Consider the following 441,010-nt stretch of genomic DNA (forward strand, 5'->3'; position numbering starts at 1 on the left):
GCAAAGCAAAGTCGAAAGCAGTGGGGGCGGCCGTGGCGAGGGGGAGAGTGTGTGTGTGTGTGGGGGGGGGGGGGGTAGTTAGAGTGACACACCAAGAATACGTTTAGGAAATAATTCACCCTGGCCAGCATCTGCTCCACTTCCCCATCACAGCAGGGCTGAGTCAGTAACTACCAGTGGGGACACTTCCTGGTTGGTTTGCGACACTGCGGGCTCCGGGGGAAACACAGAAGTACAAGTAAGAGCGGTGCAGAGGGGCAGGGGCAGGGGCAGGCTGTAGAGAGCAAAGCAGGGCTGCAGCAAGGGGAGGCCCGTCCTGACCCCATTGCTGCACCATGGCTCTGGCGGAGACCATCCGACTGTGGAACGAGGGAGTGTGCGCGGCTGACCGGAAGGACTGGGCAGCCGCGCAGGGTGCTTTCACCACAGTGCAGAACCCCCCTTCCAAACTCTGCTTTAACATTGGCTGCATCCACCTGACCCTGGGGAATTTGACTGAGGCAGAGGAGGTAAGAACCCCCCCTCCCTACCCACACACACACACACACACACACACACACTCCTCCTGTCACAGGCCCCTTCCACAGGCTGGTCTGACTGGTGCACCACAAAGCCCAGACGGCAGCTACCGCGCCCCTGACACGCCGAGGGACTGAGGCGGGTGGCTGGCCCCTGGGACGACTTGCAGACAAGCAGGTGCAGCCCCTGGCTTGTGCTGTCGCCTGACGGGCAGCAGGGCCCTCGGCACGACCCCGAGGGGCTGGCGGCAAACTGGCCAGACCGTGTGCAGCGCGGGCGGGGGGGTGCAGGAGAGGGGGCATTCAGTGCCCATTCAGCTACTGCTGGCCTGAGAGTGCATGGGCCTGGTTAGGAAGAGAGGGAGCCGACAATGCCTCCATTTGCCCAGTTCATGCCTTCCGCTCGGCTCAAATTCAGCTGACACATGGGACCCAGCAAGAGCCGGGCAGAAAATGGTTTTCTTGATTCAGAGCAGGGACTTGCTCCCAGCTGTCCAGGCCCCAGCGAGTGCCTTGGGCACCAGGCTATTGGCTGCCCTAGAGCAATGGGGGGTCGGGGAGAGAAATTCCAACGTGGGCCTAGGCGGCCTTTCCAGTTTCCCACTCAGCTCTAGTCTCCACTTGGGGCATCAGAAACACTGGTCAGGGGAAACCCAGCAGGCATGTAACGGAGGGGCAGGCAGGATGTGTGGGGGGGTTCCCCTTGTCTCCCCTCTCTCCATGTTCCCCTTTCTTCTTCACGCTGCCCTCGTGGCTCCCCTCAGCACTGGGAGGGTCTCCCCTCAGCACGTTCCACTGCTCTGCATGGGCACAGGCTCCACCCTGACCTCCCCGTCAGTGTCCAGGTCTCCTCCTGCCTCTCTCGGCCAGTCTGCCTGTGCCAGGTCTGAACCACCTTCTGCTCTCTGCAGGCGTTTTCCAGGAGCATTCACTGCGACAAGCACTTGGCCGTGGCCTATTTCCAGCGGGGGACCGTGTATTACAGGAGAGAAAAGTGAGTGTTTGGCAATCTCCGGTGGGAGGGGGGGGGGGGGTGTCGTGCTGCTTCTAGACAGAGCCATTTCTGGTTCCCGGCTGGCTGAGAGCAGCCATTTGGCAAGGCCGTCCTGTTGTGCTGCCAAAGCTGAGTAACTAGAGCTAGGACTCACCTCCCAAGAGAAGCAGGTTCTCTTAGAGGCGGAGGCCTAGTGGGTGGCGAGTGGGGATGGGAACCTGGGGAATACCCCAGTGCCTTTAAAGACACCCCCAAAAACAAAGACGATGAGCTGGCTAAAGCCTGCAGGGCAGGGCCTGTCTGGCACATTGTACAGCCGCCTAGCGCAGCGACGATGCTGCTCACCCTGGTTGTGGGTTTGGAAAGAGCCTGGATGGAAGGGAGAGGGGGACAGACTTCCAAGCTGGCAAGCAGGCTGGCAAACCGCCATGGACACAGTCACACCAAAAATATCTGACAGCTGAGTCCCTCGAGGCAGAGAACCACTCCAGCTGGCCCCAGGAGTTGGGTAATGGTAAACGGCCATCAGTACTCCACGGGCTGGCGGGGGTCGTCTCCCAGCAACTCAGGCTAGAGCCGGGCTCTGAGGGCGTGAAAGATGGCAGGCAGCCCAGAGCCGTGCCCTGAGAGTTTGCACCTTTCTTTGCTCTACAGCTACAAACTGGCCATTGAGGACTTCAAAGAGGCACTGGCCCAGCTGCGAGGGAACCAGCTGATAGACTACAAGATCCTGGGGCTGCAGTTCCGGCTGTTTGCTTGTGAGGTGAGGGCGTGCAGGGGCTGAGAGTCCCTGAGACAAGCAAGGGCAGCTGGGAAGCGCAGGAGGGGAGGGAATGGGGTTGGAAGCTAACCCAGCATCACTCAGCCAGTGGGTGCCACACACAAGGGGTCACCAGGGGACACAAAGCACAGTGGTAGTGAAAGCAGCAGAATCCCAGGACTCTAGGTACCCATCCCCCATGGGTGGTTGGCAGGTCAAAAAGGGGTTGAGAGAGCCCCTCGCGATAGCCAGTGAGGGCTGGCTGTGGGCACTCAGATCTGGGGAGAGAAGCGGAAGAGCTCTCTGCGGCCTGGTCTTTTCTCTCTCTCAGTCCGGGACGGGTCCCACCACCACCATGAGCCTCCCCCGAGACATCAGCCTCTGTACCCAGATTAGTAGGGGCCTACCAAAATCATGGCTGGGAAACATTCATCATGGGCCATGAAATCTGATCTCCCTCGTGAAATCTGGCTCTGTAGGGGGGACCCCAGAGCTGGGCAGTTGGAGAGCAGCAGCTGCTGATCAATAGCCACAGCCATCCAATCCACAGGACAGTTCGGGATGACCACCCCAGCCCCAAGCTTTGGCCCACAGTGGTTACCCCAACTGTCCTATGGATGGGATGGTCCCCCACATGGACACTAGCCTGAAGGTGGCCTAGGGCGAGCAACAGGGGTCAAGCCCCCCCCCCCCACTCGCGGAAGTGGGGCGATGCAGCCAACAGCCTGCTCTGCTCCATCTCCATCTTGCAGCCATGTGGGTCACTTCACCACGGCGGCAGGAAGCAGAGCCCCCCGCCTGCTCCCCCAGAAGCCCTGTGTCGCTTGAGGGAGCGGGCAGAGGCTGGGGCGCGCTGCTTCCTGCTCCACAGAAGAGCGGAGCAACCTGGCGGGGAGGTGGTGGTGGAGCAGAGCCGGCTGCTGGTTGCGTTGCTCCGTTTCCTTCGGCCCACACTGCTGTGGTGAGCGCTGGAGGCCCGACCCCCGCTGCTGCCCTGCACTAGGCGCCCTGCTTTGCCGTCTCTTGGGGGAGGGGGCTTTGGGACAAAAGGGGCGGAGCAGAGGTGGGAAGAGATGGGGCGGAGCAGGGGCGGTTCTTTGGGGAAGGGGTGGAGTGAGGGTGGGATGGTGTGGAACAGGGTTCGGAAGAGGTGGGGCAGGGGTGGCCCTTGGGTGGAGGGTGTTGCCACAGGCCCCGTGTCTGGGCCATGGAGGTAGGGATGAGGAGCCGTTGCCCAGCTCGGAAGGCAGCAGCACCGAAGTCGGAGTGGCAATACCATGACCCCTACAATAGCCTTGCGGCCCTTCCCCCTCCCCCGCTGACCCCGTTTGGGGTTGAGGTCCTCCATGGTTACAATACCAGGAAATTTCAGATTTAAACAACTGAAACGGAGACACTGATGCTATTTAAAATCCTATGACCGGGAAACTGACCGAAATTAGACCGTAAATTTGGTAGGGCCCTACTGGTGATCATTGGCAATTAGGCGGCAGCAGGAAGACGCAGACCCTGAAGGAAAGGGGTCTTCTCTAGCCTGCCCTTGCGGGGCAGGTTCTGCCTCCCAGAATTGGAGACAGCCAAGAGATGGCTGCAGAGTCAGGGAGCGGGGGCTGATTCCTGAAGGCTGCTCTCTAGGCCCAGTAATTTTAGAGACGTAAAACTAGCCTCTTTATATCCAAATCCCCCTGCAAAGGGAGAAGAGTCGGCCCCGCCAGGGACAAGTCACGTGAGCCCCTGTAAAGCACACGATCAAATGTTAGGAAGGTTCCTAGCAGAGAGCAGAACTCTTAAATAGCAAAGCGAGTCCTCTCCTCCTTTCATCAACTTTCCCATCCCCCCTCAGTCACACATCACCTCCAGAGGGAGCTTTCGGGACCCTCCTGGGGCCAGAGGACAAGCCGACTGCTCAGCGGTGTCCTCAGGAAGCAGGTTTCGGATGCAGCAGCGGGGCCCATCCCAGGGCTCTGGCGCAGGCCGGTGGGTTGCTGTAGGAGTGGCTCTGTGGAGATCCCCCATCCTCTGCTCCCTGTCCGCCTCGCAGGTGCTGTACAACATAGCCCTGCTCTATGCCAAGCTGGAGGACTGGAGAAAAGCCGAAGAGCACCTGACGCTGGCGATAAGCATGAAGACCGAGCCCCGGCACAGCAAGATTGACAGGGCGATGGAAGCCATCTTGGTAAAGAATATCATGAGGGACTGCTCGGGGGGTTGTTCCTACCAGAGCTCACTGGGGAAAGGCAGGGAGCTGTAGGGACGAGAGACACTCGGATTTCCAGGAGGGTCTGGGGAGGGGCTGAGTCATGGGGTAGGGGGCAGTTGGATTGAATGGGGTTTGTGTGTGGGGGGGTAGTTGGAGTGAGTGGACAGGAGGGGACGGCGACGACCTGGTGTTGACACAGGCGATGGGCCGAGTTTACAGGCAGGGAGCTAACCAGAAAAGCAGGCCATGCTGGAGCAAGCCGCATGCTCCTGAAAGCACTGGGATTTGTGTGCGCCGCAGAAGCAGAAACTCTTTGAGCCAGTCGTGATCCCCCCCGGGAAGCTGTTCAGGCCCAATGAAAAGCAAGTGGCTCAGCTGGAGAAGAAGGATTACCTGGGAAAAGCTACGGTAGGGAATTCAGCCCGTCGGGAGGAATTAATGTGCTGTTCGGCTGTGGGGCAGAGGAGCCCACTCGCGGGCGTCTGGCCAGGGATCCCCCCTTTGCTCTTACTGCGGGGTCTTGGCAGCAGGGAGGAGAGCAGGGGGTCGAAGACAGTCTCTGCCCTGACCCGCTCAGCCACAGGAAGGGGGAGGGAAGTCAGTGGAAATCCAGTTTAAAATGTGGAAGCTGCGTGAGCAGAACAATGGAACAGGCCGGTGGGTGACCAGGTTTTCAGGCCCCCTTCAGCGCGTGGGAGCCAAACAGCAGCACTGAGCTAGCGTGTGGGAACTGGGAAGGGAATGGCCAACTCCCTCGCCACTATCTGAGCCAGAAAATAAAACAGCCGCCATGGAGGGGCAAAGCCCATCCACCAACCCCCGGCCTGCCAGCAACACACACAAGCACATCTGATTTCGAAGGCCGGGATTGTCAAGAGAGCCCAAAGGGAGTTAAAGTACCCAAGTCCCACTGAAAGGAACTGGGATCCTCACTCTCCCCAGCTGCTTTGAGAAGCTTAGGCTAAAAATATAGCTGAGATTCCAGGCATCAGTGTCCCTTTGAGTGGTCCTGAGAGCTCTCCCCCAGGAGAGGCCCACAGGGCAGGTGAAAATGTTTAGGCTGAAGACCTGCTGCCCTGGACCAGGGGCCGGGGGTTTGAACCACTAGGAACAGTGGCCTCTCCTGGTGGTGGACTCAGGAGTACATGGGAGCCAGAGCAATCGGCGGGGATTTTCCAAAGCCAGAGGCAAGGCCGGGGGAGGGTAGATTACGGCGAGCTGGAAGCCAAAGCGTGGGCGTGAGGGACCCCGAGGGGGAGCGGGAGCTGAGGAGAGCCAGGAAGAACCAAGTCCCGGCCGTCACGGCCTTCCCCTCTTTGCAGGTGGTGGCGTCGGTGGTCGACAAGGACAGCTTTTCCGGGTTTGCTGCGCTGCAGCCGCAGGTGAGGCCGCGTGGGCTGGGCATGTCGTCACCCGCGTAGCACTAGACAGCGAGCGCTGCCACGGGGAGAACATGGGCGCGGGTCTGCATTGCAATCCGAGATGCCACCGCAGCTCCACCGCACCGCGTTAGCTCGAGCGGCAGGGCTGGGAAGGTGCAGGAGCCCGGGTCGCAGCCTGGCTGAGCTGCTCCCGGGGCTGCGTTCCCATCGTCATGCGACTAGCTCGAGCAGCATGTCCTCCCGTGCGGCAGGCTCACCTGATTGGTGCAGCCACACGCCAGGAAGATCCAGGCCTCCCCTGGATGTCTTCTGTCAGTCTGAATCACCTCGTCTACAACTGCTGGGAGACAGGAAACCACCCAAGAAGGGTGATGGGACTTGGAGCGCCTGGCGGGGTTCGTTCTGCAGAGAGCAGGGTTCCTCAGGGTTGTTTTTGTTTTTTTACAGACGAGTAGCCCTCCGCCCAGGCCAAAGACCCCAGAAATCCTCAGGTGCGTTTAAGTCTAGGGGTCACCAATCTGGGGCTGGTGGGTTTCACCGCGACGTCATGGACTCGGGCCCGGACTTGCCGCTGAACGGCCAGGCGGGTTCCGCTTCCTGCCTGCTCTGCCATGGGCTGTCGGAGCGTGCGACGAAGGCACGAGAAAACGGCAGGGATAACAGTAATTCACGGAGCCAGCCTGGCGTTGCCGCGAGCAGGCTACGGCTACAGTCGTGCAGCTGCGTGAATTGATCCGTCTTGCACCATCACCCCCCAAGAACAGAGACACCGAGGCAACAGGGACCTGGAATGACAGGGCGAGAGCGGCGTTTGTGCTGCGAAGGGCTCTAGGGCACGGACAGGGAAGGAGACAGCTGCTCCTGGGCTGGAGGAGAGGGGAGAGGACCACCAGGGGCAGCTGGCGAAGGCTGTAGCAGCAGGGGTGAGGAGGAGGAGAATGTGCAATTAGGGGCAGCAGTAGAGCGCGGCCGGGGTGGGGCAAGGGAGGGCTGGTGAGCTGTGCTAGGCACGGCAGAGCGATTAGTTCTACCTATTCCAATGGAATAACCAGCTGCAACTGGGAGGGGCGGGGGGGGGAGGGTAAATCTCCCTTGTGGAGCCAGTGTCTTCCTAGGCCACAGAATGAAGCCCTAGTGCCGCCGGGTGCTACTAGAGCCCCTCTGTCGATTGACACCCCCCGCAAGGGTGAAAGCCGGCAGGAGAGAAGCGGGGTTCTCATCCCAGCTCCGCCACTGACTGCTCCTGCTCACCTTGAAGTCAACTCTCCGCCTCCTCGTAGCCCACTGTGAAAGGGGGATGATGCTTCCCAAATTCCTGGGGGCGCGGGAGACCCCCGTGTAAGCCAGGTGCTGCCCTGGGCCCATGGGGCCTGCCCCAGGCTCACAGGCCGGCCACGTCACACGCGCCCTCGTGCTGCGCGGGTTGCTGGATTTCTTCCTGTTCAGGGGCTGGTGGGGTTCACCGCGACATCATCCCTCGCAGGAGTCGGTGAAGGACTCACACCTGTAAGGCCAGACAGGTTCCGCTTCCTGCCTGCTCAGCTCCGGGGAGGCTGTCTGCGGGAGCGATGCAAGGAGGGAGATGGCGGGTAATGGGTGGCATCAGGCAGTAGCCCCATTGCAACAGCACAAAGGTCTTGTTCCGTTTGCCTGACCTAGCAACTTCCACCCTAGCCCAGGGGCCTTGGTTCTGCCTTCCAAGGGGCTCAGCCTATATCCCCCGGCGTGCCATGGACACCCACTTGCTCTTTATCGCGCTCCCCCAGGCCTCACCATGCTACCCCAGCCCTGCGTTCCCCCAGAGCCCTGCTCTCCTAACCCGAGCTGTGCCCTGCCGGCCGGCTGTGTACAAGCACGGGAAGCTGACCGCCTCAGGGTCCAGAATTACTCTTCCCTGGCCCTTCCCCAGCTCAGCCTCCCTCCTCTCTCCTTAGCCGCAACCCTTGTATTCCCACCTCAGCAAACCCCTCAGGTGAAAGGCCCCATAAAGCCGCCAAACGTAAGAGGCTGAAGAAATGACGAGGGGCTTAGCAGGGGAACGGGAGCCTGGCTGTACTCAGAGAAAGGGCTTGTGTGTGTATGTGGGGGTGGGTCCCTATTTATTCTCTCACTCTTGACACCAGTTCCTAGATCAAATGCTCCAGTTCACTACTGGCCTCCCAGTTCCCAGGGTCCAGCATTCCTGCTGCCTCTCACCTCAGCACCTGACCAGACGGGGCCGTCAGCTCTTCCTTCATGTAGGGGAGGCTGGGTGGGAGCCAGAAGTGCTGGGCTCTCTCCCAGCCCTGCCACTGACCTTGAGCAAGTCACTTTGCCTTAGTTTCCCCAGCTGTAAAATGGAGCCATTAGGTAAAGATACTCACCCCTTGCCGGCTTTGTGACGTGCCTGGAGTCGTATGGATGAAGCGTGCTGTGTACCTATGGGGATGGTGCACCCCCAATGCGATGAGAAGGGGGGCACTGGGCTAAACTCCAGCCCTCCGTGGTCTCGCTGCAGCAGGAGCAGGGTGAAGGGAGCAGATCGGGGCGTAAGGCGACGTTCTTCTGCCACCGCGACTGGGACAGCCTCAGCCCTGCGGGAGGGGAGGAGCAGCCCAGGAGAACAAGAGATCTGAGCCAGCTAAGGCAGGCAGCAGCACTCACTCTGCCGCTACCTCCCCTTGCAGGGCCCTGGAAGGGGACCCCCACCGCGTGCTCTACGAGTTCACGCCTGAGACCAAAGAGGAGCTGCAGGTCCTGCCGGGAAACATCGTCTTCGTGCTGAAGAAGGGGAAGGACAACTGGGCCACCGTGATATTCAACGGGAAGGTACTCGCAGCCCCTTCCACACCCGGCTTTGCCAGGCCTGAGCTGGCGCTCCTCTGGGCCTGCTCCGGCTCCATCGAAGGCAGGGCCAAGCCCCACTGCCTGGGTGGGTTTGCTGGGGTCCTTGTCGATGCTTTTCTCCTGTTGCCGGACCCACGTGCTTTGGGGGTCTCCCTGCACCTTGGTGCCCGGGCTGCAAAGTGATGCAAGCCCAGCCATGCTTCTGGGCTGGGTAGGGTCTTTTCCTACTCCGGGTTCCTTCCCAGCATCCTTCAATTCCCACTAGCCGGCATCTGAGTGCAGCCTGCCTCCCTCGTCCACCCCACCCACAGCATTTCCACCCAGGTCCTCCCGCTTGTGCCTTTCCTCTCACTGCCTGCTCCCTCGCCTGCATGGCTACAGCCACGCTGGGCCCTCGACCAGCCCCTCGCACACCACCCCCAGGAGGGCCGGTTCACCAGATGGGGCATTGCCATGGTAACACAGCCAGTGAGGGGCAAAGGCAGGAAGGGGATGCCGGGCTCTTGGCTCCCAGGCCTGTCTGTATCCCCCTCCTGCACTCTCTCCTCACCCCAAGGCCATCCAGACCCCGCCTTGCCCTTTCTCCAGGGACTGCTCCGGTGCCGGATGCTCCTAGCACCCCCCAACCCAAAATGCAAGAGTCCGGAGGCTCATCTCGGACTCGAAAGCCAAGTCTCAGGCACCAGCTGAGCGAGGCCGCCAAGAGCAGGCTGGCTGCGATCTGGTCAGATGACAGGCTGCCGGGTCTTAGACCCTCCTCCTGGTACAGTAGCTTCAGCCCGGGGCTACTCGGATGCTCCTCTGAACTGCAAGAGGCCACAAGGGTTTCAGGAAACAATCCTCCACTCTGCCAGGCACCAGGTGCAGGGGAGACCCCCCCCTCCCCACCCGACTGATGGGCCTGGCCGAGTTGCTCCTGCCCAGCCTGTGATTTGCCCAGGTGTTAACAGGGCTCCTCCTAACCGCTCGCCTTTGTCTTTGGGCCTCCCCTCTGCGCAGAAAGGGATCGTGCCCTGCAACTACCTGGAGGCCATGGAGCTTCAGAACCAGACGCTGGCCCGGGTAAGGCAGCGGGGGGGGGGGGGGGGGTCTCACACCAGGGCTGCTGGGAGTGGGGCAGACAAGTGTTTCCTCATCCCCCCCCCCCCACTCTCCGTCCGAGAGATGTAACAGCTACTGCAAGGCATTTCCCACGCTGCTCAGACTGCCCCCTGCAGGGCACCGCCCAGCAGTGCAGCGCTACCACGGCATGGCGTGGAGCTAAGCGAGGGCTACCCACATCCCACGCCGTGGCCAGTGAGCCCCACCCGCCCAGGATCCCAAATCAGCCGCTCTGCCCGGTGCGCTGAAAGGGAATCGCACAGGCAGGGCGGCAGGGCCCCAGCTCTTCAGTGCTGCCCCCTGCTGATAACACTAACTGCAATCACACCCCACACAGGAGGAACCCCCTCCAGAGTCGGACATCCCCGCCCCACCCACTTCCACTGCTCCGGAAAAACCCAGGCCTCCGGCATCAGGTCAGTGGCTGTCTCGCTCGAGGATTGTGGAGACGGGAGCACCTGGTGGAAAAAGGCCTTCGGCATTAGTATCTCCCCCCCCCAGCTGTTGTGCCCCCTTGCTCCTGCAGCCCCCAGCCGCCCCCACACAACTGTTTATACCGGGGGAATTTATCCCCAGCCAGCTGTAGCTCTTGCTTGTTTCCTGGGCGCTACTGGAACAGTAGAGGGAGGCTGGAGCAAGGGACATGATCTTCATCATAGCACTGGCAATGGAATCAAACAGTCAAATGGCTCCGTGGCACGTTGGGGCCTGTGTGCTCCTAAATCCCATGGGCACTTGAGACCACCCCATCCTTAGTTCTGTCGTTAATCCCATTCTTACGTCCAGCATCACTGGAATTTTCCCCTGCTCGCGCTCTAGTAGCACAACCCTCGGGGATTAGAAAGCTTATCGTGTGCAGGACACACAACACCTGAGCTTACCTCTAAGCGAAGGAGCTTACCGCTGCTCGCAGGAGCCTGCCTGTGGGCAGCCAGCCCCTGGTGAAGCCTTGACAATGCAGTCACAAAGCCCACCAGTTTAACTTTGTCAGACCCTGTGCGGGAAGAGTTCTCTGTGGTCCATGGAGAAGGAAACAAACGCACAGAGAGAGCAGGTCCAAAGATGCCAAGGCCCTGAGCGATGGGGACTTTGCAGTGACTTGCCTGAGGTCACGCCACAAGGCAGGGGAGCAGAAGCCAGGGGGTGTGGCTCTGTGACAGCTCCCAGACCATCCATTAACAGAGACCACAGACCCCAAGCCCTGAACACAGAATGTCACTAGTTTGACAGGCAGGTTTTTACACTCCGATCGCCAGGTTATCGGTCTACACAGACACGCGCCCCATGGGGAGTCTAACTGCCCCGCCGCTCCAAAACCCCAGCCCTCTGCCCCTGGGGCGGACTTGGCTCGCATTAGGGCTGGAACTTGGAGTCTCGTCAGCCCCCTCAGTCTCTAGGAGAGACCATTAAAAACAGAACCATGAGCAGGTCTGACATTTCATCCAGTGTTACAAACACACCAGGGGCCAAGCTCTCTTCGGGGTGCACCAACCAGCGGTTACACAGCTCACTCAGCCACATCTTGCTCATTATTTTAAGTCGTCCCTTCATGTGGGCTTCCGTTGTTTTAAAAATTAAGCCTCTGTGCCCTCCGGTTGCAAAAATAACCTTTGCCGTGGCAAAGCTGTCTGCCTGAGTCAGAGAAATTAGGCTGCTTCCGTTCCTCTCAGTGGGGAATTAACACTGAAACACTTCAATCGCGTCACTCCTTTTAGCAACAACCAACTAATGTCATTGTTTAACGTACTGAGGGATGAGTGGTGAAAGGGCTGCCGTGAATCCCAGGATACATTTGCGTGCAGGGTGACAGTAGTTACCTGGTTGGTGTCATTCAGCTACTTTTCCCTTCGCTCTCCCATTCAGTTCCTGGGCCTGGTACTTCTGAAAAACAGCAGCAAGATGTTCCAAAGGTAATGGGTGTGTCTGTGTGCTTGTGGGTTTGAGGAGAGGAACCACTGCATGGTGAATACAGCCCTGCCGATCGGACACAAGCATGTACCGTGTCTGATGTTTGCACTCATTCAAGTGCCACAACCACCTTTTTGAGCTTGTCACCGACTAGACCAATAGTCCCCTATAGGAGCTATAGGCAGGCTACAGGGAGCTGGCCAGCAGGAACTGAGTCTGTTAGTGCCTCTGAGCTCACTCTTTGACTCTGTGCAGTGCTGGTAAGTTCATGATTGGGGCAGCCTTTTGGGAGAGATCCTTTATCCTCTCCCCGCCCCGCCAGAGCAACACACATGTATCTGCAAGAGCAAGCCCTGAGCCACCAGTGGGAGTTGCTGTCAGAGTGATCGAGTGGCTTGGCTTCCCTCCCAATTGCCAGAGCATTAGCCAATTGGCCTTTGTTGTGATGGTGAATTTTGGGACTTTCCTACTGCGAAAGCGACTCCGAGCTCCAGCTGGCAGATTACTGGAGTCCGACTGGACCCAGCGGCTTAGTGACGAACATTTCATTTCTCATGCCAATCCCCTGACGTAGGCAGGCCTCAGTGCTCCTCTTTTAACGAGTCCTAACTAGCCGGATTTCCGTGGAAAGGTCTTTGCAGCATTCAGTTCCACTTTCCCCTTGCAGGACGCGGGCTCAGGCTCCCCGAACGCCTACGTTCTCAAGGTGCACTACAAGTACACAGTCGCAATGCCCGTCTGGCTTGGCATCACCTACAGTGAACTCCTGGAGATGGTGTGCGAGAAACTGGAGCTCTCACCAGAGCACACCAACCTGAGGTGAGTGAGCGACCGCCCGGTCTCAGCAGCAGCCGCATCTCCAGGGGGATTTTAGTCTCATGCAAATCCCCCTCCCCCGGCACAGGTACCGGCCTGCCGACAGCGAGGCGCTGGTGACGCTGAGCAAGGACAGCATGAAGACAATATGGAGCCACGCCAAGGACCATTGCTTGACGCTGTGGTGCGACGTGACCGAGGTCAGTAACCGCTGGTTGTAGCCCTCGCTGACTGTGCACAGCTCTTCTGGCACCAGCCTGCCTAGCTTGGGCCCACCTGGCTGCTGCCGGCGGGAGAGAAATCTGGCGATGGAGATTGGAAAGCCAATGAGGGACAGGGAGAGAGTGAACATGGTGAACCCAGAGCCGTGGGCCCAACTCCAAGGTGCTACGTTGATGCTGCATAAGACTCCCCTCGGTCTTCAGAGTGTGGTACCCTCTGGCCCAAACACACAGCCTGGGTGAGCGAGTTCCCCTGGCATGGACGCGCTCGGAACGGCTCACCAGGGCATCCCGAGGGGTGTGCGAGTGGGGAGAAGGGGGCTGCGCGTGACCCTTTCTCCCATCGACCTCCCACAAGGAAGACGCCCTTCGACCTAAGGTGCATCGACTCCAGCAGCGCTGTTCTCACAGCTGGAGTTGCGCATCCCAAGTCGACTCTCTCCCCAGTGCAGACAAGGGGCCCACGTGACGCCTCCCCCAGGCGCTCCGCCCGCTTTGCAAAGCCGCCGTGTGCACGCTCCATGCTGCCCGCTCCGGGCAAAGTAGCGCAGGAGCTTCGTTGGCCCCCGCAGTGCTGTTTGCCCGCAGCTGTGCTGCACCCCAAAGGCAACGCTCCACCGCCCTAGGGAACGTTACCCCAGTGACAGTGCTGAGGTGAAATGGGGCCTGGAGTTAGCAGAAGAGGGCGAGGGGCCCTGTAATGGCCACGAGCAGTCAGGCCCCCGCCGTCCGAAGGGAAACGGGCCCCACTGCCTGCAGGGTGGTGGGGGAGCTCCGGGGCTGGTGCCCCGCGCTGGGGGCGTGTGAAGTTGAGGCTCACAGCATGCCGCTGTACCACGCAGGCCCCTCCAAACGCTGTGGTTTAGAGCAGGAGCTGGCCTGTCGCCACACACCCACCTACGGTTGGGTCTGACCACTGAGCGGCCTTGAAACTGATCCCCCACATTGTGTTCCTGAGGCAGCTTTCCGCAGCGACCCCTTTGGGCACCACAGAGCCGGCCTGCGCCAACGTGCTAAGCACACTCACTTGGATCAGAGCTGCCTGCACGCAGTCGCGCCCCCCCCCCCCCCCGCAAACAGATTGGGGGCACGTGAGGAACGGCTGTCAGCAAGGACAGTTGCATTGGCCAAGAACTACAAAACGGGTCTGTCTGGATAGAGGAAGGCACCTGCCCCTAGGAATCCCCTCCAGGGGACTTGCCGTGTGGCTGCATTGCAACCTCCCGCAGCGCAATTCAGCCAGCAGCTTTTCTTACAGAGATGCACATTAAAAAAAACCCAACTGGCATTTTCAGCAGGCTGTTTCCTACCTTAGGGAGACCAGGGTTTACTGAGCACGGGAGACAGCCGAACTGTGGAGGGCACCCAGAAGACACCCTCTCCACAGCTGGAAGCAAACCAAGTGGTAGCACGCTACAGTTATGAAGCCACCCAGCCTGAGGACCTGGCGTTCCAGGCCGGAGATGTGATACTCATCTTATCCAAAGGTAGGTTTATGCCACCGTGACCTTGACAGGGGCTCCCAGTTCTGGTGGCCCACTGGCCTGATCTCAGCGGTGCCAGGGAGCTCAGCGGGTGTCATGAATAGCCAGTTTCTCTAAAAATCATGGCACACCCCGTGGGGGTTAATTCCACCAGCTGCCACCTCATGGTAGCTTGTCACCTTTCTGCTGGGCACGGACAAGCCAACCGAGAACTTCTCTGGCCTCTTCCCCAACCGGTTGGGTCTTGCCCTGCGTTTTGTGCTTAGTCAGCTCAGCCACATATCAAATCGAGACCAGTTGACCTCTCCTGCTTCCAGCCCCCCGGCCGAGGGACAGATTTCCCTTCTGGCCGGCCTGCAGGGAGTAATCACGTTGCTGCAAAAGCCACCGCTGCATGTGACACTTCACCCTCGCTGGCCCTTACAATAATACACGCACCTTTACCTGGCATTGCTCAGGTCATTGAGGGGCTCAGAGCAGGGTGCTGGCAGGTGTCCGCAGGCGCAGAGGTAAATGCCGATATCCACAGACCGTTTTCACAGAGGTGGATACAATCTTGTGTCACTAGCACCCTGCAAATTTGTGGCCTCCGCTTTAGAGCCGTGGATCGTTTTTTGCAATCGTACCAGTAACTCCAGCCATTTATTGACACAGTGGCAGACTTTTTTTTACCATAGCCAAGGCCCACACGCTGACCCTGCAGTTCTCAGCCCACTTCCCAGCTTCCTTAACAGTATTCGATGGCACCAGGCTCCCTTTCCAATCCACCTCCGAGCAGCCCTGTCCCATGGCCAGGAAACAGCCACACAAGCTTTGGATTCCAAGCTCAGCTGGCGTCAGTCAGACCCTGGAGCACTCTCATGCTTGAGCCTGCTAGTCACTTGCTCAGAATTTGCTTTTTGAAATCAAGGACGGGCCACTGCTACCATACCACCCCCCCAACTCTCCCAGGTAGCGGCACTTAGACCACTTACAGACAGACACAGAACGAGCTTCCTCTACAGCTTTAGCTGAGCGCCTGCTGCTTTTAGCTCAAGCTCTAGAGACCCGCACTAAGCGCCAGCGGTCCCAGGCTCTGTTCTGCCTGGCGGTGTTACGCTACCACCCACCAGCACAGGCACAAAGCCCTCCCATTGTTCCCCAAGCCCTCTCTCCCCTAATCAAATTCCGTGCGCGCTGCCCCAAGTCTCTGGCACAGATTGTTATCAGGGAGAATGGTGTCTGCCCCTCGTCTTCCCAACACCAACCCACGGCGTTTCCAGTCCAGCTTTACAGCGTGTGAGGCTACAGAACGGGCCTCGAGGAGCGACGCTTTGGCCTTGACTCTTTCAGTCTGTACGCGAGGCTGGTGTGCGCCAGTGCAGTTAGGAACAGGGCCGACACCAGGCACAAATCAGGCCAAGTCCTCTGCCCGGGGCTGCTGCAGCCCCTCCCTTGCTCTCAAGAGCGCAGCTTCAAAGCGGGAGGATTTGGCAGAGACTGAGCATGGCTGGCATTGGGGGTTTAGCAAATCTCTCAGTACGTGAGGCCTGTAGCTGCATCTTCGCTCGGACGCTCGCTCTCGGCAGAATGAGCTTGGTGGCTGTTAACAAAGGGTCTCGTCTTCCTCCTTGTCCCACCTAGGTTCTTTTGCTTTGCTTTTGTATGTCCATCCACACTGCACAGGGAACACGCTCTCCAGCACCCCGGGCTCCTCTTGCTTCTCTCTACTGAGTCCTTGCCTGGAAAAAGCTCCTCTTCCTTCCCTTCATTTCTCAGAAATTCACACACGCCGCTTCATTGGACTGGCACCCCAGCTGCTCTCCTCATTGTGACGCTCGCTGGTTTTTGTTCATCGCAGTTGCTTTGGTTTGTCTTCTCCAATGTAATGGGTGACAGGCAGCTCCCAGGGCACCTGGCTCTGGCCACACCATGTTGGGGTTTGCCCCTTAAAATTCATTCCATTGTCTTTTATACAAAGGCTTTTGTACCTTTGAGGAGCTTTCCTTCATTGTTCTCGCCTCGTTCTGGGCACAAGGTTACACGGAAGATCAGATTTTGCTCCGAAAGGGAGTCAGAGCCTTCGCTATTGCTATTGATTTTACCCAGAAGACATTCAGGGTTTCATATAAACTAGTGGGTCTAGTGTAAGCCCCCAAAATCAAACGCTATGGGCAGCCCCTGTTGGTATCTGGTACTCCTCGTTCTGTGAGGATAAGGAAAGTGGACGGAAGTGTGTGTTCCCATTGGCCTCCCACCATGTCGTCAGTGACAGCTCGGCTTAACTTAAGCCGAATCCAGCTCAGCATTTTGCATATCTGGGTGACGGATCTTAAGCTGACTGAGGACCAGGCCTGAATGTCTTCCCAGTACAATGAACAGCACTAGTGCCTCTCACCATAGTATCTAAGGTAATATCTCTGCATCCACCTACTTCTGGTATCTCCCTTCCACATTTCCAGTCAGCCCTTGGCTCTCACGAATTAATTTTTTTCCTTTAAGCGAACAGTGCGAGATTGCTTTCTTTCCCCTCTGCCAAGGGCCTGCCTGCTTCGTTTATTCCTTCTGTATACTTTTGTTTCCTGTTGTGTTTCACTCGTGCTTTCCCATCTTCGTACTAAGGATGTTAAGAACTAGTCTACATACAGGCCGCACAGGGGGAGGAAAGGGGATACTTCAAAGCAGCAGTGCCACATGAAGCCCAGTAAGGGCTCTTTGCAGCGCTGCCGCTTTGAAACGCTGCCACAGCATTTCAAAGGGGCAGCACCGTGTGGAGCCCAGGTTCAGCTGGGGACTCCCTAGCTGATCCCAGGCTGCATGCGGCATTTCCCCGGAACCTGGAGTCAGCTGGAGAATCCGCAGCTGATCCCAGGTCCCATGGAAATGCCGCACGGAGCCACAGATCAGCTGGGGACTCCTGAGCTGACCCCGGCTCCATGTGTCATTTCAAAGTGGCAGCACAGCATGAGGCTCAGGGTCAGCAGGGGACTGAGTTTCCCACTGAGCCCAGGCTCCATGCGGGCACTTCTGCTTTGAAATGAGCAAAAGCTCCTGCTGGGGACTCTTGTACATTTCAAAGCTGGCATCCCTGCATGCAGTCCGGAGCCAGCGGGAAGTCCCGCTGACTCCAGGCTCCGTGCGGGCGCTTCCGCTTTGAAATACGCAAGAGCCCTCGGGCTCTTGTGCATTCCTCTGTGTGTGGAGCCCGGAGTCAGCGGGACTTCTCGCTGGCTCAGGCTGCACATGGAGTTCCAACTTTGAAATGTACAAGAGCTCCCGCTCAGACTCTTGTACGTTTCAAAGGAGGATTGCGGAGGTGCCTATCGACTAGTGAGCAGTTGATGGAAATTCCATTAACCACTCAACTAGTAAATTAACTGATATTTAACATCCTTACTGTGTACCCATCTTCCCCGGTTCTTGCCAGCTCCGGAGCTGTCCATCCTGGCTCCTTCAGCTCCTTATTTAGCCACCTTTTCACCAACATCTACCTACCTATCTGGGGGGGCCTCACTTGTGAACTCAGGCACAGATCCGTTTGTAGGGTGTGAAGCCCATGTTGGTCTTAAACTTATTCCGTGTGAAAAACCTGCTCCCTGTATTTTCTCTTCTAGTGAATGAAGAGTGGTTGGAAGGCCAGTGCCAGGGGAAGATTGGCATTTTCCCCATAGCTTTTGTTGAAGAAAGTGTGGCTAAAGACCCTGAAATCTAATTCCAGAGAAGCCTAAAGATCCCAGGACGTGCAACAGCTGCATTTAAGAGGTGTCTCGTTAGCCACTGCAAATAGGCATGTTATCCTCGCGTGTCACCTGTTGCTGTGCCCCAGCTCTTAAAGATGTACCAGTCAGCACCTGGTTTATGAACTGTCTTCCAAGGAGACCACCAGCCAGCCAGCCAGCCATGCCTGAACAGCCGTGCTCCTAGACCATTGAGAAGCAGCAGCTGTCCCCTCATCTATTCCTCCTAAGTCAAGAATGGGGAAAACTGCTTCTCAAGGGCAGCGCTGGTGTATTTATAGCACTGTCAGCAAGAACGGAAAAGGGGCTGGTGGCTGAGAGCTACGGATCAGACCAGGATAATTCTGCCACATCATTATAGTCACCTGACACAGCATTGCCAGCAAACCCAGCATTCAGACATCATGGATTATCCTCCCCGCCCGACTCAAACACCATGGCTGTGTCTAGACTGGCAAGTTTTTCCGCGAAATCATCTGCTTTTGCGGAAAAACTTGCCAGCTGTCTACACTGGCCGCTTGAATTTCCGCAAAAGCACCGACGATCTCATGTAAGATTGTCAGTGCTTTTGTGGAAATACTATGCTGCTCCCATTCAGGCAAAAGTCTTTTTCCGAAAAACTTTTGCGCAAAAGGGCCACTGTAGACAGCAGAGATTTGTTTTCCGCAAAAAAGCCCTGATCGCGAAAATGGCGATCGGGGCTTTTTTGTGGAAAAGCGCGTCTAGATTGGCCACGGATGCTTTTCTGCAAAAAGTGCTTTTGCGGAAAAGCGTCCTGCCAAGCTATACGCGCTTTTCCGAAAATGCTTTTAACGGAAAACTTTTCCGTTAAAAGCATTTCCGGAAAATCATGCCAGTGTAGATGTAGCTCATAGCTTTTAAATTCCACCTAGACTCAGTCTTTTGGGATCATGTTTTCAAGCTCTTTGCAGCAACCATAAGGGCTCGAAGCCTTTTTAAAAAAGAAAGCCCAGAGATGAGGCTTTAAGGAAAAACAGCACAGAATTTAGCAACACTGCTACCCTGCCTGTGTGCAGCCAACACAACCCCGCCTTTCCCCCTCCAACATGCATGTATTGTAGTACTCCATCATCCAATAAAATGGCTCCTCTTTCACCGTGCTTCACCTTCACTGACCAGCAGCTGGGATTGCTCACTCCCTTAAGAGGGACCCTTTTCCCTTGTCGCTCTCTGCACGGATATGTATGCGATTGGGTGTCCTGCACTTGAGGTGGTGACGGGTGACAGGGGACACCGCTGTCCCCACACCCCTAGCAGTGTAAATATTGATACTTGTTTTCAAGTTGATTGTTTTCGAAAGACGTCTGAGAACAGAAGCATGGCAGCTCTCACATCAGTACAGTGCTGGCTTGCCGGCACAGCCCCACTAACGTGCCCCAAAACCGATAGAGGTGTCAGACTCAGACATGGCAATTCCGCTGCCAAAGCTCATTTAAGAACTGGCCCCAGATTAGAATTATTGCAAGAACAAGGTTCTAAAAATGGTAGCGAGACCTAGGCTGCTGGGACTTGAACGGAGACAACACATCCCTCATGCCACCCTGGTACGTATCTGGAACAATGGCTTGTGGGGAAAGGATCTGCCTATTGGAATCAATCCCAAACGTTATTGATTCACATCCCACCTTCAAATGAAACTAAGGGTTGAAGTACCACGTGCACACTTCTCCTTTTGTGCACATTTATTTTAGACCCTATTAGGCTCACCTGGAGTACTTACAAACCCAGTAAAGGAAGCGTTGAATTAAGGTGAGATCTGGAATTTGGCTGGGGGAGTCTGGGTGCTATGTTAGAGGCCAGGAGGGTTAGAATTGGTCAGGATTTTGGTTTTTTCACACACACACACACACACACACACACGCACGCACGCACGCACGCACGCACGCACGCACGCACGCACGCACGCTCCAATCCCTATTCCACTGAATATCTAACATTATTTCTACAACAGCTCCAAAAGGAGAGACATCCAACCTAAAATTCAAACCAGAGACCTGAACCTGGGTCTCCCCCATCCCAGGTGAACGCTCTGCCCTGCCCACCAAGTTACTGGCGGTTTTGGGGTGGGCTCTCACTCTGTTTCACACACACTCCGGAAGAGCTCAGTTCCATCATGATGCAGAATGGGGATGTTCTGAAATAGTACAACGTCTCACGGGGCAGAACACCATTTCCTTCCCAGCTCCAATGGCGTTAGATGGAGGATACAGGTTCTGGCTGAGTGTACGAGGGCTCTGGTGGTGAGAACACATCCAAGAGCAGAGAGGCAGAGGGGGGAGGGAGACGTAGCTGAATATCCGGGACTATACCGGAACACTAAAAAGCTTCAGCCAGTTTACTCTTGTTCTAAGGCTTCGGGTTCCCAGTTCCCCATTAATTCTCTCTGAGCCAAGGAGCTGCCAGCCCCACTGCACTTCTGACCTCACATAAGTCTGCTCCTACCTGGACCCTGAACTCACATCATCTTCTTCATTAACGCTTCCTGGGTCATAAGGGATTTTCCAGCTCACCAATCTCCCCACCTGGCTCCTGTAATTGTCTTCTACTGGGAGCCACTTAACAGCTGGGTTTTATGTTAAGGTGACAACTACTTGATTAACACCTGACCCCATCCCCCAGCCAGTTGCAGGTCCTCGGATTCCTGTTTCCTTAAAGGGCCATGTTCCTGAACGGGTCAGCTGGGCTCCCTTAAAAGGAAAAGACCACCCGTTAAAGTGTGCTACTTCCACCAAAGCACCGTCTGGGAACCCCTGCTCTAAATCTTTCCATCAGCTCCCCACGATTGAGTTAATTCACTCTCAGGGTTCTTGCAGTTTGACACAAGCAGCCTTCCAATGGAAAGCTTTGCCAGCACCTCCCGTACAGGACTTTCAGTTCCATGTTCACAGCCACTGGGCTGTGTTTGCCTTTTGGGTCATCCGTGCTGCGTCCGTCAATCTCTCTGGCTCACTTAATTTTCAATCCCATGTGAATCTTATGTTGCTTAGCATCAGCCTTGCTCCCTTTTCTACAAGCAGAGAATCTAAATAACTTCCAATCAGTGACACAGGAAAGAAATGCTACTCAGGCCTAGATGGAGAGAACATGGTTTAATTAAAGGCAAAGCTGATTTCAGCAGCTGCAGGTCTTGCACAGACAGACGAAAAACACAAAAAAGCTTACAACACAAACCAGTTTCTGTTGGGGATCCCCGACCCCTACGCAACTCCGACAGTGGAGGGAGGGGTGGAGAATCCCGGCCCAAGATTCAGAAAACATTCCAAACACCAGATTCTCATGCAGAAATGGGACTCGGTGGCTGGGACTCTGGCACTGCTGGGCGTGAGATGGTGAACCTGGTTAGCTTGTCTAGGGTGCAAGAGTCAGTGACAGTTCAAGCACTGGAATGTTGCAGCTGCTTGGGGGCACAGCTCAAAACACACAAACTGGGAGGGCCGGAGAGAAGCACAGAAGGTTGCGGTTCAGATTCACCACCCCGAGGATGGGAGCTTCACTCTTTAACCTTTCAAAGGAAATAGCTTAGAATTGCAACAGAGAACAGTCACGTTGCTAGTGCATGGGGGAGCCAGTCATACCCGCGGAAGGGCATTAAGCTCTAATCTTCCCTTTTTGTATTAACTGAGGCTACCCAGACTCCAGTGTCACTGAGGCTCCTTCCTATGCGTGCTTTGCTCTGCAGCTGTTTCCCAGCTCAGCGATTCTGAATCCTCACACACCGCGCCCTTTTGGCTAGCATTACAAATGGGCATTTCGCTTGTTTCCATAACTTCCCTGGGAAACGAACAGAACGCCGGTGTCCTTTTTGTCTAGGAGACTCCCAGTCTTCCTTTCCCCCTAATAAATAGCAAATAAAATGCTGCATTTCCCTTTCTGCGCCTTTTCAGAAGCGAATGGCGCTATGTCTCCTTTTCTGGGGGGGTTACACATCTCTCTGAGGCCTGGAATTTCACTCTGGAAGTGGAGGTTCGGAGCTCAGCTGCGTGAGGGTCTGTGGAGCGGACGTATACCTATGGGGCAGTGCACGCACCACACTGCCCAGCTGACTGTTGTCTTTACCCCATCGTGCTGGACCCATCACTTGTTTGTGAGATGCTGCACATTGGGAACAAAACTACTAGCATCCAGCAATGAGGGGAAGATGGGGTAGAAAGAAAAAAAAAAAACCCTACTGAAAGCTTCTACCTTCAAAGAGGAGCCAGGCTGTGAATGCACCCACTAGCCTGCCCTTTGTGAGGCTGGTCACTATGCTACAGTAAAATGTACAGGAATCAGAAACATTAATTTAAAACCCCGTAGCAGTTACTTGCTTGCCCAGCAAAGCACTGCAATGCCCACTCCGTCCCCAATTGCAGCTTGAACACCTACAGAAAGGGTATTTCACGCCGGAGACTAATCCACACAAGGGCTGGCCAGAGCCTTTGAGGGAAAGATGAAGTGGTGTCAAGTGCCAGACTCTCCTTCACGAAACTCCTTCACTAGCCCAGGAGATAGACCCTACCCTGCCACCACCAACCTCTGACCGGAGCAGTGGCTGGGGCTTTCTTTGCTACACACCGACTACAAGCACGTTGTGTATGGAAGAATTCAGTGTGATCTTACTACTGAGATAGTAATAATAATAAGGATGTTTAGGAATAATTTCAACTACATTCTCAGTCAGCAAAGCAATCATTAATGGATTCCTATTTTCTCTCTCCAAAGAGAGGAAAAGGATTGAGAAGTTCTCATTGGCTTCTCCCATCTGCCCTTCATTCTCAGTTTTTACTTCCCATGTGGCGGGGACATGCGCGATGGAGAAGGTGAGAGGCGGTGATATCAGGTTACTGAGTGAGACAACAGCAGTTCCTCTCTCCCTCCAGAGGGCCTGGGGGATGGGAGAGTTCCTGATGTTTCTTGTTGCACTGCAGACACTTCGTGCACACTCAGCGGGTTGGTGGAGCACTTACGCCCTCCTGACAGCAAGGAACAGAAGAGAGGGCTGCCACCTGCACAGGACTGTGTGGGCGAGTCCTGCAGACCCAGCATGCCATGGTTTATGGAGCCTTTCTTTGCAAGGGTTACCACCTCATTCTCAGTGTGGTGGATTCATGGGGCCTTGTCCGCGTTGTTGCTTCTGCTTCTGCTGCATTAACAGTTGCTCCAGGGCTGACGGTCCAGGATGCATCATGGAACTGGACCAGATGGACTAAAACAATCAAAAAAGAACGGTCAGCATCAGTGCCTGCTCGAAAGGGGCCCCTTCTCATCTGCATTCCTACCCTTTCCTCCTGCCTCTCCCCCTCAGTATTTGTACCATGCTCTTCACAGGGATGAATGCTTTTGCAAGTGGCCGGATCACAGATTAGGTACTAAAAAGACCCTTCCTCTTAACTTTTCTCCTTTCTTCTTTGATGCCCATAGAACAAGTGACCATGAACACAAACTCCCATTGACTCAGCCCAGACTAATCAGTAAGGGAAATGCAGCACACACTTCTTTTAAGACACAAATATGGTAAATCAGACCTAACATTGGGGTTTCTTCTAGTTCAGCCAGTCTATTCCTCTTCCATTATATTTCAAAGTGAGGGAAAGGATTTCTACGGTGTGAGCCAACTGAAAAAGTACACAGTGATGTCTTCCAGCACTGGACATGCAAATCTTCCGCTCATAGGACTAAGGCCTGGTCCATGTTAAAAAGTTAGGTCAACCCATCTACATTGCTCCAGGGTGGGAAAAATCCACATCCTCTGAACACCACAGTTAAGCAAACCTAACCTCAGTGTAGACAGTGCTAGGCTAATGGAACAATTCTTCCATCATCCTAGCTGCTGCATCTCAGGGAGATGCAATACCTATTCCAACAGGAGAACCCTCCTATCAGCACAGGTAGCATCTATACTGAAGCGCTATGGAAGTCTAGCTGCAGCTGCACCATTTCGTGAGTAAGCAAGTACCACATTAACAGTGCAGTGCTTGAAATGCTTGACACACACCTTGTAATGAATTTCATCACCTCGCTCTGCCCCCGCATTTAGGAAACAGGAGAATTACACACAACACTCAAACCTATTTTCTCCTCTGCAGTGCTTGGTCCTGCCGTGAGGGAAGGGGACTGAACTCAATGACCTCTCGAGGTCCCTTGCAGTTCTAGGATTCCAAGTTCAATGTACCTTCAGGCTTTCCATGAGCACAGCAGAGGAATCCTCCATCAAGGGGCCATGGGCTGCCCAGGTGCCGCTAGGAGTGCTGGTCTGGTGCCAGCTGCTCTCGGAGGAGGAGGATGTTGCTGGAAGATAGTCCAGCCCAAATCCTCCCATTGCTAAAGCAAACAGAGGCTGGTTAAAAGTATGTCACCAAAAGGCATTGCAAAGCATCCGACTCTCTTGCAGCATGTTTGCCCCAGGACTGGAACCTTGCCCTCACCTGGTTTATCTGTTTTCCAACGGTCTGCAATCCTCCTGTCCCTGTTGTCTGGAGTTCCAATAGGTCCAAAGTTGGAGAATGGAACAGAATTGTGGTTATGAGTTGGAGGAGAGCTTGGCAAACTGCTTGGGTTGGAGGAGTGAGGAGACTGGCTGGCTGGTGTTGAATGATCTGTGGAACAATATCAAAACAAGAGAGTTGAAGTTAGCACATCTGAGAACGTCAAACTGCTGCAACGTCTGCAGTCACAAGGCTCTTCTCTGAGTCATGGTCAGCTTATTTCCTATTATTATATTCACTTCAGGATTTTGAAATCGGACCATTTTAATGTGAGTGCGCCACATCACTGTAATTGAATGCTTTTAGCGTAATAGCTAACGGAACAAAACATCTGAGTGCTTACTTGAGAACACTGGAACTCTCCTAGCAAGATCTGTGTTCGGGCATTTCTAGTCAGCGGAACTGAGGTCTCCAAATTTATTTCAAATCTGTTTTGGTTGCAGTTTTCAGTGTTGAGCTCCTGTTCCCACTCTGAAATGTGCCTATTTTGTAATTTGACCCAAGCCATTGTTCTACACAAAAATGATTTTCTTTATCCATTGTCTCAATCACTTTGCAAACAGTCTGGCATTAAATGATGAAGCATCAAATTCAGAATGTCTGACTTTTACAGAAATCTGCAGTGGTCTGAAAAATTCAGACTTGTACTGAATACCAAGCAAAAGTTGTTGAGGACTTACGGAGTATTAGCAGATCTACCTGGTACAGGAGAGAATGTTGTCTAAGCACAGAGGAGAGCCATAGGTGTCCCGTATAATAGGCAGGGGAAGGCATAGCCTTCCCAAACTATCAGGAAGGTGCATTTCCCCCCTCCCCCCATGCTGGCCAGAGCACACTGTCCCGCCTCCCTGTGGTGGGGGTGGGAAGGCAGCTTGGCTCCAATGGGGAGCAGGGGTGAGGGCTTGCCTCCCCCAACACTACCTTCAGTGACTGCCCATGAGGACAGCCCTTTAACACAGAGTAGCAAGAGATCAGCATGTTGAAAGGAGTGCTCCTCAATGTATAGGTGAGGTGACAAAGCAGAATGCAGGGCCAGACATTTTAGTGAAAGAGACCATTCTGCAATTGCATATTTTTAAAGTGAGAAAAACCTTCTACCCTCACCACTCATCTAGCACACTCCACTCTGTTCCACCGCACAAGCTAACCTCTTCTGCAACGGCTGCCGTTTGGAAGAGAGAGAATTTGCATCTTTTGACTAGCTGCCATCTTCTGAAAACAGTATTTTTGCTTCCCTTGCCTATGCCTCTTGATTTACGTCCCCTTTCTACTATAACTGGATTAATATTTTACGGTCTTTAAAAAGTGACCGGTATTTGTTGCCTCTTTGTGATGTATTAACGCAGCACACCACTAGGGATGTAAAAATCCTGTTTAATGGGTTAACTGGTTAAACGTAACATAAAATGGGCTACAATTTCTCACTCCGCTCAGTTGCTCAGGGTGTCTCTCTCATGATGTCAGAACCCTGTAATTCTGTGGCACATCAAAAACACCGTTCATAAGACACCATGTTTCTGAAGTCAGCAAGCAGGAAAAGACTTGGAAAAAGACTTTCAGACCTTTATATATCATGAAGAAGGAAACTGGGGTTTTTTTTGGTTTGCAGGTCACATGTAGCAAATAATACATCTCAACAGCTACAGAAATCACTTCTGAAGTACAGTGGAGGAAAGAATCCATATCAAGATTATTACCTGAGCTTGCTGGAAGGGATGGAGACCAGGGTGTCCCTTCAAAGAGAGAATATAGTGATGTCTCCTGATGGGCCATTGAAGGAGTGACTTCTGCTTTTGTGCTGGTATTAAGGTTTTTCCCATATACCTCATTGAACATGCTGCTATTTGGATATCTTTCCTGCAATATTAAATAGAGAGTTTAATCCGAGTACCAGACTTATGTGAAACTTTAAGGCTGCGGAAAGAATTTGTGTTGTGGGTAAAAACGCTTCATGAATTCTGTTTTTATTCCTCCCTCCCACAACCCCTTTATAATCATTTTACTTACATAAATACCTATCACTTCCTGAATCATGTTTCCAGCTGTACCACAAAATCCTAACAAGATCTGTAACTGGACAATGGACTGTGCTCACAGGCCTTATCTGGGAAACATGCCAGCAACAGAGGATGAAAATTGGGACAGACACACACTCGAAGAGCAAGACTCCCGTTAAAGTCAACAGGAGTTTTGACTGTTAAGTCTGTAGAATGGGGTGATAAAGGAGGAACAAACAAATGAGACAAGGGGGCTAGACAGAATATCTAATAGATCAGAATGGAAAAGCCAGAAAAATTCTACTTCTAAGGAATAACTTTACAGCTGGGAATTCCTTTGCAGCTTATATACATTTTTGCAACTAGTGGAACCACCCTGATTCTATCACATGACCAGAGCTGATGGAAGTTTCCAATACCGAAGAGTTAAGAGTTCTTGGTGTTTACATACCTGATTTAGGGAGAAGCCAGTGAGGGACAGGAAAGAAGATGACTGAGACATCAGCTCTGATGGTTTTTCCAGTAGGGACTTCTTCAGAGATCAAAAAGGGAAAAAAAGTGTCATTAGAGGGTTATTGTAGCGAATGAGAGAAGGCACATTACTAAGCACAAGTTGTTTTCTTCTCAAACTTGGCAGTGTTGCCGGTGTAATCTCAACCAAACACGTTTTATAATTTGTCTTGCTGAATTAAGGCCATTGGTTTATCAAGTCTGGTATCCTGCTTTTGACCTCTGTCGGTAACGGATACTGCAGAGGAAGGCAATCTCTGCACCATTAGCTGGGTTCTTATTGGTATAGGTCGCACCTCTAAAATCCGGCACTCTGATCCGGCAACATCCGAATCACGGTTGCTCCTGGACCAAAGGGCCCAAGAGCCTAATGGCAGGAGGGCCAGCAGCCTAGCCAGGGCTGGGGGCAGCGGGGCTGGAGGAGCCCCACAGTAGTGCTGGGGCCAGCACTGGGGCTGCAGAACCCCAGCAGCCTGCGACAGTGTGGGGTTGGAGAACCTTGGCTGCTCACAGCAGCGTGAAGATGGGAGCTGGAGAGCCCCATCCACCCACGACAGCCTGGGGCTGGGGGCCAGAGAGGCCCAGCAGCATGCGGCAGTGCAGGGCCGGGGAATCTTAGCCACCTGTGCACTGCAGAGTTGAAGAAGCCTGGTCACTCTCAGCAGTGCTGAGCCAGGGGCTGGAGAATCCCAGCTGTCCACGGCAGCACAGAGCTGGGGAAATCTGGCCGTCTGCAGCAGCGTGAGGCCAGCGCCAGGGCCCAGAGAACCCCGGCTGCTCATGGCAACCCAGGGGGCATGGCAGCAGCAGAATGACAGACAGCCTGGCTGGGGAGGGAGTAGAGGGGGCCAGAGGCAGGAGGCCAGCTGGCTCAGACAGGTGGCAGGGGTCACCTCCCCTGGTCTGGCAAATTGTCTTGTTTGGGACCAGTCAGGTCCCAATGTCCCTGGTGCTGGACCAGGGACATCCAACCTGGAATGTGATACACTAGTGAAGCAAGAATGGGAGAGTTTTTTGCAGATTAATTCAAATAATCAGGTTGCCTCCTGACATGATATTTTATTATCTTTATTTGCAGCTATGCCAAATATATTAGTTCTAACACTGTTATTACACTCTTAAACATATACAACTCTCCTTCCTGAAACACCAAGCGTGGCTATGTGGGGTGTGCTTTTTTAAAATTGTTTTTAAAATACATAAGAACTTAAGAACGGCCGTACTGGGTCAGATCAAAGGTCCATCTAGCCCAGTATCCTGTCTGCCGACAGTGGCCAGCACCAGGTGCCCCAGAGGGGGTGGACCGAAGACAATGATCAAGTGATTTGTCTCCTGTCATCCTTCTCCAGCCTCTGACAGACAGAGGCCAGGGACACCATTTCTATCCCCTGGCTAAGCCTTTTATGGACCTAATCTCTACGAAATTATCTAGCTTCTCTTTAAACTCTGTTATAGTCCTAGCCTTCACAGCCTCCTCTGGCAAGGAGTTCCACAGCTTCACTACACGCTGTGTGAAGAAGAACTTTCTTTTATTATTTGAAACCTGCTACCCATGCCTTTAAGGTCAAGTGTCCTCATCATATGGGGGTAAGGAGGCAGAACTGACCAATTATGATGAAGGCACGGGTTCCCAAAACTTTATACGTGTGGTACCATTTAGAGAGCACTCCCCCCCTATACGCCAATTATCTGGACCAATCCCCCTCCCACATGTAATCACCTAACACCCCTCTGGGAACTACAGGGATTACTTGTGTTATTTTCTGTATTTTACTCTACATATTTAATCTTATTACAAAGCAGTTAAGCAGCTAGAAACAAGGAGAGCCAGTACAATTCCAGCAATCACCCTCCACAGATGGCAGCCAGCAGAGGACCTCGTCAGCTTTACCTTTATACCCTTCCACTGAGTCCCCACTAGTTTCTTAGTCTTCTGCTCTGCTAGCACTGCGCGGTTAGCAATAATGCACCTCAAAACCAGCACAAGACTTTTTTGCAAGATGTGCCCATTTGGAACAGTGGGTAAATGTGAATCTGTTTTCAGGAAGCTGGATTTCGCCACATAATATAAAAAAATGATGTGCTGATGGGCAGCGAGTGTCAGAGTTCAGCATACATAAGTCACAAATGCATTGTGTGACGCAAAATTAAAATTAAAACTGCAGCATCGCTAATACCTGTTAACATCCTACCATTTCAATATGGTAGTGCACCATATTTTTGGTTATACTTAAAATAAAATCCTTTGGATTACACTGAAACTTGCTTTGTAGTCCTTCCCCAGAATTTAGGCCTCTATGCCTGATTCTGTCAGTTTACTAGGAATTCCCCTCCCAGTTTCTTAGGGCATGCCTACACAGCAGTGTTATTTTGGAATAACTGACGTTATTTAAAAATAACAAAATGCGTGTCTACACAGCAGCCGTTACAGTAATTACGCGTTTAACACGTGCCCGCTTAACACGTTTTTGCGACAGCACGATTTTTTTTTTTTTTAAGGGAACATTTTTTGAATAACACGACCGTCCCCGAAATAACACGGTTTCCCCAGCTGGCCTGTCACTGGCGGCTGCACAGGGCTTTCCCTGCCTCCCTGCAAAGCGGTGGAGGGTTCGCCGCTTGCCACACCATTCCCTGCCAACCCCCCCCCCCCCCCCCCCCACCGGACGCAATATGGGTCGCGGCAGACCTGTCACAGGGGAATACTCCCAGCCCAATCCCCCTTCTCTCTCCTCCCCTCCCTTCCCCAGAGCCAAACACCTCCCCTCCCTGCTGTAACACAGTGCCCTTTCTCCCCCAACCTTACGTCCCGGTCCCCAGGCAGCTGCCTGTGCTCAGTGGCCGACTGCTAGCAAGTGCAGGCTGGAGCCACGAGTGCACGTGCACTTGAAATGCAACCCCCACCTTTTCCATTATTTTCAATGGGAAAATTGACCCCGCATAACACATTTTTGCTTAGCACGATCATTTTCTGACATATATCTATCGTGTTAAATGAGGAATTACTGAATTTTGAAATAACGTTGATCTGGAGGACTTTACTCTGACTCCTGTAACCCTCATTTCACGGGGAGTAAGGGAAGAGTGTTCTGTAGACAGCGCCAAAAGCCGAATTAAGCTATTTCAACTTCAGCTATGCAATTGACATAACTCAAGTTGCATATCTTAATTCGCCTTTTGCCCTGCTGTGTAGACATGCCCCCAGTGAGCAGATGCTGCCTTACTGTGTTTTGCCAGGGTGAAAACTTGATGCTTGGAAAACGTTTAAAAATTCAGAAAAAGGCCAAACCATTCAACCAGCACAAGAACAAAGTTGGCAGCTCTCCACCTCTCAGAAAAGATTTGTTTGAATAGTAGGAAGGGAGAGACTGGTTTTTTAAAAGGGACTTGTAAAAAAGGGAGGGACTTGTTTTTTATTTGTGCTGCTGGCTGTTCAGAATTGTGAAGACTTTGTGTCTCATTTATTATATGTTGTGTACGAATCAGAGGACCCCAATGTACTTAGTAGTTCCTCTTCATTTTATAAATCTAAGTATTGCTAAGACTTCATTTTCATTATAAGATATTCTACAGGGCATTTGACTAGTCAATTGTTACTTTAGACTATAATCGCCATAATTAAAGTATGAAATGCTGCTTTTTAATTGATATTCTGTTACTAATTCACAACATTCAGCAGTTTTCAATGGTTCTCCCGGTCAATGTCAATTAACGCGGCACTCAAATGCTATTAAAACGTAACATGCAAGATTGCCCACACTGCCAAGCCTTATTATCATCTACACGATTGAAAGTTAACTATCTACTTCCAAATCTTTTCAAAAAGATAGTTTCTTCCTTCTGTGATCCTTTTGCAGTTTACGGGATTAATTTTCTCATATTAAATAACATATAGAAGCGATGAAAAAATGATTTTACATATGGATAAAATAGAACCTCATGAATAACCAAGCCCATTCCAATGTAAAAGGCATGGTTTTATAGATGCTGCATCAATGTTTTGCTTGTGGACTTAACACTTTTCAACAAAGCAATTCTTTTGAATTCTGAATAAGCCAAGAGCCCAAGAACTGGATCAATAGCTATTCTATTCTTTAGCCCAGGATAACTGGAGAAGAAATTTATAATGTGCCATCAGCTTGTTTAAACTCCCATGCAGAGACTAACTCAGTAAGGAAAACAAAATTTCACACATCTTACAACTCCACAGAAAAAAGATGCCAGAATTAGAGTGAGAAGCAGCAGAATTAAGTCAAATACATACAAAGAGGCTTCGTCCAGGAAGAGAGGCGAGAGGCCCCAGCAGAGCTGGGTAAAGATCAGGAGGATTAGAGAAAATCAGCTCTTCCTCCTCCTCCAAGGCAGCCAGACTCTTTAACAGGTCCGGAGGAAGCAGAGGGGAGCTCTTGGAGTCCTAGTGACAGAAAGGAGCACAGTCAGGTGCAGCAAAGGAAGGGAAAAGAAAAAAGCAAGAGTAGGAGTGAGAAGGGAAGCCACAGAAAGCGGAGAGAGACCATAACAAGCATAAATAAGGCAAGACAGAATAGTGTCTGGGTGAGGAATATTATAAAGCAGTCAAAAAGGCAGCATGCAAAAGCAGCACAAGACCATAAAAGAACAACACACGTAAGGAGAGAAACAAGGAAGAAAGGATGGAAAGAGAATGCTAATCTGATAACAAAACTAGTATCTTGTCCTTGTGCATATTTAGCAGAATGATGCAGCTTTCCATCAAGTTGAAGTTTTCAAAGACCGATAACTAACTTGGAGAATATGCACCTTGTAACATTAGCAGCCTACAGACTAATTCCACATTTTGTAAGGCAAGGAAATCTGAAGTCTGGTTTTCTGACAAGAAAAATCACCATTTTTCCCCTATAATCAGCCTGCGGGGTTTTGTTTATTTAATTGTAAGCAAATCACTTTTCTGATTTTTTTTTTTAAATGGCAAAATTCAGTTTTCATTCGAAAAACATTTCCACCTCTAATGGCCCTTAACTCTTATGGTCCACAAGTGAATGCACCACTGGGCAAAAGGAGGTTTCCCTACCTGGGAAAGGGGGAGTGGACAAAATTTGCCATCTCACTTTCTGTGTGTGTAATCACTAAATCAGCCACAGGTGGGTTGTGTGGCACAGTTTCTGCTCATGCATCAAGAAGCCAAATCAAAAATTGCAGCATGGATGAGATCCATGGATGGGGGTGAGGAGATCAGGACTCTGGCCCAGTTCTATCTAAAAACATAACCTGACACTACGGCACAAGGCCATTTCTGGTCACTAACTTTTCTCCCTCAAGGAACTGAACTGACCCCTTAATCCTCAGTACAACTCACACAAGCATGCCTGACTCTCAGGTTAAAAATGGAAGCCATCTTTCTGCCTCAGTTTCCTTCTAACCCATATTGAAAAAGCATTTGCACTCCACACTTCTCTTCAGGAGGGCTACGAGACCAAAAATCAACCACAATATTTGTAACAGCAACATGAGGCACCACTGGATGAGCAGACACAAAGGAGGAGTTTGGCAAAAGACCAGGCAAGCAGCTCACCCTGTTTGGTGTAGTTTAAAAGGAAACTGAGGCAGGAGACTTTTTTTTTTTTTTTTTTTAATTCTCAGCTTAGGTTGGATGTGTTGGAGAGTCAAGGCAAATAAGATATCAAACACAGGTTAGCAGCTTGTTTAGAAGGCAGTAATTACATTGCAATTGTTTGAATAGGTTTGCTCTCTGCTCCTAGACAAAGGATCTCAACATGGTCAATCACTAACCAGGTTTCTTCCGGGAGGGCAGGGAGCCTGTCCCAAAAATCAGAAAATGGCATGAAATTTCAATTTTCTATCAAGCAGCAATTCTGGATTCAGTGCAGAGGTAAATATCACTTCTACAGTGAGTGCAACTGACAGCACCCTGAACCAACCGTTTCTCCAAGACTATGTTCCCATATAAATTAGACCAAGTTGGTGGCAGATCCAGTACTGGTGGCTAGAGTCAAGTGAACCAAACTCCAGAAGGCAGTACAATATCCCAATACCCCTATTGGGGGGGGTGGACAAAAAACAGGCCAGAAATTAGAGTTTCCCATTTAGGGACATCAGAATCTTGCTGATGATAATCACCACTTAAGAGAATAGTATGTTTACCTCAAAAGCCATCCTGGGCACAGTGTCCTGCTCTGGGCGGAAGACTCCTTGCGGTCGTTTCCCCCTGCGATCCATGTTCGCCTGTTGTGCCATCACTACTCTATCAGCCATGCCATAGGAGGAGTCCCAGTAAAATTCTGGCATCTTGACTTCTGAGGGGTTATGGTTATATGGCTCCATGGGGAAAGGCTTCATTTTTTTCTCCAGCGGCTGCTGCTGCATTACAGGAGGCTGTAATGACTGTTCAAACAGTTTTAGGGGGTCCTGGGCCTGAAGATAATAGGGCTGCTTCACAGGCATCATCTTTCCCAGTGGGCCTTGCACTTGAGGAGGATTCCAGAGCTGCTTTGATGAGTCTGCCTGTGGATACTAAGAGAGAGAGGCACACTTTCACCACAAGGCCTATACAATGGGCGACTGACTAGAACAGTTAGTTTGGTTAACCTTTATGTTAGACTTTCATTCCTGGTGCGCACACCAACCGGCTGATTACAGACTCTATTCTAAATCCCAAAGCATGTTTCTCTCAGTTTTCATTCACCAAAGTTCAGAACCGCAGTGAGCATTCACTTCATCCTTCCTACTCAAGCTCTGAGGCAACACCTGAGAAAGATCAACCTTTCAGTTTGCAGACTTCACAGACATCCAACCCAGGTAACTGGGGGAATCTCTCTCAGTTACAGGTACCAGAGAGAGTAGTATTCAAAAGGAGATCTCAGGTGCTGAAGGTATAACTGATGGACGGCAAAGAACCACATGTTGTGATGTATTTAACTAAGAAGGATATGAGGGAATAGTTATGAGGAAAGATCCAGAGCCACCCTCCTTATTCAGACAGGAAACCATCCCGCTAGCTAGAAAAACCTAAAGCAAAAACATCTAGTCAGTAAGATGACCCTGTAGCCATCTGCACACATGCAGAATACATCATCTGTCACAGGAAACACTTCAGACCTCAATAGCTAGTTTAAATTAGAGAGCCATCATTGCACCAAGTCATACACTCCTGTATACTTTGGCCATGCTACACTGGCCAAAATTTTCAAAAACAGGAACTTATAGTCCATAGCCCTAAATCCATATTTAGATGCCAAAAGGCAGGAATTTCCAAAGGCTCTAAGTGACTATGGCGCACAAGTCCTATTGACATCAGTGGGATTTATGCCCTTCCATGGATGTTTGAAGAATTCTTTAGTTCTTATGTTTTAGGTTTACCTGTTGGAATCCAGAGTGGTGGGGTGGGCTCTTCCCCAAGCCCTGCACAGCTTTTGTAGGGGACTGTTGTTGCTGGGCCAGAGCTTGGACCTGTAACTGGCTTGCTGACTGTGCTGTTGCCTGAGCTTGTAAGGATGAAAGGGGTTGCTGGGAAGGTGGTGCTGTCTGAGGTCCCTGGTTCATTGGCCCTGGTCCAGAGGGCCGCTGCTGGCTGTAAGGAATGTGGGACTGTTTCCCACCTTGCACTTGGTTTCCTGCAGAGGAGTGAGCCGTAGGCTGAAGAAAGGTTCCCGGAACAGAAACCCCACCTGGGAAGGTGTACCCCGAGCTCATGGAGAAAGCCACAGGAGGAGGTATAACGTATGCTGGAGGTGGAAACCCTAGAAAACAAACACGTTAGCCATTATGGAGTTGTACACTTTAAGCAATGTAGGATATGCATGATGGTTCCATTTTCTGTGTTTCAGCCATGAAGACTGTAAACAAGAGCTGTAATTCCACACTGATGAGACTTCGTACTTCCTCCCAACTGATATCTGCACATTTTCAAAAATCAAGGGAAGGGGTTTGATAATTTTATAGGGAAAGTCTATTTCTGAATTGTTAGTTACCCTTCTAGTTACTAGTTATGGTCAAGTGGAGACACTCCTGAAATTTCTCTACTCAAAATTACTCTACTTTAAGTTTTCTCCATTTTTCTTTCCTTTGCCACCCTGAAATTTTTGATCTGCTCTTCTCAGGGAACTCCCCCATCCCACATTCTGTCCAACACTGAATCACTGCAATGCTGGTGGAAGGAATGGCAGCATTTCAAGCTGCACCCCATGCCCAGGTATTCTCCAGTCACTGACTTAATTTATCCAAACAGCTGAGTGGGAACAGAACCAAGTCATTTTCTCAGCAAGACTAAGGCTATGTTTACACACCAGTTTACTGTGACGTGATTCATGTTACTCGGGAGGGTGAATAAACCACCCGCCTGATGCTGGCATAAGCACTCATGTGCACACTAGGGATGTGAACGACTAGTCGACTATCCGCCTCCCTTGCTGCCTCTATCAGAAAAAGGAAGAGGAGAGGGAGGGGGAGAAGAAGAGGTGGGCGCCTTCAAAGCAGCAGTGCCACATGGAGCCCGGCGTCAACTGGGGACTTCCCAGCTGCCCCCAGGATCCATGCAGCGCTGCCACTTTGAAACACCACAGGGGGCACGGGGCTAGTGGCAGACTGCTGAGTTCCCCGTTGACCCGGTGTTTCCCGCAGCGCTTTTGCCTTTCCCCAATGCAAGTTGCATCTATTCGATTAGCCAATTAATCCAAATTTAACATCCCTACCGCACAGCAATATGCTGGTGGGAGAGCTTCTCCCACTGGCAGCTTCTGCAGCTTTCAGGAGGTGGCTTTATTATGCTGGGTGACGAACTCTTTCCTGTCAGAATAGCGTCTTCACTACCCACACTGCAGCTGCACTTTTGTAGGGGGGCACAGCTGCACCAATGCATGTAGACAAGGCCTAACTTCTTGCAGTTCACACTGTTGCAAGTTGGGGAGGAAGGCCAGGGACTAGAGCACTCTTCCTAACACAGATTTTCAGTTGAGTTTAGTGTAAGAACTGAGGGCTCTCTTTCTCCATCATCACTTTTGTTCAATTGATACTTGGAACAGCCACTTGGGGAAGGTGGCTCTGCAACTGCTCCATGACATGGAGAAATTAAACTTGACAGGGCACTGAAAGTGGCAAGATCTTGCTGTTTATGGTAGAAAACCAAAGCCCTGTGAGACAGCAGCAGCAAATCATTAAATATATTTAGACAACCGATCTTAATACAAACACTAACACCGCACTTTCTTCATTGGAAACTTAGCTGTAAAGCAGATAAATATAAAAGATGAGCAATGTGGTGAGAGGATTGTATACAAAGGCTAGGTGGATCAAGTAGTATCTTTTATTGGACCAGCTTCTACTGGTGAAAGACGGGATTTCAAGCTTACACAGGTCTGGGAAAGGCACCCAAGCTGTCACATTTAAACATAAGGTGAGTGGGTAAGCATTATTAAAATAAGGAGTTGACCTGCTATAAGTGACCACTCACGATGAAGTAGACAGTCAATATTTCTGTAGTCACAGGACAAAGAAGGGTTACTGGGTTACAATAAATCCACTGTTTGTATTGAGTCCATGATTTTTAGTATCTAACCAAGTTACGAATTTAAGTGCTCAGATTTATCTTTTGAATACTTCACTCCTAAGGGAAGCAGCTTGCTTAAACCCTGTTATACAGAAAAACCTGTGTTATGCGGAACTTAAGCATCCGGAAAACTGTAGAAACCGGCAAATTCCTGATGCCGGGAAAAGCAAAACAAACAAAAATGGAAACTGGAGCTTTAAGTGCTGGGCCACTCCTCAGAGGAGCTGGGGGAGGGGTGAACGACAGCCAGAAGCAAGCATCTCAGCTCCCCCCACAGCTCCTGGCACCCCCGGCAGGCCAGCCCCACCATCTCCACCTCCAGGCTTCCAACCCCTTTCACCAGGCCGCATCACGCACCGCCCTCCCCCACCCAGCAGGCCACATCCCAGCCCCTGCATGGCTCCCGTGCACCTCCCTCCCCCCTGTAGGTGCCGCACGGCTCCCGCACCCCTCCCTCAGATAACCAGAATTTTTAGGTTACCAGCAAGTCCTAATTCCCGGGCGTGCCAGATAACACAGGTTTTACTGTACTCAGTTTGACATAGAGTAAATAAATACAGACTCACAATACAGAGTACAGGATTAAGTGCTGGTCCAGATCAGAATCAGCTGATTTACCTGGTCGACTGGGAAGAGGAGGGAAGGCTCCTGGGTGATGAATGGGGATGAACTGGGAATTGTTTGCCTGGGTTGGGGTCTGAGTTACAGGTGTTTTCCTGGCTTCAGACACCGGAGTTTTTCTCATCTCAGTCTGAGATTTCACCTATAGCACAAGAAATCACACAAAAATAATTAGAGAATGTGATAGCCACCCACATCATCTCAGCTCTGAAATGGAGGGCTAAACAGAGAGTTAGAGTCACTCTGTCCAAATAGTCAGAAGGGAAAAATGAGCCAAGTAGTTAGGGCTTGAGGACCTGGGAGAGCTACAAGCTTCCTGTATAACCTTCTACAAGTCACTCAGCTGGCCTGGGTCTCAGTTACCAATCTGAGAAACAGGGATAGTGCTACTTCCCTCCTTCACAATGTACAAGAACAGATGCAATCTGGAACAGAAGCAGCAGATGTCTTTCAGTGTACTGCTCTAGCCTAAATGATGCAGGATATATTCAAGGCTCTATATTCTATGCAGCAAATGTGACCCAAATTATTTAAAAGGTCCCCCAAGCCTCCCCAGCTGAACACCAGTTCTCTTCCACTCACTACTCTGCCCCATCCAGCACAGTGCCTGATATTCAATTTTATGCTGCCCCCAGATTTTCCTGTAGTCAAAGGTTTTGTACCACAAAATGAAAATATTTATTGGGGGGAAACAATTACATAGCAGACTCAAAGAATTATGCAAGAAACTAAGAGACTGCAAAACAGGGTCTTGAGTGTAGGTGATGTGCATTAAAATGCACACTACAGTGTCAAGTCTCTCATTACCTCTATGCCTGTACTGTGTAGCCCTGGAAACCACGTAATTTTGTATTGCGTGAAAACGAGGAAAAGAGCCATTCATAAATCATAAGGCTCTATCACAAGGACCTACAGGACTCAAATCTCTACAAAAATTAGCTTTGCGTAAGTGTTACCAGGTAAGCTGCCTTTAATTGAGAGTGTGAACGCGAATCACAAGATAAGTATTGAATTAAATGAGAGTGGTATATTATGGGGAAAAGCAAAGTGAGATACCACAAAAGTATATTTTTTGAATATTAGGGAAATTTAATTTAGGACTGTCAAGCGATTAAAAAAAATTAATCTCAATTGTGCTGTAAAACAGTGGAATGCCGTTTATTTAATTATTTTGGGGTATTTATATGCCAGCTATAGAAAACATCTTGTGACGCCAGTTACAAAAGTGCCATGCAAATGCCTAGTCTCTCTTTCAGGTGACCTTGTAAACAAGAAGTAGGCAGCATTATCTCCTGCAAATGTAAACAAACCTGCTTGAGTGATTGGCTGAACAAGAAGTAGGACTAAGCGGACTTGGGGGCTCTATAAAGTTTTATATTGTTTTGTTTGAGTGCAGTTCTGTAACAAAGTCTACAACTGTAAGTTCAACTTTCACAATAAAGAGTTTGTACTACAGTACTTGTATAAGGTGAACTGCAAAATGCTATTTCCTTTATCACTTTTACAGTGTAAATGTTTGTAATAAAAATAAAATGAGCACTCTACACTTTGTATTCTGTAACTGAAATCAATATATTTGAAAGTGTATAAAAACATCCAAAATATTTAATAAATTATGATTTAACAGTGCAATTACAACTAAATTAAATTATTTTTTAAATTAATCGCTTGAGTTTAACTATGATTAATCCACAGATCTAAAAGGAGGTTGAGCTGAACCATAACTAACTAAACAACTGCAGATGTACCATGGCATTCATTGAACTTAAATGCTAATGAGAAAAGGTCTAATTGAGTGCCTAAAGATAGGGATTCCAATTTTATTGATGGTGGAAGTACCCATAAGATATACAGGAAATCAGTCTGTCACAGGAGAATTTAAAAACCATCACTGAATATGTATAAACTTAAGACCCAGCCTGAGATCAGTGGGACACACTGGGTGTCTTGACTTGACAACCACATGCAAATCACTTCGCCTATTCCAGGGCTTCCCACAAGAAATGATGCAAACACTGCTAGCTGTCTGGTATCAGCTCTCTCTCATCTGCAGTATTACAGCCTTTGTGATCTTGTTTGTTTAGCAAATATATTTCATAATTTTACTACTCAAAAAACAGTTTTATTTCTCATGTGCTCATTAGTTCCTCATTCTTCAGGCAACTCTATCACTGTGCCTGATTTAGAAGCAGACCTCTTTCAAATTATTGTGTAATATCAATATGAAAATAAGTACTTCCTCGGCAATCAGGCAATAGGAATGTTTGAAAGACCCCGAAGTATTTTCCATTAAATGAAAATTAAAATATTGATGTTTTACAATAGTTCCGAAGGGGACCGATCGAGAAGAGGTCTTCTGTCCCAAATGTCATTAGTTTTTAAATGTCTTGCCATTTTACAGTCTTAGTTTGCTGAAGTGGTTGCTTCTACTAGTTTCCATTTCCTATATAGCAAATTGATATTTTATACCAAAAAAAAAAATCTTAAAAAAATTTCACATTTAAAACTCTCCCTTTATCAACCTTACTGTGAGGATGCCATTAGCTCCCAACCACAGAGTTGATAAACAACGTATCTGCAGCCAGTACCACCTTCTAATATATTGAATTTCCACAAGAAAGATGGATTGTTTTCACAAGACTCTATTCTGTAGGGTTTGAAGTCAACTTTACTTTTAAGTCACAAGGTGACTTTGAAAATTCCACCTTGAGGTGCCTAAATATGGACTTAGGTGCTTAATTTTATATTTCTATATTTGAAAGCTTTAGCCTGTGTTTAGGTAAAAAGTTAAAATAGTTTTGATAAAAAAATTACTTCTAACATTAACTATCAAAGATGGTCACTCCAAGAAAAGTTGAGTACAATTTTAGACCCAGATACTGTTAAACTTTAAGCATGTGTATGAATGTTAACTACAAAGAGTCCCACTGAAATAAAAATTCTCTCTCAAAGCAGATTAGAAGCACATGTTTTTAACTTTGCGAGAAACCTTTATAACACTATCACCTAACAATATCCCTTTAGAATACAGTAAACATGCTACTGGTACATGAATTTACTGGCCAACCCTGTCATTTCTTCAGCATACGTTTATACAATATTTGTACATACCCCAAAATGTCTTAGCAACATTAAGCCTGAGGCAAAGATATTATAATTCCACAAACCACTTAGTGATTTAAATTAACACAGTAAGTACTTTCATCAACTGAATCAGCAGCTCTGATTTAGACATGAATGGGGAACCTCAGGATGCCTACAAAAAATTCAGCTTTACATCAGAGACCATTATACCAAGTGTCTTCTTTCCTACACAAGTCTCCCTTACACCTCTTACTACTGCCCTACAGAATTTATTGCTCCCCATAGGAGCATGGTCTAGTGCTCAGAGCAGGATACAAGGAGAATCAGCCTATTCCAGATCGTTATAATCGGTGTTCCATTGGGCAAGCATTACCCTTATCTGTGAAATGTGGAAAATTGCCTTTAAGAAAGTTATATAATTATACGCTATAACATCTGAAGTGTTACTTATCCTAAACAAATTGGTCCATGTCCTGTAACTTGGCTTCATTGCCCTTATGCTGTTCTAGCTTGCAAAGGAGATAGAAGGCTGCCTGAACAAAGCAGATGGAGTTCCCACAACGTATGGCGTAGCTGGTTCCATATACCCCTGTTGCCAGAGCAGCTGTCTGCAGCCAGTAATTTGGTTAACATTCAATTCACCAGTGTTCCAGCTGCTCTGGGAAGCATGATGTTCTTTCATAGTTTCTCTTAAGTGACCAACAGCATAGTAAATACAGCCACTCATTAACAGGAATGAAATAACATTAGACTCTAGCCACAGACCATGACCACATTCAGAGCCAACATAAGTAGAAGTTATACCCTTTTTCAGCTCTCTTGGTGAGAGTTACCAACTAGCTTCTCTTCTACTTCCAGTTGGAAATGTAGGCCAAATTCAGAAGCGACTAAGGTGGCATACAGTAGATTTGATTTAATATTAGGATTGCTAGCAACTTCTAGTCAATGCATCCCAGCAAAATGCTGCCAATTCTATTTTCATTAACATCAGTGTTAACAGGATTTAAATATAGGCAATGGTACACGAATATCTTATTGTTTGCACACTCCCACAGTTCTTATTTTAAGGAAAGGCCCTACCATGGGCAGACTTGCAAGGCTGAAGGCAGGAAAGGAAGTGATGGAACAGGCCTTCTTTGCTTGTAGCTCCCCAAACCTACCTACCACCACTGCTCAGTCCATCCCAGCACTTCCTTCAGGGGCTGAAGCCCAGCAAACCTTTCTGCATAGAGACACTGCACAGGGGCTATGGGCAGGGCAGCAACAGGAGGGGAGCTGCATCCCAGATGTCAACCAGTTTCATCAAGGAAAGCCCGAGTAAACAGATGGGCTTTGCAGAATGACCTCAAATCAAACTCAAGCTGTCAGACCAACAAAGGAAGGGAATTTGACAAGTCTTTCCCTGCCACTGAGAAATTGCGCCTCCACAGCTCCTTTCGGAATCTGAGCTCTCTCAGTGCATGATCCTTGTCACAATTTCAACTCTAAGGGGAGTGCTGAGGAGACAGGCAGTCTACACACTCCTTAATGGCTTGGGTCCTGACTAAAATCAACACTTGAATTGAAACAAATGAAACTAATTTTTGGAATACAGATGTGCAACTACACTGCATTAGATTATTTATACATGTTCAAGACAACCCTAAGAAAAAGCATGAGCAGGAGACCATTTGCTCAAAGGCACACACTGATTCCTCCCAAAGAAAATAAATGGCATCACTGCAGAGTAAGGGGATCAATCACTGCAAAAAAGATAGATACTAAAGCACAGTCAGCTGATGGAGCTGAAGATCAGGAAAACATTGACCAATACAACCAGAACAGCATTTGCTATGCCCAACTTTTAAAGTAAGACTAACAGACCTGTAAACTCTGAAGACTTTAAAGAGCATCAAGTATACTTCAGCCCATCCTTCTCATTGCCAAATCGCAAACGCATGCAGGTAACACACTCGCTTCTTCTAGATTACTGAAGTGATTTTTCCTATATCCTTGGGACATCTCAAAATGTAATGGTTTTCTATAAATCAGTGGTTCTAAAACTGATATGAGGAGTTCAGGGTTGAGTTCACTAATGACTCTTTACCAAATGTGCTCAGTTACAAGAAAAGAGACAAGTTATTAACACAGCCTTACAACAACCTGATATCTCAAAGTCAAGCTTTGTTAGTTGGCTCATGACTCCTGGCAGCTGTGGTGAGTTATCAATGGCTCTTGGCCCTCACGAATTTTGCCATTTGCAATGGTGCCAGGAACGCATCCACTGTGAATAGCAAGCCTTCCCTGTACGGAAAATAGCAACCAGGTCACCTTCCTTCACCTCCCTCCCCCCAAGAGTAAACTTGTAAGGAAATGCCAGGAATCACTTTTATATCTGGCCCTTAAATTAGGCATGTTGCGTTTTTAATTATTAACTATTTGCATAGCAGTAGCACCTAGGACCTCAACAGGACTCCTTTGAGCTAGATGCTGCACATACAAAAAGACAGTCCCTGCTCTAAAAGAGCTAACCATCCAAGGCCAGGTACAGACTATGGGGCAATGTTGAACTAAGGTACGCAACTCCAACTGTGTGAATAGCATAACTGGAGTCCACATACCTTAGATCAATTTGCTGTGGCATCTTCACTGCAGGGGGAATTGATGAGAGAAACTCTGCCGACTCCCCTTAGACGTCTCTATCAGGTGGAGTAACAGAGTTGACAAGAGTGCGATCAGTGGTCGATGCAGCAGGTGTTTACTTGAACCACTAAATCGAACCCTGTGGATTGATCCCCACAGCCCCGATCTCCTAGTAAGCGTAGACAAGGCCTTAGAACAGAGCAAGAGACAGATGCCATACTCTGAATGTCTCACCTGCACTGCCACATTCTGTTTTCCTGCCTCCTGCATCTTCTCCAAGCCGCATTTCTTGATTTCATTCTTTCTCTTGTTGTTGTCTTTCTTTCCATCATTTTTAGTGGCTGCTATTCCTTTGTTATAGTCCCTCCTTTCCCTACCCACATCTTTAGGTGGATAGATTCTCCCTTGCTCTCGGTTCACCTCTCGTGGTTTAATGTTCTCTTTGAATGTGACCATTGGTTTCTCCCCAGTGTCACAATTGCTAAGATTTTTGCCAGTGGACAGAACTGATTTGAGTCCTGGGCTCCCATCTGTAGACAGTGGCTCTGCAATAGATGTTTCCTGTAGAATGAGACTCTCTTTGGCTTCACTAGGGTCCTCTAGTAACAACTCTGGGATTTCTGTCAAAAACAACAGTTTTCCTACTTCATTTTCACACTGAATCAGCCTAAAAGAAAGAAAAAAGGTACTGAATAGCATGTAGCAGTCATTTTAACCACACAAACCATCTTCACAGGCCATAACAATGGCATGACATACACAACAAGCAGGAAGTCTGCACACTAACCCACAAGCCTCAGTACTAACTCTATGTAACAAATTACAATGCACCTTCCAGGCAAATGGCACACTTCAATATGCACACTCACCCACCACTGCCCAGTCATTAATATGTCACAAACTGTTTTCAGTGTTGCTGTTTAATTGTACTGTAGTAGTACTCAGAGGCTCTAGGGTACTCGATGCTTTACCAACATGTAGGAAGATAAAATCCTTCCCCCAAACAGGTAAACCTAAGAAACCGTGAGCTCCTCCCCTAATTACACGAACACCCACCATCGGCACCACGCCTTCATGCGCTTTTCTTTGATACTACCATAGTACAAAATATTACTTACCTATATCATTTTCTACAATACACTAACACAATATATCAACATTTGCACTCAAACGGTTGGCCTGTGGCACCTGTCACTGCTACTAAGCTTTACAGCAAGAACACCACTCAAAACCGGAGTGAGAGACAGCACCAACAGCTGCGCAGATACCTTGGCTGGTTGTCAGCAATCCATTTTCCAGTGAAGATCAGTCGCTGCTGTCGTATCCGTCGCTGCTGCCCTTCTTTGTCTCCTGTAATCCCCTGGTGGCCTTTGGAGAAATCCAAGTTCCTAATGTTGATGTAAACAAAGAGTGAAAAATAAAATTAGTCTCAGATGCCTCTTGTATGATAAAGGCTAATAGAGGCTTTCTAAAAGGACGATGAATTGTACAGAAAGTCTATTGCAGGTTTCATTTCCAGCATGATTTAATAACCTAGTTCAGTGGTCCCCAACACGGCATTTATGTGCGCCCGCCTAGTGACCAGGGGCGGCCCGAGCCATTCTTGCGACCCGGGTGCGGCACGTACACGGCCAGTGCCTGGCAGCTCCAAAAGGTTGGGGACCACTGACCTAGTTACAGGTCAATACTTTAATTGCATTTTCATGTGATTAAAGTAATATAAATAAGGCCTACATTAAGCAAGTAAGTTAATGAAACCAAGTCCTTTACGGCATGGCAAAAAGGGTGCATATTAGAAAAAACCCTGTTTCTCCTTTATCAGCCATCTCCTCCTTGCTCTTGCACTCTGATCCTATGGAATTTATTCAGATGTCAACTACAGAACTACTTTGCTACAGGACCAAACTGAAGAACAGCTTAGGCTCAGAGGGAGAAAATCCCCCACAACAACTTCAAAAGTAGCAAAGGAAGCACAAGGGCCAAGTAATTTTTCATAAATATATTCCTTTCCAAACTCTGAGTTTTCTGTTAAGATCACCAGTTTTCAAAGCTGGGTTGAGGGCTATTTAAGAAAAGCAAAATTTGAAAATTAAAACCACAAAAAAGAACCACACAGATCTTACAAATGTTAATAAGTTTAGATACAAACATGTTCCAAAAAATGAAACGTTCCATTCCTCAGAAATTTTATTCCTGTACTGGTCATTGTCTAATTTTATGATGATCAGGAGACAAACAGGAGTCCTGCACTCAGACCACTTTTTACTTATTAAAACTGTCTGTAAGGAGAGCTGCATTCATCTATACTTGCTCTGAAAATAGGGTTAATGAAGAATGTCATTATCTTCCTACCATACTTCAGTACTTCACGACCTGTAAAAATAAAGCATCCTTTAGATGCCACCCACCTGAATGAAGGTCTCAGAGCCAAGAATCCCTGCAATTCAAACTCCTCTGGAAGTGGGGTAACTGGTGAACAATCAGACAAGAAAGAATATTTTTAAACAAGATCTGGAATACGCTGTACCAGTAAGGTTATGGCTATCCAGTCGCCACATACAATACAGCTCACACTACTAGATAAATACTGCACTGCCCATGCTGTGGGATCTATAGGGAGTGAACGACAGATCAAATGAGAAATATGCTCAAGCATAGGAAAGAGCAGTTTGTAAAATATTCACATTCTAAATTCACTTAATTCTAGAAGTTGTTTTATTCCACTTTCATATCCATCCATGATACCCCAACACCAATGGTGCCAGAGATACTTCCTCCTCCCCCCACACGGCCTCATCGCCCTTTCACAGAACACAGTCTAGCAGCATTCTTACCATTAGTGCTGGAAAGATCTTCCTCATGGGGCTGGAAGCTGTTTAGCAGAGAAATCAGCCATGGCCAAATGCTACAAATCAAAAGAAAATAGTTTCCGCTTGTCATGGTATGTCTGAATTGGAATTCTACTTATTGCACCAATTAAATTAGGAGACCTATTACAAAGTTGAGGTCCAATTCAGCCCAACTGCTTTCAAGAGTGGATAACATTATCAAGGTTTTTGGCACCCTTCCCTTACTTCAACTGTCAGGAGTCCTTATTCTCCTTACAAAGAAATTCTTGTAGCAATGAAATTATAATCTCTCAATGTTGTCAAGGGTCAGAGAGCATTTTCCTTGCACCTCAAAATTCTTTCAAAAGGCAGTTAAAGATAACCCATTTTCCTATCACCAAACTCAGGAAGTATGACAAGTGCATTTACCAGCTGGAGAGAAAAAACATAGGTGTCACTTGATTTTCAAATATTATACTAGGGATAGGAGTTCACAGCATTTGTTTGTAGTTCATACTTCAAGTTCAAAGCTGACTGTTCTCAAGAGATCATATCTGAAAATTAGTTCAGAGACAAAATGCTTCTGTAAAATGCTTCTCTTTTGACTATCCAGTCTTTAGGTGCTTATAGACTATTTGCTTTTCCTGTTACAGTCCAGCTCAGCTTTCCCCTTGATATTTTTATACCCACTGCCTCTTCTTGTTTCCCCCCCCCCTCCCGTTTTTTTCCTTCTCTCCTCCCGCCCGCCCACCCCTATTTATTTTAGTTCTGGACATCCAACACTCTGGTCATCTGAAGTGGGCTCATGATACCATCTCTACATGTTTTGTTAGCCTTTAAAGTCCTACCAAACTATTTGTAGTTTAAGTTTATCCTGTAAGATATGGTTAGTGTAGGGAAGACTCATTACTTAAAACCTTAACAGAATACTGTAATTCTCCAAGTAGATACTGGAACGCTAGGAAATCCTAAATTCAGATGGCATTTAAGATAAACATTAAAGTACCTTCACTCATGCCCTGCTAAAGTTAGTGCTATCTATGCAATGACTGTAAATACTTTGCATAGACCTTACTGTTTCAGTTTCAAGTCTGAGGACTACTCTTTGGGGCAAATATAAGGTCAGGGAATTGTTTGAGAATGAAATAAAGTACTCATTTTACAACAGATGTTTGTAGATAGCCATGTTTAATTACTGTCAAAAGGAAAACAAAAGTATAGTGAGACACAGCTGCAAGTGAAATGGAAGGGCTGGACTGAGTCAGCACTTAGCAGTATGATTTTATTCTCTAAGGCTCTAACTATTTTTGCATTTTTTTTTACATAAATGAAAGCAGAAGTTTGCCAGTAACCTTTCAAATGTGAACCCGTGTGTGTAAACAGTTAATTGCCACCAACAGGCTTACATCAACCACTGATAACCACTTTGCTACTTAGGAGCTGGTGGGCAGCCCAGCTCAGTCCTAGCTTGTGCCGGGTCCCGGAAGCTACCCCCTGCTGCGGTTCTGCAAGGAAAGTATTATTGCAGAGCCACAGGGGGGTAGCTCCTAGGACCCAGCACAAGTCAGGACTGCTGGCCAGCCCTCTAAAAAAAAAGTACTGGCAGAACTGCAAAGGGTGGGGAATGGCATAGTTGGTAGCATTAAATCAATAAGCTTTCGCTTATTGGCTAATCATTTAACCAACTACACTATTACATCCCCTAGTTTGTGACCTGGGGCAAGGGATTGAGGTGTAGGAGGGGGTGCAGGATCTGGGAAGGGGAATGGGTGTAGGAGCGGGGAGTGCATAGAGTTTGGGTTACATGGGGTAGAGGTGTAAGAGGCAGTGCAGAGGGTGGGGGTGCGGGGGAGAAAGGTTGGGGTGCCAGAGGCAGGCTCTTGTCAAGAGGAACTTATCTCCACAGCTGGCCAGAAGTCAAGCAGGTTCCTTAGCCAGCATGCTGCCTTCCATGCCTCACTCATGCTCAAGAGCAGCTGCAGAGGCCACGTGCGCTGCTCTGAATCCTGCGAGCTTGGGCAAGGAGGGGAGGGATACTTCACATGCTGCCTGTCTTGCAAACAGGTAGCTCCTATTGGCCAGAAACTGGTCAATGGGAGCTGCAAGATTGTGCTGGGGGTGGGGGCCTCTCCCCCTTCCTCCTGGGCTTGCAGCATTCACAGAAGCACATTGCCCGGCAGTCAGCTTTTCTGAGGACTATACGCACAAGAGTAAAGCAACACCATGGGATGCTCTGTGGTGATTCATAAGCTTCAGTTTTGTACTGTAGGAGAGACTTGGATTCTAGAACCATCCGCGCCTCGATAGAGGACTTTAGGAAAATCATTTTATAGCCATCTGCCTCAGTAAATCTAACTGGGGGAATACAAAAAGCCAATACAGATTACTGGATGAGGTTGTTTGGCTTATGTTATGCAGGAGTCAGCCCAGATATTTGCAATGGTCCCTTCTGGCCTTTAAAAAAGCATCTATGAATACATAAAAACAGTTACATATTTGCCAATATTGTATTTAGTCTAACAACCTCACTTTTCTTTATAAAAATTAGCAGAGCCCCGCCACAAGGCTGTGGTGCAGCGGGCTGAGGGGCAGGAGAGATAGGAGGATGCGGTGGCAAGGTGAGGCAGGTGAGCGGGCAGCACAGGGTACAGGTATGGGGGAGTGCGGGGCACAGGAAGATCTGGGGGGCACCAGTGTGGGGGGCCGAGGGAGGGACAGGCAGAGAGCAGCAAGCAGGGCAATTACTGCCAGCACCACAGCTCTCCGCATCTCCTGCTTCTTTTTGTCCCCGGGCCCGGGCCCAATGTGCCGCTCGGAGAAGTCATCATGGACCATGCAACGCTGCCCCTTGCCACGCTCTGCTGTACCTGCTGCCCCACCTGCTGGACAGGCTGCCCCTGGGGTGCAAGAGCAATGTGGGGCCCCGGCCTATGAGCCGCCCGCCCTTGTGGGCACAGGTCTGCACGGTGCCACTGCCAGCTCCCCGCTGCACCTGCCAGCCACTTGCTGGGCAGGTACTGAGCCACCGGCCAATGGCAACCTGAGGGGAGGAGCCCCAGCCATGCTCATCACTTCTCACTCATCCTGGCATTTTCCAGAAACTTCGCAAGTCTTCTCAAATGTTTTCTGTGACAAGACAGTATGACGGACACCTCCCCTTTCATAATAGTAATGTATATAGCTATAGATTCTGTATTTTAAAAACTCAGTGTCTGTAAGTGAACAAGTAAGGAATCCAAGACTATTTCTTTACTATCATTAAATCCTTCATTTGTCACTACCATCTTACACAACTGAAAGTTAAAAGCAAAAAGAAAGAAAGAAAAACTGTATCAAAAGACTCACTACTGTCTTTCATCAACTACAGGCTCCTGGAAGACACTGGGTCTAAGTTTCAGCCAGTCCATCGAGACCTTTACAGCAGGAAGCGGGTATGTACCCCAAGACTCCTCTTGGAAGTCATTCTGCAGTGGACACTTGCACAGGACTCCAAGAAAGGAAACTGAAAGGACAACAGAGGTATTCACTTTTAAAACTGAGCAACCACCTAATTAAGAAGTAGTAGGGGGCAGCGCCCCTTGCTCACTAGGCTTGCCAACTCCCCTCTCGGTCAGGGAGGGCCTGGTGCTGAGGCTGGCCCCAGCTCTGCCCCCCCTTCCCACCCCACTGCCAGGGAGGGTAAGAGGCCACCCCAGCCCTTCCCCTCTACCCAGGGGAGGGCATAGCCCCAAGCCCACCCCACTCGGCTCTTGGGCCCTCCCCAGCCACCAGGAGGGACCAGACTGAGGTTCTTCCCCTGCCACCGGGGAGGGTCTGAGGCCACCCTAGCCCGGCTCTTCCCCTCCGTCCTAGGTTGCTTGGGGGGGGGGGGGGGGGGGGGCAGGGGGCTCTGGCCCCAAAGCCACCCTGGCTTTCAGGGACCCCCTCCTCTGGATTCTTGACCCCCCGCATCAGGCCAGGCCAGCCCCGGCCCTATCCTCTCTCCCCGCCCTGCCAGGCTTGGCTCATTCCCCCGGCTGCCAGGAGGGTTGGGTCGGGCAGAGCCGAAGCTGCAGCAGGCCCGGTTGGAGGCTACATGGCACTTGGAGCACTAGAAAGGAAGCTGCACGCTCCGGGAGCCATGTGACTCACAGCTTCCCCCCCCCCCTCACCTCCCCACCCGAGCACAGTGGAGAGCGGAGAGGGGAGGCTGTGTGGTTGTGGCTCCCACGTAACATAGGGGTGGAGGGAGGCCACATGGCTTGGGGCAGAGGGAGGGGCTGTGGAACAGAGTGATGCATGACGTCACGCAGGAAACTTTTTTTTGAGAGACAGAGAGAGAGAGAGAGACAGAGAGAGAGAGAGACAGAGAGACAGAGAGAGAGAGAGACAGAGAGAGATATTACACCATAAATCACTACTTAAATCACCTCAGTGATTTTAAAGATTCCACTGGCAGACCATAACCTCTTATTTTCATTGTCCTACTTCTTACCACAAAGTTCAACCATTAGCTTTCTGAGGTTTTCACCTCCTAAAAAGGCTGACAACTGAAGCAAGGTGGTAAACAAGTAGAAAAGTGACTGGGGGAACAATCCCATTTTAAATGTACACTATGTGGATACCAAGAAGAGAACAGAAGAATTATTTGGAGTCTTAGTACTTACTGAAGAGGGCAAGTAGCTGTGTCCAGCAGAGCTGCTCATCTTGGCTGTAACTATGCTGTTCAGTTTCATTGCTAAAATCTCGCAGATGATGCAGTTGAAACAGGTTGATCACAGTAATATGAACTAACTGCTGAGAGTTGAAGGCTTTTTGGAATAACAACCTCTGTAACAAAGAAATATATAGAAATGCATGTTCTATAACCTGGAACGAATGCACGTGAAAGGATTAGCTGACTGACTGACCTTTCAGACTTGTGATTACTACTGTACTGCATTAGCAATGGTTCAGCCGCTGGGGAGAAGGCACTCATCCTAAACATTTTTCAAGTGCTATTGGCTTATCCTTAATAGTGAATTACTCCTTCAATGCAAACAGACTTACGATGGCACAGGAAGGGGATAAGTTAAGTCTGACAGTCTTTGCTAGACCTTTACACCTGTACCTGTAAGATGGAATGTATTCTGAGGTACCCCATGTAATGTAATGTCCAACAGACCAATTCATTAAATTGTGTGACTATGCAAACCAGCTAATCTTCTACCCTTTTTAAAAATTAAACAGCAGCAAATGTAGTGTCACGATTAAGATTTTACAGATAACTTCAGAAACTCCGCTGTTTGCATTGGCTGCGAACGGCAATCTGCAGCCAAAAAGAGCTGCAATCGTCCAAAACCTGCAGAGGCGCAGGTAAATATAGTGGCAGCAGCCCACCAGGGACTAGCCCTGGCTGGCTGCCTTTTTTTATTGCCCACCCCTACCTAAAAGCATACACAATCCTAGATGCTACAACTGGAGTCAGATGCATGAGAAGGCAAGTTTTGTTGGATATTCCTAACTCTATAATTATTGATATAAGGAGAGCTTTAAAAGTTTAGACACATGACCAACTGTATAAACCATGCAGTACCATACAGCTGAAAATATTTCTGAAAACATAGCCCATTGTAATTCATCAGTTTCATGACATTAAGAAGGCTGTGCTGTTAAATGTTCATTTTTCTTCAGTCTTCACTAAAAAGGTTAATCGTAACCACATATTCAACACAATTACTAAAGCAAGGGAAAAGGAATCCAAGCTGAAAACAGGGAAATAACAAGTTAAGTTAAATATATTCAGCAGGTCTTGCTGAAATTCATCCAAGGGTACTGAAGAAACTAGCTGAAGCAATCTCAAAGATACTTGCTAATGATTCTGAACGCTCACGGAGGATGGGTGAGATCCCAGAGTACAGGCGACCCCCGCACTTACGACCTAATTGGTTCCTGGAGAACCATCATAAGTCGAGCCGTCGTAAGTCGAACCCATCCCCCCCCCTCCCCCCCCCCGAGGCACAATGATAAAAATGGGAGTTCTGTTCTTGGCTCACTTTGCCTCCTGGGAGTTGTAGTCTGTGGTGCGAGCTGCTCCCAGAGTTGGCTGGGGGCTATGCCGGCCAGAGCAAGGCGGTCGTAAATGTGGGGCGGCTGTAAGTCGAGGGTCACCTGTACTTAAGGGCAAACATAGTACCATCTTTAAAAAAGGAAACAAGGAGGGCCTGGGAAATTATAGCCTAGTCAACCTAACTGGCCCAGTAGACACATCATGTCTACTGCTTTCCCCTCCATCTTAATTTTAGAAAGGATTCTGACAATCCCAGAGGACACTCCCATAAGCAAAGTAAAAAGTAGCCTACGTACCAATTACTGGGTGCACAATTTGTTGAAAGACCCCACTCAAAGAGCAGTTATCAATGGATCAAATGTCAAAGTGGAAGAATGCATCTAATGAGCTTCCACAGTGATCAGTCAGGGGCTATTTAAATTTTCATTAAGGACTTGGATAAAAGATTGGAAAGTATTCTCATAAAAACGAGTCCAAAGTACTTCCCTTAGGAAGAAAAAAATCAAATGCACAACTACAACATGGAGAATTAACTGGCTAGCAATCCTGAAAAGGATCTCAGGGTTAGAGTGGATCATAAATTGAATGTGAGTTAACAATGTAATGCAGCTGTGAAAAAGTCTAATATAATTCTGGGCTGCATTATCAGGAATATATCTGTGACAGGAGGAGGAAATTGTCCCGCTCTGCTCAGTCGGAGTACTGGCAAATTATAGGTGTCACGCTTTAGGAAAGAGAACGACAAACTGGAGAGAGAATCCAGAGGAGAGGAACAAAAAAATGATGAAAGGCTCAGAAAACCTGACCTATGAGGAAATGTTTAAAAACCTGGGCTTGTTTAGCTTTCAGAAAAACAGACTGAAGGGAGATAACAGTTTTCAAATATGTTAAGGGCAGTTATAAGAGGACAGTGATGAACTGTTCTCCAAGTGCAGTGAAAGTAGGTTAAGAAATAATGGGCTTAATCTGCAGCAAAGGAGATTTAGGTTAAATATAAGCCTAGGTTTAATTGGGTAGTTCAGTTGACTATTTGCATTCCCCTCTCCCCACCCCACCCCACCCCTCGCTGCCCCTGTATCAGCAAAGAGGTGGGGGCGGGGCGGGAGGGAGAGAAGCAGGAGCCGGTTCTCCGGTTCCTCTATCAGAGACAGCCAATGTGGGGGAGAAGGGGCCAAGGAGGCTACTCTGGCATCAGCCCTCATCCACGGCCAGCCCAGCTCTTAGTATATTTAAACTGCAGAGCTGCCGCAGGGTTAAGTTCCGGACCCAGCACAAGCGAGAACTGAGCACCTTCCCTTATCGACTAATCATGTAGTCGATAAAAATTCTATCAACTACACAATTAGCCAATTACCCACCTCTTAACATCCTTATTGTGGAGTCTGTATCACTGGAGATTTTTAAGAACAAGTTGGACAAACATCTGCCAGGGATGGCCTAGGTTTGCTTGGTAGTAGCTCACTGTATGTGCCAGACTTGAGAGGTATCTATGATTTAACAATGGGAGGGCCCTATGGCTATTGCCTTATTAGCCTAATGGCTAATCCAGCTCTGGCTCCACTCCATGCACAGAATTGAAGATTTTCAAAACACTGCTTTCAAGTGTAAACTTTGCCAATGGGAGGGGCAGGCAGCTTGAGCAGAGGTAAAACAGTCTTAAGTACTAATAAATAGTAAATGTAGGAAACCAAAGGAGGAAGCTATTGGTTCAAAGTTTACTGAAGAATTTTAAAAACAAGACTATTCTCAGATGAAACAGGAGCAGATGGGAGAGAGAGCTTTTCATCCAGTGATCATGCAGTTCAAAAAGGGGGGGGGGGGGGGGAAATCAAAAGCGTCACTCCAAGCTCAGAATACAATCTATGTTATAAACATTTAATTAAGTTTAATTAACCTTTGTTTCCACAACAAAAGAACGTATTTGAGTAAGAAATGTTAAACTGCAGGGGGGGAGGGGAAATCATGCTGTCTTATGTAGGTGAACAGGGCTGACCATCATCAAGTTCCCCACCAAATCTTTTTAACCTCCTGACCACCTCATGCTTAACATGTTCTAGTTCAATAAAATATAAAATAAAAAAAATATAAAATATAAAATATAAAATATAAAATATAAAATATAAAATAAAATAAAATAAAATAAAATAAAATAAAATAAAAAAGCACACACACTTACCCTTTGGTCAAAAGTACTTTGTCAGTTTTCTTAAGGGAACATGTTTAACATGTTTTCCCTACATATTACTTCAGTGAATGACTAGATTCTTATATAGATGTTAGATTTCTGAAGTGAAAAGTTAGGATTTTTTGTGGTACTAACCTTGAACTGTTCCTCCAGCCTCTCCCGAAGAGGGCTCAGTTTTTCCAAGCCCTTACTCAGATACACATGGCCATGGAACTTAATAAACGCCTTGATGAAGTCAGACACCCCCCATCGAGTCTTCACCTCATCCCGACTGCAGTTTGAGAGGAAAAAATTGGCTTCAGTCTTTGTACATAGACATAGTTGCATAGATTAAGAATCCTCCTGACAGAAACAATGCTAACAGCTGCACTACCTTCTCAAGAAAGGACAGGGCACGAAAGCACAGGTAATTTCCACTACTGGCTGCTCTACACATCTTTAGGGTCTTACTGCGCACATGCCTCCAATAATGCTTCCACCCATCTCAGACCTAGGTACTTCCTATTCAATACATACATATGTTGTGTGTGGCTGGAATGGGAGTCAGTGATCTACTCCTGTGTTTACATTTGGTACTATGAATGCTTATCTGTGGTAAGTATACACAAAGACAAACTAAATAAGAATGGCCAAATGGGGTCAGACCAAAGGATAATGTGATCCAGTATTCTATCTCTTGACAGTGGCCAATGTCAGGTGCCCTAGAGAGAATGAACAGAATTGGTAATCATGTCCCTGTTGCCCATTCACAGCTTCTGCCATCCTTACCATTCCTGGCTAATAGATACTGATGGACCTATCCTCCATGAATTTATTTTGCTCTTTTTGGAACCCCATTATAGTCTTGACCTTCACAACATCCTTTGGCAAGGATATCCACATGACTGTATATTGTGTGAAGAAATACTTCCTTTTTGTTTGTTTTAAAAACTTGCAGCTACTTATTAATTTTATTTGGTGTCCTCAAGTTCTTGTGTGATGGGGAGGAATAAACAAACTTTTTTTTATACACTTTCTCCATACCAGCCACGATTTTATACACCTTTATCATAGCTCCCCTTAGTTGTCTTTTCCAAGCTGACAAGTCCCAACCTTATTAAGCTCTTTTCATATGGCAGCTGTTCCATGCCCCTAATAATTTGTTACCCTTTTCTGAACCTTTTCCAATGCCAACATATATTTTTGAGATGATGCAATCACATCTGCATGTAGCATTCAAGATAAGTGTGTACCATGAACAAATCTCCAAAGAACAGATCAACCTTACCTTTCCAGTGCTTTAGAAAGTGCTTTTTGTAGATTAGTGGAGGCAGCTGGGAAAGGGAACTTCACAGCAATGCTTCTGCAGTAGTAGAAAATCGTGGTCAGGTGGTCTCCTTTAGAGGAAGCTAAAATAGCCAACTGATTGTAAGGCTGACCTACGGGAAAAGATGATGACAGTTTCTCATTAAGTAAAATGAGCTTTTCGTCAAATGCAACCACCAAATCTTTTCTCTCTATTTGGTCAAGGAAAGAATCTCTATTTCAATTTAAACTCAGCTACAAGGACAGCAAGCTTCCATTTAAAGCCTATTATATACTTTATGCAGATCAAATTAATTTGATGAACCAATTAGCCAGCCCCATCTCAGCGCTGCTATAATTCACAAGCTACAGAACTCATGGTATCAAATAATTTTTTTTCACAAATCCATTAAATTTAAAAACAGATGCAAATGACTTAACAAAATACTTTGTCTAAGCAGGAAGGTATAGTCAAGACCAGGCAAAGTTTTGCCTCTAACATACTGATCAAAATCTATTAGAAGTTACCAATGCAGTACAATTTAAAATACATAGGACAAAAAGTAGCTCCAAAGATTTAAAAGCCAGTTAGAGAACTACTATAGTAACTGAGTCCAAGTGGGTATGGCTAATAAAAGCGGTTTACATTTTCACTGTATACCAATCTGCAACAAATGGGAATTTGTATTCTATTTACTGTAACTGAATTAGTTCTATTCATTACTAAATTGCTACACCTGCATAAAAGAGATTAAGAGAAAAATAAGAGTCACAAAGCTGAACTACAGAACCACCTCAAACTTGTAGGAGAGATTTGGAGATTCACGGCGAATTACTGAATTTTAATTATTAGTAAGTAAACAATTAAAGAAAGCAAAGAGTGTATCACAATGTTTGTTCATTTGACAAATGCAGTATAGGTTTAACAATACTTCATACAAAAGGCATAAATGTAGCATAGCAAATTCTATAACGTAACAGTCTTAGTACTATGCCACCTCACTATAATATTCTGCTACTAAACCTCTGAGAAAGGAAAACAGATTGTGTGTAAAGTATGATGCATGCAGACCAATAAAAAGTGAATTATCAAAGTTCTACTGGAACTTGTTGCTGGTATTATTTTTAACTAGTCAAGATCTTAAACTATTTCTCCATTTTCTGTGGAGAAAAGAGTTAATGCCTTAAACACTGATTTGGGATAGTTTATACTCAGCAGAGATTAGAGGCATCTCTGACTCACCATTGGAGGGAACAAGCTGAGCTGCATGTCTGTAGTAGGACTCTGCCTGGCTGGTCTGATTCCTGTAGCGAGCTAAAAAAGGAAGGAAAGGCAAGTTTAGACAGCAGTTTGTCTTGCTGCTCAGAGGGCTAAAACTCTCCTCAACTTTTCAAAGTATTTGGTCCTGCAGATTATAAGTACATGCAGCTTCCTTGAGGATACCCATAAATGTCTTGCAAATACTTTTAAACACACAGAAGTACATATTACTGACTTCCCAAAGCAGAGCATACTTTTAGTTCCTCCTCCCTTTCCCACTCCTCACTCAATTCCAAGTTACAGATCACCAGCTCTTATTCAATACCCTTAAATACACTATATCAGACACATTACACAAAAGGTTGTGAATATTCCTTCACACTAGGTTTATTCAGTACCTAGACCTAATGCTAGGTTACTTTAGAGTACTTGCAGGTTACCTTTTAAAACAGAGGTGGGAATTAGGGGCCCATGGGCTGGACATGGTTTGCCAGGGTTAGTTTATTGTATGCCTCGTTTTCAAATAATCCTTTCTGCAAAAAGTTTAGTCTAGTGTGGATCATATAATCAAAGTTTGTAAAGCACTACAATAAAACTAGAAATGGAATGAACCTGTTCAACTTAAGCGTACCTGGATGCAAAATAAAACAGCCAGGTGTATGAAAGTTAGACTTCTTGCCGTGTTCTTTGTAGCAAAGACTGCTTAACACAGGGGCTTTCGAACATGAATGCTGGTTAAACATTCCATCTTATTGTAACACAAATTCTTGCAATAGCTCTTGCAATTTAATAAGTTTCTACTTTTCACTCTCCATCTCTACTGCAAATAGATCTCTAGATGAAAACACAAGGCTAAGCATACTATAAGACAGCTACTCTTCATAAGATCACTGCCTTCATGAATCAAAGTCTTACAAGGACTCTAAGGGTAGGTCTACACAGCAGTGTTATTTCGGAATAACTAACGTTATTCCAAAATAACATAGTCCGCGTCTACACTACAAACACTTATGTCAAAATAAAGTTGAACTGGAGGACTTCTTACTCAGACTCCTGTAACCCTCATTTTACGAGGAGTAAGGCAAGTCACAGCAAGAGTGCTCTCAGACTTCCTGCTGTGTAAACAGCGCCAAAAGCCGAATTAAGCTATTCTGACTTAAGCTACACAATTGACATAGCTGAAGTTGCATACATAGCTTATTTTGGCTTTTGCCCTGTTGTGTGGATGTGCCATTACATCCAAGCATTACATTTCAGACCTTTCAACCTGTTCAAGATGCATGCAGTAGTTCAAGGCAGAATACTTGGTCTAGAGGCAGTGCAGGTGATTTAGATTCCATTCCAAGGATACGCTGTACAGATCATCTCATATTTCTTTGCTCATAACACTCACCAATGTCTCCAAGGTGGACAAGGCAGTGCTGGCAGATGTATGAGCAGGAGCTAGACTGTGGCTTCACAATAGCGCTGGTGTGCATCTGTTTATTGCTGATAATTCCCAGCTGGGAGGACTTCACACGGCAGGGCAAGTCTACATTAAACACTGTGCACAGCTCCTGTAATAACTAGAAGAAAAGCCCTACATGAATAATAAAAGTCAAACAATAATAAACATACCAGTGTAGCAGTGTACATCAGTACAAATGTAATACCACAGAGTTGCATACTCCACCTTGCAGAACACCTCCATAAATAAGGCAGAAGGAGGTAAAGTTGGGCACTGATGCAGATCAGTTGTGGTAATTATTTAATATTTTCTGAGAACAGTAGTTATTAGTAAGGTTTTCCCTTCAAATTCCTGACTTCAACAACTCAATTGGGTAAAGAATTCACAGGAAAACAAAAGTTATTATAGTACCACTTTCTTAAATGGGCATCCACCCTACTCTTAAAGTTATACAGCAAGGTCCAGTGGATGTACTGTACCTAATGCTTCAAAGTTGCCAGTCAGATATATTAGAACTTGAGCAAAAACATACTATAGCGTCCTAGTTTAATGGGTTTTAAGACAAGACGCTGTCAATTTTCTATAGCATAGCACAATGCATTGACATCTGTGGATGAATACTGAGTCCCCTTTAGGCTGGTCCAAAGAATTCAAGAAACAGGCTTTAAGATGAAACCTATAAGAAATTTTATGTTGAGAGCAAAAAGTAAGGTAACAAAAATGTATAGTCTCCGTAGGCTCACATTCCCTTAAAATACTGTTAATGAAATTCATAGGGAAGAAAATCCAAGATCACTAAGCAAAAACTTGAATGGGAGGAGGGCACTCTCTTTATGGGAAAGAAGCTCTCACGTACAAATGCCAGAAACAAAGAGAATACACAATTAAAACCTGAGAAGTTGAGGAGGGAAAAGATTTTTAATCTGATTGCACAGAGCTGAATGTTAACTACAACATTTTCAACACCCCTACCTCTTCAGATAAAAGCTGAGTGTGTGCACCCACTCCCATTTTGTAGATGTTCATGACATCCTCTGGCATTGTGTCTGACTTGATGGAATGTCAAACCAGAAACTATTGGCAAGAGACTCAAGTTCCAAAGCAGAGATGGTGTTTACTGACTCAAACTCATCACTGACCTGAGGAAGTGCTGAGGAATGGCTGAGCTTTGCTTTCCTGGTTAATGCTTTTGAAGTTTTGCCTATAAGCTTCTGGCAGAAACTCTTTAACTAAGAGCATTTTGCTCCACCGTAACAAAAATACCTATGTACAGCCTTATTACTAAGAACTGCACAGAGATGCAAAAACATTTTGTAGCCCTGTAAACTTCCTTTCCCAACATTTTTCTTTTCAAAAGGAGAGTAAAATGGCTTTTAGCTTCATTAGTTGAAGACAGCGGAATCCAAAAGACAGGCAGGTGAGACAGTTAATTCTTATTTATGTATTTGTCTTGGTAACCACTTGGAAAGTACCTGGCTTAGGCTACAATATCTTAGCAAGGCTCAAGAGTTTCTCAGAAGAAAAACGCCTTATTCTTAATAGGCAAATACTGAACAAGAAGCTTTCTCCAAGACAGAAAACTCAAACTTTCAACTTAAAATGTGATATCATGACTATAGAATGATCCAGAACTAGTGTTGAGATGAATAAAAAACAATAATCCAGAAATGGACATTGCACTGCTGGGACAGGGTAAGAGCATTTCTTCCATTTGTCCTTTTAACAATAATTCAGACAAAGCCTTTGAAGGCACACACAAAAATCCTCTTCTGCTGTGTCTTTGTATATCAGAATTGCCAAGTAACAAAGATGGACTACTTATGTTAGCTAGTTGTCTGTGATGACCAAAGACATAACATTGCCCTCTAAACGTTTTCCAGCTGGAGACATGAAGGGTCACACAGATAATGGCCAACCTATCAAAGATGGATAAGCAGAATGTTTCCATTCCCAGATAAATCTGCACAGGAAGCCCAAATGGGAATTGTAGCTGGTACAGCTCACGGGAACAGGAAGCTCTTATCCGAAAAGTTCTTGGATGTAATGGTCCTCAACAACTTTGTGCCTTTAAATCAAAGGTGTCACACTCCTAACCATCTTCAGAGTTAGTGTATAGATGAGGAAGTTATGAAAAGCCTTGAAGGTTAAGCAATGAAATGTGAAACCAAAGTCTGCCTCAACTGTCCAGACTATACAGGAAACAGTAGAACAGAAAATACATATGGCATCAAGTATTTAAGATGAATGTGCTGCTTGAAGAGTCAAACCCCTCAAAGCTGCTTCTCAAGAATGCTTCAATTGCTCTTCTGGTATTGAGGATTTTTTCCTTTTCAACTAGGAACAAAATTGTGTGTAGCAGGGTACTTTTCCAAGCTCTGCACATAAAACTCAACCTCTGCCTACTTGAACCTTTAGTCATTTGGTAAATGTAGAGTACTTGCTTCATGCACAATATTGTTACATTTTTAAAGTACTTTTTGCTCAGGCATGTTAAGAAAAGTCTTATTGTCAGAAAAAAAACAAAGATAAGAGAACCCCTTAAAAACAGAACATCTCTAACTGATTAAGAGGAAAGAAAGCTGAGGTGATCATCCAATAAATGGTATTACAGGTATTCATTCGTTCTCAAATTAAGGAATTGAAGATGCAGCCATATCACCCTATCTCTGCAAAACTTGGTAAAAGATGAGGCACTGCAGGTTCCTCACTCTCCGATAAAATAATTTTTACCAGGAAAGTGATCTTCCCATATAAAGAGACCCTGAAGTTCACAGGTTAACTAGTTAAAAAGGAACTTTCATCAGCCCTTATTACTATCACACAAAGTGATTTTGGATCAGGGAAGGGAGATTTCATTAAAATCAAACACTATACAAGAGAACTGGAAAATGGCCACTGCTGAACCTACTATTTTAAAGAAAGAATGCTGCGGAAATTCTGGGAATTGCAGATCCAAGACCCTCACTTTAGAATCTGGTCAATTCGTTAAAAGAATAAGGAAGTTCTAAAACATCTAGACCGGGGTAGGGAACCAAAGGCCCAGGGGCCGGATGCGGCTCCCAGCTTGCCTAGATCTGGCCCCCGAGACTCAGGGCTCCCCCACCATGGGGCTGGAGCACACAAATTTATTAGCCTAGGCCTTCCTAGGGTCTGGTGTGTGAGGGAAGTGTCTCTCTCCTCAGTCGGGGGGCCATGTCAGTGAGCGCTTCCTCCCTCCCCCCGACTTGTTGGCAGCCTCGGATTAACTTTTCTGTGGGCCAGTGGTCCCCAGCCAAAAAAAAAAAAAAAAAGTTGCCAACCCTGTTCTAGACGGAATAAAGAAAGCAGTATTCCAGATTAGGGATGCTAAATTTTGAGTAATTGACTAATCGAATAGTCGATGCAATTTGCATCGTGGAGCTCAGGATCAGCTGGGGACTCCCCCACTGACTCCAGGCTCCTTGTGGCACTGCTGCTTTGAAACACTGCGTGCAGGCCGAGGACACCCCAGCTAGCCCCGGGCTGCACAAGGTATTTCAAAGTGGCAGTGCTGCGTGTAGCCCTGGGTCTGTCCCCCCTAACCCCTTTCCACTCTCCCGCCCTTGCTGTATTTCTCATAGAGGCAGCAAGCAGTGTGTGTGTGTGTGTGTGTGTGTGTGTGTGTGTGTGTGTGTGGCGGGGGGAGGGGGGGGGCGCAACTAGTTGACTCAACTATCTGATAAGCATTTGCTTATTGGATAGTCGACTAGCTATTCACATCCCTATTCCAGATTATGACAAGAACAGGCAGGATTCAGCAAGCAAGATCAAGTATAGATCAAATACTAGCCCCACATAGCATAATACTGCTGATCGGATAGTAGTCAATGTTTTCTGTGAATTTTATAGATTTCCAAAAAGCCTTTGATACAGTGACAACAGTTTTTATGAAAGATGTTCTGCCACTGTGGAATCCCTAAGAAATTTATGAATATCCTTCAGCGCGTCTATGAAAATATGACCTGCCAAACAATACATAAAAGCAAACTGATTAAGCCATTAAACGTTCCTTCAGACATCAGACAAGAATGTCTTGTCTTTTTATTGGGAGTGGACTGGGTAATGAGAAACCATAGAACAATGAAGGGTCATACAATGGACTTTCATACAAGAGTTAGGGCACCTTGACTTTGCAGATGACATCAGCTTGTTGTCTCATATCCATAGAGATCTGTACACCAACACAAATGATCTCCAAGCTTATGCACAAATAGTAGGGTTGACAAATACCAAGAAAATTAAAACTATGAGAATTAACACAACAAACACCAATAACACTTTCACAGGCTGACATGTCATATCTTGGCAGCACTGTAAGTAAAACAGGTGGAACAAAGTAAGGAGAACACTGAAACACACAGAAAAAGAACTAGAAACTATCAAAATGGCATGGAAAGAAGCTAAACTGCAGCTGGAGACTGGCATAGATGGAAGGCTCTGGTGAAAACCCTATGTTCTGCAAAGAATGGAAAGAAAAATGAAAATATCTAGGGTTGGTATTATCAGGAGGAGTGTAATGGAGTGCTCTTATTAATCATATTTTTAGAGCTGTCAAAGCTCTATCACAGCATCATTTCAATTTCATTCTTTTAAACAGAATGACCTTCCATGCAAAGTCAGCAGTTTTATAATTTTTTAAAACAACCCTATAAGGCATCAGCTGATCACCAAAGAAACATCTCCCCCCAGCTCTTCAACTACTGTTCCTTCGAAAGTCAAAAGATTGCTGAGGGATAATTAAGGACTAACAACAATAGTAGCTGTGTTTATTAAGATTACACACAAAAAAAACTGTTAGAGGAACATTAAGGTTACAAACTCAAGCACTCTGTGCAGTGAAGGAGACTGTACAGGAACTAGAAGGCCTGTAGTGGATTGCAGGGAAGGCTCTGGAGAACTGGATTCAATCCCTTCTTCTGCCAAAATTCCCATATGATCTTTTAAACAACACTTTTCAAAAGGTGATCAATTAATTGTGTCTCTTATTTTAAAGGTGCTTGACTTGAGACTCTTGGTTTGATTTGCAGAAGTATTGAGCATGCTCAGCTGCAATTCAAATCAATAGGAGATGTGTCTGAACATATGAAGTTATCTTTAATGCTAAATACTCTTAGTCAGGTTCTAGAAGTCTCAAATTGGACAGCCATTTAGTGGATACTTTTGATTTTACTGTGTGTGTTAATTCTCCATCTCTAAAATAGGAATGATGGCCCCTCATCTCACAGGAGTGAAGCTGAAAATAAATTAATTGTGAAGCTCTCAGATATTAGTGATGAGCACCACAGAAAAAACAAAGAAGAAATCAATGACTCTGTCCACAGAGCAGGGTTTGAAGAGTGAGCAGTAAAAAAAGGCCTGGAGCCACACACTGAACAAGGAGACAACAAAACATTAAATAGCTGCTCATGAATTATAATTGTATATGTTTTTAAAAAGCATACAAAAAACTTCCATCATAGGGCATCACATTGACATGCACATGGGTCATCAACAGGACTGGCACCTTTAGCTCCACCACACAGACCTCTGTCATTGGAACAGAGTAATTAGTACTAGTAGCAGATTATCTTTTATTCGGACCAGCACTAGAGGAAGATAGGACATTTGACAGTGGATTTCAGAGATATCTGCTGACAGCAGGGGAATGGTGAAACTCAGGGATTTTGGATTCCATTGCAGGCTCTGGGGAAGAAGGGAGGGGTGTCTCTAAAAGGTAGACTGTTCTGCCCCTTCCCCTTAAAGCTTCTCATCTCTATCCTATCCCAGTCCTAGTCCTGTCTCTGCCCCACCATTGGCTCCCCACCACTGTCATTCTCCTCACCCCGTCAGTCCCACTCTTCACTTGAAGCTTTTAATCCCAGTCCCTTTGCCCAGTAAGTCATTGCCTCCCCTCTTTAATCTCCTTCCTTTCCCAGTCTTCTTGGCCAGCCATTCCCAGTTCTTTTTCCAAACTCACTGGTTTCTCCCCCTACCTTCTACTTTCCCATTTAGGTTTCACAATCCTGCTAGCTCCTAGTCCCATTCACCTTCCCTGGGCTTCTCTTACAATCTCAGAATCCTCCCCTCCCCTGGCTCCTTTTGCTCAACCAGCTCCACTTGTTCCTGATGCCTCAATTCCTTCTCAGACCTGTATCCTCTCCTCCTCTTCCCCATCCCACTAAAGATTCCCTATCCTAGTCTCCATGCTTTTGGCAGCCTCCACCCCAGTCTCTGTTCCTAGGGTCCTTGTTCCATTCTACTCCCCTAGCCCTTCCCAGAACAGCCTCAGTCTACCTGCCCCTTCTGTAATTCAATCAAATTTCCTCCCACAAGCTGTACAGGGGCCATAAGAGAGAGCATTGAGCGTAGTAGAAAAAGAGGTTCCCTACTATTTGTTCCAGTGCCCAGTTCTATCCTGACCTGGGAGTGGCTGGGAGCAGTCACTACAGAGGAAGTCCTTTTGAGCACCCACAGCCCTGAATTGAAGCATGCTCAGTTTACACTGTGGAGATGGTACATGCACAATTTAGTTAATAATATGAGCAGTGAAAGGTTCAAGCATGCCTAGTGTACATAAAATCTTTGGAGCATTTAACTGTTAAACTCTAGCAAGTGCAAACTACAATTTATCAAAGGCTCATAACTTGACCAAATTTGGCCAGATTTTCAGGGATGTGGCAAAAGGCGCATCCCTGAAACAAAGGCTATCCCTTTCCAAATCTCTCAAGTCCCTGCTCCAATGTGTAAGGACACTAATGCTTTCCAAGGAAAAGGCTCAAGTTTTTTTTCCAACCTTGAAAAATCAGCATTTTTTATGGTCTTGATCAGAAACAGCTGAATGGTATGGACTGAAAATAAAAAAATAAAAAAGGCAGTCTCCCAGCATAGAAAATTTCAGCCCAAACAGTTTGGCAAAAGTATAAGCAATTGAATATGAGATCTTGTAAAACAGAAGCATTAAGGAACCTTGGTCTACCAGCCTCACCTATAATCAATATTTTGCCTTTTTTAGATTCAGTCTGTTGCAGGAATCTGGAATTAATACCTTATGCTCTTCCTTCTCCAGGTACAACATTAAACAAGTGGTCAAGTGCAAGCACAAGCAACTGCTGGAGACAGCATACAAGACTTCGCAAATAAACCATGCAAGCTAAGCTGCTTGCATTCACTATCAGAACAAAAAGTGTAAAAACATTGTGAGTTTGTACAGAGACTAGTGTTTCAAAACTCACCTGTGTGTAGAAACCACTAGCTGCCTCTAGGAATAGAGAAAGGTTTGCCTGAACTTCACTTCGATTCGGGTTTGCTCGGTTTTTTGCCTGCCCCTGAAGTGTCGTGATCTGATTCTTAAAAGCATGATTCCAGCTGAGAATAAAACACAATTCTGTCAGCTACAGCAGTGACTCACTGGACAGACACTGAGCTCCTTAAGAATGGGAAATGTTTGTTATAATTGTAAGACACCTGGTGCTAACTCCAAATCTCTCCACGTATTCTAGTGTCTTAATTGTGCCCTTTTCAAATGGAACAGAATTTGCAATGGAAATCTCAAGTCAAACATGGAAGAACTGCAACCCGGAAGATCTCTCCCCCATTTCTGTTTCAGAGTCTGTCCCTAAATTAGTATAAATGTACAGCTGGAGCTCCATTACCAGCTTTCCAAATGCTCAGAATGGCAGTGTTAGGGAATACTTCTTCCTCTTATGATCTGCCTTTAAGAACAGCCACACTGAGTCAGACCAAAGATCCACCTAGCCCAGCATTCTATCTTAAGACCGTGGCCAGTGTCAGGTGCCCTTTCCTTGATGGTATCAGGAAGTCAAATCCCTCTCTTTCCTCCTTTCTTCAACATCAATTGAAGGGGCTCAACACCACTTTTCACCCTACAGGAGGATCTTCATCAGTGATGACTGCAGCACCCTCTTCTCTGCTAGAAGAAGAATGCTGATCACAAGGATGGCTCCCAGCTTGTTTTACTACCACAGAGTACTCTACTCCTGTGCTTCAGAAAAAGAAGAGTGCCAAGTTGAAAGGCAGGATGGCACTTCCTTGTATGCGAGTTAGAGCTGACATTATCGGATAAGCAAGTGTGGTTTTGAGTCTCTTGTTCTGAGAGCTCTCTCCACTCGTATGGCTCAAGAATAGTGATAGAAATGTAGCCGTGTTAGTCTGGTGTAGCTGAAACAAAAAACAGGACTATGTAGCACTTTAAAGACTAAGATGGCTCTCAAGTGAGGCTAGATCTCATCCCCTGACCTCAATGGGAATTACACTATAATTAGGGCTGAGTATCCAAAATCCTTTCTTTTTTATGACAAAGACTTATGTGACAGAGCAGCTCCTCTTGGACATAGGGGAAAACAGATTATTTACTGGTTTGATTAAAAAAAGTAGGTCCACAGATTAGAATTCTTTAACAAGATTTTGGGACCACTGCAGGGATTTCACTAGGAATCAGATACTGGAAAGTTTCTATGTAACAAGTGACACCTCTTGTCCACATTAAATCAGTTTCATAAACAGTGTATGCCACTGCATGTATGCTGCACATACCTAAACAATACTATATACAAGTCCTTTTTTGTGACTACAAATCCACTAGCGATTTTCTGATACCCATAAGAACGTTTGGGGAAAAAACTGCTGTGAAAAAACTGTAAACATCCTTTCGCTCTCCATTCTCGTACATTCTCCCAAGTTCTTTAAATTAAGTGTAAGATTATTCAAAAAATGTTTATTCAAACTTCCCCTTATAAAATGGGCTCCACTTTTTATAAGTGGTACCCACTCTTCCATAAATCTTGTAAGGATCCTGCTTTAGTACACAAATACAGGGTGAACTGATTAGAATACTTACAGGTCCTGTTCCACTTTCTTGTCTAAAGCATACTCCAGATCAGTTACTAGCATTTTCTGGTATAAGTCCTGCAGAGCTTGTCTGGATGTCCAGACTTCAGCTGGACCCAGCTTTGAATCTGGACATGAGGGAAAAAAAACAATAACCCACAAATGGATACACAGAACCACATCATTTCAACTGATTTTTTCCCCTACCTGCCCTGGGAAAGAAAACACTGTGTCATGCTGCCTCTCTTCAATTACAGCTTCATTAAAACAAAACAAAACCACAACTAGAAACACCAATCAATACCAGGAAGACATTTGCAAGCTTTGCAACAAAGGGCCAAAATGTCAAACTGCTAGAAACCAAAAGATTTCACATGAATTTCAAATGCAGACTATCAGCAACAACAGCATGCTATCTTGTAAAAGCTGGAAGATAGATGCTCCAGTGCTGCATTTTAGGATTTCATAGACTGTATTTGGAGTATCCATAATTTAACGTTTGCCTCAGCAATGCCAGCATCTTTGGAGACAGATCTTTTTGCAATTCATTTTAAATAAGTATCAGATCAGTCATTACCCAAGGCACATGAGTTAGGTAAGTCCTGCTCTCCCCCTCCCAGTTGGAAGACTGGACTCATCCTATGTCACCTGTTGGGAAAGGAAAGAACTTGTCTCTCCGTAAGTGTTTTAAGACACTGCATAAAAGTTTTAACTACAGGATGAACCTCTCTAGTCTGGCACTCTCTGGTCTGACAATATCTGTGGCCCGGCATGATGTGCTAGTCTAATGTCCACCAGTCTAGGCTCTCAGTGCTCTGAGCTGTTATTTCTCTCTATTTTACCCTTAAATGTCTTAAGAGTCCAGTAAGTAGTAGAAATATTGGTAATGTTGCTAGCAAACTGGCCTCCCATGGGTCAGCAAATTATCTGGTTTGTCACTGATCAAGTTCCAAGGGTGCTGGACTAGAGAGGTTCGACCTGAATTTACATTATGAGTGTCTAAGCTCCTTCCATCTATTCACTAGATCATCTTTAGAAGTAACAATTTGAACTCAGGATTTCAATTACATCTCAATGTCCAAAGTTACAACGAAATTTTATAGCCTGCTTCTTTTATGTGCATCTTCTCACTCCTATTAGAAGTCTGGCAAGTATATTGGGTCACTAAAGCACAAACAAAAACAGGACTCAAAATGCAATTTTATTAACTGCACTAGCGGTAAAATAAAAGACATTACCTGTCATGTCAGTCTTCAGGACTTCTGCCTGCCTGCAAGAGGAAGAAAGGACAAGACATTAGACATTAACAAGTACTGACTAAGATAATCAAGTTACAGAAAACAAGTGCGGGGATTTGTTGCCCCCCTTTTTTTTTTAAATTAAAAATATAATTACTTGAGTGTAGGGTAAGGACAAGATTTAGGTCTCATGGGCTTGTCTACACAGGTAAGCTATACCAATAAGCTGCTAAGATGTGAATTTACACCACGGCTGGGTCTACACTGGGCCTTTTCCGCTTTTCCAGAATAAGCTGCGAGCTGTCTACACTGGCCCTTGAATTTCTGGAAAAGCAACGACGCTCTACTGTACAAAATCAGACGCTATTCCAGAAAAGCTACGCTGCTCCCGCTCGGGCATAAGTCCTTATTCCGGAACACTGTTCCGGAAAAGGGCCAGTGTAGACAGCCCAGTAGTCTTTTCTGGAAAAAAGCCCCGATCGCGAAAATGACGATCGGAGCTCTTTTCCGGAAAGGCGCGTCTACATTGGCCACAGATGCTTTTCCGGAAAAGCATCTGTGGCCAATGTAGACGCTCTTTTCCGGAAATACTTATAACGAAAACTATTCTGTTTTAAGCATTTCCGGAAATTCATACCAGTGTAGACACAGCCCACTAGAACTTATGATGTAAACACTTATGCTGTTTAACTTAAACCCTTTCAAAGGAACATATAAGAATGGCTTCACTTTAGTTTAACTAATAAAAGCCAATCTTGTACCTGAATAAAGGTGCCCACGTGGGGAGTTACATTGGTATAAATGAATGTTACTTACCTAAATCATAGTTCGAGACAGACTACATAGTCACACTCATGGGATGTGCTGGCCAATGAAGTTTACACTGTCAAACCTCATAACAGTGCCTCTTAGGGCATGTCTTCACTATAGAAGGGATTGACGGGCAGCGATCAATCCACTGAGGGCTGATTTATTGTGTCTATACTAAGCGCAATAAATTGACCAACAAGTGCTTTCCCACTGACTCCATTACTCCACCACAATGAGACAAGTCAGGCGGTCTACACTGCATGTTATTTTTGGCAGAAAATATGCAAATGGAGCACTCATTTGCATATCTCGTGCTCTCATTTGCATGTCCTGTTCTGATCCTTTTTGTGGTAGAGGTTTTTGCAATAAAAAGCTCTGTGTAGATGGGGCCATTTGTCGGGAAAAAAAACCCTTTTGCGCAAGAGCCTGTAAACCTCATTTTTTGAGGAATAAGGGCCCTTGCACAAAAGGGGTTTTTCTGACAAGTGGTGTAAGATTTTTGCTTTTTATTGCAAAAACCTCTTCTGCAAAAAGGATTGGAAGAGGCTATGCAAAAGAGAATGCAAGGTATGCAAGTGAGTGCTCCATTTGGATATCTTCTGTTGGGGAAAAAAAAAAAAAAAACCCACACAGTGTTGTCGTAGCCTAAGAAGAATTGATGGGAGAGCATAAGCTGTTGACTTACCACAGTCATGGTGAGCAGATCTAAGCATGTTGCCTTCAGCTACATTATTCATGTAGCTGAAGTTGTGTAACTTAGGTCAATGGCCCACAGTAGTATCGACAAGGCCTTTGAGTACTCATGCATCCCTCATCCTTTGACTGTGCATGCCTGAACTTTCTATGAACAAGCCTGTAAAATGGGACATGGTGCCCGTTACTGCAGTTCCTTCTAGGGAGTCCTCACAGAATCTTGCCTGAGGAGTAAGGAAAAGGAAACGACGGACAGGGAGCATGCAGTAACCATCCTGAACTCACCTACAGGTAAGTATCCTTCATTTCGTCAAGTGTCCTCAGCATATCCCCATTTGGCAAACAACGCCCCATAAATGAAAGGTGGAACTCCAAGTCCTAATTCAAGTCCTGCTCTCCCAAACTGAGACTCTGATCTAGTTATTAGATCAAAGGAGTATTGTTTTGTAAAAGTATATATAGAAATCCAAGTAATAACCTTACAGATTTCTACAATTAGAACATATTGGAACCGGGTCTATTTCTAAATATTATCTGACCTAACTACATCACTCAAGGCTGTGAAAAATTTCACACTGTCTGATATAGTTAAGTCAACCTAGTCTCCACTGAGAACCCAGCGAGGTTGATAGAAGAATTCTTCCACTGACCTAGCTACTGCCTCAAGGGGGTAGATTTACTACAGTGACGGAGACATCCCTTTGGTCACTATGGTAAAGTATCTGTGCCACAAGAGTGCAGACATAGCCTACATACCATGTGTTATGGATGCAGACATTGCTTTGGCAGCATGACTTAATCCCAAAAGAGAGCTAAATGGACATTAACTTAAAGCTCTCTTCTATGCACGGTGTAACCCATCTAGAGAATGTCTGTAAAGAGACAGTGACCTTTACAGTTGTCTATGTGTCAGAGACACAGACTGGCAACCTGAAAAGGTAGCTTAGTTTCCCATAGTCCATATAATATTGGAAGGGCAATGTTCTGATTGAGAACTCAGGATGTCAAACAAGCTGGGCTATTTCTTCCCTGTGACAGATAAGAGCATCAGTCTCACTGCCATTCAGTCCACAATTTCACAGAAAACATCTTCAGAAGAGGAAGCAACCCCTTGCACTTGATATTCCATATGCTGCTTGTCTGACAGCATCAGGAACTATAGTAGAGGAAATGGTCCATAAAAGAAGGGGAAGTCAACAGATCAAGACTCTCAGAAGAGAATTCTTTCCTGATCTTTAGTGGGAGGTACACCTAAGCCAATGAGAACACAAAAAAGAATTTGATAACACTTAAAGGTCACCAAGAGCCAAACAGTAACTATCATCCATGCCAGTAAACAAATTCATGTTCCACATCATATCTGAGAGAGTGTAATGATATATAGACTCCATATTTACCACTGCATTCCTTCTTATAATAATGGAAGCCAGGAGGTGCACTGATCTGTTTAACACATACAATTCTTCCTCTTCTTACAAGTCTATAGTAGAAATTATTGAAGACACTACGGGTTTGTCTACACTTCAATAAAAAACCTGCACCTGGGTCAAGCACAGCTCACTCAGGCTCTCAGGGTGCAGGCTCCTGGACCATCAAACTGCAGCACAGATATTGTGGCTTGAGCTGGAGCGTAATCTTTGAGACTCCATGAGGGGCAAAAGTCTGAGACACCAAACTCCAGGCTGAGAACAAATATCTATACTGCAATTGTATAGCTTCACTGACAGAGCCTCACAGCCCAAGTCAGCTGACACAGGCCAATTACAGGTTTTATTGCTGCGTAAATGTACCCTACAAGACCTGGCATGTGTAAAACGGAGTGTTAGAGGGGGAAGAGACATACATGGGGGATATCAGAGAACTTTTTGGACCTCTTCTTTAGCTAGGAGGGCATTCAAGGAGAACTAGTTCATTTTATCCCACCCAGGAGAAGAAAAAGCTTGTCTCTAGATTCCAGAAACATGCAATTGCAGAGCTATATAGTGTATCTGCACTATATCTGCAGAGTGAACAGCAGATGAAGAAACTATTTCCTGCTCTGCAACAACTTTTGCATCCAATATGGTCTTCAGAACTGAGAGATGACTCTTAGGCAGGCATACAACTTGAACCAGAATATCAGTCTTCGATTTAGGATCTGCTGTTCTCCTGTCTGGATGCAATGGAACTGAGGAGGCTCTCAATTTCAATTTTTCCCTGCTAACAGAAGCCTTATCTTGCATATCTTGGAACTGAAGTAGAAAGATGTGAAAGTTTTGCTTTCATCTCACAGGCTGAAAGAGACCGAGTCCAAGTGCCTGTAAATGCCAAAGATCTGGGGAACCAACAGTACTGAGGTGATGGATCCTGATCCTTGAAACCTTCTAAGTAAGCATTCTTCTTAATGCCAGAGGCATAAGGAGTAGCTCACAGGACGATCTCTTTTCATCCTGAATACATATCCCTTGGATGTGTCCAGTCCAGGAGACGCTGCAACCAGAGATTCATGAAGTAATAAAACTTACAGCCTGTTGTGGCATTCCTTGTATGCTCTCAGCGTAAGTGTGTTATGATGCTACACCCTGAAGGAGAGTGACCCTCGCCAAGGTGCTCTGTGTGGGCATTCAAAACAAGAAAGACTTCACGGTAAGAAGTACATCTTTCAGAAGCAAATCTGAACTGTCTGACCTGCCATGGAGCCAGTTGTCAGAACTGGAATGATCTACTATACAGCATAAGAATAAAAACCAACTAACCAACCTTTTTATTACAGCGACACTAAAAACTACACTGAAGTAAATCATTAAATTCTTTAGGAGAAATCTCCTGATCTGCTAGAGGTGAACTTGTCCATATCTATCTGCTGATGTGGCTGGAAAGAACTCAGGCAGTAAGCAGAAGGCACCACATCCATATTTCATAGCCTTGCCCTCAGATTGTTCAGGAACACAGAGAGGAGAGGTAGGAAGGATGCATGAGTACTCTAACAAACACTGCTAGGACGAGGTTAGGTTCCACTGTCTTAGCTGACCAGGTCAAAGCATTCCATGAGTGGGAATATACAGAAGACGCTCAAAAAAGAATAATAATCAATGTACCTTTACCACAATAATTAGTAAATCTTTCATGTATAGACAAACCCTTAAAGAGTAAGAACAGTTTGAGTTTCAATATGTAGGAAAAATATTTCTGAATCACTAATGTCCCAGCTCAAAACCTTCATTATGTGTCTGTATGGAAGATGTATCCATATAGACATGTGAGAGGCTGTTTCACACTGGAAATTAAATGCAATTTTAAAAAGGTATCTTATAGGCAAAACATAACACTAGATATATTGACTCTCACTTCAGTTTAATACCCAAAAAAAATAACATTCTTATTGTTAATTGTTAAGATCAGTTTTCACTGAAGATCAGTTTTCATCAAATCAATAACCAATGTCAACTCTTTGACCTTAGAATAATATTAAATGATCTATAATTAAACAAAAACATCTATTAATAAAAACATGATCACCAGGAACAGCATATTTCAATCAGCTTGCTCTGCCTATCTTGAAACACTTCTAGCTCAGAGACACCAAAATGAAAGCTGCACCAACAGTGAAGAAACGAGTGGCAATTGCATTGTGGAAACTTGCAATATCAGACTGATACCAGACATCAGGAAAAAAATATGGAGCTTGAAAATCCACTGTAGGGGAAGTTCTATGTGCAGGGCGATTACAACAGTGACTCTTGGCAATGTGTAGGTCATAATGGATTTGCAGCATTGTGGGATCCCAAACCATAGTGCAGCAATAGATGACAAGCCTATCCCCATTTTGGCATCAGATCATTTTGCCACAGAGTACAACAGAAAAGGTTACTTTTCGATGGTATTTCCACAGTCTTAGATGACCAGGTCAAAGCATTCCATGAGTTGGAATATACAGAAGACGCTCTAAAAAGAATCATAATCAATGTACCTTTACCACAATAATTAGTAAACCTTCCATGTATAGACAAACCCTTAAAGGAAGGGTTCCTACGTAGGAAAAATATTTCTGAATCACTAATGTCCCAGATCAAAACTTTCATTATGTGTCTATATGGAAGAAAAAGTTTCATATAAGAAGTTTGGGTGTATCACTGGATATGCTTGGCCAACATCAATGTTGGCTGGTCAAGAAGGTGCATGACACGCATATCTTTAAGAACCTAGGACAGTTCAGAAAGCTAGAAACAAGGACATTTCCCCCCTCAACTGGAAGATTACCATTGGTAATGCTGATGTGCCAACAGGGATCCTGGGGAGCCCAGTCTATCCCCTTCATCCCTCACTTAAGTGATACATGCATCATCTCAACAGCACTAAGGAAAGATTCAACCACTGGCTCAACAGATGCACAATGATAGCTGGATGTGTTTTGGTAGACTGAAGGGACACTGGCATTGCTTACTCATAAAACTGGATCACAGTAAGAACAATTCCCACTATTCTAACTGCCTGTTGTGTTCTGCACAACATCTGTGAAGCACATGGGGAAAAGATGCCTGCTGAATTTGAACAGCCAAACACAAGAGTTATTGGAAGAGCGCAATGCAGAGCTATATAACTCAGGGAGGCTTTGAAAGAGTACTTAACCAGTGATTTGCAGATTTACACTGTAGTGTACTGTGACTTACCTGGTCCTTTCATCTTGCGGCCTCTTAAGAGTTGTGTGGTGCTTTGTGTACAGATATATACACTGCCAATGCACCTATTAATGTTGTGGCGCTTGCTGTCCTTTTGTGATTATTATACTGTCACTGATCTAATGTGTCACTGTACAGTGTAATGAGTGGGTGTTTTCTGAATTGCTAGGAACTCTGCAGCATATATTATGAACTATTTAAGATTAATTCTTTTCCACACAGAATTTTATTCAGTAACAAAACCAGTGCAAAAAAAAAAAAAAAAATCAAAAGCCTGTACAATTTAAAAGCAAATACATTAAAATGTTAATACATTAGTGTTTTTCTTTCAGTTCTGTTCTGTTAATCTCCATTTTAGCTTTCCATGCACCGAACCATGCCTGTCACAGGTCAGAGTATATGAAGCGGTGGTTGTCTTCTCCAGCATGGAATGGCAGGGTACGGGATGCAAGTCCATGATGCCATGTGAAATGGCCCAGGACTACAAAGGGAGGGAAGCCTTGGCTGGTGGAACTTGTGGGTCTGCAAGAGTCTGCAGCATCTGTTTGTTGCTGAAGAAGCCATGCTGTGGCCTTATGCATTTCCCTCTTTTCCTGCTGGAGCTCCTGGCGCCTTTTCCCAGATGTCTGCAATGTTCATCCTTCTGGCCCTTTGCTCACAGTCTGATGCAATGTTGGCTTGCAAGAACTCATGAAACAGGTCCTCACAAGTCGTTGTCTTTTTCCAGCTCTTGAGTTCTACTGGCATGGAGGAGGAAATGCCTCAACATCCTCAATGGAGCAGCTGCAGATAAAACACAGAGGTACTGTTGTCAATATAGCCACAATGAAAAGTAAAAGTTAAGATTCAGAATTCCCTTCCCTTGCTCCTCTAAAGTTTTATGTGCTTGCATATGGTACCACTCTCAACATTAATCATGGTGAATATAGCCTGTCTGGGTAGAGGGGAAAAACAGCTAGGTTGCATGAAACTGAGTACAGGCAATAGCACTGAATACTGGCACCACATAGCTGATCTCTCACTCTTGAATGCAACAAAAACAGACAGCCAACTGCTGATGGAGTCCCAAAGCTCCCTGGGACCATATGATGCTAGCCTGTGTATTACAATGGTGGCTGGCATGAGAAAGTGTCCTACTGTGGAGGAAGAAATAAGGCAACCATCTCTAGAAATCTTTGGGAGAGGATTGCAGAGTACAACCATGAAAATTTCACTGAGATCTCTGAAGAAGATTCCAGGGACATCCCTGTGTGTAAAAACAAATGGTTTCGTGTGGCCTCCTTGCTTAACTCTACAGAGGAATAAAATGCAGATAACTCTACGTCTCTTTGTTGTGCCTTTATCTCTTCTAATAAAAATAAATAAAAAGCAGCTGTGTCCTGTTAAGCTGATAATACCATCAATACCAATATTTCTACCATTGTGATAGAAAATACAGTTGCACGCTTACCTGAGGTTCCTTTCCCTGCATCAGGATTGCCCATGCTTGACTGAGGTTGCACTGCAGACCTGGTAAACAGGAACTGGTCACATATCCCCATCCTCCTCCTTGCTGTTCAGGCCAGGGGCCTGTGATTGAGGCTCTTTGGAGGAGTGCAAAGTGCTTTGTCAGATGATAGTGGAGTCTTCAAGTATGGCATGCAGCTCTTTATAAAAGCGGCAGGTCTGTTTCTCGGCACTAGATTGGCTGATGGCCTCTCTGATCATCTGGTATGCCTGATGCAGTACTTTCATTTTCACGAGGCAATGCTGGCCCGTGTCTGTTGTACCCTTTCTCCTGCATCCCCTCCCCCGCCCCCCCCATGAAATCTGGTCATATATGTCCACTTTTCTATAGCTGTCCTTGCACCGGCCTCTTCTCCTGTTCCAGGTCATCTAATATCTCTTGTCTATTACAAGCCACAGTGTATCTTGAATGGCTGGTTGGCATGATCGGTGGCACATAACAATGGAGAGATGCGAGGCAAGCCAGACAACCAGGAAAAGGCTTTTAAATTCATCAGACTTTAAAAGGGAGAGGGAAGGGGACATCTGACCTTTGGGATTCCCGGGCAGTGGAACGGACAACTGCGACCAAAGCAGTCAGGCACTATGAGACAGTTTACTGAAGGAAAGTTAGGGTTGAGTGTCTACACTCGCGCTGTGTCAACTTCAGTACATTGACCATGACTCAAGTACCATTGGGGGGGAGGTTACTGCACTGCTATAATGGAGTGCTTACTTCGTTTGGAGGCCAATTAAGTATAGGTACATGCACAAGGAAGATGACATCAGGCAGCTTACATCACTTTAAATTTGCAGGTGTGGACCAGGCATAACTAGATTTCAAATTATATACCTGTTCCTACATTTCCTAGACTTCTAAGGAATTAAACTATGGGTAATATTAACAGCAATTCAGAATTTCTCTCTCATCTCCAAGTCAAAATACCTGTTGCAAATATAGGTGTCTGATTTATGGATGACGACAGTCTATCCCTTTTGGGGATGTCACATGTCCAAGGTACAATCCAGACCAATGAGCAGCTGTGTCACTCCTGCCCTCAGACCTTGGATGTTTTGCTGTGGTAGCCACCAGTCTGCACTGCTCACTAACAGCCTCCGGAATTCAAGTTGCTCCCAGCTACAACTGTGTGTGCGTGCATATGCACGCACACTGCAGCCATCCTGACACACTTTGGCTCTTACCAGCCTTGGGCATATTGCAAGGTGACCCCAACACACCCCCAGTCCCAGATGTACCCCCAGAAATGCATGTCTTGTCTAGCAGAGGACTGGGCAGTACAACAAAATTATATAAAGCCCATCATTGTATAAGATAAAACAAAGTAAGTTTACTGAATATAAACAGATTTTTAACTAAGGACAATTTAGGATACAGAAAAGTCAGAAATGATTACAAGAAAAGTAACGATAAGATGCTACTGGTGCCTAAGGCCTTGTCTACGCCGGCAAGTTGTGTCACCAAAAATATTTTTTCGAAGAAAACCCCAGAAAACATTCACAATGCAATGCGACAAAAGTCACAATAAGTGTCCAGTTTTGGCGATAAAACACTTCCGCCTCTGCGATGGACTTCTGTCTCTTCCCCTCCCCCTACTGTTGACAATCATGTGTGTACTACACGAGGTTTTTATTGAGTTTATTGATCTCCAGCATATTTCCCCACAATGCCCCATTAGTTACTCTGGCCAGTGCTTCGAACTCCATTGCTCTGCAGCCAGGTAAACAGATTCACCCCTCCCACCTGTAAACTTTAAAATCCATTTCCTGCTGTCTAGCTCATTGTGTATGGTCCTCATGGCATCTTCCTCAGGGAAGATGTTCTTCTGCTTAAAGCACTCCAAGCTTTTGGATCTTATCAGTGTATAGAGTGAAGAATCGGTGCAAAACATAGATCAGTGACCCATAAGAACTAGGATACATCTGGTAACATTTCTTGAGCCCTTTGTACAAAGCAGCATGATCAAGACACCATACAATGCAGAGTCAAGATAAAAGAACTCCGACAGGTGTACCAGTTGGTGAAGAAGGCAAATAGCCAATCTGGTGCTGCATCCAAAACACGCAATTTTTATGAAGAACTGGACATAATCCTGAGTGGGAGTCCCACGTCCACACACAATGAGTCTGTGGATACGTCCCATAGCAAAGAGTCAGAAACAGGAGGCAGAAATTATTGATGAAGAGGTGGAAGTGGACAAGAAGGTGGGGCTCAATTTGGTTATAACTTGTATGCCAGGCAGCAAGGAATTGTCCTCAAGTCCCGAGGTTTATGAGGGCCTCTCAGCAACTGCCTGTGGAGCATAGGCAAGAGAAGAGATGCAGTGGCATAAAGCAAGGCAAGAGGCACAGGGTAAGTTCTTGCACAGGTGGAAGGGAGGAGGAAGGCAGCATGGGCAGTGGCGATGTAGGGCAGTAAATTGCTCTAGTGCGGCCGGGGGTGGGGGACAGGGGCACTGGTTTGGTAGATTGCTGTGTATTGTAGAGGAATGAGGATGGGCAGGCGGTGGCATGGGAAGTTGCTGTTGCAGCTGGGAGGTGAGGAAGGTGGCAGCAGCGCAGGATGACTAGAGGCTGTATTTCTGAGAGCTGGCTAAGCCCTGTCTGGGTCTGCGTTATGTCCAGAGCATCGATCTACACAGATACATTAATAGAATCTTGCTTGGAGATGGTGTCAAAGCTTTGCCTGATGTACTTATTAATTTTCTCATGGAGATTCCATGGCAGGGCTGCCCATTGCCGTGGTATGACAGTCTCCCAAACCATTCCACAAACTGTGCAGCCGGACCCAAGGTGGCACAGAGTTTGCTGCATAAGGAAGGAGAGCCCAGGTTTGCCTATGAACCTTCAGCTAGAATGTGTCAGCCACACTAATGGCAGTCTGTGGACAAGGGTAGGATTATCACAAATTGTTTCCATGTGCCGGTGTACAGGCACAGACTACGTTCTTGGAGCCCCATGCCCAACTCTCCTTCCCCTTTTTTCCCCACCAACCTTTAAAATCAGAGTTTCTGAAGATATCTGTGAAAAGAGAAGTGGCCAATTTGGTTCAGACACGCACGTTGTTAGTGAAATATTACAATCTTTATCAGGAACAGCAAAGTCAGTCACTCTATTGTTAATGTTTACTTCTCCCAGACCAGACCTTGAGAATGGTTACTCTTCCAGACCAGTCAAGTTTCCCCACAGACAGACTCCCTCAATTAAGGAAAAACCTCAGAGGGCAAGGGAGGAACCGGTGAAGGATGTGTTGCACCATTCAATGCTTCAAACAGAGAAAAGGGAGCAAAGAAGAGCTAGGGAGTTGCAAGTTGTCAGAACAGAAGACACTGAGTTCACGCTAAAGCTCATGGAAGACCAAAATGAGATGGTGAAGTATTTTATCAAGATGTGCAGCAAACAGAACCAAAGGCCTCCCAGTCAATACATGCAGAATTCATTTCACAGCAATCCTCCCTCTATGTCCCCACACTATTTTTCCCCAGCACACTCCACCCCCTGTCAAAGCAGCTGGAAAACCCCACAATGGTGTCACAATAACCCTTACCATTGAACAACCTGACAAAGACATCAATAAAGACAAATGCAATGCAGGCTTTCATGAGTTTATTTTGTGAGACAACCCACACCAACCACTCTGGCCCCTGTGAAAGTCTGTAATATCCCTGGATTTCCACTGGACTACCTTGCTCAGGATAAGCAGTGTGATCAGGCAGGGAAGCAACCTCAATACACAGAAATGTCAGTGCCCCTCAATGTCAAAGTGGTTCCTCAAAGCTTCCCTGATACTGATGGTCACCCTTTGGGTTCCCTTGACAGCACAAGTGTCAGGCTGTTCAAATTGTGCACCCTGGCTCTGTGCCTCAGTGCCTCAACCCATGGCAAACATTTCACCCTTACTCTCTCACAAATTAAAGGTCCAGCCTGCCATAGAAACACCTCCATCTCCCTTTCAACCTGCCAAAGGCACATTCAACAACCATGGACCATTGGATTAGCCTGTTATTGAACGGTTCCATACTGCTGTCCAGGTGCTCTGTGCAAGGCTTAATGAGCCAGGGCTGTGCAGGTTAAGCCAGGCCACCTAGAATTACTATGGGCATTTCCAAATCCCGCACTGTAATTTTCTGGTCTAGAAATCAAGTCGCAGTCTGCTGCTTTCCAAAGATGAATGCATCATGCACCTTTCCAGATCATCCCACATTTGTGTCTCTGAAATGCCCATGGTGAGCCACAAGTGCCAGAAACACCATGGAGAAGTACCCCTTCCGACTGATGTGAGGCAGCACTATAATGGGAATGCGTGTGCCATTGAGTGCCTTGCCACAATTCAGAGAGTCCACTTCAGCAAAGCCAGCTGCTATGTCATCCGCATTTCCTGGAGTTAAGAGTCCTACACAGCAAAAGGCCATTTATTGCCCTGCACACTTGCATAAGTGCTACCCCGACAGTAGACCTCCCCACTCCAAACTGATCTTCAACTTAACAGTAGCACTCTGGAGTTCTGAACTTCCACAAAGCAATCACCCCACCCATCACCCACTGAACTAACCTACTAGGATTAAAACTGAATTACTATGCAAAAGGGAAATAAGGTGAAATAATGCTTCCCATCTCCAAACTATCCAGGGTGAGAGAAAAAACTACTGAAAAAGCATTCCAAAACTGAAGAATGAGATTTTAATAATTGTTGCCAGGGAAACTTGAATCACCTACAATAATTACTTGTTCCATTTTTCAGTTCTCCCAGCCTCTGCACCTGACACCAATCTCAGAACTCAGGACATATCCATATCCAAGGCAGGAAAAGGAAGACCAAGGACAAAACATTTGAGGACTCTTGACAGCTTCCCAAAAGAAGTATAAACAGAGCAGCGGAGAAAAGTTCTCCTGTCAGAGAGAGGCAATAAAGAGTTTGTGCAGAAGACAGACCATCTTGAGTGATAACAAAGGTCTTCTAGAAATAACAGTACCTTTCGCAAGGCTCCAAAAACAGGCCTTCCCTTACCCCAGAACCCTGAAAACAGCAAGTTCTAGAATTCACCATCACCCCCACAAGCAGCAAAGGTTTCTTCCCATACTATTCCAAGGAAAAGACGGCAAACACAAATCTCATACACACAGGTCTTTGAACAGTGCAGCATTGATATACATATACTCAGCGCTTTGTCACGTACAAGTCAGTACAAAAGCACTGCAACGTTGGCTATAGTTTGTACTGTGATGGCTCATGGCCGCAATGTGTGATAAAATTATATTTGAACATTTCATTTCCTAGCCTCAAATGGCATTGCTGACAACTTGCTACAGTTTGCATTAGAGATGTTAAATTTTGATTAATCAACTATTTAATTAGTCTATAAGGGCGCCTCTGCCTTTGAAATGTAGCCCATAGGCTCTTGCTACATTCCAAAGGCGGAAACACTGTGGGGAGCACAGGGCCAGCAGGGGACTCAAGCAGTCCCTTGCTGGCCCCATGCTCCCTGCTTTTAAAATGTACAAGAGCCCTGAAAGCTCTTGTACATTTCAAAAGCAAAGCAAGTGGGGAGCAAGGGGGTAGCGGGGGACTGCTAGTCCCCTGCTGGCACTTCAGCTTTTGAAATGTAGCAAGAGCTCTGCTCTTGCTACATTTCAGAGGCAGAAGTGCCGCCAGTTCCCCACTGTGCTCCTGCCTCCTCCCCCCCAGAGACAGTGCTGATAGAGGCAGCAAAGGCAGAAGTATGAAGTGACTAGTCGATTTGCTAGTCGACTAGTCGCTTACATCGCTAGTTTGCGGAGACAGGTTCTGAATGACACAGCATTCTAATTAGGGACTAAAATCATTATTGTTTATAAACAAAACCAGAGTAAGTTTCAAATGGTGTTAAGTTCATGAACATTTCCAGACCACATTGGTGAATCTGACAGTTATCAACTAAGCCCTGAAGCACCCTGGAAAACCACCCCATTCTTTCTATGAATTCTGAGTCCTGGCCAAGGAGAGAGGGAAACAAAGATTAGGCACATGGACGACATCAGTGTCCTGCCAATACACTTCAGGAACCCAAGCTGTGCAAATCTACCAATAACCCGCTGCATGCTGCCAAGATTAATGACTCATGCCATCAGCACCGTCTCAAAACAATGTATGGCTCCATGACAACAATCCCAACTGTTGATCCAACACCAAATTGCTGCTGATTGGTAGCTAACTAATCATAGGTGTCAAGCTTCAGCTGGTGAGGGCCACCCCTGTACCCAGGAGCATCCAGACTGGTGTACTGTCACTACAGTTCTGCGTGTATCTCTAGGAAAGTGCTCTTTGTCATCCCAAAGTTCTGGATATCCCAGGTAAATATCGTGATCCCTTACAAATCAATGCTGGTTTTTGGAAACCAGAAATGGTATTCAGTGGAATGAAGTTGTTCCAAGAAAGCTTTATACCAGGGCTACTCAACTTTGGAAGCTCTGGGGGCCACAATGATACTCACAGCACATGCCGAGGGCTGCAATTTAAGTGTGGCTGCATATATATACAAATATATATTAAATAGTTTCTCACACACCGACAGGCATGAATACAAAGCACTTTCCATAATGCTCTGGTGCCCCCAGCACCTCCTCTCTTGGGGACTAGAAACACAGACCCTGTACCAGTCTGTTCCAGCCAGCCCATCCACTTGTGTCTTTCATTGCTCACCCTGCATGGGAGATGCCTCGTCGTTGTGGAGCATGCGCCCAGTGGAGGCCATGTTCAAAGGATCCCACCCATGAGCCGCAAACAAACAGGTCACGGGCCACATGTTGAGTAGCCCTGCTTTATACATAACTAGCCCTACCCATCCACCGTGATGGTAGACGTACACATGGCCTCCTCCCTTCCTGCTGAGCCCAGGGGCAGAGAGGCTAGGGCCGGCTCAGGCCACAAGGCCTTCTCCCTCCACGCTGATCCTGAGGCTTGGGCTGGCTCAGGCCACAGAGCCCCATCCCTCCACGCTGCTCTTGGGGCTGGGAGGTGTTGGGGCTGTGCATCTTCTTCCCTCCCCACTGCTTTGGGGATGCTGGGGCACACATGCTCTTCCCTCCTCCTCCCCTCAGCAGAGGAGGCAGGGCTGTAGGTGGGGTTGCGGGCCTGCCACCCCCTAGAAACTTCTCAAATGTTCTCTGACAGACATGATGGGCACCTCTCCTTTCATAATAGTATAGATTAACTGTTTGATCTCATTCTCCTTGGCATGCTCTACTGAAAACAACAACTCGTCAGTCTTGCAGCTGGCTGCCAAAGCCACCTGGATGCATGATTCCAAACACATGCACAGCACAATGAATGCCTGGACTGTGGGGCACAGCTGTGTTCCTACCATGCTGGCTGACAACAGTAAGAAAGTGGTGATAACTGGCAAGACAGACAATTCATGGGATGTGTTCAGAGGAATCTCAACCATTTGCTGCTATGACCTCTACATCTCAAATTTCCAGTGGGTATCCCACAATGTGCTGTGACAACATCCCCAGAATGCACAGAACACAACAAAGCACTGTGGGATACCTGCCCAGAACCTGACGTGCTCATTCTGACAAGTTGGTGTCTTGCGTATGCTTCAGAGGGTAATAGGCAAAAGTCAATTGCATGGGGACAATTAGTTTGGAATAGTTATTCTGCAAAAGCACACACAAATGTACTCTGCAAAATACCACCACGTAGACAAGACTTTAGCTCAGAAATCCTTCTAATAGCTTTCCCCATTGTTGTTCCCTAGTTGCCTATGCTTTTCTTTTACTTTTGTTTTTGCAATATTGTTAAAAAGCCCAACGCTCCTGGGGTTTACCACCATTGTCATCGAAGTCCACTCAGAGTTGGTCTAATTAAAACAGGTAAATGTAAGCTATACAAGAAGCTTTATCTTCCTAAAACTTCCAACATTACTACCACCACCACAGCCACAAAGTAACTTTTTTTTTAAAGTTAAAATACGGAGGACTGGGAGTGCAAGACGACAATTTGAGACGAGTGTGAGTGATTAAATATATACATATTCTAACACATTATTCATCTTTGAAAGGAGGACATTGTTAAGTGCCTAAAGATAATGCAAGAAAGTAGGATCTTCTCTCTCTATTAAAAGTTATAATGAAACATAATAGTTACTAAACTGGAATAGGGTACGTATCTGCCAGAAATCAGAGGCTGAACTAGACAGACCAATTGTTCCTTCTGTCAACAAATTCTGTTTTTCTATCTTTCCCAAATAACTGCAAGGAGTAGAATCCCAGTCAGCTTCGCTATTTACACCTCAGAATTAAAAATACATTCCCAAGAATGGAGAGCAGAGACACCACACTATTAGAATAAAGCCACAACTTAATTAAAACCTAATTTGAAAAATTATAAAGCACCACAATTGTACTGGTGCAGTAAATGACCAGCTAAAGTACCACATTTCTGGAATGGAGAAGGGAGATCTGACCTGAACATATCTTTGCTCTTGTGGGCTCTAGAGTGTGGAGATCACATTTCTTTAACGTCTCATGTCTGTACGCATGAACAATTACACCTTCACTCCCCTAAAGATGTTTAATATGACAACTGCTGGTCACACATTTATTCCATTATATGGACTCTTTGTTTCCTGTATTAGATTCCCTCAATTTGCTGTTGGCAGTTTTTAGGATGTTGACTTTTATTAAACTCTTGTGCAAAACTAATATCCAGAGTTTTCATCAGGGGATGTTTTATAAACAAATGTATTTGAATGTCAAAGATCAAATTATTGTATCGAGATGCCCCTATAACTGGAAGGGACCTTGAGATGTCAACTAGTTCAATCCCCTGCACTGACAGCAGGATTAAGCGCCATCTAGATCATCCCTCACAGATGTTTATCTATTCTGCTCTTAAATATCTCCAATGACAGAGATTCCACAACCTCTCGAAGCAATTTATTCTAGTGCTTAAGCCACCCTTAAAGTTAGGAAGTTTTTCCTAATATCTAACCTAAACCTCCCATGCTGCAATTTAAGAACATTGCTTCTTATCCAATCATCAGAGGTTAAGGAGAATAATTTTTCTCCCTCCTCCTCATAACGTCCTTTTAGGTACTTGAAAGATGTTATGTCCCTTCTCAGTCTTCTCTTTTCCAAATTAAACAAATCCAGTTCTTTCAATCTTCCCTCATAGCTCATGTTTTCTAGACCTTTAATCATTATTGTTGCTTTTCTGGACCTTCTCCAATTTCTCCACATCTTTCTTGAAATGTGGTGCCTAGAACTGGACACAATACTCCAATTGAGGTTTAATCAGCTCAGAGCAGGGCAGAAAAAATTACTTCACATCTTGCCAACAACACTCCTGTTAATGAATCCAATAACGTGTTTGCTTTTTCTGGCAACAGTGTCACACTGCTGACTCATATTTAACTTGTGGTCCACTATGACCCCTACACTCATTTCTGCAGTTCTCCTTCCTACACAGTCGCTTCCCAATTTGTATGTATTCCAGTCCTGGGGGTTAGTCCTAAACCTTGGCGCCTCCTGCCCTCTCCCCGCCCCCACACACCCATTCATGGGGCTGGAGCTTAGGGGAGTGTCTTTTTCCCCTGCTTCTCAGTTGGGGCCACATCTGTGAAGGGGTTTTTCCCTCCTTGCTCGGGGGCCTGGTCAGTGAAGATTTTTTGCTTCTCAGGTGTGTGCCTCCCCCCACCCTCAACCGATTCTTCTGTGGGTCATTGGCCCCAAACCCAAAAAAGTTCCCTATCCCTTCTGTAAAAACAGATTATGTTGTCAGCTTGACAGTTCTGAAGCAAAGTCCTCTAAGTTCATTTAGACTTCTTCCAAAAGTATTTCTTCCTTTCTACTCTGCAAATTGCTGTTGCTGACAGTTTCTAGACTTGTGCATCTGGGGAATGGTGGCAGGGCATCCTGAGTGGAAGGCCTAAATATCTGAAATTTGCTTCCCCCACTAGTTGAAAACATCCTAAGTTTAGTGACCTTCATGAAGCAGTGGCACTCATCAATTTAGTTCATCTTTTGCCTAAATAGGTATTAGAGTGTGATTAAGATTTTGCAACGGGTTGGGGAGTTTGACATAATTAGGTATTAATGTATGGGTGAATGTTATAAATTGAACAAGTACAATATAAAATATTCTCATGTGACATGCTTTCCCAAACAGTTTTCAAAAGCTTAACAAGTAGTTTTGAATATATAAATTTGGAAGCGTTACATTTTCAGAATTAACAATTGCTCAAATACTTCATTTAAAAGAAATCACTTAGTCCCATTAACTCTTGCATAGAACATTTGAGTGAGAATGCAAGAAGGTTTTAGTTAAATTTCAGCTATTTGTTCAACAAGAGAACTAAAGCACCCCACCATCAGGTCAATGCTTGCACCTAATGTTTCTAGCCATTTACATTGTAAAGATAAATAAATGAAAAATATTGGAAAGTTTTGCTAGAAAAGTATCTTTGGCTCCAACTTCAACTCCTGGCCTGAGTTCTATTTTTGGAACCTTCATTCTTGCATGTGCCCGCTCTGATTTTCAACTCAGGTCCACTCACAAGACAGACTGGAAGAAACCAGCAATTTTACAACCATTACTGCATTCAAGACTCCATACAACCCCCCCCCCCTTTAACAATACCACTCATATCAAGAACTCCCTTATCTGATCACCTATTTCCAATCATCATCATGCTTCTTTAGAAATGTAGTGAAGAGACACTTTGTCACAAGACTTGGCAATACAAGATGACCTCCAAGAAAAGTAAACCTATATGCCTGCTACCATTTATTCTATGGGAAGAGGAACATAAGCCCATCCCTTTCCCTCTCTACCCAAATGTATTGGGGTTCACTGGATTCTGCGCGCAGAACAGCGATGGTCTCTAGACTATTAAGGATGAATAAGGTAAGCACACTGAGCCATTTCTAGCAGGAAACAGATCTCAAATAACCAAATAACCATTATAGGATATCCTCAGCATCCCTTGTCAGTAACATAGTGCACACATAGTCAAACTGCACATATTAGCTGGCAGACAGTCCACTGGGAACAGGTGACTGACATTCAATTCAACCCTGGGAAAATCCATTATTCATCTCATTGAATTGTTCTAGCAACTTAAAGAAAAATTTTTGCAACACAAGACAAATTAGTCAAAAGTCTTCTCCAATTTATCAGTCTGTGTATAACCTAGTTCCAAACAGTTTGGGAACAAGAAGAATTTTGCAGTCTTGTTCCAATGAAAAACTGTTTTTGACAAGTCACAAATCAGTTTCACCATCATTATGATAAAGACAGTGGATTTTTGTAGCTGTTATATATTCTACGACAATTTTTCAAAGCTCCTTTGAAAGCAACCAAGGAAGACACTAAAGTGTCCTAAATAAAAGCTATGCTATGGCTATGACAGAGAATGGGGAGAACAATGACATCAGTAATTTTTCATCTCCAAAGTCCACACACAGAGAAACACACAGTCTGGGTTGTGACTTCGATATTAACAAGTTATTACAGCAATATTAGGTTTAAAACTTTTTCAACACCAACATTAGACTCATTACTTTAGAGTAGTTACTGAATTAGCAATTTTCACAGCTACCTCTGGCTTATTGCAGTGTATGACATAAGAATGCAGTTCACCAATTGCTAGGGGGCTGCCCACTCCCCTCCTTCCATCCCTACCCCCACTTTCCTTCCTAACCCCCACCCCACCCCACACTGCCTATCCCTACCCCCACCTTTCCTCAATATTCTTATACCCCATCTGTCCCTAAACCCTCCCCCTGCACCTCCACATTGTCCATCCCCCTGCTTCCATTCCAATATCCCCCTCAACCTCACCATCCCCCCCTTACCTTACCACCCATCCCCACTACACCCTATCCCCCTTCCTCCCTCCCTATGCACCCTGCCCCCTCCCACAAACAGGCAACCTAACCAGCAAAGAAACAGCACCAGGCCTGTATGCAGAAATTTCAGGGGAGGGGAAAGGCTGTTCCAGGTGCCTTGACAGCTTCCTGGAGAGAAGGGGCAGCAAAGGTGGCATTGCTGGGGTGCTGTGAAACAGAAAAAGGGGGTGTCTATGGGCTGAAGTAATGGAAAGGAGGCAGAGAAGGAGGCTGGAGGGAGGGGCACAAAAAGGAGGTACCAGATTGAGAAAGGGGGCATTGGAGTCCATGAGGGGGCAGGAGAGGGGCTGAGGCCATGGAGGATGGAAAGAGGGCCATGCAATGAAGAGGATCTCAGGGTGCCACTATGCAGAGCCAGGCGTGCCTCCCCGACCCCCCCCCCGACCCCCCTCACCCCTTAGCTACCTTGTCCCCACTTGGCTGTGTTGGCAGCAACTGCAAATGCTGCCGGGCCTCCCCTTTGTGATGCCTCAGGGGTTACCGGACGCAGCGGCGGGTTCCACTAGGGCAGCTCATTGCTGGCGTGGACTCAGGCTGTGGTGGAGCATGGGGCACCGTGTGACCAGGGACACAGGGCGCGGAGCCTGCCTCCATTCACACTGTTACCATTCTGCAGGACCTAAACAGCAAAGAGTAGCTGTCACTAGCATAAAAATTATCCTCCAGTCTCCTAGCTAAATTTTATTTCTAATGAATGGCTGTCAGAGGTCTTCTGAAGACTATGAATCTGGCTTATAATAGGGATGTGACAGTTTAAATTTAATCAGTTAACCAATGAACTTGTGCTCTGTTAACCTTCACGGTTATACACAAGACCCCTCCCCCCACCACCAGCTGAAAGCTCCCTGCACATACCAGCTCCCACAGAACTGCCTCCTCCCCACATGTAAATGTGTAGCCCCTGAAATTTTTAGGGGTTACACATTTAGCCACCCCCAAAAAAAGTTAACATTCCTAGTTTATAACTGCCAACAAACATGTAAAACAGACAAACTGGATACATTTCAAGTGTCTTCCAAAGTATTGTGTGTCTACTGAACGCTACTCCTCTAGTACAGTGTTCCAACCTTTTTTTTTTTTAATAAAGTACCCCTTAAAAAAAAAAGTAACCCCAGTACCTACAGTTTTCAGACAATTTTTTTTTCCCTACCACTGCAACACATTTGTTTAAACAATGTAATCGTAGCTGGGCGGGCAATGATATTTTTGGGTGTAAAAAGTACAAAAATAATAAAAAGTGCTGAAAAAATAAAAATAAAAATTCAGTTCTCTCCAAATTTCAGTTGTGCTGATGTACCTCCCAGATGTCTCTCAAGTACCCCTAAGGGTACTCGTACCATTGGCTGAGAAACACTGCTCTAGTAAAGCAGACTGTATCTCCATAAGTTGATATAAGTTGCCTGTGTCAGAGAATGTAAAACTCACCTTTTCGTTAGCCAGTACGCACTCCAAAAAACCCATTTGTCCTGGCCAAGTAAGAAACTCTCCCCAGCAAATACCATCATCTTCTGTAAACCAAGTGTTCATTTTAAAAGAGACACAGAAAAAGATTCCAGCCTCAATTTGCTCTTACAGGGTTAAACTGGTGCAGTGTTGTTCTCCTCAAACTGCAGAAGACCACTTCTGGTTTTTTTTATTGCTCACAGATTCCACAAGCTGCTGTCAAGTGTAAGTGGAGTAGTCTTGCCAGTTTTCAGATGTGTGTGGATCAGGGATGTAAAAACCCAGTTAATCAGTTAAACATTAGGTTGACCTAACATTTAACAAGATAACCAACTAAGTGGAATCCAGGCTGGAGCAGCTCCCAGACCATAGAGCTCTTGTCCCCAACCCCGCACTGGGACTGGGGCTGCTGCTGGTTCCCAGTTTCCAGCCCCTGACAGAACAGCCCTTGCCTGTGAGATGCCAAGCCCGTCATAGACAGGAGCTGCTCCACACGAGAGCAATCCCAGCGTACAGCGGAGGAGGGAGTTGCTCCAGTCCCCGCTGGTTATCCGTTAATTGAAAAAGGTAAGCATTTCCCATTTAGGGTGATGCTCACCAGTTAACCTTTTTCGCATCCCTAATGTGGACAGTAATGAAACAAGAGCCTTCATAACAATTGTAGAAGCAGGCATTACAACTATCCATTGTCAAGAGGGACTTGACACTGGAAGTTCAGGGAACTGAAGAATAGCAAAAACAACTTCTTTGCAACAGAAAAGTGAAGAGACAGGTAATTAACAGATTCAGTACTCAAAACCCCAGGTGAGGTGAATAATAGTGGAGGATACCCCAGCTTGCCTATATGAGGAATTTGAACAATACAGCAATTGTGAAGCAACTAGCTTCACCACAGCTGTTCTGAAATATCTCCCTATGTGCTCCCCTTTGCCCCCGCCACCTCCCTCTCCAAAGGGCTGCTGCCAGCAGCACAGGATGCCCCACACATGAGGGTGGCCAACCCCCATTCCCAGCTTGCCCCGCCCCCCAACGAAGGGAAGCTAGTTCCCGACCCCACAGGGCTAGAGCTGCCCCTCCACCTGCACAGGCCATGGGAGTGGAGCTGGTACCAGTTTCCGGTTCACATCCCTAGTCAAAAGACAGATGTAGTTTACCAACATTTCAGAATTTTTACAAAATGTAAAAAATATTCAAAATTTATATATAAAAAAAGAAAACCCTTGAATTCTCATTGACCAGCACCCAAATAAATTTAAGACATTCCAACAACCACGAAGTCTAAACCAAAATCTCTTAACAGTTCATCTGTGTATTTAACAGGGGACAAGTGACATTTTAGCAGCTACCACCAACCTAGGACACGCATTACTCCATACTTCAATGTATACTGGTCTAGCATATTCAATTCTTACATTAAAACAACAACAACAAAAAAGACCTAATTTTGATAAACACCAAGTCACTGTGTGAAAATAAAATGTATGAATCATAATTTGATTGTAGACAACCAAGCAACTATACATTCAACTGAATGTTCAATTATATATAAATTTGATTTTCTATAATTTTGCCTTTGCAGATAAATTTCAATACAAGGCTTAAAATGTCTCATTGCTACAAGCTCCATCATAGAACTTTTTAGCTTTCACAGGTCTCTAATAAAAGTATTCTCTCCATAAAAGAAAGACTTCAGTTAACAGTGGTGATTAAATCCATCATAAAATTTCAAAACATATACAAAAGTACCTGTTTTGATCTCAAAGAATACCCCTAATTCTGGTTATTTCACAGTAACTCAATATGCTCCAAATGGGTAATCCCCACATTTGGTTTTTGTCTTCAGTGCCCTAACCAACAAGCCTGAATACATGGTGAATGCTGTCAAAACAGTTAGTAGTTACCTCAAAACCCATTGGGTGTGTCTAGACTGGCAAGATTTTGCACAAAAGCGGCTGCTTTTGCGCAAAAACTTGCCAGCTGTCTACACTGGCCGCTTGAATTTGCGCAAGAGCACTGACTTTGTAATGTACAAAATCAGTGCTTCTTGCGCAAATACTTTCACGCTCCTGTTCGGGAAAAAGCCCTTTTGGCCAGTGTAGACAGAGAAGAACTGTTTTGCTCAAAAAAGCCCCAATGGCTAAAATGGTGATCGGGGCTTTCTTGCGCAAAATCGCGTCTAGACTGGCCACGGATGCTTTGGCACAGATACTTTGCGCAAATCTGGACGCGCTTTTGTGGAAATACTTTTAACGGAAAAACTTTTCCGTTACAAGTATTTCTGCAAAAATCATGCCAGTCTAGATGCAGCCATCAAGTAATTGCAGTCATGTCAGGAATAGTATCTATAATAATGCCACGGCACACCTGATGGCAGAGCTATGTGACTTTGTCCTCTCCAAATCGGAAATGGTTGTGGGTGATAATTTATACCTTCTAGTCAGTGGCACTGCTATAGGTACCCGCATGGCCCCACAATATGCCAACATTTTTAGGGCCGACCTAGCACTCATCCTCTACTTAGGCTATATTAAATAACATCATCATATCACAAGGAGACCACCCTTGAAGAATTCCACCAGAATTTCAACAATTTCCACTCCACTATGAACCTCAGCCTGGAACAATCCATACAAGAGATCCACTTCCTGAATTCTACAGTACAAATAAAAGATGGTCACAAACACCACTCGATACTGGAAACTTTAATCAAGCATTCTTAAAACTTAAATAGCCATCTCAAAAAGTGAAGAAACAGATTGACAGAGCCAGACAAGTACCCAGAAGTCACCTGCTTCAGGACAGGCCCGACAAGGTAACCAGCGGCCTTCTGTTGTTTATCACCTATAGCCCCCAGCTGAAACCCCTCCAGCACATTACTAACCATCTACAACCAATCCTGGAAAACAATCCCTCATGCTCACAGACTTTGAGAAACAGGCCAGTCCTTGCCTACAGACAGCCCCTGAGCCAGAATCAAATACTCACCAGCAGCCACACAATTCACCACAGAAACACTTAACCAGGAACCTATCTCTGCAACAAAACCATTGCCAACTCTGTCCACGTATCTAAAGAAGCAACACCATCACAGGACCTAACCACATAAGCCACAACACCAGGGGCTCATGCACCTGAACATCCACTAATGTGACATATGCCATCAACTGCCAGCAAAGCCCCTCTGCCATCTATATTGGCCAAACCTGACAGTCACTATACCAAAGGATAAATGGACACAAATCAGATATCAGGAATGGTAACACACAAACCTGTCAGGGAACACTTTAACCTCCCTGGACATTCAGTAATGGATTTGTAAGCAGCCATCCTTATACAAAATAATTTCAAAAACAGGTTACAAAGGGAAATAGATGAACTGGAATTCATTTGCAAATTCAACACTATCAACTTGGATTCAATAAGGATCTCAACTGGTTAATGCATTATTAAGGCAATTTCCCCTCTCTGGATATTCACATCTCCACACCGAATGCTCTGAATGACCCACTTCCATCCTGACTTGATTAGCTTCATTAACACAAGCAAGTTCTTTCTATATGCTCCTGCTTCTGTAACTTACACTCCAATTCATCTGATGAAGTGGGTTTTGCCTACGAAAGCTTATGCCCTAATAAATCTGCTAGTTTCTGAAGTGCCACGAGACGCCTCGTCATCTTCGAGGAATTACACAGTAAGATTTGAAAATGTCATTCACAACAGATTCAAATTTTTGAGACTGGACTAAGAATACTTTGGCACCAGCTAAATTCATCTCTTGTAATTCTTGTCATTTGCAACCTCAATGCTTTTCATTCCTGTGATGCCATAAACTGTCTCTCACTGTAAAATCTATTACACCAAATTGAATAAATCTGATGTGTATCAACTTTTGCTCAATCACAGATCTATCACCCCCAAGAACAGTAATAAATTTAGTTTCCTGTATGCGTATGAGACATTTTACCTTTGCAATTACCTATATTAATACCTTTCACATATGATTCCAAAAATGGTTTATCCAAGATTAAAGCTGCTTTTGGCATACAAGTTGTAGACAACTACAAAATCTCTAAAACTGAAATGTCGAGGGCATATGTAATCAAAGTGGCACATGACCTTATGTTTTAGGGATGTAAGCGACTAGTCACTTCCCCCCCGCCCCCTTTATCACAAAGAGGCAGCAAGGGTGGGAGGGGGGAGAGAGGAGAGACAAGAGGGAGCTGGCTTAAAAGCCGGTTCCTCCCAGCTCCGTGAGAGGGGACAGGGGCACAGCGGCGGCCAACTTTGAAATGTACAAGAGCCCCCACTAGAATGCCAACTTTGACCCCAGGCTCCATGCAGCACTTCCGCTTTGAAATGTGCAAGAGACTTTGCTGGGGCTCTTGTATATTTCAAAGCAGAAGGGCTCGCATGGAGCCTTGGGGGCAGCGGGACTCCCTGCTGTCTCTGGGCTCCACAGAGTATTTCAAAAGTGGAACGCAGAAAGCCTTATCAACTAATTGAACAGTTGATGGAAACCCCATCAACTATTCGATTAGTTAATTAATCAAAATTAAACTTCCCTATTATGTTGTATGGTTATGTTTTAGGAACTCACACCTTAAACACACTCATCCATACTATACCTTTTTTGTACTTGTGGAAAAAAGAAACAAAAAGCATCTCAGCATTAGCTGTGATCAGCATTAGCTGTGATCAGTGTCACACACACAGGTTAGTATACAGTTTTTAATATATATTTAGAACAGTAATAGAATGATTGACTTGTAAATTAAAACAGCTGCTAATTATTGTCTCAATACAAAGCTTACTCTGGATAGGCTGGCTGGTTAGATTAATACTTGCCTCTCAGGACAAAAATAACCCATTTGAATTGACTGCAGCCTATATATTATACACTTATTCTCCATCTAAAAACCGTAATGGCATCAAGCAGCATCTATCACTAAATTATGGGAATTCTAGGAGTTGCTATATAGCCTACCTTAGCTTGGCTGGGGAAATTAAACTTACTAGGAGACTTCTACATTAAGTACCTCCGAGCTACTTGACTGCTGCTAGATGTCAGGGGGGAGAGGGGAAGACAAGCAATAATGACCTTGTAGAATCTGCTCCCAAATAGCATTAATAATACTATTCATCCAAACTGTGCATCAGAACTAAAGCCCAAATTGAGGCTGTAGTGCAGTAAAAGAGAGCCCCAAGTAGCAACCTTGTCAGGGATGGATACTCACCGAAGTATCCTGTAGAAACTTGCGGGTCACTAGATATTTAATAAAATCATGTTACCACATGTACATTGTTTGAACTGCCATTAAACTGAGATGGACTTACCCCGATTTTATCTACGAGTCGCAAAAAGTCTGGAGAACTTACGGATAGATCTGTTCCTGTGCAGATAACATCAGACTTCCCAAAAGTCTTAAGTGCTGAGGGTACGTCTACACTTCATTCCTCTCTTTCGAGAGAGGAATGCAAATGCAGCTGAACGAAATTGCAAATGAAGCGCAGATCTGAATTTCCCATGCTTCATTTGCATAATCGCATCCGGGCGCTATTTCGAAATACCCTATTTCGAAAAAAGAAACGCTGTCTAGATACGGTTATTTCGAAAGAAAACCCTTCTTGCAATTTCACTCAGCTGCATTTGCATTCCTCTCTCGAAAGAGGAATGTGGTGTACACATACCCTGAGTCTTGAATACAAGGCTTGGGGGATTGAGGGGGAATGTGCAGAATAATGGTTTGAATGAGATGGAAGTTTAAACAGTGATCTGGGGCAAAGATGCATTACCTACCTTTATTAAAACACAGTAAAAGGAAGGTTCAGCCATCGGACTCGTATCTCACTAACTCTCCAGTCTGATGTTACAGAAATGAGGAATACGGTCTCTTATCTGTGACTACTGCAAACAGTCTATCCAAGCTTCAAGGAAATAAATTAAGGAACTTTGTGAAAACAAGGTTTTGCTCACAAGAGGCATGGTTCACATTAGGGATGTTAAATTTAGATTAACTCATTGAATAGTCGATCGGATTTCCATCAAATATTCGATTAGTTGATAAAGGCGCCTCCATCTTTGAACTGGAGCAAGAGCCCTGCCGGGATCTTGCCACAGTTCAAAAGCGAAAGCCCTGAAGGGAGCACGGGTCCAGCGGGGGATTGGCCTCACTCCCTGCAGCAGGTGAGTCTTTTAAATGTACAAGAGCCCCACCAGGACTTTCAGTCCTCGCTTGTGCTGTTACCTGCAGAGATGGTGCTGGGGGTAGCCAGCTTTTAAGCCAGCTCCCCCCCAGCACCGGCTCCTGCTCCCCCACCTCTTCCTGCCTCTCTCTGATAGAGGCAGCAAGGGGGGGGGGGCGACTCATCGCATCACTAGTTACTTACATCCCTAGTTCACATATCAGAGGAAATACATGGAACAGATGAAGAGCCACTTAGTCTACTTTTTGAATTGTGCACAATGAGAGTCTTCCATTTCATTGAGCAGGAATGTCTTATTGGTTTCCTACTTTTGAACCTCAGTAAAGCTCTTGATCCACTGCTCCCAGCAATCAACCAAGATGTCAACTTGAGATTCCATTGGACAACCTCATCCCAACCAAGACAGCCTATCTAGTAGACTGAGAGCCCAGACTAGTTGATTTAACTATAGTTTCAGACTGTCAGAATATCAAAATTGCCATGCCCAGGTCAAGGCTAATAGCTGCATCTTAGTTACATCCTTATCCAATTTCTGATGCTGTTCTGGATTCAAGGCTGAAGGAAACTCTTGCCTCTAGTCCAGAGGGGAGTATCAGCAGCTGATCTGGATACTACCTGCTTCTGAAGCATATTAGGAGATATTTGGCAGTCATTGGTGGCAAAGAAATCTAGCTGGTTTGCAGAAAACATGAAACTATTCATGCTGTTGCCAACTCTCAAAGATTCTGTCAAAACATTGTCTAAAATTTCCCCAGCTGACAAAGAGCCATTACAGTGGTGGGCAACCTACAGCCTATCAGGGTTTTACAAGTGGCCCACGAGACTTTTTCTTTACTGTTGCCCATGCACAAGGCTGCCAGATTTTGCTGGTTTCCATCTGTGTAGTTTCCCCCCCCCCCAATAGTATTACTAAAGTAACACACATGAAAAGCAAAAGCATATGAAGTGAGGTGTGTGCTGATTGCACACAACAATGACTAAGAGTTGTGCACTCCCTCTGCATCCAAGCAGCACACTTCACAAATTCCAGGTGGGCAAGTGCAGTTAGCAAACCTACCCTATCCCAGGAGACCACCTTGGTTATGACAACCTTGAAATGGAAAATGCTGCCTTTTCCTAGCTAAATCAAGCCCCATTCCTCAGCAGTTATTGTAATTTATCTGTGAGATGTTCTCCATCAGGATTAGGATTACTTGATAACTACCAATCATTACCTACCACGTAGTCTTAGCATAATTTTTCTGCCCCAAAAGGTTGAATTGCTTGGTATTTATTCTTAGATGCAAGTCTAGAAGCTTCAGCCTAGCAAGATCTCTCATTGGCCACTACCACTGAGATCACTTCTAGGATTAGGCGAGAGTAAAAATAGTTACAGGCCTCCTCAGGAATTTGGTACTGACTGTCCAGTTACAAAAGGAATTAAACCTGGAGTTAGCAGAAGGCCCCTTGCAGGCTCTAAGTACCGCTGTTCATAGGGGTGATAAAACTGCTTGCCCGCAAAATACACCTAAGGACTTGGTACTATGCCCCAAGAGATCCAGAATGCCTTCACGCCATAAGGAAGCTAGGCAACCAATATATATGCTCAACAGGAAAGACTAGATGAGATGTGGCATTTTTAGTTCACCTGTCACATTAAACTCATTCTCTTATATTATTCACTTCCTCAGACTGATATATTAGGTGTGGGGGCCCAAAGCTGGTTGCAGGTCCAGGAACAGGCAGAGAGAGCTGTTGGCTCAAATAAATAACTCTTATTCCTATCCAATAGACATAGGAAACAAAGTCAGACAAGACATGGACTGCAACCAGAGAAACTCTCCTCTGCACAACAGTGAAGGTGAGGTATTAGTAATATGGAACCGAATGCTAGACAGGGAGGGACCGGTCAAGAGGAGATTAACACAGCAGATGCAGGCAAGAAATGGAGCTATTAGTGAGTCCATGAAGACAGACACACAATGTGAATTATAAAAAAGTAGCTAAAAAAAGTAGTCAAACTTTTAATAAAGACGCTATAGTTTCATTATGGGATTACATCAGTCATATGAACCCTCGTTACTGTTGAATACTATTGAGTAATTCTGGTGCTGACTAGTCAAGAGCTATAATTCAATCATCTTTCCTTCTATGTTAATGTAGGACACAGCTATATTCTACCAGAGTAAAGCGACATTTTGCTAAAATTTATAGTTTATGAAATGCATCCGTGTTAGTTCTAGCCTCAAAATGCTAAGAGTTTAACAATTAAACTAACTCAAGTCAGCTATGAAAAATATATTTTCTTCACAGAAAACTTGAGAAATGAGCTGACAGTTTGATTCTTCTGTAAAATAAAAATTAAGCTTTTTACAAGAAGTAAAAGTTAGTTCCAGTTTATATTAAGATTTCTATTCCATTCTATGTATAGCTGAGTGTGACCTGGCATGTCAGCTTTATTCTTTCACAGATTCCATAACAAGTGTTCTCCATTTATAAATATTTGCGGGTTTAGTTTTCTGTATTTTGTAAAAAATAAATAAATATTTAGCAACAGCCTTGCAAACTCACCTGGAATCCTGAAAGATAAGCCAGACTCTTTCCTTCTCGCATATCACCAGCGAGTAATAAAGTTTACCTTCCATGACACCTCAAGAACCACAGTGAAGGCTGAGGTCATGTGGGTAAGTTCACAGGCCTAGCTGTTGGGAAAAAATATATTATCCTGTTCTCATAAAGACAGAAGTTACATGGGGCAAGTAATCACAATAAAGCCAAACGGACTACTCATAGCATGTCAAGTTAAACACATGCTTAAGTCTTTAGGACTCAAGGCCAATAGACTCATAGGACTGGACAGAAAGACATCATCTAGTCCAGTCCTCTGTACTCATGGGAGGACTAAGTATTCTCTAAACCATACCTGACAGGTAACTGTGTAACTTGCTCTTAAATATCTCCAATGATGGAGATTCTATAACCTCCCCAGGCAAATTTATTACAGTGCTTAACTACCCTAACAGGAAGTCTTTCCTAATGTCAAGCCTAAACCACTCTGGCTGCAATTTAAGTCTACTGCTTCTTGTCCAATCCTCAGAAATTAACAAGAACAATTTGTCTCCCTCCTCCTTGTATAAACCTTTTATGTATTTGAAAACTTATGTTCCGTCTTCTCTTCTCCAGATTAAAACCCCCATTTTTTTTTTCAAATCTTCCCACATAAGTCAAGTTTCTAGACTCGTAAGCATGTTTGTTGCTCTGGACTTAATTTGTCTGTATCTTTCCTGAAGCGTGGCATCCAGAACTGGACATCATAATGATTGAGGCTGAAACAGCAAGGATAGAACAGAACAACTACTTTTCATGTCTTGTTTACAGCACTCTGGCTAATGAACCTCAAAACAAAGTTTGCTTTTTTACAAGTGTCACACTGTTGACTCATTTAGCTTTTGATCCACTATGATCCCCCAGATCTCTTTCTGCAGTGCTCCTTTCTAGGCAATTATTTCCCCATTGTGGATGTGTGCAACTGATTGTTCCTTCTTATGTGGAATACTTTACATTTGACCTTTCTGAATTATCATATTTTCTGCAGACCATTTCCACCGTTTGCCATACCACTCTCAGTTTGGTATCACCTGCAAGCTTCATAAGTGTACTCTCTGTGCCATTATTTAAATCACAGATGAAGATATTAAATAGAACTGGACCCAGAACCCTGTGGGAACCTGCTTGATACCAATGGTTCTCAGTCAAGCTGGAAAGGGTTAACTACTGTCTGGGAACAGTTTTCTAACCAGATATGCATACACTTATATTAGCTCCATCTAAACTATACAAGTTGAACCTCTTTAGTCCAGGACTCTCTTGTCTGGCAATATCCCTGGTCTGGCATGGTTGTGATCCTGAAGGTACTCTAGGGTCGGAGCACTCATGGGGGGGGGTGGAACTGGTACAGTAGGACCAGGGATGTTCCCAGACAAAAAAGCCCAGCAGGCGACTGGGACAGAGTCCCAGGCTGGAGATCAGTTGCCAGGGTAGAAGCTCAGCCACCAGGAGCCCAGCAGGAGTATCTGGGGCCAGAGGAGCCTGGCAGCTGGGATCAGAGCTGGGCAGTAGAGGGGTTAGAACTGACCTCCCCAATCCGGCAAACTCCCTGGTTCGGGACTGGTCAGGTTCCAAGGGTGCTGGAAAAGGGAGGGCTAGTTTGTTTATGAGTAGGTCATGCAAGCCAATACAAAAAGACTTACTGAAGTCAAGATACTATTTCTACTGCTCCTACCTTTACATCACCTCCTATCTACAAGGCTTGTTATCCTGTTATTTTATGAACTGGACAGTCTTGATACTGAGTCAGTGAGACAGACCTGAAGCCTCACCCAATTTCTGGTGGTTGGGTTTTAGATTTTTTGTTTAAGAGGAACATCAGAAAAGACCAACATTAACATACAGTATCATAATCTTTTAAAAAGGAATAGACCAAAGAGTTTTCAGGTAGGAGGAAAAGGCAGTGTACTCCAGAAGTTGCTCTTTGTGGCTTCTAATTAGGGATGTTAAATATCAGTTAATTGAATAGCTGCTGTACCCAGCATGAGCTGGGCTGCCTGCCCACCTGGCTCCTAATACACTTTAAATGCAGAGCTGCAGCAGGGGTAGGTTCTGGACCCGGCACAAGCCAGCCTGCTAAAAAAATGTACTGGCAAGGGGGGTGGAGGGGGGAAATGCATGTGGTCTATAGCACTAACCAATAAGCAAAAGCTTATTGGTTAAATCGACTAAACTTCTAATTAGGAATTTCATTGTTAGTGGTGTATTCCTTTTAGGTATCTCTCCGAGCTCTACCAAGAGAAAGCAGGACAAACAAGAGATACCCAAACAAATCTGCTCCTGTCAGATTAATACCTAGCTTGGTGATAAAAGTACATGAGAATTCCCAAGTAAACAATCAGAGAGAGACTAATCAAAATTGCTTCAATTTATAAGACACATCTTAGACACCATTTTCATAAGATAGGGAGATCATGCAGATGGGTATTCTTGGAAAACCATAAATATGATCTTTGAGAGATGTCTCATATGCCTGAATGAAACCTTAATTACAATCTTTTACTTTCCTGTCTCTCTCACCAGACTTTATGCAAATCCTTGCATTCCTATTTTAATACTTCTTATTCCTCCCAGGCGACAAACTAAAATGTTTCTGTTACAGCATATACAACGACACTGAATCCTGTGATAACAGAAATCCACAAAAATCAGCTATATATAGGTAATTATCTGGTGATGCTGCTTAACAGATGACCAGTAGCGATTTTCTTTTTTAATTTGGGGTTTCACCCTTTTTATGACATTTGAAGGTAAATGAAGGGGATTCTCCTTCCCCCACCTCTGGCTTGGGCTTGGTTTGTTTGTTTTTTTTAAACCCTGTGGAAATATCAGGCTGTTCAAGTTTGACCTTCCCTGGTTTTGCTAGAAACATTTATAGGTGTCTCAGATGTTTGTCACCTCTTACATTCTGATGGAAGATTCAGTATAATTTAAACAAAAAAGTTCTCAAGAGTGGACTCACTAAAGCTAGATGTGTTAAATGGTTGCATGCACGGGGGGGGGGGGAAGCTTGGGGCATTCTGGCTAAAATTCCCCTCTCTTTTTATTACTTCATCTTTCAGTCTCCCTTGATTCCTGCAAAGTCATCTGACTAGTTCTTCAATCATTAGTCTCTCAAGATAGACAATACATGAATTCCTAACTTTTTGCAAAAGCCCTTCAAAGCTTTATTTATACAACAAAGGAGTACTCTTCCCCCCCCCATACATACTTCCTATTGGCAAGACCTCTGTACAAATCACCATCCTGTTAACCTATCCTTATGCACAACAACCTTAAATTAAATTACTCCATCAGTGAATTCCAATTGAGAGTTGTTCTACTGCAGGAAGAAGGAGGATGGCCTTCTTAAGGCACAAAACTAGGAGAATGGAGAGTAAGAACCCAAGTTCTATTTTCAGCTCCAGTGCTGTATGACCTTGGGCAACAGTTATCTCAAATGACCCCTCTACACCCCAATTTATTCCAGATGGAAGTTATAAAATTGTAAATAGCTCTATAGACATATGTAGCACTTTCCATCTGTGGGGGGGGGGGGGAAAAAAAAAAAAAAAAAAAAAAAAAACACACACAGCTGTCTCCCCCTCCCCCCCACCAAAATATATAGGTCAAAAAAGACAAAGAAGAGTTCTGGAGAAAAAATGTGAAACTACTACTGGTTGGACATCTCTTGTCCAACACCCTCAGGACCTGACCGGTCCCAGACAAGGGAATCTGCTGGACAACGGGTGGTCCCCTGACAACAGCCGCTCTGCCTGCTGCCCTTCCCTGCTGCCAGCTCCTTCAGCCCGGCTGGGCTGATTACGGGTCAGCCCCAGCCCTCGGTCTACTGCTGGACAGCCGGGCAGCTCCAACCCCACTGCTGAACAGAACACGATGCCTGATTGAACTGCTGTAGCCCCAACCCTGCTGCCAAGCGGCACATGGCCATGCTGATTCTGCCAGACTGCCACGGCTGGCTTCTCCTCTCGGGCTGCTGTGGCTGCAGTCCCAACCCCGCTGCAGGGTGATAAGCAGCCCCAATCACTTTGCCACTGCTGCCACTCAGGCTGCTGCAGCCTCACCACCTCCCAGACTGACATGGCTCAATCAGGCTTCTCCACTTGAGCTGCTGTGGTCCCGACCCTGCTGTCGGACGGCAGACAGTCCCTATCGCGCTCTGCCCAGGGTGCTGCAGCCCTGCTGCTAGCAGACTTGCAGGTCTGCACTGGGCTCCCAGCTGCTGGCTCTCCTGATCCGGGAACATCCAGGAACATCCATGGTCATGCTGGACCAAAGATGTTGCCAGACAAGAGAATCCCAGATTTGGGAGGTGCAACCTGTAATGACAAAAACTATTTAAAGAAGTGGTTTTAAAGAAGGGTGTAAGTTTTTGCCAATCAAAGACAAGAATATTTTCAAAAGTGTTTTATTTATCATTTGTATTGCATTAATATTCACATGCCTCAATCGCATTGTGCTAGCCAATGTGCAAAGACTAAGCAAAAAGAGATCAAGTGAATGTCTTTAATATCTGCTAGATTGCTGGGCAGTGATGGATCCAGTGTGGGTTGATTTATTGCGTCTAGTATAGACACGATACATCAATCACCGAGCACTCTCCCATCAACTCTGGTACTCCACCAAAATGAGAAGAGTATGCAGAAACAATGGGAGAGCTTCAGCTGTTGACTTACCACAGTAAAGTCAACTTCAGCTATGTATCTGACGAAGTGGGTCTCTGCCCACGAAAGCTTATGCTCCAACACTTCAGTTAGTCTATAAGGTGCCACAGGACTCCTCGCCGCTTTTGCAGATTCAGACTAACACGGCTACCCCTCTGATACTCAACTTCAGCTAGGTTATTCATATAGCTGAAGTTGCATAACTTAGGTTGGTGGCCCGATAGTATAGGCAAAACCAAAGAGAGCAGTAACACTAAAGATTTGAAAGGTACCAGGCACACAGATATAGGGGACTATGGAAGATCTTGCAGATGAGGATCTTGAACTTAATGTGGTAAAATACAGAACACAGGGGAGCTGACAGCTACTTCAGGTCCCAGAGCAAGGCAGGGGGTGGTTGCAGGACATTGACATTCCTTGTCAGGACCATCCCCAGCCTTCAGCACTGCCTGGAGCAAGCCCCCCGCCTTTGGAGCCCCAAGCAATTGAAAGTGCCTGGGGCTCCTGCCGCAGGGTTCTGGGGCAGTTGTCCCCATTGATCTTGATATATATCACTCATTCACTCACACATCCCTACCTTTGTCAGCAGGCTTGGCAGAAAGCCAATGAAAAGATTTCACAAAGTTTGTTTTGTTTCCAATGAGGAAAAGAGGAATTGCTCAGAACAGAGAGAAAGGAAGATAACTTCAGGTCTGTCAAATTGGTGGTACTAGAGGGTGGCAGAAGTGTCCAGAAGCAGAAAGGCCAGTCAGACAAGACTTCAGTTATAAAAGCAAAAAAATGGCAAGTATATGGATAGGGATCTATCCACTGGAATCAATAGAAAAGACTCATTTGGGAGCTTTTAACAAGGAAAATGTGACAGCAGGGGGGTGGAGCAGGAGAAAAAAAAATCAAATGCAACACATTATTACAGGCCTGGGAGACATGAAGAATAGTGATGTTGTCCATGAAGAGAAGGGCGATGGAGAAAAGAAAAGTTGTTTTCAAAAGAACAAGGCTGAAATAGCATGGCAACATCCAAGAGGATTGAGAGGCAGCCAGGAATACAAGAATGGAGAGAGAAAAAGAATTTTGGGATTGCCATTATGGGGGGGGGGGGGGAGGAGGAGTTAGCTGAAGCTACGGAAGTGTTTACGATCGCTCAACAGAAGGAATTTTAGAATTGCAAAATTATATTAACTGCATCTTTCAGAGCCTCTTGCTTCAGACCCTGACTCTTCAAAAAAAAAAATCTCTCTCTCTCTTTAGTTTATATACTAGTACTAGGCTTATCATCTAGGCTTTTTTGCTGACACTGCTATGAATTGTTTTAAATCATTCACATAACTTATCACTCACTGCTCATCTAAACTACAGGAGGGCTGGGATTTTAAATGCAAAGAATTAAGTTTGCTTAAAGCTTATGTCCCAATATGCTCCATTGCAAACTATTGTATTGTGCATTTCCATACTTTTGGGATTCCACAATTCTATGAAAAACCCGTTAACTATTTCCTCTTCTAACCCCCAAATTGCTTGGTTTTAACGCTACAAGTCACCAGAAAAAGCTTTGTAGACTACTGGTCCAATGACCACAATGTGAGAACCACTGCTATATTGCCTTCCATAGCAAAAGTTTCAAAGGGTAGCCATGTTAATCTGTAATAGAAAAATCTTAAAAAACAATGAAAAGTCCTGCAGCATTTTTGTTAGTCTCTAAGGTGCTGCAGGACTACTTGTTGTCTTAAGTTTTTTCATAGCAAAGAAACTGCAAGCAATTTACAAACTACATATACAGATTTTGCTTTATGAGTAACATCCACTTAACACTGCACAGTATAACTCAGAGTTTGCCCTGTATTGATTTGAAGCTGCAGAAGAACGCAGACAGGAAGAATGCAATAGCCCAAGTTAGAATGAAGCCATGAAACCATTAGCATACTTGAACTTACATAACTCCTATGTGGTATTTAACAATGCAACTAAATATTTGGGATTTCTCATCTGAACAATGACTCTCTCCCCATCTACAGCTAATCCCACTCTGCCATGCAATCTTCCCCAATTTGCTTATCCAACTTTTGGCCCAACCATCTATTCCACATGTTTCCTTTTCTACCCAGGACTATTTTCCCTCACCTTTCCCACACATATGGCTCTCCTCCTTCTTCCTTGACTATATCCTTCCACTGTTCCCTACTGGGTACTCAAACCACCTCCCGAGACTTCGGAGGTTATCCCTACCTCAGGGATGGGGAACCTGAACCCCCTGGCTTGCCTGAATCTAGCCCCCCAGGCTCAGGACTCCCCCCCCCCAACACTGGGGGAGCCCTGCACTGGTGCTCCAGCCCTCCCCCCCACTATCCCACCGTGGGGCTGGAGCACGCTAAATCTACTTGCCTGGGGGTCAGCAGCCTCCGACCCAAGCAAGGTTCCCCACCCCCGCCCCAGCTTCTCCACCTATTCCTCGTCTGCTCCCCAGTCTCCTGTCCCCTGCACGTACCTCCTCCCCGCGCACCCCCCTTCCCCTGCATCGCTGCTCGCCTCTGGCCGACGCTCCCCAACACCTTCCCCCTGTCCGAGGTGCACAGCCAGCCCCGCCCCCGCCACTCACCTTCGGCCCCCGGCCCCCCTTACAGCCCGGGCCGAGCGGCCGGCGCTGACCCTCACCTCACCCTCGCCCCCTCACCGGAGATACTGCGCGCACAGCAGGCTCATCCTCCGCCGCTCGCTGCGTCCCCGGCGCCCCCTCTGCGGGTCTCACAGCCGGGGCCGCTCCGCCGCCCTGGAGCCGCCGCCGCCTCCGGCCGCCGCCATCTTCCCGTGCTGGGCCCAGGCTCCTCCTGCCCGCCGGGTGTCCCCGCGCTGGGTCGCCGGCCCGGGAGTGGGCGTAGAGAGGGAGCCGATCTCGCGAGACCCGCTCCGGCCCCGCGCGGCCCTCGCTGTCTGCCTCAAGCCACCGGGCTCGAGGAGCAGCCGCCGCCGCCTCCGCGCGCCGGGGCAGGCAGCAGCCTCCGGGCTTCACAGCCAATGCAGTCCTCCTCCCCCACACTTCCGGGCCCGGGCACGCCTCCCCCCGCCACACTTCCTGCCGGGTGCGACCGCCAAAGCCTTCCCCGCCACCCCGTGGACTGGGCTGCTGCTATAGCAACCGGGGGGGGGGGTTGCTGTGCGATCCCCATAGCAACCGCCGCGCGTGCCGCTCTTCCGGATTGGAATGCAGCCAACGAAAGTAGCTCCGCCCCGTTCCATGCGCCTCCGAACGCCGCCCGCTCCCGCGTGGCCCCGCTACTCCTCTGCCAACCCCCCCCCCCCCGTGCTCTGTCTGCTGCCATATGCGGGCCGGCTGGCCAGTCGCTCGGGGGAGCCACAGAAACCCTCCCCCGTGCTTCGTGCCCACCTGCTGGCGCCAGTCTCCCCTCCCCCGCCTGGGCAGAGCGCAGCCCGGCCCGCCCCCGCAGAAAGCTGCGCTGCCAGGCGTGGTCCCAGCCCGCAGGTCCCAGCTGAGTGCCGTTGTCATAGCAACGTGCCCTGTGCTCCCGCCTGCATCCCGGGGAAGTCCGAGGATGCTCCTGGTGGAGGGGAGCGAGCCAGGCGAGCTCCAGGCGCGTCATTGTCCCTGACGTCAGGAGGCAATGTTGCTGTGTCACAGCTCGAATCGCGTAGGACTCCAGGAGGCGCCGGTCGCCCCCAGCCGTGACGGAGGAAACGAGGAGCGGTTTCCAGCACTTGGGAGGGAGATGCTCGAGGCCTCATTCAAAAGGCCTTCATCACAAGAGCGAGAGAACTTAAAAAAGACATTGATGTAAGCGGGACTCGCTCCAGCTAACGAGCAAGGGTGCCTGTCACGCCAGTAATGTGAAAAATAATAACTAAGGCCCTACTGCAGTCCCTGCTTCTCTGTATGGGGGAGTGATCTAAGTGGTTTAGAGAGCACCTCTCATTGCCTTCTCCAGGGCTAGAGCTATTCCAGCTCCTTACTCCCACGGGTTGCTTTGTTCTTTCTGCTGTCGTTTTCTATCCATCAGTTCGTTATTAGAAGGGTGGCCTTGTTCTTATCGCTCCCCACCAAAACCCTCTTTGTCTTCTCCCTGGGAAGGTAACTTAGTTCCTGACTCTCTCACACATACCCACGTTTTGCTGCTGATGCTGGTTCTCCATTCCTCTCTGCTCCTTGCCAGCTAGCAGGGCAAACTGGCTTTTTCCTTCTCTGGGAGGAAGTACAGTGTAGTGCAGGGCTACTCAACACGTGGCCTGTGGGCTGTGTGCAGCCCGCAGCCCATTTGTTTGCAGCCTGCTGTGTGGTTTGGGTTTACACAGGGCTCAACACACGGCCTACAGGTGGGATTCTACGAACGTGGCCTCCACTGGGAACACTCTCCACAGTGGCGAGGTGTCTCCCATGCAGGGTGAGCATTTAAAGACACAAATGGACAGGCTGGATGGAACAGGTACAGGGTGCCGGAGTTTCTAGCCCCCAGGGAGGAGGTGCCAGGAGCACTGGGGCATTCTGGGAAGTGCTGGCTGCTTAGCCTTGTAGGCAAAGCCTGAGAGGTGCTGACTGGCTCACATTGGCCACATTTGGGTCCAGCGTGGGGCTTAAGCCTTAATGTTTGTATTCATGCCCATCAATGTGAAATAAGCTATTTGCATGTATATGCAACCACACTTAAGTTGCACCCTCAGCATTTGCTGTGAGTATCATTGTGGGCCCTAAGGTTTCCAAAGTTGAGTAGCCCTCATGTAATACAATTAGGGCCTGACTTTCAAGCATCTGCATCCACACTAGGAACCAGATTTCCAAGAATTCAGCACACAGCTCAGTATTGCTTTCTCTTTTGGTGTTATCATACATCTCATTATATTTGGTGATTTTCTTAAAGCAGGTGCAGGCAAGTTACAATCCGTGGACTGGATCCAACCTGCCAAGCCTTTTACTCCAGCCCGCAGCCCACTCAAAGCAGCTGGCTGCTCCCTATGGCTTTCTGTGCTGGTAGGGAGGGTTTGCATGCTGCCTCTCAGCTCCTATTGGCCGGAAAGGGTCTCCAGCCAATAGGTGCTGAGAGATTTTGCTATGGCAGGGCAGTGCAGGAAGTCTTCCCCCCACAGCACAGAGAGCCACATGGAACAGCCAGTGGCTTTGCACAGTCTGGGACTCCTGGCAGACAGGGAAGGCTGCTTGAGATAGCTGCCGGCCAGGAGCTGCTTAAGTAAGCACCTCCTGGCCAGAACCTGCCTCTGACACCCCACCCCTTTCCACATCCCAACTCCCTCCCAGATCCTCCACCTCTCCCCCAGGACAGAATCCTCTCCTGCACCCATACCCCCTCCCAGACCCTGCATCCCAATCTCCTGCCTCAGGTCACCACCTGCTCCCCTGCCCCAAGTCATAGCTCTCTCCCAGACCCACATGTACATCCCTCCCCAGGCCAGAATATCTTCTGCACCTGCATCCCCTCCTGGACCCTGCACCCAATCCCCTGCCCCTGGTCACAACCCTCTCCTTCAGCCAAACTCTCTCTTGGACCTTACATCCTCTTCTGCATTCCAGTCCCCTACTGCGAGCTCCCTTCTGCATCCAATGTACATCCTTGATCCTTCACTGCCTCCATAGAAAAGTGCAGCCCTTGACCACTTACCAAAATCTTGGAGTAGCCGGCCCTCCATCAAAAATGATTGCCCACCCTGGTCTTAAAGCCTCCGGTCCTGGAGTTCTGTGATTGTGTAAGAATATCTCTTGTTGAGGGTTTTAAAACTGTTTCGTTCCGCTCATGGTTGCAGAGAAAATATTTTAAACCCCAAAACAGAACACAAAGAGATTCAAAATGTATTAAAAAAAACACTAGTCACTTTAAAGACAATCTAATGATTGGAGCCCAGTTTATGATTTTTGAGCACTTAGGTGGTTGGTACTGTAATTTGCACACAGTATGCTGAGTTCTTTGGAAAATCCACCTACTTTATTTGTATGCCTGAATAGGAGCAGAACTGTTTGAAAATCTGTCTTTTAGGGCATGGCCCTGGACAGCAGGGGGCTTGGTTTCTGTTGCCAGGCCCTCATCAAAAAGTTTAAATGGAGTTAAGATTAAAAGAATGTATTAGTAATTTACAGTACAAAAATGTGGAACCTCAATCTCTTGTCCCTCAGTTTCTCAGTTTGTAATTTGGGAGGGATGACAGGTTTGTGTTTCTAAAGAACTTCCAGATCTCTGGCCAGATGATGCCATGGTGTTATCTCCACTGTTACTGCAGATCCGTCTTCTTCCTCTACAGGATCCTGAAATGGGCAGCCTCTCCACTGTTTTCTCTGCCATCCTGGCTGCTGGGGAGGATTCAGTTCCATCTATGGGGCTGGAGGGCAGCAGCACAACTTTGCCCAGTCCTGCTAGCTGGTTCACTTATATCAGGCATTCCTTGGCTCTAGCAGAGCACCAGCGAGAATCTGTGTTGGAGAAGGAAACTCCTCCAACCAGACTGCCAGATGTGCAAAGGAAGAATAGTTGGGTCATCTGAGCTTCATCCCTCTGAGATCAGACTGTGCATGATATGGCACATGAGTGGCTTTGTGCTAAGAGCTCTGTGGAGATAGTAATTGAAGCTCCGTGGAGAATCAGAATATCCATCCCCATATGTACTGTGGCCCTGACTTGGACATATCATCGTTTCTCTCCAATTTTCCTTTTAGGTAAAACTTTCACATGCCTCATTCCCCTAACTTTTCCACAAACACACCTCTGCAGTTCCCTAGCCTCACCATTTGGGGAAGGCGATGGTTGGGGAGCATAAAGCCCCACTTTGAATCTTAGGCTCCAAAGCTAGGGATTCAGTTTACAATGTCTTTGCAGGGAGCCTCAGCTTTGTTTATACCCACCCTCTGAAATGACATTGCAGGAAATATTAGCAAAATATCTACAGCCAGTCTGCAGTAGGGAGGATCAGGGAGTTACCAACAGAAAAAAGCTATAATTTAGTCATCTTGTGGAGTGGTGGGTGACTCAGGAGATTGGTAGTAGCCTGGTTTTAGGATGCCAGTTCAAATCCAGCAGTAGCAACAGCAAGTTGATACTGATGGTGCAAAAAGGGCTAGTACAGGAGGATAGTGCAGTCTTATTGCTAGAGCACAAAGCTAACTGCTGGGGTCTATTGACTTTGGGAGATACCTTTAACCTCTCTATGCCTCCATCTGTAATATAAGGATATTAACTAGAGCTGGATGAAGAATGAGGACTCAATGGAATCAAAATACTCTGTGCAAAGGCGTCAATTCCATTAAAATTTTCGAAACCAGTCAGGGATTCTCAGCTCCCTGAGCTAGTATGGACTGCTCCATGCCCTAGAATCCCTACTTCCCTGATTACCAACCTGGTGGCTGAGAAGCACCAATTAGTCAGGCATTCATGATCTGAGCAGACCAACAGCTTGGGGGAGGGGGAGAGCAAGGAAAGACAAGCAGCCTGGATATCCTGGCAAATGCTTTAAAAGGCCCTTTTTCAATTTTTCTGAAGAAAATTTTTGGAATTCCCCTTCACATGGAATTTCAATGGTTTGATTTTTGTCAAGATTTTTTTTGTTTGGCATTTCCCACTGAATGGGAATTGCAGGTTTTGACCAAACTAAATAACAACCCTTGTCCTTCTCATGGGGCCAGGGCTAGCTCAAGCAGACCTGGTGTCTTCAAGCTATAGAGGACCAAAATTCAGTTTCAGCCTCTGTCCCAGTCCAGTCTTCTCTGTTGTGCTATCAAAGTAGGGTGCTAACTAGACTCTAAGGCTACGTCTAGACTGGCATGATTTTCCGCAAATGCTTTTAACGGAAAAGTTTTTCCGTTAAAAGCATTTCTGGAAAAGAGCATCTAGATTGGCATGGACGCTTTTGCGCAAAAGCACTTTTTGCCGAAAAGCGTCCGTGCCAATCTAGACCCGGTTTTGCGCAAGAAAGCCCCGATCGCCATCAGGGCTTTTTTGCGCAAAACAGTTTTTAGCTGTCTACACTGGCCCTCTTGCACAAAAGCATTTGCGCAAGAGAGCTTTTTCCCGAATGGGAGAGTCATTGTATTTACGGAAGAACACTGACAATCTTACATTAGATCGTCAGTGTTCTTGCGCAAATTCAAAGCGGCCAGTGTAGACAGCTGGCAAGTTTTTTGCGGAAAAACTTGCCAGTCTAGACGCAGCCTAAGAGAATGGATTCAGACCTGGTCTTTGCATTTGTAGAGCTAGTTAAGAGAAATGTGCTACATACAATGTGAGGAAATGGATAAACAGATTTAAAAGGTGCTGAAAAGCATATCATAATTATAATACTACAAGATTTACCAGGCGTTGCTTGGATCCTTAACTCAAGTCATTTTTGTTTTTATTCATGTAAATGTAGCAAGAATCTGTGATATTCCTTATATACTTGTTTTATTTCATTTTTATTTTGTTTTAAAGCCTAACAGAATGTGAAGAGAGAAACCTGGGATATGTCCCTGCAAAGGCTACAACAAGGGAACATTCCAACTCTTTGGGCAGATCAAAGATCACCACAAAGCTCTGAATCAGCACAAAGCAGCTTGCACGCCCAGCTATGGGCACTGGAACACAGCTGTAAAGCTCATGCTAGCAGTTTGACCTGTCCCATGGTAGTGTCTTGACTCAGGGAGGCTCCATGCAACTGTGGGTTTGGCAGCCTTGTCTGAATAAACCCCATATGCGGCTGCTCTGGAGTTAAATTACAAATGTTAACATGCTTTCAGATGCTTGGATGGAGAGTGCTTATAGGGAGGCATGTGCATCACAAAAGGGAGCACAAAGTGGCAGGGTCCAATCTCTGGTACGATACACAAAAATCACCATGGATTTATAAAAATCTCTTTGCAGAATGGCAAAATCCTTTAACTCACTGGTTCTTAACTTGGAGGCCATGACCCTCAAGCAGGTGACAGTGGCAGATTTAGAGTTAGTGAGGCCCTGTGCTCAGCTTCATTTTTGGGGTCCTCCGGGGACCCAGCCAAGAAAAAGAACATTCAGCCTTCCTGTCCCTCCCATTTTCATTCTTTTTTCTTCCTCCTCCTATATTATAAGTAATAAGAAGTAAACAAAAATTAAGTGAGGTACCTCAATTGTTTCTGTAGTCTAACTTTTTTCCCCCACAGACTACTTGAAAATTGCTGAGGGTCTCAGTGGAAAACTTAATGATCTTTCCAAATATTGTTTGTACCATTAGCTAACTATTGTAAAATGTGTTGGATAAGAGCACTTTATAAACATAATAACCTTTCCTGCCCCGTGCTCCTCTGAAGCCTTCCAGCCCGTGTTCACACTGCTTACCACCTCCTACCAGTGCTCCTGAGGCTGCAGCCTACAGGTGATCCTCCCCACCCTCATGCCCCCACCCCCACAGCCCTCTCTGCAGAGGAATGGCTCACTGCCCGGGAGCGGGGTGTGTGGCGGATCTGGGGCTGGGCAGCCCAGCCGTGGGGGCCCCATGCCGCTGGGGGGGGGGGCCCATGCCCGAGCACAGTATGTTTCATTGTAAATCCACCCAGAGCATGTGGTGAAAAGATCTGGGAGGGAGCTCATGACCACTTTCTCTCTCTTTATGGATAGATGGGGGCGGAGGAGTCTTGATTTTTTTCTACTGAAGCACATAAATTCTCTAGAGAGAGAGTTAGCATTCCTAGTCTGGAACTTAAAAGTAACTTTTAGATACAAAAGTAACAGACAAATTATGTAAAGCCTCATATTTAGAGAAGTGAAATCCAGGGAAAAGCTTTTAACAAACAAAATAAACATTAGAAATTGTAGTTACAGTTAAACAGACCAAGAAACATTTTAAAAAGAGAGTAACTCCTGGCATTCATTAAGAATTACAACTATGTTAAAAACAAAGTATGGCTGAGTATATATCAGAAGTTTATGAGTAAAAGAATGTTACAATCACACACACACACACACACACACACACACACACACACACAGTTCTTATCCCAACATCAAGTATGACCGACCCAGAAAATACATGGTGAACCCTAAAAGGAACATATGCATGTTAAACATATGAAACACAAAGTGAAGGCATCCAAACAACCTTAACTCTGCCCTGCGGTGGTACCATTAAGGAGAAGAGAGATGGGAAAATAAAAGCCAACACACACACAAAACCAACCCTACCCCCCCCCCCCCAATACAGAAATAAACAAACAAAGCCACTAACATGTATTTAAAATCAATTTAATCTAATATGGGATATACTTTAAAATGCATTAATCATAACTGAACAGTTGTTGCAAAGTGCCAATAGAAGACTCAAAGGCTGCTATAACTTTGGGGCCAGATGATGCCCTGTACAGCCCTAGAATGTAGAGCACATAAAGGTTTCTTAAGAATTAACCTAAATCCCACCTTGACCCCGCTTCTCTTGCAGAAATGAAGTTCCCTGAGAATCAGGCCCTTCACGGGGGAAGGCTCAATAGACAGTAATAGATTATTATTTCTCAGAGGTGTGATTGTTTTATATAATACTTAAGGATGTCAGTACATAAACAAATTGATAGGTGGGGTTTATCTACTTCATTATTCATTTTATACCTGAAGCTGCCTTTATGGGGACAAAACTGCTACTGAATTCAATAGCGTAGGGGCAATCTGAGGAGATGAAGCGGATACAATTTGGGATACGGGACATGAGTATGGTTGTGTCAGTCCAGTTGCTGATGGGTAAGTGGCCACATCATAAAACACCATATTTGTCACTAACTGGTGCTGTTGGTGAAAACCTCATCAGAGATTAGCGATTTAGCTTCCCCGTTTCTCCTATGCATAAGCCCACCCATGCAGAATTGAAATGTGCATTGTTCTTGCCTGGGCAGTCTCTGTGTTAGTGATAGAGGACTTCAGTCTCCAGAAGGAGGAAGTTCAATGGGGAGGCGTTTTGCAGCAGAGTACAGTGTTTCTAGTACTCACATGCACATGCATTGAGACAGAGTTTCTCTGAGCCACTGAATTCTTGGACTTCTTCTAAGGGCAGAGGGTGTTCAGGATTCTCTGCTTGAAGTCTCCTTCTGCATCCTGTGTTTTGACCCCGTTGCCTGCACCTGCATCCCCATATTTTCATTGTTTGTCCTTTGCTGTTAGTTGTTTCTTGGATTCGGTGGCTCTTCTGTTCACTTGACGGAATGGGTCCTTCATTCTCCTGATGGACTGTGATCCTGATGGACTCTGGATTCAAACAGGTAGGAGGAGGGAGCTGGACGATGAGGCTCTTGGTGATTGGAAGCTGGATTCCTAGCACTCATGCATAAACATCCAAGCAGAGTTCCACTGGGCACCATCCGCTGAATCCTGTGATGATGGACTGTGCCAGGGGTCTTCTGCTCAATGTTCTGGTCCCTTGGACATGTCTCCTATGTCATGCATCCCCTGTAATTAGTTGGCCTAAGTTTCTTCGTGGCCCGTCCCCTTGTCTGAGGATATGACCAACCAGGCCTGGCCTTTGGGCAAGGCGAGCGAGGTGGTTGCCTTGGGCCCTGCGCATTCAGGATCCTGTGCTGCCCAGCTTCTGGCCCTGCCCACCTGACTGCTCACTCAGTGCCCTGACTGGAAAGCACCCGGCACAGATGGGTTTTTCCATCTGCATTTTTTAAATGTGGGGGGGTTGCTCTGCTGCCTTGGCCTGGCCCATGCCGCCTTTCTGCCCCGGGGCTCCAGGGGAGGCTTGGGCGGGGAGCAGGCACTGGTGGAGGGCGGGGCAGGGGTTGAGAGGGAAGGAGATCAGAGGAGCAGCAGCTGCCCACGGTAGAAGGTGATAGGCTGTCAGAGTCCCCTGCCCCGCCCATCCCCACCCTGGCTGGGAGCAGGACACCCTGAGCTGGCCAGGCACAGCCAGGCTAACCCCCCACACTCTTGGGGGTTGGTGCCACTCTAATTAGGGGACGCGTCTTGGACCAGCGTTCCAGCCCCTCGCTACCTGCGCAGCTGGGCTGTGACCCACTCTGGCTGGACATTAAACACCGAGCTGGGTTGCAGCACGTCCCAGACAATCCCCCCCCCCCCCCCCCGCCACCCCTCCACCTGGCCGGGCGGCTCAGCCAACCACAGCATGCTGCCTTGGGCCCCGCAAACTCTGTGGCCAGGCCTGTGACTAACACCGTTTCTGTAGAAGGGCTCTTGCTCTTTGTAACAATTTGTGACTCACCAGCATGGCGGCTGCTGCTGGTTACTCTGGGAATTAGCTCAAACCAGCCTTCAGAGTGCCCTCTTCTGGCTGATGTCTTGCCCACTGTAACCTTTTGGCCATTCTCCACCAACTTGTATCAGGACCCACATCCTTCCCAGACCCCTCAGGGGCAAACTGCAGTCTGAAATGGCCACTCATCATAGGCTTCTCCTGCCTTCTGCTGCCTTCTCCTGTCCTGGTTGCCTCCCTGCAGCCCTAGTACCCCTCAGGCCCCTGCATCAGGCCACAGCCTGGGATTACTCTGTCTGGAGCTCCCCTGGCTCACTTTGTCTTTTCCCAGCACTGCTCTGTCCATGGTACTTCACTGGCAGAGAGCTAGGTCCCTGTCCCTCCAGCGCTGGAGGAGAATGTGTGCTCCTCTCCTCCAGTAGTTCTTCTAATAGGGCCTAGACAAGCCCTCATTGGTCCACTCTAGCTCACCTCTGATTGGCTCCTGGGACAGCCCTCTCCCAAGGCAGTTTTTAGCCCTTTTTACTCTAGAATGGGGTGATTGCCCCACTAAACTCTCCTAATTGTGATCAAACAATTTAACAACTTTCCACCTTTCTGTCTCCTGGCACCTTCCCTCTCCTGAGCAAGAGGCTATTGCTGTTTACTGTGGTTGAGCCCCCTTCAGGCAATCGGCCTCCGCTTTTGAAGCCAAACTAAATGGCACAACCACACTGCATACCTTAATTAAACAGTTACATTTAAAATGGCATCTTGATATTTGAGCTGCCTTATGTTCCATGCCTGTGCTCACAGTGTCCTGGGGATAACTCGGGCAGTATTGCTTTCAAAGGAAAGATGATTCCAATGCCAATTTGATATTTTAAAATCCAAGCTTAGCACTGGTTTCAACCTTTAACTAACCAGAACACAGATTCTTTCTGACTGCTAGCACTGGTGTGAGCCGAACATGAGATATAGGCACAAAAACATGTCTTCATCCCTGCAAGCCTGTCATGTCTGCTTTTGCATGCTGATGTCAAAAGGGGAATGTATCAAAGTCAGAGCTTGAGTTTGAGCATTCTGCTCTGGTAGGACAAGCCCATGTTTCACCGTTCATAAGAAGATGCACTTTTCTTCATTGTCTTGTCAGTTAGCAGGAGAGGTTGATTCAATGGCGGTCTTGTTTCAGTCTGGTGAGATTCAAGGTCCACTCCAAAGCCAAAAATATGCCTAGAGAGACTCCTCTATTATCAAGCTTTTACTTTACTGACTGTCATATTGGTAAAAAATGAACTGTGGATTTTCCATAAAGCTAATTGTGTCTCATACTGAAGGCTTTATTTGAAATGTCTTTTATGCAGGATATATTTAAGAGCCTTTAATCTTCCGGGGCGTGAGGTTTTTAGTATTCAGTCCTCTATTGGTTTATCAACTTACTGCGCTACTAAAGCGGTCTGAATAATAGGGGTTTCAATGACATGTCAAGAGCACTGATTAGTGAAGTGGATTATCAGCCACAAAATGAGTTAAAATCATTTCCTTTTAGACTTCCTGCCTGAGAATTGAATTTCACCTTCAAAGGGGAAGAGAGCCACAGTTTCAGGCATATCTATGGTGTCACCAGCACCCTTTCACTCCTCTCCTTGTGGGTGCCCATTGGAGGGAAAAAGAAAAGAAAAGGAAAATTTTTCACTGACAATTGCAACCTGCCCACGCCACGTCTCCACATAAACCACATATAGTTAGATCAAATGTGCTTTCTCAAAGTGACTTTCTTGTGGGGTATTTTTTTGCTCCCCTTCAAAATGTATCCCAGCCCTAACACACACACACGCATGTGAGGAGTAAGGAAACACACACACACACACACACACACACACACACACACACACACACACAGAGTAAGGAAACAGGCCCTTGGCCTACTCACCCCACAGAGTGTCTTGCTCTGATTGAAGAGGGCTTGAAAGGATTTTCTGCACAGCTAACAAGAGAATGCAGATACTATCTGAACCTAGGTACACAACCACCTACACCTTCTGTCTACCAACAACTCAAAGGAACGTACCAGCTGAAGTGGCAGGAAGAGCAGTGCTGTGTTCTCTAGCAGGAGATGATATCTCAAACCAGAATCTATTTTGGATATTTCTAGAGTCCTCATGATCATAGGACCTGAGCACCTCACAAGCTATGATGTATGTATCCTTACAGCACCCCAACAAGTAAAGAAGGACTATTACCCCCTGTTGTATAGACAAGGACCTAAAGCACAGAGATGCTTGCTCAAGGTCACACCACCCAGAGTAGGGAACTGAACCAGAGCGCCCTGTATGCCAAGCTAACACCTAACCTGGTCCTGTTCTTCCTTGAATACTCCCTGTCCAGCCTTGATTTATCTGTGGTGCCCTATGTATATTGTGGAATCCTAGCTTTTCCCAAAGGTTCATTCTCCTTCTCCCAGCATTTTCCCATAATGGCCTAACCACTGGGGACAGCATTCCTCTCAGTGGGCTAACCATTTTGACTACAAGATCCTTGACTCAGTGATTATTTCTTCCATTTCCTACCAAAAACTATGGATTGAGAGCACATACAAGTTCCAGGTAAGGGTAAAACCCCCAGATAACATCATCATCTGTGGAATAGTTAGTTTATCTCAAAATTATAAACTCAGGTAATTTCAGAATTAAAGTTGCATTTACATGTATCAATGTTAAAGTAAGAAATGCACAGTTAAGGTATCCAGACAACCTTCATTCTGCCCTGTAGTGACCCCATGTAATAACCACACAATTATGATTAAGGCATTTTTGTGTCTTTGGATTAAGATGAGATTACACCGATTTTAATAGGAGAAATTAGAGAGGGACAAGATTTCATTTAAATGTAACTGTACGGAAAGCTTGAAATGTTTGGGTACATCTAAACTGCAAGCTTATTTTGGAAAAAGCTATTCCAGAAGAGATCTTTTGAAATAGCTTATTTCAAAATAGAGCGTCCACACTACAGGGAAGCCTCAAAATTAGTCTGAGGCAGGCTCCCCTAATGTGGACATGCTATCTCAATTTAGAGCCCCAGGAGGCACTGGGGAGGAATAACTGAGAATGGCCCTGGTAAGGAGCTATTTCGACATAGCAGAAGTAGAGCATCCACACACACCCTTTTCCAAAAGAGCTTTTCAGAAGAGGCATTATTCCTTGTGGAATGAGGTTTACCAGCATCAGAAAAAGCCCTCCTTTATTTCGATTTTCTTTCAAAATAATGCAATGGCTATGTGGTATTATTTTTTAAATAATTAAAAACAAATAGTATTGTTTTTCCAGAACAAGGGCTGTTATTCCAGAATAATAGCGCAGTGTAGACATGCCCTTTGCATTATTCTCTTGTTAAGATCATTCAGGACAAAAATCAAAAACAAAACAAAACCCTGAAACAGGTACTGTATTTCTTAAAGTATGCAGCTTTCAATTAATTATAATTTAGACTAAGAAATGGAATTACTTAAAAAATCCTAGAAAATCCAATCCGTACTCCGCAATAAATGCTATAGATCTGGGGAGGAGATGTTTTACATGAAAAATACAGCAAAGGTTGATTCCCTTCAAGTGCAAACCAGACAACTAACCTTAATTGTGGACCAGCTTTTCTGTAATGTTCAGTGCAGCTACAGAACCAGGCACAATGCTGGTGCTCAGTAAGAATAATTCCTTTCAGCAGCTTGAAAATGTAATTGGGACAAGGAAGCAGCTTCTTAAAATGGAAAATTGAAAACTATTCAGCTTTTTATGGACTCCATGCAGAGCTGTGGCCTTGAAAGGGACAACCCAAAGACATTATGAGTATGGTGGCTGAACAAGCACTCAAAAACCCCAAGCACACAATAAAAAGCTTATGAGGTGTGTCCATAAAAGCTGATATTATAAAAGCAGTCAGCATCAGAGCTCCAATTGAGAGAAGTGAAACAGTCAACATATTTTCACAAGCACTGCGTTCCTCACACAGACATTTTGTACTAGAAGATTAATTCTTTCCTGGATCAACTTAATTTACCACAGCTCGGAGATGCTGAGAGGTTTGCACTGCTGACTACTTGTCGCAATTTCGGAGGAAGCCTTTAGCAGAAAACAGCAGTTAAAAAAAAATGGGAAAGTTTGCTCCAACTTTGCCTTAGCCCAAATAACCCTTCGCTTTTTGCTCTATTTAGTATCATTGAATGGGACCAGCTTTACACCACAAGGGTGCATCTACACTGCACCCTAAGTCAAAATAAGATACGGAATTTTGATCTTATTTCAAAATAGTTTATTTTGTAATTTTGAAATAACCCACTATTCCGAAATGTCCCTTATAGGGACGTCAGAATATCGAGCCCATTATATTTTGAAATAACAGCAAGCTTGTTAAGACGCGGGATAGCTATTTTGGGATACCTCCAGTATCGTGAAATAGCGCTGCAGTGTAGTCGTAGCCCTAGAGACATCCCTTGAAGGTACATATATAGACCCTGTTACCTCACAATGCTTATTTCACCACAACCCTAGGAGATAGAACAGGGCTATTATACCTTCCTGACCTGAGACACAGAGACTACGTGAGCTACACAGGAAATCCATGGTAGATCCAGGAATTGAACCCAGAGCACTCTAACTTCTGGGCAAGCTTACCTTTCAGACTGGAGTCCACTGAACATAACACAGGCAGTGACAGTACAAGTTTTCCATGAATACAACATACCAGCCCTCAGCTGGAGGGGCATTTTTCACAGCAAGAAGAATATGACAGTTTAGTCTCTTCTCTTTTGTAATGCTTATCATATGGAGCACACTGACACACTTCACCAGCCTGCAGAAAGTGATGACTGATGTGAATTAGAACCAGCGCTCTAGAAATTAAAGGAATCATAACGTGCTACCTCAGATGTCCACACCTAGGCTACGTCTACACAGCTTCCCTCTTCCACAAAAGCCTATGCAAATGAAGTGCAGATTAGCACATTAATTATGCAAATGAAGTGCAGATTCGCACATTGCTGCACTTCATTCGCATAATTAATTAGGAGCTGTTTTGCGCAAGAAGGTGCCGTCTACACAGTGCCATTTTGCGCAAAAAGCCCCTCTTGCACAAGAGCCATTCTTCCTGAGAAAATGAGGAAGAACGGCTCTTGAGCAAAACCTCTTGCGCAAAACCAGCTCCTAATTAATTATGCAAATGAAGCACAGCAATATGCTAATCCGAGCTTCATTTCCATACACTTTTGTGGAAGAAGGAAGCTGTGTAGACATAGTTTTAGAGGGCTAGTTATTTCCTTCAGTCTTTCTCTGTGCCCAAGAATATAGCTCAGATTATTCCTGTGCAGACCTATAAATCTAGGTAAGTTGAGCAATGGGTTATAGAACCTCACATAATTCCTAAGGAAGCCAGAATTAGATCTGTGAAGAGACTTTAGTAAATAAATGAATCACAGTTTGTGGGCCAACTTTCATCTGATTAAATAGTAGGCTGCTCTTGCCTCTTGGGATGTCCTGGAAAGCCAGTCCCATATCCTAGACAGTCCTGATAAGGACTTGAACAAATGTAATAGAGGCCATCTCAAAAAGAATTAACTCCAGGTTTTAATACAAGACCTTCATTGAAATCAAGCCTCTAGTGAAGCTCATGGGATTTTTGCCATTGACTTAATGGGATCAGAACATAGACCAATGGTTCATCTAGCCCAGTACCCTGTCTTCTAACAGTGGCCAATGACAGATGCTTCAGAGGAAATTAACAGAACAGGGAAATTATTGAATGATCTATCCCATCATTTGCTCCCAGCTTCTGGCAGTTGGAGGTTTAAGGACACCTGGAGCATGAGGATGCATCCCTGACCATCTTGGCCAATAGTCATTGATGGACCTATCCTCAAATGAACCAATCTAATTTTTCTTTTGAACCCACTTTTACATATGGCCTTCACAACATCTCCTGGCAAGGAGTTCCACAGGTTGACAGTCTATTGTGTGAAGTAGCACGTCTCTAAATTTGTATTACACCTGCTGCCTGTTAATTTCATGGAGTGTTTCCTGGTTCTTGTGTTCTGTGAAGGGGTAAATGACACTTCCCCATTCACTTTTTCAACTCCATTCACAATTTTATAGATTTCTATTATAACCCTTAGTTGTCTAAGCTGAACAGCCTCAGTCTTTTTAATTTCTCCTCAAATGGAGCTGTTCTTTACCCCTAATAATTTTTGTTGCCCTTCTCTATACTTTTCCCAGTCCTCATTTTTTGATGGGGTAACCAGAACTGCATGCAATAAGCAAAGTATGAGCACACCATGGATTTATTTAGTGACAGTATGATATTTTCTGTCTTATTATCCATCTCTTCTGTAAGGGTTCCTAACATTGTTTGCTTTGATGACTGCTACTGCATATTGAGCAAATATTTTCAGAGACCTTTCCACAATGACTCCACGATCTTTCTTGATTGGAAACAGCTCATTTAGACCCATCATTGCAAAAGACGTCTGTGCTCTGAACACAGAGTGCATGAATTTGCAAGCATATGCTTGTAGAGGTCCACTTTCAAAGGCTGTGCTGCGACCAGAAATAGCAGCAACTCTTTCATCCTAAGCTCATCTTGACAGAGAAGAATGAGCAAAATAAAAATTTGCCAGCTCTACGTTGCCTCTGCTTTAGGCAGTTCCCTGAGGGGCCACTCAACTCCTTTTATGGCTACTGAAGCAGTCTAAAGGGTCCATAGCAGAGGCCAAAACCTGTCAAAATTACTCCCTGATAGTTGCTTGATGTGGTCTGCTCTGCCACAAGGTTAGCCCTTTAGCAATTGTTGAATTTTGTTCCACTTGTGCTCATTGAATCTGACATCTTAAAAAGTTAAATTTTGACATCCCAATGCCTTATTCTATGCGGACTGGATTTATAGGCTTTGGTTTTGTTTAGATGTCACAACAACATAAGTCAAGAGCAATGAGAACACAGAACCTGTTCCTACTATCTATCTTATTGGAACCAGTAGTGAGTGTCATTCTAGAGGTCTTCCAGAGAGACTAGCTCTCTGCATTTAACCAGTTTTGTTGCGCCTTAATTTTTCAGGATGAGCAAGTGTCAGAGGGTTTTGAACTTTGAAATGTTGCATTGCAAAATTCACTAGGGAAGGACAGCTGGTTGCTGGGGTTCTGTGAACAAGGGGAATTGCTTATTTATTAGCTCTGAACAAGGAATCCAATTTCTCTCAATTTAAATGTCTTCAGGTGAAAGGTTTTCCCTCCTCTCACCCAGCTCAATGGAACTGACAATGTGAAAGCATGACACAGACTTGTGAATATCAACCTCTCCCTTTCACACACATCCTCCCCCCCCCCCCCCCCCCCCAGCTCTCATTTGTGTCTCTCCTGCTTTCTTCTCAGGCACTCCCATCCTTTCACTGCCTAACATTCTCACACTGGCACATGGGAAAGGGGAGGAAAAAGTCAGAACACATTCCCACATACATACCTTGGCTGTGAACCGTGGGCACAGAATTAGATCATGCTATACAAGGCTGAACTGCTCTGTGAATTCTGTTTCAATATTCATTGTCAAGCGATTTACAGATTCAGTTAGGGCTTGACCCAAAGCCCTGAAGCATGAAGGCCATAATTCACTGGGCGTGCATCTACACGGCACCTTTAGCTCGAAATAAGCTTCATAATTTGAGCTATGCAAATTATGTAGCTTATTTCGAGTTAATTTCAAAATAGCTCATTTTGTAATTTCAAAATAAACTGCTATTCTGAAACGTTGTAATCCGCATGGAATGAGGTTTACAAGGATGTCGGAGTAGCGAGCCTATTCTATTTTGAAATAACAGGCGTGCGTCAAAGATGCAGAATAGCTATTTTGGGATACGAGAAGTATCCTAAAATAGCGCTGCAGTGTAGATGTACCCTAAGGCTACGTCTACACTGCAAGGTTTTTGCGCAAAAACACCTGTTTTTGCGCAAAAGCCCATGGAGCATCCGCACCTCAAATGTGCTTTTCCACAAGGAAATCAAGAGTAAAACTTCCTTTTACGAGGCATAACTCCCTTTTGTGCAAGAGTTCTTGTGCAAAAAGGCAAGTGTGGATGCTCCAGAGGGGTTTCTTGCGCAAGAAACCCCTATGGGAAAAAGCACAGGTGCTCTGATGGCTATTCTGTGAATGGCAATCAGAGCTTTCTTGCGCAAGAGCATCCATGCAGTGTGGACGCTCTCTTGCGCAAAAGCACATGGCTTTTGCGATGTGCTTTGAGGTGTGGACATGCTCTTGTCAAGAAGTTTTGCACAAAAACTCTTGTGCAAAAGGCTTCTTGCGCAAGAAGCATGTAGTGTAAACATAACCTAGGAGAGGAGAGCTGGAGTTTGGGGAATTTACAAGACCTAGGTTCATTTCCCAGTGCTGCCTCACTGTGTGTGATCTTGGGCAGATCACGTCATCAGTCTGCGTCTCATTTCCTCATCTGTAAAATAGAGCCTACCTGTCTCCTACCCACTTTCTGTCTGGCTTCACTAGTTAGCTTATGAGCTCTTCAGGCAGGCGTGTTTCTCACTGAGAGTGTGCATGGCACCTAGCACAGTGCGACAGGGGTCCCTCTGTGGATTTGGGGTCTCTCTAGACACTAATGTAATACAAATAATAGCAACTGGAGGTGGCGCAGAGGGAAGGTTTCCTGGTGCTGTGGTAATGCCAGATACAGCATCAGCCCCGTATGGCCCTTGGCAGCTACTTATGTTAGGGGTGACGGCCCCACCTGCGTGGGATCTCAGTACCAAAGGGATGTGGCTCGAGCTACTTTTTTGATCCTCATGGCCCCTGCACAGGGGTTATGATCCACAGCAGAGAATCAAGGCCACAGCATCCAAATATTCAACAAAGGGAAAGGAGGAAAAAAAGAAAGATACAGGGCAAGGCTGGGTTGTAAAATGCTTTGCAGATGATGCAACACAAAATGCTACTCCCTATTGGCAGATGATCATTCCAGGGAAACGCATGCACCACCATTCTTAGAGCCGTCTGACGCCTCACCATCTGACATCTTCCCCTGTTCTGTGCCAGGGCTGTGTGACTAGCACCACTGAGCTCCTGGTGTCACCTCTTCTGCCCTGTTCCAACACCAAAGGACAAGCCACATGCCAGGGAAGATTGCTAAGAGACCAACATACTCACCTGCCCTACCACTTCCAAAACCCAGGACATCGTGGACCAGGTGCTCCACTCTGGCTTAGACGCACGCAGCCCAGCCTACGCAGGCCACCTGAAAATCACCCTGATCCAGGAATGATTGTGCTGGGCCAACTCCAGAGCACAGTAGGAGTAGCTGGAGGGCTGCTCAATTTTTCACAAGTTACCAATGTTCCTGAGGGGCTGCTAAGGCAGCCCAGGATCCCTGGGGCTCAGAGAAATCTCAGCCACGCCTTAATCTGCCCCCGCCTCCCACTATAGTTCCTTGTAGACTCCTGCTGGGAGTGTATAGGAGGGAGGATCAGCAGAGTCATTACATTGGCCCCGCACTACTGGAGGAGTTGATCCTTCTATGCTTGGGTATGGTCCAACCCTATTCTCATTGAAGTCAATATAAAAGGTTTCTACTAACATAAATGGGGGAGGGGGCTTAGAATTGGGCCCAAAATATCCATCTGAAATGATTAGGAACATGCTTAGGCCCCTAATTATTTTTAAAAATATCAGCCTACCTGAAATTCAGCCTGTTTTCTCCAAATGTCACTAGTGCAGGGTTTTCAAGAACATCCCCTTTTATGTTAATAGCACGGAGACAGAAAAGTTAGATAAACATCATAAAATACTCTCGCTGGACCATAACACTCTTGTATGAATCCAGAAACCTGACACATAAAAGCCAAAACAGAGAGAGAAAGAAAAAGCCCAGGCTGCTCCTGAAGACAGAAAAGCACAGCTCACCCCAGCTTGCTTTAAGCTGGCTCTTTCTGGACCGCAGACGATCAGGCTCAGATACTTCCTTGAAAGCTCCTTAGCTTGCAAGCAGGGCCAGGAAACCCCTTATGATTTAAGGTGGAAGCTTGTAAATGATCCTTATCAATAGCCTTGTTTTCTAAGCTATGTTCCGGGATAGACTACAGTAGAAGAACTCCAATGCCTGCACAAGAATCAAAGCATCTCTTCTCCTGGGCAGTCCAGTCCTGCATCTTATTAGCACTGCATTTACAGGCCACTCCGACTCCACCTTTTTCCTCATTCGGCTGCTCTTCCTTCTTTTGAAGTCATTTGCTTCCAGACACATGTTATCCAGCCCTCCCTGTCCATGAGACATACACCTGTTTGGCAATTGTCAATGATTTTGCAACACAAAATGCAATTTTTGCAAAATCAAAGTCTTCTGTGGGGAAAACTGATTTTGCTGAAAATCTTTTTTTTCCCCCCCCATTAGGAAAATCAAAATTAAATAATTTTGGGTTGTTTCAACCAGAGGTAACATCTTAATGCTTTAACTAATCTCAAAGATTTTGTTTCGAAGCAGTTCAACAAAACATTAAACTGCATTTCCCTTCCAGCGCACCACCTTCTCTACACTGGCGGAGAAAATCAATGCAAGATGTGCAACTCCATCACATGGTATAGCTGTAGTCGATGTAGCTTGCATCAGTTTTCTGGGGTGGCCCCGCAATAGGAGGTCAATGGGAGAAACGCTCCATCAACTTTCCTTACTCCTCGCTGTCACAAGGAATGTCCTCGCCAACATGCGTGTCCTTAGCATTCAATTTAGTGTTCTATACTAGACCCACAGTATTGAACCCTGGTAGATTATTCATCAGCGCTTTGATCCTCTGCTAAGTGGAGACATGGCTGGAGTTGTTCAGGCCACTTTTGGCTTCTGTGGGCCAGGATCCATGGAGGATTACACCTTCCCATAATGAAAAACAGGATTTCCTATCACTGAAGTTTAATAGTGCACTGACTTGAAAGCAGTTCAGTTGAATAAACCAAAACTAAACAACTTAAGTTTGGGGAATATCAAACTGGTTTCACCGGCAACTCAACAGCCATAAACCATCCAAGATCACCGCATCATGAGCTCCTCACAGCTTCCTCAGCCTCATCTTGCAAGTGGTTCTTTTAATCCTCTGGTGTCTTTTGCTAAGGTTCAGCTGTGGCTTTTAGCCAGAGCCTGGTGCTAGGGCTGCATTAACCAAACCACAGCCCTGGGAACCCTGGCAGGGTCTGTTGGTGGAATGGAAGGAGAGCGGGGTCATGACCTGGCCTGCTCGTTCCCCTCTTTGGCATGGTTTGTGACCCAGGTGGTGCTAGGATGGAGCTGGCCCTGTGTGCAGGAGCGTGCGGGGATGGTGCCTGGTGCCTGATGGGGAGGTTTCTTGCACCCTTTTCCACCATGCTATGCTAAAACCAAGGGCTGTGTCTAGACTGGCAAGTTTTTCCGCAAAATCATCTGCTTTTGTGGAAAAACTTGCCAGCTGTCTACACGAAAATGGTGATCGGGGCTTTTTTGCGGAAAAGTGCTTCAAGATTGGCCACAGACACTTTTCTGCAAAAAGTGCTTTTGCAGAAAGAGTCCTGCCAATCTAGACCCGCTTTTCCGAAAATGCTTTTAACGGAAAACTTTTCTGTTAAAAGCATTTCCAGAAAATCATGCCAGTGTAGACGTAACCAAGAAGTGCTTTGTGAAAATGGAAACTGGTTCGATTAACCTGAATCCCTTTTTATGGGTTGTCATTAGGCTTTTGCCATGTAAACTGGAGTCTATACAGAGAGCTGCAAAATTCCTTCTTTGCCCACGCAGTGGACGTCAGATGACCTCAGACTGTGCTTCCTTTACACGGAGGCCATCCTTGAACCAGTATCCTCAAACTGCCATGTCCTCTCCTCCAGCCCATTGAGGAGAACGTGTCTGCAGGATTAAGACGCTTTGGTGACAAGCACCAGTATGAGAATTGAGACAGAGATAGAGAAAGGGTAAAAGAAATACAGAGACTCATCTACAGGTTCAACCTCTAAAAACTGGGACCCTCTGGGATAGACCATGGATGTTCATGGACCAGAGAGCCACAATGGACGGGACTCAAGTGACAGGAGGGTCTGCAGCCAGGAGCCCTGCTGGGGCCGGGAGTCTGACCAGGGCCAGTGACAGTGAGGCTAGCAGTCCAGCTGGGGCCAGTGGCCAGCAACCTAGTGGGGCCAGGCAACCTGAGTGGGGCTGGTGCCTGAGCAGGACCAGTGGCAATGGTGTGGGTAGCTTGGCAGGGGCTAGAAGTGGAGCCAGCAGCCAGGGCAGGAAGGGTGGCTGATGGGCCAGTAGCCAGGGCTGAGAGAGTCAATTAAGGGGCCAGTAGGTGGGGTCAGGAGCAGAGCCTGGCGGGAGGGTGTGGCGGGCAGGTGTGTGTCAGAATTGACCTCCCCTGGTTCAGCAAACTCCCTTGTTTGGGACCAGTCAGGTCCCAAGGGTGCCAGACCAGGGCAATCTAACCTGTACCACAGCATTTCCAAAACAAGTGACAGTTTGGGGAATATTGTTGTAGCCCCTACAGAAGCATCTTCCTCCTCTCTGCTTCTTCTTCCTTATTATCAAGTGTAACTGGATGACTGAGGACTACAAAGAGAGGAATATTATTCTAGTAGTGGTTTGCATCTGAGCCAGTGTCTGAAAGGGGTTATCAATCAGCTAGCACCTCCTGGAAGCCATCGTCCCAGCTCTGTTTAGCACCGTTATTGGCAGCACTAATCGAGATGTGAAGGCTGATGGGAACATGGAGGCTGAACGTTCTCCAAGAAGCAACGCCTCCAGAAAGGGGCTGACGCCTGTGAGGAAGACAACACAGTGCACAGAGTGCACTGCCTGAACTTTGCGTTGACAAAAATATTTGCCACTGATCTAGATACCAAAGCACTTTACAAGGAACAGCTTTCCCCATTTCACAGATGTAGAAACAGACTCACTCGTGAGGCCACGGCTACACTGCCATTTTTTTGCGGAAGAGGATATGCAAATCACGCTCACATTTGCATATCTTCTTCCGATTCTTTTTACGGAAGAGGTTTTGCCAATAAAAAGTCCCGTGTAGATGGGCCATTTGTCAGAACTCCCCCCCCCTTTTGCAAGATCCCTTATTCCTCAAAAATTGAGGTTTACAGGAGTGCTATTTGCTCTTCCGCCAAAAAACAGCTGTCTAGCCATAGCCTAGTCACATGGCAGATTAGCGATGAAGGAACTGGGATGAGTCCTCTGACTGCCAGAGGAGCATCCTATCCACCACACGCCTCAGTCTCCAGGGCTCTAAGGATAGAAAAAAGTCACTGAAAATGCTAAAGGAACAAAAATCAATCTGTTATTGAATTAGCTTTGAAAAAGCCCAAACCCATCAGTGCCCCTGTGCAAAAAGGATCATATTTGCTAACTATTTCAAATGCAGTGCATCATTTGTTCATCATTGCCTATAATTAAGGACACTATCTGACCCCAAGAACATGGCACAGACTTCATTAAGTGCATCACATGGGCCTTCTATTAGATTGGTGATGTATGCGCGCCTTGGGCTGCATTCAGAGAGGCAAGAAGCAGGAGAGTTCTGTCTGGTTGTTCAGATTTCTCCTGTCCTCAATACTTGCTGTCGGGCAGCCTTCAAAAAAATCTTCTGATCTGCTGAGAAAAGATGGACTAGTCAGGGCCAGACTTCTTAATCTTCCAAGTACTGAATTCCAGAGTACTATCCATTGATGTCACTGTGCAAAAGTTCTGTGGACCCAGTCTTGCAAGAGAGTTTGTGACACTTTCATATACTTTTGATCATCTGGTTTATTTCAGGCTGAACATGAGCTATGTTAGAAAGAGTCACGGACAAATCTCCATAATCTCAGCTCACAGTCCTGGGAGCAGCTGGTGATCCCTGCAGTTTAGAATCTGAAGTTTGTGACTCTTACCTACTGACGGACATAATGCTCTCGACTTCCCCTCCTTTGCATCTGCATATCATCCCCTCCCCTCACTTTACATACAACCCCATTCATATTTCTGCAACCACATGTTAAGTATATTTTGGCCCCAATCCTGAAAGCTGCTCCATGCACACATCAGCTTGAAGAATGTGGCCCTTATTTTGCACCATCAGCCCGGTCATCTGCACTCTGCCCACAAATCCATCTCACCCAAGACTACTAACATTCCAAGCCTCTGAGCAGACTCAAGTAGCCACTCTCTGATCAAAATAAAAATCAAGTTTTCAGAGACTGATCCCTCCTTCCCAAGGGAAACCACAGTTCCCCCCTTGCCCTTTGCTCTGAAGTCCAGGAAGGTCTAGGCCCTATCATGTTTTTAAGGTCTGATACCTCATGATGATGTCCATTCCCTGGTAGTAGAACCTCGTTCTGGGAATTAGCTCTGTCTCGTTTCATGCCCTCCTCAGCTGGTATTTCTCCATCGTCCTCTCATCCTGCAGACTCCTCCTGCTCCAAAAACCCCTGCCTCCTCTTCAAGACTTGGCCCTATGACTGGGTCACCCACACTACTTTTTCCTGGGCTGATGCAACAATGTCTTTCAGGGACAAACCATCCCAGAGAGTCCACTGTCTGGCCTATTCCATGACCCCAGTGGCTAGAGGGGGAATAAATCAACCAGAAAGGGGCCTGTGTCCCTAAGCAGTCCTATAGCCAGTCAAACAAGTCCCCTTTATCCCAATCGTTGCTGTGTATCTCTAGCATCCTGGTCTGATATCAACGTTCCAGCCTCTGTGAGGTCACAATCTCAGCAATTGTAGCATGCCAGGCTAAAGTCTCATAGACTCATAGGGTACGTCTACACTACAGCGCTAGTTCGAACTAACTTAGTTCGAATTAGTTAATTCGAACTAAGCTAGTTCGAACTAACGCATCTAGAACTAAAAACTAGTTCGAACTAGCGTTTTGCTAGTTCGAACTAGTAAGTCCACATTGAGTGGACTCTGAACAGGGCTTAAGGATGGCCGGAAGCAGTGCCGGCAGGGCATAAAAGGAGGACTTAGAGCATGGAGATACTGTCTCAGGCTAGCCGAGGGCTGCGCTTAAAGGGTCCCGACCCCCACCCCGGCCACACAGTTCTAAGGGGTGCCCCGCTTGCAAAGAAGTTCTGGCTTGGAGTGCCCTGAGTGCCCACACTGGGCACATCACACCACTCGGCCATCAGCCCGGCTGCACTTGCCGCAGGCTGCCATCTGGGGAGAGGGAGTAATTGGGGGGCTGCAGGAGAGCTTCCACCCCCAGAAGCCCGCAGAGCCAGCCCAGTCCTCCCCATCGGGGGCTCGTACCCCATTCCTCCCTCACCTCCTTCCACTTGCCCTTCCCTAGCCCCCCTTCTTATTGATGTACAAAATAAAGATAACGTTTCTTCCAACATTGACTCTGTCTTTATTGAAAAAAACTGGGGGAGACTGGGAAAAGGAGGTGGGAGAGGGGAAGAGAAAGGCTGGGAGAGGGGAGGGCAACTAACATGATCAGGGGTTGGGAACAGGTCCCAGATGAAGAGAGGCTACAGAGACTGGGACTGTTCAGCTTAGACAAGAGGAGACGGAGGGGGGACAGGATAGAAGTCTGTAAAAGCAGGGGTTGGGTGGAGAGGGTGCATTCAGAAAAGTTCTTCCTGAGATCCCCTAAAGAAGGACTAGAGGACACCAAAGGAAAGGAATGGGTAGCAGGCTTGAAACTAGTAAGAGAAAGTTGTTCTTCTTGACAAAGCAAATAGTTAACCTGTGGAACTCCTTGCTGCAGGAGGCTGTGAAGGCTACAACTAGAACAGAGTTGAAAGGGAAGTGAGATCAAGTCATGGAGGTTGGGTCCATGGAGTCCTATTAGCCAGAGGGTAGGAGTGGTGTCCCTGCCCAAAGTTTGTGGAAGGCTGGAGAGGGATGGCACGAGACAAATGGCTTGGTCATTGTCTTCGGTCCATCCCCTCCAGGGTCCCTAGGGTTGGCCGCTGTGGGCAGACAGGCTACTGGGCTAGATGGACCTTTGGTCTGACCCAGGACGGCCATTGTAAGCTCAGGGCTCAGTGTCGGGGGTCTCAGTGGACCCCCTTGATTTTCATGCACACCTGGTCCTGGGTGGCCAGGCTGGCAGCTCTCCTGCCCTAGACGGCCACTTTCCTGTGCCTAGTGCGGAGATCGTGGACAAGGTCCACGATGTCCGCACTAGCCCAAGGAAGGTGCCCGCCTCTTGCGGTCCAGGGCAAGCTCCCGGGAGCCGCCAGCCTGGTCCCGGCAAGAGGGGGTGGGCTGGGGGGCATCGGGTGGGTGGCTCTGTGCCGTGCCAGGTGCAGGGTCTGCTAGCTGGGTGCTGGCAGGCTTGCACCTGGCACGGGCACCGTAGCCAGCCCGTGCCCTTTAAGGGGTCCGGGGCCGGGAGGGGGGCATAGAGTTTCCCTGGTGTTGGCCAGAGTGGCCACCAGGGAAACCTGGGGAGGGCTAGCCTCCCACTAGTTCGAACTAAAGGGCTACACAGCCCTTAGTTCGAACTAGCTAGTTCGAACTAGGCGTTAGTCCTCGTAAAATGAGGTTTACCTAGTTCGAACTAAGCGCTCCGCTAGTTCGATTCAAATTCGAACTAGCGGAGCGCTAGTGTAGCGCATAGGAAAGTTAGTTCGAACTAACGTCCGTTAGTTCGAACTAACTTTCTAGTGTAGACATACCCATAGACTTTAAGGTCAGAAGGGACCATTATGATCATCTAGTCTAACCCTCTGCACAGTGCAGGCCACAGAATCTCACCCACCCCTCCTAGAATAATCCTCTAATCTATGTCTCAGATATTGAAGTCTTCAAATACTTTGAAGGCCCCAAGATGCAGAGAATCCTCCAGCTGTGATCTGTGCCCCATGCTACAGAGGAAGGCAGAAAACCTTCAAGTCAAGGCTGAAGCTCCAGGTTACTGTCTTTGTACTTCTAGTTTGCTAGTGCCCCTGCAAAGGATGGACCACTGTGACTTCACTGACTCAATTTCTCTAGCTTGCTAAGTGATATCAAGGCAGGGGATCAGATTCATTCACTGGCTCAGTGTCTCCATTTAACTGGGGTTCTTTCTAGGCAGAAGCCTTTTTGAGAGCTAGCTTTAGCTTGGGCCCACTAGCTTGCTGGTCTGAAGTGCGGGCACAGGTTTCACTGAGGATGTATTTATATTAAAATGAAAAAAAAGTAGCGTTTTTAAAAAATGCTTTAAAAAAAATGTAGAGCCAATTGATTCTGACTACATTTGTGATTCGCTATGAAAAATGCTCTTCAGAGACCTAATAGGTAATACTTCGGCTGAGCTTGGTTATCAGCAAAACAGTATGATACAGGAAAGAAAGACTTAATACATCGTCTATCCATCCGGGAAGCAGATTCTTGCAATATGTTCAGTTCACCTTACACAACTGATGCTCAAAAAACAGCCCCCAAATCACTGGTATTTATAGGATGGTTGTTTACAAGTTAGGAAGCACTTTATACTCCATGTACAGCCCAGCCCTCAGTTGGGATCAGTTTCTTAACTTACTGCCCTGCACCTTCCTATCTGTGTTTTGGATACTAGGACTCCGGGTATGGGCCCATGAAATTATCTCCCCATCTTGTACCTGGGTGGTACATTAAATGTATTCTCCCTTTGACAGTTTTCCTATCAGCAGTCTGGTTCTGGTCTCTTGGCGGGGGTGGATCTAGTGATGGGCAACTGGCTCATTTCTTTCACTCTAGACGCATGTTGTAAAGGAGAGCCCTCATTACTCATTCAGTGCCTGGGGGAAGCATACCCAGGGTCCTTTGGTGTGGCAGTAACGGAACCACGCGACACAGTACAGTGAGCAAACTTGTTTGGCCTTTCTTGGCCCTCGGGGGACTGTGAAGCAGTGCAAGCAGGAGGCACAAATCCATGCCCACCCCACGCGGTGCTTATGTGAACAGCTGACAAACTGGGCTCACGTGAGCCTGGTACCTCCTGACAGGCAGCTCCCATTCCAGCCCCCACAGTCCAGTCAAGGGCGTTTGTGTGTGGACAAGCCTAAGGAGCTTCATTGGTTACAAAGGCCATTTCCCCTCTGGATAGCCACGTTTCCACATCAACTGCTGGGAAGGAGCCACATCCACCCTGATCTGATTAGCCTCATTAACACAAGCATCCTCTTTCTTCTGTTGTCGTAATACACACACACACACACACACACACACACACTGCATCTTTAACCAAGAGGAGGCTAGAGTACCAGTGTGGGCTCCCCAATGCTGGGAGAGACCCTAAGCCTCGAGGGACAGATCCAGGCAACCCTGGGGCTGCATCTGACCCCCGGGCCTTAGGTGCCATAGAACCTCACCCGATTCCAGCATCAAGGCTAGCTCTTATGCCTAACACTATGGTACATTATTTTTGAACTAGCTCACGGCTGGATTGTTTTCCCAAAAGTGTCATGTTAACTTTGAACTGTCAAGATTGCCAATATTTTTATGTGTGGAGGAAACAATACTCCCTTAAGGATTTCCCTCTGACGTAGCTGAGAGATACAGAAAATTTTAATATAATTTCTTTCTTCCCGGAAGCATTTTCTAGTGTTTCTTCCACTTTCGTTTTTAATGTCTTTTCTTAAAAGATCCCTCACTGTTGCATATAAATAGCTTCCAGTTTTCTATGCTTTGTGCAGCAAGTGCTTTCTGTTTGTTTCAGTTTGACAGATGAGAAGAGAGGCTAGAGATGGTCCCTGTCAGACTTTCCAAGAGCCTCCTGCTTTCAAGGAGGAGTTATCACCCACTAAGAAGTTTGAACAAGCTTGTCCAGAGAGAAAAGGCATGCTGTCAACATGCAAACCTCATAGCAGCTCAGCCAGGGTTACAGTGATATTGCAGTTCCTCTGGAACTCTGGACAGCTGAACACCACACACACACACACACACACACACACACACACACACACACACACACACACACACACACACACACACACACACACACACACACACACACACACACACACACACACACGGCAAGGAAAGAAAACATTCTTTCAGCATGTGGCTTGCAAGCCTTCTCTCTGAGAAATTCAGCTTCTGTGTACAGTAAGTCAAAGAAACTCCATGTATTTGTTTTACTGGATCCCATCACTTTTGGGATTGTCACTTGTTAAGTGTTTGTGCATCACCTAGAACCGTGGTGTCCAACATGCTAGCCACTAGCCACATGTGGCTATTTGACCAGTTGAGTGTTGCTAGTTCACTATAGCAGTGGCCACTACAGTGGCTTCAAAACTGGTGGGGCAGCACAGGCCTAGTACAATGTGACAATGATTCATAATTCAAGTAATAAATATGTTTTTCTTGGCCAAAAGGGGGTGGATTTCTCTGTAGTTAGAAGACCTTTCTGACTGGCATCTGGATTTCATAGATTGCAATCAGCACTTGAAACTGTGGCCTTTCCCAAAACAAAGCTTTTCAAGTACTACAACCCTGGAACTAAAACGATTCGCCCCTACTTGCAAGCCGGGGATTGTGCAGAGTGATAGTGAAAACTGTAAAGAGGAACACAAAGTGGGGCCATACAGAACGTTGTCTCTGCTAGTTCCACAACACTGTGCCCATCTTTCTCTTCTCCCTCCCTTCTGTCTGTCTCTCATCTCTGCTAACAACAAAGAGCCTGCAGACAGTATAAACAATCAGCATTTGGCACTTGGAAGTCTCTGAAGGAAAAGGATGGAGCGAAACCAGTGCTTTGTTAAAGGCAGAGCGAGAAAGAGTAATTCTGCATGCAGCTTGCTCTGTGCTGAGAAGGGTGTTGCTTGCAGCAGATAGAACATTGCTAGGAGGAATTTGGGGGGTAGCAACTCTTAAGCAGCATGTAAGGGGAAAGAGCATATGTGAGGGGTTGCAGTAGCCCACCCTGCTGTGAGTGTATAAATGTAATCCAAACCTGGAGGGAATCCAGTCTCCCTTTGGCCTGGGTGTCTTTCCTGGGCAGGGGGAGGGGAGCGTGTTTGTGTGTGTAATTTGGTGTCCACTAGCCCCTTCTTGGTGTGTATGTGTGAGGATCCCAGCTCCTACTATCTGTATGGTGTGGAGGGCAGGGAAATCTGACTTACGTAGCCTCCCCAGGGATGTAGGTATGTGAAGAGGGAAACCAGTCTCTGACAGCCCCTCTCTGGGGGAGGTAACGGGGTGCACTATTATTACTATGTGTACAGAGCCTAGTACAATGAAGCTCTGATCTTGGTTGAGCCCCTAGGTGCTGCTGTAATACCATGCTAATAATAAATAAAATAAATGTGATTGTGGTGCTGCTGTGCCAGTTTGCAACAGGAGTCGGGGTGGGGAGTTCGGTGCCGCTGGAATGGCTCCATTCCCTCCTTCTCCCCTTTATCCAGCATAAGGTGGGAACTTGGAGGAAGAACTGGCAGGAGCCATAGACTCAGAGTAAAGTCATCAGGGGTCATTCTGATCTCCTAGTCTGCTCTCGCCTGTAGTGCAGGCCACAGTCCCCCCCCCCCCCCCCCAAAAAAAAAAAATCACTCCTGAATGAGAGAGCATCTCTTTCCAAAAGCATCCTCCTCAGGATTGTAAAATTGCCAGCAGTGGAGAATCCAACATGACCTTGGGTAAATTGTTCCCATGGGTAATTACCCTCACTGTTAAATGATGACTTTATTGCCAGGCTGGATTGGATTGGCTTCAGCTTCCAGCCACTGGGCCTTGTAAGGTAATAGGTGTGTGTTTTTCCAGGGCTACGGGCCAGGCTGCAAGAAGGTCCATGTTTTCCTAGTAAAGTAGGAGGGGCAGTTTTCTGTTTACATTGTACAAACATTTTGAAAATCCAACTGCCGCACATGTGGTTCAAGGATGTTTGTTTGCTTTGTGGCATTTGTGTGCTGGAATATTTTAGAGCAGCAGGATGCTGCTTACCCCATGCTCTCTGGGTAGGACGGGCAAACATTGAACAGATGAAGTAGGAGTCACATGCTAGGGACTGGGTTTTATGATACTGACACACTGAGATGTTCCAGGGTGCAGTGTTGGGGGCAGTAGGCACTTTTTCTGTTTCGGGTTTTTTTTGGGGGGGGGGGGGGGGTTAGGCTCCAGCTGCCCCACTCTGGTGTGTATGTGAATGTGAAGCAGGTGTCCTTGTGTGTATGACAGAGAGATCCAGCCACCTACAGCCCATCTCTTGGGGATGGGGGAGATGTGTGTATCTGTCTGCCTGTCTCCAGCAGCCACTCTCAGGTGTGTCTGTCTCCAGCATCCTCTCTGGGGGAGAGGTGTATCTGTCTGTCTCCAGCAGCCCCTCTGTGGAGTTTGTGTGTGTGTAGCAACCACCCGTGAATGTGTCTGTCTGTCTCTCTCCAGCAGCCCCTCTCTGGCGCTGAAAGCGTTAAGGGAGGAGGGGAGAGCTACTGCTTGCGTCTGGCTCAGCTCCTTGGAGCCCACAGCGCCGGCTGCGCCTCGCCTCCCTCCTCCCTCTGCAGACACATCGAGACACAAAAAGAGGCTGGAGCGAGCTGGCAGAAGAGCGGCACCATGACCGAGACCACCAAGACCCACGTTATCCTGCTCTCCTGCGGCAGCTTCAACCCCATCACCAAGGGGCACATCCAGATGTTCGGTGAGTCCGCCCCCCCGCTCGCCGCCCCGCTGTTTTTCAGTGCGATTGAATTCGCTGGCGCAGGGCCAGTAGGGAGGCTGCTGGCTGCATCCGAGCCGGCCTGTTCTGCGGGGAGGCCACATACCTGGGGCGCAGCGAAGCTGGATTGCGCCAGCCCTGGCTGGGGGCAAGGGTGGCCAGACAGCCAGGGGAAGGCTTATTTTCGGGGGGGGGGGGTAGTTGCCTTACCAGACCAAGCCCCTAATGACTGAGCACTGGTCACCCTCCTTGGGGCACCCAGCCAGCAGGGCTGCCCTGCGTGGCCGGGCGAGGGCAATGGCTGAGTGCCTAGGGCAGGATGGGGGTGCAGTGGCCAGTGTGCAGGGATCTGCTCAGCGAGGGGGCCCTGCCTGCCTCGCCGGAGGGTGGGAACTGCAGGGGCGTTGGGGCTGGATGGGTTAGTGGGGTGGTCAGGTGCGTGTATACGGAGGTCGGGGGGGGGGGATGGGCAGGATCGGCTGTGGCATTGGCGGGTGGTTTAGGGGCCCAGTGTCAGCGGGGTGAAGATTTCCGGGACGCTGTGTGGGGCGGATGGGGAGAGGGGGCCAGACGCGGGTGGGTGTTTGCTAGGCTGGGCAGGGGCCTCTGGGGGCGGGGGTGGGCGACTTGTCGGTCTGGCTGGGATCAGCTGGCGGCCGGGAGAGAGGCCCTAGGCTGGGGCGGGCCTCCTGGCGGGGTGCGATCCGCTGGCAGCGGGAAGGGAGGGGGCTTGGCTGCTGCGTGCCCGGGCTGGGGTCGCCGCTGGCTGGGGTCAAAAGGGCCGGGAGCAGCTACTGGCCGGTGCCGTTCCAAGGGCAAGTGCCAGGTGCAGGTCAGCGAACCAGGCTGAGGGCTGGGCGCTGTCCGCGGGGCAGGTGCTGAAATCGCCTTCCTGCTAGTGCCAGCCGGGGGGCTGGGGGAGCGACAGGACAAGGTCACGTTAGCTAGCCGGGCCTGGCGTGGCTAAAGGCTGACGGCTCACCAGAGCAGCTAACCACCTCGCAGGGCGTTCTGAACCTCAACAAGATCCTGCTGCTGCTCCAGAGAAAAAGCCCAAAGGGGCCTGAACAAGAGCTGGGTGTGAGCCCCAAGACTTTCCTCTCTCACCGACATAAGTTGGTGCAACACAAGAGATCACCTCACCCTCCTGGTCTCCCCACAGGGATAAGAATCGGCGTGAAGACAGGTTAATAGGTGTGGGTATTATTCACCACACAGTCTAGCTAAGTATAAATTGGGTGCATATAGACAGCCAGAGATCCGTGAGAAACCACTAGATCTTCCTTAAAAAGGGAAGGAGCCATCCTATAGCACCTTAGAGACTAACAGAAATAGAGATCTAATATCTTGAACTTTAGTGGGCACGACCCATTCCTTAGAGAGACTGCTTCCACAAGACTCTATATGCAACTCTATTGTTAAAAAAAAAATTCATAGACTGCAGTTTGCCCGAAGTTTTACATATAGGTCTGGAGAGATCTATACACTCATAATTCCTCCACCACATATACACTAGAAACCAAGCAACATTCCCTTTGAAATAATCCACCTCTCCCCTACCTCCCCCCCCCCCAAAAAAAACCCTACCAGATTGGAGCTTATTTGAAGCAACATTTACAATAATGTGCAAAGACACTGAAAGCAAAGCCACTGTATGGGGAAGAAGGGTATCTTGAGAACCTTTTGATATCACTTTACTATGCAGAGAAAGAATGGAAACCAATGCTCACTTTGTACCTACCCAACAGACCATAATGAGAACCATTAAGTACTCATTCTAGCAGGTTCTTGATGCATCTTTTTATGCTCTTGGATTCTCCCATTTTCATTTCCCTTGATTCAACACGCCCCGAGACATACACATCAAACACGGCCCTACGTACAGCTAGGACTCCTTTTGGCGTACATTGTGCCACTTATTCTCAGAGATTCTCTCTCAGAGGAACTGAGTGTACTGTCTCTGGGGCATTTTCATTTTATGTCTTCTGGAAAATGTGAGATTGAATCAAGGTGTCAAACCCAGCTTGTGTAGGAGATAACTCAGAGTACAGAACAGAACTAACAAACACTCAGTGGTAGAAGCCTGCGTGACAAACCAAAGAAGTTAGAAACACTAATTTTTGAAAGGAATTTGATCTGATTTGTAATAGTAAAACCTGGTGGGATTATTCAAATAATTGGAAGGTTAAACCTCACTGGATACTCCCAATTTAGAACAAGGAATGGGGAGAAGGAGAGAGCATGGCAAGGTACATCACAGATGTGTTACCTTCTTCAGAATTACTGAAATGCTTATGGATCGATATACTAGCTGATAAACCACAAGACAGGGTATTGGGAGAGGGGACAAGTCTGCTATACACCATAAAAATCAGAAAATAGGAATAGAAAGAGAAGCTTCTTAGTCATCTATCAATAATGTGTGGACAGAAAAAGTGCAGTATCATGGGGGATTTCAAGCTGATGGATATATGCTAGAGCTCTCATGCCAATACTAGTCAAACATACTTGGAGTTTCTAAAAGTGATCAATACATTTCTAATGCTTAAAATATTTCAACTAACTTAGTAGTTCTGTATTAGTCCTCATTCTGATAACCAAACTAAAAATGGATTGTTGCCTAGGTGCAAGTGATCACAATCTAATTTCCATTACAAAGTACTAACAGACTGTAATCCTCAGGAATAATATACTTGGTGCTTTTTAACGGTCAATTTCCTAAAGCTGAAAACAATTGAGAGAAAAATTTGGTGGGAGAAAATATTTAAATATAAAAGTCTAAATGATAATTGAAAATTGTTTAAGAATGTTTTAGTAAGTGAAAAAATACCCTCACAATGCTCCAGTTGTAATCGAGAGATTAGAGCAATAATATTATAACAAATAATAGGTGGATACCAACAGCATTGAATATAACTTAGCAGTTAGTAACTCTGGGTGATTTATTCACTGGTGCTTTCAGCTTCTTTTATCAATCTGTGGCCAGTATGATTAAGGACAGGAAGAAATTATTATCAGGAACACATGAAATTCTAGCTATGGCATAGCTCAGAAACTAGATCAAGATGGTAACCTTATCAATCCTGGTTTAAAAAAAAAGCAATCATCAAATATTTCTGTTCTGTTTTCAGAACATAAATCTCAAGGATGTATTCTTATCTTACAGTGATAAAGAAATACTTTCTAACCCATCAGTAATTAAGAAAGATGCAAAAAACAACTATTAAGATTAAGCATTTTTAAAATCAGGAGGCGTGGATAATTTGCCACCCAAAGCATTTTTTGAATGATTTTAGAATTTGCTGAAGGGTGCTCAGAATTATTATAGCAGATTTCTAGCAAACCTTGACTTACTAGGGAAGTCCCAGAGGACCAAAAAAGCATAGGTTGTGCTAATATTTTAAAAGGGTAAACAGGATGACCCTGGAAGCTATAGTCTGACATCAGTCCCAAGAAAAATATATGACGAAGTGGGTCTTTGCATCTGACGAAGTGGGTCTTTGCCCACAAAAGCTTATGCTCCTACACTTCAGTTAGTCTATAAGGTGCCACAGGACTCCTCGTCGCTTTTGCAGATTCAGACTAACACGGCTACCCCTCTGATACTTAAGAAAAATATAGACTAGCATGGATTCGGTCAGGATTACTCTAAAGGATGCTAGCATATCCTATGCTAATCCACATAGTTTTGTGGAAAATAGGTCTTGTCTAACAAACTAGGGATGATGGATTCCCTTTAAGTTGGAGTCTTTAAATCAAGACTAGGTAGCTTTCTAAAACATATGTCACTGCTTAATCAGAAGTTATGGGCTCAATGCAAAATTTACTGGGGGAAGCTTTTTGGCCTGTATTATGTGGAAGGTCAGACCTTATGGACATAAAGGTCCCTTCTGGCCTTAGATATCTCTCAATACAATAAACATTTGGGCCCAATTCTGCAACCGTTATTACATTGACCCATGCTTACCCTAGTAAGATTACTGGCTAAGTAAGGCTTGAGAGCCCTCATAGCAAGTAAGGGCTGCTCTTGTGACCAAATGTTACAGAACTGGGCATTTAAGGCTACATCTTCATCATCTTACCCATGGAAGCCTCCCCACTAAGTCAGTGAGACTAATCATGTGAGCTAGGCAAGCAGGATTTGACTCCTAGTTTCCATGGCACCTCTGCTCTGCGTTGATGATAGAGTCAAAACAGTGCTGCTTCCTTTAAACAGTAAACAAACTATTAACTAAATGCGTATTCAAGAGACTATCTTCATCTCTCAGGTGAAGAAATGGCCCTCAAACCTGATGGGAAACACTTGCTCAGAGAAATTATATCTGCCTAAAATACAAATTAACAGAAAGAGGAGCTGCCCAGGAAAGGCGGATGTTAGTTCTTTCACCTCAGAACCTGGACCCTGTAATCTTCTTCCGTAATCTTCAAAACCCAGCTGAGTTTGTTGGGAGGGTGTATTTTTTGATGCATGTCAATCGTGTCCTTTCTTCACCAGTCACTTGAATTTAATGTGACGTGCCAGCCTTAGATGTGGATTTTCAGGTGGTTGTGATTTTGTTGTTATAAAATGCATGGCTATAACTATCTCCAATTTATAAGACTCCTACAAACTATGGCAAGTCCCAGTGACCTCAGCAGAGATCTGGTCACACTTTGTAAATTGCAGGCCCAGGCCCTTAACACAAGCCAAGTATGCAGGTAAAATGCAGCTGAAATATCAGGCTATGCACCCACCCATATCATGTTCTGATAATGCCATAATAGCTCTGAACACACCTTGTCTATAGTCTGAAATACATGTGTAATCTCAGTCAATGTTTGAGTTGATTTTTTTTATATTTAAAGGAACATTGTCCATTCAGCTTTGTTTCTTAGAAGGGGGAGGGGGAACGAGCAGCTTGCTTTATAAAAATCTAAAATGAATAGAAATATTTGTGATTCTTGGCCTGTGTTTTGTGGTAAGTGAAATCAGGTTTCATTTATATTCCAAATAGGCACCACTATGTGAAAACAGACCCTATGCAAAAGTCACACTCAGTTGCAAGCTGTTGCGTCTCAGAACAAAGTGCTCGGTTAAAAACAAATGGGAAGAGACCTTAAATATTTGACATTAAAAGCCATATCTGCTTGCCTTAGTCACATAGGCCATGTCTACACTAGGAGATTATTTCCAATTTACTAAATTTGACTTCTGGTCTACTGATTTAACAGATTCAGACTTCCATGTCCTCACCACAGGGAAGAATTGAATTTAGTCTGCAGCAGGCTCTGTTAATGGGGACATGCTACCTTGGACTCAGAGCCCCAGAAAGCACACTGGGGAGCTGCAGGAGGCCTCCCTGAAGCTAGTTAGTTTGAATTAGCGGCACTGGCACATCCACACGCATGTTATTTCAAACTTACATGTTTGGAATGAGCCTTACTCCTCAGGAAAAGCAAGAGTACAGAGTTTGAATTCCACAGACCCTTCTTCCAGAATAATGGGCTTGGTAGGGTGGATGCATCACTTACAAATTATTTCGGACTAAGGTCCTAGTGTAGACCAGGCCATACTTAGGGTGGGTCAATGGAATTCATGCAAATTCCATTTTCGTTTCAAGTTAGTACTCAGCGAAACGTTGTGTGGCATGAGCTTAGCTCGGCCATGAAAGATACACCCATGGCCTACACCCTGAAGTGCCCAGCCCAAAAAGCCAACAGCTACAAAGGGGATCTGTCTACATCAGTTACCCAGCACCTCCTTTAAGTTAAAAAGGCAGAACAGTGCCACCAAAGGGCAAACTACAGCCAATATCCAAAGCAAAAACAAAACAAAATAAAACAAAACCCCCTCTTCAGCACCACTAACGTAACCATGCAAGGACTGACAAGCATCCCACTGACAAGTGTGTGTTTGCTTTTTTAAAAATCATTCCCCTCTATCACAGGTAACCCCAACATACCAGCAGCCTGCAAATGCCTGAGAACCAGGAAGAGAAGCTGATGAGAAACCAAAGTCCAGCCTACCAGCCTAGCTTAAATCTCCCACAAAGCTAAATACGAACAAGCTGCACAGAGGGTGGACAAGTACATTTAAATGTTGAATGATCTAGGATGTGACACTAGAAAAGAAATTTATCAAAGCATTGGGCCCTACCAAATTAGCCCTACCAAGATTTACATGAAGCTCTCCCAGTCTCTCATTAGCTAGCCATGGGATTTTGTTTTTGTTGGTAGTCCGTCGTGTCTGATGATGACGTCTTGAGCTTGCACAGGCTCGTTGGTTGTGGACTCACATATGGCTGAGGAGTCCAAGCCTTGAACAGCATGGGCATTCACAATGGGGGCAAAGAAATTGTCCTGGCTCTGTCGGTGTGGCTGCTACTGTTGCTTTTCTCCTTTCACGAGCATCAATCAGGCGTATGCATTGCTACTCTTCGAAGTTGTCATACGCGTGTCGCACGAGAGCACGCCAGCCTGTTCGGTCTTCTGCATGCTGCTCTAGCTGCTTTGGCTTTAATCCAGCATGAGCAATACCGCAAATGGGCAGAATTTTGAAGGAGACTGAGCATACATAAAAGCAGTATTACCTGTCGTGCAAGAGGCCTCAGTTTACTAGCAACTGGTCTGAGCTTGCATTCTACAGCGTCTAGTGGGAACAGGGTCTCCTCTTGAAACCTGATCCTCCTTTACCAGGTCCACTCATCACACCACATCCAGATAGGTGGGGAAGCACAGCACCCCCCTTCTGAATTCCTGGGACCCTGAGCACGGCCCTTTACAAGGCTAGAAAGTGATGGGGAAGGATGCATATATTGGCCACCCCTAACTCCACAGGAAAGCATGCAGCTTTATGTGGACCTCCCTGCCTTTTCCCCAGGCTGTGGAAGCCCTGTTCATGAAGCGTTCCAGAGGCAGCCACTGGTGGGAAATGCCCCTAGTAAAGTGGGCTGAATGGAGCTCAGCTGTCTGGGGTCAGGGAGGCCTAGGTCTCTCCTTGTCCCTCAGGGTCTATTTTCCTGGCACATTTTCCTTCCTCCCTGCAGAACCATTTCCTACAGATTTTCCCAGTGAGACTTTACCAACTAACCCATCTATGACGTCCATGTGCTACAACCTTTCTAATCTGTAGGCTGGGTTATTGCAAGATTTCATTTGATACACCCCTGTTCTTGCAGGAGGGAAATGCTTTTCTCTTAGGAGCCTACATAATAAGAGAACGCCCATACCAGATCAGACAACTGGACCATCTAGTCCAGTGTCCTGTCTTCTAATGGTAGCTGGTGCCACATGCTTGAGAGGGAGTGAATAGACTATACAATTATCAAATAATCAATGATCCTGTCCCAGCTTCTAGTAGTCGAGGGCCTATATCACTTAAGGGTTTTAAAGATGCTTTTAGCCAAGATGGTTCAGTCCTTCTCACACACACTCATACCCTCTGATCGCTAGAGTCAAGGGTAGCCCTCAGTTCAGGGCAGCACAGCCTAATGGCTAGAGTCAATTGCCATTTAAAGTATGTTTGCTTTCCAGACAGTTACAAAATAAGCCATAGGGGTAGTGGCATCCCAGGCAATTCGGTGACATCACTCCCTCTAGTTCACGTTCACATTGGCGTGAATCAGAGTTGCAACCCTTCCCCTCCCAGCTTTTTGGCTAATCTGTTGTGAATTTCTGCCCATATCTGTTCATCTATGCACCTACTAACGGTGAGTGCATGCCAGCTATCTCCTGACCAGCAGATGAGAGCTGAAACATTTTTACTGAAGAAATAAGAAAGCGCTCCGCTGCCCAAAGTAAAAACTCCAGCACAGCTCAAAGAAACTTCCAGCAATTAAAAATCCCAGCAGGCTGCATTTTGATTAGTCAAAGGGGAGCCTCTGAAATCAGTTACATTATGTAAATAGGCTTCCCAGATAAAGAGACCAAGTTCTGTAAGCGACGAACAGGAAGGAGGTGGAGGGTTTCTTTGTTTTACTATTTTAATCATTTGAGTTTTAGACATAGGGTTTTCTTAGTAGTGGAGATGACTGGACTGTGAAAACAACTGAATCAATGATCTCTTCTCAGAACACAGCTGGTAAAATCCCATGTCCTGAAGGAGATGTTAATATTTCCCTTTCCTACTTTCACTTCAAATGCGATAGTATCTTCCCATGACCACAAGCCAAATTCTCATCTTGTGACAGGCTGTCAGAAACCTAAGAAGAGATTTTTCTCAGCAACATGAGTAAGACCTGAAAGCTTCTGTCAGGCTGGCTTGTCTTTCCATCATGTTTCATGTCTGAATCCTTTATACAAAATTATCTCAATCAATCGATAGGGTGAGAGTTGGTAATGTGACGTTAGCAGTTATTGGGCATATCCCAGACAAATAGGCCCGATTCTTCACCTTGTTGCTCCAGTTTTATGCTGGTGTAACACTGTTTAGTGCGGAGCATAGACTCAGAGCTACAAACAGCGTTGGGAGACTCGGCCTTACAATGCGCTAGGTGTAACATTAGCAGGGCCTGTAGCGGTGGCAGATGAAATTCAGGGGGTGGGGGGATAGCTCAGTGGCTTGAGCATTGGTCTGCTAAACCCAGGGTTGTGAGCTCAATCCTCAAGGAGAAGATTTGGGGCAAAAATCTGTCAGGGGTGGTACTTGGTCCTGCTGTGCAGGCCAGGGACTGGACTTGATCTTTCAAGGTCCCTTCCAGTTCTAGGAGATAGGCAATCTCCATTCCTATCATATCAGAGGTTTGAACTCAGGCTATAGTTGAGGGGGGAGTGGTGTTCAATATTTTGTTTTAAAAGGAATTTGGCCCAAACTGCTGTAATGCTTTGGAGAAACCACCATTGTTCTCCAAACCACTAAAACTACAACCGAGAACAATGCAGAACCCATGGGTAGGACCAGAGCTCCCACCAGACCCACAGCCCCTTGACACTGGAAATTGCTGGTGTGGGATACCAGCAACCCATGATCCCAACTCAATGCTCCAGAGGAAAGTGACACCCCAGGGCTCTTACTAATTTGTCCCAGGCACTGTGTGTGGGGGGGAGGGGGGTAGCATTTTCTTCTTGACCCTCATTCGTGGCAATCAGTCCATCCCTGTGCTTCCAATCCTAGTTAATGCATCACATTTCTGTTTAGAGGAGCCAACAAATGCGGGGGAGTTGTCCAAGCCTCTCTTCAGCCTGGAGAAGTCTGGGGTGACTGCAGGGTAGCAGCCTTCTTTCCTCTGAAAGCTTTACCCTCTTCTGGTTGGGAAGTAATTTGTTTCTAATACTTCCCCCAAACAATAGACGAGAACGGCATTTCTGTGAGCGCTTTGGGGCACAGGGAATTCATCTTTGTCTGTATTTCGGAGTGGCAGGCACATCTATGCAGTAGCCATTTAGAATAAGAATAAGCAGCATTCCTATAAAAAGCTGTCCACTGTAAGGCCATCTAAACCAGTGGGCCTGTCTCTTCCACTGGTATCCCTCTCTGGACTTTGGTGACTTGTACATGTGCAAACATGAGCAGCATCAGGCTGTCACACTGCAAACACACCTCATCCTGAGGCAGTGCGGCCCAATGGCTAGTCAAGGGTAGCCCACAGTTCAGGGCAGCACAGCCTAATGGCTAGTGTCAATAAGGCTTGTCTTTGGTTCAGGGCAGCACAGCCTAATGGCTAGTGTCAATAGTTTGGGGCAATTGCTCCAATGGGGAGGGGGCGAGGGGCCAGGCCCATCCTACTCCACCAGACCACGACCCAGGGCCCTGTTAGTGGCAGAGTGCGCCACCACTCACTGGGTAGGGAATCCAACCGCAACACAACAAGCTCACCCAGGTGCAAGTTACCACTCCAGCACCCTCCCTGGGTCACTCCTACCAGTGTCAGCATGGGGATGCTCCACGTGGTCTCCAGGTCCTTCGGTTCTGCAGCACCCACCTCTCCTCGGGGCTCCTCTGGTGCTGGCAGTTCCAGGTTGTCTCCTGGGTCTCAGCTCCCACTGTCTGGTTCTCTGCGGGGGTAGCTCAGGAGGTCCTTCTCCCTCAGTGTCCAGCCCCGACTGAGCTGAGCTGCTCCTTTTTATACTGCTCCAGCCTTTGGAGCATGCCCAGTGAGGGTAGGGGGTGGGGTTTCCTCTGCTCACAGGGCATTAAGCCCTCCTGGCCCAGTGTGGGGGGCAGACACACCCCATCACACAGGCCTATAATAACTAAAAAGCCTTAGTCAATCATAGAAAACAATGGAGTTGGAGCACCCCTCCCTGTGGCAAAACTCATGGGAGGGGCCCAAGGCAGGAAGTCTTTGCGAACATCCCTTGTGGTGCTTCCCTCACACATCCCACTGAGCAGGGATGTGGAGCATGCCCTTGTCATGGTGCAGCTTACCCCAAGCCCCCCAACTTTCTGGGGCTGCACCATCCTCATAGAGGCTTTACATCTCTAGGGCAGGCCTGGTCCCCCAGCAGCTCCATTAGCGCCACCCGAGCAGGGACTTAGGAGCCAAATGTGGCTCACAGCTGGAGCTCAGCCCCCATCACTCCCTCCCTCCTGCAACGGGGAGCCCGTGCTGGTGTTCTGTGGGGAGGAGTGGTGGAGAAAGCCCCGAGCCTCACTGCGCTATCAGGGAAGGGGCAAAGCCACAAACGGCTCCCTCTCCCCACTCCATTCCCCCGGCTGGGGGAACAGCAGTGCACCAGCATGCTGCTCCATTACCAGAATCCAGCCAATGGAGCAGCGGGAAGCCAGGCCTGGGACAGGGAGCCTGAGAGCAGTGCAGGGATTAAAAACAAGTAAGTGCCACCCAGACTCTGCACCCCCTGGTCTCCCCGTGCTGAGACCCGGCACCCCCAGCCTACTCCTGCTCCCTCCCCCCGGCCACACACCCACCTGCACCCTGGTCTTGCCCCCTCTCCTCTGGCCACACATCCATCTGCACCCTGCTCCTGCCCCCCCCCCCCTTCATTGCCAGGCAGCCTACCCCCAGCCGGCTCCTGACACCTCCCCCCTGGCCAGACACCTACCCTCCCCCTGCTCCTGCCCTCTGGCCAGAATCCCTACCCCCCAACCCCTCCTGTCACCTTCCCCCTGCCCAGACACCTAACCCCAGCCTGCTCCTGCACCCTATCTCCCACCCAGATCCTGCACCCCCATCCCTATCTCACTCTCTGGCAGCTCTGTCCTGCACACTGGATCCCTCATTTTTGGCCCTACCCCAAAGTCTACGGGAGGCCCCTCAAAATCCACTAAGCTTATAACCCCAAAGTGTTAATCTGGCCTGAGGCCTTGAACCTCAGTCCTCTCTGCCCCACCTCCCCATGGGGCTAGAGCACCAGGGGAGTGAGGTGCCTCAGTTGGGGGTCACATCAGTGAGGGTTGGGGATTTTAGGAGGGGTTGGTTCTTTGTTTCTCAGTTATGTGGTCCCAGACTGATATTTCTGTGGGTGAACGGCCCCTGACCCAAAAAAGGTTCCCCACCCCGCCACAATAAAGACAATATTGAAACCTTTTGTCCGACATTATATTTTCCTTTATTTAAAGTGAAGTTTGGTAAACAAACATGAGAAAGTAAAAGTGCCCAGCCCCCATCCGGTCGCAGCACCCTGTCCCCGGCCCCGATCCTGGGACAGACCCCGCAGTCTGCCCCCATCTGGCCGCAGGAAGGGCTGGCAGCAGCAGCCCTACTCCTGCTGCAGCACAGATAGAAGATGCCACGATCCAGCTGTGGTGATCCCGGCCCAGTTCCCCATCCAGCTGTTGCTGCCCAGAGACATCTGCTCAGCACTGGCCCGCTAAGGAAATCCAACCCCAGGGTCCCCCCCCAACACTCTACCTCCCACCTCCAGCACCCTGCCCTGCCTCCTACACCTCCCACACACCCCAGCCCCCTACCCGGAGCCCCTCAGACATCCCCACCCTGACTCCTGCACCCCCATCCACAAACTGCACCCCAGCAGCAGAAGTCCCAGGAAATAAAGTCTGTGAGTACATTTCATGGATGCCATTATTAATCACTGCCAATTACCGATAACGTTACGTTATTTATTTTCAGTCATGCAGATGGGCATCCTTATAGCCTGGCTCGTTGTTGGCCACTTCTTCTGAATTTTGATGTAGTTTGGCTCTTTGCTTTGAAAAGGTTGCTGACCCCTGCTCTAAGCCCTTGACACGTTAGCCAGCCCCAGGGAGCACAAATGGCTAGGTCTGTCCTGCCGTTGACAGTCTGCTTTCGATGCAGAAAGGAGGCAATCCATGTTCAGAGGGCCTCCGCCACACAAAGACCTAGAAGGGAAAGGCTACTTAACATAAGCGATCTTTCTCCTGCCATCCATCTCCACCTCCTGACAAACAGAGGTAAGGGAAACCATTCCTTATCCATCCTGGCTAATAGCCATTAATGGACTTACTTGAGAAGCAACATGGTTTTGGGCCCAGGCAGGGAATCAAAATGCTTGGTTCTGCTCCTGCCACTGACCTGCTCTGAAATATTGGGACCTCGGTGTACTCCACCCCCCGCCGCCCCACCCAGCCTGTGGCTGTCTTGTCTCATTAGACTGCAAGCTGTTCAGCACAGGGACAGGGTGTCACCTCGCCCAGGGGGCGGAGAGGCGGTAGGTGCTACCATCCTGCTAAGAACGAAGACTTATACGTTTTCCTCCTCGGCAACAGCCTCTGTCTTTTCCAGCACTTTTCTTTAGCTTCCTCTGGCCCGAGCCTTTGTCTTCTTTCCGACTCGCAGCGCTTACGCTCCATCCCTAGCCCTTCCTGGCTCTCTCTAAAATATTTACGTGCTGTTAAATATTTAGCAGCGGTTATTACATTCCATAGACCATGGTGCTGTCTAAAACAAAGCCGTTTAACAGAATGGGGGAGGGACTGGATCTCATTTTCAAGTAAAAAAAAACAAAACACAAAAATCCCAACCTGGAGAAATCTAACCCCACAACCTCATTAGAAAAGAAATAAAGGACCCGGTTCAGTTATAAAATACTTGCTATTTATTAGTATATCTATGCAGCTCTGGCTGCTAGATTATTATATTTTACTTGGCGGAGCCCATACGAATACAATGAATTCACTCGTATTGTTAATCACGCATATTCCAGTGGTCAGGGATGCCTCGGCTCTAGACTGCTCTGTTCTGCCACAAATTTCTGGTGTGACCTGGGGCAAGTCACAGGCTGTCCAGGCGTCAGAAGCCCATCTCTGCAGTGGACCTAGAATTACACTCCCCGGCCTCACAGGGGTGTTGCGAAAACAGATGAGACTGTAAGAGCATTGGGGGCAGGGACTGTCTTTTATTGTATGTTTGTTCAGCACCTTGCACGGTGGAGCCCTGCTCTGCCGGCGGGCTCTAGGCACGCATAATAAGAAGTAACACTAATCATCCAGCATAGTGCTTGGCACAGCTCTATTGTCTTTTATCCGAGGCTGGCAAAGCACTTTACAGACCCTGGTTTCACAACCCCAGTGAGTAATTATTAGCTTCAATTTACAGCTGAGAAAATGGAGGGGCAAAGAACATACCATACAACATAAGGACCCAATAGGTCAAAGGCCAGGAATAGAAGCCAGGCTTTGTGGCTCTCAGTTCCTCTGTTGTGGCTGCACTTCTTACAGGAAACACCTTTGAATCACAACCCTCCTCCCCCCCCCCCCAAGTGAATGGCCTGTTTCACCAAGGAGGAATTCCCTCTTAGGAGTGCTAGCTAAGTTGGAATACAGACTGCAACTACTGCCAACCCCATACCTGGGGGTGTGGGGAGCTACCGGGCCTGCTTCCTCCGCATGTCACTGGTCCTGGCTCATACCACACCACACAGCTGGAACAATTCATGGCCGCTGTGGAAAGACTGGAAGGCTTTGGAAAAGCAGACAAATCAGCGTGGGATTCAGATGCACAGAAGGGCCACTGCAGCTCCTTCCCATTAGGGGCCGATTTTCAGGGGTGCTGTCAGGACCCAGAACGGCTGCTTGTGCTCAATACCTGTGAAAACTCAGCCCCAAGGCAGATTTCCAGTCCCCCAAGCCACAGTGCTATTAAAACTCTTGCTCTTAATTCAGCTCCCTGGGAGGCTGTCGGGTTCAGTGGTTTGGCTGGTGCTCACCTTTGGTTTCCCCTTTAAGGGTGGGGACTGGTTTCCGGTGATGGGTCTGAGCACAAGAGTCATAGATACAGGTTTCTCTTTTGGTCACCCTGGTGGAACAATCCTGAGCCCACCCATGCATTTTGTCCTGAGCAACGCCCAGCGTGCACTGAGCTCTGGTTTGGTAGATAGGCTGGCAAAAGGAAAATCCAAAGGAGGAGAAACTTGCCTGTGCAGAGAGAGGATTCTTTCTTCCTGGGGTGCAGGAAGAGTGTCGGGAAGGGCTCAGCCTCTGAATCACAGCAATTTACACTTGGGAAAGAAATCCAACAGTCTTAATTGAGCTCCAGGCCACCCTCAAGGGAGCACACTTTACTGGGGCTTGGCGTCCAGGGACATGCGTAAGAAACCTGTTTTGTATCCAAGATCCTGCAGCTGGGGCAGTGATTCTGAAAGGAAACTCTTCGCCTCCAGCGGCATTCTTGGGCACAAAGATGTCAACCGTCTCTTTGGAAGAAAAAAATCGCGAAGGCGGCTGGTGTTTGCTGAACTGTCCAGTCAGAGGAGGCAGGGTTATGGTGACAGGCAGAGGCACCGGTGCGTCGCCATAGCAACGGCTCTTGTTTCAGAGCTGAGTCAGTGGGGAGCAGGTGGAAGGGAGCAGAGGCAGCCCGGGGGTCTAGGGCTAAGTCATTAGACCATGAGTCATGAGAGGGAGGGTGTTATTCCCACCTCAGCCACTGAGATATTTCCCTCTCTGGAGATATTTAAGAACAGGTTAGATAGACATCTGTCAGGGATGGTGTAGACGGAGCTTGGTCCTGCCTTGAGGGCGGGGGGCTGGACTCGATGACCTCTCGAGGTCCCTTCCAGTCCTATTATTCTATGATTTGCTGCATGACCTTGGGCAAGTCACCTGACTGGTCATTCCTCTCCCAGATGCAGCTATTTCCATGGTGAGCTTTTCAGTGCAGGGATAGTTGTGTCTGCACTAGGCCGGGCCGTGAGCCAGTGAGGTGCTACTGTAACATAAATCATTGAAGTGACCGTGTGCACTGGATTGCAATGCCCAGGGCAGGAAGCTGGGTCAAGCCCCACATGCCAGGAGCCACTACTGCTCTTCCACAATTGAGCATGGCAAATGCATAGTTAGATCCATTGGTATTTTTGTTTTATCGGTACCTATCAAAATGCACGCTGTATTTTCCTGTGCTGTACACGTAGGCTGCGTTTAGACTGGCAAGATTTTGTGCAAAAGCAACTGCTTTTGCGCAAAATCTTGCTGCCTGTCTACACTGGCCGCGAGTATTTGCGCAAGCACTGACTTTGTACTGTACAAAATCAGTGGTTCTTGCGCAAATACTCCGACGCTCCCGCTCAGGGATAAGCGCTCTTGTGCAAGAGGGCCAGTGTAGACAGCCAAGTTAACTTCTTGCGCAAGAAAGCCCGATGGCTAAAATGGCCATCGGAGCTTTCTTGCGCAAGAGAGCATCTACTCTGGCATGGATGCTTTCGCGCAAAGGCACCTGCCAGTATAGACGCTCTCTTGCGCAAATACTTTTAACGGAAAAACTTTTCCGTTAAAAGTGTTTGCACAAAATCATGTCAGTCCAGACTCAGCCGTAGTGTGACAATTGTTTTAGTCTTTTAATTGCCTGTTTTGCTGCTAAGCATACGATAACAGAGTGTAGACCCCATGCTAGGTCAAAGAGAGTGGTTCAGTTATGCATCCCACGTGAAAAGTTTCTGGGGGGTGGGTTCTGGGCACAGGATACTGACAAACACACCCACTGAGGGTACAAAGCAGCCTACCTGTGTGAACAAGGACCCCTTGTTCCTGTCAGTAAAGGGGCTTGCAGCTGTTGTTCCTTTCTTCACCAGCTCTCTCCTAGCCAAAGCAACCTGCAGTGAAATTACCTTGATGCCTGGTCACAGCTTCTCCCCCGTGCTCTATGCAGCTCTATGCAGATGGTGCAAAGCACGACTAAAGCTGACAGTATGGACCTGGCTGAACCTCCTGTGGCACACTATGGTTTAAGATATACAATTCCAGCTACGCAAAGAACGTAGCTGGAGTCAACATACCTTAAGCCGAATTTCAGCACTGTCCTCACAGCGAGAGGTCTAGGGGAGAAATATTCCTGTCAACTTTCTTTTCTCCTTGCGAGGAGGAGGAGTTCCAGCTGACGGGAGCCCCCTCAGCGTTCAATTTAGTGGGTCTTTACTAGACCCGCTACATTGATCGCCGAAAGATCAACCGCTGCAGTGTCCATCTTCCCGCAAGTGGAGATGTGGCCTTCATCCCTGTGTTTGGAACCAGTGCAGCAAAGTTCTCCTCTTCCAGCCCCATCTCTGCAGCCGACCAGGCCTGCCTCATACTCCAGCTACAATAATGGCCTCCTGGCTCTTTAGGGCACTAACCTGGCATGTAGCCAACCCGCGACTGGCTTCAAACAAGCTGTCCAGTGCACTCCTTCACCATGGCCAAGGACCTGGGGCTATACATCCATTGCAGCTCATCCTTTTGGGCCCCAGCTGTGTATCTGCCTAAAGAAATTTACTACCCATACCAGAACCTGCAAAGTACTCCCCTTGAGGTGATACGTCTCGAAAATTAAAACAACCAGAAAGCTCAAGGAGGGAAATTAGGCCAGAGAAAATATGATGGATTTAAAAAAAAATGTTACTGACACCATTTGTCAAGCCTGAGATTGGCTGAGTCGTGCATCACAGCCTCTCCAGGGCCAGAAGGCCAGGCTGCTGTCCCATTTCAATCACGTGGTTTGATTTTCTTTTCTTTTTTTTTTAATGTAAAGGTGAAAGAGGCTGTCCCAGGGGGAGGCAATGGAAAATGCTCCTACAGCCTGTGTTCATTTTACATACTGACCAGTTAAATGTATTTGTGGAGCCGAGGCTGCAATAATGTTTTGAAAAAGGAACCCTAGAAAATAGCTAGAATAACATTTTTCTCTATTGGCTAAACAGCTTGTTTTAGCCACTGACATTCAGAGTCTAATTGAAATAAACTGTAGCCACAGGATGTAGATTCTAGGCTGGCTCCTGAACGGGCGTAAACAGGTGCAGCTCCACTGAAAACAACAGAGTGATGCGGATTTACACCAGCTAAGGCTCTGTTCTTTTGTATGGTATTCATAGAGTAATGTTCTAGCCCACGTAGTCAGCAGGGTTAACACCCAAATGATTCATTGCAGGTCTGGTTTCAAGTTGTGTGGCTTTGGTTGTGTCCCACGGTAAAGCATTGCTTGCTTTGTGATGTCCTGTACTCATGAGATCATGTAGGCCCAGCTATACAGCCCCTATCAGATTTTCATCCCAGGTTATGCAGACATTGCAAATGCAGGTATAATTGTAACATATCCAAGTGGCCTTTAAGCTAGTTAGCGGGGTGGCATGACAACACGGGCCTTAGAGTTAATCTAACAGCCCTGCTATATACCTTGGTGCTGCAACAGGCTTGTGCTTAGATGACTAGAGCATTACACCGCTATTCTTTCCCAGGCTACCTGCATTAAAGGGCTGCCTACTCATGCTATGGTCACGACTTAACCTAAGGTGTAGACACACCCCAGAGCTAAGCAGCTGCTACCTTCCTAAATGTCCGTGAAAATCAGATCAGAAAGAAAAAGGACAGACAGAGGGGAAATCGAGTTTGCAAGGAATTCGTGGGGTGAAAGAGAAGCACAGAGCACGTGCCCTCAGTGTGGTAGGCTGCCCTCTACTGATTGCTCACAGATGCTACCATCATTATCTCCTGCTCAAAATCAGCCAGCTGGTGCTATTTTCTGCCAGCTGGAGCTGATCAGAACTGCCCTGATTTTCACTTTCATGGTTGGCACTAAAATGAAGACTCATTTCATGGCTGAACGTTGACACTGATCGCTGAAGCTCTCCTGCCTGTATTGATTTTTCACCAATATCTCTTGAGAACATCGCTTTTATCACGCTGGAAGAGCCCAATAGAGGCACAAGCCTGTCTCTGACAATAGTGCAGGCTAGAAGCTTCAGGGAAAAATGTAATTTCTCCCCACCCATATAATGTGCAATGGATATTATTTACTGATCCCATCATGGGATCAGCCAGTGCAGCAAGCTATTGAAAACTTCTCCTTTCCCCCTCATTTAGGTAATTGTAGTTGCTGTTCTTCCGCACAGTGTACTTCTCCATTTTTGAAAGTTACTCCACAATTCACCAGAGTTATATCCTGTGACTGTGAGTTCCATAGGTTAATTTTACATGATATAGAAAAAATTATTTTTAATCAGGTTTATCAATTTCCTTCCAGTAGCTGCTTTTATCAGGTTAGTTAACCACTGAACAGAAACCACCCCTGACTTTTCAGTCTCTTCTTACTTCAGGTTCAGCAAGAGCTGGGAGGAATCTAGTAAGGCGGACCTTTATCAGATGCAAAACAGAGACAGTATTAGAAGCAGTATGGGCCCCTGAGGGACTGAACTATACATATTATGAGCTCAGTCCTGCGAGGGGCTAATTGTCCTCCCAGCTCCTATTCCTGTATCTGGATATGGAGGGCACTGAGCATCAAGCCCTGAGCAACTTTCCTGTTGGTGCCAGATTGAGAGCTCTGTGCAATCAAATCAAACTGTCTCTTTGTGTTGTTTATTAGAGTGTCTGCACTAGTGGACAGCCAGGAAGGAGGGTACAATTCCTGTCCTGGTGAGTTCCAGTAGTGGCTTCTGCATCATAAGCAGTGTTGAGCCTACCTCGCTTTCTTGTGCCCACTGGCCTATTTCCTAGTTGGATGGGGACTGATGTGTTGCTCTGCAGTCCCAGTGCTAAATTGAGATTTTTCATTTCTTGTGTGTCATCACCAATGATTAGACATATTGTTGTCCAGGGATAACAGACAGCATCCTTCTAAGCTTCAACCCTGCCTCAGGGCTTTTATTAACATCCCCACAAGTCTCTTATTTTTTCTCTTCACCCCTCAACCATGATAAGAGAACGTACCCTACGGATGCCCAGGTTGACTCCAAATCCCTAGTAATGCTTCAACTTGTTGTCCTTTCCGGCCTATATGTCATCTAAAAATCACTGATAGCTGAGCCTATGTACAAGCAAAATTGGACTGTTTCCTCCCCCTCACCATATACTCCACACACGCTGCTCCCCACAAGGTAATCTTCCATGCTTCAAAATGTGTGTTGAAGATGCTCTGCCATTTCTAGGTCAGCTTGTGACCTAATCACTCAGTCCTCTGTTGATTTTTATTTTTTAAACCTCTAATCTCACTCGGCTATCAGGAAGCAATCAGTGGTCAACATATGGTCACAGCAGGAGCTGTATAGTCATCAGAAGGATAACTTTCTAGCTGGGGTTGGACCCTGGTCACCTATGTGATGTGTGTGAGGCTGAGAAGTGAATATTCATCCATAGAAAACTGAAATATCCTTCTTCCGGGATGTTTTCAACATCTCGCTTTCAAAGCTCTGCAGCCTATTGCAAAGAGTTCACTGGATATTTATATCGATGGCTTTAAAATCCATGAAAATGCATTTCAAAAATCCATGAAAATAAATTTACAGCAACAATATAAAGCCCCTTTCAACATTCCTGTTTTATAGACTGTCTAGATGCAACTGTACACTGTAATGGTGGGGAGAATAAAGTATAAGAGACCAATTAGCTTGGAGATAAGAATTGACTATCATAGAGGTTTACAGACCATTTCAGTGAGTCAGAGAAGCCTTTGGCATGAAGAATTTGATAATCTAAGGGCTTGCTCCTGTTCCCAGTGTAGTCAATGCAAGATTTGGTGTGAACATCACTGGGAGCAGGAGAACAAAACAGAAGAATGATGAGCATGCTCAGTAAAACATGTAATTCACTAGCATAACATTATGCCCCTAGATGGAGAGATGTTCAGCAAGTTCCCTAATCAGTAAATTAGAAACTCTGTCCTTGTATTAGAGAGAGACACACACAGACAGGCAACCATGAATGACAGGGCTAGTCTAATGTTAGCCAGCAGTAGGTTTTGGTGACATAACCCCACTGGTGCAGAAGTTTCAGTTGTGATGTTCCTCAAACCCCAAAAGACTGGAGCATTACAAAATGTGCCAATTGAAGTTCTTTGGTCAGAGAGAGAGAGAGAGAGAGAGAGAGAGAGAGGAGGGGTGCACAACACTGACTGTGTGCTGTGATCTGATAGTAATAATGTAAAGCTTTGTGCCCCTAGGACCTGCTCTGGTCAGACACGTTAGGAGAGAGATTCTGCCCAGCAGAGCTTACAGCATTACCCGGACAAGGCAGTTGGAAGGTGGGAGTGTGAACAGAGGCACAGCAAGATGAAATGGCTTGGCTAAGATATACACAGCAAGTCAGTGGGAGGGGTAGAATAGAATCTAAATCTTCTTCTCTAGTGCTCTCCCCTCTGGAGCACACGCCTGTACAGAGCACAATGTATATATCACAATCCTCTGTGAAACACCTTTTAATTAAGACTGATCCTCACTCCCATTCTCCTAGGGCTCACTCTGCTTGTCGCAGTACTTTACAAGTCTCCTTACCTGGGACCAGCTATTTCACTAGTAACTCCTCCCCCCTCTCAGGCTTATCCAAGGTGACTTTTCTCTGAAGCTCCCACACCAGCTAAGCCCAATTCAAAAGATGTCAGGTTAAAAAAAAAAACAAAAAAACAAACACACCATTCTTAGGCTAACAAATTGTCTCTATTACAAAAGATACCTTAGTTTACAGGTGCTGTAAAAATTTTTTTTCAAGACTCACATTTACTCCTCACTGCTTGTGCAGCTTATTAGATGTCACATTTTTCACAATCAAAATGATGTTTCATAGACCACGAATAGTGATCTCCACAGTGAAACATTCTGAGAACCAAATGGCTTGGGTGATGGGAATATTGGGAAGGTAGAGAGAACCCAACCGATAAGCATATTTTTCTCATATAGGAATCTGAAGAACAACAGAATTGTAGTACCCCTGGATTAGAAAGTGTCACTTTTGTTTAGTCAATTCCTGGTCAATTTCCTAAGGAAATACTCTCAGATTTCCAGTATTGGCATAATGATGTATTGCTTTGGTCGCAAACTATGCTGGGAATTTTTTAAAGAAAACCATGCCTATGGAAATAAGCTTAAATAATGGAACATTTTCTATTGGTCTCAAGCCTTATTAAGTTATTCTTCATGGGGCAGCCGCCTTAGTCTGTAACAGGAAAAACTTAAGAAATAACCAATAGTCCAACAGCACTTTAAAGACTAACACATTATTCTTGTTATTATACAAAACCTAAAGTTGAGGTCACAATTCACCTGACAGTATGTTTTGAATGAACAACGATGTGTTTGAATACAACTTAGTTTTAGCTTCCATAAGCTGGATATTTCATAAAGCCAATCAAACTAGAAACGTTCCTATGTAAAGAATAAATACTGGGAGTGTGTGTCAGTTTTCAAGATGCCTGAAAAAACCCAAAGCAAGTAATATTTGCAATCAGGCCTTGAAAACTAAACACAAAAATATCTGATTTCAATCATGTAAATTGTATGTGATTGGAGACATGCCAAAGCATCTGAGATGTGAGGATTAAACTTATTCAGTGTGAATGACTGAAAAACAAATGCATCTTTTAAATAACCAGCTATTTCCAATCGGGGAGGCAGGAAACTTCTTGTAATGCAATCTAGATAAACAATCACTTACCTTTTATAACCCTGCAGCATTATAACCCTGTGATCAGACTTTCCTCACAATGATCTTACTAGAAATAAGAGTGGCAAAAATAAGCAACATTCATTTTAAGCAGAGGAAGATAAAAATGAACCAGAGCAACACAAGTACACGGATTTACTTCTTGGGGTTATATAATCTGAATGGCTTTATGGGGAATTGTTAGGATCAGGAGCAAGTTTGTCAGGATCCCAACAAGGACAGTCGGGGGCAATGATCAGAGTAGGGGCAAACCCAGTCTAGGAATAACAGAGGAATTCATAGTGATGTCTGCACCAGGTATTGAAGTCCGAATCCAGCTGAGGTCAAACTAGGCATTCAAGAGCAGGACCAGTCATGGCAAGTCACAGAGGATCCACCCTGGTGTCTGGACCCTTCTTGAAACACTCTCATATAGGGCAGGGAGGGCTGCTGTCTTTCAAACCCCCGCGGCAGAATTTCTCATGGTCTGTGTCCACAGCAGGTGCTGGGAAGTGGCTTACAAAGTGGTTACAGCTGCTGCTGGCTTGCAGCCTGGATTTGCCAGCTCTACAGGTCTAGTTTCTAGACTTGTGAGGCCTGACGTGCTCTTAGCTACATGCTGATCTTACAGAGACAGAGGTCCACCAGTGAATTGTGTGGCAAGGTCCTCGCTGAGCTCCTTGCCTTGGGACACCTTCCGGTCCACACATGAGCCAGAGACCCTTTCTGGTGCAGTCACCCGGGCCTTTTATTGTCAGCTTCCCACCACCTTCTATTTACAGAATTGTGGATGGCAACCAACTCAGCCAGCCTCTCCTTCTGGCTTGGCAGCACACCCTGGCTCCTCCCTTTTCACAGCCCCTTCTGGCTGCCTTATTTCGCCCTCTGGCTAATGAGGCCCACAGCTGCTTCCATTAGCCCTTCAGGCCTGGGCTTGCTCAGTTGGCTGCAACTGGCCTTTTCAGCCAGGCTGTAGCAGCAGAGCTCTGGCTTAGCCAGCCGTCTGTCACAATTGTTTTTGTAACACTACCTTTTAAAGCAATGCACACTTAAGCCATTTCTACACTACAAGGTAAGTTCGAATCTATTATGGTCGATTTCTGTTCATCTAATTTTGCAAAGTCAATAGTCTGTATCCTCACTGCGGGGAAGAATTCAATAGAATCCAAAGTAGCACGTCCCATTACTCTGTGGAACTCATTGCTATTTGATATTATTAAGGCCATATGTTTAGCAGGCTTCAGAGTAGGATCAGACACAAATATCCAGAGCTACCTGGCAAATATATAAAGAAATAAAACTAGAGTTCTGGAAAGGATGTAAAATCTCCTGCTTCAGAGCATAAACCAGCCTCTGTCTACTGGGGTTTAGGAGGGAGATTTCTGAGGGCAGGTATCCTGTAACTGTGTACTGCAGAGTTTCTTGCTCTAAAGCAGCTGATAGCAGTGCAGCCTGAGGTGGGACAGACAGAGGAGAGGGACACTGATGTTTTGGGTCATTCTCTGGAGTGGCACAGAGCACAGATGGCACTTTCCCAGGAAGGGGACACTCACAGAGGTTTTCACCTTAATCTAGGCCTTTACCCAAGATGCTACAGGGCTTCTGAGCCTGAACCATCCAGAATTCTGCAGAGGCAGGGGCTGAGCTAGAAGCCTACAAGCTAAGGAGTTGCTGTGGAATCTCGTCATATGCAGGATGAACCCCTTGCGCTGTTAGTGGATAGAGATTTGGGTTAAAAGCTCTGAATTTCTTAACTGTGGCCGGTGACCCGAGCATTGCCGAAAGGCAAGCTGTCACTTCGCATGGAATCAGCACGTTTCACAATCCAAGAAACTCTGGGCATGGCTGTCACCTTTCACTCCCCAATGCCCTGAGTCTGAGCGACAGCAATGGACAGCCAATGCTTTCAGCTAGCCAGCACTGCAATATGCTCTTCCCAATGAATTAGCATTTAATGATGCACTAAATCACACTAGGGGGTGCACTATGGGGGCACAGGTACCCATCTTAGGAATGCTATGAGGAGAAAGCTGAATGTTTTCCAGCACACACAAGCGGTACCCATAGGCTAATGCACACCTTGGCAAGGTGTAGCGCTGATGTTTTATTTATGTCGAATAAAGCTATTAGAAGCATAAAGAACAATTTACTTTGGAAAAGAGACAAGTTTTTTTGGATAGCAGTGTGGCGGCCCATAAACAATTCCTAGAGAAAGAAAATAATTCAGGAGAGGTGACTTGCCGATTCTACAGATGCCATCACACCACTGACAGAGAACTGACACGAGGCATTGAGCAACGGTGGCGTCTTACGCTTGACTCCCCTTATGGACCCTGTACATATCTAACAGTAAATGCAGAGGCCAAATGGAGGGAGACTTCAGAGACAAAGGAGACATTTTGGAAATGCTGAGTGAGAAAGTAAATCCCATTTACTTCATTGCCTTCCTGATAAAATAGTTCAATTGTAGCAGCTGACTGACACCAGAGATTCCCAGCGTCATCCTCAGCAGTTCGCTCACCCTGCACCATTCTCATACTCAGCAATCTGCCCTGAACTTGGAGGGAGGAGCATGAGTTGCAGGAAGGAAAAGTTTGGCGGAGGCACCGAGAAGGCAGTCTGGGTACACATGGGCTGTGTCTACACTGGCCACTTATTCCGGAAAATCACCCGCTTTTCCGGAATAACTTGCCAGCTGTCTACACTGGCCCCTTGAATTTCCGGAAAAGCACTGACGATCTACTGTAAAATCATCAGTGCTTTTCCAGAAAAACTATGCTGCTCCTGTTCGGGCAAAAGTCCTTTTCTGGAAAACTGTTCCGGAAAAGGACCAGTGTAGACAGCACAGATTTCTTTTCCGCAAAAAAGCCCTGATCGTGAAAATGACGATTGGGGCTTTTTTGCAGAAAAGCGCGTCTACATTGGCACGGACGCTTTTCCGGAAAAAGTGCTTTTCCGGAAAAGCATCCTGCCAATGTAGACGCGCTTTTTCCGGAAATACTTATAACGGAAAACTGTTCCGTTTTAAGCATTTCCGGAAAATCATGCCAGTGTAGACGTAGCCATGGCTGGAATGCTGGCTGCAACAGCAGCTTCTTCCTCTCTCAGTAAACAGCCAGTTTAGCGTTAGAAGCGCTGAGACCTCTTGTGTTGTTACCCAGGATATGGTACCTGAAACACCCATCGTACTTGGAATTGTATGTTGGGACCCCCCTCCCATACAAATTCAGTCATGGGCCAATTACAACCCAGTTGTACCAACATAGATACAGCGATTTCTGTCTCACAGCAGAAACGGGACTTAACCATATCCCTATGTCAAGCCAAAGCCTTGAATGTGTGGTGAACAGATGACAACTGCAGTGCTAGAGAGATGTTAGACACGGGCCCAAGCCATGAAGTTTAGATCCAAACTTCCATCAGAGTTGGCATAGGGTTTGACATTTGGGAGTCTTGATCAGTCTCATTTCTACCTACAAATATCTCCCTAACACCCACTTCTTGTTTAGTGAAGTTTTCCAGTGTTTATCTCCCCGCAGATGGCCCTTCCACACACTCACGTAGTCAAACTGCTGTCAGCCTATAAATATCCCACCCAATAATGCTGTTGACTTTCCGTTAAATTTTCTAAATTAGGACCCACTTACAAAAGCAGCAGTGAGAAAGCTTTACTGTTAAAGAACTGAAATAGGCAGCATTTGGAAATGCTATTTAATCGATATATGGATGATTAAACAACTACCTCCAAAAAATGGAACCTGACACTTCCGTGTTATCATAGAATCATAGACTACTAGGACTGGAAGGGACCTCGAGAGGTCATCGAGTCCAGTCCCTCACCCTCATGGCAAGACCAAATACCGTCTAGAACCGTGGTCACCAACCAGTAGATCGCAATCTACCGGTAGATCTCAGGGGCTCTAAGAGTAGCTCTTGAGCCCTCTCTGAACTGCGCGCCTGGCGCAGTACATTTACATTAGATTTCCTCATTTGAGGAGCTGCTACTCACTGAGCAACAACACAGGTGAGTAGCTGCGAGGAACGGTGGGAGCTGGGAGGTCGGGAGGGCTGAAACACCCTAGCCAGCTGACTGTGGCTTTCAGCTGAAAGCGGCTGCCCCGCGCTCCAGCTGATCGGCAGCTTCTCCACTGCGCCTGCCCACGTGGAGCTTGGTGCACCCTGGCTCAGCACCATGGCCAGCTGGCTGGGCAGCCACTTCTCTTCTCTCCAGCCCGGCTGCCCTGCGCTCAGCCCAGGGAGGCTGCCTCTAGTTCCAGCTGTGCTGGAGCAAGCTTCCCAGGCTGAGCGCAGGAACACAGATGCCCATCTGATGGACTGTATATGACTAGCAATCTCAGACTACATCCCAGACTTCAAGACACTGGCAGATAGTGTTCAGTCACAGACGTCACACTGAGACTTTGTTATTGGAAGAAAAAATATATAATTATCAATACTTGATTTTAGATTTACAAAATAGCAGAGAACAAAATGTATAATTGTAAATGCTTCATTTGACATTTAAATAGCATGAATTAAAAACAGACCAACAACTATAAACATGTGATTTTAATTTTATATATTGCATAACTTAAAAATAAACTGTTTAACAGAGTTATAAGGGCTGGGGATAGCAAGTGATGGACAGGAGAATGGAGAGGCGGGGCTTCAGGGAAGGGGCGGGGCTTCAAGGAAGGGGCGGGACGGTAGATCTTCACCTGTTCTGAGCCTTAAAAAGTGATCTTGAGTGTAAAAAGGTTGGAGACCACTGGTCTAGACCATCCCTGACAGACACCTATCCAACCTACTCTTAAATATCTCCAGAGATGGAGATTCCACAACCTCCCTGGGCAATTGATTCCAGTGTCTGACTACCCTGACAGTTAGGAACTTTTTCCTAATGTCCAACCTAAACCTCCCTTGCTGCAGTTTAAGCCCATTGCTTCTTGTTCTATCCTCAGAGGCCAAGATGAACAAGTTTTCTCCCTCCTCCTCATGACACCCTTTTAGATACCTGAAAACGGCTATCATGTCCCCCCTCAGTCTTCTCTTTTCTAAACTAAATAAACCCATTTCCTTCAGCCTTCCCTCATAGGTCATGTTCTCTAGACCTTTAATCATTCTCGTTGCTCCTCTCTGGACTCTCTCCAATTTCTCCACATCTTTCTTGAAATGCGGTGCCCATAACTGGACACAATACTCCAACTGAGGCCTAACCAGCGCAGAGTAGAGTGGAAGAATGACTTCTGGTGTCTTGCTCACAACACACCTGTTAATACATCCCAGAATCATGTTTGCTTTCTTTGCAACAGCATCACACTGCTGACTCTCATTCAACTTGTGGTCCACTATAACTCCTAGATCCCTTTCTGCCGTACTCCTTCCTAGACAGTCGCTTCCCATTCTATATGTATGAAACTGATTGTTCCTTCCTAAGTGGAGCACTTTGCATTTGTCTTTATTAAACTTTATCCTATTTACCTCAGATCATTTCTCCAATTTGTCCAGGTCATTTTGAATTATGACCCTATCCTCCAGATTAGTCGTAACCCCTCCTAGCTTGGTATCATCTGCAAACTTAATAAGCGTACTTTCTATATCAATATCTAAATCGTTGATGAAGATACTGAAGAGATCCGGTCCCAAAGCAGACCCCTGCGGAACCCCACTTGTTATGGCTTTCCAGCAGGATTGTGAACCAGTAATAACTACTCTCTGAGTACGGTAATCCAGCCAGTTATGCGCCCACCTTATAGTAGCCCCATCTAAGTTGTATTTGCCTAGTTTATTGATACGAATATCATGCGAGACCGTATCAAACGCCTTACTAGAGTCTAGGTATACCACATCCACCGTTTCTCCCTTATCCACAAGACTCAGTATCCTATTAAAGAAAGCTATCAAATTGGTTTGACATGATTTGTTCTTTACAAATCCATGCTGGCTGTTCCCTATCACCTTGCCACTTTCCAAGTGTTTACAGATGATTTCCTTAATTACTTGCTTCATTATCTACATGATGTTGTAATACATCATGACACTAGAGCAGCACCTACAGGTCCCAACTAAGTCTGGGGCCATGGGGAGCCAGGCGCTGTACAGAAATGTACTATGAAACACTTCCTGTCCCCAAAAGCTTACACATTGGCAAGATAGACAAAGGGTGAGAGAAGTAACAAGCACAGAGAGGCAAAGTGACTTGTTGCAGGCCACAGGCAGAGCCAAGATTCTTGTAATGTCATCCTCAGTGTTAATCTTCCATAGATTTATAATCCAATAACTGGCTTTGCTCAGTGTCTATATCCTGTACCTTCTTGCATTTCTTTCCCATGTTCTGTATTTATTAGATTGCAAGCTCTTTGAAGCACGGATCTTGTCTTTTTAGGTGTATTTTTTTTTTTTTAGAGTGGCACAGAACTCCACAAATGGTCATGCCCAAATTAAAAAGCGAATGAGCTGTTTTTGCAAGCAAGCACACAACAATACTGTGTGCATCTTCATAAGCGTTTGGTGGAAGCTGAAAGGACAATTAAACATTAACAAGATTTGAAACGATTTGTGCTACCAAAGATACCGCCATGCCTTTAGAAAGTTATGCATAGCTTCCCAGTTAAAGGCACCACAAATGTTTCCTTTCATTTCTGGGCAGTACGAAAGCTCCACTAATATAAATTCATAGGAGGTGAAAAGTGGGTTTCCAATGGGCAAGATTTAAAAAAATGGCTAGTGATTTGGGCAAGGGCACCATTTCGGGAGAGCAGGAGGGGCAGCAGCCATGCATATCGGGACGCTGCTTGCTTTTCTTCCCATTCCCTTGACTAGAAGGGGGTGAGGGGTAAGTACTTGGGTTCTGTGCATGCCCCTCACTCCTAGCTGGTGGAGGAAGGGGGCAGAGGAGTAATTCATGGAATCCGAGTACTTTCCCCTCACCCCCTGATAGTCAGGGGAACAGGAAGAAAAGCAAGCCGTGATCCGGAACACATGGCTGCTGCCCCCCTGTGCTCCCAAAATGCTGCCCTTGGATTTGGGGTGCCTGTTTTGGGGAGCTCAGCTTGACACTCTCCAAAGGGTCCTGATGCTTAGTAAGTCCTGAGTATCCACCCCGTCAGAATCAGGTACCTTCCAGATATGGGCAGGATGTAGGCATCATCGGGTGAGATTATATGGCCTGTGCTGTGCAGGAGATCATGACTAGATGGTCCCCTGCTGTCTTAAAATCTGTTTATTGTATGTCAGAGTTGGCCAGCCAACAAGTGTAGCAACCCAAAAGCACTGCTCACTGAGGAAAACGTGGAGTGGTGCTTTCTTTAGGACGCATTCTGATTCCATTTTTAAGGATGAGTTTGGAAACTGAGTAATGTAGAATTATAAGTTAATGAAGCTGAGGGTAGACAAACTGAAATGAGCATTTCTAATCTTGTGTGTGTTTACATTTTCTCTAACCCTAACTGTACCTTCTTCCCTTGCTGATTTGTTAAGTGGGAATAATGAAAAATGGTTAATGACGTTCCTGTTTGCGAATTTCATTTTTTTAATTTAAATATAATATTAATCTATGGGGCTAAAGTAAGCAACCTGAATCCAGATTTAGGCATGTAAGTGGAATGATTTTCATTTGTGTTCAGTGCTGGCAGTTTCTATTGCTGTCCCTTTTTAATACTTCTGCAAATCAGACCAAATATTTAAGTGCACTCAATTTTAGGCACTCAAGTTTGAAAATTCTGGGCCTGACTTTTGTGTGTGCTTAAACTACTATAAATATGGTGGTGGACTTTTCCTGTCACTTTCCACCTCATTTCAAATCTTATCTGAAAACATATCTTTTCTCCTTTTACTATTTCTCCTGCTTGACTTCCAGCTTTATGATTCAGTGCTTTAATTCATCCACCCTAACAAACCCTTATACAGCAGTGTTCTGTAATTTATACCACACCGTCTACTGCTTACGGCCATAAGGGGCATAGGGAAATCAGTGATTCTCAGACCACAGTGCTTCAGGAGTCAAATTAGCAATCAACATGACCCCAAAGAGCCCCAGGAGTGTGAGGTCGTTGTTTCATTTACTAGATTATTCTCACAGCAAAATGATTGTATAATGGCCAAGTATTATTATTCAGTCAGCTACAAGTGGTTAATAACGTAGTAAAATCCTCCTGATTGAAGAGTCGTTGTTTGTTCAGCAGGGAATCTCTTTCACTCCCTGTCAATCTCCCCTGGCTGTAGCCTCCTGTCCGCTTCCAGGTCCGCAGAGGGCTGGTGACTCATTGCCCTGCTGTGGCTGAGTGGGGGATACTAAGGAACGCAGCAGAATAAACATGATCAAACAAGTGACTTAGAACTATACAGATGATCCCATAGGAGCAGAGGCCCAGCTTGCATAAATGTGTGGAACCCTATTGAAGTCAATGAAACTAGGCTGATTGGTACAGATCCCCAACCAGTGTCAAATTGTTTTTGTGTCCCAGTTCGTGAGGTTCCCTCACACCCGTCCCCCAAGTCACCAACTTTTCCTAACCCCACAGCTTCTCACAATCTCTTCTCTCCCCGCTTCTGCTAAGGATCAGAGGATGCAGCTAGGTTTTGCTCAAAAGCTCATGTGGTTTGAAATTCCCAAGCTGTTTCTCTCCACTGCCGTTCATTTCAGCTCTTGCTTCCAAGAGAAATTTAATTCCAGAGCATTTCCTTTAACCAAACAGAAGCCTGCCCTGTGCAAGCAAGAAAGCTGGTTCTCTGATATTAATTCTCATCCTGCATCTAGGGCTGACAGGGGAAAACATATGTGCAAGGACTAGCTCAAGGGGTGATCCAGAGTGCCTGGCAGACCACTGGAGACTTCCCATTGGCGCTGGCAAACCGAAGGCCTGCTCCAAAGCCCAGCAGAGCGGGAACTGGTTCCAATTCTGTTCTAACAGTAGACTCTCCTCCAAAAGTGGGGGGTGGTATCAAACCTGAGATCTTCTCCTGATTTCCTTGCTGGGGGCCTGCTTCTCATCCCACTTCCCCTGGTGTTGCCCCATTGTCTCCAGGGGAGTTACTCCAGATTTATGCCAGCCTGGGAGAAGAATCAAACCCTTTCTTTCCCCACTTGCCCCCAACTTCCCGTGAATGAAAGCCCAGATGCAGTCATAGGCGGCAAGTTAGATGGGCCCGTGGTGCCATATTCAGGAACATGGGCCCTGCTCCACCAGTGTTTGGGCTGCTATTTTCAGAGCTGTGCCGTCCATAAGACAGACGGGGGCAGCCGGCCCATGCTTTGGGGTGCCCCATGCTTCAGGGCAGGGCGAAGTCCAGGGTGGCTTGTGGGGTTAGTAGGAAGCCTGGTGCAGGCAGCAGCCAACAACGCAGCCCCAGCCCAGAGGTTCTGCTCTGCCCCTTCCCGCCAGCTCCCAGCATCACTCGGGGGAGGGGGCAGAAGCATGAAAGAGGTGGGACAGGGGCTCGGGTGGAATGGAGGAGGGGTGGGGGTGGAGCAAGGGTGGGAAGGGGTGTGGCCAGCTAGTGTCAGGTCACTTTCTGCTACCAGTGCCAGGCCCCCTGCTAATCTCCCTGTACCCCAAATCCTCCTGTAGTGCGAGCCCCCCCAAAGTGCCGGGCCCATTTCTCAGTCCGTCCGATGCACAGAATAGCTCTGCTTGGACCCACTCTGGGCACTGCCAAAAATGACCCAAACCTGGCGCCCACGTATGTTGCCGAGCACAGCTCATCTTTTCTCCACCTCCACCTCCTGTTCCGAGCCTGCCCACCCCCCAGCCCCGCTCGAGGGAGAATTAATTCCCAGACCTTGCTCAGCACAGCAGTTCCCTGCTCCCCTCATACATTTTTCAAGACATCACCTCCGCCACAATTGATCTCTAGCCTCAGCGGCGCATTGTGACCCCTCCCCCCCCTCCTCAGCTTCGCAGCGGGCCTGGGTTGAGCAGCTTTAGCCTCGAGGAATGTGCTGGGGGGCTGGGCTGCACAGTCGAGCTCAGAAAATTGCAAGTTCAGAAGCATGGCTTTTTTCCCCCCTTAATCTTCATTTGATTGATTGTTTTAAAGGCAATGACGGAAAAGCCATTATTAGCAATGGCAAAAGCAAGGCGTTCAGAAAAGAAGCCGCCCATTCCTTCCCTCCCCCTCACAGAAGAGAAAAGAGCAAAGAGGGAAAGGCAAACAGAGAATTTCTTAAAAAGACAATGAGGAGCATCAGCACAGAGAGCTGTTATAAGGAAATGCTCTTCTCCTTTAATAGCCCATAGAGCTGTGGTCACCAACCAGTCAATCGCGATCGACTGGTCAATTGCGGGGGCATGGCCAGTCGATCATGAGGTGTTCCCAGCCCCTGCCTTGTTTCCCCCCCACCCCCAATGAGGAGCCTGCACTGGCGCTTCAACCTCCTGCGAAAATGGAGGTAGCGCAGGCTTCCTGCTGAATAGGGGCGGGGGGAAGTCCCGCGGCTGCACACGAACCCTCCACCTGAGCCCAACACTGTCCAGCCTAGAGCCCCCTCCCTGAGCCAGCATCCCCTTCTCCTCCTCCTGCACCCAAATTCCCTCCCAGAGCTTGCACCTCTCATCCCTTCCCACACCCAAAGCCCTCATTCCCACCCCAGAGCCCACACCTCCTGTCTCAACCCAGTGAGAGTGAGTAAGGGCTGGGGACAGCAAGTGATGGAGAAGAGGGGAATGGAGAAGGCGGGGCCTCAAGGAAGGGGTGGGGCCATGGAAAAGGGTTGGAGTAGATCTTGGCTTGCCCTGACATTTAAAAAGTGGTCTTGGTTGTAAAAAGTTTGGAGACCACTGTCATAGAGTACATCCAACATTTAATAGGGATGTCCCTTTTACATGAAGGCTGTGTCTACACAGGGCCACTTATTCCAGAAAATCAGCCGCTTTTCCGGAATAAGCTGCGAGCTGTCTACACTGGCCCTTGAATTTCCGGAAAAGCAACGACGCTCTACTGTACAAAATCAGCCGCTATTCCGGAAAAACTATTCTGCTCCCGCTCGAGCATAAGTCCTTATTCCAGAACACTGTTCCAGAAAAGGGCCAGTGTAGACAGCCCAGTAGTCTTTTCAGGAAAAAAGCCCCAATCGCGAAAATGGCGAGCAGGGCTCTTTTCCGGAAAAGCGCGTCTACATTGACCACAGATGCTTTTCCGTAAAAAGGGCTTTTCCGGAAAAGCAGTCTGCCAATGTAAACGCTCCTTTTCCGAAAAAAACTGAAAATGGAATAGTATTCCGTTTTAAGCAGTTCCGGAAATTCATGCCAGTGTAGACACCGCCGAAAAGAAAGAGCAATACATTTTTAAGGGGAAAAAAAAAGGCCAATGACAAAGCTCCCCGAGACATGGGTTTCATGCTTGTATTTATATTGATCTGTTATTTGGTGCTTCCGTGGCAGGAAGATGATAGCCAGAGCCACAGCCGAGCAGACTGATTTTCAATAAAATAATAATAATAATTAATCATACTGTCACCATCTTATGTGCCACATTGCATCTAAAAGTGCCTGTATAGGCAATAAATATTTAGTAATGGGCCCTTCAGTGTAACAGAGAAAGGTGTAACATGAGCCAGTGGACGGATGCTGAAGCCAGTTGCCTTCAGACTGGAAATAAGGTGTACATCTTTAATGGGGAGAGTAATGAACCATTGGAACAATCTACCAAGGGTCACAGTGGACTTTCCATCCCTGACCATGTTTAAATCGAGGCTGGCAGTTGTTTCTAAAAGATCTGCTCTAGGAATTATTTGGGAGAACTTCTCTGTCCTGTGCTAGGCAGGATGTCGGATCACAGTGGTTCTTCTGGGTTTGGAATCTTTAGGAAGGAGATCAGTAGCATTAGCCATGATGCAAAGAGAGCTGGTCTGTAGCATCAGAAATACGCTGTTGCTCTGAAGTCACCCAGCACGTGTAAGGAAACAAAGGACATTTCCCTTCCTTCCAGAGGAAGGCAGATGGTGTGGTGCAGGCACTCAACTAGGACTCAGGGGAGCGGTTCTCTCTGTTTGGGGGCTGATCCAGAACAGGTAACTTGTGAATGGGTTACCCGGTAAGCATCATCTTTTGTGGGTTATGCTTACCAGGTAACAGTTAACCATTACCTGGGATCAGCCTTCCCTCCCCCCCCCCCCCGCCTGCACTGCCGCAGCCTTGCTGGGGAGGGGCAGAAGCAACAGCAGAGGGAGGGGGCTGCCTTGCTGGGGAGGGGCAGAAGCAACAGCAGAGGGAGGGGGCTGCTGGCTCCCAGCCTACGTGGGCTGGCCGGTGGGAGTCCACAGCCTCACACAAAGGGAGGGCTGCATGAAGCTGCCGACTCCCAGCTCAGACAGGCTGGAAGCTGGGAGCCTAATATGGGTCAGAAGTAGCCAGGCTGGAGCAGTGACCCCTCTCCACCCTGCCCTGCCCCCGCTGAATCAGTTAACTGGTTCAACTCAACATTTAACTAATTAAAAGGGATTTCACATCCCTAATCCAAAGCCCAAATCTATGTAAACCCCTTGAGGCAAGGGCAGCCTCTGATGGGCACCTGGCATCATGGGGAGAGCCCTGCAAATCCATGGATATCCAAATCTGTGGCTGTGGATATCTGCAGCTCATTTTTGTGGATAGGGATGCAGATGCGGATGCAAAATTTTGTATCTAGAACCCTGCAAATCTGCGGATACCCGCTTTACATCTCTGGGTATCTGCCTATGCGGATATCGATGCGGTTATCTGCAGCTCCTTTTTACAGATACCGATTTTGTATCCATGCAGGGCTCTACTTCTAGGTGCTACTGCAATACAAATAAACGATGCAATTCACCCAAAACAATGGCCTTCCCATGGGCTATGGAGTATCCCAGAGGGGGCCCTAGGCGCTGTGGCATTTCCTACCATGCATTCGTCAAGACACCCCACAGAAGTTACATTGCAGCTGTTCTGCAATGCCTGGCTCTCCTGCTGAGCTTTCCTTCAGCACCACCCTCCCAGGGCTGATTCCCTCCCCCGGGTGCCCCCAACCTGTCCCTCGCTGGAGAAACTATCCCGACTCAGCCCGTTGGAACCAGCCTGCTTTGCTGACAGGGCTTTTCTCCACCTCACCAGCAGAGATGACCAGCACAAGGCCTCCATCCATCCTTCCCAGACACCCACTGTAACTGGGTAACCTCCAGAGCCCGTCCCTCTTTTCACAGCCAGGGGGCTTGAGCGCTGCCAGAAACATACGACAGCGCTGACAGAAGAGCCAGGGCTTTTCTTCCAGGCTGTGTCTACATTGGCATGATTTTGCACAAAAGCACCCGCTCTTGCACAATAACATGCTGCCTGTCTACACTGGCGGGGAGTTCTTGTGCAAGTACACTGATGTTCTAATGTGTGAAATCAGTGCTTCTTGCGCAAGAACTATGATCCTCCCACTCAGGAATAAGCCCTCTTGTGCAACTGTTCTTGCACAAGAGGCCAGTGTAGACAGGCAACATGAATTTCTTGTGCAAGGAAGCCCTATGGTTAAAATGGCCATTGGAGCTTTCTTGCACAAGAGAGCGTCTACACCGGCACGGAAGCTTTTGCACAAAAGCACATCTCTTGCCCAAAAGCACACGCCAATGTAGACACTCTCTTGCACAAATACTTTAACGCAAAAACTCTTGCATTAAAAGTATTTGCGTAAAATCTTGCCAATGTAGATGTAGCCCCAGCCTTTGGAGATCACTCCATGGCCTGGAGGAAAACAGCCGTCCCAGAGCCCCCAGCAGCACCCGGGTTTTGAAGTCCATCTTAAATCAAGTGATTGTTTCCCTCGCCCCCACCCCCACCGCTGCACGGACATCCTCAGTGTAACAAAAAACTGGACTATGTAGCACTTTAAAGACTAACAAGATGGTTTATTAGAAATTTGATTTGTCCTTTTTCATGTGTGTTCATTTTTTTAATTGTATCCTTTGGTATATATGGCTGTGACTATTTTCTTCCACTATTTGATCTGAGGAAGTGGGTCTGGCCCACGAAAGCTCATCACCTAATAAACCATCTTGTTAGTCTTTAAAGTGCTACATTGTCCGTTTTTTTGTTTCAGCTACACCAGACTAACACGGCTACATCTCTATCAGTGTAACAGTGATCCAAGCCTTACAAATGAGAATTCTTACTACTGCCCTCTGCTGGGCAGAACAAGCACTGCAAGCACCTTGACTCTCCATGGTCAGTTTCCCCAATGGGATTTGAAGCCTTAGTGCACTTCTCAGCCTCTGAGCCCCCCACTTTCAGGACCCCATATTGAATTCAGGCCTGGCAGCTCCCTAGTCCAGTGTTTCTCAACCAGTGGTACCAGTACCCTTAGGGGTACTTGAGAGAAGGCTGGGGGAGTACGTCAACACAACTGAAATTTGGAGAGAACTGAATTTTTGTTTGGAGTTTTATCGCGCTTTATTATTTTTGTACTTTTTACACCCCAACATTTCATTGCCCACCCGGCTACGATTAAGTTGTTTAAACAAATGTGTTTTAAGGGTAGAAAAAAATTGTTGTGTCTGAAAACCATAGGTACTGGGGGTACTTATAACTTTTTAAAGGGGGTACTTCATAAAAAAAAGGTTGAGAAACACTGCCCTAAACCACATCCTGAGCCCCTGCAGTGCACTGACCCACCCACCCCTCCTGATCAACAGCCTTAGCACTAAAGGACTACAGACCCATAAGAGCCACGCCCTTGGCTCCTGATTGGCTGGACAGGCAGCTCTCTCATTGGATGCCTGGACTATATAAAGGCCCCCACAGGCAGAGAAAGCTGCCTGAACAATAGGCCATTGCTTGTGGATTGCTGCCTAGACCACCTGGCCACGCTGCCTCATGTGACTTTGCCTTGCCTCCTTAGCCAGACCTTGCCTCTCTAGCCGGCTGACCCAGTCCCGCTGGATTGGATCTGCTGGCTACAGACCCCTGCAAGAACTTTGTCCATTACCTCCGATACCAACTAACCTCCCAGCTACCCACGCACTTGACAACTGCTCTGGATTGCAACAGAGGCCGCCTCAGCCACTGGGCCTTACAGTTTTCTCAGACTGCTTTGGTCTCCTTCGAGGCTCATCCTATGGGAAAAATGTATGGAACCTATAGGGATGGGTGCTGCACCTCCCAGAGTGGGTCACTCACCAACAGGCCATAGGAGGCCAGCTTTGGGTGGGAAACTGCACACAGTGCAAAGAGATTACAGGACTGCAAGAAATGGGAACATCTTGTGCCTCCCCGCAAGTCCACGTCACCTTGGGAACCCACATTACTTTACCAACGTGCTACAATGGGACCTGCAATGGGAAAATAGACATTCCCTCCCACCAATGGGAATATGCCAGCGATCCTATGAGATCTAAAGAAGCACCTCCTTGCATCTTGGGGGGGAGGGGGAAAGAAGGGGAAAGACATGGAAAATTACAATAGAGTCAAAAGAGCAACAAAAGGAAAATCAGTAGGGGAATCCAATCAACATTTAGATGCCTGTACACAAATGCAGGCAGTATGGAAGATAAACAGGAAGCATCAGAAGATAAACTATGATTGAATTGGCATCACAGAGATTTGGTGGAATAAGTCGTTTGACTAGAATATTGGTGTGGGGGAGGCAGCTTGTTCAGAACAGAGAGGCGGGGAAAAAAGAAAGGAGTATACGTAAAAGATATACACACTTGTTTCTTAGGTCCAGAAGGCGGTGGAAGGCAGATCAACTGAAAGTCTGAGGCTTACAATAAAAAAAAAGGCTTAAAAATTGGAGTGATGTCATGATGGGGATCAACTGTAGACCACCAAATGAGAACGATGAGGTGGATGAAGCATTTCTAAAACAAACAAAAATCTCCCATGCACAAAACCTGGTAGATATAGGAGAACTTTAACTATTCAGACATCTGTTGGAAAAGTAAAGCCACAAAACACAAAATTTCCCATAACATCTTCAAAGGTATTAGGGACAGTGTTTTGTTCCAGAAAGTTGAGGAAGTAAGCAGGGGATAGCCATTTTAGACTTGATTCTCCCCTAAAGGGAGGAACTGGTAGGGAATCATGTGAAAGGCAGTTAGGATGACGTGATCATGAAATAATAGATTTCATGATTCTAAGGAAAGGAAGGAGAGTAAGAATCACGGACTTCAAAAACCAGTCTTCAGCAACTGGTAGATAAGAAGCCTTGGGAAGACAATGTAAGGGGGAAAGGAATTCAGGAAAGTCGGCAAGTTCCTCAAGGAGACTGTATTAAAGGCACAATTGCAAATTATTGGAACGCAAATGAAAGATCGGAAGAATAGTACAAAGTCAATATTGCTCAATTCGGAGCTCTTTAATAACCGAAAATCAAAAAGGAATCCTACAAAAAGTGGAAACCTGTTCAAATTGCTAAGAAGGTCTACAGAAGAACAGCAGAAGCATGTACGGACAAAATCAGAAAGGCTAACGCACAAAATGAGCAACCCTGGCAAAGGAGATAAATGGCAATAAGTAGAGGCTTTTAAAATATATTAGGAAAAAGAGAAAGCTGAAGAAGAGTTTAGGTCTTCTGCCTAGCAGGGAAGAAGAGCTAATAACTGATGACATCAAGAAAGTTGAGTTGCTTAAAGCCTGTTATGCTTCAGCCTACGCCCTACACTGGAAGGGTTAATGATGAGCAGATACCCAACACAATATTAACAACCAGGTGAAGGAACACACACCAAAATAAAGAGCAGTTTAAAGAATATAAGTTAGTTGTGTTCAAGTAGGCAGAGCCTGATGAAATTCACCCTAGGGTACTTAAGGATCTATTTGAAGCAATTGTCTTTGAGAGCTTCTGAAAGATCAAAGAGGTCCCAGAAGACTAGAGAAGGGCAAACATAGTGCCTATCTTTAAAAAGGGGAACAAAGAGGACCAGAGGAATCATAGGTTAGGGTATGTCTACACTTGCCCCCTAGTTCGAAGTAGGAAGGCAAATGAAGCAGACCGAAGTTGCTAATGAAGTGCGGGATTTAAATATTGCACAAGGCGTAACAGTTAATTCGAGGGAAGGGTTTTGGATCAGACTACCGCATCTGCACGCGGCGAGTTAATTCGGGCTACCGGCTTTTTAAAATGGCAACTGGCCGTGAATATGCTAATCAAGTGGGGGATATTTAAATCCTGCGCTTCATTAGCAACTTCGGTCTGCTTCATTTGCCTTCCTACTTCGAACTAGGGGGCAAGTGTAGACATACCCTGAGACAGCCTAATTTCAATACCTGGAAAGATACCAGCGCATTAAACAATCAGCCTGTAAGCACCTGCAAATAGGGTTGTAAGAAATAATCATCTTGGATTTGTCAAGAACAAATCAGGCCAAGCCAACTTAATTTCCTTCTCTAACAGGGTTTCTGCCCTAGCAGATAGAGGGGAATCAGTAGACATTGTATATCTTGATTTTAATAAGGCTTTTGACATAGTTCCTCGTGAAATGCACATGAGCAAAGTAGGAAAATGTGGTGTATATGAATTCATCATAAGGTGGGTGTGCAATTGGTTGAAAAACTATACTCGAAGAGGAGTTATCAATGGTTTGCTGTCAATTTGGGAGGGTGTCTCTAATGGGGTACTATCCCATTTTCATTAATGACTTGCATAAGGGAGAAGAGAGTTTTCTTATGAAATTTGCTCCTAACACCAAACGGGGAGGGGTTGTGAGCACTTTGGAAGACAGGTTTAAAATTCAAAATGACTTTGACAAATTGGAGAATTGGGCTGGAATCATTAAGTTTAAATTTAATAAACAGGAAGCAAAGTAATTCATTTGAGAAGGAAACATCAAATGCACAGCTACAAAATGGGAAATAACTGGTTTGGTGGTAGTACCGCTGAAACGGATAAGGGGTTCGAGTGCACCACAAACTGAATATTAATTTTTAATGTGATGCAGCTGCAAAAAATTCTAATATGGGTCTGTGTGTACTAACAGGCATCTTGTAGGCAAGAGACTGAAAGTGAGGACCCTGTGTCCAATTCTAGGCAGCAGAATTTAGGAAATATGTGGATACATTGGAAAAAGTTCAGAAAAAAAGCAACAAAAATGACCAAAGGTTGGAAAACCTGACCTATGGGGAAAGCTTAAAAAACTGGGCATGTTTAGTCTTGAGAAAAGAAAACTGAGTGTGGTCCTGTTAACCATCTTCCAATATGTTTAGGGTCTGTTATTAAAAGGACGGTGATCAATTGTTCTCCATGTCCACTGAACATAGGGCATGTAGCAATGGGCTTAATGTGCAGCAAGGGAGATTTAGGTTAGATATTAGGAAAAACTTTTTATCATGGTGGTTAAGCTCTGGAATAGACTTCCCCCGGAGGTAATTAAGCCGCCATCCTTGGAAGTGTTTAAATAAAAAAAATCGGGCAAACACTGTCAGGGATGGTCTAGTTTTACTTAGTTCTGCCATGATGCATAGGGCTGGGTTTGATGGAAGTATGGATTGGATAAATTGGCTGTAAGGTGGATAGAAAGCTGGCTAGATTGTCAGGCCCAACAGGTAGTGATCAACAGCTCAATGTCTGCTTGGCAGTCAGTTTCAAGGGGAGTGCCCCAAGGATCAGTTCTAGGGCTGGTTTTGTTCAACATCTTTATTAATTACCTGGATGAGGGAATGGATTCTACCCTCAGCAAGTTTGTAGATGACACCAAACTAGGGGGAGAGGTAGATACTTTGGAGGGTAGGGAAAGGGTGCAGAGTGACATAGACAAATTTTAGGATTGGGCTAAAAGAAATCTGATGTGGTTCAACAAGGACAAGTGTAGAATCCTGCACTTGGAATGGAAGAATCCCAAACATTGTTACAGGCTGGGGACTGACTGGCTAAGTAGCAGTTCAACAGAAAAGGACCTGGGGATTACAGTGGATGAGAAGCTGGATATGAGTCAACAGTGCGCCCTTGTAGCCAAGAAGGCTAATAGGCTATTAGGTTGCATTAGGAGGATCATTGCCAGCAGATCCAGAGATGTGATTATTCCCCTTTATTCAGCACTGGTGAGGCCACATCTGGAGTATTGTGTCCAGTTCTGGCCCCCCCTCTATAGAAAGGATGTGGACGCATTGGAGAGGGTCCAGTGGAGGGTGACCAAAATGATTAGGGGGCTGGAGCACATGACCTACGAGGAGAGGCTGAGGGATTTGGGTTTATTTAGTCTACAGAAGAGAAGAGTGAGGGGGGATTTGATGGCAGCCTTTAACTTCCTGAAGGGAGGTTCCAAAGAGGACGGAGAGAGGCTGTTCTCAGTAGTGATGGATGGCAGAACAAGGAGCAATGGTCTCAAGTTGCAGTGGGAGAGGTCCAGGTTGGATATTAGGAAAACTATTTCCCTAGGAGGGTGGTGAAGCACTGGAATGGGTTACCTAGGGAGGTGGTGAAATCTCCATCCCTAGAGGTTTTTAAGTCTCGGCTTGACAAAGCCCTGGCTGGGTTGATTTAGTTGGGAGTGGTCCTACCGTGGGCAAGGGGCTGGATTCAATGACCTCCTGAGGTTTCTTCCAGTTCTATGATTCTATTTCTGTGATTCTTTTCTGAAGCCACATCCCATCCATGGAGGATCATTGCTATCTGATTTCTTCATGACGCTACATTCCAGCCCACCAAAAGACCCCTTTGTCCAGACACTCATAATTTCCAATGCCAGAGTAAATTTCTACAAAGGGATGCACTCCTCTTCATGCACAGGCCTATCTGCATCCCAGGGGAACACCCCTATTTGGAGGCCCCATGCGTTTGTCTTATGCTGGATGCTTTGGAAGGGCAAAGATCACTTGCAGGGCACGTCTAGCCTCCTAGGAGCCAAAATTGCAAACCAATGATCATGTGCACACCAGAGAGACTTGCCAGGCCTCTGGGCAACATAAGAAGGGGTGGAGCCCCAGGCAGAAGGGGAAGCCCTGTGTCTACCTCAAGTCTTGTGACACCTTGGCTGTGTCAAAGTGCCCTCAGCGAAATACTTCCCCCTTCCTTAAGGCCTTGTGCTAATATTACAATGGACTTCACTGTTGAATTACCAGCATCTGAGGCGTGCCACGCCGCACTGGTGAAAATCTGTTAAAAAAAAATCTTTTGTATTTTTCCTATATTGAACTTTTGACCAGCTCTACATCAGACATATCCCCATTAGATGGGCCTGCACAGGAGCCAACGGGCACAGGGAGCACTCCAGGGTAGTTTGGGAATGGAGCCAAAGACCAAAGTCGCACTTTGCCATTCCTAACTTCTATTGTGCCCCCATCTGTCCCCACCACTAGAGTGCAAAATATTCTCGCAGTTCCTCCCAACCTATTCCAACACATCTGACTAGGGCAGGCCCTCTTGAGGGCACCACTCTGGCGTCCTAGGAACAGCTTCCAAGCTCCTAGCAACACCAACCGGACTGCTATTGACAGCATGAAGCTACCTCAGTGCTAAGACGTGCTACAGCTAGAATCCAAACAGAACAAGCAACTGAAAACAGCAGAGCCAAGACAATTCTGTAGCTAATTTTCCAGCAGCAAGGGGAAAACAAGAAGTGATTTTTGTTCCTTGAAATAGCATCTTAAAGACTTGGCACAGGATTCTCAGTTGGCGTAAATTACTACAGCTCCTTTGGCTTGAAGATATGCCAAATTACTGAGATCGGATCCCATCGTCATATCTCCATGTCTACCAGTTTCCTCTGCATTTAGCAAACACTGATTGCTTTTCTCTTAGTTTTTTTAAAATGGTTTCTTTTAGGGGTAAAATGCAGGCAGAATTGGCTTTGCTTAACAATAATAAATTTGCATAGCAGCGCATCGTGCCAGAGCGTAGCTGTCAGAGCATCAGCAATTGACGTCAGTGTACTTTGATCGAACAGCAGCCACAGCAGAGCCAGGAGAGGAGCAGGGAGAAGCCCAAAACATAGTGGCTGCATTTGTCGTCAGTTTAATGGCCATGGAATAATTCATTGCATGCATCCCTACCTCCTAGGGATGCAGGGACATCAAGCCTTAAGAAGGTGGGAGGCCTGATAAACCTTTGGAAGGAACACTCTACGGAAAAACTGGTTTTGCAGGGGGTCTTCCACTGGTGATTGTTTCAGGACTAGCACTGACACCATGTGCCCAGAACAGCGCTAGAATGTGCTGGGCTGCTAAAGGGGGTGTTCACAGGGTGAGACATAAAACTAAAATCCTGGCCACTCTGAGTTGCCAGCTCTTCTCGTGTTTATTGCAAGTCTTATGATATTGGGCATTTTTATTACAGCCCCAACTTCTGGAGTCATGTTAGTGAGAATCTCAACCTTCATTTAAAATAAAAACAAGTCTCTAGCTGCCGTGGGGGCGCAGAAATGCTGGAAAGCATAACCCGATTGTACCCAAAAGGCTCAGAGATAAGAGGGCCAAGAAAACAAGCCTCAAATATATTCTTTTTAAATCTTGTGATTTTTAGGCCAGTCTTGTGATTTTTCAACACTTGCAGCTGGCAGTACTTCTACTTGTGCTTGCTACAGATCCCAGAGTGCTTTTGAAAGAGAAGAGGTTTTAGACCTAGGTTCCTGCCTAAATTCCAGATGCAGTAATTGTATCGAGTTCACCAAAATATGCTCTGCTGTTTGTTTAATCTGGGATTCCTCTGCAGTTCCTGTCCAAAAGTGTTGTACTATGTTGAAATGCACTTTTAAAAAGCGGCTGCATTTCACCCTGCAGGGGCTGCATTTTGTAGGTTTCCTGCCTGGCTATGCACCATATTTATGCAAAGATTGGTTGATTATAATGCCAAGTGTAAATGCTTTAGGATCCTTTGGGATGGAGGGTATTAGATAAATGTTAAATGTTATTACATTATTCAAAAGTGAGATTTAGAATCCAGAAGGGACTGTCACAGCGTTTAGCAATAACACATGGCACTGTCAAAAAAAGGTTTTAATTTTTAAAGAGACTCCGAAGAAAGGAAAATGTTCTTACAATATTATATTTTTCTCGCATCCTCATAAAGGTTAAGGCTGGGATTTTCAAAGGCCCCTAGGTGAATTACATTTAAATTCCCTGGGATTGGAGCACCTAGTAGATTTCTTTGACAAAGCCCTGGCTGGGTTGATTTAGTTGGAATTGGTCCTGTCTTGGGCAGAGGGCTGGACTTGATGACCTCCTGAGGTCTCTTCCAGCTCTTTGATTCTAAAATCACAACCTTCTTCACAGGGTCAAATTTGCAAAAGCGCTTCAGAGATTTTTAGAGCCTAAGTCCCATTTTCAAAAGCGAGCTGGGACTTGGGCCAAGATTTTCAAAAGAGATCAGGGATGAGTGGCTCCATTTTGGGGTGCCCCAGCGGAGATGCTTGAAAGAGGTATGATACTTAGAGGGCAGAGGCTCAGTGCTTTTTGCCCTGCAGGCCCTTTCAGGCATTTCTGCCTGGGCACTTAGAAATGCTGGCACCAAATTCATTAGTTGCTTTTGAAAATCTTGGCTGTAGGCTCCTAAGTTAGACACTTTTCCAAAACGGGACCTCTTTGTTCTAACTGAACACTGACAAGGGCAAAGCCACCAACCTAAGTTCACCCTTCTTCTAGCCCTGGCTCAAAGGAAAAAAGAACTGGGTCATGTCTTCGCTTACTGAAGGATCAACGCTCTGGCGACTGATCTTCCGGGGTTTGATTTGGCAAGTCTAGTAAAGACATGCTAAATCAAACTCAGAGGGCGCTCACGTTGCAGGACTCCTCATGACAGTAAGGGAAGTTGGCGGGAGAGTTTCTCCCATTGACGTCCCGCTATGAGGCCGCCCCAGAAAATCAGTGCAAGATATGTCAACTCCAGCTACACAATTCACATAGCTGGAGTTGTGTATCTTGCATTGATTTTCTCCGCCAGTGTAGCCCTGGCCTGATTTAATGATCTTTTCTTTCCAACCAAAACAAAACGAGACCACTTCTCAGAGGCTGAACTTTTGGGGACAAATGGGGTCGCACTCCTTGAGAAAGATACTTTCTAATGCACACAATGAATGTCAGTGCTAATGGGGGCCACTGAAATAGATCCAAGAGGCAGATCCCTTATTTCATACCATCAATCCCAAAGCAACTTTGGAATTGGTTTGACTCCCAAGTGACATAGCCATTGGGCTACTACTGTAGACACTGGCTTTATATTGGCAGCAACCCCCATCTACTTCCCTCTGAAGAAAGGAAGAAGATGAAAAGAAGAGGGAAGGGAGGCAATAAACATCAGGCGTTTCTCCTCTCTATCTCACGTGTCCCTCTGCGCCTGGAGAACGGAACTGCTGCTCTGCACCGGTGCCAAGAGTGTAATGCAAAGGAAGCCATGGGCCAGATCCTCCAAGAGAGACACTCCCGTTTATACCAGCTGGGGATCTGGCTCCATTTCTCTGCCCAGAGGCAGCTCATTTAATTCTGCAGGGCAAGGGAGCTTGGGTCATTTTGGGCAACCGAAGGAAAGAAACCGCTTTCCCAGGTCTTCCTTTCCAGCCCCGTCTCGCCGCGTAAGAGCCAGGTAGAACCAAGCGGAAGCAATCCAACGAGTGGGGAGTGTTTGGGCGAGGCCTGTCAGGACCCCCCTGCCCGGCAGGACATTACGCAGCACAATGCCCAGGCCCGGCGAGAGGGAACTGCACTGGGTGAAGGGGAGACGCGATCTGATCCCATGACTAGCCCATCCCCGCCAGCAGAGAGAGTTGCTGGCTGCATTCCGGGGGGTTATCTCTGAGCAGCAGTTGTTCTGGTCATGCGCCTGCGCCATCGCTCTCCAGGCCCCGAAGGTGCCGTCTGACCCTGGCAGCCCCTCTCTGCTCTGCACTAGCAACTCCCCCTAGGCAGGATTTCCTCCCTCCAAAGGATGCTTGCTGCTGCCTGGCCTGGCTCTGCTGCATTTCAAAGTACCAGCCACATCTGCTATCCTGGGGGGCTCTGCCCCTCCTCTTCACTCAGATGACAGGCTGTGGAGATTCCTGTTTCCTCTCAACAGCCAATGCTTTGTCCCAGAGCACCAGGGCTCTGGCCTGGCTGGTGATGGTCGGGGCTGGAGCTAACAGGGACAGTGAGAACTGCTTTGCTAATACCGCCCTGGCAGACGCCGCTTCCCAACCTCCCTGTTGAGAAAAACTCGCCTCAGCCAGCCCCCCCTCGACCAGAGAGGCACCTCAGCCTCCGCCGCCTCCCCCCGGCAGTGTGAATCAGGGCCAGATTAACCTTCTGTGGGCCTGGCACCAAAATATTTGTATCCCCCTGTGGGGGCAATGGAGCATGGCGTGGGGAGGGTGTTGGGCTCAAAGTGAGGGGCTGGCCGGGAGCATGGCATGGCAGGGGCGGCCACACTCCTCCCTCCCCCCAACCCCACATGAGGGCGCTATTTACAACCCCACCCAGCCCTGTGTTGCCAGCATGCCCCATACAGCCCTGCCCCTTCAGTTTCCTACACCCAGAGCCCTCCCCACCACACCTGCTATGTACAGCGCACCCCACACCCTGTCACAAATGCTCAGCGCCCGCACAGTACCCCAACTGCCCAGCACCCTGTGCCCACAGCCCCACCACAACTACCCAGCCCAGTTAGTACCCCCACTCCCTAGTGCCCCAACACAGAGACCTTCCCTACCCTCTCACAGCCCAGCACCCCCAGTCAACATCCCTAGAGACCCACTATCCCACACCCTACCTTCCGGCTGTGCTCGCCAGTCCTTTGGGGAGTGACTGTCTGCCAGGCTGAGCTGCAGGGGGAAGGAGGGACAGCCAGTCTGAATTAAAGATGGCAACAGCCTGAACTTTGCTTTGGACACCCACGTTGTCAGCCCTTCAGTTATGTAACCCAGGCCCCTTGTGTCAGGGAGTTGCTCTTGTACCCCAAGTCACGTAGTCAGAGGACACAATTTTGCTCTATTACGTGGTGGCCCTCGTGCCGTGTGAGCGTGCACTCATGGTGCACATGTGGTTACACCTTGCACAGGGAGCCATTTTGTGTTCTCCGTGAAGGGAAGCATCCGGCCCGCAGGCTGCTGGTGGGACAGTACCAGTCTGGTGGTGCATGCACTGTGTATCCTGCCTACACAGACAGCCCAGCGCTGTGCACCCTGGGACGACGGATCCCCTCAACGCTTATCCGACACCCCTCACTGTGACTGGGGAGGAGGAGGAAGGAATATTTTTGGGGGCGCAAGCAGCCACTTTTGACTGCTACCAAGACATTGCTTTCCACACTCAGCTCATGGTCAACAACGTAGCATCATCTGGGAACACCCTGGGCTGACAAGGGAGTGACATTTCTGCTTCTTCCTCCTTCCAACAAGCAATGCCTCCTTCCCATCTCATATCCTTAGCCAGCAGGGCCGGCCCACAACATTTTGGCACCTGATGCGGGGAGCTCAAATGACGCCCTCATGCCCCCTCGCTTGGGCCAAAACTTTGAAAGGTCTCTGACGGCTTCTAGTTCGGGCGCGAGCAGGTAACCCTCCCACGCCGGGGTAACAGCCCTGCGAGCCCACGTACCTTGAGGTTCCGGTGCATATCGCTTGGCAGAACCAAGGAAGTGAAGGAGGGAGAATGGGTGGCTAAGGGGACCCAGGCCCTCCATCTCCACCGGGTCCCAGCTTGGGGCCCTAAGGGTTTGGGTCTTCAGCCCTCACCTGGCTGACGGGGTCCCACCCCGTAACGCGTCAGCCCACGGGCTGCTTCCTAGCCTCCCCCACGCTGTTCTGGCGGGACCGTGGCCTCTCGGCCCTTACCTCCCCAGCGGTGGCCTGTGTCAGCCTGCCTGCGTCCTCCTCCGCCGTCCGGGTCTCGTTCCTCAGCCGGTGGGGGGAGGGATCGCCCTCCTGGCGTCTTCCTCCCTGCTCTGGCCCCAGTCCCAGCTTTAAATGGCCCGCCAGGGCTCGCGTCTCCAGTGTCCGTCTCACTCCCGGCATTGCCGGCCGTCCTACGTCGCAGCGTAGGCGGCAGGGCTGTGTTCCGGCTTGTCCCGCCCCCGGTGTGCTCGGGCTTGCCAGGGCGGCCAGGAAACGCCACCTGCTTCTGTCCTGCACTGAGTGCGGGGAATGCGGTGTCCCAGCGGGGACTCCGCAGGGGCGTGCCTCCCGGGTTTTCCGGGGGGGGGGGTTGTACCCGCAGTTCTCCCCCGAGTGCAGGCCAGGGTCAGACCGTCACAGTCTCAATTCTGCCTTCTTCCTGTTCTACTCCTCTCATGGTACTGCAGAGAGAATACATCTGCCCTGGAAGCAGACACAATTTTCTACACTCTGGGTCCTAGTGGTACCCCCCCACACACACACAGTCTGGCACCTGAGGCGGCCGCCTCAGTTCGCCTCATGCTAAGGCCAGTCCTGCCAGCCAGGCAGACAGCAGAGACCCCACACCTGGACCGGGTGAGACTATGACCCGGTCGCAAGTATCCCCGCTTTTCGGATGACACCTCGGGCCACGCGGCTGGGTTGGTTGGCTCTCTGAGGCACATTGCAAGACAGAGCTGCCAACACAGGCACATTGCAGGACAGAGCTGCCAACACAGACCCCTGCGGGACCCTCTCCAGGAGGGTGCTGGGGCAGATAAATGATCATCCAAAGGCAGAACAACTCCAAAGCAATCTCGTCTGCTGTGGCTATGCCAAGGGACGGAGCTGGAAGCGATGCACGATCAAGGCTCCAGAGCGAAGAACGGCTCTAACAAAGCATCACGTCGCCAGTTTAATTTCTGTGCTGAAATCAAAGCTATTCAGGAATTCCAGGAGCACAGAAACACGCTTGACTTAGTCAGCGCCTGGGTCATTAAAACATGCACCCAGCATCTCAACTGATTCACTAGAAATGCGGCGTCAGAACACCACCTGGGCAGGAGCCTCTAATGCAGAATTTCAGGAGAAAATGCATTTGCACGGTTATAATCGACCGTTGGAGACTGAAAGTTGTGAAGAGAGTGCCGGTGCCGCCTTAATTCCCAACGCTCCACTGCCTGGTATCAAGCCTCCCAATAACGTCCCCTCAGTTCCTTGCAATCTTAGCCGCACACAGCTGAGTTTTAAAATGATCATCCACCAAAGCCTAATGCACCTCGGACGCAAAACTGCTCTGCCTTTTCCCCCTCTCTGGGCGCCTTTCCTTTCTTCTTCTTCCCTTTAGCAGCCAAATCTTTCTGCCACAGCCTGCAGGCATGGCACCTGGGGAAATCTTCAGAGGCAGTCGGGCACAGGAGCACCAGTTTAATAGGATGGTGTAGGGCCCCATAAACTGTAAGGAACTGAGCCTCAGGCCACCCTTGTAAGGTTTTAAGCATTCCCCACTCCCACCCAGAGCAGGTGGACAAGGCACGGCGAGATGCACCTTATTCACAGTCCCACAAGTGCATGGCACAGAACCCAGATCCGACTCCCACGTCTCCTGATAAGCACAAGGCCAGTTTCCCTCGTCCTGCAGAGAAAGAATACAGGCCATGGAGCCACGCGACAGATTTTCACAAGCTGTTCCCATGTCCAGATAACCCTGGCAGGGGCACCTGGGAAGCAAATGCTCGGGATTGTTAAAACGCTGAAATACCCTGCCGAGAAGAGGGATCTATTAACAGCCTGACAACACTCAGAGGCTAGGACTAACATGCTACTCTGAATCGCTCTGTCCATCTTAGGGCTGGTGTACCCAGGGCATTGAATTGGCAACAGGGTTTCACACACTTAGGAGGTGTAATTAGAGCTCAGGCAGGCTCACCCATGCTAGCTTTGATCCAGCTAGCATGGCTAACCACTGCAGGGGCGATGTAGAAGCTCAGAGCCCCCCGATACCTGGGGTCCATACTTGCATTGCTGTCCCATGCTGCAGGCTAGGCCCAGCGCTGCAGGGCTCTTTTTAGCTAGAGTCAGACTAGGCAGGCACACCCTGGGCTAGAGCACATCTCCACTTGCAGGACTGGGACTTGCCTGGCCATTACCGTGAGCCCCCACAATGACGGACACGCCCCAGGGGCAGATCTGTGTGATTTCTGCATAGCCATTTCTTAGAGCAGCTGGTATCTTTCCTCTCCCTTCCCTTTTAGTGCCAGACCATTTCTACTGCAGACACAAATCGGCTGTTAACTCCAGATGTTAAGCTTTGACTCTTGGTGCTAACAGGAATGGGGAAGATCCCTCCAGAGCTGCAGCCGGAACTGCAAATTAACAACAGTTTGACCACAAAGGCATGTCCCTTAGCAGCATGTATGGGGAAAGCAGGAGCAGTGCAGCGTGCTGCCTTCCATCCCTGTAGATGGGGCGTACACGATGCACAAGAGTTTGTTTAATATGCAAAGTGTCTGTGCCCTATACTGCCTGCCCCAATCAGTCCTGTGCTCCCCTGTCTTGGGTGTGATGACACCTTTAATGGAGTCTATGCACAGTTTCTTCAGAAACCCAAAGGCCCAGTCTCCTCTGTAACTCCAAATGTGCTAACAGAACAGTTTTAAAACATAATTCCTACTAATGTTATTTAGACCACGTGTCACAGACTGTTAGTTATATCACCGTCGCAGCTAGATGCTCCCACAATATCAGGGCCCCACGGTGCTAGACACGGTACAGATGCATAATAAGAGACAGTCTCTGCCTTAAAGGACTTATAGTGAGATAGACAATACAAAGGATGAGAGGGGAAACTGAGGCACAGAGGGGTAAAGTGACTTGCCCCAGGTTACACAGTGGGTCAGTGGCACAGCCAGAAATAGAGAGTAGATCTGCTGAGCCCCCAGCCAGTGTCTGACCCACTAGACCACACTGCCTTTCCTATCCATGTGAAATGTAGTTTGTAAAACAGCCCCCACTTGCCAGACAAGTGGTGTCCGCAGGCGTTTTTAAAAATTTTACTTTAAAACAATTTCACCAGCCCCGTTAACACACCTGCACAGACCGTGCCAGAGAGAGTAAAAGCAGCCAACAGGCAAGGCAGAAATATCCGGGGCCCATTTTCAATCTGCCACAGTGACCTGCACTCTACCCTGCAAGGCTGCGGTGAGGCAGGTCACTCTGCTGTGCGCATTGTCATTTAAGTGACTGTGCTGTTAAATGAATTTAGCGCTAGACTGGCTGCCCCCACGACTGAGGGGCTGGATTTAATCACAGACCTGGCCTCACAGCAGTGACTGGGGCAAAGCAACCTTTCCCCTCACACTGTCACCAATGACAAAGTCCAGGGGTCAGATCGGAAGTTCAGCCTCCAGACCCCATTCATTCCCTGGTCTCTAACAGGGGTTTCCATGATATATACACCTTTCTCTACTAGGGATGGGGCAGAGTCAGTAGCCCATTTCACACACACCAGTAATGCCTTTCAGATGGTAAGTGCTGTGTTAATAGGTAGCAGGTACGTATAAAACAAACAAAAGGACGTTTTTCTTCACGTAGCACACAGTCAACCTGTGGAACTCCTTGCCAGAGGATGTTCTGCAGACCAGGACTTTAACAGGGCTCAAAAAAGAACTAGATAAATTCATGGAGGTTAAGTTCATCAATACTTCTTAGCCAGGATGGTAGGAATGGTGTCTCTAGCCTCGGTTTGTCAGGGGCTGGAAATGGGTGACAGGAGAGGGATCAATTGATGATTTCCTATTCCGACGTGTTCACTATTAACCTGGATCCAATTAATCTCAGTGCCATGAGGAGCTCCGCCAGGCTGGCATGGCAGAGCAAGTCAAAGGGGACACTGAATATACAACAAGCACCCTCACAGACACCTCACACATACACACACACAGGGCTGGGTGATGAACTGGCTTTGAAATCCACTCCTGATGTGTAGCACTGCAGGTCACACCTCCCTGCCCTGAGCGAGGAGATTATCTTCATTAGCTGGTGGTAGTAGTGTAGTATAAGGTTATCCTGGAGTTCTAGCAGATCAATGCATTCTTCGCCATTGTATTACAAATGCACTTTGGTTTTGTGCATTTAAATCAAGATCCTTTCCATTACTGAAATATACAGAATAGTGATAGAAATGTAGCCGTGTTAGTCTGGTGTAGCTGAAACAAAAAACAGGACTGTGTAGCACTTTAAAGACGAACAAGATGGTTTATTAGATGATGAGCTTTCGTGGGCCAGACTGAGGAAGTGGGTCTGGCCCACGAAAGCTCGTCATCTAATAAACCATCTTGTTAGTCTTTAAAGTGCTACATAGTCCTGTATTTTGAAATATACAAAGCCAGCATCTCTGCTGGTGTTGATGGGCACAGCTCTGTGGATGTCAATGGCATGTCGCTCAATTACATCAGCCAAGAATTGAGCCCTGAGTTTGCATTTAATATCCTCATTATTACCCTCAAGGCAAAGGGACAGAGTTTCCCAGGGGCATCAATCCAGACACCACTTTTTCATGGTGAATTTTGCTCACGCAGTTACGTGCATGCACCAATTCCGGGATTTGCACAAACTGTGTATGAAAAATTGAGACCAGGTTTTCAAATCTGCCTCAACGCTCACTCACGTTTGGCTTTGCCGAGTGGAATTTGCAAACTGATCCTCCCTCCCCCCTTTCTTTGTTTTGTTTGTTTCCTTCATTAGAAAGAGCCCGGGATTATCTCCACAAGACGGGAAGGTTCATTGTGATCGGTGGAATTGTCTCACCCGTACATGACTCCTACGGGAAGCAGGTTGGTTGATCAAATTCTCGTTGTTTCCTCTGTGATATTGCCAGCGTAACCTGCAGGAAGCAGGCAGGGCATGCGAATGAGAGAACGCGTTTGCTCTGAGGCCTTCTAGTTCAAAGAACACCCAGGGGAACCAGGCAATGCTGGCTCTGAAGCCGAGACTCAGGGAGAGTGAAATCTTACAGCTGCTCTGGTGATGCCAGAGGAATCTGAGCAGAGGAATAGCTGGGTGGGTCAGATGGTACCTATTAACAGCTCTGATTAACCTGATGCGGGGACAGCTCTTGCAATTTTACCCGGTGTCTAGTGTGTTTCTTAAAGCTGCAGCACTTGGAGTCGTGTGAGTACATGAAAATCTCAATGCTCATGTAACCCTCCTCCCGAGCGTCTAGCCCTTGTGGTTACAGAGGGAAGCTGGACAATGTGATCCCTAAAGGCTCAGACATCAGAAAGCAAATAAGGGTTTTTTAAAAGTACTGCGTTTAAAGCCAATCTCATAAGTTTGGGGGGGCCTGGGCCATGATTTCCAAGTGCTTGCACTTGGCAGTCCTGGGACAGAAGCTGTTACAAACAGCTTTGGGAGAACAAAATCGAAAGATGGGGAAGTCTCTATACTGGAGCTGCAGAAATCGCCTGATCAAAAAGATCTGAGGAAATACTGGCCCCCTGGCCAGACAGGATTTAGAGAGAAGCGGGGCTCTGACAATTGCATGGAGGCTGCTTGGTTCCGCCTTGTGCTGATGAGTAACATGGGTGTTCAAACTCCCTTTGGTGTCCCTTTGGCCATTCAGGAGAGCTTGGGCGAGGTTTTTTTTTGGGGGGGGGATCACAAAACTGAGTCATCCCAGAGAGTTAGGGAGCACTGGATATTAGGGGTGTGAATGGGTAATGGATAAGCAGCAGTGGGAGCAGCCTGCCACTAAGGACGATTGCTCCAGCCCCACAGGGCCCTGCAGGGGGCCACCAGCCAGCCCCACAAGGCTGGGGCCAGGAGCCAGCGCCGGCAGCCAGCCCCACACGACTGGGGCCAGGAACTGGCAGGCAGCCCTGCATGAGTCTGGGAATGGGAGCCCCAATGGCTGGGGGCTACGCCAGCCAGACTGGAGCGGTTCCCCCCAGGATCCTGCTTAGTCGGTTAAGTGGTTAAACGTTAGGTTAACCTAATGTTTAGCTGGTTAACTGATGAATTGGGATGTTACATCCCCACAGGACATTGCACAAAGCGTCACTGATTCTCCCTGCATCCTCTCTTTCAGGGCCTGGTTTCCAGCCGACACCGCCTGACCATGTGCCAACTGGCCGTCCAGTCCTCTGACTGGATCAGGTGAGGGACCGCCTTGAGTATCGCCAGTATGGGTATACAGGGAGCCTTTGAAAGGCACCACTGTCTCTTATGGGGCAATACCTGGAGGAATCTGGGGAGAGTCACATGGACAGCTCAAGGGAAGGGCAGATAAGCCTGAGCTTGGAGAGGATTTGTGGAGTCCTGCCTCAGAGCCAGCCAGCGGTGGCTAGTGATGTGCATCCATCATCCCCGCCAAGGGAGGAGGTGAAAGCAAAGCTCCAGTCAGCTGGGCTGGCTGTGGCTGATGACAGAACCCCTTATCAACTGAGCGCACGGTGTGTCATTAAAGCAAGCTTCCACTAATTGCCTTAATTATGCACCAGAAAAGTTTCTGCAGTTAGAATTTGCATGGAAAGAGCCCGCTTGAATAAGGGCTCATTGTTACTGTGAGCGCTCGTGCCTGCGTAAGAAACTCGGCAGGCTGTGGAGGTCAGAGCAAGCGCACGCTCTCGAAAGAGGGAAAGTGAGAGGAGGCCGAGGAAGAGAAAGGGAGGAGCAAACGGGCTGTGGAGGAGAGTAGGGAAGGGGAAGAACAAGGACAGAGGGACAGACACCCAGAGGAACCGCAAGGGACAAAGGAGAAAGACTGAGAAAAGGAGTAACAAATACGGCACACCAAATCCCATTGACTTTGTGGGATTCTTTTCATTGGCTGAGGCCCGGGTAGAGTTGAATGATATTGAAGGCCACATGGAGAGACACCAAGTTGCATCAGCTGGCTGGGAAGCTCTCAAAAGTATTGGGTAGATGGTCATGATTACGTGAGAACGTCTGCCTGGTTTGGGGACGCACGTATGTCTGACTCTGCTGCGAGCCCCTGGCCGGACACACGTCTGTGCACGGATTCAGCACGCTGTTCCTGCTCATGTCAGTCCCAGCTGCACAGACCCTAGTGAAGAGCAGAGATAGGTGTTGGCCTCGCTCAAGCATGTGTAGCACAGAGGTTACACAGACATTAGGCACCCAGCGTGTCTTTAATTAGCGAGAGCACGTCTGTGACTCCACAAGTCGGGGGTGTGAGAAAAAACACACTCGGCTGCTAAGAAGATGTTTAAGAAACATCCCAATTTAGCAGCTCATTACGTTTTCAATTAAGCCAGGCTGTATCGCTGGGGGTTTGCCGTTCACAACCCTGTGTACAGAGGAGGCGTGGAAATTCCTGCACCCACATCCTGTATGAGACAGGCATGAAATCTCATTCCCAGGAAAGGCTCTGGGAACAGCTAGGGTGGGATTAGCAATGCATGAAAGATTAGGGGAGATCTGAGAAACAACCAACAACAACAAAAAGAGTTTGCCTGCGCTGGGAAAAAGACCCAGTGAAGAAGCAGCGGGAGAAACTTTCCCCAGGAAAATAGACTCCCTTTCTTTGTGCAAAAAAAATCAAAGGCATCAGACAGATGAATCCCGCCCACTCACAGCCTCAAGAAACAATCACTGGCTAACTTATTTGTTCCCCAGGTCATTTTACAAACAAGGCTATGGGAACTAGTGGTCAGAGCGCTAACTGAGGCAGTGGGAGACCAGGAATCAATTCCCTGCTCTGCCACCGAGTTCCTATGTGACCTTGGGCATGGCCTTTAGTCTCTCCTCTGTTCAAAGGGGATAAGAGTCCTGCCCCACCTCATAGGGGAGGGGTTGTGCTGCTAAGGAAAAGCACTAGGTAAGAGGGAGGGATTATTTTTATGAATAACGTCACACACCCCCCAAGGCACAGCTGCATGCCCTCTTACCCAGGCCTCTGCCTTCTCCTCCCTGGCTCACCTGTGCCAGAGTGTATCACTTGTTACCCAGCCAGCATATCTACTGGGAGTGGCTCACATCCATGCGCCAACAGCCCCAGCGGCGACAAGCCCTTTGGCACGCTCCTCATTTCTGTTCTTCCTCGTGCTGCTCTGGCCTTTCCGTTCCTCGCCCAAGAGGAGCAGGCTGTTCGCCCGCGGAAGTTGGTGCAATAAACGATATTACCTCACCCCCTTGTCTCGCTAAAGGCCGGCAATAGCAGTCCAGGTGCTCCCCTCACTCTGTGGTGCGCTGCTGGCGCGGCCGTGTTTGGGGCGCTCCCCTGTCGCGCCTGCAAGCGGTTGAATTTCCTGGCTAACGCGGAACCCCTTAAGAATGTAGGTGTGAGCGGTGGCACTTCCGGGTGGGAAGGGTTCAAGGATCCCACCCACAGATGCTTCCTCCCAAAGAGACAGAGCCATGCCAGGGCGAGGCCCACGGTGGGGCGTGGCAGGCAGGATAGGTTGCCCACAGGCTGGGGTTGTGCCCAGTGTTCCCAGGGGGGTGTCCTCGGAGCCAGTGCCCAGGTATTTCCATGGCAGTAGCCACGGAGCTCCCACAACCTCAGTCCACTTCCTCCCACCTGCCCTTTGGGTGAAGGAGGTGGGTGGCGCCGGCGCCCGCCGCACATACAGACTTTACATGGGATGCGCCCTCCGCAGGGCCAGCGCAAAGGAGGCAGTTTGCCCCAGAGCCCCCACTGGAGAGGACCCCCAAACTGAGTCACCCAGCTGGGCCAGGCTGCAACGCCACACAACGGAGGGGCGCTGGGACCAGCCCCGAGCGATGCTGTGAGCCCAGCGGGGAGAGCGGCTCAGCCGTGAGCACCAGGAGAAACACTTCTGGGAGCGACCTTAGTGAGCAGACCCCCAGCCAGTCCCCATGTTCTTCCTCCATGCCCAGGTGCTGCTCTGTCCCATTGCTGGTCTGGTGACCGAAGCTGCTGTCTCGGCACATTTCCATGCCGTATCGGGCCCCTGGGCAGGAGGCGGAAGAGAAGGGCCTAGCTACAGCCATGCCTAAGACTGGGAAGGGAGGGGAACATGGGGCAGCAGTGGAGGAGTTTAACCAAAGGCGGGGGAAGGGGGAGAATACATCGAGAATGCAATGGCTGGAAAAGCAGCATTTGCCATTTTATTCCAGCCTCTGCTCCCAGGCAGACAGGAGGTTAACGTGTATGGCCCTTTCCCTGCTCCCTTCCTGGCCACCCATCTGCTGGGCAGGCTGGATGGTGGAGCCAGGCTCATCTGCAAACCCCCTTGGTTATGTTCTCTCCACGCCGCAGGGTGGACCCCTGGGAGTGCTATCAGGACACCTGGCAGACCACCTGCAGCGTGCTGGAACACCACCGGGACCTGATGAAGGTGAGTCCCAGCTGGGGAGGCGTGTCAGAGTGGGGAGGCAAAGGCTGCGGCTAGTGGAAGTGGAGGACAGCGGTTAGACAGATGCGTTTGTAATGCACAACCCAGGCATCCCTCTAACAGCTTGGATGCGCAGCACCTTCGGGGCTGAGTTCAGAGTCAGCAATAGCCAGAGCAGGGCCGGTTTCTCTCTTTCAGGCTGACTCGTACACGCTCAATGTACACGCTCAATGGACTGATTCTCAGCTTGCCTGTGGGACTGTGACGATTCACCCAAGTGGTGGTTGTAGAGCAGCCCACGGGTGCTTGTCCACCTCTCTCTGCTGAAAGCAAAGGAGGCAGCGTCTTGGCCCGGGCGGTCCTGCCATCAGACAGCAAAGTCCAGATCAGAGATTGCAGCAGATGGCTCAGCCAGATCAAGACACCCCCCTGGACAGACTTAAAGTACTATCAGTAACAAGGAGCAAGGTGGACAGGACAGCTGAAGCAAAACCCAGCTCCTCACCAAAGAGAAGCTCAAACGAGGGATTCCAAACAGCCGCCATTCCTGGAAACTGGACGGTCTGGAGAGCCAGTTTTCCAGACTGTGCCAAGGCCCAAATGCCAGCAACCGCCCATCGGAGACAGCTGCGGCCCCTGCCCTCTGCAGATCATGCCAGGGTGTTAGCCTTGTCTGTATATCGCGGGACAAACTCCCTGTCCGGAGACCCTCCTTTGACAAAACCTGGCACTGCTGCTCTTTTGCCTCCTCTCGACCTCAGGGCTCCTGTGGTCGGTTGTGTGACTCCGCCCGCCAGTGAGGGCACCATAGAATCCACCCATTTCAGGATATCAAGGTTCTGCCCCAACAGGCTCAGCAGTAGGACATCCCTGACTCTCCTGCGGGGGTGGGGAGAGAGGGGTCCCCAGACTTTTCCCAGGAGAACTCAACCCCCCACCCAATGCACCATTTCCGCCACCCCAGCCATCCTGAGCTTGAACCTCTCTGGATCTTTCTCAACTCTTCTGGGACTGCGACCCACTCGGCTACCTCCATTGGGCCCTATGCCTGCGGCCTTCCTATGTCCCTTCTGGCTCAGGCAAGACCCCCAAGGCCTTCTCTCCCTCTGAGCCCTCTCCCTACTGGGTCTCCTTTTCACTGCCAGTGCCGGGTGTATGCGTCCATCACAGTGGAGTTATTCAGGAGTAGCTGTGGCACATTAAACTCACACCCTTCCTTAATCTGAATTAAGTTTCATGTGTAGACGTGCCCTTACAGGAAGGGAACTATGCAAACGGAGATTAGAAATGGAATGGAAAGAACACTGTGCTGCAAAAGACAGACTTTAATCCCCCTTTGGAAGAGGGCTAAGGACAAGCTCCCGGCACCAGGTCTATTCCAGGGAAATGCCGAGCGTCTATACACTCGGAGACAGAAAACAAGGACGTGTCAGGCCACACACAAGAAACGAGGCTGCCATGGGAGCAGGTGGGAAGGTAAACTCACAGCTGAGCAAACCCCGGTACTGCTGGCCGCACAATGGATCCAGGGGAAAAGGGAACATTTGAAAGACAAGTGAATGAAGCTGTTTTACTCACCTAACAAAATAACCCCACAGGCCAAACCCGCCTCCGCTGGCCATCAGGGATGACTGAGAGCAACAGGAATATTCAAGGGCATCTTCCATGCTGGGTAAGCCCCAAAGAATGGGACACAGTAAGTGGAACCCCGGCGCAGGCAGAAGTGGAAATGAAGAACCCTAAACAGAAATGGGTCTTCCCAGCACCTCTGCGGCCAGGGCTGGCGACAGACTTTGCCAGGCCCTGAGCAGTGTTGGGAGGGTGGGGCTTGGCTCTGGGCCTCTGGCAGAAGGGTCAGGGCTGGGGCAGCCCACCCTCAGCACTGCCCAGACTGCTCCGGGCAGGACTCCAGCGGCAATTTAAAGGAACCTGGGTTCTAGCTGCTGTTGCTGCCACGGTAGCAGTGATGGCCGCCCAGAACGTCACACCCTATTAAATCACCAGGTCCCCTTTTTTCCACTCCCATCAGTGGCCCTTTCTCCAGCTTAGATCATGACCCTACTCTCCAGCAACAACAACAGGGAGGCAAGTGTGAAAGCCGCCCTCGGAGCTGGAGAAAAAGGACAAACGGGGAGGATCAAGTAGGCAAAGGAGGGCAGGAAGAGGAACCGACAGAGCAGAAAAGCAGCAGGCATGGCCTGGCACTTGTCTGCCCCAGCGCAGGCTGGCAGAATCTGGAGGCATTCCAGCGGGTCGGTTTTGAGGAAGCCGTTAAAAGCAGAGAAGGGGGGAGGCTCAGGAGGTTGGACACCGGGGGAGGGGAGGTTGTGGGTGTGGAGGGGCAGAAAGCATGGAGGTGACTTGAAAGAGAAGCGATGTGGTGGCTGTGGCGGCAAGTCAAGACGACCCTTCTGGAGGGTACAAACAGGGCTGCCATACGTAAGACGCGGGAGGTGACTGACCGGCACGAGGCAGCGCTGGAGGACCCCAGCTGAAGTGCTGTGGCCAGTTCTGGGCCCTGCAAGGTAAGAAAGATGAGGAGAAATGGAGCGAGCCCAGGGCTGTGTCCAGACTCAGGGGTTTTTCCGAAAAAAGTAGCCTTTTTTCGAAAAAACCTCACCTGCGTCCAGACTCAAGCCGCGTTCTTTCGAAATTAAATCGAAAGAACGCGGCTTTTCTTTCGATGGCGGTAAACCTCATTTCACGAGGAAGAACGCCTTCTTTCGAAAGTTCCTCTTTCGAAAGAAGGCGTTCTTCAATGTAAATAGGGCTTCTTCAAAAGAGAGCATCCAGACTCACTGGATGCTTTCTTTCGAAAAAGCAAGCCGCTTTTTCGAAAGTTCAACGTGCAGTCTAGACGCTCTCTTTCGAAAGAGGCTTGCAGTCTAGACATAGCCCAGGGGAGAGCAACAAAAATAGCAAACGGTTTAGGAAACGTTAGGATGAATGCTTAAAAGCGCTGGGCAGGTTTAGTCTGGGAAAGCGGAGCTGATAACTGTCTTCATCTGTGCAAAGGGCGGTTATAAAGAGGGCAGTAATCAGTTGTTCTCCGTGGCCAGGGAAGATAGGACAAGAAGCCGCAGGCTTAATCTGCAGCAAGATGAGATTAGATATTAGGGAAATCGTTTTAAGTCTAGTAGATAAGTGCTTCAATAGCATCGAAGGGAGGCCGGGGGATCCCTGGCACTGGAGGCTTTTAAGAGGAGGCTGGACAAACCCCTGGCAGATGGTCTGGTCTTGGGTTACTGGGGCCTGCCTCACTGCAGCGGTTTGGACTAGCTCAGTGGTTTTCAACCTGTGAGTTGTGGCGCAGGACTGGGTGGTGGAATGTGGGGCACTGGGTCTCACTGCTGTAGGGGGATCCGGTTACCTGCCTGTCCTAGCACCACGGACTGTGCTGCGATCTAGAAGAGGCCGGCAGCAGACCTGGCTCCTAGATGAGGGATGGGGAGGAAATCACACCGGGCTCCGTGCACTGCTCCTCCCCGAAGCACTAGTTCCACATTCCCATTGGCTGGGAACCTGCTGCCGGCTGCGTCTGGGGTGCAGCATGGTCCGCAGTGCCAGGACAAGCAGAAAGCTGCCTTAGCACCCCTGCTACACCGCAGGGTGGGAATCCCTCAAAGTAAGTACCTCCTGCCCCAGCCCCGCCCCCCCAAAGCCGGAACTTCCTCCTCCACTCTACACCGTCCTCCCATCCTCAGCCCCACCCCAGAGCTGAAACTAGTTAAATTATGTGGGGTCGTGGGCATCAACAATTTTCTTCAACCAGGTCATGAGAGAAGTTTGAAAACCGCTGGACTACATGGTCTCTCAAGGTCCCTTCCAGACCTACCTGTCTAGGAGGCTACGTCTACACTGGCATGATTTTGCGCAAATACTTTTAACGCAAGAGTTTTTGCGTTAAAGTATTTGCGCAAGAGAGCGTCTACACTGGCATGTGCCTTTGCGCAAGAGATGTGCTTTTGCGCAAACGCATCTTTGCCAGTGTAGACGCTCTCTTGCGCAAGAAAGCTCCGATGGCCATTTTAGCCATAGGGCTTTCTTGCACAAGAAATTAACATTACCTGTCTACACTGGCCTCTTGCGCAAGAACAGTTGCGCGAGAGGGCTTATCCCTGAGAGGGCGTGTCAGAGTATTTGCGCAAGAAGCACTGATTTCCTACATTAGAACGTCAATGTTCTTGCGCAAGTACTCGCAGCCAGTGTAGACAGGTGGCAAGATTTTGCTCAAAAGCGTTGCGCAAAATCTTGCCAATGTAGACACAGCCTGAGACTACAACTCTGGTAGCAGCATTTTGATTGGACTGAGGGAGGCAACATGGCTGGCAATAGAGCCAGAGAGGGGCAGATTACAGGAGCTGAGGCACGAGAGGAGGAAAGCCCAAAAAGTCTGGACAGGCAGGATAGGCCGAACGTTGGGTGCGTCACGCACCCCACTACTTCCCACTGCTGTTCTGCCCCTCTGGATCCCACTGGCCTATGGCGCTGAACTGAAGGAGGAGAGCCGAAGTCTTGCGGCGCCATCGTTACCTTGACAGAACATTCCAGAACAAGCCGCGTTGTTTGGCATCATTTCAAACCCGCCCTCCAGGGAGAGGAAATGTGTGTGAGGGTCCCGAGTGCTCTGAAGGGAGGCGAGAGGCACGGAGGCCTCGCATGAGGGAAGGGATTATAGCGGGATCTCAGGGTGGGTTGGATTCTCTCCCCCCGCCCCCCGACTCCCTCTGCATTAGCATGCCTTTAAAGTTGTTAGCCAGCAGGGCAGAAGCTGCCACATGATTCTGCAGCTAACGAGGCTCCGTCTGTTCACTTCTTGCCTCCAGTCCAAAGGGAGCGGACGGGAAGGAGGAGGGGAAGCTGGCTCAGGAAATAAGATTTGCTGCAAGTACGTGAGCTGAATGCAATCATCATTGTGCCTTCTCGCATGGGTGGGGATTGGCGGGGAAGTTAGCAACCTTGCAGTCCTACCCTGGGCAGCAACATGGGGGCAGGGGAGTACAGCGCTAGAACAACGCCTGCCCCTTTGACAGGTGTGCAACAGCCTCTGCACAGAAGCCCAAATGAAGAGCCAGCTCTTCTGTTCCTCTTAGGATCACGTCCTGAAAGGGGAATGCCTGGCTCAGGGCCCCTTCAGCTTACGTGAGCAGCAGCCTTTACCTCTGGGGACAGCCTCCAATCGGGCACAGTTTGACTCTGATTGGACCCTGCTGCTATCTAGCAGCTGTTCCCAGTGGCCTTTGTGAAATGACTTTGGAGAGAGCTCAGCCCAGCTCTCGTGCGCAGGTGGCTGCATGACAAAACCCACCACCAGCCAACACTAATTGGCAGCCATTTTAGCAGACTCAGCAGGGAAGACAAAAACTGAATGGACCATAAGGCTGAAGGCCCCTCTCACCGGAGAGATGGTCACAAAAGCACTCAGATGTCACCACCACCTGCCAACACCCTTTTTAGGAGACTCCGCAGTGGGGACAAAGACTGAATGGGCCATGGAGACTGAATTACCTCAGCGCCAGTCCCTGCAGAACAGGGGACGGGCACACCGACATGGCCGCACACGGGAAGCTGACGGAGCCTCTCCCTCTGCCAACCTCATGGTGCAAATACAGAGAGTTTTTCAGTACTCAAGGCTTCCAGACGGACACCAAATTCCCTTTAAAAGAGCAGCAGATTTGACGTCTCCTATTCCCGTGTGGCCCACGTGTGCTTAGAAAAACAGTGGGGGGGAAAACCCTGAAGTTATTAGAAAAAAAATGAAACGACGGATGAAATTGCAGTGCGTAAATCAGCCTTGCAGAACTGTTTTTTCTGCTCACATCTTGCCTCCTATTCAAAGGGAGCAGAAGGAATGTTGCCTACTTGGTATAAGCTCTGTGTGTATGGATAGACAGCCGTACCTGGTATAAGCTCTGTGTGTATGGATAGACAGCCGTACCTGGTATTAGATCTGATATAAGATCTGTGTGTATGGATTGACATCATTTCCGTGATAACAGCATCTCCTTACTCGCTCAGCTTCGGCCATCAGCTGATGCCTAAAAGTCCAAGAGAGGAATACTTGAAATCATACAATAGTTCTTATTAATTCACATTGAGAGTTAAGCAGCCATCAGAGAGACAGGGCTAAATGGGAGAGGGCATTTGGGTTAGTATTTTGTCATTACCGGGTTTTGAATTGCATCCTTATAATGGTCTGGCACAGACCAAGCCGGTCTAATCTCACATGCTAGAAAGCATTCTGGTGGGTATCCCATTTATGGAGATGCTTATGGGATGTTAACCCAGCCCAGGTCTACAGACTTGGGTTATTAAATATCAGTATAGACAGTGCTTTGAAGGTGCAGTTCAGATTGGAGCTTGAGCCTTTCATTAAATCCTAGCACGGTCTCCTTTTCCCGGTTGGGAATGAGAAGCTGGCTGTGTCTTCTAGTAAGGACTGAGGACTGTTTGCTGGTGAGCGGTAGGGCTGGCTACCAAGGTAGAGTCAGAGATGCATGAGTGTGTTCCTGGCTCTGGAGAAGTTGAATTACTCACTCCTGACATTTCATTCCCACCCTAGCGAGTGACTGGTTGCATCCTCTCCAACGTGAACACGCCTTCCATGACTCCGGTGATCGGACAGCCCCAGAATGAGTCCCCACAGCCTATCTACCAGAACAGCAACGTTTCCAACAAGCCCACCGCAGGTAGGTCTCAGCCGCGGGAATCAGTCTCTAAATGTACCCCATCTGAAATTCCCCACATCCGTTCTCCCAGAGATGGGGAAGGGGAAACAGACCAGCCCAAGAAACAATACATGCAAGTTTCAGGTAAGACAGTGTGTGGCTCCAAAATATATCATTTGAGTGGGCTGAGATTCCAGGCCCATGACATTCAGCAACGTTTGGCTTCTGGTTTGGAAAAGACAACAGGTCTGTCACTGGGTCCTTTTACGATCTTCTCTCTCCCTTCCCCAGCTCTTTGTTCTTGGTGGTGGGTCAGTGCAAAACACGCACTTCCCTCACCTTTTCATGAAGAGGCACTGCCATGTGGATTTCTGACATCTTCACGGCAGTCGCTCAGAACATGGGGCTCACTTTGTTGCATGTCCGAATAGAGAATGGCAGTTAAGGCCCCCCCATTCGGGTCACTGCAGATTTAGAACCCAAGAAGTACGAACCCAAGAAGAGCAATGGGCTCAAGTTGCAGTGGGGGAGGTCCAGGTTGGATAATAAGAAAATCTATTGCTCTAGGAGAGAGGTGAAGCACTGGGATGGGTCCCTAGGGAGGGGGTGGAATCTCCATCCCTAGAGGTTTTTACGTCCCGGCTTGACAAAACCCTGTCTGGGATGATTTAGTTGGGGTTGGTCCTGCTTTGGGCAGGGCGTTGGACTCAATGACTCCTGAGTCTCTTCCAATCCTGGGCTTCTATGATTCTAAGTTCACAAGGGTTTCTCATTTCCTAGTCCTTGATTTGAATTGCATTTCTGTTGAAACAAAAAAGCTTCCCCAGTTCCAATAAGAGATTTTTTTTTTTTTTTTTTTTTTTACACATCACAACCAGGGTTTGCAAATTGGAGCCTTTCTTTCTTGGGCACTAGTTCAAATCCAGATCAAGAGAGTGGTGAACAGAAGCGAGCATGTGATGATGACTGGAAGCCATTGGCAGAGAGCACTCGAGTGTCTACACAATGGACACAGGGAATGATGTGGGGAAAAGACCAAAGGGGCCATGGAGACTGAGCTATTCTCCACAGCTAAAAGTGGCCTTTGGGGTTCAAGTTAAGGCACAGAGGCAGAGAATTGGGAGGAAGTTCACACTGCCCATGTCTACGCTCATCCTGTCCTGCGAATAGCAGACTCCCTTCCTAAGGGCTATCACTCTGGTGCAGAATCTACATGAAAAAGTATTTTAAAATTTCCCCCTCACTCCTAGGACACTCTCCTAGCTCCAGCTGGCTCCAAGCCAATGGCAGATGTGTCTTACAAATGAGGGTGTTCCTTTCAATAGCCCTATCACACACTGATCCATTTTGTTGAATGTCTGAATAGAAAAAAATCTCATCCCTCCAAGCCTCCCCAGGCCTGATTCTTAAACACGATAGAAGTGCGGTTTCATGCCTATTGTTATGTTTGTAAGTACTGCCTGTCACGCTTCCATCCAGTAACTAACCACGGAGCCGGCTGTTGAGGGGCATTTGAAATACGCTGTTACCTGTTTTGCATTTCCAATCAAGGTCGTTCCAGATGCCGGCTGCGCACCATTCCACATGCATGTTGCCCGTTCAGTGGCATCCTTAACTTCCTTAAAAATCCAAACGGGGTGGAATTAAGGGTTGTAAGAGGGGCTGGAGTCAAGAAACAGAAGGATCCTCTCTGTAGCATGGGGCGTTAGTGGCCAAACCAGCCAGGTGCCATTTGCATCAAGTTGCTGATCAGATTCTTAGCACCGCCGGTTGGTTTCTTTCCAAGACTTAATGAGGGAGGGAAGAAGGCTTCTTGGGATGATGAATGTCTACGGAAATAACTCCAATACCGTGACAAGGCTCTAAATGAGTCATTCAAACCAAGTGAGGTGGATACAAACTGCAGAAGGTGGGGGCAAGAACGGACGGATGCAAGATCCCTGCTAGTAGCAACGGCTATTGGGGATTCCCCCACATCCCCAGAGCCAAATACCCTGCATGTTCCAGGAACTCTGTCTGGGAATAGCAGACAGGCCTCGTGCCGCGAGATGTGCTCATGGCTCAGACTCTGAACCTGCCTTTACCTTGCTCTCTCTCTCTCCAGCAAAGATCTTGGGGAAGGTGGGAGAAAGCCTGAGCCGGATTTGCTGTGTCCGTCCGCCAATGGAGCGCTTCACCTTTGTGGGTACGTTATGAGACTGTAGGGGCTGGCGTTCACACTCCTCCGTCTTCCTCCTCCTCCCTGCCTCCCACCCTGCCGGGTGCCGAGGCATCACTGGTGGCCAGCCCCTTAGTGAATGCGGACCCTCGATAGCAGGGATACCACGTTCATTTACCCCAGCTGAGGACCAGGTACCTCTCTTCCGGGCAGCATCACCCTGCTTGTCACTGAGATCGGCAGGGCTGACGCCACAATTTGTTTCAGGAGCCTCTCTGATCCCAGTGATGCAGGATTTCCCTGCAGCGTTCAGTGGCGAGACGCATTAGCTTAACTAGGGAACGCAGCCTTGTTTGAGCCTGGCTACACTGGGGGAAGAGGCGTGGCGAGTCCTTGAATTTGCAGGATTTAGACAGACACCACTGAGGCAAGAGAATCCCTGGGAATGTTAACTCCAGCCGCTCATAGGAAATCTATCGAGTCTCTCTCTATCGATTACAAGGCCAGATGATTCCTTCACAATCGCCTGACCTGACCTCTTGTACCAGGCGGGCCCAGAACCTGGCCCAGCCATTCCCTCATTGAGCATGAGCAGGCCTTTCAGAAAGACACCCAATTGCGTGTGAAAGGCTCGGGAGTCACCCACATGCCCTTGGCACCTACCCCGTCAGGGCTCAGCCAGAAAGCCTTCAACAGGGCAGGAAAGCAGCCCCTCGGAGGAGCCAGCCTCAGGCTGTAGAGGCGAGGCTCAGTTCTCTCTGCCTGGTGGTGCGAGGTAGACAGGTGTGGGTGGAGAGGAATCCTGTAGCATTAAGGTGCCGTTTCCGTACTGGGCTCTCTCCAAGCTTGGGCTCTGGCACTAAACCAAAAGCGGGTTAGGTTGGACATTAGGAAAAACTTGGTTAAATACTGGAATAAGTTGCCTGTGGACTCTCCATTGCTGGAGATATTTAAGAGCAGGTTAGATAGGCCTCTGTCAGGGACGATCTAGCTGACTGGACTTGATGACCTTTCGAGGTCCCTTCCAGTCCTAGCGTTCTATGATTCTATGATTCTCTTTCTCCAGATGAGAACGCGAATTTGGGAACCGTGATGAGATACGAGGAGATTGGTGAGTACACGCTCTTCTCGGCCCTCGGGCAGGGAGGGCCCTGCAAAGTACAGCTTTCCCGCCCCCGGCGGACCCCAGGGGAACAGAGATGAGCCGTTTGTTCTAGTGATGGAGCGCAAAGCAGACACCAAGTCAGGGGACTGCGTCATTGCTGCCATTGGACACTCTCCTGGAGCAACTGCCTCCAAGCCATTGGCAGATGTGTCTAACTCTTACGAAACAAGCACTTCCTTTCTATAGCCCCTTAACACCCTGATCCGTTCGGTTTCATGTCCAAAGAGAAAATCCCTTCTCGTCCCTCTACGCCTCCCCGTGCTTCAGAACTAAAGGACACAGAGCCCAGGCACAGAGTGTCCCGCTAGACCCACTTCCTTGTTTATTATTCCCAGCCACCTACCCACCCCTTCACCGCTGGCTCTCCGCAAAGGAGCTTAGAAATGGCCTGGGTAGGCAGGCGATGATCACTGGAGCCTCCAGTGCATCCCATTACTCGTTAACCCAGCCCAGAAGTAGAAGAAAGTTCTAACTTATTAGGCAGCAGGCTTAAAACAAACAAAAGGAAGTTTTTCTTCACTCAGCACACAGTCAACCTGTGGAACTCCTTGCCAGAGGATGTGGTGAAGGCTAGAACTTTAACAGGGTTCAAAAAGAGCTAGATAGATTCATGGAGGTTAGGTCCATCAATGGTTATTAGCCAAGATGGGTAGGAATGGTGTCCCTAGCGTCTGTTTCTCTGGAGGTGGGTGACAGGGGAGGAATCACATGCGGATTACCTGTTGTGATCCTTCCCTCTGGGGCATCTGGTATAGGTCACTGTCAACAGACAGGATACTGGGCTAGATGGACCGTTGGTCTGACCCTGTATGGCCGTTCTTATGCTCAGCAATGGGTAGACAAGACAGGGAGCATGCCCAGGCCATGGGCTGCATTAAAATTGGCCATTCCTCTATTCTGGCAATTTAGACAATATTGCTGCTTCCCTCTGGTGGCCAAAAGTGGCAAAGAGAAATCTATGAGGTAACTCTCCGGTCTAGCGCTGAACGCTTGCGGTTTCTGTGCCTTTAAACGTCCGGGATCTAAGGGTCAATACATAGCCCTGTAACATTTCAGAGTAAAATGCCCTGACGTGTGCAGGTCAACCAGCTATTTACTGATCCAAACAGGGGAGGCTAAAGGGAAGACATGGAAGTACACAGGTATGACCTTCAGTGAGAGTTTATTGGGGCATTCTGGCAAATATCCTACTCTGCCCTGACAGTGACAAATGTATTGGGGAGCAAGGGGACACCCCCAGTTGTCAGGTCTTTGTAATAGCTAATAGAGTGCCTGTGATTTTAAAAGATCCCAGAGCACTTCCGTACACCTTCATATACAGGAATCACTTCTTTCCCCCAGGAGATGCTTTACACAGCACTTGCAAACATGCTACAATGCAGCCATCTCTGGGGTGGCATTCAGCAGCTGTTTAACCACCCACAGCAATGCTGCTGGAGAGAACATAAAATGCTGATGGAAATTAGAGAGGTATTTAGGGTAGGCAGATGGCTTGGCCAGGGAACTGCATTGCAGCTAATATCACTCTTATTGCAGAGAGTGTACGAGGCCGCAAAATGTCAGGCCCAGTGTTGTGCGTGTTATGGACAGGGTCTTTCCAGCAGGGGTTGTGGGTTCAGTAACTCCACGTCTGGGAACTTCTCCGTTCTCTGCTCCCTTTCTTCAGAGCTTCGGATCTTATTGCTTTGTGGCAGCGACCTGCTGGAGTCCTTCTGTATCCCAGGCCTCTGGAACGAGTCTGACGTGAGTAGCCGGCTCCTGTGACACAGGGCATTATTCCCCTCCCCCCGCTCATTTTTCTCGCCTCTCAGTGACCTGACATGTAGCGTAACATTCCCAGGAAGCAACCGAGTCAACTCACATGGGAGACCTTGAACTGTCTGTCTCCGGGCCCCATTCCCACCTGCACTCCCTCCCATTCCAAACACACAGCCAGCGAGGCAGCCTGCTTCTGACTCACAGAATCCGCTCTGCTTTTATCTCAGTTTGGAGCCGGGAACTTTCTCTTTCACCTCACGTTTTAATCCCCACCCTGCGGGGGACGAGCAGCAGGAGCTGCTGGGGACTGCAGCTACTAAGGACCAGTTCTGAGGGTGTAAAGACATTTGTGAAGGTCATCTCCCAAACTCATTTTCGTTTATAAACAGATGCCGTTAAAAAGACCTAGGCTCGAAATTTAGACTGTGGGAAGGGGAGTTTAGGCGAATACCAGACCCACTTTTCTTGATACTAGAGGGAAAAGTAATGTAAATAAACCCTGCAAAAACAGCGCCTTATGCTAGGACATGATACCAGATTGTGAAATGGACGGGTCTGGTTCCATCGCCCAAACTGAATGAGATGAGAAACGATTACAGACTCCATTATGAAAAGCAAATTAAGTTGTTGAAATTATTTATTCTAATTGTGTTGCCTTCAGTGCATTTTCACTTTTAAGCTGTGTTGCCACCCCCAAATATTCAAAATCATGAGTCAGCTCCCCCCAAATGATGAGATCAGCTTAAAAATCTCATTTAAAGAATATCAGATCTGGAGGTTAAGCTGGGAAGCATCTGGCATTTTTAGCTCCCAGGTGGCTCACATTTTCAGGCTTTCGCTCTGCAACCATGAGGGCTAGATGTTGACTCTTTAAATTATGAATGCTGAGATTCTCAGGGTCGTCTGAGTCCAGGGGCTGGTGATTTGAGTAAAAACATCAAATAACCACAAGACTTGGGCTAAAATCACAAGAGTCTACAACACTACATGTGGAGAAAGGGACCATTTGACATGCTTTTCGAATGCACCCATCATAATCTGGCTTGGTCATTACAAACTCAGTTTATGAACAGACTGGTCCCATTCACCCCCTAAGATTTCTCCTAGTTTGAGTGACAGAGAACAAAAACCTTAGTTTAAAGCTACTACATTAACACTTTTAATAGTGAGAAAAAGACAGGAGAGACTGAAGACAGCAGCTCACAGCAGATTTACTTTGCCTGCTGCAAGCAGCACCTGTTCAGAGAATAACCTTCGTGCGGGGTTATTAATGTGTTTTAGCAGGTGGCAGTTTATTTGCGCCGACATTTCCTGACATGCTCAGGGGCACTAAGTCAGGAAAGGAGAAAATGCTTCAAAGAGCTGGCCGAGCTGGTATCACGCCTTGCGTGAGGATGCACAGCCTCCCTTCGCCCGAGTGAGGCAAAGTGTCAGCCTTCTGTCCGACTCCCTGATGAGCTTGGATAACCAGGTAGCACCGGGTTCCCAAAATGCCTTCTTCCCCCACCCACTTGCTAGGAAGCTTATGCCCCCACCCGTGGAGCGAGGACCTGGCCACAGGGATCCATGCGTGTCATCCCCAGGCTGGACTGCTGGAACGAGTCACTGGAGCGGAATGTGAGGACAGGTGCCAGCTGGCACGGAATGTGGCTTCACCTTCACCACGGCTCAGTCCACAGCCAGCACATCAGGTCTGCGCTCAAGTTGCTTCACTGATGCCGACTAAGACCTTTGTCCAAGCTTTCAAAGCAAGGAACGGCTCAATGCCCGACTACATCAAAGACACTGAAAAAACAGCAATGGTCCTGTAGCACTTCAGAGACTCTGTGGTTTTTTTTTGGTTACAGACAAACACGGCTACCCCCTCTGAGAGCATCAAAGACAGAATTTGGATCTGGGAACCTCTGTGATAGCTGCACTCCTAGAGATAATGCAGATCACAAAGCCCAGGAGGAAGCAAGTGAGCGCTGGAGACAATGTTCTCTTGTGAGGACATCCAGCTTTGGCCCAGAGTGCCTCAAGAGTTCAGGCTAGACTCTGACCATTTTCAGGAAATGTTGCAAAACCGTTCTCTTGCGCACACACACCCCTCTCTCTCCAAAAATACCACCCAAAAAAGCAAGTCTTCCAGAGATCTATATAATCCACTAGGAATAATAATTGGTCATGAACTTAGGTGGAAGGGTCTCTCATGGTGATCACTGATTGGGTGGCAAGGTACAATCTTAAGACAGACAAACACACACGTGAAATGCTTGATGTGGAAATAGTGAGATTCATTCCCTGAGCTTTAGTTCAAGTGCTGTACAGAACCCACAAAGGAGCTTTAGTGAGGTCATAACCGGAACAAACCCCAAAGGAAATGGAAGGGTGAGAGGGTCACCTTGGGAAGAAAAATCCCAGGATTGTAGGGCAAAGGGAGCAAAACTAAACTTTAAGTGCGGGCTGGTTTGTAGTAGAAGGTGCCAAGCAAAGCCAGGAAACCAGCTTGAAACTCAGTGACAAGCCTGCTGAACTGAAAAGGAGCACGGCTGGATTCTGTCTCGTCTCTTCCATTACCATGACTGGACCTCAGACCAAAACTCTGATTTTGCAGGCTGATCCACAGAGAACCAAGCCACAGTGTTTCATTTGAAACTCCAATAAACCACTATGATTGGGACACAATAGAACTTAGAGGTGACCCGCCCTGGGGCTTTGGTTTAGATTTCACAAAGCTGGAGTCTTGCGCCACTGCCGGTGTCTCCATGGGAGGTGAATTCCTGAGCAGCAGGGCGAGTTCGGCACAGCCGGGAAGTGAGACTTGGCCCTTCTGCCATCGTGTCGGTACCGACTGTAACAACAAGCTGTTTTGGAAGAGCCCCGGGGTCAGCAGTTCCACCAGTGAAGTCAACGGGAGCTGAGTGTGTGGAGTGGGACCGCAGACTGAGGCCCATAGGAAAGGGAACACACTGAAAAGCCCTGTAAGAAAACAGGCGTGAGGAATTAGCAGGTCTGTCTATGCTTCAGGCAGAGGGGGTGACTGCCAGTGCAAGGAGCCATTCCCGCTCCAGATCAGCCCAAGCTAGCCCACACCAACATAGCAGAGTCACTGGGCAAGGGGCCAGCTGCCCCAAGTACCTCCCTAGCATCTTGCGTGGCACTGCATTCAGACTCAGAGCCGCTAATGCTTCCTGCCGCTCACACCCCTCCCCCCCGCTACACTGAGTGCACTTGTGTGGGGTGGGTCTCTGAGCTAGAATTTACACCTAGAATTTACACCTCCAACTGGCTAGGGAAACACCCCGGCTATGTCTACACCGGCGGGGTCTTGCGCCACAAATATGCAAATGAAGCTAAGCGTGGAATATAGCCGAGCCTCATTTGCATACCTAATGAGCCGCCATTTTTTGCGGAAGAGGCTCTTGCGCCAGAAGTAGCGTCTACACGGCCCCTTCTTGCGCAAGAAAAACCCTCATGCGCAATGCCTCTACGCTGATTTTTTTCCAGGAATAATGGCATTGCGCAAGAGGGGTTTTCTTGCACAAGAAGGGGCCGTGTAGACAGCTCCTTCAGGCTCAAGAGCCTCTTCTACAAAAAATGGTAGCTCATTAGGTATGCAAATGAGGCTCGGCAATATTCCATGCTTAGCTTCATTTGCATATTTCTGGCGCAAGAACCCACCAGTATAGACGTAGCCCCCTTGTGAGGTTGCCAGGTAGCCGCTTTAATGCTGTTCATGTTGCTGGCAAAGGCTGCCCAGGAAGTTTGCAGAAAGCCGGTCAGTTCAGACAGTCCCATCACCACACCTCCGAATATTTCAGCGTGTCTATTGTATGAGTCAGGGCCCCCCCTCCTGGCCCTGGAAGGCTCTGACCCGTCTCTCTCTGCATTGCTCCCAGATGGAGGTGATTGTCGGGGACTTTGGGATTGTGGTGGTGCCCAGGGACGGCACAGACACAGAGCGCATCATGAACCATTCCTCAATACTCCGCAAGTACAAAGTACGTGACTTTGCACAACACGGGCATCTCCTGCATTTGTGGAAGGGGCCGGCTCTACTCAGCCTGGCCCTGCCTTCCCCTCCTGGTTTCTTACTGTGCCACGATGCTCTCGGAGGGCAGCCAGCAGGCAGGGTGAGCTGGCTGGGCCGTGATTCCCCACCTCTGCATGCAGAGAGGTATTCCAGGCTGTGCACAGGACTTGTGAGAGGCCTGTATGTCACTCGAGTCCCCAGGGTTCATAGACCTTGTTCCAGACGTCAGTGCCTGGGATGGAAATCACTATCCCCAGGGAAGTGTCCGGTTTCCCATGTCACCTCTGGGCGCTGGAGAGCCTGGACACTCTGGGGGCATGTGCCGTGAGGAGCAGAGGGCCGGGGCCACGAACGTTCATACGCTCTGCTTGTGTTCTCCACAGAACAACATCCTGGTGGTGAAGGACGACGTGAACCACCCAATGTCTGTCGTCAGTTCAACCAAAAGCAGGTGTGTGACGCAAGGGGCCTCCCGCCGCTGGGTACAATTCCCACTGCCGGGCCCCTCCTCTTCTGGGGGGTTCCAAGAATGTCCCACACTCCTCACAGTTCACCCCGGCCATTTATCTGGGGACTTGCATGGGCCCATCACCAGAGCGTCTGGGCACCGTGCACGTGCCCGAGAGAGGCAATAACCCTCATAAACGCACTCAGTCACCAGCTCCTGCGTCACTGAGCTCACACGGAGCCGGAGCTGAACCCTAGCCAAACAGGTGCTTCCTGCTGGGGAACAGAAAATGGGCAACGTGGGGCAGGGAACTGACTCCCTCTGCTCTCTTGCCCCGCAGACTGGCCCTGCAGCACGGGGACGGACATGTCGTGGATTACCTGTCTCAGCCCGTCATCGACTACATCCTCAAGAGCCAGCTGTACATCAACGCCTCCGGTTAAAGTCTGAGGCGCTGCAGCGAGGCAGCCCCACCGCTCCACTTCCCTCCCGCTCTCCATCACACTCCTGCTCTCTCTGTGTCTCTCTCTCTCTCTCTCTCTCGGCCTCCGGCACGTCCGCCTGTCTCACTCACTGACTCGAGCGCTCCATAGTGCAGGAACCTCCAGAGAGCTGCGGCCTACCCCCATGGTGCCCAGCTCAGCAATCTGCTTTGGAGAACCCTTCCCCTTCACATGGGGGGGGGCAAGGGGTACAGTAAATAGAGATGTACCCAGCATGCTTTAGGGAGGTGGCTCTAGTGTCCACCTTCCCAGCATGCCCTAGGGAAGTGGCCCTGGCGTCCACCTTCCCAGCATGCTCCGGGAACAGGGGCTTGTTCTTTTCCCATCTCAGCTAAATAAAACACGGTGGATCTTTTTCTTAATAGTGTTAGTGTGAGCCCCTTGGCCTCGCGACATGCTGCGCTAGGTCCGTGCTTGGCAGTGGAAGAGCCTCGCCCGGCTGGCTCAAGACCCAGACAGCTCTGATCTGGGACAGTTTAGCTTGGACGTAGAACAAGCATTGTGAAAACTCTGACAGGGTGTTTCCAGCCCTAACGCTCCCGGGGCAGGGGTCACCTCAGCCTGCTCCTGCTGTAGATAATTAGTCATTCGCCTTCACGCTTCACTTGGCACGTCCCTGGTCACGCCAGGCTGGCCCGTACCTGGCCGTGCTGCATTTGAGTCACACACGGAAGGTCCCTGGCACTCAGCCTGGAGAGGGCATGACTAGGTCAGGGGAACCAGCCCTCTCAAAAGCCAACAGCAGCTGAAGGCCACTGGTCGTGGGTCTCCCCCACCCAACTCTTAGGTTTGTGGAGCATCCAGGCCCCTTCCACAACATGAGAGCAATTGTCTGGGGGGGTGCGGGTGTGGGGAGGGGGAGACACTCTGATAGTTACCAGCAGTCGACATGCGGCTTTCTGAGCAGCTGGCAAATCGCCTGCTGCCAACCTGGGACTTGGTCTCAGCCGGGGTTGCAATCAATAATTTGTCCAAGGGGAGAATTCATGAGTGGGGAGGGGGCTGCCATCCTACCTGACCCAGGAGCAGCACTGCTGGGGGTGGGCAGAGCATATCAATAGGCACAAGCCGCTCCCTTTCCACCCCATCCCTGGGCTACACTTGCTGGCACCTTTCATCTTGCTAACGGCCTAGCACGGTCTTCATTCCTGCCTCCCTCCCAGACCATGTGAAAAGCAGGCTGGTCACCCTGGGACAGCTGTGAGCCTTGTACCTTCCTGCCTCTCCCGCATGCCTCCTTCGGGACAACCTGCTCTTGTGCTTTGCTGTCCAGCACGGTGGCTGTAGCACCACCCGGCCAAGTGCCGGCAAGGGGAACGGGTGCCGGGGGACCGAGACAGGCCACGAAATGTCGAGACTGCGATGGAAAGACCAGGGATGGTAAGAGGTTCAAAGGCCTCATGCTGGCTGTGACAAGCAGGTGGCAGGACAGGGCACCACTGGCTTGCAGGGGGCTCCCAGCCCTGCGGCAGTGCAAGCTCTGGGTTAGGGCACCATTCGAGAGGAAGGCAAAAACCAGCTTTAGGTTCCATCCCCCCTTCCCAGTGAGCTTCTTTATGTGGCGTTTCGCGGCTTGCCGTGGGCGCTCAGGCACTGCCCTTGCTCCCCTGCTATGCGTGTGCTGACCTGGCCTGTTTCAGCCCCCTGGCATCCCTGGGAACAGGGGCTGCAGCGATTCTGCTCTGGTTTCCCCACAGTCCCAGCCAGGCACGGGCACTAGAATCCCACCCTAGAATCCCACCATGCTCCTTGTGCCTTTCTGAGGGATGCAGTCCCGTCCCCTCCCCCACCCCAACTTCCAGGGAGAGGGAGCATTTCAGGGGAGGCTCTGAAAGCAAAAGCCCTTCAAGGGTTGTACTGAAGCACAAGCTGCTCCCGCAGATGCCCCAAAGGGAAGATGCGGCACTGGAGTTGGGGAACCGCTGCTGCAGGCAGCCCCCTTGCTTGCCGTGAACTCACTATGAAGCCGGAGTCCAGGACAGCATCTCTCTTGTGGCAAAGCACTGCTGCCTGTCCTTCAGCAGGGAGAGCCTTCGGAGCATTTGTAAACGCTCTGCATTTCATCGCGCTTTGCAGCCACTGATTAGGCCTCAGAAGTACGTGTTGCCATGCCCATTTCACAGAGGGGAAGTCAGAAGTCTGGAGGTTAAGTGACTCACCCAAGCTCTGGAAAACAGTCAGTGTCAGAGCAGGGATTCCAGGGTCCATGCGCAGACTGGTAGCCCATTCTGGTCCAATTGGAAAGGCAATGGGATTGTCAGCGGCAGCACCAGCAAGCTTCCCCTTCCCAGATTTACCCCCCAGCTGGCAAGTGAGGTCAGGAATGGTTACTGCTGCACTTCTGACAAATGGAAAGTGGAGGGTGGTTGGACTGGCTTTGCCTGGCTCATTTCTCTGCTCTTCTGGCTGCTGTAGGCAGTAACGTATATGCCCAGGTTTGGGGAAACATGGGCACCAAGCCATCTCTCGGAAGCCACAAAGGCTGATGGGAGCAGGCGGGAAACATGTCCAGTCACCTGTTCTTCAGAAACATCTGTTTGCTAGCACCCACAATAGCACATGGGAACGTGGAACGAACAGCCTTCCCGGAGACCCCTGCTCAAACACAGCAGGCCACGGACATTGGGCGGGGTGGGAGAGGGAGAGTCCTCTAGATGCACAAGGCCAGGAGCGAAGCTCTTCTGGACACACAGCTCTTGCTACCCAGCGTGGGCCAAGCGCTTCACGAGCTCTGTCTCACATGCAAGTTCTTTCCGAGAACAGCAGCAGCGATTTGCCAGAACCCACAGCACTCCTCAGCTCCACGCCGGCGGAGATCAAGCAACTGATGTCTCAACGCACAGCCAACCTGCGGAACTCTTCGCCAGGGGAGGTTGTGAAGGCCAAGACTATAACAGGGTTCAAAAGAGAGCTAGAGAAATTCATGGAGGTTGGGTCCATCAGTGGCTATTAGCCAGGATGGGCAGGGATGATATCCCTAGCCTCTGTTTGCTAGAAGCTGGGTATGGATCACTTGATGAGTCCGTGTTCTGTTCATTCTCTCCCTGGCCACTACTGGAAGATGTGATACTGGGCTAGATGGACCTTTGGATTGACCCAGTATGGCCGATCTTACGTTTAGCATGAGCCACCAAGACACAACAAGGGAGTAACCTCAGAGAGACTGTCTTGTGTCCCACGTCCTTCAGGTGATTGAAGGGTGTGAAATGGGAAGCAGGCCAGTTTTCGATCACACCCAGTTTAGGATGGCATGCCTTAGAAACATAGCATTGTGGTATGGATGATGAATATACTCTCTCTTACTAGTGTTATCTATGCCTTCATTTAGCTGCTCAGTAAAACTCATGGGGTGTGGGTGGGGTGTAATCTAACTTCGGAGTGGGCTGTCAAACTGCCGGGATCGGTTTGGAAATGATCCTTGGGCTGGTGCGTACAGTCGCACCTCCCATCTCTAATCCCTGCAACGACGGTTGGCAAGGAAGGGGGTTTTCAATGTTGGGGGGGACGGGGATGGGAGGGGAGGGTTCTTGAACTCACCAGTTTAATAATACAGTGTCGCTTTACTGAAATGAATAAAAACATGTTTTAAAAGAAAAAAAAACCCGGTGGATTGAAGTTGCCGTGTTGCCAATTGCACCTTTGTGAAAGAGTTTGGAGCTGGGTTTCTGTGGCTAACAGAAAAAAACCCCAAAACAAACAGACAAAAAGCATCCCACCCCTTTATCAGCAAAGCGTTTCAATTAGGTAATAAACAAGGATGCTGTTAGCCTGTAGTGTTTCATTGCTGCTCCAACCTTACGGGCTCCCCTTTCTGACGGCTGGATGGTGTCCTCTAACATAGGGAGAGGGCGCAGGGAGAGCCAGCAGGAGGAACAGGGAAGGGGCATGAGGATGCACCCGTTTAGCAATTTTGGGGGGCACAGAGGGGCGGTGCACCTCCCGAGTCGCCTCTGCCTTCTAGAGTCAGGAGAACATGGTGCATTTTATAGCTACTTGCATCAAGGAGGCAGCCTGGCCTAATGCTGCCATTTGAAATGGGAGACCTTTGGCCCCAAATCAATCATGTTCTGCAGGGAGCTGGACGGTCACTTGGTGCTGGCCCCGCCCCTGTCTAACGCAGGGTTTCCCAACCTATTGCTCGCCATTACATTTCAAAAGGGTCACCAGGCGTCTCCCCAGGTGGCTCTTAAGGAGCTAGTCACACATTGTTTTAATTGCCCTGGTCACCACGTCTTCCTGAATTGTCAAAATGGGTCCCCATCTGGAAAGGTTGGGGACCGCTGGTCTAAAGACACAAACTGCACTCACACAAAGAGGAGCCTGAGGTGGGTAAAAGCAGCTGCCAGCAAGAACTCAGGGTCGGTCTAGCAGCTGTGGCTGCAGAAGGCAGAGAAGCCCTGAGCCAGAGCGGTGGAAGAGCCGCTAAATGCTCCCGTTACTAGTCTCCCTGGAAGGCCTCGGCCAAAGCTGCTGGGGGTCAGGGCATGAGCATGGATGGGAGAGAAGGGACCCAGGAGCTGCCTTTTTCCATTAAAGTACAGCTCACCCCCAGGTAAGTCTGAGAACTTACTGGGCAGGGGAGAGGACAGAGTCAAGGCCTCCCGGGTTCTGTCCCCCTGGGAAGGTCACTAAACCGCTCCATGCCTCACGTTCCCCACCCGTGCAGTAAGAATCACGGCAATTGCCAGTCCTTGTGCAGCACTCGGAGAAGGCGCACGGCAAACACAGGGGCGGCAGGGCTGAACAATGTGTGGCGGTGCCCAGGACGGGTCCAAGCTCCCCCGCACACCTGCCTAAGGCTCTGGGAGGGTGTTTGGGTGTGAGGAGAGTGGGGGGTGGCATTTGAGGGGGCTGAGAGCTGCCGCAGTGAAGCAGAGCTGGGAGATGGTGGTGGAGTGACGCAGGCTGCTGTGTACATCACTCCGCTCCCCGGGCTCCCGTCGCCATGGTGACTGCCGGGGCCGACCCCTACTGCCTCCCTGCACCAGCCTCCTCCTCCAGGTAATCTCCCAGGCTGCCCTGGGCCCCGTGTGGGGGACCGTTCCATCCATAGGGCAGTTGCGGTGGCCGCCCTGGGGTTCCCCAAAGGGCAGGACCCAGGGTGGCTGCCCCAAACCATCCTATGGACAGGATAGCTCTGGAGGAGGCGAGAGGCGTCTGTACCACAGGCAGCTCCCAAAAGTGACCCACACAGGCCTCTGGCAGCAGCTCCAAGGTGCAGGGACTGGGAGGGTTTTTGAGCATCGCTGCTCAGAGGCATTGCTCCTGCAGCTCCCATTGGCCACCATTCCCAGCCAATAGAATTGGCACTTGGGCTGGGGGCAGTGTGCGGAGACACCCCTAGGGGCCCAGGAGTACTGTGGCGCGAGGGATGCTGCCAAAGTCCCACTCCACTGCTATGGGTGGCTGGGAGCCTCCAGGACATTTTAAGTCACCTGGGAGCAGCAGGAGGAGCTGGGAGATGCTCCAGGTGAGGTGCCCAGCAGTGGCAGGCAGGGCCAGAGGAGACACCTGGCCCCAAACATTGGTGGAAGGGGGCCCTTGGAACTGAATATTCCTGGAGCAGGGTCACCACAGGCCCAAATAACTTGTCACCCCGACTATAAAGTATCGTCATCTCAGTAGCTTTGCCTTCTCTGCTTTAGCCACTAGCCCGCGCTGCCGCCTTTCCCTAACCGCCAGTTCACCTCTTCTGGACACAGAGGGAGGAAAGAAAGAAGAGCAACACCCAAGCACTCGGATTTGTTATTTATTGACTTTTTTTCAAATAGAAAGTTCACTTAAGCATAACAAAACAAAACGAACACAGACCCATAACATCTGCCCTGTGTGGTGCCATGGGAGAAATCCCAGAGCAAGCCAGAGGTGAGTGTGCTTCACTATAAATAAAAATATTCCATTACGTGCTTATTTAACATAGCAAAGAGCTGGCACTTTGTAAGAGACCCTGAGCAACTGAGGGGTGAGTTTGTCCCCAGAGTGACCTCCTCTGGGGCATGATTGAGGGGCTGATCCTGCCACTCTGTGGGGCACACGAGAGGTAACAAGGGTCCAGCAGAGCCATTCTCTAGAGGTCACAAGGGCCGAGAGACTGTCTTCACTGAGACAGGAACAAAATGGAATCCCATCCACAGGAAACCCACTGGCGGTAGAGATGTCTCCCCGGTTCCTCCAGATTTAGAAACAGATGGTTAAGAATCAGTCACAATGTCTCTACCTTGAGGCTGCTCAGTGCAAACCATTGTCTGTTGGGAGGAAAGGAGAGGACAGCACCAAACCCGTCACATCTGGTTAGCTTTACGGTGTTCGGCTTTTTTAACGGGGTGATCGATATGCTACCCATTGCATAAGGGAAAGCTTGGCTCCAGAGTGCCCGCAGCTGTGTCCAAGGTCAGCAAGACAAACCCCTGCTCCTACAGAAAGCCCCAGGGGATCTTTGATGTCCATGCAGAGAAGGCAAGAATTTGTTTTGCAAGCTGTCATCTGTCAGATGCACAGTAGAGGCCTGGTACTCCAGCGCCCAAGGAAGGATGAAGGGCTGAGTCATCCCTCCTGGGGCTGGGCACCTGTGTTGCCAGCGAGCACAGACCTGAGCTTCTGATCACGAGGACATCCCTGGTGGCTAACCCCTTGGGAACCCACCTGAAAGGCCCAGGATGAGAAGAGGGAGGAGAGAGGGCTGTGACATCACCCCAGAGCAGGGTATGTGGTAGGAAAGACATTCCACCCGAGGGCCCCTACATCAATCCAAGGCATTACTGACCATCCTCCCGCCACTGACCCTTTTAAGCCACCAAAAATAAATCCCTTCCCTCCTCCCTTTTGACTAACCAGGTATTTACTTTGCTACCATACTGCAAAAAACAGCCCCTCTAATGGAGTCTAAAGCCCCACAACAGGCGAGCGGGTCGCTCTGGGGTCAGTGTCGAGACGGAAAGGCCGCAAGGCCTGTGCCACATCGAGAACGCCGACCTCCTAGGCTCTGCGCCCACCCCTGTCGTTTGCTGGGCCCGGAAAGGATTGCTGGTGGGAACGGGTCTAGCAATGCGTCCAGGGGAGCCACCGTTGCCTTGGGTGGAGAGGTGCTGGCTTTTGAGGAGAGTGGGGAGTTCTGCTGGATGTGCCCAGCCAACAGGGCCTTGGTCAGGACAGGGAGAGCTGCAGGAGACGGAGTTCAGACTCTCGACGTTCATTCGGCGACTGTCCAGGAGCTGAACTGCTGGCAGCTCCTTCTTGGGCCACGCTCTAGGGACGGGTTCTCCCGCCTTTGGCTCTTCACGGCCAGCAGCACCTTCATGCAGCCAGGTCTCTTTCCTTCCTCCTGTGCTCCAGGGACGGATACCAGAGTCTCAGGCTTTCCTGGCTCAGAGGCACCTTGTGGTGATGTTGGCATCAAAACACGGAGTCCTGAGGCAAACGTCAGCAAATTGCAGCACTGAGTCTGACCTGCTGCACTCCAAGGGCCTGCGTGCAGCTTGGCAGAGCCAAAGCCAGGTGCTGGCGGGCTTGCCTTCCCCATCCTCCCCCAGCCCGTCAGGCCAAGCCCTGGTATTCACAGCCTGAAACACCCTGTCCCGAGAGTCTTCCCAACAGCTCAAGGACTTTCGATGGGTTTTAAGTTGTAGCAGCCGGGGGGCAGACTGTCGCGGATCTCCTCCAGGTTCCGAATATCAGCCAGGATCTCGTTAATGCTTCTCTCCAGTGTCTGGACCCGCAGCTTCTGCAGACTGGCTGTTTGCTCCAGCTCAGCCATCTGCTTTTTCAACTGGCCGTTCTCGGTCCTGGCCTTGCTGAGGCCGCGTTCGAGCTTTTTCAGCGCCTCCTCATCCACAGAGCCCGGCTGGTCTGGTTCCGAGGAGGAAGATAAGAAGAGGAAGCAATGAACAGAGGCTGGGGACTGGGTCTTTCTAAGCACACGGCCCTTCATCTCCCCCTCCCACTACAGTTACCCAGGGCTCTCCCCCTACCTAGGCTTTGGAAAAAGGCAGACAGCAAGGGGGGGGGGGGGGCAGAACTGAAGAGGAGAGAGAGGAAGCTGGGAAATACTCGGAATTCCTTTCTTCACATCCTCAGCTCCAGGAGGCCACGTTTCTGAGGTGACAGGTTATAAACTATGAAATGCCTCCCGCTGGTGTGGGGTGCAGGGAAGTTTGGATCTGAAATCGGCCACACGCCTAGCAACAGGGCACAGTCACGGAGGACAAGGAGAAAGCTGGTCATGTGGTGGAGATGCTGGACAGGGACTCAGGAGATCAGGATTCAGCCGCGTTGCCACGGCAGCACCAGGGGCACGTGCTCAGCCCAGCTCAGCCATGCCTCCACTACCACAGCAATGTGGCTGCATTTACTCATGCTAGCTCATCGAGCATCTGCAAGTCTGTGAGGTGGGCAGGGATCTCTCCTCCCTGCTCACAACAGAGACACCGCCACAGACAAAGAGCAATATGATTGCTGGCCACATAGCCTCATGGAGCTACTGCAGGGACTCACAACCCTACCTCGTAGTGGAGACAGAGCATCCCCATTTTACAGATGGGCAACCAAGGCTTCCCACCTCCCACCCTTTGTCTTGTTGGTTACGTGTGGTTGGCCAGCATCTAGAAGGAGGTGTCTCTACACTTACCTATCCGACGTAGAAGATCTTCCAGGGCATGCAGTGTCTCTTGGACAGCAGTCCCAGCACTACGGGCCTCGTCTTGGGCCCCTTGTACCTCCTGGCCAGTCTAAGGGAGGCAAGAGAAGGCAGTGAGGGCCTGTGTCACCCGGGCAGGATGCAGCTGCTTTGAGGCCGAAGGATGGGAACTCACTTTTTGTACAGCGGTGGCATCCATATTAATCTCCAGCGCCTTCCTCGTGAACTCCCTTTCTGCTTCTCTGGCCTCGTCCCGTAAAGCTATGACTCCTCTCTCCAGTGCCAGGGCCCCATCTGCTGTCCTGTTGGCTTCCAACCTCAACCGCATTATCTCCTAGGAACACAAAGGCAGCCAGAGTTGGCGATATCAGAGAAGCACGAAGGCCCACGAGGATTCATTTGGGAGAGAGACAGCAACCACGCACACAGGTGACTTGATTTGTGATGTGCTATGCACCCACAACTGCTACTGCTTTCAGCGGGGGGCTGCTAGCCCTGAGCACCCCTGCAAGTCAGCCAGAGATGAACGGGCAAGAAAGACGACCTGGCTCGTGAGCCTGTTTGACACACTCATCAGGCCCAAGTTACATCAGATTCACCCACTTGCATCAATATCATATTGGTTTCCCAGCTAGTTTATTTCCCTTCTGCAGAGTATCACACTGCGTTGTAGCCACGCCCTGAACTCTTCCATGGGATGAGCAGATTCCAGGGGGCCAGTCTTTCCTAGGCATCCTACAGGGAGCTACTCTGGGATTTCAGGTCCATCTACGCTGCAGCTGCGATTCCCAGCCAGGCTAAATGTACACGGGACAGTTCTCACCAAGCTAGTGCGCTCACAATAGCTGAGCCGCACTGACTAGCTAAGTACGTCTTCCATCTGCAGAGCAGTCACCGCTTTAGTGGCTGAACCTGCAACGCCAGGCCAATGTCACACAAAATCTGCACGGGGACTCGGACTATGCGTATTATTTACCAGGACACTTCTGGGATACGTTCAAGTAACTCAGACCCTGCATGTTGATTGGGAGCTGAACAGGAAGTAAGGTTAGAGTCTTAACAAAGAAGTGCTTCTCCGTGCCCTGTCTTCCACCCCCCGCTCCTTGCCCTTGCCATTCTTCTCCCATTCCCCAGTGCTCCGCGTCCCATTCCCCAGTGCCTGTCCCTACCTGCTGGATACCACTGGTGAGCTCCTTGGCCTCACCGGCCATTCTTCTGGCTGTCTGTGCATTTGTAGCAGCGCTGCCCAGGGCGCTTTCCGCTTGTTCAGTCTTATCGCCCGCGTTCTTCACCATACTTTTGATGAGAGGGAGTCGTCTCATGGCTTCTTCAGCTTCTCTTCTCCTACCATCCACCTGCAGGTGAAACCCTGAAACAGAAAACACACACAGCCCGGTCAGACCCCCAAGGCGAGAGGGCATTCCTTGGAGGCCAGGCTGGGGCAGAACTGCCCCCTCGGCCGAAGAAAGATTAGCACCCCAGAAACTGCTTCTCCCATGGTAGAATGTCGACAGCAAGAGAACGGGGAAATGGGCGAGGGGATGTGATCAGAGAGAGATTCCCAGGAGATTTGCTCCCATCCCACCACCCCAGAGCTGTGAAAATGATCAGGCTGTGCCTGGAATGAGTCTTTGCCCTTGGATGCTGGGATTACCTGGCATACGCTGCATTGGAACGCCCTGTGGGAAACAGCAACATGCGGCTGTGGGAGCAGTAAATGAGAACTACTGACGGCTGCTGACTAGCAACTCACCCCGGAGATTCTTCAAGATGAGCTCAAGTTCGTAAAACGTAGCATTGCCGGCACTCACTGCCTGCTGGGCACTGCTCTGGGCTCGGTAGGCACGGGACAACAGCTGACTGGAAGCCTGTAACGAGCCAAAGGGGCCCAAGGAGACAGCAGATCAAGCAGAGTGCCAGGGAGGCAGCTTCATTTCACTGGGGAGGATTAAATTGCCAGCTCATCATCCATGGCTCAAAGCCCATCCCAGCTCGGGTCAGAGGAAGGGAGGAATGGAGCTGGGATGGCAGCCTGCCTGCTGACCCGCTGCCTGCTCCTGAACCCAGCTGGGTTAAAGTAACGCACAGCTCACAGAGACAGCAGCTCTGTCAGGATAAGGGGGGGGGGGTCTTACCAGTCTCTTGCCTTCCCCGCTCTGTAACTGCCGCTGGATTTCTTCCTCCCAGCTGGCCGTGTTGCTTTGCAGCCGCCTGTATTCTGCCATGTACGTATCCACCAAGACCAACAGAGCATCCGCCTCCTGCCTGAGCCGGTTCGCCTCCCCCTGAGACACCAAGGAAAGAAGAGTTTGCTCTAGTCCCAGGTACCCAGCGCCCGTCACAAGGACTGGTCCCTGGCACTGATTGGCTGCCCGGTATTGCCAGCTCCCGGAGCTCTCCCGCAAGCTGGCACTGGAGACCCCATACCCCGCACTAAGCAGCGGGCAGGTTAAAGGGGACGTCCGGGGGCGTATCTGCTCCTTCCCAACAGGATGCTGGTGGTGGGGAGGGCAGGAAGGACAAGTGCCTCGGAGTTCACTGGTGTCCGGCAGCTGAGAGGTCCTCACCTGGAAGGACCCAAGGTCGATCTTTGATAAGCGAGACAGGAAGCTTAGGAGCAGCAGGCTGCCCTGATAGGCCTTGTCTGCCTCCACGGCGGATCTGCTGGCATCCGCCTCCAGTTGGCTGGCTAGCAATTTGCTTTCGTCATATCTGCCAAGAAAAACAAAAGCACCTCATGCCACTGCCTCGCGTTTCACAGCTCCATGAGCAGCTCGGAAATCCATTGACCCCCCCCCCAATGGATTATCTGCCCAAAGGATAAATTTGGCTCCACAAATTTGTGTAACATGCCAAAGAAATGGTGTACTTCCAACACCCCTTTAGGAGGGTGCTCTCTCCTCCCGCTACCACAGAGACCTACACACACGTGTGCTGTGAACCTACTTTCTCAGCAGCCCTTGCACAGAGCTTGTCAGGATATCTCCTCCGCTCGCACCTGAGCGCGCCAGCTCCAGGGCTTGCCCTGAGTCTTCCACCGCCGCCTTGGCGGCCAGCTCGATGACAAATGCTGACTGCAAGTGGCTGGAAAACAGAAGGGCTCCATGAGACAGGGGCCCGCAGAAGCCCCCTTGCTCCTTCCCTCCGCTTGTCTCGCCAGTCTATTCTGATGGGTCATCATCGGAGCAGCCATAGCCATGTGAGTCCCAGAATACGAGAGGCGCAAGGCGGGGGAGGTGGTGTCGTTTATTAATATAATATATATACACACACAGAGCGTGGCTTGAAAGCTTGTCTCTCAACAGACATGAGTCCAATAAGAGATACCACCTCCCCCTGCCTGTCTCCATCCCGAGAGCAGGTCCTTCTGGGAAACCCACACAGATAACGAGTGGTCCTGTCGCATCTTAGGGTATGTCTACACTACCCTCCTAATTCGAACTAGGAAGGTAATGTAGGCATACCACACTTGCAAATGAAGCCCGGGATTTGAATTTCCCGGGCTTCATTTGCATAAGCTGGGTGCCGCCATTTTTAAATCCCGGCTAGTTCGAACTCCGTGCCGCGCGGCTACACGCGGCATGGAGTAGCTAGTTCGGATTAGGCTTCTAATCCGAACTAGCTGTGCTCCTCGTGTAATGACGAGTACAGCTAGTTTGGATTAGGAAGCCTAATCCGAACTAGCTACTCCATGCCGCGTGTAGCTGCGCGGCATGGGGTTCGAACTAGCCGGGATTTAAAAAAGGTGGCGCCCGGCTTATGCAAATGAAGCCCAGGAAATTCAAATCCCGGGCTTCATTTGCAAGTGCGGTATGCCTACATTACCCTCCTAGTTCGAATTAGCGGGGTAGTGTAGACATACCCTTAGAGACTAACAAATATCTATATAGATATAGTATCATGAGCTTCCGTGGGCAAAATCCCCCTCCTCAGATGAGCAGAGTGGAGAGAAAAGGGGAGACCTGATCACTTTATAACAGAAAAAGAAGGGAGAGGGGGGGGGGGGAAGTACTTGTCAATTATAGTGCCAGTGCTAATGAAGCTAACTGAGTGAGCTGGAAGTGTCCCATCCTTAGCTTTTGTTGTCTATTGGGTGTTGAATGTAAGGAAAGCAGGTTTTATAATGGCCCATCCAGTTCATGTCTTGGTTCAAGCCAGGAGAGACAGTGTCAAATTTGCATCGGAAGGCCAGTTCCACACCTCTCTCTGTAGTTGGTTTCTGAAATTCCTTTGTAGGAGAATGGCTGCTTTTAAGTGAGTTAACGAGCGCCCAGGCAGGTTAAAACGTTCTACAGGTTTTTGTGTGTTACCGTTACCAATCTCTGTTGTGCGGCCATGGAAAGCTCATGATACTGTATACATATTTTTGTTAGTCTCTCTAAGGTGCTACAGGACTACTCGTGGTTTTTTAAAATTACAGAGTAACATGGCTACCCCCCGAAGAGGTAAGAAAGGGCAGGATACCCCTGCAGAATATGTGCTTTCTGGCAGCGATGGTTCTCCTGAGTGCATCTCCTCACAGCAGCGCCGGACGGGAGGAGAGGCCGGCATGGCCCGGAATGTGCCAGTCGACAGAGCAGCCACTCACCTGTTTGCTAGTCTGAGAGCTTCTTGGGCCAGCATCAAAAAATCATTCGACCCACCAGGGAGATCGGAAGGGGGAATAATCTGTGGAGAAAGAGAAGTTAATGGCGCTCACGTGCTCTCACGCTCACTGGGTGCTGGCTGAAGGGAGGGCTTGAGGACGACTGGCAGGAGGTAAGAAAAGTACCTCACACTGCCGCAGCCACTCCCTAAGCCGCCTCACCGGCCGTTCCAGGCTGCACGCCCCCAGGCAGGAGTAATGCTAAGGAGCCCCGGTCACAGAGCAAGGTGCTTTTTCTGCACCCACTAAATAATTTACACTGCACTTCCAGCCTCCCTGTAACAAACCTGAAGCCTATGCCCCTCATCCCGAATCCTGCACTCCCCCATGCTCCCAGTCCCCTGCCCTGAGCCCCCACAACTACTTGCTCTGGGACCACACACCCCCCCACATACCTTTGAGCCCCCTTCACATTTCTCACAGGTACTGTTATATCACAGCTCCCCCAATCCGCTGCCCTGAGCCCCCGTGGGGAGCGGTGATATAACAGAACCTGTACGAAATATTGGGATATTTTCACCCCTGGGCAAAGTGCTGGAGAACTTACCAGCCCACTCAGGGTCTCTTGGCTTTGCTGCAGGTCCAAACGGGCTCTCTCGATCAGCCGCCTCATGTCCTGCACCTGGGCCTGGTACTGACGCCCCAGCGCCTGCAGCCTCTCCACAGTCGCCCTGACCTCAGCCAAGCGGCTCTGGTAGCTGGACTCATGTCCCTTCATTCTGGACACCCGGCTCTCCAGGGACTTGTCAGAGGCTGGCAGGAGAGACCAAGAGAAATTTACGGGGCCGCAAGATAAAAAACCAGAACTGAGCACGAAGCGGCACACAGCTCGATGAAGAGAAAGGCAGCAAGTCGTGGGGGCGGTGGGGCTGTCCCAGAGTGTCTCCTCATCCCCGCATTGTACCAGCACTCAGGGACTGTCCCAGAATGCTCTCTGCCTCCATACAGGACTGACAGTTGGGGGGGAGGGGTTGTTATGAGTGCACCCCCCATCTCCACAGTCAGGGATGGGTGGAGGGGAGCCTGTCCCAGAACTGCATCTCTGAAGTGCACTGTTCAGAACTACAGCCCTTGCCCTACGCCTGTGGCTAGCACTGGTGTCCTTCGCTGCATTCAGCCTTCAGGTGACCCCCTGCTGTCTTCCCTCATTGGAGGGGAGGTGCGCGCCGCTGGTACCTTGTAAGCTCAGAGCTACTCTCAGGATTTCTCGCAGGGTCGCCTCAGTCTGCTGCATCTTCCTTTCCAGCTCCCCATTGGCCCCTGCCCCACTGCCAAGCTGCAGCTGAGACACAAGCACCTCCAGCTGCCGCAGCTGCTGCAGGTACTGATCCACCTGGAACCAAGACAGGCCGCCGGGTCAGCAAGCGGCAGAGCCATGGAGGTTACAGAGACAGAGGGCCGATAAAGAAAAGTTATTTATTAGTTCCCTAAATAGAAGAACTAGAGGACACCAAATGAAATTAATGGGGAGCAGGTTTAAAACTAATAAAAGAAAGTTCTTCTTTACACAGCGTGTAGTCAACCTGTGGAACTCCTTGCCAGAGGAGGCTGTGAAGACAAGGACTATAATAGAGTTTAAAGAGAAGCTAGATAATTTCATGGAGATTAGGTCCATAAAAGGCTATTAGCCAGGGGATAAAATGGTGTCCTTGGCCTCTGTTTGTCAGAGGCTGGAGAGGGACGGCAGGAGACAAATCACTTGATCATTGTCTTCAGTCCACCCTCTCTGGGGCCCCTGGTACTGGCCACTGCCGGCAGGCAGGATACTGGGCTAGATGGACCTTTGGTCTGACCCAGTACGGCCGTTCTTATGTTATGTTCTTATGTTCTAGAGAGAAAAGGACTCGGGCCAGGTCTGCAGGCAGCAGGGGGGGGGGTGAGGAAGAGCAGCCCAGGAGCGTTGAGAGGCTGAGAGTCAAGCAGAGTCTGGACCGAGCCCTTTCAGCGAATGCTAATCCTGGTCAAAACTCCAGATTAACAGTCCTGGCAGCTGAAACCTGCTGTGGCCAGACCAGGCAGCGTCGCCTCTGCGCCTGTCTCCGACAGTCCTTGGCCTGTTTCTGGAAACAATCCCCACGGATGTCGTTTGGGGCCTGGCACGGCCACAGCACTAGCGATGTGGACGTCTGTCCACTTGAGACCAGACAGGCCACCGACAGCTTCCTGAGAGTACAAGCGTCCTGTCGCTAAAGCCTGGACTGGATTTGAATTGGGTCTTCCATGCACCGGGAAGCAGGGAGCCCTGAAACCCGAGCAGGAGGTGGCAGGACTGTGAATGTGTTCTGCTCCAAAGGGAGGAAAGTCCCAGACTCCTTAACCTCATCCCCTCTCGACAGCACCCGCAGGGAGAAGTTAGCTCCTAGAAGGCCCTGCTCCCTCATCTCATCTTCTCCTGAAAAGCTGAGAGCTGAAGGGGTGGGAAAAGCCCTCTCCCTCCCCAGAGAAAAGCTAAAAGCCAGACTTGGCCACCCCAAGTCTGCACTGAGCTGATTCTTGGAGGGAGAGATCTGCATTTCTGGGCCGAGCTGGGCTCTCCGGGTGCGGGAGGGTGGTTAATCCCCTTTGTATCTGGAAAAGTGAATTTGCTGAGCCTTATCTGTGGATTTGCCTTGACAGCTACTGGGTTCAATCTCTGACAGGAATGCAAAAGGAATTAGTGCCGGGGGAGGAGAGGGAATTATTGCTGAAATCTTCTGCTGGAGATGCGATGTCAGGGAGGGAATTCCAGCTCAGAAACCAGAGCAATGGGCACCCAGCTGACAGACACAAACATACCTGTGTTTTCACATGGCCGTAGCAGGTGGGGCACTGGGAGTGCTCACAGTTGGGCCCCTCGAATCCCGGCTTGCAAACACAGCTCCCATCGCTTCCGCACTTCAGGGGGTCAGACCCTACCGAGTTGCAGTTGCAGGCTGCAGAGAAAGCATAGGGTTGGAAGGAGCCACAAATCAAACCAACATTGAGAACCAAAGAGCCTAAGGAAAGATAGCAGCTCTCATAACAACATGTTCCTGTCCTAACCAGAACATCTTTCCATCCCTCTCCTCCATCTCACACTTCTGATCCTGCACTGTTTTTCCAAGGTGCACAACAAGCTGCACCCTGACCAACCGGTCTGCCCGCCTCCCTTTCTGAGCTAGAGAGAGAGAGCAATGAACAACTCCTACCCTGCTGCCAGAGTCGCTGTTCACCTCTGTATCGACAGCTTCCAAATAGTTATCGCTCCCTACTGAAGGAGTTCAGATGCTGGTGGGAAAACCAGTGATGCTACAAGAAGTCGTGCTGGTGATTTATACCGGCCGTACCTCGGAACAGCACTGCGCCAGCAAGGTACTGCTGGAGCCATCATCTCGGGATGGGGTTCAGCCTTACGGCCTAGCCTCCGTGTCCCCACTAGTATATTCCAGGTACTGAACATTCTCCCGGGAGTTTCAGCTGGACCCAGTATTCCTGACTAGTCTGAAAATAATGTGTAACGTTACTGCTCACTGGGAAATCCACCCTGAATGCGGATTCCAGAACCAGCTGGTTCAGTGATGAAGGAAGGGACTCTTGCACAGAGTGTGCAAAAACCAGCCCGGGAGCCTTAAAACGAGAGGTGCTCTGAAAGCAGCACGACACTAGTGCTGGGTTCGGGAGTCCATTCCCAGACCAGTTACGCTCTCGGCACAAGGCTCCTGTCTGGGATTCATTGCTGGGCCTCTCATTCTCACCAGCAAACCTAGTCATCTCTCCGTTTCCTAGCTCTTCTCTGATCGGTACATGCTTCAGCCACATCCCTCTTAACCCCCTCGCACAGCAATGCAAACCTCCTTCCCACACAGCTGTGAGCCCCGAAAGAGCTTCCAGCAGCCTCAGCAAATGCTGAAGGAATTTAGGTCCGTTCCCTGGATCTCCTCACGAGTTTCCCACTGGTGGAAACTCCCCATATGCCGACACAAATCCAGGCTTCTGGGAAGCACCTGCGTCTTAACTTGAACCATCCAGCCATCAAGCAAAGCCCGGGAGTCCAACAGCGAATTAACGGTCGCTTTGATGCGTTGTGAAAGTTGCATTCTTACATAGCAGCAGCTCCCACACCCTTAGCCTCATTGACGCAAACATGCACATTCTCCAGGGCAAACTTGTTCGGCCGGAGTGTGCACTGGACCCAGTATTTGTATTTGCCTTTGCATTCCTCGCGGGCTTTGGTACAGTGGCAGGGAGCCATTTGCGGGGCCTGAGAGAGCACAGGACTCTGGTCTCCGCACAGCATTTCAGCTCCTGGCGTGAGGGACGGAATGTCGTGAGAACGCAGGAGCGCGTGTTCTTTGAGCCCCACCAATGGCTCCATGAAGCACTGAAAGGGCTTGTGAAAAGGGTACCCAGGAAACCAAAGTCAGAGATGCTTGATTTTACTTACACTTAGTCAGGTCCCAATGGGGAGGGCAGAGAGCTGCATGGGAAGGTGAGAAGAGTCTAGGGTGCATCTACCCACCACCGCCTCACAAATCTCCAGGGGCACGAAGTCTGGCCTTGCTCTCCTCAGATAGGAGGGCTTCCACCACACCCTGTGCTTAACTTGGCACTCCTTGAATGGCTCTCAGGTCCTGGCTCCCCCCAGATTTCCGCAAAGCGCAGCCCAGGTTTATCCAGATCCTGCTGGAGGCTTTATCCGACGTGGGACTTACATGCCCAGCTTTGATACTCGAACGCTCAGGGATGTGTTTCCCCACAGGCCCGCCCTCTCCAATGCATACACACTCACGCTCCAGCTGACACTCCTACCTTGACACTTCTCTGCCGGGTTGGGGGCCAAGGGGTTCCCAAAGAACCCCTCCCTGCACTGGGCACAGGAGAAGCCGGCCGTATTGTAGAGGCATTTCAGGCATTCGCCCGTCAGTTGGTCACAGTTCCCCGCAGCACTGGGATCTACGTTGCTGTTACACTGGCAGGGCCGGCAGGGTCTCACGGGGCCCTTTTGGCCCAAGGGGTCTCCAAAATAGCCGTCAGCACAGAGCTCACAGTTAGCACCTGGGGAGAGAGAAACAAAAGTCAGAGGCCAATTACCCTCCAGAACCACACGGCTGAGACCCTCCCCTCCCCCGAATGCCGAGGGACACAGGCACTATGCCCTGCTGGGATCTGCAGGGCAATGAATTCACAGTCTCGGGTCCATGCTCAGGGAAGGGAACTCACCTGGCCTTGTACAGTTATGAGAAGCCAATTTAGCTCCATGGAGCCTCTGACCTAAAGCAAGTCCCCTTCCATCCCAGCCGAGGGGCAAGAAGGAGTCTCTCCCCAGGAAAAGGAAGGACCCCTAGGCCAAGGAAGGACCCCTAGGCCATGGTACCGTGACAGGAAGCCTATTCTGACCGACTGGGGCACAGCACTGGGACAGACGACCTGGGATCTGCTCTTGTTTCTCCCTTAATCCCAACACTTCCTCTCCCTGTGTCTCAGTTTCCCTCCCTCACCCTTGGCCAGTCTGGACTTCCTGTTTCTCACTATGCGTGCGTACTGCAGCTGACATGTTGGGGGCCTGATCTCGGCTGGGGCTGCTATGTGCTACTGGGAATAACAAAGTGGTGCCCAGATCAGAAAGCCAGGCTGTGCGGATACGATCACACTCTACGCAACCCTCGCAACTCTGCTCCAGGCTAACCCAGGGCTGGGGAGAGCTGCACACACATGGAAAAGGACAGGAATCCACCTTTTCCTATGCTGCTGTCCTGCAGGAGACTGGAAGGACCCTGAAAAGGAAATGAACCTCCACACAACGCAGAGGGAGAAGATTACCAGTGACTCCCAGGGGACAGTTATTGCACACGATCTCCTTCCTCCCTGGCGCCACGAAGCAGCCCTGGCCACTTGTGCAAGGACACGGCCTGCAGCTCTGCGGATTCCAGGGGTCATTGTAGAAACCCAACGGGCAGCTGGCACTGGGCTCCATGTTTTCATCTCCTGAGTAACAGTCTCCTGGGGGAAAGAGCAAACAGTAGCACACCCGGCAGGACAGTCGAGCCTAATGGAAGTCCTGTATTCTCCTGCAGGTCACAAGCGCATGGCACTGTAACTTGCTGTGCAAGGAAAGATCTTTTCTCATAGCCCAACGCCACCTCCTACCAACTGCACCACTCCGTGTGAGTCAGCACCGGCCTGCAACCGAGCGCTGACCCGCATAGCACAATTCCTCAGAACCCAACACGGCCACCAGTAGCCTGGCGCCATTCGGTACAGCTTGGCAGGCCCCCTACAGCAGGTGTGTGACCTGGCACCATTCTTCGCCTCCATCTCTCAGCGCAGTCCATTGTAACTTGGGGCAATGTTTACTCCACTAGTCAATAGCAGGCGATCATGTTATGAGGTACCACATCTAGCCAGATCTTTTTCAGGGCTGGACACTTGGGGTATGTCTAGACTAACTAGTTTATCCAGCATAGGCAAAGAAGTGGGGATTTAAATAATCCCCGCTTCATTAAAATAAACATGGCCGCTGTGCTGTGCAGACGATCGGCTGATCCAGCAGAGAATAGTAGCCTAGATGCGGATCTGTCAGCTGGGGAAGCCTTTGCTGACAGATCCTGTAAATCTTGTTTCACGAGGCATAAGGGATCGGTCGGCAAAGGCTTCCCCAGCCGACAGATCCGCAACTAGTCTGCCGCGCTGTGCCGGATCAGATGATCGTTGGCACAGCGCGGCGGCCATGTTTATTTTAATGAAGCTGGGATTATTTAAATCCCCACTTCTTTGCCTATGCCGGGTAAACTAGTTTACACGGCTCCGTCGACGGAGCCATGTAGTCGAGACATACCCTCAGGCTATATAATGGTAAGTCCAGCCCTAAGAAGGACTATCACAATCAGAAGAAACTTAAAACACAACAAATGGTCTAGTAGCACTTTAAAGACTAACAAAACACGTAGACAGTATCATGAGCTTTCGTGGGCACAGCCCACTTCTTCAGATGAGTGGGGTGTGTGTTGTGCCCATGAAAGGTCATGATACTGTCTACGTGTTTTGTTAGTCTGTAAAGTGCTACTAGACTATTTGTTGTTTTTTAAGTTTTTCCTGTTACAGACTAACTCAGCTACCTCTCTGAAGCTTTATTGCAATCAGAGTCCTGCACCTAGACACGGAGCACTTTGTGGAATACAAGACTCTTCTGAGAAAGACGCACGTGTACTGGGCCTTTAATACACTTGGCAGGCAGCGTTCCCCAGAATCCAGCACCTTCCCCATCACCCGGTTTTATCCTCTGCCACCTCAGGATGAAAGCTGGTTGGGAAAACAGAATTTTCATTCTGCTGGAATTGCTGACATTCCAAAACGGGCCTGCATTCCGAATCAGAAGGAAGAGTCGCAATTTTAAAACGTCAAACGTTCAGGAGGGTTGAACTGCACCGTTTTGACAAGGGAAAACATGACCCTTCAATAAAGTAAAAAAAGCTTTGGCCTTCTGATTTCAATTGACGGCATGTGGAGTTTGGTTTTTGAAATGGTTAAACATCTGATGTACTATTAAAAGTAAAGTTTTGGGAGCACAGAAAAGCCCAAAGGAAATATTTCAACCTCAAAATGAAACAAGGTTTTCCCTGTCGAAAACTGAATCAAAACTGACCGATTCCCGCAAACCATTAAGATTCTGCCCAAACCTCCTTTTTTCAAGGCAAAACTGTCCTGCCTCCATGTTGGGGACCAGTTCTCCTGACAGCAACGTTGACTATCACCCAGCAACCTCACCTATTCCTCTGGTGCCCGTCATGCAGCACTACCTCCTCTCCCGGCTCTAGCCACTTGGCACCGGCACCACCCGCAACCCCCAGCTGTGATTGCGGTTTCCCTTACCCGTGTCTGGATCGCAGTTTTCTCCCCCCTGGCAGTCACACCGCACACAGGTGCTGAAAGGCCCCAGGTTGGAAGCATCTCTCTTGTAGCCAGGAGCACAGCGTTCGCAGAACTGCCCCTCGTAGCCAGCAGGGCAACCACATCGTTCCACCCAGGGAGCTGGGATTCCAGGCGCCGGCAGTGCAGAAACCAGGGTGACGTTATCGATGTACCCAGTGCCTGACAGCAGAGACAACACATCACATTTACAGCCAGTGGAGGAGCACTGACTTCTTCCCCCGACCCATGACAACAGGTATCCTAAAGACTGTGCCCGTACCAGGAAGTAGTGGGTGTTTTCTGTGCACGCTGCACTTCTAGTCAGAGAATGTGTGTGGCGCTTACAGCAAAGGCCTGCTATTCCCAACTCTGCCACCGATTCATCGCATGGCCTTTGGCAAGTCACGTAACTGCTGTGTGCCTCAGTTTCCCCATCTGTAAGTGGCGTGTCACATTTACCCGCTTCACGGGGATGCTGTAAGGCTTCTTGTCTATACAGTGCTTCTTGTCTATACAGATCCCAACCTTTCCCCACTCACTGTATTCTCCATACGTGGCACGGATCTTAAGGGCTGTCAGATTTCCAAGTAGCCTGCGATACTCAAAGTAACTCAGCGTGGGGCTCCACCCGCTGCTCGGGTGCTCGTTCAGTCTGTGCATCAGAAGGGAAAGAAATTGAGGAACAAAGAATAAATGTAAAGATCATCTTGCTGTCAGCTCTCTCCTGACAACCTTGAGACAGAAAGAACTTGGGCTCCCACGATTACTCAAGGGGTTGCAGAGGGACAGACCTACCAGCAGACTGAAATCAACAACCCAGCCTAAGGTCCCTCTGACTAAGTGCCTGGCCTCATGGCCTCCAGATGGTCTCATGCTCTGGGAACCAAAATGCAGCTGCTCCTGCTTGTGAAGGGCCCAACACGTTACAGCACAGAGAATCTACCTGCTTTGGGCAGGGCGGGGAGTGTCTGGCAGCTGGGTTACCAGGAAATCTCAGTGACTCTGGCACATGTCTGCAGTTGCTGAGGGGTGAGAGCACCCCCTTCTCCCCCTCCCCCCCCCCCCCCCCCGCATCCTCCTGCTTTACCTGAACGCATATGTCTTGCTGATGCCACAGGACAGCATCTTCCCGTGAGGCACAAGGGGGGCAGCGACTCGTAGGCCAGCTCCTTCCAGGACCACATCCCGGGGAGACGGACGACGACCCCCTCGGTCCATGCGATAATCAAAGGACAGGACCTGGCCGTAGCTCAGCTGCTGGTTCCCAAGGAACCTGGCTGTGAAGGGAAGAGGCCCAGAGGGAAAAGGTTAAAGGGTCAAACCCTCCCATGAGAAAGTCTTAATTCCTGGAGCCGGTCCCGGGCACGTGCTACATGTGGGGCTACCCAGACAGAAGATTACATTTTGGAAGGTCCCAGTATCCCGTCTGCTCTGATTCCACCACCAGCCCGAGTGATGAATCAGGGGACATGGCATTTACCAGCTCTCCAATGGCAAGTGCCCTGGCCCAGTCCAACCCCCCAGCTGCTGAAACCTGAGCCTCCCAAACTCCCTTACCCCTCAAACACTCCTGTCTCCCCCCCAGGGATAATTACTGCCCTCCCTGCTTCTCTCCCTCCATTAACCATGCCTCCCAGACCCCAGAGGGCTGCCTAGCCTCACACGCCAGGCCCTGCCAGCTCACATGGTCATGCCAGAGACAGGCACAGCCAGGAGAAGCCCACCCCTTCCCCCGTGCGATCAGCAAACTCCCTCCCTTGCAAAATCCAACCCCTTCACCCAACACAGAGCCATGAAGAAGGGCAGCTCCCTGCAGCCAGCGTGAATTAGCCAATGCCCCAGGCAGCCAGCAGGTGGCAAGGCTGAGCCGGCCTTGCGTTAGGGCAGCGGTTCTCCAAGCGTGGCCTGCGACCATCTTGCAGGCGAGCCACGGGCTCAGGGCTGCCCGACCCCGCAGCCATCTTGCCACCGTGGGTGGTGGGCCGCGGAAAGGGCAGTGTTGAGTGGGGTGGGCCGCGAGCCAGAAAGCTGGAGAACCACGGCTCTGGGGTGGGCTTCTCGCTAGATTTCCCAGCCGTGACGGGGAGTGGGCACCACGGCATGAAGCAGAGGGGTCTGCGTGACAGCTTTGCCATGCTCGGGGCAGCCAACAGCCCCTGGGGGGCCAGGGCGGGGGGCCGGGGCAGCCAGCTCTCCACAGCGCCTGGAGTATGGCGTTCCCTGTCCCCAGAGCTGCACGGAGTGTGCGGCACAGCGCTCCGGCAGCAATCCGCAGGACCTAGAGCTCCGGCTGCTGCCGCAGTAGCAACAGTAGCAACTGGGAGCTCCAGGTCCCTTTGAATCATGGGTCCCAAGGCAGCTGCCCCCTTTATCCTCCCCCATCGGTGGGGCTGGCCACGTTCAGTTTCATTGCACGGTGCTTCCTCCTTGGCTGCTCCCCTGTGTGCATAGGGTTGCCAGATGGTTTCAGAAAAAACACCAAACACAAACACACACACACAAAAATACGCCAGGAAAAAGTTTGTTGAGCTAAATCAATCAATCAATCAAGGATCCCGAGAGCTGTTAAAAAAAAAACCCAAACACACACCGTGGTCCCTTTAAAAACCGTGTGGTGAGGCTTTTTGGCCCTAACATGCCAGCAGCGGCCTGCCATTTTGCCTCCCTGCACTGGGCCAGACAGCTCCCCGGTAATCACTAGGGTTGCCAGGCTGCCTCTGTATTGAGCCGAACAGCTTGGGATTTTCTCCTCCTGGCCGGGAAAAAAAATAATCAGAAAGTACCGGACATTTTAGGGGTCTGGTATTTTCTGCAATTTTTTATTGGACAGGAAGCGAAAAATTTTTTATTGGACAGGAAGTTCAATACCAGACACGTGGCAACCCTATGCACACATCTCCTACTGTCCACGCACATCCTTACCTGGTGCCATGAAAAACGTGGGCTCTTGTCTCCTGGCTGTAACATACACATCCCGATGGCGGGGAGACCACTGGAGCGGTGTAGGGGACCCGTCCACATATGCTCCTCTCCAGCCCTCGGCATCTAGAAAGGTAAAATTCAACCGTTTTGCAGGAAATGGAAGCAAAGGAGAGGCTGTCTGGGACTCTGCGGTCAGGTCGTTCATCGTCAGTCACATCCGCCCTGCACGCTGGCATGCCCCCAGGCGGCGGTCTGCCCACTTCCTCACATTGTGCACTAGTGACCGCCTTGGTAACAGTTGCCAGCCCAGTTCTCCGTACTGGAGCGATCCGGGCTGACAGCAGGGATCACCGGCCAAAGAGCAGGAGGACGGAATGGGAGGGACGTTATGTTCGCCTTGCCCTCAGACATGTCTTTCTGTGATCTGCTGGTCAGCCCGCGAGGAAGGGCCTTAGGTGAGAACTGCCAGCCACATGGCGCTCGGATGAGAGCAAGGGGACACGCGACTGAAATGGCTCCAAATAAACGTCTCCTGCGAGTTAATAAATCCAGACCCTGCGATAGCTCCCTGGAGGATGTTAGTCTCTGTAGCGCGCGGACGTCTCACGTGGACACCAGCTGCGGCCTGGACCGCGGATTGCTTTAAAAATAAACAACTGGCTGCCCTCTCCCTTGCCCCCAGTGCAAGGCCTGAGAGTTAACAATGCCAACCACGAAAGGAAATATCTGCCTAGGTCTCAAGTGCTGCTCTCCATGCGCCTCAGTAAAACGCAAGAGAGAAATATCCCTCGAGCGCCATGGGATGGGGAGAGCCAGCGGCCAGAAGGGAGGCCGGGCAGTCGCCGAGTCATAGTAGGTTGGGCCTCACTCGGGGATGGATTTCAGTCTCTCCATCCCCACCAGAGATCCCGTGAAAGGACATTCACACACGGGCAGGGCAGGAGGCAATGGCGCTGCAGCCGCCCAGCAGGCAGCGCACACAAAGGAGGCAAAGCCAGCGCAGTCACACGAGCACCGGGGGAAGGTTTTACCTTGCTGGAAGGAGGAGGTGATTTTATGGACGTTGTAATTTTCTGCACTGGCACACGAGGTGGAGTGGCCATGACAGAAGCACGGGGAACATCCCTCGGGGTTTTTTGCATCCAGATTATAGTAGCCCTGTTTGCACCTGGGAAAGAGACGGTATCAATCCGCTGGGCTGCCGGGTACATTTCACATCCACCCAGAACATCGAGTGTGCAAGTGAGCCGCACAGAGAGGCTTTCATACTAGCCATGTGCAAATCCACTCGCGGCTCCTCCACCACAACCCACCGCTGGCACCAACCAGCTGCTAGCGAGCCACAAGGTGTTTCTTCCCAAAGGCCCGGCGAATCAGCCCCATATTAATGAGCTCAAGAGACCCCAACCAAGGTCAACATTTCTAAAGCACATGGTGGGTGCCGAGCTCTTGGGCACCAATTGTAGGGGCGGAGTGCTTGCAAAAACCTGGTCCCCGTGCAAAGGCTCGTTATAAATACGTGTGATCCAGCACAGCTGGGGGAAGATTCGCCCACGCTGGGCTAGACTCGCCCACCAGCCTTCTGTCCTTCTTGGAACACAGCACGTACCCCAGGAACACACTGCAGCAGGCCTGGGGTGGATCTTGCTATGCAGCTTCACCTGCCTCAACATGGCTCTGCTCCAGAGGGCTGGGAGTAGTAATAGCTCCCTGCTGGGTGTGTGGTGGTACAACTGGCTTTGAAGAGCTTATCTTGCTGGAACGTGGAGGTGATTTTATGGACGTTGTAATTTTCTGCCCTGGCTCACATCCAGGGACATTTTTTCCCCTCACACGCCCATCAGGAAAGGTGGATTTTCTTAGGCCCTGCTGCCTAGTCAGTGCCTTGCTCCTATTTGTGCCAGGTGATGCTAATGCCGTGCCTCAGGATACAGTGACCTGGCACCTGGGGCAGAGAGACACTGGGTACTCTCCACCCAGGGAAGGCTGGGGGAAAAACACAGAAGGCTGTGGCCCCAGTGGCAGCCCCTTAAAGCCACAGACCTGGCACAACACCTGAGGGCAAAGGGCATAGCTGGGTTCTGGGAAATGTGAGCGGCAACTGGCTTTGGGACTGGAGCGTATGACCTATGAGGAGAAACGGAGGGATTTGGGTTTGTTTAGTCTGCAGAAGAGAAGAGTGAGGGGGGATTTGAGAGCAGCCTTCAACTTCCTGAAGGGAGGTTCCGGAGAGGCTGTTCTCTGTGGTGAGGGATGGCAGAACAAGGAGCAATGGTCTCAAGTTACAGTGGGGGAGGTCTAAGTTGGATATTAGGAAAAACTATTTCCCTAGGAGGGTGGTGAAGCACTGGGCTGGGTTCCCTAGGGAGGTGGTGAAATCTCCACCCCAGAGGTGTTTAAGTCTCGGCTTGACAAAGCCCTGACAGGGTTGATTTAGTTGGGATTGGTCCTGCCTTGGGCAGGGGGCTGCACTTGATGACCTCCTGAGGTCTCTTCTAGCCCTGGGATTCTATGAGAAATCACACTATGGAGGTGGCTCTCCCCGCCCCAGAGCCACATGCTAATCGGCAGAGCCCTTTGGGTCGGCTGTCTGTGTTTGGAAGGGGACCTTTAGCGCCTGCTCTGGAGAAGTGAAGGACTCAGGCACGTACCTGTCACATCGCTCTCCCGAGACGCTTGCCTTGCACACGCAGCGACCTGACACACAACGCCCCGTGCCACCGGCTGGATCACAGTCACACTGAGCACTCCTGAGGAGGAAAGAAAGCGTCTGGGGCTGATTGCCAGTGGGGATGTTAAACAACAGTCAACGGAATAGTCGATTAACCTCATGAATTCTTATCGGTTACTCAGCTACTCTATCGTCTCCAGGGGTGGGGCTGGCAGCCAGTGCGCTCCGGCCCCACTCCCGAGGAGCCCCCTGCCACTCTGTGCTGTTGCCTCTGTATCAGAGGCAGCAGCGCAGGGTGCCAGGTGAGAGCTGGTCTGCAAGGGGAGCCAGTTTAAAAACCAGCTCCCCTCACAGACCGGCTGCCTGTCGCCCTGCGCTGCTGCCTCTGATACAGAGGCAGGAACCCAGGGTGGCAGCAGCCTCTGTCCGGGGTGGGCTGAGCTCCCAGACCCAGTAATAGCCAGAACTGAGCCGGGCTGCCTGCCTGCCTGGCTCCTAATACACTTTAAATGCAGAGCCGCAGCAGAGGTAGGTCCTGGACCCAACCCAAGCTGCTGGCCAGCCTGCTAAAAAATGTACTTGCAAGAAAGGGGCGAGAATGTAAGTAGTCTATAGTATTAACCGACAAGCTTTTGCTTATCGGTTAATCGACTGCACTATTACATCCCTAATTTCCAGTTCCACTCAACTACCGTAGTCACATGGAAACAGCCGGTATGCACATGGCCCAGTAGACACCTGGCCCATCGACGGTAGTGGTACAAGGTGACATACTAGAAACACAGGAATTGCCATACAGGCCGTCCTCGTAACAAGTCCAAGATAGTTAAAAAAAAAACCTCAGATTTATAGCGAAACAATTTAAAGCGGGGAATTTTTTCCCACGTCTGACTTCCATTTGTGAACATTGTTTTTTTCTCCCAGCGACTTAAAAAACAGAGAATGGGAGGACTTATAGCGCATCAGTTCCTACCAGAGCCAATGACTTTAGAGCAGAACCGACGTGTACTGGGGCGACTTATAGCGGGGCCGCCCTACACTGCAGTGGTTCTCAGCTTCGCCCCTGTCAAGCTGCGACTCCATCCTGCTTAATAATATAGACACAGCAAGCTAGTCACTGCTCCTGATGCTTGCTCTCAACCTGGGGGTTATGTACTCACTTCACACTGGATCAGCCCTGAGGTCCAGCACCCTGTCTCGGATAGGGATGTTACATTTCAATTAATCAGCTAATTGAGTAGTTTATGGAATTTCTATTGACTACTCGATTAGTCAACCTCCCACCAGCTCCTGCTCCTCCCCCCACCTTTGCTTCCTCTGATATAGAGGCAGTGGGGGGGGGGGGAGGAATTTGAGTAGTCAACTCGACTACTCAATAAGCCTAGGCTTATCGGGTAGTTGACTATTCGACTACTCTTACATCCCTAGTCTTTGACAGTAGCCAGCACAAGACATATGGGAGGAAGACACGAGAAACCCCATAAGGACAATTCTGGATTAACCTGCCCATGGGGGCAGTTTCTTCCTAACTCCTGTCTCTTCCAGTCTGGGTTGTGCCTTGGAGCATGACCCCACATGTCCCTGTTTTATTTATCTGCCTCGGGGCTCTGCTCAGGACCAGCACACCATTATGCTGAATGCCATACAGAAACCCAAAAGGTTCATTTCATTTCATGTATTTGTTGCAGCTGTTCAAGTTCTGATTATGCAAACAACTAACTACACTTAAATTTGTGGCCTCTGCAATATCATAGGGCAGTGAGTTCCACAGGTTAATTGCATCTAAACATTTGTTTCCATCAGCTTTGAACATGTTGTCTTAGAGGTTTCTGTACTCCAGAGGGGTCTGAATAAGCAACTGCAGGCCTTCAGGGCCTGTGAATGTCAGAGGTGCTTGTCCTTGGGGGGGGGAGGGCGCTAACGTTAGGGCATGGAGGTGCACTGGAGTGTTATTAATGAGCACTTCACTTTCTGTCCTCATGATCAGCATGTGCCCCTTTTAGAATGGTAATGGCCACCATGTTAGGAATAAGGGCCAGAGAGAGGCCTGTGTCCCATCACGAGGAAGGGGGAGTCAAGCTACCAAACACCCTGTACCGTGCCCATGAATAAACGGTCTGCAGTCACCATGTGGTCCACCCAAAGGCTCTCAGCGTGCTGCAGAGGCCAGCCTGGCCCCTACCCGGTACTTACGGTGCCGGATGGCCTGGCTCGCACCCAGCCTCTGAGAAGGAGTCGAATCCCGGCCGGCACCTGTCGCACTTGTCGCCCATCACACCGGGCTTGCAGCTGCACCGGCCGTGGTTGTCACACTGCAGACCGAGGGAGCCTGCGGGAAGCAGGGAAGCATAGAATTCAATAGTCTCACCATCTCTGCACCCTCTCAAGTTGCCAACATCCTGACGGAATTTAACGCCCACGGGGGCCCGGCAGAAAAATATGAGCAGGAAAAAAAGTCGACCCCCTATTGATCCTATCCTATTGCAGGTGTGGCCAGATGTGCTGGCCCTCCACGCTGTGTACAGTACGACAATCTTCAGCAGTTCAAGAACTGGGACACAATTGCCGGGGCATCCACCCCCCTTCCTATGAGCAGAAGCACCTACCCCACCAGCCTGCTGCAAGGTCCCACGCTCCCCCTCAAGAGTGGTGGGTGGAGAATGGGGGGACATGGGGATCACTGAGAGCTGCACAGTAAGTGTAAAAAAGAACCCAAGCTGCAGTTCGACTACCCCTGCACTCCTGTATAGTCATTTCCCCCGTATCGGGGATACCCGAGATAAGTGGCTGAAGGCAGTATTAATATCTCCATTACCTCTACTGCTAATTCCTCCAGCCACAGAGCCCAGCAGATCTGTGGCTACTCACAAACCATGTTTGCAGATTGCAGATCAGACGCTGATTTTGTACCTGGGCGGGGCTGCTCATGAGGTCAGTGTGTGTGCGTGGGGTGTTAGTTCTGGCCGTGGAAACTGCTATGATCCCCACACAAAAGATTACGACAGCGTGCAAAGGATAAACTGTGGTAGCAGGCGACAGACTCTTAAAGGGCAAAGAGTCTCAGCAGTCCTATTCACGCGAGGTAATCCTAGAACTGGTTCCCCTGGGGCAGATCATAAACAGGTATCATGCCATTGACTTCAATGCCGCTCAACAATCTACATCAACCGAGGGTCTGGACCAGGATGCTTGACCAAGTCTGCCTGCATGCTATCACGTCACACCGTCTTTCTGAACTGTCGCTCTCTATCCCCAGCTAACTAACTCCCTGTCCTGCCCGCCTGCTTGGGCCATAGGGGAACAGACAGCAGTAGAGAAGAGATTCAGGTTCACACTGCCGTGTTCACAGGGCGCTCTCTGTGCACACGGGTTTCCATTCCTCCTAGACAACTTGGGAGCCATATTGCCACTCCTTGAGTTTCAACCCACACCAACAAAAGGAAGAAAACGCCAAATAGAAATTCAGAGAGGTTAACAAAAGACAACCTGACATGTTTGCAGAAAATGGACGCGCGCCGCGCTTCATTGATAGGCATAGTGCGACTGAAGCATTTAAGAAAGGCCAGATTTTTCTGCACACAGAAAATGGTCTAGACTATTTTCTGTGTGCAGAAAAATCTGGCCTTTCTTAAATGGTAAAGTCGCGCTATGCCTGTCATTGAAGCGCTATGCACGTCAGAACTAAACAACAGACATCCCTCCCCGCTATATAATCACCGTGACAAGGCAAACACCTCGTTGGGATTCCCTTCGAGATCTCAAAACTGTGAATCCCCCCTCGTCACAAGAAGGAGCAGCCATGTGTCAGTGCGCCATAAACAGCATCCAGGGCATTTACATTGCGTGTTTTTTAGCTAATATTTCCTAATTTAAAGTGGCAGTCATGGGAGGTGGACAATGCAGGAAAGGGAGAGCATTGCCTTTCCAAAAAATGCCTACACTCCCCAGCCACCAGGAAGGCTGGAGCCATGGCCAGCAGCCCCAGCCTTCTAGGTGGTCTGGCCAGGAAAGATTGGGCTAGGGTGGGCGGAGCTTGGCCCCATGGTGGGGGGCGGGGAAGGTTACTGAAGGGGTGGGATCTCATCTGGAAGGGGTGGGGCTGGGGCTTGCCTTCCCCGCTGGGCCTTCACCCGCCATCTATGGTGGCAGTGCTAGGGAGAAGTAGCAGACCGCAACTTTGGTGACGGAAAGTCTTCTGTTTATCCACCAAACAGGTACAACAGAATAGGGAGCATCTGCTCATTACCTCCCATCCCCAGACATCATACTTCACCCGTGGGAACAGAACTATGCCGCCCCCTCCACGACCTCGTTAATCCACTGCCTCTTGCGAGAATGCTGAATACTGCAAACTGTGGGGGGCAACTGGGGTCCGGGATCAGGGCTCATCGAGGTCCAGGCCTTTGGCTAAGCTCTTGTGTGATGTCCAGTGGTCTCTGGATGAAGGCCAGCAAATGCATTTCATGCAGACCTCTGAACGGCCACCCGATGGTCCTGCACCATCACCCTGCTAAGGTGAAACCTCGAACAGAGCGGTGACAGGTCCAACGGGCTTGTGGGCTGAGAGCCAGCATGACGGTCACAAGTGGCCGTGAGGGATTTAATTCAGCGCCAGGCTGAGTTTAAGAAGGGGCAGCTGATCGGAGCGGCTCAGAGGCTTGGAAGCCCCAGAGATGGAGCGCAGAGCGCAGCAGGGCATGCGACGACAAAGGCCAGGAAGCGAACACCCTGGGAAGCTAACGCAGTCACACCAGGGGGCAGGTTTTACCTGCTGGAAGCTGCAGGCGATTTTATGCACGTTAATACAGGATTATGCATCCCCCACTCACAGGACGTGCCTGTGCACCCGGATGATCATTGGGCTTTAGGGTACACAGCTCATTAAAAGTTATCCCAAGAGCCTATAACATAGGGCAGACGGTAGAGTGAAGAGGGAAAGGGAAAACCAGTCGCTCTGGTCTCACCCTGCTAGGCAGCCTACTATCTTGTGTGCTCCTCGAACGCCAGGCCTGTCCTGGAACCAGCCCCCAAAGCTTTCCCTGAGATCTATGTTCTTACTGCCATTGCTCAAGGGTGATGAACTCCCATGACTCATTGTGTGGCTACACAACCCCAGGCTGTGTGTTTTTTCATATAGGGTAAGTGCCTCGCAAGGCTGAGCTGCTCTCGCTCAGTCCTTCTCTCCATCGCAAGTGCGTTAATCTATGGCAGGGGTGACATTCTGGTGCAGGTTTTAGCCACCAAGTTCAGCAAACTTAGCCTGAAATGAACAATGAATTAGCACCTCCCAAGTCATCACACTGAGACGGCAGCCCAGCAAAGGGGGCAGGGGGTGGTTCGAGAGCATCCTTTCTTCTGGGCCCTCGCCATGAATTTCGTCACGTCTGCTGGACCTGAACTGGCAAGAGCTCATACTAATTCAATGGGGTGAATTAATTTTGGATCTTCGCTCTCTGTGAGCCAGGCCCACAGAACACCTCGCGCTGGCCTGCAGGGTTACGATACCGTATTATGAAAACGGTACAGGGGAAAGGCACTGCAGATAGCGCAGCTGCTGCAAGATGCGACCTGCTGAGATAGGTGGGACCCATTCCTTCCCCCCACGCTGGAAAGGGGTAGTAAGGAGGCTGTTACTGCAACGACGGGGTATTCACTCTCCAGGAGGATTTCAGCTGCATGAGCTCCCTAAAGACAGATCTACACTTACCCATAGAGCAACACTCCAGAGTAGGGATGTTAAATATCAGTTAATTGAAAAGTCGATTAACCTCATGAGTTCTTATTGGTTACTCAACTACTCTATAGTCTCAGGGGGCGGGGCCGGCAGCCAGTGCACTCTGGCCACCCTCTCGAGGAGTGCACTGCTGCCTCTGATACAGAGGCAGCAGTGTGGGTGGCAGCAGCCCCTGTCTCAGATGAGGTGGGGGACTGAGTTTCTGGACCTGGCATGAGCCGGAACTGAACCAGGCTGCCTGCCCACCTCGCTCTTAATACACTTTAAATGCAGAACCCCAGTGGGGGTAGGTCCCGGACCCGGCACGAGCCAGGACTGAGCCCGGGTGTTGACCAGTCTGCTAAAAAATTTACTGGCAAGGAGACGGGGGGAATGCATGTAGTCTACAGCCCCTCCCCCACCTTTTCCCATGTCCCCACCTAGCTACTCAGGTAGCTCTGGGGTTGCAAAAGCTTATTGGTTAATTGACTACACTATTACATCCCTATTCCAGAGACCGATCTTCAGAAATTCAACTTAGTGGGTCTAGGAAGGACCCGCCAAATTGCCCTCTGTCGTCTGCGGTACTCCGTGGGGTCGCGAGGAGAAAGGGGAGTTGATGGGAAAGTTTCTCCTGTCGACCTGCAGCGTGGAGGCTGCACAAATTCAGCTTAAGGTACGTTGACTCCAGTGCCACTATGCTCGTAGCTGGAGTTGCGTATCTTGATTCAACTTTCTCCCCCCGGGTAGACCTGGCCTCAGAGCATGGCAGAGCTGCTGACAACTGGGACGCCGGCGGCGTGACTGTCCCAGCAGAATCTGGCTGCACACAGCTCTTTGGAGGCTGGGGGCAAACTCTGAAATTGAGCCCTCGTGCCCTGCACTCACCCTGCCAATATCGCGCCTGTCCCACAGGGCTGAGCCTGCTGCCTCTCCCCTCAGGCACATGGAGGCGCAGCCCCCCTCAGGTTTGGCCTGGCAGCACGTGACATCCTGCGGGAAGGAGGCCAAATCTGAAGGGGGGACTTTGTGATCTGATGTGACTCAGGTGTGGCCCGGCCACACTTCGAACCCGAGTGGCGCGGCAGGTCACAGAGCCACAGTTTAGGGGCCCTCTCCAAGGGCGGGCCCAGGGTCTATCTTCTTCCCACAACTGGCCTGGCCTAGCTGGAACAGAGAGCGTTTGGGAGAGATGCAGCTTGGGATTCACTCAGTTTAATCCACCAGAATGAGGCAGGAATTGTTCTCACTGGCGACACACAGCAGCTCCAGGACAGCGGTTCGATTTGATCCCGTCAAGCCCAGCCCCCCTTCCTCACGGACATGCCCCTCCTCCCATGTCCCCACCTAGCTGCTCAGGTACCTCTGGGGTTGCAGTGACAGGGCAGGCAGGCCTCTCCGTCCCGCTTGTGATAGAACTCCTCTTGGCACTGCTCGCAGCGAACGCCCGCTGTGTGGTCCATGCAGTTGAGGCAACGGTAGCCATTTCCTGTTTCTTGGAGCAGCTCCCTGTCAAAGATGCACTGGCGGGACTTCCCATTGCAGTCACAGACTGAAAGAGCAGAAGACAAGGCTGTGATGGGCCATTCCAGAGTGTAGAGGGGACTCAGCTTATAAATGTGGGTGACAGGGTCAGAGCAGGCCATAAAAAAGTAGTGTGTGGGGGAGGGGGGAGATGTATAAGCCTCAGACTGAGGAGATCTCTGTTCCCTGAGTAACAGGGAGGGGTTAGTTTAGAACCAGCCTTCAGGGGCAGAAGAACACCTGGGGCTAATTGACCAGCCCTGCACAGTCAGGCCAGCCTAGGACAATTAGGACCCCTGGGGGTAATTAAGAAAGCCGGTTCAGACTGGCTATAAAAGAAGCTTTGCCTGCAGTTGGGGCGCGTGTTGCGGAGAGGACTGAGGGAGGCGCCACTGGGAGAGGTGGAAAGGAGACAACAAGTGAACACTAGGAGGAGGGACTGGGGAGAAGGAAGGGGCTGGGGAAGTAGCCATGGGGTCTTGGAGCTGTCTTATAGCAAGTGTCGAGGATTCACACAGGCAGCTTCTATCACAGGGCCTTGGGCTGGAACCCAAAATAGAGGGTGCCCCTGGGTTCCTCTCCCCCCCCCCCCCCCCCCCACACCTCCCCATTTCCACTCAAGGAAAAGGACCGTGGAGTTTATTCTAGGGACGTATTAGTGTAGTTGATCAACCGATAAGCAAAAGCTTATAGGTTAATGCTATAAAATACAAGCATATCTTCCCTCCCCCGCTAGTAAATTGTTTAGCAGCCTGGCTCAGTCCTGGCTCACACTGGGTCTGGGACCTACCCCCACTGAGGCTCTGCATTTAAAGTGTATTAGGAGCCAGGCGGGCAGGCAGCCTAGCCCAGCTCAGTTTTTGCCTTGTGCCTGGTCTAGGAGCTCAGCCCGCACCCTGGACAGGGGCTGCCGCCACCCTCTGTAGCACTTCTGTGACAAACAGCAGGGAGAGCGTCGTTATTTGCTAGGACATAAGGGGGGCTACGGCAGAAATACATCCAGCACACGGCCACCCGCTGCAGGAAGGAACAGTGTGTGCGCTCAGTGCCCTGCGTGAGGACCAGGCTCACAAGGAAAGATGCAAACCAGAGAGGAAAGAGCAGCGAGGGACAGAACGCAGCTCGCCAGGCAGATAAAACTTGTCACCCTGCCACAATGACCTCAGTCTGCAACCGCGGCCAGGCCCACCCACCCGGAAGAGTCTGCACCAGCTCTTCCGAACTCGCTGAGAATGCAGGGCAGCTGCTCGTGCACTGACACCGGATTCAGGGACGCCCACGGGGCGACTGCTTCACGAGGCTGCCGTGCCCCTTAGAGCAACTTGCGGGCCTGCTGCTGCTGCTAGCCAGGGCCTGCTGCAGGGGGAGCACTGGGTGCAACAGGAAAGTGGGCCGAGGGGGTCGCAGCTGGCATGCGTGTCGGAGGCATGTGCTGGCTGACACTGAGGCGCATCCCCCGCTCAGAGCAGCTGGGAAGAATGACGTATTCAGGAATCGTACCCCTGTTCTCACACGCCCGGGATCAGGTATCGGTGGCAGAATTCCCCGCACGGTTAGCCTGGCTGGTGGCCAGCACGCTCCGGGTTCGGACACAACACCGGAAGCCCAAACACCCGAGACCTCCGCGCACATTGGACAGGCCCCCCGGGGCTGCTAATGCGGACAGAGCACCCGGAGCAGAGCGCACCCTCTGCGCCACGCAGCAGCACGCACCGTTCATCGCTGCTCCCTGCAGACCGCACTCAGCCCGGGGCAGCAGCTAGCACACTGGGAGCAGCCCTACCTGTCCTGGCTCCCTCGAGGCCTGTGCTCCATGGAGAGCTGCTCTCAGCTCCCTCCACCCCCGCTCGGGACACACATGGTGCTGACTCCTGTGCTGTGGCCTGTGACAGGGGTGAGAAGCCCCGACAGCAAGCCAGCAGGCTGGAGAAGGGAAGACAGGGCCGAGCCACATGCTCGTTCCCTGCCCTCCCACCTGGCGTCAGGCCCCAACACGCCACCTGTCTCCAGCCAGCCAGAGAGGTGCTGACCTGCCTCCTGCAGGTTTAAACTGCAGCCACAGACTCCATGGAGACGCACTCAACATGCAACGGTGCACGGCCCCGGGGAAAGCGAGGGGGAGGCGGCAGCCTGAGAGCCCCCATTCAGCTCACCCCCGGCCAGGGGTCCTGCAGCTTTGGAGACAGGTAGGCCAGGGGTTATCTGCTACCAAATGCGGTAGCTGTTGGCGAACACTCTGTAGCATTAATGAAACGTTGCAACCGGTTCTCTGGCGTTGTCGCGCGCAAAACCCCTTCAAGCCAAAAAACCTCGCCAGCCGGGGAGCGCGAGCCAGACCCCGTGACGTGCAGCGCCTCTCCCGCCCCACCGCAGCCTTTGAAGAGAGGACGCTGACATCACTGGGAACGTGTCTGTAGCTGTGCGCGCTTCCCGGGGAACGTTCTGTTTCCCTGCGCGCTGCTCCGGCTTGCCACGAGAGGCCAGCGCTCCGAAGGGCTCCCCGCTCCGATCTCTAGCGACTCTTTGCTCACTGGCAGACCCACATCTACCCGGTCCCCCCTCCCGCACACACAAAGCTGTGACTCTCTCTCAGCCAGTGAGTGACTTCCAGTCCCCAGACACAAAAACCTGCCAAGTCAGGCTGTGCACCGTCAGTCATAACAGCTGAGCATCAACCCTGCCCAGAGGCCAGGTCTCCCCTAGGGGATGAAGTCAAACTAAGACATGCCACTCCGGCTATGTGACTAGCATTGCTGGAGTCAACGCACCCCCAGCGTCCCCACTGCGGCAGGTCGACGGGAAAAACTCCCCCATTGACTTCCCTTACTCCTTGCGACCCGGTGGAGTCCCAGAGTCAACAGGGGCGAGGTCAGCAGTTGATCTTTACTAGAGCCACGAAATCGAACCCCAGGAGATCAGTCTCCCCAGCGTCGACCTCCCGTGGAGGCAAAGCCTGGCAAGTTCCCCCCGTCACTGGCTCCCTGCTGCCTACGACCAAGCTATTGTGGAGCTGACCATACCACTGAAATCAGACACGTTCAGCCACGCTTATTGGGGTCTCCGGCCAGGGCTCCGCCTCTAGCTTTTGCCAGCATAGCTACGTGCACAGGCGCGGACTCCTCCGGTGCTCCAGGACGACAGGAAAAAATTAGTGGGTGCTTAGCCCCCATCAACAGCCAGCTCCCCCACGAGCACCTCCCTCCTGCCCACCCCGTGTCCCACCAATCAAATCCACCCCTCCCGCCCAGCGCCTACTGATTGCCACCATCAGCTGTTTCAGGGCAGCGCATGAGGCACAGGGAGGGGGACGAGCAAGGAGAGGGCGTGCTCGGAGGAGGGGGCAGAACTGGGTGGGAAGAGGTGGGGCAGGAGCCTGGGAGAAGGGATGGGGGGTGGAGTAGGGAGTTGAGCACCCATGGCTACATCAGTCAGGGTGTGATGAGCTGTGCTGTGTTGGCAAACACCCCAGCATAGATGCTATTAGACTGGTTAAACGGGACTTCTCCTGCTGGAATAAGCTCTAGGGGAGAGCACGGCTGCAAACGCTGGGTGTGCGGATTTGGTCTAACACGAAACATTTTGAAAGGCAAATCTCCCCTCCCCCCCATCTGAATTCTGCAACGCGTCACTAAAACAAACAGGCACACTTGTGCCAGGGCTGCAAACGCTCTGGGCTACTGACCAGCTAGATTCATACACTACAGCAGACTGTCAATAGCGTCTTCAAGACCCCAATCCCGCTCAAATAGAGAGTCTTTAGAGAAAGCCACAGAGTAGTTACACGCCGGCATGCGACTGAAAGGGGGCCCCAAGAGTCATCCGGGCTGTCACTGCTCCTGATGAAACAGCGCAGCCTTCGGGTGATGTCTGAGCCCCTATATTCGTGTCTAATGTTTATTCCCCACCAAAACATGACGACTCCCGTCCACAAGCGTCCCTGAGAAACGACCGAGGAGGATAGAGATCTCACTGCTTCGGTGCTGTCTCGCCGGCATCCACACTAGCCCTTTGCTGGTTGGGAGACCTGCCTCCCTTCTAGGGAGCAGCCCTTCAGTGAACAGATCACAGAACATTTCTGCCTATGGGCTGTGTCTACACTGGGCCACTTATTCCGGAAAAGCAGCCGCTTTTCCGGAATAACTTGCCAGCTGTCTACACTGGCTGCTTGCTTTTCCGGAAAAGCAATGATGATCCGGAAAAACTGTTCCGGAAAAGGGCCAGTGTAGACAGCACAGTAGTGTTTTCCGCAAAAAAGCCCTGATCGTGAAAATGACGATCGGGGCTTTTTTCCGGAAAAGCGTGTCTACGTTGGCCACGGACGCTTTTCCAGAAAAAGTGCTTTTCCGTTTTAAGCATTTCCGGAAAAGGGTGCCAGTGTAGACATAGCCATGAGGAGGCAAGCTCGGAAGAGCTCTCCCCGACCGCGAGTGAGGAGTGGGGGAGAACAGGCTTCTCCACATGACTGCACCTGACCTGCCCGAACGTCCAGCCGACAGAGCGGTGCTGCCCAAGAGACCAACTCTGGCCGGTGCTGGGTTGCAAATCGCTTTAGTACTGAATGGTCAACTGGGCATTAGCTCTGTCCTCAACAGGGCGCCCCCTTCTGGCCAGTGCTCCCCCTGCTCGCAGTCCGGGCCTGCATTGCTCCCAGGCACACGGTGCCCTCTTCAGGACACTGCCCTCGCACAGGGCCCACTCCTCGGTTTCTCACCCCCCTCCAAGGCCAACTGCAGCCCCAGACTAGCCCCTCCTCTCAGGGGCAAGCCACAGTCCACAAGGGCCACTCCTCAGTGTGGCTAGGGACTGTGCAAGGAGGAAGGGGGGAGGGGTATCCAGGCCTTCACTTTCCTTCACTTTCCCTTCCCTGCCTCCTGCTCCCTGGGCCACTTCCCCAGCGACCCTCACACCCTCCTGGCCTTTGCATGAAGGCTTGCAGCCTGTCGGGTGCCAGGCTAGAGCCTCCCTCTCTCTAGGTCCCCTGAACCTGCCCAGCACTGCTCTCTCGGGACTGGTCCTGCATCTTCTCGGTCAGGACTCAACTGCTCTCGGCTCTGCTGAGCAGCTCCTTATATACGGGGGTACCCCAACAAGCTGCTCTCTCATTGGCTCCCTCTAAGCCCCTCTCTGATTGGCCAGGGCTCTCTGTTGGCTCCCTCCAGAACTAGAGAGACGTGGCAGAGATGTCACTGTTGTCTGGCTTCCAAGCGGCAGACACAGAGCATTGGGCTGAACCAGTGGAGCTTCCCAGGCCTCAGCCGGTCAAAGGCCCAAGTCTGAGCTCTCTAGGCCAGCCTGACGTCTGGGAACCTGGCAGGGATAATGTCGCAGAGAGCTCTGTATTTCTCCTGGGCCCAGACCAGCCAGCCTCCTACCCAACCCCATCACAGCACAATGAGGCTGTGGGCTCAGGTCTTGGCAGCTAGCACCCAAATCCAATCCGTTCCTCCAGCCCTGCCCCCCACATACACACACCAGTATCTAGCACTCAGATCCCTTCCAGCTGCCAAAGCCTCCTTTTCGTCCCCTGTCCCCTAACAACGAGAGCACCTCCAACCCATGTGCCAAACTCTCCCCGCCTGAAGGGATAACAAAGGCTGCTGAGCCCCACACATCTGACCTCACTCCTGGTCCTGAGACACCCAAGGACGTTTCTCCCACCTAAAAATGCTTTTACCAGATACAAGGTGCAGGTAGCCCAGATCTCTGTCTTTGGAGCCAACACTCACAGGGGTGCAGGCAAACGTCACTTCCCAGAAACCCCCAGCTAACTGAGAAACAGGCACATGCCACAAGTGACACAGAACTCGCACCATCACATCTAATGGCACGTGGAAAAAAATAGTGCCCTACTAGTGCACAGCCTTGCACGCCCTGCCCAGATCACTGTGAACATGCCTACCATGCATACAGTCGTTGCGTGACATTCTGCAGTACTAAGAAACTGACAGCCGCCTGTACTTGACTCCCTCACAGCTTACCCGTCTATTACAGCTACTTCTGCCGAGCTGGCTGATCTTCGGTAACTACATGCGATTTCATATTCAGCTCATTTGATTCCAATCGTTCAGTGATACACAAAGAGGTAAATATATTAATGGTTGTGCGTGAGTAGCAGAGGCAGTACCAGCAACAGTAAAACTGAGCTGCCTTTGAGTAACCGACTCAGGAAGTTTACTGTAGGTGAATTAGGCTCATGAGTTCAAGGATGGATTCAAAGTCCACATAAACTGAATATCTCATTGCACCGATTCATTTATTTCAGGAAGAGGGAAAAGGAACCATGGTGGTTTATTGAGAGATTTTTGTTTCACATATAATCTGATTAGTTCCATTCTAATAATTGGATTAGTTCTGTATCTTAAACGAATCAGACTGGTTTTTGCAAAACAGGATGGTTTTCACTATTCAGGATGGTTTTCAGTCATTCTTCCTTTACTTTTTCCATCATCTCTAGGTGCATTTACATTAAAAATAATTACAATTCTAGGCCCGTCCAAGCCAATGTATACACCTAGTATTAAAACACCACAAATACATTTAGGCAAACATGAAATGTGCAGAGCAGCATATCTTCATCAGTGGGGTCAGAGATGTTAAGAAGCTATCCAGACAATGTTAAGAAGCTATCTACACACAAACTTAGCAGCATGTCATTACATACATCACACACTCAAGTCAGACACAAACAGGCAGAAGCAGTGACTGTCACACCATTGTAAACGATACAAAGTCAGACCTGCTTCGGTGGTCCAGGAAGTCAGCGTCAATACACACCTTGTGCCCTTGCACACAAATAGAATACAATGTAACAAAACACACTATAGCAAAACACACTATAATGGCAAAGTGTCGCACCGTTACGCAGTCACACACACATAAATAGTGGCACTGTCAAAGTACCGGTTACAATCACCCATTTAAACAGGTATAGATATTCCACCAACACCATCATGCAAAGTATCTTGCAACACATAAAATTACTGGCTAGGTCGTGTCACAACAGGTAACTGCACAGACGTTCCTGTGCAAACAATGGGTGTGCAGATTCGGTCCAACAAAACATTCTGAAAAGCAAATCTCCCCCGCCCCCTTCTGAATTCTGCAGTGCGTTACTAAAACAAACAGGCACACTTCTTCCGGGGCTGGCATTGCCTTTGCTGCAAACACTTTGGGCTACTGAAGCGCTAGATTCATACACTACAGCAGACTGTCATTAGCATGTTCAAGACCCAAAACCCTCTCAAATAGAGTCTTTAGAGAAAGCAACAGAGTAGTTACACGCCTGCATGTGACTTAAAGGGGTCCCAGAGTAATCCAAGCTATCACTGCTCCTGATGAAGCAAGGCAGTGTTGGGGTGATATTTGAGCCCCCATAATAGTATCTAATGTTTACTCCCCACCAAAACATGACGACTCCCATCCACAAGCGTCCCTGAGAAATCCCCGGGGAGGAGGAGCGAGATTGCACCGCTTCGGTGCTATCTCACCTGCAGGCTCTGTAGCACTTAAGGTCATTTGAGGCCCCCTTCACCAGTGCAGATTTGGGGGGTTTGTAAGTGGAATTCGTTTCCTAAGGAAAGCAGGAAGATTAAATCGTGAGAGTCTCACCTTCTCTTTGGTTGGTACCGATGGCTGCAGGCAGGAGGAGACACACACTGAAACAGCTCAGGGTTAGCAGCCAAAGCAAAGTCATTTTGGGGACCCCCGGCTGTCCCCACTGGCGCAGGATGACACGACACAGCAGATCAGAAGGCGGGAGGCCTGCAGGGAGCTTGCCGCTGGCTTTGCAGTGTGCTTCGCTGCTTTCTCTTCCCCAGTGATTTTATCAGCTCCTTTACCTGAGACACTCCCGATAGGAATGCCTCAGTCTGACTCACCTCCCCTGGTGAATAAGGGGACAGCCCAGCCCATAGGAAGCAGACGCACACAAATCCCGCTCTTGGGGTTGTCCTATACCAACCAAAACAATAGCCTGCGCCCAGACAGGAGGGAGATCTGGAGGACACATCAGCAGCATGATCCTCCTCCCATCACTGCCCACTGGGCCCCCCCTCCAAATAGAAGAAAAGCTGCTGCAGATCTTTCACTGTACCCCAGCCTGCCGCAGAAATCGAGGGGCCCTGTCTCCATCACCGTCCCTTCTTCAGGCTGCTCTTCATGAGCTGATCACCACCGCCTGTCTCACAGCGGTGTCTGTCAGGGCCAGGATCCCTTGGCGCCAGGTGCCGCACGGACTCTTTGGGAGAGACCGTCCCAGAGCCGAAGAGAGGGCAGGAGAAGCAGATGAAGCACCCCAAGTCCAGTGCGCTATGCACTACAAGTGGTTCCCAAACAAGTGGTTGCCCCCTTTTTGAAAGACCCTCACGCGCCCCACCCTCCCCAGCAGCAAAACTTGTTGAGCATAAAAAAAAAAAAACTGACTGGGGCAGCAAAACTCACCTGCCCCCCCCCCTGGAACTTCTTCACCCCCCCCCCAGTCTGGGAACCCATGCACTACATCATACCCCCAATTACTGCCACTGCCTCTCTGCTGGGTATAACTACGCCCAACGCCCTGGAGAACTGTCCCTGAGCTCAGCCCTGAACCCAAGTGCTCGGACTACCTACCCGGTGATTCTACTCGGTGGGGACCAGGGCCCTGGTTTGAAATGCAACCCCCAGTCCTGTCCAGCCGATGATTCCCTGCCTATTGCTGTCCCGCGAGCAACAGGGCCAACCCCGATTCCCAATTCCGGTCCAGGGAGAGCAACCAGCATGAGGCCACAGCACAGCTGGGATTCCCCTGCGCCATGGTTCCCTGACTCTGCTTTCAAGTGATCCTTTATTAGAGCGTTTTTCCTGTTGAATGTAACACCTTAGAACTTAGCATGGCCCGTGACACCACCGCCAAGCCACCGAGCTGCCGATGGCACGCGGGTTTCTGCCACCCACAACTGCTCTGGCATGTTTTCAACGGGGAGACATAACTATTCCTCGGGTTGTAGTTTGCAGATGGCTCTTCCCGACATACCTCACAGGTCAGTCCCTCACTTGGTGAGGTGTGTTTAATAAAAGCTCCTATGTTCTCCATTGATTTCTATAGCCAGCGTTACCCCATCTGCCTGCCAAGGCAGAACTGATCACTGCAGTGTGTTTTCTATTGCCTGGCATATCTTTAGACACCCCCATCAATGGGGCTTCTATCACTTCTCCTGAGAGAACAACCTGGCTCCTTGTCGGGAAGTTTTTCCTTCTTTGATGTTGTTCCATTTCTCCTCCCTGTCCCCTTTCACACCACTGTAACCAATTCAACCCCTTCCTTGGGTTTTACCTCCACACGCTAGCTGGAAACCTCACCTCCCTCTTACTCATCATTCATCTATATTTACTTAATCTTTACTCATCAGTCATTCCCCAGCAGGCTAAGTCATGATGTCTGGGATCCTAGCAGTTAACGAGCACAGGACACTAACCAAAAGAAAAGGTTTTAAAACTTAGTTTTCCAGACAAGCCATTTCATTGGGGCCTGAAAGAAACGAAATGACCCATGACATTCAGCTTATATAGACCCTTACTCTCTGGGTCTGGTACTCACCTCTTAGTGTCGAGAGGAATTCATTCCACCCATTGCCCAAAAGATCTGTAAAAGAAACAGGGCAATGTTTGAGATTCCTGGGAGAAGTTAGGAAAAAATTCCTAACTGTCAGGGTGGTCAAATATTGGAATAAATTGCCAAGGGAGGTGGTGGAATCTCCCTCTCTGGAGATATTTAAGAACAGGTTAGATAGACATCTGTCAGGGATGGTGTAGACGGAGCTTGGTCCTGCCTTGAGGGCGGGGGGCTGGACTCGATGACCTCTCGAGGTCCCTTCCAGTCCTATGATTCTATGATTCTAAGTTCTCCCCAAGTGATCAGAGCAGCTGTGAAGCCTGAACGAATGATTTTCCTATCTGGAGTACATGGTGTAGAAGAGTTTCTCTCCAGTGCAAAAAAGGGGTTTTTCCGTCTCTGGATTAACAACAGACTGCACTTGGGAGGACTAATCTCACAAGTTGCAGGCTTTAGGCTAAAGTGTCCACAAAGAAATTTTTAAAAAGTAAATTTCAGGCTAATTAAACTAAGATAACGGACCATCCCAGAGACCAAAGTCCAACGTTTATCGACAGACGTGGTACGGGGCAGGAAGCAGCAGCACAAGATCCCCTCTTGCTCTCATCAGATGGGCCTTGACTCTTCGGTATGAAAAGTTTCTTGAGGGGAGCAGGTAATTCTGGCTCTGTGCCAGTAACTAAAGGTGCCCAATGCTGCAAGCAAAGCTTGCTAGCTTGGTGACCTTTCTTTGGGGACGAGGGCAACGTGGGCACTTGGACCTGGACTGAGACCACCCGTTTATTTCACATTTGGCTGCTGAACAGCAGCTGATTTCGCTGGCAGGATAGACTGACCTGGCAAGATTCAGACCAGTAACGAGGTAAGAAGGGCCAATGGCCAGTGTAGTGGGGACATGAAGCTGTTTTTGAGGGATGCCAATTCAACCCTTCAGTCAGATGCCTGGTCTCCAGCAGCCCACAGAGTTAATTCCATCACGTCAAATGAACAGCAGGAAAAACCCAGCTGGACTAGGACCTGAGTGCACAGCTTGGGGTAGACATAGAATCCTAAGGCTGGCAGACATTTCAGGAGTCATCAAGTCCAACCCCCTGCCCAAAGCAGGAACAACCCCAACTCAATCATCCCAGCCAGGGCTTTGTCAAACCGAGACTTAAAAACTCTAGAGATGGAGATTCCATTCCCTTCCTAGGTAACCCATTCCAGTGCTTCACCCCCCTAATAGTTTTTCCTAATATTCAGCCTAGACCTCCCCCACTGTAACTCGAGATACTGTCGACAAAGCAAGCCGCTTTGTCAACATGAGGGTGTAGACGCAAAGGACAGCGTAGATGCAATAATGCCTTCTGTCGACAGCACTCTGTCACCAAAAGGCGTTATTCCTTGTAGAATGAGGTTTACCGCTGGCGACAAAACTGCCAAGTTCTGTCGACGTTATGTCAACAGTACTCGGCGGTAGTGTAGACGCAGGTATAGTTTTGTTGACAAAAGTCCACTTTTGTTGACAAAACCCTGTAGTCTAGACAGACCCTTGTAGACTAAGGGTACGTCTAGACTACATGCCTCTGTCGCTAGAGGCATGTAGATTAGACTACCAGGCATAGGAAAATGAAGCAGCGATTTAAACAATCGCCGCTTCATTTACATTTACATGGCTGCCGCGCTGAGCCGATCAGCCGTTTGTCGGCTCAGCGCGGTAGCCTGGACGCGCGGGGGTCGACATCAAAGGCATTTGTTGATCACCCAGGTACGCCTCATCCCAGGAGGCATACCTGGGTGGTCGACAAATGCCTTTGATGTCGACTGTGGAACATCCAGACTACCGCGCTGAGCCGACAAACGGCTGATCGGATCAGCGCGGCAGCCATGTAAATGTAAATGAAGTGGCGATTGTTTAAATCGCCGCTTCATTTTCCTATGCCTGGTAGTCTAATCTACATGCCTCTAGCGACAGAGGTATGTAGTCTAGACATACCCTAAGTAAGCCCATATCCCTCAGCCTCTCCTCGTAGGTCATGTGCTCCAGCCCCCTAATTATTTTCGTTGCCCTCCACTGGACCCTCTCCAGTGTGTCCACATCCTTTCTGTAATGGGGGGTCCTGAACTGGATGCAATACTCCAGATGTGTCCTCACCAGAGCCGAATAAAGGGGAATAATCACTTCTCTGGATCTGCTGGCAATGCTCCTCCTAATGCACCCTAATATGCCATTAGCCTTCTTGGCTACAAGGACACCCTGCTGACTCATATCCAGCTTCTCATTCCCTGTAATCCCCAGGTCCTTTTCTGCAGAACTGCTACCTAGCCAGTCAGTCTGTACCATCGGCCGCTGTCATTTTCTGGCTCTTCTTGCCGCACTGCATGTAGATTTGCCAACCCCCCGTTTCCATTCTGCGCCTGTGCAGGAACTAGCGCAGCGGGGGAGCAATCGAATTCTGGAAGAAGTGGGCTTGCATCCCCAAGGCAGCGTGAGCTGGGGGACAGAGTGCTGCTCCACCTCCTCATCCGAGGAAGCGGCTTTTACCCAAGAAAACTCACGCCACGACAGGCTTTTGTTCGTCTCAGAGGTGCCACCGGACGGCTCGCTCAGAACTGACATTTTCTACCCTAGAGAAGGGATGAGGCAAGAGAGAGGAGGCGGAATCCAGAGAACGGGCGCGCGGGGAGAGGGTGAGAATGAGAGATGATCCCGGATGAGGTGCAAATAATCCTGTCGCATTCCCCTGGCTCTCAGACATGCTGACTGACATCTGCACCAGCGCTGGTTAGGGATCCCCTTTCCTCTCCTGCAGGGAACAGTGTTAAATAAAGAGACACAGAGCGGCTGCTGGTCATTGTGATGCTAGTTTTTTTAAACAGAAGATCCTTTCAATGAGAGTCAAAGGCCAGAAGGGACCACCCAGTCTGACCATCTGTGTATCACAGGCCATGAACTGCTCCCATCTGCTAACCCCCCGCTGGCCCACCACCAGAATTAGACCCATGTATTGTAGCCATCAGATGACTGAACTATTGAGTTCCTGGGCAGAAAACGGGAGGGAAGGAGGTGCCCCAATGCCAGAAGTCCCTGCAGTGGCAGGGAACTTCTAAAGAGAGAGAGACCCAGTTCGTCCTCACAGGAAACCCCTATCTACTGCACTGGCCATCTCACGGTCATACAGCAATACAATTCCTCAGGCTGTTGCCAGGGTATAACTCCCACGAGGGAAAGAGGGGCATGAGGCGCTACAGTTTTGTGTAGGGTTGCCAGATACTTTCATGCAAAATACCGAACATGGAGGGAAAAAAATTGGTGGAGGAAAAAAAAAAAGCCACTGCTCCTTTAAATCTCCCCACTCATTTTACATGTCTGGTATTTTCTGGTGTGTTTTTTTTTTTTAAACCAGGCAAAGGCCACAAATACTGGACTGTCCGGGCTTAAAACCAGACATCTGGCAACCCTAGTTGTGCGTGAGGGAAGTTTAGCTGTGCTGCAGGCTGGCCAGGGTAGTGTGTGAAAAGATCGGCCTAGTTCAATAGAGGCTATAAGGAAAACAAAGAGGAAGAGAAGGAAAAAAGGCCAGGATAAGCCGCTTCTTCCAGCAACCTCTTGAAAAGACAATGGCAGAACCGGAAAAGGCCCGGGGGAAGCAGAAGTGCCAGGACAACAGCTGTTTGAAAAAGAAACACGGAGTGGGGAGCAGGAGAAGTAGGCTGGGGGTGTTTGGGAAAACCACAGTGACACAGACACCCACTGGGGATAGAGTGAGCCGTCAGGTGAAATCCTCCCTCTCCACATGCTTTCTCCCGACTGCTAACGTAGGTCAGACCGGTGTGTTCAGAAGGCCGCCTGCCGCTGAGTCCCAAAAGGGAAGAATTTCCAGGGACAAACTCGGGCCCGCTGGACAAATGCCATTGCCGCATGGGGAACTTGCGGGCCAGGCCCAAGGGGGAGAATTGCAGAATTCCACTGCAAAGGGCCTGACGCCTGAGGTGGTGCCGGGGGCCCTTAAACGGCTTGCGGGTGACCCCACCTGGGGCTGACTGACAGCCCCAATGGCTGATTAGCAAATGAGCGCCTGGGCCTGATAAAGGTCTCATACACTCAGCGGGAGTCCTCCAAAGGGCCATTGGAAAAGGGGGGCACAGGAGAGGGGTGAGCAGGGAGCTGAGAGGGCGAGAGCTTCAGGAAGCCACCAGAATGGGGAGCTTGTGAGAGGTGTCCCTAGGACAGAGGGCTGCAGTCATCTCAGGCAGGGCTCTTCCAGGAGCTGGCTGGATGTTTGGGGGCAAGGATCATCTGCTCTCCCAGGGAAAGAGTCGCAGTGAACTCCCAACTCCAGAGAAGGGTCCAGGGGCAAGAAGCCTAACCCCGGGGGCAGAGCCAGGTAGAGATGAGCGCAGGGCTTGGACGTGGAGTAGCCCCCAGAAAACACACTTCCCCGCTTGTCCCTGACAGCACGACCTCAGATGCACCCTGTGCACGCATAATGCCGTTGTGGGAAGCATGCCGCCCTGCCCTCATGTGCGTGGTAGGGGCCAGGCCGGCTAAGTGTGACCTAGTCACCTGGCTAAGATGCTGGAGTGAAAGTTTTGTTTATGGTCTGCATTGGCTTTTCTGTAAATGAATGTGATCTGAGCTCCTACATCAGTTAGGCGCTGCAATGCTGGGCACAGCACCTAAATACTTTTACAGATCTGGGCTTCAGACACTGTGTCCTCACAGAAAGAGGCCGGTAGCTGGCAGGGCTGGTGGGGAAGGAAGAGGCCAGTCCTGGTTTTGAAAGGGGGGCATGCGGTAGCAACCCTTTACAAGAACCCATCAGCTGGAGTGCAGGATTCGGAGAAGACGGGCTCACACACTTTGTAGTTTGTGTGTATGGTGCTTTACCTCTTCAAAGACATCTGTGACCCGGAGACCACTCACTGCCAATTGACACAGAGGTCCTGTGGGTCAGATATGCACAGTAACCCACCAGCTTGGGAGGAGGAGGGAGGTTGAGGGCTTTACTGAGATCTAATAGTCTGCCGAGGGCCATAATCATTGCAAAATGCATGTAAATATCATAGATATTATCCTGTGTAGCTGTACTGAAAATTAGATTCCTAAGGTAAGAGAGGGTTACACGTGTCAGACAGTGGGTAGTAAAGACCTTTCTTTCTCCTCCCTGTCATAGCATTTTGTCAACTTCACAATGACGGCCTATGTGCATGCTGAGCCTAACGTTAATTACGAGATTTCCAAAATCTCCGGGAGAGAGAACCTAAGGAACAACACAATCAGCAGGAAGGTGTCCTGTTGGTGCCAAACTCCAAAGGATTAATCTGGTACATAGGTAATGCAAAGCAACACAGCCTCTCCCAACAAAGGGGCAAGCTGGCTCTGTGAAGGGGCTTGGGAACAGAAGATCACAGCCAAGCCTGGCTGCAAAACATGGGAAGGACTCTGGGTGATCCCTGGGCAAAGGCATGAAGGGATCTAGTCAAGTCAGTCTAGGTTCCAGAATGCATGATGTAGCAATGTATTTTATCTGTTTCCAGGGCTTCTCCTTGCCATTGCTAGATTCTCTTCACAAAACAAACATACTTGTTTAAACATACACAAGTGCTGTGTGTTCAGCAGAGCAGTGATCAGCTGTGGTGTACTTTAAGGAACAGCAAATCTGTGAATACTGCAGGTAGCCAGAAGAGCTGGGGCTGGACTTTCCTCAGAGGGACTCAGGGGCTGAAGGATGCCCAGTGCTAAGTGTAAAATGGCAGCGGGGCCTGTGTTGGGCATGCTTGTGTTGTCTGGGGCTGGTGGAGTTGGGGAGCAGACCACCCAATAGGCAAAGACAAAGCATCTCACACTAAGGGCAGGTGATAAACCACCGTGGCTAGCCCCAGGATGCATCACAGTATCTTCACCCCCATTTTACAGATGGGGAAATTGGATTGGGGAGGTTAAGTGTCATGCCCAAGGTCACAGAAAGTAAGTCAGTGGCAGTGCTATGGTTAAAATGAAGACCTTCCTAGGCTCCCAAGCCTGTGGTTAGTCCACTAGGCGTGGCTGCATCATGGCTTTCATGGGACAAAAGAATAAAATCTGGAACCGGGCCAAACGGGATTCTGCCAGGGACATTTGTGAGGTACATTTGCTGTAGGTGTTGGCTTTTCCTGTGTTCCTGAACCCCTTCATGCTGGTTAGCTCCAGTGACTGCAGAGTCCAGCCTACCCTGCCCTCATTTCCACTGGAAAGCAAGGATCCTGTGAGCAAGAACCAACCTGTCCAGCTCCAAAAATGCCCTGAGAGTTACAAGCCAGGGAGGTGGCCGGGGTGCGGTAAAAGCCTGTCTCAGAGGAATGTCCAAGCCCATGACTGCCTCCCTACTCAGATTAACAGCCCCGGGGGCACCTTTCTTCCCACTGAGGTGCAAGTCAAACTCCACCCCTCTGGGCTGTGGTGGATCACTCAGGAGCCCTGCCCTTCCATGCAGCGCCAGTGAGCAAGCCAGCCAGGCCTGTCTGGCTAGACAGCAGCTGAGGTGGCAGCAGCGCAAGAAGGTACAGTCATGTCTGGCCTTGCCTCGCCTACGCCCTGCCTGCCGGCCACAGAACACACAGGGGTGGGTGAGATAAGGAAGGAATCTATTTCCTTTCTTCTGTGTTTGCTGCATTCTTCTCTCTTCCCCACAACTGTAGCGGCGCCGCTGCCGGCGGGACATCAAGGGAGTCCTCATACATCATTCCTGACATTGGTCACGCTTCCCTGCCACTCTCACAGCCGCCCTGTATCAGCTCAGGCCAGAGTGCGGAGCCTTTTTTGGGTCAGGAGCCACTGACCCACAGGAAAATCAGTCAGCACCGCATGCAAGTGAGGAGCAAAAAACCAAAAAGCCCTCACTGACATGGCCCCTGACTGCGGAGAACGACACTCCCCACGTTCCTCGTGCATGCCAGAGCCTGTGGTGGGGGGGCAGGGGAGCTGGAGAGCCATCATGAGGCCAGATCCAGGCAAGCCAGGGGTCACATCCAGCCCCTAGGCCTGAGGTTCCCCACCCCTTGCTTAGGCCAGGGGGGATTGTATCTGGAGCACATTACTGACTGGACATACCCAGGCTGTGTCAGCCACAGCTCTGCCTCACAGCATACGCCCTATCCCCCCCCCCCCACACACACTGTGCAGATGTGGCCAATCTGCTCCCAGCCAGGCTGCCCGAAGGCAGCCCCATTCTCCATTCCAGCCAGTGGAATAAAGGAGCAGGGACGGCCTTCCCAGAAACCCTTCCCCCGTTCCCATAAGACCTCCACTGAGGAAACACCACAGGCCACTGGGTCCTAACGGTCTCCCTGCCCTCCTGCAGGAGCAGCCGGCTGTGGAGTGCAGAGCTCCCTCAGAAAGCCCTCACCTCCACCAGACATTGTGCCAGCAGCAGCAGCCGGAGTCAATCAGCTTTTTACCTCAGCTGCAAGGACCCCAAACACCATCCACTGCAGCTATTGCCATGCGGTTTACCTCATGAACTCACTGCTGCCAGGCCGCCTGTCCTCGGCCTTGTGTACCTCCCCTCTCCCACCCACAACCCTGTGCCCTTCCTCTGCCCCTCCAATCCCCCGTGCTCCGGGGTGCACTCCTGCCCTTTCCCATTAGACCCCTGGGCGGACCCCCCGCAATGGAGACAGACGCTGCACTCACACACCACGCTGCAGAGCCGCCAAGCACGCTCAGAAAGCAACCCCGTGATCCTACTGCTGATTCCTCGCTTCTGCCCCTCTCCCTGCCCCGTTAACCCAGAGCTTTGCACCGCAGCCACTTCACCCCGCTCTGCTAGAGCGCAGAAGCCTCGAGCGAACCGCTCGTTGTGTTGGGACCCTTGCGTGGCACTGCAGCGTCTGCACCACTCCCATGCCACGCTGCCAGCAGGTCAGGTGGTCGTAACCTCCCTGCCCCTATCCCTGGGGGCTCCGTTGTCACCTCAAGAGTGTTGGCGGTGGTGTCCCACAGCAGCCTTTCATCACAATGGGAGACCATCCCGGCGCCCAATCGGCGGGGTGAAGGGAGCACAGAGGTGACTTTTCCAGTGACTTTCCGCCTTCGCTGTTGCTGATGTTTCTCCACAGGGGAGGAACAGGTGTTATTTGCCAGTGAATACTTCTAAAGCAGCATAAATCATTAATACCAGCCAGTGTCCCTTTCAAAATCTAGCTTTGTGCTGTTCACACAACAAGGTTACTGCTATTTCAATCACTGCCCGGCCAGTGCTGGTTGTATCAACTAAAACCACAGACACACTTCACAGCATGAGGTTTGCTCCTGAGACACTGATATTTGTAACCCAGCCTGTACTTTGGAACAGCAAAGCCAGCCAGCTGCTCCCCACTACGATCAACCAGAGACCATGTGCAGACAGTCAGTAGGAAGTGCTGGCTCAGGGTGCCAGGCGTCTGTTTATCGACACTTGGTCGAAAAAGGGACCCTGGTGGCTCCAGGCAGCACAGCCGACTGGGTTGTTTAAAGTCTCGTCAGTGGTGTCACTGACCAGCAGGGGCCCAGGGCTATGGCAGGCACTTGCCCACCTCTCAGAAGAGACCTCTAAGCTCAGATCAGAGCTTCCTCCCACACTCCAACCCCTCACTCCCGGCCTGTCCCGGAGCCCACATCCCCAACTGGAGCCCTCATTCCCTTCCCATCCCCCAGCCCCGTAAAAGCGAGTGAGGGGAGAGCGAGTGGGGAGGGGTGTTCGGTTCTGTTGCAAGTCTCAGAGTAGACAACCAGTTCCTAGGGAGCTGCACGCTCCAGAGTCCTTTGGCACTGCTGGAAGAGACAAGGGCCCCATCACTTAAGCTAAGTACACAGGCAAGTAGATTATCGTTAATGCCACAGTATATAGACACTGCAAACACGGGAGGAAGCAGAGCATGAATCCAGGCAAGGGAAATACCTGACCCCAGAGGAATAATCAGTGCATGTGTTGCGTGGGTTCAGAAGAAGCAAGCAGAGAACAAACAATGCCACTCTGGAAATAGGACGGAGTGGACAGATCCAGTGAAAAAACTCCAGCAGCTGCCACCATTTCAATAAAGGGTGGAGGCAAGGCACCTGCTCCCTCTACTCTAGAAGGAAACTTAACCAGATAGGAGCAGGTCACACTGGATGCTAGTGTCACAGCTCAAAATCTGAATCTAGGCAAGGCCTAGGAACTAATAGAACACAATCGCAAAATCCAAACACCCGGAAGTTGAAGCTACAGAAATTCAAACTAGAAATAGGAAACTTTTAACCAGCAGAACAGCTGATGGACGTGGTGGGTTCTGTGTCACTGAATGGCTTTCCGAAAGATCCATTGTAGTGCCACCAGAAATTGTAGACTTGATGCAGCGATTACTGAGTGAAAATTCTGTGATCTGTAGGAGGTCGGACTAGATGATCATAGTGGTCCCTGGCTTAAGGCTTTAAGCATCCATGAAATTTATGAATGAATGGAATCTGGGGAGATGGGAGCATAAGCTTACTTCATGCCGCTGATTGTGGTGGAGGTCCCTTTGAACAGTCCATGGAATGTTAGGATCACTGGGGTTTTCTATTCTGCAAGACAGAATTTTAAACATCAAAAGCAAAACTTCCCCTTTTACCCAGACGAGGGTGGTGTCCTTTCAGCTCAGAGTCACGTCTCCTCCTCAGCCTCTCCACTCAAGGTAGAGCAGACCTTACCTTCACGGTATGCACAAACACACACCCCGACCCTTCGGTTCTTCCATGGGTGATGATCACCCTCACTCATCCAGCCAGCCACACACTTGCTGGGCCCGTGGGCAAGGTAGGGGGCCTGGCTCCATGCTCCCAGAAGTGGCAGGGCTAGAGGCAGAAGGGGTGGGACTGGGAGCAGCCAGCTGTCAGCGCTGCCCAGAGCGTGCTGCCTGGGGCACCAGTGGTGATTTCAAGAGCGCGGGGCTCCAGCCACTGCCACAACAGCAGAGGATGGGAACGCTAAGCCCTTCTGAGTCACCAGGCCACAAGACAGTTGCCCCCACCCTCTCCCATTGGCAGGCCTGGGGCCAAGCCATATACACTTACCCTTCAGTGACAAGGAAAAAACTGCTTTTATTTTGAGCCAAAAGAACTAAAACTCCTTCATGTGCCCAGTGAGAGAGCTAACTATGCCACAGTCACATGCGACTGACTTTGGGTTTTTTATTTTCAAACGAACGTGCTTTGTTTGGACTATGGCCAGGACAGGATTTTTGTTGCTGGCACAGACTTGTCTTGAAGGATGTATCGCTAACAAAAGAGCCCTCCTCTCTGACCCTTGCGGGCAGTAAACCACGCTGGCATGTTTTCAGCTTCATAAAAGAACCTTGAAAGATGAGAGAAGAGGAAGGAAAGCAGGTTAAAAAAAACATTGAGGTGAGAGCGCTCCAACTCTGGAGCAAGAAGATGGTGCCATCTGTTCAGAAGTAACCACTTCCAGCAGTCCTGGGATCCCATGGGAATCATTGCAGGAGTGGGTAAATTGTACTTTGGTGCAAACTAAACTGCATGGGCAAAAAACCCAAAACTGTTGTACTTTGTGGGAAACCATGAAGTCTCTTTGTCAGTTTGTCATAAATAGAAATTTGGCAATGTAAAGCAAGTTTTTCTCCCCCTCTCCATATACAAGTTTTAATACTGAAATTTAAGAGGGATAGAAAGATTTGATGCTTACTGTAGCAGGAGTTAAAAAGTATTTTTACATGGTGTTCGTAAGATTAGTTTTATTCTTTCAGTGGTAAAATTTGTCCCTGAATCCCATTTTAAGCAGAACCTCAGAATTACAAACACCTCGAGAGAGGTTGCTTGTAAGTGAAATATTTGTAACATTGAACAAAACATTATGGTCGTTCTTTCAAAAGTTTACAACTGAACATGGACTTAATACAACTTTGAAACTTTATTACGGAGAAGAAAAATGCTGCTTTCCCTTCTATTTTTAAGTAGTTTTCATTTAACATGGCTCTGAATTTGTTTTTATTCGGTCTCTGCTGCTGCCGGATTGCATACATCTGGTTACAAATAAGGTGTGCACTTGACTGGTCAGTTTATAACTCTGGTGTTAGTAACTCTCAGGTTCTACTTTATATGTAGTAATCACCTTTTTATGGAGGGGGAGGGAAGCGTGGTTTGTTACGTGGCAGGACAACCTCTCATTCTTGTGGGATTTGAGGATAAGGTTTTTGTGGGTTAAAAATGCAAGAAACAATGCAGAAGTAGGTGGGAGTGGGTGTAGGTATTGCAGGGCAGGACAGGATTAAAAAAAAACAACAGTCCCATGCAGGGCTTTACCATTTGCATCAAATCATGCAGGGACAGCTGAAAGAACACAGTCCATATTAAGGATGTTAAATATCAGTTAATTTACTAGTTGAGTAGTCGATGAAATTTCCATCGACTACTCTACTAGTCTATAAGCACTCCCTCTGGGGCTTCTGTACATGTCAAAGGAGGAATGTGGAACACTGCATGCAGCCCCAGGGCAGTGGGAAGTCCCGCTGACTCCCAAGTGGGCCAGCTTTGAAGTGTACAAGAGTTGCTAGCAGGGGCTCTTGTGCATTTCAAAACAGAAGTGCACTCATGGAGCACGGGGTCACTGGGGGACTCAGAGTCCCCCGCTGACCCTGGGATCCAGGCTGCGCTGCCGATTTGAAATGCCACGCAGAGTCCGGGGAGTCCCCAGCTGATCCCTGACTTCACAAAGCATTTCAGCAGAACCCCGGGTCAGCTGATCCTGGATTCCGCAGAAATGCTGCGTGGAGCCTGGGATCAGTTGGGGAGTCCCCAGCTGACCTCGGGCCCCAGGCGGCACTGCCTCTTTGAAACAGTTGGGGATCAGCTGTGCGGCTCTGCCACTTTGAAATGCAGAGGTGGCATTCAAAGGGGCAGTGCTGCACAGCTGACCCAGGCTCAGTTGTGTGGCACTGCCCTTTAAAGTACCCCCTCTTCCCTGCACCCTTTGCTGCCTCTATCTGACAGAGGCAGCGGGGGGAGGAGGGGAAGAGGAGGTATTGACTAGTCAAGTCAACTGACTAACCGATAAGCATTTGGTTATCGAATAGTCAACTAGTTGACTACTCTAACATCCTTAGTCCATATATGAAGTATCAGTTATTGCCTTGGGAAGTTCTGAGAAAGTTAGCATCCATCAATTGAATCTTGTAGGAATTGAAATTCTTCTCGCATGATTCTGATTATGAGATGAGATCTCTTCACTGTTACAAATTCCAAGAGCAGATTTAGGTAAAGTCCTCACAGACCAGCTAAACCAAAACAATCCCAGGAGAAAAGACGAGTAAATATTCGAGCCCACAGATTGAATTGATTAGCCTTCATAAGGCAAGCTTTACATGCCAAGTCACCATGCACTTCCCCCAAATAAAGAACACTCAAAGAAACTCACAGTATAAGGGGTTACAAATATTCAGACTTTATTATAAATAAGAAATACTGTTTTATACATAAAAAACTGCAAGTGTCGCATTTTGTTCACCGCCCCAGACAGCAAGACCACAGATTAAGGCAAAAGCTGAAGTGAAGGCACATATGGAGGAGGCCACAGGCAAGAATAAAATGAGGGAACAGGTGTGCGTCCCCTGTGACAACCAGCATTCTACCAGCAGCCTTCTTGTCATCACATTATGCAAAGAAATAACTGGACTTATACAATGAGATATTGGGGCTGTAATGCAGTAGTGTATTAAAAGATTGCTTATAAAGACCTTTTTTAAAAAATAAAAATTTGTTAAAAACAGTTTAAGAAAAAGTGAAAAGCCAGAAACCTTAGGCCTGAGGTGAGCCAGGGCATGGAATTGCAATTTAGTATCTGCTCTTTCCACAGCCTTGGCCGAGAGGTGACTTGGTTAGGAGGCAGCCACGATACTAGAACAGCCAGCCAGGAAATACTGATAGGAAAGTCCCACAAGTGTGCTGTCGGACAAAGGCAGCTCTGCTCCACCTGTGGGATTAGGGGTATTCCAAGGCAGGAGAATTCCAAGTCAGTTTTTGGTAAATTGTAACAAGCCCACGGTAAGAAGTAGGAAATGTGAGGGCTGGCTGGAAACCACTCCCCTCTGCCCAGCAGCAATGGCAGAGCCCTAAGGAGAGCTCTCACTTCTTGCACATGTAGGAAAGCTACAGATTCAGCTCTTAGACCTCTACTGGGCCTATAACAGTGCTACAGCTCTCCCAGGAGCAAAGCCCCAACCATCCAAAATCAGCATGTCACGTCCATTGGTCAGAGACAAAGAAGGTAACGAGTCTCTTATGAGTTACACATTTCAGAGTCCTCCTTGGGGGGCTGGGTGCCCCATCATTGGGCTGCATACACAGGCAAGCAGGTTATTGTTAATACCACAGAATACAGATACTGCAAACATAAGGGAGAGAAGAGAGCAGGAAGCTGGCCAGGGAGATGCCTGACCTCAAAGGAATAATAGTGGCAGAGATATATGGTGCATGTATGGTGATGGCTAAGAGGAAGCAAGTAGAGAACAGACCGTGCCATTCTGGAAATAGGACCGAGTATATTTACACACACACAAACACACACACACACACACACACACGTACGTACGTAGACTTCCTCACTCTGTAATCATGATAAAACAGACAGACACAAAACAAAAAACCCACATTCACTCAAAAATATCAATCTGAAATAATTAATAGCACCAGTGTGTGTCAGATAATAATTTCTTCCCCGCTACGCAAACGTACAAAGTTGCATAGTGTTTAAGGATAGATATATGTGAATCTTAAAGGCAGGGAGTGTCAGACCGATTTAATGAGAAAACTCAAGGGGTTGGGGTTAAAGGCAACCCCTCCCCCTACCCTACAAGGTAGCTTAATTAGGTGGGAGCAGGTGACATTGAGTTGGACAGAAGTTCTGAAGCGGCAGCCATGTGAAATACTGTGAGTGCTGGATATCTGCCACAAGACCTAGGTCTGAACAATCTGTACTGCAGCATTTTAGGAAGACTGGGAGATCAGCAGGAAAATGGGAGTAGGATGAGTTTTGCCTTGGACAAAGGCAAGCCTGATACTGTAGTGTAAAGACACCAACCCCTGATAGCAAGAGGGTGGAGAAACAGACCCTTACAGACACCCATGTTCTATCTGAAGACATCACAGCTTCATATTTAGACAGGCTAACTGATAAGAGCTCTTTGCTTTCTTCTTCAAAATTATCTTAGTGGCTTAAAAAAACCCTGTCTCTCTGTAACCCTGAATGTTTTCTTTTGAGACTCCTAGTAGCTATTACTGAGGAGATCAGAGCTGATCACTTGCAAGCTTCCCTACCTGAAGAAAAAGCTCAGGCAGCTGTTCACAGATGAGAGACATTTCTGTTCTACAGGCCAACAGTAATGTTTTGAGATCTATCACCTCATTCCTCTACCTTTCCTCCCACCAGCTCTTCTCACAGCTGCATCTCTCTCTTCTCAGCAGAGGGGTATACTGCATGCTAGACAGATGCTAAATCATATGATAGGTGGCTACCAATGTTTTTGATTAGCCATTAATTTATGTAGATCTGTTTAAAAAAGAAGGAGGTGGTTAATACCTGAAGAAGGGGATTAGCGTTCTTTATGAGTGCAGCTATACTGGCCATTGTAGTAATACTTCGATAGCCAAACCTTTCCTTCATAGAAACAGAGAAATCTGGGACTGAGGGGGGTTTAAGGTGTAAGGGGGAAGAGAAGAAAAACGAGATCTAGTTTGCCCCACTGTACACCGGCTCACGTGGTCGTTTCTGCACCACAGTAAGAGTAGTCCAAAACATTTCACATCCTTGTGCAAATCAAAGGGAGGTGTGTATAAGAGAGGGGCAGAGTGGAGTGTTGAGGAAGAGAAAATTTATTTAAAAACTTTCTGATGCCCAAAAATGGATATTTAATTTGCTTCTCTTTAAAAATCTTTGCAACTTTTCCTGATTTGGAAAGAAAATAGCAACTGTGAGCAGCGGAGAGCTGGGGATTTGAAGAAGGTAATCTGTGTGTTAAGGCACTCCATAGCCAAACAATTGCTCCACCAGACGCTGGGGGAATGCCCCCACCCCACCCCCAGCACACCCTTAGGGTTTCTCAATGGACGGGGTGTTGAAACAGCCAGATGGCAAGGTCTTCTTGATGTCTTCCAGATTGTTAATGTCTTTCAGGATATCTTCAATGTCCCTGTTATAGGCCTGTATGGCTTCATCCTGCCGCCTGGCTGCATCCTCCAATTCAGTCACTTTCCGGTCCAAGTCACTATCTTTCATCTGATCTTTGGCTGTATTCAGAGTACCCTCGATTTCATTCAGTTTGTTCAAGTCCACTGGGTCCAGTTGCCCTAGAAAAATCAGCAGCACACACACAGTGAATTCCACTAACACTTCACAAGGCTGTTGGCTGCTCGAAAGCATTTACCCAGGAGAATGCAAATGATGGATTAATACAGTGGAACCTTATTGGTGAAATAACTGTCTTCATGCAGCATTAACACTAACTGGAATTGCTACTGGGACTTTCAATACTGTGAAACAAGGCAAAACTATGATTACGCTTCACAAGATGGAGTTTCGGGTTAAGTGGGTGTCTGAACCACACTTACCTGAACCCACTATGAATAAACAATAAGTATATCATCAAGTCTTTACCTTTCGTGCGTGACAGCTGATTTTAAATTATCCTAGCTCGCTGCATACATTGTGGGCCAAGTCTTCCGCAGCTTTTTACAAGCTCAGAATCTGGCCCTCGGTTTTCAATAATTCATTTTAAAATATTCTCTTTAGTGGAAAAAGTTATAAATGACATCTTCTGCATTCTTAACACAAGCTTTGCTTCTATCGTTTATAAGGTTATGTGATCCCTATGAATGAATCACAGCTGTGCAATATACAGTTAATTATTCTCTACTAACTGTACAATGTACATCTAAGTGTGTTACTGGGCTGGGGCTTTGCAAACATAGGAGGGATTTAAGCAACTCCTAAGGTCAAGTCTCGGGATAAAGCAGAATGCAAAAAAGCAAAGCATTTATCGTAAATACACATTCTTCTGACAAACTATTCCTGGCAGGACAAAACTCCAGGGTAGGGCACTATGGGAGAAGAGGAGGGTTTACTGAGATAGGGAAAATACTTTCCATAGTAATTAGCTGAAGCCCTGCAGCCTTTTGAAGGATGCTGTAGAGAGCCAAAAGTCAGTTGTTGCTATTATTTTACTTTTAATTTCTATCAGAGACTCTATTGGTGGCGCCCTTTGTAGGTGACTGTGGCTGAGAGAGAGGAGGGTAGAAGGGACTACCTGGTTCTCTCTCGATCCTTTGTTTTTACTCTGAACAGGAGCTTTTCTTTTCCTCCTTCTGTGAAGGAGCCAGGGCATGCTTGTCAAAAGGGCTCTAGATTCCCCTAAGCAGCAAATTAAGATCATGAACTTATTTATCCAACAGGATCTAGAAGGCTTTTCATCATTTCCCTGTTATCCTTCTCTGCTGGAAGACCATCACAGGAGAGGGAGTAACCAAAATGTATGTAATCCTCCAAAAGCAGAAAGAAACCAGAGCACAGGAAACAAAAGAGGACAAAGAAAACTCCTCACAAGCAACTGCCAGCCTTCTAACATGTCTGCTAGCCTTTAAAGCAGTGAAGTCTCAGACACTGTGAAACTGAGTCACATCCGCAATGCTCACCCAAAGCAGCAATGAACATAGTACACCTACACAACGAGCCTTTGAGGATAACCCATAAAATATTGATTCAGAAATAAATAACTTAATGGATCATTAAATTCCTAGCACCCAGATTGTCAGGTGAGCAGCCAAGCTAATCCAACTGTGAATTTTTTCCAGTTTCTGCAATAAAACAACATGCTGAAGAACAAGGCACAAGTGTTTAGGAGTAGCATTCTGGGAGGGGTGTGGATAACTGTAAATTAGATATATACCTAGCTGTCCCAGAAGGTCATTAATGAGGGTGAGCAAACTGTTAACAGAGCTTTTAGCTTTTCTTGCATTGTCGTCTGCCTCTTGGGCAGCTTGTGAAGCCTGTAAGGGAAAAAAAAAAAAGGTGCAAATGCAATGATGTCAGAGTAGTCAAGATCATAACAGATTTACCTCTCATCATAGCAAAGCTTCCCTATCCAATGTTTGCCATCCTAGAGCATGAAACTTGCCCAACAAGGACACAAAGGGCTAGTCTCATACTCTATACACTGTTTTGCATCCCTGACTGCTCCGTATAGGACAATAACCCCTAAGAAACATTTCAATTTTAGATCTGTATTACAGCGCATGGGCACGTGCGTATCTCAACACAAAAATCAAATGACTTGGCTTTCAATGAGAAAAATTAATAATGGAGGAGGCTTCCATTGGACGACAATCGCTCTTTCATTTACAGATGGGGCAAGTCTTAGGTCATGGAACTCTGTTTTTCCCAAGTTGTGACAGTGCTCTGCAGCTAAAGTTAAAGGATGCATTATATTCTAATCCTAGTTCTTTCATTCTCTTACAAAACTTAAGAGGAAAAAGTCACTGACTAGACTGAGACCTGAATCAAATGTGTTTGGAACAGGACAGTCAATAAGATAACAAGAATGACAGAGCCAACATACCAACTCTCACCATTGATACTAGGAATGTGAATGGGTAAGCAGTTGATTTTATACCCCTTACTGGTTGATGCTTACCAGGTAATGATTAACCGGATAACCAGGCAACAATTAACTAGGGAATGATTAACCACGGGGAGCAGCCCCTCCAGCACCTATGTCTCCAGCCCCACTTGGCAGGGGTTGGAAGCCAAAAAAGCCAGCCTCAGCCCCAGGGTGGGGCTGGAAGCAGGAGCCCACTAGTCGGTTAACCAATTACAAGCTAATGTTTAACCAGTTAACTGATTAACTGGGATTCGATATCCCTAACTGATACTGTATCCAGTCTTCCTACTGTCCCACACACTGCATTCAGCTCCCAGAGTAACTCACCATGCCTGCCATCATCATATCCTGATCAGCCTCCTCCTGCTTCCTCTTTAGCTCCTTCTCTGCATCTTGCAGCTGTTTCAGCATGTCATCCACTTCTTTGTCCAACTCTGTCACATCAGAGAAAGTCTTGTCGGCCTCAGACTTTGTACTTGCAGCATTCTAAGGACAAGGGAGATAAAAGGTTCAAAAAGGATGCACCACATAGGATACAAAAGAAAATTCTTCACCCCCTTCTTTCACTCATTACATCCCCAAGGGCAAGTGTCCCAAGGGAAGGTCAGCTCAACCACACAATTCAGGAGATGATTTTACACTAGCTAATCTCACCCCCTGGAATTTACACAGTGGGTTCAGAAAGTCATATTAGCTCACCATGGCTTAACACAACTCAGTAAGTGCACAGTCCCATCAGGATCTATGGGAGCCGAAAGCAGGTTTTTTTCTCCTTGTTTTATTTTTTGTTTTACACTCCATTCATTTCACTACTTCACAAAGAATGACCCAAACAGTGCTGGGAAAATCTCACCTTCTGGACAGAATTAGCAATTTTCTCAGCATCATCTGCTTTGCTCTTGGCTTCCCTGGCATCAGCAGCAGCATTACCAAGTGCCAGCTCTGCTTGCTGTGTCTTGTTATTAGCTTCAGCAATGGTTCGGGTAATGGCAGGAATCTTCTTCAGTGCTCCCTCAGCGGCTGTCTTGTTATCGTTCACACGCTTGTCAAAATCTGGTAAAAATGCAGGCATTGTTTGACCTACTGTTCAGGAAGACTCAGACACTTGTCAGGCCAAGGAAACTCAGCCAGCAGCCCAGCCTATGCTACCTTTAAATTGGAGGGAAGAAAAATGACAGGAGACGAGGGGCAAGTAGATCAATGCTTGGAAAGGAGTGAGACACACACGCTGGTGATATCACAGGAATTAACCCAGGACATACTGACTGACTGCACAGGCTATCAGGGCAGGATTTACACTGATATAGGGACAGCAGACCAAGTTCATTATTGGCTTTCTACCTCCTAGCTTCCAGAATACCAGTGACTGCTAATGGGAGGGGGTTGAGGCTTAGTACGCAGAATGCAGAGGGAGGCTAAATTATAAGAAGTAGAATCTAGCAATGTAGGTTGATGGTCACTGTTGGATGAAATGCTAGTTTCCAAGAGTGACAGCTTGAACCACACAACTCCCTAACCCAGCCTGCCTCTGATGAGGAGGCCCAGTCACTATACAAACCATGTACAGATATTCTCCCTAGAAGACTCTGATACCTCTCAGGTTGCTGAGAATGTCATTGGCTTCCTCTAGTGTGTCCCTTCCCTTCTTGGCAGCTTCTTCAGCCAGAGCTTTGGCAGCATCGGCTCGGGCCAGCAGCTGGTCGGCAGTCTAGAGATACACAACCTAGGTCAGCAGAGTCTCCTCTTCTGCAGGACAAGATCTAGCCATACCAAAAATGTGTCATGCCGGCAGCCCAGCAAATCCCAGCCCAACACAAGAAAGTGCTCAGCACAGGAAGTTCCCTCTAAGCAGCGAGGCCATGCAGCTGCCTAATAAGCCTCACGCAGGAGCTCAGGGCTGCCGAGGCAGCTCCCTGCTGGGTCCAGGGAAAGGCAAGCTTGTTAGCCACTGCAAAGTTCTCCCCCCACCATCCCAGCAGTAGAGACCTGCCATAGCTAGCAGAAAGATGCCTTTCACCTGACTAGGGCTGCTGTGGGGGGGAGGGAGAGAGAGAATGCGAGTGCTCTCCTTCCTGGGGAAGCCTGTACTCTAAAGCTCTCATCCCTAACTCCCGCCCAGATCCCGCATCCCCAGCCTTCATCCCTGCACCCCAACCCTGAGCCCTCTCCTGCACCCCAAACTCCTCCTCTCCACCCCAGATCCTGCAGCTCTTGCCTTCCAGTGAGAATCCAAACACCACTGCATTCTTCTCTCGTGGTCAGAGCCTGCTATTCATCCCTTCCGCCCACCCTCATGTCCACAAAGCCAGTTATTAGCAGTGTAAGGGTACATCTAGACATCTGATCAGCTGTTTGTCGGCTCAGCGCGGCAGCCATGTAAATTTAAATGAAGCGGCGATTATTTAAATCACCGCTTCATTTTCCTATGCCTGGTAGCCTAATCTACATGCCTCTGGCGACAGAGGCATGTAGTCTAGACGTACCCTAAGTCTCGAATCTGCTTTGTAATTTGCTTCCTTAGGGTCACTTCAGGAAGTAAGAACCTGTGCACAGCAGAACTAACCTGTTGTTCAGTCCTTCCTTTCTCCAAGAGATTCTTCACTTCCAGCTCCTTCCCTTTCATGTCTTCTCTCAAATCCTCATAATCCTTCAACTTCCTGTCAATGAGCTGACCCAGCTCCTCTGCTTCCTTCTTGATCTTATTTGCCTCATTCTGTATGTGGAGATCGGAAACAAAACCAGCTTCTGTGAACATAACAGAACTTCTCAGCAGGGAGACAGATATACTGTGAACTTTCTAGTGCACGAGAGAGACAGAAGCTGCAGTTACACTCCTAGTATTAATTTATTATTAATTTGATGCTCAAGAATTCCTAAAAGGATCAGGGCCTCACTTTGCTGAATGCTATACAGGACACATAGAAATAGAATCATAGAACACTAGAACTGGAAAGGACCTCAAGAGGTCATCAAGTCCAGTCCCCTGCCCTCATGGCAGGACCCAGTACCATCTAGACCAGTGGTCTCCAACCTTTTTACACCCAAGATCACTTTTTAAATGACAGAACAAGCCAAGATCTACCGTCCCCGCCCCTTCCTTAAAGCCCCGCCCCTTCTTCTCTGTTCTCCTCCTCTCCATCACTTGCTATCCCCAACCCTTATACTGCTGCTTTTTTCCCCCAATTCTTCTGTAGGAAGAGGTTTTTCCAACATTTGGCCTGTCTAGACTGGACCAAATGTCAGAAAAACCCCTTCTTTTGGAAGCCCCCTTATTCCTCATGGAAAGAGGAATATAGGGGTTACCGAAAGAGCACATTGTTCTTCTACTTTTTTTAGTGGAAGAGCAAAACGCATCCCTGGATGCAGAAGAGTTTTTCTGGAATATCTCCTGCAGTCTAGTCTTACCCTCGCTGGGTAGGCTCTGGGGTGGGAATGAGGGCTTTGGGTGTGGGAAGGAGTGAGAGGTGCAAGCTCTGGGAGGAAATCTGGATTCAGGAGGAGGTAGAGAAGGGGACACTGGTTCAGGGAGGCGGCTTCAGGCCAGGCAGTGTTGGGGTCAGATGTAGGGTTAGGGTACTAAACAAACCACAGGGTTGTGGATATCAGGGTGCAGGAATTTGGATTAGCGTATGTGATGGGCTCAGGGCAGGGGATTCCAGTGTATGATGGGTTCAGATCAAGGGTCTGGGGGAAGGGGGAGTGCAGGAGTGTTATGATGCTGTGGGTAGATGGGGGTTTGGCCCCAATTAGGGGTTTTTGGCCAGGCTTCATTTTTAAATAAAATACTATGTCAAACACAAAAAGTTTCTCCATTGTCTTTATTTATGAGAAGGGCGGGGAACCTGTTTTGAGTGAGGGGTCACTGACCCACAGAAAAGTCAGTTGGGGCCACACAAGTGAGATGCAAAATAAAAACTGCTCTAAAACTCCCACAAGCCTCACTAATGTGGCCCCAACTGTGCTGGTGGGAGCAGGGAACATGGTATTGGGGAAGGGTGCCAGGGGGGTACCAGGATAGGGGAGAGGGTGCTGGGTAGGGTGCCAATGTGTGCTGGGACAGGGGACAGGGTGCTTGTAGGTGCTGGGGCAGGAGACTGGGTGTCGGGGTAGGGGACAGAGTGCTGGGGCAGGGTGCCAATGGGTGCTGGGGCAAGGGCCAGAGGGCCAGTGGGTTCTAGGGCAAGTGCCTGGGGCAGAGGACAGGGTGTCAGTGGAGGCAAGGGACAGGGTGCTGGCAGGGGAGGGGACAGGGTGCCAGTGGGAGCAGAGTGCCAGTTGGAACAGGGGGCAGAGTGTTGGCTGGGGCAGGGAATCCTCCGCACGCGCCTCCCCCAGAGGAGGGAAGCTCTGGTAAGAGCCTCCTCCTGGGACTTCTCCCCCCGAAAAGGAGGAAAGCCCCAGAGCATGTTTCCCCCTGGGACTCCTCCTCCCTCCCCTGCATGCACTTCCCCCCGGGACTCCTACCTCCTCCCCCGCAGAGGAGGGGAGCCCCGGTGTACGCCTCCCCTTCCCGGAAGCCCCAGCACACGCCTTCCTCCGGGACTCCTCCTGGCGCGCCACAGACCTGGAGGAGGGGAGCAGGCAGCGCACTTCCGGAAACCCCGGAAGTGGTGCGTAGCTGCCGGCCTTCCCTCCACCCCGCGGGAAGCCGGCACTACCTCCATTTTCGAAGGTAGGTAGTGGGGCTTCTTGGGGTGGGGGGATTTGGGAGGGGGGCCCTGAACACCTCGCAATCAACTGGTAGAGCCCTCCCAATCGATCCGTCGATCGCAATCGACGGATTGGTGACCACGGATTTGAACAATCCCCGATAGATGTCTATCTAACCTGCTCTTAAATATCTCCATAGATGGAGTTTTGACAACCTTCCTAGGCAACTTATTCCAGTGTCTAATCACCCTGACAATTAGGAAGTTTTTCCTAATGTCCAACCTAAACTTCTCTTGCTGCAATTTAAGCCCATTGCTTCTTGTCCTATCATCAGAGGCCAAAAAGAACAATTTGTCTCCCTCCACCTTGTGACACACTTTTAGATACCTGAAGACTGCTATCATGTCCCCTCTCAGTCTTCTCCTTTCTAACCTAAATAAGCCCAATTCTTTCAGTCTTCCTTCACAGGTCATGTTCTCTGTCTAAACCTTTAATCATTCTCGTTGCTCTTCTCTGGACCTTCTCCAATTTCTCCACATCTTTCTTGAAATGTGGTGCCCAGAACTGGACACAATACTCCAACTGAGGCCTATGCAAGAAATAGTTCCTATGTAAGAAAGCTTCCATCAAACTCTCTTCTAGTACGTGTGGTGGCGGGGGGGACGGGACAGGAAAGGAAACAGTTTAGAGAGCTCAGCATTAGGCCTAAGATTCCTGCATCCCCTGAAAGCAGCTTCAGATAACACCAGACGGTGACTCGTCTTTTGTCCTTTGGAACTGGATAAATGGAGAAACATGCAGTTTCCTCTGTGCATGTCTCTCCAATGAGGACTCAAATATCAAGGTCTTGATTCTTCCATACAGACAAAAATTACATGGCACTTACACACACATGTTTTAGCTTCAGTACTGATTGCAAAGCACTTGAACAAGGCAGTAGTAATGTATCACACCAGTTCAGGTTTGCGACCATTGATCTTTGAACACGCCGTACACGTTGCTTGACTGAGATACCTCTAGTGCCTTGGAGTCCACAGCAGGAAGACTGGTGAGATTAGCATAGATCTGTAGGGCTTTATTCCCAGCTTCCTCCGCCTCTGCATGCACCTTGTTAGCCTGTTTCTCTAGGTCTCGAGCAATGTTCTTTGCTTGATTATACCTATGACAACAGAGTATCCGGTTAACCTAGGATTTCATTCTCTTTCTGAATCAGCAAGTGAAGGATAAAGCTGTCTTGGCAAAAGTGAAGACAACGGTTGAAATAGAGAACTCAAGTACTTTCCACCAGCCAAAGTAGAGAGGACATTTTATTTTAAGCACCATCCTTTCCCCACTCATACCAAGGGGAGGATAATCTGTTCCTGACTTACTTCTTGTTGAGTTCATCGATATCATTTGCAGTTTGGTTCTCTCCTGCCAGTGTCTTCAACAGCAATGTATAGGCCTCTGTGGATGTATCATTTGCTGCCTTTGCTATGCGCACAATGTCATCGGCTTCTTGTTTGTGTCTGGACAATATTACAGAGGGAAAATAATCTAATTAGGACTAAGAGCTACATTTATTCCCAGCTACCCATTCCCCTTCCTCTCCCAGTAGCAGTGTTAGGGGGCTAATAAAGAAGTGTTGTTGCTCATCCCACTGCCAACATACCAGTAAAGCCTATGAGGGCACTTGCAGGGTACTATTATGATTTTACATGTCTATGAAGTTACGTGCAGGCCAAAGGCTGCCCCCATCAGTAATACTCAGAGTGTAATACTCAGATACAGCTCTGGTGCTTACAGGTCCCAGAACCCAATGCCCCATCATTGGTCTAAGCAGCTCCAGCTTCATACTGAGCAAAAGGAATCTTGCTTCACTGAAGGCCAATTAAGGTTAACCTTCCATTTCCCAGCAGGCGCCCATTCAGCCCTTCATAAGGCAAAAATCAAGTGGCCTACCCTTACACAGATGCTTTGTACTGGCACTCTGGGCCTTACCGTTCAGCCAGTTTACGAGCCTCTTCTGCCAAGAGAGTCATGTTGTTAGGGTCACCACTTGAGTCTGGTGGGGTAATGGACTGAAAGCAAAATCAAAGGTCCTTTCAGAAGCTATTCTTTCCTCTTTTGTTGATTTGTCCTTTTAATTATTCATGGCCATAGCTTGCTGACTTAACATGACTGCTCTAGTTCTGATTTCTTATATTAGTTTGCAAAGTCAGTGTGATTAGGGAACGTGGTAGGAAGCAAAATGGCTATAGAAGTCCCTTAAGGTTGTTAGAGTATGCTGGATACAATGGAAGAGACGACAAATCCTGTGCAATGGTGTACATGTCTCAAAGTGTTGTCACAAACAGCAAGTAAAAAAAATTAACACTATGAAGAATACCAAGGGTTACCTTTCAACTAGTAATACTTTTCTCATTGGTTTGTGCAATACACACTAACAAAACTTATGCCAAGATTTATGACACTAAACACACAATGTTGCAACCCAAGCTCAGTGCTAGTTTGTTAGGAGGAAAAATATAATCAGGACATTAAGAAGCTTGTTCTACTATCAAAACTGGAAAATGCTACACATTAGGGAGTTTGCTTCATCTCAGCCCTTCACAAAACACTCACCACATTGTTAACGGCCATCTTTGCCTTCTCTAGCATATTAGAAGCTACTTCAATTAGGTCCTCTGTGCTCTCCACTCGCTTTCGGGCTTGCTCAGCTAGGCCTTCAGTCTCCTGCACTGTATTTTGAATGTTCTTTAATCGGCCAAGCTGGCTTGCCAGAGTGCTGTTAATTTCCTTGAGACGGTCCATCAGGCCCTGATCCACATCTGAGGTGAGCAACATAAAAAAGGAGGAAGCAAAATTAATAACACTGGGAGCAGGAGCTGTAGAAATAAAACATTTGGTAATTTGCTGCTGTCTGCAACATGTTGGTAGGTTAATCCCTTGTTGAAAGAGGGCCAGAAGAGCCTTTTAATGAAGGGTAATCAGTTTAAGATCCAAGTTATTTATTATCAGAATGTGCACAAAACCCACAAGAAACAAAGCCGTCACCACCTTCTCATGCTCCTGCTGGGCATTCAGCGTTTGTGAGCACATTTGGCCTGAAGTCTGAATGCAAGACCTGGCACAAAGGAGGTAGGTAGCTGCTTTTCAAATGAATTATGTTAACGAAATATGTTCCACATATTCTATTAGGGCAGCAGTTTGCAAACTTTTTGGAGCTGAGCCCCTCTTTTAGGAGAGATGCTAAAAAGTGTTTATTCAGGTAAACATGTAATCACTGAATTTTTCAGCAGTGGCACGTTTACACGTAGGGCAGCTCCCAGGGAGCTGGTGCGCACAGGGAGCCAGTGCCTGCCTCCCCTCCCCCCCACAAAGCTGCTGCGTCCAGACAAGGTTAACCATTTACACAAATACACTATCACACCCCTATCTTTAGTGACATTTTTGGTTGCACCTCCCAGCCCAGAGAAAACAGACACGTGCACAAGTGGGTGTGACAACCCGGGAGGGACCTTAACACCTACCCCAGTCAGTTTCAAATACACAGATACTGACCAATGGCACGGCCAAGAGCTTCTCAGCAGTGGGCTGCTTCTACCTTGCAGCCAGGCTGCACCTCTAGGGCAGGGCCAATACCTGCCCCTCTTCACTTGGGTTTTCAGTGTGGAGAAGGTGTGAGCAAGGGTCTATGGGGGCAGAAACAGGGCTGAGAGTGGAGGCTGCTAGGAAAAGAAATTAGCGCAGCCACAGCTGACGTTGACATTGACTAGGGTTACCAAATGCCTAATCACACAAACCAAAAACACCCTCATCCCGCCCCTTCAAGATCCCTCCCTGTTCACTCCATCCCCTGTCACTCCCCTCACCCTTCCTCACTTTCACTGGGCAGCGAACTGGGGGGCAGGCTCTGGCTAGATGGCACTTACCTCAGGTCGCTCCAGGTCAGCAGCATACTGGGGTTACGGCCAGCACAGCCCTGTGCTGCTCCCTAAAGCAGCTGGTACATCTCTGTGGCCCCAGGGGGCAAAGCAGGGGATGCAGATGTGACTCTTCACCCTGCCCCTCTCTGCAGGCAATGTCCCCACAGCTCCCACTGGCCACAGTTCTCCATTCCTAGCCAATGGGAGTTGTGGAATCAGTGTTTGGGGCAGGGTCAGTACACAGAGCCCTTCTGTCCCCTGCCCCCATAAGCTGCCATCTGCTTCTAGGAGTGGCATAGTGCCAGGGCACGCACGCAGCCTACCTTAGCTCTGCTACACTATTGGACTCCTGGAATGGCTGCAGTAGCCTTTGGGAGATTGAGCCTGATTTGGAAGACTCCTGGAGAAACTAAGGTGGAATTGGGAAGTTGAGATCATGCCTGGGTCCCACCATGGAGGGCTGGCATTAGCTAACTTGGGGGCTGGACTTGACGACCTCCTGAGGTCTCTTCCAGCCCTATGATTCTATGTTAACTTGTGTTGCTGATTCCCTCCTCCCTGACTCAAAATGTTCCTCCACTCTCCTCACGGGGGTGTGCCCATAATTTGGGACCTGTGCAGGTTGAACCTCTGAAAACCAGTACTTTCTGCAGGACCAGGGATGCTTCTGGACCAGAGAGCCTGGAAGCCTAACGGCAGAAGGGCCAACAGCCCCACAAAAGTGCCGGGGCCAGGCCAGAGAATCCCAGCAGCCTGTGGCAGTGGGGGCTGGGGTATCTTAGCTACCTGCAGCAGCATGGGGTTGGGAGCCAGGGAAGCCTGGCTGTCTCCATCAGCACAGAGCCAGGGGCTGGAGAATTCCAGTCACCCACAGCAGCATGGGGCTGGAAGCTGGAGAAGCCTGTCTGTCCACAGCAGCACAGGGCCAGGGAAACTTGGCCAGCATGAAGCTGGGGAACCCAGATGTCCATGGCAGCCTGGAGCCAGGTGGCTGCAGGGATCAGAGGGAGGGGGCCAGTGGCAGGGGTCACCTTCCCTGGTCTGGCAAATTATCTCGTTCGGGACTTGTCAGGTCCCAACAGTGCTGGATCAGGGAGGTCCAACCTGTATTAGGGCCAAATGATCTGGAAGTGCACAGCTGAAGGGGCAAGCCACGCACTGCTCCTCTCCATTGCAGGCAGAGGCAGAGTGTAAGGAATCTTCACCACCAGGCTCTGAAGCTGCTTTGCAAGTGCTATTGCATACCTGAAATACAACAGCTTCTACAACTTGTGCTCCTGCTCCATGAGGAGAAGCGTGTCTATTCACCAGCAGTCACAATAGCACATTCACCAGCCTGGTGCCTTCCCAATCTGGGCCAGGAGCTCCTCTGGATCTGAGTTTTGCAATACTACAGGAGGTAGCAACCTCTGCATGGCCTTCCCAAATCTGCCCTAATTCTAAAAGTGATAAGTAAGATGCAGCTATTACAGTCCTTGAAACAGGGACTAGCCTTACGACCATGCAAGGAGCCAGTTAGCTTAAGTAGGTTTTAGGTTTTTTGAACCAGATCATTAATAGTGTCCTATACACACTCAAGTACACAGTCTGCGCACAGGGAGAGAGATATTTTAAAAAGTAAGAGCAACATGAAGGCTAAGAAATCAAATATAAACTAACAAAATCCTCAGGAAATCCAAGACTTAAGGTTTCTATAGCAATGTTGCCATGGCCACATTACACATCCTGTAGGTCATGTCAACATTAAACAAATGTTAGTTTATTAAACAACGTATTCAGGTAGAAAAGCCAGGAGAAATGCTACATGTGCACATAGTGCTCAGATTCACATGGTTGCAGGAGATTCATAAGGTTTTTTGAGTACCTGTACTCTTGACTTTAATGGTGTGACAAAAGAAAGGGAAATTAAATGCAAAACCTGCTATTTCAGAGAGGAGAAAAAAAGCAAAGCCCTGGGAACTCGCCCTGCTGGGCTAGTGCATGTTAGCTTCAAGGCCTTACCCAAGATGCAGATAACCAAAGGATACAGCTGCACAGCGTTTTGGATGCCTGGGGAGGGGAGTGAGCCCTGGGGAAGTGAGACTCATGCTAGTGCTAAAGATACCCCTGGAGACCTTGCTGCTCAGGCTGGAGCCCAGGCTCTGAAGCTCAGTCCCCCGAGGCCCTAGTGGCGCAAGCCCAAGCCACAACTGCAAATGCTGTTTATAGAGTTATCTTTAGTGCACCAGCTCCCACTGGCTTCAAAGCACTATGCAGACACACTCTAGGAGACCCGAAGGGATACCTAATACTGAATGCCTAATGCTACTGCCTAATACGCTAAATAGCTCAACCACTAAACCTCCCCAACACTAACAGAACTGACCATGTAAACACTGAACTGACGTCTGTAAACGGAATTATTTACTTCCCCAAGTGAGGGCTACGGAACCACCCAAGTCCTATGGCCACCTGGGCACTTGAATCATTGACATAAGCAGGTCACATTGCGTCAGCACCAAACACTGCAAAGAGCTATCATCCTACTTCTCTGGGCATGTCTCAGAAGGCTTCTCAGACAACACGGACCCTCTCCTCCTACACCAGCCAGGAGCAGTCCCCTTCATTCCCACTCACTCAAGCTGCACTGGATGCCTGAAAGGAGTCTCAAGCCAACACATGTATACCTAAACCACAGTCTTCTTGGTTAGTGAGTGCCAGCACCATGCAGACGATACAGAGCCTGAGCAAAACCCTTCCCTACATATGATCACACCTCAGCTGCCAAGATGGCCCAATACTGGCATGGGATCAGCCCAGGGTTGAATGGTGGCCAACTGAAACTGAACCCAGGCAAGACAGAGGTGACGCCAGTGGGCAGAGGAAAGCATTTAGATGAATGTGCAGCCATGCTGCAGTCTCCTTTAGTTAAAGGCTAACCCACAATTAATTAATTAATTGTGCAGTTTAGGAGTAGGGGTGTTAAATTTTGATTAGTCAGTTAATCAAGTACGCCTGCCCCCCTGCAGAGATGGTGCTGGGGGGGAAGTGGCTTTTAAGCTGTCCCTCCCCAGCACCGGGTCCTACTCTCCTCCGCTTGTTGTTTCTTTCTGATAGACAAGAGCGGGGGTGGGGCCAGAATGAATAGTGGAGTCACTACTCAACTATCCAACAAGTTTATGCTTATCAGATAGTTGACTCGTCACTTACATCCCTATTTAGGAGTACTCCTGTACTTCTCACCAAACACTCTGAGTCGTGCCTTCTACTGCTGTGATTGGCTAGGAGGCTCCTTTCCATCCTGGCAGAGAGCGACAAAGCTTTGGTTATACACACTGTCACCTCCTGCCTGGACTGCAGCAAAGCGATATGCCTGGTTTGAAACTAACACCCCAAGGAAAGCACAACTAGCACAAAATCCTGCAGCATGTGCTGTCCTCTACAGGCTGAGCCATCCCTGGGTATGGTGAATCAGGACGAACACCCCACACTTTCGGAGGCTCTGCTCTCTGGAACTGGAACAGCCATTGGGCAGCCCTCACCAGAACTTTTTTCTCTTCACCAGTGGGTCCTGCCAATCAGCACCTCCCTTGCCCTCCCAGCGCCTACCGTCTGCTATGCTTCAGCTGTTTCATGGTGTCAAGAGGTACTGGGGGGAAGGGCAGAGAAGCAGTGTAGGGCCTTGGGGGAAAAGGTGAAGCCTTGGCTCCTGCCCCGGCAGAAGAAACTTGATGCCTATGTCCTAGGCCCTGAACCTCTCCAGGGAAGGCCATGTCAAAAGGAGCTACTAAAAGCACATCAAACCTGTCTTTGGTTTTCTATTCCAACTATTCTCCTTATCTTCTAGGCATTCAATGGCTTGAACCCAGCATACAGATCTTCAAATGACTGCCAAAAACTCCAGGATGAAGGTCTTGGTCAAAAATTTCACTCCTTGAGTACCATGGAACTCTCTACCAAAAGGATAGAGCTTGTTTGTGTAGAAAACAGAGCTTTTTCCAGGGCTAGACCAAGATTCTGGAACTAACTTGCACAGGAACCAAGAATCACCATTCTTCTCATTCCCTTCTGCAGCAAGGTCACGGTGCACTTCTTTGACAATTGTCTTTTTTTAAAAACATATATATACCCAATATAAGTCACGTCACTTAACAAGCTGCTGGAAGACACAGGTGTACCACAGTGTGGAAGGCAGCACACGATGCTACAGAGAACAGAACCTGAACAAATCAGGAGAACAAAACCTACTCCTCTCTGGGCTAAGACCAAACAAAGAATGTTTGGGCCCAAAGAAATTTCTTTAGGAAAGCTAAAAGGAACAATATTGCTACTGGTGAATACTATGAAGGCAGACATCCCCTTCATATAGGTATGTGTATAATTTTAAACAAGCAGAAAGATTTCCATAGTTAATAAGTAAAAGGCTCTTTAAAATTAGTCTCTCCTCTGAGTGGGCCTGTGAGTTGTCTTTTTGTCTGTTTTAGACTGCTCTTTGTTTTTGTGCATTATCCAGAGCCATGCATATTGTCAGGAATAAAATACAGCCATCCCCATGCATGCTTCCTAGATGATGCTTTGAAATGTTCACATCTCCTGAAGCAAACTACATGGTAACAAGAAGCAACTTTGTTCCCATAAGGGACCAGGAGTATTCGGCTTAACACTAGCTGCATGGCACCCTGTCAGATAGTTCAACCTACCTTTGCTGTTCTGTGCATCTCGGAGCAAGTCCATGACCTCTCTCTCTGCTTCCTTCAGTCTATCCTCAAAGGCCTGATCAGTCACCGTTTCATCTCCTGCACCAAGGTTTGCGATAAGATCTTCTAGTTCCCGCAACCTCTCGCGTTGTTCTGCCACCTAAGCAAAAAAGATAGGGAGACAGAAATAAACAGACTCCTTTAACCCTCCAAAAGCTGACACAAAGTACTTGTCAGTTGTTTCAGCGTCCAGCAGGTGTCGCTCAGACACTGTGCATCTAGATCGGCAGTTCCCAACCTTTTCCAGATGGGGACCCATTCTGACAATTCAGGAAGACTTGGTGACCCAAGGCAATTAAAAAACAGGGGGAGGAGAGAGGGCAGAGCCACCTGGGGAGACACTTGGCGACCCTTTTGAAATGTAATGGTGACCCATATTTGGGTCCCGACCCATAGGTTGGGAAACCCTGATCTAGATTCTAGAACCATGTCTGCCTCACCAAAGGCTCTTAAGCAAAGTAAGTAGTCATAGGATAAGAGGGAAGATCCTATCATGGATTGAGAACTGGTTAAAAGATAGGAAACAAAAGGGTAGAAATAAAGGGTCAATTTTCAGAATGGAAAGAGGTAACTAATGGTGTCCCACAGGGGTCAGTACTGTGACCAATCCTATTCAACATATTCATAAATGATCTGGAGAAAGGGGTAAATAGTGAGGTGGCAAAATATGTAGATGATACCAAACTGCTCAAGGTAGTTAAGACCAAAGCAAACTGTGAAGAGCTTCAAAAGGATCTCCCAACTAGGTGACTGAACAACAAAATGGCAGATGAATTTTAATGTTGATAAATCCAAAGTAATGCACATTGGAAAACATAATCCCAACTATACATACAAAATGATGGGGACTAAATTAGCTATTACCACTCAAGAGAGAGATCTTGGAGTCTTCATGGACAGTTCTCTGAAAACATCCAATCAATGTGCAGCAGTCAAAAAAGTAAACAGAATGTTAGGAGTCATTAAAAAAGGGATAGAGAAGAAGACAAAGAATATCTTATTGCCTCGGTATAAATCCACAGTAATCCCACATCTTGAATACAGTGTACGGATGTGCTTGCCTCATGTCAAAAAAGGTATTGGAAAACGTTCAGAAATGGGCAACAAAAATTATTTTTGGGTTTGGAATAGCTGCCATATGAGAAGAGATTCATAACACTGGGACTCCTCTATAGGAGGCGCCCGACTTGCGATGCGATTGGTTCCGGGAGAAGCGTCGCAAGTCGGAGGCGTCATAACTCAAACCCACATTTACGATAGGCACCATGTGCCGTCGTAAATGCAGGTCGAGGATGTAAGTAGGGGGTTTTCAGCCCCTTATGCACTTACAAAAATGGCCGTAAGTGTGGGGGGTCAGAACTCAGGTGGTCACAAATCGGGGGCCTTCTGTACTTTAAAAAAAAAAAAAAAAAGACTACGGAGGGATATGACAGAGGTCATGACTGGTGTGGAAAAAGTTATTTACTTGTTCCCGTAACACAAGAACTAGATGTCACCAAATTAAATTAATAATTTGGTTTAACAAAGAAACAAAAGGAAGCATTTCTTCACGCAACGCAGTCATCCTGTGGAACTCCTTACTACAGGATGTTGTGAAGATCGTGTCTTTAACAGGATTCAAAGAAGAACTAGATAAATTCATGGAAGATAGGGCCATCAATGGCTATTAGCCAGGATGGGCAGGAGTGGTGTCTGATAAGTGACACTTGATAATACCCTATCCTATTCATTTTCTCTGGGGCACCTGGCATTCACCAGTGTCAGAAGACAGGACACTGGGCTAGATGGACCTTTGGTCTGACCCAGTATGGCCATTCTTATGTTCTCTCTTTCCCAAGAGGTCAGCCCCAGGCAAGCAACATAGGGGCTGAACTTGGTGTAATAGGATATAAGCAGAGGGTTCCATTGCAGGTCTTACCTTATCTCTAACCAGTCTATAGCATGCAGGACACTCTTGGCAGCCAGGCCAGGACCGGTTGTAGAAATAATTCTCTTCACACTGGTCACAACGAATCCCCACAAAGCCTTCCTTACACTCACAGCGACCATCCTCCTTGCACTGTAGGGAGCGAGAGCCCTCGGTGTCACAGTCACACGCTGTATGAAAGTTAAAGCATTTGAATCAGCTTGGCTGAGAAGACAGACAAAGAACTGCTCTGAACTGTAGACTATTCCATGAAAGAATGACACAGCAGGGCACCAGCACACAGTTTGAGGCTCAACGCTTCTGTACATAGTATCTAGAAAAGCACAAGACGCAATAGTTTGAGACACTATTCACACCAGACTCTGCTTACTACCGTTCCCAGTGTCCCACAAGCTGACCTCTCTGTCTTGGTTTCTCTCATCAGAATGATCTGCAAATTTGTTCTCACAGTAACAAGGAAGTTGGAAAGATTTAGATACAGCCCTATATTTGTGTCACATTTACACTTTGTTTCTTCTCTGGACTGAGTCAGCAACTTATGGCCACATTCCAGAGTAGAGACGTAGGAGCTTATAGAGCAGAAACTGAACTATTCTGGAAAAATACTCAGAGCAAGTGTTTATGCCGAAGAGAGGCAGATGTCTACAAGTAAATGAAATCAGAGTGCCCTCAGGGACAGAAAAACAAAACTCCTACAAATAAATCAAGAGACAAACACCCTCACTGGGACCAGATCTCACCTAATGTCTGGGATGTGGACACAATAAGACAACTTGTGTGTCATGTTAAACATGAGGCAGGGAGAAAACAGCGGCATTGGACAAGCAAGGAGAGGATGAGAAATGGAGACACATTCTGTCGGTTTCTGCTTCCTCTCCTCCATTACCCCACCACCACTTACGTTTGCATCCTTCAGGTCCAAATCCGAAGTGGTTGACCTCACATCTCTCGCAGTGCTGCCCAGTGATGCCCGGTTGACACTCACACTGTCCAGTTTGTATGTCACAATGGCCATCGGTGGAACCCAGCGGGTGGCAGTCACACCTATTGAAGGAGACTATATTTCAAGTGACAATAAAAAACCCTAGCAAAAACAACAGGCTGCACTTGCATGTTTCATGTGATGATCAAAAAGATCCAATAGCGTCTCATACCTCCCATGTGAGGTGGGCATTGCTGTCTCTCTCAGATGTGGAAAGCAAGGCACAGGGATTAAATGAACTGTGCCAAATCACACAGGTACTGAGCTAGGAATGGGAACCTACCATTCTTCTCCAGTAATCACAAGATGGCTTTTATTTATAAACAACTCTTCTCTATAGCAGTGTTTCTCAACATTTTTTATAAAGTACCCCTTTAAAAAAATTTATAAGTGCCCCCAGTACCTACAGCTTCCAGACACACAATTTTTTTCTACTATTGCCACACATTTGTTTAAACAACTTAATTATAGCCGGGCGGGTGATGACATTTTTGGGTGTAAAAAGTACAAAAATAATAAAGTGCTGTAAAACTTAAAACAAAAAATCAGTTTTCTCCAAATTTCAGTTGTGTTGACATGTCCCCCTTCCCCCCAACTTCTCTCAAGTACCCCGAAGGGTACTTTATACCACTGGTTGAGAAACACTGCTCTATAGAGCCCTCATCAGATCTGCTTCTTAACTAACCCTCTCCTGCCCTATTGCTGTTCACAGAAAACCCCTTCTTTCTGTTATGGCTGAAGAAATGAGAGTTAAACACAGGTACCCTGAAAAACACACACACTGCCACAGCTGCAGGCCAGTCTCACCTGTCACAGCCACGTCCACTCTGTAGGTTGTAGAAGCCGGGCTCACAGGCACTGCAATCCCTGTCACTGACATGTGGCAAGCACTCACACTGCCCAGTTACTTGATTGCAGTTTGTCTGCTGGTTCACTGTGCCATAAGGATTACAGCTACAAGCTGCAGGAGATGGAAACGGAAACATGTCCCCAGTAATTAGCAGAATGCAAGCACTGTAAGCAGCAATTAACTAGAGCCTCCAAACATGCCATAAAGCGCATGAATTCAAATTGTAGGCTGCACCCTCTAAAACACATGCAGTGCCCACATTGTGTCAGGTTTACAGCATAGGCCATAAGCATCAGCATAGCATAAAATCTTGCACTCCAGATGGCAAGTCTGCATGCAGCACCAAAACCAGAGTTCTGACATTTGACCCATTATTATGTGAGGTCTGCGGGGCCAAAACATTCAATCCTTTCGAGGATGTGCCAGTGAGACTACAAGGGGGCTCAGTTGGCCATTAAAAGGGCTCTGGTCTTTACACGTGAAAAGCTGAGAAAGGCACTTACCCTTGCACTTAACCTCAGGACTGGAGGCCAAGGGGTTCCCAAAGAAACCATCTTTGCAACGGTCACAGTAGAAGCCAGCTGTATTGTAGATGCATTTCAGGCATTCCCCTGTCAAGCGGTTGCAGTTCCCCACAGCATTGGGATCAATGTTTTCATTACACTGGCAGAGACGGCAAAGTCTGGAAGGGCCATTTTCACCAAGCGGGTCTCCAAAATAGCCATCATCACATAGCTCACATCTTTTACCTGGAGGCAGGACAAAAGTACCTGTAGGCAGCCAGCAGTTACAATGTAACCTAGATTCCCCTACAATCTCTCCTGTAAGGTGGTTTCTCATCGCTTTTTGGCTTGCCTGATATGAAGTGACCAGGAAGAGCTCAGGCTTTGAAACACTTCAATTGAGGAGTCCATCACAACCTTCCAGAGTTACAGCTGCTTTTGGATTATCAGCTAAACTGTGATTTATAAACCTGTGTCACTCTAATAACACGCTGATTTGTTTTTTAGAAAAACGCCAAGGAAACACTAGTGCACTACTTTCCATGTATGATTTTTGTCCACTTGAAACATCTAAAACGTTTCTCAACCTTTTTGATACCAGGGACCAACTTGCTACCTTCCTAAACTGTGTCAGGGTGATCTTGGGGACTGGTGCCTGTCGATAGATCAATTGTTGAGAAACACAAGACTAGAAAGCCATCAATTATACAATTTGCATCTTATCTTTTTGTGCCTCTTTAACATCACACTTCCCCAACCTGTTCCAGATTTCACACAGCAGTTAAGCTAGACTCCAGCACATACTATGTTCCAAAATATAAAATTAATAAAATGATCCCTCCCCCCATTCATTGGAACAACTCAGCTCAGCTAAAGCAAGCAAGTCCACCAGCCACTTCCATTACAGGAGGCTGCAATGCTGCAACAAAGACAGAAGATTGCATGTAGAAGATAGTCCTGTGGTGTTAGGGTTCCTCAACCTGGGCAATCACCATACACAACTCAGCCCCTTGGCTCCAAGGGCAGCAACTATAAACTTTGTCCTCAGTTACTCCTTCACTGTAACTCCTTGTGCAACAGTCCAGTACTGACCTCCACTCCTGCCTTTACTTCCCATAGTCCTTCTAAGGTGTCACACACCTTAACACGGGGATGGAAACCACAGAAAGTTTGTCAGAGGAGCTGCATCCCACACAAGCTAAAAGCTTTGCATCTCAGGCAGCTCTTTCACAGGCAAAACTCCTCCCGTCATGTCACAATCACTTCACCACAAGTGGGGGCACTCTGGGAGGGAGGTGAGGGCAGCAGAGCCTAGCAGGCTCAGCACTGTCGACTGTGGGCCTGCCAGATGCGGCTGTAATAAATAAGGATAAGCCTGAATCTTCAACGCAATCTGCATCTCGATCTGAATTTAGTAGTTCGAGCCAATAACAAAACAATAAAAAAAAAAATCTATTGCATGCCCATGCCTGTGCAGTCCCAGAGCTGAATTTGTGTATGACCAGACACAGCAAACTAGTGCAAAGACTCTGGGCAGTCATTTAGCCCAGTGGTTCCCAACCTTTTTTATACTGGGGACCGGCAAACCCACCCACAAACTTTTTGCAGACTGGTAACATTTTATTTGCCTGTTCATTATGCAAATAATGAATAGGTAAATAAAATGTTAATTGACTGCTAAAAGCCCTGGCCCTCAAAGCCCCCCAGGACCAGGCCTAACCCCTAGAGCCCTCCACTATCCCCCAGCACCAGCCACTGACCCCAGAGTCCTCTGCACCCAACACCCCTTGTGCCAGCCTCCTGCCCTCAGAGCCCCTCAGTGCCAGCCCCCTCATCCCAGATGCCTCAGTGCCAGCCCCCACCCCATAGAGCCACCACCAGACCCCCCCAGTGCCACCCTCCTCTTTCCAGAGCCCCACTACACTCAACCCCCGAGCCCTCTCCAGTGCCAGCCCCCAGTTCCCAATATTAGTCCTGTGCCCAGAGCCCCCCTCCCCAGTGCCCGCCCTGCCTCCGTAACCCGCCTACACACTATTAGCTCAGCCCCCAGAGTCCCCCAGGGCCAGCTCCCCAACCAGTGTCAGCACCCTACCTCTTAAGAGCATCCCAGTGTCAGCCCCTCACCTATTAGAGCTCCCCCACCCCAGAGTCCCCCAGGACTAGCCATGCCCCCAGTGCCTGCCCCACTCCCTTCACCTAGCCCTGTGCTGCCTCACAGCTGCCAGCTGAGCTCTGCTGCCCAGGTTGCGGCAACTCTAAGGCTGCTGTGCCAGGCTCCACGTGGTCATCCCACCGCAGAGCAAAGCTCTCTTCAGGGACCCTGCCCATGCCTGGTGCTGGTCAGCTGAGAGGCAGGGCAGGACACGTCTCTCCCAACAGCCCCAGCAGGAGAGGTGTGCCCCGGCCCCCGCCCCCAGAGCTGTGGCAGCCCAGTGGCTGCGGCCTGGCGGTTGGGAACTGCTGATCTAACCAAGTGTTTGCAAGCATTTAAAGGGCCCTCTACTTTTGACTCCCTGGTGTCATGACTAATTCAACATGGCTGGCCTTTTGCGGAGTTGTATTTACTAGCTATAGACAAGAAGAGCTTTATTTAAAAGGCTGACGCCCTCATTTACTTTCTGATTTACTGTTTAAAATAAGATACATATCTGCCAACACACATTTGTTTCAGGCTATAAAAAACCATATGGATTTGCTCATTAGTGTACCTGTCCTGGTGAGTCACTGCAGCCTGTGAGTCCTTAGGCAGAACAAACCTGCTGCAGCAAACAACATGCAATGTGTGCCAGAGGGAAGATATGCCCTCTAATTTTAACCTGATTTGAACAGAAAAATTCAACAGTTTCCAGGCCTGTTTTAGTGACTATCCCCATTTTTCAATCAGCTCCACGTGATTAACAGAGCTCAGTATTAGAAATTATCGTGGCATGTGTATCACAAATATTTTCAGACTTTGCTCAGACAAAAATCTCAGTTTCTTCATTCAGGAAAGAGAGAAACATTCGGCTTCTTTCAGTTTGTCAGAATCCCAAGAATTCTGACAATGAAGATCCTGATACTAGTTACCAAGCCGTCTACTAAGAAAAAAGCAACCACGACATATAGAGACGATCAATTCTGCTCATTTCCCTTCACTGTGCAAAGCAGCAGGCTGGTGTAAAGCTCTCTCTGGACAAGTCTGAAAAAGGAACACACCTGTGGTACCAGCCGGACAGTTGGTGCACACCACCTCCTTAGTCTTGGGCACTACGGCACAGCTGGTGCCCCCTGGGCACGGACAAGGCTGACAGTCTGAGGAAGTGCCTGTAGTTGCATCTCCATAATACCCATCACTGCACTTCTCGCAGTGAGAGCCGGCAGTGTTATCTCTGCAGTTGCAAGCACCTGTGGGGTTTTTGATTTGCAGGGAGGGTGTTGGGGGTGGGAAGAAAAATACCAGAACATATTTTTAATATTGTTCCAGTCATTATCCCCATCCCATTCCTCACACAGAAAGAAGAAAAACAAAAAACCGCAAGTCTCCTCCCCCATCTTCCTCCTTACCAGTCTCTGGGTCACAGCTCTCACTGTGCCCATTGCAGGTACACAGCACACACAGACTGTATGGCCCAAGGCTAGGTGTCTCTCTCCTGTAACCTGGGGCACAGTGCTCACAGAATTGTCCATGATATCCTGCTGGGCACGTACAGCTCTCCACCCAGGTCGCAGGGGTTCCAGACCCAGGACGAGCGCTCACAATAGTGACATCATCCAGGTACCCTGAATCTGGAAAGAGATTGGAAAGATAAGCATTTAATTACCCACTCAACAAATGGTATGATGTGAGCCCAATACATTTTATTTACCTACAGAGACAGACCACTCAGTGTCAGAAGAGATGTGGGTGCTGTTATTACAGCAGGAAAGTCAGCAGATGCTTAAGGTTAACGTGAGAAGGATGCCAAGTAATCCAGAGAAAACAAAGGTCAGAAAGCAATGGCAATTCCCTATGCATGAGACACACAGGCATGCCGAAATGGCAACTTGCCAAATGGCCACCATGCAAGACACAGCTAGGTACAAAGAACACAATTTGAGTAAATACATTTTAGCAGTAAAAATCACACCTTGTGTGTACATGGTTTATAATTCCAATTGGAAACCAAGAATGGTTCCTAAACTAGGGATGTTAAAGACTAGTTGATTAACCAATAAGCAAGTGCCGCACGGATCCCAGGGTCAGCTGGTATGCAGCACAGGATGGAGTCCAGGATTAGCTTAAGGCCCCAGGCTCCATGGCTTTGAAATGCAGGCACGCCGTGTGCAGCCTGGAGTCAGTGGGACTTCCCGCTGGCCTTAGGCTGTACATGGAGGTCCGCATTCCTGCTTTGAAATGTACAAGAGCCCCAGCAGGAATGCGGAAATGCCTATTGACTAATCAATTAAGCACATTTTAACATCCTTATCCTAAACTTCCCTACTGTTATAAGGACAGACAAGCCTTCATAGATCTTTAAAATGTATGCTCTGGATTTTTAACCAGAACTACATTCACAATAACAGAAAGAAGAAACTACAAAGACATCTCTCCGCCCATTCTCTTTTGGGCTTTTCTCCTCCAAACTCACCTCCCATTGGTACCTTAAGGCAATCTTCCTCTGAGTTCTGTGTCAGGTGTAAATAATTATGATACAATAAAATCATATATTGATGTAAGGGTTTTGCTCTAGTGCAGTGGTCACCAACTAGCAGATCGGGATCTACCGGCAGATCTTGGAGACTCTGACAGGTGATCCTGACTGGTTTGACCAGGAAGCTATCAAGTGCTGGCACTTCAATAGCTCCTCCACCTACTGTCATTCTGCTCCTGCCTTCTGCTTTGGAGATGCCCCCTTGGGAGCCTCCTGTTTGCTGTGCAAGGGAGAAGAAGGGGGGCACTGATGCCAGGGTGTCTCTCTTCCACCCACTCATGTACCCCATCTCCACACAGAGAGAAGGGGTTGGAGGGAGCTTAGCAATGCAAACCCCTGTCACTCTCTCACAGTGTGTGTGTCTGTCACTCTCACTAATACACACTGTCCTTCCCTCTGATCGCCTGACCCAACATAAATATGCGGGGCTGTTGTTACTTCTTTTACTGCTTGCAAAGTAGGTTATTTTTCGGGTTTTTAACTGGTCTGTGCATTTCATAATTGTTATTTCTCTCTTACGTTTAAATGTGATTCTTTGAGTAGTGAGCTCTAAAATACCTAACCTGCCGTGGCTGGAGTAGTCATCCCTATGGTAACTGCTGCTCCTGGAAGTGGCTGGCATGTCCCTGCAGCCCCTGAGAATGGCAGAGCAGGGGGTCTCCTGCAGCTTCCACTGATCAGTAACAGGGAACTGTGTTCAGTAGAAGCTATGGACTCAGTGCATGTAGACTAAGGGCAGCACATGGAGCCATGCTGTACATGCCAGCTGCTTTCAAGAGTAATGCAAGGGTAGGGTGGGAGTAAGATGTCTCAGCTAAACAGTGCCCAGCCAGATGCTGAATCCTGAACTCGCCCCAGCCCTGAACCACCTCCTACACCCAACCTCCTGCCCTAGACGTGAGTCCCTCTGCACCCAAACTCCTTCCCAGAGCTTGCACCCTGAAACCCCTCCTTGATCCCTCCCACACACCAAACCCCTTGGCCCAAGACCAAGAGTCTGCACCAAAACCCCCTGCCCCAGCCTGGTGAAAGTGAGGATGGGGGAGGAAGAGGGAGAGAGTGAGCAGGGTGAGGTCCTGGAGAAGGGGTAGAGCAGGGGCAGGGCCTTAGAGAAGGGGCAGGCAGGAAGAGGGCAAGGGTCTTTAGATTTGAGGTAGATCTTACATTGTACTTACATTGAAAAAGTGATCTTGTGGTTAAAAAGGTTGGAGACCACTGCTCTAGTGTAATGGCTCTAGAATTACAAACTGGGATATTAGCAGCAGCTGGAATGCTCACACTGCACACTCACTATTTTATTATTGGTACATTCCACTTTTGTAAAAAAATTCCACTTCAAATTCTTCTAGCTTCCTGTATTTCTTAAGTTCATACTTCTTGTTTTAATCTATTTGTTTTAGCATGACAATCTCTCAGCAATGTTCCAGGCCATCGATACTCTGTCCCTAATCAGAGCCAATTCCCTCAGTTCTTTACATGGAACTCGCACTGAAGTAAACAGAGGTTCTGTAACAGGGAGCTACTGGAATAAGGCCTTTTTCACTTAGGCCAGGTCCACACTGGCAGAAAAAATTAGTGTAAGACACACAATTCCAGCACTTACAACTGCATAGCTGAAGTTGACATACCTTGTACCGGTTTTCTGGAATGGCCCTACAGCAGGTTGATGGGAGAAACGTTTCCAATGCCTTCCCTTACTCCTCATGACAGCAAGGAGTACTGGCTGCCGATTGAGGTGCCCTCAGCATTTGAGTTACCACGTCTTTACTAGACCCACTGAACTGAACACAGAGAATTGATTGCCAGAGTATCGATTCTCCAGCAAGCGGAAACATGGCCTTAGAACAATTGTCTCAATCAGTTTTGTGTTTTCCCATCTCTTTCTCTTACAAGTATAATAGCAGTAGAGTAGATGTCACACATCCATTAAAGAATCCTGGCATCTATGTGGCCACTTCCTCCAGACTTCGAGTGAATCCAGTCTGCTCCCAGAGTTTCATTAATCAGGTCAGTACACAGCTGGCTGTGTCAGGATAAAAATGCTAAAATTGTTTTAAAAAAATTAAAAGCCCCAAGGAACAGAGAGAGTGGATCCTTGACCTCCTTACAAGGAATTCATTTCACAGTGACAGCAGGTACCCTGCAAACAGCCCAGGAAGCATAATGTCACTCACAAGATAGATTGTCAGTCCATGACTCATGCTTTTCATAAAAAAAACCCAGCCTTAGGTATTTATAATTAGGCTCTGAAATAAGCTGGCCACAGTCATTCTGCAACAATGAGATAATATGCTCCTCTCCCATATACAGCTGTTGTGGAAACCGCCCCATGTCTCATCCAGAAACCCACTTTCCTAAGTAGTAGAATGACTCACTTCTCTCACTATATGTTCCGCGGATCTTGATAGAAGTCAAGTTGTGAAGCAGCTTCTGAAACTCAAATGCCCTAAGAGAAGGCCTCCATGGGTAATCTGTTGCTTCATGGAGCCTATGGAGAAAAGGCATGCATCATGTTTATGCTTACAAGCTTTCACTTGCTAAAAGTGTTGTAACGGCATGTGATTGCTCAAATGGTCCACTGAAAGAGCACAGCCATCAGCATTTAACTATACCGTATTACTAGGCCATGTGCACTGCATTCATCTGACGGCATGATTACCAATTCCATTTTGAAAACAACCTTAACAGTTCTAGTTTTCTTACTGTCCCACTGAGAACACTGTCGCCCCACGTTAGATTCCTGTTACAGCCACTATTCTCCCTCCGTCCCAGTCAGCCCTGCCTCTTCCCATGTTACAGGGAAAACTCCCTTACCTGAAGGCATACTTCACTGTATTCTCACTGGGATAGGAGTTACCCTGAGCAATAAGAGGCACGGATACTCTAAGCCCAGCCCCTTCAAGCACGAGGTCCTCTGCAGAGAGACGAGTGTCCTGCCTGTCCACCCGAAAGGAGAAGGTCAGATTTTGAGCATAACTCACAACCTGGTTTCCCAAGAACTTTCCTGAAACAAACAAAATATGCATACAATTAGAGGCAGAAAAGTGAAGAGTTACTCTATGGTATCATGATGAGCTTTTAGAGAGAACCTCATCCCTGACTCTACTTACCAGGTGCAATGAAATAGATGGGGAAATAGCTGTCTGAGATAACAGAGATGTCCTGGGTCTCAGCACTCCATTGGAGTAAAATTTCAGAGCCATCTCGCTGTTCAGCACGCCACTCCTCCTCCCCTGAAATACAGACAAGCAAGGGAAAATGCTCCCTATGGTACACCATACCACACCATGGACATATCACTGTGTGTGGCCCAGGGAATTTCTAACTTACATTTTATGCACTGGTGCTAACTTGGTTTAGGAAGTCTGAGTCTTTGTCCCACTCCCCAGCCTCTTACAAAGAGATATTACTACATTACCAGTTCAAACCTAGAAATAGTGCTACCAATGAAAACACAGGAAGCAGCCAGAAACGACATCTGGCCAAAACCACAAGGAAACTCAAAACCCAGGATTTATTATATTATAAAGTTTAGATGCCCAAGACAGACGTCTGAAATGGAGCAAATGCCTTCTCCTAGCTGCTGGTATTAACTGTATATAGAAGTGTTTATATCCTCAGTACACACCCATTAAAACATTTCAAAACTAGATAATTGAAGTCATGCCCATAAATCCATGTTTGTCCACCTAAATAAAAAGTGTCCCATGTTTGAACATGCTGAGCACGTGCTATTCCTATGGACTTTAATATGTGTTGCTCGTACTCAACATTTCTGACGGTTATGCTACATATCTAGATACATAAACACTGAATGCTTTGGCTACCATAACCCAGCCCAGGGAAAGGGGCAAAGGAGCAGAAGGAAAGATTAATATTTATATTGAAGTCCACAGTACATCTTTGAAGTCAAAGGCAGATTTGTCTTTACCATTCTGGAAGTTGGAGACTATATTGTAGATACTGTAGCCAACAGCATTGGTGCAGACTGAGGAGTGACCAAAACAGAAACAAGGAGTACAGCCTCTCAGATTGGCGGGATCCAGATTGAAAAATCCAGGTTTACATCTGAAAATGAGCAAGAGAAGAAGTTATTTCTTCATCTTTTCTCAAAACACACAGTGACAAAACACTTCTGAGACGTATACAACTAAGCTTTTGAAAAAGCAAGTCACCTCTCACAGTGGAATCCCTCCACATTGTCCTTGCAGGTACATCGCCCTGTCTCAATACTGCAGTCATCGGTGCTGCCAGCAGGATTGCATGAACAGGGCCTGATGGAGACAGTGGAGAGGAATGAGAAACCCTTTAAGAATTGTGAGAACTCTGTATGGAACCCAGAAGAGAAGATAAATTTACAGGAAAATTCAAACACTGCCCCTCTTGAGCAGTAGCTCCTTCACCTTCTGCTTGAACTACAGGAAAAAAATCCCTTACCTGCACCCAGCCTCTGAGAGGGAGTGGAACCCTGGCTGGCATCGGTCACATTTATCTCCCATCACACCAGGTTTGCAGCTACACCGGCCGTAGTTATCACACTGAGTGCTGAGAGAGCCTATGGGAGCAGAAGAAAAGGAACTTCAATTGATTGTGTGATTATATTAGCCATTGCAGATCAAACTGTGTACTAAGAGAGCTTTAAGGGATATGCAGGGATAGGGAACAGAAGAACAGTGATGTCACTCCAAGGTCTAGAATGAAAACTTGCAGAGAGCCTAAGGGCAGCATCTGATTTACATGAGCGTTCATAAACGTGTATCCCCCATGACATCACTCAAATGATAACTTCACATCTGTGCACCCAAAATAAAGCTGTACTAACCCTGCACTTGTTCTGCTTCACCTTGCCTTTTCCTCCCTTCCATTTCCCATTTTCCCCTCCTCCGTCATTCTCACTACAGGTTGTACTTTGCTAAACTGGGACTCTCTGGTTCGGCAGGACGATGGATGTCCCTGGACTGGCAGCTGTGCCAGGGGCTCCAGAGCAGAGGTGCGAATGGCAGGCCAGGAGGTCTACATTGGGGAGAGGGAGCTGACAGTGAAGCTGGGAGCCCAACAACAGGGAGTGGATCAGTGATATAGCTGGAAGCCCTGCAGCAGAGAGTGGTCCGGTGGCATAGGGAGTTTTGTGATGCGGCTGTGAGTCGGGCAGCAGGGGGAGCCAGTGGTGAAGCCAGAAGCCCAGCAGTAGGGGGCCTGGCCAGGGCCAGAAGTACAACCAACTGGAGGCGGGGGGTGGCCGGGGCCAGAAGCTGGTATGGCAGTGGGCTGGGGACCTCCCCAGATCTGGCAAATTCTCTTGTCTGGGACCAGTCAGGGCCCAAAGGTGCCTGTTTTACCTCTGCAATTCCAATTTATGCCAAGCCTTCCCTTAGGACAGCACTCCCAGTCTACTTCCCACCCTCCTTTTCCCAAGTCTCTTCTTTGCTCTCCAATCATCTTCATTTCCCTTTTGCCTGGGTACCCGCTGATCAATTTCCTTCACACAAAGATTCCTTTTTGGTACAGACACATCTTTGCCTCATGTCCCATCCAAGTCTACAAGTGCTGCTAGCTCGCACAGAGATAGTATCCAATAGGCACCCTCTCCTAGCCCATGCTCAGGGACAGACTATATATATGCAGGTCTTTTTTTCAGCCACCCTGGACTCTTCCCAACTTTTCTGTATTGCACTACAGCAGTAGAATTTGAAAGCTAACCGAACAGTATTGAGGATTGGCGGAGGAATGTCTAAGGGACTCCAAAGCAAGCCTCACGTTTTTAGCAGGGACTTGTCTTAAAGCTACACTTCATAAAATTGCATCTGAAAAAAAATTTTGACCACTTTTTTCCTTGTGAAAAGGAACACAGGCATGCTCCCTGAATTTGGTTGTGAAGACAGTTTACTCAGCTTCTTTATCTGAAGACTGAATGTTTTCTCCCAAGCATTTGTTTGGCTAGCAATCTGGAAAGTGTCTGCATTCTATGGGCTAGTAAATGAGCAAATATGTAAAATACCATAACTTTTTATGTATAAAAAGGAACAGCTTCTGCCTGCTCCTTCAGGCTGTGCCAAAAGGTGAGATAACAGCAAGTGAAACAATAATAAGAGGATTAAATCAGACAGAATCATTAACATTAAAGAACTCACAAAATTTTGCTCATATACAAAATTCAAGCTCCCTGTGTGAGCCAATCTATCCAAGTACTGATTTTGTAAAAAATTATAAACTACCCTAAATCAGCCCCTCACACTTAATATACAATGAATGCCAGCATACACTAGCCAAGAGTCAAGGGTTTAGTAATAAGTTACGAGCAGATTTACCTGGCATTGCTTAGATCCTTAACTCTGTTTTTTTAAATAAATGGAAAATGTATATGTTTTATTGAAATGATTGTATTTTTTAAAAAATAGTGTTATTCTTATGAAGTTTATTTTAGTAACTTTTTTAAAATGGAAATTCCATCAAGTGTATTTTTTTCATCCCTACAAACTTTTATTCACCAACACAAAAGTTAGTCAATTTGGTTTCCAATAACATTGTTTTCTAGTTTTCAAACCGTAAGCATTGATATAGCTATGCCAAAACAGAGCCCTACTCCACATTTCTTCATTTTATCTCCTTTTTGAAGGTTTATTCAGAAGCAATCTTATTCCAGACTGAACACAGACTAGCCAGAAGAATAGGATGAGTCTCTGTCAACATTTGCTCAGTTATGTCAATTCTGAAAACTACTTGATTTGGTGAATTTGTTTGGTTTCCTGAGAAGCAATTTTCTATTTTCTGTTTGGTTTCATGAGAAGCAATCCCATTCTAGGCACATTCTGTTTTCCTGACACAACCAAACCCTTAAGTTGCTTTAAGTTATGATCAGAGGAAGCTGCATACCAAATGTGATGGTCTTAGCCCTTATCATTTAGGAGGAGTTCTTGATCAAACAGATTGCTTTTATATACCTGAGCAATTACTCTTCTTCCCATGTCCCTGCTGGACATTTACAGTTGGCTCAGGGAGAGCATGGGGGTGGGGTCAGGGAAAAAAAGTTTGGGGCATGTCTTTCTTGGTCAAAAGTTTCCTGAATGTAGGACTCCCTTCCTGGAGTTCATAGGGAGATAGTGCCTGCAACATGGTCTTAAGGCAACTAGTGAGGGACTGTGCTAGACCTAATTTATTTTAGCTGGTCTATTTTGGATCATCAGCTCTTACCTTAGTGTCCAACTGTCCTTTTTGTTTTCCCCATTCCTTAGAGACACCACCACAAATGTCTTGATTCATCCATCCATTAATAAAACAATATATTCAAACCATTGCCAGGTGATTTCAAAGAATTCTGCCAGACTGTAACAGCTCCAAAGTTTCACCTACTGGATGTGTTCAGGGCTAGGATGGACAATAATTTGTAATGGGGGGCCATTCCAAGATTTTGGTAGAGTGGTCAAGGGCCACACTTCCGTGGAGGGGTGACAGGGTCTGTGACAACAGGTGGGGTGTAGAAGGGAGGTTGGGATAGAGGACTGGGGTTCATGGGGGAATGTGGGGTCTGAGAGGGAATTTAGATGAAGGGGGGGTAATAATCTGGGGCAGGAGCTGGGGGGGGGGGCTGGGTCTAGGAGAGGTTATGGGTTCAGGAGAGGATTCTGGCCTGTAGGAAGGATGCAGGATCTGGGAGGGAGTTGTGACCTCGAGGAGGTGGGAAGAGGGGATACAGGGTTGGGTGGTGGCCTGGGGCAGAGGCAGAGTGTGTGTGTCTGTATGCCATAGGTAGGATCTGGCTGGGAGGCACTTACCTAGGTGGCTCCCAGCCAGCACCTCTCTAGATTCTCTGCCTGTGTGCTAGGCAGGCTCTGCTCCAGCACAGGGATGGAGTGAGGAGGCTTCATTCGCTGCCCCTGCCTTCAGCAAAATTTCTCAGCTCCTATTGGCTGGAAAATGGGCAATGGGAGCTGGGCGATTTTGCTAGGGGGCCAGGATAGCATGCAAAGCTTTCCCTTCCCTGCCCAGATTGCATAGCAATTAGCAGCCTGCTGTTTAAAGCAGCTGCTCCTGCTCTGTAGTAAGGGTGCTGGAGAGGCAGCCGAGGACCAGATCCAGAGGCTTGGCGGGCCAGATGCAACCTACTTGCCACCTCTTGCCCACCCCTGGTTCAGGGCCTCGTCCAATAATACACAGTAAACACCCTTTTAGAATGCATTTGGAAAAGGAACTATTCTGTATGTTCAAAGCTTCTGCTTAAAGTCTATGATCTTGGCTGCTGTGCATTTTCCCTGAAGCAATCAGATCAAAATATGAGCTGGTTAACTAACAAATCTAAGTTGAAATACTATCCGTTAATACTATACCTTGAGAGGGGTAGCTGAGTTAGTCTGTAACAGGAAAAATTTAAAAAAACAACAAATAGACTAGTAGCACCTTAAAGACTAATTTGATGTTTTTAAAGTTAATACTTTGTTAAAACATTATGCAAAGTTTTACAAAAAAATTTTAATAGCAGGTTTTTTTAAATAGTTCACAGGAGAGAAGATTCTGCCTCTGGACCTACCAACGGGGTTACAGTTACATGGTAGACATCCTTCCTCACTCCCAAGGCGGAAGAAGTTCTCCCGGCACCTTTCACAGTTGGCACCATCAGTGTTATCTAAGCAGCCAATGCAGTGACCACCGTGGCCTGTGGAGCGGTACAGTTCAGCATCAAAGTAACACTCCTGTGATCGCCCATTGCAGTTACAAGCTGTGGGGAAAAGCACAAGGTTCAGTAGGTTCATCCAGAATAGCAGGCCTGCCCCAGAAACAAGGTATAGGAAAGTCAGCAGAAGAGTGATTGGTTCAGGAAAAGTTGTACATGCAACAAAGAGTCAGAGAGTTGTGTTTGTGTGAGATAGGGATATAGCTACACAGACTTAATCGGCAAAGACAGATGGAATCTAAACAACTCTGTTCTTGCTATTCTGATCAATCAAAACAACAGCACAAGCCAGTATTATTTGGTTTCCTTCCCTTTACTAGTAGGAAGATGATGGTCTTAAATGCTCTGCCTAAAACACATTGCTCTCTACATATATCAGGAGAAATACTAGAGTTTCCATGCTCACTCCCTGGCCAGCTGGACTGTAGCTTTCCAGCCTTCCTACTGCCTTCCCACACAGTAATACTGTCTCAGGCATGCAAAACAGTGAGAGAAGATAATAGTGACACAAGCCTTTCAGAAAGGCCTGTGAAAAGTTTCTTCTCCCCCTCGTGCAGACAGATTTCCAATTCCTTATGTGTAGGGAGTAAGGTAGAACAAGACATTGGTTTCACTGGGCTGCCAACTGAAGTCACAGTACTCACATCAATTGCTGGGACTTTTTAATAGCCAAGAAGATTTTCTGTCTGAATTTCTTCTCCCATCTGACCCCCCTAAGCAAACTACAGTAAAAGCTCTGCTATCCAGCCCTCATTTAAGTGGCATTACTGGTATTCCCCAATACAAACCTTCAATCTAGTAACCGGGGTTAGTATACTGCTCAGCACATTATGCAACTGCACATTCTGCACTCTACTTTTGAGCAAAAGAGGCAGAAGACAAGTAAGCAAGCTGAAATCAGGGATTTATTCAAAAAAGCAGCTGCCAAGTGTGTCACAGGATCATTACAAATGCAGCCTGATCTACACCAACTAATTGATACTGATGACCCTGAGGCACTGCAAGATCCTGAAGTGCCTTCTGAATCCAAGATAAATATACTGATAATATTTTAATCTTAGTGTATGTCATACAATGCCCATGGTGATCTGTAATGTCATAAAATAACCTACTGTATAGAAACGTTACCTATATACACGTAAGTGCTTCAAGAAACCATCCTCTCTGCAGAGCAGTACTACTACTACTACTAGATTGGTGAGTACCTGTATGCTGTTTTATACTCTAATTCTTTGAAAATTGATATTCCATTGGTAATGTACAACTCTCAGTTAACCAGAATATCCAGTTAACTGGCATACACCCCTCCCCCATTCCGCCAACACTCCAGATAACAGAGCTTTTACAGTACTAGGAGCAATAACTCCTAACGGGAGACCACACAAATAAGTTGGCTTGCTTTTAAGAGAGAAATTAGAACCACCCCACCTTTGCAATAGCTTGGACCTAGATGAAATCTGAATACTCTGGACCAGAAGAACTGTGACTGAAAAAGGAAGAGGTCACTGAATACTGGTGGAACTCTTCAGTTACAAGGCCACTGCATTCATCAGGGCCTGCAGTAAATGGCATACCAGAAAGAATCCCATTTCCTCTGTCCTCGGGGACCTTCTAAGCACCATGTCCATTTAATTTTGTGGTGAGCAACTACTGTATGAAGCAATTCTACTTTCCAGAAGGTGTTTTACGGTAAGAACACACCCCCTGTGTAGAGGCCTGCTAAAACTGACCTGTATCAACAGAGAATCTGAAAAAGACAACGGGAAATCCCATGGGCAACACATTACACCTAACAACCATCAAGAGAAAGCTTCAGAGGGGTAGCTGAGTTAGGTTAGTCTGTAACAAGAGAAAGGAGGTTCTCACACACCTCTTGGGAGGGAAGCAGAGGCCTCATCTGGAGAACATTGGACCAAGAGGTATCAGAATGCAGGGTTAAGAGCTGGCTTTTGGAGGGACTCAGCAACACTCACCTTGAACTGATGAAGAGCCAGAGAGAGAAATGGAGTCCATAGCAGCTTGGCTAGCTTTTTGCAGGGCTTGGCCTGGATACACTACAGTTTAATCTCTGCCTCTCTTCACTGACTTAAGGACTTTCTGATTCTCTGTGTCACGTGACTAATAAATCCTACAGTACTCTGTTTTGAAGAGATTGCCTGGTGTCACTGCAAAAACTCACTGAGAACATTGCGCCCTGAAGGGGGTACAGGACAAGATTCTTGCAGGAATCTGGCTTGGCTAGCTAGGTTTCCTGCAAGGAGTCATGGAATGACAGTGCCACTGATGCCAGAAGGCCCAGTCTTGGAGGCTATGGGTGGGCTCCCATGGAACTGCATGGGCCGTTGGGATTTGGCACACTAAAAAGGTCACTCCCAAAAGGCCGGTTATAGGCAATTGCATGGGCCATGCTCTGTGGAGCCATGACAGCTCCAGGGAAAGCCAATGAGAGACTTACACTCAAGACTTTGGGTGCTTTTGAAAATCCCACTCATCATGGGTTGCAACTACACTGAGTGACCATGCAAACACTTACAGGCATAAAAGTGTTTGCAGCTGTTTAAAATGCAGACTATAGCGTGGACAGAGTAAGAAAGAAGAAACTGGGATTCGCTAGAAGAAAGGGAAAAGGAGAAACTACAGAATATTAAAAAGACTTGTAGTTGGCTGATAGTACCATAGAAAGATTTTTCTTGCATAAAGCCACTTACACAAACATTCACTGGCACTCTCTGCTGTTGCTCTTCTCCATGGACGATCATTGTAGAAGGGAAGGCACTTCTCACAGTCTACCCCAAAGGTGTTGTGTTTGCAGTTACAGGATAGCTTCCCAAAATCATTCTGCACACACTCGCTTGCATGGCCATTACACTTGCACCTGCAGAACAGGAGAAATTAATACACTGACCTCAGCGATATCACCTCCTAAGCTTTCTAGATCCAAGTCACACACAGAGCAGCAGGTCAGTAAAGACTGAACACTCTCAGATGTCTGGCCATTTTCCTTAAATATGAAAGAACTTTTATGAAAAAATTGACTTAACTTTGGTGACATAACTCCGGTCATCTGAAGAAGTGGGATGTGCCCACGAAAGCTCATGATACCATCTACATGTTTTGTTAGTCTATAAAGTGCTACCAGACCATTTGCTTGCTGTTTTTTTCCTGTAACAGACTAACTCGGCTACCCCCTGAAGCTTTTGTGGCACAGATCACCCTGGTTTCTGTTGCAGCTCTGAAATTCATAAGACAATTACAGGCAGTCCCTGACTTACGCAGATCCGACTTACGTCGGATCCGCACTTACGAACGGGGCTCTCTCACCCCGGAGCTCACAGGCAGCGGTCAGCCACCTCGAGCTCCGGGGCGAGAAAAGCTGCTCCCTGTGCCCCTGGTCTGCTGGGGACCGTCTACAGCAGACCAGGGGCACCGGGAGCAAAGCGGTCCGGCCACAGCAAAGCCTCAGAGGCGAGGGACCCCCCGCTGCCGCTTTGCTCCCTGTGTCCCTGGTCTTCTGGGGGGGGGGGGGGCGCAGCTAGTGTGCCCCCCCCCCCAGCAGACCAGGCTTTTGTTGTGGACCCTGGGGCAGAGCAGCTGGAGCGCTGCCGGTTGGTCCCGCAGCGCCGCTCTGGGCACTACTGGACCAACCCGGCAACACCCCAACTGCTCTGCCCCAGGCATCCTGATTCAGCCGCTGCTGGTCAGTTTCAGCAGTGGCTGAATCAGGACTCCTGGGGCAGAGCAGCTGGGGTGCTGCTGGGTTGGTCCAGTAGCGCCGAGGAGCGTTGCTACTGGAGCAACCCAGCAGCACCCCAGCTGCTCTGCCCCAGACGTCCCCAAGTCAGCCGTTGCTGAAACTGACCAGCGCTGACTACAGGAAGCCCGAGGCACAGTTGCTCTGCCCCGGGCTTCCTGGAATCAGCTGCTAATCAGTTTCAGCAGCAGCTGACTTGGGGTTCTTAAGTTGAATCTGTATGCAAGTCAGAACTGGCGGTCAGTTTCAGCAGCGGCTGAATCTGGACGCCAGTTCCGACTTACATACAGATTCAACTTAAGAACAAACCTACAGTCCCTATCTTGTACGTAACCCGGGGACTGCCTGTAAATATGAAAATGACCACCACAAATATAACATTTGTGTGTTCATGTTTAATACTAACATTAAAACAAATTAGTTTCAATTCTGTCTACCTATAGTTTACACAAAATACAATCATAAGGCAGACAAGTCTAAGATCTAGGAGGGAGTGTTCCTATGCTATACAGGGCGTCCCTGCTATAAGTTGTCCCTGCATACATCCGTTCCACACTGAAGATGCTTGTAGGAACTGATGCATTATAAAAGTTCTCCCATTCCCTGCTCTTAAGTCATGCAAAAAAAACCTTCCAATTAGTGCAAATGGAAGTCAGCTGTGGGGAAAAAATTCCCCACTTTAAGTTGTTTTACTATTAAGTCCAAGTTTTTAGAACATTTCTAGCAGTCAGAGCGAGGACGGCCTGTAGCTATTTACTTTTAACACAAAGAAACAGCTCTTTTGACCACTTTGGTACAGATTGATTACTGGCTTTATAAAACATATCCTGAAACACCAGCACAGTGAAATACCAATGGGACTATGCATAATTAATATCCTTAAAGCAGTCTAATGATTAAAGCACTGTGCCAATATGAGGGTTTTTTTTAATTTTAATAATATTGATTTACTCACCTGCCCCCCACAGCAAAATCAGAAATTGCATAATAATAGGACTTGAGAACTTTTGGATCATTAAAAACTTCATCTCCGAAGGTGTTCAGACGATTAAGGGTCACTCGGATGTCAGTAGCCGTCACCCATTCCTAATGGAGATAAAATCCCCACCAAAAGAGAATTATCCCACCACACAAAGCACAAATGCACTATAGCATTCCTATCATTAACACTATTCAAATACATTTTAGAGTGTGCTGTCTGCAAGTCCGTTTGTTCAAGTACCCCCCTTTAACGGTAAGAGCTAGGGCTACCAAATTTGGTATTCAGCTTCCTCTTCTAACATAAAGCAAGGTCAGGGTTTGGTTGTGCCAGAACCAGAAGTTCCGGGAAAAGGACAGTTTTCCATAACATGCAAAGGGAGGAGCTGCTGTAAAGAGAGATGCAATATGTGAGTGTCCACTGGAGGCAGTGAGACCGCAGCAGAGAGCTATTCTGCAGTGCCCCCCACGGGACAGCATTATCACTAAGGACAGGGAAGGGCAATAATTTTTAACAGGGGGGGTCACTCCAAGATTTTGGAAAGTGGTCGAGGGCCGCACTCTTCCATGATATTAATGGAGGAGGTGCAGGGTCTGGGATGGAGGTTGGGTGCAGAAGAGAGCTTGGGGTAAGGGATTGGGATGCAGGAGTTTGGGTTGTGACCTAGGGTAGGAGGGGATTGTGATCTGAGGCAGAGGACTGGGGTGCCAGATCTGGGAGGAGGTATGGGTTCAGGAAGGGGGCAGAGGGTTTGGGTATGTGGAGTACAGGGGCATGAGTGGGGAATGAGGGGCAAAGGGTTGGGAAAGAGAGGGGCTGGGGTGCTAGGGGCAGGCTCTGGCCAGGAGACTTACCAGCCAGCAACCCAACCTGCCTGCCTGCCTGCCAAGCTAAATGCTTGTAGAGCATAAAATGTTTCTCAGTCAGCCAGCCTGCCTGCCTGCCCCATGCCTCCATAGACTGCAGGGCCATGTGTTGTGTGAATAACTGAGCTGGAGAGGAGAGGAATGTAGTGCTTCATGTGCCTGTTATTCAAACAAGCAGCTCCCATTGCCCAGTTTCTTGCCAGAAACTGGCCAATGGGATTGTGCTGGGGGCAGGGCCAGCGCTTGAAGCCTTCCCCCTCCTTTCCAGGATCACAGTTTTGAAAGAGAAACAGCCCAGCAGCTGCTTTTCTGAGCGGTCTGTGGGGCTGCGAGGTTAGTAGGGGAAACTGTCTGGGGGTCCCCACTGTGTTTGTGGGCCGGATCGGTGGCTTGGCAGACTGGATGCAGCTCACAGGCAATTATTTTGCCCAGGCCTGACCAAGGGAGAGGACAGTAGGGCTGAGGTCTCCCATCTAGCTAGTGAGCACACCAGTAAGTAGCCCCCCCTACTCCAAACCCTTCCCAACATCCTGACCCTTAGTTGCAGCGACCCCTTCCCCAACAGGGCAGACCCCACGAGCCTACTACCCTTCCCACCATGCAGACAGCCTGCAGGCTGTGTGTGGGTGGGTGCTAGAGGCTGGGACCCTGGCTTTTCCCCCACTGACAGGCTGCAGGCCACAGGGGATGGGGAAAGCCTCCAGAGCCGGTCCCCTACACAGAGGGTCTGCAGGCCACAGGGGAGTGCTGAAGGCTGGGGCTGGCCCCGAGATCCTCCCCTTCCCTGACATAGGCTGGAGATCATAGGGCAGGCAGTGGAAGCCAGGGCCGACCCGCCGAGCCTCGCCTTCCTCCCCCTGCTGCCCTGTCCAGTTGCAGACCAGAGAGTGCAACCTTGCCCGCCACCCCGGATGAGCTGCCACTACAGCAGCACCACCCTTGCTGCCCTAGTTAACCCTGGTAAGCTCCCCTCTTCCCAGGCTCCTAGCTCCCCTGCCCTGAGTCCTGCACCTCCCACTCTCTGCCCTCTCTCCTGCAGCCCCTCCCCATGCCTGAGCCCCACCATACATCCAACCCCCTACTCTGAGTCTCCCATTCCCACCACCCTGCCTCTCCCACCCCCCTCTTCTATACAAATCACGTACATTTTTCTTTTAATTTACAAAAACAACCCCAAAACTAGGGGTGTTAAACATTGTGTATTTTAGTAATTGTGTAGCTGCAATAATTTTTAGCTATTACACGGTTACTAAAATACTCCCTGGGGGTGGGGCCGTCAGCCAGTGCACTCCTGGCCCCACTACCGGGGAGGCCCCTGCCAGCATGTGCTGCTGCCTCTGTATCAGAGGCAGCAGCATGGGATGGCAGGGGGAGCCAGTTTAAAAATCGGCTTCCCATGCAGACCGGCTCCTACCTGCTGCCCAGCACTGCTGCCTCTGATACAGCTCCTTACGGACAGAGGCTGCTCCAGCATCCTGCCTGTCCCCCAAACTTCCACCTGCACAGCTACTTAAAAGCTGGCTTCCCACAGGCAATGGCTCCCACCTCAGTATCAGAGGCAGAAAGGAGGAGGGGTTTGCGTGTAGTCATTTGGATTAAGGGCTTATCAGTTAATCATTCAAACTAGGGGTGTAATAATGTAGCCGATTAACCAATTAACCTATAAGCAAGTGCTTATAGGTTAATGCTATAGACTGCATGCATTCCCCCCCTGGAAATTTTTTAGCAGGCTGGCCAGCAACGTGGCTCAGTCCTGGCTTGCAACGCATCCAGGACCTACCCCCACTGCAGCTCTGCATTTAAAGTCTATTAGCAGCTAGGCTGGCAGGCAGCCTGGCTCAGTTCCGGCTCCCACTGAGTCCAAGAGCACAGACCCCTCCTTCCCAGAAGGGGGCTGCTTCTGCCTCTGTATCAAAGGCAACAGCATGGGGTGACAGGCTGCTGGTTTTTAAACTGGCTCTCCTCACAGACCAGCTCCCGCCTGGCATCCCACGCTGCTGCCTTTGACACAGAGGCGGCAGCACGTCATGCCAGGGGGCTCCTCGGAAGTGGGGCCTGAGTGCCCTGGCTGCTGGCCCTGCCCCCGGGTACTATAGAGTAGTCAACTGACCAATAAGAATTCATGAGGTTACTCAACTATTCAATTAACCCAAATTTAACATCCCTAGTTTAAACAGCTATACACTAACATCCCTACCCCAAACATTATTATAGTTAAGGACCCAAGCAACGCCAGGTACATCTGCTAATATTCACATAAAAACAGGGTTGGTGTCAAGAGTCAGTCATGAAGCCAACCCATGATTTTACCTCCTCACCTCCTGAAAGCCTGCCCTAAAACTTTCATTGTTTCCTCCAAGTTTGAATGTTTTCTCTTGTAAACCCCATTCACGTACATTTTCCAGGCTCCTTTACAAACTCTACATGCTTTCTCTAGTCTTCTTAAGCCTTTATTGCTATGTACTAAGAAACAGTAGGAAGTATCTTAATCAAAAAGAGAACAAGATACATATGTTTTTGCATCTGCAAAACTACACAGCAGTTCCCATGAAAAACAGGCCAGTAAGAACACAAAACAAATCTAGTGTATACTAAATGTGCAGCCAAACACCTCCAGACACATACACACATCTGGATGGGAGAAATAGGGAAAAACCACTTTTCTTAGAAGTATACTTAGAATATAAATACAGATGAGGCAAGCATACAGTTTCTAATCTCAATCTATTTTCCTTCATTATCTCTGAAATGCTGTACTCTCTACTATATGCATCTGCTAAGCCTACCAGTATACCAGCATATCAGAGATACGGATTTAATCTCTTACAGGGTTTCAACAGTGCACAGATAACAAAGGACTTGCATGCCTCTTATCCAATTCCTACTCGCATACCTGTAACACAGGACTGTTGTCAAAGTTGTAGGCACTGGGCCGCCCCTCCAGTGTTGAAAAAGCCACATTGCCACCTGTGAGTGGAGAGATGTCACTGAACTCATCTGTACAGAGTGCCTGCTGTTCATCCTCCCCGGTTCGGATAAAGCCTCGGTTTAATTTCTGATATGTATTCTCGCAGGACCCACTGTAGTACTGGTAAGGCACCCACGGGCCATCTTCCCTGGTACGTTTGTAGATGGCAAAGCTCTCGGGCCGGCTGGTGTGAAACTTCAGGCGCACATATGTGATGTCAAAGGCCTTTCCTGCAGATAAAACAAACACCCTGGACATGAGACTCAAATGGTTAAGCAGAGTGAGAGAGTTCTGTACTGTATTTTGTTACTTAAACAAGGTGGTGCCAACCTTGTCGGTATAGCTGACACGTAACAAAATATAAAATTCATGACAAAGCCCTAGTGAAAACCTCACATCTCAGCTCAAACTGGCAGAACACACAAAAAGACAAGTTCAAGTGTCATTAAGCAGGTCTGTGATGGATATCAACTCCATCTGTTTGATAGCTTTGTGCTGCACTTCAGAACATTTATGTAATTTCTACATTGAACTGTACTAAACTTCAGACCACTGTACCTTAAAATATATATGACCTCCACCCACACAAACTGTTGGTTAGGTTGAGCAACATTCACATTTGTTTTCATGAGATCTGAAGAACTGCAACAAAAACTGCTAAAAAAAATATCATCTCAGGATTAATTATATTTTAATTTTGTAGATCGTAAGAACAAGGATGTTTTCTTATTATAAATCCCAAACGCACCACTGCCCAAATCCTACTGAGTCCAAAGATAGCAACTGGTTCACAAAACTCATCTCTGTGAAAGCTATTGATGGTTAGAACTCAGGAGTTTTGGGAAAGGAGTAATTTATCATCATTTAGAAAAAAGAACATCAATACTTTCAATATTGTTCCTAGCAGTATGCTCCTGAACAGCACAGCCCACATAAATCAGACAGTCACAAAACAGTGCATTAATGCTTTATTCCTACAAGAGCATCAAACTTTGCAAGAAAAAGCCTCATCTGTTCTGTAAGATGGTGATGATGCAGTGCTGAAAGAGCAACTCACTCCTACAGAAAGTCTCTTATAAAGAGAGGAACGTTCACCTGAGTATTAATGGGATGTTGCTGCAGAAGTGCATTCATTAATCCAAAGATTTTCCCAAAGGTTATGCTGTTCCAGCCCAGTAGGCAATTTTCTGTATGGTGACCCACACCACAGTGAGGCATCAGAGTCTAGTGATAGAACTGTCCATAATGCAGCTAAGTAAGGTTACATTTACACTACCACAGTAAGTAGATCTACAGTACGCAACTCCAGCTACATGAGTAACAGCTGGAGTCAACATACCGTAGATCAATTTACTGTTTGTCTACACCAGGCAGGGTCAATGGGAGACACTCTTCCATTGACTAATCGTACTCTTCTTGTCTGGATAGAATATCTGGGTCAACTAGAAAGTGCTTTGTGGGTATTTTGGTGGTCTTCTAGACCTATTAAATCAACAGCCTGAGCATTAGCAATAGTGCAGATGGAGACTAAGAGACAGAACTTGCTGACTCCTGGATGTAAGTACACTGCAGATTGGTTGGGCTAGAAATTCCTAAAACTATGATGCAGATTCAAGAAGCCAGACATTCACTGTACAGTGCCTGCCCACATGTCATGTGAAAAGCTTAGGCCTATTGTATTTAAGATATAAAAGCTCTGTCACATGCATTAATGAGCCATGCATATTTAAAAAATTTCATCCCAGATAATTACTCCTCACTGTTCTAGTGTCTGATCTAGGGATGCAAGAGAGTAGTTGATTAGTCGACTACCTGATAAGCCTAGACTTATTGGGTAGTTGAGTTGACTACTCGAACCCCTCAACCTCCACCTTGCTGCCTCTATATCAGAGGAAGGGTGAGGGGAGCAGGATCCGGTGCTGAGAGGAGCCAACTTAAAGCCGTTTCCCCCAGCACTGTCTCTGCATCCCTGTCCCCCCACTGCTGCTTCTAACAGCAGGGAGTTGGGACCCCTCACAGACAGGGGCTGCTGCCGCAAAGCAGCCTCTGTCCACGGCCAGGTGCTGCCAGCTGGGAAGTCAACCTGGCTCAGTCCCAGCTTGCGCCGGGACCAAACCCTACTACGGCTCTGTAACTTAAAAGGCAGTAGGAGATGGGCAACCTTTCCCCCTGGCTCCTACTACATTTTAAATTGCAGAAACGCAGCGCGAGCAGGGACTGAGCTGGGCTGCCCAGCTCCTACTACATTTAGGAGCTGGGCAGACAGGCAGCCCGGCTCAGTCCCAGCTCACGCTGGGTCAGGGACCAAAGCCCACTGTGGCTCTGCAATTTAAAATGTAGTAGGAGCTGAGGAACAGGCTGCTTGGCTCCCATTGCCTTTTAATTTGCAGAGCCATAGCGGGCTTTGATCCTGACGTGAACCAGGCTGCCCTCCCCTATCGAGTAGTCGATAAAAAGTCTATTGACTACTTGATTACTAAAATAACCTAATTTTAACATCCTTAGTTTGATTATTTCCTGTGAATACACAGTCAAATGCATTGCTGTGAGCAATACTGTATTAACCTAATACTGACGGATACACCAGCAGAGTTACAGGGGACAACTGCTTAGCACAGGGCTCTTCACTTTTTTGAAGCCTGGGCCACTTAGACACAAACCCTTCAATGTGAGAGCCACATCCCCGAGAACCTGCCCCATCCCCAAAAAGCCTTGGCCTGCCCACTCCATCCCCTCTTCCCACCCTCACTCGCTTTCACTGGGCTGAGGTTGAGGGTTGGGGTACAGGAGGGCGTGAGGTGGTGTGGGCTCTGGGAGGGAGTTTGGGTAAAGGAGGCAGTTCCAAACTGGGGCATAGTCTTGAGGTGCAGAAGGTAGCGTGGGCTCTGGGAAGGAGTTTGGGTGCAGGAGGGGGCTCCAGGCTAGAGCAGAGCACAGGAGGTGGTATGGGATGTTGGCTCGGGGGTGACAAGACTGGCACCTGGTACAGGGTGTAGAAGAGGGTAAAATGCAGGAGAAGGCACAGGGGTGATGGCTTAGGGCTATGGCAGCGGCTTGAGGTGCAGGAAGAGGTATGAGGTGATGGCTCCAGGAGCCGGCTATGGGGTGCAAACTCAGGGCTGAGGCAGGGCTTTGGAGGTACAGGGAACAAGGGGGCAGCACGCACTTTGGGCAGCCCTGGACCCATGTTGCTCCCAAAAGGGGCCAATGTGCCCTTGTGGCCCCTGCGGGGCACACTGCTTTGTGCTCTGTCCCTTTCTGCAAGCATGGCTCCTACAACTCCCGTTGACCACAGATCCTCATCCCCCAGGGTGGTGTTTGCAGGCAGAAGCAGCAGAGAGACACCCTCTCCAGCTCCTCATAGGGCCGCGGCGATACGCTGGCCACTTCCAGGAGCACCTTGCCCCTGCTGCTATGCACTTTTTAAAATAAATAAATAAATAAATAAATCAAGAGTAACCAGAACCCTTATTGCAATCACAGAATTAATTCTCTTTCACTCCTACATGCCTGCCTGGACTTTACAATTTGGATCAAAGAGCTTATGCTCATTTAGCTTATCCCCAGGGAAAGGCAGAACAAGCCCTGGCCAATAAACTTATAGAATCTCTGAAAAGACTTTCAAATCAAGGATAATTTAGGGATTTACAAACGAAAGATGTTACCCTCTCTCCTCAGTAAAATGACCTTCCCACCCCATACTTATCTCCCAACAGGTTTGTGACAATCAGCAAATAATCCTCCCTAATGGATTCTTTCCAGTGACTGGAACATCTACCCCCACAGAGCACACAGGAACCACCCAGAGGAATCACAGTCCCAAGAAAATATTTAACTTCTCAACGTTCTGCTACATTCTTTGCTTTGGTCTTTGGCATTCCAGCCCTGTATCAAAGATGAAGTGCAGATGTTTCACTGAATGCCATTAGAATGGAATACTCAAAATGGACAAATACTGGCTGCATTAAGAGCTACAGGGTGTGGAGGTGGCAGAACAGAACAATAAGAATCCAGCTTTCGTTCACCAGTTGCCAAGTCAAAGAATTCTGCTGAAACCTCCTACATGGAGAAACATTTTTAACTGCTTCACATCTCTGGGGGTGGGGGTGAGAAATCCCTTCCGCACTGGAAATGCAATCGGGTGCTGGGCTGTTCAGAAACATAAGTACTTCTGTTAACACAGTTCTAAGGAATTTCTGCCAAGCCTTGCAACTTCCACCATGGACAATAGTTACTGTGTGCATTGGCTCCCTTTCCTCAGCCTGGATTACAAGCAGGGGAAAATGGAGTTTATCAATGGTCTGTCCACAACTGAAAGAATTATTTCACTACTACTCAACCATTAGAGAATGGGCTGTAATACGGGCTCACTTGCCTTGCCAGCATGAGTGGGAACATCACCACTGTGAACCTGCACACAAAAGAAAATAGTTAGCAGTGGAGTAATGGCAGATTGTTCTTTAGTGGAATAAACAGTTAAAGCGATATTGGGAAAGGACTGTTAAAATGCTTCAATTACCTTCCTCACGGGGCTAGAGACTAGTTGGCTGTGAGAAAAGTTCCCAGGATGAGGTGTACAGCTGCTCAACAGCTGTTATTGTTCCACCTCAGTGGACAGATTGTGTGCACACAATCTCACTAATCAACAAATCCTGGAGCTAAATATATGCTGGGTTTTGCATTAACTACAAACTGACAACTACCATATAGAAAAATTAAAGCTACATACATATTAAAACTTATAAAGGAGCTTAGATAGGCTGATTAAAGCAGCATTTATGGCAATCACTGGTCACTTCTTTAGAACAGGAACTCTGGAATGGTTTTAACTGACTGAAATAGACATTCAGGGCAGACGAGGCAGGACAGCTTAAGGTACACAACTCCAATTACGCAAAATGCATAGCTGGATTCAGCTTACCTTAAGCCAAGCATCCACACAGCAGGAGGCTGACGGGAGCAAACACTCCCTTTCATGTCCCTCAGTATTGGATTTACAGGTCTATACTAGACCCGCTAAATTAAATGCTAGAAGATGGCCCTCCAGAACATCAATAGTCTGCTAAGTATAGACGTGTCCTTAAGGCCTTAGCTCCATAAACTGTTGCACTGATTTAATGTCAGATATCTTTAATCAAATTTTAGATAAAATAAACCTCTGGGCTATGCTTAAAAAGTTAGCTCAACCTAGCTGCATCACTCAATTTTCCACTTTGAGTACTGTTGTAAAGATTGACCTAACTCTTGGGTGTTAGGGTTTGCAGCAAGATTGATGGAAGAATTCTGTCAACCTACTGACCACCTACCAGAGAGGTGATTAACTATAGCCACAGCATTTCGGTTTATACAGGAAGCATCTACACTATGGTGCTACAGCTGTAGTACAGGCACACCCTTAGTAGCCACACAGAGCACTGGACCAGTTTAAGAGTGGTTTGTTTCTGTTTAAGCTCAGCTTATTTTTGTTTAGTTTAAAGCTAGTGACGTCAACTAGAGTTGCCAGGTGTCCGGCTTTCTACTGGACAGTCCAGTATTTGCACCCTCCATCAGGTAGAAAAATTCAGAAAATACCGGACATGAGCAATGTCTAGTATTTTCTGAATTTCTGGCAGGGGCAGGGGCAGGGGAGTGACTGGGAGGCGGGCCGCGACTGGCGCTGGGAGCCCTGTGGTCGCATGCAAAAGCGGGGCAGGGGCAGGGGCAGTGGCTGGACTCCCAGCCACTCCCCCCTGGCCCAGCTTCTGCACACAACCAGATGCTTCCAATGCCAATCGCGGCCCCGCCTCCCAGCTGGGAGCCTCTGGGTGCTTGCAGAAGCCAGGCAGGAGGAGTGGCTCCCAGCCACATCCCTTGCCTTGCTTCTGCTAGCAACTAGAGGGAGTGCCTGCTGGGGGCGTGGCCTGTTGGACTCCGGCTGCGGCCAGTGGCTGCATCCCACCCCCATTCTCCCCCCAAACTCTGCTTCCCACGCCCCTTCCTCCGTCCCCCCCGCTTCCTCCCGGCTAGCTGCGCGGCCCCTGACCCCCCCCACCACCAGTCCCGCCTCCCTTCCTCCCAGCCAGCCTCGTCCCCCTCCCCCCCCACGATCAATGTGTCCGGTATTGGGGGGTGGGGGGGGCGGTCCTACCTGGTAACCCTAACGTCAACTGAATCAAAATAAAGCTGGCTGAAATGGAAATGAGTTTGTCCACCCAGCCTCTCTCATCCATTTAACTAACAGTTTTGTGTTCATTTTTCATATCCTACCACAGGCTAAACCAGTGCAACTTTCTCACACAGATAAACATTCACTCTTTAGGCTACTAATGACTCCAGAAATGTTTTTGCTACCCAGCATGTCAGTTCTACTCACTGAAGAGAGGCAGATACAGCAACTACCCATAAAATGCAGTCTCCAAACTTTCTAAGGTACTGCACCTAAATTAAGGCTTTTTTATAAGCATCAATGCTGACAAGTCTACACTTCAGTAGTCACCCGTGTGCAACAGAACCAGCAGAAGAAACTCAAATATTTGGTCATCTGTTGTGTGTCACACCATAATGCTGCCTTTTAAAGTAAGCACTCAAGTAGTGAATTTTAAAGAAAAATAATTTAGCAACAATATCATAAAATCTCAAGTATAATGCGCACTTTTTTTCCTGTTTTTTTAGGCTCAAAGCCAGGGTGCACATTATACATAGAAGCTATTTTTTTTTTTTAAGTTTTAAACTCCTCCTCTCTTCTGCACAGAAACTTGCCCACTGCAGCGTGATGCAGGGGCCGCCACTCCACCAGACTCCCGGACAAAGCAAGGAACCGGCGGTACCGCCAGGCTGCAATGCCCTAGCTCACTGCCTGCCCAGTGCTCCTTCAGGCTGCGCCCAGGGATTCCTGGGGGTCCTCATGGCAAGTGCAAGCTTGGTGCGGTGCGCGGGCAGCTGTCCAGGTGGGCGGTTTCAAACTCTGCCGCTGGCTCCCTGGTCTGCGTGCGTGTTTCCTGGGTGAGCCTGCAGGCAGATGCAACACGTCCCTCCCTCCCGCTCTCCTGTAGCCCGGGGCTGTCTCTAGGAAGTGGGCGAGGCTGGGCTTGGTGCTGGCGGGTCGGCTCTTGGCTCCAATTTAGTAGAGACCAAGAAATTCTGGACTTCAGAAACAGGTTACCTCCCGTTCTCCTGTACAAGGGGGTGCGCATTGTACATAGGAATTCAGTTTTTTTCATTATGCTAAGATTTTAAAGTCAGGGTGCGTATTATACTCGAGATTTTACGGTAGAACACACACATTTACGTTTTAAGAAGAACCAAATTATGGGCTTAAAATACATTGATCATCTAAGTAATCTTGCATACTCTAAAACATTAACACTACCAATCTATTATCTTACTCAATTGAGCCAATGAAGCTCCATAAAAGGACAAGCTCTTAAAAAAGGGAGACTATAGATAGGTTGACCTGACTGTAAATGCCTTCATTTCAAATGTCAAAAGCCTATTATAGATATATATCAACATGAAACACAACCATGATACAGGATAAAAAAGGAACGAGATGCCTGCAGACTGCGGAGCAGAGGGAAAGCTAAGAAATAAGTGGCTCCACACCACTTTTTGTGTATCCGTCTTAAAGGTATACAAGTTTTGTTCAAAGCCAAAGTGAAACTCCAATATTCATTTATACAGAAACATATTATTTCATTCTGATAGCAACTAGAGGACCCAGTCAGGGCCTGGGACTCCAGCATGCTAGACACTGTGCACATGTGCAAAAAAACAATTCTTACCCCACATACTTTATATCTAAATACACTCTGGCCCAGTGTGGTAGGCATGGGATTGAAAGGAAAGTAACACTTGACTTATCATTCCTGCTCTGCTACAGATACTCTGATGGCCTTCAGCAAGTCATTTAAAATCTCTCTCGTAAATTCTTGTGGGGGGGGGGGGGGTGACCCGAGGAATAACCCTGATGTCATAATTTAAATTTAAACTCCTAAAGGGTAGAATTTGTAAAGGGCTGATAATCAGATCCTGTTTAAACTTATTTGATTTATTCCCTACTTAGTGCAAAGTTCCAGAAAGAGGAAGAAGCTGTTTGGGTGTGTCTCTCACATCTATTTTCTATTAACTTGAATGACTGTTTTGTACACAACTATGCCAGAACCCACCCGTGGAAGCTAACAACAGTAAAATAATTAACAATATCATAAGTGCACAGTGTAATTGATTAATCTCTTACACAGAGCATATTTGGTATCCTGCTGATAGGCAACCTAAAGAAACATCACAATGCCCAGATATGGATCTGGGAAAGGTGGTAGTAGGTGAGGAGAAGCAGAGAGTTGCTTAAGCATATAAGTAGTGTCTCTCTCCAGGTTTTCCACTTCCGCTGACAGTGTCCCCAATTCAACCAATCAATTCCAAAAACACTATTCATTTAAAAAAATAAAAAGCTTCAGAGTAATTTCAGCAGACGTTTTGAGGGTCCTCCTCCCCCCCTTTGGATTGTTTGACAATCACTTTTACAAGATTCTAATAAACTGAGGCTGTGGATCTGGCTGCAAAATCTGGAAACAAACCTCACCTCATTCAGCTGCAAGAAGAGCCTAATGGATTGGGACCATCACATAGAACTCTCTCTACAACCAAGATTAGTGAGGCAAGGAAACCAAGAGCAGTTCTAGGCATGAAGTGAAATAAAACAAGCAAGAACAGAACAAAATGAGGTCTGTCCAATGAAACTAAACTTAGCCAAAATGTTGAAAGCTTCTCTAATTTGTATATGTCTGTGACATCACAGTACAAGAAAACTTGGTTTCTCCAGTCCCTATCACATTCTCCTTACACTGGGTAAAAGCTGTATTCAGTCTTCATCAAAGAGCATTTCTAGGGAAAGCAGAGAGGGGAGAAGATACTTGAAAAAAAATACCAAGAATGAAGAAGAGTGGAATTTTGTGTTGAGCTGAAAATCAGCAATAATACACTGTAGTGCAGTGGTCTCCAACCATTTAACACTCAAGATAACTTTTTAAATGACAGAACAAGCTAAGATCTACCGCTCTGCCCCTTCCTTGAAGCCCCACCCTGCCCTCTCTGTTCTCCTCCTCTCCATCACTTGCTATCCCCAACCCTTATACTGCTGCTTTTTTCCCCAATTCTTCTGTAGGAAGAAGTTTTTCCAACATTTGGTCTGTCTAGACTGGACCAAATGTCAGAAAAACCCCTTCTTTTGGAAGCTCCCTTATTCCTCGTTGAAAGAGGCATATAGGGGTTACCGAAAGAGCATGTTTGCTCTTCCTCTAAAAAAAGTGGAAGAACAAATGTATCCCTGGAAGTGGAAGAGTTTTTCTGGAGGTGGGGTGGGGACAGGGTGCCAGTGGGAACGGGGGGGGCAGGGTGTTGGCTGGGGCGGGGAATCCTCCACACGCACTCACTCCCCCCCCCCCCCCCCGGGGAGAGAAGCTCCAGCAAGAGCCTCCTCCTGGGACTCCTCCCCCCTCCCCTGCAAAGAAGGAAAGCCCCGGCATGCGTTTCCCCTGGGACTCCTGAGGAGGAGAGCCCCGGTGTGCGACTCCCTTCCGCTCTCCCCTTCCCCAGGAGAGAAGCCCTAGTGCATGCTTCTCCCCGGGACTCCTCCTCTCTCCCCGGTGCACACTTCCCCTCCAGACTCCTACCTCCTCCCGCACAGAGTGGTGGAAGGAAGCTTTAACTTCAATTTAAGAAGAACCCCTTGTTCTCTTCCTAGAAGCCCGCACATGTCTGACCCTGGCCTGTGCCAGGTACCTCTGATAATGTTCGACTGGAGAAAAGGTGGTTGATTTTTATCTGGGGGCATGAGCATTTACTCTTCAACAAGAACTCCAGCTGTACATTAAAGCAGCTCATTGAAGTAATGATTAAGCTTGTACTACTATGGAGAATGCAAGGAAACATCTTAAGTGGACCTGAATTTCAGAAAGTGCTTAACACTTACATCTGAGGTGTTAGGTGTCAAATGAAACTATAAACACTGGTCATTTTTGAAAATGTAGGCCTAAAGTGAATAAAAATATTCAAAGAATAACACACACATAGGCCTGGTCTACAATAGAGGTAGGATGACATAAGGTAGCTTACTGACTTAAGTCTGAGCAACCACACTACAATGGTGCCCCCACCATTGTAAGTCACTCACTGCACTGATTTAATAACTACACCTCCATGAGGTGTCGTGCTTAGGTCAATGTAGCTAGGTTGACAGAAAGAGTCTTAAAGCTGTCCTACTGAATCTCAACTACATGACTTCAAACATGATGGGAGCCAGACCTGGGCTAAACAAGGTATACCAAATGCCTCCAAACAAATTAAGAGACCAATAACAATTTTAACATTTCAAGTGCCAAAAATGCTTAAAAGAAATAGCTTATTTCAAACCTCCACTGGAGAAATGGGGGTCAGAGTGGATTCCTCTCTATGGGCACATGAATAAGGCAAGAAGATTAGAGTCAGATATAAAGGAGGACTGTGTTCATTTCATAAAAATGAAATCCTTCCTCCAACAACAGGCATATGCTGACACTGATTGCCATGAAACAGAGCTTTGAATCACTGAATCATCATTAAAGAGATAGCACATGTAGTCTTCTACTCTGCAAGTGCAAAACTGGAGTGTGTTTGAAGGGAGATATGCTTAATTTAAAAAAAAAAAACTGTCTTTGGATTTGGGGACATTTGATGTGGCACTGCTCAGAGCATGTCTGCACAGACAGAATTCCAAACCAATATTACCACGAAACAGTTTGTCGTGATGAAACTATCACTATTTGAGGGATTGATAATACAGGCAGTCCCCGGGTTACGTACAAGATAGGGACTGTAGGTTTGTTCTTAAGTTGAATCTGTATGTAAGTCGGAACTGGCGTCCAGATTCAGCCGCGTGTTCCAGGGCTTTGCTCTGCTTTGCTCCCGGTCCCCCTGGCAGGGAGCAAAGCAGAGCACAGCCGCGGAGCACGCGGGCGGTGGACAGCCCAGACGCGTCTGGGCTGCCCGCTGCCCGCATGTTCCGCCGCTTTGCTTCCTCTCCCTGGTCTGCTGGAGACCAGGGAGAGGGCCCCGTTCGTAAGTGCGGATCCGACATAAGTCGGATCCGCGTAACTCGGGGACTGCCTGTAGTTATCAGCAGTTAAAGGTGCTGAGGGGGGAAACTGGCCAGCTCCTAGAATAGCAGCAGTGATCTGAGGAAATGCAACATGCTGAAAACTGTATGGAATGGAACATGCAAGTAGATGCTATTAGATTTTAAAAGAAACCCTTCCCTTGAATTCACAGTTAGGAATTCATTCTTACACACAAAAGGCCTCCTTGTATTCTGGCTCTTCAGAACTGATGGATAATTTACATCATGAATACATCCCCCCAGCTGGCACTCTTGCTACAAGTGTTCAATTGTGAGCAGATGCCTTTATGAGATAAGTATAGACTAACATTCTCCTCTTCCCTTATCGATCCACTCACCCTCATCACATTGTACTTAGGAAAATCAGTTTCCTTCACTTTACTCTTCCTTGATTCCACAATGTGTCCTTCTGGTAGCTAGCCCCAATGCTTTTGCTAAATCTTTCTAGAACGTGTGAAAAGGGTGTACTTCAAATAGAACCAGACACCTTTATTGATTTAGAGAGAAAGAATACAGTTCATACCCAAGATTCAGGACCCAATTTATTTGAATGGCTTCAAAATACAAAAGGCTATGGGAACCTGGTGCATACAAAAACAAAACAAAAACAAACCCCAGAATCAGTCACACCTCAACCTTATTTCAATCAGAAAGGGCTACACTCCTGAGCCCCTATAAATATTTTATGTCAGTCCACAAAAAAATGTCTCTCTACCTTTCTGTTTACATTCTGGATACCAGCCAAAACACTTTTCTCCTTCCTTTGATCTGCTGCCAACAGCCTGAAAACACACCCCACTTCTGAAGGAATTCCCTCAGGAGCCGATCTGGTTGGACATGAACAAAAGACGTGGGAGTCAAGTTGTACTCAAAGTCTTCCTGACCAGAATCCTGTCACGTCGACTATCTGCATTGCTTATATTTTTTAAAAACAATTAATAGTCAAGGCAATATGGGACAGAGAAGTACAAGAGTTCCTACTGCTATCCATAAGACTGGAACAATGCAATCAGATAATGCATGCATCTAGCTAGTGGATCTTAACCTTTAGCACAGAAAAATTGATCTCTCTTGCGCGAAGGGAAAGGAAATAACTCTCCATGGCCATGTCTAAACTTGCACTTGCTCAACAAAACTTTTGTTGTACGTGGGGCTTAACACCCCCTCTCCCTGAACTACTAAGTTTTGTTGTGGCAAATGCACATATGAACATTGCTTTGCTGGCAGTAGTGTTCTACTGCTGACTCGCGGGGGAGGGGGAGGAAGAGGTGGAAGTACTGTCTTCAGCAAAAGTGCAAACAGCATTCACACACACTGACTTTTAGTGACAGGGATGTGTCGACACAGGTCACTAAAAGCTGTGCAGTGTAGTTATACCCCAGGTTAACTGAATTCCAGACTGACACTATGAACAGAAGCCTGCTTCTAATCTCTCGAACACCCTAGTTTTATAACATTCTCAACACTGACACCTACAAAAAAAAGCTATATATGCAAATCATCTTCCTGAAAACACAAGTTAAAAAAAACACACCGGTATTCTAATTTTTAACATCTTCAAAACCGACAATGCACGTCTGGAACATTGGTCAGTCAACTCAAAACAGGCCCAGACTGGTTCAATGGAATGAAAAATAAATCAGCGAGGCACCGGGTAGCTAAGAATTTTAACTGTATGGAGGAACAAACACGCTACAGGGGGACTGGCAATGCAATAAAAATCCTTTTTATCTCTGGTCACCATCTTAACTCTGACCCACAATAGTAGTGATGTACACTGGGTTACTATCCAGCAGCTGTTAATCCAGCACCTTTCATAGATGGCTAAATTAAATAAACGGTAAGAGTTTATTTTAGATGTATTGACGCAGAAGGAAGAGAGGCTACAAGCAACGTAACTTACGTTGCTCAGGAATAGAGCAGAACTAGGAAGGAAGCTATTCTTAGGCCATGTCTGCATTAGAAGAACTTTGTTATACAGCTAAACTGGCAAGATGCTCTAATGTGGCAGCAGCTCATACCATCAAAACTGCACTTTTACTAGCATATTTCTACTCCTGAATGAAACAAGTTATCATAGTAAAAGTGCAGTTTAGCTGATAGAACTTTCTCTACACTAGGGCGGCTGCTTGCCTAGCTACATTGGTCAAGGATCACATCTTCACACCACTGACAGATGTAGCTGGGTCTGCATAAATCTGTAGCATAGACGGGTAGTTCTCAACCTTTCTAGACTAAAGTACTCCCCTCCACTCACCCAGGAACTGACCCCTGCAATAAACGCTGTTGCCAGCTCTGCCCACATATCTATACTACCGACACCATCACAGGACCTAACCTCATAAGCCACAAGATCAGGGGCTCATACAACTGCGTGTTCTCGAATGTTGTATATTCCATCAAGTGCCAACAATGCCCCTCTGCCATGCATACTGGCCAAACTGGATAGTCTCTGTGACAAAGAATAAACGGACACAAATTAGACATTAGAAATGGTAACACACACAAACCTATAGGGTAACATTTCATCCTACCTAGTGACTCAATCATGGATTTAAAAGTAGCCATTCTTTTGCAAAGGAATTTTACCACCCAATTACAGAGAGACTGCAGAACTGGAATTCATCTACAAATCTGACATGGTTACACTGGACTTGAATAAACTGGTTAACACATTACAAAGCTGACTTCCTCTGCCGTTGACATCTGCATTTTCACAGCAAAAGCTATGAATGGGACATATCCAGCCCACTTAATTAGCTACATTAACACAGGTGCTACAAATGACATGTACTTCTTTTCCTGTTATTTATCATGGATTCTGTTATTTCCATTTTAATTCATCTGATGAAGTGGGTCTTGCTCATGATCCTAAATATTTTTATTAGCTTCCAAGGTGCCACAGGACTACTTGTTTTTGGGGATATCTGTGTTTGCCTCTAGGGTAAGAAGAAAAGTGGCCAGTTCTGTTTTGAGACATACTAATTAGTGAAATGTTACCATCTTTATCAGGAACAGTAGAGTTACTCTATTGTTAATGGTTATTTCTCCAGACCAGACTTTGAGAAGTCAGGCATGCTACCCTGCAGACTGACTCCATCAGCTAAGGAAAAAACCTGAGAACAAGACAGGTTTTACTCAAGGATGTGTTGCAACATTCAATGCTTCAAACAAACAAAGAAAAGGGAGCAAAGAAGAGTTAGGGAGATGCAAATCAGAACACAAGCCACTGAGCACATGCTAAAACTCAAGGAAGACCAAAATGAGACACTGAAGTGGCTTATCAAGATGCAGAGTGAACTGAACGAAAGGCCCTGTACGCCCACACTCACAAACAGGTAATATTTTTTCTCCAGCATACTCCACTCGCTGTCACTGTAGCTGTGACTTTGACAGCTGTTCATTAAGACAATTATAAAGTTTTTCAGTAACCCTTGCCATCCTTTACCACCAGCATTCACCCTATGTGTGTGACCATGATTTAAAGACATCAATAAAGCCAAATGTGATGCAGGTTTCAATGACTCTGGCCCCTGTAAGCCTGTAACATCTCTTAATTTCATGGGAATGCCTCATTCAGGTTGAGCAGTGGATGAGACAGGGAAGCAACCCCAACACACCGAAACATCAATGCTCTTCACTGTCAAAGTGGTTTCTCAGAGCCTCCCTGATATTGATGGCCACCTTATGGGCTCCTCTGACAGCAGAGTGTCTGGCTGTTCCTTGGGAGAGAAGAAGTAGTTTGAAGTCTCATGATATGGGCACAACAGCATGGGGAAAACCAGGGAAATAAAACCAGCAAATCCGATATCCCAAATGCCACCATTTCAGGTGTGCACAAGGACACCAGGTGCTGTAATACAAACTATAGAGCAACTACTGCATGTGAAGGTGCTTGCTGATGTTATTCCTTTTCCAACTTTAGCACTTCAGATTCACTGTGCAAAGAAGGGTCAAGCGCTGTCTGCCATTCAGTCCTAACAAGGTGTAAAGTCAAACCAAATGTTGACCATTTAAAATGTCAACATTAACTCTGGGACTAGTGATTAAACCATGCAGCACTCTGGGACTCCGAGCACTGCCTATGAAAGAAAAGCAAAGTTACTCACTTTCGGTGCAATAACTGTTGTTCTTCGAGGTGGTGTCGCCACAGGTGCTCCACTATGGATGCTGGGCTTGCCCCAGCGCCGCAGAAGGAAGCTTGTGATGAGCAGTGTTCGGCCGGACCGCGCATGTGCCGCAGGCTTGCAGCTTTTGCACTCTTTTCTCTCTCGCGCGGTCCGGGCCCCCCCCCCCCACCAGTTCCTCGAGACCGCCTCTGAGTCTGTAAGAGACAAGAGCAGACAGAGAGGATTCTGAAACGGGGAGGAGGGCAGGTAGTGGAGCACCCGCGGGGACACCACCTCGAAGAACGACAGTTACTGCACCAAAGATGAGTAACTTTGCTTTCTTCTTCGGGGATGTCCCCATGGGTGTTCCACTATGAGTGACTGCATAGCAGTAGTCGCCAGAACGGAAGGAGGGAAAGGAGTCCCTATTTATCCGCTGTGGAGAGCACTGCAGTCGCCACTGCCCCCATCTGAATGAGTGATTAGAGAAATAGAATAGTGTTTGGCGAAGGTCTCATGTGAGGACCAGGTCGCCGTCCTGCAGATGTCCTTCAGAGATACCCCTCTATGAAACGCTGTAGATGTGGCCATGGCTCTAGTGGAGTGGGCACATGGTTGGGATGGAAGGGGTAAGCCTTTCACTGCGTACGATTGCATTATGCATGAGGTTACGAGATTGGAAATCCTCTGGGAAGACAGGTGTTGACCCTTTGACCTCTGTGCCAAGGAGACGAATAAGTGGTCCGTACACCTAAAAGGTTGAGTGGGATCTATGTGTAGAATGCTAAGGCTCAGTGGGTGTCCAAGGAGTGTAGGGCCGCTTCTCGTGGTGAGGCGTGGGGCTTCAGGAAAAAGGTTGGCAGGATCACTGGTTCGTTGACATGGAAATGAGAGACGATTTTGGATATGAATCTTGGGTGTAGTCTCAAGACTACTCCATCCTTACAGAAAATTGTATATGGCGGCGTGGCCATCATGGCAGAAAGCTCGCTCACTCTGTGTGCCGACGTTATGGCAAGCAGGAAAACGGTTTTCAAAGTGAGAAAATGCAAGGATCCAGTCACCAGAGGCTTGAACGGAGTCCTAATTAGGACGTCAAGGACTACATCCAGGCTCCACACCGGTGGGACTGGGTCGTGCGGTGGGGCCATGTTGGGAAGGCCCTTGAGAAATCTCTTAGTAGTAGGATGGGCAAAGACAGAAACGCCATCTATCGGTGATGTGAATGCTGAAATTGCTGCGAGGTGTACCCTGATGGAGGCTAACGCGAGGCCTTTGTTCTTTAGGTGCAACGCATAGTCCAGGATGGAGGGGATTGACGGGCGTGTCAGATCGTGGTGGTTTGAGGTACACCAGGTGGAGAATCTGCGCCACTTGTGAAAGTAAGTTTTTCTCGTGGTTTGTCGTCTACTGTGTACTAGGACGTGCTGGACTGAAACGGAGCAGAGGGATTCAAATGGAGTCAGCCAGTTAGGAACTATGCTGTTAGATTCAGCATTTGTATCTGGGGGTGTTTCAGGCGTCCTCGGTCTTCTGTGAGGAGATTGTGGAGAGGCGGAAGGTGGATCTGTGTCCGCGCAGAGAGACGGTGGAGGAAGGGAAACCAGTGCTGGCGAGGCCAGCCTGGAGCTATGAGGATTAGCGTTGCCCTATCCGCGCCTTCAGCTTCTGAAGGACTTTGGGGATCAGAGGTATGGGGGGGAATGCATAGAGGAGGGGTCCTTACCAAGTTGTAAGGAAGACGTCTCCCAGGGATACACGGCCTAAGCCCGCCGTGGTGCAGTACTTGCGGCATTTTGTATTTGCAGGAGTTGAAAAGAGGTCCACTCGGGGAGTACCCCAACGTTGGAAGATCTCGCGTAGGACACCATCGTGCATTTCCCATTCGTGCTTCACATGGAAGTGTCTGCTCAGGAAATCTGCCGTCACATTTGTGGTGCCAGGTAAATAGGATGCCGTAGGTGTTACTCCGTGGCGAATGCACCAGTTCCAAAAGCGGATGGCTTCCGTGCATAGGAAACGGGAGCGAGCGCCACCTTGGCAATTCACGTAATACATGGCTGTAATGTTGTCCATGAGTATCCTCACCGTGGTGTTTCGAATGTAGATGAGAAAGGATTTGCATGCATTGAAAATGGTGCGTAGCTCTGGAAGGTTTACGTGTAGCCGTGCTTCTTGTGGGGACCATTGGCCTTGGACTGAGAGGGAGCCCATGTGAGCCCCCAGCCTAGTAGGGAGGCATCCGTTGTGATTTGGTGGAGTGGCTCCTGCTGATGGAAAGGTATACCTGACAGTAGGTTTGTATGGCTGGTCCACCATAGGAGTGATTGGAGAATGCCAGGTGGTGGGCATTACCGGCCTGTGGAGATCGTATCTGGTGTGATCGTATACAAGAGTCAGCCAGTACTGAAGGGCGTGCAGATGTAGTCTGGCGTATTTCACCACGTATGTTGTGGGGGCCACATGGCCCATCAGTCTGAGGCATGTGATGAGTGGAATGGTAGGGCTGATGGTTATGGTGTGAATGAGGTCTTGGATGGCTTGAAACCTTTGTAAGGGTTAGGAACGCTCTGCCAGCGAGTCCAGGTGGGCCCCAATGAACTCGATGTTCTGTGTGGGGCGCAAAACGGACTTTTGCTTGTTGAGGAGGAGTCCGAGCGACTGAAAGACTTGCCTTGTGAGGCGAACCATCTGGGAAACCTTGTGTGCAGAAGGGCCCTTGAGTAGGCAATCGTCCAAGTAAGGGAAGATGAGTACCCCTTGGCGTCGGAGGAAGGCCGTGACCACGGATAAAACCTTTGAAAACACCCTGGGGGCTGACAATAGACCGAAGGGGAGGACCTTGTATTGAAAGTGGTCCTTTGCCACGACAAAGAGCAAGAACCTCGTGTGAGCTGGATGGATAGGGATGTGGAAATAGGCATCCTGGAGGTCAAGGGCGGCAAACCAGTCCTGTGGATCTAACGCAGGGATTATGGCAGCTAAAGTCGTCATTTTGAATCGTTGTTTCTTGAGATATTTGTTCAAACAACCGAGATCTAGGATAAGGCGCCAACCTCCGGACCTCTTCTGGGTGAGGAAATAATGAAAGTAAACGTTCTTGTTCCTGAAATCCTTTGGGACTGGCTCTATGACACCCAGAGAGAGAAGGCGGTCAACTTCTAGTCAGAGGAGGGTCTCGTGAGAGGGGTCCCTGAAGAGGGATGGGGTGGGAGGGGTGGTTGGTGGGATGGCTATGAAAGGGATAGGGTAGCCAGATGGGTCCTCGAGATTGAACAATCTGTCCATAGTGATTTTTGCCCATTGATGTAGAAAGGGCCTCAAACCGGTGGTGAAAGAGGTGGGTTGTACGATTCGTGATGCTGCCTGTGACTGTCTGCTCGCCCCCGACCAACGCATCAAACCTGTTGCTTGTTGTTGGGAGGCATGTTCGTCCTGCCATTTGCGTTTCGGCGTCGCTGAGGCCTCTGGCGAGAGCGTTGGTTGTTGAAGGGCCTCTGCTGCTGGTAGTGTTGCTGCCACTGATGTCTGATGTAGGAGTAGTCATATCTGCGCTGGTATGGTGAGTACCGGCGTCTCTTAAAGGGGGGCATGTACATCCCCAGAGTTCGCACAGTTGTTCGGGAGTCTTTAGAGGAGTGTAAGATTGAGTCCATGGTCTCTGCAAAGAGCTTATCCTTGTCGAAGGGTAAGTTCTCGACTCTGGCCTGTAGTTCCTTTGGAACTCCCGCTGCTTGAAGGAAAAAAGCTCTGCACATAACAATGGCAGTAGCAGTGGAACGAGCAACGGTATCAGCAACGTCCATGGCTATTTGGGGGGACGTCCTCGCTGACATGTAGCCCCCTTGGATTACTGACCTCAGGATCGATTTCTTAGAATCAGGGAGATGATCCATGAGGGGGGTAAGGCGTGAAAACATATCAAAGGTGTGATTGGAGAGTTGCGCTGAGTAATTAGCGATTCTAAGGAGTAGCGTTGCTGAAGTGTAGACATTCCTGCCCAGGAGGTCAAGTTACTTTACATCCCTGTCACAGCCCTGTTGTTTGAGGTGTGGGGCTCTAGACCTCTGTTGAGCTGCGTCGACTACTAAGGAGTTTGCCCATCCACAGGCTAAGAGGAATTCCATGCCCTTTGGTGGTATGAAATATTTCCTGTCGGCCAGTTTGTTGGTCAGAAGAGCCGACGCTGGAGCATGCCACACTTCATCAGCCAGTTCCAGGATGCCTTCATCAAGAGGAATGGCCAGACGTGACCTATGCTGCGGTTGGAGATTCCTGAAAAGCTTGTGTTGCTTGTCTTTGAGTTCCTGCAGCGGGATCTCTTGTGTGATAGCTACTCACTTAAACAACTCTTGGAATTGACGGAGGTCATCTGGTGGAGAGCTGTCACCCGGCGTGACTGCCTCATCTGGCGGGGACGAGTCTGGGATGGAAGTCCCCGAATGTTGGTCCGCGAAGGGGGTATGTTCCAGCTCTGATGGATGGTGAGATGGTGATGGTGAATGGTGCAGAGGAGTAAGGGGAGCTGGAGTCGGAGAGCGCCTGCGTGAAGCGTAGTCAAAGGCAGATCGTGATCGGCAAGAATACCCGCTGCGTGAATCTCGGGAGTAGCGGTCGCTACGATGGTACGTGCCATGTCGCAGTGAACGGTCATCATGGTAGTTAGAGAGGCTGCAATATCGATAGTGATACGGGGAGCAGGGCGAACGGGAGTGGATGTGTGACGCCCTGGAGGAAGCAGGAGAAGCAGAGAGCTGCCTGCGATGAGAAGATGCAGCAACTAGAAACGGAGAAGGCAGTCTGGAGGAGGCATGGGGAGACAGCTAGTTATTCAAATGTTGGTAACTTGGTGATAATGTCTCTGTTCTGTTGTCTTTGTTCCTTTTCTGTCTTTTTTTTTTTTTTTTTTTTTTTTAAGGTGAGCGCAACTATGTACAACGGAGTTGACGGAAGAATAGCTAAGAGGCGGGAGGTAAGAGCGGTATGCGGTTTCTATTCTTACTCCCAATAGTTCTCTCTCTCTCTCTCTCTCTTTTTTTAAATAAGGAGAAAAAACAAGGGAAAATGAGGAAATAGGATTGTATGTACAAGGGGGTACTAGAAGAAGTCTAGTTCAGTGAGTGAGGTAAGGAGAGCGGTTCCAAGTGTCTGCAGCCTGAGGTGGTGAAGAGGAACTGGCGGGGGGACGGACCGCGCAAGACAGAAAAGAGCACGAAAGCCACGAGCCTACGGCACATGCGCGGTCCGGCCGAACACTGCTCATCACAAGCTTCTGTCTGCGGCACTGGGGCAAGCCCAGCACCCATAGTGGAGCACCCACAGGGACATCCCCGAAGAAGAACTTCTGTTTTTAAATAGTGATAGAAATGTAGCCGTGTTAGTCTGGTGTAGCTGAAACTAAATACAGGACTATGTAGCACTTTAAAGACTAACAAGATGGTTTATTAGATGATGTGCTTTCGTGGGCCAGACCTACTTCCTCTGGGAGTGGGTCTGGCCCACGAAAGCACATCATCTAATAAACCATCTTGTTAGTCTTTAAAGTGCTACATAGTCCTGTATTTTGTTTCTGTTTTTAAACTAACTCTGAAGTCTGTTCTGCAGACTACTGGATACAACATTTGCTTTGGAAATGTATGCATTTCGGCTTTCAGACAGATGTGCTAAATTTTAGATTGGACAGCCAAGTTCTGGCTCAATATGGAGGCTAAAAAAAACAGTTTCTTCAGATGTGTCTGCTACTTCCACGGTTTCTTCCCTGAATTTTATTTTGGGGAATTAATGAGAGTCTCTGAGTAAAGGGAATTAATGTGAATCTCTCTCCCTTTTTCTTGTTCCCCGTAACTCTCTCTCTCCTGCAGAACACATAGGCTACATCTACATTGGAAAGATTTTGTGCAAATACTTTTAACGCAAGAGTTTTTGCGTTAAAGTATTTGTGCAAGAGAGTGTCTACACTGGTGTGTGCTTTTGCACAAGAGATGTGCTTTTGCGCAAAAGCATTCGTGCCAGTGTAGATGCTCTCTTGCGCAAGAAAGCTCCGATAGCCCGATGGCTAAAATGGAGCGTCATAGTTCTTGCACAAGAAGCACTGATTTCTTACATTAGAATGTAAGTGTTCTTGCGCAAGAACTCGTGGCCAGTGTAGACAGGCGGCAAATTTTTGCGCAAAAGCAACTGCTTTTGTGCAAGATCACACCAATGTAGACGTAGCCATACACACACAAGCAGTTTCTCCATTTCTCCTATTTGTGCTCATGTATTCCCCTCCACCCATTCCTTCCTTTGCTCTTACTCTTCCCTTAATTCTGCTCTTCTCTCCCTATGCCCAACTTGTTCATCCATCAACCTTACATCTCGTTAGTCTTCAATTTGATCCAGTGGTGCTCAACCTTTTTTCAACCATGACCTCCATATTTTATTGTACTCGAGTTGCGACCCCCAAGGTAATTTGAGCAGTGCGGCGAGGCGCTTAGATCCAGGCAGCTGGGGCTTATGCCCACCACTATGGCGACCCCGCAGGAAGACATCCGCGGCCCCCTGGGAGGGGTCGCAACCCACAGGTTGCGCATCACTGAGTTAGACAGTGAGTGGAGCGGGGATGGCAGTATCTTACACTCTCATGCTACCAATGGGAAAGACAAGAACAGTTTAGATAACGGAACTCCAGGGTGATGGCTGCATCCCTGCCTGTACGCCGCACAGGCAAGCAAGTGGCCAGATCAGTACTGTAGACATTGAAAATATGAGATGCTCTACTCCAAATTGGTTAACCTCTGCAAATTCTTAAATTGTGCAACATGTTCAGCCTTTTATTGGCAAGGACTAGGATTTTTCCCTTCATTTGGATGAGAGAATCTCTGGTGAGTGCATGGTATTTTGTGAGGGGAGTGGATTATTCCATTCCCTGGATCACAATCAGGGTTGTTCACACCAAGTAGATGATGAGACACATGAAGGGTGTAAGTTCACAAGTCACAGCAGGACTCAAATGGCAGGAGATGGACAGGGAGGCTGATGTTCTTCAGGTGGGATGCCAAATCAAAGACACTTTCTACCAACCTTTAATGGGGGTCCAGGTGTCAGTTAAAGATCATTCCATTTTCCAGAATGAGTAGATAAAAAAAAATAATGCCCTGGTCAACATATCCTGTCTGACCTTGAGCATTTGGCCTTTGGATTGAGGGGGGACTTTGGGGTTTCCAGTGCAAAATAGTATTTATCTGATAGTTCCTCAATATCTAATCTCCAGTGAATAAGCACAGATGGCTTTTTCTAGATGCAGGATCTTTATGCCAAATCTCCACAAATTATAAGGGAAGGGATCGGTGGGTTCTCTTATTTCTTTATTTGCCATCACTTTCTGGCTTTTAAATCCTATGCCTGCACACCCCGATGCAAGGTATGTGGCTCTCACTGCCTGAGATGGGGCAAGTGTAAGCTTCTTTAGCACCGGGATACCATCAGCCTATGCAGGGTAAAGGAGCATTTTTTGTTGGAAGTAGGGCTGCAGTAGGGCAGCCATAATGACTTATCACTGTTGGGTCATCATGCAATAATGCGCTACACAGTCCTCTGCTGTCCTGAGCCGCCTACGTGCACAAATGAATGGTGCTTTTGTTCTGGGTTGTTTGGAAGAATGCATGAGCTAATAGGACTGGTGGGAATTCAGTTTAGTTCCACTATGCTAAAGGCCATGCTAATTCCCAGAATCCTAAACTTTTTCTTCTTCCTTCTCTGTTTAAGAGCAGAACGCTTAGAAAATTCAACCTGTTATGTTACATGGGTAATCTTTCTTAAAATGCCCATCTGCCAATTATTTCTAACAAAGTGTTGTAGACATGGGTGTTTTGCTGGTGACCTCTGCAAACACTGTCCGTCTCTAGCCCCCTCTTTGCTTTCTGCAAAGACAGTTGCATTTCTGAGCCCTTTGGGCAGGCATTGGAAATTAAAGTGAAATAAGCATGTTTCATAATGAATGTATTTTTCCTTAAATGCTCCTCCATTGAATGCTTCCACTCAGAATTGGAGTACAATTTGTCTCTCTCATATTCTACCAGAGCCCCAGGCAGATCGCAGAAAGCAGATTAGATTTTTTTTTCTCCTTCTATACTTACAGTATCTCAAAGTGCTGTAAATATTGGTGCAAGGATATAGTCAGATGCATTATCTCACGGACTGTGGTCCAATAGCTGGAGTCAATGTTCCTTAGGTCGAATTTCCACAGCGTCCATACTGCCGGAGATTGATGGGAGAAACTCTCTCATCGACTCCCCTTACTCTTCATGACCCGATGGAGTACCAGGGTCAGTGGGAGTGCCATCAGCAGTTGATTTAGTGAGTCCTTACTAGACCTGTTAAATCAACCCTGGTAGAGCCATCTCTAGAGCGTCCATCTCAGACGTCCATCTAAGTGGAGACAAACCCTTAGAATAGGAATGCTTAGTAAGGTACAAATCCATTTGCAAAAGCAGCCTTTAATTAATATAAGTTTCTTTCAAAGTCTCAATCAGTTCTTATGGCAGTGTTTCATTAATACTCTGAGCTTACACAACATCTTCCAGCACCTGTGACTTTGATGCTCATTCAGTTATCATAATTATGGAGTATGGAGTTTTGCTATTTAAGTAGGAAATCAAATAATGCATACTGAAAGTATTTGTGAAAGTTGCACATATGTATTAAAACAAAATAGCATAAATAAGTACATCTTTAGAAATGTTAGATGGGCAGATGGACAAAATAGAGAAAAGAAAAGTGCAAATAAAATTATCAGATGTGTTACACACTTCTAAGAATTGAGAGGTAAATGAGCAAAGGAAAGTGACACATCATAAACAAGTTTAGTATATGTATTCTTTCTGCTCAAAACAACCCGCCTGGATTATTTTGGAATTACACTAGCCAGGAAAATTATATAGAATTATACCCACTGGGACTTCAAAGGGAACCCTAATTCCAGGCTTCCCAATACCTCCAGCTGCAAACAAGGTTTTTTGTTTTGTTTTTAATTAAGTCCTTTTTGTTTTCTTTTAAGTTAGAGAAAGAATAGAATGGATCTGAAGTAGCTCTCCTTCATGCTCCAAAGCACATCTAATTACACCTGTAACAGTCTTAAGGCCACAGCCTTTTCCTTTAAAGCGAGAGATTTGCTTCCTGCCTAGGAATAGAGAAAAAGAGTCTGGAGTTGACATATCATATCGTTTAAAAGTCCTCAGTTAAAGTTTTGTGCTGAAAATTAGATTCACAGACTAGACGAATATTTCCTTGCTACCCTTATTAAAAAATATTTTAAAGGAGCAACAGAGGTAACAATTTTTAATTGAGATCTCATATTGGAATGCCACAGATGCATCAAATAAATTTCCCACTAATCATACCCCGGTGTCTATAATAATCATTCCGTGCCAGTGGTTCTCTCGTAGAAGGCCTTTACCACTGGCATCTTCTGTGCTGTATTTTCCTAAAAGTAAATTATTAGGATGAGGACCACTTGGCAGAATGACACAATAGTGTTCTCTCATCTAGATGCCCATGGATTGATCCCAGTTATACTAATGGGAACTATGTATATCAAAGGGAGGGGATGAGGCCCTTAATTGTTGCAGAATCTAGACTTCATCTGCTTTGTTAACAATGCTCATATGTAGCAAATGCATTGTGGAAGAAGTTGAGTTTCTTCCAAAGCTCTCCAAGAAAAACTGCTGGAGCTCCTACCATTTGAATACTTATTTCTAGAGGTAACGCTATGGGTACTTATAAAGCTAGATCTCCGTTTTAATAAAAAAGCATGGAATAGGAACAGCTGCAAAAACACTGAATGAACTCCAGACAATACAAATAAAACCCACTCACTTCGCAGAGAGCAGTCTGCCAGCCACTAGGATTATTTTACATTTCTAGTGATGTCACTATAGCACAGAGCCCCCTGTGACCACTTTTGCAAGACACATTTCTTATAGACTGGCTCTCAAAAGCTAGAAACAAACCAGAACACACTCTAAACATCCTGGGATGGATGTACTCTGATGTGCTAGACCACACCAGATTGCGAGACTGCTTCACTCCTGTTACACTTACAAGAAGTCTAAATTACTTTATCGGAAGATTTTTTTCCCCTACCAGAGACAGACTACAAAGGAATCCACGATACCATTTATAGAGTAGTATTTTAGTTTTCTGAGCTGTGCACAGCGATACCTGTACCTGGGATTATTCTTTAAAATGCTAAACGGTCAGTGTAGCTAAGAGCCTGTTGTAGGAATTACAAAGGCATGGATTAGAACAGTGTTTCCCAAATGGTGCTCTGCAGAACCCTGGGGTTCTGCGAAGTGAAAGGAAGTGTTCCGCAAGAACCCAAACACTCCCTCTCCTTCCCTGCCCTTAAAGAGACAGAGAGGAGCCCGGCCTGCAAAGACGCTAGTTGCTTCTCTGGTTCCCTTTTGGGCTTTCAGACAGCTCCCCGTCCCCCGCTGCCGCTCTGCTTTTACCAAGGGACCTAACAGCTACAAACCAATACGACTGGTGAGAATATATATTCAATTGTATCGATTACTTTATGAAAACACATGAAACAAGCTGGAAAAAATGTGTTGATGTGTGCAGTGATGGTGCCAAAGCAATGGTAGGAACAGTGGCTGGCGCTGTAACACGAATAAAAAAAATGTAGCACTAAACTGCACCAGCAGTCATTGCATTCTCCACAGACATGCTCTGGTAGTTAAGAATATTTCTCCCTCTCTTAAAAATGTGTTGGACAAAGCAGTACAGATTATTAATTACATAAAAACTCAACCATTACAATCAAGACTGTTCAAAATTATGTGTGAAGATATGGGTAGTCAGCACACAGCCCTGCTTCTACATACAGAAGTCCAGTAGCTATCGCGAGGCAAAGTGCTGGTTAGATTATTTGAGTTGCATCATGAGCTCTCCGCATATTTGATGGATCACAAATTCCAACTGTCTGATCGTTTAACAAACGTTTTGTGGTTATTGAGAGTTGCGTACCTTGCAGACATCTTTACAAAACTAAATAACTAAATTAAGTAAATCTGTCGCTGCAAGGAAAGAATGTAAATATTTTTAATGTGAAAGATAAAATTTTGTCATTGTCACAGAAGCTACAGTTTTGGATCTCCTCTGTAGGACAAAATAATTTAGATTGTTTACCAACCCTGAATGATTTCGTTGAAGAAAATGAATACAAACTTGATGAAGATATTTGCAGCGACACTGCAGATCATCTCCATGATTTATACATGAACATCATTAAGTATTTTCCAACCATAAATGACAACAATAACTGGATTCAAAATCCATTAAGTTTAACAGAAAAGCTAGTCAGGTTTTCTACACAAGATTATGAAAACCTAATTGAAATCGCTTCAGACAGCCAATTAATACAAAAATATAAAAGAAGTTTCTCGGATTACATTTTGGGGTGACTTATGTCACTTTGCCAGCACATACTTCTGCGAAACTGGGTTCTCGAACTATGCAGCAACAAAAATGAAATACAGAAATCGACTGAATGCTACGCCAGATGTGAATCTGACTTTCTAGTATTAAACCAAATATAAAAAGAATTTGCCAAGAAAAGAAGAAAAACCACTCTTCACATTGAAAACTGTCAATATAATTCTCATGATTTTTTAGCTTTATTTTTTGTACACATTTAATATTTTTGTTTTAAAATATGTTGAATTAAAATGAATGGTGATCTCATGACCGTATTTAGCATCTTATTACTACTAATTGTGGTGTACTGGAAGCCTGCTCTCTGTGCTTGGGGGGTGGGGGTGGTGGTGGTGGGGGTGGGCTTCCCCCCCCCCCCCCCGGCCGCCATCAGCTGTAGGGGTTCCTTGAAATTTTTCCGAGTTTAAAAGGGTTCCGTGGTCAAAAAAAACTGGGAAACACTGGATTAGAGTATGAAATACTAGGACTTCCTCGTTCATCGCACATTCAGTGCTGTAAAAATAATTTCTTAAATGTCTACATCAGCACAGAAGTTGATGAGTGGTATTTTAGACTTTTTTCCTCCTGCCCTAAAACTAGGTTTTGAATTTGCATCTACCACAAAAATCCCGCTCATGTATGATACCTTACTCTGTGCTGCTCTATAATAAATAGCTCTCTCTACAGTCAGAGTCTGGATAATATTGCAATGGGGAAAACTCATGTAATTTTAACATATTTATAAGGCCCTGTGTACATTACCATTGTATATCCATGTAAAGTGATATACAATAACCTAGACCACAGTTCCCAAATGGTGTACATAAGCTTGATGTTCCACCCATTCACTTCACAATAATTTCAGAAATTGGTACATGAAGGAATAAAGTTTGGGAACGGTTGGTCTATAATTTAAGCTTTCATCAAAAAAAAGTCTCAAGCCTTTGTGATTGTAAAAATGAACAGAGTTTGAATCAGATGTAAACAATGTAGGACTTTTTGAACCTGCAGACAGCTTGAAATAATGGCTTTGAGAGGAGTGAACTGCTTTCCATTCATCAACATTGGTTAATTCTGAAAACCAGTTATAACAATGTCAACATTAATAGCTGATCATCTTAGCAGAAATATCAAGCTAATGCACATGGTAAACTGCCTATGACATCACTGTTGGATGTACTTACAGGCAGTTTATATTGGGACACGATGCAGTCAGCAATAAGCTCTAACACTTGACACCATCCAACATCCTAGATCAGGTGTGGCCAACCCAAGCCCGAGAAGGAGCCACCATTTACTAAAGTACAATGCCAAAGAGCTACAGTAATTTGTCAGCAGTCTCCCTCAGGTGCCACCTCCTCCCGTCTTCAGTCTCTTTTGCCCACCAGCAGCCCCACCGATCAGTGCCTCCTCTTCCTTCCCCATGCCTCCTGCCCACTGCAATCAGCTGGTTCATGGCCCTCAAGAGGCTCTGTGGGGGAGGGAAGGAGTGAGGGTACAATATTCTTGGAGGAGGTGGAGCCAGGAGTTGAGTACTGGAAAGTTGTCACTTGTAGAAGCAGCCCCAGAGTCAGTGCCTGAGCAAGGAGCCTCATTTGAACTTCAGAAGAGCCACAGGTGGCTCCAGAGCCACAGGTTGGCCACCCCTGTCCTAGATGATTTTCAATGCAGGTTCAGTCTAAGACAAAGCACAGAGACCTCTTTTAGAGGTACTAACTAAACACAACCCGAAAAACCTCTAAAAACCCATTTAAAGAAGCTTCCACAAACCCAAAGATCCTATTCTAAGCACTGTTTTTATCATGAAAAGAAAGAAAAGCCTCCATGAAGTTAACTAGAGAGTTTGCTATTAATTTTATATGGAAGGTGTTCAATGCAGATGGCTGGCAGTATAAAACCCTAAGCTAATGGCTGTCATCATGGACTAGAGGGGCGACTGAGAAATTCAGTCTTGTTCTCTGAAAATAATGTAATCTCTGGCTTTTGGGGGGGGGGGGGGGAGGGAAGGGGAATAATGGATTCGCTACTCAATATTAAAATCACAATTACTTCTTGTTTGGTAAAAACATAACTGAAGCCCATGTCTTTCTGTTAACTGTAAAACCTCCACCCTTTTTCTGCAATAGTGTCTAAATCCATTCTAAAATAAACAATATAACATCAAAACAAACAAAACCTATTGTACTGATTGTAACACCATCCCTCCTGGATAAACTAAGGACAAATCAGGGTAATCTTTAAAAGCTGAAGAATTTCTTTGATGCTTCTTTCTTAAAATGGGATTTCTGTAAGAAGATTCAATACTATTTTGCAGGTGTCAAGACGAAGAGAAAGCAGAGAGACTGGTCTAATTTGCCAAAAGCTGATCATTATTTCTAGACCAAGGGTGAGCAAATAACCCCATCCCCACACGAGCTGCATCTGGCCTCTCAGGGCTTTTAATCTTGCTCATAGGATTACCATCCTGGTTTCCCAATGGGGCTAAGGCAGGCTCTTTGCCTGCCATGGCCCCATACTGCTCCTGGGGCGAAGGAGGGCAGAGATCCTCAGTGCGCTGCCCCTGCCTGCAGGCACAGACTCTGCAATTCCCAATGGCTAGGAACAGGGCCTGCTGATGGCAGCAGCATATGGCGCTACCTGCCCCCGAGCTACTGCCAGACATGCCATGTGGTGCCAGGGCAGGCAGGGAGCCTTCCTTAGCACTTGCTGTACTGCTACCCAGGGCTGCCTGAGGTAAACAGTGCCACGCCAGAGCCTGCATCCCCTTCCACACTTCGACCACACAGAAGCAGACTGTGAGAGACTCCAAGAAGATCTCACCAAACTGAGTGATTGGGCAACAAAATGGCAAATGAAATTTAATGTGGATAAGTGTAAAGTAATGCACATCAGGAAAAATAACCCCAACTATACGTACAGTATGATGGGGGCTAATTTGGCTACGACAAATCAGGGAAGAGATCTTGGAGTTATCATGGACAGTTCTCTGAAAACTTCCACACAGTGTGCAGCGGCGGTCAAAAAGGCAAATAGGATGTTAGGAATTATTAAGAAAGGGATAGAAAAATAAGACCTAGAACAGTGGTCCCCAACCTTTTTAGGTTGTCGGGCGCCAGGGGGCGTGGCCATTTGCCCGCCAGGGGGCAGGGCCCGGGGGTGCCCCCCCCACCTAGCCGCGTGCCCGGGGGCGGGGCCCCCCCATAGCTGCGCGCCCGGGGGCAGGGCCCCCTCCAAGGGCCGCGCGCCCGGGGCCGGCGCTCCCCCAGCCGAGCGCCGCGCACCCGGGGCCGGCGCTCCCCCCCGCCGCCTCCCGCCGAGTGCCGCGCGCCCGGCGCTCCCCCCGCCAAGCGCGCTCTCCCCGCAAGCGCCCGTGCGCCATGTGCCCGGGGCCAGGCCAGCCCCGAGCACCTGGCGGGCGCACTGAAATGCCCCCGCGGGCGCCATGGCGCCCGCAGGCACCGTGTTGGGGACCACGGACCTAGAATATCTTACTGCCCCTGTATAAAACTATGGGACGCCCACATCTTGAATACTGTGTACAGATGTGGTCTCCTCACCTCAAAAAAGATATTTTGGCCTTGGAAAGGGTTCAGAGAAGGGCAACTAAAATGATTAGGGGTTTGGAACGGGTCCCATATGAGGAGAGGTTAAAGAGACTGGGACTTTTCAGTTTAGAAAAGAGGAGACTAAGGGAGGATATGATAGAGGTCTATAAAATCATGACTGGTGTGGAGAGGGCCGATAAAGAAAAGTTATTTATTAGTTCCCTAAATAGAAGAACTAGAGGACACCAAATGAAATTAATGGGGAGCAGATTTAAAACTAATAAAAGAAAGTTCTTCTTCACACAGCGTGTAGTCAACCTGTGGAACTCCTTGCCAGAGGAGGCTGTGAAGGCTAGGACTATAATAGAGTTTAAAGAGAAGCTAGATAACTTCATGGATGTTAGGTCCATAAAAGGCTATTAGCCAGGGGATCAAATGGTGTCCTTGGCCTTTGTTTGTCAGAGGCTGGCGGGGGATGGCAGGAGACAAATTGCTTGATCATTGTCTTCGGTCCACCCTCTCTGGGGCACCTGGTGCTGGCCACTGTCGGCAGACAGGATACTGGGCTAGATGGACCTTTGGTCTGACCCAGTACGGCCGTTCTTATGTAACCCCCTCCAGCCCTATATTCATAGCCCTCCATACAATTTTCCTCCAGATGTTGCCCTCATGCCAAAAACATTGCCCACCCCTGTTCTAGACAGTCATCCACAGAACAGAAATCTATTTTACTCATCAATGATTCTAAAGATATAAGCCTAAACTCTCAGGACAAGACCAAACTACAAAATTAAGGTAACATATGTTATGTCGAAGTACAACCACTGTGGTGATTAAACCGGTTTTGCATGTCCGTGCCACCCTCCTTGTGTTGGGAGTACACGCCTTCACCAAGAGCACTTGCACCAATGTAACTGTTAGCGGGGGGTATTGGGGGATGGTTTATGAAAGACAGCAACACTTGATGTCAGTGGTAAAGTTCCTACAATGATACTGCATCAGTACAATTACATCAACCTAAGCACTATGCCTCTCTCAAAAGTGGAGTTATGAAGTTGATATAGTGGGCGAATTACACCAGCAGGAGCTACATATTAGTGTAGAGCAGTGGTTCCCAAACTTTTTGGCATCATGCTCCCCTTTTTGATTTTTGAAAAACCCTCATGCCCTCCTCCCCCAAATAGCAGCAAAACTTGTTGAGGAAAAGAGGGGGAGGGAGGGGAAAGGAACTGAACAGGGAAGCAAAACGTAATGGGGGACGGGAGGCTGGGTCACCTTGTGCCCCCCCCCCCCCCGGAATTTTTTCACGCCCCCCAGTTTAGGAACCCCTGGTGTAGAGGCATAGAGGCTGAGCCGCGTGCCGCACCAAGCCAAGCCACATCGGCATGTGCACAGGAGCTGCCGGCTGGTGGCAAGAGGCGGTGGCAGAGTGCGCCTGCCGCGTCAGCGCCTCCCTGCAAGTGGAGCTGGTGCCTCACTGAGCCAAGCCACACTGGCCCATGTGCAGGAGCAGCCGGCCGGCGGGGAGGGTGACAAGAGGCAGCGGCAGAGAACGCCTGCCGCAGCAGCAACTCCCTGCAAGCAGAGCTGGCGCTGCACTAAGCCAGGCTGTGTGCACATTGGCACATGCACAGGAGCTGCTGGAGGAGGCAAAAGGCAGCAGGGGAGCTGGGCAGCGAGGCATGTGGCAAAGTGGTGGCAGAGCTGGGCAGTAAGGCACGTGGTGAGAAGACGGCGGTAAAGCTGGGCAGTGAGGCCAGGACGAGAATGGGCTGGGCTGGGTCGGGTAGGGGTTCTGGGGTCCATTTGGGCTGCGTCCCTCCCTGCCCAGTGTTAGGGGAGGAGGGGAGCAGAGTGTGAGGCCAGGCTGGGCTGGGCCAGGCCAAGGACCCGGAATCCATTTTATTCAGGGAGAGCCATGACTAAACTGGGAAGAAGCATGCGGTGGCAGGAGTCTGCTCCATTGTGCCCCCGTGCCTTCTCTCAGGCTTCTACACTCTGTTTCACTACAGAGTGGAGCCATGTCCCCTGGTAATCCCTCGGGCTGCCCTGGGCTCTGTGGGTCCCTTCCAAAAATCAGTACCACCCTGAACTCCTGTGACTTCAGGTTGGAGCTCTCTGGCTTGGAAATTTTTTCTGAATAAAACCACTCCAAGAAATGCACAAAAGGTCGTAAGTACCTTCCAAAAGGGTTAGAAGGAGGGACAGCCCTCCCCCTCCATGTTTTGTGCACTGATGAGGACTCATTACTGACATCCCAAGTTCTGGTCATGGATTTCTGCTCCCCCACTTCTCCTGTGTGCAGGGCGCCCTAACCAAGCCCTCGAATTCTACCCAGCAGCCGGTTGGTTTGAGTTTAAAACCCTCTCTCTCTCTCTCACACAACTTTCCACCTGGCATTTATTAGTCTTGGTTCTCATGCCGTCACTAGAACTTCTCACTCACCTTTCGCAGCTGAACTCTCAGTGCACGGTCAACCTGTGGTACTCCTTGCCAGAGGATGTGGTGAAGACTAACAGGGTTCTAAAAAGAGCTAGATAAATTCATGGAGGTTAGGTCCATCAATGGCTATTAGCCAGGATGTGTAGGAATGGTGTTCCTAGCCTCTGTTTGTCTGCAGATGAATGACAGGAGAGGTATCGGGTGATGGTTACCTGTTGCATTTCCCTCCCTCTAGGCATCTGGTATTGGCCACTGTCAACAGACAGGATACTGGGTTAGATGGATCTTTGGTCTGACCCAGTCTGACTGTACTTATGTTAACCTGAAGCTTCAAGCTAAACACCCAAAACACTGGTATACTATTTTCTTTTTAACAGGAAGCATTAAAAATGGCAACAAAGAGGAGACACCTGTTGGATCAACACAGGGTTTTCAATCCTGTTTAGGAGATGGAATTCACTTTTGCAGAGGTAATGGAAAAGTGATGTGTTGTCTTTGTCAAAAGACTGTCGCTGCATTAAAGAAAACAAATTTGCAACGGCACCATGGATCTTGTCTCCCAGAGTTCAAAGACTTGTATCCACCTGACAGCAATTGAAGAAAAACTAAGATACGTTCCTTATTGGAAGGTTTTCATACTCAACAAAATATGTTCCGTTCACAAGTTAAAGACAGTGATGCATTACAGAAGCCTCCTTCAAAATGGCTTGGCACATAGCTAAATCAAGAAGACCTTATACTGAATGTGAATTGATGAAGCAATGCTTCTTGGACTGCAGCAAATCACTTTTTGCAGAATTTAAAAACAAAGAGGATATAGTTAAACAAATATCAAAACTGCAAGTGTCTGACTCAACTGTAGTAAGACGAATTGAAAGCATTTCAGATTATCTGTTTTCCAAATTGCTAAAAGACATTGAAAGCACCGAGTATTTCAGTCTGGCAATGGATGAATCTACTGATCATCCAGCTCATAATCTGGATGCATTTTGTCAATGGCAAAAAGTATGTTGAAGAAATGCTTACTCTGCTACTTTTAACGGGTCAAACTAGGGGAGAGGATACTTATTCTGTGCTGATGGTGTTTTTTTGAAGGATCAGGAAAATGCATTGATTTGAAGAAGCTTATTTCGGTAACAACTGATGGCACTCCCTCCAGGGTTAGAAAAGATAAGGACCTAATTTCTTTGCTGAAGAAAAATCCACAGTTTCCATATTTCTTTTCATACCATTGCATTCTGCACCAAGAACAGTTACGCAGCACACTGAAGAGAGGATTTCTCAAGAGCACAATGTCACAAAAATCGTCAACTTCATTGAAAAGTATTAGATTGGTTTATGGACCTACTGCCTGCCGTATGAGTGTTTTTGGAGGCAAAGGATTGCCAGCATTTACTGCTGTGTTTAGACGAAGAGACATTCCTGCTAAATGTGGCTTCTCTCATTGATAGGACACGCCACTTAAATGCACTCAATCTTAAACTTCAAGGCAAAGAAAAAACCTGCCTTCTCTGATGTGTGATGTTTCTGCATTTGAAACAAACTGGCCCTTTTTGCAGATCAGCTTTGTGAGAAAGACTTAGCTCACTTTCTCATCCCCAACTCACAAGGGAACATACATGTTTTTGCCTGATTTTTACAGAGGATCTCTCAGAGCTGAAAACTGAATTTTCTTCTCATTTTCTAGATGTTAAATCCCTGAAGACAGTTCTTGAATTTACTGAAAATCCATTTTCAGTTGAGGTAAAGGCAGTCTCACCTTCAGCAGTGAGATTTGGTGTTGAGAGGGCCACATTTGAAGAAGAGATGATAGAACTGCAAAACATTAGTATTCTAAAAGCTAGGCATAAGGAAGAGGACACTGGAACATTTTGAATGACCTATGTACAGAAAGAGATGTACCCCGTATTACTGAAATGTGCCAAAAAAAAAAAAAAGTGCTAACTTGCTTTGGGTCTACATATGTCTGTTAAAGTTCATTCTCCTCCATGAGAATCATCAAAATTGCACACCTCTCTGACAGACATCTGACCGACTGTCTCTGTGCTGCTACAACAGAATACAAGCCTGATGTGAAACAGCTGGTGAAAAGTTGGCAGACTCAATCTTCACATTTATGTACTTACATTACAGTAAATATTGTACTGGCAGTTTTTGTTTGATTTGTTAAAATTGTGAAACCAAAACAAAAAAGTAGCCAATATGATGGTCTTCTAATTGATATGCATTTTAGTAGTTAAATTCCTGGACTGTCATTGCTCATTAAAAGTGCTGTCATATGGGTGGAAATCAGGTAAATATTGCATTTTATTAATATCAGCAGAAGGGACTTAAATGGGACCGGAATATTGTGTAGTCTTGCCTTATCTTTGCATTCATGCCTATCAATATGAAGGAAGATATTTGTATAAATATTTGCACGCGCACACGTTGTGGCCCTCAGCATGTGCTTTATCATTGTAGCTCCCGGGGCTTCCAATGTTGAGTAGCCCTGTTGTGGTGTAAACCAGGCCTTAGAGGAATTACCCTCTGTTCAGACTCTCAGAAAAGAGAGAACACTTAAAACATTCCAACAAATGTTTTCAATTTTTTGCCTTACACCAGAATGAGAGGGCCCCACAACCCCCAACAATCTGCAGCAGTAAATCGCCTGTGTGAATGTAACAAATTGTCATATCTGGAAAAGCTTTACAATAAAAGGACATATTCTGTCTGCTTTATGACCTGAAAATGTCATCCCTAAGCCTTAAACATCCCCTGCTCTGAAAGCCAACAGAGCACCACAACAGTAACCCCAGGATTAATTAAGGTCTCCGTCTTGAAAAGAATGCTCACAGGGAAGCTTTAGTTCACATCTTCTCACATCAGCCTCGGTAATGAAAACTGCTATTCAGATACACTACTATTCTATGATCCTTTAAACCGGGTTCTAAACCGATAGGATTGAGAGAGTCTCTAAATCAATACTGATATAAATATACTATTATAACACTTCCAGATTACACCGGAATTTCTTCTAGATGAAGCTAGCTGAAATCTTCACCTAGATTACTTTTTAGAAAAGTAGGAACAGTAACAGGAACTTAATTCAGTGTAAGCTACATAGTTTCTCCCCCTTTCAGGTGATTTCTTTTTCCAAAAGATTTTTTCATATGCACAGGCATTGCCATCTTTTGCTTTTAATGGATAAAAGATTTTTTTAAGAGCTTGATTTTTTTTTACCTTGGAAAAGACTCAGTAATACCAAGTTTAGTATTCCTTGACTTTGCTGGAAGCTCTCAAAGCATATATACTAATTAAATCATAGAAATACAAGGGCTGGAAGGGACCTAGAGAAATCATCCAGTCAGTTCTCGGTGCTGACCTAATGTTACTCCTTAGACGAAGCTATGAGGGTATGGATTCTTTTATTCTTCTTTTATTCAAAATCCAATTCAATAAAGTAAACCAAGTATTAAAGAAGGACAATTTTAAAACAATCTGGCTAAAAATTCTTTAGCCTCTCAAATCACTTAACCTTATTCAGAGTTCTTGTGATGCCCTATTGCATTAGATCTCCAATCAGAGTCATCTAACCTAGGCCAGGTGTACACTAGAAACTTGCCAATATAGTGAAATGTTTATTAGGGGAATAATTCCTTTACAGAAGTTTTATACCAGCAAGAAGCCCTATAGGAGACAGTTTTACCCACAAAAAAGTCATTTTGCTTGGATAGCTTATTTTGATTAGAGAACTTGTATATAGCTGTCCTAGTATAAAGCCTTCTTTAGGGCAAGCTAGTCCTTAGACCAATGGTGGGCAACCTGCAGCTCAAGAGCCACATAAGGCCCATCAGGGTTCTATGTGAGGCCCATGAGACATTTTCTTTACCATTGCTCATTCTGCAGGTTTCTGGCCACGTATTTTCCTACCAGTATTACTAATGGACCTCGTTATTTGCTGTAATAAAATCCATTATACTTCCCTGCAGTTGGCCATCCACCTAGGTCTGAGAGGTGGTACTTCAGCTTTCAGTCTCAGAGCAGCCAGGGCTCCTGACACCAAAACTGCAGTGGAATACTGTTGAATCTGCAAGTTCTGCAATATTGTAATGTATTCCCAGTACATTTATATTGGGCTCTCAAAACATTCACAAAGAAGCTGCAGACATAACTAGCAGAGTCAAACAGTAAGCAAAAAAAAAGTTAAAAAGACAAAAGAAAATGAGAACTCTTAATTGGCAAGCAAAATTCACACACACAGAGGCCTCCGAACATATAAACATTTCCAAGTTCTGACCAAAAACTGCTTCCTTTTCACAGTCATTTGTGATTCAATCTTGTGCCTAAAAGCTGTTTGACTAATTTTTAATTGAACTTAATCTCTGGAAAGCCAGCAAGGTTCACTGGCTAGGGTTACTTTTTAAGGCCACTTCAGTTTTCAAAGACCATTAAGGAAAACTCTCTATTTATTCACTAATTCCTTAGTCAACAGACCAGACAATAATGCCCTTCAATCTTAAACCACAATGACTAACACACCCAAAGCCTCCCCCAAACTTACTGTGTTTGAAGTGATGCTCATTTCCTCCAACTAATTTTCATGAAGCGCATCTTCCAAAGCACTTGGGAAAGCTATCAAAGGCTGTTCCCAGCCATTTCATACATGCACCAAAGAGCACCCAGGTCTTAGGAGGAGGAAAGCCACCAATGCAAAGAAGGTGCAGGGCAAGTGACTAAGAAGAGCAGTAATACTGCTGACTATCTACATTCAAACACAATACAGCACTTCAGAAAGAGTGGATAAGACCTCAGTGCTCAACTATATCCTTCAAAAGACAGAACTAACTAAAACATTTTAGTGGTAGAAATGTAGCCGTGTTAGGCTGGTGCAGCTGAAACAAAAAACAGGACTGTGTAGCACTTTAAAGACTAACAAGATGGTTTAATAGGTGATGCTCGGGGGTCACGTAACTAGTTAGCATACCAGAGTCTCGTTCCCCGAGCATCACCTATTAAACCATCTTGTTAATCTTTAAAGTGCTACACAGTCCTGTTTTTTGTTAAAACATTTTAGTTTACTCCAGATAGAAGTTGGTCTTACCTACCTTGTCTATTTGATCAGAGAGACAGGCTATGGTGCTATGCAGAGCTCTTCTTCAGTCTAACCCAAACAAAAGATGGCACCTGTGGTTTGGAGCCAGGTAACAAGCATGTGGGAGAATCAAAGTCAAACTTCACTACCCATCTGCAGTTCTAAAACAACTAAATCCAAACAAGCTTTTTACACTTCAAACAAACCCTACCTCAATAATAAAGGAACATTAACATTGGATAACCGTACCTTTGTGTTCACAAAGCCTGCATGCCTAACCTGTGTTCACATAGACCCCCATCTGCAGCACCATGTAAAATTAACCTACAAAACTTTCTCCAATTTGTTTAAATGACCATGTGGAGCCTCTAAACAGTCAATTCAATCTTATTTCCTCTTCCAGGCCCAACAACAAAGATTCTTTTCTCTCTCAGAATATCCAGTTAGCGTGTGTATCTCCACAATGGCAGTTAACTCTATATTATACTTGCAGTTAAAGCAAACACCATTAATGCAAGAAAAGCCTCTGAAATAACTCAAGTAGCTACAAGCTAAGACTGTTACAAAGGTTAAAAGATTGGGAAGCTATAACTCATATGTAAGTAGCTAATGGAATCTCATACCATAGTACTAAAAACCTATCTATATGCTTCCTTAGAAGCCAATAGCATATCACATTTCTTAACTCATACCAGGGTTGCCAGCAATCTTCACATCAAGGCCCCAACTTCTTTAGTGATGTTTAGCATCAGAAGGCATATGCAGAGTTACTGCCTTGTTCCTCAATTCAAATTCAATGCATAACTCCAATTTTATTTTCCTATTTTAAAACATAAGTCATTATAGGCCCAGGGTTAAAGAAACAGAGGCCACCAAAGCAGTCCTGCCTGGTGGTAGAATTTGTAGAACTGTTATGTGCAAAGACGAAGTGTTGCTTAATATACAAAATTTTCCTTCTTCCTCTATTTCCATGAGCTTATAAAAAGGCCATGCAGTGCAGTTGTAGTCAGGTGTATCAGTTATTAGAGAGATCTCGACACCCTGCGTAAGCATTACCATTTCAAAGGATAACCCTAAAGTGATTTTGTCATGGGGGGTCACAGAAGTCACAGAATCTGTGACTTCCAAAGAGACTTCTGTGACTTCAGCAACACAGAGCTGCAAAGTACCCGCTGCAGCTTGAGATAGCAGGCCCAAAAGCTCCCAATTGTGCTGCAGCAGGTGGTGGGGGCCCTGGGAACCAGCCACCCCTGCCTAGCTGCCCAGCCTCTGCCTATTGTATCATAGATATTTTTAGTAAAAGCCAGGGAATCACAATGGGCTTCCATGAATTTATCTTTATTGACCATAACCGATCTGTGACTTTTACTAAACATATCCATGACAAAACCTAAGCCACAGATAGCCCTACCCAACCACTCAGGGAGAAAGGCAAACACCTTTGTTAGATCCTTCAGCAGTCTAATACAGCCGGACCCCAAGTTGCGAACAGTCAACTTACGACCGTTCGCAGTTACGACCAAAACTGTCGTAAATGGCAGACCCTGAGTTACAAATGTGATCCGCGCTTACGAACAACGCGGTCACATGTAACTCTATGGGGTCCGACTTACGAACAAACCAAGTTACGACCAATTGCTCAGTCCATAACCAGGTCGTAAGGCGGAGAGAGGCTGATTCTGGAAGTGGGAAGGAAAGGTTGATCTCCTGCATAAATACTCCACAAGGATGAGGTCTTCTTTGGCATTTTTTAAATTTGTAAATGTGATATTACAACAGATTTCATGTGGGAAAAAATCATCAGAAATCGTACCGCAAATAGGGTCACCAACCCTCCCAGTTTTGCTGGGAGTCTCCTGGAATCGGGCTCTATGTCCTGGAGACTACTAAAGCCAAACCAGGAGATTTTGTCACTAAAAGTCTGGAAGTGCAGTGGGGCTAATGCAGGCTGCCTGCCTGCCTGCCCTGGCTCCACACCACTCCTGCCATGTTCCTGTGGCCCCGGCGGGCAGGGGGGAAGGGACAGTGTTCCCTCTAATTTTTTATGTCAACGTGTGAAATGACTTTTGTTATGTGCAATATGGAGGTGATGCATCATGTAACAAGTCATTCTGCACATGGACAACATGTGGTGAGGGTGGGGACAAGGGATGGGGCAGGACGGGGCTCGGGGCTGGGGTTGGGATGCAAGGTAAGGACTCGGGCTGGGGATGAGGAGTCTAGGGCAGGCTGACCCAGGGACAGAGGTCTACACCCAGTTCTTCTCTTAACAGCTTGGGGCCAGGTGAAAGGCACCTCTCCATGGCCACCACAGTTTCAGTGAGTACACCTGTGCCCCAGCCAGGGTGGGTCTGGGCTAGGCTGGGTGGGGGCTAGGGAAGGGGCACTTCTTCCCTGGCAACAGTAGCGCTGGCTTAGGCACCATGGCCAGAGGAGAGGAGCATTCCTCCAGTCCCAGCGTGAGAGGCACTTTGTAACCCCACTGGCCCTGCCTTAGACCCACTACAGTGCTAACAGAAAGCTACCTGAGATAAGCACTGTCCAGGCACAGCCCACACTCTTCATCCCCTCCCAACCCCGCTGCCCTAGCCCCAAGTGCCCTCCCACATCCAAACACCCTCCAAAAACCCTCCCCTTCCTTCAATGCAATCCCCTGCCTCAGGCTCAGCCCGGAGCCCCCTCATACTCCAACCCCCTTGGTCCCAGCCCAGAGCCAGCACCCCCTCCCACACTCCAACCTCCTTCCTCAGCCAAATGAAAGTGAGTGAGGGTGGGGGGAGCAAGCCACGGGGGCGGAGGGGGGAGATGAAGCGAGCATGGCCGGGTCCTAGTGAACGGGCAAGGCAAGGGTGTTTGGGTTTGTGTGATTGGACAGCTGGCAAAAATACAAAACAGGTATCATTATGTGTCATACATTAAAGTACTAGCATTAAAAAAATGGAAGTAGCAATTTATAAACTCTGCTTCCGACGAAAAGATACACAGAAATGTCCTGAATGGGAGGGGCTGCACATGGAAAGGACTGCCAAGTTTATTACAACCAGATATGCCACATCTGTTCCATTTTGCTTGCTTAGTGCCTGGACAAACTGATAAAGCACAAACTGTACTATTAGTTTTGTTTTCTTCTGTTTGTTTTTTTAAAATAACAGCTGCAGTTAGAAGTCTCTTTCTCTCACCACAGAAACCCCACTGGGCAATGGATTGCAGAACACCACATAAATTGTGACTCTCTTCCAGCTCCATGTGGTGATACAGCACATGTTCCAAATTGCTGGTTATCCGACTCCACCCATCAATTCACAAAGTCAAAACCTTCAAAGTAAAATTCCTGGATTCATTTTCTGGCAAAATACAAATGAAATACTACCTGTCAAGGATAATCAGCAGCAGACGCATTACCTGTGCTCCAAGAACACATATTCCAAGAAGTATATAGATGTAGTCATGGACTATATATGCTCCATGCACACCACCTGCAAATGCTTGCAGTGTTTGAGGATATCAAGATCTGCCATACCATTCCAAATCAGTCCAGTTTCTCCAGCATTTGGCCAATATCAGAGGAAAATCATCTCCTTATCAAACAGGCTATCAGCAATATGACCAAAGAGGAAATTCTTCTGGCCCACGGCAGTTAGTTGCTGGTCTACGCCCCTGAAGTGTGGAGATGTATATAACTGTTAATCTATTAATGTGTCTGGAGAAGTTCTCATTATCCATAAGAGTGCTTAATCCTTTTATACATTTTCTAAGGCCACATCTACACTTACAAGCTTAGAGCAGCACATCTGTACAGCTGTGCCACTGTAAGAGAGCTCCTATATAACCATATTGGCTTGTAGGGAGCTCTGGGTAGAGGTAGTACCTTTGTTTTCTGGTAGCTGCACTCAATTTTTGAGTGGACGGAAGCACTGGTCCTCATCCATCTCCTAAATCTCTCACATCTGGCTCCTAGTGCCACACCCCGGTAAACTGCTTCAGCTGGCGGGCTAAACGACGTGAGGGGGTGATGTTTACACTGCATCACTGGGCGAATGAACTCCCACGACGGAGTCACCGGCCAGGGCGGAAGGGTCTCGTTAGGACCCAACGGCCAAGTGTTCGGGACCAAGGCGCACCACTTCGTTTTGTGGATTGCGGCTGTGGCCTACCAGCTATGGTTTGAAATAGCAAGGAAGGTGGATCTCTTCAGCCCTGGAAGGCCGTCTGCCTAGGAGAAGGAAACTCTGATGTAAAACCTACGACCCGAGGACCTCGCTGTCACCGTCCCAGCTTGCTCGGCCATGGCAGCTGAACACCGGGTTCAAAGGGTGGAGCCAGTTCTGCGCACACTGCACTCCACTTGAAAGCTCCTTTGCGCAGGCAAGAAGGAAATACTCACGTCTACTCCCCCCGGTCTCACTAAGTCCTGTAGCGATAGGAAAGGGGCGAACTCGGCAGGTGTAAGATGACACTGGCAGCCGCAGTCTCAATCCTGCATGCAGGCGGCTCAGGCGTTAGTGGTCATTTGATGATGACCTGGAGACGACATCATCACTCGGCAGCACCCTGAGCAACCAAGCAGCCTTTTTTAGGGACAGCACTGCTTGCTCCACACGGAGAAGGGCCCAGAAAAGATGGCCTAAACAAAGCTCGTCTCCTTCTCCCCCAGTTGGCTTACCGCGGCCAACGGGCATCTCCATATGCGGTTGAACTATATCAAAGAATCAACGGCGCATCCCACTCGCCTTAAAAGGTGGGAAAGGACTTAAACTCGCATGCTGGAACATCAGAACCATGTTAGACTCAGCCGACAGCACTCGATCTGAGCGACAATCCGCTTTAATTGCACATGAACTCAATAGGCTGGATGTTGACATCGCCGCACTCAGCAAAATCTGCTTTTCAGAGGAAGGCAGTCTAAGAGAGCATGGCGCAGGTTACACCCTCCACTGGTCAGGCAAACTAGCGACAGAGAGACGCCTTTCAGGTGTCGGCTTCATGATCAGTGACTCCATCGCTATCAAGCTTGCAAGCCTGCCAACCGGCCACTCTGACCGCATCATCTCAATGCGTCTACCACTTCGTGACCAGCAACACGCCACACTGTTTAGTGTGTATGCTCCAACTCTCCAGGCAGACCCTGCTGACAAAGACAAGTTTTATTCCGACCTACGCAGCCTTCTGCAGGATGTTCCAGCTGATGACAAGATTGTCATCCTGGGCGACTTCAACGCCAGAGTGGGCAGAGACTCGGAAACCTGGAAAGGCGTACTTGGAAGGCATGGTGCGGGCAGCTGCAACGATAATGGATGCTTGTTACTCGAACTCTATGCGGAACAGCAGCTTTCCATTACCAACACTATCTTCTAGCAGAAAGACAGTCTGAAGACAACCGTGAATGCACCCTCGGTCAAAACACTGGCACCTCAGACTACATCCTAGTGCACCAGCGTGATCTAAAAGATGTCCTTCACACAAGGGTAATGCCCAGCGCCGAGTGTCACACAGACCACCGCCTTGTCCGCTGCAAACTCAGCTTCCACTTTGAGCCCAAACCAAGGAAAGGTGGCACCCTGAGGAAGAAGCTCAAGGTCTGCAGCCTTCAGTCTGCCGCGGTCAAGGCGGTATTCCAGGAGAGTCTACGATCCAGGCTAGAGGAACCGAGCTGCCTAGCAGACTCGCCTCCGGCTCCAGAAGTGCTGTGGAATCGTATCAAAACCGTTGTTCTGCAAACATCTGAAGATATCCTCAGATTCTCCATGAAGAATAACAGGGATTGGTTCGATAAGAACAACTTAGAAGTCCAAGAGCTGCTGTCAAAGAAGAGGTCAGCACACCAGGCCCACCTGGCCCAACCATCCTGCCCGCACAAAAAAGCAGCCTTCCGCCTGGAATGCAGCACTTTCCAGCGCAAGCTTCGAGAGATTCAGAACGAGTGGTGGACCAACCTCGCAGTAAGAACTCAGCTTTGCGCTGATACTGGCAACTACAGGGGATTCTACGAAGCTCTAAAAGCGGTTTATGGCCCCTCGTACCAAATCCTGAGCCCCTTGCGGAGCGCAGACGGGAAAGAACTGCTCACCGAAAAGGACTCTATCCTGAACCGCTGGTCTGAGCACTTCTACACCCTCTTCAATGCTAGCCGCTCAGTCCAAGAACCAGCGATTGACCGCATCCCACAACAGCCAGTGAAAACTGAACTGGATGTGGCACCAACATTACAAGAGACTGAGGAAGCCACTGAACAGCTGAAGAGTGGTAAAGCTGCAGGAGCTGATGGCATCCCTCCTGAGGTATGGAAGAACGGAGGCCCAGCACTATACACCAAACTCCATGAATTCTTCGTCTGCTGCTGGGAGCAGGGTAAACTCCCTCATGACCTCAAGGACGCAGTCATCACCACCCTGTACAAGAACAGAGGGGAGAAGTCAGACTGTTCCAATTATCACGGCATAACATTTCTGTCCGTCGCCGTCAAAATCCTCGCAAGAGTACTGCTGAATAGACTGGTACCCGCGATAGCAGAAGATCACCTCCCAGAGACACAGTGTGGCTTCAGAGCCAACGGGGGAACCACAGACATGGTGTTTGTCCTGAGGCAGATTCAGGAGAAGTGCCGGGAGCAAAACAAAGCGTTGTACATCACCTTTGTGGACCTGACAAAAGCGTTTGACACCGTGAGCAGGCAGGGACTTTGGAAAATCCTGGAAAAACTAGGCTGCCCACCGAAGTTCCTCACCATGATTATCCAGCTTCATGAAGATCAGCTTGGACAAGTCAGACATAGCAGCGACCTCTCGCAGCCTTTCCCTATTGCAAACGGCATGAAACAGGGCTGTGTTCTTGCTCCCACACTGTTCACCATTTTGTTCAGCATGATGCTCCAGCAGGTCACAGAGGACCTCGACGACGCTGATGGCGTATACATCCGTTTTCGTCTCGACGGGAGCGTGTTCAACCTGAGGCGTTTGCAGGCCCACACAAAGACCATGGAGAAACTGATCAGGGAGCTGCTGTTTGCTGACGATGCCGTCCTTCTTGCTCACACAGAGGCAGCTATGCAGCGAATTACGTCTTGTTTCGCAAAAACTGCTCAGATCTTCGGTCTTGAAGTCAGCCTGAAGAAGACTGAAGTTCTTCATCAACCCACACCGCACGAGGAGCACCATCCGCCAAGCATCTTCACTGAACAAACAGAACTGAAAGTTGTCCACCAGTTCAGCTACTTGGGGTGCGTGATCTCGTCTGACGCCAAGATCGACAAAGAAGTAGATAACAGGCTGGCCAAGGCAATCAGTGCATTCTGCAGATTATACAAACGTGTCTGGAACAACAGCAACCTCAAAAGAGACACGAAGGTCAGCGTCTACAAAGCTGTTGTGCTGACCACTCTCTTGTATGGCGCTGAGTCCTGGGTCACGTACCGTCGTCACCTGAGTCTCCTTGAGCGTTTCCATCAGCGCTGCCTACGCACAATCCTCAATATTAATTGGAGTGACTTCGTTGCCAACACTGAAGTCCTCGAGTTAGCGGAGGTCACCAGCATTGAGGCCATGGTCCTCAAGATACAGCTTTGGTGGGCAGGGCACATCGCCAGGATGGAGAACCACCGCCTACCCAAGATCGTGCTGTATGGGGAACTGTCCTCTGGCTACCGCGACATAGGGGCACCATGAAAGCGGTACAAAGACTCCCTGAAGAAGTCCCTCACTGCTTGTTGTATCGATCACCGTCAGTGGGCAACACAAGCAGCTGATTGCAACTCCTGGAGGCATACAGTCCACCAGGCCACCTCCTTCTTCGAAGATACCCGCAGGGCCTGTATGGAGAACAAAAGGAGAAGGAAGAAGAACCGTGACCCCTCAGCACCTATCCCGGATCAGACCTATATTTGCAGCCGTTGTGGCAGGACCTGCCTGTCCCGCATAGGCCTCATCAGCCACCAGCGTGCCTGCAGAAGACGTGGATTTCTTTCCTAGATCTTCGTTCGCGAAGTCAAGCCATGATAGCCATATTATGCTGATCAACAGGGCTTGACAAATCTGTGTATCGGGCGAGTAGATTTCAGCCGGTCGCCCCATTCACTGGCGGCGTGCGCATGCGCAGTGCGGGTCTGGCGTGTGAGCAGTGCAGGGCTAGCGAGTGGATTTTGCCGCCATTTGTCGAGCCCTGCTGATCAACATAATAAAACCAGTTCAATGAGTTTAGGCAACGATCTATCCATTTCATAACATATGACAGCTTAAATAAAAGTTGAGTACCATTACACACTGAAATGCTGTGTTCATTCCCCTGCCCGCAGTGGCCATAATATCTCAGAAAGTTAGAAACTGTAATTCACCCTCATTACAGTAGTGATAAAATGTTCTAATACAGTCTATATTATAACTCTCTTAATTGCAACCACCAGCAAGGCTAGAGGGATTAAAGTGAATTTAGATTCCATTCATATGCATGAGTAGTTCAAACAGTTCCTTCCAATGCACACTACTTCACACTCACTGATTTATTTGCCAGCTTTGCCAATAACCTAGCTTTGCCAAGTCTTTTGAAGTTCCGTACAGTTCTCTCTAATCTTGACTAACATAAAAAATTGTAATTTGAAAAGGAAAACTTCACTAAATATATTAATAGCTCCCAGTAGTACAGATCCAGGGGGCATCCCAATATTAATCTCTGTCCATGATGAAAACCAACTATGTGATGCTTACTTTGGTCTTTTACAATCAGCTTCAAAATATTTCATACCATAACTTACTCTCATGAGTTTTTTACCAAAAGCTTTTTCAGAAGTCCATGGAAATTATGTTGACAGATTATCTGTCCATCTTATTTATTTATTTAGTTCAATTAGCAGAGATACAACTTTCCTTTAGTGGGGGGAAAAACCCTCGGTTAGTGTTCATATTGTGCTAATTAAGGTATTCTATACCTAGCTTTAAGTTTCCCCACCTCCTGACAAAATTATCTGACATGGTGTGTTATATGCTTCACTGCAGCCACGTGCTCCTTGAAAGAGTTAAATAGTAACTCAGAAAGCACACCCCTTTGATGGGATTCTGGATGAAGGTGAATTTAAACTAGCCTGTATCCAGCACTGGCCTAAAGACATGTAGGCAGAGGAGCTCCATTCCTGTGACGGAGTAGCAGACAGAATTGCTACCCAGAAAGTAGGAATGGGCCAGAGAAGCCAAGAAAGGAAACAGTGCTGCAGCCTATTGAAACCCAAAGAATCTTAAAATACCCGAGGATCCAAAGGCTGAATTCCCTCTCACATCACTTTAGTAATCTACCACAGAAAGGGAACATGGCCAAATCTATGACCGATTATTACTATAACCAATCCCAATGTGCAGTAAATATACTATCTTCCCATGCCCACAAGTGGTTACTGGGGTTACTCTTTTAGACCAAGTAGTGAACAGAGGCTTGTGATTGGGTGTAGAAGGCCCATGATACACTAAAACTGGTTGAAGTTGTCATAGTAATTCCAAGAATCATGGAATATCCTGGACTCCCATTTGCTCCTCTGAACATGTTTCTTTGTAACCTGGTTATCCTCTGCCTTTGCATATTCTGTTTAGGTGCTTAAATTTCCTGCTTTCCTGGATGCTCCTCCTACACCGGCAGCTCTGGTCCCATTGGCAGCTCCTGGCTCTTTTATTGCTGAAATTTCCCCCACTAGCACCTGGTAGCTCCAGTGTCCACAAGCAACTTTTGTCTCCTCTCCTAAACAGGCTTCTCCTGTTGGCCTTCTTCAACTGCTTTCACAGGCACCCAGGTTTTCTTAATAATGATGAGCTTGAATGATTTGTAGAAGTGACTGGGAGCAAGGAGAAGGTGCAAACACCAAAGTTCCCAGCCAGCTCATCATTAGTTACCAGAAAGCACTCTGCAAAATGCAGTCTTGAAGGCACCAAATATGTTGGCAGGAGCCAACGGGGGGAGGAAGATGCCTTTAAAGGGAGCAACAATCAGCATCACCTTCTGTAGCTCTAAATTTAACTGAATTGGCAGACAGGTTTTCCACGTATTAAAAAAGTTTGTTTAGCTCCACCAGGCAGAAGTGCCCTTCACACATACAGATTTCTCCCATAGATAAAAGAAAGTTGTTTTCAGGGCAGGGCAGGGCAAAGAAGAGAAGAGAAATGTACTGGGGCCCCTACCACTGAGGGCCACCCAATGGTAACTGCTTGTAACTGGGTGAAATGGGAAGTTGTGGAGCCCCATCAAACTTGATGTACTGAATTCCCAAATTTCCCTCAATGATCCAGCTTGGTTTTGAAAAACTGGTATTATTTTAGGACTAGAAGCTTACATACAACTGATACTGAAGTGAAGCGACCTACAAACCTTTGGATGATCATTCAAATTTGTTCGCTAAACCCACTGTTTCAGAAATTACTGTAATGAGCGGATGAGCAGTTTATAACATCTAAATAACCCATTATAAAACAAGTTTCATTGAGACTGGGCAGGAATTATTTTTCCGCCCACAATGAAAAACAAATGAACAAAGATACCCTTGGGTTGCAATGGCTACTCACAGGTCAACCTTACCTCACATATCAGAGTGGGTCATTTGAAGAAGTGGGCTATGCCCATGAAATCTCATGATACCATCTACATGTTTTGCTAGTCTATAAAGTGCTACCAGACCATTTGTTGTTTTTTAAGTTTATCCTGTACAGACTAACGTGGCTACCCCCTGAAGCTTCCTATTTTTAAATCCTCCTAAGGTGGGGGAAATGATGAGGTTCACTCTGACGTTAGCTGCCATGGATCAGGTCTCTCATTTCATTTCATACCATGCCTCTTGGAAAAAAACGTAGGTCTGTCTTAACTTCTCAACGATGCAATTGGCAGGATTTACCCACATAGATCAATGACAATAACAGCAAGCAGTCATGTCAGTTCCACCAGTGCTAATGGAGTTAAAACTCCCAATGTGAAGGTCACGAGAGAAGCCACAAGGAAGGAAACTGGGACTATGCCAAGAGTCATTTCCCATCCTTGAAGTTTCATAATTGTACACTAGTATTTCATAACAGGCTATGCATATAACAAGGAACAACAATGTCATGCCTACTGGTGAAGACTGTATGGAATACTTGAAGTGGGAGGACAAATTTAACCAACAATGTCACTTCCTTACTAATTCAATACAAACAAATTGTAGGTTATACAATAAGGTTCAGTGTGCAAAGCAGCAGTGGGTACGAGGACACTGCCCTTGAGAAGAAGAGCAACAAGAGATTAAATGAAAAGCTGAAAAATATTAATCAAATGACAGCAATTTAAGAGTGCAGTCAGGATCCAAAAATCATGCAAACATTTCATGGGTGAATAGTGATAGAAATGTAGCCATATTAGTCTGGTGTAGCTGAAACAAAAAACAGGACTTGGACCTAACCAATTGAGTTATAAGATCAAGAACACATATTCCTGCTCATCCAGAAACATAATTTATGCTATCATGTGTCGAAAGTGTCCATCTGCTATGTACACTGGACAAACATCTCAGACACTTCGCCAAAGAATCAATGTCCACAAAACAGATATTAGACAGGATCTCACAGAAAAAACAGTTTCTTGCCATTTCAACCAGAAAGGGCATTGTCTCAACGACCGGATTACCTGCATCCTACTTCAAAGACCTTTTCACACCAGACTTGAAAGAGAATCCTCTGAACTGTCATTCATGCTTAAATTCGACACTTTATGCCTCGGTCTAAACAAAGACATTAATTATCTTACCCATTACAAAAATAGCTTCCCCAATTATCACCTCTAATATCACTAGCTCACAGACATTTACCTTCCCCGCCCTCATCCCCCTTCTGTTCTGAAATTTGGTTTGTCCTTTTCATACGTGTTCATTTTTTTGATTGTATCCTTTGGTATATATGGTTGTGCCAATTTTCTTCCACTATTTGATCTGAGGAAGGGGGTCTGGCCCACGAAAGCTCATCACCTAATAAACCATCTTGTTAGTCTTTAAAGTGCTACATAGTCCTGTTTTTTGTTACATCTCATGGGTGGTGAGTCAGCCTGAACAGACATAATAAAAACAAAAGCAATGGCAGCCACAAATATCGCTTAAGGAAAGCAGCATCAAGTTCTGCACTAAGCCTAGCCCAAAAAAGGCAGAGAATTTTCAGCCTACAGCCAGCAAGCAGCTTTTGAGAACAGCCCTGAATGTTAGGGTGATCCTGGCCTCTGGAATGAGGAATGTCACAACAGCTCACCAAAGTTCTTCTCTGACTTTCACAGCTCTGCAAGATGTTTACTTTAACAAAGATAAAGCAAGACCTCACTTGAGCTCTTCCTCCCACTCCATCATTTTCTTGCCTGCTATCCAGAGGCAGAAAGTGAATACTTTAATAATCTTCTCCCACCCTTTTTCATTCAAACTTGGGGGAAAAAAAGAGATTAAGAGCATTACAGATATCCAGCATATTCACTACGTAGAATAGGCTCTGAGAATAGCAAGAGGAACTGTTTAATCTGACAGAGGCACACAAACTTCAGATCTAAAGCAGGGAACCATCGATCCTTTTCTCTCTTCCAAACCCCACCCCTAGGATTTAGACGGTATCTTTCAAAACGGGTTGCAATCTAACAGCAGAGAGAAGAGATACATTCTACAATCAGCCTGATCTTTACAAATACAAACAGAGTGGCTTATGCACTAACACTGCCTATGCAAGGTATAAACATTTTTAGATTCTGCAGGTGTAAATGGAGAGAGATGGTGTGGGGCCATAAGTAAACCAGCTGAAGACATTTCATTTATAATTTGAGATCCAGCAATTGCTTGCACACAACTCCTCCATACAGCACCTGTGTAATCTCTATCTATTCTTGCCAAAAGCAGTTTCATTCCTTGGAACAGAGCTAATAAGGGTTTGGTTTGTTTGTTTGTTGTAAATTGTCTGTATTACTTAGAATTAGTACACTGCAAGGAATGTGCCCTACACTCACCTTTTTCATCAGGTTCAAGAGATACCACATGCTGTATCAAGTCTTTGTGTGTCTGCTCTTCCACAGGTCCAATACTTTGTGTGTTCTGTCCAGAGCCAATCTTAACTGCAATTCTTGGATATCTCTTCCTGATATCTCTGTTATCTTACTGCCGCTTTCTGTTTACAACATACCCAAATCCATCCCACTCTTTTTCCACGCCTTGATAATATGCCATATGGCCTGTTACCTCATTCTCAATACTGAACAGAAAAGTTCAGGCAAGTTGAGACTAAAGAGGTAGATGTGGAGACATCAGTGGTAGCAAAACCAAGAAAACAAAGCAGTCCCCATTGAAGTGTGGATAGTTTTAAAAAGGGCCTCTTTATAGAACAGATAGGAAGTAGGCAAGTGAGAGGAAGTGGAGCCACAAAAGAGGCAGTCAGAGAAGGAAAACCATTAAAACAAATTTGAAAGTTTTTGTCACGGTCCAGACTCCAACAAAATAAAAAATAACAACAGTGATAAAAAGTAAAGAAAAAGATTTCAGAGTCCATTCAGACGCATCTGATGATCCAGATGTGGTTGCCTACAGGCTACCCCTGATCTAGGGAGTAATTTACATGTAATGGAAAGATTGGTATATTCTCCTGAGCTTTATGTGCTTTGGAGTGGTGCAACATTAAGGGAAGAAAGGTGGGTTGCCAACTTTCTAATTGCACAAAAACCCAACACCTGCCTCACACCCTGCCCAACCCTCTCCCCAAAACCTCTCTCCTTCCCCTGCTCACTCCATCCCTCCTCCCTCCCTCTCTCCCACCCACATTCACTTTCACCAGCACTGGGGCAGGCACTGGGGTCCATGGTGCAGGCGGGGGGGGGGGGGGGTGAAGTCTCTGGCTGGGGGTGTGGCCAAGAGTGAGGAGTTTGGGTACAGGAGGGGGATCCAGGCTGGGGCAGAGTTATGGGAGAGGATCTGGGGTACGACAGAGGTTTGGGATGCAGGAGGGGGCTCAGAGCTGGGGAAGGGGATAGGGTTGTGGGCAAGTGCAGGCCCCAGTAGGAAAGCTGGCATGGGGTCTTTACATAAAGAACATTTCTTAAACCCCGGTGAACCAGGCATTTTGAATTAACTGGTTCCAACAGTAAAAAAGGAACTAATAAACAAAGCACTAACTAACTACGTCCAACTTCAACTATCTATCTAACTATCTAACTATCTAACTAACTAACTAAAGAAGTAAAAGGTGAGGAAAACTAATGAAATTTTTTAACTTTTCTACAGAAAGAAGCTAATTCTGAGGAGAGTCTCTGATCTCCGTCAGCAGCCTAGGACGGTTGAAAGGAACTGGCGGAGGGGCCGGACCGCGTGACTGAGGAAACCGCGCGAAACCTGCCGCGCATGCATGATCCTGCTGACTATAGCTACAAAAGGCCTCCGATCAGCAGCGCCGGGACGAGCCAGACACCTAGAGTGGAGCACCCACGGGGACCACTCGAAGAAGAATGAGGAGTTTGGAATGCAGGAGGGACAGGAACAGCATGGAGCCTCTCTGGCTGCCCAGGAGCCTACAAGATACAGGGATCTGGTGGTCACTTCCGGAGCCTATTAAGAACATTGCACCATTTTTGTACTGTAGGCCCTTAACTGTGTTCTCACCCTGCACCAATCCAAAGGTAGAGTTCTAAGCTACAACACGGAGCTATATTTTTGCTATGTTGGTAGGCACAGCTGTGTTGTAATTGGGCTTCATTACTCATTTCTGATTTTAGTATAATTAGACAAAAACTTGACCGATCTAGAGCAATCATGTCAAAATATACAGAGTGACACTTTGGATTTACTATAGGACTTATTTTCATAGAACAGAATGCTAGAACTGGAAGGAACCTCGAGAGGTCATCAAGTCCAGTTCCCTACCCTTGCATAATGCTCCAGGGAAGAGGTGGGGGCTTGAGACACAGGAAGAAAGGCTCATGATGAGAAGTCCCTTATTTTATCAGTAAAAAGTCCTACAGGAAATATGAATTTCTGCAAGTGACAGACTTTTTTCCTACACAAATTACTGGGGGAAGAAAACTTTCAAAACTTCTTTCACTTCAACAAGAAAACTTGTCACGTCACAGATACTTTGACGCTTGTGCTATGTATTTAGGAGCCTCCGAAATTCACAATATATTTCATGATCCTAGGATTTTAAAATTTGTAATTTTCATGATTTAAGGTTTAAATAGCTAAAATTTCAAGGTGCTGTAATTGTACGGGTGCTAATCCAAAAAGGAGCAGCAGTGAGGTTGCAAGGAGATTTAAGCGGGGTTACAGTACTACTTTGTCAGAGGCTGGAAATGGATGGCAGGAGAGGGATCACTTGATGATTACCTATTCTGTTCACTCCTTCTGGGACATCTGGTGTTGGCCACTTTTGGAAGACAGGATCCTGGGCTAGTTGGACCTTTGGTCTAACACAGTATGACTGTTCTTATACTACCCTTTCTTCTGCACTGCTGGCAATTACACTGCCTTTAGAGATGGGCAGCTGAAAAGCCTCCAGCAGCAGTGCAGAAGTAAAAATGGCCTGGCAAGGCTTTGCCACCTTTGCTTCTTTGTTGTTGTCTGCACACCCAGGCCCTCAGTCAGCACCTACCGCTCTCCAGCTGCCCAGCTCTAAAGACAGAGAACAGAAGTAAGGGTGCCATGGTATGGAATTGCCACCCTCACTTCTTTGCTACTGCTGGTGGGGCACTGCTTTCAAAGCTGAGCACCTGGCCAACAGCTGCCACTCTTCAAACACCCAATACTGAAGGCAGTGCAGAAATAAGGCTGGTAATAGGCGATCTGCCTAAAATAATCTTGTGGAATTCCCTTAGGCCCAATTTGAGAAACACTGGTATATGCTATGAAAATTATATAATATAGGATAAAAGCACACAAAAGACCAGATTTCACAGCAGGAGAGAGGGGGGCTGAACCCAGATTTTTCTAGTCTGTAAAGCATTTTTTGTGCCATGATTTTGGCAATAAGGATGCAAATGTTTAACCAGTTAATCAATAAGCCTCACCCATAACATGAAAGGCTCACCGGTTAATGTTAACGAGTGGGGGGCCCCATGGCAGGGGCTGCTCTGGCCACTTCAGCCTGACGGCAGGAAGTAGAGGGGAACAGGCTACACTCCAGCCCAGCTGGGCTGCAACGGCCCTCCCACTCTTTAATCAGTTAACCAATTAAACAATGTGTTTAACCGGTTAAACGTTTAAATGGAATTTTACATCACTATTTGGCAGGTCCCTAGCTATATTCCAAATTAAAAGCGCAACATAAAGCCTTAAAAACCCTGGCCAGTTTAGGTTTTAAATATAGTCAAAAGAACTACACAGATTTTAAGCTGATGGGAAATGTGAAATGTGAAAAGACAAGGTACCAAAGTTACACAGCTTCATTTTCATGTCACTGACTTCTCTGAACCTTGTGACCTCACTGGAGATCATTCTTCTTTACACCTCTCCCATCAAAACTTCTGTTATAAACACAGATATCAGTTGCAGAAAGAGCTTAATTGCGATGAACACTGTGAGGAATAAGTTAGTGTGAAAGAAGTAGTAGAAAAACATCATGCCATATGTTTTGATTGCAACCTTCCTTGATGTCAATGAGATGCTTAGCAAACCAATAAACAATACCAACAGCAGCAAATAAGATTTCTCACATATTACAGGCCAGCTATTGTGACTCATGCTTTGCCCTAAAATAATAGAGATCAAAGCAAGTGGAATGGGATATGCTTTTATTTTCTTATTTAACATCTGTCATTCAAAGATCTTAAAATGTTTCACGCACAGTTAAAACTCAACACCATTACGAATGACACACCTTGAACATTAGCCAGTTTTCTAAAAATGTGATAGTAGTTTTTTGTATTAGAACAGTGAAACAGTTAAAAATATTGACTTTGGTTTTGGCTTCCCTAGATTTCAGTTCTAACATCCCATTCAGATGGCAGAGGCAACTCACATCTCCCAGAGTTATAATTGAAGTTAGTGTTTCTTGTATTTGTAGACAAGTAGCTTTAACACTATCTTCTTTGCAACCCTGAGGGCTACAAAAAGTTTTTTTAATAAAAGCTCAAATTCGATGAAATTTTGCAATGAGGAGTGAAATTCTTACTAAACTCCACAGCTGTGGAACCGTGAAATGCACAGGGCCCTGAATACAGAGCCTGTGGCAGAAAGAGCAAGAATACCCACATCTGCAAGCAGCAGTTTCCTAACCACTATAACAGTGGTTTCCAAATTGCAAGTTGTTGAACATTTGTGGGTCTTTAGAGTGTGGCTGGTCTCATGGTCCTGGCTCTCCTTGTGTTTCAGCTGCTAAACTGCATTAAAAAAAAGCTAAAAATATTACTTTTCCATATAAACAACTGCTGCAATTGCAAATTGGATGTTATATGATCACAAATGGGAAGAGAGATGAAGTGGTTCACATGATCATGACTAAATGTGGAAGAAACAAACGAGTCTCACACTTTTTTTAATATGTATGCTGCCCGTTCTGCAGAGAGGTCTGGGAACCTCTTAATTAGCAAAACTTTAATGCAAAGCAACTACAGTAATAAGCATTGATTTATTAATTTATAAATAACATCAGCCTGATGATCAGTATTACAGCATTCTAGTTTGCAAGTAAGAAGAATTAAAAACATGACCACTTGCCAGTGTGGACTTTTGGTCTACAATACTGAGGGCCATCATTCTAAGTTACACAACTTCAGCTATGTGAATAATGGAACTGAAATTTACACACAACAGATCTACAGCGATGTCATCACTGTGGTGAGTCAATGGCAGATGCTCTCCCGTCAACTTTGCCTACACTTCTTGTTCAGATGGAGTACTGATGTTGATAGGAGAGTGCTCAGCAGTCAATTATCATATGTATACTAAACGTGAGAAATTTACACACACCCCTCCCACCGTATCAATTGTTTCCTGTGACTATGGATAGGATACCCTATAAACAAACCAGACACAGCCCTGTATTCCTGTGGGATAAGGGAAACGCCACAAGGACACACCAACTGGTCCAGATACTAATGGCACAATAGAAAACAATCAAAGCCCAATTCTGCAAACCAGATGAATGACTAATCAAATCTATTTAGGCTCCACAATTCAGCCTTCAGGATCCACACACAGGAGCAACATTTCAGCAGCTCTGTCTGTGCCTAATTCTAAATAAAGCTCTAGCATTCTCTGTGTACAGGTAGGCACGCCAGACTTCCATTTAATGAGTTTATGGCTGTATTTCAAGCTCTTAAAGACAAAGATTCTCTGCTCTACCTCCCCTTCCCAAAGCAACAAACCCCTAGCTCAAACACTTCCTCTGTGCACTGGTCACGAGCAACGAAAAAGACAAGGGACTAAACTTTACTTATTTTGACTTTTCCCCTTGTTCGTGCAAGTCTGTCTTGCAAAGTAATGCCTAAAGAGACTTATGAGCAGGGCCACTTCCAGAAGCTGGTGGATGGGAATAGACGGCACTGTTCTCCAGGACTGGGACTACCGACTGTCCCATTAAACCAGAGGTGGGGAACCTAAGGCCCGGGGGCCAGATGCAGCCCCCAGCTTGCTTGGATCCAGCCCCCAAGGCTCAGCCTGCAGCTCACCATTGGAGAGCTCACATCAGTGCTCCAGTCTCCTCACCATCTCCACTCTTCTCCAAAATCTACTAGCCTGGGCCCCCCAGGCTCTAGTGTGCGAGAAGAATGTGGGGAGTGTTTTCTCCTTCTCAGTCAGATTTCACGTCAGTGAGGGTTTGTTTTTGCTTCTCACTTGTGTGTGGCCCCCTGACTGATTTTTCTGTGGGTCAGCAGCCCCCAACCTGAAAAAAGTTCCCCACCCCTGTGTTAAACACTTAGCTTTGCAACATTGCAACTGCAGAATGCAGTCTGGTGGTACAGAGGCAGCAGTTGCAGCAAGCTAATCTGATGAGAGCGCCAGCAGGGGGAGTGCATCTTAAACACCCAGGCTGTTTGTTTCCAAAGTGAGATGTAAGAAGCAAGGGAAGTTCTAGGCATTTTCCTTCATCAGAGCCCTTTGGATTTCAGAGTCAGGAAGGAAAGGAAATTTGGGAAGCCAGAGAGGAAAGTACTAAATGAAGCTGACTCAGACCATTGTCTAAGGAAACAGTATTGAAATGCTTAAAGAGGTACTCTATCTGAAAATAAATGTACTTCACTGGCTTGCAACCCAGGTCTGCAGGATGATGGAGATACAGAACAGACATCAAGCTATTTCAATAGACACTGTCTAATATTTTCTACAAATCAAGGATGTAACAGTAACCTGATGCTCACATCTCAAATTGATTACTGTTTAATGATACATAGGCTTATTTTGTTTTTAACAGAAAAAAAAACATTTCAAACTGTAGCTAAGCATACATTTTGAAAACAGAGAAGAAAATTATTTCAGGTCAACAATCAACATTTTTAAAATTATTTTTATTCTGCACCGGAGCAAAACCAAAACCTTTCAAAGAATTTGTGTTGGCGTCTGTTTTCAGTTCAAAACCCGAGAGCACCACACTTGCGAGCCCAGGTCCTATCCATTTATCTCAGCATCCATCTCTCTGTATGTATATGTTTGGGCATGGACCTGGATGAATTCATGTCTCCCACAAGTGCCCATTCAGCCTGAGTCAGAGGGTAGTTTTTCATCCCAGGTCACTCTGAATCTGGGACTTGAACTCTGGTCTCTCCCACCCTGGCCCAGTGCTCTCTAACCAACAGGCTAGAGAACTTAATCCAAATCAGTCTGTTCAAATGTTCCCAACAAAAACGTTATGAAAACCAATACGTCTGCAACATATATCAGCTTTGAGGAAACAGCTTATATGGGTGAAAATTCACTTTCTTGACAACACTGTTACCAGTTTTTCTCATGAGGTTACAAAGGACACATATCATTAGGAAACCCTGTCTACATCTCCCCATCACTAATCCTCCCACCCCTGCTACCCCCACAGGAAACAAGTTCAAAGCACTCTTTCTGCTCATTGCAGCTGCAGAATACACAGCCTTGCAAATGCAACCAAATGCACCAGCTATAAAAAGCAAGTCTGTATTTATGCTATCTCAGCAGGCACATGTATCAAGTCCACCCATTAGAGGTATCCTTCCAGAGAAATTCTCTATCACATAATGGCGCTTTAAAGGTGCATTACGTTACACTGGTCTTATTAAATATTGACACTGTCCTATATTTTCTAGGGTTCACTATTCATTTTGTTGCTAATCAAAAGATGTGTTTTCTTACAAAGGCTGGGTTTCAGAGGCCCATAGAAAAGGCACTAAGTTAACTTTTCACTAGGCAGATCCCACATTCCTAATGTTAAAGTATACTCTGATATCACTGAGCTGTTGGCACTCGCTTGAAACAGGCTTCTTCCAGGAATTAAGAACCTAGAAACCCAGAAAATTCTGTTCAGTAACAAGTAATTTGAAGAAATCCTCTTTGTTACTATAGCTCACACATGAACCAGGATCCTAGCATTGTAGAAACAAGTCTGGGAGAAAGAAGGAGAAGACAAAGCATCAAAGAACTTGCCTTGCAAAGAACATGTTGTATTTAGAGAGAGACTATGGATTACTAAATTTCTCTGCTTCCTTCAAACCCCGCTAATGAAAAAGCCCAGAAATCAGTTAGATTTTCTAGCCTATCCCATTTTCACCAAACACTATGGAGAGCAAGCTCTGTGTATAAATCAGACTATTTTAAAAGCTATTACAAGCAAAATAAAAGACACAAGACAAAATGATTACTTTGTTTTCAAGGAGGAATTCCCGGGGATGTGACATCACTGGCATTTAAAAACTAGAGCAGAAGTCCATTAAATCCACTCTAAGGATAGAGAGCCTTTTAGAAAAGGCTGTGCTGTTTGAAAAAAAGACAGGAAAACATGTCTCAGGTGCTAGCAACATATGTCAGTCTTCAGATTATACATGCTACTATCCCAGGTAAATATCACCTGGGAAATAAGAACACTGTGATGTCACACAGTAATAGCATCTTCTCACTCTCTTTTGAGTACACTTCTATTATGTTTATATTATAACCTAGGTAACAGTTTATGCAATCTCGGGTGTATTTTTGGCATCAACCTCTTTCCTTGAATCCCCCTAGGTTCTGTGTAGATTAGACTAGAAAATGAAGTGTGGTAAAGGCAAGCTAATAAATATGTGAGACTAACACAGTGTTTCTCAAACTGTACTCCGCAGAGCCACAGGGCTCCGCGAGACATCTCCAGGCGCTCCGCAAGGTTGACAAACTGGAAACATTGATAGGTACAACACATACGATCAGTGGACCGCTGAGGCACCACACAAATTTTTATGCATGTAAAGGACTCCGGAGCCCAAAAAGTTTGAGAACTGCTAGACTAACACATCTGCCCATGACTAGACACCAGAGAGGATACACCACCACAAATAATAAAAATAATAAACAACAACACTGAGTACATAGTTTAGACAAAAGGTAAAAATGTAATAGTTGGTTATGGTCCCTTCTCTTTGTATACAAAAAGTGTTATGGGCTGCTTAAAAACAGGTTCATTAACATGTTAGCTTAACAATAGTTTTCCTTATCTAGAGAGCAATGAAGGGAAAGGAGATTAAAAAAAAAATCTTTCACACATGCCCACGCCAATTCACTTTTCACTCTTCCTGACCAGGCTTCAGCAGGGAGGATGCCTCAAGGCCTCAGTCCAAGTCCTTGGTGTAGAACCCCGCAAATCCACAGATGTAGACCAGGGATGTAAAATGCTATTTATTTAGTTAACAGGTTAAATGTTAAGCTTAATCAGCTAACTGATTAAGTGGGGGCATTCCAGTCAGCTGGGCTAGAGCAGCCTCCCTCCCTCCCCCTGCCCACCTTGGTTGAGCGGGGCTTCTGACACCATGCAGGGCTGGAAGCAATGTGGGGGGGGGGGGAAGGAGTGAGGGAGATATGCTGGCTCCTAGCCCATGCTATACTTTAAAGGCGAAAGCACCAAATGGAGCACAGGATCAGCTGGGGAATCCCTGCTGACCCCGAGCTCTGTGCCACATTGCCACTTTGAAATACTGGGAGGAGCCTGACTCCAGGCTCCTGTGGCGGCGTTTCAAAGCAGCAGCATCACACAGAGCCTGGGATCAGCTGGGGACTCCCAGCTGATCCCAGGGTCCACACAGTGCTGTCGCTTTGAAATGTTGTGGAGAGCCCGACTCTGGGCTCCCGCAGAGGCGTTTCAAAGCGGCAGTGCCACATGAAGCCTGGGGTCTGGCCCAAAGCTCCATGTAGCACTGTCACTTGGAAGTACCCCTCTCTTCCCCCCGCTCTTTCTGATAGAAGCAGCAAAGGGCGGGGGGAGCGACTAGTCAAAAAGCTTGTCAACTATCTGATAAGCATCTGCTTATCAGATAGTCAACTAGTCCTTCACATCCCTAGGCTGTAGGCAGGGGGCTGCTCCTGGGTAACTTGTTAGCTAGCTACCCTTTACATCCCTAATTGCCACATCTGCAAATACAGATATACACAGGCAATTTTTGCAGATCAGATGCAAATACACATTTATGAAATAGTGAAGGGCTTTAATCAAGTGATCCAAAACCTGTCACCCATTCCCAGCTTCTGGCAGAGGCTACGGATACCATCCCTTTCCATCCTGGTTAACAACCATTGACGGATCTGTCCTCCATGAACTTATTTAGTCTTGGGAGTTTATATTGGAGATGTGAATGGTTAACTGGTAAACATCACCCTTACTAGGTGATAATTACTAGTTATGGTTAACTGGTGGCCCTGCAAGAGCAGGCCCAGCCTGGCTGGAGCAGCCCGCCACACCACAGACAGGGGATGAAGGGTGCCCCAGCCTGCCACCCCTTCCCCCAAGTTTAAGTGGTTAACTAGTTAAACATAACATTTAACTGGTTAACTGATTAAACAGGATTTTATATCCCTAGTTTACATTTTCCTATCTCAGTGGGATGGTACAATTCTTGTAGGTCTGACTTAGGAAAAAAATTGAATGATGGGAAGAGCCAGTTCAGTTCTTCCAAAAGCAGGACAGGTAGACTGTTGATTAGATTACATTGTTCTCTCACATGATCTTGTCTGTGTCATTTAAAAATGGCAAACAGGATTGTAGAGTTTTATATATTACGGATAAGTAATAATCTGTTTTTACAATGAAGTGCAAAAATATGCAACAAAATAGTTCATCTGAAAAGAAGAAGAAGAAAAAAAAGCAGCTGATGCCTAAAATGGACCTCAATAAAATGTTGTTAGGCACCGCCCTCCCCTCTTCAGATTAAAAATTCAGTCCTGGCAATTCCTATTTCTGGATGTCCTCATTTCAGGAAACTGTACTGTGATTAGGATATAAACATCTTGAAATAGTTATTCATAAATGACAAATTGTTACCCAATTTTCCTTTTGGGCTTCTGGCCCAGCATGGACGTGAAAGAACAAATAACAGTGCTTTATTTTTGCTTGTTTGAAAAATAGAAAAATCCTACTTTCAAATGTGTCTGAATATTCCCAAAAGATACTGGTAGAGAATTTATATCTGTGAAGAGGGGCACATAAGAGTCCTATCCTCCAATTCGATGGATTTCATTCACAGAGAGCAAGCATTGCTTTTTAAGGCAAGGTTTGGCAAACAAGAGCTGGAATCCCAGAATAAGGTCTGCATGACATATTCTCCATTGTTTCACTACCTATTGTTTTCCCCAACAATTTAAAAGATTTTACTCACTCACATCTAAAATGTTCTCTTTGAGAAGAATGTATTAATTTCCAATGGATACCTAACCAACAAATCTGAGATTTCGCACAGGTTTAAAATACTAACTTTTGCCATTATAGCTATGCCAACAAGAGGTGTGAAAACATGTGACTTGTAACCAACACAGCAAAAGCCACTAGTGCAGACACAGCTATACCAGCAAAACTGTGCTTTTTCTGGTAACATCAGTTTCCACTCAGGAGAGATGGGGGAGGCTGGAATAACCTACACCAGCAAAAGATAAATCTATTCTAGGAGTGCTTCACTGGCATGAAGAACAAATAGTCTCTCTCTACCCACTATCCTGTCTTCTGACAACAGTCGGTGTCAAATGTTTTAGAAGGAATGAACAGAACAGGGCAATTATAGAGTGGTCCATCACCTGTTGTCCAATCTGAGGGTATATCTAGACTACGTGCCTCTGCTGACAGAGGCATGTGAATTAGACATATCATCATAGTCAGTGAAGCGGGGATTTAAATATCCCCCGCTTCATTAGAATAAAAATGGCCGCCGCGTTGTGCTGGCTCCGCTGTTTGTCGGCACAAAGTGGCAGTCAAGACGGGGATCGGTCGGCAAGGAAAGCCTTTGCTGACCAATCCCTTATGCCTCGTGCAACGAGGTGACCATTTTTATTCTAATGAAGCGGGGGATATTTAAATCCCCGCTTCACTGACTATGTCAGTATGTCTAATTTACATACCTCTGTCGGCACAGGCATGTAGTCTAGACATACCCTCACAGTCCAACAATCAGAAGCTTAGGGACACACTGATCATGAGGTTGCATCCCTGACCATCTTGGCTAATAATCACTGATGGACCTATTCTCCGAGAATGTATCATTCTTTTTTGAACCTACTTATCATTCTGACCTTCATAACATCCCCAGAGGATGACCGTGCACTGCATGAATTACTACTTCTTTATGTTTTAAACCTGATGCCTATTCATTTGAAAGACTCTTCATTCTTGTTATGGGAAGGCGTAACCAACACTTCCTTATGAGTTTTCACCATACTATTCGTGATTTTATATAAACCTCTTTTATATCTCTCTGCTTAGTAATCTCTTTTCTAAGATGAACAATCCTACAGTCTTAAATCTCCTCGTATGGAAGTTGTTCCATACTCCTCACTATATTTGTTTCCATTCTCTGTATTTCTTCCAGTTCTAATAAATCTTTTTCTTTTGAGATGAGACAATCAGAACTGCACAAGGTGAGGGCGTACCATGAATTTAGAGTGGCTTTATGGTATTTTTCTGTCTTACTATCTATCCCATTCCTAATGGTTCCTAACATTCTCAAAGGGGTAGCCTTGTTAGTCTGTAACTGAAAACAATGAAAAAAGCAACAAATGGTCCTGCAGCACCTTAGAGACTAAGAAAAAAGGTAGATAGTATCATGAGCTTTTGTGGGCACAACCCACTCCTTCAGATTAGGAATGTTAAATATTGGTAAATTGAATAGTTGATTAACCTCGTGAATTCTTATCAGTTACTCAACTGTTTAATAGCCCCCATCGGGGGGGGGGGGGGGGGAGGAGGTGGCAGCCAGGGCACTCCAGCCCTACTTCCAAAGAGACTCCTGCCACTCTACACTGCTACCTCTGTATAGAGGCAGCAGCACAAGGTGGCAGCAGCTCCTGTCCGGGGGAGGGGAGAACTGAGCCAGGCTGCCGGCCCACCTGGCTCCCGATACACTTCAAATGCAGAGCCACAGCGGGGGTCCCAGACCTGGTGCAAGCCAGGACTGAGCCGGGCTGCTGGTAAGCCTGCTAAAAAAAATGTACACGGGGTTGGAGGGAGGGGGGAGGAAATGCATGTAGTCAAGAGGTGGGCAATAATTTTTTTTACCAGGGGACACTTCAGAAATGTTTGAAGTGGCCGCGGGCAACACGGGAAGGAGTGGGTCCTCAAGCGGAAGGGGCGGAGGTGAGATACTTCTGTGCTTCCCCACCCACAGACCATGATTGGGGTGCCCATGGCGCCCATGCCCCTGACGGTGGGAGGATACTTTGCATGTTCCCCCGTCTACTCCCAGGCCAAGGAGGGCTTGGGGGGGGCAGGGGAACGTGCAAAGTCTCCTCCTGCCTTGCCAGGGACACGCGGCACATCTACGGGGCCAGGGTGGAGGAAACTTTGCGCGCTTCCCTCCACCCCCAGGCCATGATTGGTCTAGGGGCAGGAGAGCCAGTGAAGTCTCCTCTTGCCCTGCCAGAAGCGCTCCTTGCAGGGAGTGGACAAGGTGGAGGAAACTTTGTGCGCTTCCCCCTGCTCCCAGGCCCTAACTGGCCTGGGGTCAGGGGAGCAGCAGAGCCTCCGCAGCCCGGATCAACACACTTGGTAGGTCAGATCCGGCCTGCAGAGGCCCTTTTGCCCACCCCTGTTGTAGTCTATAACAGTAACTGATACGCTTTTGCTTATCGATTAATCGACTATATCCCTACTTCAAATGAAACGTTGTTAGCTTTTTTGGCTGCCACTGCAAACTGAGCAGATTTTTCAGTGATATCCCTAGCCTTTACTCACTAACACAGCACAAACACTGGTTAAGCACTAACACAAACACTGGTTAAGCAATATGTAACAGGAGAAAAGAAATAACTTACATTGGACAATGTAAGAGATAAGCATATAAACAAATAAAAGCAAAACTAATACTTATGCTAGTTATAGTCGTCACTTACATAATGCTTTTCATTCAGTGCCTTTTGTGTTTATTTCCATAATATTCCTGAGAAGAATCTGCTCTGTCCATTTTACCAAAGGAGAAACCAAAATACTAAATAGTTCTGGAAATAGAACCTGGATTTAGATGCCCACGTATTTATTTCTGCCAGTGGATACAGCATACCCTCTAACTTGCTAAAACTGATTTTGAAAAAGCCAAAAGGCAAAGAAAAAGTGCTTGAATTATAAGCATGGTGTGGCACTTATGTTGCCATTAAGGCTTGTAATACTACCCTATTCATAGGTAAAGCAGATATTTCTGGAGCTAGAACTTCAGAAACTATATGCCAAACACAAGAAATGAATGGGGAATGTAAAATTATTTTTCTTTGGGAAGTTTGCTTAGGTTGATAAGATACATTAAAGAGAAAGACTGAAATACTTGTATGGTATAACCTCTTGCCACACAAAATATGGAGAGAAAAGAAACATAAAAAAACAACAACTCCATAGGATCCAATTAAAATCCATCTCCTAATCTGTCTGGATAGCCAACTTTACATCCAGAATTAATATCTGTCTTCTGTACATCAAAGCAAAAAAGAGATCAGTATAGATTCCCATGCTGGTAAAGAACTGCAAACAGGAAGTAACACTGAAAGATGTGGGTTTGCAGGAAAACAATAAAATAACCACAAAAAGGAAATAAAGTCTAGCACATGAGAAGCAGAATGCATCATAGACAATCTATTTTTTACCAGAGTCAAAATTTCATTTTTCAAGGTACTTGCAAGGTACAGACTTTGGAGAAACATTTTTCATACCACAATAACGATAATGATAATTCCAAGTAAATAAAACCATTCAAAAGCATCTGATAGTTGGAATCTGTGGTCGACCTATTGACTACCTCTGAGATACATTTACTAACCACAGCAATTCAACCACCTCCAGGTCTCAACTCCTGCAGAGCTTGGAGGAGAAATAAGTGTTGAACACACAACTTCCCTTGTGGGAAGAGGGAGGAAGAGGTTTCATCAAAAAGGTGGAGGAGAAAGGACACCATCAATCTTTTCAAAAACTAGGAATGTGAGGCTGTAATGTGTTCATGAATATTACACATTATTTATTATTATAAAACAAAATTATCAGACTTATTCCTAAATTTTGCTTAGGAATATAGTGACCCATGGCACTGAAGATCTTGTAAGTTACATCACAGGGATATATTAAAATCCTAAAAAGGTTTTATAAGCAGTGTGCAGCTCATCTATGGCTGAAAAAAATTAAAGGTGTCAGAACAATATGTCCTCTCTGGCAGAAGTAAATCAGGGTAATTATTTTTTAGAAAATTAGGGTCAGTCAGGTGACAATTAAAAAAAGCACAGTTGAGACACATCAAAATGATGTGCAAATCCATAACTAGCAGAATTTAATGACCTTATTGTAAGTTTGTGGGCTGAGAGCCCAAACAAGAGGGGCAATAAACTATTCCAAATATATTGTAGCCACAGATCTCAAAATCATGACCAGGCAATTCCCTCACCATCACACTATTCCAGCATAAATACAAAGTACCGTTAGTCACATTCCACTGAAACCAATGAACCTGAAGCCTGTTTCTGGAGGTTTAGAACAGAGGTAGAGCAGAAAAGTGCTTGTTTCCTTACTATGTGAAAGTTATGCAATTTGAGTTTTTAATTAGAAACTTTCCAACCTGTGTCTCTATGTTCCAGCCAATGTCTGAAGCAATACTTCCTGCAGTTTCTCTTCTTACGTGGTAACAAGAAATCTATTTGGAAACTTTTCTACATGAAACTATGTTGGGTAGATTACATTGTTCAATTCCAAGTCCCCAAAGTCACCTACCAGCTTTGTCATTCCATCTGGAAATTTGAGCTCACTCTGCACCTATACTGCTGCTACTGAGACTTTCACTTTTTCATCCTAGAAAAGCTCCCTCCGCTTCATGTTCCTCTTCTTAAATCTGTACTTCTGGTTCTTTCAACTGCTTAGTGCATTCAAACTATTAAAGGGGAAAGAGGCTCTTTTTTTTTTTTACCCTATTGCTTCAAATCCCAGCTCTTTTTTCAAAAGGAATTCCTCATCTAGCCACAGATTATTACAAAGCATCTTCTCAATCAGGGCATGCAAACCTCTGAAGCTTGTATATGGTTTTATATACATACCGGTGTGTATCTATGGATTTTCATTTTAGTTAGTAACACACTTCGTCTAACCACTAAAGGAGATTGCCATGTGTGGTCCAAAAAAAAAAAAAAAAAACCCAAACCTAAGTTTAACTATAGTCCTCTACAGACCACAAATGGCAATAAAGCAATATCTCAGACAAATGACACCCCAAAGTCCAGCCCTGCCTACAGAGATGTGAGGATTCACATGGCAATACATAATTCAGTTCTGGAATGTGTAGGCAATTGAGGGAGGGCAGGAACAGATCTGACCTTGTGAGTATAAAAAGTGCCTCCTGTGTGAATAGAATCTGCGAAAGGATAAGATAAATTGATCAGATAATAAAAATGCCTCATGCAAGGATAAACACCACTTTTCAGTAGGGATGTTAAATTTCAATTAAATCAGCTAATTGAGTAGTCTATAGGATTTCCATCAACTACTCGATTAGTCGATAAGAGGGAGTGGGGAACTCGCTATCCCCACTGTGCCTCTGCCTTTTAAATGTAGTAAGAGTAAGAGTATTACTACATTTAAAAGGCAGAGGCGCAGCAGTCGGAACCGGTGCAAGCGGGGCCTGTTTCAGTTCCCGTTTGCGCCGTTTTACCCCACTGTGCCTCTGTCTCCCCTGCCCCCCCCCCATAGAGATGGTACTGGGGGAACTGGCTTTTAAGACAGCTCCTCCCAGCACCAGCTCCTGCTCCCCTCCCTTGCTGCCTCTGATCAAGAGGCAGCAAGGTGGGAGAAGCGACTAGTGACTCGACTATCCAATAAGCCTAGGCTTATCGGATAATCGGATAATCGACTAGTAGCTTACATCCTTACTTTTCAGTAGCTTCTATCTACTTTGACACTTGGATTAATGAACAGTAAGTGTATTAGAAGAGAAACAAGCTGAAAGCACTGAGTACGATGTTGCAAGCTGACCTTAATTCTACAAGAAGGCGCCTAGTTTCTGTTAAATCTACTGCAGCAAACAAATTCTGCAGCCATTTCAGGCAAGTTAAGGGATGAAAGGGTTTTTCCTGGGTTAAATAGGAGACAAGAATAAACAAACAGTCTCCTTTTTAGTATTTTATATCACATTTTAAAGTATTCATATACTTTCATATCTAAATTTTAATTCTGCATAAGTTGTTTAAGACTGACAGTGAATAGAGAAGAGCTGGGACTTACGAGACTGTGCGGGAAGTGCTGTCTGATTGTGAGCTTATTAGACGGATAAAATAATCAGCAGTGAAATATTATGGCAACATTTGCATGGTCATTGTAAGGTTTCCATGTTGACAAAAAAATTGAGCAGGGAGCTGACAGCTTGCATGGGCCCCTGGGCAAGGTGTGTTTGGGGGGCCCGCAGTTCTGCACTGGTGAAAAGAGTGGGGACTTGAGCAGAAGGGGCAGCCCTCAATGTCACACGAGGCAGAACGCATCTCCTTCCCCAAGCCCTCAGAGCTGCACACAGTGTGGCGCTCTGGTGGCGATTTAAAGGGGCTGAGGCTCTGGCCGCCTCAGTAGCAGAGGCCAGGAGAGCTGGGCCCCTCTGAATTACCAGGTCCATGGAGCAACTGTCCCTTTTTCTCCCCTGAGGGAAATCTTCAATGTGATCATCAGCATGGAGGTAGAAGGCTTTCTAACCAGAATCTAACCCTTGCGAGATGGTGTGAAGTTTTGTGGGGAAGGAGGGAAAAGAGAGAATGTCTAGAAATGAGTCTATCCCAGCCTCTTGGGTGACCAAAATCTCTCCCATACTGAAAAATCTCAAGTATAATGCACCTCGATGTATAATGCGCACCCTGACTTTTGAATCTTAGCATAATGAAAATATCTGAACTCCTATATATAATGTGTACCTACACTGCACCTATATATCTATATTCCTATATAGCTTGTGCACAGCCTGCAACCAGGAGCCAACTCGCCAGCACCAAGCCCAGCCTCGCCCGCTTCCCAAAGCTGCAGGAGAGCAGGAGGGAGGGACGGGCCGCTCCCACCTGCAGGCTCGCCCAGGAAACGTGTGCGCAGCCCAGGGAGCTGGCAGTGGAGTTTGAAACCTGCCCCCTGCCTCCCCTCAGACAGCTGCCTGTGTGCCCTGTTGAACTCACGCCTGCCACAGCCTGAAGGAGCACCGGGCAGGCAGCAAGCCAGGGTGCTGCAGCCTGGCAGCACCGCCTGCTCCTCGCCTTATCCGTGAGCCTGGCGGGGTGGCGGCCCCCATGCTGCGCTGCAGTGGGAAAGTTTCTGTGCGGAGGAGAGGGGGAGTTCCCTGGCCCAGGGCTACTTACAGGTTCGCCAGCTTACAACTTATTTTTTTAAGTCCTACATATAATGCGCACCTCGACTTTGACCCCCAAAACAGGAAAAAAGTGTGCATTATAGTCGAGATTTTTTATGGCAGGCCTTGTCTTCTTTGCTAAAAAAGTGAATGTGTTTGCCTTGGGTTAACTAACATGCACCTGATGTAAAACACACAGTGATGACTAACCATTTTAGTTTTACCGGAAGGTAAAAGTGCCTAGTCTTCAGTGTGGGTTTTTTGTTTGTTTTTAACATCAGAACTATCCATGCGTATTGGTTAACATGAGGTTAAAAAAATACACTTTAAAAAAAAAAAAAAGAAATGAAGACAAGACCATAAACTGTTTGCAAGGTCTATCAGTAGTACTGGTAATGATTATCCCTATGCGCTTCTGTTCTGAAGTTATTAAGAATCCTATTCTTGGTTTTATGGCAGAGAAGGTAACTAGTTACATAGTTTTCAATCAGACTAACTTCTTTAAGTATTCTCTATGCCCAGCAAGCTTATTCTCCCAATTGCCCTAAATCCAAACAGCAGGAATAATTCAGTCTTCCATATTTGTGTGAGGCTGATTAACTTTTCTCATGCCCATCTACCTACTGATCTGTAGTGGTGTTAGGTTAGTCTTCCTATTAAGATCGGACATTATGTTCAATTTTAAATCTAGGCAGTTTGAGAAAGTGAGGCCTGACCTACATTTAAAATTTAGGATGACAGAGCTATGGTCTCAGGGGCCTGAATAAATCAACACTCCTGAGTGTTATAGCTGTGCCAACCTAACTCCAGTACAGACTAGTGAGGTAAGTGACTAGTTGACTACCCGATAAGCATGTACTTACCAGGTAGTTGAGCAGTGACTAACGGGGGGGGGGGGGGGGGGGGACGACGAACACAGGAGCCAGTGCTGGGGGAGAGCCAGTTTCCCCCTGCACCATCTCCAGGAGGGCAAAAGAAGCAGAGGCATGATCAGCTGATTCCCAGCTCAAACCTGGTCCCAGATGCTGCACCTCTGTTTTTTAAATGTATTAAGACCCGCAGGCTCTTAATATGTTTAAAAAGCAGAGGTGCAGCGAGGGAGACAGGATGAGAGCTCGGAATCAGCTGTCCCAGCTCACTCCTGGTCCCCCCCTTCTGGGTGTCTGCTTTTTATATGTATTAAAGCTGAATAATGTAAACTGAGTGCTCGGGCAGCCACCCTGGAGAAGTTCAGGTGCGGCACAGCTAATTAGCAGAGCGCCCACAATTGCCTGCAGCTGGTAGTCTATGTTGCTACTGATGGTGCACATCTGCACTTGCCTTGGCACATATTCTGCACAACAAATATGTGTGGAAAAAGTTTGAGGGAACACTGACCCCCCCCCCCCCCAGCTGGGGAAATGGCAGCGCAGCACTACCTGGAGGCTTTTCCCCCACCACTCCAACTGGCCATAATCACAGCCAATGGGAGCATCAGGGAACACAGAGTCACATGTATCCCCAGGGAGCTGCACAAGTAAGCCCCACCCCCATCACCCAAATTTCACATTCCCCCTCCGCTCCTGCAGCACCTCTCTTGCACCCCACAGTGTCAAGTGGCTCCTGTAACCTTCCCAACTCCCCCCAACCTACCACCCTCTCACATCCCAAGCCCACTTCGCAGCAGCCCCCTACCACACACTGCACCCTGCATTTTGGCCCCACCCCAGAGCCTAGGGGGGCCCACAAAAATCTACTAGCCTGGGTCCCTCTAGGCTCTGAGGTTGGTGTGCAAGAGATGTTTTTCTGCTTCTCAGTTAGGGGCCATGTCAGTGAGGATTTTTTATTGCTTCTCACTTGTGTGGCCCCCAAAGTGATTTTTCTGTGGGTCAGTGGCCACCGACCCATAAGGTCCCCTACACCTGATTTAGTGGTCTAGTGCAGACCCACCAAGTCAACTCCAGAGTAGTCTCCGGTTAGCTCTGGTACTCTACCCCGGAGAATGTCTTCTGTCAACCCAGTGTGGCGCAGATATCACATTAAGTCGACCCAAGGCACATCGAGTCCAACTACGTTATTCTCGTAGCTGGAGTTACATACTGCAGGTTGACTCACTACTGGCATGAAGACTTTTTGAATCAAAAGTATATCCTACTCTTCCTCTTCCTAGAAGAGGAAACCCTCACATGTGAGAGGAAATCAAAGGGCATTCCTCTCACAAAACCTGCAACTCCTCATAGTACTGTATAAGAAGCATCAGATGACAATGATCCTGTCAACACTGAACAATAGCTTCACTTTGAAGACTTCTATTTTTAAGTTTCACACCTGGCTGAAGTAGCCACCCACAGTTAAGCAGTTCAAAGGGAAGCAAACTACACAGCAAGACTCGGCATTCTTCACAGCCAAGCATACATACAATCCTTAGCTTTTAGTAACAGAAATGGGCTCTGAGCATTACCACTATATTTCACTCAGAGAAAAATACAGTTGCTGACAGCTGCTATGTTCAATTACCTGGAAGTACATATTCTGCAATGCACTGGGACACGAATGCAGATGTCAGTATATGATGTTTATATGAACAGATAAAAAAACAGTGTGGGAAAAAAGGAGTATGTGGAGTAGGAGAGGCTGTTAGTCTCAGGTAGCTTTAGTATTCATCAAAAAATTTTCTTGGCAGTCAAATCACTCAAGTCCATTTAACTGGCAGTGGTCTCATAGGAGTTCTCAGTCCAGTATGTAAGACATCAGCACCTAAATGTCACAGCATGTTCACACATGCATATGCTACCTCCTAAAAATAAGCCTTCACATACTCACTTTTCATTGTAAAACCAAACAGCAGAATTTTGCTCTAATGTTCCAACAATCCACTTTTAGTCTTAATAGGGTTCCAAAGTAATGCAATGTAAAAAAAAAAAAAAAACATATCACTGAAAAATATAAGATACCAAAGCCTCAAATCTCTCCCCTCCTCCAACAGGAAGGAACTGTTAAGAGAAGTTGAAAATCCCCCAACTAGAAACATGGCAACCACTGTGTGGCTCAGCTGCTCCAGTGATTTATAAAGCTGTATGTGAAGCCAAACACATTTCAGAAGCTTTCAGACATCATAAAAAAAGAAAGACAATTCTCAGGCTCCTGCCATGTAGGAAACGGAAAAAAAGAAAAAGGAGAAGCTACATTGTAAGATTCCTTTGCAAATTCATATTAAAAAAACCACTAGGTTTTGATAATCTTGCCTTTTAATTAGTATTCTCCCATATACACCCTATGCTTTCTGCCACACCCTGATGTGCGCATCTCCGAGGAGAAAAAAAATCATTTACATTTATATTGTGTCAGCCCCTGTGCACCCTAAATTCCCTCTCCTTACAGACCTGTCAATTCTACTGAAGGTACATACTGTACCTGCCTTCTGCACAGCTGAGGCACGTAATGGATACTGGCCAGGCAAGACGGCTGCTCAATGAACTACTGGATTCCTTTCAAGAACAATCACATGGGCAGGAATTTCTTCCATGCTGCATACTCTCACAAAAATGTGTAGCTCAAGGGGTTTTCTTGTTCATCATCCATTACTACATGGGTGGGGCATACACCAGAGGAGGACTCTGGAGCACCAGAGGGCTTTTCTGCACACTGGCTATTCTATAGCTCCAGTCCGCTCAAAGATTATTTTAATCAGGCAGGTGAAAGCTACATATAAGTTCTCAGGATAAAGGAAGTTAATAGCAAATTATCTGTATATAAGAAGAGTTATCAGGCAGTAATCCAGTTCCCTTTTCCAAAACTAGAAATGAGATGTCAGAATTTTTTAAAAAAGTTATTCTTGAAAATGCTTTGCTACCTCAACTACCTCATGGAGACAGCTGCTTTGCAATTTGTACAGTGGCAAATGAGTCGCAGGGAAAGCATACCCATTACCTCCAGACTATGCATATGCCAAGTTTAAATCCAAAGGAAAGGGTTTTAATATGGAAGTGCTGACATCATCTTAGCATGGACAACCTGCAATTGTAACAATTCTGTAGTAACTGTTCTGATAATTAAAGGAAAAAACTGAGGCACTAAAGACAGATGGAAGCAGAAGATGTCTTCTCTTTGTCAGTGCATTTGACTCCCAGAGATATGGAACAGATATCTGCCAACAGTGGAAGACTCTTCTAATGGCTTATGTCTCACTCATTGCTAGAGAAAATCCCAGGCTATGATAGGCATGACAGTAATACTGAACAACAACAGAACGCAGTTTTCAAATCTGGGTGCCTCAATTAGGTCACACACAATCAGACCTACTAACGGGCAGACAGAGGGAGCAGAATGAGGGAACATGGTGGGGGGGATGGGATAGTTGCTCCAGGGATTGACAATTAAAAGGGACCAATTCTACTGCTGCAGTGACTGGAATCCAGTTCTCTTTAAATCGCTGCTAGAGTGCAGTGCACCATGTGGTTCTGAGGGGCACTGTGCTCTGGGAAGTGCAGAAGGTTGGCTACCCCCCAGACCTGTCTCTTCCACTCACGGTCCCACCCCATCCAGGAGTGCTGAGCCCTTCCCTCCCTCCCCACCCAGTGACTCTAACAGGCTGCTGGCTCCTCTGCACACAATGTGGTATTTGAGCACCAGTTTAGAAAATTGGGCTCAAGCTATCATGAGTGTCATCTTCACATATAACTCTTCCTTTTCTTTAAATGAATACATTTCGGCTGTGTCTACATTGGTATGATTTTGCACAAAAGCACCCGCTTTTGCACAAAAACATGCTACTTGTCTACACTGGCGGGGGAGTTCTTGCGCAGGAACACTGACGTTCTAATGTGTGAAATCACTGCTTCTTGCGCAAGAACTATGATGCTCAGGAATAAGCCCTCTTGCCCAACTGTTCTTGCGCAAGAGGCCAGTGTAGATGCGCAAGAAATTCATGTTGCCTAAGAAAGCCCGATGGCTAAAATGGCCATCGAAGCTTTCTTGCACAAGAGAGCGTCTACACTGGCACGGATGCTTTTGCGCAAAAGCACATGCCAGTGTAGACACTCTCTTGCGCAAATACTTTAACACAAAAACTCCTGCATTGAAAGTATTTACACAAAATCTTGCCAATGTAGATGTAGCCTATGTGTTCTGCAGGAGAGAGTGGGTCACGGGGAACAAGAAAGAAGGAGAGAGATTCACATTAATTCCCCTTACTCAGAGACTCTCATTAATTCCCCAAAATAAAATTCAGGGAAGTAACAGTGGAAGTAGCAGACACATCTGAAGAAATTGGTTTTTTTAGCCTCCAAGAGGCATTTTGTGACAGAAAATCAAGTTTGTTGCATGGAAATGCAAGGCTATTTTGCTGACTTTCTGGAAGTCACACCAAACTGATCTCAGGAGAACAAAAGACAGATAGTATATACTAAAATGTATAAGGCAAAGGGGAGAAGTCTTACAGGGAGAAAAGACATAACTATAACCAGCTCAAGCAGCACAGGCTAACATTCTCGTTTACTGCTAAGAATAAAAGACATACAAAAAAGGGGGGGAAGCGTTTTGGACATTATCCCAATTCCTGGGCATATGTTGTGCTGAATGCAGGGTAAAATTTTTCACCTATTCACACACATTTGAAGATTTCTGCTAAGTCAATGGAGTCATTAATCCAGGAAAATACTAGAATTCTAGCAACAGATAATTCAGTAATTTCTGGAGCAGAGAAAGCATTGTTCCATTTATATTACATATCTGAAAACAACCTACCCTACAGTCACTCCTCCCTTAGCAATTCAGAAGTGGAAATGACACACACACACACACACACACACACACACACACACACACACACCCCCCCTGCTCAAGTTTCTCTGAAATGATTTGGAAGTAGGGCAAAAAAAGTTATATCGTCTCCTGCGAAAAATAGCATGCAAATTAAGAGTATAAGATGGGCTCAGATTCTCCACAATTTGATATGGTCTTATATTTCACTGAACTTCTGTTCAATAAAAGCCATTTCCAATTCTAAAGCAATATTCTCAGATTATAAAAAGTAGCATTCCTAATACAGTATAAATGTAAAGATTACAGATGTGACACTCCTTACAATGAAGAAAATAAAAATAATAAAACCACCCATAAGCACCAGGAATGAGGCTTCCAAGCACTAGGTCAAAGAGAAAGTGAGGCTCTTGATCCATTACTGCAGTTGGAAGAAGCACCAAACCCCTCTTTTAGCCTCACCTTACCTGTTTGGAACCACAAATGGAGGGGTGTATGTGGGCCTTCCAAAAGGTGTTGCTTCCTGAGCTTTCCACCCGTTCAGCTGCATTTCCCAACAGTGAGAACATGGAAAGAGAGATCCACTTGAAGATAGCAGAATTTAATATTTTAATTTAAGAAAGCAGATTATAGTGAAATATTATACTTGAAAACTACAATATGATAACTGCTGGTAAATGCTGATATTTTAAGGATAACCATTGCAGTTCTCTCTCAGCAATTCTCTCATTTTCTTCTGTGCTGTGTCATCTTCTGAGGGAAAAACAAAACTTGCAGGGGGATATCACTGTATATACAGTAAACTTCCGATAATCTGGCACCTTTAGGACCCAGGGGGTGCCGGATTATCAGATATGCTGGACTATCGGAAGGGGGGGCTATGAGGGGTCTGGAGTGGGGTGGGAGGGGATGCCACCCCAGGCCCCCCATAATCCCCCCCCCTTACGATAGTCCAGCTCTGCCCCAAGCGGCCCTTATTCAGCTTGTTGTCAGTTTCAGCAGCAGCTGAATCGGGGATGCCTGCAATAGAGCAGCTGGGGTGCTGCCGGGTTGGTCCCACAGCGCCAAAGGACGGTGCTGCGGGACCAACCCAGGAGGACCCCAGCTACTCTGCCCCAGGGGTCCCCGATTCAGCTGCTGCTGAAACAGATCAGCGGCTGATTCCAGGAAGCCCGGGGCAGCTCTGCCCGGGGCTTCTTGGAATCAGCCGCTGATCTGTTTCAGCAGCGGCTGAATCAGGGACCCCTGGGGCAGAGCAGCTGGGGTGCTGCCGGGTTGGTCCCGCAGCCCCGGTGGCGGCGCTACGAGACCAACCCGGCAGCACCCCAGCTGCTCTGCTCCCGGCTTCCCCGATTCAGCTGCTGGTCAGTTTCAGCAGCAGTTGAATGGGGGAAGCCTGTCCGGCTGCCCCAGCACTTCCGGGTTCCTGATGGTGCCGGACCATCAGGAGTCCCGGAGCACTGGATGCCGGACTAATGGAGTTTTACTGTACCTTGTCGGGGTGGCTACTGCAACTTTCATTTTGGGAATTAAAAGAACACCCACCAGTCTGAAGAATTCCAGGAATGTTCCAATCCATCAAAATCAAAACAGTCTTCATGAAGTCTTTTGAATTTTCACGAAGTGCCTCCAGAAAACAGATGTGTTTTGAAGTCTCTCCGGTTTTCAGCCAGATTGCCTGCTGAAGAGCCCAAGCATCCAGGGTCCATAATAGTCATGGAGCTGGAAAGGCTTACAGCTTTCAGGGTAACAGACTGCTTAAGCCAGGATATCAGGACTCCAATTCCTTTTGTGGAGAATTTCAAAAATGTTGGTATTTGTTCCTCATCATAAAGAAACCAAATTTCTAAACCCCAAAATCCTCTGTGAAATGGAATAACTTTATTTCACTCAGCTCCAATTATGAAGCATCAGCTTCCCATGGCAACTTCCTTCAGAGAGGAATTAAGTGGCATATCTGTTGAGCTCAAAAGAAAAAGTACAACTTTTGCTGTCTTCCCCCTCTCCCCAATACTTTAAGCATAGTAAGAATCTCAGTTTATGAGCATTCAGTTATACTCATCATTTTTCTGAAATGAGGGTAAAGTTGGTTTGAGAGAGAGAGGAAGGACAGTGATGCCTGGGAGGAACAAGTCAACATTCCCTTCACTTTTCAATTCATTAGAAATAACTTTAAAGTAGGGATGTAAGCAACTAGTCAACTACCCTAGGCCTAGGCTTATTGGGTAGTCTAGTCACTAATCGACTAGTCGCTTCCCCTCCTCCCCTGCATCTGTATCAGAGGCACCAAGGAGGGGGGAGTGGGAGCCAGTGCTGGGGGGAGCCAACTTAAAAAAACTAGTTCCCCCAGTACCATCGGGGGTAGGGGGAGCGGGCAGAAACTCAGGGGGGAAAATGGCACAAGTGGAGTTCAGTCCCGCTCCCACAGGTTCCCTGCTGCACCTCTGCCTTTGAAATATACAATAGCTGCAGGACACTCTTGGACATTTCAAAGGCAGAGGCACAGCAGAATAGCCAGTGCCCCCCTTATCGACTAATTGAGTAGTCGGAAATTCCATCAACTACTCGATTAGCTGATTAATCAAAATTTAACATCCTTACTTTGAAGTGGGCTAAAGGACAAGATGAAAGCAGTGACATACATTAATTGCAGTATTGTGCATCGTGCCTACTCTCAGAGATATTCAATTTAATTTTATTCCCTTCGCAATTTTATGAACTACTCAATCTCCAACCAGATCTCAAAAAAAGGAGTTTTGAAGCAGTTCCTTTCTAACTGCTGGTTTCAACAGACCAGACACGTAAATAGCTTTTCTTAACTGAATGGGAATTCTCTTCCTCAGAATCAAAAAACTTTTCTTCCTACTCTGAAAAAAGGTAAGAGTATCAAACTAATATTTTTATAATTTCTTGAGTGTATGTTCTTTCAATTAGTAATGCATCTTCTGTACTTTGAGGCAGTCAGTAGCAATTCTGCCTCAAACAGAGCTACAGCATTAACTCCAATATAATCAGGGTCCATTCCCCATGGTGCAACTGTGTCACACCTGCTCTATAGGCTCTCAGCTCCTCTACATCAAGGTATGAGGAGAAAGGTAGAGATGGAAGCCAACAAGTGGTCTTAATGTGCCCCTTAAAGGTGTGTGAAATTAAGAGCTATGGTAGGAATGTTTTAATTACCATAGGTCCAGTTAAAGGGCGCTTTTAAGTAAGGGAATCTGCTGTGAGGTTCTCATTCTTTGTGGGTTGTTGAGAAATCTTGTAATTCCATTTTAAATTATTGCCATTTCTTTTCCAAGTATAGCTTGCAACCATTGTGTAACTTGACGAAAATGCTACATTTATAATACCCTTCTTAAGGCACTTTTCTTCACCCCAGAGTAATTTATCAGATCTTAATGCCTTCTGCATAAATTTTCATGATGAAAACTATTCTCAAATTCAGGTCGGACACACAGCAAGGTGGGGATTAGAACTGACAAGTTCAGCAGCATATTTTAGATAAATCCACTCCTCTTACTGTGAAACAGCTAGCAGATACAACTAAAGGAGGTGTTTCTGCAGATACTGACTAGCTACCTACATTCAGCTGCACAACTACATGATTAGTTTGTACTTGGGGCTATCATTAACAAGTTTTTTTTCCCCAACATGTTAGGACACGTACCCTCTCTTGGAGAAAGTTATACAGCAAGCTTTGCTGTGTTATGCTAATTAATTTATTTCAAATCCACAATCAAGTCTCCCCACTTTCTTTTTCATGTTCAAAACCATCCAGAACAGATGGTCCTTTTCTTAAGGTTTCTTCCTACAACTGGGATTCCTACAAAAGTGTCCCTAATGTCTTGAGTGATTTGCTGCAATGAGAACTGAGGAAACTACAGTATCCGGATGTTGAACACACAGGGATGCCTGGGCAGAACAGCTGTGTGTTTGCAAGCAAGACAAAAAGCATTAGGGCTGCCAGCACTGTTGTGAATTTGAAAGACACTGGCTATTTAGTCAGATCTCTTTAAACTTTCTAGTACACAGTGCTAATGACACAGATTAACAAAACTATTCATTTTGCTGAATAACCTCCCTTCCCACAAAACCTCTCTCTATATTAGCACCCAAAACTATGCTCGCCCATGGGATAAGAGCATTCAAAACTTTTTTCCACTGCCTCGTATTATCTTCCAGTTATATCACTCACCAAAAGAAACAGGAAGACTCAATTACTTAGAGGAACGTGCCAAAGCTGCTTAATGTTGTATAAGGAACCTCACAGAATACGTATACCAAATCTTAGGTAGAACTATAGGAAGAACTATATTTTAAAAAGATGATATAGTTAGGGAATACAACTTACAAGCAAAATCTATGAGATGATCTATATGTTTGTTACAAAGCGCGCGCATGTATGTGTGATTGTTTTTAAAATCAATACCATTTGACAACTGGTAGAACTACACTGTGATCTTTAACATCAAAATTAAAAGCACAGATAAATATTATACCAATATGAGAATATTGTATGTAGTAGAACAGGGCTACTCAACTTTGGAAGCCCTGGGGACCATAATGATACTCTCAGCACACGCCGAGGGACACAACTTAAGTGTGGTTGCATATACATGCAAATATATGCAAATAGCTTATTTCATACTGATGGGCATGAATACAAAGCACGTCCCACAATGCCCCGGCACCTCCTTCCTGTGGGCTAGAAACACTAACGCCCTGTACCGGTCTGTTCCAGCCAGCCAGTCTGCTTGTGTCTTTCAATGCTCACCCTGCCTGAGAGATGCCTTGCCATTGTAAAGCATGTTCCCAGTGGAGGCGATGATCGAAGGATCCCACCTGGGGGTCACATGTTAAGCCCCACGTAAACCCAAACCGCACCGCAGGCTACAAACAAAAGGGCTGCGAGCTGCATGTTGAGTAGCCCTGTAGTAGAAGGTGAGGTTATAAAATCCCTTTTAATCAGTTCAACAGTTAATCGGTTAAGCGGGATCTCATGAGCAGGCAGCAGAGGGCCACTTCAGCCCAGCCCAGTTGGAGCAGCCTCTGACCTCATGGGGCTGCCAATTCCCAGATTCCCAGTAAGCATCACCCGTTCAACATCCCTAGTAGAAGGCAACTTGGTTAGCAAGAAAATACTGTTAAGAGGCCACTGAGCTAAACTACTTCAAATCCACCTCAGAGCCAGTCCTGACTTGCTCTTTGGTATGTACAAGAGAGTTCTGCAAGGACTGTAAACAAACTTAAAGCCTCTAACAGCAATTCCTATTCCATAAACAGATATTGTTGCAGTTGCATCACAACTGTTCCAAAAATTTTCATATTCCATTGTTGGGTGCTATGAATCAGTACTGAAACATGATTTGATACCAGAATCTATGAACCGTAACTTGTACAAACATTCTTTAAGTACAATAACTCCTGAGTCCCAAGTCTGTATAAAGCATAGAGCTTTTACTATTGTTGATTTTGCTTCATCTGGCACAGAACTGAAGTATACGAATTAGGGATGTAAGGGGCACCCGTCAGAGGCAGCAGGCGGGGGGAGGCGGGGGGGACAGTAGCAGGAGCTGGTGCTGAGGGGTGGTTCTTAAAAGCTGGTTCTCCCCTGCACCATCTTCCATGAGAGAAGCAGGAGAGGCAGAGGCACAGCGGGGTATGGGCATGAGCCATGAATCAGCAGTGTCGGCTCACACCCAGTCTCCTGCACGCCCATGCCTTTTAAATGTAGTGAGAGCTAGGCAGCTGTTACTACATTTAAAAGGCAGAGCCGCAGCAGGATTAGCTCCCAGGGTCAGGAGCTAACCCTACTGCAGTTCCCCCTCTTATCAACTAATCGAGTAGTCAATGGAAATTCCATCGACTACTCAATTAGCTGATTAAATGAAATTTAACATCCCTAATGTGAATTCAACATCTTTGATTCAGATGTCTTCAGATATAAAGACAGGTAGAAGTGGCTTTGAAAAATGAAATTGTAATGACTTTAGGACCAATGGCAGTTATCACCACATCTGAGCACTCCCAAGCTGATACAGATTTATCCTTACAAAACCCCTATAAAGCAATCAAGTATCTCCATTTTACAGAGTTGAACTGAAATATAACAAATTAGCTGCCATGCCCACAACCATATCGAAGCCTGTGGCAGGGCGAAGAATTTAATCTAAATCTCCTGAAATCTAGTCCAGAGCCTTAACCACAAGACCACAACCTCAATTTCTCATACTCCTTGACAGATAGAAAATATAGTTGAAGATCTCCAGGATGGAGCAATGTACTGCTGGTACTGAGGCTCAATGCAACAAAATCACACTGAGCTAACCAAGTACCTACCCAGTAGTCCATCAGCACAGTTTCAAGCAGAAAAAAATTCAAAGACATGGAAAAATCTCTTTGTTCCCATTAAGTACAATTTGAGCCACATATGTCACTGTAGTCACTTTGAAGTTTTTCGTAATCAAATACAATCTCAAATCTCAATTTCAATCACTACATGAGGTGTTGCTTATTCCCAGGGCTTGACAAACAATGTAATCTACCCCGGAAGAACCAGCACAGAGCGATCTGCGCATGCGCAGAACGATCTGCACGTTCACAGAACGCAGAACTGCGCAGCTGGCGAGAAGGGCTCACCGCCGCTTGGCGAGCTCTGCTTATTCCTATCTTTCTAAAAAATAATAAGGACAAGAAAACCTAATGCGGTGGTGGGCAACATGTGGCCCATCAAGGATCTATGCCACAAAATTGGCTACGAGACATTTTGTTTACCATTGCCCACACACAGAGTTGCCAAATTCTGCTGGTTTTTCCTCCTACCAGTATTACAAAAGTGACATGCACTTAAAGCAAGGGCATATGAATCGAGGTGCCTTGTGATTGCACACAACTTTGTGAGAGCCGTGCACTCCCTCTGCATCCAATCTAGATGCTGCTACAGTTCAATCGGCATATTGCACAAATACGAACTACACAAGTGCAGTTAGGAAAACCTGCCTTATCCCAGGAGACCATCTTGGTTACAACAATCGTGCAGCTCACTGACATAAAGGAGGGCATCATGCAGTCCACTCACTAGCCTAGGTTGCCTCTCACTGATCTAATGTTACTTAGAACACAGTAGGCACTTCAGGTCTATTCTTTTATTATTATTTGGAACATCAATTTCCTGCAACAACCTCACGCTTCTCACAATCTGGCAAGGCCATACGTACTTCATCCACTGGCCACAGCTTTGAGAGATCACAAAAAACTACCTCTACTGTCTTATTTTCACTTAGACTTAGAGAGGATACTGAAAATAAAAGGCGGCATTATCTACAAGAATATCCTTACAGTAACAGCCCTCCCTCCCCTTTTTTTAAAGGAAATAAATCTCTGCCCCCTTTCCAGGAAGTCAAAGAGAAGCTCCTGAAAAACTCTATCCCTGCATAACTAGCCTGTAAAAACAGGAATATACTATTCACTACAGGACTCTTGAGTTGCATTCTCGGTTGTGGTTGTGTAGTACCTATATTGTGATTTGTGCAAGGGAATGTCTCACCCATCTCGCAAAGCCACCCTGAGTGTGAGAAAGTGCAGTGTATATGTATGCATAATCAGTCTGCTTAGAAAACAGAAGAGCACTGACTCATGTAATACCAGTAATTTAATCAGTTAACTCATGCCTGCAGAACACTGATGGAGGGGAAGAGATAGGGAAATGAACAGTAACCCCATAGTTTCCTTCTCAGCTTAGCCAAAACTGATGCTAAAAGAGGAGTTGAAAATATAAAAAGGCAGGGGAAGAGATCATTACACTTCAGTAAGTTGATTCTATGAACTTTTATCTCAGAAATCAGCTATTTTGATTTCTAACACCAAATTGAGCTACAGTAAAACCTGTTATCCGGCACACCCAGGGATTAGAGCATTCCGGTTATCTAAAAATTCCAGTTATCTGAGGGTCCTATCAAACTAGGGAAAACCAATGGACAATAATAGTAAAATTCAAGTTGTTAATATTGGTAGTTTTGTAGTGTGAAGCAGTTGATCTCACATTTCTATTTGGAGTTAAAGATTAGTACTTCTTAAATAAAAAATTGTTAAACCAATCATGGTAAACCAAACCAGGACTGTGCACATGAAGATGTGACAGTGTGGCTGGGGACAATGCTGGTTAACAAAGTTTTCTGGTTAACAGAGTGCCAGATAACAAAGGTTTCACTGTATTTTGAGTTTTTAAAATGCACCCCTCTGAAGTTTTGGGCAGCTTTAGATACCAGGCCTGTGACTGAGCACTAACTCAAAGCTTCAGGCAGATCATTTTGAGTTTCCATGTTTTCTCCTTCATCAATGGTAATATATCAAGGTGGGAAGGTGTTGACTGGGATACCACAGACATTGGTGTTCAATATAGTCTTATTAAGTATCTTCATTAGGAATTCAGGAAAGAGACTGGCTGAACAAAATATTTACAAAATTCACAGAAAATACTACATGGGGGGGGTTACAAATAACATTGATTTTTAATATTTAGTCATCTGAAGAAGTGGGTTGTACCCATGAAAGCTCATGATACCATCTACATGTTTCATTAATCTTTAAGGTGCTGCTAGACTATTTCTTGTTTTTTAAATAACATTGAGGACAGAGAATACAACCAGACCCTGATATAGGAGAACAGGGGTCAGCAACCTACGGCATGCGTGCCACTTACGGCACATGAACCAATTTTCAGCAGCACGCAGGACAGAGCTCAGCCCCGCCCCTCTTCCCCCATGCAATCACTGGAGAGTGCTCCCTCCTCCCTGCAGCAGGTTAGGCTACAGTGGCAGGAGGCCGTGCTGGGGCTGAGGCTCCTCAGCGGTGTCTCGGCCGGGACCAGAGGTGTTTCTGCCATGGCCACGCGATCCGGAAATGGCCCAGAATCACATGGCAGTGGCAACGGTGCCTCCGGCCTCTGGGGACAACACCAGACCACCGGGTCCGCATAGCCACAGCCATGGCTGCAAGGGGTCGCAAAGCCAGGTAAGGTTCCCCTTCATGCCCAGACCTCCCAATCCCTTCACCCTGCACCCCAGCTTGCTCTGACACCCTCCCTCCTGACCACGCAGAAGCAGGGTGGGTGTGTCTGGCCAAGCCAGGGGCGAAGGTGCAGAGCAGCAGTGGGTGTAGCTGCCTGGATCCAGCACAAGTCTGTCGGCCAGCCCACTAAAAAAATTCTCTCACACAGCCAGGGGGCAGGGTGGTAGTGTGTGTGAAGCATATAGCTGGTAGCATTAACTGATAAGCATTCGCTTATCGGTTAACCATTTAACCTGATACATCCCTACTTGACACTTTTCTCTTCTTTACCCAGGGAAGGAATTTTTTTTCCAAAATATTCCCAAATAGAATCTCTCTTATACCCAGAAGCCATAACAGTTTTTTTTTTAAGGCAAAAGTATAGGACAACATAGAAAGCTATGTATGTGTGCTGAATAAGGTTCTTTTTTTCTCCAGTCCATTCTACCATTCCTTTCTATGCTGTCTCTGTCCTTACTTATATATTGTGTCTCTGTCTTTAAGACAACGTCTTAACTAATGCCTCTGCCTTGCTTGGCCCAGGTCCACCACCACATAAGCACAGAACAAAAACAATCCCCAGGCATACTATTAGACTGGGCAATAACTGACTTAAGCTGTTTTTCTCACCTCACTAGACATTGCAGTCCTCAATATACAGATTTGTCCCTTAAACCTTGGTGAATCTCTTCTGTTAGGGTATATCTACACTGCAAAGTTAATTCGAAATAATAGCCATTATTTCAAATTAACTTTAATAGTGTCTATACATGCAAACTGCTATTTCGAAATTAATTCGAAATAGCGGAGCGCTTAATTCGAATTTGGTAAACCTCATTCTACGAGGAGTAACGCCAAATTCGAAATAGCTATTTCGAATTAAGTGCTGTGTAGACACTTAATTCAAAATAAGGGGCCTCCAACCCTTTCAAGGGAGCCCTGGTGGTCACCCTGGGCACAACCAGGAAAACTTACTCTCCTCTCCCCATGCCCCGGAGCCATCAAAGGGCTAGGCCCTGGCCACAGTGCCTGTGCCAGCTCTGAGACTGCCAGCCCAGAGCCAGCAGTGGCCACCAGCGCCCCTGGCCCAGTGACCCCAAAACATGAGCCAGCAAGCCACTGGCAGCCAGCCCTCCACTGCTCCCCAAGAACAGTCAGTCAGCTCCCAGGAGCCTGACAGGGCTGGAGAAGGCAGGTGCCCTCCTGGTCCAGGGTGGAGATTACGGACCTTATTCAGGTTTGGGGGAGATGACCCCAACGTCCATGATCTCCGCACTAGATGGAGGAACGCGGCCATCTACGGCAGGATAGCTGCCAGCCTGGCCACCAAAGGCCACATGCGAACCCAGGAGCAGGTTTGCATGAAAATCAAGTTGGTCCAGTGAGATACCCAACCCTGGGACCTGAGCTTCCCCTCCCCCTTCTTCCCCTTGCTTCCCCCTCTCAGGTTTCCCCCTCCCCTTTCCCACCCTCTCTCTTCCCCTCTCCCACCTCCTTTTCCCAGTCTCCCCAGAGGTTCACCCTCCCCCTCCCCCAGTTTTGTTCAATAAACCCAGTTTCTGTTTTTGAACATACGTGTCTTTTGTTTGACATCAGGAAGGGGGGATAGGGAGGGGTTAGTGGAAGGATGTGAGGGAGGAATAGGGCACGAGCCCCTGGTGCGGAGGACCGGGGTGGTTCTGAGGGCTTCTCGGGGTGGACACTCTCCCGCAGGGCCTCCTGGATCCTGACAGCCCCCCCGATAGACCCCCCGGATGGCAGCCTGCAGCAAGTGCAGCTGGGCTGATGGCAACGACCCCACAAGACTCACCAGCATGCCCAGAGGCAGCTCTGGCTCCATGTGGCCGAGTGCTGTGGTGTCCCAAGTGCGGGAACTCAGGGCACTCAAAGACAGAAATGCTTTGCTGTCCCTCATTTCAGGTAGACAAGCAAGCGGGGAACCCTGAGAACTGTCTGTCCAGGGTGGGGGTAGGGTCACTTTATGCACGGAGCTCAGTTAGCCTCAGGCAGCAGCCCCACACACTAAGTCCTAACCTGATGCCCTGCCGGCACTTGTTCTGGCCAGTCTTAACTTTGGTTCAGGGTCCACGCAGTGCGGACGTGCTATTTCGAGATTTTATGTGCAGATGCATTATTTCGAATTAAGTTAACTCGAATTAACGCTGTAGTGTAGATGTACCCTTAGAGTCTTTGGTTTTCTTCTCAGTGTCCTTGTTCGTTGCAGAGTAGGTTGGGGCAGGAGAAAGGCAAAGTTTAGGACCAAAGAATCTGGTTTTATACCTTGGTTCATGTGCTTGGAGAATACACATCCAGGCATGTCTGGTGGGCGCTGCTGAGTCCTTGAACAAAGTTGAGCAATTCCACTGGTGTGGCCTGATGCAGGTGAGTCACTTGAATTGTAGCTCCCTTGACAGACAATGGCTGTTGGTGGTTGTTTTAGACCTGCTTGGGCAGTGGTTACTTTCCTTGCTGTTCTCCCTAGGGAGCTAATAACTGGCTCATTTCCCTCCAATTAAGCATGCTTTAGTGACAACCATACAACAATCTCAACTTCATATGCACTAAAGATATACATATTTAGAAACTGGCTAAAAAAGTCACTGTTATTATAACCTTTCCCTGGATACCTCGCATGATTTGTAAGATCACAAATTATATATAAATTGAGAGATACAGTGTTTTCAGGGTGCTTCCCCCAAGGTACAGAATGTCACACTTTCACCACATAATTTTAAACCAAAATCTTGATGGTCACAGAATAATAAAGAATCTTGTAAAAACACATTCCATAAGCAGAATGAGATTTTAGAGAGTGATGAGGCAGGAGAATATAGACAACAGAGATTCTTTAAAAAAAAAAAATCAAGTTCCTCCATTTGTGTAACCTTTTTTCCCTAACTATTTTCAAACATGATCACCCCTCTCCCAGATTCCAGGTTTCCCCAGTGGAGAATTCAGAGTCTGTTTTATTTTACTTCATGAGTATTTAACTCAGCACAGCACACAAGTGATGCCTGTTTAAAATAACTTGACACTATGGCAGATCCTAGGAAAAGTTGTGATTTAGTATCATAGCACTCTGGTGCAGATCTCAATTAAATCAGTGACATGTCTCCAATCTCATACTACAAGAAAGTTCAATTTAGCAGCTGTCATATTAGCTTCACAGTTAACGTTACCAATTTAGGAACTCTGCTAAAGAAATCAATAACACTACAGCAAAACAAAACAAAAAAATGAGATGCTCTATGACAAGCATTTTCAAGACTCCTTCCCACACCCGTACACTTCAAAGTTATTTATATTGATCAAAGGAAAGGATGCATTCGGTTGTTTTTTCAAAAGAAGCTGCCTCATTTCTGATGAATGAAATGAACGCCATCTGTACTTAGCATAAGCATCATAGTTCAAAGAAGATCGCTTCCCCATGTGGATGAAGACAGTTATAATGAGCCCATGAAATCCTTGTTGTTCATTGGGTAAACAACACTGAAGCTACGTTAGAATCATAGTCAGTTGTCAACTGGCGCAGAAATTGTTTCTGCTAATTTTGCTACAGCTTGCTGAATTCTCTTCAACATTCTTGCATTAACCACCCATGTCCTTAATATCTCTACCTAATTAAAAAGTATTGTAAATTAAATTTCTCTGGGGTAACTAAATGTATCTAGTTTCACTGCAGAATCTTCATTTTAAGCACCTCTTTTCATTGCTTTAGTCCCTTGGTCACCAACCTGTCGATCACGATCAACTGGTCAATCAGGAGGTCTCGACCAGTCAATCGCGAGGTGTTCGGGGGCCCCCCATTTCTTCCCATCCCTAAGAAGCCCCACTACCTACCTCCAGCAACAATGGAGATAGTGCTGGTTTCCTGCAGGGTGGAAGGAAGTCCAGCAGCTGCGCACCACTTCCTGGGTTTCAGGAAGTGCGCTGGCTGCTCCCACTCTCTTAAACAGCCAGCGCGGTACCCGACCCAGGTCTGTGGCGTGCTGGGAACTTGATGTGCGGAGAGGAGAAGGGGGGTAGGAGTCCCCAGAGGAGGCGCGTGCCGGGGCTTCCCTTCTCTGGAGGGGGAGGAGTCCTGGGAGGAGGCACTTGCTGGGGCTTCCCTCCTCTGTATAGGGGGAGGAGTCCTGGGGGGAGGTGTGTGCCAGGGACACCCTGTCCCCACTGGCACCCTGCCCCCTGCCCCCACTGGCACCCGGCACCTGCCCCCTGCCCCAGCACCCACTAGCACCCTTCCCCAGTACCATGTCCCCTGCTCTCACTAGGACAGTTGAGGCCACATTAGTGAGGCTGGAGGGGGGGGAGGGGTGTTATTTTTTTGCATCTTACTTGCATGGCCACAACTGACTTTTCTGTGGGTCAGTGACCCCTGACTCAAAACAGGTTCCCCGCCCTTCTCATAAATAAAGACAACGCTGAAATTTTTTGTGTTTAACATAATATTTAAAAATGAAGCCTGGCCAACAAACCCCCAACTGGGGCCAAGCCCCAGTCCGGCTGCAGCATCATAACACTCCTGCACCACCCCACTTCCCGACCCTAGATCTGAGCCTATCATACACTGGATCCCTCTCTCCTGAGCCTTTCACATCCCCAAACTCCTGCACCGCCACATCCTCAGTCTTCTGCCACAACACTTCTGCACCATCCACACACTGCCAGTCTGTGTCCTGAGCCCATCATACTCCCAACCTCTCTGCCCTGAGCCCCTCACATATCCCAACCCAAACTCCTGCACTCTCACATCCACAAGCCTGTGGTTTGCTCAGTAGCCCTATCCTCCACTTGACCCCAAGACTCCCCAGCCTGGAGCCCCCTCCCTGAGCCAGCGTCCCCTTCTCCACTTCCTCCTGCATCCAAATTCCCTCCCAGAGCTTGCACCTCTCACCCCTTCCCACACCCAAATCCCTCATTCCCACCCCAGAGCCCACACATCCTGTCTCAACCCAGTGAGGGTTGAGAAGTATCCCGGAAAAATTCTTCCGCGTCTAGGGACATGTTTGTTCTTTCACTTTTTTAGCAAGGAATAAGGGGGCTTCCAAAAGAAGAAGATTTTCTGACATTTGGCCCGGTCTAGACAGGCCAAATGTTGGAAAAACCTCTTCCTACAGAAGAATTGAAAAAAAGCGGCAGTGTAGCTGTACCCTGAGAGTGTATAACAGCTGGGGATAGCAAGTGATGAAGAGGAGGAGAACAGAGAGGGCGGGGTTTCAAGGAAAGGGTGGGGTTTTGGGGGAAGGATGGGACGGTAGACCTTGGCTTGTTCTGACATTTAAAAAGTGATCTCAGGTGTAAAAAGGTTGGAGACCACTGCTTTAGTCACTCCAATGTTAAGATAACTCCACCCTAAACTCCCCCGCCTCCATTGCCACCCACCTTTGAATTTACTGAATACTTTTTAGCACATGGAGGAAACTGTGTAGAAGGTGAAAAATTCTTCATAAAAAATATACCATCAAGAGGAAAAATTCCACAACTTCTGGTGCGATTTTGGACAAGTCCCATATGGCAGGTCAACATTACATAAATTGCTCTGGGTAACTAAACTTATGTAGTTTCACTAAAGACCCTTAATGTAGATGCAAAACAACAAGTTTAAACTTTGCTTAGAATCAACTTAGCATAATCTATTACCTATTTTAGCTCATTTTTCTAACACAGACCAGCACTAAATGTAATTCCATGCCACAGCTGAGGTAACAATACAACAATATTTTATTTATTTACAGGAAAGTTGCTAGACTAAATCCATTAATGTTGAGCCATACAATACTGTGGTGATGAGCACTATGGAAAAGCTTACAAATAAAACAAAACTTGAATACAGATAGTTGGGGCAGGAACAGTCTCAGACATGCTTACAGTGGGGTACAGCTCTGTCACAATAGGGCTATGATCCTGGCTGAGTCTTTTAGAGACTATCACAACAGAAATACAGCTTACTCCTGATTATCCAAACAGCCTGAGGGACACTGACTTTATTTCTTTGGATAAGCAGGAGATAACTGAGAGGGAAGGGGCTATTCAGCAGTGGGGTGGCCTCCCTGTGGTAGGATTCCTTCTTCTCTCCCTTCCAGTCCCAGTCCTGCTCTGCTGTGCCAGGACTGGAGTACAGTGCCTTCTGACCTCCCACACACCTTGCGTCTACAAGGACTGTGTGTCACCAGCCTTGCATGGTTGCAGAGAGCCCATTGCAGCACTACTGTCATGGCCCCACTCACTGCATAGCAAGGCTGCAGAGGGGTCTCTGAACTGTCACTGGAGCCATCTAGCAGCAGAGTGACCTCCCCCAGAACTGCAGGCTTCTCCTCTGCCTGGCAGTCCTGACCAAGAGCCTCTGCTTTGCTATCCAAATCTCTACATAATCCACATCTCTTCCTTGTCCCCTAACATCAGACACACGGCAGAGGCACATTTCTCATGCTGGGATCCAAGGTAGGGATTTGGGTAATGTGGAGGTTCAGTTAGCAGGAGGGGTTCAGATAAATGGAAGTACACTGCAATAATGAAAAGTCCATAAGTACAGTAGTTAAGTTCAACATGCCAAGCCTTACATGCTCATGCATCTGAGGAAATGAGCTTCAGCCCACAAAAGCTTATGCCCAAATAAAATTGGTAAGTCTTTAAGGTGCCACAGTACTCCTCATTGTTTTTGCTGAAACAGACCAACACAGCTACCCCTCTGAAACACTCATGACTGTTTTTAAACTAATGACAGGATCCTCAACTTATGAATGTGCATGTAAAATTACACGTATGGAGTACCACAGTACTAGTTACATCTGATAGCATTTGCAGTATGGGCGGTGTGGGATTCTCGCATTTGGAGAGGCTGGGCATGACCACCGCATGCTCTCTAAAACTGGGGGGGAAGGGGGGCACACCTCCTGCTCCGCCTTTCCTCTGCTTCTTTCCTCCCAAGTCCTCATGCATGCTCCACCCCCGACTCCACCCCCAACCTGGCCTCTTCCCACAATGTTCGATGGTGCTACATCAGGGGGACATGTGGCACTCAAATGCCATGGGCAGGGGGATCAGCAGCTGGTGGAGCCAGAGTCCCCGGGAATGCGATGGTACCACCGGGTTAGGGAGGCAGGGACTGACACCCACAGCAGGGATCCAACATCCCGCCCCACACTCACTGTCAGCAGTGTGGGAAACAGAGCAACACAGCCCCAGTTCATTCTGCTTTCCCAGCTGCATCACTCAGGGAAGGGAGCAGGTCTAACCCCATACTCAATGGCAGGAAGCAGAGCACCTGAGGCCGCACTGCTCTGCTTTCCCCCACTGCTGCCAGTGAGTGTGGAGGGGCTGGACCCCGCTAGACTCCAAGGCCACATTGCTTGGGGGAGGGAAAAAGGTGGAGCAAAGGCAGAGTAAGGCGGAGGTGGCTGGAGGTGTAGCAGCTTTGTCCTGTCCCTTTCCCAGGCTGGGGGGGGGGTGTCTTGTGGCCAGTGACCCCACCTCACCACTTGATTGCCGTTCGCACTTCTCTGCCCCATGTGGCAGGCAAAGAAATCTTCGGGGAGAAGAGGCGGTGCTAGGAACAGACTTTGGGGACAAAGTGAGGGCAGGGCCACTGGGGAAGAGGACAAGTGACAGAGGGGCTTTGGAGCAGAGCACAGGTGGGGCTATGATCCAGACACCCTTTTGGAGGTAGTGCATCAAATGCTGCCCGAGGCTTTTAAGCCAGCTCCCACTTCATCCCCCTGCCCCGATGCCTCTGATACAGAGGCAGCAGGAATGGGAGAGGGAAATGCAAGTAGTCTAGAAGATTAACCAATAAGCTGGGGTGGGAAACCTAAGGTTCCGGGGGCCGGATGCAGCACCCCGCTTGCCTGGATCCAGCCCCCAAAGCTCAGGGCTCCCTACAGCATTGGGGAGCCTGCACTGACATTCCAGCCCTCCCGCCACCCCACTGCAGGGCTGGAGCACAAAAGTCTACTAGGCTGGACCCTCCTAGGCTCTGGTGTGCGAGGGAAATGTGGGGAGCATCTTCCTCCTTCTCAGTCATGTTGGGCCACGTCAGTGAGAGTTTGTGTGTGTGTGGGGGGGGGGAGGGACTGTTTCTCATTTGTGTGGGGCCAGGACTGATTTTTCTGTGGGTCAGCAGCCCCTGACCCAAAAAAAGGTTCCCCATACCTGCGATAAGCCTAGGCTTATCGGTTAATCATGTGTTCGACTACTTGTTTACATGCCTAATACCCACTTACCCATGATTTGCAGGACTGGGGTCTGAGAATATATTCAAAATTTTACGTTAAAGATGTTAAGACTGGAAGGAACTACAACACGTAAAGTTAAGGATAATGTTCTCACTTCTGCTTTTGTTCCTTCCTCTGCCAATTTAAGAATTGAGATGAGCCACAGATTCAAAATTCCTATCTTGTCAGTTTGTGCTGAAATTACCCTTTTATTTAGACAGTTTGAGTCTAAATCACAATACTCATTTTCATGAGAAGTTTTAATTAGAGTGCAATTCAAATCACAAATTGCCAGTTCCAGGAGACACCAGCAACTCCAGATTTTAATAAACCTCTATAAATGGGAGCTTGCGAAGGAATAAAAGTTACCCCTTTACCTACAAGATAAACCAGTATTTGTACAACTAACTACTAAATCTGAACAGCAAGTGGCAGTTAATATTAAAAATTACAAGCATGACTGCTTTGAAGTGTCAGATCCAATGATAAATCCTAACAGCAATTCATACTAAGCACCACAAATAGCAACTATTTTGTGCAGCAAAATGCCATACAATCCCAACTCTCTCCATCCCCCAAAATAAATGTTCAGACACTCATAATATTCCCAATTGCCTCCTGTAGTGGCACCAGCATCCTAAGAAAGAAGCAGGAGAAAAGAATTAAAGAAAATACAAGAATTTGTAAAGGTTGTGTGGGAGGTAGAGGAGATAAAGAGCTTTAAAGCAACTTTATATAACTGCACTGAACAACTGCTGGCCATTAAAAAGCTGATCTCTTAACTACTCATGTCGAAACCTGCAAAATGTAAATCAAGCCTTTGTGAGACTAACTAAAATAGAGTCCCCTCAGGGCTCCACAAATACCACAGTGAAGTCACTGAAGTGTTCAGCAAGCCATTCCCAGACCTTGATTTAACAAAGTCTCCAAAGGATTTCCTGACAAATTGCATAGTTCAAGTCAATGCTCTCAGATGAGAGATTTCTTCCAGATTAAATAATACTTACTTCTTTGACAAAACACCACCTACGTTAGACAGGTTATAGGTCCAAGTGATACTTACTAAAGCAGGAAAATTCACATTAAAGAGCTAAAACTGTCTGACTCAACATACTGTGCTCACATATTTGAAAGTAAATGTTACCCCAATTAAACAGTTAATATCCATTTTCAATTTCATATCACTGTTTTACTTGATAGGCAAAACACATTTAGTATTTGATTAAAAGAAATCATGTCTGGGCCAAGACCTTGTCTTTCAAACTTCCAATTCAAGAGATTTATAGACAAATTAACTTTACAATACAGGAGTTGTTTATTACTGAAAATGACAGACCTTCAAGTATACTAGCACTAGCAGGGGCAACTATTCTTAGATAACATGCACCTGTGACTTTACAGATGCAGGAACCATCTTATGATAAGGGAAAAGATACAAGTTCCCACTGGGCTGCAAAAGAACGCCTAAAAATACTAATGCAAAAGACACATTGCAAGTAAGATTTCACATATCAAAGTGAGGAAATTCAAAGACTATAGGGACCATTTCCAAACCACCATCAAAGCCAGTAAGTAGCAGTTAGCTATAGTATGATGTTTTGGTTGTGGTTCCCAAAACCACCCTGAGTTTTCAATATTACAGCTTCTGCATGCAGAATTTCAGCTTTTCTATTGCACAAAAGGACTACATTAATGTATTTAGTATTCTTTACAGTTATTTTATAAGAAAAAGCATAAGAGTTAAAACACCGGCTTATATTTTAGTAAAGTAATTGGATCACATGGCAACTGAAATCTCAAATGCTGTGTTCCAAAAATTAAAAAAAATTAAAATGGCTGTCTCAGATTTGTATAAATAGTTTTAATTAAGTTGTGTTGCATATCATGAAGGACAAGCTACTGATCTGTATTTTAAAAATCATGTCAGTAGTGAATGAGTAGCAACACCATCCTCAGGCTGAACATGAAAAGTGGCTTCCTGCCTAGGTTTCCTTGTAAAAGCCTTCAAATGGCAATCATGCCCCAAACTGTACTTCAAGGACAGAGCATACATAATCAGACATGGTTACTCTCCTCAAAATAAATACAGGGCAATACTAGCTGAGTAGTCAAAAAATATGTAGTAACAGAGTGGGCCCTGTGCAAAAATAATTCTTGTCTTCTAATATTACCTGGAAACTGAGGCATGAAGTTATTTTTCAGTTTTGCATCGAACACATTGGGAAGCTAGGCACTACCTGCCTAAACTAAAAATTTCAGCTGGGTTTGTAAATTGTGACATTAGCTCTAGATAAATTTGTCTCTACAAACAACAGAATTAATATTCACTTCACTGTGGCACCAAACCATTTCACCCTTAGCATGTATGGCAACCTTAATCATGCCTGTGAATAGTATATGAACAAGCCTCTTTCTTCAAGCTCTGTGTACACATCACCATGCTGGTGGTGCCACTCTTCATGTATATCACGCAGGCACTATCACTTGCTGAGATACTGTAGGATAGTTATCCACATTGTCCCAGGATGCATTAGTAGGGATGCACAGATTCAACTGCATTGTGAAAAAAGCTTCTGCATGGGCACAGTTCACCTGTGTTTGATGTACTGTAAATGGCCAGGCAAAAGCGCCACAAGCCTTTACAAAAACCAGGCTCAACTTATAATGTAGACAGAGACTCTGAACCCCAGCCTGTGTGCTGTGAATGTTGCCTTCTTATTAACAGAAGGTTCAAAATATTGGGATCAAAAGGTTTTGTGACAGATGGAAAAAGTAGGAATGCATGAACAAAATGAAGTGACAGTAGCAACAAGACCCTTTGGGGAGGAGAGAAACAGGAATCAATATGGGAAAGTTAAGGGAAGCTGGGTAACTGGAGCAGGTCCAGGAGATGGGAGATTAAGGGAAAGAAAAGAAAAAAAGAAGACGGAGGGTGGAGTTGGGGGGAAGCCCAGGAAGAGAGGCACAGTGAGAAGTTTCCCCTGAAAGAGATATGGGAATGCAGGGCTCTCACAACACTGAGACAACACAGAAGGGTTCAGTTGCTGCCCAACCTGACTTTGGCTTAAATATAATAAAATTCAGCACTTAATTTCTCTTCCTGCTCCCTCAACAAATCAACTCTCTCTTTAAGGCAGTAATTATGTCTGGAATATGCATAGGATCAATGGCAATACTAACAGCACTTAAGTACTAATTAACACGGGTGGGAAATCAATAATACAGACGAAGATTTCAACAAGGAAAGAATCACAAGTGGGTATATACCCAAACTTTTCATTGCTACCATTTTAAAAGAAAAAATGCAAAGGAAAAAGTACCCACTTACCACCTCTTTCTAGCTCCCATACCTGTTTTAAATTGAAAATTAATGGTTGTTTAAGTGTGAACAAGTAATGATCGCTTATAATGTGTAAGCAAAATAAAGTCCAGATTAGTAATCTTGGTATTTTAACAGGGCCAATTTCACAAAACTGAAAATAATTATGAGCCAGATCCATAAAAATAAAATATTAATTAGAAAAATGTCACTGATAGTTGGGAATCATTTGATAATATTTTGGCTTACTAGATGACCCAAAAGTCAGTGCTACAATTGAAAGGTTGTACCAGTTTTAAAAAATTACCTGGTTTAGAAGGAAAGTGAAGGAAGCTATAAAAAAAAAAAATAAATCAGTTAAATTTTGATTAATCAGCTCATCGAGTAGTCGACGGAAGTTATCGATTAGTCAATAAGGAGGGGAGATGCAGGAGGGAACCCAGCGCAAGTGGGGACTGCTTCAGTCCCTGCTGTGCCTCTGCCTCCTCTTTCCTCTTCCCTCCCCCCCGCACTGCGGAGGCAAGGGTGGGGGATTGATGAGAGTAGTCAACTGGGATGCATGAACAAGGAAATCTCAAACTGTACTAGAGAGATTATTTTACCTTCCACACATGCAACCACTGCTGGAATACTGGCTATAATTAAAGAAGGATGTTGATAAAAGATGTTGATTAAGAAGAGTCAGAGAAAAGGCACAAGAATGACTGAAGGATGACTTTTAAAGGGTAACTTATGAGGAAAAAAAAACATGAAGCAATGGGCAAAGGAGGTTTGGGTTTGGCATTAAGTAAAAATTCCCAACTATCAGGGTGGTTAAGCACTGGAATAAATTTCCTAGGATAGTAGTAGAGATTTTAAAGAACTGGAGATTTTAAAGAACAGATTAGACAAAACACCTGTGAAGGATGGGGAACTTATGGCCCAGCCCATGGCTTGCCTTGATCCAGACAGTGAAGCTCGGTGTTCCCTGGCATGACTGAAGCACCAGCTCCAGCTCTCCAGCCCTCCACTAGGGAGAGGGAGCCCTAAGCCTCACTGGCTAGGTCAAGACAAGCTGTGGTCAGCATATGGCCTGCAGGTTCTGCCTGGCAGGGAGAGGAAGAGGCGCCACACCAGAACAGCAGCGCAAGGAAGCTCTATATTCCTTGTGCTGCTTGCAAGCTCCACCTTCATCACCCCCAAGCGGAGTGGGGCGTGCAGTGCCACCTGGTTGGGAGTGGCGTGCCAGACACCACCCACAGCCCTCTACCACACCGCAGCCCCTCTCACACAGACCCCTCCACTCCCACCCCATTCCTTCGAACTTCTTCCCGCCCAGACTCTCCACCCCCAGCCTGCTCCTGCACCCTCCCTCCCACCCAGACCTCGCACCTCCACCCCAGCCCGTTCCCGCATTCTACCTCCTGTCCAGCCCTCACACCTCTACCCTCAGAAATCTCCTGCATCCTACCTCGCATCCAGACCCAGCACCTCCAACCTGCTCCTGCATCCTACTTCTTGCCTATGCCTTGCACCACCACCTCTTCACGTACACACTGAACCCCTCATTTTGGCCCCACCCCAGAACTTATGGAAGCCCCGCAATACCTACTAGCGCTAGGCTCCCAGGAGAGTTAAGCCAGGGGACTGGAGTGCAAGAGGAACTCTGCCAACTTCTCTTACTGCATGAGGGAGATGTGTGTGGGTGTGTGTGGTTGGTTTTTTTCTGCTTATCAGTCAGGTGCCACATCTGAGAGGTGGATTTTTTTTTCTTCTTCTCACTTGCCTCTGACCCTGACTGATTTTTTTGTGGGTCAGAAGCCCCCAAACCAAAAAAGAGTCCTCACCCCTGCTCTCGATAATACTTAGTCCCACTATAAGTGCAGGAGATTGGATTAGATGACCTCCAGAGGTCCTTTTCAGTTTTATGATTTTATGGGAAAACATGTCATTTAGTAACACACTGCTATTTATCTTAGCAATGAGAAGGTTTAACAGTGACTTGATTTTATTTTAGCAGTATCTACATGGGTAATAAATATGTACTAATGGGCTTTTCACTCTAGCATTGTCCTGGATGGAAGCTGAAGTCAGATACATTCTGACTAGAAATAAGGCTTTTGTTTTTAAACAGCGAGAGTAATTAACCACTGATAATTTACAACTGGTCATGCCAGATTCTCCATCAGTGACAATGTTTTTCTAAAAGATGTGCTCTAGAAATTATTTTGGGGAAATTCTATGGCCTTTGCTACAAAATAGATTTGACTAAGAATCACATTGGTTCCTCCCGGCCTTAGAAGCTAGGGATGTTAGATAGTATGTAATTGAATAGTCATGTAACCCTTAAAATAGATGCAGTTACAACTATTCAGTAGTCCCCAGGGGCAGGACTGGCAGTCAGTGCACTCCTAGCTCCACTCTCGGGGAGCCCCCTTCTATCCTGCACTATTGCCTCTCTATCAGAAGCAGCAGCACGGGATGGCCGCAGCCCCTGTCCACAGGGTACCTACGCTCCCCGCATTCACAAACCAGCCTCTGTCCATGGCGCACCTGGGCAGACTACAGACAGAGGTTGCTCCACAGCAGCCTCTCCATCCCCTCTTCTGCTGCTGCCTCTGATAGAGGCAGCAGTGCAGAGGGTGGGGAAAGCAGTACCACAGAGCTGACACCCGCAGGAAGTCAGCTTAAAAAGCCGGCTCCCCACATGCATGGGCTCCCACCTCCCCCTCCGACCTGCTGCCTCTGATAGAGAGTCAGCAGCGCGGGGGCAAACAGCTCTGTGGGAGCTGATATGTGCAGGCAGCCAGCTTGAAAGCTGGCTTCCCATGTGTACCAGCTCCTGACTACTCCCCTCTGAGCTGCTGATGCTCTACCAGAGGCATCAGTGTGGAGGTAAGGGGGCAGGAGGCTCCTCAAGGATCTGGTGCTTGTGGGAAGCCAGCTTAAAAGGCAGCTCCTCGTGGGCACTGGCTCCTCATCCCCCGCCACTTTCTGCCTCTGATACAGAGACAGCAGGAGAGGGGGGGAATGCATGTAGTCGACAGGATTAACTGATAAGCTCAGGCTTATTGCTTAATCATGTAGTCATCTACACATTGACATCCCTATTGGAATCTATGACTGTGACTGTAGTATCAAACAAACGTTCTGAATTTACACCACTAACCACTGAAAAAAAAAAAAGTATGCTTCACACTGAGATCTCCATCCCAAAGTGTGTTCTGTTTTACAGAGTGTACAAATAGTTATTATACTTGGTGCCCCCTCTTCTCTGCTGTTATATTATGCTCAAAAAGCTGCAATGCCCGATGGAGGCCTCAGAGTAGGGATGTTATAGTATAGTTGATTAACCAATATGCAAAAGCTTATTGGTAAATGCTACAGACTGCATTCAGCCTCCTCACCCACCCCTGCCTTGCCAGTAAATTTTTTTAGCAGGCTGGGCAGCAGTCCGTCTCAGTCCCGGCTTGTGCTGGGTCCGGGACCTACCCCTGTTGCAGCTCGGCATTTAAAGTACATTAGGAGCAGGTGGGCACGCAGCACAGCTCAGTTCCAGCTCACGCTGGGTCTGGGAGCTCAAACCACCTCCCAACAGGGGCTTCTGTCACTCCATGCTGCTGCCTCTGTATCAAAGGCAGCAGCACGCGGTGACAGGCAGCCAGTCTGTGAGGACAACTGGTTTTTAAACTAGAACAATGAAGTCCCGTAGCGCCTTATAGACTAACAGATTTATTGGAGCATAAGCTTTCGTGGGCAAAGACCCACTTCGTCAGATGCATGTTTTTAAACTGGCTCCCTTCGTGGACCAGCTCCAGCCTGGCATCCCACTCTGCTGCCTCTGATATAGAGGCAGCAGCCCCGAGTGGCAGGGGGCTCCTCGAGAGTGGGGCCAGATTGTACTGGCTGCCGGCCCCATCCCCAGGGACTATAGAATAGGTGAGTAACCAATAAGAATTTGTGAGGTTAATCGACTATTCAATTAACCGATATTTAACATCCCTACCTGACAGCATATGAAATCTTAATGGAACATGCAACCACTCCTTCTTGCAAAGACAGTGTGTGGAATTCATGTGAGAATAACTTGTGAAGGTGCAGAGATGAATCCAGAGCATGTTAGGCTAAAAGCAGTCTTACCCAGTACAATGAGCCAGAGATACATTGTTTGACACAAAGCAGCTGTTTCTAAAGACGATTGCTACCACAATGTCAACATATCAGTATACAATGAAGATTCGGTCTACAGCAGGGTTACCGCTCTTAACGTTTTCAGAGTATGAAGAAACGCCTCAGGAAAAAAACTGACAAAGAAAAAAAAAAGCACATTCCAAGTATCTTAAACTCAGCCAAATAATTTAAGTTCAATTCCAACCTAAAAACAAGAGAATTGAACATTTAAAAACCCCAAAGACCTGCAAACAGAAACTTTAATGTTCCATCTCAACAATAACAATTCTGCAATATTTAAAGAAACTGTTTTTATGAAGAATGCACTTTTTTAAAAGTCTTGGTTGGAAAGTATATTCATAGATTCCAAGACCAATACAGACCACTGAGATCAGTGTTATACAGGAAGTCAGACTATGGTCATACAGCTTCCCCAAAATAATTCCTTTTGAAATGCACATGTGGGCACATGTAAGTGTTTTTTATTAGAACATCTGTATTTAGACACTTCACCCTAAATGGTCCTTTACAACACTTGTTAAGCTATTCATGCCAAACAATCAGTTACACCTTCTATTTAGGGGGACATTCTGAGTATGTTTCCTAGACCTGAAAGATTTATACAACCTGAATGGAAAGCTCTGTGTAATCTCCAAGCTTGCCGCTCACAAAAATAAGTTGGTCTTTAAAAAAAGATATCACCTAACCCACCTTGTCCCCAACACAGATACAAAAACACTGTATGCAGCCAGTGCATGAAGATATTCACATGACAATGATAATGAGCAGTATGAAATGCATATAAAATCCAATTCTGACTTAATACAAGGGCTCACTGATAATACATTTGTCCAAAACAGAAAAGTTTAGAAAACAATGTTAACTGTTGTAAGAAAAGGGTTTCTTTCTTTCTGCAACAAATGTACTGAATAAAAAACTCTAAAATATATATAAAAATAAAAAAATGAGTATATGAAATCTTAATAATCTCTGAAGATATTCCTTTTTTGTATTAAATTTACTTGAATGGAGCCATCCTATACAATAAAACCAATTTCTAACCGTAACACTAAGGGTATGTCTAGACTACAGGGTTTTGTCGACAGAAGTTTTGTCGACACTTACTGTCAACAAAGCTTCTGTCGACAAAGAGCATCTAGACTACAACCAGTTCTGTCGACAAAGCAAGCCGCAACCAGTTCTGTGGACGCAAAGGACAGTGTAAATGCAGTAATGCCTTCTATTGACAGAACTCTGTCGACAAAAGGCGTTATTCCTCGTAGAATGAGGTTTACATACGTCGACAAAACTCAGCAGTTTTGTCGACATTATGTCGACATAAGTCAAAGGCAGGGTGGACACAGGTATAGTTTTGTCGACAAAAGTCCACTTTTGTCAACAAAACCCTGTAGTCTAGAGTAGACACACCCTAAGAGACTGCTTTTTTGGTCTTTGCAGTAGGTGCCTGCATAAAAGTGCAATTAACAAAGGAACTCTTTGAAGATACTGAAATTTTAGTGGCCACTGCAACAGGTCAATGCCTTTCCCAGGTGCCCATTAGTACAGGACACACTACAGTGAATTTTATCTGCATACCCATGAATATATGACTTTTTTAAAACAAAGTATTTATTAATTTTGGGATAGAAGAATTTTTTAAAAAGGTTAACTTGGTCCTTTCATTTTGAAATTGCACAAAAATGCTAAATCATGAAATGACTGTGAGAAAAGTTTGTTCTTCCCTTTTAGTTACTCAAGCAACAAACAGCATCTGAGCCATTTAAAAAAAACACTTTCCTTTCTGCCACACTGAGATTGGTTCACTCGTTTAAGCTATCTGGATGAAATTTTAACAGAGTACTTCTAGGTAGCAACTAAGCTTAACAAGTTTTATTCCACAGATTTTTTTTTTTAAGAATACTCAATTGATTATAGGACTATGTAGCACTTTAAAGACTAACAAGATGGTTTATTAGATGATGAGCTTTCGTGGGCCAGACCCACTTCCTCAGATCAAATAGTGGAAGAAAATAGTCACAGCCATATATACCAAAGGATACAATTGAAAAAAAATGAACACACATGAAAAGGACAAATCACATTTCAGAACAGAAGGGGGATGCGGGGGGGGGGAGGGGGGAAGGAAGGTGAATGCCTGTGAGTTAATATTAAAGGTGGGAAGCTCACAGGCATTCACCTTCCTTCCTTCCCTCCCCCTCCCCCCGCATCCCCCTTCTGTTCTGAAATGTGATTTGTCCTTTTCATGTGTGTTCATTTTTTTCAATTGTATCCTTTGGTATATATGGCTGTGACTATTTTCTTCCACTATTTGATCTGAGGAAGTCGGTCTGGCCCACGAAAGCTCATCATCTAATAAACCATCTTGTTAGTCTTTAAAGTGCTACATAGTCCTGTATTTTGTTTCAGCTACACCAGACTAACACGGCTACATTTCTATCTCAATTGATTATGACACCCTGTTGCTGAATGCTTAGACTTAATTTCTGTCTCCTCTTTTAGCTGACAAGAAACATCATCTCAGTAAAATATTTGTATATCATCCTCAGTACACTTGGTATCAGGTAGGACTCAGCCACTAAGACCTTTTCAGATCACGACTACTTAAGCAACTACAGAAGCAGAAGTCACCTCACATATTAGTGAATCTCACTCTTTAAATAAACTACTACATCCTGTTGCTTTTTCACATACCAAAAAGTAGGGTTTTTTTAATTTTATGGTGCTAAATCTCCTAGAGTAACAGACAGCACTGTCACCATAAATAAGTTTGTTTGACATGACCAAAAAATGGAATTGTTTAATCTACCCCAGAATCCTTAGCAGCAACCCACCCTTTTAGAGCAACAGAATAGTGAGCACATGAGCACAGAGAAAAATCTAAAATGTTTACTGCAGGAAGTATTCATTCCACTTGCCTTTATTTTTCTAGACAAACCTTCCCATTATGAATTCCATATCTGATGCCTACAAGCTTAAACTACTTTGTGCATAAAGATTTAAGGGTTTTTTTCAAGCATAATGAGATCCAAACCTACAGATTAATTAGGAAGCATTTATCTTTGTAGATCTTTAAGCACTTCCCTACAGTTTTCGTTTATGTTGATTCACATAAATACCAAATTTAAATGAATACACTACCAAACTTCATATAGTTTTGTTTTAAAAATGCAAGCCAGAAGCATGAAAAGTATTTCTCTCACTGAATCAGAACCTCTGATAAGACGATTACATTAAATTAAAAAACAAAATTAGTAAACACAATCAAAACCAATGAACATTTGAGGAAGCAGGTTCCAGCCCATGAAAACTTATGCCTGAATATATTTGTAAATCTTTAAGGTGCCACATACTTCCCACTTGAAAGTAAGCATATTACCCTTGAAAGTAAGAAGCTACACCTCTGAAAGTAAGCATACTGTCTGACAAACCAAAGAAAGGGAGAATCCAAAGATGATAGCCTGCTTTGTATACAGCAGAAGTCACTTTCAGTAATTTATTACCAGCTGGGGCAGACACATTTACCTTTGTTTTCTGTCTGATGGGATTAAGCTTTGTGGCCTTTAATTAAATTTGAATACCACAAAGCAACAAGTTACCCTGTGATAGAAAAATCTTTCACACAAGCACACTCACACAGTGCAATATTATGCATGGTCCAATCCAACACTCTTTTCCTTCCCTCACGACCACAAAACGTTTTTTGGCAGTCTTGGTTAGGTTTAATTTTTTTCCTTTCTTTACTATGACTAATCTGTTCAGTGGATGGGAATGGGCATAAGTTGCCATGGAGATCTCCAAGTTTCAACACAAAAGTTAAGGGGCAATTGGCCCTCATCACATTATCTCAAGGAAAATTCAGATGGGGTCCTTATTAGAAGACAAAAAGGAAAGGATGAGGACAAAGTTTCTGACAGACTGGGGCGGGTCCATTAGTTTAGATAGGCTGGTGGTGAAGAGGAAGCAAAGTCCTTGTTTGGGAAGAGGAGAAATCATGCAACTCTAGTACAGGAAACAGGGAGGAACAGCTCTTAGATCAGTAGAGCCAACCAGAAGGGAAGGGCTAGATTTCTTATTTTAGGAATTATGTGTAGAGATGGTGCATGTAGGCAGGAGAGACTCTACTAGTGGAGGATATTTTGGGAAAAGGGAGGAGAAATTGTGAAGCCTCTGGTCGTGCAGGCACAAAAAAGGAAAGTAAGGATTCTCTGTTGAAAGGCACTAGGTACAGGATGGTTGTGCGTGAGAGGCACAAAACAACAGTGCCTAGAGGTGGGTCTTTGCTAGTGAACGGGGAGTGATCACCCCGGACAGGGACCCCGGTGCAATGCGGGCGGACGGGGCCGAGCAGGAGAGCATCCACAGAGTTCCCATTCCCGTCGGGTTTCGCAGCGCGGCTCGCTGACGTGCCAGGCGCACGAGGAAGAAGCATTCACAAGCTCAGGCTGAAAGGAGCCCGCTCCGAGCACTCCCCGCCCCACCTCTGCAGCCTGCACCGCTGCCCCCCGGCCGGGACCCGCACACACGGTGCCAAGGGGGGGCTGGAGGACGGGGCGCCCCGCAGAGAAGCGAAGGGCGTGGAGGGGCGGGCAGGCAGCAATCCCCGCGGCTCCCGAGGGGGAGCGGCGCCGGGACTTACCCAGGTGCAGGGTGAGGTTGATGGCGCTGGGGTACTGCACCCCGGCCAGCATGGTCTGGCTCTGCCACCAAGTGGTGTCGGCCTGGTTGTAGTCGGTGAGGAAGGCGGCGCCGTGCCGCAGGTGGGGCTGCGCGGCGTCGCACAGGTGGCAGGACTTGGTGACCCCGGTGACGCCGGTCTGCACGCAGTACTCCTCGGCCGGCGAGCCGCACGTGTTGGTGGCCACCACGGTCACGTTGAAGGCGGCGTTGACGAACTCGGGCATGCAGCGCTGCGGCCGCCCGCTCGCCTCGTCCGCGCACTCGTCCATGGCGGCGGCGCAGCGCCCGCACCGCTCCAGCAGCAGCAGCAGCAGCGGCAGCAGCAAGGGCAGCGCCCCGCGACCCATCCTTGGCCGGCGCGAGACGCGGCAGCTGCCGCCCCGAGCGGCTCGCGCCGAGAGCGGGCTGGGGGCGCGAGAGCCGGCGGCGGTTGGCGCGGGGCGGTTGGCTCGGGCGCGCGGCGGCAGGCAGCGAACGCTCGGGCGGCTCCCGCTGCTCTGCGGCTGTTGGGGCAGAGGGGGAGCGGGCCCGGCCGGAGGAGGAGCAGGAGGCACAAGGGGGTGGGGGCTGGGCGCGCGGTGCACGCCGGGAAGCGGCCGGGGCAGGGGGACGTGGGTCTCAGCGGCGCTCGGGTGCTTCCGAGATGACCCTCCCCCGGAACGCTTGGGCGAGCCAATGGGGATGGGCAGGGGCCGCGCGGGAGTGGGAGCGGTGCTGGGGCTGCAGCCCAGGGGTGTCCCCGCCTCCCCCGCATAACAAGGCGCTCTCTCAGGCCCGGACCCGGGGGGTGCAAACGTAGCTCCCCCCCCCCATAGTCCCTCAGTGGAGTCGGCCCGGCCACGCCCCTTCCCCGGCTCTGAGAGCGGCACAAGCGGCTCCAGCACCACTTGCTGCAGGGCGCTCGCGGGCTGCTGGGCCAGCGGGGCGAGGCGCCCCCGGCCGCTGAGCCCAGGGCGAGCCTGGTTGCCTGAGGCGTCACGTAGGGGCGGCAGCTGCCTCTGCGTGGTGGAGCCCGGAGACACCCCCTCAGTGCACGCCCCCCGGCCCCCTTTCCATCCTCCATGTCCTCTGCCCCTCACGGACTCCTGTGCCCCCCTTTCTCTACCTGGCATCCCCAAGGCGCCCCGCTTCCTGCCTCCTTGCCATTTCCTCTGCCCACAGACATCCCCCTTTTCCACGTCGCAGCGCCCCAGCAATGCCTAATGCCTCCTTCGCTGCCGCTCATCTCCAAGCAGTTGCCCAAAGCTTGCTGCCGTAGCACCCGCAGCAGCCACCTTCTCAGTCCCACTTTCACACGTAGGAGCCAGGGGCTGCTTGAGTTACAAATTCAGACTAACTTTTTGGAAGTCACCAAGGATTTAAACTGGTCCAAATGAGAGGAAGCTCTGGTCCATGATGCCTAAATACTAGTTTGTAAGTGCATCTATGGGCATCAATCCTGCATATGGACCTCAAGCCTCACAAACTTAGTATTACCTGAATATTGAAGATACTCATTACAGATAGGGCTCAGTAACAAAATCTGTATATGGAGTTGAACCCACAGAGCTTTCCCCAAAGTTCAAGGGGAGGAGAGTTTTGCATCCGTGTTCTGCTTCAGGCCTTTTTCTAAATAAATACTTGCAGTGGTATCTTACCTTCCCATAACACCTGTCAACCCATGGTATCACAATGCTCTTTACAAACTACATACATGCACATTGCAGAAATGCAGCCACATCTAGAGTAGAAAGATGATAGCTATATAGATAACAGTTGTGCAAAACAGCAGCTCTGGGGGAGAATGGGGATGTTGGCCAGCTAGAATCCAATACAGAAGCCCAGATTAATATCACAAGCCACAATGAACACATCACTAGTGCTCTGGTCTCTGCACTTAATAGTGAGTCCAGTGCTACATAGTCCTGTATTTTGTTTCAGCTACACCAGACTAACACGGCTACATTTCTATCACTATTCCAGTTCAAGATCTTTCTCCTGATGCTCAGAACCTTCTCTAGAATTGATTCAAGCTACTTAAAAACAGTGTCTTCCTCAGTGACCATTGCTTAGTTTACATCTTCTTAGAACTAGTGTTTTGTCTCCTTTTGGATTTAGTAAGATAGCTATTGTATTTATTAATCTGTATAAAAATGCATTTTAGCCACAAAGACAAAACCATAATACGTTTATTACATCTGGAAGCTGATGTTCGTAATTGTCACTTTTTTCATGGGTTGCTGGTGACTGTGTACTGAACCCTGAGGTTTCCCTATGTTTCTATTTTACACCTGTCCCTTGTTGGAAGCTTGCAGTACTAGCTAGAATTAGTTCCTCTGCATGGATGCCTTCTACTTTTCCCCTTTTGCACACCTGTGCAGAGCCAGGCACAATTTAGGTTATTAACCATTCATGCTGTTAGACCAAAATAATATATAAAAGCAGTATTATTCTCAAGTCTCTCATTTTTAATTCACAAAACACAAGTGTTTTAAACAAATGGTACTATTTTGGAGAAGCGGATACTGTTGGAATATATACAGCATTATTATGGCATAGCCATAAGAGATCTAACATCTCACTCCACAGTAGACATGAGGGTCTTGGCAATGAAGTGTAAATATTACACAGAGAATGTCACAGTTTTTTAAATTGTCAATCAGTTCATATCTCGTTTAGTGACATTTCCTGTTTACTACACAAATCTCTGAAGAAATACCATTTTTCTACAAAGCAGATGATCTGGTTTTACATAAGAGTAAGTATGTTTGTCTGCATTCCTGAATCTGAAAAGTTGCAGGGAGATCCCATTGTGATAGCTGTCTCATTGTTAGCAGCAATAAATCAGAACCCAGTCTGTAGACGGGTCTGGCAGAGCTGATGCCTCCAAGCACTACGGCCATCTGGGTTGAGACAGGATATCCAAGAGGATGAATTTATTAGGAATTTTTAAAAGGGGAAGGGAATACACCAATTTGACCAGCACACATATAGTTCTGCCATTCTTTATGATATTTTAAAATGTTTTCTTTGCTTGTTCTATTTGACTTCCCCTGTGGCTTTGAGTAATTTCCTTATCTGTTCTGAGTTTTGCCAAAGTGAAAAATGAAGATGATACCTATCTCACAAAAGTAACGTAAGACTTTATTATGTAGAAGTAAACCAGACATTGAGTACAAGTACTATCTATCTATCTATCTATCTATCTATCTATCTATATATATATACACACACACACACACACACACACACACACACATACATACACACTGGTATATATTAGTCTCTAAAGTGCCACAGAACTTTTTTAAAGTTATAGACTATCACGGCTACCCCTCTGAAACTTAAGTTGCAAGTAGGTATCTGGACCTAAATAAAATCTCAGAAATAAGATGATCTCCCGAAAGGAGATTCTCAAATACCAAATTAAGATGTAAAAGACTGAATAAAAAGGTCAGTGACCAAGACACTTAATGGAGTCATCAGACGCGCTGGACCAATTTGCATAGTGGGGATGCTGAGAGCCACTGAACCAAACTATAAATCTTTTAATGTAACGGAAATCACTTCAAGCCAGGAGGTGCTGCAGCACCTGCAGTTCCAGCACTTATGGGAGTCATACAAGAAAAAATCAGATGGTCAAAGCTGCACAGCATACTACCTACAGACTCGGGATGTTTAATCAGCTAATCAAGTAGTCGATGGAATTTCCTTTGATTACTCAATAAAGGGGAAAATTGCAGAGCCGCAGTGGGATTAGCTCCCAGCCCCAGGCGTTAACGCCACTGCAGCTCTGCCTTTTAAATGTTTAAGAGCCACCAACAATCAGCTGATTCCTGGATCGCACCCAGTCCCCCTGCTACACCTCTGCTTCCCCTGCCCTCCCACAGAGACAGTGCTGTGGGAAACCGTCTTTTAAGGCAGCTCCCCTCAGCACCAGCTCTTCCCCCTTGCTGCCTCTCTTTGATAGAGGCAGCAGGGAGAGGGGGTAGCAACAAGTCAAGTCACTATTCGACTATCCGATAAGCATATGTTTATTGGGTAGTCAACTAGTTGCCTACATCCCTATTCCAGACTGGCTCTTCCTTGATTCAAAATATTCAATGATCTTTTTAGCTCCAATAAATATTTTTTCTATATATTTTTCTATGTTTTGCATTTTAATTATTTCCTCATTCTGCAGCCTCAAGAGTTGTATGGGAACATGGGGCCAAAATCAGACCTCATGAAAACTGGTGCAACTCCATTAACTTCAAGGGCAATTGCACCTGCTTATATTAGATCTAAATTTGGCTCATAGTAGTATTTTCTGGACAAAATTAAGGGCACTGTTTCTTAGAATAGTTCCCCTTCTGAACTCTGCTTTCCTCGTCAATAAACTTTCGGTGGTTGTCCAACTCCCTGGTTTCATTCAGTAAAATATAGCCACTCCTGCAAGGAGAAATCCTCCCATTGCATAGCGTTTCAAGCAACAAGATGAGAGTTGTATTAAACTTTAATAAGTCATACAAATAACGTAAGTTCAGGCCCCCAGAAGCTAGAAGGCTTAGCTGCTTTAAAAATGCATTTGAGGTATTTCCTGCCATTAAGCTTATTTGCACTTTATTCTTTTTTGGTAGGGGAAGAGGGAGGAAGTAAAGAGGCTGGGAATGGAATACATTTTCCCTTGGGTACATAAAGCTAACTGTAAAATTTAGCCAAACAGACTGTTTACTTTGTTCCCTGTAGCTTCCCTTTAAAATGCTCTATCTACATTCCAACATCCTGCTGAATCATACATTATTAGTGTCACCATGACTCATCCAATGGCCTCTGGTCAGAATATCCTGAAGTTTCAGATTAGGATGTAGTAGTTGAGGTTACTAGGAGAGTGGAAGGAATAATAGGAATGTGTGCATCATTTTCAGTATTTCCCCTTTATTAAGCAAGAAACAAAGATTGATACTTTTAAAAATAATATTAATTTACTTATTTTTATTCATTGTCTCTTAAAAAAGCCAATGTGAAAAAATGTACTTGTGACTGATTTTGTATGAGTATGTATTTGTACTACTCAAGGGAGACAGATATGTTAATTTGTAAAAAATTTGTAAGGAATAATTTTAAAGGTTATCTACTCAAAGAAACTTAAATTTTGTCAAGATTTATAAGTCAGTTACTAGTTGCCAATGAGACTTAACCCTACAAAATTTGAAACCACACTGGGATTTTTTTTACTTATGGGGGCTAAGAGTGAGAATCAGAGTTAGCCTTATGAGGAGTCTTTAGCTATCACTTTAACTATGACATTTTTATTCCCTTTTTAGTAACTTCCCACTTCTAGATAGGAAGGTGGCTTGGTGGAATTATCATTCTTAATTCATCTAAATGATTGTTATAATTTATAGCAAACCAAAATAATTTTTGTCCCAGAGAGACAATCGTGGGGGCAGTAAAGCAATGATTTTTATTGCCTAACTTCTGTTAGTGAGAGAGACAAGCTTTTCAGCTAACAGGGAGGTCTCTTGCAGGTCTGTGAAACTTAGAGTCAAAGATAAATACACTCCATCTTGTATTTAGCTGTTTTTTCCCACACTAGATTTTATGGTGGTATTGCCTTTTCCCACTGGGATTTTGCAGAAAGATAACTAATGCACAATAGTTATCTCACTGTAAAACACACATATTTTTGGCAGTAAAGAAAAAGACTATGAAAACTCATGGCAGCCAGAACTGCTACAAATGTGTAAGGAGACTAGATTTACTTGTCTGCTGAGACACCATTTGGCAAAGGATTCCCTATTCTTGGCAAAGATTGCTTACCTCAACCCCAAAGTCACTATACTAAAACTGCTACGTCTAGACTGGAATGATTTTCCGCAAATGCTTTTAACAGAAAAGTTTTTCCGTTAAAAGCATTTGCGGAAAAGAGCGTCTAGATTGGCACGGACGCTTTTCCGTAAAAGCACTTTTGTGAAGAAAAGCGTCTGTGCCAATCTAGACGCGGTTTTGCACAAGAAAGCCCCAATCGCCATTTTCGCCATTGGGGCTTTTTTGCGCAAAAGAGTTTTTAGCTGTCTACACTGGCCCTCTTGTGCAAAAACATTTCCGGAAAAGGGCTTTTGCCCGAACAGGAACGTCAAAGCATTTGCACAAGAAGCACTGATTTCAGACAGTAGAACGTCAATGCTTTTGCGCAAAATCAAGCGGCCAGTGTAGACAGCTGGCAAGTTTTTGCGCAAAAGTGGGTGCTTTTGTGGAAAAACTTGCCAGTCTAGACGCAGCCAAACATGTCTTGCAGGTTATTTAATCAGAAAGAGAAGTAATATGTAAAGTATCTACAGAAAGTGTGAAGAGGCAATCATTGCAAGATATAAAGAGAAACTGCTGAGCTACAGTTCATCTTTAAGTTTGACACAATCAACTCTGGATTAAACAAAGACTGTGAATGGCTTGCTAACTACAAAAGCAGCTTTTATTCTCTTGGAATTCACACCTCCAGATCAGCTGCTAGAAGTGGGCCTCATCCTCCTTGATTGGATCCACCTGGTCATCTCCAGCCTGATCCTGGCCTGCATATTTATTCCTGCCTCTGGAAATTTCCACTACATGCATCTGACGAAGTGGGTCTTTGCCCACGAAAGCTTATGCTCCTACACTTCAGTTAGTCTATAAGGTGCCACAGGACTCCTCGTCGCTATTGCAAGATATAGGTATGGATAATATTTAAGGAATAGTGTGTGTATAAATTATGTATATAATATATGCTTTATAGACTTGGAGTAAGAATTAGTCACCAGAGCAATTGTCTCAATGATGGCCCATTCAAGCAAGAGGGGGTTGTCAACTCTCTCATCAGACGGCAAGGTAAGGCAAGATTCTATTATTTATCCTTGCCACATCCCAGAATAGTCAGTGGAAAACGATCAAAGACAAGTATAAGTAATCAAAACCACTTGGAAGTGAACAGTGCCAGTGTAGCAGGCAAGAAATTGACCTGTCTATGGATAAAGTCAAAAGACTCAATACAACCCAAGGAAGATACAGTCCATTCACAAAGGAATTATTAAATTTGTCATTTTAATTCTGAATGTAAGTAAAAATAACAGTTTATTAAGATAAAACATACAACTCCTAAACCATTACATAGATGCATGTGAGGTCTTGTATAGACAAGTTGTTTAAACTAGGGCTTTTCAGGTATTTGATTGTTCAATAGCCAGCATTCTGAAACAAATTCTGTTGTTTCTATCCACAAATATACTAACTATCATCCATTTGCTGGAGTTAAAACAAAACAAAATAAATAGAAAAAAAATTTAAAGATACAGTCTTCCCCTTCTCATAAAACTGGAAAGAAAACATAAAAAAACCTGATACTTATGCAGGATGATTGTTGTAACAATTGTGTTTTCATTCAGTTTAATGTTTTAAGATACGTGGATTTGTTGCTGATTGGTTAGAAGTCAGGAAGTTAAATTGCAGTTAGCTGGCTAATTATGTAGTTGATACAATTTGTATTGACTACATGATTAGTTGATAAAGAGCCACTCTGCAGAGCTGCGGCGAGGGTAGCTCCTGGAGCCAGCTGGAGCCAGGACTGAGCAGTCCCAGCTCACACCAGTTCCAGGAGTCACCTGTGCTGCAGCTCTGCATTTTAAATGTAGTAAAAGCTGCCGGGCTGTTTCTACATTTAAAATGCAGAGGTGCAGCATCCTGGACCAGCATGAGCCAGGACTGCTCGATCCTGGCTTGCACCGAGTCCAGAAGCCCCTGTTTGTGGAGGCCAGAGCTGTCCATGGCCAGGGGATGCTGCCAGAGCAGCCCCTGCACACAGCAAGCCCCAGCCACTGTGAATAGGGGCTGCTTGGAGTCAGCAGCCCCTGCCCATGAGAGAACCCAGCTTCCCGCTGAGACCCCTGTGGACGGGCTGCTGTCACAGCAGCCTCGACCCACTGTGGGCTGAGGCTGCTTTGCAGCAGCCTCCTCTATCCGCCTCTCCCTGCCCCCCAATAGAGGCAGCGGAGGGGGCAGGTGGCACCATGGACATGATACTGGAGGGAACCAGCTTTTACACTGGCTCCCCACAGCACCAGCTTCTGTTTCCCCACCTTTGCTGCTTGTCATACAGAGACAGCAATGGGTGGAGGAAGCGAGTAGTCGAGTACTCCATTCAACTACTCGCTAACATCCTTAGTTAGAAGTAACTTGGTTATATAAGGATTAAATCTTAGTTATTGCATTTTGCTGGACAGGGATTTAAATATCCCGTGTCTCAGCAGACACGGAAAAAAACAACAACACAGTTTAGATGCGGATCTGTCAAAAATAAAGCCTTTTTCGACAGATCCTGTAAACCTCATTTTTTGAGGAATACAGGATCTGTCAAAAAGGGCGGGGGATATTTGAATCCCTGCTTCATTTCGATGTGCCTAATCTACATCTCTCTGTCAACAGAGAGGTGTAGTCTAGACACACCCCCACCTCTTGGTGACCAGCTGGAGGAAGCACAGGCCTCTTTGTGAGACACTGTGACATAACATGGCCAGAAATCACTTTTCCTTAGAAGTTGGAGGGTTGGCTGTTGACTTCCTTGGAAATCCTTCTATGCTTTTCGGGGTTAGCTTGAGGTGAATCACCACCACCTGCTCACAGCAGGAGAGAGCCCTGTCTGTGTGCAGCAGGAAAAATTCTTTCCAGCCATCAACTGCTGGCAACAGAAGCACTCTGGTCCAATTTTGGTAACATCCCTCCCTTTCCCTCTGCAGACTAGCAACTCCATTTTGTTATGTTTGAGTTCCAGTCCTTTCTCTCCCAGGCACCCACAGTGTACACTGATCTGCTGCTTCCATGGAAGCAGTACACTGCAATTCTCTGGTTTTGCAGCAATTCAACACTTTCTGTAGTGCAAGGCACTTAGACGATATAGTAAAACCAAAATTGAAGTTTATTTAACAGAGTTTAAGACAGAGATTCAAATAAAAGCAATTATAAGGGTTTGGAAATTAGATTACAAGTAAAAGAATAATGTAAAAATGTATGGAGCCTACTAACTGATTTATCCGACATTGCTCAGGTGTGTAACTCAAGAAATAATTGGTTGAGTTGTGTTGGAAAACAAAGGGAAAATGCAGATGTGTTGTGTAAATTATTCTAATTTTCAAAAGGGAAGGAAAAAAGAAGTGTGTATTAATAAGAATGAAAGTGAATCAAATATTAGATCGAGCTAGTTGGTAGACAATATTTGCAGTTTTTCAGTCTTTTGCTAGAATAAGCAGATTTGTGGCACTTCCCACTCTGGAAGTAGCAACATACATACCTGCCACATACAAAGCAATCTGTTCTCATATCCACTCCTGTATTTGTGAAGGACTGACCCTGCGCTTCGTTTATTGTTATTGCAAAAACAAGTCGCACTGGAAATTGAAGACTTTAAATTGAAATTGATAATCTGTAGATATCAATAGAATCCATGATATAAAGACATTCTGCCCTTTGGCAAATCTAGTCAAAATAGTAACTTCAATGGTGTGTGGCTTCAAAGATTTACTGCAAAGTCTTATCATCAATTCACAGACACTTACCTTCCTTCCTTCCCCCCTCCCCCCCCCCGCATCCCCCTCCTGTTCTGCAATGTGATTTGTCCTTTTCATATTTGTTAATTTTTTTTAATTGTATCCTTTGGTATATATGGTTGTGACTACTTTCTTCCACTATTTGATCTGAGGAAGTGGGTCTGGCCCACGAAAGCTCGTCATCTAATAAACCATCTTGTTAGTCTTTAAAGTGCTACATTGTCCTGCATTTTGCTGCAAAGTCTTGTGCCATTGCACAGTCTTGGAGCATCTAAGTTTCTTAAAAGCCTGACTGGACATCCAACTTTCAACACCAGCTGATGCTGTGGCATACTGCTAGTATTGAGTGAATTCAGAAATTCCATGAGATACTGAACAGCTTAATTGATTTCCACAACTGTGTCAATACAGTCGTAGCACCCAATTTCTCCATCCCGGGTGAAGCGGAGGCATATGGGGAGGGGGAATCCCATGGCCCAGTGAGGAGGTGAGGGGGTGGGTGATGAAGGGAATCTCCACGCTCTGTGTGAAGTGGGGGGGGGGGGGGAAGAAACTCCAGGCCTCAAGAGGAGCAGCGTGGGAATGAGGAGAGGGAGGAGGGCATCCCTAGGCCCAGTGAGGAGCAACAGTGCGGAGGGGCAATTGCCCTGGCTTCAAGAGGAGTGGCACGGGGGGGGGGGGGAAGGTGAGCACAGCCTGGCCCCATGAGGAGCCACGCGAGGGGGAAGAAGGGTACCCCCAGTCCTCAAGAGGAATGCGGGGGGAGGGAGAGGAGGGCACCCCTAGGCCCCATGAGGATCTGTAGAAGGAGGGGGAGACAGTATCCCCAATCTCTGGGTGAAGCAATATGGGGGGAAGGAAAAAATCCCCAGGTCCTGTGAGGAGATGTGGGGTCGGAGGGTGAAGGGAATCCTCACACTCTGGGTGAGGTGGTGGAGGGAGGGGGAAATAACTAGGCCCTGTAGGAGCCTCAGAGCAAAGGGAATTGCCATGCACCATGTGCAGCAGTGGGGCGGGGGAGTGTGCAGGCCCTCGTAGAAAATCCCCAGGTCCCATAGTGGGGGGAGGGGGAAGTAATGCCCAAGTCTTGTAGCTGCCATACAAGGTGGCCTTCCTGGCAACATGCCAGTCAGATTCATTCTAATGTGGCTGTCCCCAGTGTGCACTCTGCACTAACCCATCTTCACTCTCTGCCCCCAGTGGTGAGTGCGAGGATTGCGTCCCTCTGTCTGCCCCTTCCTTTCCATGTTGTGGAAAAGAGCCACACTTCCATCACTTCCTGTGTTCCCTGCACAACCAAACCATGACCTTGGTTTAAGTTAGGGTAAGAGGAACCGGCCTACAAAATTTGGTGGCCCTAGTTGTTACCGTTCAGGAGGCGTTCTTACACAAACAGACAGGCAGACATTTCATTTCTAAAATACATGACTATAGATACAGGCAGTCCCCGGGTTACATGGATCCGACTTACATCAGATCCCTACTTACAAACGGGGTGAGGCAACCCCGCACTAGCTGCTTCCCCCCAGCAGACCAGGGAGATGCGGAGCGGCTTTTCTCAGCAGACACCTCAGCTTGAGAATAAAGGACTGAGGGAAGTGAGGTGTGGGAGAATAAAACTGAGCTCTGGAGAAATGTTTGGTTAGAGTTTCCCCTACAATATGTACCAGTTCCGACTTACATACAAATTCAACTTAAGAACAAACCTACAGTCCCTATCTTGTACGTAACCTGGGGACTGCCTGTATAGATACTTCTTAATAAGTTACTTTCCTCTCTACTCAGATATTTCTCATCTAATAATTCATCCTTACAGAGCTTGTTCAGTTCAGAAAGCAGGGCTTCACTTTGCATGAGTCAACCCCCAATGGCAGAGTCACTACTCCATAATAAAACCAATCTTGTCCCTTCTCCTCTTCCTTATGCAGTTACAGATCTCCAGGGTGTCACGGGTTGATATCTTTTGGGGGTTCTCTTTTTTTCATGTTTAAGGTTGCATCTTCCTCAGACAGTAAACAAGGGCTGTCACCAGGGTCATCCCGTTGTTATCAGCATTGATTGAATTAGCCCTGAGATCCCATCTTTCTTCAGGCAAGAAACCTCACTTCAGTAGTTCTAAGAGCTACTGTTCTTTATTTCACATTTTTATGAACTAATTCCCATACAAACATCTTGCAATAACATGACACTCAACTAGTGTCAGCCGACGGTCAGGGCAGGGAGTCCCTTATGACCGACTGAAGTTCTTTTAAATTGTGCTTGGTTCTGTTACAGCAACTGAAGGAGTCAGGTTAAAGCTTAAACAGTTACTATTTTATTGTTACAGGGTAAACTTAGCTGTTAAATGCTACTACTGTGTTACAGATAACACAGACACTACAAAGGACAGGACAGAAATTACACTAATAAGTCACTTACAGGTACCATGAAACCCTTTGGTTCTCTGAGCTCTTATTAAATGCATGCAAAATAGACACATAGCAGGTATATATTCTCACCCCTGCGTTCCAGACTTGGCGTGGCCAGCGTCTTTCTCTCAATCCCTCGGGAAGAAGTAGGGCGAGGTTGGGCGTCCCACAGACCTCGGGAGACAATCAATACCTGCCAGCAGGTATAGATGATTGGAGCTCAAATGGGGTGGGCTGCTGAACCTCTTTTATACCCCTTGGGTCATGAAGGCTTCTTCCTGGTTTCAAGTGGCCAATTAGGAAAAATGGCTTTGAACACCAAGTTTCCCACAAAGGGTGCAAAGCATAATTTACACCTGGGAAAAATGCAGACAATGGGCACCTCTGGTATGTGATGGGCGAAGATTCCTCTCCTGGGACAGTGCAGGCGTGTCAATTACTGGTACTAGCCATCAGGGCGACGGGAGGCCCCAGGTCGTCAGCTAGCCCATTTACTGTCTGGTTTCTGTTTATGGTAGAGTCAGGGACAGGCAGCACACCTGAGTTCCCAGGGCATCAAAGGCTGACTGCCTTTCTCTTGCTCTCTGGGTGGGGGGGGAACAAGATGGGGTTTGTATCTGGCTACAACTAGTTCTTATCTCTCAGCAGAAACTACACATGAACCCCTTCAGTGCAATATTGAGAAGATGGTTTGACATGGGGGCCATATGTCTATCTAGGCATGTCTATGTCATATTCCTTCCAAAGAATTTCTGAGGAGGATGAGGCACCATTCTTCTAAAGTTTAATAGTATCATCCAGTTGGGTTGGATGGGATCATCCTTATGCAAACTAAGAATCTATCCTTTCTAGTAATTTGGGGCTTGGAAAATCAATGCATCAAAAAATAAAATAGACAGACAGTCCATGGGTATTTTGAGACATCTGAGATCATGGGTTAAACCCACAGATATGATCTCAACCATCCTGTGAAGTCCCAAGTGAAATCATTAACAAATGCAAAATTAGCAAAAAGATGGAACAGAAACACTAGGCAAACAAATTATATATCCACTCAGCCATATAAAGATAAGAACTGTTCTTAATCTACAAACAAAAGCTTATAACTTTAAATCAAGAATAAGAACATAAGAATGACCATACTAGGTCAGACCAAAAGTCCATCTAGCCCAGTATCCTGTCTGCCGACAGCGATCAATGCCAGGTGCCCCAGAGGGGGTTGACCAAAGACAATGATCAAGCGATTTGTTTCCTCCCATCCATCTCCAGCCTTCGACAAACAGAGTCCAGTGGCACCATTCCTTACCCCTGGCTAATAGATTTTTATGGACCTAACCTCCCTGAATTTATCTAGTTCTTTTTTAAACTCTGTTATAGTTCTAGCCTTCACAGCCTCCTCTGGCAAGGAGTTCCACAGGTTGACTGTGTGCTGTGTGAAGAACTTTATTTTATTTGTTTTAAACCTGCTACCCATTAATTTCTTTTGGTGTCCTCTAGTTCTTATATTATGGGAACAAGTAAATAACTTTTCTTTATTTACCCTCTCCACACCACTCATGATTTTATATACCGCTATCATATCTCCCCTCAGCCTTCTCTTTTCTAAACTGAAAAGTTCCAGTCTCTTTAGCCTCTCTTCATATGGGACCCGTTCCAAACCCCTAATCATTTTAGTTGCCCTTTTCTGAACCTTTTCTAATACCAAAATATCTTTGAGGTGAGGCGATCACATCCGTACACAGTAGTCAAGAATGGATGACTAATGTGCTTTACTTCAAATGGCAATTTATTCAGGAAAGTCCTGTGAAGCTCAGATTGCATGATCAGAACCGTCCTTTCTGGCCTCATAATTATGAGCATCCTTTTCATATTTGGTACTCATCAGCTCAAGACTGAACAGCATTTTTGATGCACAGAATTGGGGTGAAAGGTCAGATGTAATCTTGGTTAGGGCCAAAAGTCCTTTCTTCCCAAATTTGCCGTGCTGGGACTCAGGATTTTATATAAAAGCCTATCTGCCTAACAAATCAAGCAACAGCTAGAGCAAACCCACAGTATTTCAGGCATTCCTCTCATGTTTGTCTAAAAATAGATTCATATGTTTTTTAATTAAATTGCAAAGGCACATAGTCAAAAACTTGAACCAGTTTTTTAGTTATAAAGAAAATATGCTGAAAATAGCCATATTGCTAATCACAATTTTATAACATGTCATTTTTTTGAAATATTGCTTATTTTCTACACCTAAACAAGCTACAGAAAAAGACTCCAAAGGAAGTGTCTGAATTATGCTAACTTCACATAACTGGAGATCTAAGACATGAAGCAAAAGATAGTAAAAGTTGTCAATAAGATTTGCATAGTTATCTTCAACAGAAGATGAATATTGATGTCTTTTTCTATTATTTCTGTTCTTTCAGCATTAATCTAAAACACTTTTTTTCTCCAATATATGTAAAATGTATGTGGGAAGTTTTAAGAATGCACCAATTTTTGTCTTTAAACACTATGGCTGTGTCTAGACTGGCAAGTTTTTCCGCAAAATCATCTGCTTTTGTGGAAAAACTTGCCAGCTGTCTACACTGGCTACTTGAATTTCCGCAAGAACACTGACGATCTCATGTAAGATCGTCAGTGTTCTTGCGGAAATACTGTGCTGCTCCAGTTTGGGCAAAAGCCCTCTTGCACAAATCATTTGCGCAAGAGGGCCAGTATAGACAGCATAGTACTGTTTTCCGCACAAAAGCCCCGATTGCGAAAATGGTGATCGGGGCTTTTTTGTGGAAAAGCGCGTCTAGATTGGCCACGGACGCTTTTCCGCAAAAAGTGCTTTTGCGGAAAAGCGTCCTACCAATCTAGATGCGCTTTTCCGAAAATGCTTTTAATGGAAAACTTTTCCGTTAAAAGCATTTCCAGAAAATCATGCCAGTGTAGACGTAGCCTATAGTTATTTTTAAGTTTCAGTAAAATACAGGTTCTTCTCATGTCCCCTCCAAACAGGGCAATGTATGACCATGACTTTCATTCTGTCATTGCACGAGGGCTCCTGTCAGGATGATACAGGCAGTCCCCGACTTACGCGGATCCGACTTATGTCGGATCCGCACTTACGAATGGGGCTTTCTCGCCCCGGAGCTCACAGGCAGCGGTCAGCCACCTGGACCTCCGGGGCGAGAAAAGCTGCTCCTGGTGCCCCTGGTCTGCTGGGGACCATCTCCAGCAGACCAGGGGCATCGGGAGCAAAGACGCAGCCCCGGCGGGTTTGCTCGCAGTGCCCCTGGTCTGCTGGAGATGGAGCAAAGCCTCAGAAGCGGGGGACCCTGCCGCTGCTGCGGGTTTGCTCCCAGTTCCCCTGGTCTGCTGGGGACCGTCTCCAACAAACCAGGGGCACCGGGAGCAAAGCGGTCCCGTGCCAGAGCAAAGCCTCAGAGGCGAGGCACCCCCCGCTACCGCTTTGCTCCCTGTGTCCCTGGTCTGCTGGCGGGGGCACAGCTAGTGTGCCCCCCCCAGCAGACCAGGCTTTTGTTGTGGACCCTGGGGCAGAGCAGCTGGGGCGCTGCCGGTTGTTCCCGCAGCGCCGCTCTGGGCACTACTGGACCAACCCGGCAGCACCCCAGCTGCTCTGCCCCAGGCGTCCTGATTCAGCCGCTGCTGGTCAGTTTCAGCAGCGGCTGAATCAGGACTCCTGGGGCAGAGCAGCTGGGGTGCTGCTGGGTTGGTCCAGTAGCTCCGAGGAGCGGTGCTACTGGAGCAACCCAGCAGCACCCCAGCTGCTCTGCCCCAGACGTCCCCAAGTCAGCCGTTGCTGAAACTGACTAGCGCTGACTACAGGAAGCCCAAGGCACAGTTGCTCTGCCCCGGGCTTCCTGGAATCAGCTGCTGATCAGTTTCAGCAGCAGCTGACTTCGGGTTCTTAAGTTGAATCTGTATGTAAATCAGAACTGGCGGTCAGTTTCAGCAGCGGCTGAATCTGGACACCAGTTCCGACTTACATACAGATTCAACTTAAGAACAAACCTACAGTCCCTATCTTGTACGTAACCTGGGGACTGCCTGTATGTCTATAGATCTCTCAAAAGTAAGCGAGTTACTTTGCGTTAGTGAATTTATCCTGAGCATTTCCCTGTTGTCCTCTACCTACTATTGATCTGCCTATTGTAGACATGACTGTGCTTCTGTCAGATCTGCAGTTGCCCTAAAGCTAGTCAGCATTCAACCAATGGTTATCTCTCCATCTTCCGGGGAGAGATTTGTGTGTGTTGCTGATACAGTGTCATGTTTCATCTTGTAAACCGAATGTCTTTCCCCTCCTTGAACATACACAGAATTTCATCCCAACCCTAATAAATTCTGAGACACAGTTATGTGTGTGTGTTTAGAGAAAAGGTCAAAATAGTTCAGTCAGATACATGGTGCCATGAAAGATTAATCATAACTTTAAACACAAAGCCTGCCTTAAGCATGTCTTAGGCAAGTAGCACATATCAGTATTGCAAAACAGTTCACTGAGTTTAGCTCACAGATATATTCAGTACCAAACAACACATTGTAACAATGTAACAACTCTGCTAAATGAAGTGAAGTAAATCAAAGAATTATATGAATAACCACCAGCTTGCAGCCATATCAACTAATGACACGTACTACACTATTGCTTGACTATGTCTTATTTCTGATAGAGTTTATCAGTGTGTAGTGTTCCCTCTCACATGAATAGGATTACATATTGGCGCAATGGTTCACTGTCTCTATTTGCTTCTTCAAAAAGGGTATGAATACTTCAGTGATGATATATAACCAGCATGCTGAAAGGTAAGCGCTTAACACATTTCTGAGCGCTGATATAAGGAGCATGATGGGTATGTTATGAAGCCACTGGATCACCCCTTTAGTGAAAAGGCCAAGACTGACTTCACTAACAATGAGGCCCTTATCAAATGTGAGGATCTGGTTTTAAAAAAGAAGCATCAAAAGAAGCAGGGAGAGAAAAAAGAACCAAAAGAAGAAAAGAAGGAAGTGAAGAACAATATAAAAACTATGGACAACCTATCTTTTTTTGGGGAATGGGAGAGGGGGGGGGGGTTAAAAATGATGTTGCTATCCAACAACTTTCAGCAATCTAGGAAGTGCTAACGCCTGCAACCTAAATTGGTTTCTGAATTCTGGACGAGATTTTCTAAAAGTTGGCAATATTTGGTTTTCTTTTGAGTTAGAATAATAAAATGATCCCATACACAATTAAATTATATAATGAAAAAAAATTAATTCTGCTTACACCATCTACCAAGCAACTGCTCAAACCAAATATTAACGCCCCACTCTGGGCCTATACTTCAAACATCTTAGCTCTCCTCATAGAGCAGATAAAACAGTGGGCCCCAGGATTCAATAAATCTAGGCATTCAAGAATCCTAGGGCCCTCACAGAGAATGTCCTGCCAGCCACCCTATCTGTATTATATTGAGAGGGATAAAACATCAATGCCTTTTTGTGTACCAAGCATATAAATATATGTCAAAAGAAGGCATTAAGGGGTACTGGAGTTTAATTTCCTCCATCTGTCACTGATAAGTGTGAGATCATGGACAGGTTGTGTCACCTCTGTGTGTCAGTTTAGAAGATGAAGATAACAACACATTCCTACTTCTTATCAATCTTTTATTAATGAAGGTCTATAAAGGCAGAGCTGTCTGGTCTAGGATGAATTGGACTGGCCACCATAGGACCAACGCTTTGGGGGGCTCCACAGTAACTGACCCATGGCTGGGAGGGAATTATGTGATTATGGGGCCTGGTGCAGGGCAGCAGCAAGGGTTCCCCCCCCCCCCCCGCACACACACACACATTCATCATGCAGGTGGCAGGAGCTGGTGTGGCTTTGTAGCTCTGCTCCACTCCGTCCCGCTGTGCCGCCCTCTCCCGGCCTGTTGCGCTTGGCTTCTCAGCAGTGGTGGGAAGCATAGTGTTCCAGCCCCAGCATGCTCTGCTTCCCACCACCGTGGAGAAGTGGGGTGCAGTGGGCGGGGGAGGTGGCTATCAGAGTAGAGCAGGATACTGGGCTGCTCTGGCTCCCACCACCCACGTAGTGAGTGAGGGGAGGGAGGTGACCCCTATTACCACTGCATTAGGCTCCCAATAATTCCCCAAGCCACATTGCTTGGGGGAAGGGGAAGAGGAAGGGGGATGGGATAGGGCTTGGGAAAAGGTGGAGTGTGCCTGTGGTAGGGGATTTGTCCTGTGCCCGGGGCATTGGGGGGAGTTACCACAGGCCCCGCACCTCCCTGAGGACAGCCCTGAGATCTCAGTGGAAAGAGACTGTCAAAGTGCAAATTTTTCTTAAAAATACATACAGGTGAGTCTAAATTAAAAAGTGAGAGTCAGATCAACCCACTTGCTTATAATCACGCTGATCATTAGAAGACAGACAAAGTTTGCTTACAGAAGGCCACTTGGGAGTAGACAGTCTTGTTTTGGGAATATGAAGAGTTTCTAGCAGCACAAATTATACCATTCTCTTGTCTGTCTAGCATATTCAGCAGAGGATGTGTATGTGGTGTGGGGAGATGAAGCCATACTCTGTTATGCCCTCCATCCTGTGGAGTCTTCCCACCGGCTTGTCTATCTTTCTCAGTGGACACAATCATAACAACAGTAATTGCAGCAGACACCCACACACACACCAGCAAATAAATTAAACAGAAAGAGAGAGACAGTGAGAGAAATCTAGCCCGTCTTTGTTTAGAAAGTCTCCAGCAATGAAAACAAAAGAATAAAAACTTGGAAAGGTTGAGTGACGACAATGAATTCAAATGTTCTCACAAGTGCATTTGAAAACCTCATTTAGTCTCTGGTAAAACATCAGGAAACAGACAAGGAAACTCCTTTAAATACTCTCTTTCAATTAAAAACAAAATCCCACAACCTAGATGTATTTTTGCCTCCATCCTAATTTAACATTGTATTTTGTGAAGTGAAACTGAATATGTCAGGCTAGATCCGCAGCTGATGTAAATCTGCACAGCTCTCCTGAAGTCGTTGGGGCTAGGCCAGTTTAAACCAGCTGAGGATCTGGCTTGCCTACATCTTGTTTAGTGACCGAAGTTAACTCGTCCAAGCAGCTCTGTGTCATGCAGGCTATGGTTAGAATCCAGTTCTCGCAAACTGGGTGCTACTTCAGACTTATCAGTAAACATACTGATAACAAGATGACTTGATTTTTCCAAGTGCTGACATAAAGGCACACCTGAAACAGGAGTCCAAACTTTCGAAGTAGGGGTGTATCCCATTTTACTTTCAGAGAAAAAACACAAACTGAAAGTGAATTAAGTGCCTTTAAAGATATCTCAGTTCTTTCCAAATGCAGTGCAGCAACTTTATTGTGTGCATAATACACTTATTAAAATTAGCACAATGTTTTCAAGGCAACGTGACTATGTGGGTCAGCCACTCCTAAAGTAGTCTTCTTGGGCTTTTGACTGCCCTGCAGAAAGCATGTGCTTAGCAAATTAATGTGTCAGTGCAAATTTCCACCTAACTCAGGGCTAATACACTTTGGATTTACCAAGAACAGTAATAATTATTACAAACCAAAGAATCATTTCTGCTTAATACACATATACCAAGATTTCATGAGAGCAGAAAGTTAAGTGTACTCTTGGGCTATGTCTAGACTGCAAGCCTCTTTCGAAAGAGAGCGTCTAAACTGCACGGAGAAATTTCGAAAAAGCGGCTTGCTTTTTCGAAAGAAAGCATCCAGTGAGTCTGGATGCTCTCTTTCGAAGAAGCCCTATTTACATTGAAGAACGCCTTCTTTCGAAAGAGGAACTTTCGAAAGAAGGCGTTCTTCCTCGTAAATTGAGGTTTACCGCCATCGAAAGAAAAGCCGCGTTCTTTCGAATTAATTTCGAAAGAACGTGGCTTGAGTCTGGACGCAGGGGAAGTTTTTTCGAAAAAAGGCTACTTTTTTCGAAAAAACCCCTGAGTCTGGACACAGCCCTATAGATAAACTGCAGAAGGGAACTGTTGGGTTTACAAACACAGCAACATTTACAGATTATTTTATTTTGTTGACTTTGTAGATTACACCAAGTCAATTTGCACAGTAACCATTGGTTTGTGGATAAAATGTCTGTGCTTCTTTTAATTAGATAGAATCTGCTTCTTGTCAAATTATGTCAGTAGACATAGAGACTTAAGTTGGTTGTTTTATGGAATGGATTAGTTCCAGGGGTGTTCTGATTTTCTTTTTGAGAACCTTTCCTCTTTGGAGGCAATGGATTCAAAAGACAAGCAATAAGATATGCAGTCTTTTACCTTTAGGTCACTGATTTAAATACAACCCATCTTGGATGTCATTAAGAACTGTGAGTACTTTACTGTTGGCCTGCATGTAAATATTGTGAGTTTCAATCTTCCTGTTGGACAACCATTCACATCACAAATTCACAATCACAGTATAGTGGGACTCTTTGGTACCTTCGCTGGGAAACTCAGCAGAGCCACCAAAGTTAGAATGGGACTTGAGACTGTCCACGTTTCGATTATTTTTTTCTGCTTAAATTAAATCATGAGCAAAAAAAAAAAAAGAATCCATCAAACAACCAAAGATATTGTGCACACCCACGGAGAATGCATGCTAAAAATGTTTTAAAACTTTTAGGGCCAAATTGTGTATTGTGCATGTTAGGAGATGTAGCACAAAAGGAATGCTAGCAGAAAGGGTCAGGGTGTGCGTAGGGTGCAGGAGTTAGGGCTGGGGATGCATGAATCAAGGTTGTGGTGTATGAGGAGGGGCTCAGAGCAGAGGATTGAGTTAAAATAATGAAGTAGATGAAGCTGACAAAGATGATAAAAAGCCAAATGTTTAAAGAGGTTGTCTGCTGCCTACTTAGTATAAATGCATTTAAACATGACTTTCTTTTTCTAGCTACTGTTTGTTTTACAGCTGTTTAATTTCATTTTCCTTTTGTAAATGTTCACTCTTGAATATAATTCTTATTTAAATACTAACCCAGTGGCTCTCAACTTTTCCAGAGTACTGTGCCCCTTTCCAAGGTCTGATTTGTTTTGCATCCCACCCCGTTCCAAGTTTCACCTCACTTAAAACTACTTGCTTACAAAATCAAATATAAAAATACAGAATTGTCATAGCCCACTAGTACTAAAAATATTCTCTCAATGTTATTATAAAGTTAATGAATTGGAATATAAATATTGTACTTACAGAAGTTAGTACATAGAGCCGTATAAAAAGCCAGTGTATGGAATTTTAGTTTGCAGTAACTTCACTAGTGCTTTTTATGTAGCCTGTTGTCAAACTAGGCACATATCTAGATGAGTTGGTGCACTCCTTGGAAGACCTCTTCATATCACCAGGGCTACGTCTACACTGGCCCCTTTTCAGGAAGGGGCATGTTAATTTCAGCTATCGTAATAGGGAAATCCGCGGGGGATTTAAATATCCCCGCGGCATTTAAATAAAAATGTCCGCCGCTTTTTTCCGGCTTTTAGAAAAGCCGGAAAAGAGCGTCTACACTGGCCCCGATCCTCCGGAAAAAGCGCCCTTTTCCGGAGGATCTTATAGTAGGAATAAGATCCTCCGGAAAAGGGCGCTTTTTCCGGAGGATCGGGGCCAGTGTAGACGCTCTTTTCCGGCTTTTCTAAAAGCCGGAAAAAAGCGGTGGACATTTTTATTTAAATGCCGCGGGGGATATTTAAATCCCCCGCGGATTTCCCTATTACGATAGCTGAAATTAACATGCCCCTTCCGGAAAAGGGGCCAGTGTAGACGTAGCCCAGGGGTGTATGTATGCCCATAATTGAGAATAACTGTACTGATCTATCATTAGTAAAAAAGAAATCATATGTGAGCTGTTGTGTTTGACCAACAGCACCCCCTTTAGCCACGTGGAGCATTGCACCTGAGTTCATTCAGTCTTGCCAGCCTGCTCACAACACTAACAGCCACCAGATTACTCTGCTTCCCAGCTCTTTTATCCTCCCAATTGCTGCAAGGTGGCCAATCAGCTTTGGTTGGCACTACCTTTATGAACTCGTTGGCTGCTGGCCAGCATGGGGCATATACACCACCCTCCACACATGCTAATAATTATCCTTTCTTTTTATAAAATGTAAATAATTGTGTTTTACATTTTTGGAGTTAAAATAATGCATGTAACTTGTTTACTGTTTTTTTGTGTGTGTTTTGTAGTTAGCTATAAGAAGGCTGAGTCTGTTAGGGAGGTTATGGAAATCATAGATGCTGGGACTTTCATGACCTCTGTAGTGGCTGGTGCAGCTGACCCCAGGACCTCTCCAGCTGCACAGCCTCACCAGCCCCTGCTGGGGCAGTCCTGGCCTGCCCCACAGAGCAGCAGCAGCTATCCCAGGCCATGCCTTTCCCCAGCAGCAGCAGAGCCCTGGGCTGTGCACCCCCTCTAGCAGCAGCAGTAGTGGTCCTAGGCCACCCTGTTCCCAGGAGTAACAGTGGAGGTCCTGGGCCACTCACTCCCAGGTAGGATTGCCAGGTGTTTGATTTTCAAACAGAACATCTGGTTAAAAGAGACCCTGGTGGCCAGTGCTTACTTGAAGACCTGGACCACATCATGGCCAGATTTGCTGCCCTGGGCTTCCCCAACTGCTGGGAGCGGTGATAGATGGAACCCATATCCCTATCCCTGCCCCCAACCACTGTGCCGCCTGGTACATAAATAGAAAAGGATATTTCTCCAACTGCAAGCCTTGGTTGACCACCATGGACAGTTCAGTGACATTTTCATTGGCCAACTGGGGAGGGCGCATGATGCCCACATGTTCAGAAACTCCAGCCTCTACCAGAAGCTGGAGGCTGGCACATTCTTCCCCCAGCGCAACATCCGGGTCGGGGATGTGAAGTTGCCACTGTGCATTGTGGGGGATGCAGCCTACTCCCTCATGCCGTGGCTGATGAAGCCATACACCAGCTACCTGGATCCAAGCAGGGACTGTTTCAATGCCCGCCTGGGCAGAGCCCACACTCAGGCTGAATGCTCCTTTGCACACTTGAAGGCATGGTTCAAGTGCCTCCTGACCCACCTTGATGTGGGGGAGCACAACATCCCCCAGGCAGTTGTGGGAAGGGAAGGGGGAAGCCTTTCTTCCAGGGTGCGGGGCAGAGGCCGGCCGAGAGGGAAGGGCCTTTGAGCAGCCATGCATAGCTGCCATCCGCCAGGTCCATCAAGGCCTTGAAGAAGGGGTGGGGCATGGGTGTTTGGGTTTTTTTTTGTGATCAGATAGTTATCAACTCTACCCCTATGAGCAGCATTGGGGGTCCTGGATCATCACAGTCCCTAGCATCAGCTGCACTCTGGAGCCCATCCTGCCTTGGATCTACCCTCCAGAGCAGCAGTTACACCTCCAAATCAGCCAGGACATCTAAAATTTAGTCAGTGGTATTTACAGTATAAATCATGGATAGAGCATGGGGCTGTGAATTTTTATTTACTGCCCATGACCTGTCCATGACTTTTATTAAAAATACCCATGACTAAATCTTAGCCTTAGGTACAAGTCTCTAGAAGCCCACTGAAAAATATCATCTTACTTTTTATTACTGTTTTAATAAATTAGTGCTTTAAATAGTTGATCATTTTTGAGATTATCTGCATATTTGACCAATGTTTGACTGGTCAATTGACCAATCATTTATGGATGGTCAAATGCGCAACCTTGGTCAAGCAGTTTTCTCCTCATTGCCTGGTGCCAAAAGGGGGTCATTAAAAGCACATTATTGACAGTTTCTCTACTTTCAGTTCCAGTACCTGGCATCATAACACACGGTAGCCAGGAGAAGTAATTGCTGGGGAAGTCCTTCTCAGCCTTTGTAACCAAGGGATAGAGCATCTGACTGAATCTTCAGATAATTTAGCTGCCAATCTCTAAAAGGTTGCTACTGAATCTTGGTGAACTGCAATTTTCAGAGCTCGTAACGCAGCCAAGATATAGTTGATTTTTATAAGGACAATAAAAAGCATATCCTTGACACCAACACATATGCGTGCTAGAATTTCTCAATGAAGTGGCTGTACCAATTTTTTAATATGAGCAAAACAAAATAGTCCACAGAAACAGCAAAACCACTTTATCTAAAAATTTCCAAAAAAAATCATCCTGAGATAGACACCTGGCTTGGAAAATTTCAACCCAAATAGCTAATGCTTTGCAAAATTATTAGCAAATAGTCTTATAAAGGAAAATATTATGCAAACTCATTTAGAAGCATCACTAACAGTTCTGCTTATATTCAAAGAAAGTATGTCAGTTTTGTCGGTTTAGTAATGTGATTCTAGACTATGTCTACAGTGTGTTCTTTTTCTGCTTTTTTTCCGGAAGAGGCTATTCCAACATTTGGCCCATCTAAATGGGGCCAAATGTGGGAAAAACCTCCTCTTTTGGAAGATTCTTTATTCCTCATAAAATGAGGAATACAGGGCTTCCGAAAGAACACACCCGCTTTTTCTAAAACTGTTCTGAAAAAGCGGAAGCGTTCCCTGGATGCAGCAGAGTATTAAAACTCTAGTGTAGACATAGCCCTAGTATATAGCAGTGTAGCTCTGATGCTGACTTCCTCTGGGGTCTTGGGCAAAACTTCACTAACTTAAGCTTCTGTCTCCATTTTATAGGCATTTCTATAAAATGTGGCATACTACTACTTACCTACACTTACTCTCAGATGTCATGCCATAGAACCGTTCTGTCATATTGGACAAATCAGTTCACCTCTCTGTGTCACTGTTACCTATGTGTTTAGATTGAAAAGTCTTCAAAGTCTATGTGTTTGTATAGTACCTACCAAAAAATTATCTTCACTGAGGTCTCTACAAACTACAATACGAATAAAAAGTTAAATATCTAGTCCAAGTTCTTCTCTGCTTTGTATTTTCCTGTCTTCTTAGTCTGACCTTAATAAACTCTTCTGAGTAGGATCTGTATTCATTCTGTGTCTACTGCGTGGTTGAACCGTCAGGGCTTACTAAAAAGTAGTAGCATGGGCTGACAGTGCCCTTTACTTCTGGAGAGGACCCAGCTCTGGTGATCTGGCTAAGAAGTAGCTGAGAAAGTGTGCCAGCTCCATGGCATCATCGCTTTCCACTTTTCCTTGACCCAGCAGAAGCTCTCCATGGATTAAGGAAGGGGCTGTAGGCAGAAGGAGGATTGCAATCTGTAGGTGGAAAGGAACATAGCCAGAGGCATGGCTGCTCTCCATCACTCCCACCCCAACTGAGGATCCCAGAACAAAATAATGTTGATTTTGTTAACATTCTATTACTTGCTGTTAACTTAAATTGATTGGCGTCCAGGGAGGGGGGGTTGTGTGAAGGTAGAAGACCACCAAGAAGGGTAGAAGATTATTCTGTCATCTTTGGATCTCCCAGGATTTGAGGATTTAAGAGGCCGGTTCTTGTTCTGCAGGGGCTAGATAGTTAGATTCTGCACTGTGAAAGAACGTGTTGGAAATGCAGTGTGTAGAAACTCCCAGAAATTCCTGTCTTGTTTTGTGCGTATGTATGTATTCAGTTTTTTTTAATGGAACAATTTGTCCTCTTAACATTGAACATGAAAAGTGCTATGTGACTGCAAAATTTTAATCATAATTATAATTATCAAGCCTGGAAAAAAATTGTGTCAAATGAAAAAAGAATAACTTTTTTAGACAAGTAAATAATGTAACTAGACAAATCAATGCAAATGAAAATATCCAGCTTTTGTTCCATGCCACAGAATACTCTAGTCAGGTCTTCTTTTTATAATGAGGAAGAATCTGGATATTTAGTGTGCAAAACTGGAATCAGTGAGTTTGGCCCCTAGTGGCATTTTCAACCTTTGCTGGTAAAAAAGAATAAACAAGAAAAAAAATGAACAAACATTCCTTAGAGTACCCCTTGAGCATAATTATATTTATAATTCCCCAGAGCCTTTTTTTCATTTTGCTGTCATTTTAGAAAATATTTAAAGGTCTTTCTCCTCTCTTTGCCTCACCTCTTTCTTTGGGGTTCTATCAGTTCCAGCTACTCTACCTTATCTCCAAGGTGATTTAGATCTATCTGAAAGAGCTAGAATGAATTAGCTACCAGACATGGGGACTGCAAAATGAGCCAAGATGGAAGGATCTTAACAGATCCCAAATACAGATGCACAGGATTTGCAACAAATAAATTCCACTCTTTCAGATAGACAAATACAAGGCAATAAGGCAAAAGAAGCCATTTTTTCTTCATAAGTCAAATTTACATGGCGAGGTTTTCCTTAAGTAACATCTGGATATTTAGACAAAAAGTCCAGGATGACTAAGGATGGACAAATGCATGATTGATACCTTAATTATTCCCCTGAAGTACATTATTGTACTAGACAACTAACATTTTCCCCATACTGACCCCAAATACTCTAACAAAATGTCCTTCCAGATGGGAGTACGAGATGGCAGATGTTCTTACACAATATTTCACTCATCTTTCCCAAACAGTTTTGCCAATTTATTTTGGTTCAAAAGTGTAAACAGAAGTTAGTCCAATGAGGAGATTGTTCATTTAATAGGAAAATGGTGTCAGATAATTTCAGAGTTCTTTTATATTACAACTTTAGATAGGGCTGAGTCTAAAACATGGTCAACTTCTCAAGAGTTTATGGAAAAGGGTTGGTCAAAATACAACACCTTGTAAGTCCAACACAACGCACAAGCTGTGTCTATCCCTAAATCACCATTCCAGGCTGCTTTTGGTTTTAGTGATTTCCGCTAGTATGGGGAGATGAAGGACCCAGAAAACATGGTCCCAAGAACTGGAGATGCCTGACTGGATGCAGCTGATCTGAAATAGACATGCTGATAGGTCTTCACATAGGTTTCTTTACTTGTTTGCTGGAGGAGGGGGGAAACCAGCCGGCGGTGAGCAGGTCTGGCCCGGGCACACACAGATGCTGGGGTGTGGCCCGTCCCACACACGGTCCCGGTGAGGTGCACGGGAGAGTCTGGCCCCAGGGATTCCATC

The 441,010-nt window shown here is 47.3% G+C and overlaps 5 protein-coding genes across 10 annotated transcripts; 2 read left to right on the forward strand and 3 right to left on the reverse strand.

Moving 5' to 3' along the window:
* The first annotated feature begins 205 nt into the window (after positions 1-205).
* On the forward strand, positions 206-19,196 carry NCF2 (neutrophil cytosolic factor 2). Of its 2 annotated transcripts, XM_006126913.4 has the most exons (15): positions 206-509; positions 1,430-1,512; positions 2,167-2,275; positions 4,314-4,448; positions 4,773-4,880; positions 5,795-5,854; positions 6,302-6,345; positions 8,521-8,662; positions 9,680-9,742; positions 10,119-10,197; positions 11,645-11,691; positions 12,357-12,508; positions 12,594-12,705; positions 14,042-14,213; positions 17,804-19,189. In XM_006126913.4, exons 1-15 carry the CDS (start codon positions 336-338, stop codon positions 17,899-17,901), a joined length of 1,578 nt encoding a protein of 525 aa, XP_006126975.2. In that variant the 5' UTR covers positions 206-335; the 3' UTR covers positions 17,902-19,189. The 2 variants fall into 2 exon arrangements, with proteins under 2 accessions (XP_006126975.2, XP_075792893.1); XM_075936778.1 differs by lacking the exon at positions 4,773-4,880 and having other exon boundaries at positions 17,804-19,196.
* Positions 19,197-21,021: 1,825 nt separating this feature from the next.
* Positions 21,022-105,417, reverse strand: SMG7 (SMG7 nonsense mediated mRNA decay factor). 4 transcript variants are annotated; one of them, XM_075936780.1, is made up of 24 exons: positions 105,026-105,417; positions 87,863-88,076; positions 67,902-67,933; positions 66,674-66,791; positions 65,049-65,181; positions 57,766-57,937; positions 56,355-56,426; positions 55,095-55,245; positions 53,963-54,098; positions 50,261-50,423; positions 48,960-49,116; positions 45,621-45,691; positions 45,195-45,255; positions 44,055-44,174; positions 43,021-43,453; positions 37,078-37,222; positions 34,275-34,654; positions 33,060-33,428; positions 31,183-31,332; positions 26,860-26,940; positions 26,109-26,268; positions 24,352-24,522; positions 24,099-24,247; positions 21,022-23,132 (listed from the first exon to the last, which is right to left on the reverse strand). In XM_075936780.1, the coding sequence occupies exons 3-24, from the start codon at positions 67,906-67,908 to the stop codon at positions 23,019-23,021; spliced, it is 3,513 nt and encodes a 1,170-aa protein (XP_075792895.1). In that variant the 5' UTR covers positions 67,909-67,933; positions 87,863-88,076; positions 105,026-105,417; the 3' UTR covers positions 21,022-23,018. The 4 variants fall into 4 exon arrangements, with proteins under 4 accessions (XP_075792895.1, XP_075792894.1, XP_075792896.1 ...); XM_075936779.1 differs by lacking the exon at positions 87,863-88,076; XM_075936781.1 differs by lacking the exon at positions 87,863-88,076 and having other exon boundaries at positions 105,007-105,417.
* A 30,437-nt stretch (positions 105,418-135,854) lies between these two features.
* On the forward strand, positions 135,855-213,065 carry NMNAT2 (nicotinamide nucleotide adenylyltransferase 2). Its single transcript, XM_075936783.1, has 11 exons — positions 135,855-136,071; positions 188,283-188,371; positions 189,625-189,692; positions 192,781-192,859; positions 199,419-199,545; positions 201,629-201,709; positions 202,749-202,793; positions 204,514-204,590; positions 208,487-208,588; positions 209,004-209,071; positions 209,409-213,065. The coding sequence occupies exons 1-11, from the start codon at positions 135,987-135,989 to the stop codon at positions 209,509-209,511; spliced, it is 924 nt and encodes a 307-aa protein (XP_075792898.1). The 5' UTR covers positions 135,855-135,986; the 3' UTR covers positions 209,512-213,065.
* A 2,242-nt stretch (positions 213,066-215,307) lies between these two features.
* LAMC2 (laminin subunit gamma 2) lies at positions 215,308-251,423 on the reverse strand. 2 transcript variants are annotated; one of them, XM_006126919.4, is made up of 23 exons: positions 251,153-251,423; positions 243,384-243,572; positions 238,501-238,636; positions 236,288-236,386; positions 234,668-234,804; positions 233,637-233,759; positions 231,802-231,991; positions 231,254-231,366; positions 230,676-230,894; positions 228,627-228,806; positions 227,616-227,861; positions 225,624-225,760; positions 224,025-224,181; positions 223,396-223,601; positions 222,792-222,871; positions 221,150-221,287; positions 220,771-220,915; positions 220,339-220,488; positions 219,957-220,071; positions 219,373-219,572; positions 218,379-218,537; positions 218,195-218,294; positions 215,308-217,416 (listed from the first exon to the last, which is right to left on the reverse strand). In XM_006126919.4, the coding sequence occupies exons 1-23, from the start codon at positions 251,235-251,237 to the stop codon at positions 217,166-217,168; spliced, it is 3,555 nt and encodes a 1,184-aa protein (XP_006126981.2). In that variant the 5' UTR covers positions 251,238-251,423; the 3' UTR covers positions 215,308-217,165. The 2 variants fall into 2 exon arrangements, with proteins under 2 accessions (XP_006126981.2, XP_075792899.1); XM_075936784.1 differs by lacking the exon at positions 251,153-251,423 and adding an exon at positions 246,565-246,699.
* Positions 251,424-265,526: 14,103 nt separating this feature from the next.
* On the reverse strand, positions 265,527-414,561 carry LAMC1 (laminin subunit gamma 1). Its single transcript, XM_014575427.2, has 28 exons — positions 414,003-414,561; positions 310,139-310,443; positions 306,356-306,486; positions 304,358-304,524; positions 301,506-301,694; positions 297,419-297,536; positions 297,157-297,255; positions 296,913-297,049; positions 296,092-296,214; positions 295,796-295,985; positions 295,357-295,469; positions 291,855-292,076; positions 291,507-291,695; positions 288,312-288,557; positions 287,766-287,919; positions 286,878-287,020; positions 285,968-286,146; positions 283,993-284,149; positions 278,010-278,215; positions 277,386-277,465; positions 276,776-276,913; positions 276,420-276,564; positions 273,319-273,468; positions 272,349-272,463; positions 271,609-271,808; positions 271,083-271,241; positions 270,045-270,144; positions 265,527-268,449 (listed from the first exon to the last, which is right to left on the reverse strand). Exons 1-28 carry the CDS (start codon positions 414,388-414,390, stop codon positions 268,193-268,195), a joined length of 4,800 nt encoding a protein of 1,599 aa, XP_014430913.2. The 5' UTR covers positions 414,391-414,561; the 3' UTR covers positions 265,527-268,192.
* Positions 414,562-441,010: the final 26,449 nt, after the last annotated feature.

Source organism: Pelodiscus sinensis, chromosome 9 (assembly GCF_049634645.1).
Source record: "Pelodiscus sinensis isolate JC-2024 chromosome 9, ASM4963464v1, whole genome shotgun sequence".
In the NCBI taxonomy this organism is placed as follows: domain Eukaryota; kingdom Metazoa; phylum Chordata; order Testudines; family Trionychidae; genus Pelodiscus; species Pelodiscus sinensis.

What these genes read in the sequence shown, in the direction of transcription:
- NCF2 (XM_006126913.4), top strand. Translation starts at nt 336, where the DNA reads ATGGCTCTGGCGGAGACCATCCGACTGTGGAACGAGGGAGTGTGCGCG. An exon ending in AGCAGCAAGATGTTCCAAAG is followed by an intron (nt 11,692 to 12,356) that starts GTAATGGGTGTG and finishes TTCCCCTTGCAG; the next exon opens with GACGCGGGCTCAGGCTCCCC. An exon ending in CCAGAGCACACCAACCTGAG is followed by an intron (nt 12,509 to 12,593) that starts GTGAGTGAGCGA and finishes CCCCCGGCACAG; the next exon opens with GTACCGGCCTGCCGACAGCG.
- SMG7 (XM_075936779.1), bottom strand. Translation starts at nt 105,054, where the DNA reads ATGAGCCTGCTGTGCGCGCAGTATCTCCG. An exon ending in GGCTGGAGGAACAGTTCAAG is followed by an intron (nt 50,424 to 53,962) that starts GTTAGTACCACA and finishes TCTTTGTTACAG; the next exon opens with AGGTTGTTATTCCAAAAAGC. An exon ending in CTGGCTTCTCCCTAAATCAG is followed by an intron (nt 26,269 to 26,859) that starts GTATGTAAACAC and finishes TTAATATTGCAG; the next exon opens with GAAAGATATCCAAATAGCAG.
- NMNAT2 (XM_075936783.1), top strand. Translation starts at nt 135,987, where the DNA reads ATGACCGAGACCACCAAGACCCACGTTATCCTGCTCTCCTGCGGCAGC. An exon ending in TTCCAACAAGCCCACCGCAG is followed by an intron (nt 199,546 to 201,628) that starts GTAGGTCTCAGC and finishes CTCTCTCTCCAG; the next exon opens with CAAAGATCTTGGGGAAGGTG. An exon ending in CAATACTCCGCAAGTACAAA is followed by an intron (nt 208,589 to 209,003) that starts GTACGTGACTTT and finishes TGTTCTCCACAG; the next exon opens with AACAACATCCTGGTGGTGAA.
- LAMC2 (XM_006126919.4), bottom strand. Translation starts at nt 251,237, where the DNA reads ATGACTTTGCTTTGGCTGCTAACCCTGAGCTGTTTCAGTGTGTGTCTC. An exon ending in AAGAGACCCTGAGTGGGCTG is followed by an intron (nt 222,872 to 223,395) that starts GTAAGTTCTCCA and finishes CTTTCTCCACAG; the next exon opens with ATTATTCCCCCTTCCGATCT. An exon ending in AGATCTTCTACGTCGGATAG is followed by an intron (nt 217,417 to 218,194) that starts GTAAGTGTAGAG and finishes CCTCGGAACCAG; the next exon opens with ACCAGCCGGGCTCTGTGGAT.
- LAMC1 (XM_014575427.2), bottom strand. Translation starts at nt 414,390, where the DNA reads ATGGGTCGCGGGGCGCTGCCCTTGCTGCTGCCGCTGCTGCTGCTGCTG. An exon ending in AGATGGCCGTTAACAATGTG is followed by an intron (nt 277,466 to 278,009) that starts GTGAGTGTTTTG and finishes TTTTGCTTTCAG; the next exon opens with TCCATTACCCCACCAGACTC. An exon ending in ATATGATGATGGCAGGCATG is followed by an intron (nt 270,145 to 271,082) that starts GTGAGTTACTCT and finishes TTTCCCTTACAG; the next exon opens with GCTTCACAAGCTGCCCAAGA.